We start from the raw sequence: 513,333 nt of genomic DNA on the forward strand, positions 1-513,333 counted from the left end.
TTGGCTGAACTGGAGTCAATGTCCTTAAGGATGTTGGAAGATGACAGGAGCTATAGGGAGATGTCAATTTTGTGTCTGAGTAACTCTGCCCACCCGCACCAGAGCGCTGAGGTGCTCAGGGTGCACTCGGTGCCTTTTGGGGCTACCTAAAAACAGAGGCCAGACAAAATTAAGGGAATAAAAAGTAGTTATATTTATTGAAGGATCTTCAGGTACATTTAGACAAAGTTCCCCCAGGGGCTACACCCTAAAATTGACTACAGGTCACAGGTTTTCACACTTTTATAAGTTTGGTCCATTTGCATATTGGGGGTTAATTTTCTAATTACAACTTCAGTTAATGAAGTCATTTACACCAACTTTGCTCCCCTCCAAACTCACTTTTGTTTCACATCTCTCAGGGCCTAAGGCACTGAGGTGTCCTTGATTCCCAGGATTAGAGAGGAATTGTTGTGTCTGCCCAAAATGGGACAGCAGCAGCTCACACTGTGCATGGAGTTTAGAGTTATGCACTAAAGAACTGCAGGATTACAAACAGATTCAAAATATAAAAGCTGAAGTCCTAAGGCATCACACCCAGCTCTGCCAAGAGCAGACAGGGATCATGGCTTGGAGAATCAGCTGAAATCCCTTGGGAAAATCTTAATCAGAAGGATTGGATCCAGCCTGGAGCCTGGTCTGCCCTGGTGGCACCGCTCCCCCCGGGCTCCTGCAAAGGGCTGAGAGGAGCAGGGGTGAGCCTACTGCTCCAGGATGGGTGGGACACACTGAACATTTCCTCCCTTACCTAGGAGTGGGTCTGGCCCTGCTGTGGAAGGAGAATGTGCTGCAGTGTTCTCCTGCTTGGTCTGGTGGGGGTTGTTTGTGTCCAGGCTTCACAGAAAATGAGAGCACTAGGGGTAAGAAAAACATCTACTGAGAAGGTGCTGAAAGTATTTTCAATTGACTTTTTCCTCTGCCAAAAGGAAATATAAACACTTGGATTTCTCGGTTTTCATGTGCCACGCATGAAAGTGATTGGGATAATTTACATTCACACTTATTTTGATGGGCAGGGGATAGATAAGTAGTGAATTAAACTTTTTCTCTCCACCATCTGTATCCAAAAGCAGGAGCATTAGGAGCGTGGCAAATGATTCTGGGTCGGGATGCACTTGTATTTCAATGGAAAGGTAAATGTATGGAAAATACCTGAGAGCTGACCATAAGTTTGTTGTGGAATCATTAGGATTGCAATGAACATAAACTATTGAATTCCATTGAATTATTTATGGAGTTTCAGGACATAAGATTTCTGTCATTCTGTTGACTGTGTTATAATTAGAATAACTCTGGCATCAGCATCAAGTTGCACACAAGCCCAAAAATAAATAGGATCAATCATAAGATCATGGTATTGAGTGAAAGAGCTAAAGTATGATGAATTCCTAATATATGAAAAAAAAACCCACAAAATTCAGCTGCTCTGTCAAGACAGAATGTTGAAGGTGTTGGAATTTTTCACTGACACAATGGTACAGATTTCATAACATATTTAAATATTTTATGCTTCTTCCTTGTAAATCTAACATGGAATCATCAGTGACTATTCTGGTCAAATTTACACATTTGTCAGAGCCTGAGCTGCTAACTCTGACTGAAAGCAGTCTGTAGTCTCAGATGCATCTGCACCAGTGATCTGATTTAATTTCTTGGAGCTTACTCTTCAGCCAGGGGTAGAATTATGCCCCAGCACCTCAAGTAAAACTATTCTGCCTGTTTGTTTTTTTAATGAAGTTTTTAAGTTTAAAAACTTATCTCATTGAAAGTTTTTCTGATGCAAACCTCTGGCCTTGAGAATTGGAATGGATTTTTCATCCCTCTTAAGCAGTCATCAGTTTTCTTACAACCAGTCTCTGTGTTTTCCAGGATTACTTAGTGTCAGCAAATTTCCATTCTTTTGATTTGCTTTCCTAAGTAGAACTTCTAGTAGAAATAAATTACTCTATAACTAATCCAGCTTGCATATTTTATCAGCGTTCTTTCCATCATTTGTTTTCTTTGCATTTATTTTCATCTTGCCTGTTAGAAATAATGTAGTGATTAAAGAATCTACCCTGTGCAGCACTACTGTAATATCTGTCAGCAGCAAGATGGGACCCTTTTATGCTTCATTTTACCTGAAGTTGTCCCCTTAAAAAAAGATAATTTGTGATTCTCACGAGTGAACCAAGCATCAGCTCCTTTTTGCACTGCACTGTTGGTTGTTGTTGTCCCATATTCTAGGAAATAGGAAGTGTGGACACCTTCAGTGGGGGTGTTCTAGGAGTATTTTTGGTTTTGGAGCCCAGTGGCAGCCCTGCAGTTTGGCAGGGCCGTTCTGCAAGTCCTGACTTAGGGGAACTCAATATTTTGTACACATAATGAACATCTGGTGACAAGGCACTCAGAGCAACAACAACACCACCAAAAAAAAAGAGAAGGGGAAAATGAGGAGGAGGAGGAAAAGCAAAAGGCAGTAAAATCTTTTGCATGCCTGCTACTTTTATGGCTTAAAATATTTTTTCCTTCAATCAGTGCATCTAGGGAAACTTTTTTTTGATGTAACAATCTATTTTTTAACAAGGAAAAAAGTCTGAACTCATAAATATCGTATGTATTAATTGTGAAGCTTAATGGAACACTTTGTGTTTCTGAACAACTCGTTTACATAATTAAAATCTCCTTTGATCTGTGAGTAAATGATTTAATCTTAATGCTCATTAGTCTAAATGGGTCTTCTATTCAATTGTATCAAGATGCTATGGAAAATTCTCAGACCTTTAAAAAATATTTGTCAGTTGTTAGGTAAACAGAAACCTATCTGTGAACAGAAATCTTTTATCTCTGCAAAAGAATTTGACTCTAAAACTAATTCAGATTAAAGCTTCTTTTTTTTTCTTTTATCTGACATTTTGGTTTCAAGAGCAGTTCAATGAAATATGGGAGGGGGTTGTTCCATTTATAGTCAGTAACTACTTCAGTACAAAAAGAATTTAATTCTTGAAAATAAAACATGAAATGAATAATAAAAAAAAAAAGAATAACAGGTAGGTGCACCTCCAACTGAGGTATTAATTTTTGTAGCTTCACTGGTATTTTCTTGTGGGTGTTGCTCAGGAACCCCTGTGGATATGGCAAAGCTCAGGAATATCTGGGAAATACACAACAAGATTTTTCATCTTTAGAATTCATATAACAGCAGCAGCACCATGACAGTATTTATCTGCCAAAGGTTGCCCCCTTTAGGTGTCCAGGATAGGATCCTTTCTTCCTGTCTTCTCCCTCTCAAATGTTGAGTACAAAACCTCTTACCCTAACGAGGTGCTGCACATCTCCCTTGGATCTTCAGGCACTTTTCTGTCAAACCCATTTCCTTATATCCTCATGCAAACAAAGCAAGCTGAGAAATTGGGCATCAGTGTCACTATACTCATTTTTCCCTCAAAAACTCTAAACCAAATAATTTATTTTGAAAATAGTCCTTTTTCATTATCCCATCTGTAATATTTTTTTTTAAAGCCACTTCTCATTCCCACAGGGAGCTTTTTCCTTTTTTTCTTTTTTTAAAAAAAGGTAAGAATTTTAATTAGCTCAGGTGGTGCAATAAACACAAACATCTGTGTCCCTTTATTAAAGGCTGCTCTCAGTCCCTTCCCTCTCTCAAGAACAAATGTATGGCACAGAAACACTCCAGAGTCACCTTGCTGAGAGCTCCAGTGCGTGGTGAGCACAAGCCCTGCCAGGCTGTGTCACACCAGCCTCTCCCCAGGACCTCCTGGAATATTGGGGACAGCAGAGCCAGCACTCAGCCACTCCTGCCCTGTCCCCAGGGACACTGCTGGCAGCCTGCACTTTAGGGACATCTTGAGCCAGAAGGTTGTAGCCATGTTTAATTCCTCTTGAAACCGTTCTCCTCCATGCAGTAATCCACGGCAGATGCATCAGTGGTGCTGTGACACAGCTGCAAAGGCACTTGGGGTGAAACACTCTTGTGCACGCTGACAAAACAGTCAATGTTCTGAGTATTCAGTGTTTTGGATTCAATATTTCAATGAAAAAAATATTGAAAATTAATATTTCACATTTCTTTAATATTCCCTATGTACAGTTTGTTTTATTTTCCTCTTGTAGGCTTTGAGCTGTTGTGTTTGTTTTATCTACTAAGAAAATTTTTTTAATTGTCAGGGTTTTATTTGGAAGTCCCATTTTCAACACTAGTCTGACATTAGAATTGCCTGTTTCTGAAGGTTACCTTAGAGCAAGGTGAAACTTTTAATTTATGATAGTAATTCACTCTTTAACAAAAAGCAAACTCTGTCTTGGCTATAACACTCAGTTAATGGAATTGTTACTGAGCTGATTTCAGTGCTTAATTTTGATTATTTTCTTCTGAAATTCCAGATTTACTGTATTTTAATTCTAGAAAACGTGACGTATCCTTTTACCCACTTCTATCTCATTTGAATTATTTCATATTTGTCAAAAATACTGACTATAATTCAGTCCACATACAAGCAAAATACCCACGATTTCAACTTATGTAAATAAGGCTTGGGTTTAATAACTGAAGTTGCTGGGTATTTTTTAATCAAAACAAAAAAAAAAAAAAAAAAAAAAAAAAAAAAAGAAAGAAAAGGAAAAAAAACCCTGTGCTATCAATTTCAGCTGAAGGAAACAGGTTTTTGGCTGTGCTGAGTGTTGAGAATTTACATAGCAAAGTGCAAACACCCAAGAAAACACACCTCTGTCCTCGGAAGGGTTGGTGTAATATATGTGCAAACAGAGACTGAAACGTGGGCTTGGCATGGTTTGCCTTGGCATGGCGCTGAGGATCTGGAACATTTTTGGAATAGCCTGAGGGATTTGGGCTCCTGAAGAGCTCAGTGTAGAAAAGAGCACCAGGGCTCTGCATTGATGCTCTGCAACACTCGCTGCTGCTCTGCATCTCACAGAGCCCGATGCATATTTTAGCTATTACTCGCTTTTAAATTTGAAACAGACAAAGAATTTTAATGTGGAAAATCGACGTGAAAGAGGTTGGGTTTTTTTATTTTCTCTTTCATGTTTTTGTAGCTTGAATAAGCATTTCCTCTCTCACTCTTTATAACTACTGATAATAATGTGAAAAAAACTGCCTGAGCATCTCTTAAATCATTGTGAGGACTGCAGGGTGGATTTCTCATTTCAGCAACATCAATACACAAAATAACCACAAAATAGAGATGAAGTTCACTTATCCTGAGTTACTGCCTAGGATTTACTTGCATGGCTTTATAATAAAATAAATAAAATAATAAAATAAATAATCATCTAACTTTGGGAACAAAACTAAAGAATTTGAACTGTATTCAACTGATAAAGTTTGGGGGGAAAAGTCAGAAAAAGGCTTTTCAGCAAGAGTCCCATCAGTTCTTAATTTCTGTGCAAATAAGTGGTGTGCAATGATTTTAGAATTGTTTCTGTTGGTCAGAGGGTTTGCAAGAAGACATCTGGGGTGGTGACACGTTTTTGAATGAGACATCAGAGTTTGGGCTGCTCTCCATAGATGTGTGTGCTGTGCAATCCCCGTTTCGGATGCCAAGGTCCAAAGCATCTCCCATAAAACCAGCCCAATGTTATTGCTGTAAAAATGTTACAGAATCAACACACAGACATTTACAATCAGCCTGTTGAAACATTATCTTCGTGGACTTGGGTCGTGGAGAGGCAAGTCTGGAGTGATTTGTGCTGAAATCTCATGGGCAAATTGAAATATTCTTAAAAGCTTAAATAAGTGCATAGTAAATTGTGAATTTTAGTAATTTATTAGTATTGATACAGTATCAGTGAGCTCTAGCAATATTTTTTTTTTCCAAATAATTTTATTTTCTTCAGTCCCAATGAGAAGTTGTCCCTGACTTAAAATTTAGGGCACTTTGTAAAGATATTTGGAGTGAGGTTCCATTCAATGCACACTGCAGAGAGGAAATTCATAGAGCACAGATTAAAGAAGGGTGTGCTTCAAAAATATATTACTGTATTTTCAGCTTAATTATATTGGTCTGAACTGAAGTAATTTTTATATTTGTAAAGAACTTTTAGTATTTTCACTATTTTGTTATTTTTTACTTACCTACATTTCTTGAGCATTGATGGATGACTGTCAGAATAATAACTTGCATGATTGAAAATAATATGAAAGAGAAGCATTCATGTTGCTTCTGTACACCAGTGGCTGGATTTGCTTTAAAAGAACAAAAAAGAACTTTTCATTTCTGAACCATTGTTATCCGAGCTATAAGTAGTTTAAAAATTTATTTTATAAAGTTGTTATTGTTCCATCAACAAAAAAAAAAAAAAAAAAAAAAAAAAAAAAGTGGAGAAAATTGGCCCAACCTGCAAAATTTCTGCATTTATAAAGAAAGGACTATAAAAGAAAGGGCAAATATGATTGGATATAAAAAAATAGGTAGAAGTTAAGAAACTGAGCTCCAAAAGTCAAAGCGTGCCTTGTCTGTAAAATTTGGGATCAAAGGCTTTCTTTGCCAAATTAGAAAGATTCTTGTAATGAATTTAACTTTCTGTGACATTGGGCCCAAAGTGTTTTGCACAGACGAAATATTTTTACAGGAGATTCTGACAAACACAATTTTTGTGCTATTTTATAAATAGCCATGTGAATACTTGTTCTTTGGAGATCTAAGGCCAGGAGTTTTCCCTGAAGACCAGGAAAACAAAGTGGCCCTTTATGTAAGAACACTGGTTCATTCAGGGAGAAATTAAATATCACAGGGAAGAGTGTCAGAGAGCTGGCTGGGAGTCACAGCAAAACCAGGAGAAGTAGCAGTGAAATATCTTTTATCTGCCCTCACAATTAATGTTTAGGGAGGTAGAGTTAAAAAGAGTTTTAAAAAATATTTTAAAAAACTAGTTTTTAAAATAGTTTTTAAAATAGTTTGAAAAATAGTTTTTAAAATAGTTTGAAAAATAGTTTGAAAAATAGTTTGAAAAATAGTTTGAAAATAGTAATTTGGTTATTGTCACTAAAATTCTCAATTTCCCTCTTTCAGAGCAGGTTTGTTGATAGTGACACTGCCCCAGTAGGAAGGACACTCCAGATGCTCAGGCCAGTGTCCAGGATGAGCCCAGAGTGGATCTTTCCCAGAGGATTTCCCAGCTGGCAGCAGCTTGCCCTCCCCAGGGCCAGGGATAACCTTGGATGGATTTTTCTTCCATGAACTCGCTCAGCTCCTTCAACAGACCAAGTGAAGCTGTTTCACTCCAGGTGGGATATCTGAGCTTATTTTAGTACAGAGAAGTGCCGTGCTGGCTGTACCTTCACAGGACAGCCATCCCCACACAGAAAGCAAAGCCTGAAGCCAGCTTTGTATTTGTAAAGAATATAAATATGTTTTCCAGGGGCTCCAGAATCCCTGATTCCTTCACTCCTGCATGGATTCACTCCAGCAGGTCCCTGACTGAGCTGACCAAGCAGGTGACCGGGTTTTGTCACTGTACCCAGACCCTGTGCCCACATTCCTGACCTGCATCATTCTGAAAATGCAATGCCAGCCTGGTTTTCTAACCCAGCACTGGAATTTTTCATCCTGTCCCATATTGCTATTTGCATCAAAGTCCAAACTCTGATTAATGGCATAAGAATTGTAGTTGCTAAAATTGAATTTAATGTTCATTGAAAGAGCTGGAGCACAAAGAAATTGCTTTGTTTTGAGCTGCTACCAGAACATTGTAATTTAGAATTAGGGAATAACCCTTTCCAGTGATTATTTACATTCTTTGCATATTTTTAATGGTAAATTTTGGACTGAAGTTATGGAGTAGATGCTCAGTGGTAGATATTAGAGAAGACATTTTTTAACTTGTTGCCCCTTGTTCCCTCAGGCATGTTGGAGATCTAACAAGGTGCTTTAGGTGCATTACCTCACATGAGCTACCTGCTGTACTGATGTCCCACCAGCTCATCTGATATCCAGAGAAAACCTTTAAATTAGCTCCTGAATTCATGCCAACTCTGAAATACTATATATTTTCCTGCTTGCATCCTACAGTCTGTCCTTTCTTCATCCCTCATCTTCCTTTAATCAATTGCAGAAGCTTATTTTTCCAAGGTAGAGAGGGGTCTTTTTTAAACAGAATCTTAGGGTTTCCAAATCCCAGTTCAGAACTAAAAACCATAATAGCATTCTGAAGTAATTTTATGGCTCCTGATAGGTTACAATTAGTGATCAAACTGTGCTGGTGCACTGCATTGTCAGCCAGCTTTTATCTCTGGTAAACAGCTCAGTAATTAGGATTTCATGGATCACAATAAGTCCCAGATTTTACTTACATATTTTGAGGTTGATGTTTTCTTCCTTGGGTTATAAATTTATGTGAAAGTCTGGAGTTACGAGTAGAAAATTGAAACAGAAAATCAAATTTCCTAAGAATGCAGAGTCAGGTGTCAATCCCTGACTCAGGTAGGGAGGTTTGGAGTCCCTCCTTTGTGGTGATTCCAGAGGCTGCCTCATTATCCATTTGCTCATTAGAAACTATTTCTAGAAGTTGTTGGAAGTGCAGACCAGAATTTTCTCGGTGCACTTATATTTCAAAGCTGATCAAATATATACATAAAGGTTTTTTTTGGTTTTTTTTTTTTTTTTTATTATTCCATGAGCTGCATTTTATTTCAGAGACTGTGGGGCATTTTATAGTTTTATTATGGAAAAGAAAAAAATTCTCTTTGTATTTTTTTTCATATTAAAATAATCACTGAAGCTCTTTAAAGACCCAGGTATTAGAATTTCAAAGACTGTTGTCTTTTTCAAAATACCAAGGACACAAGAAAACTTTGAATGTTGCATTTTTCCTGAAATGGAACTATGTATTTTTCTAAAGCACAGCACGCTATTAAATGAACATGCAATATTTTTGGGGATATTATGACAAAGTATGGACTATTCTAGATAAATTACTGACACACCAACAACTGAGACACTGAAATTCAGATTGCTTTTGAATATACAACTATTTTTAACCCATAAAGGCAGGGATTATGAAGGACAAATAGCCCTGCTTGACACTGTATCATCACAGGTTGCTCCTATTAGCTCTTCTAATAATTCATTGTTTTAAAAATGACACCTCAGACATGCACACCAATCACTCAGCTGGGCCAGCAAGGCTCATTTCTCATCTATGGATGAAAAAAAAAACCAGGAATTAAATTAGAAAACTGTGCTAGCTAGGAAATGTTTTACTAAAGAATCTTGTAAAAGAGAGCAGTAGCAAATCACAAAATAGATAATGGGGATAATTTGCCATAAATGAACGGTAGGCTTAAAGAGAATTAGATATTTGCAAGATTTTTAGCAAAATTAAATTACCTGAACACTTTTGGCTAGCCATGGATGTTATTTAAAAGGTGAAAATCAAGCGAATAATAATCAAGAGGGATGATACTACTACTATTATTATTGTAAATAATAATAAATTACTATATATTATACTATTGTATATAATAATTATAATTAAATATTAAACAACTATTTAAATGTATTTAATACATAAATTATTATATTATATATTTTAATAATAATAATAATAATAATAATAATAATAATAATAATAATAATAATAATAATAATAATAATAATAATAATAATAATAATAATAATAATGTCAGCTCCTCGGGAGGGACAGGGATGAGTGATGCAGGTGACACTGGCATTTCCTTCCTCAGGAAAATTAATCTGATATTTACACCAGAATGTGGGTGAGGCTTTACAGAAGTTTCACTCTGCTCCCGGGATTCCTGCCTGCTCCAAACTAAACTCTGTCAGCCACATTTCCTCTCTTTTGGCTCCTCTTAATGATTAAATAAGACTTCATTACAATGGCTAATCTTTCAATTAATTCAATTCAATACTTACCATTTTACTTAAATCAGAAAAAGGAGCAAAGGGGAAGAACATCAATATTTTATCAGGCATAGAGCACAGAAATTTCATAAATAAATGACCCATTGATACATAACAAATCCCTACAGACCATATCCTGTTGTACAGCCTTACAATTTAAATAATTGACTAAAAGAGCACTCCTAAAATAAAACAATCTTGCTTAGAGGAGTTTAGGAGCAGAGACAGAATAATTTTAAAAATTGACCAGAAGATATTTAATTTAAAAATAAAATTTTTCATCAGTCAGGTTTCACAGACACACTGAATTGTAGTTTAAAGTTTGTACAAATTAATATAGCACAAGACTTATTTCTTTTAACTATGAAGTATTTTAGTGTTAGGCTCAGTGTGGGAGAAAAATTTATATAATACATTTTTCGTTTTCTAAAAAACTTTAAAGCTGAGAAAGTCGTCTCATTTAAAGCAAAAATATTTTGTCACTTGGAGATCTGCTGATTCTGCTTAGGAAAATCTTTTTTTCAGGGAACCAGGTAGGCTACAATTTTCTTTTTATTTCTTATTAGCCAGTGGATATTCACTTGTTTTGTAGTTGTCAAGTGTTTGGAAGAAACTCATTACTATTTACCTTGATTCACAGGAGCCTTTACATGATAAAAATGAAACACCTTTCAAAACAGGAACTTTGAAGCTTTCACTTGTGACAAAGGTATCAAACAGAAGTTCTGTAGGAAATCTGAATTTCTGAAAAAAAAGTTGGGTTTTTTTTTTGTTTTGGTTTGGTTTTTTTTTTTTTTGGTTGTTTTTGTTTTGTTGGGGTTTTTTTTGTTTTGTTTTGTTTTTTGTTTCATTAGATATTCTCTGTATCAGGCTATAATTCTTTCTTTTTAATGTTTTTTCCCCAGAAGAACAGAGTCAAACAAGAGCCACCTGTGCAAAACAAGAAAAGATACCATTCCCCATTCATCCTTAACAAACAGACCTGGGAAATTTTGGCAGGGAGTTTTAAAAGCCCACAGCTTATCCCTGTGGGGAAACAGGGCAGTCAGCTAGCTCAGGAGGGAAGATCTGTGCAGTTTGTTCCTGGGAAATCTGTTTGAAAAGCAAAGTACACTGGAACCATGGTGAATTTTCCTGCACTTCACAATGTGAGACTCTTTGCATTATCAAAGGTATTTAGCTACAGGGACTGATACACTGGAAATTTAGAGCAGCACTGCAGATATTGATGAAATTAGTGTGAATTCTCACTGCTCTGTAGCATTTTTCACCTCCTAGTAAGAGTGTTGGAAAGGAGGAATCATTGGGGTTTTTAGTTTGTGTAAAAAGAATTCAGTTCCTGGAGGAACAGCGTTAAAGCCTTAGGTTGGAAAAGATCTCCAAGAGCATTAAGTCCAGATCTGGTATGGATTTGGAGGTTTTGCACTAATTGCTGACCTGAGCCAAGCCCATTTTAGGCTGAGCCCTGGCGTGCTCATCCCACCACTGTCTGTGGGTCCAGGTTTGTTCTTCACCAGAAAAATCCTGAGAGCGAACCTCAGCCCAGGAGAGGGATGGTCCACAGGTAGGGACCATCTGTCTCTGTGTTTATGAAGTCTTTCCATCAATGCTATTGCCCCAGCAGAAGGCACGGTCTCTTTTTAGTTCTGCGAGGTCACATGAAAAAGAAAAAACAGCTTCACAGGTGCATGTTATTAGACACACAAAGCACTTGTTAACAGAAAATACGAGATGGCTCGCATTTATCAAAATTATCCCTGACATTTCCTTTTGCTCAGCTGAAAACAATATTTTAAGCTCCCAGAGCAACATGTAATGTGTGAGGGGGAAAAAAAAACCCTAAACCACAACCACAGTTGTGTTTTTATAAAGGACACCCAAAGGAATATGTGGTGAAGAAGTTGTGTTTGTGGTAAAGAGTTGTCCAAAGAGCCGTGTTTCATATGTGTTTATTACAACCAAGTGGATTTTAAAATTTTCTATCTGTATTTCTAATGTACTGACAGCTAGGGACACTCATAGGTCTGAAAACATAAAAATCATAATCCTGATGTTCTGCTGTTGACAGAATGGACACTGTGCCATGGACAAGGCAAACACAAATGTGGCCATTATTCTCCCATCTGTGGTTTCAGCCTCGTGGCAAAAGGGGCTACTTTTAGGGAGGAACAATCCAACCCTGGTCAATTAGAGGTCCCTGTACTAAAACTGCAAATAGAAGGGTGCTTTAGCCACATTTTCAGGGATTGTTTTGTCTGTTAATTATTTACTTGAAAACTCTGCCTGAAAGACACTTTTTTTCCTCCCTGAAGACTGCCATTGTGATGCTAATAAGTGTCTCTACGTACTTTGTTTGTGCGTTAATTGAATGCTGTCACTACAAAATTCAACTTGGATAGCTCATTCTCAAGATGATGTGTATCAATAAATAAAATATGGTACCTAAAACAAAAGCAGTTTTGCTTGCAGAGAAAGAGAGAAGATGAGCTTTAAAAAGAAGTCATTTAGTAATTGCGTGATGTATTAAGGCTAATAAATCTGCTTAATTGTCACATTTGCCTTAAATTAATAATTTATATCAACATTTGGTGTGGGCAGATATGATGAATATTTTTATGTTGCGATAATCCTGGAAAGTGGCACTTTGAACACTTTAAAAACCAATTAATTGCAAGTCCTGTCTGACTTTACACGTTTGTGGTAGTAACTGAATGAACTAAGGTGAGAAAATTTCCCAGAAACCGGTAGGAAGGACAGAGCATAAAGGCATTAAACCCTCCCAGAACATTCCTGGTGCTAATCAGCTGAGTTAATGGCATGCCAGGCTGTGTCTGCTGCTGTGGCAGGTCACTAGCACCAGCTCTTCACCTGCAGATCTTTGCCACCCCTGGGTTTTGCTGCTTCCTGTGAGCTGGAGGGGAGAGCAAAGCTGCTCCATCTGACACCAGGCTGTGATTTGGGACTGGCTGAATCCACTGCTGTCCCTCTGTCACACCTGGACCTCTCTGCAGCCTGCTCTCACCTCGTGCTCTCGCCACAAACGCTGCAGGGACTCACTTTTTTTTTTTTTTAATTCATTTTTTAAATACGTTTACATATGATTTACCATAAAATAAGTGCAACGCTTCAAAAATAGTAATTTGTTTATCACAGGTTTACTGGGAAAACCTGTTTGGAGTGATTTGTAGGCTCCTGTGTCCCTTGGTGCTGGCCTAGGCAAGCTCATGGCTCCTCTGCTAATGGCCTGACTCTTCTCCTGCTGTTCCCATCCTCCTCCACCTCACTTTACATCCTAATGGTGTACATCTGTTACTGGACAGATTGCACAAGATGAACATAAGGCACTCTTTTCCAGGGTCAGCTAAATTGCCAAGCTAGGTCCACTTAGGCTATTGAAATGTATGTTCAAAATTCCAGAAATTCTACTAATGACAGATATCTCTGTCATCTTCTGCTGCATAATAATTATACTTATCCAGGCCAGTGTGAGGTCAGAATAAAAACATTGTTTCAGTATCAGGGATCTATTGGTGTAAGTAAGGAATAAGTGTAATAATGTGAGGTTTCTTGTGATTTAAAAAACGGTGATTTTTAAATTTTCAATTTTCATATTCAAATTTACTTTATTTAGAACACCTGGGAAGTTTGGACTCAGTAGTTTTGGAGTTTACAGGTCTTTGAGCGTTGTTTTCAAATGCTCTGGCCGTGTTTGAGGAGTCAGCAGATGTTAACAATTAGGAAAAGATAAAAAAGAAACTGGGGTACCTCTTGGCCCCACTGTTCTTTGTGTTTGCTGTGATTTTTAATTTTTTTTAGCTGTGGGATTAGTGCAGAGTAACAAGGCACTGATTTGTCTTGGTTCTGCACTGTGGAGTCGGACAAGGAACTGTCGCAACACATGGCTTTCAAATGAGTTGATTGTAGACATATTGTCTGTCAGTCAAAACTACAATATTGTAATTAGAGCAGGCCCTGTGTCTCCATACGTGCTTCAGATGGCAATGAAATAATCTCAGGAGTGAGCTATGGGGATGCTGCAGTGTGGATCAAAGCTTATATCCTGCTCTACTGCAAAATTTTAACTAATTCACAGTTGGAATTACTGAAAAAATCATATTTTATCCTGTCATTCTTGTAGAGTCTTTGTATTTTTGAAAGCTGAAGTGTAATATTTCTCAGTAACAATATATCAAATTAATGTGTTGGGAAACCCTGAGGAGCTCAAGGAAGTTCTCTCTATTTGTCCTGATTCCTGTGACTGACTCAGTTGGTCACTCTGCTTGAAATGGGATTTGGTGCTGCTGCTGCTGAAAAGTTGATTTTTATACTTCAGTTCATGTATTAGAAGTCCATAGGATAAAGCTTACACAGGTCTGCTCCAAACATGGAGAGGAGGGATATTCAGAATTGTTGATGGAGTAAAGTAAGTATGTAAGAAAAAGGTATTGTTTGGATACCCCAGGAAAAAAGCAAACTCTGGGGAAGAGAGGAAATTCTGCTGCTCTAAAACAAAGCTCCCTTGTTACAGACATTGCCTGTTTTATTCACTGATGGGTCACAAAAAGCAGATTTACTTCCAGATTCTGCCTGACTCTGGGTCCTGTGACGAGGGAGATGGGAGGAAGAAGTTTCACTTAAATAAGGTCATCCTGTTTAAACAACTGGTAATAGATAAATAGGAATAATAGAAAGCAGGAGCAAAACAGCAGCGTGGCACCGGTACAGCTGATGCTGGTGATGTCCCTGTTGGTCTGCATAAAACTAACAGAAAAATGAATGTTTACTGGATATTGTATTCACCTGGAGGGGAGCCAAGGAGCTCCAGAAAAGACACACAAGATAAAAGTAAAGCCTTGAGAAGGTAAAAAATAATTTAAAAGAAAAGGGGGGGACACAGAAGGAGAATTGAGTTAGTTACTCCCAGTTCACCCTGGGCACTAACTGGGATATTGTCAATTCTTTGGTTCTGTGAGGAGCCCAGATTCATGTCATGGCCACAGCCAGTGGCACTGCTGATGAGTCAGACTTCTGATTTTGTGATTTGCAGGAAAGTCATTTGAGAAGTAGTGCCATATGGGATGATGCTTGATTTGTAATTCTAGAAGTTAACAATTCAGTCTCCTGCAAATCCTGAGTCTGTCAGGGATTTCTCAAGTGATGTGCAGCATAGAAAATGTCCACTTTAATTTTTCTATGCTGAGTTATTTTATACAAATCAGCCCTGGCAGAGGGCATAAAAGAGCAGGATGGTGCAAAGGAGGGAAAAGTTGGTTTATTCTGGGGCAGCACAGCCATTCCCAGAGTTCTTCCCCAACACTACTCCATCCACTGCTGAAAGCCAAAGAAATATTAATACATTTTTTAAAATCCCCGTGTAAATTTTATTTTTCAATACTACCATATTCTGCATCTCTACATTCATCTACATAAGGAGTTCAACTTGAATTTAATGCCTCTGTAATAAAATCCCTTTTTCTCTGTGGTAGGGCATGGCTAGGGCAAAGTCTCTATCAACCATGGCAAGGAAAAGGAAATTTTCTCCAAAAATAAATTCATTATTTTCAAAAGGGTTTTTAGGCAGACAATAGTGTATTTTTCCTGATATTTTTAAAAGCAGAAAGCACTTGAAAACTTCTTTTTTTTTAGAACACTTATTATAGTTAAGATTTTAGGTTTTTCTTGGCCTGATATATGACTTGGAAATCCAGGTTCTTGTAACTGTCTTTTTCTTGGTGAGAAAGAATGCTCAGCCATTTTAAGTCATTAATTTTGTATGAATAGGGGTTCTTTAGCCCTGCACTTCCAAAATATATGTCATCTCTGGTACTCTAAAAGTATGTTTGATATCAGAGAATAAAACTGTGACTGTGCCAGCGTGTGGTGGCAGCAGTGCAGGTGGTGCATGGTGATGAGGAAATCATCCCAGCCAAGCCTAAGCTTCCATGTTTGTTTTGTACAGATATCTGTCTGCATGCTGGCTTTAGCTACGTAAAAATGTGATTTTGCACTAGAGAATGAAAGCCTGTCTCCCCAGCCTGGCTCAGTGTGCCCACAGCAGCAAAAAGCAGCTGCTGCCCAGTTTCCATTAACCTCCCATCCCTGTGGGAATTGACTCTTGAGGAGATAAGGATGGGCTTGGCTGTTATCACTTGTGCTGATTGTTCCATCCTGGTGCAGGACTCAGTTTCGGAGCCTGCTCCAGCTGCCTCCTTTGCTCTTTGCCAGGATTGACCCCTGGAAATTCCCCAGGAGCTCAGTGGGAGGAGGTCAGGGATGGGGCAGACGCTGCCACTGACACCACAGCAGCCACAGCTCTTGCAAGGGCCATCCCCAACCCTTTTCAGGAGACTTTGTAATTCTCTTTCTCTCTCTGATACACCTTAGAAGGTCACCCAATAACTCTGCTTGTTTTTTTTCCTTTTTTTTTTCCATCTTTTTTTTTTCAATTTGATCATCATTGATTTGTTGTCTTGTTTCTCATGAAGCTTGAAATTACCTCTGGCAATGCCAGTGCAGTGCAGGAAATCTCTCATACACACCCTGGTGGTGCAACCCCAGTGCCACCTTGGGACAGCACTGGTTGGTTGATTAATAATGCTGAGGGTAGAAACTGGGGGCGAGGAATCCTTGCCAATGCTTTAAAAGAAGTCAGCTTTCCAATATCAATATGTCAGTAAAATATTTGTGCTTTTCTCTCCTAAATTCATAGTTGGCTTAAGAGCTTCTGGCTTACCTGACATCACTTCTTTCATTGCATCTTATCTATTAATACTTGTTCTTCCTGGAAATGCAGGGCTTCTTCTCAGTCTCAGCACAGAAATCTTGCTTCAATTTCAAAATGGACAAGAATTGAACTATTTTTTTAATGTTTTTTCCTGCACAACTGTTTTTTCCAGCTCTCTTCAATTGGGCTCCATGTGATGGTTTTAGACATAACAGCTTCAGTTCGAGTTGCCTCCCTTCAAAGATTTGAAAATGTGCACAGATCCTGATCAACATAAATTAGCATGGCTCTGCCTTCTGTTATCAGTTATTCCAACTATATGAAACAATCTGTTTCTGTTTCAATATAAAATAAGATGGTATGCACGTTTACAATACATAGCACTTCCAGACATAAGTGGGAATACCTGTTGAAGGGCCCTGTGAGTAAAGACAGCCTGTTAAGGATCTTTTTTATTCATGAGAGGAGCATCCATGCAGTCACTGTGTTTGCAGGAGCGTGTGGGACTGGTTTGGAATGCAGAGCAACATTTCTGCACTGTGACATTGCCTTTTCCTTATTTATTTATATATTTTTGCTAGGGGGTGAAAGGGGGAAGTGGTGATACCACATTATAATCCATGGGAATTCTGATAATAATTCAAGGGATTCAAGACAAAGCTTACACTGGAAAAAACACCAGTGGAAAAGTAGGAGCCAAGAAGTGTCTGCATGGCTGCCCTGCTATTGTCTGTCCCTTTTCCTTACAGAAGTCTTGGGAAAGGAGGTTGCTGCCAATATTATTAATCTTTATCTTGTGCTGGCACTTAGCTATCAGGATGTCTCTGACATTTGATGGGGTCTGGAACAAACTCTTTTTTTTGTAATAGAATTTTTATGTCTCTGACTAGCCAAGGAAAGGAAGAATGAATTTTGTGGGCACGGAGTAAATATAAACCAGAGCTTTTATTCTTTCCCAAACATTATTTTGCTTTTATTTTTGCTTTATAGCTAAAAGATGTCAGCAGCTCAGAGCACGCTTTTCCATCAATGCTCTTCACTCCAATGTCTGAAATCTCTGGTTCTGTCTGTGCCACACATTTGCTGCTCCGTGGGGTGAAATGTCACTGCCCACCAACTGAGCACAAGGAGCATAAGGGAAATTGCACTTTCCTGAGATATCCCAGGGTGCAAAACAGACACTGCCAGCACGGGTGGGAAAGCAGGGTGTGGGAGCAGGGGGAATACTTTCATTTACTCCTCATTTTGCATCCCCATGTGGAGTTCAGCACCAGGGGAGCATCCTGAAGGCTTCACAGCAACTGCACTTCTGGGAGAGGGATGGAAAAATGCCTCCAGATGAGGTGGAAACACAGGCCCTGTCTTTTGCTGGAGTATGTAAACTTTGGGTGAGAAAAGAGGTACGAGTATGTTGGGCAGGAGATTCTGGAGATTAGACCAGGTGAGTGCAAGGAAGACACTCAGATTCTCTCTTATGCATCATCTGCTTTGACCTCATAAGAAACAGCACATCTCCCTTCATTAACAGGTTGTTTTAAAACAAAAGATTAACTATTCATGGAGGATAATACTAGTATAGAGAATATATCTATTAATAAACTCAACAGTCCTTGTTACAAGGTTTTCTACCTGAGCTCTGTTGGTAAATGAGTGCACAGAAGGATCTTGGAGTTTAATATTTTTTCCTACTCCATTTATTTTTATACCAGGCCCCAGTGGAGGCACCTGGAATATTACAGTTAAAGGCAGCCACAAAAATTTGATTATGTTTAACAAATCATTGCTATGCAGTAACAAGGTAAATTGGGTCCATAGAAATAATTTTCCTAGCATTTAGGAAATCTGTTGATAGAGCAAAACACAAAAGAATAATCTGCAAGGTCTGTAATTTTGATGTTTTATAGTAGCTGAGGTATGTGAATAGATAAATTATCTACTGAGACATCAAAGGGAGGTATTTGTGAGTGGGTAGTGGCTTGGGAAAGAGGGAAGTGATTAGTGGAGTGCCACAGGAGATCAGTATTAGGACCAATTTTGTTCATTTTATAAGCCAATGGTCTGGAAAAAAGAAAAGACCATGCAGCCTAGGCATGGCACACACTTAGGTTCCTGTGTTGGGAGGCAGAGGCAGGCCATGAAAAATGTGCAAAATTCAGAAAGATTTATCCAAGATTCAGACAGATAAGGAGCTATCAGTTTAGTTGAGTGGATGGAAATTGTGTGCAAAGACTAAGCAGAAGGGAAATAAGGTATGGAAAGACTGCAGGAAGATGTTGCTTCACTGGAGAGTGTGCGTTAAGGAAAATATTTGAAATCATTTTAGTGATTTTGAATGTGCGTGATTTGGTTTATTTCACTTTTTCAGTGAGGAAGACAGTTGTTTTATACTCCATATATTTAAAAGCCTATGTGAAAATTAGATTGAACTGTTTTCCTAAAATCCAGTATTTTCAACTTTCAAGCTTTTTGGTACAATGAAGATCCTGGGTGGTTCTGCCACCTGTTGTCTCACACAAACCCTGGGACCATGGAAATAAGATCATGCCACAGAAGAGGTCAGAAGGAAGGAATGGCTCTAAGGGGTATGCCTGGTGAAAAATACTGGAATATGGATAATTTTAGCAGAGATTTCAGTTCATTGACTAAAAACTGAAAATTAATCCCATTTTTTACTCATTTTGAAATTCCCCTGTTCTGTTTACCAAAGGGATTAAGGAGGTTCCAGAATCTGAAGCGTGTTTACTTTTACTTGAACATTAGCAGAAATGGCAATTGCCAAAGAGCACAAATGTCTCTGCAGCAATTGTTCCAATTAAACAACAGGGCCATCATTAGAGAATCATTAAACTCTGAGCTTACAACATTTCTTTATTGAAATAACATCTTCTACAAGCTACCACTGGAATATTTTGGTTTAAGCTATGCAAGAGTTTATTATAACTGAAATTTAATTTAAAAAATAAGCTCTAAGCCAAGTACCCTAATAAGAAACTATCATGCTACTTAAGGAGATAAAATAAAACTAAACACTGCCTGAAATAAGGATAATTCCTACTGAAACCTCTTCCTGAAAATTGAGTAATCCCAGCAGTTATTGCATGGTTTTCCATTTTTTAATGTTTTTCCCCTAAAGCTTCACTTCTAGTTTAGAAGGAGGTATTTTTCTTGGGTAGCTCATGGCTAGTGGATGATCTGCTATTATTAAGCTTTTACCACCACAGAGTCACTTTCTTTCAACTACTCTGCCTTTCATATTTCTTCTAATGCACCTAACATTTGCACAATTTGTTCAAAGGTATTTTTTTGATTCACAAGCCTGAGGTGTGAATCATATTAATGCCTGGAAAGATTGCAGCCTGATCCTTTTCCTAAGGACATTCAAACACAAAAATTAATCCCATGCTTTGGAGGCTGCTGGAAATTTGACCGTGAGAATTACTGCTTATTCAGTTGTGCTAATTCCTTCTTCAATCAGTATGAAAAAGCAATGCCTTCATTATTAGCGTAATTAATGTTTTAGGAAATGAGAAAATGATTAGCTCAGAGTTGCTTTGTGCTGCATGTCTCTCGTAGTGAATAAACAAGAATCCACAGAACTGAATGGGAGCACAGGCAGTTGCCACGAGCTGTGAGCTCCAGAGCCAATGCTCAAAGCTGCACCATTTCCCTGCCCGCTGCTATTGAATATTGCCTGGTGATGAAGTGCCTCTCCCTGCAAGTTCCAACGGCAGGACGAGTCATTTCATCTTTGTCCAAATGATGGTGTGTTTTGTTTTAGGTGATATCTGGCTTCTGAGGCCAATAAATGCCTTTTCTGGTGGATGGATGTTTTATGTGAGGCTGAGTATTCCCTTTGAGTTATGTGGTATTATCAAAGAAAAGCAGAAAAGTGTATATTTTCCAAAGGTTTGTAATTGTTTTCATCTTTTTTTTTATATTTCTGCTTCACCTTTTGAGCACTATAAACTGTGATGGTCTTCTTTCAGCAAAGGTTGACGGGATCTGTTTCATTTTTAAAGTGTTTTATTTCTTATTTCCTATCGGAGCAGGGAATCAAATGGGGCTGCTATGGAATGTTTTTCCCAGTGGCATTCATTGCCTTTGAGCTCCCCAGGAGTGGGCTTGAGGAGTGAAGGATCCTAAAACACAGGTCCTGGTCCCGTGTGACTGCAGGCAGAGAACCCTGATGACCCTGATTTTGTGTGGATTCATTAGGGATCTCCTGGAGGGGGAGCATTAAAGCCATGGAGTGTCTCTGGCTGAAACTCGTCAAAAATGTCTCAAAAATACAATTTTGTACAGGCCTTTCCTGACTTGATCAATATCTGGCACCTTTAATATCTGCCTTTTCAAAGACATTCACTCCAAGTTCACTCCTGTGCCTTTGGGAATAGGAAACAACCTTCTCCACATTTCTGGCCAGTCTAAGTCCTCACTGAAATTCCAAACACTTGTGCCAGCTTGGAGAACAAGGAATCCATGGCCAGCTTGAGAAGGTGACCTTGGTTTTCTTCTTGACTTGTTCCTCTTATTTTCTTTTTGTCATATATTTCCAATTTAAGATGGGAAATAAGAAAGCAGTCTACCTGGAGGTGCAGATTCTCTTAAGAGTGTGACTGTGTGGGACAGGCACAAAAATTCTTTGTGAGAGAAATGTTCTGAGCTTTAAAAAAACTGAATATGTATCTTCATAATGGACTGTCCAAAAAAGTGTATGGAAGTGGCAGGATTTCACTGCAAATTCTTTAAGTTTTCTGTGTTTGCCTTTGTTATTTGAGTCATTTGAGGTGCCACATATGTGAGTAACAGCACCAATGTAGTCCGACCCACTTGTTCCAATCATTCTTGTGCTTGCCAATTTTCCTAGGTCAGATTTGGCTCAGTTTTATGTGTACAATGTGTTTTGGTTTAATTTGCTGTAATCTATAACTTTTAATTTGTCCTTGGGAAATAAAGCAGGAGAGTGGACGCTGAGACATAAAACCTGTGGGCTAGAGCCGTGCAGAGCCAGGGCGCTCGTTTTTCTGGCAAGGAAGTTGTGCTGTCTGTCAATGGCAGCTTAGGAGATGTTGGGTAAAACAGAGGAGTTGGTGGTTTACAGGAAACTCCCAACAATCTGCATGCCCTGCTTTCAAATCCAGTGTGAGATATCTGCAACTTTGGCTTTTCGCTATTCACAGCCCCCAGATACAGAGTGAAATAAGATTTCAAGGTGTGGAAACTGAGTTTGGTTTAAAACCAATTAGCAGCTGTTCTCTCTGTTGGGTTTTCTACTTCATTTGTTCCCGTTCTGAATCACAATTTGTGTACTCTGAGGCCAGCAGTGCTCACAGCACTGTTTTAGACATCTGTATTAGCTGGGAAATGCTACTGATTGTGTTTTTCTCTCAAACATCCTGCACTCTGTGCTCAGGTTTCTCACTGGCAATGAGATCTACGTGCTCTGCAGTGTTGCAGCACCAGAGCTTGCTCAAACACTTGCTTTGTAACGTCACAAGAACAGTGGAAAATTAAATGTTTATTACAGAGTGAGGCAATATTGTTGTTCATATTGCAGCAGGATGAGTCAATGTGATCTGATTCTGATGAAGACTTATGGAGTCTAAAAATAACTCATCCCCAGAGCAGAAAAATATGTGAAAATATACAGTCTATCCCTTAAATCCTGAGCATTAAGTTAAATTAATAGAAGAACTTGTAGAGTGCATGATTGAATCCATGAGGGATGTAGTGTGATAGTGTATATTTGCCTAAAAGCTCTCTCTGACAGCAAAAACAATGTACCACAGTATGTTTCTTTCTTATCTAATGGAAAGAATAACACACAGAGGCTCAGTTCTTGTAATGAAAACCCCCACATTAATTTTATTTTTTGATGTGTCATTGTAATTCAAGAGATGTTTTTAATCTCAGGATTGCTAGGGCACAATAAACCATTTAAAAAGTATTTGGCAAAGATCCCTGTGCTTAGCAACAGCTCCTTTCATTTAAAACTGTTTTTTGAACCAAGCTATTCAAAGCTTTGTTCCACTTATTAAAATAAAGTATCTTAGTTCAAACAAGTGTTTCAGAGAACATAATCAAGAGGAGAGCATTCAAATACAATGCACAGAAAACATAAAAGGTAGCAGCATGAAAAACTCCAGGACTTTGTGTATGTTTCCTTGTTTTTCATTAAGAAAAACTGTATGAAAATATACTCACTGCCTTATTTCTCTTTGTGCCTTTATGGCATAATTAATATTCCATTTCTTACCACATTCTGAAATTCACTGCTGGATTTAAAGTAAAATTTTAAAGCTGTGCAGTATTTTAGTGAATGAAATATTGCATTAGTGGTGTGCTTTCCAGTCACCTAGGTGACACAAGACAGCAAAAGAGGAGCTAACTATAGAATAAAATCTATTTTTTGCTGTTGGCTTTGTGTTCCTCTGTGAACTACAGTGTCAATTCATGGCACAATGTCACCGTAGAAGCTTTTTCCAATAAGGTGAAGACAGGCTGAGCTTCATTATGTAACTTCACATTAAGAATTTATTTCAGATTTTCATTAATGTCATTTTGGTTTAGTTCAGCCTTAAGTTTGCTTTGGATAGCAGAGGCATTGTCAAGGCAGTGATGGCTCCAGGAGCAGCCCAAATGCAGTTTTCCTCCACAAGTGAAGGGATGTTGTTCCTTCTTAGTGTTTCCTTGTTCACCTGCACACTTTTGAAAACAAGGATGGATTCATCATGCCAGGATCCTGTTCTGAAGAGATTCCAAAGAACAGTTCTGTGGGATGCCAGATGCTTTTCCTGGTCCTGAGTCCTCAGTTCTCTCTGAAGTTAAGAGAGGTTGAGGTGAGGATGAAGGAGAACTGGGCATAAGGAATAATCTTGCTCTGCAGATTTTGCTGGCTTTAAATTTGGTTTTGTTTAGAAATGAGAACCCCAAACTTTAAAAATTCCCCATCAAGAGAAGGGCTTGGATCTGTGGCTCTGGCTCAAGCTCTGACCTCATTCCTCAGGCTGTGGTTGTAGGGTTACAGCCAGCAAAGCTCCTACCCCACCATGGGTTCATAGGAAACTATCTTGGCCATTGTAGATATAACTGATAAAATTGTCATAATCCACCAGAATTTTGGGGGTAAAGCCTGAAGAGGAGCTTTGAATGATGGTAACTCTGCGTAGATCATGCTGTATAGCTTTTTCAAGATGGCAGGGACTGTAAAATCAATGCAATTTTTGATCTCACGTTGTGTGGGCAGAAAAATGGTTATTTCCAAGATGTTAAAAAGCTAATCTATTCTGTTAAGTTTTTGTATCTTGCATAGATATAGCTGATTTCTTTTTTTTTTCTTTTAATTTTACAAACCAAGTTAGGAGCCTTGACATTTATTGGGCCCCCATATTTTTCATTTATATTCTCTCTAGTCTTCACCATCTGTTATGACAGTAAATAAGTTTCAAATAAGCCATATCTTCCTCAGCATGAGTTGCTTTTTCTGCAAAAAAAAAAATTAAAGTTGCAGTTGGATGTGATATTTGAAGTCACAGCTTGTCTTCAAATATTTAGTAGCGTATTCCTGTGCCAAGGGATATCAATCTGCCATTTGCCTTGCTTACAGTATAATAAAGATTATCCAAGCCCTTCTTTCATAGATATGTCAAGGTTTTTAATTACTATAGCTCAGGAAGTAGCTCTTTCCACGGGCTTTTTCCATTTTGCTTTGGATTAATATGGTTCCTTCTGATCTTTTTGCACATTAAATTCCAAAAGGAGAATGTAGTGTCTGATTTTGGTGGATGTGATCTTCCCTTACAAATAAATTATTTGGCTATACCAACAGCACTTTTGTTGTTGTAGAAGTCAGTGCTTGATGGATATTTCAGATGTCGGTACAAAAAACTCAGGAAATTCTGCAAAGTTGTTGGTTTTTAGTACTGGCGAAAGTACTTTAGTATAGGCAGGCTGAGGGTAAATTTAAGGCAAATTCTTTTTTCATCTTTCCTTTATGCCATACTAAAACACTCCAGTGAGAAGGGATGTGACTTGGAAGTCACCTTTGTACCAACATTCCACTTTGCTTTCCAAATTTATCTCTTCCCTTGGTTATGAATATTGTGTCACATGGAGCATTTTCCTCATCCTTGGAGGCCAGTGCTGCAAAGTCACGGGTTGGTTTCACTGGTTGTCTTCTAATCTGCAGAAAAATCACTCTGAAAGTCTCTCAAAGTAGCTCCTCTGACAAGGAGGAAATTTCAACCCATTCCACTCAAAACTGAAAATACTTCTAGAACAGCAAACATTAATGTTTCTTGTGGATTGTGCTTTTTACAGATTTACCTGTTCCCCAAGAGCTTCCCAGATGTGTGAGAGGTTTTCTAGGATAAACCAGGAATAAATAATTCTCCTTGTCCCTTCCACCCATCACATGTAATTCTGTGGCTCCAACTGGCCTCATCCCAAATTAGCTTTTTGCCCCATCCTTTGATATTTCTGAAGGCTGCACATGTATTTAGTGGGTGGATTTTAAAATCTACATCTTTCATCCTCATGAATTGGTTCTTCCAGAATGGCACCAGAGAGAATATTGTGACTGAACATCAGCTCTGCAAAACAAAAGGAGGTTGACTGCAGTTTGATTTATGTGGAAAGACTCGGGCAAATTCTGCACCAGCCACAACATTCATTATGCAAAGGTACTTTTGAGTAAAAAACAGGTTTTACAGCATTAAAATAATGTTCCTGTTACAGTCAAAACTGATGCACAATTAAGATTAACCTTTTTGTTTGTAAGAGGATTTCACTTTCATTTCAATGTTCATAAGCTTCTTACTATAAAAATAAAGCTTTTATTTTTATGTATGCAATTGTTTTTTTCCTTTTCACCTGTAAATAGAGTAATTGGACTTTTTTATGATTTTCCAGTATTAGATTAGTTTTATAGCATGTTCTGAAATTTCATTCTCTTTCAGCATCAATCTTTGTTTTGCTTTTATTACAGAATTAGACTTACAAATAACATCATTTCATAACAATAAACATAAAAATACAATGCAATATAGCAGTTACAGCTTTATAGAGTAAACATTTCATTTGGAAGAAAATTCCACTCTCACACTATTATTTCACAAAAGCAGCAAGGTCAGAAACTCTGAGGGTTAATAACAAAGCTGTTTATATCATAAAATGAGGGGACAAATATTCAGGGGTCAATGACTACACCTGTGAGAAAACACAGAAAGAGGATTTCTTGTCCACAGCTTAATTTTTTTGAAGAAGGGGTCTTGGACAAAAAACTGATTTTCAATTTGGAGTTAGTGTACAATGTAGGGTAAATTGTATCAAAGCCAAATGATATTCCACAAAATTAAATTTCTTTCACCTGACGTTGCTCAGTGCCAGGTATTTCAAGAGAATTAAAAATTTTCCATGCTACTTTTGCAGACTAAGCACACTCTGGATAGTGTAGAAAGATGGCAAATATGAAGTCAGGAGATTAGTGCAAGGCAGGAGTTGCTTAAGCACAATATATTTTTCTTAGACTTAGAAGAATTTTCCAAGGTGCTGAATGGAAATAGGTGTGAAAAGAAGAAATACCAGTCAGGAGATTTGGAGTAGGGATGGGTTTTGCCTTAGATGAGGATATCTCTTGATCTGATCACTTGCCAAATTCTCTTATCATTAAATACAGATTTGCTTAGCACAAAACACTGTGCTGGACCAGCATCTTCTCCTAGCTTTCTTTTACTGTAGTTGTAATATTAAATTAGAAGTATTTTTGGAATTATATCCATGTCAAATAGAAACTTTACAATTAGAAATATCTTCTGGGCTAAGAGTCCAATTTTCTGATAGCTAGATGTTATTATGATTTTTGTCACTTTGCAATGCAAAAATATGCTTAAATTTACACTGAAGAACTTTTAGAATTACCTGAATCTCAATTGAGGAGTTTTGTCTCATGATACAGTGCACGTTTTTTTCCCACATGGATTGGCTTCCTCTGAGGTCCCTGGCACATCCTGTAAATTTTTGTCTCTAGTGCTCAGCTAAAGCTCTTCCATTTTCCTAAGGTAATGTTTCATTTTTCAAAGATTCTTCTTTAGAAACCCAAGATTTGTTTGCAAGTCTCTCACGTCAGAGCCTTTTCCTACATTTACTTTATTTCTTCATTTTTAAGTGATACTTAGTGAAGAAATGCTATGCAAAATGAGACAAGGTGAATTTTCCTTGCACTGTTTTTTTGCAAAGTAATGTTTGTTGCCTCTTATTTCCTTATTTCCAGTATTTACAAGGAATGTCTCTAATTATGGACCACAGACTCCAATTCCTAGCTCCTCTTCCCTTTCCCTGTTCATTTCTAGTCAATAGATGTGATGGATATGGTCTGTTTTGCAGCACTTTGTCCTTTTGCTGTCCTCTAAGACACCAACACTTGCCCTGAGACCCTGTGAACAGTTCCCCTGCTGGCAGATGATCAGCTCCTGCTAATTTGAAAGAGTCTATTTTAGCCAGTGTTTCCTGACCTCTTATTTCTCCATTCTAGGCTGAGATTTTACCTCTTTCTTGTTTATATTTGTGGCCATGGCCATGGAGTGAGGGTGGGTGCACAAGGCTGAAGGTTTTAGCCCATAATTGTCATTTGTTGGTGATGCCATTGAATGTGGGCTGCTGAGCCACAGTGTTCCCACTGCTGGCCTGCTCACAGCACAACTTATTTTTTTGCTCTAATAACTTCAATGTTTCTTGCTACTGTGTTCTTCTGAGAGTAATCTCATCTTATTGCCTGTTTTCTGTGTGCTTCTCTGTGACATCAACAAGTATTTCACATTTGGAGTGCTCATCGTTTGATCTACCTGCTTAAAATCAACAGATTATACTCTACTGGGTTTCTTTTTTTACGGTTCTGAACTTTCTCATCCCATTCCACTTGCCTTATATCCAAATTCTCAAAGAGCTTCCTCCTACAAATATAAACAGCATGTTTTTTTGTAGTACCTCCTTCAGTTGCAAAAGCTGTCATTGATGCTTTCTAAGAATTTGCAGGCCAATTTGTGTTTTATTTCCTTTACAAACAATAAAATCTCCCTGTCTTGGCAAACTCTTTTTTAGTGATTCTACCAGCGTCTCACAAAAACTCCCCAAAAAGCCTCACCCAACCTAATTTTCTTGCTCTGGTATTCTGCAGTAGATAGTTATCATGATAAATGCACATGTTCTTTATTGTTGTATGTAATCTTGCTCTTTGCATTGCTGATCTTGAAGTAAATATAGAAAGTGTTGTCTTATAACAGAGACAAATGATGGGAGAGAAGAGGCAGAGCCCTGGAGTGCCATCCTTCAAAGTCGATCTCTTGGAGGCCTAATTCAGCTGTACGAGCAGAGAGGGCAACCTTGTAATATTTGCCCTTTGAAATGCTATCTTTCAGAGGTGACCTTTAAGCTAACTTGGGAGTCTGACAACCTGGGGCCTCAGCACAAGATCCTTCTCTCTGTCAGCCCCTCACAGCTGCTATCTCCTCTGCCTTTGTTCAAAATAGTCCCTCCTTCTGATTTGATCTGCCTGGCTTCATGACTTCTCCTAAAATACAGTTACCAGGCTGTTCCCTTTCTCTTCTGGGTGCTTCTCTGAGGTGATGGTTCTGTTGTGTTCTTTACAGACCTTATTCCTTCTAGGTTAAATTTCTTCTCTCCAGTAATAAAACCTTTCAAGGACATTACGGTACTCTGGGGAGATTCACAGTCCCACAGCACTGCACACTCATTTTGGAACTTAAGCAAATGTAAACCATGAAGTTGATCAGGAAAGAGCTCAAACACTCTCCTGACCTGGCAGAAGTGAAATATCCATGTGGCAGCATACAAAATTAGGGAAAACTATATTAAATTATGTGGATGCTTGCCAAGAACAGAGGAGTCCCCACTCCTCTGGATTACCAAATCAGACATGGCCATCTCCAGCCATGACAATTGTCCAGGTGTGCTCATGCTTGTCCAGGCTGTGACAAATGCAGGTGTGTCTAACAGCAGCTTTTAGGAATTCAGGCATCTGTTTCCATAGCTTTTGGAGTGCTGAACCAAAGCTATCCATTTAATAAAAAAGCCACAACAGTTAGAAGGCGTGGAACCCCACTGCTATCTCTGCACTTCTCCATTTTTTGGACTGAATTGTGTTCTTTGCTTTGTCAGTGGTTTGGGCTTTTTATCTGTGCAATTGTTTCCTTGGTTGACTCCAACGTGTTTGTTTTTCTAAATGATAGCCACCCCCTATTTTGGTGTAGCTCCATATTACTTCATCAATCACTTGAAGGGGATGTTGACACAGTGTTAGTTTCTTTTGAGTAAAACAAGGCTGCTTTTATTATTTTGTTGTGTATTATTTTCCACTATTCCCATTGGACTGGGAAAATTGAGTTTTCATAGGCCTAATCTTCTCAGCTAATGTTATGAGCTAAAGCTAAGTAGCATTTGTTGGAAAACAAGAGATTCCTTTTGTGCTCAACTCATTCTTTTGTTTGGTAGAGATGTAACAGATACTGCGCAGGAATTCAAACCACGTTTTTTTATTCATTGTATGGCTCAAGTTCTAGTTAGATGGTTGCTATTTAACTGGTCGCTATTTATATTTCAAATATTGCAAACACTATGTTTATTTTTTAAAGAGAAGATTTTTGACTTGGTATCTCTAATTGAATTAATGTCATGTAATGCAAAGAACAAATTTGTAAGAGTTGGGCAGGATGATCTGAAGGGAAGAGACAACAGGAAAGATAAACAGAATTTACAGAATATCCAAACAGAAAAAAACTCTGGTGTGCCCAGAAATAGGCCTGTGACCATCAGATATGAATAAATTTGTTGGATGGATTAAAGGCCACGTGAAGGGTGAAAGGGAAATGGGTGAGACGGAGTCAAAAGTCTTTTCTCTGCTGGAGAGGAGCAGCAAGTTTGCAAACTAAAAAAGTACTGGTGGGGTTGTAATTAGTAGCATGAGCAGTATTTTGGGGAAAGGAGTAAAATGTATGAGTGGTTTCTGTTCTGGGAAGGAAGGAAGGAAGGAAGGAAAGCTGCCAGAGGAGAGGGTTGCTGGGTGTGTGAGACCGTGGATGGAGGCTGGGGAAAAGTGACACATTCACAGGGACTGTAGACTGCCTGCAGGAAAGCAGAACACATAAAATCGGGTGCTGCTCCCCAAAATTGTCTGTTTTGCATGGAATCTGAAGTGCTGAGGGGTTTGTGTAATATATCTATGTAGGAGAGAGATGGGACAGGATTTCTGTTCAGGAAATCCAGAACGAGGGAACAGAGATGTCAGGCAAGATCAACTCATTGGAGAGGAACCACCTCGTCTTTGGATGTTCTCCAGATGAGCTCCTGAACACACAGGGAGGAACTTTGGATATTCTACACATGCCAGTAGTGAGTGTGAGTTTTTTATGGTGTATCCTTGTATTCGTGGCTGCTTGAATTAGACTTTCTAGTCTTTTCAAATTCTCATCAGGTAAGAATTTTTAACTGTTTCTAAAAATTTTTGCATCGTCTTCCTCAGACCATTATTACAGATAAAAGCAGATTTTTTTTATGAAATAGCATACACTTGTCAGCAGCATAGTTTCACCTTTCTCCCCCATCATTCTATAATAATATTTATTTCCTGATTACACCTGTTCAGCTATGTTGGATCTGCCTCCTGACAAGTTTAATACAGTTGATGGCATTGATTTAGAACTGTGTAAAGTCTATGAGTGGAATTTTCTTTTTCTTATGAAAATATTAGAATGGCTAGAAAATGTAAGTCTTGTATACAAGTTATATTTCATAACACACGTCATGTATTTCATATGCCTGGGGACTAAACCTTGAAATACTCTGTTCATCCTTTGCCATGGTGAACATTGGTCACTTTTGTCTACCAAACATTTCCTGCTCCTTAGAGAGCCTCAACATTTGTAAAGAAACTTTCCTTCTTACTAATTATTAGTATTTTCTTTAATTAATGATGCTAAAAAACTAACAAATTTCTAAAATCCTCTGTAACTATCATAATTCACACAACTGTCCACAACAACTATTGAAAAGAAATCCATGTGTGGGGTTTAGTGCACTGTCCAGTGAAAGGCGTCTAAAATTCTGACTTTATTCTTATACTGACAGACTTGGTAGTGACAGAACTCTGGTTAGGGAAAGCTCAGATGTCTCTGCTCCTTCTCCAGGCCAGGGGCTGGAGTGGAAGCACAAACTGCTGTGGAAAGCCCCTGTGGCAGGAGTTTTGGGGAGATTTTGCTCCCTGGGTCCGTCTGGTGTTCCACGTGCAGCCCCTTCCCTCGGCCATTGCAGAGAACGTGGGGGCACTGCTCCCACTGAACAAAGATTCTTCCTCATAAGTAATTTTCTTGCCTGTCGTTTTTTGGATAGGAAGCAATTTTTAAAATGTGTTGTCAGAAATCCATCCCTTATGCAATAAAAAACTCAAAAGCTGTGCCTGATGACATACAAGATGTCCAGATCTGCATTGGCTCCTTCTCTGCAATCTGTTTACAAAAGTTAAAAAATGCAGCAGAATGAGTTGGTTTGTAAAGGTGCTTTTTTGAATGCTAAATCATAGCTGCAGAACTGAAACACTAAAATTTGTCTTGTTTCACTACATGAGAGTCATCTGAAACAAGTTTTAGTTTAAATTGAAACATAAGATGACACAAATAGAACGGAAGAATAAATTACACTAAGTCCATTCCTCTCTCTCTCAATGGGAAGAATTGTATGAATTGAATTTATTTGAGGTTTCTGCGGTACTTTGTGTATTTGCAAAACAAAAATCTGAAAATTATATATGTGCAATTATTATAATCTTTTCCAGAAGTATTCATCTTAAACTGTCATGAGTTTTTTCTCTCATGAAAATCCCCATGAAAATACTTTTGATGATACTTTTTAACCCAAATATTAATTACTAATACATTTTGAATTTTAGAAATGCATATGCCAGATATTTCAAAGTTGTATTTTGATCCTCAATGAGTAATCTGCCTTTTAGAACTCTGATGTACTTCATTTGCCATTGATGTAATGTGAGCTAAAAGGCTTAGCATATCTAAAACTAATTCAATAATTTTATGCTTCTCTTGAGATTTCTTTAAGCCTGCAAGGAATTGGAAATTCCCAAACAGTGGTTAGGAAACACTGAAAAAATAAGTAAGTTCTCCTGTCTGAGGTTTGAATTATTGCATGGAGTCATATTTCTGCTGCCTCTAACCACTCTGGTTTAGCCGTGCTAACAAAGCTGTGAGCCTCTGGAATTACAGAAATGGAATTAGAGGAATGGCAGCTGAGCTCTGTGGGTCATTGCCAGTGCATTTGGGTGCTTCCCTTTGAAGGGCAACCCTCATTCCCCCCACAGAGAACATCCAGGGACCCAAATCCCTGCATCCCCCAGGCCAGGTGTGCCAGGGGAGCCCTCAGGGTTAACTCCAGGAGGAGCTGAGCTGAGCTCCTGTCCTGCCCTGCTGGTTCATGGTGCTGTGCTGTTCCCTTCAATGCCCCAGCTGGGATCTGTCCTCACCCAGTGATGGCTTCTGCTTGGCAGCACCAGTGCAGTGAAACAAGAGGAATTCAGCTTACCTGGCCAGCTCAAACCATTCTCAGGAATTTTTAAAATACTTCAAGCGTGGACTGAAATATTTTTAAGAGTTCCCAAAACTTTCTGTTCCATTTTTTGTCCAAAGCGAGTGTCTGCAGACAAATTTCAGCAGCAGTGTGGCAGGAGGGCTGTGCTCCTCCCTGTGCCTCTGTCACTTGTCCCAAAGATCCTGCTAGTTTTCCTTGGCTTTTTTGTCTCTTTATTTGTCACGTTCGTGTCCACCCCTGAGCCATAAAGGGAAAATCCCTCTCTTCATTATCCAAGTAACAATGGGATTACGGGTCTGTGAGGGAGTTTTTTTTGTTTGTTTGGGGTTTTTCCCAGTGTTGCATGACATGGTGCTATTAGTGTTTTTACAGATTAACAATGATGAGAGAGGAAACTGCATTCCAGCGGCAGGTCACCTCCAGGTTAAAGGAGGGAAAAAATAAGAATTCTCTGTCATAATTGCCTGCCATGGAAGGAATAGTGCCTGAACATTAATGCCAAGCATTTTGTCCTGAGTTTTCATCTGAAATATACCTGGTACAAGCCCAAATGTCCCCAACAGGGTACAATGCAAAGTTATCTACACAAAGATAAAAGTACATGTGGAGGTAAAGGAGTTAAAGACCATGGGCTATAGACAAATTTAAATTCTGTGTCCTGTTTGAGCCTTGGAGTTTACATTATTCCATCTGCTAAAACTCCTAAGCAACTGTCCTGATTTCATGAGCTTTATGATATCAAGACCATTTGCACAAGTCAGATTTTTGGTTTTTTATTCTACAAGCATTTACCAGATATTTTCACCACGTTTTTACACAAGGGTATAAAAATGTGAACACGGGGATCGACACAATGTTGGCATACAGAGAAATATTATTTGTTTTCTTTAAGGCAGGTAAACTTTCAGAGAAGCTGCCTGAAGAATTCTATCAGCAGGAAATTATCATTTCCACATACATGGCATTGTATAATTTAATGTTGTCTTCCCTTGACTCTTGTAAAGCACAGAGGAATGGCAAAGGTTACCTGTGTCATCCAATCTGTTGAAAAGAATATTTTTATTTGATCTTTTAGCCCAGGATGCTCTTGCTGGTTTGTGACTGTCCATGTTTTTCCTTGTCATTGATGAAAATATTCAAAAAGCTGCAAAAAAAATTATATTGGTCTAATTAAGGTACTTTTCAAGCTCTAGCCATGAGGACTGAATTAGGGAAGAGTATTTTTGTACTCCTGGATCACAAAGGAAATTATTTACACTCAACTGGGCACTAAAATGATCTTCAGAGAGCAGTATTAGGCTGAAATATAAAGACCAGGAATAAAAACTTCAGAGGAAGAAAGAACCTCAGTCAGTTGGTTTGGGTTTGATTTGGTACCAGAAGAAACCTTCACTTTAAATGTGAAATATCGTGAAACACTTCACTCTCCTCTGAGAGGCAAAAGCTTGAATTCTCACAGGTCTGGTTCAGATTCATCACAAGATCTGCTGGTTGGCTGAATCCAATGCCTCCAGAAATGCAGGTGTGAACTCCAAAAAAAGAGAGTTTCTATGCAAAATGTGTGGTGTTTGGTGTTAGAAGTGAGTTCAGGGAGCCAGTCTCTCAGCTTTCCATGATTTCCAGCTCCATCTGGGCCTGCAGGGGCAATGCCATGGATTTGATACAATTCTGCTTTTTGAGAGAGTTATTTATTTATTTATTTGATGGGGCATTGGAATATTCTGACTGAACCCATGTGTATCAGCTAATGCTGCTTAGGGAAGGAGCAAGAAAAAACCCCTGTGAATTTTTAATATACCAGAAATAACTGGTGTATCTGTAACTCCAGGAATTAAAATATTCTGGTTTTGAGGAAGTTGGTGTGTAGCATCTTCATTACTGTTTTATACAGTATTAACTTCTCCAGAAGCATTAGCACTAAAAAAATTAAAAGCAATTTAGCTGCACTAATACATAGTTGTTTTCAGCTCTAAATGTTTAATTTCTTCAACTAAATGAAATTTATTATAAGAAGAACTTTAAACAAGCTAAAATTGCTATTTGCAAAAATAACCACCCTGATGAGATTAAAATCACAATTTCTCAATTTGCCCGTGGAAACATATTAATGTAATGGATTCTGTTCTGCACTGAATGACAGACAGATTGATGTGTCAACAGAGAAAAGAGTTATAACCATCAACGTGTCTCTCATTGTTTGACAGTGATTTACTACTGTCCAAAAGTCTGTTAGCTCAACTTTCAGATTGAGTTATTCAGACTTATTCTGAGGTGTCACCCCTCAGAGGCTTTGTCTGTCAGCCCCTGCTGCTGCAGGGGACCCCAAAGTCCTCCTGGAACTTCTCCTGTTGTGGGGACAGGCTCCAGCTCAGGGTGCAGATCTGGGGTTTAGAATAGCTCTGTTGGAAACTCAGAGCTGCATTTTATTTTTATGATTTCATTTTCCAGTCTGAAAGGCACTTTTTTTTTAATATTAAATGGATAATCCTGGTGAATGTCCAAATTCTGTAAAACCAGGAAATTTCTAATACTCGCATCATCAAGCAACAGAGATCATGGAGATGCAGCATCTTTGCATTATTTAATGAATGTGTAGCCCAGGATTTGATATAGAATTAGAACAATTTTAACACCTAAATATTCATTTCTGTGCTGTTATATCCCAAATTTTAACTCAAGCAATGGGGAAAGCCTTGAGATCCCAAATCCTTGCTGAATCAGCAGGAAGAATCCCTTTTCCTTTCAGCTGTTTTAAAGTCAAAGTATTAATTTTTCTCTGTGCTATCACTGGATTTTCAGAATTTATTGCATCAGAATATTTTCATTTACCATTGATAATTTTGTCTGTCCAATTTTAATTGTGTCTACCTTTATTTATGATCTGATAAAACAACTTGCTGTTGATTTTAATACAAAGAAAATCTGGTCTTTCTTACTTGGTTAGCTTAATTATCCATTTGATCACCTTTGTCACTCTTAATAAAGAGCTTGCAAGAAGTGTAGCCGGCACTAAAAAATAAATTTTGCAATATAGCACTAATCAGAGTAGAAAGCTGCTTGCCTTCATTCCTGATGTCATAAAGAAAATAGTGCAAGTACTGGTTTCAAATTTTAAAACTAATAACCTTAAAACTATTTAAACATCTTTAAAGAGTAATTACTCAAAAAGAGTAATTTCAATTAGAATGGACAAGGCTGCAATTCTTTCTTTGTTTGGTTTTTTTTTCCCTATTATTTTGGTAAAACTAATATATCCAGATTAATACACTTCCCAGATATATCCAGATTAATATATCTAATATATTAATTATAAAACTAATATATCCAGATTAATGGGACACTTCCCAGCCTAATTTTCCCAGTTCTGTGTGTCTGTGCTCTGCTTTTTCTGAGCTAGGTTTGACCAGCCACCACATTTTTCACATCTCTTGGAAAACCAGTGTGTCCTTGGGCCTTTTGCAGCCACGTGACTGAATTTTCACAGGAGTTTTCTGTAATCTGTGTTGGCATTAGCAAAGGACATCCTCATGTCCCTGACTCTCTTGGCTTGAATACGTGCTGATAATTATATTTGAATTGAGAAGTAAATTTAAGGGTTCAATACATACAGAGTTAACAGTGACTTAATTCTTGTTTGCTCTATAACCCTCTGTTGCCTGTTCTTAAAAACTTGCTGGATTTTAATGAAACAATTTGGTATTTGAATGAAGCACATCAGGCCATCCTCTCAGTGTCAGAGTGCTGCACACAGGGCTTTCAGAGAGGCTGAATTGGGTGTTCCATTCCTAGAGCCCCTTGATTTATGTGAGCAGCAGCAGTTTAGAACAATGAGTTCAGAAGAAAGTTGGAATATCCTCTGAATTCTCAGGGAGTGTAGGGCTGTTGTATGCTTGCCATTAAAAGAACTTTAAAAATAGCAAAATAGTGTATGAAAGCGATGTACATTTGAAATTAATAGGTTGTATTTGGAGGGGGGATTCAGAACTGAGTGAAATGTTCCTCAGGCTGCATTTGGAACACACCCAGCCACTGCACATCACGAGGAGCAGCGTCCAGCACAGCCCAAAAAAAATTCTACAGCGTTGTCCGAAGTCCCAGCATCAATTACTGTGACAAATAAAACAAGGTCTGAAGAAGGAATTGCAGTTTCCCTCAGAAGGAACTGATTCTATTGTAATTCTGCCATCCCATCTGTCAGAGCAGAATCCAAAGTTTACAATAGCACATGTGTGACCTGAGCCCTGTGTTTCTCCTTTAATGGGCCTCAGTGTCAGGAAAACAATTGTATTGTGTTGCAATGTCCTAGTAACTCTCAGGGCTCTTTATTAAATAATAGGCATCCTATGAAAACTACGAGGTGATGGCATCATCTTCCAAATTAATGAAATTTTGGGGAAATATGTATAATTTCAGAACACTGAAGGTTCTCAGGCAGTTTGGTTGTCTACTGAGTCAAATTTCAACTAAACCTCAGGGATTCCCTTCAGCAGCAGCTGGGCTGAGGGACAGGCCCAGGATCACACTGGACCGTGTAGGGAGGTAACATCAAACCTTCATTTCATTTACCATCTTCAGACCCCAGTTTATTCAGTTCTAGAGAACAGTAATTATCTATCCCACTCTAAAATCTGATGGAATCTGGGTTCTTTTTCTCTTTGTTTTATGGCTGTTGGGTTCATCAATAATAAGACTGGAATACTGAGCTAAGAAGGAAAAAAAAAGAGTAATGAATTCTTGTATACAAAATTACATTTTGTGTTGTTAATTTTTGTTCTGTGTTAGGTATTCAGCCATTCTTGAGTGAATATCACACGAGTGATAACCCTGCAGAGGAATTCAGTTATTCTACACCCTTGGCACAAACTGACACATTTCCAACACATTCTTCATTTTCCAAGCTCCTCATATTTTTTTACCTGCACGCCAGAAATCTTCAGATTGCCTGTATTCTTTAGACCAGGAATAACACTCAGGTGTGTTTCAGAGGTGATATGGAACCAAATATTCCAAAGCTGGTGGTGGAGCTGTAGCAGCTGTGGAGCCAGGCATAAAAGCCACTGCAACACCCTCAGTTTTCCCACAGTGCAATTTGGAAATTAAGAAGGATTTGATAGATATTTATTGTCAGGATCTTTTGGCTTAAACATCTTATTTTTTTTTTTTAATATATATTAGTGTCCTGCCAAATCCTTTCCTTTGACTCTCTCTGCTTTCTGTAGACTTTAAAACTATTGCCTAGGGACTTTTCAAGGGAAACAGACTTTTTTATAAATTACCAGCAAAAAGGATAAAATTTGGCATTAAATTAAAAGACAATAAATCACTTTTTTTTCCCCCCTGTTGCATTAATTATCATCAAAGGTTTCATTAACTGATTTCTTATCAGCAAAGTCAACAACAAAATTGGAAACTGGACAATTTTCTTCCATTATCAAAAAAGAAAACATTTTAGAGCCTCTTTTTTCTCACTTTATATTTTCTAGAAGAATGACTACAGCATGCAGATTGGACTCAAAAGTCCTCAAATCTCTTCCTGCCTTCTTTCTTTTAACTGGAGTTGAAAACTGTGATATCAAAAAATCTATATGTTAGTCTGAGACTGTCTGAAAATAGGCTTCTGTAGATCATTAATACAGAAATATTGAGTTTAGGATGCTGTGACCATTTTAAATAAGCTTGCTTTTTTCAATAATTATCTAATAATTATTCAATAATTCAGTAATTATCTAATCATCCATGATTACTCTTCTATCTCCTAAACGGTCCTTGAAGCTGAAGTAAGATTACTTTAAATAACCTTGTTTGAGATCAAAATATTTGCCAGCTGAAATTTCAGCTCAGCTTTCCTGGAGCATTTGGGCTGCTCAGTAGCCATTTAATGGGAAAAAAAACCCAAACCCCACAAACTCTTTTGTTCTTCTGTTAGGAATTTTTCTGGTGCCCCTTTCCAAGGAAGGTTCAGTGGTCATGGGGAGAGGAGTTGTCTTTGCAGAGAGGGTCAGCACCAGCACAGGGCTCCCTGTGGTGCCTCTGGAAGGAATTCACAGAATTCTGGGTTGGAAGAGACCTCCAAGTTTGAGTCCAACCCAACCCCAGCACCTCAATAAACCCTGGCACCCAGTGCCACAGCCAGGCTTTGTTAAACACACCCAGGGATGGTGACTCCACCACCTCCCTGGGAAGCCATTCCAGAACTTTATCACCCTTTCTGTAAAAAACTTCTTCCTCATATCCAACCTGTATTTCCCTTGGTGCAGCTGAAGAGGAGGGAAGCTTTGGGATGAGCTGATTCCCTGGATTTCATCCATAGTCAGAACGCGGCGGCATTCCTTACTCAGCTCAGGAGCTGCCACCTCTCTCATTGCCCAGGAGCTGATGCAAGAGGTCTGCGAGGTTTGTGGGCTGTAATTATCCCGAGTAATTTAAGAATCCATTTACCTTCTGCCGATGGAGATACAGTTTAATCAAATACAGTGTAAATCAGCCTTTATTAGGCACATTCTGTTGGCTATTATGGAGGTGTTAACGTTTAAAATGCTCCTGTATTAAAATGCCTCCCAGGTGAACAGGCCCAGGTTTCAATTGTAAAACAGAATTTTGCAGTAATGACAAACAAAGAGCTTTTTCTTACGAATTTGTGCTGCTTTGAACAATGGCTCTTGATAATTATAATCCACATGCTGTGGTCACTCTGTAAGCCAAATGACTTCTTTGGAAAATATTTACTGAAGTACTGATTTGGTCAATAATTTACCAAAAAATTTTGAAGCTGAAAATTTGCAGCAATGCATTTTTATATTAAGATAACAGTTTCCAGATTTGCTTTTAATTACTTCAAGTGAAGGAATGCAAATCCAAATTCCTCCTGTAAATCTTTGGTTGTGTGTGAATTGAGTTATATTTCTGTTTTTACATACAGAGCTCTAGTTTTGGAAAATTCTGTATTAATATTATCCTTCTTTTTGGGCGTTTAAACTGTAAATGCTTTGTGACTATCTCTCATCAATGGTATAGCAAATGAATTATCCATGTTGCACTTCAAGGCAGCCCAAGCTCCAGGACAGATCTGCGGTACAGAGGTGGTTCTACAGACCAGCAACAAAGCTGGGCTGGTGTTTGTGGAGTCCTGTGTTATTCGGATGAGCTTTTGCTTTGCACTTATGACAAAAAGTATAATTTTCCAAGGCTTTTCTAGTCCAAATACAGGAGTATCTTCCTCAAAGCCTCAGAGCCTGCAGAGGCCCGTGGTGATCTCAGGTACCAGGTTCAGCTCTTTCATGGCAGTTACTTTGGATATTAACAGGATATTCCCATCATGAATTCCAAAACTTTATAGATGGACATTTTGGTGGGAATGCTAAGTGTTGGGATTTGACACCATTGTGACCCAGAATAGCTTTAATACCCACTTTTTCAGGGTAGGGAATAGAAAGTTCCTTCAGTCCCTTGAGGATCAGTCTTTGAAGAAGGACTATACCTATTTTTATGAGGAATAAATCTGGTCTGGAGTGTCTCAGCTTGCATTTACTGCAGAGTTCTCTGTTTGGTGACTCAAAACAGAATTTAATATGCTCAGTTAGCCCCTGGCTACAGCAAAGGCACTTGTTCAGTGGGTCAGGTGAAGTGGGTTGAGCTCCTCCTGGTTCTCTGGACCCAAAAGCCATGGAAAGCTGAAAATGGCAGCCCAGAGTGATGGTAATGACAGTGATCAGACCCAGAGAAAAGGAAGAATGAAGAATAACAGCAGGGTGGAGAGGTGCACTGCATTTTCATATGGTGATTCTAAAATGGAATTGTGTGTGCAGCAGGAGCAGGGTTTCTTCTCAAAAGCTAAATGCTAATCATCCGTTCTGGTAGATTTATCTGTTAGACACTGCCCTCTAGATTTATGGTAATTGTGAGTTTGGCTCACTCTGAATCTTGAGAAAATAACAGAAATGGAAGGAATGCCAGCTGGCCTTTTTGTTCCAAGGAATTAAAAAGAAAAGGAAAAGCAAACATTGGATGGGGCTGATAGTTGTTTGCTTTCTGGGCAAAAAGCAGCATCTAATTTCCATTCATACATCCCTCTCGGGGCTGCTGCTTTCAAGCTTCCCCACGTCAAAAGAGTGGAAATAGTTTCTCAGTTCGTAAGTGCCACTACTGGGTTTCCTGGGTGAAAATGAGAGCTTTTGACATCTGCCATGTGGTGTCCTGGTAGAGCCTGCCCAGTTTGGGATTTGATGCTGCAGGGTGAAATGCAGAGCCCGTGGGGCCCAGGTGTTCTGAGTTAGTTATACAGGCAATAAGTGCAAACTGGGCACCCTTGGCTAATAAAGGCTTCACTCCTGCCAGCCCAAAAATAAAGGCATAGGGTCAAATCAAGGTCAAATCAAAGTCAAATCCTTCCTTTTTTAATGCTGACACTGCCAGCAATAATTCAAATGGAAGTGGCAAATATTTTCTAGATTGAGGGTTGGCCTTTATGCTTTATTGTTATCTGTGTATGAATCTCTGAATTCGTGTAATACTTTATTGAGTAATTAAATATTATATTTAATATTTTTGTTGCATATGTTTGTTTAGATTACCAACTTTTGAGTAGCTCAAACACTTTTGTGTTTTATAGGTAAATATAAAACACAAAAAGGTGAGGTAGGTAGGTAAATATAGATAAACATAAAACACTCGGTTGTCCTGAATTAATGAAAGATTTACAGCTCGTCATTTCTGCACATGACACCAAAAACAGATTAAGGAGTGGCAGATAGTGGATCTCTGGATACTGGAAAATAAGGACAGGGAAACAAAACTTAGTTCTTTCTGAAAAGCTAAGAAAGAACTTAAGGTCCTGAAAGAAGATTATGATGGTGGTGGTAATAATAATAATAATAATGATGATGATGATGATAATGATGATGATGATGATGATGATGATAATAATAATAATAATAATAATAATAATAATAATAATAATAATAATAATAATAATAATAATAATAATAATAATTCCCTCTTGCATAGCAATGGATTAAATTCAGCTGCTCTTAGGGATAACTGTGTGATCTATGTAAGAAGAGGGGATATAACTCCTTCATTTCTTCTGGAGCACCTTGAAAGCCTTTTCTGGCAGTACAATTAAAGTCTTGTATTTTTAGTGGCATTCACTCTGCTTCTTTGTATCCCATCCTGTTTGAAATTAAAGACATCCTGAGCTGCTTTGTTTTGAATAATGCACTGGATTCTGGGTTTTTTTAATGCTTTCATTCATATATTTATTGCAATTTATTAGCCTCCATTGCCCAGAAGGACTTGGACTGAAAGTCCAAAGATTTTACACGCTGTGAAATTGCCTCCCTGCATTGGCTGCTTTAGGAGCTCCTTCAGTGTCCTGTAAAACATCTCTTTCAGGAGTTCCCATTTCATGGTTCTGTGAGATTTTTGGGTTTTACAACTTTCAACTAGCCTGGCATGCTCGCAGGATTTAGCACTAGAAAAATTCAGTAACCTTTTTTGTCAATCCCCCAGTTATTTCTTCCTTCAGGTGAAATATAAATAGAGCTGAGCAGCAGATTAAAGTGTTGCTGAAGGCTCTGATCCTCTGCCATCATCCTCAGGAATGTTATACACGTGTTTTTTTCACAACAAAACAAACAAAAAACCCTGAATATGTATTTTTTTTTCTTTTCTACTTTCTGAAAAATGCTTTTTCTATGGTAGAGTCCCAAAGAAAGCCTCTACCTCCTGTCTCTGAAACTATTCCATCAGCAGCCTTTGCTCTGTGACATAATGTTTGTCAGAGGAGAGATAAGAAAGAGAAGGAGCTTTTTGTAAAGATTGTTTATGGGGAAGGAAAAACAAAGCAGTAAAACAGAACACATAAAAAATGAAAATTGCCATATAGTTTAATGAATATTTTGTAAAAATCATTTTCTATTCTCCTACAAATTCATGATAGCAGCACTGCTGGCTGCTTGTACATGATTTAGCATGTCAGATTATATTGCAGCAAGCAGACTATCTACCCTTTGACCTTGAAGACTCCTACTACGCTGCAATAGATTTTGGGTTTTTAAAAGCAGTGAGGGAAAATGCTCTTTTAGACAGTTACTGGGCTTAAATACCTTCAAAAAAGAGCCAGTTCTTTTTATTCTGCTTTGTGCTACCAGATAATATTTTGTCATTCTGAATTTATGTGGAAAAATATTTGGAATTTTTTTTGCATCTCTGACATGGTGTGTGTGTGTCTGCAGCTAAATGTCATTTTCAGCACAAGTATGTGAACCATGTTAACAGAGCTTTTCCATGACAGTGTTTGCTGAGCTGTGAAAAATGTGAAGTTTTCAGTGCAGCCTCTTTCAAAACCTGATTTTTAAGTATTTCAGCTTTGTGACAAACAATTGCTGTGGGATGAAAACCTGGAAAGACACCTTGTGAAACAAGGGAGCCTCATTTCTTCTAGAAGTGTTCCTACATTCAGGAGAGCTGGAATCAGACTTTCCCTCAAGCTCAGCACTTCTCCTTTACCCACCAACCCACAAAATGGTGTCAGCTGGCTCCAAGAGCACCTAGAAAACTGGTGAAATGTACAGTTCATGAAACAGAAAATGTCAAACTCTCAATGTTTTCCTTCTGTGGGGTCAGTGGTTTCCTCTCAGGCTGCTGAATTTACAGAATCCCAGGTGTGGGTTGAAAGGGATCTCAAAGTTCATTCCATTCTTCCTAATATCCAGTTTACGCCTGGCCTCCATCAGCTCAAAGCCGTTCATGCCCACCCCGTGAATATTTTCACATTTTCTGAATTGTGTATCTTTGAGATCTCTATTATTTGTCAAATTGAAGCTGATGAGTGGATCCAAAAGTCTTGATGTTGGGGGGAGGGCTGGGTTGTTTCCAAAGGGAAAAAACAAAAAACCAACCTATATATAAAGTGCATTTAAGTAAGGGAAAAAATAAATTTGTGATGTATTGAAAGGACCCAAGGAGGCAGTTTCCTTTTTTTTTTTTTTTCTTCCCCTTAGAAATCTGTATTCTGGTCTCTAAAATCTTCAAAACCATACTTTGCGGAGCCTGTCTGCAGAAAATATATCTGCTAAATATATGTTTTATAAAGATTCTGTTCCATAAAGGCTTCAATGTTGTGGGGTTTCCCTCTTCTGTTCCTTCATGTGGTCCTTAAACTCTTCCACCAATGTAATGAAGCTTGCTCTTGTCTCAGCCTGTTTAATCACAGGAGCTTTAGGCTAATGACACCTCCTCCACTGATGAACCAAAATTTCATGGCCACTTTATGCTGCTTTGTGGTAAAGATACTGAAGAGCCTCTTCATCCAGGAATAAAAATAAAGAAATTCTCCATGTCTCCATTGAGGGAGGTAAATTGTGCCCTGGAGCACTCAGAGAGGCTCCAGCTCCAGGAATGTTGACTTTGATCCTCAGGAATGGATCTCTGTAAAGTGCATTAATGGAGTGGCTGCATCATTAGTGCAAATTAATTAACCATTTTGCAAAGGTGTGCAGAGTGTTCACAGCAGAACCCAGGTGAAAAAGGCAGTGACAGTTTTGGTATTAAACTCATTTTTTCAATACTGAATTGGAGGAACCTTCTGCAAGGGAAAAGGGAATTTCAATTTCTGTGTCACTTCTGTCATTCAGACAATGACAACTGAATGAAACTTATTGTAACTCAACCACAAAATCCACTTTTATTCTGAAAATGCCTTTACATGAAAATTGACCCGGACATTCAAAGCTGTAACTTTCCATTCTTTATCATGTGAAGCTAATGCTTCTTCCTTTCTTTGTTTTCTGATTCTACTGAGGACTTTTATTTTATTAATAACATGTTAAACCATGCAGACTTCCTTACTCAGTACTAAGAGAATTTTCAAAATCAAACCCAAGAATCACTTTTTTTTTTGTTATTATTTTGACTTATCATTTCAATAAAGAAATTTCATTACTGGAAAGATTACTTTAAAATGAAAAGCAGAAAAAAAAGATCCACACCAGTCACAAAAATTATATTGAAATTATTATAAAGAGTAAAATACAAATATTGGGATATGCAAGCTACGCTTTATGTGTAAAACTCTCATATGATAAATTGTAAAAAAAAGAGTGAAGCATGAAATATTAAGAGAAAGATCATGAATTTATAGCCCAGTGACATCACCTATGGAGGAGTTCATGGCTCTAATGCAGGCTCAGGTCCTGATTTTTATTTACTTTAAGTGTTCATTGAGTGCAGTGAAAAACAATTGAGCAGTTCTAATTTCAGAACGAGCAATGGTAATCCAGTGAAATACCTCACTGATTGGGATGCTGCCTCTCCTTATTATTCCTTCTGCTGTTCATGGAATTTTAATTTATTTCCTCTGTGCTGTCACACCTTGAGAGAAGGAGGAGAGGATTTCTTTTCCCCTGAACTGGAAGAAACATTTTCCTGCAGCTCTGCCCAGGACCCAGAGGCAGCAGCTTCAACACTAACCTGATAGAAGGAGCTCAAACTTTTTCTACACCTTGAGGAATTAATTCTGTGTTGAGTGAAAAGATCCACACATGACCTGAGTTTCTATTTTTGCCTTGTAAATATTAGGACAAAATATGTAAAGCACTTTAATGCCGGCCAAGTGTTACAGTGGGATTCACTTAGCAGAGAATTTTGCATATGTTAAATCACAGGAAAACAAAAAGTAAGAATTATCTGTCATGTCTGTAAGCAGCAACTGAAAATACCTTTACAAATGTAGTGGATTTAGGGAACTCTGCTGGTTTTTAATTTACTTTCAATAATTCATTAACATGCACTTTAACCTGAATGGCCAGTCCCCACAGGATTCATGTGCTGTGCCAAACGAGGTTTCTCACAGGCAAAATTAATTTTCTACAAATAACTTCCCTATTTTTCCTGATTCAGGAGCAGCAGAAGGTAGCACAGCTTTGGTGATTTGATCTCGATACATGAGATTTCAGCACTTGTTTTAGCCAGTGTTCTTGTGTATTGAGTTTTCATTTTTAGACTGCTTAAATATTGGGTGTGACTTCGAGAAGGATATGATTCATTTTGATGGAACAGCTTCTAGGTATCTGTATTGGTGCTTATTAATTACTTTAGCAGAAGTGTTTTGTTCCTTCAGTTCCTCTGGAGGATTAAATACCACATAACATATGTTAGATTTTGGCAATCTTATGTTTACCGAAGTTTAAAAAATATTTTGAGCAGTTGTGCATGAAATTATTTAATATCCCTCACGAGAGGAAACACTAACAATGTTAAACCCAAATACAACCTCTTTCTATGAATACTTTTTTTCATATCTCATGAGAAGGTGCTGAATGGAATATGAAATGTCCACATTTTGAGCTCTGGAAAATCAAGCCAACAATGATACCTGAACACAAATATTTATAGAGGAAAAGGCAGGATGGAAAACAGTTGAAAACACCACATATTGGCCCAGTTACAGTCCCTAAGTAGGAAAAAAGCTGAGTTTGTTTCAGAAGTGTCTAAGTTAAGTATTTGAGTCAGATTATTGTACAGAAACACAAACACATGGAGGATGTAGTGAGTTCTTAAGTTTTCTTTATTTTCTTCAGTTTTGTGTCATTATAGAGATGATGACACATCAGAAGCTAATTCCTATAAATTTCAGTGACAGCTGAAATGCACCTTATCAGCTCCTGTACCCCTGAACAGCAGCCCCATCCCTCAGCTCCCCAGCAGGAAAGAGAAAACTATTTCAAAGAACTTATTTCTATTTCTGTTTCCCACTGAAATCAGTGAACTGTGCTTGTGAAAATACCACTGGCAGCTGGAACTTTCCTGTTGTGCTCTTACCTAAGTAATCTCAGGCAAAAAAAGGATTTTGCCTTATCTATTCTTTTGACTTCCCGTAGGACTGAAATGGTCTTTTTAAATCAAACACTTCCCTACAGAAGAGTAATTAGCAATTAGCTTGGTATTCCAATTTTTCAGGATAAATCCCTCTCTTCCCAAACTCTTGTTGTACAGCAGACTCAGTCTCTCCATAGCTGTTTGTTGCAGGAGTAACTGTGTCAGAATTTTGAAGAACTCTAAAAATGAAAGCTTGAATTGACATTTTACTCGGGAATATCTTGACAAATACCCACTCCTTAGAAGCACTGTGCTCCTGTTTGGGCTGTCATAATGGAAGGGGATTCATTTCTGGTTTTAGGTGACTCACTGTGAGCTGTCTGAAATCTATCTAGATATTCCTTAAAATAATTCAAAATTGGAAAAGCAGATTTGCAGAAAACTGGCAATACCTGAGTGGACTTTTCCATAGCTTCTGATATTAATCACTGTGGGCAAAAAGACCTGCTGTGGATTTTCTGTATCATGTTTTCAAAATTGTTTCAGATTGTGTTTTGTGGTGTTTGTCATTAGAATGTGATCAGAAGGAGTTGCAAAGATCTATTTAATCTGAAATACAAGAGTGAGATAAAAAAAATTATAAAATCTCAAGTATTTTTTAATTGGTTTAGATTCCATTCATCTTTTTTTTTCTTTTCCACATGAGTGATATTCTCCAGCTGTGCAGTCTCTCAACCAGGTCTTTGGAGAGCACAAAAGAAAAGGCAAAACCAAAGCAAGCAACTTTCCCTTTTGAGCACATTTTCAGTCATTCAACACAAGGATTTAATTGTTCTGGCTGTACAGGAAGGCCTATGATAAAATGAATGATAAAAGAAAATTCAGATTTTTATCTTATTGCTAAATTAGATAAAACTTACAGAAACCAAAGACATCATCAGACTTGAACATTTCTTTCCCCAATCTCTCTGTGAGGCTGTTTGAGTTTTCTTGAGGCAAAATTACTCGTTTTCTCTATATAAAGCACATGGAGCTGTCCCTTGTGTTGTCTTCATGGCTTTTGGAATGATAAAGCTGGGAGTGTTGGATTTCCTGCAAATGAGCTTGGATGAGGTTATTTTCCAATTTAAGGGGTTTTTTTGGCTTTTGTTCTTTGGCCTTCAGGAGGAAAATAATTTGTAGACAAACATGTGCACCTGGAGCTGAAACAATAGGTACTAATGCATTTACAGAGAGGATGGGACTGCTGGGTTTCCAGGAAAACTCAGCCCTGCCTCGCTCCATGCCAGCAAAATCTCCAGGTTGTTTTGTTGTTTGCACTTATGACGACTTTCCCCTTTTTTTTTTAATAGAAATTAATTCCAACCAGCACACAAACAGCAAATAGTGTTGCAAGTTCTCAATGCTGGTAGAGGCAAAAGATAAAGACAATTGTGAATGAATAAATTTGCTTTCCCCTGAAATCGTGTAAATTTTATTTTGAGGTGGAAAAAATGTTCTTTTTTTATTCTACTAGAAAAAACCAAAACCTTCTGAAGTAATGTATCAAGGAGGCTGATATTGTGGAAGTGATTGAGGCTAAAGCATGATGATATCAATCAAAGAATTACAATTTTGTCTACAAAATTTGAAGGAAATTACATTAGCAGCCTAACAAAGTCCAGCACTGCAGCTGCAGGTGAAATGTTTTTATGCATTGAAGTAAATGCAAGGTAAACATTGTCAGATCATTAAAATTATTTTAGATATTCTGAATATAACATCTAATAGTTTTACACCAAAACTTGAATATTGATCTCCTTTGTTTTCTGCCTTTACTTTCCTATTCTCTCTATCTACCTGCAGCTGAAGTCTTACTCAAAAAGCTGAGAGATATGAATTTACAATATTTGCTTATGTTTTCATTTTCCCTTTTTTCCTGAGCTGTAAAACAATTATTCTCAAAATATAATCAGACAAGTCTGGATGAAAATCTACCAAAAGGTATAAAAACCCCATGAGAGACATATGATGAGTGGGTGGGTTTTCTTCAGAGTCCATCTGTAAAAGATTTTAGAAAAATGACATCCCACAAATCTTGGTTAGAGGGAAGGATTGGGTCTGAGATGTTCAGAGAAGATAGTTAATGGAATTGTGACAATTTAACTGGGATATGTTTCTGAGAAATGTGTAGTGAAATCTCAAAAGACCAGCATGTAAGAGAAGAGCAAAACAAACGGAAAAATAAAAGGAAATAAAAGTTACAGGCAGAATGGATTCCTTGAGCCAGTGAAGTGTTTCAAGTTCTATTTGAGTAAACTTCTTGCACCACTACTGAACTGGGAAGGAATTGTGTGTAAGAGACCCCAGACAGAGGTGTCAAATAAAGGGAAAGAAGAATGGAGGGTGTATTCTGGGATTGCTACCAGTTTGGAACAAGGAATAAGAAAGGGAAAAGCTGGAATAAAACTGGGAGGGATGGGATGGGAGGAGATCAGAGCTCCTGAAGGGCACGAGGCAGGGCAGAAACGCATTCCTGGGTCATGGAGGGATGGTCAGTGAGGGAAACAGAGTTAAGCTGGGATGAGGAAATTGATCCTGAAAGTGTGAGTGGGGATTAATTTTGTTTGCCCGTGGGTGAACCAGATCAATTCATAAAGACCTGCAGTGGGCTGGATTGTGCTGCTGTTACAGGGCAGACATTTGAATATGTATGTCAGCGTGAGAGGAATTGACTTTGACTGGGGAAGACAAAGTGACTGAGAATTGATTTTTATTGTGGAAGGAAATTGATCCAGAGAGAAGGGGAAAATCACTTTGATTAGTGTGTAAGGAGAGCTCCCACAGCAGTAGAGAACTGACAACAGAAGAAATGAACTTTGATTTTGGTCATGACATGATTTTGAACGTGGTATTTGTAGCAGTTGGTAAGTGCCCTCCATGAGATAAGATTTTATGTTCTGTTCTGTGGGATGGCACTAGTCAACTTCCATTCAGAAGAGCAGTAATTCATATTTGAGCCAAAACCACTCGTTACTGAAAGCAGCATTGACCAAAAATTAGAACCAGGAACTGTATCTTGAATCATTTCAGTATATTGACACTGTCAGTTAAAAGCATGATGAACTTGTTGAATCCAAATTTTCAAGTTTTAATTTATTTTTATGCCTTTAAAAAGCTGGCATGCTGATTTATATAATGTTTCAGTTGCCATTTCCAATCCAAGGGAGGTCCATTTACTGAAGGCTGAAAAAATCCAAAAGAAAAAATACAATTTAAGCAAGTTTACTACACTGCCAACCATTGTGTTGCTTTATATTTGGCACCTGGCAGAGATCTCTTCCTCCTGCCACATGAAATTGTTTGAATCTGGCTGTAAGACTCACAAGTGGGATTCCTTTTTCAGGGCAAGGAGGGGATGGAGAATTCTGGGCCTGGAAAAACCAACTTGTGTCCTCGTGGGAATTTTCAGGTACAAGGTGGACAAAGTGACCTGGTGGAACAGGAACAAATCATTGCTGGCCAAGCTGATTGATTTCTTTGCTAAATTAACAGCCTCTCTGGACTGCCTCTGCTGATCACAGAATATTATTTCTCTGTTGGGTTTTTTGCTATTGAGTGAATATTGGTATTTCCTCGAACACTCTTGAAGAGAATGAGGTTTTAGTAACTATTTTATCAGCAGATTTCATGCTGGGCTTTTTATTATCAATATTTTTCTCTAAGTTAATTTTTAGTCCTTAATTGGTCCATCACAAAACATTAATATTCTATTACCTATCACCCACAGGTGCTCACTGAAATAAATACCTAATAAAGGATTTTTTTTTAAGTTAACTGAAGTGTTAAATTTTCAGTTTCTGTGTGAAAAAAATATATACAAACACTTAGCTTTGGTCATACCTCAATCATACTGTCCTTGTTTTTAAGGAAGTGAATATAAGGACAAGCAAGCATCCTTTGCCACTGGGCATAATGCAGGAAATTTCTATACAGAGAGACTGTGGAAAGTGAGAATTCTCTGAGAGTTTAGGAAATAGAAATGATTTTTAAAAATGTTGTTATTACTCAGAATTTTTATCTCAAATATTTTTCAGAAAGCAAAATCCAAGGCAATCATGGTTTGTCATACCAAAGCCAAAATCTGTCTGGAACCTCAAGCATTAAAAAAATAGATGGACAAAATAATTTTGAAAAAGCAATGATGAGTAATCTAGACAAATTCCACTGTTTCTGAGCAGGTGGCTCATAAATACTGTCATTGTCAGGAATTTTGCTCTTTCTTTTTAGTTCCCCTTGCTAGGTTTTCTATCATTATTTTTATCTGACAATATACCTTAGTCTGATTTAAGAGGATTGGTTTGTGATAAAATATTTTATAAAGTATAGTGGCAAAAATATGTAGGGAACCTAAATACTTCAGTGCATATTTAGTGATTAAAAATCAAACAATTCAGAATTATAGTCCAAGCTTAACTTGTTGGCAGGTGAAGTGGTTTGTCATAGAATTACACTTATCTTTTAATGGGTGAGTTCAACACATCATAAAGATAATAAAGATACAAGGCAGTACATGCCAGGTCCAAGTTCAGGAAAGCTAAGGAAGGGCTGCTTTGAAACAAAAAGAGATAAAATTGAAACAAGCACTATGAGAAAGGAAATTATTCTTTTCATATAGGTTTTCTTTCATTAGGTAATATATGGGAGGTAATAGGAAATATATAGGATGTAATAAATCCCCAAAACAGCACGAGATTTTTCTCAAACTTTAGAGGTCTGTGTGATACATGGTATTTTATAAATATTGGGTACTTAATTGTCTGTGTGAGAAATAACTGTTATTTATGGCCATTTTATATTTAAACTAAATTAAGAGCTGTAACCAAAGCTATCACTCCAGGGTTTATACAGTAATGTCTGGATCCATGTGATGTATTTTAACCTATGCACATATCCATTTAAAAAGGGCTTTATCTCCTGTTTGACAATCCTTAATAACACAATAGACCACTCCTGTATCCCCTTTCCATCCATTAGTCAATATATCCACAGCAACCAGCAATAACCCAGCAGCAAAAAGCCTACTTAAGTTCTTTAAAACCTCCCACCTGAATTGCTGTAGCCAGGAAAAACAAATGGGCCCAAAAATGTGTGGCTACATTTTAAAAATGTGCTGAGCACCTGCAGCTTCATCAAAGGATGCTGGATGTCAGCACTTAACAATTTAGCCCACCAAATTAAAAATATTAACCGTGTGAATTCATAAAGGCTGCAGTGATCGGCGGCAGGGCTGGCATTTTCCCAGGGATCCTTCCTCAGCTGGGGATTGTACCAGGTTATTTTTTGTGTTATTTTTGTCACTCTGCCTGGGTATTTTTGTGACTGCCTGTCCTACACCTTGCTGGGAGATCTGCTTGTTCTGTTGAGGGTACATTGGCTCCAGAGCCTGCACCAAGGAGCTGCTTTGGGATCATCCCCAAAACCAAGAAAAATCGATGACCGTGGTTTTTCCAGACATGGTTTTGAGTGCAGCTCCTCACCCCAAATCCCTCTCGCTTTTCCTTTTCCCCAGACCTGTCTCCATGTTGAAGGCTGTCATCCCAAGGAGTGCAGACAGAAACTGGAAAAAAAGCAGGGCTGACGTTTCTCCAGATCCATCACCTTTTATACGTCTGTAGAGGGTAGCTGTGAGCTTGCATTTTTGTATCTGGTTCTCGGAGGACATTAGTTCCTAATAAAAAAAAATTAAATTAAAACCTCATAAATATGAGACTACAGTGCAGAATTGGAGGCTCATGCTGAAAGGATTTACAGAACTCTCAGCTTTATACTGTTGCTCAATATCATATAAAAGGTTTGTTTCAATGTCATAGACCCGGGATTTTCCTGGAAATAAGTCTGTAATGAAATCCTTTATTAACTGCTCACAGTCTTGCAGAAAAACAAGTATATTAAATAAGGAGAATATGTTCTGGGTTGGGGGTTAGTTTCTCATACAGTTTTAAATTGAGCAGTCTGAGCATTTTAACAATCTTCCTACCGCTATATGACACCTTAATAATACTATTTAAAAGGTTTGAATTGTTATTTTTGATGCTGGGTCTAGAAACATGGATGTCTACCTCCCTCCCTGCCTCTCTCTATTTCTCTCTCTGTAAACATATCCCCAGTTTCCCAGCAGGTTCAAACACAGATGGCTGCCTTATTGCGACAGAAGCAAAAATGCTACATTAATGTTTAAAGAGATTAAAAATCCTCTTGGCAGCAGTGGCATATGTTACCAGTTAATTGTAGCACTGGAAGCTTCCCTGCTGTTTTAAAACATGGACTCATTTTACTTGCTTTCTGCAGAGCAGTATGAAATGTCAAATTTGTTGGTATAAGTTTTGAATCCGGTCTGACAAAAATGAGTCATTAAGACAATGTTGTTGTCCTTCTCTAACATAGTTTTTGAATCCAAATAATGTTCTGCTCCCATGCCAGCTCTGGCAGAAAGCTGGCTCCCTGCTCCAGCCCAGCGATCATGTGCACACTTTATGATTTCAGCGGAGGGCTTTGCCTTTGGAAGGCATTTTTTAGCTCTTCACCTGCATTGTTCCCACCCATTGTCATCCTGGGCCAAAGCAGGCTGCTGGTTTGAATCACTTTACAGATGTAATGGTGGCTTTTTCTGGCCCAGCGTCCAGCTGGAAGCAGAGCAGTCAGAGGCAGCCCATGCCAGCCTGCGAGCCGTGAGCGGTTCTGCGGCGCTGGAGCCGCTGCTGAGAGCCGTGGGCAGGGATGAGCACACTGCTGAGGAACATCCCCCTTCCCAAATCCCTGCTCCAGATCAGCAATCCTCGGCAGGACCCTGCTGGCACTGCGCAGCCACTGCCCACTACTCTTTGACTGGGGAAAGAAATAGGAAAAAAGTGTTGAAAGGCTGAAAATTTCTATCGTTCCTTGCGTTAAGTTCTGTTGCCATTATTGGAGATTATCTAGTTCCTCTTAAATCAGGGAGCAGCTGCCACATCAGATATATATTAGGACAAAACAAAGGATTCTGTCTTCCTAACTAGCCTTTCAACCTCAAATGCTGTTAACAGAACACTTTTGCCTGAGAAAAAGCTGATGATAAAACTTTGTGTTCCTGGACTGAATGATGTCACCTCACCCTGGTTAGAGCTGCACAGGCTTTATGGGGCTTAAGTATTCTGGAAAGTAATTGTGGCATAAATACACTCTCATGTCAGGAAGGTAAACAAAACTTAGCCTCACGTATTGTCTGTGATCCTTTTTACTATTTGTTCTTTGCCATATGTGCACATTAGGTTTTACAGACAAGTAGATGTGATCTCTGCCCCTCAGGGGTTTGCAGAGGAGATTAAATATCACATGGAGATGAGACATTCTTGTTGGTATTCCCAGCAGGGAGGGCCAAGTGTAGGGTAGGCATGAACTATCCTGGCTTGTCTGAAAAAGAGACCTTTGAAATCAAGGCTGAAACACATCAGTGGGAGGGAGAGCACAACTCCTTCTCATTTCTTCTGGGGGCTTCAGATTGCCCAGAACATACCTGATACCAATTCCTGGCATTGATTTCTACATTTTGAAAAATCTGTGCAAACCCACTAGGTTTTCCCTGGTTTCTGACCAGCCTCACTGCTCTATGTTCATGGTTCCTCCCCCTATTATTTTTTTTCCTGCTGATTTGATTAGATCATAAGTTCAGAATTATAGACAGTGAAAAATATAGCTCAAGATGTCTAATTAAAGAACAGCTTGTTTGCTCAGGGATTTGAATTCCCTGCCAGGGGTTCCTGTCCCGGGAGGTTGATTTTTACAGGACCCATGCAAGTCACTGGGTTACAGAGTCATCAAAGGAAATTCTCTTCCCTGACTGTAAAAAGTTCTGTGCTGACACAATTTACAGTTACATAAATTACATTTGTGTGCTAATTTATACAAGTCTTTCAGGATAGACCTCCAGAAATTAGCAGGAAATTTTACTTAATTCTGAAGAGGGGGGGATGAGCTGTTGTTTGTCACCCACTCTGTCTCCTGCTAATGGAAAACCAGTGGTACCAGGTTCTTGCTCAGCTGAAACAGAGCATTTATTCTAGATTGCAAACCAGATCATATCTTTGAGCTATTTGCAGCAGAGCAAACACACAAAACCCAATAACACTGGCTACTTTCTCAGCATGAATAATAAATGTAATCTTCATATGGGACATTATTATTCTGGAAGACTCGATTAGATCTTGTTTACATCTTACCACAACATTAGAATACACAAATTATATACCAATGATCAAGTAGTTGCAGAGAAAAAGATTTTGTAAAAATTATTTTAGATAAGAGATACAATTTTTCTCTACCCAAGTTTTAAACTACTTATTTCAACACTCAGTGCATATCAAAACATCTACTTTCATAAAATACCTTGTGAAGGACTGAATTGAGGGGTTAGTGATAAGAATTCCAGCCTTTCCAAAGCCTTTCCAAAAATTTGGGTAGTGGTTTATAAAAAAGTAATCCAACAGAAAAGTGAACTCCTTTATCCAGACATTCAAAGTCTGAAACAGAAGATCAAAATATTATTTTGAGATGGATAAATCTCAAATTCCTTTTCTACAGGCATATTGAAGATGCAGATTGTCTTCTGTTTGTGAGGGTACGTGAGATTTACTGGAATTTTTGTCCCAGTACTTACAGACATTCTTTGCTGAAATGCTAAAAACACATACACAATTTCACAAAGGCAGCTGGAAAACATTCTGTATTTTTCTGAGCAGCAATAGGCATCCCTTACACTGTTTAAATTACAATTACTGGTGTCCTATTATTTGTTTGCATTTTTATTGGAGCAGCAAGATGAGTGCAGATGTAGCAGCAGTACTAATTCCTTGGGATTCACAGATACCCTAATTAAATTATTTTCATACTTTGTTTTCTGCAAGTGAAGTTTGCAGTTGTAGAAGAGGGTGTTTTTATCCTTCTTTCTCCGATTTGTGAACTTGTGATTGTAGCATAAAACACTAAAAAAAAATGAGTCTTTAGCTTTGAAGTTATAGTGAACATGTTAAACACATAAACAAGCATATTTAGTTACTTTGCATTATTCATGTAACTGCAAAAAGATTCACTCTGGGCAGACAATTACTGTGTATTAATATCTTGCCTTAGGGCAGTTGAAATGGTTTTTAATGAGGTGTTACCAATCCTGAATATCTTTCACTTGCCACTTGACCCAACAATTTATTTTTTGCTGTACGTGGGACATCTTGACATAAAATACTTTATTGCAGGGATTCTGTTAATCATCTGCTATACTTACACAGAATTTCTATTGGCATAAAAGGTATTTATTAAATTAATTCATTTTTTCTTAAGTAAGGATAACTAGGTACCTATAGATTGAAATTAATTGGAATTTTCTGACTGTTCAGATCCAGAGCCTAAGAAGGACTCTGTTAAATTAGTATTCAGGTCATGAAAACAACTAATGAGGCTTCAGACCTATAAAAGTCCACTCAAACAAACAGCTGCCAGTGTTTTAGAGAATATTCTGGTCCTGGCATCTGCTATGACCTGAAGGGCAGAGCAATATGAACTTAACTAAGACAGTATTTCAGATAATTTGAGATCTAGAGACCAGAGCAATAAAGGGAAGAAAAATGGTTCTTCCTCCAGTGTGAGGATACAAATATCCCCTGCTCAGCCAAACAGCAGCAACTTGAGTAGAAACAGGATTCCCAAAGTTATTTTCTTCAAATAATATGGTTCAGGAGCTTGCACTGCACCAGTGGGACTGCTCATAGCTGTATCTGGTGGATAAAATGATATTTCTGAAAAGCTTTGGTGTAAGGAGGCTGTCAGTGACCACAGTGTGAATTTTGTACAGGAACTGCCCACAGCAGCAGCCCTGATGTGGGAAGAGTCCCTGCCAAGGCACACCTTGGCATGACCAGAGTTTGCAGCTCTGATCTGTTCACACCTCCACTGTTTGCTCCAATAAATCCAGTTTGGATCCTGGGGTACAGAGAAACACCAGCACAGAGCTTTTCCCAGGCTGTTCCTGTCCTGAACACAGTTCAGGCATCCTTCTCTCCTGCTCTGCCCTCAGAGGGATTCCCACAGCAGCATGGGTGCCACCAGCAGCTGCAAGTGACAGGAATCAGACACCTCAGTCTTTTACAAGCCACCATATGACTGTGTTTGGCCCAGAACCACTTGTCTAGAAAGGGGGAAAACAGACATAGCACAAATTAATTTATGGAGAAATTACAGCTATCAGGATGAAGAGGTTGACCACTGCTTGGTTTGGTGCTGGAGCATATGGTGCACAAATATAATTCATCTTCCTGACTGGGAGGGGATGCAGGGGAGAGGGGAATCTCTCTGGCATGGATGCCCACACAATGCCAGTTACTCTGCTGGAGCCTCTCTCTCCCTGTATATGTAATCTATGTTGAATTAATTTGTAGTTGGCAGAATTTCAAACACATCAACTTCGTTTTCATGTATGTTGATGGGATTTTCTTTTGGATCGGTTTCTTATGTTAATTAGCCCTCCATTTATGCTACATTGTAATGAGGTTTAGCAACTCTGCATGTGCAAGCCTGGTGGGAAATGGGCTGGATGTGCACAGTTTCAACTTTTGCAGTTACCTGGTTTGGACATGTTATAGATTTTCCTGTTTCCCAAGTCATGGGCAGTCTTAAGTGGGCCAATCAGTTCTTTTCTAAGTTTTCAATGGAGAGGTTTTAGAGTTTTTAGTTTAGAGTTTTATAGGGTTTTTTGATGGAATAGAAATCATGTTTTATTAACTATAGTAAAGGAATGAGGGGAGATTTTGGTTGGGAGACTTAATGGTTCTTCAGATCTTCAGCAGTGAAGTTAAAAAGAATAAATGGGATGGGTTTGCTGTGGCTTCCAGTCAGGCCTGTAGTTGGAAGGGAAATACCAGAGATCTAAAGCAAACTTTAAGAGATATATTTAAGAGATTAATGCAAGAAAATATTAACTGTCTTTCTTTTTAGCAGAACAGAGACACGAGTTTTTCTGATACAAAGGCACTTCCCTATTAATTGCTTTGCTCATCTGATCAACACCTGAAAAACACCTGATACATGTATATATTATGCGTATATAATCATTGATATTTTTATTGGAAGTGCCAGGGTGAGCACAACCTTCGTGGGGCACAGAGGCTCCCTGCATGTCCCTGCAGGAGCTGGTGGCACACTCGGGATATCAGCACGTGGATCTGGGATTTTGTAGGCAGAAAGTCTTGCTCTGCGCTTACCCAAGGGAAGGTGAGCACGGCCACTCCATGCCAAAGCTCAGGGTGATGCTACACCCAAGCTCATGTGGCATAGCCTGGCTTTTAAAATCTCTCTTAAGTCAGTTCAGCACTGTACTAAAGAAGCTCAGCTGGTTTTCAGTCAGCCAGCCAAGCAGGGGCAGGGCAGCCTGTTTCTGCCTGTGGAACACCTCCCACTCACCCACTCCTTAACACAACCACCTCAGCTGAGCTCGGCACTTAAAAGCTTTTTTCTACAGGAGCCTGAGGCAGGAGCTGTAATTGCCAGGTCATAAGTACCTTCTTTAAAGCAAAACCTTATTTATTCCTTCTCCCACACAGCGCAGCTCTTAATGGTGCAGGATTTAAGAGCAATTGTCTATTTTTCCCTTTTTAACTACCTCCATTTTCTCTTATAACAGTAGAACTTGATAAGTACAAGTTTCTCTCAAGCAACATTCCCTTTTGAATGAAAGAATCTTTCTCTCTCCAAATATATTTGCATAGCAAAAAGTAATCCTATTGCCCACTGAAGTACCTTAAAATATTTAGTATTTTTCTGCCATGTTATGGGGGGGAAAAAAAAGTTCATCTAGATGACGTGGCTTAGACTGTTCCCATTTCTCAGAAGAAGTTTGCAATAAATATTCATCTTAACCTGAGGCATTGTCGTTAATATTCAAACTCAGGCTTTTCAGCTTTAGATTTTAAGTAAGTGTTCTGGAAATGTATGAATGGATCCTCATTCTCAGCAAATCCATGTTCCACACGGAGATGTATTTTTACATGTAGAATTATTGATACGAAAATTATGAACTTGTGTGTCCAAACCATTTGGTTCATTCAGCCATTACGGTCATAATTTATTGTGCTGGAACATGCCTAAAACTCTTCCCCTCACTTAAGTGAAAGAATCAGTGTAATACCAAAACCAGAATTTCTGAAAGGCATTTGTAAGATGTCCTCCCATGTGAGCACTGAGCAGTGCCATTACGATAAGAATTATATCAGCATTTCCTGTTATGTAATCACCAGTGTGGAAATTATGCTTTATATTCTGTTGAGTGTTGCAGTGATCATGAAGCAGGGGGAGGACCGAGCCCGAGCTCTCCCTATAAATAACAAAATCAATACCCAATGTTTATCTGTGCTCGGGTTTGTCTGCTTTACCACAGTGAAAATTGGAGGCTGCACAAAGAATGAGCACTGGATAAATAATAAGCACTGGCCTTGAAGGGGCATTTTAGGAGGTCGGGTGGTCAATGCAGTAGAAGCATTTGTTGGCTCTGGGAATCCATCCAGCTTCACACTGTGGTCAAATACAAAGATGACTGAAATCCCAGTATTTCCTGAATTTAACCTTTTAGGAAATCAGAACCTCAATATATAATTGAATATGCCATTCCCTGGGGAAACCAAACAGCCTCCTTGCCTACTCCATTCAGCTCTTCAGCCCTGTGGTTCTCGCAGTGCTTTAAGTAAATCAATGTGAAACAGAGAAAGTTTGCAGTATTTAGTTGAATGAAGTCATTTTTAGAGCAGGAAAGAGAATCCCTAATGCTCATAAAGTGGCAAGACTTTCTTAATGTGCACTCTCTCAGCAGAACTTGCTGCATAGTCACCCACGGTCAAGAGTCTAGAGGAGAAAGATGTGCAAAACCCTTTGCAGCCATGCATTGCATCAGAAACCAGGGGGAAAAGAAAAAATCAGAATAATTAGGCATGCCTATGAGTGTGCCTCACCATAAATAAAACTTGTAAGTATATCATTTTAGTATGCTTAATTGTTTTGCTAAACTAACTCACTAATGGCTATTGTCTTCTCATAAAGAAAATCCCGAGCATGAAGCAAGACTTCAAAGAAGCCCTGGAAATTCTGCTCTTGGTTAAGAGATTTCAAGGGGCCCCAAGGCTGGGTGGTAAGCTCTGCACAACTAAATCCCTTAAAGTGCCTTACTCACTGCTTGTCTGCCATCTAACCCAGCAATCTCTTAACCCCTAACAAAGCCCCAGCTCCTTTGCTGGGTGCACTGTCCTGTTCCCAGCCCTGTCCATACCTGCCTGCCCCAACGGCACGGCCCAAAAGGGGCAGGGTTGTTCCACACCTGCCTTTTGGGAGCAGCCCTGAACAGATGAGGAGGTGCCATGTTTTGAACACAGCAGCCATAGAGTTGTCCCATGTATTTTCCTTTAAATCACCGTAGCTACAGATGTGCCCTTGGTTTTCCCCATAAAGACAACAGTCCCTGGCATGGCACCACAGCAGGGACAGGGATTGGTCTCAGTTAAAGGGGATTTGTGCCAATTTTTTGTAGGACTCTTGATTTTTCTCCTAGAAGAAACCAAATCCAACAAGGGTCCCACTCAGGGAGGGAAGACAAGGACATGTATCTGAGAAAAAGCCAGGGCAGTGCACTCGTTTACCTGTTCATCAGCTGCCAGGGAAGGACAGAATTGTCTGAGGACATGAGGAGCACTTGCAGTGTCTCAAATTCACAGAATTATATTAATGTGTAAGCTGGATGAGACCCCAAAGATCGAGTCTGATTGTTGACCATGTTCCCACCTGCCAAATCCATGTATTTTTGGAACCTTTCCAGCAAATGAGAGCAAACAGTGGCCTCCCACCACCCAGCCCAAGGATCTCCTTGCCTTATTATCCCAAGAATAAATGGAATGCTTGAGCAGCATTCCTAAAAGCACCCCGGAGTGGGCCATGATAGCTGGGTTTCTAAGACAGCTCTAATTTAAGAACCCCCTAAAAACAACCATGGCAAAAAGAGGGGTTTTTTTTAAAATTAAAAAAAAAAAGAAAAAGTTAACTTCATTGCAGAGCTGATTAATTGCAGAATTTGGTCTGCAGACACTACTAAGAAAAAGGAGACAAGATCAATATTTACAGTATGTACTACACAAATAAAATTGTTTGAAACAGGGTATTTTGCAAGCTACTGAAGGCTGATTAAAAACAGTTTGCCTAAATTTACTTTGGCTGCCTTGCAAAGAGATTTTAATTTCATCATCACAAATACTTCATCCAGTGTGCTTCTCCCCCCACCGAATTACAGTGGATGAACACACAGAGGAACAGAATTAAAGTTTGGAAAAATTTAAATTCAGCATGTCTTACATTTCCAGTGTTTCTCTTGGCAACCTAAATATTGTTTTAACTTTGTTTTAACTTGTGGTGTGATTATACATTGGCTCACATAGGGGAACTGCAGAACTCTGCCTACTGAGCATCATTAAGCACTTTGGTGCTCGGTGGGAGTTTGTTCATTAGGAAGAGTGTGTTATGAATTTTACTCTGTGAGCATCTTTGTCTGTGAGAGGGAGGGAGAACGAGGTAATGAGAAGAAAATACAAGATCAATCATTTAAGCATACAAAACAACTAAATATAAATACTTCTGGTTAAAGGAATTAAAGTATTGCCCAGAAGAAAATAAGCATCAGCACGAGGGCTATGAAAAAAGTCTCCTGAAACCTGTTGCTACTTCTGTTTGGAAGTTTGCTTTATTTCCTCAGATTTAATCTGCGTGGCAGAGATCCACAGTCTGCCACATTTTGCCTTTTGGTTTACCATTTCCTTTTATGCATTATGGAAATTTCTTTAAAATCTTGGGACATATAAAGGTATAATTGTATAATATAATTTATTGCAATACTTACTCATACTTATAAATAAATTCTACTTGCAAGAAAGAGCAGTTTTCATTGGTAAATACTTAAATGACATGATTTTTACCCATTTTATAAACTTCAGAATTTTCACAGCTGAGAATAACCTATAGGAGATTATTACTTAAATCTTTTTACACATTGATTCCTTGGTATAAAAGACTAGGTGGTCAGAGAGTGGAATGTTGAAATTGGTGAAAAAGGATGTATTTTGTAGGATATGCAAAATGCATTTAATTTTTTCATTCCAGCATTTTTAAAATGGCCTAATTTTATATTCACAAGGGCTCCAATCTAAGATTTTGTAATTCTGTTGGTGTCTCTGGTGTATAAGTTTATTTACATCAACATGGATGTGGAGAAAAATCAAACCCACCATTTTGCAAATGTTTTTACAACGCCAGTGCAGTGTTACACCCACCTGGCATGAGTGACATCCATAAGATTTCCCAATATACTTATTTTAGCTTAAAATGTTATTTAAATCTAAGATGGCATTTTTACCTGTGACCATTAAAAACAAAGAAACAAGTACTGAAGGAGGAGAGAAATGTGAACAATGGATAATATCTGTTCCTTTAAATTATGTCTCCAAATATTTTTCCTCTATGAAAGTAGCAAGAGCTTAAGCAACTCCTGCTGTCTTGTTGTTCGACATCCACTACTGCCCATCTGCCTATTGATTGGTAGGAAACTCCAAATGGGAATTTCATCTCATTAATCATGTCACATCACAGGGATTAGGACAAAAAAAAATCCTTTATGCTTCACAGCAGCCATCTAATGCCCAGTAAGACAAGTGAAGGAATATGATATGGATAGAATATCTTCCCACTAATTAAAGGTCATCTGCTAAAAACTGTGAGTCAGCCTGGCTCAAACGTGCTCTGATCTAAGCCTGCACATCCTTCCCAAAATGAAAGCAGCAGTAAATATGTATTTCTAACTCAAATGTTAGCAGAGCTAGAGAATAAACCCCATCCATTACAGAGCACTGCAGTGACAACACTGGCAGCAGCGGTTCTCCCTGAGCAGCTCCCTGCACAGCCCAGTGCCATCGATTGTCCCCTGTTCCCCCTCACACCACCATCAATATCCATCCACGGGGCACTTCCCCCACCACGCTCTGTAATCCTCTTACAACACCACCAAAATCCTTCCTGTTCTGCTCATAACCCCCATAATCTACACGATAAGGTACTCCGATTTTCCTAAGCCTGTTTGGTACGGAAACGAGCAGGAAAAAGCAATTAAAATTGCTGAGATGCGCCTGAGCAGGTGAGGTGAGGTTCCCTTACAGTGAGGGCACCATGGCAGATGAGAGGGACACACACAGCCTTGGAAGGAAGCCAACTTATTAATGGAATTTGACCATGCAAAACTTGTTGAAATCCCTCTGGAACATCAAACACCACACTGTAATATCTTTACTGAGGTCCTTGCCATTCCCAGGCAATCTTTAATTCCCGTTTAGGAGTATGATTTTTTATTTCGGGAGGAGTTTCCAAAGCAGGGTTTGCGGGATGGGCTTTGGTTTGCGTTTGGCTTTGTCTCCACAGGGAAAGCGCTCAGCTGTTAAACACAGGGCGGCGTGAAAACCCGGACCGGATTCCAGCCAGGGTCTGGAGTGGAGTCAGAAAAATGGGAAAACCCGGACCAGCTGATGACAAGAGACTGGAATGGAGTCAGCAAAAGGGAAAACCAGGACAGGATAACCACAGGATTCTGGAATGAAGTCGGCAAATGGGAAAATCCGGACCGGATTTCAGTCAGAGTCTGGAATGGAACCAGCAAACAGAAAAACACGGACCGGATTTTCCACAGAGTCCGGAATGGAATTGGCAAAAGGGAAAACCTGGACTAGATTTCAGCTGGAGTTTGGAATGGAGTCAGCAAAAGGGAAACCAGGACTGGATTCCAGCCACAGTCCAGAATGGAGTTGGTAAAATGGAAAACCCGGACCGGATTCCAGCCGGAGTCTGGAATGGACTCAGTAGAAGGGAAAACCCGGTCCGGATTTCCCCCAGCATCTGGAATGGAGTCAGCAAAAGGGAAACCAGGACTGGATTCCAGCCACAGTCCAGAATGGAGTTGACAAAATGGAAAACCTGGGCCGGATTCAAACCAAAATCTGGAATGCAGTTGGCAGAAGGGAAAACCTGGACCGGATTTCTCTCAGAGTCCAGAATGGAGTCAGAAAAAAGCAAAACCTGAACCAGATTCTGGCCAGAGTCCGGAATGGACTCGGCAAAAGGGAAAACCTGGACCGGATTCCAGCCAGAGTCCAGAATGGCGTTGGCAAAAGGGAAAATCTGTTGCATTTGCAGCAGCTCAGGTGCCCTGTCCATTCAGAAACCCCTTTATTAGGAACAGGGTCACTGATCCCAAAGGAGATCTAGACTTTTCTCCTAAAGCTGCATCCACTCTCCCTGGAGCATCTAAGAGCAGGATTACACCTGGGATTGTTCATAAATGTCAGCTTTTCAAGGATTTTCTGAGCTTGAATAAGGATGTGCAGAAAAAAAGAATATTAATAAAATATCCTATTATTCATTTTTTAAGCTGTTTAGGGTGACAGGTGTAGAGCTTCGCGTTACATGTCCCAGAACTGGCTCAGAACATGCTGTGATGTCAGTTCAGCACTCAGAGAATTACTCGGGCTGTTTGCTGGAGCTGCTGAGCACCTTCAGGTGCTCAGAAAGGACTGGGTAATGTGGCTGGAGAACTGGAATGTGACCCCAAATCAGGGACCATCCTGTGACTCTCCCCTGCTGGTGTCTGCATCCCTCCTACTCTTCACAACTGAGCCCAACAGACTCCTGACACAGAAGGTCTTTGCAAAGTTCTGTGTAATGCAGCTATATATCCTTGCAGGCTTTGAATTTTGATCTTATAAAGCTGTCAATATTATTCACTTCTTGTGTAGTGACAGGCAATCACCTCAAACCTGACAAATATTGAGTAATCTACTCAACCTTTTGCCATTCAGAGGGAAGCTGACAAATCTTTCTTCTTGGCTATCTTGTTTGTAACAACTTTTTTGACCAAAGAACAGCATTTTTTTTCTTCAGACAGCAGAAATCTCCATCCCAAACTTCCTGACATTCAGCAAGCAAGTCATCTGTGTGCAGGAGCCCACACAGTGTAAAAGCAGCATAATTCCCATTTCTTCCCTCAAACAATTATTTTAAATTCATCTTACAGTGAGAGAACAGGCTCAAAATAGTTCCACCATTCAGCAAAGCAGATTTCAGTGAATTGTGAGGCATTTCTGTTACCTGATGCCAAACCCAACTGCCTTGATGTTAAGATAAAAACATCCTGAATCTGTCCAGCGGGATAAGGAAAACACATTTCATGCGTTGCTTACACTCTCCTTCATTCCTTGCCCAGAAGACACTTTTAAAAGCTCTTAAACTGTTCACATTTCTGACTTGAGCATTGCAACGTTTGTAACCTTTCTATCCAGTTTCTGCATGCAGGGATGCTCTGGTGGCCCACGGCAGAGGCTGGACCCTGGCAGTCCCCTCTTATTTAAATTATGGGAGAATCCAAAGAAGAGATATGTTAATGAGGAGGGAACGATCCCTCCAGACATGTTGTTCATAGCACATATTGATTTCTAGCATGTCATGGCAAGCAAAGGTTTAACAACCATAATTTTATGAAAATGACAATTGAACAGCACATCTGGTGAGAATTCATTTATGCTTTTTACATTTTTAACAACCTGGCTATTTTTACTCTCCTCATCCTCTCAAAGGGAGTACAATGTAATGAAGCATGGAGCTGGAACTAGGCCACACCTCAGCTGGAAAATGTCAAATTCTATTATGCCATCCTCAAAAGCATAAATCATAGCTGCACATTTTTAAAGGTATAAATGAGGGAGGGAACACCATAAAACATTTATTTGAACTCATGCAATGTATTTATAGTACAGAATGGTAGAGTATGGGATTTTATTTATGTAATGTAGAAATCTACCAAACATTTTAAAGTTGAAATCTACGATGCACAATAGCTTCTCTCTGCTGAGAAATCCCTTTGCACACTGAACTTTCTTGCACTTAATTTTTTCTGGTTGTCAGCTCACAAACTAACCTGCTTAGTGTTAGTTCCTTTGTCACTTAAAATCCTTATTTTATATAGGACAGTAATTTTAATTGTCTTAAGTTTAAAGAAATACTTGACTAATATAATATCCAGGGGTCTACATTTCTTTTTTTTTTTTTAATATTAATTGTACCTTTCATGCATTGTTTTTCATTGCTTAAATTATGTATGGGGAGGAAGCTCTGTATCTCTGGCAGCAGCAGTACCATAGTTCATAACTATTCCAATAAATAAACAGCATTTACTAAGCATTTAGGAGGAGGAAGGAAGGTTGTTAAACTGTCTTGCTTTCTCTCACTCTTCCTCTTTTCTTCAATATTCCTTGTATTCTAAGAGGTTTAACTGTGGGTGTCTGACCCTGTTTACAATAGTTTTGTCTTTCTGGATGGGTTCTACTCCTCTCAATTCTGTAACACAGTTTTTAAAGGCTTTCCAGGATATTATACAAATGATTAGATGACATTTATGGGGACAGCTGAAATGCTACATAATAATGTGATTACATATATTCATGAGATATTTTTGCCTGCCATTCAACCTGGAGTAGGGAGGGTCTCAGAAGAGTATTTAAAAAACTCGTACAACATAAGAATACTAGTAGGCTGATAGAGATTACAGATTATGGTATATTCAATGTATTAAAATAGCCTACATGCATTATTACATAATTAAAATAGACTCAAACTCAACTTACTGCTATCAATAAAACTAAAACTATTGTACCAATCACATTACTAGTTATCTAGTAAACATGTTTTTAGTTTGATCTATGACTTCTATACCCCTACAGTTTTTGACACCCTGGTTAAAGCTTCTCAGACACAAATTGCCAGTTGAAAACCATTTTGAGAGCCATTTGCAGAACGGAACTCTTTGTTCTGAGGCACATTTTGCTCTGTGCAGATTCTCCCACCCTAAACACAGTGATGTCATCACAGCATCCTCAGGTGCATGAACAACAGCCTCTGGGGTGGTACTTTGTTACAGTCAAGAGAGCCAGAAACAACACACTGAATAGCACACCAGAAACCCCTCTTGTTCATTGCTGCATGTTCTCCTCTTTTACACCCCTCATCTTCCATGCACTGCACCTGAGTGCCCTCTGTGCCCTTCTGGGATTTGTCAGCACTCAGCACCCCATGTCGCATTGCCTTCAACACTGTTCACCTGTCCTGCACAGGTATAGCCCATCAGGAATGAGGCTTGGCCACAGCCCCATTCCCAGTCACCCCATCTGTGTGCCTGCATTATTTCTTCTTGTGTCCTTTAGCCAGAGGGATCTTGTGCAGCTGAACTTTGAGGGTTTATTTCTGACTGAGCCTGGGATCAGTGGATGAGGCTCTTTCCCAATGAATATTTCTGTTCTCCACGTGTGTCTGTGATACAACAGAAACGTAAACGTGGAACAGCCTGGTGCAGCCTGTGCTGCTCTGCTGTGCCTGTGGGCATTATTCCCCTGTTCCTGGCTCCCTACAGCCAATTTTCTGTGGTTCAGGAGACATAAACTGTCAGAGGAGCAGAGATGACCATCAACTGCTTTGACCAACACTGCTGCCATGGTGAATCAGACTTTGAATCTCTGAATCAGACATTTGAATGCAGATTAGAAAGTGGAGGACAGGTTGAGGATACTCCTGAGCCCATTCTGCTGAGGACTTGCATTCCAGAGTCTCACATCTGCTGGTGCTCCCCGGCTGCTGAACACACAGGTCCCTGTGTCACATTGCTGGAGGCCATCCAAGCAGTGACAGGGGTTTCTCTTGCCGCATTGATTCATTCATCTGGAATTCCTAATCCTGGATCTGAAGGTCTGAAGGCAGTGCCGGCTGTTTGCTCAGAACTGTCTCAGGTCACCCTTGGATGGGATGGGGCAGGAGGGAAAAGTGAATTTTCTCTACTCAGTGATACACACATCAACCTGTATAAATACATAAACTACCTGATCTTTTCATTTTCTTCACTGAGTAGACCATGTAGCTTTTTAGTACTTTTAGGAGAAAGCTCTTGATCCTGACAATGCTGATGCCATTTAACTTCATTTTGTATCATTTGTTACCAGCTTATATCTCCACGCTGCTCTTGAGCAGTAGATATTTCAGTGTTGAACATTTGAAATCTTATCTACCATTCTGTTCTGACTGATTTAATCTCCTTGGCTTTAAATTGTCTGTCTGAAATCACTGCAGAATGGATCAAGAGGGGAACACTCAGCTCATTTAGAAGGAGGTTAAGAAGCTATTCTTGAGTTATTCTTTAGAGTTCTTAACCTATTCTTAAAATTTTAAGGGGCTTTTCTTAGACTGAAGTGTTGCAAGGAGTAAGTTGAAGCCTTAAAGGTGATAGGATAGTTTAAGAATGGTTTGTCTTGTACAGCCTCAGCAGGGATTTCTTTCCCTTCCTGACCACTTCAGTCTGGGCAACACAGCCCTGTGTCACAGCCACTCTGGAAAGCAGGTGATGAATCAGAACATCTTTTAAAAAGTGATGAGGAATTTGAAGGGAAAAAAGTAAAAATGGAAGGCAGGGCATGAGCAAGCTGGAAGGGGAGGCTGTTCCCTGGCAGCAGGGGCTGAGCAAAGGGCAGACAACACCCAGTGCAGCCAGTAAAGGGTTAATGTTCAGTGGCTCTGCTCAGCCCTGGATAGACACATTCTCACTAATTTCCAGCCTTCCTCTCTAACACTTAGCTTAGAACTCAGCAGAAAGCAGGTTTTTCAGTGTTTGAGTAGACATTTGGCAACTTGTGAAGTGTCAGATGAGCACTGGTGAATTTGAGAACTGGGGTGAACGTTTGTGTCAGGGAAGGAAAAAATCTTCACAGCAGAAAGCCCCCTCTAACCTGAGAGTGGAGGTACCTGAAATAAAGCAATTCTAGTCTGTTCCAATTACATTAAAAGCCAAATCCTGCACTGCTGACGCTTTACAGATTTTACAACTATTGAAATCTGGTTTAAGGGACTGGCTGCATACTAGAGACTTAGTCAGTATAAAGGGAAGGCAGTGAAGGTTTAAACTGGGGCCTAAATATAATTTACCATGAGAGATTATGGCTGAAAAGTGCCAGCAAGGCAGAGAGAGCAGCCTGTAGGATTCAGGACAGCAGGATTCCTCCTGGGGTGTCCTGTCCAACATCAAGGCTGTGGAAGTCAAGACAGCAAGGTTCTCCTGCCTTGGTTCCTGGGGTGCAGTCCCAAACAAAAGCCCAGGTCCAAGTGTTCAGCCTTCCTGATTTTTTCTAACCCCCCTGGGACATGATCCCTTCTCTATGGATTCTCATCTACGTGATAAAACACTTCATAAATCTAAAACATTATTCACTGGACTATTGTTAGGGAATTTTAGATTTATCATCACTCCTACTAATTCCATTTAATCTATTAATTTACCTTCTATTAATTTATCACAGCTCTCTGGGCTGGCTGTTTTTTTTTTCCCTGCTCATCTGCGAGGTGTTGGATGCTGACAGTGACGGAAACCTCACAGGAAGCATTGACAAGGTCTGAAAAATAATTCTGGAGCCCTTGTGTTGCTAAGGAAGTTTCATCAGTAGAACCAACGATTTGAGATTGTTTTCTCAGCAGTGCATGAGATAAATGAGAACTATTTCCAGATTCAGTAATTTTGAAATCTGAAGGAACGATCTTATCAGTTTGCTGGCCACCCTGAACAGAATGCATCAAAAAAGATTAATAGGGAGCAGGGATACCTGTTTTCTTTCAAAGCAAAAAAGCCCTGCAAAAATATTTTATGGAGCTGTTTTTACCTACTTCATTTTGCGTTAAATATAAAATCTATATATTTTCTATAACTAGCCTTTCATTCTCCAGTGCTGGGATAAGCAAATTGGTAAATGAAAACAAAAACAGGTGATATTCATTACATTAGAAAATAAGGCTTTCTATGAGATCTGAGATGCTGGGATATTTAATGTGGTATCTTCCAAAATTTTCCCAGTGGGTAAAGGAATCTCGCAGAAAAACTTTGTTTACACAGCTTAACCTAAGATACATCTGTACTGAGAGAAGAAGGAAATTTTCTTTCACATCAGCTACAAAATTTGACTGGTTTGAAATCCACCCTCCTCAGGTGTATGACAAAAATGTTCAGCCTAACAAAGATAAATAATGTGACTGCAAAAGCCGATGTCCAAATACAAACAAAGAGCAACTTTTGTTTGTTGAGTCTCTTCCCTACGTACAGCAAGCCCTGGCTATTTTAATAAATACGAAATATTTCCCTTCCATAGGAGCAGGACTGGGCCCAAGAGTGGCAGGTGATCTATTCCTGTGGCTCCAGCATTCTGGAGCCATCTGAGGGGAACCCATGACACAAATCTGTGTAGCTCAATTTAATGTGCCTGGTTACACGAGCACAAACATTCCTAAGCAGTGCATTTGCAGCACATAGATATTTGTGTCACTGTATCCCATTCAGGATACATTTGGAAGGTAATTGGAGGGGATGAAACCTTTTAAAGGGATCATTAGAATGTGTAGAATACTTTTGAAGCAAACAAAAAAAAAATCTGCTTTTTTCTAAAGTTAGTTTAACTGAGCTACTTCCAAACAAAAGCATATTCTGGCAGTGATAGCTGTTGAGTGATGAAAACTGCATTTCAGTAAGGAATAGATTATTTTTATTAGAATTATAATCCTTAATTTTTACTTCAAATCTTGTGTGTACAATACTGTGAGTCATAATCCTATTTTAACAGCAATTAATCTGGTGTTAATTTACCACTGAACAATTTCCAAAGTGCATTTGACTGAGTCACAAATAAAACCTCTCCAGGTTCAAAGTGTTTTGGTTTGACCATGTGCATCTGATTAGGGAGAGTTCTGGTGATTTCTTTTGCCAATAAAAATAGATAACTTCTATTTTTGGGCTCTAGGTTTCTAATTCTCAGACGGTGCCATGAATCTGAATATATTTCCAAAGTCTGAGCTTCAGGCCCTCCCGACCCTGCCCAGCTGGTGTCAGTCAGCAGAACCTCCCTGCTCAGCTGGCCTTGTGCAAGAGCTCTCTTATGCTTTTAGGCAATTCCCTTTCCTGATGTTTTGATTTTCCTCTGCCTTTTCTCACCTCTCTGGAGCAGTTTCAGACTATCAATCCATGAAGGCCTGAGATATTTTGGGGGACAGCTCATTTGTAACTGACTTTTTTTTTTTTTTGTTCTTCTCCTGGAGCAACATGATGTAGGTTGGAAGTGTTGGTTTGCTTTTATACAGAGGAGTTAATCTGATCAAAGTGCTCCAAATGTGCCCTGTGCAAACAAATTCCTATAAATCTCAAAGCTGGATTTAATGTGTTCTCCTTCAGCTTTTTTTCTGTAGTGAAGGTGTATTTTTCTCACGTGCATTTCTCTCATGAGCTACCTAATTCTGTTCTTAAACGTGTGCATTTTATTCCACATAAATGAACTTGGCATAAAAGTTCTCACCTATAAACTGATCCACAGCAGCCTAAATAGAAAGATTCTGATAATTAAGATGACAGTGGATGGCTGTTTCCTCCCTTTGATTGCAAAAGAAATGTCCAGCTCTTGGCCAGCACGTCCTGGTGGCTCCTTCCCACGCAGGAGCTGTGTGAGTGTGAGCGTGCACGTGTGTGAGCGTGCACGTGTGTGTGTGTTTTGGAATCAGTCACATTCCTCAGGCTCTCAGAGCACATCCTGTTATGAGGAAACAGCAATTCAATTGTGTCTTGGTGCAACAATACACAATTTTGGATAAGTTTCAATGATAGTCACCAATGATTATCAGGCAATGCTTCCCTGAAGGCACCACAGCTCGGCAGAGGGATTTGGAGGTTTTGATAAAAATTGAGAACTCTGCCCATTTTGTTGCACTCTCACAAGAATTTTCCTTTTCCTCTGCAATCACAGGATCCCAGAATGGTTTGGGTTGGAAGGAACTGAAAGCTCCTCTCATCCCAACCCTGCCATGGGCAGGGACACCTTCCACTGTCCCAGGCTGCTCCAAGCTCTGTCCAGCCTGGCCTTGGGCACTGCCAGGGATCCAGGGGCAGCCACAGCTTCCCTGGGCACCTGTGCCAGCGCCTCACCAATAATAAGCTTAACTTTAGGTGAGGTTTAACTGCTCTGCCCTAAGGCTGTGGCACCCCTTTCTTTTCTGAGTGTGCAGCTTTTGTTGATAGGGTGCATCTTGGGGCACAGAATCATTTCTAGCCATTCTCTTTGATTTCTCTTCCCAATCCTCTATCCAATCTTTTCATTAGCTTTTTTTGGGGGGGTTGGGTGGGGGTGGTGTGCCACCAGGTTCCCTTTTTTTTTGTCAGGTATTGTTATATAAAGAAAAATTAATGTAAGGTAAAAAGTAGGTGCCTTTAAAAAGATACCAATAAATCATTCAAAGTCTGTCAGTTTTCTGCACAGGCTGCTAGGAGAATAGATTTAATGGATCTACATACAACAGAGATTTTCTATATTGCTGAAGTTTTCTTATCTGGCAGAGCTTTGCATCATTTGGAAGCAGCCCCAGCCGTGGGAAGACTCCACTGATTTCTCTCAAGGAGTGCTTTGGCTGTGGGGGAGTCCATGTATAACTTCTCTATAAGTGTTTCTGGATGTATATTTTGAGACACAAAGCCTAAGAATACAGCACAGAATGTGACAGTGCAGAATATAGAAAGAAGCTGTTGATTACCACTGGTATTTTTAGAGCCCTCGTTTCAGGAGGATGCCAAAAGCAAACTGCAGCAGTCAGATCCAACTGCATTATTCCTCATGGCAGTATAAAATAGTGAGACAATTTCAGAAACTAGATTAAGAATCATGGTTTTTCTTGCTGCATAAAATTGCTGAAATTGTATAGAAATCTGTATTGCGGATCACAAGTTAATGTAAAAACTCCCAGCTATTTTTTTTTTTCACTTTGTCTGTTTAAGCTACTGGGCAAGTCGTTACATGAATAAATTTATTTTCTTCCTCTGAAACTGTATATTATTAAATGCTGTGTTGTTGGCATAAAATATAAGTTGATCAGACAGACAAAGATTATTATTCTGACAACTGTATACACAAGGGTATCATTGTACATTGAATTTCAGCGTGTAATATGGTATAAATCTTCATGAGAGACTCAACTTTTATTGGCTGCACAGAAGGTGCTTTTCCTTATTAAATATGGGAGATGGTCCCAGGGGGATTTTTTAAAAAATATCTTTATCCATTTTTTTCCTAGCCAGTCTCTGTGCCCTGGGAGGCTCCTGGATTCAGCGGGGTGAGGAATTCTCCCTGGAATGCCTGGATGGAGACACAGCCGTGCTTGGAATGTTTTACCTCAGCAGGACCCACACAAACCTCACCTTTCTCTTCCATAAACTCTGTCTGGAGCCTCTAGGACACAAAAATGCACCTTGATTCAGTGAAATGTTACCAGTGAAACCCTAGAATCACCCTGGATCTGCACTCCTGTCATGCCTGGCTGTCACTGACTGTTGCCATCCTCTCTTTCCACCTGCTGAGGATTTTGGGGACACCCACAGACTCTCTTCACTTCTGCACAAAATGAAGGGCAAAGAGAGACCCTCTTGTGGAATTTAAACTGCATCCATCATTTTCCTGGCCAGTGCAGAGATATCAGCTTTTATTGGCCATGAGGAATTAGGAGATTTCATCAACTGTCCATCCAGAGGGCTCCCCCACCCTCCTAAATCAGCAAGCCTGAAGAGACTGTGGAATTTTATGGTTTCTCTGTTCCTCCAGGTTGATTAGTGAGTCAATGGCACAGCTCAGCTGGGAGGGCTCTGGGCACAGGGGTGTGACTGCATTTGGAGCTGATGAAATGCCACTTCTCCACAGATTCATATATTGCACTCAACAAGTCCCTTCAATCTCCATTTGACATCCCTTTCCCCATCTGTAGATCAGAATCAGGTGGATCTTTCCTGTGAGGCTCTCTGCATCCCCACACCCACCCTATTTAGGGATTCATACTTGGCCCAATCCCACAGAACGGGTGAGGTTTGGGGGATGAAGGCAGGGCTCAGATCTGGGCTGTGCACCCTTTCTTTAAAACAGACAAAATCAGGGCTCAAACTTCCAAAACTTCTCTTCTTTGCTACGAAAAGTCGTTCATTGTGATGTTTCAGACCCTATTAGAGCTCATATGAAAACGTGGCATTACTAATTTTTTTACAGTTTACATATACAAAATTATTTCATCCTGGTATTTTCTGTTATGACTTTATAGTTTGATGCACTCAGACTACACCAGCACGTTTTACACCAGTACCAACTATAAAGTTTATATGCATCACCTTTATAGCATCAGCAAGGACTATGAAATGTTGTCTTTCTGCTACTGATTTGTGCATTATTATGTTGAGAGAAAGCAACAGCTGTAAGGACAAAATAACACTTATTTCACCACCCACAGGAACATGAAATTGCATATATTGTTTTTAAAATTAGCTATCACACGTAAAGTTCAATTGTATATAGCTAAATAATAAAAGTAAGTGCATTTTTAGGTGCTCTTCAAATGAGGTCACAGTGCTGATGAAGTTCTCAGTATTTCTCTGATTTTATGAGATTCCAGGGGCCGTGATGAGATGTGTGGCACACAGGTACAAGTGGCCAATTTAAAAATGCCCTAAATATAACTTGATGGGCTAATCACATTTACAGGCCACAAAATGTGCATGAATGCATATTGATGTGAGAAAAACACATCCAGCGAGGAAATAGTAAACTATTAAAGTGAATATGTATTATTCACTGCTAATTTTAATTAAGACTCAGTCTTAATTCTCATGTACACAATAGAAAAGATGTATTTTGGTACATGGTTTCCACAGCCTCATTTTGCACTCTTTTCCTCCGTTAGAAGTGGGTAAATGGGTTTTTTTTTAAGCAGAGTTGTTCAGGAGTGGCCTCTGGGTCTCCATCCTGTGCCTGGATGTTTGCAAACCCCACAGGAGGGTTCAGGGCACGCATTTCCTGCAAACTCTGCTCCCCACGGGAAGGACAGCACAAGCCATGAGGAACAAGGGGGAACAATTCTTTCTCAAACACTGATCCAACTGGAACACTTCAAAATTCTGATCCAGGAGGAGAAATGAGCACTGGGGCTGCTCTCCTCCAGGGCATCTGGAACTCAGAGCAAAGCTCCTGAGTTATTAGCTGGGTAGTTTAGCATTTATCTTCTGAAGTCACTGCCAAAGGCATACAGGCAGAATAAAAAATAACACCACATTGATAAATATGCATAATTTCCCCCTGCCTTCCACAAGAATTGTACAAAGTGGAAAGGCATAATTGCACTCTTAGTAAATATAATAGATCAGAATTTATTTCAGGGTGGGTTTATCTTTTTTTTTTCCCCAGACTGAATCTTTTTAACATCAGATTTCAACCTGCTGTGAGTGACTTTTGGGTCTGATTTCCAACTCTTTCAGATGGAGAATGTCACATGGAAACAAAATGAATGCTTCCGTGGCTGTGGTTTTTTGGTCATGAGAATTTATCTGACTGGGGGTGGGGGGAAGCAGAAGAGCAACTGAGCTGTGCTTGCTGAAGGAATGGGTTTGCCTCCTTGAGAACTTGGATCTCCACTGGCCACCTGGTGGGATGGGGAGTCCCCAGAGGTCTCCTGTCCCTCCCATCCCTCTCCTGTCCCCTGTCCCACCACAATGGCTGTGGCTTTTGGTTCATTCTCATGGCAGATCTCCAGCCCGAGTGTGGGACTGAGCAAGGAAAGGAGGGCAGAGTCACTGAGTGCAGCAATCCCACCTCCCAGCTGCATTTCAGATGGCAAAGGAAAAAGGAATTCACAGTAAAATGTTACTTCCTGTTTATAATTTCGTGATCCCATCTTTCTCTCAGGGGCAGAAGATCTGAGATGCAAACTGGATCTGCATTATTGTTTTTGTCTCTGAGGGAGCATCTTTATGGCACACTCAGCTCTGACAGAGGCATGGTGAGAGCTGGCAGGTCTTTTCTGCCTGCCTCCCTCCATACACCTCATCGTGGTGATTTGCCTTCATTTTACCCCTTTGATTATAAAGGACATTAAAACCAGAACTGAGAATGCCTTAAAATCTTTTCAGCTCACAGTGTGATAAACTGCAGTCAAACAAGAGAAATTACTAACCATTTTTGCTAATTAGGAGATGGTCTGCCAAATATCTTAACTATTGTTTTATTTTATTTTCCAAAATCAAGTAAGAAATGGCCATAAGAACTAGTGGCTACTGTTCAGGAAGACTTAATGGACTGACCTGTGGTGATTGCACTGAAATAAAACATAGAAACAGAGACAGCAGAAGGTAAGAATGGCCAGACTATGTTGAACAAAAAGGTGTCAAGCCCAGACCCTCCACAAGAATATTCCAAGGCACATTCAAGTGCCATTAAAGCCATGTAACTCTGTGCCTACCACTCCATAAGGACACCTATGAGGATGTCACAAGCCAAAGGTTGTATCTGTGTGTTTAATCACCCTAGACAGCTTAATCTTGATTAATTTAGCTGTTCCTTATGCAGGTTATGCTGTACAGCCACAAAAGCTTAGAATTAAAAGTACATTTTTTAAAATGTTAAATGATACTTGATTTGCAGCCTTTAATTTGTCCCTGTAGATTAACATAATGTTTCATTACACCACTGCAGAGTTACAAATATTTTATGACAATTTCAATTGTCTATTTGTTTATTATCAGGCAATAAACCCTCCAAAAACCTTATTCCCATGTTTTTGCCTTCATTTCCATTTCACACATGGTCCCAGAAGTCTTTGAGTGGGAGGTGGGAACAAATGACTTCCTGAGACCCCATCACCCTGAATTATTCCATCAGTCTATACAATCTAGAGTCAACAATTTCCCTGAGTGCCAAGCAGAATTACAAACACCTAAACCTGTTTTTAACAGGCATGAAGAAGCAGAACCCACCACGGATCTTCTGCACAGAAAACACTTGTGAATTTTCATCTGAGCATCCCTCTCCCTGGAAGCAGCTCTCTAGCACAGCAAGCAGGACACTGAGCATTCTGTGCTCCATTTAATCCCACAGCCAGTTGGCCAGCAGCTGCAGGCTGGTGGCCAGGCAGTGTTTGTGGTTTGGTGGCACTGGGAAAACCTGGAATGAGTTTCTGGTGTCCTTTCCCCAGTGCTCCTCCCCACAAAAGGACATCAGGCTGGTTGTTTTTCTTTCCTACCTGCTGGAAGGTGCTGACGTGATTTGGGGAATGAGAAGGGGGTACAGGATAGTTACAGGTTTTATGTCAGAGGCTGAACATCTGCAGACAAAATAAAAAATTTTATTTGCCTCCCTCTGGCCTTGTATAGTTCCAACAGACAACCGGGCCAGGGTTTTAATATTGCCAAATGTATGGCCAAAAAGGCCCTAAATCACAGGGCACGTGGGAAGGAGCCCAGACAGATCCCAGCACACCTGACTGAGCAAACAGCACCAGCACGGGGCTGGGGGGCAGAGCTGGGAGCAGAGGCCTGAAGAAGGGGAGGAAGAGAGAAGAATGTTCTGGGAGGCGTGTCAGGGATGGGGAAGGAGGGGGCTGTGAGGATGCTCCAGGGACCAGCAGCAGCTGGCCAGGAACACCCTGATACTCCTGGAGCCACCCTGGGGACAAAAGCAGGGGATGCTGGCTCTGTTCAGCCCGAGAATGAAGGCTGAGCTGGGGCACAGAGGGTGCAGAGCACACTTGGGCTTTCTGCCCTGCCACAGGGAGCTCTCCCAGAGCAGGGCCAGGAGCTCTGGGGACCTGCACTGTTCTGGAGACAGCTGCATGGAAAATGTCAGGGCAGGCCCTGCAGGTCAAATGTCTGGGTTTGGGGAGGAAAACCCTGACCCCTTCTCTGCCCTCAGAATGAAGAAAAGCAGACTTAAAAGCAAAATATCTTCAATAAGGTGCTTCTAAATATCCTGCAGCAGCTTATCACTGGATTAAAATCTATAAGAAATAAGGACCAAATGGTGCAAACTTCAGGCTCACTGCCCTGTTCAGGAGGGAAAACAGTACTCTACAAAAAACTCCTCAAACTTCCAAAATTAGCATCACCAAAGAGAAAGTACCAGCGTATTTGTATATTCAGGAAAATGACTCCTGCAGGAAGTCTTCCCAAAATTACTTCTGGCTCTGTGTAATTCAGGGAGATAGATGCATATGCCCATGAATTGTTTAACTGGAGAAATGTCTTTTATTCCTGTATAGCAGATGCACAAAGGGAATGGGAATGTTTTATAACTTAGGCTTTTAAATAATAAATAAATGCTGACATTCTCAGCTGAGACATCTTGATTTTTGTGTACTGTGTAATACTGAAGTGTACAAATATTTTTTTAGAAAGAATTATTTTTCCCTTTCTAAAAAGAATATGAAACCTCGAGAATATGATAAAACATCACAGTTGGTTTCTAAATGCTTTGCATCTTAATATGGTTGAAGTTAAGGCAGTAAGTAATTTCTGAGTTTTTCCCTTGAGCCACGTAGTTCTTTTCATATGTAATTATTCTCTGAGTGCATTAGATAATGCTATGGTTCCCACAGCTGTATACACATCTATAAATCATTAATGAGGCAGTTAACTGAAACAAAACTATAAAAGATTTGCATTACCCGGCAGAACCCAGCCTTAATTGACTTCCAGTTATTTACAATTAATTTTTCCATTTGGAATAATGATTGCAAGCAACTTAGGGTTTTTTTTTTACTGAGGAATTAGATGCTGACTATTCATCAAAAGTTTTTACAGAGAGGCTGTGTCAGTGGCCAGCAATGAGCTGGAGGCAATCTGATTTTTACACACACATCCTCTCCCCAACACTGGCTGAGGGGATGGGGCATGTGCAGTAAAATGCAGACAGGAGCCAGCACAAACTTTTTTTTGTCCTTTTAATCACATATCTAAGTTTAACTACAATTAATTTCTTCTCTTTATAGCATCCAGCTGAAAGACAATAGGATGAACAGAGCTGGCTGCAGCTCTACACAGAATAAACTGCATGAATGAAGAGTGAGTAAATATTTATTTCCATCTCACAGGACTGTAAGATAGACACTGGGGAATAAACAATGCAGGGGCTGTCGAGTAAATATTATTCCATTATGCTATTTAAAAATTACTTTTATAGAGCCATGGAGCACAGAGTAAACCCTCATTAAGTTGTCATTGTTTGAGTAAGGCCCAGGAATGGGGCTGTGAGTCAGAGCCTGGACAGACACACGGAAGAGATCAGCTCTCTGCGCCATGAGAGCAAGCATAACTCTGGCTGACACTAATGGGCTGGGGATGTGCTCATCAGGAAGGGATGTCACCTTCAAATTCCTAATAAAAGTTAAGTCAGGAACCACCAGGCCCATTTGCAGCAGCTGATGTTATCTGCCTCACCCTTCAGCCTTCCCTTTCCACAATCCTGAGCACAGGGCAGTGGAGATTCCTGGCTGGGAACCTCACTGGGAAATGAGGAAATCTCAGGTACTGGGGTGCACTACACTGCCTCCTTGGAAATCAATCCTTCCCTGACACTGAGCAAATGATCCTTTAGTGATTTCCCCTTGCTATCCTTTGGGTACAAAACACATACAATAAACATTTGGGCTGTTGTCTGTCCTCCCCCTCAGCTGCAGCTGCCATGCTGAGCAAGCCGAATGTCCTGCTTTATTTTCTTGTTTAAAATAAATAATTTTGCTGTCCTTTGGCTAACATTTGAGACTCTCCACTCGTGCCAGCTGGCTGGGCTGCCCTGAGCCAGGCACTGCAGGTGAAAGCAGCCCTGTGAACACAGGGAGGGCACGGGGAGCTTTGATTTCTGTGCACATGGTTTAGACCAAGAGACAGCCACCGGTGAATGTGGGGGAGTTTAATTCTGAGTGATGGCAAAGCAAGAGGCTGCTCTCTGCCTTATCAATAGGTGCCAGCAAAAGGCCACTGGAATTGATCTAGGAAATGACAGCCCAACACTGGTAACCTTGAAAACCCTGCAATCTCCTGCTGGAGTCATTTTCCCCAGGTTCTGTTCTGCTGGGCTGTGCTGCAAAGTGCAATGTAAAGTGAGGTGACAGCCTGGCCATGGGTCATTCAGGCTGGCAGTAATTCCAGCCTTGGCAAATCGGTCCTGCCTCCTCACCAGTCCATGAACTTCACAGACGCTTCCCTTCCTCATGCTGCACTGGCTACTGCATCAGTTCAGCTGGACAGCACTTCCACGTGTGAAGGCTGAGAGGCTTTTCCTTTGGAAATCAGGCTGCCACCAGATGAGCAAACAACGTTACTGTTTTCATTAAGATCCCACACCCTGTCAACACACAACATTGGCAATTGCATGTCAAATAGCTGTGCTCTCCCAAATTGTGCAGTACAATTGAGACAGTGTTTTTGCTGTCTCCATGGTCCTTCTTACTGGGCTTGTTGTCCTGGAGTGGGGAAAGCTCTGTAAACTCAGACCTGCAGTGACTCTTTATGCACAGAGGTGATATTGCTGACACAGATTTTTTATTTTCCAATGGGTCCAAAATATCAAGCTGATCAACCCCCTATCCTGAACAGTCTGATGCTGCCTGTCTTCAAGCAGCAAAAAAGAAATACTCTGGCTTGGTGGTTTGCTTTGAAGAAGCCAAAACCAATTTAAGTGAAAACAAAACTTTCATTTGGTGAAAATTTCTGTTACTTTCAAAAAACGTGATAAAAACCATGCAATTTACTTACCAGCTTCCATAAATCAGGAGTCTTAGTCCTGCAAGGTTTCTCCTCCCAGTGGCAGAATTCTCACTTTCCTGTGTCTCCTTTCAGCTGAGTTTGGTTTGGTGTAAGGATCAGCACCTGTCAGTCCAGGCTGTGGATTAAACACAATTGCTTTTCTCTTTTCTCTTTATGCTTTTTTCTTTTTTTCCCCCAAGTCAGTATGAGCAGAACATAACATACTAGAAGAAATAAAGAATTACAGTCAGGAAGTGAGGAATTACATTTTTTTTTCCATTGGAATGGAATTTCAGTATCCAATTATAAGGAAAATGCCATGAAAAGAATCAGAGCTTTTTCCACTGCTTTGCACATTGTAAAGTCATTTCAACATTGTGATATAGGCGTCAAACGTTACTAAATCAGCTGTCAAATGCTACCAAACACTTACTTTGCACAGGTGTAAATGATCACATAAAATGCAAAGCACTGATCTGACACCAAAAATCTCTGTGTACCATTTCTGTCTTCAGCAGCTTTACAGAACTATCAAGAAAAAGTCCAATAGGGAGTTTATTCCTTGTTTTTTATGCATTTTTGGTCTGTTTTCTTACTTTTAGGGATGTGGTTTCCCCCTCTGCTCCAGCTGACATCAAGGAAGAGAATGCATGGAATAGCTTTGAACTGATCTGCAAAGAACAATATTATGTTTCATAATAATGTCCCAAATGTTAAAGAATTTTTCCTGCCAAAACCTCTCTTCTGTAAGTGTCCCAGCATCATCAACTGATGGCACACAGCTCTGGGAATAAACACTTTCAGCTAATGGCAGGAATTTTCAGGGGAAACATGAAACAGATATTTCTCCCTGACACAGAATGAAATGTAAGATTAAAGTTAAATGCCAAATCCTACCAGCACTGGAGAGAATTAAGGTTTATTTTTCATTCCTGTTAATTCTTTCCTCTCTTTTTAGCTAAATCATCTTGTTTTACTTAATGCCAGTGGTTTTTCCTGTTTGGCCACTTTGGTGGATGGGGGGACAATCCATTTTAGGAATGTGGCTTTGGTAACAAAGCTTCAGGCAAAGCCCAGATCCTAAAGGAGCACCCTGCAGGCTCCTTGCTGTGTCCAGCTGTCCAAAGGCAGGGCAGGGTGACCACAAACGCCTCCCTGCCCCTCCTGCAGCAGCCCCAAAGGTGCCCTGGTCCATCCATGTGCTGCTGGGACATTCAAGGGCCTCATGCAGAGCATTTAAATCAGGCTGTGCACAGCAAAAACTCCTAAGAAGCTTAATGTCAGGGGGGTGGGACTGCAACATTTATTGTGGGGCAGCTGTGACACAAACCTTGCCATAATGAAACCACTTCAGGTAACAACTCAAAAGGACTGAAGTGTCTCCACTGTTTTACTTTGGATTTTCTTGTGAAAAGTAAGTCTGGCCCACTGGGGGCTGAGTGAAGCACGCAGTGATTAATTAGAGCTGGATGGATTTTGTATAGTTCAATATGAATGTGTCACTTCTCTGGCTGCTTCATCTCCATCTTCCCTCCGACCAGCCAGAAATTATTCCAGAATGCTTGCTCTGGAGCAGCAGGTATATATATATATATATATATATATATATATATATATATATATATATATATATATGTATTTATATATACACACAGTAAAACCCCCCCTTTTCTCACAACTAACCATTCTTGGGACACAAAAAAATAATAGATGGTGAAAAGGGATCTACTATTCAGTGAATCCACATTCCAGTGTCCTTTCTGAAAGAGCAGTGAAAGCATTTTCAAACACGCAAGGCTGAAGGTATGTTAAAATAGTTAAACTATTATAAAACATCCACTTGTTAAAGTATCACTAATCACAAGAACATTTTAATGTATGGCATTGTATTTGCTTTCACAGTTTTGGATTATGTCAACAGAATCACATAATGAAGATGTAGTAAAATCTTACTGCATTTGCAACTGAAACTCAGAAAAATGGGAGGTTTTATTTTAAAAAATGAGCTCCAAAGAGAATTTTCCCTCTGCCTTAGATGCCCACACCCAAATGTTCATGCAAAAGATGCTCTGTTCCAGCAGAATACCCAAACAGGTCCATGTCCAAAGGCAAGGGTGGGTGCAGCACCCACAAAAGCTGCAGCATTTGTGCTCTGCTGACACTGAACTGGCTCCTTTCAATTGATTCCTTTGATGTACAATAACAGGGCAGCAGCAAATCATTATCCATCCCTAATACATCATTATAAAAATACTTTTTTTTACTGCCCTTCCATCTCAGCCTCAAATCATCAAAGAAGCCCTTATTTGCAGACAGAACTAAAGTCAGATTGTTTATTAACAGTGATTTTACATGTGCTTAAACATTTGCAGGGTGTATTAGAAATGATGACAGCTCATGACCTGGCTTAGAAAAGCCCCTCTGTAAATTCCTTGCCCACCCCAGCAAGGGCAGCAGGGCCAGTGGATGCTGCAGGGCCACAGCAGGGAGCAGCAGGGGGAAGGTGGAAGTGCCTCCATCAGTGCTGCTGATGCCAAGGGTTCCAGATCCAAGCCCAGGCTGGGAACTGTCCCATGTGTATTTAGGGCTCAGTGCCTGCACAGGCACAGGAGGGGTTGTGGAGATCAGCTGAGGCCATAAAGGAAATCTGTAACAATTCAGGTTAGCCCACATTTTGTCATGTTACTAAAAATAGTCTGTAAATAAATGTATTTACAGGCCACTTCCTTGTAGGCAGCAATTACTTCAAGCAGCATCCAGGTTTTAATGCACAGCCATGTTCTCACTGTGCACTGCTATAGATCCAGGCTTCAAATGGAGATTGGGCACTATTGAGCCTCTGGGGTTTATTATGGTCTGCATTCCACAGCACCCAGAACCCATCTCCTTGCCTGCATTCAGCCAAGATCATGGATGGCTCCATGGCCACTCCACAGGGCACCACACTCCTGGGCAGGCTCTCGGGGAGCCAGAGCTGGCAGAGGGGCCGTGGGTGCTGCGCCCCAGTCACACCCAGCTGAGCAGGAGGGGCTGTCTGTGTCCCTCTGCACACACCCAGACAAAAACCACCCTAAAACCCCAACCCCAAGAGGAGCTGTCCCTCTCTGGGAGCCAGCTGGGGCTGTTCCAGTGAGGAGGAGTGTGGTGGGGAAGGCTGAGCCTTTAAAAGGCTTGAACACCTTCCTTCCACACAAGGTTTGTTCATCAGGCTGAGCTGACACCCAAATCCCTCAGCCTCCTGCTTTGTCAATACTTACCAGGAGCCACCTAGTGAGGACTGAAAACAGAGTCAGTCTCTCCAGTTTGTCAGTCTCCTAAACTTCATTTGTCAGAATTTTGACATTTAAAACCAATCTGGGATGGGCAGAGCAGGAATCAACCTGTGCTCCTCAACCCAGGCTCAGTGATGCCCTAAGGAATGTGTAGATCAGCCACTGAGGGGAAAAATGCTCAAAAGGCCTTTAAGGAGATGGAAGAAAGTGCAAAAATGTTGTTATTTTAAAGACTGAGCTACTTTGTTACATGAAGTCTTTCTAAACTACACGATATTGGATAACTGAGCAAAGATCTCTCTTCAAAATCTGCCCTTCACAGGAGCACTGCCAGCACTGGGCCAGGCAGAAATGCTGCAGCACCCCAAGCGCTGTTCAACTCCTTTTTAAAAATAAGATTTATAATAAAGTCCAGCCCTGACTTCAGAAAATTCCACTGGAACTGAAACTAAAATTAATATAATACCTAAAAGTACAATTTAAGTTCTGGTGTTGCAATGTTTTATTCACACATGAGCATTTATTAAGAATCAGGAGGACTCATAATTCCTAATGCTCCTGTTTCTTTGTCTCATTCAACTTTTGATGCTTTGATCAATGGCAGCATGATTAATGCAATTATTAGAACAGCTGTTATAAAAATTATATTGAAAAAAACCCAATTTGTACACTGGAAGAATACTCTGATAAGTCACTTGATCACCCGTAGAACAGAGGGCAACAAGTTTTCTTGCACTGACACCGGTTAAGATAAAGATTTCTTTTAGGAACAAAAAAAATCAGGAGATTCTTTTCTGCAGAGTCCGTTTATGAAAGTCTGCTAATGAGAAAAAAAATGCAGTGCTAGAAATGAAAGAAATTGTGAACACTCTACATTTAGACATAGCCAGAAGTCAACATAATCATAGGGAATATATTCCCTGTAGATCTACTTAAGGGTCTTTTTTAAGTGACAGTGATTTATATTCAGGGCATGTGTGTGTAAACATGTGTACATAAACAGGAGTTGGGAAGGAAATAAGCACTGTGCCTTTGACCCAGGAATCAAAATAAAGAGGGAACAGGTGATCACTTAATTCTACCTGACTCAAACCAACCTGCAGTGCCATGTTTTGAGAAGGGAAGCTTTCAGCTATTTTCAAAGTTCAGAATCTGGAGCATACAATAATTAGGAAGATGTTTAATACCAACCCACCCTCTTTATTAAGTCATTTCTTCAAGTATTTTTAATAGTGCAAAATACTGGTTTGCATCAGTACATTTACTATGGGAATTCACAGTCCAAAAAAAATCTTAAAAGATTTCCAAAGTCAAACAAAAAACTTTTTAATACTGTATTTTTAGCAAGAACATTTTTAACAAAGAATGTGTACTTTAACTTAATATGGTACAACAGAGAAACCATACTTAAAAGTTTCCATTATCTAACACTCTACTGCATATTCATTTTTCCATCTTAAAAGACCAAAAGCCAAGCTGAACTGAGCATTAAAAAAAAAAGCATCAATTATAATCCTCATATTACATCAGCTATTAGGGTTTAGCTCACACTTTTGAATCGGTCATCTAATGAAAGGACAATTTTTACATCGTTCTTTTAAAAAATGTACACACATTTCTTTTTAAAACGTAATATATATCGAGTATCTGCTTCAGTAAACAAAGCTTAATTTATAAACACAATCGAAACAGCTCCATGTTGAACAGTTTCAGTGATAAACTGGACTTGTATGATGTACAGCCAGTGAGGACCATTGTGGCTTAAAATCATTGTGCCATTGCTATTCAGTAATAGCCACCTCCTAAGGAAAAAAAAAAAAAAGTTCTTTTTTTGGGGCAGGGTGGGGAGGAGAAATAATTGATGTATGTGCTTAAAAATACTAAAACTCCTTTCTATCTCCAGGGACCTAAAAATGATCTGTTGTGACAGGCTTGGTTTGGTATGGTAAGCTTGTAAAAAGTCTCAGTATTTCTTAGTACGGCAGTTTTCAATGCAGCAACAGTAAATTGCTTGAAATTGTCCTTCAAGTTTCATGCTACAAATCCTGTTCCTCACACAGTACTGAAGGCATCAAAGGTTGGAAGGGACGTTTCTCAGGAACTATATAGTCTTCAAATAGTGGTCATTATACATTTTTCAGCAATAGGTGCTTCCTTCAGTACATAATGGTGGGCTTGATGTATGTTCTGTTTTCTGGAGGGAAACAAAAAAGAAGGAAAAGGTCAATTACACAGTTGAACATTTTAAAATTAACAACACTTAGGTGCTTTCTTCACTTGGTTGTGGATATTTTTTTTTCCTCAAGCCAAATGAGCAGATCTAAAAGTGATATAACCTAAACTGCCCATCACGTGGCACGTTTTGTGTAGGAAAAGGAGACACTGGGTGACAACACCTGGCCAAGCCCCCAGGAAAGGACAAAGACCCACCACCACTTGCCCAGGTGTTTGCCAGCAATGGCAAACTTGGATTTTCTTCCTGTAAGGCATTTTTTTTAATCAAACAGTCCTTTTCTCCCAAAGGCAGCCTGTGTTGGACTGGTGCCTCCCTGGGACAGACCCAGGGACAAGGCACCAGCTTCACCACACACCCTTGTCACTGCACAAAACCTGCCAGGGAACAGGGTGTTAAAACTGCACTGCTTTCAGAAAATGTAAATCAGGATCTGTTCTTGGAAAACTGTTCTTTCATTCAGAAACCACCACATTTCTCTTAAAATTCTGTTTCTTTATTTAGAGAACGAAGCAGAAAAGCACTTCACAAAAATATTCCTAGTTATAGTACCTATCAACTGTGATTTTTCACATTAAGCAACTTTAAGCCCAGAGAAAAAATAAATATTGAAATGCCCACAGAAACTGAAGCTAACAAGAATCCATATTCCTGCTCATTATACAATGAATCATGAATCCACCCAGTTAAATCTGCAAGAACTGATCTGGAAGATGATAGCAAAATGATAATATGGAGCAGCATTTTGTATAATGTTGACATCTCTCCCATTACTGCTTTACATACGCCAATACCGAGCACTCCTAAGGAAAGAACAAGTATTGACCTGCAAACTGACACTGATCCTTGGAGCAATCTCCAAGTTTGCCACATTTCAATTTCAAAATGCATTTCAGCTATAATATGAGTGATTTATCATTTAGCAGTAGCTGTCAAAGTAACCTCCTAGATAAAACAAAAACATCTGGAACCATAAACAGAGCAGAGCAGTAGCTGAATTTTAATCCAAATCCGACATGTTCACTTCATTAGGAACAGGAAACAGCTAATTAGTAATTGAATGTTTTGTGGTTTTAAGGAGGCTCAGACTCTCCAAACTGAGATGATTTAATACGTATTTTGGATGTAAGCACAAATAAAGATCACAAGAGCCAGGGACATAACAACTCCAGAGGGATGTTTGGGAGCCTCCGAAGAAAGAACTAAAATGAGTTTCAGGCCATTGGCTGATGAAAATTCTTGTTTTAAACCTGGTGGGGAATTATTAAAGCCTGGGGGGTTCAGCAGAAATGCAGGGATTGAGCACTGTGGGGTTTGTTTGTGGTTTGGGGTTTTTTTTTCCTTTTTCTCATGATCATTAGGAAGCTGCACATGGCTTCTTCCTAGGGGAGGCTGTTCTTTACATTCTTATTAAATTTTAAGTATTATTTTTCAAATTAAGGTAAGATGAGGACATGGAGGGTACTGTGGGCTGACTAAACTTTGGAACAGTTTTCCGTATTTCCTTCCAATCCCTTTTATTTCTCAAGGAAAGTTCAAGGGAGATATCGGGAATACCTGTAAGAGAGAAAAGTAAATGCCACAGCTCAAGCCCAGTGCAGCCACCCAGGAGAGATCATTGATCAGTGAACAGAGAGTGCATAGTTAAATATTTCCTTTTTTATAACACCCTCAATTATTCTCCAGAAATTAAAATACTTTTTCTGTTCCTGTGTAATAAACTGAATTTCATGGCATTAACCACGTCACACAGCAATCACCTCTGAGGAATTAATGTGTTGGGAGCAGCTGTGCCCCCACTTACACAGGAAAGACAATGTGATGTTGTCAAATTAATCTTTTCTGGAGAATATTCACCATCTCCTCAGTGCAGCTGACTGCAAGCTACAGACCATTTTATAGCACTTTACTGTATTATAGAGCAAAGATTTGAATAAATCTGTGTGCAATAAATGTATTCTTTTATCAGGTTTATCCCTTAATCAAATATTCATTTATGTGGGCTTCATTCTATTAAAAAACGAAATTATACAAAGGTGAGCAAAAGCGTAGATTTACAGTAGTTTAAAGCCTAATCTCATTCTCTAGGGGTAATACTGACAATATAAAAACTGTATAAATGATATTCCCTAACACTAAATATGCTTATGAGCCCCCTGTGCATGTTACACTGCTTTACAGCCTACAGAGCAATGCATGACTGGCTTAATAAGCAAGACATTTAGAAAGGAGGTTTTTTCTTCCCCTTCACCATGTATAAGACAAGTAAAGATCTCTGAGTTTCTTGGTGAGCCAGAGTCTGTGTTAACAAATGGAATTTTCCCTCAGGACAGCGTTTCTTCCCTGAGTTGTTAGCCCAGGGTAGGTGCAGCTCTTGCACTTTATTTAGCCTCAGTATCATCATTTATATTTTTCTTCCAAGGTTTTAATGGGTGCATAAAGGACAAATCCAAAGGCAATAATCATCATCTCCGTATTTATTCACGTTTAATTTTTTTCCCAGCTTATTCCACATCTCTGAATTTTCTGAATCCTTTGTTTGTAAGATCTCTGGTTTAAATTGAGAATTTAGCTTTATTTCTCTAAACTACTTTAAAACAAAACAAGTGTCCAACTGCACAGGAGATGAGCTCTCCACCTTTCCCAGGTTGGGTAAACAGCACCTCAGTCAGATCAGAGCCAAGTTCAGCTTTGGAGGAAGCAACACATGGGAAATGCAATGCTGTAACAATAAATTAACTTGCAAAGCTGGGGCTAATTAGTTTGAACCAGTGTCTTTGTACAAAGAAAAAAATCAGACAAAACCAGTTTGCTTCTCCAAAGGATCACATCCCTCAGAAAACCCCTCTTTCCCTACAGCCCTTGGCAGACGGGATTGCTGCCTGCTTGGAAGGGGAATGAATCCAGGCCCTGCTTGTGGGTAAGGACCAGAGCAATGACCAAAACTCAGCAAAGGATCCCTTCACTCCCGTGAAAAGAAGATGGATCTGGGCTGATCATTCAGCTGAATGACAAGTAAAAATTACTTCTTAGCCTGCTTATTAGTTGTCCAGCAAAACTTCTCTTTTATCTGCAAATATCCTTCAAACTGAGCAGTGAGAGAGCAAGGCACAGCTCCCTCCCTCTTGACCCAGGAAGGACATGGTCAATAAACGGTTCTGTGAGCAGCAGTACCAACAAAGGTTGGTTTGTTTTCATCTCTCCCACTTTCCTATGGCCTCTCTCCACCCTGCAGAGGTGTAGATTTGATATCACAGGTGCCCTCTCTGGAATCTCGAGCTGGCTGAGCCCAGGGCATCCCTCAGCATTGGTACCAAAACCTCTCCTTCCTCCCAGGCTGACCCTGCAGAGCTGCTCACCCACAGAGCTGCTGGGTAGGAGTTTCTTCCCCTCTTATTTTGTGTGCGAGGCAGCTGAGTTGACCCTGTCAAGTATTTCCTCATCCATGCTAAGAGAGTTAAAAAAACTTGAACTAAACCCAGGATTTCTAGAGAGTCCCTGTAAAGCCTGCTCCTGGTGAGCCCCTATGGGGTAACTGAGCTGCACGTGGCTGTGTGGGCATGGAGTGACAGTCTGGGAACTGCACAGGAGCTTTGAAGGAGCTTTTCTAGGGACTCTGCAATGACACAGCACGAGGCAGCCAGCAGGGGTTAACTCACAGCCTCCAGAGCAGGACATGCTCTAGGGAGAGAACACAGCTTGGGCAGGAGGAAGAACAACAGGCTTAAGACTCAGATAAAGCAGCTGGATTCGAGAACTCTGGTTAGATCAGTACACCAAGGAACTGAAGCCCAGTCTTCCACATGATAAACCCCAAAATACATTCCAAACTACACCAGTTCTTTATCTTTGACAAATAAATAAAATGTTATTCACATGTTAGATAAAAATTAAATGCTATTCACGGTAACCCCAGAGTTTTTGTGCTGAATCTCTGCCAGGTTATGTCACAGACAAAAGCAGCAGCAGCAGCCCTGGGTCACCCTCCTGTTGCAGGCACAGTGAAGTACATTTTCACCTCAGGAAAGCCTGCCTGCCTATGCCGCTGCCTCCTTCCTGAAATTTTATTTTTTTGTAAATTGTTGTTATCAAGTATTACTGTAACATTTACTTTTTAAGATTTTAAGCTAACATTGCTTTGCTGATTGTTCCACTATCCCCTAACAATGAAATATTGTAATACAAAAGTTAACTAAGGTATAAACATGCAAAAGGAGAAGTCTCCCTGCGATCATAAAATGATGTTATTTTCTGTTCAGCAGTTCATGTTACTGCTGTTCATGCTAATTAATTAAAGGAGCTGTTGCTGTAATGTGCAAACAGGGAATCTGAGAAACTGAGAGGGCTTTTAGGTCTCGGAGTGAAGTTAAGTCAATCTGGGCGCGGGCAATCAAATGTAATGAAATCACTTGTCAGTGCTAAGCTTGCAAAAACTGTGAAGTTTGACTAGGGAGTAAAAGGATTATAATTAGATTTCCAATAGGATAATAACTAAATGGCAGAAAGCAGTAAAGAGAAAATATTACTTTGTTAGCTAATGGTGCTGCTGTTCGGTTTTAGTTTTTATCAGCACACTTGTAGTTGTGCTAATTTAATTTGCTTTTATCAGCAAAAATGCACTACTCGAATGGTACTTGAATGTCATTTGCAAAAATCATTGATCTGAAGGTGCACTTAATGACACCCAGCATGTTTATTTTATGTGGAAGGGAGACTGGCTGATAAAATGGTTGATGCACTGTGGTGCTGGCCCAGGAGTGAGTGGTGGAAGCAGGAGCAGGAGGGTGTCTGAGTGCTCATCACCTGCTCTGATCTCCTCTGCCAGCTAAAAACCTCCCAGCTCCAGCTCTGAACTACATCTGGGATGTGGAGGATGGAGGCATTAGACTGTAAAGTTCAAGAAAGTTTTAGGTCTCATCTGCATGAAATTTCTGTTCAATTAATATACAAAGCAGAGGGAAAATGAGTCAACTAAATGGAAAAGATTTATAATGCAGATCAGAAACGCAGTACATGAACAGCTTGTGTTAATAAAATCATTTTAAGAAATGAGCATAAAATATGATATGACTTAATCACTGCGAAAGGTGGCTGTGCAGTAGTTCTGTAATTTTCCTCTAAAGCATCTTAAGGAGATACTGGCAGTGGAACTAATTGAATTTCAAAGGAAAAGCACTGTGTGAATGATAGATTTCTGTCCAGCAGAGCTATTGACAACAGAAAAAGAAAGCTCTGTATTGATGCTAAAGCTTTTTTTCTGAGCAACTGACAGAGATTTTGGAAGCCTGGAAACAGCTTTGTATTAGGGACATGTGTTTTGCCCCTTCCTCCTCCTAGGGCCCAAAAAACAAAGGCAGCAAATGACAGGGGCAGTGAGGGAGTGTGCTTGAATTGTCAGAGCTGCAGCAGCCATAGGAGCTGTCAGGGACACGAATGGTTATCAAAGGGAAAGGGAATAAAAAGTTATTACAGTATCAGCATAAATAAAAATGAAAGGGACAGTGCTACAGGACAGGAACACTTTGAAATCTAAACAAGCTCCACAGAGAGCTCTCCAGAAAGCTTTTTATCAGCTGAGAGTGTTTAGTGACCAAGTGGCTCAGCTCCTCACGTGTCCCCACGAGCAGGATTACCACGCCAGGGGGGTCAGAGCCAGCAGGGCAGAAAAGGGAAGGGGAGGGACAGGGACAGGGACAGGGTTGCAGCTCCTGCTGTCAGGCCTTGTCCTGCTCCCACTGAGCCCAGGGACACTGAACACAGGGAACATCCAGCTCTCCCCTTGGCCACGCTTAATAAAAACTTCCTGAGCCAAAGCCTCTCATAACTGAAGGGGTGATATAGTTGGGATCAGATTAAAAGAAAAAAAAAAAGTAAAAACTCAATGTGAAATAAAAATGGTAAAAAATCACTGTGTATTAATAAACCACAGGTAACATAAAAAACTTCTCTTAATTCCTTCAGGCAAGGAGATGGTCATTGGAAGTGGCTGTGTATCACTTTCCTCACAGTATTTGTAATAATTTCTGATGTAAAGACATGTTTGAGCCAAGTGTCACGGCTTTTCTTCAACTGAAAAGTGAAATTACCTTTCTCTTCTTTACCAGAGTCTGCCCAGATGCACCTTTGACTCTCAGAGTTGTCTGGAAGAGCACTGGGCACTCCTCTCAGCAGGTACCATGAACAGATCAGAAATGTAAAGAACATTTTGCTCATCAAATTTAAATACATGTGTCCCAAGTGCTCATCCAATATTTTGACTATTTCTGGCAGCAGCAATTTTCCAATTGCAATATTTAGAGCACAGCTCTCATTATATGTGCACATATATATACACACATATGTCAGATGTATATCTCTGCATTACAATAAAGCTGTGATTCTCCTTCTCTGTAATACAGAGCATATGAATCTAAAATCACAAGAAGAGACAGCAGTAAAAATATTTGAAAGCTTTCCTGTGAGGATGGCAGATGGACGACAGATGCATACCAGAGGTATGCAAGTCAAACCTTCCCCAGCTGAAGAGAAATGCTCAAGTGCGGTTTGTGTCTCTAAGTGCTCTGCAGCCCTTCTCCTGTCTGCACAAACTGCCTGCAGTTGCCTCAGCACAGGGGATTTCTGCACATTACCACTCCATGAAGCAGGAGAAAGGGTGAGACTGCTCTAAGAAGCAGCAGCTCTGTGAAGAGGCAGCTCTCTCCAGAGAACTGAATGAACATGGCACAGGACTGAAGGGAGAAAAACTCTACAAGCTGGACTTTGTTCAGAGAATACCAATGTTCAAATTGCTCAGAGCAGATTTCATCACAGGTGACTGTGGATTTTCTGTGTGGCTCAAAGAGACTTCCAAGAGGAATGGGAATATCCCTGGGGAATATCCCTGTGTCCCAGCTCCCCCAAGGGAGGATTTCACAACTCCTCACATCCCAGCTGCAGCCAGAACTCGTTTCCTGCTCTTTGGGAAGCACTCAGGCCATACCTGGAGGTGCTGCACTTACACACAGCCACAGTGTGAAGGAAAAGTAGCACCAGACAACTGCCCATAATGTCAACATGGCTTTTCTTTTTCACTTACAGTTCATGCATTTTTTGAAAACATCTGTGGTCTTGGTAGGTAGGTAAAGACCAGAAGTAAAATATTTCAAATGATAAACCATATGTAAAACCCCTTTTGAACTAAGGGAATATGTCTTGGTAGATAAACATCAGTTTTAAAACAAACAGCACCTCTAAATCACCTCAGCGAAATACCACCTCTAGTTAATTCCTGATCTTGTCAAGTTAATTTCTGATCTTTGCTCTTACAAAGGTTTTGTGTATCAAACAGGAAAACAAACTGAAGTTCTGTAATTTACACTTATCCTAAACCATGAAAACAGATACAAAAATGACTGTACTTCATTTTTAATGACAAGCACACAAGTGAGGAGCTGTGGTACATACTGCACCTTGCATGGCTGCGCTGTCATGTTGGGTTCCGTTGTGTTCTATTTCCATATCTGGGATTCCAGCATCTGAAAGATGGGAGACTGAAGATTAATGCGTTCCCCTTTGCCCCTCTCTCAGGCATCCTTAGAAAAATATTTATAGCAAACTAGGGTGCTCTCCAAGTTAACATGGTCTTGCATAAAACATTTGGTCCTCATAGCATTTTCAGTAGTAAATTGTTCCCAAAATGTGCAAACATTACTGGTCTCACAGTGAATTATTTTTAACGTGCTTCACATTTGTCTGACGATCAGATAATAACCAACACGTGGTAGTAATATGTCTGCAAAATCCTCTTGGAGAATGAGGGCATCTGACACATGAAAAATAAAAGTTGAAATTAAACTGTGATAATATTAAACCACATTGACTCTTGTGTACAGCCAAGTACCTCCAAATTACAGAGTTGAAGAATATAGCCAGTGCCAGGCAACAGTTTTGGGGTGTGTGTATCAGTTTGTGTGAGTGCATGCTACAGATAAGGACTGTGCAAATTGCATTTCCAACCTCAGCTCGGGATGTGTGAGCATGTGTTACCACCCAGACCCAAATTACAGCTGTCATATCATGTGAAGTATTTCCAGATCTCTGAGAAGAGCTTTCCAAAGAGGACTGTGCTCTTTTTTTTGTTTTTCTTTTCCAAGTTGAGAAGGAGTCTCATGACACTCACTCTGGACCTGTTTAATTTCATGTTGGTGATCCCTGTGTCTGCACAGTCCTTGGGGTGGGGGCGGGGGCTCCAACACCCCAGGGTGTTACAGGAACAGATGCCACGATCCACCTTGTGCCAACAAGGATTAGCATGAAGGGGATGTGATTTGAATCCATGGCACCTCAAATCCTGGAGAAACATCTGCTTCCCTTATCACACAGCCCTTAGAAATTACAGGAAGGAAAAACCCACACCTGAAAGGAAACTGTGTGTACAGTTTGGGGGTTTTTCTGTGCAAAAGCCTGTTCTGGACTTTCTCAAACAGGGAATAACTGCACTGCTGCTTGCACAGATCCCTTCAGCTGAGTGTCATGATCTGTCACAGAGGTGATGCTTTGCTGCTGACCCTGCAGTAACTGAGCCCTGAGTGAAAGCAGGGCAACCCTGAGAAGTACAGTCCTTACAGGAGAGCCATAGCTCAGCAATAAATGTGTAAATGAAATACATATCATGTGTGCATATACAGCTCTATAAATGTATATGTGATAAAAAAGCAGTATTTTCACATATACATTTTTTTCCTTATAAAATTACAAGTGACTGCTATTCTGCAGGGTTTCCCTTACTCAGATTTCTGTTCTGAAGGCAAGTGCAGGGCACTGACCTATCAGTCTGAAAAGGTTCTTTCTTCTCCAACCCTTCAGAGTACACATTGTATATACCAAAAATGACAAAGTCATCTGTAACTAATAACAGCATCTGTTAAATGAGACAGACTGTCAGAGTTAAATTAAAAATACTCAGAATAGCCCTTCACATTTTGTTGTCATAAAACTGTACCTGCAATTAAATTGTGGATTAAGATGCTAATGAGCTACCTGATTTGCATGTGCAATCAGATTAGCATGTAAATATCAGCTTCTTGCAGGCACTAACATATATATGACTACCTGAGTGTGCTTGCAAATCAAACTGCTGCAGCCAGGCCCACACTAGCAGATGCAAAGGTGTGTTAATCACACTGCTGGAACGTTGGTATCCCTGGATTTGTGGCTTCCAGAACTGCTGGGTGCTGCTGGCTGGTGTGTGAGCAGCAGGTGCTTCCCTGCAGTGGCAGCACCCAGGGGAGTGACCTTGCAGCACATCAGGATTTTAGTTTTTTCTGACATTCCTCTCAAGGTGCTGGTTCAGTCCATAGGATCCAGTCTGGGCATTTGTCTGATCTAGTGGAGGTGTGGAGAAGGTTTTTTGCTGGCTCTGGCCACCCACTCTCCCCAGTCACTGTCCCCACCCTGGTGTGACTGCAGCTGTGAATCCACACCTGGATCTCCCTGGCCACTGCCAGTGCTCCAGGGACAGCAGCCAGTCCCTGCTTCCAGGATGTGCAGGGCTATGAAAAGGAGATGAGAGGAGCCTCTGAGAGATGCTGCTCTTGTACTCACAGAGTTTATGTGCCTCGGGTGCCCCAGATAACTCACAGCTCCCATCTCCTGCAGAGCGCTGCTGTGCCAGGGAACACACACAGCCTTGCCCTGGCTTTAGACAACAGTGTGGGCAGCTCTCACAGCTGAGAACTCCAGACAGGCCAAATTCATTATTTTGGCACAGCAGTCAGGCAGTTTCTGCACTCTGCAGTCTCTAGCAGTGCCCAAAGCAGGCAGCACAAATTAACACACCACAGGACACCTGAATGCAGCAGGGACTGAACGTCACTCTGATTCCTGAGCCTCTGCAGAGACTCCAGGTAGGGATGCACAGACTAAACCTTAGCTGCAGAACCTGAAATTAATTAAATCTCAGCTAGGTTCAGTTTTAAATGTTCAAACTAAAGCTCTAAAGTTTGGCCAGCATCATCTTAAGCACAAAAGGCAAATCCTCTCGGTAGCCAGAACTTAATCACTGTTTAGGAGATGAACTGATTTGCTTTTGTTTCACAAGAATATTTGGGAAGTGTTCAAAACCCAGTCAGCTCTGAAAGCTGATACATATTTAACAAACTTAATAGGTCCTGAGGCTGAGCAAACTTCAGCCAAACGGCTTTTGAAATGAAGCTCAGCAGTTCTAAAAATGAATCTGCTGGGAGAGAAGAGTTCACAGAACCTTATAGGAACCAAATTTCACATTGTCTTAGCTGGCACTGTAACAGATTTCTCTGTAATATATTCAGCATTTCTTGTCATCTCTGTGTAAACTGCTCTGTCTGTTTCTCTAGTTGCAGACTTATTTATTTTTTTAATTCTCGACCCAGAGCACATAGCCTTAAATAGATTTTTCATTATTTCAGGAAAGAATTGTGGGGGTTTATTCTGAAATTTGCTCTGTGCACCATCTGATTTTTTTTTTCTCACTCAATCAAACATCATTTTAAGCTGACTGTGAAAGGCCAACTAAGACATTACCATTTAACATCCTGAGACCGTCACCTGATGTGGCCTGTTTCAGAGCCTGTTCCACTTGTTCTCTTCTCTTGGATTCAAATTCCAAAGCTTCCTGCAATTTTCTCTTTGCCTTCTTCTCTTTCTTCAAGCGTTTTTGAATTGTGGCTGAAATGTAAATACAGTGTCAGAATGGTTGTCAGGGCACAATTAACAGATCATGGAGACAGTAAGAAATTAGTTTATATTCAATATTCAGAGGTGCAGTTCTAGCTCAAGACTCCTATGGCAATAAAGATGTGCATGTAGTGGTGATCTGAAAGACAAACAATTCTGAGGATGCTGATTATTGGTGAAATTCTCTCTCAAGTCAGGAGCCATCAAAGTCTGTGAATGACCTGAAGCTTTTGGTGAGTTAACTGGGATTCAGGAGGGGCACACTGTGCTGTCCTGGGAGCTAAATTTTGTTTTACAAAAATACACAGTCCCATCACACTTGGGTGATGCAACATTTTTGGACATCCACTGCAATTTAACAGCTTCAGCAGGATTTACTGACCCTTCTCAACTCAACTGAGAGACACCCTTTGGTGCCTCTAAGTGAGACCTGACGCTGCAGAAAACTCCACACACCCAATTTCCCTTAAAAAAAGCACAGGAAGACAGGACTTGGCACCTATGCTTTTGGTCTTATCTAGTTTTATCTTTCTGATTTCATGGATGTAATCTAGAAGTAGCTTTTGGCACATGAAGTGCTGTTCCCTTCCTTCAGATGCAGATCTGAATTTTAAAAAGAATACTAATACTGCCTCCTTTGCAACAGCGCAGCGAGAAATTCAGATTTACCAATTTAATTGCCTATTATTATCAAAAGCTTCTAACCAGTCATGGTTTTGTCTCAGAAGGCCCCATTTGGGGTGTGCTACTGCACCTCAATCTCCTGTTTCAAAAAAAAATACCAAGGATTATTTGCTTCAGATCTTGCACTTGGGCAGACAATTTCTCATAGCTCTGTTTTGTTGTGCTGAAGTTCTCAACAAGACAAACTGATCAGCACTGAAGCTGCAGAAATGTGGGCCAGGGAAGTAATGAAAAAAATCCCCTAAATACCCAGATTAAAGCCATGTCTTTCTCACAGTAGGACTGATGATGCTTGGAGGATAACAGCAGAAACAAAAAGAAATTAAAGCTGTCAAATGAAGAAATCAGGCTGGGAATACCTGGGCAGAGTGATGTTAATACACCTGGAAGCCATGGAACTGCCCCAGCTTCCCTCCTCAGAACCTGACAAAACTCTCTGGGGCTGGCTGCCCTACAGGTAATAATCCTTCAGCCACTGTTCCTTCTGCTTACAGAAACCCGTGCTTTGCTCTGGTTCTGTGAGATTTGAATCCTTCATTACCAGGGCAGGTCCACTGCTGCAGTACACCAGTATGAATGTCAGCTAACACCGAGCCCTCGACAGCTCCAGCTGGAAATGCCAAAGGGTTACACATTTCACAGACACCTAAACTCCATTTTTCACTCACTCACCTCTGCTTTGCAGCTCAGCTGTGAGTTGCCTTTCCAAGCTCTCTCGTAGTTCTCGCTCTCTACAAAGCTCCATCTTTAACTCTTTCTTTTCCTGCTGTATCTGCTTTTCCTGGACTCTTGCATTGTCCACAGCCACTTTCAGCAGGCCCTAAAACACACACAGATGCAACATCTGAAAACACCATTTTCTTTCAGCAGTGACAAAATTCATCCACTTGTTTCTTTTACACCCTCTAGGAAGACAGAAAGCTTAGAAGCAGGAACCTACAGACCTGACGCACCACTAGGCATTGGAAGGAACTAATGCTGGAGTTATTTATGAGGAATTTTGTGGCACGTGGAATCATTCAATACAGCTTTGGCTAATTTGGTTACACACACAGTGCCACGTCTCTGCTCACCTCAATAACTGCAGAGAGAAGCAGTGCAGGAATAATGAGAATGGTAAATTTCAATAGGACTATTATTGCCAATTATCAAGTCAAATATACAATGTATGAAACCCTTCCATGACTGGTAACGCCAGGGAGGGAGAGAGGAAACCTGAGCACGACATTACGTTAAAGAGGTGAGAAACCACAAACACAAAATTGTTTCTGAAACTTTTTTAATAGTGCAAAAGAAACACATGTTATCTATCATGACATAACCTGGCCCTGTAGAGAAGAATTTACCTGAATGTTGGTTAATAGTGTTTCTACTGATGAAAGACCATCAGCAAAAAGAAATGGCGCCGGAAATCCAGGAGGCAAGGCCTGTCCAGCCAGTTGGACTTTATCTAAGGTTGGTTTCATTATTGGAATGGCAATTTGGACCTCTTCTGTAAAGATAGGTTTAAAAGCGACATCAGAAAGCATTGGAAATATAGGTTGACTGTAATTTCTAGCAACTAGCATTTTGTTTATCTGAAGTCAAAATACAAGTGCATTAGTAAAATCAACATTGTTTCAGTCTTTGGGCAGCTGGGACTGTTGCCAAGACAAGTTGGCAAAATAGTACAGAACAATAATCAATACACTGAGACTACAACACAGCTGTAATGGAGTACAGACTATTATATCTCAAATTCTACAGAATTATACCACAGAATTATAACAGCATTACGCAGTTCATTAAACCTGAATGACCTGTCTTCATTCTATCATGTTTGCCATTCTGTGATGTGCATTTTTTGTTGCTGTAACCTTGGCAAAATTCTAATCAAGGAATGTATCACATCTCTTTACTCCTTTACCTTTCCCCTTCCCGTGCTCAGCAGTAAATAATCTCCACTGAGTCATCCATCCCCTCTGCCAGCCCTGCTTGGAACTGCAGCATCTCCTGCAGAGAGTAAACTGGGGCCTGGCAGCTTCCCCCTTCACTCCTTCTTGCAAATACATGGTGTGGGTATAGATCAAGCTGCGCACAGACAGCAGAAATGTGTATCCAGAAAGAAACAATGTTAGAAATTGTTTTTTTCTAGAATCCCTTCAATTTGGTGAGGAATCAATACTATCACCAAGGATTTCCCTTTTTTTTTTTTAATAGAATAATTGAAGGATCTTTTAGGACACTAGTGTACCTCCTTTTCTCAGATCCCTGTGAGTACTTCTTCCCACATATTAATTTTAATTGCTGAAAACCACACAATTAAATTCTAGCTGTGACTGAAGCCAAACTTTGCACAATTTTTTCACTCTGAAATGCTAAAAAAATTCTTCTGTGCAATATTCAAGTCTATACATATAAATACATATACAAAATAATGATCCTGCACTTGCAGAAATCATGGCAAGTATCTGCCCAGCACCTCCCTTTTAGGGAAGCCTGTGACCCCTGCCTTGGCCATGAGCTCCTGATGCCAGTGCTCACCCAGGGCAGCAGCCAGCCAGCCAGCCCCCAGAGCTTCATCTGCCAAGTGCCTTGGTCATATTAAAACCTGAATTTACAATTAGACCACACCATACTCAAAAGGTCTCCTTCTCCCACTCCTGTTTTTATGGAATAAACAACTTAAAAAGAATCTGACAACTAATTAACCCAGGGTGTCTCCACTGCAGCACTGTTTTCTGGTGTAGCACACTCCCGGAGCCTCCACTGAGCTGCACTTTTTGCATCCACCTGACAACAAACCAGGAGCATTAGCAGTTTTCTAGCATTCATTGAAATCTCTGGTTTGGGAGTATTTTGTCTTTGCTCTGTGAGTTCATTAAATGGAACATCTTCCTAATGATTTTTCAGGACTAATAAGAAAAGCCAGTAACCTCCACACGTCCTCAGAGATGGCATCTTAGATGGAATTTAAGCGATCCATTTAAAAAATCCCAACTCGGGAAACAAACTCAGACCACCAAGTTTGTGCTGATTCAGACACGCCATTTCTCACATTCAAATATATCAGTGGCAGAGTTTTTAAAATAACCTGATTAGTTGTCACACATGATGCCACACAGAAATAGCAGCGAAGCCACGGAGTCACAAAAGACTAAACAGAAGTGGCATTTGAAAAAGAAAGCAATACATGAAGTATGCATACAAAAACTGGAGCTGCTCTAACACCTCTAGAAATCTCTGCTATTTGGAGATGAAAGTAATAACAGTAAATTGGCCGAAAGGAAAATTACTATTGACTGTGAAGACAGGTTGCATGGTCTATGGTTTGTAATGCTACTGTACAGCAGATTGAAGTTTCAAAATAGTATTACTCTTCTTTAAAGAGATAGACACAGCTAAATTAGGTGCTGCTTGCTGCAGTGAGGATCAAATGCAAAAAGAATCATATTTCATCAGACCTAGTCAACACCAGGAAAATAAATAGAAATATAAGAGGTATGCAGGCAATGATTCATTTTGATAATCTGGCCCAAGAGAGACACATAGAGACAGCACACAGATCTAAGCTTCTACCAAAAGACAAATAGGACACAGAGGGTGGGAATTGGGATGACAGTGTAGCAGAGGTCACATCGATTTTCAGCAGCAGTTTTCACACAGATGAGATAACCCTGGACTCTATTTGGCCCATTGTTCATATCCTACCTGTCCCAGAAGCAATAAATTTCCAAGTCCCAGAAAAAGGGCAGTAAAGAAGAAGGATTCTACTTATGACTTCTTATGATTAAGTTTTTGTGCTAACCAAACATGCTTTGCAGACCAAGGTCACATTGCATGTTAAAGTCTGTAATAGCTGAAACTAGAAGCAGCATATTATGTTTTAGCGTATATGGGTGGAAACTGTCAAACCATTCATCATTTTTTTTTCTGATTGAAATCACACTCGGCAAGGATGAATGATAAATGCATTAGAAATCTATTTCAATCTTGTAATAGGTCTTCACATCTGAACGGTGTCTACATCTTGCCCATGCTCTGAGTAAGTGCACAGTTAGGCAGAAATTTATTAGCTAGACTTGAGGAATCATAATTGGCAAAGCAATTAAAAATGGCATGTGCTGGAAGCATTTCTTGGGGATTGTACCAAACGCATCTCTTTAATGGAAAAAAAATAATGTTGATTTAAGGATTTTGATTTTAAACACCACTAAAAATATAAATGCTAAAAGCTGCACTCACATATACAATACAACAGAATAAGCAAGAAATAAAGCCAAGACAGCTACAGTCTGACCAAGGACACAAACAACCTTTCTGATTATTGAAGCAAAGTGGGAACTACTTTTATCGAGCCTGTTTGTTAAACCTGCCATGCTTTATAAAAGCATTCAGGAATCCATTTAGAGTGCAGTCTTTTCATTTTAATTTCTAGCTGACATCCAGATGAATAGATGAAAGTAAGAATTATACTGCAGAGCAAAGAAATACACAGTAAACACTAACAGTGAATGGAGTATCATCCTGGGAAAGCACACAGAAATCTGCTAGGAAGTTTCTTGCTCTTAATTCAATATGTTTAAGTATTTCATCTTCTGTCTTCTGCCTAAATTGCAGGAACAGGGATTGGCAAATGAAGCATCAACCTCCAGACTGAACACAGCACTGGGAACGTGGGGAACGTGAATTGCTCCCTGCTCGGCCCAAACCAACAGGCACTTTTATTTGCCAGCTGGTTTATTTTCTTTCAAAAGGCATGTTTTTAAACCCATCAGTCACAGCCCTGATCCACTTGAAATGCCACATCCCTCTCAAAACAAGGGAGAAATATTAAAGGTACAATTTACGCTGGTTAGACCACCAAGTTATTTCTTCTCATGCACTTAAAAACTTTATCTACCTGGAGCTGTAGGAGCATTATTCACCTCCAACAGCTCACAGAATATAACTCATACATTAAATAAATATGTGGCATATGGAGGAGAGAGAAACAATTGATACAGAATTTATAGTTATTAACCTGTTAGTTACTAACCAAGACATTTGATCTCAGAAACCCTTCAGGCAGGGATGAGAAGATGGTTTTGGACACAGATGGTGGCTGGGTCACTCCTTTTCCCTGCCTGTGGCATAAAATTTAGAAACCCAAGGACTGAAGTGGTTTATTAAACTTGTAATTCATACCTGAGTGATGGGGATTACATTTAATGGCCCATAGTTACAGAACAGCCTGGATACTCTAATGGACCTCTTTGTCTTTTAATAAAATAAAGCAGAGGATTTGCAACATCAGCTGGGCTGTCTGCATGACTCATCTCTGAAAGTAGAATACATATTTGAAATACCATTATTTGTCCAAAGACCTGACAGAATTATCCAAACTGATGTACCTTCATGGTGGCAAGAGGTGCCCTGACTTCCAGCTCTACATCTACTTCCCAACAGGGATAGGTGGTGTCCAAAAGTGGGTATTTGAATGCAACTAGGGCTAAAATTCTAGTTTTGGACTGCAAAATCAGTTTTCTGAAAGAGACTTCTTATTTTAATGTTAAATCTTGGCTACTTCTGTATTGCTTAATTAGAAGCCAGGTTGTTGGTTTGTTTTTTTCTTTTACAGCAAAAAAAGTATGAAAAAAATCTGTAATCTGAAGCATTGTTTATTTCAAGTATTTTGTATTTCTAATTCCTCAAGGACAGGGTTATCTGTCTTCCATGTCTTAGTAACTTCCAAAATCCTCCATAACCCTCTATATTTTTCCCCCTCACTCATTGCTGCTCTGCCAGGAGCTGAAATTCCTGATCATCAGTGAGAAAAGAGATGTCTCCTGCAAACCAAGCACCAGGCAGAAATTTAGTGCTTTAACCTTGTGATTCAGGTGCCAAATTTAAAGTCACTGCTGTTTTTCTTAATTACAGCCCCTGAATGAACGGGGTCAATGAATGCAATTGAGGAGCAGCTGATTAATCCAGTGCAGTACCTTTAAATCAGATTTCATTTCGTTTCCCAGTGACTGATACAAGCCTCGTTCACTACTGAGCTTTGTCAGGAAAAACTCCACTTTGAGAACAGTATCTAACAATTAAATACACATTTCTAATACATTTCCACGCTGCCTTAAAAGCCTCTAGAAACAAGCAGAGAATGGTACCATCAACTGTGCTCCACTTATCTGTGTCCAAGCAGGTCTCACCTGTGCACTCTGAAATCACTCCATTTTGTCTGAGCAAGTGTTTCACAAAACTTTTTCAGTGGGATCAGCAGGAAATGCAGGCCATACAACCATGGAATTGTTGAGGTTGGGAAAGAGCTGTAAGGTCATGATGGAGTCCAGCTGTTCCCCCAGCACTGCCAGGGCCACCACTGACCATGTCCCCAAGGGCCACATCCACATGGCTTTTAAATCCCACCAGGGATGGGGACTCCACCACTGCCCTGGGCAGCTGTGCCAGGGTTGGAGACACTTTCCATGAAGGAATTTTTCCCAGTATCCAACCTGATTCTCCCCTGGCCCAGTCTGAGGCTGTTCCCTGGGAGCAGAGCCCAACTTCCCCGGCTGTCCCTTCCTGTCAGGAGTTGTGCAGAGCCACAAGGTCCCCCCTGAGCCTCCTTTTCTCCAGGCTGAGCCCCTTCCCAGCTCCCTCAGCCCCTCCTGGTGCTCCAGCCCCTCAAGGTCCCTCTGTCCAGGAGGGTCCCCGAGCTGCTCCAGCACTGGAGGGGCCCCAGCAGTGCCAGCACAGGGGACAGCTCTGCCCTGATCCCCGGGACACCATTCCTGATCTCAGGAATGATGAGTGTGTGTCCTCCCAAAGAACATCCCAGAGCTGCCACTTGAGGTTTGAATACAAGGAGGCGGCGAAAGGCAGAGAAAATTTCACTAGAAAAGGCTGAAATTACAGTTTATAAATTGCCTTTATCTGCGCACTCTTTATCAAGAGGTGCATAATTATACAGCTTTGACATTTTCATCAGTGTACTCTCATTAATAACCTAGAAAATTATATCTATTTATAACTTTAACATATTTACAATATACTCTGATGTTCACATGGCACTGCCAGTAAAAACACCTGAAAATATTTTATTCATTCGTGCCTTAAAAACAAAGACCTGAGTTAGATGAGATACTTGGTTTACAATAATAATAAAAAATGAAGCTAAAAGGTGTAGCAATTCACTGGCTCAACATCAGACCTAAAGTTTCACGGCACACAACCTCAGTCTAAAGTTCAGTATGTACAGATTAAGAAAAACAAATACAACTGATGTCATCTTTTAAATTCTGTTCATTAAGGAGAAGCCTCAGTACTCCCACTAAAGCTCCTAATACATATGTAAAGAGCCTTCAAAATGCTTTTTTATACTCATAATTATTTACAATTTGTAGTTTGTCCATGTTATTAATATCTTTGCTTTCTCCTACAAGCTGCTCCTCAGACAGGTTTTGGTAATCTAGATTCCAAAATATTTAAAGTTGCTCTCTGCTTTAAAATACTTCTTAATCTACAGAGAAGCTTAAAAACTATTGATGTGCATTTTCCACATGGCAATGTAAAGTAACTGTTTTGTTTGGGCAATAATAGTACCTTGTCACTCCTGACCACGATGAGGAGGATTATTTCTGTGAAATAACATACACTATTCAATAAAAGTTTAGTAGCAAAATTACTCTGGCATGGAATAAAGGGGGAAATGGAACAAAATAAGCAAAATCCTCCTCATGGTCATTACCAGGAGGTTATAAAATTTTTCTCAGCTAACTCTCCTATTAACATTCACAAAGGGTTTTTTTTCATGGTGATTTTTAAGCATCACTGTAGTCTGACTATTCCTCTACTGAGATTTTAAAGTGTCAGATGAGGATGGGTAGGAGGAATTTGCCAAGAAGAAAAAAAAAAAAAAGATTCTTCAATTTTCTTCGCGGATTCAGCTTTTCCCTATTAATGTTGAGATTATTTCTTCAACTATTTTGTTGCAAATATTTATGACTCCATATGGAACAACAGATGTTGAAGAGAAGGGATAGCAGAAAAGACTTCATTTTCAGCAATTACCCTGCTACTTGTTGTCATACTGTAGGTGTTCTTAGTGCATCTATTTTACATACCACCCTGTCCTTTCACACACTGCAAAAATGTCAGTTTGGATAATTAATGTAATAACTGTAGTCCAAATCATTTCCACAATGAAAAAAAAATATAAATAGGACAACAGGAGGAAGAAATCAAGAAGGCAGAGGGAAGAGAGGAATCGCTTTAGCAGTTCTTCTGGAATATCTGATCAGGAATCAGTTTGCAAAGCTGCTTTAGGTCCTTAATACAAAATCTTTCCCTTTGGGACAAATTCCAGCGACTGTCACCAAGAAGAGAAATCACACCAAGAAACAGGAAAACAAAGCTAAGCAGGAAGCAGGATAATCCTGGAGGATCATATACAGTCAACACCACAGAGAAATTACAGTTATGTATTGATTTATGCTAACATAGCACTTGTGACACACAAGGTATTTAACCTCTTAATATATTTTAAAATAGTATCAAGCTAATATTAATATTATTACTGTTGAGTTCAATTTCTTAAAGTACACGTATAGCCAGCAGTTAAGCCTTTCAAATATTTGAAACAGGAGGAATACTCCATTTCCTGGATATTCCTGGATAATTATTCTTGCTTTATTAAGGTTTATTTTACAGCTGTGTAAAATAGGTTATAAAGGACAATTCTGCTATTATGTCCTCCCTTGCTTAGGCTTAATAAATATTATATTCCACATCATCCATTAAAGCCAAGCAGTGGAGAAAATAGGAGTGGTAGTAATCTCCTCCACAGATGTAAAATACCTTTAATAAAATAAGGGTGTATAACAGTCAGGAACAAATTACTGAGGTCTGCTTTAATAAAATAGTACCCTTAAAGCAGTATTACTCTTAAGGTACTGACATTCCCACTGGTGATGCAGTGTATCCTTTCAAAGCAGTGCAGCTTGTTAAAATGGCAAGATATCTTTTTGCAATAGAGTGTTTGTGTCCAGGCAGATACAAGGTTTGTATAGAATGCATCCAGGGAGCCATAAAACTGGTGGGAAACATATTTCTCCGTGGTATTTTAGTACTTTGAAAAATTCAATCACTGGGAAAAAATGTTTTGCTGTAAACATCTGAAGAGCATTATAAAAGCAATGGCTTCCCACAGCACCTGCTTAAATAATTTTAAGAGGGAGTGAGTACGTCTTTGCTCGTCTTCTAAAACTTGTAGAAAGCTTCTCCTATTAATTTCCCTGGTGCTGTCAGGCCAGGGCACTTTTAATCAGAAATAATTATGAGTGCAATTGGGGAATGTTCACCGGCAGGATTTTTTTTGCACTGCAGAAATAAGACAACTTTCAAAACTGATCGTTAGGAGAAATATGATTAACGGGAAAATATACCCAGAGAGATGAGCACCTGAAAGGGTTGCTTCTGAATGAATTATGAATTTCTCAGATGTCAATAAAGGACTCTGCTTATATATCCCAGTGTTTGAATTCAGTTCAGTTACACATTGATTTTATAAACCCTGATTACGCATGAGAAATCCATCCCTTTTTAGTCCACCTGTTTTAATTCTGACTTTTTCCCAGAAACCTTTAACCTTGCCCCAGCTCCTGATCCATCCCATGAAGCCCAGAGCACATCCTGATCCCTGCTGTGAGCCCAGCTCCCCTCCCAGTGCCACCAGTTAGACACTGCCAGTATCTCCTGCAGGACTCCAGGTTGCAGAGCTGCACCTTGACACAACCAACCCTCTCTGGGGCTAAGAAACAGCCAGAATTTGCCTGATCTCTGTGCTCCTCCCTCGCTGAGCTTGGGTGGCAAGGAAGAGCCCCTGAGGCAGAAACACAGCCCCAGTGTGGGGACGTGACACGGCAGTGACAGAGTGACCAGACTCACGGATATTCCAGCAGCAATCCGCGCGGAGCTGCCTGGCCATGGCAACTCCTCACCACCAAATCATTACACGATGCTCTGGGGAAAGACAAGTTTTCCTAGCACACAGCCAATCTATCAAGAGGAAAAGCTCTTCCTGACCCAAATGGCAGCTGTGATCAGGGTATAAATGGAAGCTAAGCACCAAACACTGCACATCCACTACCCTGCAGCCTAATAACTGGGAATTCTGCGGCTGTCACTTGGCCTGAGCGCTTTTAAAGGGTCAAATACTGGGGAGAGGAAAGGAAGAGGAGAACTTTCTGCAGAAGGCAGCAGCTGTCTGACATTAATCTGCTGCGTTCCTGCCCCAGAGGAGCCCGAGTTGCTGGGGAGGTGGATGCTGTTCTGCTGTGCTCACCTCTGCAGTGACCACCTCCGTCACAGTGGCCCCCAGCACATAACAGAGACAAAACATCATTTGTAAAAAAAAGTGTGAACAATTTCAGCAATTCCAGGGTCCGCTTCCCTCTAACTGGTTTCCAGTATGGTGCAGGATACAACTCCCAGCAGCTCTCAGCAGTTTCCCTCTACTCCTCTCTGCCCAAGCACCCTGTGCCACCAATGTGGAACAGCAAAATTCACGAAGCCGTGCTCTATTACAGAGTGCACGCGGCAGAGGGTGGCAGAGCCCTGGTGTTTGGGTTAATTGCATTAAAAATAAAATTATACCTGCTGAAGGCAAGGCACAAAAGCTGGAGAATTGAGCAATGAGGATTTTTTTCCCCTCACAGCCACGTGTAGGTACAATCCCATTCTTTTGGTGGGTTGGCATTGCAATCCCATCACTAGGGAAACTTTAAAGAACTTCATGAACATTTTGTTTCCAAAGCACTCTAATTTAGAGGAGGTTAAGACAAAAAACTGCCAGTGATATCATAATTACTAAATAAAACCTACTAAACAGATTTTTGGATAAACCCTTGGAGTTACGTGCTTCTCAACTAAAACAAGACACAAAGCAAAACAAATTACACAGGAACCCAGACCTCTGGTGCATTCACAGATTTCAAACCAGCCTTGGATTTGGCTGGTGGCTGAAAAATCCAACTTTATGGTCTTGCCACTTTCCGTGGCTTCTGGGTTTGGCAGCTGATGACTGAGGAGATGCTGAGGGGCCACAGAGAGCACAGCTCTGCCACTGGCTCCCAAGGAAAAGCGGAGGGGAGGAAAAAACCACCTTCTTGAGCACCCTACCACTGCAAATACAGAAGGTGAAAAACCAGCTGTGACCAAAATCAAAACCAGCTTGAACATAGTTAAAAGAAGGAGGTAACAAGAAAGTATCAAACAGTTGCCCACATTTTTCTTCCAAAAGAGAGGAATGAAGCTTTGCACTCCATCAGTGCATCTCTCCTGCCAGGGGGATCCCAGCAGGCCAGCCAGGAGCATGAACATACTGCTCTAAGCCACATTATAAACTCTATAAGCACAAACCCCTTTACAAATGTTTAGGTTTTGATTACTGCTCCTGTGACGTACGGCTTTTAGCAAGCCAAGCATTTTCCTTTCCCAACTGCCTCACTCTCTTTGCAGGGCACATTATAGTTTCACTTTGGCTTATTCTACCTCCTCGCTTTGAAACCCTGCATTACTTGAGAGAGTGGCTGACATCCCCATTCATGATAGTGCACAAAATGAAGCTTAATGAATCCCCAAAGCAATGTACTTCACGTGCTAAAATCAATGTACATTGCCTGCTACAGTATCTCCCTGTGAAATGGAGGCATTTGCTCAGAAATTTCTATCTCAACAGGGTCTTTTTTCTTTTTGTAGCGCTTAACTGCCTTTTGTCTGCTCTTGTCTCCCTCCAGTGTTGCTCAGATGGCAATCTTTTATTCCTTGTGCAAACTCATTTGGAAAATGCTGGATGGGCTACAGCTGTGTACTGCTATGTAAGGTCTAATCCATGTCAAGCAGTGCTTTATACACACTGAATAAACACAATGAAGCAATGTTTTAATTGATTATTAAAAAGGCAGGGTTCTGGGCTGAAAGCAGTATTTAAAATCAGATTTAATCAGCTAGTTTTGTACAATTCTGAAAGGTAGTGATGCTGTACATACTGCCACTTGAGCCCTGGGGTTTTCACAGAGGTGACTGCAGGCCCAGGGGAAGGGGCTGGGGATGAAGCTATTTCTGGGTGGTTTGTGCAAATTTCCAAGGCTGTGGCCCATGCAAAACAAGCAGTGGAGCAAAATATCAATGAACACAAACCTCACCTGGAAAGGTGTTTTCCCACACAGCTTCCAGGAAAATAAAATCCCCATTTTTGCAGAGTCAATCCAGGTGCTGGGGAACCTTTGCAGCTCAGTCTCCAACAGTGAAATCTGCTCCGGCTTTTACGATGCAGAGTCTGGATTTACACTCTCTAGTATAAATAGTGACTTCAAATCGACCTGCACTGCATCTGACAAAGGTACCCCATTTGGATGTGCAGTCTAGAGCCATAAAAAGTCTCTTTATGTGATTTGTTTAAACCAACAATTATTAGACAGTGCAACTAAATTTTTTGAACTCAGAAAAAGTCATAAAAGTAATACTGAAAGATAAATAATTGGTAATAAATCACTCATGCATCCAAAAAAGGTGCCTCTGACCCTCCACAGGACACTACACCTAGAGAACCACAGATTTTTTGAAGGATTGTTTGAAAGCTTGGGCAATGATTAGTCTGAAATGAAGTCCAAAATGTAAATTCTTCTTCTTTATTGCAATAAACTTTCTCCACTGACTGTACTTCTCCGTGGTACCCCACGGATCTAATCGAAAAAGGCACTGGAAAGCAACTAGGTTTTTATTTCCTTTTTCCTTTCAATTAAACTATTACTGTTGTCCTGGAATTTAGGTAGGAAAAGCTGGCAATGTCTATTAGGTGGCAGCAAGAACAATCTTCATTAGCTTGAAGTACATGAATTATCAATCAAATGAGAAACAAGCAGAGAGCAGCTGAAAATGGCAAACTGCTATAATTACAAATGATGTCTTGTGCATGACTGTGTCTCAAGAATTGTTACAGGATGCTGTGCAAAAAACCTCAACATTTATATCCACAGTCCAAAATAATATGGCCCATTACAGTGACATACTTTGGAGCAGAAATATAATTTTTTAAAATTCACATTGTTTCTGTTCTAGACATTGAATCTTTATTTTGTTTTATTTTAAAAAAGGATGAATTGCCTTAGAGAACTGACAGCTTACATGAATAGTAGAGTTTTGCTTGCAAGTAACAGGAAAAAAACATGGCATAAAACTCAAGCCCCAAGTTTCTCAGAATGCCTACTGAGAATAAATTTTATGTTTATTTGTATTTCATTTTCCTTGAACAACTGCCTTTCCCTTGGGTATTTATTAAAAGCATAAAAAAGAATGAGCCAAATTCACTTCTCAATAACATCCATTCAGCATTGTTGGAGCTTGCAAAATTGCACTAGACCAGCCAAGGGGAAAATTTCACTCACTGTTTAGTAAATATATATAATTTTTTTTCTGGTTGAGAAGATGTATTGTTTAATCTTTAAATTCTCTGCCTGCCCCTGCTTATCAAAGGAGAAAAAGCAGCTGTTTGGTTATAAATCTGTGACCTCACACAGGAATAAAGTGATGTATGTGCTGGGCTGTGGGTTACTCAGGGCAGTCCTGCACCAGGCAATTCCCACTGATTGCTGAGGATTCCAGCACGGGTCCCATCTCCACAAAGCAACAGTTACATTTTCTTCTGTAGGATTGGCCTGAAGATTCCCATAAATCATCTTATCTGACCTGCACTCTCAACCCCTCAGCCTGAGGCAGTGTTGGGAGGGGAATGGTCTGAAGTGAATTTGGCCACGGGGAGGGTCTGTTCTCAGTGCAAGGCTGGAACAGCAATTTTATAGTGCATGGCAGACACATCCACTTCTGGAGATGAATCAGGGAAATCCACAAAAAAACCAACAGAGCAGAAGGGCCTGGTTGGGCTGTGACCAAAACAGAGCTGGTTCACAATGCAGCCAAGGTGTCCCCACATGTCCCTCCCATCTCCTGCCCACCAGGCTGGGCTGGGCTGCCCAGGGTTGCTCTTCACCTGCTGCTGCAGTGCCTTAAAGCTGACCTGATCCCATAAACCCCAGTTCCCATGATGCAAGATCACTTTTCCCACCATCAGCATGGGTTTTGCACAGTTTGATCTCATCTTTTTTTAACCAGAGTTTGCAGGAAAGGTCATTAAGACACAGAAACTGTGACTCCTAAATGGAGCACGTGGCCAAGAGCAGGGGTTAGTGCTTCTGATCCACTGCTAGCCACGAAACTGCAGTTTATAACTTTGGGAGTAGAAAAATGATGCCTTTAAGATCTAAGCCGACGTTTTCAGGAGTCTCGTGGATTGTCTTTACTGCCAGCACAAGAACCCCCCCAAATCCAGCAGCGAGTAATGTGACCATTGCCCTTGGCAGCACCATTAAACTGGGCAGTGAACTACTTCAAATAACTGTGAGTGTTAAACATTAGTTCTGCCTTAAGTAGGTTGATTTTAACAGTCAAATGTGCACTGCAGTCTATGTGAACATTAAAAGCACCTTTCAAACTTAATTTTACAGAAATGTTAACGACCAGAACAAACTATTGAAGGCGAAGAAGAAAAGTAATTATTTCAACAGATGAAAGGAAACAGTAAATTAACACTCTTGTTTTAAAAGGGGGCTCAGTAACTTATCTGCTTTAAGGAAATACCATTAACTGGAGGTACCATGGATATTTCACTTAATATGTTTATGGTTTGGGGTTTCTTTTCTCTTCTGACCTTTAAAAATGAGGTCTGAGGCGAAAAGAGAGCCGTAAATCTTTTAACTGAAATACAACAAGTTCCAGAAACTGCTTTATCAAAATCATAGCAAGGGAATCGGCTCCTAAATATCAGCATTACATGTCATACACACACACATCAAAGCCATCAACAGCAAAAACCTTTATGGCCACAGAGGCCTCTCAATTCTGAAGAAAGCAGGAAGACAGAACCAGAATGACTCAGAAATATTCCTAACATCCCACCAGTGCCTACGTACATAAAAAAAACCCCTAGGGACAGCTAAACTAATCCTATTATTACATTAAAAAATATCCAGGGAGAAATTTGTCATAGTTTAGAAAATGTTAAGCTGCTTGTTATAAATAAAAACACACCAGTTTTTGTGCATGAGCTGTTATTCAGTGAAATTCTGAAAACTGTTTAAAAACAGTCACTGGCTTGTAAGCAAGATTTTCTTACCATATGTGTTGCAATATGGAAGCAGATTGTGGACATTTCCAAAGGAATTTCAGATATATATTTTAAAAAAATCATTACAGCAAAATTTAGGTGATCTTTAGGGGTTTTTTTAGTGGACATGCATTTTCTACACAATAAAAAATGTACTGATTTGAATGTGGGGCTTGAAAATAATTTATTCTGCATAATCAACACAGCTATATATGCTTATCATTCTGAAATCACTCACTTGAAGACCTCAAATGATGAAATGGTTTATTGTCCTCGTGACTTACACATGTCCACTTTGAAAATACAGTCAAATTTGGGGTTTCTTCAGCAAAGCTGCATTGCTGATGAAAGTGGCTTTAATCTGGGCTTTCAATTAATATTTTTTGATGAAGGATACTTTAGTAAAGATATTACATTGTACTGCACGCATCTCAATCTGCAAGTGTTTGTGCAGATTTCCAGGGATGCTAAATGCTACATCCACACACATCCATACAGGACATACATGACCTGAGAGGTAAGGAAAGAACTGCACACAGAATTTAGCAATCCTGAAGTAAATTGAGAACCAGAAGGTCAGGAAAAACTGATGATGTAGTCTCAGCAAACACTGGCTTTGACAGGAAAGCCAATTTAAGTAGTTCCCACGCCCCACAGCACAGCTCAGCAGCCCCTTCTGTGAAAATCTTTTGGATGCCTATTTTTAAACTGCATCATATAAAGAGTCTCTTCACTAACACCTCTGGATGATGCAGGATTATTATTTTGGGGAGACATTTTCTTGCTGAAGGTATTTTGATGTGGGAATAGGCACAATCTGGTTCATTCTTACACTTTATTTAAATCGTGGCAGTTAATGTCATGTCAGATAAAAACAGGAGTGAGAGTTGTTTAAGAGATTTTATTTTTTTGAACGAGCAAAATGCATTATTTTGTCTGATTTGAAGAAGAAAATGAGGAATGTGTGGAAAAGTACCCATGAGTTCCTGGCATGAAAGAAGTCTACTCCACAAATTAAGTCTCCCTTTAACAGTCTCATTTGAGGGTATTACAGGGGGTAATTGAAGAAACAACAGCTGAAGACAGCCCTTCAAGAGAGAACTGCAAGTCGGAAAACCTTTAACCTGTGTTATCAGTCCCACCCAGACACTGTCAGATCCACTACCCAACCCAAGCTCAGCCTGCCACTCCTGCATCCATCAACCAGGGCTGGATTGATCATGATTTGGTATTGAGATGTGATAAATACCACCACGTTCAAGCCTTCAAACAGCGACTCCTGAAATGCACAGTGACAGTGCCATTGCTATAAACATATCTGCACCAATTATTAGGGTGAGAAGAATTTGTGAGCCAGCAGTCTAAAATCGTAAGTTTTAGCTGCACACAGCAAGGTATACACTTATTTAAAAATAAATGTGAAATTCAGTCTTCCACAAAAGCAGCAGTGTCATGAGAAAACTCGGGCTTTAAGTTTTGTAAACGCTGCGTTTTCAATATTAGAGTGTCAGTCTTCATTCACTCTCTGACAAGGTTGTCAATCAAACAGCAATCTAGTTTTGTAAGACTTTAACCAAAGATCAAAGCAATGATACTGCTGAGTTCACATTACCTTCCCAGAGATAACTACTTGAGCACTTTCACAGCACTGCATCGATATTAACTTTGCACCCTTCCTTCCAAGCAAATAAAACAGGACAAAGTTTGACAGCCCTGCTGGCTTCTGCTCTCAGCCCTGATCCAAGCTGAATCCCAGTGCCATTCCCTCTATCCCTTGTAACTCCTCCTGGATATTGAAGGTGAGGACTGCAGGACTTGAGTTCAGTTACACTTTCATCAATTAAAAGAAAATGAAATGTGCTTTCTGTCTCCTCTGAGGAGCACATCAAATGCCTTTTCCTCAATAACAATAGTTGGGCAATAAAAAGATGAGTGAGCAAAATGTGGTATATCATCGTTTTGCCTTTGACTCCAGCCCAATGGCAAATGAAAGGCATCCAAAATCAATTTCCAGAAGCTAATAAATTCAGTATGTGAAAGCAGTGAAAATATAACTTTTGCAGCCTCATCATCAAGCTGATTTGTAAGCAAAGCTGGGCCCAATTCCTGCACCCTACGGCACCCATATTTTCAGTTTCATGCAGGTAATATACCATTTCTACACAGTTTCTATTCCGAGGCTAAACAGAGAGATATATGCATATATATCTTCTTTCCACAAACACATGTCCTGGTAATATCATAATAAAAATCTGAATGTGCTGTGCCCAGGAAACGGTGTCGATCCCTATCAGTTACTTCCTCCAGTAGCAGCGAGGGGAAGGTGAAGGCAAAAGCTGCTCCAAGGGCACAGTCTGAGCACAGCTGCTTCCCCCAGCCCCACAGGAATCCCAGCACAGGCCTCTTCATGGCAGCATGGGCAGGGGCTGGGGGGCTTCATTTGCTTGTTTACTGCAGAACTTGCCAGACCACGCCTGGCTAAAGGCAAAATTCCACAGGGAATATTGTGTGACCACCATCACAATTTAAAATACTCCCTGAGCAGTGCTGAATACCTGCAGGGTATGGCTTTGGATCTCACACTGCTGAGGGCTTCCACTCACCCTACACAGGTCTTCTATGTGAGAGACTATGGATTTTTTTAAAATCTAAACCATCTGCAGACAGCAATGTTACACAGGGTCAATTACACTTACCTAACACACTGTAAAGTCATTAAAAGTGTTGTTTTTTGGTTTTTTTTTTTTTTTTTGGTGTGGTACTTACTTAAAAAGAATAAATAAAGTAGGAAAAAACCCCAAAACATCAAAACCAAAAAGGCTTCTGAGCCTGAAGGTTTCTTTGTCAATATATGGATTTGTTTCCTACAGAAAAGAAAAAAAATCAAAACATAAAGAGAAAAAAAACTGAAGGGAGACAGGCAGGCAGGCAAGCTGGGCACTGGAGAGAGCTTGAATTGGCAGTGGAAAATGTGGCTGGGGAGTGTAGCTGAAGGATGATGGTGTATGTGGACGGAGGACATGTGTGAGGTTTGGAAAACAGCAGGTGGAGGAAACTGTGGAGCAGAATTATATTTAAAGAGGAGAAGTTAGAACTAGGTGATAACAGTAAAGGAATCACACTCATAGAGTGTAAAATATTGCTTTGTCACTTAGTTCATACTGTGAACATGTCCAGGTTTTTTCTTCCAAGTCACCAGCAATGGGAAATGCTGTTCTTTCTTACTCTATTTCTCACCAGGGCACCATTCTCCTCAGATGCTGGCAGGTTTTGGGAGCTCAGACTGTTATTATGGGACCTGGGACAACTATTTCCTCACACTGCAAGAAACACTCTGCTGAGTTTTTTTGTTAGAAATACCAGATCGTGTTTCCTCTTTCCTTACTGCAGGATTTTGGTGAGCAGTTGGAAATGAGTGACTGAAACGCAACTCAAATCTGGGTAAGACTCTAAATCCCCTTTCTTTCATCTTTCTTTCATCTACTTTACCTGTTCACCTCTAATGTTTACAAGCAAGAAATAATGATGTTTTAGTCTCAAACACTGTTTCTCCAGCTGAAGAGTCTAAGCCATGCCTGCCCTCCACACTTCCAGCTTTCTAAAACACAACAATTAAAAACCAGAAAGTCTGGCAGATTATGTTGCTGATATTTCTGCAGTAGTGAACAAGCACAGGGGCATCTTTCCAGTCTCCTGCAGACAGAGCAGTCTAGGAAGTGTGAGTGCAAATGTGAAGCCAGCTGTGAAACAGCAGCTCTTGTGTGGGTGTAAGGGGTCACCTGGATGTTGTGACAGTGCTGCTGTGCCTGCGAGTGCCCTGCTTTGCCCCTGGGGCTGAGCTCCCTCAGGGCTGGGCAGCAGAATGCTGGTGCAGGCACAGGGCACATGAGCACACAGGTTTTATGTTTTATGTGAAACACAAGTGAAGCTGTGAACGCCACTCATCACCCTGCAGCGAGCACTCTGCCAAATCCAGTCCTGTCCACCTCCCCTCTCCCATCCCAGTGACCCCAAAGGCCAGGACATGGGGTCCTGGGTGTGCTGGGGTGACTGACACACTTCATGTGCAGAGCACAGCTCTCTCCACAGCCACGGAACACAGAGCTGGGATTTGATGCATCACGAACCACAGCAGCACTGCAAAGGCCCCTCAGATGTGAACATGCTTCAAGTGCTCTATTCTAAAAGTACCTGTTCATAAAACATCTTTAAACTGCTGCTGAGCACCCTGATCTGAACCAACTGCAGGGAGAGATATTACAGAATATCGATTCCACTTCACGTGCTTATGTGACATTACAATTAAGATTTCCTCAAGGTGTGGTACTTGCTTAAAAAAATAATCAAATGAAAAAAACCCCACCAAAACCAAACAGATTTTTGTACAGCATCAGTTTCAAACAGGACCTGTGAGCTGCCATCCCTTCCCAGCCTCCACGCAGCACAGAGAGATTTCACACAGCTTCAAGCATGAATTAACTTGGTCCTTCCTGCTCATAGGATTTAAGACTGATTTTTGAACTCAAAGTTTAAAAAGTTAAACTTTTCTGCATTTCCTTTTATCTTTGATAATGCCACCCAAAAATAGTTTCTCCTAAATTCTGACAGTTTCTTCTGTAAAGACAAAAGGCACATTTATAAAAGCATCTAAAAACCAGAATATACTTAAATATAAAAAAATGCCTAACTGTATCCATAACTAAGTCTTCATTTAGTTAAAAAGTTTTGATATTATCTCTTATTATTTATTCTTCAAAGGAGAATAGTAATTAGAAAAGTTCTGCAAATTTGCACTAATGAAGCAGAAAAATCTACTATGAAGTAATGAATTTTATTAATCACCATGCAAGCAAATTAGTAAAAAAATAGTAAAAATTTAAGTACACTTCGATTTTTCTTAATGGTTTTTATAGGAGTTCATATTAAATTACTTACAGGTTATTTCAGAGAATCACAGAATGGTTTGGATTAGAAAGGTCCTTAGAAAACATCTTGTTCCAACACACTGCTATGGGCAGGGACAACCTTCCACTACACCAGGCTGCCCATTTCTAAGTCTTTGTAACAACTCGAGCTGGGAAGCGTAATTTTGCCACAAATTTGAGCTATTATCAAGGAGTTCATACTCCCTGAACACTGAAGAAGAGTGGACACTTAAATTTGCAGCAAAATTACATCACTGAATCGAACCAGAAACATGAAAAGTGCTGGGACTGTGTGTGACAGGAAACCCCAAATCCCTTTTTTGTTTCCATCTTTTTTGCCTTCCTCACATCCAGCAGCTTTCCTTGCTGTGCTCGGGACATCTCTCTAAATCCAAGGGAAAAAAGGACTCCCATAGAAATGCCTTTTGCCAGGATGTGTTAACACCACTGCATGAAATAATTGCTCCTTGGGAGATTCTAGACAGTCAATTAACCCCCAATTCATGACTCAAGTGCCAGAGCAGACACTCCATGAATAAAGGGTAGGGGTTCAGTTCTCAATTAGGATGAATTTTTTTCCTTAATAGTTTAATCTTGTGGTCAATTAAATCCCCGAGCGTTGTATTAATTATTATATGAATTCTGGGCAACTTCTAATTTAAAGGTTAGTTATGGTGTACCACAACTGGACCAGAGTCAAGGGCTTAAATTTTTCCAAAAATTCTACCCTAGGGGTAAAAATCCCCTCCTCTGAAAAAAGACAAGTTAATGACTTTACACTGTGCTTTCCGAATCTGGAATACTTTAAATTTAGATTTAAAATCCTAATCTGGAATACTTCAAATTTAGATCTAGTCTCCCAGATTTTACACCAGAGGTAAGACTGCATTATGCCACAGATCATTAGAAACCTGTTTACTGCTGCACCACATATTCCCATCACCAGTTAAAATAAACAGGGCTTCTAAGCAGACTTTTAAGCATTAATCCCATCTCCAATTTCTGAGCTTTATTCCTATATTGTTGGGCACAGCAGCTTGGAATATAGCTTACTTTTCCATCTGTTAGACATATAGAGACTATGGGTTTGTGAAGTACTTTCTTGGTACTCTTTTTGTTAGAATAAAGTCCTGCATTTCCTGGGGGAAGCAAGGGACATATGCTGGTGCTCTATGGTTTCTGAGTGACTGCAGAGATGAATTCCTCTTGGCCAGCTTTCTGTTGAATAGGTGCTGGAATCATATAAAACAGCAACTTGTGAAAAAAAAACACAGTAAAATGGTGAGTTCGCCGGCCAAATCAGTGATCTTTTTTCAACTAATTATTTTTCTTGCTCAAAATGAAGACAGTTTGTCTTTGAAAAGCCTGTCTATCATTAAAAAAGAAAAGTATGGAAAGTTTTTGAAACAACTATAACAGATGTCATAGCAGTTGAAAGTACAATTAGAAAGCACAACGCCGCAGAAATAAAACTTCAAACAAAAGCGGAAAGAGTTCTTTGTGCACATCAATAATTTAGAATGATTTAAGAACTGTTTTATAGATGCAAGTGGAGCTCTTTCTGTCTATATATAAATCGAATGTGGTCTTTATAGACAAACAAAAAGGGGATACAATCCTTTTAAATTATTTTTAGGATAATTGTTTCCACAGCAAACATCATTATTTATCAGTTTTGAAAAGAAGCCAACTGCCAACATTTGAAATGCACAAACCTTGGCACACAACACAGAAAATGGTAATCTCCCCCCCTTTTCAAAACCAGTTTTGCATTTATTTTACACATTTGTCAAGTTCTTATCTCAAAGCCCATGCCGTTTACCTATTTCTATCAGAAATCATTATATTTTATTTTTAATCACCTTCCCATAGCTAATTTGGTAACTCAGGAAGGGAAACTGTTATTGCTACCAGATGCTGTTACCTTCCTGCTCACTCACATATTCCTATAAATTGATTCAACAGCCTGGAAAACAAGGTTTAATACGTATTATTATGCCTTCTGGATTTCTTCTGTTATAATCTCTTTTTTTAGATAAACAGGCTCATTTTAGTGATGCAAACATTCTAAAGCTACGCCACAGACACTTCCCTTAGTAATTCCTTCAGGAGAGTACTGCAGGATGCTGCTGGTCCTTTGCCAGCAGGAATTTCTCTGTAGCTTTATTTCTATGTGTAGACTTAAAGAAAAAAAGAAAACTAGGCAGTTTCATGTATAGAAAGCTGAGATTTTCCTTTTCAGATGAGGAGGAATATTAGGGAATAAATGACAGCACTTGAGACTGTAAGATTTCTACAGAGGAAATGGGAACAGATGTTCTTGTAGGTCACAGAAGAGGAACCAGTTCTCCAACAACTTGCACACTGGAATATCAGAACGCACTTTCACTGGAGTCAGCCAGGAAATCTCCAGCCCAGCCACTCTGCTGCTCGAAACAGCAAACATTACAAGGAAAAAAATCAAGCAAAAATAACAAACTGCAAAATTTGAGACTTCAGTTCTGCCATTACAATTTATTAACTCCCATAATCTGTGTAGGTTGGCTCTCATTGGTGAAAAAACCCCACATTGATTTTTTTGTGAATTTAGCAACAGCTCTTCCAGAAAGATAATCATACTTTGCAGATATTTGGGACTATTTACCCTGAGTATTTTATGTGACTGATGATATATGAGCTGCTAGTTGTGTAAAATTAAAGCTCCAGCCTGCTCCATACAGTATTTAATATGAGCCATATAGGAAGTGATGTTTTCAGAACACTCATCCTAAAACAGACTGCTAAAAGTTATCTTGTACATTAGAGAGAATTCTTATTGTGAATCAGACCCTAATCTAGAAATACTTCACTCATTTTCTGCTGAGTTTCCCACACCTCTGCATGGAGAGAAATTAACAATGACCATTCTTGAAACAACAGAACTGTCTTTAAGGAACTTATTAATTAATTTTTGAATATTGGTGGATTTATTTTCTTTTTTTTTTAAATATCAAAAGCTTTGTACAAATAAATTATGTCACGATATAATCCTTATTACTGTTACGACTACTGCTGGTGATCTTAAAGAAATATTATGCTTTCCTTGTAATATATCAGTTAAAATAAAATTCAGTATATATAAATATAGATGGTATATAAATATACATACGTATAAATATAGATCTATGGCTTTACAGAGCAATTCCAACTCTCCTTTTTGCCTAAGTCCCTCCTGCCTCCAGTGCCGAAGGCCATACGACCATAATGACAATAATGACAATAATGTCACAAGTCAAACAGCAGCTCTGGTGTCTCCTCCTTTAATTTGTGAATCTCTCCACACTTTTGCCTGGAGGCTGCCATCATTACAGTCAATTTCAAGATTTTCAAGCTAACAAAAACCAAGACAGCAACAAATACAGTCTCCTAATCGACAGCATGTAGGAAGTCCCCAGAGGTTACAGATGTATAAATAACATGGTATTTTCTGAACAATGCTTATTTTCTGGCCTCCGTGAGTAGCCACGTGTACACACACGCATCCCATTTTCTGCTCCAGCTCATCCATCTCCTGGAGATGACCCATCATCCAACATATTCCACACAAAAAGGCATCTTCTAAGCCCAGCACAAAGGGCTCTCCACTGAACTGTCAGTGAAATTTGTACAGCTCTGGATCCCCTTGCTGACAACACGCTCCCGAAACAGCCACGGGATATGTCAGCAAATTCACACAAGCCAGCTCCAACTATCAAAATATCACAGAGCAGCCCCAGTGACGGGTGAAACAGACAGATTCAAAACTGCACCATGTTTTATAGATTATAACATCTCAGAATACACCTGGAAGCAGAATTTTATTTATTAAACTGCTTGTTATAGCCTGTCACATTCTGTCAACTAGAAGAAAAATCTGCTTTGGAAACTACTTTCATACTGACTACAAAATAAAAGAAGAAAATAAATCAGTTGGTATTTTGACATCAACATGGAAAGGCCAAGCATGACCAAAGAAGTGTGCTGGGGAATTTTGTATTGGAGCAATCCCTCTTTCTAGTTTGTACTCATTCACCTCCAATTTCAGAGTTCACAGCTGTCTCTCCTTCCATCTTTTTATCAATCCTGCTTCAAGAAGGATATTCACAGCTGGGAATCTTCAGAAGGGACCCACAAGGATCTTCAAGTCCAACTCAGTGAATGGCCCATGTAAGGATAAAAGCCCCCTTAAAACCTTGGCATTATCAGCACCAGGCTGAACAAACGGAGCCAATCCAGTTGAAATTCCATTGATTGATTACAATTGTGGGCTCCTGCTCTTTCAGGCACGATGGTGAATTTCCAAAGGACAGCTGATAATAGGAAAAACCTACTGAGAGAACTGTCCATCCCCAGAAATGACTGTGGCTGTGACACACAAATCCCATACACAGTCCAAGTGTTGGAGTGGTGCCTTCTGCCACAACAATCAAACATGAAATCTGATCTCCTGCAGTCTGCAGCCCCACTGGCTTCTGAGAGGAGCACATGGGCCATTATCAGCTCTGCTAATAAGAACTCGTGTAACTTTATCAAAGGAACTCAACACAATGTCTGGGATATAATGAAGAACACATTTATTCTGGTTTCATGACTACAAATCAAGAATAATCTTTTTCTACTTCCACTCTGAGGTTAGTTCACTATCTTATGCACAGAATCCTTGAATGGTTAGAGTTAGAAGTTCACTAAGGATTTATTACTTTTTATCATCAGGAATATTCTAATGCACTAAGCATTCTAAACCACTTTGGAGATGAACCTTAATGTGCAGTTTTATCTCAGCCTTGCTGTCCCCAGAAGCCTCTGGGCAGCAAGTCCTCCACAAAAGGGAAGACAGAGCCCTTAATTGCCATCTTAATGTGACTGTTACACAGGAGACAGACACACTCCACAGAGCCATCTTAGATATTCAAGATCAAATTAGAAAAAAAAGTCCCTGAGTACACAAAAAATGCTACACAAAATACCATCCACCAGTGCTGGGTTTGCTTTTCTGACAGCAGGAGCACACACTGCTGTCACAATCATGAGCTCTGCATTTCACTGATCTGGAACATCCAGCTGTGGGCAGCAGGACAAACTCTGGCTCACTGGAAGGAACCCTCAGGAAAGAACTGTTTTATGAAGCGCAGCTTCTGTGAATTTCTTGAAGGTCTTCCTCAGTCACAAATACTACAAAACTTCCAAAGTCACCAATTAACTAATTTTTATTATTAATTTGAATTTTTATCTGTACTTTATCCCTGTCGTCCTCTGTGTGTGCACAGGGGCACACTTGGGCACACAAATGCAGGAGCACAGTGCCCCTGAGCAGGTTTGGTGCTCAGGCAGGGGAGGCTGAGCCCCTGCTGGCACATTCCCCAAGATCCCAAGGATTTCTGAATGACAAAAACATTCAGCAACCTCTCAGGACAGAGATTGTCCACATCCTACTGCTCATAATGAGGACTGAAGGCAAACTTATCAAGTAACTCATAGACATTTAGAATGTCACCAAGTGCAGGTCTCAGGTTAATGACTTTGCACCAGAGCTAACACCAAGCAGAGAATCCAGTGGGTCAGGTTAAAGACCAGTGCTAAGGAAAAGATTCCTGGGCCTAATCCAAAAGCTGTCTTAGGTCACTGGGTGCCAGTCAACAATTTTTATCCTCTTCTTATACTTTTCAAACTTGATACAGCTCAGATGAGGCTACATGAAACAATTCACAGTGTTGGAGGAGAAGTGGGAATGTCCCTGAAGAGACAGCTGACTGAAGAGTAGCTTCCGGATCTCCCTCTAATTTGCCCCTTTTATTGCACAGACTGACACAAATGAATACCTTGCTAAAAATTGGTTTCAAAGCCTTTTCAGTAAAGAAAATTTCATTATTTCACCATGTTTATACAGACTCATAATTTGTAGTGTTTAGATGGCGATACATTAAAGTCACTGAAATCTAATAAATTAAACATATTAATAAATTATGTATCAATGCAAGAAACTGCCTTAGCCCATCTGGCAAGGTAACTGTGAAGTAGGTATTTTACTCATCAGAAAAAGAGCATTCCTAAAAATAATTCTGCAAATAAAGCTCTAATATAAACTTCATGTAAAAGGTGTGACCTTGGAGTACTTCACTAGCATCTCTTGCATAACTGCTTTTATATTTATAAATCTTTCAGCAATGGTTAAGCACAGTGATAACATCATGAGCACAGACACTTCAAAAATTAAAGCTTTACCTTTATTAATTATTTACATTTTGTGAATCTAAGTGTTAATAGAGTTTGCTTTGGTTTTATGGGTTTGGATTTTTTTGGATTGACTGACTGACAGACAATCCCAATGACTATTAGGCCACCTTTTTAACAGCTGTCAGTTCATTTGTAGGTTAAATTTAACAACAACAACAAAAAAAACTTGTGGGAAATGCTTCCACCCAGAATAGAGCACTGTGCTTCTTATCTTTCAGTATTCTCTGAGGATAGAAAATGTAAAAATACCTCTGACTTATCCAGAGGACACTTGCACTGTGCATGTCACTCCAGGTTTTGGGAAAAAGAACCCTTTAAATTCATGTACTATAGCACCCACTGCTGATGAAACAACCCCAGGGTCTGTGACACACACACACACACCCCAGAATGAATGTGGAGTTCTTCATTTGTGAAGCTTTTCTTTTTCATTACATCTTTAAGATGCCAGCATTGACACACCAAACAAGCAGCACAGAGACCACGTGAGGTGCTGGCACCTCCTGCACACTTTGCACAGCCACCCTGTGGTTCAGCTTCGTGCTCCTTGTTCCCCTTCTCCTTCCTTCCCTTTTCCATCTGGATGCTTTCAGATTAATGGCTGGGAAAGTCCCCTCTCTGGAGCACAGCCCCCACCAGCCTGTTGCTGTTTCAGGTGTTCTGCACCTGCTCATTCTCCTCCCCTCACATCCTGAGTAGCCCGGTCCTTTGGCAGTGATTAATTTAAACAGCATAAACCCTCTTTTCTGCTAATGAAATCCAATAAATAAATATGGTTATTCTTTCATTACCGTGGTCTCTGGCCATCTGAAAATATTTCACTCAGTGGAGAGAAATGATGCAAAATTCCCCTTTCCTTGAAGCAATAAAGGAAAAGGTGTTCTTTAATGAACTGGGAAGGGAGAGCTGCCAGATGCAGAGCTTGGACACTACTGTGGGCCATGGGACACAGCCCCAGAGCCTGGATTTGGGCTCTGGAGATGCAGGATGGGCTGGAGGAGGGAGCACTGCCCCCAGGCAGCTCTGGGAGCGCAGAGCAGCCCCCTTCTCAGCAAAAATCTTTTTTATTTTTACTCATAGACTGCACCAACAGTGATAAATCTGACAATATGGTCATTAATGGAATTTTCCTACAATATTTTCCTCTAGTTTGCACCCCAAACCTCATGTGAACACGCTATCCTTGTCTGCATAACAACCAGCAGCATGATCTGGGGGAAAAAACCTTCCAAAAGCCCAAGCTTTGGTCAAACTGTTCCCACTGAAAACATCCTGCACATCCCCACTGATTTCAGTGTGGCAAGAGCTGGGCCAGTGCCTTTTATTACTCCAGCCTGTGTGAGGAGTTTGAAATATTTCTTGTCATGCAGTCAAACAGAATAATTGTACCAGCATCTAAATCCGGCTGGAAGGCACGGCCAAATTCTTTTCTGGCTCATTTCACCTTCCTAATGCCAGAATTCATATGGAGCTTTCTGTAAAGCCTATACAGGGCTGTGTCAAACACAATCCTGCCCCACACAATAGAGATTTCTTCCAGGATATGTATTGAAGCAGATGAATTTAAAGTGTAGTTTCTGGGAGTAATTGTGCAGGTAAAATGTGGGCTGTGTTCTAGGGTGGATTTTGTAACTGTTTCCTTGCACAAGCGATTTCAAAATAAAGTGCAGATTACTCTTGATATGGTTTTCACTCAGAAATAGATGCAGGGGCAAAATGCTGGTGTAACATGCCAGAAAAAGGCATTTGACAAAAATATAGTACTGTATGTAATCCACGCAGTAAAAACAATTTTAGATATATATAAAAAAAGACCCCAAACCATGCAGGCTTCCAAAGATGTTTGACTTTCTTGCCCTCTAATGTTAAATCTGACCATATTTCCTCTAAAAGGATGATGAAAAGAAGCAGAGTAATTGAGATTTAATGGCATTTCTCCTTCAAAAAGCTTACAGGTATGGCTGTAACGGGGCTCTAAAGGCTCTGCAATGAGACAACCACCAATTCTGGAAATTCTGACCCACCAACACATGCAAACAAATCACAGGAATTGCAACAACCTCTTATTAACTGTGTTTTAAAGAAGCACTGTTGTGAAGCCATGTTCTCCTCAGCCCTAATTACCTTGAAATTACTTTGATGAGAACAAAGTGGCACATTTTTGTCTGTTGCTGAGATCACTTAAAATGGAACATGGAAAACAAAACCTGTGTATCCTGAGGGATATTTTGTCTATAATCATTACAATAACTTTAATCCTTTTTTTACTGCTATGATTTCAATAAATAGTACTCCTGATAAATTTGAGTTCCTTAATTTTCAATTGTTGCTGTCTTAATTGTTGTAGAGAGCTCGGCTTTGTGAAGTTGTGTCAAGGTGTATAACACAAAAACACGTTCAATATATGCCTTCAATAATTTCTTTGTTGTTTGAAAACTTCCAACTTACAGCAAAGCTGGCATTTTATGGCCTGCAGAGCTATAAATCATATTTAAAATCATGATGATATTACTCAAAACAGATGTGAAAACATATGTTTGCCACGGTTGTATAAACCGCTTACTTGTCAAACCTAATAAATGTTGATACTTTTATTTTAACTACATTCTTTCTTAATAACTTTGAAAATCTTTTCCATGGTGAATATATTTTGCCTTGGTAAGAGCAATGGCAGGTTTGGAAAAACAAAGCTTGCTCTGTATACAAATTACACGGATGTTTTCTGCAGGACAAGGCAGCACAGATCACACTCCTCACACTCTCCACACCTGACCCTAAAACACTCAACATAACTGAGGTGCACCAGAGCCCAAAATAAATATACAGGAGAAAACAATAACAGGATTAGGAAGACAGAATCCACACAGGACTGGGACAAATCACTGAGGAATAACCCCAGTGGTTCCTACAGAAAGTGCAGTATAGCTGCAAAATCAGCTCAGAATCCGGGATATAAAGGTTGGTGCCTTTACAATTTCTGTATTAGTCCCACTTAATGTCATCAAAAGGTTCTGGAGCCATGGGATGACTTGAAAAATCACATCTGTACATGACAACAAAAAATAAATTTCTCATCCTCATATTTTCTGAGAAAAACTTGACATCTGCAGACCAAGCAGAAAAGCAGAAATTTTGTTCTGTCTCAGAAATAATATTTAAAAATGTCTCATGATTTCAAAGCATTTTTTTCTGATGCAGGTGGATCTCTGAACACTAAATTAATTCCAAAAACATCCCCTAAGTGCATGCAGAACTAACACATGTATAAAGACGTATTTCCCAGTACTTAATCAATTAAAGAAATTATGCAAAAATGTAGACTAGGAAATGAATAAACCTACACAACTTTAATCTTAAGGAGAATTATGGCACACAAACTGTTAGCATCAGATCTTTGTGATTTCATCCATGTTAAAAGGAATGATCACAGGAGCCTGGGAATTGGGTTCACAGGTGGTGGAGGTTCAATTATTTTCGCTTTGGGGATTTCTGAATTATTTTTACAGATTTTTAAACTGTACCTTCCTTCATCCATCCTGAGTGACAGAACTGCTACTACCATGAAGTACATGATTTGCATCTTTGAACCCCATAGGATACTGAATTGTTTCACTGAAAAATTACTGAACATGTGGCAAGAAACCATGTACATTTCAACAGAATTATAATCAACTACACTTTCAGGCTTAGATCAAATACTCACTATGCAATTACTACAGAAATGTAATTTTTAAATCTTAGGAGTGAAGGTAGGGCTGGTAACTTTCTGTAAATGTCAACAGGAGTCAAGAGGGAAGGATTTAAGCAGGATGATCCAGACAGAAAATTACCTCAGAACGGCACAGAAGGGCTCTTTTGGGGTTCATGAGGAAAGTGCTTAAAGGTCCAGAAAAACCAGTGAATAGAAAACAGCTTCTGTCTTCAAGGAGAGTTGAGTACAGAAATACAAAATATAAGGAGGGAGTTTCAGGCTCTTCCTATCCATGACTAGATCAGTTACAGACCTCTAAGGAATAGAGCTGATTGTACAAAACCCTGACACTGCTCAAATAATTTTTTATAACTCTGGAACCACAGGGCACGGAGGGGCTCCAAATTCTCTTCTGAGTAGCCCATAAAATTGTCTATGCCTGCCTTTTAGCTTCCTCTGAAAATACAAGAAAATCACCTCAAACAAAATATAAATCAATTTGTGCTTTCATTTATGAAGATAAATATGAATATTCTCAGTAGACTTACAAGAACATTTAGCTTATGTTGTCTCTTCCTTCTCTTTCTTTCCCTTCACATCTTTTTCAGTCTAAAACCTCACTATCCCCCTCAACATCTCTCTGCATATTTTCCCAGAATAAATCCCTGAGTATCCACCTTCTCCAGCACCCAAGAACCTCTGCAAGGAGATCTCAGCAGAAGAAGCACTTCCCTGCCTACAGGAGAATCCCCCCAGGCCAAACATCACCTCTTCCCTTGCTGCCCCTCACTGGTGAGACAATATAAAATTAAATTGTTCACCCAGAGCATCAGAGCAGTCTGCACACACATCCCCTGAAGGCAAACAAACAATACCACATGACTGACCAAATATTTGCTTGGAACTTCATAAATAATTGAGCCAAAAGACCTGCAAAATATTACCCTCATGCTATATAAACAGAGAGAAGCAAAGTTCTCATTGCTCACACTTCCATGTGAGTTCACTGGATACATTATTCATTGCAATTAAGCACTTAGTTCTCTTAAATTAGTAATATAATGTCATTGCATATGCAGAACATGAGGAAAAGGAATAAAACACATAATAAGTGCAATTAAATGCTTGAGATGGAAAACAGTCTGTGATTTTACCTTTCTCCTTTTGTATTTTTTTTAGGCTGGTCCCAGTTTCTTGGTCAATGAGTTCTCCTTCCCTGCTGTTGGTCAGCATGGCTAAAAAAAAAAAAGAATCAGAGGGCACAGTTACATAACACTGTCAGTAAAAAATGTTAAGAGAAAAGAAAATATCAAATTATATTTCCTCTTGGTTGGTATTTTGGTATTTTAACTCTTAGAGCCAAATGAAATATGCACTAAAGGCTAATCTGTTCAAGTTGATTAGACAAGGATACCAAGATAGAACGCAAATTAGTACTGATTTCTTATGTGATTTCTTATGAAATGTTCAAATTAATTAATTAGATGGAAAAGTACTTCCCAAAAAACATTTTGGGGAAAAATACATTTAAGGATTTAAGTATTAGTAATTATCTATAAAGCAGTAAACTTAATAAAAAGCACAGATTGCTAGATCATAGCCCAAATTGATTGGTGACAGCAAAACACCCCCCAACATTTCAGTGCTGAAGGGAATTCTTTACTTAACACCTGCAGTTTATGACTTCAGAATGCCTCTTTCCTTGTTCTTATTTGATTAAAACATTTCCTTCTCTCCAATCCACCAATTACAGACTTCAGTTATTCCAGGGAGGACACGTGTTACATATTTCATTAACATGTTTTAGGGAGAGCTTTTTTTTTACAATTTCAAAAGCAAAAATCATTGTATTTATGTTAATGAAAAATATTTATCCATATCTTTACAACACTAGATCTCTACATACAGACATCAACAGTCTCTTTTCCCTGCTGCTAAAGGGAGTTAAAAGTTTCTTGTCCTGTGTATTTCCAGCCTTATTTTACACAGAAAAAATAGAGGGGAATCTACTCCACAGTCTCTGCCCTGTGTGTGCACAAATTTAGGCAAAGAATCCAGGTTTTAACCACTGTGCTGGGCAGTGCTGTGGTGCTGCTGCAAGGACCGGGGTCAGAACTGCAAAATCCCAGGGGTAGGTTGTGCATGGGAGGGAATTCTCCAGTGACTCACCCCGAGCGCACAGCTTTTGTGGTTTAAACTGGCTCAGCAATGCCTGCACGGGCTCCAGGCCATGAGGAGACAGCAGTGTTGACACACACTGACGTGAGGAGATGTTAATTGACTTGCCCTAGATCCCTCTTGGAAACACCAAGAATAGGACCTAAACTTCCTCTAGACGGAATTAGCATTTTAATCGATAGTGCACAGCCTGTGAAAGCTGTGGTGGAGGGACCAAAAAAGCCAGAAAGGCCTCAGCCTCAGGGTGATGAAGGAATGTGTGGGCACAAGGAGGTTTTTGGAACAAGAAAGTCATCATATAATCCGTGATTTTCCTCACACACATGCAGAGAAAAAGATACCTTGCTCTTTTTCAACAGCAAGAGCCTTGAGCAGCACTTCCCTACCCAAGCACGCTTGGGAAGGAGATGGCTGGACCAGGGAAGGGTGCAAGGGTGATCCCTCTGTGCAGGGGATACTGGCACACGAGGAACTCAAGAGGAGGGGCTGGGCTCTGCTGAGTGATGAACTTCATGGAATTCACAGAATTACTAGGTTGGAAGAGACCTTAAAGATCATCGAGTCCAACCCATGCCGTAACACCTCAAGTAAACCATGGCACTGAGCGCCACATCCAGTCTTTTCTTAAACATATCCAGGGCTGCGTTTAAGCAGACCATTCCAAAACTTTATCACCCTTTCTGTAAAAAACTTCTTCCTAATATCCAACCTCTATTTCCCTTGAGGCTGTTTAATTTTAACTAAAGAACCGCAGGGATGAACTTCCCGCGTATTCCGTAGCAAGCGAGCGCTTCCCGCGCGTTCCCAGCGCACAGTGAGGGGAGCGAGGGGAGCGAGGCCGCGGCACTGACCGATCCTGTCCGGGGTGGTGTCCAGCTGGGACGGGGAGCTGGACACGCTGCTGCTGGGGTGGGAGGACGCGTGGCTGCCGGGCCGCTGGCTGTCCTCCAGGGATGGTGCCGGGGAAGGGCTGTCCTGGATCCTCTCCTGCAAACAGAAGCAAAGCAAGGCTGGGCCCTTTCATCCACGGGCTTCACCCAGGTTCAGACTGAAACAGTGAGGCTGGCTTAAAAGGAACAGTAACAAATGGTGTTGCCGAGGTAGACAGAGAACAGAACTTGTGTCTGAGAGCAGTGCAGTCATCTACAGCCAAAACCAACACCGGCTTCTACAAACAACGTGTCTGAGCTAAGCTGATCATTTGCCACCTTTTTCTTGTTGGCAACTTTTTATGTTCTAAGTTTTTCACACATAGGAACATACAGAATATTCTTTCATGTTGCTTTCACAAACTACTTTTAATCTGCAGGTAGTGAGACTGCCATATATGAGTCACATTTCAAATAAACAGTTCACAGTTGGACTGAACTGTCACTAAATGCAGTCAAATTTGTAATTAGAATCTGTACTTGTGAATTTGTAACTAGAATCTATACCTCAATAAATTACATCAATATCTTCTCAGGACAGCACCTGAACAAATGATAAATGCTGTGGCTCTGGTACAAACATCCCTCTTACATGAAAAGCACCACTGATTAACTAAAACGAGAGTCTGCTTGCAAAATGTCACGTCTATATTTGCAAAAGAAACTTTGATAGTAACCCCTAATTTAAATATATATAGTACTTGAGGTAAGGAGGGGGAAAAAAAAGGGTAAGAAATATTAAAAAAAAAAATAAAAGGGCAAAATTAAATTCTGCATTTTCGTGTATGGAATTTTCATCAGTAGCAATCTTTAGGAACAGGTCAGACAAACAAGGCATAAGTTAAAATTCATCCTTAAGACAAGAGATTGTGAGACGACCTGAGATCCTTTCAACCTAGTGTTTCCACACACATACTTTTAATTTAAAAAATTTCAGTGCCCTTCATTCCTGCCCCCAGAACCAACAGAAAATAAGAATCTTCTGAAAGGGACAATCAGGGCCTGAGTTACTCCAGATTTTTTTTTCCTAAAGTGCCTTCTATGTTTTAAAACCCCTGTCCAAGTCCTTGAAGGTGTAATTCCAAGGGAGAGACATTAATGAGGAAAAATGGTTGAATTTACAGAACTCCAGAAATTGAGCCTCTAAAGCTGCTCTCATCTCTGGCAATCAGCTGCTTCCCGTGCAAACCCAGAACTGAAATCTAATTTCCTTTTTTTAAAAAAAAGAGATTATCTTGCCTCCACCCCACTAAAAATCACAATTAGAGTTCATCTGGGAAAGTTGTCTCAAAGGAACTTTGCAATCTTTCCTCCTTTCTAACCTACTCTGAAGATGTTTAATTAGGAATATTCTATCTGGCTCCTTGGTAGCAATTTACTGTGTACTCTGGAAAATAAACTCAGAAGCATCTGAAGTTTTTATGCAGTTTTCTAGGTGGAAGCCTGAATCAATAATGTAGCTTTGGGAATCACATGGCGGTTCCTAGGAGTTTTTCCATGATAAATCCCTGATATAAAAAGCTGCTGTTTGGATGTGTCAGGGCAATTCATTAATTACACCACCAGCAAGATCAACAAGAATATTCTGTTACCCATTAAAAAAAACCACCCCTCTAAGCCACACTCATCTTTGTATTTATGGATACTTCTGAGAGTTATGCAAAGGGAGCAGGAGATTGGATCCTCCTCAGAGCATGGGATGGCCTTTCCCTATTCCAAGCACACCAGCTGAGAATGTGGCACTGGACGTGGTTTTAATAGGATTGTTATTGTACATTAAATAACAACCCAGCCCCAAAACCATGCAACAGATGTGTATCTATTACATAGCTGTTAATCCTCAATGGATCAGTTTCACTAATTATCTGTTATTTAATGAATGTACAGTAACTAACAGATCTGAAAGGGAGACTTTTAATGCTAATATTTATCAGATATGAGTATATTATGTTGAGTCACAAGTTTTTATTATTTTGAAAACGGAATGGTTTTACACAAATTAGTTTTCAATTCTGTGGGAGGAAAAAAAAGGCCCAAGTCACTGAGGTTAAAGCCTCCCATGTTTTCTTCCTTTTGGCCTCCAAAAGAGAGGGTTTGGAGGCTTCTGAGCTGAACAGATGAGTAAAAGGGAGTTGGGACTTTGTGGATGTGCTGCTTACTGAGTTGCTCTTAAAAGTCACATTCTTACCCCAAAAAGTACTGACCAAAATAACAAACCATACACATGCAATCCTGAGTGGATGAACCTTGTGTGTTTTTATCTTTGTGCAAATAATAGTTTCCAAATTGGTTCCTGCTAACAGATTACAACACTGACTGCAATTTCATTTGCATGGATTTCAGTTTTAACAGTTCTCTTTGGCACTATTTCCTCTCTTTTAACCACAAAGAGCACTCAATTTACAATTAAGATATCATTTTGAAATGATTAATTTTACAGAAGAGTGCATAGTTTAAGTAAATTTCATTGTCTACTGCAACCATGAAAATGAATAGCCAAGGAGAGGACATGCCAACTGTTCTGCAAAAAAACCCTATGAACAAATATGACTAGGAATTAACACTTAGATATCACACAAACAGCCATATATGTCATCTTAAATGGGAGTTATTTGAGTAATTCAAAAGCTGATGATTTGGAAAAGCAAAGTATTCCAGCTCCTTCTGGTAACTGCATTTCCCATTGTCTCACTATGAAATAATCTCTGCTTGGAGTAATTTGCCTTCAGACTCAGGGTCTTGGTTTGAAATCTTCGGGCAGATGTACAAGTGTCAAATAAAAATGTCCTTCTTAATCACACAGCAAGTCACTTTCTAAGAGAATTATGTGATTATTTCATCTAATGTCTTACCAGTTACACCCATGTAGAGGCACTGGGAATGCAGAGTTTTCCCTCTAAGCAACAAAGGAGCTGGAATTCCCTCTGTACCATACGTGCTCCAAATGAGGATGGAGTATCACCATGTGAGGCTGCATATGGATCAAGAAATTGTCCATTTCTAAATGTTTATGTGGAAATGTGCTGAATTTTCCCTCCTATAATGAATAATGCTATGAGCAGACTCTTCTTTTGCTGGTAAACAGATCCATTTTTCAGTCCTGTAATCAGTATGCATCTATTTAGCTACTTAACAGCAATGTGCTCTGGTTCATTAGGTAGCTACTGTTGTGTCTCAGCCTAGTTAAAATTTCACAGCAAGTTAATCTATTTTATTACAAATGAGAACACAAGTGATAATGTCCTCACCATTTTCCAAACACAGGGTTAACAGTATTTGTAACAAATCAATGAGGGCATTTAAATAGGAAAATTGCAAATCTAAAATCTTAACATTTTGTTTTACACATTGATGACTTCATTTGATTTGTCATCTATGTATTTTACAACCTTGTTACTTTTAATATTTTTTTTTCTCCTTGAAAATGGCTCAGTTCCCCCTGCACCGTGCAGGGCAGCCTGGTCACACACTAGGTAAACTCACAGTAATAAAGAAACACTCCTAGATAAAGTAATATTTTCCCCATTTATATTTATTCCTGTTCATAAATTTGCAAGCTTAATATTCCACATTATAATTGAATGAATTATACATAAGAGTTCTACAGATTGTGAGAATTTTATGAAAAATGAAAACATTTCTCAAGGTCTCACCTATTTATCTACCTACAGTACCTACTTTATCTCATCTTTTTTCCTTCCTTTACAGAGCTGTAACATAAATTCTCAAAAAGGACTTTTCCAGTATTTAATCCTCTTGAAGGGTAATATATTTGTCTCACTAAAAATCAGTGTCCTTCTCTGCCTTGGAAAATGCAGCTACAAAGCTTGACATTGTTGATTTTAGTTGTGATTTAGCTTAAAGGCACTGAAGTCGTGAACTCAACCCAATTTCCAGACAGATCCTTGATTTCAGCTCAATATCCCTCTTCCCTCCCCTGTGAGGGAGTATTCCACACCAATAACAGAAAATACTACACAGTAGTTTTATTTGAAATATATATGAACAGCTTACCTATTTTTGACATAATCATCTTGACCTTAATTCCTTACCTCTGCTTTTTTTTGTAGTATTGATCTTCCTTTTATGTCAAGAGTTTAGAGAAATGATGCTGCTGGATTTTCCTTTTTATTTTTCTTTATTCTTAGTTGTAATGTAGTTGTAATTACTCTTCCAAATGTTAATCTATTAATGAGCTCCTAGAGGATTTAGTGGCATTTCACTGCTGACAAGCAAGTTTTGGAAGTTTGTCTGAGTCCTGGATGTTTTATTCATACATTTATCTTGATATTTCATATTTAATTGAAGTGCTGCTGCTCTACTCTACAGGGCTCTGCAGTGGCTGGAATTCACCCTACCTAATGAAGTGGAAAGGAAGGTAAAATGGAGATTCTACTGGTTTTAGGCCTAGATTAGAGTTTTCAAGAGTTGTAAGAAAGATTTCTGATGTTGACCATGATGGAAAAGCAAGAGGAACTGGCAGAAAAAAATCCCAGCATAAACTTGCACAGTGGGATGTTCATTATGCCACACCTCACCCTCCCACTGGTTGCAAGATCTCCATCCATATTCTCAAAATGGACTACACAGAAATAAAAAAATTCCAGAAACCAGAGCCTGAATCCCTGGAGGGGTCTGTGAAGCCAGGATGGGCAGGCAGAGTCTCCAGCCCCAATTTCCCTGCTGAGCTCCCTCTGCTCCCCCCTCCCTGGCTGAATCCCATCCTCAGCAAGTGAAAAGAACAAGAAAAGTTAACACAATTCACAATTCCAGTCAGCAAAGAACCGAATTGCTAACACTTCAATTTTTTTTAGTTATTAATAAGATGTATTTCTTTCCAACTGACCTTACTTGATACTAATGCTGTTTGAATCCTAATAACCAGCAGATTTTAAATACTGCTCTCAAGTTTACAGTCCTTATCTGATGGACTACTCAATTTAGGCTTTTCTAAGGAAAAGAACACCCCTGCCTCAGGAAGCAGGAGCTGTGCTACACCTGAACTGAGGCCAACAAGAACTAGGATGGTCACAGCCATTTCTGGGCTAGAGAAGAGCAGTTTGGTTTGGATTTTGAGTCATTCCACCCTGGAAACGAGCACACACAAAGACTGGGGGTGACTTGTGGGTCTTCTGAACTACTTATAGTACCTGTGATTGCTGTAGGTACTGGAGATGAACAAGGTAAACAGCTGGTCTAAAAACCAAGATAGGATCTGTGTGTCTGAAAGCCAGCTGGATCCCATTCATCTTTTGCAGTGTATAGGGAAGTCTTTTGCCTAAAATATGTACTCTGCCATTTAAAATGCACTGTTTTTTCCACTGTGTACATATAGTTGTTTCAGTTGTAGTCAACTGGCAATTATTTTCTCACAGAATTTAAGAAATCATAAAAACGCCTACATTTACTGATTTTAATACCAGATGTTCACTCACTAATTCCATTACCTTGTGACTACTTCCTATCAATCCATTAATTGCCAGCTGCTCAGCCAAACAGAGAAGTGCAGCTAATCAGATGGTGTTGGGAAACAGCCAAACAGGAGCTGCCTTCTTCCCCGTTTCTTAAATTAGCAGTCACTGGGACAGCCATGAAAACCTTCACTCCTGGATTAAGATCTTGATGTTTTACTTTCAATCTGAGAGCACAACAGTGCCTGAACTGGAAAGAATCTCACAGTGGAAACCTGGTACTTGTGCCCCTCTCCTGAATTGTGTCACCCAGAGCTGCCATGGAAGGGAGGAAAGGCACTCCCAGGACTAATGATGAAAATGCTCCACCTCATCTACATTAGAGCCATACCAGTTATTAAGAACAAATGCAAATGACTAAGCTAATACTAAAAAGATCTGAGCCAGAACTAAGAGCTTAGATGTGCTTGGCCTAACAATTTTCCTTTGCAAGCTCTGCAAAAAGAGATGTTTCTGATTGGATTTTTTTTCCACTTGGAAGTTTAAAATAAGTTCTGAATGCTTAAAACCTCTCAATGAGGGTGGTAAGGAGCCAGGTGTTCTTGGCACTGCAGGGAGAGGGACAGCCTCCTTCCAAAGGAGGAGATGAGAAGGGTATTTAATGCAATTTGAAAGGATCTGAACATCTCCCAGCAGAGCAATTTCTCTGAATCAGTGAATGAAGAGATACAAACCTGCACACTCACTCCTCCACCTCAAATACAGCCACAAAAATTAACCTTCTAAGAAGCAAACAAACTCCTGTGTCTCCCGTGTCACTCCTCCAACATACCCCAGTCCCAGCCAGCAATCAGCTGCCTGCTATGGAGCAGGACAGAATAAATCTAACAGCATGAAAAATCACATACATTGTAGAGAAAGTTGATTTTATAAATGTTGCAATATTCTGAAAACAATTCATAATGGATTGAATGCACAGAGAGATATGAAATTACTGATGTTAGAAATTCTGTAATGGGAAATGTTTCTATTGTGAGAAGAAGTGTTTCAGAGCATTCTGAGATGGCCACATTTTTCTGGCTGTCAGGTAAATATTATGAATGTGAGTTGTAGAGCACACAGAAAAATAGCACCTCTCAGCAATAATTACACAGCCCATCTGTACTCTCTTCAGGGAATTTAAAATCATGTCATATACACCCTTTACAAATGCCTTAACAATCCCACAAAATCAGGAGAAAAACAAAACTCAAAGAGAAGGAGACTCAGAAGAAGACTGTATATCTAGATAGGTCCCACTGTACAAATAATGCTTTGCTCCATTTATCAGATTCGTTTCTGAAGTGCATTGGGGTGAAAGTCTCAAGGAATTATGAAATATGAAAATTAAAATTCTGTATTTTTTAAAGCATTTTCTGTGTTTCCCATTTGCACTCGACAAAAGCCATGTTTATTCCTATCTGGGACCTTGATGAGAGCAAGAAAGATAAGAGAAAAGCAGGAATACAGCAAGCATGAGGGGATGACAGCAGAAGAAAAATGGACAGCAGGAAACCAATTTTCAGAACTACTCCTACTTGGGAGAAGCACATCCCTCAGCAGCTCCAAAGAGGCTGCTTGCCAGAAGGAAAGGGAGGGAGCACGAGGAGGAAGAGGGTGAGATGTGAGCAAGAGGAGGAAGCAGGGTGCAAAATATGTCAGGCTAGTAAAAGGAGAAGCAGGGGAAATTTGGGAGAAAGTTAAGTCTCAGATTTCTGGCATGAAGTTTTGCCTTATTACTCTTTGCATATCTAACACAAGGAGCAGCTTAAGGCCCTGGTTTTGGTTTGGTTTCCAGAATTTCAAGCCCAGCCTAACCCAGTATTTCAGTATTTCCCACCAGCCTGTTCCCAAGTCCATCTGGGAAAGTGGCCTTTCAGTGAACAGTCCAAGATTATCACAGTCACAGCTCCAGACTTGGCTCTTGCCAGCCTTCCCTCCACCTTCCTAAGCCCAAACCTCTCCCCAGCCCTCTCCCTGCATTTTGGCTGGAATTGTAAATCCGTGGTTTTAGTCATGTATGGTCATATTTGTTACAGGTGCACTGTAAAATAAAAATCTTCACATTATGTAGATACTGCTCTCTGGAGCTGAGTGTTTCACAAACTTCAGTGGAAAATCCTCTCACTTTTCTGTAAAGGGCTCATCCCAACTTTCCTTCTGAAAATATTGCCACTGAGTAGATTTTTCTGAGTTTCAGGAACAAAATTATCATGTAACAGTAAACTGCTACATCTATTCATAGAATCTCAAACTGGTTTTGGATGGAAGGACCTTAAGGGTCACCTCATTCCAGCCCTGCTAGGTGCAGGGATACCCTCCATGAGACCAGGGTGCTCCACCCAACCCGGCCTTGAGCATCCACTGCTCTTTCTAGCCCAAACCATGACTCAAGTATACTTAGCCAAATTCCACCCCAGACTGATCCTCATTTGGCATCCAGGCCATTCCTGCATTGCAGAGCAGTTCAAGCTGAAGAACAGCTCTGAAAATGAACAAATAACAAGAACTGGATGCAGGAGGGAGAAGAGAGAGGGTGGTGAACTCAGTGTCCCTGTCAAATTCTGCTTTGGCCATATGAGACCCTCAATAACAGAGATTCTCCAGAGCCATCTGAGCCAAGCTTCAAACCAAGCAAGCTTCTTCAGATGTGTAGTAAATCCCTGTAAGGTTGGATTTATCACAGGGGCACTGCCAGACCTGCAGCCACAGTGCTGCTGGTGCTGCTATAATCACATCACATCATGTTAGAGATGGCTAAGAAGGTTTTGTGAGCCTGGCCATTGTGCCTCCCTAATTTATGGTGTTCCTGTCAGGGAGAAATCAAGTTTCATAGTTATGACATTTCTTTCTGGAGCACTAAATGTTAACTTTGCTGATCATGCATATCTTGGTAGAACAGCTTATTTCTAAATGGCAAACGTGATATAAAAAGCATAATGACTTCATTCAAAACCTTATAAAGCAGCTGATTCTCACACCTATAGAAAACAGGCCAAGTGGTATTTTAGTCATCAGACTATGGAAACAGACACACACTCAATATATTTGATTCATTTCTCCCATTTTAAAGAAAAACATGATGCTGGGATTTCACTCTATGGAAAACTAGCTGTGTTTTGTGCTTATTAAATGCACTTAAATAATGTCCTGTAATAAAAGTGTTACTGACAGCAGGAACAGCAATGCTTTTCTTTTTTTACATTTTTCATTTTGTACAAGAATTTCATGTTAACTGGTCATCATTCTGTGGTGGACAATTTTACATAAGGCAAGGAAAGGGCAAAAGGAGCCTCACACTGTAACAAAATTCATCTACAGTTTCAGCTCTCAGGACAAACTAGAGAAAGATACAGCACCACTTGACAGGTGAGAGTAACACAGCAAAGGATGCCCACTCTGCCTCTGTCACGTTGGCTACTGGTGCATTTTCCTCAGCAACATGAGAGGAAATAATTCCCACCAGAGTGCTGGCCAGACCTTGTGTTGCTGTGGAGATATTGTGTCTCCTCTGGTGCAGGTGCTGGGGAAAAAATTGCTGTAAATGAGTAACTCCCATCAGTAAGGGTCTGGTAAATAACACCCTGAAACCCAGCTGCCTGCAAAAACTGCAGCTTAAATTACAAAGGACTGGCATTGTTTACAAATACGTATTCAATCTTCATGTTGACATACTGGTAACATTTAGAATACAATCAAAGGTTCTGCAAGTTTACTTGCTGCTGTGTTTAAATCAGGGTTTTGTCAAGAGGTCTCTGAACACTTAAAGGAAAGGTTGTGGTTTAAAATGAATAGACTTTCAACTAATTTTTATTAGTTTAATGACTTGCATTAACTAATATCCAGCTGGATATCAGAGAAATGTTTTCTCCACCCAGCCAGCAACTGTGCAAGTACACTGATGAAAAAGAAGATTTTACACATCTTAATCCTAAGTATGGATCCTAATGGGAAATGTCACTCCTGAATTTTCCCAGCCTCACTAGAATCCAAGAGGAAAAAAAAAAAAAGTCAACAAAACCAAAGCATTCAGAACAATATTTACCCTAATCTGGAAGTGGACTCTCAGAAAAATGTGAAACAATCTGAGGTAATTTTGGAGATGCTTTGGGCCAGAAAGCAAATCTCAGGAAAACAAACCTCTCTAGAACCTCAACAACAGAGAGATGTAGAATTTTACTGCAGTGATGTGACAAGAGAAATGTCTCTTGTCCCCCTTGAGAGGATGCTGCTATCAGAACACATGGGCATGAACAACAAACACGTGCTTGGTCACTGCAAGTTTCTTTCCCTGCTTGATTTAGAAACAAAATCTTCTGAAGCACCAGCCTGTGCCAAAAGGAAGTACAACACAATCCTCACTAATGTATTCTCACAACTGGACTGTAGTGATGGAAAGTGACTTTCTCAAGGATAAAATAATGGCACACTAAAATTAGGATGTTTTACAATAAAGATGTGAGAGCAAATCTGTTCAGCTAATCAGTGAGAGTTGTAAGAATAAAGCAACTCAAAAGTCAGATTCTACAGTGACAGGGATACATGAGTGTAAATGAACACAGATATTGAAGACATTTACTTTCCAGAACAGATAGCTCTACAGACTCATATATTTAAACCCAAAGAAAAATGGATTAAACTAATGAACTTTCAAAGCTGACAACATTTTACTTTGTCAACAAGAAACCCACATGTGCATGCAAATACACACACACACGTCAGACTGGTAACACCTTTAATTTTTGCTCAGTAAAAAGTGGACACACTGTTTTAGAGAATCCCATCACACCAATCCTTCACATACACTGATCCTACACACTTCTATTTTGAAAATTTCTTGTTTTAATGCATTTTTGAGTGTGTGGCAGGACAGCAGCTCTCCACACAGGGAAGAACCTTTCTGAACAGCCTACTTGGCAGAGACTATGACAAGCCTTACAAAATACAAATATGTTTGAACCAACCACAATGAAGTTCAGGTTTGGCTACCAGAGACTCTACTCACTGAAGTACTTGTGATAATTTAGTCAGGTATTTAGCTGCTCTGGTTTTGCACTGCTAGAATTCCTGTTTTGTTCTTCAGCCTCACTAAGGTACTTGCGATGATTTTCTCTGCTATTTACCTGTTCTGGATTTGCAGTGCACTAGAATTCTTGTCATGTCCTACAGCATTTTCTCTTAAATTTGACTTTAAACAGCATTTTAGGAGAGTTATGAAGCTTTCAGAGATCTTACTCTAGCCTGTAGTGAGTGTCAGTGTCCATTTTTAATTACATTACAGACTGACTGACAGACCAGAGCAGCTGAACTCCCTGGCTGCAGTGGTGGGTATTGCTCAGTGCTGGGAGCAGCCCAGGTGAGCGGGAGCAGTGTGAACTCAGTGCCTCATTCTCCTCGTCCCGAGAGAACCACTGCAGATCTCTGCATGCCACGAGGAAGCCTTACCTTGATGACGGAGGCCCCTGCCCTGGAGAGGGGGCTGTGCATCTGCGCCGCCGCGGCCATGTTGGCGATGGTGTTGAGATGGTTCATCTGGTTCATGGCCATGGCCACCGAGGCTGGGGGGAGGCTGACGGGGAGCAGGGGGTGCGGCATCATCATGAAGGGCAGGTCTATCCCTGCGGAGAGCACAGACACGTCACTCGGGCACCCTGAGGGACCACAACATCCACCCTGTCACTGGAACACCATAAGGGACCACACCATCCACCATGTCACTGGAACACCATGAGGGACCACACCATCCACCATGTTACTGGGACACTCTGAGGGACCATAACATCCACCATGTCCCTAGGACACTCTGAGAGACCACACCATCCACCATGTCACTGGAACACCATGAGGGACCACACCATCCACCATGTTACTGGGACACTCTGAGGGACCACACCATCCACCATGTCAGTGGGACACTCTGAGGGCCCACACCATCCACCATGTCAGTGGGACACTCTGAGGGACCACACCATCCACCATGTCACTGGAACACCATGAGGGACCATAACATCCACCATGTACCTGGGACACTCTGAGGGACCACATCCCACTACAACATCAACCATCCACCATGTCCCTAGGACACTCTGAGAGACCACACCATCCACCATGTCACTGGAACACCATGAGGGACCACATCCCATTGCAACATCTACCATCCACCATGTCACTGGGACACTCTGAGGGCCCAAACCATCCACCATGTCACTGGGACACTCTGAGGGCCCAAACCATCCACCACATCACTGGGACACCCTAAAGGGCCCAAACCATCCACCACATCACTGGGACACTCTGAGGGACCACACCATCCACCATGCCACACAGGCACCCTGAGGGCCCATATCCCATTGCAACATCCACCATCCACCATGTCCCTAGGACACTCTGAGGGCCCACGACATCCACCATGTCCCTGGGACACCCTGAGGAACCACATCCCATTGCAACATCCACCATCCACCATGTCACTGGGACACCCTGAAGGCTGTCACATCCCACTGCAACATCCACCACTCAAGCCCAACAGCAGCAAATCTCATCAATTCGGGGGTTCCACAGGGGATAACTGTCTGTGCAGCCCAGGAAAGGCTGGTTTGTGCTGGGGAGAGGAACACACAGCTGGGGAGTGATGGAAAATAAATATAAAACTGCACCAATCAGTGATCTCTTTAGGTAAGAGAAATAAAGAAGAAAAAAACACACAAACAAACACATGCATATAATTTGCATGTTTTCCAACATATCAGATGAATATTTATTAATAACTTTATCTGATCATACAATCCTACCAAGACTTCTTCCCATTACCACTTTTCAGCAATGTCACACTAAATTCTTATACTCTGTTTCTCGAATCCAGGAGGCTGTGGCTGGGACTACAGACACCACTGAGTGATTGTACAGAAGGTCTGTGAACTGCAACACGTAATGAGAGGTTAAAATTGTTGCCAGAGGTTTTAATTTTCAAAATGTCACTTTAAATTGTCTTCTGCTATGGATATAAACCAATTTAAAAAGGTATGAAATTTATTTGGATCAACTTGCAGATCTTGACATTGCCAAAAAGGTGAAGTTACTGCTAGCAAGAATTAGATTCTCATACTTCATTAATATCCATTTCAGCATGTGTATTACTTCTTGTATTTAGTAATGACTGCACTGAAAAGAAAGACCAAGACACCAATTCACTGAAAAAATTGTTCAGGTTATTGTGCATTCAAGAGTTCTTTAGAGGGACCACTTGGAGATAGCTACTATCAGGTATCCAAACTTAATTTTTCAGAAAAAAACCCCAAAAATCAGGACCCACTCCACCAGACAAAATTGTCTTATAATTTTTCTAAATGACATTTAGATTAGAAATCCTCATTAAAAAATTCAGGTGCAAATATTAAATAACACAAACATATATACCTAGTCATTACCACAAACCATTGAGAATGTTTATTGCTAAAAAGTTTTCAACTTTTGGGTTTATCCTGACTACTTTAAAGGAGAAGGCCAACCACCAGAAGGCCAGTTTTTGGTGTATGACAGAACTAACAACAAAAAATACCACTGACTGACATATCTTATGTTATTCCTACAGAATTTGACTCCAGTGATATAAAAACACCGCGGTGCCCACCAGGAAAGGCAGAATTGCAATATTCCCAGCTCCCACACTAGTCCTGTTTAACATGAGCTAATCATGATCAACAACTGTGATGTCTAATGACTCACTCTCTATTTTATATGATGATCCACGCCAATATTAATTATGATAGGCAATAAGCAATGCCCACATACATCTCCCTTCACTTCAAACCCCTCTGACAATCCCCTCCAGAGCCTGCATCCACAAGCCTTTGTTCCCCTGCAGATCTCCCTTAACAGCCCAATAATCTTTCCTCATCCTCTATAGAGTTCCAAAACTCCCAGACACCATCTGGCCACATTGAGTTGTATGTCTACTTAAAGTCCAATTGACATGCAAACTAAATGCAAACTACAAACAGAATTTAACAGCACATCACCAGTTTTAAGACACAATCCGTCAAACATTTCAGAGGACTATGAGGAAAATATATCCTGCACTTGCAAATCATTGGGTATAATGTGTGACATCCAGTAAACCCTTTTACAGCCTATAGACATTCACCTACCACAAAATCCACTGGAAAATATCCTTAAGGGCAAAAAACACACTATGTCTGTGCGTAAAAGAAATCCAGGTATTGAATTATGCAAGAATATAAACTGAAAGGACAAACGACAGAGAATTTGAGTTCTATGACCTGGTGATTTGTAACTACTGGCACTTAATCCAAAATGCTCAGGTCCACACCTTCCCACAAACAAAGCAGGCTCATTTTGTAGGAGTCATTTCAATAGCTCTGATTTGCTCAGGTCTGGGGCCTGACAGAGGCAGCAATGAACTGCCTACTCCAAAAATTGTGTAAGGAGCCTGAAATATCACTCATCCACTAAAACTAAAACCAAAAATCAACCTTCAGAACTTGGAGGATAAAGAGCTTAAACAAGCAACAGGAGTCTATAAATAATGAGCTTTTAATTCTTCATGCATCATCAACTATAGGAATAACTTTACTCCTAAATAATTTTTAAAATGTTAATCCCAAATCAAATCTTTCTTGGAATACTTTTTCCTTCCCTTCCTTCCCTCTTTGGGTGCACAGATGTGGAACTGATGGCTTCCCACCTGCTCCCTTCCTAAGGGAAAGAAAAGAGATGGCTTTTCGGGGAACTCCAAGTTCCAAATCCAACCTGTTTCATTTTATTCCAGTTGTTTTGGATAGCTGGGTTCAGTGCATGACCTTTTAAGTGGACATTTTGCAGTTATTCCTTGCTCTCGTATTTTATATGCTGGGTCAGCATTTCCATCTGGAGAATTTTCTCACATAGCTAAAATTTTAAGCTTAAATTTTAATTTTTTTTAATTTTTCCTTTCAATGCATACCATGGAAATGACAAATAAAGACTGACAGTCCCAAACCCAGTAATAAGTGACTGACTATTCCAAGAAGGAATAGCCACTTGGCCTTGGACTGATAACAGAGGGTGGCTTGGACATGAGACACAAGTGCAGCTGGCAGTGGAAGCCTGACTCTCCTGTCACTCACGTATCCCACATCATCTCCCCCCTCCCTGAGGTTGGGAAGGAAGGCAAGCCCAGCTCCCAGCAGGGCTCCAGGCACTCCTTTTTCCCCGCAGGATGCCAGTACGTACTGTTGGTGAGCAGGTGGTTCTGCTGGAGAGGGCTGAGCGGGTGTGCACTCCCAAGGCTGGACTGCCCCGACAGCGTGGGGTGACCAATGCTGTGCTGGGATCCCGTCGTGATGGGAGACTGCAGCTTGTCTTTGTCCCAGGAGGATTCACTCCCACCTGCAAAACAGGGCACAACAAACCATGAGCGGCATGCACCTTTATTCAGAGATATTTTGCTTGGTTAGCAATGAGCCAACACTCCTTACCACAGCTGAACACCTGGCACAGGCACGGCACCTGGAACCTGCACCTGAATTTTTCAAAAAATAAACTAATAAACAAGTATCGGGCAAAAAAATATTTTTAGACACTTTCAGCATCACCTACTTTCAAAATATTGGTTTGTGGAAAAGGGAAAAGCTAAATGTCTGAGGATGAAATCATCAGTCATGATTAAATGAATTATCAGAACGGGAATATCTGAGAGGCTGAGTCACCATCTCCTGCTGTCACAGGACATGAGGCCACCAGTCCTGCCAGACACTCATCTGAGTCCACTCCTCAGGTCTCAGCACTGTCACCCCTGGAGGCACCTGGCCATTCCCTCCCTCCAGTGTCACCACGTTCCAGCTGCAATTCACCCCTGAAGAGTTTATTACAGTTTATCCTCGAGCCTGGTTATCTTTGAGCTCCAGCAGCCCCCCCCTCCACTGCTGGGCCTGACCCTGGGGATGCCCCACGTGAAACCCTTCACTTTGTGGGTTAAATGAGCTGGGCACAGGCTGTGCTTGGAAATCATCAATATTCAGCAATTTCAACTTAGGAGTCCAGATATCTATTATGCATAGTAATTACTGTCTACAACAAGCACAAAGTCTGGAAAACGGAGCACTGGGTGTCTCGAATCTCTGTCTGGTCTTCTGCAGCAATTTTACAGACTGCAGTTTTTTCAGTATTACACACTTGAATAACAAATTCCTTTTAAACAGCAGGTTAAGTAGACCATGTTACTGAATTACAAAATGCATCTGGTCCACAAAACAGAACACCTAAAAAAGTTAGACTGAACATTTCTAGAGTTAAAAAGGTATTTTAAGATCCCTCCCCTCTCAGGTACACCCCACGCTGTCACTTAGATTATAGATTGTTAGAAAAACATGTAACTGCAGTATTGATTTTGTTTTGAATTTATGAACAAGGATCTCAATTAGAATAAATAAACAGATTACTGGAGTGCAGCAGATAGAGGCAGCAAGCAAAAAACCATTTTAATTGAATATGAAAGTAACAGAGAAATTCCATTCTTAATGACAACATTTGGCTAATAAACATGATTAATACTGCTAAATGCAAAAGTTTGAAAGATCAGTGATTGAGAAAAAAGGAAAACACTCCATCATTTTAGCACTATGTCCAAGTATGAATTACCTTCCTATAAAAGAGTTGTAATTTGTAAAATGATGAGTAATACACTGACAAAGAAAGATACACTAAATTATGCCATGTGATATAATGTAGCATGGCATAGTGCAGTAATTAGAACTACTACAGTTGAGGCTGTGTCAGCATCTTTGTTATTTAATATACTGTATATCAGCTCTTTCAAATAACATTTGACTGCTATTTAGTGTGGAAGTTGTTCACTTTTGACTATTGTGAATCTGGGGTGCTATTATTTGGTGTGTTTCAGAAGTTAAATGTGTGATTTATGAAGGACTTTTGGAGGAAATGTTGAGCATTTGATTTTAACAAGTGAGTTTTAATTTTCTCCATATGCTTTTTCAACAAATTTAACATTTACACTCTATTTTTCCTCAGAAAACACACATACTTTTCCATGAATTTTTTCCTTACAAACACATTTTGTAGCTATAATTTCACGTATCGGGGCACTGGCTACAAAAATTGGGCCAAAGGCAGTTTGTTGGGATTTCTGAATGAAAAGAAAAAAACTGAGCCTTCATCGAAAAGTTTCCCTCTCCCTGTGTTCCTCTGCTCTGGGTAGTTGCAGCCCTAGGCACAGATGGTCTAAATTCAGCTCGTTGAGTTCATTCTGGAAGTTTCTCTTGCCTTTCAGAGCCTCGTGGCCCTGGGGCTGCAGTGGCAGAGCCCTCCCCAGCTCTCGGGCCCAGCTCTACAACTGCTGCACGTTCTCGAGGAAAATTCCATTATTCCAAATTTACAGATGGAGAACTGCCCTGTGAAGAAAAGCAACTTGCTTAAGAAAACCCAGGAAATCTGCAATGAAAGGGGAAACTGAATTTAAATGATGTCACACAGTCCAAATCACTGGACCAGTTCTCCTTACAGATGGGGACAACAATAACTTTTCCCCTCTGCAAATTCCACTTGTAAATCTGCTCCAGTATTCAGTGCCAGCAACACAAGAATAAATTGCAATACACTTATCTCTACAGACCATTCCTGTATTCTTATGTTCCCTATCACTTCTCCTTAGAGAAAGAAAAAAATACAGCTGAGTGTACGATGTATAATAAAAGTGATATTAAATGAAATGCATCCTTAGCCTGCGGTGTCCCACAGATAACAGCTCCATCTCTCCATCTGGACTGCATTTCCTAGGTAGCAGGAAGCCTCTTAAAAATGAAATAATAATTAGAACAGTTCTTAGCTAGAACTGCTCAGGTGTGAAGTGTTTTATAAGGGCAGTGTGCTCAGCTCCAGGTGGGAAAGCTGAGGGGCAGAATTAGGAAGCTCCTGTTACACCAGCGAGGAAACTGAACTGGAAACCAGTCAGGGCTCGTGGTCCTACCCCTGTGCCCTACACCACAGACACCTTTGATCCATCCTACCCACAGTCCCTCCACACAGCTAAAAAAATAACCATTTTAACAGAAAACCTGCATTCTTCCCTGGAGTATCTATGCCCATAGGGTAAGAAAAACATTATATACAAATTTACAGCAAGCCTGAAGCAGATTCACAGTAAAAACCAAGTATGTGACATGCAAACCTGTGCTGGTACACTCAGTCCTTTAATTGCCATGCAGCGTTAAAAAAAGGTATTTATTTTTGAGCATACAATTTTCTTATTTGGTAACACAGCTGTCAGCATGTTTGATCAGCAAATACATATCTGATACACAACATACCAATGTGTATTTTCAAATGCTTTGTTGCCATAACAATTAAAAGCAAATACATCCATAAAAACTGAGTCCTTCCTAATGCTTCAAATTCATGTTTAACCACAATTTTTCAAATTTCTGTTCATCACCCTTTTTTGTCCAAACAGGCACCATCCATAAGGCAAAGATATCTTTTTTTTTTTTCAATTCTGTATTTTGTATCATGAGCTTACAGTACATACAGAGATGTATTTTAAGTAATTTCTTTTAGGTATATAAAACATAAAGGGAAAAATATATGGAAAAAATAAACATACACTCCTAAGAAAAATGAGACAACAGGAAACAGCAACGGGACCTACCTCTTTTATATGAGGGGAAATAAAACTTTTTATTTTTTTATACGAGAAAGAATATTTCATTTTAAAGTATGAGTAACTTGATACATGAGTGTCATAGGAATATTATTAGAGCACCCAGAAGTTATTTGTCAAAATGCCAATACATCATTTATACACTTTACCAAAAGCTTTACGTTTGACACTCTTACCCACTACCCACATGACCTTCCCTCCAACAGAGAAAACTGAAGGACAGAAAGGTGATAAAGGTGATTTTCCCTTATCTTGTTTGCATTCTGGTCGATCTTGTCCCAGAACAGGCTGTCCTCAGCACGGGAAAAGGGAAAGACAGAAAGGACCTGCAGCCTCAGAGCTCCCGATGCTCGGCAGGTGCGGGCACAGAGCTCGTGGGCTCCTGACCACAGCCTGGAGAAAGGGGGAAAGAAAAGAAGTCTGGGCTGCCTCCCCCACCCAGCTCAGAGCAGCAGAGCTGTGCTGCAAGCTCTGCTTTCAGAGGTGCAGCTGAAAGCACAGGGGGGGTTCAAGAAAGGCCTGAGTGTCTGCAGTGTCCAGGGCACACAGAAAGATGGACCCTGTGGGGATTTGGGCAGTTATTTACTGAGTAATACATGAAATCTGGTATTCACCAGTCTGAACAGGTTATTTGAGAGAAGTTACTTAGCAGTGCATGGATTACACTGATGTTCAGCTAAGCAGAAGCAAAAATCAGGTGAATTTAGGAGTTAAATCACATGTACAGTGAACAAACAGGGAATATCAGCCCAAGCAATACAATCACCTGCTGTCAGTGACAGACCCTCACAGCCCCACTGGAAGGTGATTTACCATCATAAAGTGTCTCTGTTTAAATTTGTTTTATTTGTTTGAAGAAAATGTAAGTGAAAAGCTCAGCTTCAGTTTTTCTGAAAATGCTACTAGCCACCCATTATTAACTTTAGGAATTGTTTAGGGCAACTCTTATAGCCAAAAGTTTTCTAGCAGTGAGTCTCTCTGTACATTTCCGTTCTTCAGAACAAAACCCCAAAATCTGTTGTTCGTTTGTTGGGGTTTTTTTTTGGTGAAGACATATCTGTAGTGATTAAATCAGTGTCTTGGTTTTAGGCATTGAAAGATCTCCAGAAAGTAATCACAGTTCAATTCGGTGACAGTTTCTTTTCATTTGGTTTCAAATTCATTTTATCAGCCTTAAATCTGTCTGGTTGAGCTGAATGAAATCCTCTCTGTCAGAGCTACCTTCGAATTCCACAACCACACTGTTTCAATCTATGTCTGTCATTTTACTTCTCCTTGCGATACATTCCTGAAAAATTGAACTCCAATTGTAAAAAGCAATACCATCTTCACTGGCCAATTTTATTCTCAAATTATTTTTAAACACATTTTTCATCCTGTTGGGCATATTAAGCACAACAACAGCTGTGAAGAAAAAAGTATTCCGTGCATTGCTATTTCAGCACTGGTAATTCCAAAGTATTTCTCACCTCTAATTTCTTGTGAGTGTCCAGCACATACAGGGCCTTTGAAAATTCTTGCATTATACAGAACCCCATGACTCTCAAAACAACACAGCAGTGCTTCTTACTAGCACTCCTAATCCCCATGTCTCCAGATTCTTTTACCAATATCACAACCTCACCCTCATATTGGAAAAAATGGTCACATTTTTAGCCTACACAGACTATCTTCTGCAATAACATTTCAGCCTACTGTCAACATTTTCATGGTATCAACCTTTGAGTGTCCCAGGAAGACAAGATTAGGTCAAAAACTGCGACTCTCACTGCAGGAAGGTCAGGAAGAGACCACCCAGGTCTCATTCCTGGTCAAGTGTCACTTTCCTGTCAGAAAACCATAAAACTGCTCTGGGTCAGGATTTTGACCCATTTAATCTCAAATTCTTGCATTGGCAGTAGATAATGTTATTTACAGAGGCCACGCAAGTGTGGGCATTTTCTGTGGCCTCTCATTACTCCCAAATGAAATTCTCAACTTTAAAAATGGGAACAAGATTTTTAATCAGCCTCCAAAATCATTACCCCCATCTAGAAATCTGAATGGCAGATCTGAAATGCATTTAAAGCTTTAATCCATGGATTTATCTGGCTGTGTGTATTCAGGTGTATCAACTTTTGGAGTGTACCCTACAAGAAAGCCCTGAAAGTGTGTAGGGTAAGATATTAAAACTCAAGAAATCCAGTGATGGCTTTACTGGGCTACTTCCAAAAACTTATCAAGTGGTTCAGCAGATGTAATTACTGCTTAGCCCTGCCAAGGCTTTGAAATGTGCCCATTAATTCAGCAATTCCCAATCTGTCCATCAGTCAGTCATACTTAAAAAATATGTCTGTCAGGACTTAGGTGAAGTAATCTGTTGATAATTACACAATAAGAAGGCATCTGAAATCTGAATATCATTTTTAAACTTTTTGAAAAGTCTTGCTGACAGCAAAATCAAAGTTTATTTCACAGCAAACAGGACATTAAAGGTAACTGGGAATATGTCAGAATATTTGATGCCAATTTAATTAAGAATGATTAATTTCAGGAAGATACTTTCTGAGACGATAAAAGCAGAGTTGCAATATTTATCTAGGAACATAACCATCCCTTCCCAAACCATCAACTGCTTCCTTTAAAGTGAACAAAGAAACAAGGAGGTGGTAAATGAAACGTGCTCCGAGGTTCCCACGTGCTGATGGATGAGCCTGGTGCTGAAGCTCAGCCCCAGCCAAGTCTCCTCAGTGCCAGGTACCTTGGCAGGTGTGACTCTCCCTCCCGGGGCCAAACAAGGTCTCACCATTACAGCCAGGTGCTGGTGTCCAAGGCTCTGAACAGCAGGAAACCTGTTCCCTCTCTCACGCCCGACAGAGCCATTCATCCCTGCAAACTGGATCCTCACAAATGCTCCTGAAATACAACCAAGTGTTTTCTGCTGCTTTCTGAGACCAGTGCAGATGAACAAACTGGCTGCATCAACTCAACTTCAGTATCACCTTCAGCACCTCCAGCTGGACTCCAAAACACCAAACACACCTCAGTGGTTCAACAGCCACAACCACCACACCCTGTAAAAGTTACATTTAGCAAGATAAAACATCAGATTTACAGAAATTTGGACATGAACTCTTACAACAATTGTCATTAAAATGCACTGGTACTCACAGGCACCTCTCAGAGTCAGATACCTGTGCCTGCACTGTGTAAAACCCCCTGGTGTTATTTGCAGTTGTGTTTTGGGAGGGTTAACTTGGCATTTGTTGTCTTCCTCTGACAGCTCCTAGCTCTTGTAGTGGATTAAATATTAAGTTATAAAACTCTATTCAGTTTCTTCTATAGAGCATGAAGTACATTTATTGCTAACATTTTTAGTAACAACTGTGTGACAACTGTTTTATTTTTCTACACAAAGATAAGAATGATGTACTAGAACACAGCATCTATTCTGGTTAAGGACCATCAACAAAAAACCTGTTTTCTACTGCAGGACTACAGCCTGCCTTCAGAAACACGTTCATTTCACAGAGAGAAAGAAGGTCAAAATTCTGGTCTGTCATGTTTTTATTACTGTTGATGATGCACAAGCCAGAAATAAAACAGCTTAACTTTCAGATCTTGAATACAGTTTGCAGGGCTGCCTGCCAGAAAGGATAAAACATACATCCCTCTGAACTCCACTACTGCAGCCAGCAGCAAGCAGGGAACCAGGATTTGTATTCCAGTGATGATAATCACCCATACCCTCACTCACCACAATTTACAATTTTCCGCCTTTTTAAAATTACTTAATATTTCCCCATTTTAACAACTTACTGAAAGAACCCCTGAGATAAAATACTGAGTATTTTTACCCTGGCTAACTCGGCAGACAGTTTAGTTTGAGTCTGAGAGGCTTTGAGAATATCTTGACATCCAGGGCAGACAGGTAACTACAAAATCAGGTTATTTGAGCTTCAACAATTCATCATTTACTAATTGTTTGTAATCATTATTAAGAAAAATTCAAGTTACAGATGGCAATCTGCTGAGTTAATCTGCAGTGACATAAATGGATCATGTATTAATAATCTTTCCAAGATCTCCTAATACTAAGAGAACTCTATATAATGCAAAGTATGGCTTGAAAGAATTAAATAAAATCAGTTTTCCAAACTTCCAGCACCTGCACAAAACTCATTGGAGATGTTAGCAGAGAAGGAGAGGCTGCTGAGGGATGCCCAACACATTTTGATACAGAAGAAGGTCTCTAGTGAGATTTAGAGCCACAGTCCTGGCTTCCACAAAGGATCAGTGGCTGCAGCCCCTTGCACAGCCCCACCAAGCCGTGTCAGGATGGGACCTCAGGCCAGGTACACACTCATTCCATTTCTCCCATCTGACAGTTGATCCCTTGCACTAAATACTGCACAGGAATACTCCTGACTTCCAAAAAACTGAGAGAGCTGCCAAAACCACGAGAGCTCGTGAGCAAACCCAATTCACAGAAAAGGTCAGCAGGGACATCTACTGTGTTTCACTTAATGCCAGCCTAAAAATAACACACAAAAAAAACCCTGGAACTACATGAGCAGCCAACTCTGGGCTTCCTTTCACAACCCCTTACATTTGTGCTCACAGTAATACCTGAACAGGTTCCTACCACAGCACTTGGATCCATCTCACACATTCAATCCATCTTTGCTTTTCAGAACATTTTTCTCATTCTGCAAGCTTAGCCACTGGTTATTCCCATCACCTCTGGAATAATTCTCCTCCAGGAATACCGGTGGGAGTTTAGCATTAGCTTCTCTAAGGAGCAGGATCCAACCCCTAGAGAACTGACCAACGATGCCAAACAGGCCATTCCTAAACTTGTTATTCTGTAAAGGATATTCTACCTCTTCCAGCTAGAATTTCTTTCTGAGCTATACAAAGCAATAAATAACAAATACCATCAGAAAAAAAATTATTAAAATGTTGATATTGATGCCAGATAAAGTGAAACTGTTTCTTAAGAAGAGAAATTGAGAGGCTTCTGCAACAGAACAGAATAGCACAGTGCCAAGCTGAACTTAACTAAGCTTGAGGTTTTGGACAGGATTCATTTCTGCTTGTGGTATAAGTATGCACCACCTTGATTATCATTTAAAAAAATATTGACAGCTTGCCTTCTCATACCAATGCCGGGTAACAAATTCCAAATGTTTTGTCACATTTCTTGTGAGCAATGCCATCTGCCAGAGGTGGCATTTCATGGCTGTTTACCCTGACTCCCTCCAAGAATTCATCTGCCACTATCTAATGCTGCCTGAATAAAGGGGATTAAGACTCTGATGCAACAGAGACTATTGATAATTTGGTATAATTGGGAAGAAATGAAGATAAATGAGGTTGAGGATGGAGAGGCAATTAGTTGAGCTGCCTGTACAGCTGTGTTCTCGGCCTGGCTCCCCTGGCCTTTTCTTTGGTGAGGTATGTGCAAATTAAACATAATGACAAATACACTCTTCCCAAAGCTCTTTACTTTGTGCAGCCTGAAGATCTGTTTTTCACTTCTGAGATTCTGTGTAAAAAGAAAAGGGACAGAGGATCACACTCTCTGCTGAGGTTTTTGAAGAGATGCACTTTGTCCCAGCACACCTGTGGCTCAGTACCTGTGGTTCCAGCTTGGCATTCCCAGTGTCCAAAGCCCAGGGCTTTGGCCAAAAGGTGAAGGATTTGGTTCCCTCAGTGTCGCAGACAGCTTTGGTCACTCCCCAGCTCCAGATGGAGCTGGAAATATCCTCTATCCATGTCATTGCTCAAGCAACATCCCCTAACCATGATCCCCCCTAAAGCCATGCCCCACAGTTTGCAGCTGAACGTCCACTTTATAAATGATGCCAGCTTTTAAAAATACTGGTCAAAAAATCTTTGAAACTTCTAAAATACACATTTTACTATACAAAACATCTTGGAAGTGGTAGGAGGTTTTAATCCTAATACAAAGACAGCTACCCAGATAAAAGCCTTAGCTCTAAGCTACATTTTTCAGGTGAGGCCAAGCAATCAAGCTTGAATATCTTGAAAGATATTCAAATCTCAAGTGAACATGGTCAGACTACAAACCTCCAAATTAGAGGTTTGCAGTCTGCAAATCTGCAGTCTGATTTGCAGTTCTCATTTCAAATATACTGAGATACATTCATACATATACATGCAGAAATGCCCCCATATGGGGTTTACCATAAATGTAAAATAACATACATTTGCCACAGGAAATGTCACTACATGTTTCACATAAAACTCTGACAGTTTTTCAGAAATGTCAAATGATGCAAGATCCCCTTTAGAAAGAAATCCAATATTTGCAGAGGCAGCTTTGGCTTACAGACATGTTTGCCCAGCACATGTTAATTTTCTGATTTCACGTACAGGTGATTCTATCCCAATTAGGTCTTAGATGAAAGACTTCATGAAACTGCACTTCTTTCCTGCATCCATACAGTCATCAGTTATCAAAAAAATTATTTTATGGATTACTCGAAAAATACTCCTTAGATTAAGACAAAAGCCCAGTTTCAATGCACAGAGGAGATTTTAGAAGCCAAATGTTACACATCTTAAAAGGATATAGTAGATTTATTTTGTAATGAATTTTCAACATAGCTGCTTTTTATGATGCAATACAAAGAGAACAAAAATTTACATTTTGTAAATTCTCAAAGCTAAAATCACTTGAAATTTTCTCTTTTCAAACTCAGAGAACTACAAAATACAGTGGTTTTTTGCACATGAAAAACCTCACTCAACCTCCACACCATGCTCTTGCCCACTACCTGGAGGTCAACCAACATTTCAGTTTTACTCTACTAATGTACTTTTCATTTTGGATTAGTTTTCTACAAAAGCCAAAGGAAAAAAAAAAAAAAGCTCACTTTTTATGAGACAAGCATGCCAGGATAAAAAATAAATATATATATATATATATACTTAGGTTTATTTAAATTGACCTTGTTTCTTCTTAGGAGGTTGAAAATTTGGCTGAGGTTAAACTGCTCCTTTATGGAAAATGGGAAGGGGAAAGGGAAAGGAGAAGGGAAATAAAATAAACCCAGGAAAATTTGGCACTGTCATGAACTGGACAAAAAGCTGACAATAAAATATTCTGTTTTCCACATTCATCTTGCTTTGTTTTCCCACTTCCACATTAAGACAATGCTCTAACTCCCTCTTCTTTCCCTGTTCCACACAGCCCTTCCCCACAGGTGGGTGCTCATTCTCTCTACATCCAAATGCTGTCCTCAAATCATAAAAAGTGACAGACTCATGACGACTGGAAGGGATTAGGGGAAGCTGATTCTAAGAAAATACCCTGTATTTTTATAGAATCCCTTCTCACTGCTGTTCACATGCCTCTGTGATTAACTAAGGGGCTAAATATGAGTTCTGCTCTGCCTCTTCTCAATTCTGAAAATCAGAATCACCCCGTATGAAGCATCAAATCAGACAACACCAAGTTGGACTCGATGATCTTCAAGGTCTTTTTCAACACTGGTGGTTTTTGAGTCTACAAGTGTAAGAGAAAATATGCAATACACAACAGCTTTTTGACTGCTGGAGTTTCTTCTTGATTTCTTTGTCCCCTGCTTTTAAATGATGGCTCCTTTTCCCACTTTGTAATGGTACCTGCACCAATATTAAATAATATTTATAAGCTAAACCAAGAACTTCATCACAAAGGTAACTGTGATTTCTCAAACACAATGCCAGAACAGAAAAAGAACTAACTGAAGAAGTATTTCTGCAATTTGCAGATGATTACATTTTGAAGGTGAGATGTTGTGTAAGTGCTGAGCCATTTATTAAGCTGACCTGAAGAGCTGTAATTTGTGGTGTTTGCCCAGAAGAGCCAGCACACAGCCGTAACTGATGATCAGGGATAATGGCCACGGATTTCAGCACATTTCCAGAGCTCCCTGCTATATGCTGAGAACAACAATATCAAAAGGTTCCTCTCTCCAGCACTGCTGGTGTCAAGGTTAATGAGCTAAAACTTGTTAAATTGATATTACCAAACTAATGACTTTTTTATAGGATACTGCATGGATTTTGACACACGGGCTAATGTGGAATATTGCTGGTCTTAATTAAATTAGAAGTTATTGCATGTATACAATTAAGATAAGTAAAAATGGGGGAGCTGTGACCACACTATTGTCACATACCTCATGTGCTTCAAATAACATAGAAATATAGAATCCCAGACTGGTTTGGGTTGGAAGGAACCTTAAAGCCCATCCAGTCCCATCCCCTGCCATGGCAGGGACACCTCCCACTGCCCCAGGTCATTCCCAGCCCTGTCCAACCTGGCCTTGGACACTTCCAGGGATTGGGAGTTCACAACCTCTCTGGGCAACTTCCAACTTTTAAAGAAGAAACTATTTAAATAATACAAACGTTATTTCAAAATATTTTTACATCAACCATTCCAAGTGTTAAAGAACAGGAAAAATAAATGCCTGGAGTCTCCATTCAAAATAGATGAACAACCAACAGGAAAAAACAAATTAATGAATCGTATTAAAAAGCAAGGAGCTTATGAAAAATAAATTACATTTGTAGATGATTAAATTTTGAAGGTGAGATGTTACATAACTGCACCAACCATTTATTTCAGTGCCATAACTGCATCTAATAAATAAAATACTTCTTTTAAATCCAAACTGAAGATACACTGCTATCCTGATGAGTGGGATTTTCCATTTGCATAGTACAGGGGCAAGGTTTGGCCTGTAATTATTTGAGGCAGAAAGAAGAACTGTTAGTTAGCTGGAGAGAAAATCAGTATCAGCTGTGAGCAATAGGACAATGCAAATATTTCTTCTTCAGACAGAATGACTGAATTTAAATTCAGAGAGGCTCATTAGAGATTACCCTCCCAAATGTAAGATACCTGCAAGTTTCAAGCAAATTCCCTTTTGTTTCAGTAGTATTTTTGTATTAAAGTTCAATCTCTCACTGACAGAGAAATGCCATTTAACATACAGGATATACCCAGATATGCTCGGTGTTTAAAAAGTGAAATTGAAGATCTTACTTGTACTCCCTGTTTTTCTCTAAATTACTTTTCTACCTGGATCTTAGACTTTACAGAGAAAGGGAATAAAGTTGGACTTGGCTTCCAAAAAATATCTACGTTGTCAAAATCTAGAAAAATAGAAGGGGTGCTGCAAATGAGGGGGAATACTTCTCAAGGATGAAATGCCAAAATCCTCCTCACATCAATTTCTTAGAGACAGTCAATCAACAAACAGAACTTGCAAGACACTTCTTCCTACTGCCTTTCCAACTTCCATCTGAAATATGAGAAAATTAATCACAATTTAACTAATATTATAAGCTTTATAAGAAAAGGGGGGAAAAGCAGCCTCTGATGGCCCAGGAGATGACAAATTGAATATACAGCTCTTACACAGTTTCACTGGTCCTGAAGTTTCACTGCCTCCATCCTTCAAACCCGAGCATCTTCTTAAAAAAGAAGAATCTATTCTAACTTTTATATTGCACAAATGTAGAACAGCAACAACCCCCCTCAATTTTCAATGTTTTAAATATCAATGCCTGTCTGATCTTAAAGGGAAGCTCAACATTTATGTCTTGTCTTGGTGATAAAGTTCATGAATATATAATGAGAGTGGAACAACTCTGCTACTGATTAAATGTCAAAAAAGGTTTTATTGTCAAATATATTGTAAATACAGAAGATATACAACAAAGAGCATTAATTGCAGATGGCTGTGTACAGCTTAAAAAATGCACGGCATCGAGACAGGAAATGCTGATTTTCAGTTTCAGCTATCAATTTTAATTTACCTTCAGAATGTTCCTTCAGTCAACATGTACAGAGAGAATGAGCCATAAAATGGCCAAACTCAACTGAACTAAATGCTCCTCATTCAAGGGCAGATGTTAGTCTGTATCCTAGGCATACACAGCAGAATTACCCAAAATTCTGGATCTTTATTAGAATTTGTCTAAACTTTTGTGCAGATTTACGAGAGATACAACGTGAAAATCTGCTGAGGACAGAGGAAAGGCTGAAATAGCCACTCTCAACTCAGTAAATTTAAAAAATAAAAATAAAAAATCTCTAGTCTGCAGCAGACTGCAGCTGGACACAGGTCAGCAGGATGCTGCTGCCAGGACATGCCAGGAGAATGAGTTGCACACGTTTCCAGGAGATCAGTGCCTGTACAATGAGAGGAATTCTCTGTCCCCATCCCTGCCACACTCCTGCCTGGAGCACGGCCTTGACCGAGGCACTGCCCTGGGTGGGGAGGCAGGAGGATCTGAATCACCTGGAGAGGGGCCAGGGCAGCACAGGGAGAGCTGAGCAGGGATGAGGAAACCCTCAGTGTGAGCCCTGCAGAACAGCAGGTTGTTCACTGGGGAGAGGGGGCAACAGGCAGGAGCTCACTAATTGTCTTCACCAGATAAAGAACATGCTCAGTCATAAAGAGGAATAAATTGTTCTCTGCGCCCACTGTGTACAGGACAAGATGCAGCAAGCAAAGACTTTGAACAAGGAAGACTTAGGGAAAACATTAGGAAAAATGGCCATGATCAGAAAGACGATGCAATTTCTAAAATTAGCCTGGGCAATTGTCAGTCAGACATGAGGCTGGCAGAGCTGGAGTATGGTAAGGAACCAAGCCTGCAGGTGCTGGGTTTGATGATCCTGAACACCACAAAGTGCAGCAGAAAGACCAGAGCCAGAGGCAGAGCCATCCTGCAGGGTGGAACTGTCCTGAGGCAGAGGCAGAGCCATCCTGCAGGGGTGGAACTGTCTAGAACCAGAGGGAAAACCATCCTGCAGGGTGGAACTGTCTAGAACCAGAGGGAAAACCATCCTGCAGGGTGGAACTGTCCTGAGCCATAGGCAGAGCCATCCTGCAGGGTGGAACTGTCCTGAGCCAGAGGCAGAGCCATCCTGCAGGGTGGAACTGTCCTGAGGCAGAGGCAGAGCCATCCTGCAGGGGTGGAACTGTCCAGAACCAGAGGGAAAACCATCCTGCAGGGTGGAACTGTCCTGAGCCAGAGGCAGAGCCATCCTGCAGGGTGGAACTGTCCTGAGGCAGAGGCAGAGCCATCCTGCAGGGTGGAACTGTCCTGAACCAGAGGCAGAGCCATCCTGCAGGGTGGAACTGTCCTGAGGCAGAGGCAGAGCCATCCTGCAGGGTGGAACTGTCCTGAGCCAGAGGCAGAGCCATCCTGCAGGGTGGAACTGTCCTGAGCCAGAGGCAGAGCCATCCTGCAGGGTGGAACTGTCCTGAGGCAGAGGCAGAGCCATCCTGCAGGGTGGAACTGTCCTGAGGCAGAGGCAGAGCCATCCTGCAGGGTGGAACTGTCCTGAGCCAGAGGCAGAGCCATCCTGCAGGGTGGAACTGTCCTGAACCAGAGGCAGAGCCATCCTGCAGGGTGGAACTGTCCTGACGCAGAGGCAGAGCCATCCTGCAGGGTGGAACTGTCCTGAACCCACCCTCCCACCTGAGCCAGGTGTGAGCCAGCAGCCTGCAGGTACAGCCTGCAGTGCCTGCCCACAACAGCAGCACTGCCCTGCCCTGTGGAACCTTCCTCTACACACAACTGGCCAATAAATACATATTAGCTACCAGGTAGCTAACTAATCCAACATTGGTTGGATTTCCAAAAATAATAAAGCAGTGAAACTTGTATTAAAAATCCAAGTGTTTCTCCAAATTAGCAGCTTCAATTATACGGTGCCAATAACATTTTCTTCTCCTTGACTAAATGGACCATGTTTTAATACTCTTCAGTGATCTTATTAATTTAAATTAACCTTCTAAAAAATTAAGAGTAAGAATTTCATTTGAGGAAAAGATGTCACAGCCATGGAAATTAAAGCCTCTGGTGTATAAAGGTAAATTTACTCTTGGTCTGAGACAACATTGCTGGTCTTTCCTAATTGTAACTATAATGATCTGATAAACTGCTGCTCTTGTATACAGTTAAGGGTTGGGTTTTTTTTAAAAGGAGCTAAAAACACAGACTACCCACCTGTACCTATTTTTAATTTGGTAATGACTGTACTTGCTAAAATTCTACCAAAATGTCACTCACAGCTTTGGATTCCATCTTTTTTTAAACAGAATATGGAGCAGAAAGCATAACCTATTATGCAAAACTGTCAGATGCTTACTGTAAAATCACAGAAATAAATGCATAATCCTGATTTTCTCACAGATCAAAACTTCATTAAAGGAAAATAAAGCTTGAATCTAAGTGCTGAAGAGGGCCAAGGTATTCTATAAAAAGTAGTAGAGCTCTGATCTATGTGTGTCCTGCTTACCCACACAGCCCCTGCTCCACAACTAAGGGATGCCTTGCACTCTGTGGGTGCAAGGAGAGGCAGAATTACTGAAGACCACGGTGACTTCTGTCTCATCAAATTCACAGATCAGCCAGACATTTCAACAGCACCAACTGTTGCAAGGAAAACTGCTACCGAATCTCAGCTGCAGAAATGTCAGCTCAGGGCACGCCACACAAATCTAGTGCTGAATCCTTAACTACAAACCCACGGCCTGGAAATTTTGGGGGGGATCGATGCTACTCCTTTAAGTGAGAAAATATTCCAAATAATCACAAACATTTCTTGCCTCAAACATAAATTAACTGTATGTTAGAGGACTTTTTTTTAAAAATCTGATTAAAATTGTCATTCATAAGACTCCTGCTGTTGGCAGCTGTATCACTGTCAGTGACATCCTTTGGGGGACTCTCAGCATGTGGCCCACATCAAAGGTAATATGCCAGTTTTCATCCTAACTTGTATGTGCCTTAACAAGAATGTTCCAGACTTTACAATGTAATTAAAATATTCAAGTACTTTCTATTGTTAAAATATCATTAATGTGAGACTGAAGTGGACTCGCTGCTGTCAACAAAGGGAACTATCACTAATACTTGCTTTTACTGGAATTCTTTACAGGATTCCTCACATTCTTACGCCCTGCAATGGGAAATGAAACCAAAGAGTTTGAACACGTTACTTTGTGCAAAATGATCAGCAGATGAGATTCTGTGTGAACAAGAGTACATACAAGGACCTGGGGGGAAAAAAAATAAAAAAATATAAAATTATCTGGCATATGGTATTTCCCTATCCCTGCACTGTGGAAATCCTGCAAATCCCTGAACCCTCCTAGCACCCCACACTGCCAGAGCTCTGCTGGTCACCCATGGATGCTGCCTGCTCCTGGCTCAGCTTTTGCTTTTCCAAGGATGTTTTAAGATAAAATTCAAGATGCATTTCTGAAGGGTAGAGCTGGATCGTGCCTTTCCCCTTCCTTGCCTTTCTGACCCCAGGGAGAAAAGCAGAAGTGCCCCCTCACCTTGTGACTGCAGGGACAATCCTCTCCACACCGTGTCCTTCAGCAGCCACAGGACCCTCCTAAAACATCTCAACTGCAATGCTTTTCCTTTTAAACTGTGGGGCATCCAATCTGCCTTGCTCTTCATAAAATTTTATACAGAAAATCCTAAATTTGGTCTGTTTCTGATCAGCCTCACTCCCCACAGTGCTGGGGAGCCCCCGTGCCGCGCAGATGAACACAAGACCTTGTCTTAATGGGGACACTTTAGAGCCACCTGCTTTCCCTCAGCACACTGGAAGGGGCACGGATTTCAGCTACTACCAACAAAAATGAGAATTATAACCAAGGAAAAAATGTAGCCTTGGCTCTGGAGAGGCCAAAATGATTTATGACATCAAGACCTAGTAAAGAGACTAATACTCTGAAGGGACTGTGTGAGCTCAGCCCTTACTCACATCTTCTGTGCCCACTCCTAATCACTTCATTTATGACTGGAAAAGTGTTTTAACAGACAAAATTAATTATTTTGAATAATCCTTCTGAAATATGAAATGCATTTTAATTGTATGCACCCCGTCATTAATTAAAGTTCTTTACCTTTTGGTGCATTCATTCAAAGACTGCATCAGTGACAAAGCAACAACTATAAGAAGATTGTTTACTAAAATTAAAAATACAGCTGAAGGGTTAATATACTCTTGTGATACACTTAAAGTAATGCTAAAATGTTTTCATTCGAGTTTTTACTAGGCATTATTTTTCCACTCTTTAAAATCAATCTCTTTGTTCCAGGAACACATTTCCTGTCAATAAAATGAAAAATGATATAGATTTAGGAGGATAGTGGTCTCAGCGTAGCATCTCTCATATTATTATTCCAGTATCATCTGTTACAAAGTAAGACCAATTCCCACATCTAATTACAAACAGGATTTCAGAGTCATTAAACAAAATACATTTCCATTAGTGCTGCTGTAAGAAGATAGGGGAAAAAATGAAGATTAGTTCATGCTGCACCTCTGTTTTTCAAGCTTTGAAGATTTAGACCTCTGCACTCTGAGACTATAAATTTGTAAAGGATCTGAAAGGTGACAGACATGTGAAAGCTCTCAATTCTCCTCCGTTTAGCCATACCATTTACATTTTGTCATCAGTTTATCTTTTGCTGCACTTAGTTCTGCCAGCAGATATAGCAAGAATCTGGAGAGGTTGTTTATGATCACGCCGTGGGCACCCTGGGGTATTTGGTTTGGTGTTAGGCAGGGCTTTTGAATAGATATGAATATTTAATAGATATGAATCTATGGATTTGTTCCAGCAAAAGTTAGAAATCATAGCAAGAAATCTTGTCTTTATTAAAAAAAAAGAAAAAAAAGAAAAAAACCAACAGTATTCTGTATTTCCTCAGTATTCTGAGGAAAAAAAGGAAGAGTTCTTTGACTTCAAATAAAATGGCAACCAAAATATACTGAGGAAGCAGATTGTGTGAGATGTTTAACTGCTGAAATATAAACATACAAATATATATATTCTCCATTTGTAAACACTTAGCAGTATCTAATATCTAATTGTCATGAATCCATTTAAAATATGGCCTTGGGAAGTATCCACTACTACTCAAAAAGCATTCACACAACCCAGAGCTTCATGAGTTAATACCAACTTTTCTAAAAAGAACCCAATAAAGGATAAAACCTAAATTTGCTTAATCTTTAAACCAGTTTACATTAGCTCAGGATGTTTTATAAACACAGTTAATTTCATCATGTGTAAGATAAGCATCAAAAACCTGAAAGAGAATTTCTCTCACAGAAAAAGATGCCTCAGTTACACAGAAGAGGAGAGAATTTCATTTTCAAAACTCTTCTGGAGTTATATCTCCTTTATTAGTTTTAAAACTAAAGCCAGAGCTACTTCACATTTCTCAACTGGGTGTCAGTCAATCCAAATATATAAATATTAGCTGATGTGTCAACAATTATGTGTGAATCATTATCCACATTTACTAAAAAGTATTTATGTTCAAATTTAAATTAATATTTTAAAAATACAGCTAAATTACTCACATGCATTCAATAGGGAACTGCTTAAGAATGTATCTAAAATGGGACATTAAGGTAAGCTTGCAGATAAAAAAATTCACTTTTGCACTGCATTGAAACTGAGGTTTACAAAAGCCTTTTAAAATTCTTGGTACCAAACCCTGCCCAGTGCTGGGAGAACACAGCACAAAACATCCACTGACATTCACTCTCCAAAAAACCACAATTTGCCAAATAAATAGATATCTGCATCTTATTTCCAAGCTTCCCACATGGAGACTGGGTTCTTGGGATGACTGAGGGGGCCCTTGGAGGTATCCCATTAGGGAGGAACAGGAGAGAAAACAGCACCGTGCAAACGAGGCACAACTGACCCAAACAAACAGCATTTCTCTTCCTGGTTAATGCTTGAGGAGTGTTTGTATCTTAAAAATACAACAGCACCTCCACCCCTTCCTCCAGGATTATCAGTGCCTGGCCCCAGGGAGGCATCACTGACACCCTCCACAGGGAATTCTCTGCCCGTGTCACTCCCCAGTCATGGATCTTTCCTGACAAGCAGCACTGGGGAAAGCTTTTTAAAGCCCCCGTATCATGAGAATGTTTGAGCTCCTTCTCTCCACTTTCACTGAAAAAGCTTAAATAAACTTCAGCATCACTTCTACGTGGGTTCAACGAAGCTCCATGAAAGCACAACTCCAAGGCCAAGCATGGAAGCACATCCTGAAATCCACCAAGTGTCACCATGCCCTGAATCTCCTTTGGGTGTGATGTCCCTGGGTGAAACGCCCCTGTGCAGATCATGTCCCCACAACAGGGGCCAAATATCCCCTGTGTGCCTCCTCACCTTCCCACCTTCATCCTCACCATCCCCAGCACACGCACTACCCACAAAAACAGCACAGAGGCCTCAATTTTTAGGATAAAATGTCTTAACGTGTCTGCTCGGGCTGGAGTAGAGTCTGGTTTTTGGATGAGACAGCACAAAAACCAAAACACGTTAAATTCTCTCTTGCTTTAAGACTGCACATATCCCTCCTGGCCAAAGGACAATTCATAACTATTTCAGAAAATGCATAACTCTCTGCTCAAGTAACACAAAAATACTTGCCTTAACAACAGGAAAAATTACTTTGTGAAATCTACATGGTACTCAAGGATTAAAAAAACCTGTTCTCTGGTCCTGTCATTTTTACATTCTTACAATAAAATAACAGCCTTGGCATCCTGCTTTTTAGAGAAAAGACCTACCTCTTTTGACTTTTCAAGCACTTGAAAATTTTAAAAGAGAAAAACTAAAAAATGCTGACCGTGTAATAGCTGGGTATTCATGGTGGGTGGAGAACATGAAAGGTTACAATATGGATCTGTGCCTACGCGTTTCTTTTCAACTTGAGCAGCATCCTCCTGCTTCTGCTAACTCGGCAATCATACAGCTGACAGATTTCTGGGTTTTCTAAATAATGCATGGGATTTTCTTTTAACATGTCAGTGCAAAAGTATCAATTCTGCCCCTGTGTCGTTTGTGATGCTGATTTTCCTTGACAGCATTCCATTAAACCAATGAGTTTTTTCCCTCCTGATGGTTCCTTAAATATTCCTCCGAGTGATGTATTTGTGGTTTTTTAAACAGATTGTGAAGGATGTTTGCATTTGTGAGAAAACTGCATGGCAGGTACCGAAGGGAAAGGAGGATAAAAAGATAACACTTTTTTTTTTTCTACGAGAGAGCTTTTTCTCTGATCCTCATATGCCAGAAGCTCGGGTGTTTTTCCTTTCTTTTCTGCCTAACTTAGCTCCTTGTCTGGAAATTAAGCAACAAGCCTCTACATACAGAATAACATTTTGACTTCCTAAGGAAATACCACTGAAACACTTAGTACTGTTTGATATCTCTCCTGGGAAAGCAAAACACATTTCTTAAATCATGCATGCTAACTCCAAAAGGCACCAGAAGGAAATACCTGCTTTATTCTTTGCTCTGAGGCTCTGCAGACACAGCTCCTGTCACGACTGCCATGCACTGATCCTTCCTGGCTCAGGCAGCTTGAGGGACATCCAGGTGACATCACCCAGTCTCTATTTTACAGCCTATCCCATCTCACACTTGTACACATCACCTGCTGCCATGCCATTAAAAAGAAAAGCTCAGATTTCAGCTAAGTTCCAAATCCCCCTAAACAACGACGCGCTGATTTCCAGAACTTCACCTGGCTTCAGCGCTGCACGGCGATGAAGGAGCTCATCTTTGTCAACACCTCTGTGCAACCAGAGAGCTTTTGTTCTCTTTATCTTATTTCTACAGAACAACAGATCTGGCTGGGCTGGAGTGAGCAGGAATCAGCTCCAGCTGCTCACTCCAGCCCCTCCTCACTCCCCAGGAGGAGCAGAAAGGCCACAACCACTCCGGCAACTCTCAGCAAAAAGTGTCCTCTCCAAGGACTCACCTGGAGGAGCCAAAGAAGGAGGAACAGATCACAAAGGCCTTATGGTCACTGGGAATTTGAGATTCCAGAGGGATGGATTTCTCCCATATCCAGGCACTTTTGTCCCAAACTACCTGGTTCTCCAAATTCAGCCTTCCTGCCCAGATCCCACCCGAAGATGGAGAGGGACACTAAGCCCCAAGGAAGAGCCAGCCCAGGTCAGCTGGACTGTGGGGCCAGAGAGGCTCCAGTGCCAGATTAAAGAGGAGATTTTCAACTGCCAGAGAAGTTTTGCTTCAACACTTCATATGATGAGTAGGAAGGTGCAAAAAAAATCTCTTTCTCTTCTGCAGAGAGAGTGGAAGGAGGACATCAATGTTCAAATGTATAACAGCATTCTTCACAGCACTGTGAACTAAAGCATTGCTTCAATTAAAAAAAATCAGCAAATTAAACTTTTTGGGGAATTTCCCCCTGTATTTTCAGTATTAACTCTTGCAGCATTTATTTTTAGCAAGTTATTTAGAATATCCCAGTACCAAAGTCCACCACTACTGAGATTATGGCAACATCATGAAAACGAGGTAGGTAGGACCTGATGGCAAAAAACCACCAGCTGGATTAGGAGCAGGAAAAGAAGTGGCACATTTATCCCCCTGTCCCTCAGACACATTTGTAAGGTTCAATTCCACACCTGCAATTTGCTAGAGGACAATATAATACCAGAGGAATTAGTCACTGACCGTGTTAAATCGAGTTACGGTTCAGATTTTAAACTGACAGGACAAATTCTGGCTTCAGAGAATTCTTAGAAGTTTCCATCATCATAATGATGCACAGAGGAAGAGACTGTAGAAGTGACAGGCTAGGCATCAGTAAGAAGCAAACCCAAAATTATTTCATACTTCACCAGATACAGATGGGGATTGAGATGAATATGCCAAGACATCCTCAACACTTTTTTTTATTATACTAATGGCCTGTATATAATGACACACTTACAAAAAAATCTGGCAATAAAGCTTCAGGACTTAATACTGCTCAATTACATTTTTAATTTAAAATAAACAACGGCAAAAAGAGAGTAATCCACTCATCTATCAGACTGTGGGACGAGCAGGAAGGCACATACCCAAAAGTGAAATATTCAGTGGCATTGTAGGAAGTCAATGTGTAACACTGAGGTAAAAAACCAACTTAATTGTTTTAAACAAAGCTGCAACCCTTTGAGTCTTTGTTACTGTAAAAAGAAAAAAAAAATTCAAAGGAAACAAAAGGTCCTCGGCTCTGTACAACCATATTTCTGATTTGACAGCTACAATTATAATCATTCAGACATCTATTTCCCACAAACTCTCCACAGCCATAACCTTTAGTGATTAATTATAAAGTTCCAGGAGCAATAGTACACAGACTAATTTCCTAAAACAATAAAACACAGAATTTCTCATTTGGAGCTAAATGAAACACGAACAGGTTGTTATTCATGCTGAAATCTAGATGCAGAGTCATGTTGCAGCCATTACAGAAGCTATTAAACACAACCTCAAATCAAAGAAACTGTAGGTCTCTCTCCTAAAATAAAATGTTTTTCTCACTTATGAGGCTTCTGACTCCTTTGCTCTGTTCCTGTCTACCTCTTCTTAGTAAAAAAAAAAAAAAATCAAAATTCAATTTTCTTCCTCATTTCACACGCCCATTTTATTTTTAATAGTCATTTAACCTGTAAGTCTAGAGCAAAGCAAACAGTTGGTGAAGGTTTCATGCACACGAATTATCCTGGTGCTCCCTTCACAGCAGATCAAAGTTACAACCTGTGTATTAACTTCTAAACAAAATTCCCACTCTCTTCATGCCACACCAAGGAGTTTTCTGTAGTGAGTGTTTGATAATTAATTGTTCAGTTCCTTTATTTGGTGAAATGTACCTTTTTCACTCTTTTCATGGTGGATTTCCATTTTTGACACATCCTGCTCAATGTAAATCTTTGTAGTGTGACCCAGCAATAAAGGAGGAATCCACTCATTACAAAAATTATCCCAAAACTCAAGATGCACATATTGGAAAGAGGGGAAATTGTGATTTTTAGTAGTATTAATACTAGTTCTTTCTGATAAAGAGTGATTGCTCTGCAAGCAACACTGGCACTGAAGCCAGAAAACTTGCTCTTGGCAATTTTACTGCACCAGGCAATGAAAAGTGGAAAGAATTGAGAAAAGATCTGTATGGAACTGCCACCACACTCTTTCTCTTGGGTCCCACTGTAACTAAAGTCAGTGGGAACTTTTCCAAATATTTAAATTGGCATTGAGTTGGTTGTAGAACTCATTGAATTGCTAAACCACAGAGAACTCCCTTGTAAAGTGCACACCCTTGATGCACTGTCCAAAGGCTGGTGTGACAGTCCCTAAAAAACTCCTTGTTCCATGAGGTACCTAAAATAACCACATTAATGAAGATTCTCCCCACATGAGGTACACAAATTTTGCCCAACCAGGTAAGACACAAAACTATGAGCACTCAGACTTTTGTACAGCAGCTTTTAAAACCCCCATGCCAACCCTACATCTTTTCTGTATGAAGCTTCCTCACTTTTCTGTAGTAATTCCATCTTCAGTCCTTTTTCTTAGCATTCAGTGAACTTTCAGAATTCATTCTGATTTTTACACAAACTATTTGAGTTACAACCACTAAATAGGATTTTTCAGTGCTTTTTTTTTTCTGAATTCAATGTGCACTAATTGATTAGGGTCTGAGAGGTGAGTAAGAAATACTCATCCCACAGAACAGGAAGCTGGGGAAAGGTTTAACGCATGAGTTAGAAGCCAGATTTCTTCAAATACAGATGGGTACACAAAATTAGCAAAAGGCAATACCACTTTTGGAAAGACTGCTTTGTGCATAATTTGTCACGAATTCAAAGTTATTCCTTTAGAAAATGAGTCTAAGACCTCCCAGCTGCTGCTTTATTGGTCTAATAAATTACCATTTTGATGGGAGGATGCACATGCAGCACGCAGCAGGCAGGCTCTGCCCTCGGAGCCCGGGAATGCCGATGGGAGAGCGGGATGCCACGGGCAGCTCTCTGAGCCTCTCCTCTTGAACTGGCAAGGGAAACCAACAAAATCTGCTCCCCAAGTGGCAGAGGTGTAGGATGCAGTAAGAAGTGAGGCCAAGGGAAACTGCCCTTATCGCGACAGGTATCAGAGATAAAATGGACTGTCACCATGACATTTTTATGAAAATCCTTTGCTAGGATTTTTTTTCTCCTGAGAAGCTGAGGAGCCTCAGGAAAGAAATGTAAACAATAACTGTCTGTTGCTGTGGAATGCAACAGGGGCTTCCTTGATTGGTCCATGCTGGTTGTTTCTAATAAATGACCAATCAAGGATGCAGCTGGGTCGACTCTCTGAGAGTAACAAGCTTTTGTTATCATTCCATTCTATTCTTGTCTCGCCTTCTGATGAATCCTTTCTCTCTATTTTTTTTAGAATAGTTTCTGTATAGCATTTTTAATATAATATATATCATAATATAATAAATCAGCCTTCTGAAACATGGAGTCAAGATTCTCATCTCTTCCCTCGTCCTGGGACCCCTGCACATCCCACATTGGATCTGTCTCATTCCAGGTTCCCTACACTGACCACTTAAAATCTCTTCTATTCACCTGGAAGGACATCAGAATAAACAAAGATTTCTCCTTGAAAGGATCTGTTCTGACTTCACCTTTGAGCCCTGTTCTTGGGGAGCTGGGACTTGGGGAGCTTAGTTTTATAGATTAAATCTATATTAATGTTGATGTAGCACATGAACGTGTTCCACGCCAGGGCCTCCTGTCCAAGGTGACTCCAGCCACAGCCAAGGATTATCACAAACCCTCTGCACAGCTGGGCTTTGCAAATACCCATCCAAGGAAAGAAAAAGATGCAGAAAAGCCTGAAGTTGGTGATGGAGCATTCCCTGCCTTACCTTTCTCCAGTGACCTGTGGAACTCAGGAGTTCCCACAGCCCGGCCTTTTGGAAACCTTCCCTCACTTACTGGAAAACTCCAGACAGTGTCAATGCCAGTGGAGAAATCTTTTGTTACTCCAGATGTATTTAGGGGGCACTTTAAAAGGTCTGTGTCCAGCCCTAATGATGAGGATCCTTCACCAGTATTTTTCAAACAATTAGTGAAGAGAGCTGTTAGGGGGAAAACTGGAGGAGTGAGAGCATTAATTTTGATTTAGCACTGGTAGGGCAAAGCTTACAAAATACAAGAACCCAAGAATTTGAGACCCAGGTGCTGAGAGCTCCAGGGCAGCTCAGGGGCACAGCATCCCTTACCTGCATTAGAATTGAGCTCTTCATTTTCTGACTCGGTTCCATTTTGACTCCCACTCCCATGAAGGCTGTTCATGGCCATAAGTTTCATTTTCTGCAGCTTCATAGCCTCTGCCATGGCAGCTGCTGTCAGACCTGGAAAATTTAAATAAACAATATGCAGTGTCAGATTGTACAATGTGGCACTGCAGGTGTGAACAGAACATTCCTTTTCAGTAAGAAAAAAATCACATAAAGTCAATGGCCATTCTCAGTCCAGTTAAGTAATGCTATCCTTGAACACCATCTTTGTTTTAAAGTCAAGCCACTTCAATACACCATTCTAAGAACTAAGAAAAAAAAATCTTTCATGTTTATTTTTCTTTTTAACATGTAGAGCACAAAGAAATATTTATTTAATGGTATCCCTTTTGATTATACTTTTAAATATAATTTCCCGTCACTTTGATCACCTTGTCACTTTGATCACTTTCTGCTTGACTTATTTAGCTGCAACAAAATTTCCACATGCAGAGTAAGGTAGAGTATTCCTTAATTTCAACAGTTCAAAGCAAATTAACATGTAATAGTACAGCATTCATTGTTCTATTAAGCATCCAAATATTTTTGTCCTTTCGGGAATTTGCTGGTTTGGATTGATATTATTGTAACATGAAAATATTACATTGGAAATGTGTGGAAAAACACCATTTGGATAATTACAGAATCAATCCCACTTTTAAGAGACCGTTAAGACCAGCAGAAATTCCCAGAATTAAGGGGGGTATTGGTAGAAGGTTTTCAAATTACTAAAATACAATTAATTTCCAGTAGTAAAAGAGAATAAACAGAGTAACATCAGGCTTACCATAATTATAATTTTTACATTATTATTATTTAGATTTGCAGCACCTTTTTTTCATAAGTGTGAACTTTAAGTTTTATCATTTTGGCTTGGTCACTAAATAAAGAATCAGATTTTCTTCTAGACAGTACCAAATTACATTTATTGCACTAAATTACATTTATTCTGAGCAAGATGTGATTGAAAATAATCTGAAGTTCTTGCAGGAAAATCCAAGAGATACAGGCACAAAACCAAAAAATATCTCTACAATTGTTTATTCACTCAGGTATGGATTAAATGGGTTTATTCTTCCCTTCAGCACAGAACTTGCTTTCATTATCTGCCACCTAGTTCCACAAAATCACTGATTGCATTTATTAGAACCCATGATTTTTTTGGTGGTGGTGCCTGTTCTAGCAACCCACTAAAATATCATACATCCAACCAGAATTAAATAATCTGCTTCTGGAAAACATTGCTTACTGAGAGATTTAGATACTGATTAAAGGGAACGAATAATTTTCACACCCTATCCATAAATTACAACACTCTTTTAAATGCTGCTAGGAATCTGACATTCAGATCAGCTCCACTGCTCCTCCAAAGGCTTGCACAAAGTTCTCATTATTTATTTATTTATTTATTATAATTTTTATATATTTATATAATTTTTATATATAATTTGTATATAATATATAATATATATTATATAAAAATTATATATATGATAAATTATATATATCATTTATATATATAATTTATTATAATTTATTATTATTTATTATTTCAAGATTTAACAAAGGAAGCAATCCAGGACTGCATGGAGAGGGACACTTTTATCACTCATGGATACAGCAATTCAGTCAAATTCAGCAAAGATATTCTGATCATCACCAATATTCTTGTCTTTTAGGGTATTTAATGCAGCCCTCACTTGACACAAAAGACCACTATGCTGTAATTTTTTTTCAACACCCTTTAAAGTTCTTCTACAAATACTACAGGTTTTTCATCAAGCAGATATAAAATCCTGATGTTTAAACTCCTGGTTTTATCTCAGACACTCTCACTTAATCCATCACAGAATACATCTTCAATGATAAAACTCTCCACACACTTTCTGGAGAAGATGAAATAGTCTGCAAACTTTTTCACTTTTTTTTTTTTTTTTTTTTTTCTTAGGGAAAGGAAGTGGGATTGCTCTTTGAGTGACTTTTACATTATTTTCAGGAAGTAAAAAAAAACCAACTAAGCATCATCACAGTTCTGAGGAATTTACTGTTTTCAAGATTTCCAGGCACCTTTTCAATTTCTATTTTTAATCTATTTGCAAAGAATTCACATACATTTTAATGGTTACAAAAATATAGTGTTGGAACATGGAGTTTTTTCTTCCAACATTTTATAATTTGTATGTACCCAGGGATGCACAGATAAACCAATATTCCAGTGTTTTCATCAGGGTCAGTATTTACCCAGGTTCTTGATATACACTGGAAGCCATGAAATTTAATTAAATCTGCAAAACAGTAAAGAAACTGTTTATAAATAAATAGGTAACTACAGAATGGAAGAAAATTCAGATCTTTAGCAAAATGTTCAGAGAAATGTCAAGAGAAAAAAATTATCCAGGGCACTGTAGAATGAAAAGGAAAGGAAAGGAAAGGAAAGGAAAGGAAAGGAAAGGAAAGGAAAGGAAAGGAAAGGAAAGGAAAGGAAAGGAAAGGAAAGGAAAGGAAAGGAAAGGAAAGGAAAGGAAAGGAAAGGAAAGGAAAGGAAAGGAAAGGAAAGGAAAGGAAAGGAAAGGAAAGGAAAGGAAAGGAAAGGAAAGGAAAGGAAAGGAAAAAGAAAAGAAAAATTCCCCAAAACCTTCCACTGAGCAGTTGTACCAGAAGTGTAATGAAGGCAGAAAGGTACCACGGAACAAACAGAAAATAATAAACACAGTCCCCAAATCACCACGATGCGGCCTGCAGAAATTAAAGGTAATTATTGTCAGGCATTTCTGAGCTCCCTAACCAGACACAGCTGCCATAAGGACACCAGCCAAGAAACAGTGATGGATCAGAAAACTCTGCTGTGCCATCTGCCACACCAAAGTCACTCCACTTCAGCAGCTGAAGTTTCAAGAGTAAAGCACAGCCCAAGTGCAGAAAGCACCAAGGTCCTGCCCAGCCAGGCACAAGCTTGAAGACAGAGCTGAGATTATCCCTAAACTCAGGGTCTGCAAAGTCTTTATTCCCTCACCCACTTAGTCCCCAGTCTGTATAATTTCTTAATTGAACTAAAAGTCACAGACTCTGAGGCACTTTAAAAACAATGCAGTGATTCTTCAGCATCTCTGAGAGATGACAAAATTGAGGCTAAAGCAAATGGGTTCAGCAGAAAGGGGGTGCTGCTGATTGAAATGATTCAGAAAACAGGCAGCATTAGCACAGTCTTCAATTAGGTACTGCCATGGTTAATGTTACTGGAGCTATTATTTAATTTAACTATTAATAAAACTCCTTTCTATAATTGACTCGGCTTGGGCTAGCTGGGGAGAAGAGGGCTGTTCTTCACCTGACTTATCTAAGGATCTACAAAGAACTGAAGAATCATTTCCATCCTCTTGGATGAATCATTATCAGCAGCAGAATCTCACTTAGAGCACCTCACTTTGAAAAATGTCCTGAGAACTGCTGCAACATTTACATCTATCCCTCTACTTCCCCCTAAAACAACCAAAAAAGGATTGCTAGGAAAACCCACGTGCTGGGTTACATACTTCAAAGGTTCTGGTTTTTCCTGCCCATTTACACTTTGAATTCTCCTTTCTTCAGTTATCTTCTGCCAGCTGTGATCCGTCAGGGAACACCCAGGAAATAAACTGTGGACATTTGCTGTCAAACAGGGCCATCCTTCACAACGCCACAGCCCAGGAGCAGCGTGGCACAGTCAGGGTGGTTTCCTGGCAAGGCTGCCCAGAGCCCCACGGTGGGGCTGGTGCTGCTCCAGCATCCCCAGTATCCCCAGTTACCTGGGCTGGCAGGGAGCAGCTCCTGGTGGGATCTCTGAGAGAGACATGGCCTTGGGAGCCGTGTTCTGTGCACAGGGACCCGATCCCAACTGCTCAGGAGCTCCTGGTGTGCATGGCAGAACCACCAGCTGCCATCTGGGATCTGCTTTTCGTGAGCCCAGCTCAGCCAAGACACTCTGCATCCTCCCTCTGATGAATTCTGCTGCACAGCACAGGGGTTTATGGAATAAATAAACAAATATTTACCAAAATAATCAAAATAACCCTGCAATGATGCACAAACCACACACTGCATGCACAGGATGCAGTAAAGGAAAATTCTGCAGCTGTATTCTGGATGGACAGATCAGACTTAAGAACCAAACCATTTTCAAATCAAGAGTCTGGATCCAAACTAGGGCTGTTCTCAGCTGGCTCCACAGGGCACTGCACCCCCCTGGGGAGAACCCAGTGCTTGGGGTGCTGGAGATGAGCAGAGCCTTGGCTGCCCTGCACCCCCTGAGCACACCCTCTGCTCCTACAGCCCTGTGCCTGCAGCACCTCAGAGCCTGCGAGCCCCACAGAGGCTCCTCCAGCCTGGTCTGCAGCCCGTCAGGTCATTAATTGTTCACTCTCATATCCCCAGCACAGGCTCCTGAAGGTTATTCCTCAGTGAAGTCTCAGGAATTATTTCAGGAGCAGCAGCAGCATCTTCCCTGCATGGCCCAAAGGTCACAGCCCAGGCTGTCTGCTGTGTCCCATCACACGGCAGTGCTGACCCACCCCCAGCACCAGGGGACAGTGTCCCTTGCCCCCAGTAATGCCACAGTTTATTCCTTAGCAAATACTTTCTGGTGTTCGGATGAGAATCCAAAACTCAACTACATTCTGCTGGTGTCTTGGGTGCAAGTGACTCCTGCACATTTAACCACTGCCCAGTCACTGAAAATTGGATTTTGATGGTGAATACAAGGGCTCTGAGCTTTTCAGGTGACCCTGAGTGTCTGCTAATCTCATACTCCAGCTACAGCCATTTTTTTCCAGTTTCCTGATTAGTCAGACTGTGCCTCTCCTTCATATTAGTTTGAAAGCTTTTCTGTCAAAACTGTGAACAAGTAAATTAACTAAAGGAGAACTATGAGTAATCAAATCCTGAGGTTTGCAATTAATTAAATGAAATGGTGAGTCAGTGAACTGAAAAATGGTTTTATATAAAAACAAAACATTTAATTAAATTAACAGTCAACACATTGCAATTAATAATATTCAAAAGGAAAAATGAAACCCAGTTTAGCTGTGCCATATTATTTCAGTATAACAGTCAAGCATTGTGCATTGGCTTGTTTATTATTTGCATTCAAAGCTGCTATGGGTCAAGCATGCTGTGCTAAACCAGCAATGATAAAATATCTGGTACTATGAAATGTCAGTAGGAGAGACCATATTGCCAACAGTGAAAACAATCCTGAAACCTCCAACAAATTGGCTTTCCAGGACTGAAAAGGAACACTCACTTTAATTAAAATTAATAAGTGAATACATAAAACATGCTTTGCATTCTCAGAATGCCGGCAAAATTTTACTAATTAATTAATTTTAAAAATCAGGCTGGGATGTGAAGGCTTCTCTAGCTGAAATGAATCATCCTTGCTCAGTGATAAATAGGGAGGCAAAACCCAGCCCTACACAAAGGACAGTGAAACTGAATTCTTGGATAGGAACGGTGAAATGCCCAAAATCTTAAAGCAGTTTGGAGATGGGTCCAAACTCCTAAGTCTTGTTCCTGCAGATGTTTTTCATGTTCGTGAACAGACTCAAGCAGCAGCAGCAGGAAGGTTTAGCTCCAGTGCATGTCCTGTTTTCAGTGGTCAGTGAAGGTGCCCTGGCTACCACCTGGGAATGGGCACAATAATCCCTCAGTGCATCGTCTGAGAGACCAAGGATGGAACCGGTGAGTAACTGGTGAGTAACCAGCAACTGCAGGCTGGGGATGGATTTTGGAGAGCTCTGTGGTGGGCTGGGCTGTGGGAGCATCAGCCCAGAGCCAGGAGGGCACCCAGAGCCCAGGGTGAAATCCAGGACATCCCTCGGACACTGCCCAGCTGAAAGGCAGCCAAGAGCCAAGAAATGCATCACAACACTGGAGCTTCTTTCAACTGTTCTTACACCTGCAGCCAGTTGTTCTGATAGTACAATCTTATTTCAAAAATATGTTCTTTCCCGTTTTGCAACAGGAAAACTGACAAATGACAGCAAGAAGTGGTTTTTCAAGGACAACACTTGAAATTCTGTATTTATCATGCTCTATGATCAAGGCAAAGTGGAAAATGAAGACTCCTTGGTTTATCTTAATGGGGCTTGGAGCAACCTGGTCTAGTGGAAGGTGCCCCTGCCCATGGTAGGGGGTGGAATGAGATGACCTCAAAGGTCTCTTCCACCACAAACCAACCTGGGATTCTTGGATTCTCTAACCAGTTAATAAAAGTTGAGAAACTACTTTAGATGATCCTTATCAAAACATTTCAGGCAATACTTAAAAAATTTTGAGTGGCCTAACATTTTTAAATACCATCACTTCAAAATGTCAGAAACATTATACCACGGCAAAAGAATCCTACTGAGGGGGAAAAAAAAATCCAAACAAGTATTACTCATATTTATCAGGAATTGTGAGAAATTAATCTTTCACAGAGAAGCTCCAGTCATCTTGAAAATGTCACAGTCTTTTCTGGAGGGACTTGATGCCCTGCTTTTGTGCAGTCCCAGGTAACTTCCCCTCATGCAGCTGCTGGATGGAGACAGAGCCACAGACAGGTCTCCTCATCCCACACAGGTCAATGGATGCTCCACCACCACCCAGGCAGTGATGCTGGGGAAAACACTGATAATGTCATTTAAAGACTTTGCCAAATGCTCAAGGGATCAGAATTAGCGTTGCACAAATGTTTTTGATGGGTTGATTTTGAAATCCTGGTAATTTCTGTTTAACATGGTGCACTCGCTCACCTCACTTTAAAATACAATTTCATGCAAAAGTTCACATGAGCATAAAAAAGATGAAAGCCTCCACACATCAAAACATCCCTGCTACTCTGTGGAACAATTCACAGAAGCAAGAGGTTGTCACTCTCTAATTTCACCCATATTTAGACAGTAGCAAGAGTCCTGATTCTTACAAAATCTGGGGTCTGCTTTAAACATGGGGAGAGTTCCAGATGCTTTCATCCCATGTCTGTCTCTATTACTTAAGCTGCTCACCCCACTCACAACCTCTGTCCTGATCTTATCCTGCCTGACATCTATCTCAAAGACTGGAAACATTTTTAATGTGAACATTTTCCAGCAAGTACCTGGGATATTTCATATCCTCCACCCACATGAGGAGATGGTGACCCAAGAGCTGTCAGATTTCTCCTCTAGACCCAAGGGGCTCAGTTAGAAGCACACAGAAATTTTAATCCCACATTTCTGCCTAGATCCGTAAGATGAGCGCTCCTGTTCAAGCTGATGCACAGCAAACCCAGCTGTGGAGTTTACAGATGACTTCCTATCCAAAAAGGCACCTGCATCTCGTGTGAAACTGAACTGCAGCTTCCCCTCTTGGAGGGACACGGGAAAATCAGAACTTCAAAAGCACTGAGAGGGTTACACTCCTTTTTTTTCCATAATTCTTACAGTGGGTCTCATGAGAATTGATTAATTTTGTGACATTTTCTGCTCTTTTTTACAATCTCTGTCATGAGAATGATTTGTCAAGGCTCTAATGCGTAATACTTTTAGTATTCTGAACTACTGTGACCTTTACCTTCTTCTGTATATTTGATTGACTGACCACCCCACTCTGGATGTACAGAAGATGGAAGCACACACCAGACACAGCAGCCACTGAATTATCACTGAAAACATCACAACCCCTTGGTAACTTTCACATTCTTCAGGTGATGCAATTTTAGTCATGTCATTGAAACTTTTTGACACAAAATGGGAATTTACAATATGGAATGTATTTAAGCAGGGCTTTCAAACATCAAGAGAGTGACAAATTTATGCATAAGGACTCTGATTTCACTAAGTTAAATTAATGTTCATCATCACCCAAACTCTCAAACTATCTGCTTATGCTTTCATAATGCTGTCACAGACTAAAGATTGCAATTCTATGAGATAAGGACTTAAAAATTAAAAATTAAAAACCAGAAATGTGTTAAAATTACCTCCCTGAGAGCAACACCAAAAAAATCCATTTACAGGAAAACAATATTAACTCCAAAGCGCTAAACATTCAGAAGTCACAGAAAGAATGATGGTTACCATCAGTATCTGCTTCTGACTGGAGGACTTTGTTATCCATTTTAGAATATTCTTGGATACCTGGGAACCTAAAATTGTGTTACCAATATATTAAACCTCACAGTCCTCACACTGATCATGCACAATCTGTTACTCCTCTATAAGCACAGAAGTCTGCCATGGTGCATGTGCTGCCATGTGAAATCAGAATGTGCTGTTGTTTCTTTTTTCTCCACATTTATTCCTTTCCCATTACATCAGCTTCTGTGAGCTTCAAGCACCTGTCCATAAGCAGTAATGAGAGAAGGGAAATGGCAGAAGTTTTTGGAAGTCCTTTCAGCTAAGTACCAAGAAGTCTGAAAGCTTATCTGGAGCTGGCACAAATCTCTTGAGTTTGTAAAATTAATTGGGCTGGAAGGTCTTCTGGGAATAAGGATATCTTTGTGAGTGATTTCAAGCTACTTCCTACTTGTGACAGGAAAATACCACACAAATATTTGTTTTGTATCAGATGACACATGGCAGCTACATCCCAGCTGTCTCAATCCACACTTTTAAAATGGTGTATTTCAGGGATTTTAAGTGAATAGTGACTTCCATAAATTCATCATGCTAAAATATTTCACAAAAAAACCTCAACACACTGCCAGGATCAGCACTGCTGGTAGAGACTGCAATGTTAAAGTACGGTTTGCAAATTTGTAGAATCATGCCCTAAATGCTGCTGCTTCCACGTGAGCCATTGTCAGGACTCTGCCAGAACACAAATGGAATGCTCTGATCACACCCAACCCTTGGTTACTTAAGGCTGAGAAATCTGTGGCCAGTTCACGAAACCCACAAAAATATTATGCTTATTTGAGGCACAATAATCTAAGCATTGAAAAGAGAGAACCCAGACACTCCTCTCCAAATGGCATTTAATTAGCACAACTTCAAAAGATTCAAGTTTGAAAGCAGCATGACTTAGGAACAGAAATTCCAGGAATGCTCTTCTGAGACCTATAACCAGTCTGCAACTCTGGCTGTTGAATTAAAGCAAAATATTCATGTTTTGAGATCATTTCAAAACCCACAACTTACTCACAGAGAAAAACATTTGGGGATGGCATCAGGGGATCTCCAGCTTCAAGCAGAACCTATCACATTTACACTGTAATGAGACAAAATATGTAGAATGTAGTGCACAAATGTAATTCTCCTGGAATAGCCAATCCCCAAATGAATACTCCATTAATTGCTCAATGTAAAATAAAGTAACATTTGATAGGAGCAGGGACCTCTACCTCTTCAAATGAGGACTCCACCTACTGCCACAATATGATCTCTTTATGCACTTTTGGCTCAACAGCCCTGTTGGGTTTCTGGTTTGTTTCCCATTTCAGGGAGTGGAAACCCACATTCCCCCAAAGCAGCCACAGCCTGATCTCCACACAGTGCTCAGGAATGCAGAATTGCCACCAAATCCTTTCCACCAGTGCTGGCTGTGGCAAAAGGACCCTGTAGTACCCTGGCACTCAGGGTGTGAATCACGTGGTTCCTCTCTGGAAGAAGGAAATGAGATGCTCTGGATGAGTTCCTTCCAGTTCCAGCAGGGTCTGGACAATCCAAAGGATAAAAAACCTGAGGAAGGACAAGCTCCCATGCAATGCTCCAACCTGCAGAGCAAATCCCCGTGGCAGGAGCTGCCCAGACACCCCAAGGGCCGCGCTGGTGCTCCGGGCTCCTGTGAGTGGTGATGGATTTGCGCAGTCCCAAACTGCACAGGGAAAATGGGGAGGCTGCCCACAGGCTGCAGAACCAGCTTTAACTCCAGGGAATGTTCAGAGCACAGGTAAAGAAACAAAAGAGCCCTGTTTTCCTCTGGGGCATGAATGAATGACTATTGATCCCACAGCCAGAGTGTGAGGAATGTGATTATGGAGGACTGGGTACCTTTACTTTCTTTTCTTAAGCATTTTTTTTACTTCTGATCATTCTCTGTTTTTAAGTTACTTTCCTACAGCTTTGCTGAAGCTTATTCATGCACATTTACTTGCACAAATAACACAGGAGACAAGTAATTTAGTCCCAATAGGTTAATATCACCTTTGTTTATGAAGTTATGCCAGAATAGCTATTTCCATTTTACGCTGTGCAAGGTAAAGAACATTTTTCAAAGCTGAGACACTGACTGGAAGCTTATTTTCTTGTTCCAGGTGGTGAATAAAAATAACACGTAGAAGATGAACTACACCATTTTTAAAATCTTAAAGGATGTGTCTCTACTCATTGGTCAAGCTGAATTAACTTCCAGCCTCCAAGCCAAATGCAGGCTAGAGGAGGAGAGGAATAATTTAGTTACTGAATTGAAACACTGAGTAATCTAAAATTATGCAAATATTCTCTTTGCCCTTGCAAATCTTTACATAGGAACTCTACTGGTCTTTACTCCTGAGTTTGCACCAGTATAGCAGTTTCATTTCTTCTAGAACTATGGCAACAAACATTTTTAGCTCAGGTTTTGTGCAATTATTTCAGTAGTCAAAGTATGTTCAGATTTTAAAATAGATTCTCAGGATTGTTAAAATTGAAATGAAATAAATTTACTTTAAAAATAAAACTGCATTTAATATAAATCACGTCCAAGATGTACTGAGATATTTTTATTAAATTCAGAAAAATACTGCAGGTATCTTTCATCTGCTTTTCCAGAATTCTACATTATATAACTAACCCCTTGCAAGCATTCCTTTATTCCTTTCACAACTATTATACTCTGCAGCCATCACCATTTCTCAATATTAATACTGTACTTTTTGCAGCTGTTTAGAGCTGAGAGGTTTAAATCTATTTTAAGGCATTTCCCACATAGCTAAATTCATTATTATAAAGTTATCTAGGTAATATTCCAATGTATTCCCAGTAAGCATTTAACTCTGGTTTTAAAAGCTTAACATGCAAAACATCTGTCAACTCTGAAGTTTATTAAAAAGACAAATACTGCTTCTTCTATAGATACTCCTTTTAAAGAAATCTTCTCAGTATTTATCTACTATATCCTTTAATTGACATTTCCCTAACAGTAGCACTACATTGATACGAATAGATCTAACAGACATTTATCAATTAGTATCTGAGCAGCTCAGTATGCTAAACAGAAATCCTAACTGTAATTTTATTCCCCTGCATATGTTTAGGAACTGGTATGTATTTAAGAAAACCTACTCACTTCCCTTGGGCTGAGCATGGATTTGACACAGACTCCCCTAATGTGAAGGAACTTAAAGATGACCGAGAAACTTATTTATATTCTCTTTAGGAAATAAATAATTTGTCCTCACTTCTTTCAAAAAGCCACCAAACTGCTCAGACTTGAGAAGAAAATTAACCCCTTTACTGATTAATCACTAGGCAGCTTTGACTGGTGAAGAGAAAATTGTATTACAAATGAACAGCTACCTGTTATCAAATTACAAGGCATTTCCATCAAAGGACCCAAAAATGCAGCACATTGACCAGTTAACCTGTTTCCACTGACCTGGGGGGATTTTTCCAGTTAACAGCTTCTGAAGAATGCTGCCTTTTGATTCTTGTCTCTGACACAAAAATGATTGTCCCATTTAGCCACTGCTCTATCACATACATCAGAGAATCCTATTTACTCACACGCTACTGGAACATTAAAACACAATACTGTGATTGTCTCTGGAAGAAAATTCTAAAGATTGACTTTTTTCCTTATTTTTTTTTTGTACAGGGAGTAAGATCAAAAGCTAACTTTAATAGATGTTTGACTAAGGTCACACTCCTAGGAAATGGAACACTGAAGATGAAAGAGAACAAATAGATTTGGGTTTTGATCTCAGCCAAACGCATTTGGCATTGTTTAGCTTTTATAAAATACTTCAACTTTAGGCCCTCTCTGACTAAAATGAATTGGTTGAAGGTTTCAATAGTTTGGTAAGACTTTAACATGTACCAGCATTTGGAAAAACATCTGAAGTATCTGACCAGATTTTTTTCTTACTGGAATGACATCAGGTCAATTCTAAATACTGTTGTTAAGGCTAGATGTACATACATTTTAAGAATACATCTTTAAATGTACAATTTAAAGAATATATTTTCCTAATTTTAGGCTAATTTAAGAGTTACCATCCACTAGTGCTGTAAAATCAGGACCACTGGTACTTCTAGCAAGAAATTACAGAGGAAAAAGTGCAGAGCACTGAGAAAGGTACTGGAATACTCAATTAAAAGAAGCATCTGTGTCCCTAAGCAAGAGTGCAGATCAGATCCTTTTCCCAAATTACTTGACAGTTCTTGGGGACATCCACACTTGCAATCTAAACAGGAGTAAGAGAGGAATGGATTACAATCTACAAACTATTACTTTCAAATTTGTCAGCAGTAATGGTGTTTGCTAACTGAAGACAACTTGCTTAATTAAGGAAAAAGATGAGATAACACTCATTAAAGCAATACGCTTAAATCATTACTATTGCTAGAAAAAATTAATTATCATTAGCCACCAGAAGAACTGCAGGAACCTCTAAACCACTTGGTAAGCTACAAACTTTCCAAAGGAGTTCCATGAGCCCTGATACAAAAAATCAGTGATGGCAGAAAATGCCCCAACCCCCGGGTTCAAAAGCTCAGTTTTAGCATTTTGATGAAAATTAATGATTTACATCACAAATTATATTACAATAAAAATTACTCTGAGTTTTGCAAACATTTGTCCTCAGAAACGCTACAGGAATTCTATAAAGGGAAGAATTTTCTGCTCTTACTTTCAAATTATTCTATCACTGTATTACAGCAGTGATAAGGAGCTGATAAAAAAGCTGAGATATTTCTGAAGACACAAAGTCAAGTATTTATCATCATGAAAGGAGACACATCTGACCAGAAGCCCTAAAAAGTAAATTAGGGAAGGAAGAGGTGATTCCCTCCACACTTCTCTCAGTGCCTTTCTCCAGGGTCACTTAAAACCCACCCCAAAACCCACCCTGGCCATTTGCTCTCCAACCTCCAGCCACAAATTCAACCACACCAAGGTTCTTTCCTTCTTCATACTCTTTAGCTCTTAAAAAGGGAAAATATCTCAAACTTTCCCCTCTTTTGTTTCAGAAGGACATGGCCTATTACACCTTTTGCTGTTATTTATTACTTTCTGTACCACATTTCTGCTGCTGAGGCAAGAAGTGATTTGCTGAGCCCACCTGGACACTGAGATCTCTGCAGGGCAGAAACCCCACTCAGCTGAGCTCTGCCCCTCCCAGGCACAGAACACCTGCACCCAGCAACATTTCAGCTATGGCACTCTCAGATATGACAAATATGCACCTCCTTTTATTCAGTAAACCCACCTGCAGGACCTCGCCACACATCCCAGATAAACCTGGTTTGCTCCTCTGCACCTCAGTTCACCATCACCCACAAAATGATACCCTCATCTTCAGATCCCACCCACCTCCAGCGCCAGCCAGCGCTGACCCTCACTACTGCAAACCTTAGTTTGTAACCTTAGGGTTAGTGATTGTCAGAAAAATAATACAGATCTAAAAAGACAACTCCACACCAACACAGAAGAGCTGTTCATCAGTGTTAAAATACCTTTTTTCCAAGGATAGAAGGATGGAAGCAAGCTGGATATGAGCTTTGATGTAAACCTAATTTTAGATAAGCTGCAATCCACCCCACGTGGAGGTGGTTGTATTTTATATATATATGTATATATAAATAAGTAAATATATTCTTCCCTTCATCAACACCCAATGTGGAATTCCTGTTTCTCCTCACTTGTATTTCTCCAGGCATTGAAAATTTTTGATTCTTCTTGAAGCCAGGAACATTTTCATTTCTCTACCCTTAAGACATGAAGCCCATTAAAGTTCAAAAAAACCTTTTGTTTTAGCAGCTGAACGTTTGCTATTCTGCATATCCCTCAAAGGACACAAAACCCTACAACATTAATTATACAGCACATGTGGGCATCACCAAAACAGGTCTTGGTCTCATCCATTTCACTGTCCAGCAGCACAAATTCCCATCTTGCTTTTTACACATTTCCCAAAGAAAATTAAGTTTATCTGTCTAAAGATTAAACTGTGGAATGTGTGGTTACTGGCATTTCCAAAGAAAGAAGCTCAAGAAAAATGTGCTAAAGGACAGAAAAAAAAATGTAATTAAACCAATTAGTAGAATGCTCTACAAGTTATTCAGATGTATGGTAAATGAAGATATATTTTCAGTCTCCCAACTGTTCTGCTGGTAGGCTCAAGTTTCAAAATATTGTGCTTCTTAAACAATGAAATGAATAAATGCTTCATAATCTTTTGTGTCTGGTTCTGTGCAAGAAAAGGATTTTTTTTTAAAAACAAGAGTGTATTTATGGATAAAAATTAACTTCTATCAAATAAAACCCTGAAGACTACAAAGCAAAAATCAGAGCAAAATAGTGCCTGATTAATTTGGTTCTTAGTAGGAATATAAAAGGACCAGCCTGTGGAGGATATCATAAGACTGATTTATATTACAAACCCTGAACTATTGAGGTATATGCTTATATATCACATTTTATAAGAGGCATCATGGGATCACACCATCTGGTACAGAGACATCAATAACTGCACCTTTTAAAAAATAACAGCCAGAGACCGAAATGATCACGGTGAGGTTTTCTTTTGTTTTCTTTTTAACTGTGGAAATTTCCCAGTGAAAAACAGGAGCACAGGAAGGTGCACAGGAGCAAAGCCCAGCCCTGGAGGGGCACAGGAGTCTTGGGGTCCCCACACCCCCAGACCCTGCAGGCACAGGCAAGGGCAGCCACATTTACAGAAGACATTGTTATTTTACTCTTGTCTGGATGATTAAATATTTTTGTCCTTGAACAAAAATATTTAGTCTCCAGTTTTAAGCGCAGAAAACAAACTCCCAGCAGGAAATGAGTTATTCTTCCCTTCCTGAAAGAACTCGGAATATGATGAGCATAACACCACCAGTGATGGGATGAAATGGTGTTTTAAACTGTATAAGTAACAAATCTATTATGAATAATTCCTACCAGAAACCCTGGAAACTGGGCAACCTACTGCCAGTTCTTGTTTTATGCAGTGAAAACAGAAAATTAAGAAGGAGATCTGTACAACTGGATTTCTACTGGATTTACTGACAACTTCCAGTTCCAGTCACCCACAGATGCATAAGTGTTTTAAATTCTTGTCTTTCCTTTTTGGCCAAACTGAACAGGAGGCAAAGATGCAAGATGTGCTGTCCCCTGACACATTAGGATTAATTATGGGGAAAAGTAAATGAGAACTATTTCATCTTCAAAGTGCTTTCCTAAGACATTAACATCTAATAACAGTATTAAAGTCACATTATAGGTCTTTAATCTGTGGCAGTAATAATGCTGTCTAGTTTAATAAAAATACTCATTAAAACAAATATTTTGGCTATCCACTTTTAGGAGTTTGCAAAACTGTATTATTACCAAGTTGAAGACACTTTGGGATAGTTCAAACTAAATGTTGAGAGCAGCACTGCTGCAGTAACAGCAGCTTGGTTCCCTTTCCTTGCTTACCCATCATCTCCTAGAGAGAAACAAAACCAGCTTCATCAGGATTTCTCACGTCAACACTTTCAAAAAAGAAAAAGGCAGTAAAAGTTGTCATGTGTCTTGAAAGCAGTAACTACGTAGATGATCACAAAGAAGCAGAGCTCAGGAGCTGGGCGCATCTCCTGCAAACCTGATGGGCACAGAGAAGGCAGTACCCAGCTCACCCAGAGATATTCCTCACCAATCTCCATTGGAATTCCAGCAGAGGGACCAGCTCTGTTGGCAAACTGCAGTAAGGTAATTGCTGTTTCACCAGGAATGGAATCTTTGCAGGAAGGAGCCCTTCATGTCAAAGATTCCTGGCCCAACCAGAGTGACACAGGTTATTGGTACCAACTCACTCTGGATACACTGACACATTTCATGAAACAATTCACTGCTGAGGATATTTAAATGTCAGTAAATAATGTTCATTGCTGTAAGAACTGCCCTTTTAATTTGCTGAGGAGTTTGAAAAGGCGTCATAACTTCTTGCTGGGTTACATTTACAAAATTGAGTGTCAGCTTCCAAGTTTTGGGAGCTGTGATAGTTGAACATTCATCTGCAACACTGCAGGCACAGCATTAGCCAACGAGAGATTAATTAATTAAGTTGTTTACCAAAAGTAAGAAATAAAACAAGCATATTTTTGCTGCTGGCTTCACAGAAAGTGCAATCAGCATTTTCAGAGTGCAAGGTAGTCTCTCTTTGTGATTGTTTTTGGCTGGCTGACATTCTCTTGCCAACAATGTGTTATTGCTTGCTCTTTTTTTCAACAATTATTAAACTGAAATAGCTGAAAGGCTTCTACATAATATTCCAGCACTGTCTTGACTCAGGACTTGGAATTCCCCTGATTTTGTTTAATGAACTCTATGTCTCCTCTTTACCCCTTTTTCCCCACACAGCACCTTGGTACAGGGGAGATGAGAAGCTGGATAATCTCAATTACAGGTGATGGCAGATGAGGTGAACTGGTACAAAGAACAATGTCTTTCATTTGAGATTTCTGCTCTTTATCTTTCTTGGAGAGCTCATTCCTGCTGGCCTGGACTGGTGCATTTGATGAATGGGTCAGCAGCAAGGGTCTGTGTGAGCAAATGAGTAAGATGCACATCCCATCCCTCAAAGCATAATGAAAATTTTTATGAGATTGGATTCCTGCTTTGAGATGACCTAAGAATATGTTCCTGCTTTTTTACATATTACAATTTAGTTATCCACTAACAGCATGAAGTGTCAGCACCAACCATTCCCGAGAGCTGGGAAGGTAACTCACACAAGGGTGGTGCTACTTTACAGAGCTATTTGATATTAAATTAATTTTTAAAACCCCATAAAACAGCAGTAAGACAGACTTTTCTAATCACAAGTGTTCCGACAATCTTTTTGAAGCAACACAGCTGCTGCCAAAAAAGCTGAAGTTTCATGGGCAGAAAAATGGTCTAAATTGCCACAAGTTGTGCAGTTCTGTATTTTTTTCTTAATTAGCATGTAACTGATTAGCACAGAACTGATCTACAAGAAATACCTGTCTGTATCTGAGAGCAAAGGATGACATTATTTCTGCCTAATTACCTGCACCCATACTCACACCTCTGTGTTGCCAGAACTGACCATACCTACCCCAGGTGGGATCTTCTTTCTCTAAACCTCACTCCTGCAAACTTGCTATGAATGACTAACTGTAGAAAAAGTTGCAAAGTTCCCCTTGATATCTTGTGAGAAGGATCAAGGGGAATTTCAAAAACTTCTCTCATTAAAGCTGTTACAGAAGTTCCCCCCCAAACAGTTTGTTATCACAAAAAGAAGTATTTCAGTTTGTGGTGAGTTTTTCATAGAAATTTATTACCTCTAAAAGCTGTTGGTTGATGATTTAGAGACATGAATGGAAAATTATTCAGGAAAATCATTCACTTTCTTTGCTCAACCCATGTAGAGTTTGCTCAAGCTTGTGTTTCCTCAGCAGGTCCACTGATTGATATAAATGATATTTAGCAGGTGGAGATTCATTCTTTTATTCTTTCTTTTTCATGATAGAAAAAGAATTAATTTTATTTCAATTATTAAAAGCCAAGACTAACGAGACCCAAAAGAAGGTGAAAAAGTACAACAAAAATACATATCAACTGCTATGGTCTGGACAATGAAATCCAAGAATATGATGAAGAATATACACAATCAGCACATAATTTATTGATTGCCCCTTCTCCAACGAAGGGCCATCAGCTAGTTTAAAAGTAAAATTACATACTGAAATAACAGCAGAGAGAGATAAAAATTATGAGGGTCATGCAAGGGGAAAAAGATGTATCTTCAGCAAAGATTTTTAAATGAGATGGAGAGTCAATGAGGCAGAGAAATACAGGAAAGCCCTTCCATGCCAGAAAGAATTGCAGAAAAGCAGGTTCTTTTAGCATTAGCAGTGAAATGTGTAGTGGCAGCAGGGGAAAGAAAAGCAAAAAAGCAAAGCAGACACTTCTGAAATAAACTGCCCTAATCCTGCTTTTTAGAATATCTATTAATTACATTAGCATAATAGAAGTTGTCTGAAAGGCCAGACAAAAGCAGGAGAAGAAAAGAAATGACTTGTGCTAACAGATGTGCTCACAGGTTACAGGAGCTCAAATTGTGCAGAAGTCACAGACTGCATCTCCCAGCTCTCCCTGAGCCCTGCAAACCTCCTCCCCAACTCCCAATCCCTGCCCTGCAGCCTGCACAGCACCTCCACGGCAAACCTGGGCTGCCACCAACATCACGGATGTCACTGCTGTCCCTGGGGCAGGACCTGCACGCTCCCTGTCACCGGGTCCAGCTGCTCCCGCTCGCTGCACTCAGGGTCAAGGCAGGGAAAAAAGGCAACAGGTGAAAGAAAAATGGCAAGTGCTTGACCACAGAAATAAAGTTCAAAGGATTTGCAGCAGTAGGCAGAAAGTTTAACATAAACGGGAAAACAAAAAGGTCGTTTTTTAACAGCATGAATGAATGAATGAATGAATAAATAAATAAATAATAAATGCTGGGCTCATTTGCTGGGTGAGGGATGAATTCTCCACCAGCTGAATCTCTGAGCTGGGCCTGGATGTGCTCCTCAGGTACCGATGGAGCTCAGCTGGAAGTGCAGGCTGCTCCCAGGTGGAATTTGCCAGCCCTGGTGACACAGGAGGGTTTCACACATGGCCAGCACGGTTCTCTAACACACTCCTGTCTGCTCAAGTGTGCAGCCCATGAGCAATCCACACCCACAGGCTGCCCCTGCACTGCAGATTTACCCCACAGAGTGCAAAATTCCTTGTGGGAGACTCAGAATCATTCCTTAGAATACGGCATAATTTGTGTACCATGGATGTAAACAGACTGTTTGCCTCAATAATTATGTACACAAACAGTTATTCTGGGGTTTTAATGCTTCAGTGGAATATAAACTTTTAAAGAAAAATTACTCTGATGGTCTGTTTAGTGGCACATGTTCCCCACAAACATATTTCTCTAGAAAAACATATTTAGAGCAGGCAAGAAGGTTTAAACCTGCACCCTAACGGCTGGTTTGTATAAAATGTATTAAAAATTTCTCTGTGCCTCATGACCACAGCAACTCTCTGGTGCCAGCCCATTGCACTCCACAAACCTGTGAGCTCTGGCACTGCTGAGGACACAGAACTGTCCAGGCCATCTCCACAAGGAGTGGGAGAAACCTCCTCATCCAGGGCTCCATCCTGAGACACAATTACACCCCACATGCTCCAGGTGAAATGCTAAATACTGAACAAGAATGAATTCTGTTTCTAGAGAACTTATTGTAGTGATTGAGAATATGGTACTGATTTATATATAACTTTCCATAACAATAACCTTGCAGATGTATTTGAAGAGCAGACAATGACAACACCAAACTGAGCTGTTTTCAAACATTGCTTGAATGTTTTTCCTTCGATTGTCAAGTGCAACAAAAAAAAAAAAAATACAAATTACTCAACTGTGAAATCGTATTTAAATCCAAGACTTCCTCTGGCTGTTAGAATACCTCAGCCCAAGCTGCAGAGCAGCTCCCCAACCCGCTCAATTTGGATTTTAATCCAGGTGGAGCTGCTGTGAGGCTGCCCCAGCCCTGCTGTGGCTCTGAGAGCGTGGCCACAGGGATGGCAGTGCAGGCCCAGGACTGCATTAGCCAGGCTGTGAGCAGCTGATGAGCTGTGCTGATTCATTTCCAGCCAGATCTGCTTGGAGATGATTGGGTTTCAATCCTTGACCTACAGAATTTTAAGCATGGCTTCACTCATATTAGAGATTTTGTATATAGACAAAATACAAATTATGGATGACTTCTAAGTCAGCAGGAAAGAAAGTCCTTTACAGTCAAGATTATTTATTGTACTGAAGATTTGTTTAACAACAAAAATTTAAAAAAAATAATTCCTTCTCAACTGTAAATTAAGTTTAAACTTGGTAGAACTTATTGTTGTTAAGTACATAAATAACTGAAGAGAGAATGTGTACCAGAATTTAAATATACAGACATCAACAGTTTCTCCTATGAATTCTTCTATCAGAGATAAAAAACTCCCCTTCTTCATGTTCAGTCTACTCCTCTCTCCTGTTTCTTTCAGTGAACAGCTCATACCTTGTTTGTTGGAAAAAGCCTGAAAGAGGAACCTTAAAATGGTAAATTGCCATTAGATTGAGGAGAAATTACAGCACCACAAGAAATCCACTGAATGGCTGAGGTTGGACAGGACCTCTGGAGATCACATAAGCCCAACCTGGAGCAGATTTCCCAGGACAGAGTCCAGGTGAGCTTGGGGATGTTCAAGGATGGAGATTTCAGCCCAGGGAGCTGCAGTGGTCACCCAGCCCTCCCAGCCAGCTGCAGCTGTGCTGCTGCCCAGCTCTCCTTGGGAAAATATTCCTTGCCCCAGGGCAAACTAAAAATCAGCACTGAAAGCCGGCAAAACTATTCATATGACAAAGAAAGAAGAGCCACATTTATGCAGAAAAAAGTACACTGGTTTAGCTAATGAGCACTAACAGAAAAACAGAGCGTGGAGTGTTCTACCAGATCTCACCTGTGCTAAAAGCACTAACTCACTTCTGAACATCTGTCTCTGCACTACACCAAGAAAACGCAGATTTCTTGTGGAACATGTGGGAAAGAACACTATCCCTGCAACTGAGCCATCACTGCAGCCACTGTCCCCATCTCTGTCACCAGCTCTGACACTGTCCCAGGACAGCAGAGCACAGACCCAGAACCTCTGCTCTGTCTTCTCAAAATCAGCCTTCAAAGTTAATCCTCCTCTGCTTAGAACAATTAAAAAATCCCTGCAATTGTAACTTCAGATGTATTTGTTAGCAAATGCTATCCAGTGAGCATGTCCCACGCATTTATTTTCCTTTCCCAGAAGGAAGTTTCTCAAGCACATAAACAAGGTAAACAAATGTTTTTGGTGACAGCAGAAAATCAAATCCATGTTTTGTTTATAACCCCTGGGTTAAAATAACACCACTTTTTTTTTTTTTTTATTTCAACTATGAATATTTACATGACAAAATAGGTAATTTAATTCCATGTACTTAAGTTGAATTGTGATTACAGTGCACCAACTTTTGGTTATCCTTACTCTGACATCCCTAAATCAGTGACAATGGAAAAGTGCTTAGAACACATCATGCAAACAAACCAGGCAGGCTGCCCGACAGTCAGAAAGCAAACCTGGCAATACAAATATCAATTTGAGTTTGCTGATAGACTGCAAGAGGAAATCAAAATTAATATCAGAAAATACCATGTTAGGGTCAATCAAGAATATTTGTAATAAAACTTATTTCTCGGGCATTTGTATAGATTAATATTTGCATACATGTTTCTGTATGTATATATACATATACATGCGTTTATCTGGTTTTTTTAATCTGATCTTTGGTTTTAACCCCACAAAAAGAGAAATGTAGGGAAACCAGATGGCATTATAATGGAGGTCAAAAGAGCCACCCTGCATTTGTGATCCCTGTGTGGTATTTCAGGTCAAGAGCTCCAAACTTTGTGTTTCACTCGGGAATGACACAATCCCTGTTTGCTCCCTGTACCGTGGTGCATTTATGAGCCAGGACTTCCTGCAGGAAAACAACCTGGGCTAGGAAAGGCCCACCCTGGGGAGGAGGAGGAGAAACAGCAATTGGAGGTTGTCACAACTGCACCTCCAGCCCCTTTAGCTTTACACATGATTGTTGCAGCTTCAAGATTCCATGTTACATCTTTAATTGTGGGCATTTAGCAGACTGCCTCTTATTATTAAGATACTGCTGAATTTTATTGTCAATGTGGCCACAGGACAAGGCTAATAATTACCAGCACCAGAAGCAGCTTGTGGTTTTATATTACATTGAGGTAAATTACACTGGAATTAGAGTGGATTACTTTTATCAAATGGGGAATAAGCTGTTAATTAACTCCCTGCTGTAGCAATCTTTTTCTGAGCTTGCAACTGTTATTAGCTCTAGATTAAACTGTTGAATTAATTTCCCACTTACTTACTATTTCAAGAGTTTTTAATTTACCTGGCAGCAGTTTTAATGGGAAATTGTATTAGTGAGCATAAATTGTTTTTGGGAAGGGTAAACAGTTTGTGATAATGTTTATTAAGTCGTTTTGTTTGAGCAAAAATATAATTGCAGTTTTAATTAGTGTATGCTTGTTGGAGTATTAGGTTTGAGATTACATTATGGCATTCTGAGGAAACAATGGCCCAGGTAATCCCAGCATTTAGGAGTGAGAGCAAAGGGGAAAGCTGGGTCAACACTGCCTGGCCCTGGGGGTGCACACAAACACACACAAATGCTCAAATTCATACAAACACACACCCCTAAATTCACACACACACCCAAATTCACACAAACACACACAAAAACTCAAATTCACACAAACAACACAAATGCTCAAATTCATACAAACACACACCTAAATTCACACAAACACACACACCCAAATTCACACAAACACACACAAACACTCAAATTCATACAAACACACACCCAAATTCACACAAACACACACAAACACTCAAATTCATACAAACACACACCCAAATTCACACAAACACACACAAAAACTCAAATTCACACAAACACACACACCCAAATTCACACAACACACACAAAAACTCAAATTCACACAAACACCCCCCCAAATTCACACAAACACACACAAAAACTCAAATTCACACAAACACACACACCCAAATTCACACAACACACACAAAAACTCAAATTCACACAAACACCCCCCCAAATTCCCACAAACACACCCCCAAATTCACACGAACACACAATCACAAGGGCCCAGCACACTCCGAAAAGGGCCAGGTGGTCTCTGAGCTCTCTGCCCCCCTGCTCAGCCTCACCACTGCTCTCCCCACTCACCAGGCCCCCTGTATTTTTCTCTCTGTAATAGAAATTCCCTCCTCATGGAGGATTTGTAGGAACTAGACATGGAAGACACAGTTCAGCTCAGAAGTGACCTGGGAAAGGAAAGTTACCTGGGTCACCCCCAGCCCCATCTCCAGATGCTGAACTCTGCAACCCACCTGCTGCCAGGCTGAAAAGAGCATTTTCTGATCATGGTTGTGGCTGGAAAAGCATGATCTAGCAACAGATATGGGTGTAAGCAACCCCATCACAGCCTAAAACCAGCCATAAACACACAACCCAATTAACTTTTGTTCCTGGGCTTTGTTTCCCTCCATCAGCACTTTTTTCCCACACTGCATTCGAGGTGTGGTCAATGACAGAAACCATTAAATGTTCCTTAAAAAGTCTGTAATAGGCCTTTTTTAAATCCAAACATTAACATAAAAATGTTCAACTGAAGTTTATTCAATTAATTTTGGTTCTCAATTTATAAAGATTTTACTATTCATGCAAAGGAAAATGAGAATTAAGATGCAATGTGCTGACATGGAGTGGAGTTTTACAGCCTTTTTAATACAGATGTAATTTTAAAAATAATAGGTTTAAAATAGTAAAAAACAAAAAACTAATAGTTTTGCTAAATTACCTTTTTATTACATGGTTTCAATTAGCATTCCCTCATCCTCCCACCCAACATGCAGATTGTTCTCTCGTTGCTCTGAAGGAAATTATGAGATGATAGAAGTACAGAAGATACTTCAACCAAATGTTAGAGCCTCAATTGAAAACACAAGCACACAGCATTCCCAGAATGATTTGTTGCAGCAAATTCTATAAAAGTTAACAGTTCCTAAAGATGTGTGTAACTTATGGAGCATGGTTCTTGCATATGGTAATAGATTATCCTCCTAAACTCATCAGTTATTACATTTAATATGCACTATGCTAAAAATTACAAACAATAAAATGCTTTCATCCTGACTGTGGTTTTTCATGTCTTTGAAGCCACCAGAAAGCTGAGGTGGTTTTAGTTAAGGTATTACTCCACAGCATGAGGAAAATGTTATACTACAGGTGCAGGGAAGATTTAATCCACATGTTGTGAGGTTACGTATGGATATAAACAGTGGATTAATCCATGGGTCCCTTCACTTCTGACTCTCCCAGGCAGAAGAAAAATGGCCTAATTCTGGAATTGTATGGTTCCCTGTGTTGTCAACAGCCTCTATTTCATCTGCAGAAGGTTCTGTGAGACAGAGCCCAACTGATCACCATTTCATCATCATTTATAACACTAAAGATCACAAAATATGTAGGAATATCCATACTGAGAGAAAGGGCAGAGGTCACTGCAGCAGAAATAAATGAGCCCAGCCCCATAAAACCCACTCAGCCTTGCCTGCAGGACTGTCCCAACAGTGACCAACCACGACACTGAGCCCAGGCAGCTCAGGTAATTCAAGGGAACAGTGACACAGAGAAGACTCAAACCCTGTTCAAGAATGCTCTGAGCACCTGAAAACAAATTTCAAGGTGTTCTAGTAAGATCAAATTTAATACCTACTTGAGTACATAAAGTATTAATCATCTTATCTAACAAGTAGCTTTTAATGCTCAAGGTTCTGTAGCTAAAGTTCACATTAGGAAACTCCAAATACCTTCTCAATACCTTTTTTAATTATCCTCCTCTTAAAGCATAAGTATTTCACCCTAACAAAATCAGTTTTATTTCCAGAAAGACTGTAATATAATATTAAACACTGATATATAAATCCTTAGGGCTTAAGATTTCCACAAAGAAATCTTTTTGTCACTTCATATTCTGTGTCCTCAAACAGGAAAGGACACTTATGGTAAAGAATGCTCAGGAAAAGGGAGCCTGTGACCACAACAGAGCAGAACTAAAACCCATTTCCAAACCCACCTTACTAAGGGATTCAGTCCATGTAACTTTTAAACATCTCTTTTGTTGATTTTTTTAAGAGAGTAACCTAATTAGAGCAAATACCTGAAAGATTTCTTTTGGACAATTTCCTATTTATCTATCAGCAATATGTACCATTTACAGTATCCTTGTATCTCATACTCCATGATGGCATTCCCTAAAAAGGATATTTGTCAAATATAAACCTGTCGGGCTACAGCAGATCTGTGTTGAGATCAGCTCTCTATTCCACACCAATCTGCCTGACATAACTATTACAGGACCGAAGGCAGGAACACGAGCAGGTTCAATCACTCTGTCCAGAACACAAAACCAGAGCTGTTCGATGGAAAAGTTTTCATTTCTTTTCTTAGAAACTTCATGGAAGAGAAACCTATTGAGAGATTTATGGCAGTCTATAGAGCTCAATTTGGTGTGATGGTTTTTAGGTACCTACAAACACACACACAAATCAGTGGAAATCAACACAGACTTTCCTACTAAGTCAGACAGCAATTTTATAGTTAGACAGCAATTTTATAATTGTGATTCTGTCTAAGAGCAGCAAAATTTAGACAGATGCATGAAACAAAAGCTAATCACAGCTTAGAACCAGAGCTAAAACCAGCCATTCATTCACATGAGACACAAATAGCAGTAAACACCTTGGATTTGAGGAGTCCTGAGCTTTGCAAACTTAATTTGTGTTTCAGGAAAAAAAAAACAAAGTTCTTAAATCTGGAAAAAAAACAACTATTAAAAGCACATATACGCTACTAAAACTGAATTTACCAATACTGAGAAGCTGGGAATAAAGGGACCACTAACAATGTAAGAATGTATAAAGAGGGTAACAAGAAAGAAAGGTTCAAATGTCTCAGCAGGTTCACAAGCCCTGTCTGTGCCCAACGCTCTCCCCATGCTTTAGGACTGTCTCCAGGTGGAGTTTCAGGCACAGGGAGAGGATGCACAGAAGGACACGTTCTCCGAGGAGCTGCAGGAGAGTTTCCCCCTCTCCAGGACAGCTGGGGATCAGCACAGGCAGGAAGGGCTCCGTGACAGGCGGTGACAGCAGCCCCAGCCCTGTTGTGTCTGAGGCAGGTACGCTGTAAAATTTCAATGATGCCTTTAAATTCTAATGGTTTCAAGCTGCTGTAAACTTCTGCAGCCATCAAAAATAATCTGTCATGGGACTAAGGGGTATGAACATCATGTCAGAGCCACTCTGCTGTTAGATTTATTGGAGGGTAAAGCATGTCATTTATGCATCAACTCACAGGAGAAAAAAGCAATCCCTATGAAGTCAATCTAATAATAGACTGGAAAGCAATGATTACTGTTTCATGTGCAGCAGCTATTTGTAGCAGAAGTTGGCCTAATTCAGCAGGCCTTGCCTGTCAGAGCTCTGGGATTAGCAAGTGTTTAGATGAAAATCTATCAGGAAACATCAGGAAATGTTTTAATGAAGAACAAAAGTCTTCATTGTTGCATTTAATATTTGCTGAAACTTTTCCATTTGCACCACTACGTTTCTAAAAAGCTTACTGGAAGTGACATCCCAAATAGAATACAAATGTTGAGGGACTGCAACTTCAAATTGTCTTCCACAGTTCTCTGCAATTTCACTGCAAAAATCTGCTCTCACTCTTCTCCTGTGGGCGGAATGCCCTGAAATTGAGTGCAAGATTTTTTAAAGACATGACTAATAATCATGGCCTCACTGTACTACACACATTTTCCACCATCTAAATATTTCCTATCTATTGACTAATCAACCTCGTCAGTCCCCACATGGCATCATCCAAGTGCTGGCATCATTCTGGGGAGTGGAAGCAGGATGACAGACAGCTGCCAGTCAAACCCAGACACCCAGAAATGGCACGATGGGAACAGGGCACCAGAAGATGCCAAGTGAGTCCCCAGCCCATCCCTGTGCCCGGAGCCAGGCACCTGGGAATGCCTTTAACATTCTCACTTTCTGAAACTATTGAAAAAAAAAAATTTCAAATCCCTTAACTAGGTACAAGTTCCAGTGTTAACTAACCCTGGGGAACAGGCTGCCTTTCATCTTCCTTCATCCATTAAGCAAAATTAAAACTAACCCAGGGAAGATATTTCAATTCCCTTTCACTAAAAACATTGTTCATCAGAGAACACAATGAATATCTCAAACTGAGAAACCAAGACATTCCTATCTAAAGGAAAAATCAGGAGTTGATCTGATTAATACATACATTGCATAGCTAATTGTCTCCAGTGAAATTCCCAGCAAAGAATGTAAAATAGAGAAAATAAGACATTCCAGTGGACGTAGGAGACATGGAGGGAATGTTTAGCCACACCACAAGTTCACACCCTCTACCAGAAAATGACCCAACCAGCAGGAAAGCATCAGCAGCTCCTGGTATTTCTTCTAAATGTGCAGAAAGGGCAAACACAGACTGCTCCACCTGAAATAAATACTGACATGGTTACAAGTCTGAACTGGCAAGATCAGTGCCAACCTACTCCATCTCATCAGTTTAACTCATGAATCTTCAGAGTCCCAGTTAAAGCAAGATCAACCAACACTGCATCCATTCTGCACTTCAGAAAAACCTTAATTTTTAATCTGAGATTTATTATAAAAAACTGAGAGGAAATTATTAAATTTTATTCCAACTGCTTGACAAAATTAATTTTGATACTCCCTTTAGACACAGGATAACTCCTTTTATACAAACTGAATTTATTTTATTTTGTAAAATAAACATGCATAAAGCTGAAAAGAATTAAAAGGGGAGGCTGAAACTGTTCAAAGTTTCTTGAGCACATTTTAAAAGGGATAGTCATGGATCCTTTGTATTTGTGAAAAATCATTTCACCACAGTATTTAACTGCTCCCCCAATCACAGCTGAATGGCATCCCAGAAACTCCACTGCAGAATTTCCATTTATAATTTCACAGATGTGTAAGAGCCCACTTTGATGATGCAGAGGATGCAACTATTGCAGTTGTATTACTGGCTATCACCTAGCAAAAAATTCATGAGTGATAACTCATGTTAGCTGCCACAGGTCACCCACTGTTTGGAGACCAGTATGGTTTTTTTGAGCTGTGGAACACAAAAACAGAAAATAAGCTCACTACCAAGACCAGCTAGTTCCTCAATTAACACAGTGCCTAATCATCTTAGCCTTGAACAATATGCAGGTAGCAAACCCCAAAATTAAGCCATATTTTACTGTCTCCTGAACTATTTTGATCTCAGTATCATTTTCACTGTATCAGCACAGAGGCTCTACAGGGATATCACACAAATACAGCTTTGGACCAGCGCTGCTCCAGAGATCAGAATCTGAACATCTCTCTGACTATTCCTCCTCAAATTCCTCATCCTGATCCCTGGCAGACAAACCTTTGGATCTTGAGAGCTTCGTTGAACTTCCCGGGATGAGATTTCTTTCTCATCCCAACCTTTCCCAAATCCTCCTCTTGTTGCAGGTGGCACAGACAGGGCTGGCTTGAGCACAGGAAACCCACCCAAAGCAACCCCAGGATTTACTGCTTCCTCTTTCCATCTCTTCTGTATCCCTCCTTCTCTTTATTGCCTGGAAATAAACACTAACTTGAAAGGAAAAGAAAAACTATCACAGAGCAACTTCTAGGATGGCTCTGCTCTTCCAGTCAGGAGGAAAAGGGTGCAGAGGATTTCGGAGAGGGCCAAGGTGTGGGAATGGCTCAGCTAATTAATTGAGGGCAACCTCAAGATCAACACAAATTGCGGTGCAGACATAAAAGTCCAGGGCAAAAAAAATAAAAAAGGAAAGGCAGTCAGATGATGCAAGGAAAAATGGAGATCAGGAGAGACACAAAAGAGAGGGAAGGATATGTCCATATCAATGGACAAAAAAACTCTTCCCGGGATATTTTTCTGAGTGCACTCTACAGTGAAAACATCCCATAAATGAACACAAATTCTCAACAGGATTAGGACTCATGCTTAGCTAATGTAGACTGATAAGCTACTCTGAAGAAATATTATCTGTAATTAAAATTTGTAATGAACCAGATCCAAAACAGGAAGGCCAAAACAATTCATGGTGCATTTCCTTGACGTTTAATAGGTTTGACTAAGAGATTCTGCTGACGAGTTTTCAGCAATCTAACCCAGCTACAAACACAAGACAGCCTTCTGAAGCTTTACACTGACTAATTCAATGAATTTCAGGAAAAAACCTCAAGATCAGTATATCCATAACAGTACTCCACAGGACAAGGGAAGCACTAAACCCACCAGGGCAGAGCCTCTGAATCACCACTGCGAGATGGCAAACTTTTCTGGGTCAGCTGAATTTGAATAATAGGGTGTTCTTAGCCCAAATAACCTATTGACTTCCACACCTAACAAAATGGAGAGGCTCTTTCAAGTGCCTCCTAGATTTAGCAGCTGTTGCTCTGACACTGTCAGCGACGCATCCATCTTCATCACAGTATGAGCCTTTCAACTTCCCTTTCTTTTCCCTTCCTTCCCCCCATCAGCTCCCGGCTCTGTGTGAGCAGGAGCTCCAGCAATCTCCCTGCTCTCTCCTGCACGATGCCTCTCTGTTTTAGCATCCGATACATGCACATCTCCCCGTTTTTGTCCTGCACCCATAGGAAGCCTGGATCTGGATGCCTCTGGGAGGTGCCTTCAGGCTGGTTTTGCTTTGCTGTTCTGAAGCACTCTGCTGCAGCAACTCCCCTGCAACTTGCCCATCACCACAGGCACTTTGCTTTTTATCCTCATTATTCTTTTTGATTTTTCTTTGCTTGAAATAAGAGCCTCCATATGTTTTGCTCTTCTTTTATTGGAAGATGTTAATGCTGTGTACCAGAGGGCACAGTCAGATGAGGGATTGCCATTTGGACAGAATTATACACCCAATTACTGCCGAGGGTATATCACCTGTATGAGTGCTTTCAGCACATCTCAGCTCTGTTCCTGGCAGAATTGAAGGCAATATTTTACTGCTGGAAAACAATATTCAGTGCTTTCCAAAGGAGTATTTTTTCTGTCAAAGTCATTCAAATTACCTAGTACTTAATGGCCTACAATTCACTGCAGATATATTTCTAGTTCTTAAAAATGTGACCCATCTGAATTGTAAGTGCTTTTAAAACAAGAGCTCAGCCATATGCACTTTTAGTTAATTTAAAACCATATTCAAACTCTTCTCATCATTTGAGTTCTCATCTCAAAAAGTGAACTATTACTTTAAATGTACAGATCATAACAGATCAGGAGTTCCTTAAAAAGAAACCAGTCCTGTTTCACCAGCAAGGCACGAGGAGGCTGCACATCTGAAACAGCTTTGGTGTGCTGGGTAATTCACATTCACCGAGTGGATGAGCTGAAATAAGCATAATAAATGAAAGAGAATAAAATAAAAAACAATTTCACACTAAGGGAAGCCTTGACTTATAGGAAGTGGCAGCTCTGATGGCCCAAGACATAGAATTAGTTTTGCCACTGGATAATTTGACTGATTCACTCGAGTGGCCAGAAAAGGACATTTTCTGCCTGATTTCAGTGTAATGAAGTCACCTGCTCTGTGACTGCCAGGGCCAAGCCAAGAGCAGCACCAGCACCAAGACCAGGCTTCTTGCTCATGTGAGACCCAGCTACAGCTGCACATTGGCCTTTTTACATGTGAAACCACACAAGCACCATGAAAATGACCTGTTCCATTCTCTCCCCCGTTTACAGAGAGCTTGGGGCTACTGCTGGGATGTTCTCCCAGTCCTGCTGCACATCCCAGCAAAGTGCCTGTGCTTTGCTTCTTTTTTAACAAAGGAGGTGACAAAGGCAAAGACAGAAAAAAATAAAGTCATTCCAAGGGACTAGAAATATATATGACGTTTTTTCTTAATTAGGAATGATTATGAAATTCTTTATGGACAATTACAACTGATTTTACATTAAAATTATGAAACATCCATTAAATTTAATTGTCCTCCTCACACATCTTATATAAAAAGACTGTAATATACAGGCAGAGATTTGGGAACACATCTAAACAACTTGCATGACATGATGTCAGTTTTACTCCTGCTTTGCTGAACGGGGGTCAGACTGGTAAATGTAATATATGTGCTCATCTTTAGGCATATGCCCAGTTTCCCTGGTTATTATTTACAGCTAACCTTTCAGGGTAATGACTGTATACTGCATGTCAAAGGAACAAAATGTTACACTCCTACCGAAGAGAGTATTTTCTTCCTTTTATGCAAATATTGGATTGAGACTGCCCCAGTCAGAAGAGACAATTCATTTAGAAATATTATTATTATTATTATTACACATCCAATCAATATGCAAATGCAAAAAAACCCCAGCAATTAAGCATTTTATTTTTTACAATTGTTCAACAGTAAAAACAAAGATGTTATGTGCATCAGAATGATTTATCATATTACAACCAATTTTCTACGTGACATATGTTAGTGCATGATTCATCTACATTTTTCAGAATCAAAGTCCATGATCTGGGAAACTAATTCTGTTAATAAAATGAAAAGGTGACCTTGCTTAATTTAATAAGTCTGTGTAGAAATACTCTTTCAACATGTTAAAGAATTACAGAAAGGTTATCATAGCTTGCTTTCATGGGAGAGTACTCCACCTTTTCCAGCTCATTTCTCAGGCCTTTACTGTAATTCATTAGATTACATAAAAACAATGTAGATCATTATATTTTAATAAAGGCTTTCTTTTCCTAATAAAATGTCTGTCATTTATATTCAGACGTGTATTATATAAAATGCTTCTCCTTCTGAAGTGCAGCTTTTCATATTCAAGTCACAGGAGGTTGGTAGCTGGAGGAATTTCTATTTTTTGCAAAGGATTTTCAGCATGAATTTGGTTTCTAGATTGAATCCTCCAGAAGTGCAGCCCTCCATTTATCTTTCAGAGAGGCACAACCCAGGATCAGCAACAGCAGCTGCCACCAGCAAACCCAGAGGCCTCTGTTCAGCAGAGGAAGGTGCACAATAAATACTACACTCATTCATCTGCTTGTTGTGCTTTACACCAATTAATGTCCCCTGTGATAAAACAGTTTATACAACTATACAACTATGCAACCTTTGTAAAACTGCACAACTACAACAGTTTATACAACACAAACACATTTCCAGTGAAATCCTACTACAACCTCACTTAATGAGAGTGATCGGGCAATCAATCAGTTTCAGTCATTCTCACTTCCAAATAAAAACGTGCACCTCCTCAGACTGCTCAGAAGGAGATGTTTCCTGTTCATCACAAATTCTGATTTGTTGCCAGCCCTTGGCATCACATGAAGAGCACATTGCTCCTGTGCAGGAGGAGACACCACTCCAGCCAAGGTGTGACCCTGGCATCAGGCGCTGACTGCATCTGAAACTTTGCAAAGGATCCTTACAGAACCTGTTCTCCAAAACTCTGTGGGGAGAAGGAAAACACTTGCATTTAAGACACCAATAATCCAAACCAAATCAATCTTTTTTTTTTTTTTTTTTTTGCTGAGCTCAAATCACACTGAAGCATTTCCCTCATGTAGGACTCCACGTCTATGGGACAAGGACCAGAGCACAAACACATTTAAAATCACAGTGGAAGCACTCAATACCTGGCCAGAAACACCTTGATTTAAGTACACTTCATGTTTATTTTTTAATCTAGTGAGATTTATTCTCTCCTTTTTCCTGCATAACTTCACCAGTGTTTTTATATCAAGAATTTTGCCAAAATACAGCTTTATAAAGCTTTCCTTTAGGAAGCCCCACTATTCCAATCCAATGCAGATCTGAATGCTGCATTTCAAGAGAATATTATTTATATAAATATAGCAGCCTTTAGCATCACAAGTAGATGATGGATCAGTATTTTTCTGCAACCAGAGGTGTATTATCCTTCCAGATTAAATTGTACCTGCTAAGTTTTAGGTCACAGAATTAAGAATTTAGATAACTTGAGTGTAATAGTCTTTGAAATACTGCTGGATACACAAAATGCAGTCAGTGTGGGAATCAAACACAATGAGATGCATTTAACTACACTTGTTTGTGATACCGGCAACTATTTGTTCAACTTTATCAAAGTTACTGTAAAGGAAAATAAAACCTAACAAAACCAATTCAATTATAATGGTGTTGTTGCCAAAACAGTCCTCCAGAAAACAGGGAGTGCTGAAGGCAAATCTTTCACACCTCCTGATGCTATTTCTGACTTCAAGGCACTTAACAATAACTTTAAAGAGTTAGAAAAGGTTCCAAAGTCAGAGAAGATGAAGAGAGGAGCAGAGAGGCCTTATGATCACTCCAGACCTGAGTGCCATGGACGGGAGACTGCCGGAAAAGCTGCTGGAAAAGAATGCCATGGATGCTAGAAACAGAGAGATGGAAACTTACTGGTTTTGCTAACTCTGTGACACTTCAGCCAGCTTTTCCAAATGCTTCCCTTCCACCTGCAAATCAAGGCAAGCTCGGGGCACCCCCACCCTGAGTGTCAAGATGATACAGGCTTAATTCTCTCAGTGTGACCACCCTGATTGAACTTTGTTTTCCTTAAAGATGTAGGAACTCAGTAGGATTCATTTTCAAAAAAAAGTTTTTACAAATGCATAAAAATCGAAGTACATTGCTGAGTTTCACACTTCTTGGACAGTAATTAGTAGCTGAGGCTAAGTGTAAATTAAATTTACAACAAGGTTAACCATTCAGCAAAATTCCAACAGCTTTAGCTATTCATTTGTCAAAAACGTAATGTCCCACCCGACAGAGCAGACACTGAAAATGGATCCTTAAAGACAGATAGCATTAAAAGAGAAAAGGAAAGAGAGGAGCTGAGTGACTCACACTCACCAAGTATAGTTCTCAGATTATCAGAACTCTACTGAATGGCTGTATTAAAAGAGTAATGATATGATCCTGCATTCCTCATTCACTCCAATTCAGGCTCCCTTCAGCACAGAAATCTGCTGGCATGAGATGGGTGGTACTCAATCATGCTGCACACATGGCCTTTAATTTTAAAATCCAGTTAAATAGATGTTCTAACATCATTTTTTATCTCAGAACATTTCATGATAAAATGAAAGAGCGCACATGTAACTTATTTGTCAGCTTCACTGTGCAGTGGATAACTTTCCTATGTAACTCACACGAGCTTTCACTTCCCAAATCTATCTGCATTCATTATGACAGTAAAAATGAAGAGTTGCTAAAGAGACGTATGCATTTTTATTATTGTTTGAAAAAATAGATCTTTCCACAGTCCTTTGAGCTTCTGAGTGTGTGATTTGTATAAAATATTTCTCATTTTGGGGACACAGCAGATGGAGTGCAGGGCACTGTGGGATATGCCATTTATCACAATGACAGTGCGTAGGTAGCACTGATCCTCTCACCACAGGGGGAAGCTCGAGCTGCAAATGTGGAGCAGCATTAAAAGCCCGACGAGTGGAGTTTGGCAACACTTGTACTACTCATTAACTTAATCATATTAATTTATTAGCCATATATATCAAAGTAATTCACTACTGAATTGTCACCAAGAACAATTTATAAACTGTTAACGTTCCCCATAGGCAGAGGAGTGTTGTGGCATCCTTAATCAGTGTGTTTGCCTTTGATTAAAAATAATAATTTCTACCAAGCCAGGTAATGCCAACAGTGACAAAGTTCTGCATATGTTTCTCATTATAAATGGAACTTTCAAATGTCACGTATGACAACAGGAAAAAAAAAATAAAACCCAAGGAAAAAAAGGGTAATTGTAAACAGCGAAATGAGCCACAGAAATGGGATGTAAACACACAGAAATGTTCAGTTAAATGCTGGAAGTGAGGAGAGGGTCTGTGGGATTGCTGGCAGCAGGAGCTGCCACGGGCTGTGCTGGCTGCTGTGTGCCCACCTTGCCAAACACAACTGGGCACCAGAGACCCCAAAAGCCTCCAGCTCCTTCACTGCTCTAACACAGAGATACCACATCAAAATGCCCAAAGACTGCAGAAAATCCTGTTTTATCCTCCCTTTGCTGTAGAAAGACTGAGTGGCTGCTGCTATTGCTGCTGAAGGAACACATGAAGTTACCAGATCCTGTGAGCTGCTCTATTTGAGTCCCACAATGATGTGACTTGGTGCAGCTATTAAAATATTAACTCCACTGAATTATTAATTACCTGAAACTATTAAGTTCACAACAGATTCTTTAAACTATTAATAAGACAAAACTGTTCTGAAAAACGTATTTGTATCTGTACAAATGAGTCAATATTTTAAACACTGCATTCTTAAAAACTCCAGACAGAGTGTCCATTTTAACTGCTTATGAAAGAAAAGAAGAATCATTTCAAGAAGGGTGAAACTAATGTAGCTGATAATGAAAACAGCAGTTTATCTTACACAATGGAAATGCAGGTGGTTTGCCTATGTCTGAGTACCCACTTGAAAATGCCTTTTTTTCCTCTTCTCACTTGTTTCCCCACCAGCCAGGCTTCCTGCCATCCCTGTGCTGAACCCTCAGCAGCTCCCAGCCCTAAATCCTCACTGTGATCCCTCTGCTGACCTCCCAGCCAGCCCCTGCCAGCCCTGCCAGGCTGTCACAGCTCCGGGCAGCAGAGCCCAGAAAAAGCCAGCAGGGATGTTCCAAAGAGGCTCGTGCCCATCACCCTGACCCTCCCAGGACTACCAGCTCCAGCTGCAGGATCCAGCCCATAGGCACTCACAGAGAGCCCACCCTACTGCCCCAAAACTGCCCCACACAGCTGCTGTGTGCCCTGTACTACCACCTCACTAAGTTCTAGAGACAGGATCATGTTCTCCATGGGATTCTCCAATTCCTTGAAGACAAAATGAAGCAGCCCCCAAAATGTTTTAATTTAAATAATAGCAGCCATTCTACAGAGCAGAGAAAAACTGCAACGAAGGCAGAGTGGTTTTCTAACCTTTTCTGAGGACAACCTAAATGAGGGGTAGGAGGACTGGAGTTGCACAGATAACTCTCAAAAGATCCAACCATTCTTTCAGCTTCATTCCATATGAACAGTTTGCTGAACCATTGGCTTCAATCATGTAACAGATTTCAGCTTCTCTCCACACAGCAAACTAATGCTTCAGACCCCAAAACTTCCTTGAGAATCTATTCCACAGATAAGTCCCAGCTGTCTTGTTAAGATACACTGATGATAAAGACTTGTACATTAGTAGGAGATAAAGCCTTTTTTTTGTTCATGTCACTTCATCCCACGGCATTGTTTGAAGGACTGAGCCTTTGATGACCATCCCTCTGTGACACACAGCATTTTAGCTTTGCCCTCACAGCAGGCAGGGGCACCACACTGATTCCCACATTTCCTACACCAATACAAAAAGGAAAACACTTTCTCCTAAGTTAACATCAAATGGACAGTGCTTACTCAAGGGTGCAGGCAGGGCAAGGTTCCTGTGCTGCCTCCTGAGCCCTCCCCAGGGGTGACCATCCCACACACACCACCTCATCCTTCTCAGGCACAGCACTAACCCAGATGTAACCCAAATATTCCCATTCCCCCGAGGTGGAAAGTCCCTAAAAACATTTAAAAAGGTCGAGGCTTCACTTGCAGCTCCTTCCCAAGTTACTTAGGTCTAAGAGTAGATGGAGCTCGCTGTGCCAAGAGGTCAAAAAAATACCCTCCACACTGGGAAATGCAGTGTGCCTAATTTAACTACCTGTTTATTATGTGAAAATGACCATGTAAACCGAGCTGACACAAACCAAATGGGTGATGAAAATAACAGCACATTTCAAGGAGTGGAAACACAGATGGCTCGTCTGAGTCTGCAGGAAGTTACTAATCATCACTGTGTAATACCCCCTCCAGACAGAGCTGCCAGCTCTGCAGCCACAACTGCGACTTCTCCAGACCCATCCATCTAACCAAGAGCCAGCCTGGACACCACTGCCTCCACTTCACCTTGACAGCAGCCTGAAGAGGGGTAAAAATGAAAAAATGCAATGCTGGATGAATCATGCTGCATTTGCTGATGGGGAGGCTGCTACTAAAATGAAGAAAACAGCTAAGCTGGACATAGCAAATGAGGGAGCCACATAAGAGTGGGTTGTTTTTTTTTTTTTTATAATTAGAATAATGTGGGCAAACTTAACATTAACATCTGCACATCTGTGCTGTAGGAACAATGGGCAAGATCAGACACAAGGATTCCCAAGGACAAGAAGACATCCAGAGGAAATGATTCAGGCAATTCCACTGCAGTTACAGGGGACAGGTAACCAGAAAAGTCCTCAAGGTGTAAAAACTGTCTTGCCTCCCTGTCAGCCTTCTCTTCTGGAAGGGGTAGATCCAACCCTGCCATGCTGCAAAATCTCCTCAGTCCCTCCCACAGCCACCCAAACATCCACATGGGAGCTGGGAGCAGCTTTTATTCCAGTCTCCTGCCCACCATTCGGAAATCTGGAAGAAAAACCTCTGTTCTGTGACAAGTGTTAAAACCCATTTTGTTCTCATTTCAGCCAAAGGAAAGAATCCAATCCCAAAGTATTGCAGGCACCCAGAGCAAAGCAAAATCAGAAATTTGAGTGCAAAGAGGTAGAGATGAAGCTCATGGGGGCTCCATCCAGAGCCACAACAGCTCAGATCCCCAGGGAGTTTACAAGAGGCTCTTCTGGCACCTTTGCCTGCCCAGCAGCTCACCCAGCTCTTCCCTGTCCTTCCCTTGGGAACAAGAGAAGCCCCAGGAGCCCTGGGGAGCTGTGGCCCTGAGTGACAGGGCTCAGGAGCTGTCCTGCTGGTCTTGGGGGCCACCTCAGCCATGGGGACCCTCCTCGTGTGCAGCCCCTGGTGACACCACCATGCTCTGAAATCAACATTTCCCTCTCCCAGCTGCTCCCAAAGCCCCGTCAGCTGCTCCAGCAACTTTGTCTGGGACTCCCCAAGGTTTTCCCAGGGTCAGGGAGGTGGCTGCCCTGACAGACACCCCCAAGATACACTTCCCCCCCCCGTGCTAAACACAGGGGATGGAGCCCACTCACACTTCAGGCTCCAGACAACTCCAACAGCCTGGAAATTCAACTTCATCATCTTCAACTCAAACTGTGTGCTACTCAAAATATCTGTGAGACACAGAATGTGTCTGTGGTGCTTCACTGTGCATCCCCAACACGCCACATCCTAAAATATTTCCCAGTTTGAAGCAGCATGGCAGTCTGTGTGATCTGGTGTCCTATTTGCTAACACGCACACACACACACACACAGAGAGAGTGGAAAAGTAACATGGAATATTCTGGATTTCAGAGAAGAACTGAGTTTGCAAGAGGCTCTTGTGCTTTCCTGTCTATCAGTAGCAACATGAACAAGAATCCATGGAATTCCTGAGCTGAGAACACCACAGGGATACTAAAAACCTCTCATTTATGAACTACAGGAGGGAAATCACAGTTCTGGATCCCCGTGACAAACATGAGCAGTGCATGAAACTGCAGCAGCCCAACTGTGGCACGTGGCTCTGGCCAAGCCCTTTCATACTCTGGTAACTGCTGCAGCTGAGGCTGCTGTAAATGTTGTTTAGGAATGTTCTTTCCCTCCTTCCACAGGGAAGGTTCCCTGTGACATCCTTGGGACACCTGGAGCTGCAGGGGAATTAAAGCCCTCGCTGTGTCCCTCGGTTGCAGTGCACAGGTTCTGCAAGCAGAGTGATCTGTGACATCAGGAGAGATGGCACTCTACTGCCAGCAAGGACCTTTTTTAATTCTGCTTCTCTTGTTACATACTCTACAACTTCATATTTCCTAAACACTTCTCTGTGTTCAGTTATTGGGGAGTTACAGTTTATTTAGACTGGACTTTGACAGCAATCCTAAAACTGCTAAGCCTGTTGAATATGTAAGCAGTTACTTTTTTGAATACAGCCTGTGAATATAGCTTTATTAAGAAAGTCAACTTACCTTTAGCATACAGCAATTAATAAAAAATTAAAACACTCATCAGGATAGCACAAGATTTAATTTAAACTCTATTAATAAATTAATGAAGTGAAATTAAATACTGTGCATTAAATTATGTTTATAACTCCACATATTTTCATGCTAGATTTTTCACTTTATGACACTGAAAGCAGATTATTGCACTGTGGCAACGTGGACTTATCTGCTTTTCAAGTGCTTCTTCTGTAATTCCTACAAGCATCTCTGTCTCTCCCCAGCAGACATTAATGGGGTTACAATACACCAGGCATTAGCCACGCTGCTCAGATCCCACGAGAACTAAAACACACATGCATTTCAAAGGAAGAAATGCCTCTTACAGCCCTCCCAGACAATAGTTCAGCTTCTCAGGTTGGCTTGGGTTTTTTTTGGGGTTTTTTGTTTTTTTTTTTTTTTTGCTTTTACTAAAATAACACATTTAATGGAATTTCCTGTGAGGAAATTACAATTAATAAAGAACTAAATTACAAATCCATTAGATTTCAGTCACTGCAGCAGCAAAACAGAGTTTTCATGAACACTCAAAAAAAAAAAAATCCAATAATGTAACCTCTGGTAAAGCCTGCAAAAGCCCTGAAGGACAAGGCAGTTAGATCAATATTAGTTTATTTTAACTGCTGTGCAGTATGAAGAGATGAGGCTGATCATCTGATGGGTTTTATTACCTGTTGGAGAGATAAGCCCTGGTGACAGGAGGCCTGGCACTCCGTGGGGCAGCAGCCGTGCATTCTCCTGGATCGCCACTCCCAGCGAGCGCTTGGGGGGTCTTCCTGGGCGGGAGCTGCTGGGACAAGAGCAGAAATGAAAACAAGGTTTTCTTTGTGAAGTGTCTGCTTCCTACCCACGCCATCGATTTCTGTGAAATCCACGAACCATCAGTGGTACGAGAAAGTAAATATGAGAGGCTCCTGCCTAGGACAAAAAAATGGGAAAATCGCTTGGTTAAACAGGGAAGAACATGAGCAAGCAGTAAGGTTTTCCATTATCCAAGCTTCCATGACCTCAGAGGTGCTCAGTGGAGAGGGGTTATAGCAGTGACTGCTCCACAGTCTCTGCTATGCACCTGGAACACAGAAAAATTCCAGGCTGTGATGCCTGGAGATGAGGAGTTGAAACTCTGAGTGCAACATCACCTCAAACCTTGCTCTGGACCACTGCCTCCTCCTGAAGGGCAGCATTAACTTAACCCTGAGCTTTGCAAAGCTCACCACTTACCTTCACAGGCTGGCTGGTGGGTTTAACTACCACAGATCAAACAAGGGTTAGCCCAACATGCCAAAAAACTCACCAGTTTGTGAATTATGGATGCAGATTTTAATCCAAAATGCCAGAGGCCCCTTCACAGACTGGTTCCATGGAACTCGTGCTCTCAGCTATCACCTTCACCTCTTACATCAATGTGTGGACGTGTCCCCATCCTCCACTGCCATCATAACACAGATTTCCAGGCCAGAAAACCATTTAAATCGACTCTTCCTCAAGCCATCTAATAAAAATGCAACCTCCTCGTGTTTGGAAAAGTATTGCTGCTTCTCTTTGGTCCTAACAGATTTTACTCTGTTGAATAATAGAGCTTTTGACAACATAGAGTGAAACACTGTATAAAATAACTAAGCTGCAACAATGAATGAGGTTTGAATAGAAAGCATTTCCAAAATGACTTCTAGTTCACAAAGAAATTTAAGTTAAACTTCACTCTATCAAGTTACAGTGGCAAAGCCCTCCATCAATGCACGACAAACTCTGCATTTAAATGAAGACAACTTCCAGCAGCACTCCACAGAGGTACCATTAACCTGTTCATTTTTCACACCATGCTAGTGTTATTTTGTTTTACTGTACATCAAAGTAGCACAAAATCATTTTTTTGGCTTACTATTTTATCTCTATAAAACCATTCCCCCCTCTTTTTAGCTTCGGGTTTGTCCATTTTGGATTTCATTTTATTCAGTATTTTTTCCATTTTTCTTTTTGATGCTTTCAGTTGTTTATCATACTATGATGGCTGTGCACTAAAGCTTGCTGCAAGAACTGCCGGGCTGTAATAATGTAAACCTAAAATAAGAGCATTTGATTTCCAGGGGAAGTTTGATGCACACATGCATTCTCTATTAAAATCACCTGCTGAAATCATCCCCTGCACAACAAAATTTCCAACAGACAGCGTTAGGCTGATACGTGGGGGTTTTGGACAAACAGGAATCATTGTTCTTTTGAATTACAGGAGCCTGTAATCCACAGGCATGTGTAAGTGCTTAGCTGGCACTTACTGTCTCGGAAAAAAAACCCCTACAAACCAGCTAAAATTAGCAGCTTTCTCCAGTGGAAGAGCTCAATCAACAAAACAACAAAACATTTTCTTCCCGAGCTCAAATACTAACAAATCTTTTGCAGAAAACTCCATATGTTGATATTAAATCTAAGAAAAACATTTTCAAAATGCAACAAACAGCTTTAGAAGATTTTACAAAGAGACTTTTTAGTCATGATTTGTGTTTTCAGAGGACGAGGAGGGGAGACTGTGGAGTTTCAGCCCTGGTTCTGCAGTTTTTGCCCTGACAGAAGCTCACGTTGATGGCTCTGAGCACCCATGGCCCACAGGCTGAGCAGAGCACAGCTTAAGGTGTTCCCACACCTCAGTGTGACACCTGTGCCTGAGCACTGACCCACATGGAAAGCCCCAGAGGTGAAGGATCAAGAACTCCACTCCCTTCCAGGACCCTGCTGGCTGTATTTATACCCTCCCTCACACAGGCAAGGGAAGCTCCAGTGGTAAAACACAGCAGTTGGTGTCTCTGGCACTGGGGTCCTCCTGGGGAAGGAAGGGGCTGATGGACTGAAGAAGCGTCCTACCCTAGTGAAAGCCCTTTTTTAGCAAGTATTCCTGTAAATCAGTAACTCCTAGGGCCCCGATTTGGGGCTGACATACAGCTGTAGCCATGATAATTGGAATGGAATTGTTCCCAGCTGAATCTGTTCAAATAAAACCCAAGTCCTTTGTCTCTAATTTTATCTCAGCTTTTAAACGAAAAACTGGACGCTGCTCCCAGCTGACCGTGACACACCTGCAAGGACCTGTCTGGGTCTGCAACGCCGAGTTCTGTAGTGCTCAATGCCCTGTGTCTGCTTCCCAGCAAGGACAGGAATCCCAGAGCCCCCAGCACTGCAGCAGACACCTCAAAATTCCAGCTGGATTCCCTGGATATTCCCAGAGACCAGAAGAACAGCAGAACTCACAGGATGTCATGTATCCGAGTCCAAATGCTTCCACTTTGGGCCAGAAACAAATTTTCTGGCATTTCTGTTTAACCATAAAACCAGAATTTCACAGAGACAGGATTTGCTCAAAGTCTTGGGTTTTTTAGTAAGATATGCACACAGGACCAGTAGATGTAAGGTTTTTATGGGATTTACTTTCTGTTGTGAATGTGCTGCTGGCACCACCAAGGCATGGAATGTCACTGCTCTGTGTCTCAACACATTTTGCCCCCAAAATCCCCTCTTATTGTCCCACATGGTCTGGAAATCCACCAAATTTCACCTTCACTATTTAAAATGTATGCAACCTCCACAATTCAGCCAAAATTGATAATAAAAGCACTGAACAGTAAACCCAAGGCAAGCAGAATTATCATTTGGGGAGAGTAAGACATAATTTGTGATTATGGGAAGTATTAGCATATAAATGCTAATAGCATTAGCATATAAATATTAACTTTATTTAATATTATTGCTCCTCTTTTTGTCACCCTGCTCTTTTACTGCATTTGCTTTTCACGTTTTCCTTTCTCTCATTCAAGAAGTGCAGAAAAATCTTTTTGTCGTTGGTAACAAAGGAAGAATAAACAGGAACAATCACCTTCAAACAATTTTAAATGCATTTCTTTGAGAGTCTAAAATCTCTACACAAATTTTGTACTTGCCATCAATGGATCTTTGTAAATGAAAAATTACTCAAATCTAAATTAGGTATTAATTCAGTCAGAAATTTCTAGTTTATGGGTAACTTTTAAAAACTTTAAAAAACAAAAATTATGGTCCAAAGTGAAGACTATAGAGGCTAAAACAGAAGTACAATATTGTTTCCCATGTATACCTTCAGGAATTTTATTATTTTTACTAAATAAAATAACTACTGATTAACATTTGATTGACATTTTTCAAACCTAAAAACTCCTTGGGTCACCAATTACTTGAAAGTGAGGACGACTGGAGGTTTTGGGTTTTTACCTGCATTTGCACCACGGTTATAAAGTTATTACTGTCATCCTCTCCACCCCAGCCCCACACCATCACTAACTCTTGAAAGAGAAAAATGAACTAATCTGAATGTTGTTCATTTTTAAAATTTTGGTTGAAATTAAATTTGTCAGAAAATAAATTACATTTTGAGCAGTACATTTGACAGTTGAAATTTATACAGTAAAATGCTGAGAAATTTTCATTAATGTCTCTTTTCTTCTTTATTTTCCACTCCTGTTGAGAGCTAATTTTATTATTTTTTCTTTCAAAGTTTTATATATTCCCTTGATACCACAAGGATTTTTAATTTGAATCAATACATGAAGTAATGTTTTATTTTTGTGATTTTCTTATATTTACTGATCAGCTCCATCTTTTGTAACTCTATTTTACGCTCATCATAGACAACCGTATTTCACAAGATCCACAAATTCATCAATGCTTTGTAAAATGTAATTAATCAGTGGAAATCTGCACATCACCGCTGATGTATGATAGTGCTCTACTTTTGTGCTTTTAAATATAGGAGATTTACTAGAATCAGAAGAGAATTTGCATATTAATCAAGACAAATAAACATGTGGTGATTTAACTAGGAAACTGTTATTTGGATGACAATTTAATCAGCACAGGTTGAAAGGTCCATCACTGCAGCATCCTGTTTCTGCTAAAATATTGATTGCACTACTGATTTCAGTAATGCTTTATTTTACAGGGCACAAATAACCATGTAATTACTCTTTAATTGAATGGTAATTGCTTGCTGGCAATTATTTGTTAAGTTTTGGAGTGTAATTACTAGGTTATTTGTGTTTTGTGAAATAAAATGTTATGTATTAGTAGCCCAAAATATTTTCTGTATGAATGGTCTGCCAAAACTAGGAAAGTTAGTTATGATGGCAGGAGTTTGACAAATAACACTATAGCACTAAAACTATTATTAAAAGGATCAGATGGACCTTTGAATGCTTTCCCTTTACAAAATTAACATTAGATGTAACATTTGTAAGATAAATGGAGAAATACTGTACCACAGAAGCATGATTTCCTCTGGGGTCTAGTCCACCATTTAGCATAATTTATCCTGATGCTTTGCTTTTCATTCTCTGAGCTTCTTTAGAGGAACTGAAATAGCATCCTACCCTCTGGAGAGCAAAGAATAAACCAAGTAGAAATATATTTCAACAGTACTTCATATTTCTGCGAGTGAAGTGGATTACCAGCAGCACATTATCTTAGCAGCCTATAAACTCTGTAGCCTTGGCAGCTCGCTAGATAACAAGGGAAAGCATTATGTTTTGCAGTGTCAATGAGATATGACACTTTCTGTGATATGTTTATTCCAAGCTGTGATAGATGAGGTACCCAATACTTTGATCGTTAAGATTTGAATTTTACTTCTACACTTTTTCATTTTTGTCATCAACTATTTATGAATTGGCAGGAGGCAGCCTCGCCAGGACTGCTGATTTTGGTTTTTTTTTTTTCAAAAGAGATCCAGTTAATAAATTAATTATTGATTTCATGAGGCTGGAGCTATTTGGTACAAAAATATGCTAGTCCTGTGATTTAGGAAGCTCTCCTATGTATCAAAGATTTCTTCAATAGCAACATATTTTATTAGGCTTAAAGGAGAAATACTGAAGTACTGTATGACACGCTGTGTAAATTGCCCTGCTAATAGTGGCAGTAAGTGGTGCAAGCGCTCAGACGTAAATAAAAAAGAAAAACACAACAGAAATAACACTTAAAAAAGCGAAATAAAACACACACACTCCCTCAATCTTAGTTACTTTCCTGAAACTGGCACAGGAACCAGAAATTAAAATTTTTCATCTCTTCAAAGATCATGAAATACCCCCTAGTGATTGTGCAAGGTACTTTTGAAGTATTTACCAATAAACGTGTTGGTATATATAAATATAACTCCTGATGAGTTAGAATTCTTCCCCATTACCTTCAGATTTTTAGTTGCAGCATGGATTTAAAATAATCTCCCTGCTTTGGCATTTATTGCAAGGTTTCAAAGATGCCCGTGGTAGTTAAACTCTGCCTGACCTTTCAGTGTTTAAGGAGAGAAGCAAACCCTGACCCCGCAGCAACCTGATTCTGTCTCCTCTCAGCGCTGGCAAACTGATCACTTGTCTGGCCATGGCAGGACATTGGATCACCAGCCACATCAAAGGCAACAGGAGCCAATTCAGCAGCAGGGAAAAAGCCATCCATGCAAAATGGGCAATTAACATTAATCATAGATGAAGCTGTTGGAGCCCGTGAGGAGGACCTGGTGCCTATGGCAACGCTCGGGGCAGTGCCCACGCCAGCACCAGGCACTGCTCACCTGCCAGGGGACACAGGACACGTGCAGAAAGGCTCTGACACTCCACAACACAATCTCCCTGATGCCTCAGGTTTTAGCTTTTATATTTTTCAGATTCTGTGCTGCTTTAGTGTGTACACTGCTTTAGTCTGAACTTCTTATTAGGGGATGGTGAGCTCTCTTCACAGAGCAGGGAAACAAAACAATTCCTGCTCCAGCTGGGGACCAAGGACAACTGATCCAAATCTCAAAAGCACAAGCAACATGGGCTGAAGAGAGAAAAACAAGAAGGATGGGACTGCATGGGCTAAAGCTGGAACTGGACAATGAACTGCAAGATGCAAATGGAGCAGAACTGATCAAAGTGAGAGACCCCGGGAGCAGGTGTGCATTTTGGGACCATTTTGGTTCATCTTGGGTGCAGTCCTGGCTGGGCTCTTGCGCTGCCCAAGGTGGATCCATTCAGGCCTTTTAGTAAATCCCTACTTTATTCTTTAACTCCGTCAGCCTCTGTTCTAGGTCAGCCTTCACAAAGCATCATCCCCACCTGATTCTCCAGGGAATTCCAGCAGGAATGTCCAAAGAGAAAACATCAGTGGGAGTTTGTTTTAAAGCATCACAGATCTGAACTTTCTCTGTCACTGTGATTGGTGCTACAGTTGGGAAATACCAAAACACTCCTTAACAGCACTGAGATGCTCGGAGCTGGGACTCCAGTGGAGTATTACAACTTTATAACTTTACCTTTAAGAATGGAATATAGCACATTATCACTGTGTTCATCCTAAAAAGTCTCAATTAGTGAAAATCCAGTACTCAACTAAAACTTGACTTGGAATCTACAGTCAGAAACATTACCTCAACTCCCTGTATTCAATTTTCACTACAGTGGTTCTTACTTAACAAAGTTTAATTGCTTATTTCTGAAATCAGGCATTACAAAGTAAGTTTAAAACCAAAAGGGTTTTTTGGTTAGCTGAGATTTAAAACTTTAAATAACTCTTTAATTACTTATGAGTGTGCCTGCAGATAAAACAGTACCTCAACATTTCTGGTTTTGCTTTTTTCCTGTCAAGTAAGACCACAGGAAAAAAGGGGATAACTCACCAAATTTCCAAACTGGGGAGATTCATGGCTGCAGACAAGCTGGAGGCTGATCCATGTTCCACACTGCCCCGGCTGAATTTAAGGATGTGGCAGTGAGGAAATTGGAAGTGTGACTCCAGCAGATGCAGGGATAAACACAGAAATTTCACAGAACTGCATGAAGCAACTGTGGCAGTGGAGGTGCACTGGCACAGACAGAACACAGTGCATGTAGCTATGGATCAGAGCCAGGGGGACGAAGTTCCTGCTGCTGTGTCTTCACTCCCATTGTTCCCACTCTGCCCACACCAAACCTTGCAGGAGGAGGCCTGTCCAGGCTGGAATTGTGCCACTAACAACACACCCAAACCACAAATTCAAATTACAGACCTGTTGTCAAAACAATGCTCCCCCACGATGTCCAGCTAAACCAAATGTGGAAGTGCCAGAGACAAGGCCAGGTTTATTCTGAGCCTTGCAAAGCTCAGCTCAGCTGCCTGGATGGCTCTGCTTGGATTCTGGATCCAGTCAGAGCTGGGAAGCACTGCAGATTATAGCCAATGTTATTATGCAATTTGCATTCTGACTGGTGTTCTTTCTTTTTAATCTCTTAAAGTATCTGACTATTCAGCAGGTGGAACCAAGCCACTGAACAGGTTTTTAGGATTTTTCCACCTGTGTGTGAGCTCAGCACTGCCATGAACAGATGACAAGGCAGGCACTGGGATCAGCACAGGGACAACACAGCTCCATCCCAGCAGCTGATGCTGCCCAAGGCACAGACAGAATCACTGTACACTCCAACCCTGTGCAAAGATATGCCAGGACACTGAGGAGCCAGAAATCTCCTTTCATACAAGTTAGTTCATCCCAAAATTTTTTTTAAGAATTATTTTATTTTTACACATTCATCCAGAAATACTTGCACAGAAACTTTCCAAGCAGGGAATCACCATCTATTACCAACACCCACGTCATGTGCCTGAGCTGTACCAGCCCCTTCCAAGCTTTATTTTTGACCTGTATCTGAATTCAATGCCAATTTAGAGGAATGTATTACAGTAAAAGAGTTTTGAAATACTGCTGGTTTCCACTAAGCTGTATCTCAGTAAGTCTCCACTCAATGAAAGTTGTAACGAATGTGACTGTTTAAGCCTATTATCTATGGCCAGAAACCCAAGAGCAAGACCTGATGTATTTACAGCCCTGAGTATCATGTAACCCAGGGGAGCTGATCTTAATTCCCCAACAGGGGTGCATTGTGCTGTGGTGGTACTGTGCTGTCAGAGCAATTTGCAGGCTGATGCAATGGGAAACTGCTCTTGCCTTAACTGTTTTTAATCTCTGCATTACAAGTTTTGGTGTTTTCACAATCTTGGCAAAGACCCTTCAAAGGCAGAAAACAGAAATTCACCTTTCAAAGAATAACAAATGAAAGAACATAGAACCTCTGCACCTACATCCACGTTGAAAGGAGGAATTATTCCCAGCAATCCAAAGCAGCCTCTATGATGAGGTGATTCTGTCCAGGAGAAAATATCTGAGGGCTGAACTCCACTACACAGAAAATACTCTGCAGTTTGCTGCTGGTCCTGGACCGGCATGAAATTAGGCAGTAATGCAGGGACACAGCTCCACTGCTTCCCCTTTACCTTCCCAGGTTTTGTGACTGTTGGTATTTCATTTCTTAGCTCCAGAGTCAGACAAGTGTATTATTTCTACTGCAAATCTAGAGTAGGAGAAGGATTTTTCAAACAACAAAGCACAAACCTTTAGGACCATGAGAAAATAAAAGGGCAGAAGGAAATTTCAGGCAAAATTAACATTAAATTTTATCTGTAAAATCTTCATGTTTTGAAAAGATGCTAATATGAATATTTAAAACCACAGAAGTATGATGTTACGTGAGGTTTAACCTACAGGAATGTAGAAATTTTCCCTATTTTGTGGACAAGTATGCACACACAGAGAAACTCTACCCGATGGGAACTCCATAACAGCAGATAATTGAAATGACTGTGAAAGCAAACCCCACTGAATTCTGACTGTGAATGTGGCCAACCTCAGGGCTGACAGTGAGAGGTGCCTCAGCAAGAATCTGTAACTCTGTAATCTCAGCTGGGCACCAAAGCCATGGGATCATGAAGATCCCAATTGCTGGTATCTCATTCCTCTCCCCACTGGAGGTGAGCACTGGGTTTCATTCCCTCCCCTAGGAGATTACAGCATCCTTCTTTCCCTTCTTGGTAATATTCCCTCTGCTCCACCAGTCAGGTTTACTCTTTCCCTCCCAAGGTGGGGTAACAGATATAGGGAATAATTATTCTCAGCTCATAATAAGCCTCTAATACTACTTGTTTTTCTATACCTTTCTGACCAAAAGCTTGTCTGCTTTTCCATCAACAGCTACACCAAGGAACCTTCTCACCACAGCCACAGATCACTGCCCACTGAGAGACACCATGTCATTCCACAAATGTCTCTCTCATATACCATTAGGAGAAACTGGAAGAAGCCAACTACAGAAAAAGCAGCTCGGACTAGTGAAAAGCAGCACCAGTCATCCCCAAGTTCAGGGATTTCCTGAACTCAAGTATGTCCTGGAATAGATACAACAGCTGAGCAGACAAGTTGTACCTGCTGTTGATGTCTCTAAAAGACTTCCCTTCAGACCCAAGGGTTTGACTCTCCCAAAAATTCCATGGTGAAACCTCCAGCACCATCCACTTTCTGGGCAAACACAGCCCTGCCATGGACTGCCCCAGAATCCCACTCACACGTCACACACACAACTCCTGCTCCTCACTCAAGGGGTTGTTTCAAAAGCTGCTGGAAAAGACTGTAAGAATTCAAGTAAAAGAGTGTTTGTAACCAGATTTCCTGGAGATAAATGAAAGACATACGTTTCCATGGCGGCCAGCCTACTAAATTTTGCAAGCATAAATATTTACCTAGGACTGGGGGGTGGGGAAATCAGGAAGAAAACCACCATCCAGACCCTTCAAAGTTTAAATACTGGAACACAGAGGTCGTTATTTATAACTAGAAATAGAGAACATGTCTTTTCTATGTGTATTTCTATCATGTTATTCATCCCCTCCATGTGCATTCTATTATTACCATTCTTACTCCAGAAAGTAATTTCTATGGCACTTGCTCACTGTATGCATTCATTTTCTTTAGGCTTTCTTATGGCTATTGATTTCCTGCTTTGTTGAAGTGCTTTGTTTCTTTCACAGCAGGCTATCCATTTTAAAACAGTTGTTCAACAAATAAAAAAATTATGTTCTAAAATTAAATTAGTTTTATCTTCCTTCATTTTTATCTGAGTTAAATGCAAGTGACACACTTCCCCTTAAAAATAAAAGGAAATACTTAATGCCTCCCAGCACGCAAACAAGTAAATAAGTTAAAATTTTCTTTTCTAATAAGACATATTTATTTTTATGATTGGAAACATGAAAGAAAAAGTGTATTATAAATAAAGCCTCTTTTGTACTCTTATGTTGTAATCACTGCTGTGGCCAGTGGTTTAACATCAACAAAAGAGGATTATCTGGTCCAGAGCCAAATTCATTTAAGTCCTATCTTGCTACCCTGAAAGTTGCTAAAAGAAGCTTTTTTTTTCTTTCAGTGCAAGTGGCTCATGCTCTAACATGGCAAAGTTTGCTGTCCCCTCCCACCAGCCCAGTCCAAGATTTTATACAACAAGGAATACAACTACTACTGAATCAACTGCAAAAGCAAGGGGAGCAGAGTTTTTGCACAAGGTGACGCTTGTGACCTGCAGCATCTTGTTTGGATGCTGTTTGCTCAACAAGGGCAAATTCCTGAGTTCTGAGCTCCTCTGCTCCCTCAATCTTCCAAGGTCCTTATTAACTAACTTGGGTGAACTACAGGGACAAAGAAGCAGGGAAGCAGACAGACATATTATATTTATATTTATATTAATATTATCAGAATTTTTGTCCTATTTCTTGCTAAAAGCACACTGTCAAGTGCCAATTATTAGGGTATCAGAAGCCCCTCAATATTTTCTTCAGGCACATGTTCTGACATGGGAACAGCTGATAATGAAACAGCTCAGCTCATTAAGATGAGTTTTGTGTCAAGCACAGACACACATAAAGCCAAAGCCATTCATTGGAGGAAGCTTCCTGTCACCACGTGCCCTGGATCCCTGAAACACGAGGGATCACAGCCATCCTGTTTGATATTTACCACCCTTTTAAACATCAACAACCTTCAGACCTCAGTGGTGAGCACCAGAGCTGTGTCATTTATCCTTGCAGTAAATAAAGAACAGCAATAATAATAATAATAATAATAATAATAATAATAATAATAATAATATCTAATACATAGTAATTTCATTCCTAAAGTGCAAAGTATTTTCTAGAGATCAATGCCACTATAGACAGGGAAATGCAGATCTTACAAGGTGGAAATCACCCTGAGCCCTAGGGAGACGTCATAATCCTGAATCCCCAGCATTTGCCACTTAGTTGCAAAATCAAAGTGATCATAATTACAGTATTTGTACCCTATCCCAGAGCTTGGATCCTTCACACAGTCCAAAACCATCTGCAAAGATGGTACTTTAGAAAAATTTTCAGATGGATAAACTTCAGTGTCCAGACATCACCCCCTCCTAATCCTCTGCTTAGGAACTGATGGTTAAGTTTATGCTCACAGGAGGAAAAAAAAAAAAAGAGCTTTCTAAGCATGCAGCCTAACTTTTAAAAGGAAATAGGCTTTGAAAAAAGTTTGCAGGATATAGGAAATGAAATGAAAAAATGTTTTCATTCAGTTTCCTGTTTAGATGTATGGATAGATTTGACTTCAAATAGATGAGCCACACAGAAGTTTAGTTTATAAGGGTCAGATGGTAACAGTTTCTGTTTAATCCTCAATTTACATTAACTTACAGGAAAATTAATGATTTTAAACAGGCATCAAAGTGAGGCTGTTTTTTTCATTTCTCTAAGTTTGCTGGAGGAACAATTGTTTCCTTTATCTGTCTTCCAGAAAGTTGGTGATTGTGTTTAAGTTAAACTGCTCATTTAGCCTTCAGGCACAGCATATTATGAGTTGTTTTGCAATGAACGTTAGCCCCTCATGAGTGCAAACTCTCTGACAGCTCTCTCAGATTCTTGAGCTTACTCGAGCATTTCACAAAACCACTCTTCACAACTGCACACATTATAATTTACACATTAAACCAGCAGGTTTTCAACCTCAGGTCTGTTGCCAAGAATAATCCTTCAAAACTCTTTTATCTTTTTGTAAGAACATAATTATAAATGTGCAATTAACAGCCAAAGAAAGGTCTTAAGAAAACTCTTAGAGCAATATTGCCTGTTTAAATGCCTCAACCAGATGGTGGTTTAAAGAAAGCCATTGAAAGAAAATAAATAAAAAGTCTCATTTTTCAGTCGGCAATGATACGTCAAGTGTAAAATTTGAGATATTAAAGCCACAGTGCCACGGGTCTGTCTAATCACCAGAAGTGCTCTTAATTCTTTTGTTTTGCTGCTGGACAGACCAAGCAGTTGTAAACATCATTACTGATACGCATCAGTACAAAAGCACAGGGACCAGAGGCAAAAGGAATTATTTGCTGCATTTTTTCCGTGAACGGAGCCCATCCAGTGACTGATTTTCCCCAAGGATGAATAATATGCTCATTTTTGTCTTTTGTTACAACCTGAATTTGTACAGTCTAATCCTGAAGTCTTTTCCTCTAAAAATACAGGTGCTTCCCTTTTACTAATTAAACATGAGTACTGGGTAATTGTTGACATTCTCTAGTTGGAATAATCACCTTGGACTAAACGGGTGACAGAAATTCCAGCTTAGCCTTATTCCAGATAACACTCAGATATTTTTTAAAGCTGTAGAGAAATGACACAAGAAGACTCTCCCATTTGAAAACAACCCAGCTGCATTATTTTACAGCCAGGCCATAGTGCCATAAAATATCTGCTTGGAACTAATTAACTTAAGAGAATTATCAAATATATCACACAGTAAACTGACTGATGCGACAATAAATTCAACTGCTTAACTTAATTCTACAGTGATGGACATCTGGCCTGCTCTTGTTCAGACAATTCAATGTGTACCACTATTAACCATTTCTATCATTTTAGATATACAATTTATTGCCTTGAAGTTTTAGAGCTTCAGAGTGTTGAGGTATTTTTTTGAAAAATTTAGAAGAGAAATTTCCTCAGTGTCATCAGAAGCAGATAATTTGGCATTATCAGTGATATGAAAAACAAAGTCAGACTTGCACTATTTCAAGGGACGGATAAAGACAAATAAATATGAACTAATAAAAGGCAAAAAAGCCATTAACTCTACCCCATGTGCCACATCATATAGCAGAGTACACTGGAACTCAGGGAATTTCTGTAGGGCACAGTTACAACCTGTGGGCCCCACATTTCTGGGGGGGTTTTATCATTTCCTTGAACAATAACCCCACAGAATTGTTTCCTCAGCATCATTTTGGCTGTCTTTTAAAAAGTAGAGACACTTAAATAACTACAACCAGAAACTTCACCTTGCACTGCTCTGAAATGAGGGGGCAGCTTCAGTTCTGTATCAACAATACGCTGAAACAATCCCATCACCTCAGTGCAACATTCCCAGCTGCTCAAGTAATTGTTTCTAAGTAGTATTTTTACCTAACAATTTTCCTTTTTATTAAACACAAACAAAAATCAGAACTTGAGTTCAAGCAATGTAATTAGTTTCCAGGTCAATGACTTGTTTTCCCTTAATTTTAAAAATAGCTGTTATTGAAAAAAAAAAAAAACAAAAAAACAACATTTTCAAGGAGCACAGATAAGGAAGCATGAAAATCTGTTCTGTGTTCGTTTCCAGTCTAGGTATGTCCAGTAATTACTGACCTGGAGAAATAACTTCTGCTTCTGATAAATACTTAAACAACCATGAAAAGAATGATCTCAGGCTGATGGCAGCACAGGGTGGTGTTGCCATTAGGCAGAATAAAATCTTTTTAGAAAGGGAGTTGCAAATTTAATTGATATATGGGGGAAAAAGAAGATGCAGTACACTTAGACCCTAATTTAGTGGGAAAAATCAACTAACAGAGTGACTTGGACTAATAAAAGATGAGGATGAATGTGAGCACTCACGGACTGAAACAGCAAATTATGGTATGGAGAGGAGCTACCTTGAAAAAACAGCAATAAAGTGATTTGGCTCCAGCTCTAATATCTTCATAAACATGCAGAAAAGAAAGCAGGAAGTTTAAAACAGCTCAAAGAAGAGACTGCATCTATAGGAGAGGGGAAAGATTACAAAACCCTTCAGTGAGATCTGAGTGAATAAAAGCAGTTTAAAAATTGATTCAATTTTTTCAAAAAGCAAAATTAATGAAGTGTGAAAAACAAAGAAAATTTAGCCGTCCAAAAGAGAGGCAACATCTGCAACGTTAATATGCTGAGAGACATTTAGGTGTTATAGAAGACTGCAAATTAGGCAGATGTGATAAAACAAGGAAAACATCCAACTTTTGCTGGGCTGCAGCCTGGAAGCATCACATCAGGAAAGGCAGAAATTGCCCAAACTCATCTGCTCCTGCATGGCTGTACCTGGAACTGCACGTGGATTCCTCAAGCACCTAATTACAAGGAAGATATTCCCAAGCTAGAGGAATTGAAAGCACTGCAGTCAGAATGATTAAGCTGTAAGAATGGGCTGATTTCAAATGAAATATTAAGATCCACATCACTGTACTCTGCAAGGCAAACAGCAGATGTGAAAGGAATGCTCAACATAAAACACATCTAAGCAGATCTCTGCATGTACAGCAAAACCAGCACAACTTTTTCCCTGAAATGGCACCGTAGAGATCAACTACTTTTAAATGTGAAATGGTAAAAAAAGGCACAGAATTCCTCAGTCCCTGTGGGGCAGAGCTGGGACAACAAAATAACCTGCTAAGATTTCACTGCCCTGATTGCACAGTTCTGAACCCCACCAGCCCTTGCAGAGATTTCCCCACTCCACCCTTTGTTATTTGGGATTATTTCTGAACACCCTGAGATGTATTCCAGCTTTCAGGCACGGGGTAGAGCTTTGTGCAGGAACATCATCTGGGGTGACACCTGGGCTCCCTCTGAGAACAGCGGTGCTGAAGCACTTTGAGTTTCCTCCTGCAGCCCTGCTCGCTGCTGCTTCCCAGCTTTAATTGCACAGCTTTTCCTTCAGCAAATATTAACGACAGAACAAATTCCTCAGCTAACTGCAAAGGTTATTTTCCAGTGATACTTAAAAGAGCCCAGTTATTCCAAAGCATTATTCAACCATGACTAATTGACATTAGAAGAAGTGCAAAGTACATAACTTGATTCTTTTGCAAATACAACAGAAGACATTTCTTTTCAAACCACACAAAATCTGTCTGGGTTGAAATTCTGCTTAGGCTGCAGTGCTGAAATCTCAAAGGGAAACGTACAAGAACATTTTTCCAGTAATTCCTTGTAAGCCTGATTTCTTTTCCATGAAATCTGAAAGTCTGGTGCCTGGTGAACATGCTCTCACTGTTTATTTACTCATTGATTTTTATTATTATTGGATGAAGACATTTCCTGGGAAAAACAAAAATAAAATAATGAAGCTTTGAATCTATTTTTCCAATTTTCGTTTCTTACAACATGTTTTCCTAATGAAGTAAAATGGACTTCCCTTTTAATATTGCATTTTGGGATTTCCATATTTGGATTATTGGATAATCCATACTTGGATTTCCCTTTTAATATTGGGATGTTTAATATGCTAATTTTTAACTTTCTAATAGTGATAATAGTGATTCTGCACAGTGTAAAAATGATTTGAAATTACTCAAATTTAAATATCTTAATAACTGTGCATTTCCAAGTCAGTTCAAAACAGATTGGGTGCAGTCACACACTTCAAAGAGCACTTCCCTCCTAAGGACAATTCCTGCTATCCCTGTGAATCCCTGGGCATCAATTCTAGCTTTCCAGCCAAAAAATGCACATCCAATGACTTATATGCACATTAAAGTCCAGAAAACCTGTGCCATCCATTATGAGCATTTGTGTTTTCAGCTTCTAGAGTCTAAAATTTATATTAATTGTCAGGATTCCATTGCAGATTTCCCAAAGGTTTCCCTTACCCAAACTGCTTCCAAACTTAAAACTGGGCAAAATTAAAAACAAGAGAATCAACATGAAGTTGTTCAGAAAAAAAAATTTGAATTTTACCTTGGTATTTTATAATTGTATATTTATATATTTAAATTTTCCATCAGAAGCCTTTATGTGTTTTAGAGTTATTTTTAACTTGACTATTTCAATCTCATGGTTTAAACAGCTCTGATCACAAGCAACATAAAATAAAAAATCCTCAGAAATAAATGGCATTCACTGCCATGCTTTAATCTATACACCAATTTTTATTGGAATTTTAAAGTTTTAAAGGCTGCAGTTTTAAATGCAGCCATAATGACAGGAATTCATTTAATAGCAACAAGTCAATATAATTATGCAAGGCAGTAGTAAGATATTTAGCAAACATTATCCATCAGTGCCCAAATGAAGAAGATTTAAAGATGTACAGAAAGACTCTGCCTTCACATATTCCCACAGATCTGCCCATGTCAGGGAGATACTGTGAAATATAAAAGGCCCACAAGGGAGCAAAAAAGTGGTCACCTATAGAAAAGTTCTGCCTACAAAAATATACAGTAGAAATATATTATAAAAGGCTTAGACTTATATGTTGCCCCACCCAATGAGAATATTTCTCAGACTCCTAGTGCACTTCTGGTCCCCTATTCAGGTGATGGGTTTTCCTCTGCTTTTTTTTTTTGTTGTTCCTCTTTGACCCAGAAGTGTTTCCTTGCTGAACCTCAGAATCTCCCCCTGATTCATCCACCCTACAACCCGACTTGAAGAAACTCTGAGTCCTTACCCTCAACAATAAAAAAGCACCATACCTCGAGATTTTATTTACTTTTTGGCATTAGAAAATACTGGGTTACAGCAACTGTAAGCTTGTTCTTTCATGTGCTGTCACTGTTTATGCAAGAGGCAATGCTCTGAATGGGGAGCTCCAATCCTGATAACCAACCACCCTCCCAACCGCCGGCACGGACACAGGAACCCGGCAGGAACAGCTCACCAGGGCTGTGGTTGAGGACTTGCACCAAAAAAACTGAAAAAGCCACCCCAATTTGTGTGTTCTATTCACCACTGTGACCTATTTTGCAACTGTATTACAGTAGGAGCAAGCATTTAAATCAAGATAGATAAAAATGAAATTGTTTGCAACTAAAAGCTTGTGAAATACAAGGTTCAAAATCCATTTCCTTCCACATTTATGTTTTTAATCAACATCTACCCCAACTGCTCAATATTTCCCAATGATGTGCTTCTAGAGTAGCCCTCAAGTCTCTGGTCTTGTCCTCACATTCACCATTCTATCCTACAGCCTCAAGTCTGTTCTCCCACCACTGGGAGATTTCTCATCCATGCTGCTTCCCCTGGGCCAGTATTATGGTACCAAATACATAAATGAAGTAAAGAAATGACCCAGAAGACAGGAAGAAATGAAACTCCTGCTCCTTCCTCTCACTGTTTCTCCCAGGATAGAAGGAGTCAGCTCTGACCCCTTCCCACCATCCCAAAGGTTCTCCCAGATGGGAGCTGATGGAAAACAGGAGATCTTTGCTCTGCCCCTGAATAGGAGCAAGGACCTCACAGAGAGTGGGGCAGGTGACAATTCAAACACCCAAAAGAGAGAGACGGAACTTCGCCTCAAGGGTCCAGCTCAATGGGTGTGAGTATGGGGGCAGTACAAATGGAAATACTACAGAAATAAAACAGGAAGGGTATCCTAGAATGGTGCGGGTTAGAAGGTGCCTTTAAACACCATCCAGTCCAGCCCTCTGCAGAGAGCAGGGACACGTTCCACCGCATCAGGTTACTCCAAGCCCCACACAAGCTGGCCCTGAACGTTCTCAGGGATCTCTCTGGGCACCCCGTGCCAGTGTTTCCTCACCCTCATTACCTACTTCCATGTTTAAATGAAAGTTTATCACAAAGGGGTAACACAGTTCCGTTTTTTTCCTATATAGATTTCTAGTATCATTTTGATTGAAAATACCTTCAAGATCATCAAGTCCAAGTGTTACCCAGCACTGCCAAGGCCACCATTAGCTAACTGAGCTGGAGAGAGTATTTTGCTAAGTTTAACTGCATCTTTGTAAAAAGAATTTTAAGACTATGACACGATTCAGGTCTAACTGTGACTTCACATATACTTAAATTCCAAGCAGAAATATCTTCCCATCACATTGGTTTTGCTTCTTCCAGACTGATAAGCTCTGTCCAGCAAACACCCCCCATGGTTCCGCTGACCCAGCTTGTTCCAACTTCAACCACTGCTCCTGCCATCTGCTGGTTCCAGGGCAGGACAACCTGCTCCTTCCAGGAGCCAGGGAATTAGACACCCACTGTTTATACCCTGGTACCTCAAAATGCTCTGCCCATGCAGATAATCTCCTGCAGCTGCCACAGACGGGCTGAGGCAGCCAAGCTGGATTTAGCTCTCACTGCCTTAGCAGAAACCATCAACTCATCACAACTGGGGTAACAACTACAGCAAAAGTAACCATTAAAATGCAACCACCAGTTTTGAGAAGTTTAAGGTACTTCTTGAATGTGAAACATTAAACATTTAGAGCAGCTTTAACTTGGATGCTTACCCATTTTAAACATAAAGGAACAAGTGAACCAGTGGCACTAATTATTTAAGCTCAAACAAGTGTCATGATACTTTGATTTTATTATTATTATCATAGGATTTATCTAATAGTCTATGAAATATATGTACCCAAGTCATTTATATATAAGGCTTTTGTTCAATGATAATTTATCAGAAAATACAGTAAATAACATAGTTAAAATTTGGATTTTGTCCCCTCCTAAACTCTCATAAAGACAGCAGCCAAAAAAAACGGAGTAAGTCAGGGTGCCTTTGAAGATATTTAATTAAAATCTAATCCCACATTCTTAAGGGTTCACATAAATTAAGCTGTCATTCAGGAGATTTATGCATTCCCATTTGCATATTGCATACAATTCATCAGTTCCTGGTGTTTGAAGGCAGCGCCGTTCCTGGGGAGCGACGCCCGCGGGCCCGGGGAGAGCCACTTCCATCTGGCTGATCCTCCTCTGTGCCACAAGCCACCCCCAGCCCCTCAGACACCTCCCCTGGGCGGGATGGATCCTGCCTGGCTCAATCTGCCAGCTGCAGACCAACATTTGGGCACTCCTGGAGCAGCCCAACCACAGCCCGTGCTCCTTGGGCCATGGAACACTCCTGATGCTGCTGGGGGAGCCAGGCCCCTCTCCTGGATTTTCTCAAACAAAATCATAGAACCACAACATCACATTTATTTAGATCCACCAAGTCTGACAGCTCCCCCAGCACTGCCACGGCCACCACTAACCCATGTCCCCAAGTGCCACATGCACACAGCTTTTAAACCCCTCCAGAGTGGCTTCTTCTTGCTGATTGCTAATAAGTAATAAATACTACCTGGTGGCATTTCTGGATCCTTCACTGCTCACAAGACTCTTCAGGTGTTTCCTTTAAGTGTTCAAAACTATTTATCCTTTTTTTTTAATTTATCATTTTATTAAAGTGTTTCCTTTAAGTGTTCAAAACTATTTATCCAAGTTCATACATGTTTGAATGTATTCTGACCTAGAAAATTTTCCCAGTAATTTTCTAGCACTTTTAAACATATTTAGGTAAGCACATCTCATATACATGTGGGGAATGTTTCCTTTTAAGAGCATCACTACCTGAAGAAGAATACATCCATAATTGCTTCATACTCCAGTATTTGTGTGAGCTGCTCCAGCAGCAGAGCAGAGCTGGCACATCCAAGTGCCCAAAGAAATATCTGCCATTTCCTGGCCTATCTGAACCACCCTCATCCCTACAGCTGTCTCATGGATGTCTGTACATCCACAGCCCAGTATCATCCTCCCTGTCCCCACATCTGCAGTGGTGAGATGACAGGACAGTGGTAATTCAACAAAGAACTCAACAAACTGCAAGTTTGCACACCACCAACAGGCAGCAGAAACAACATGGGAAAAGTACCAAACCCAACACTGATTCACTGATCCTGCTTTATACTCTTTTTTGGGGCTTAGACAATGATCTTTAAGCATCTAACACTGGGAACACAAGGTAGCTTATGACTTGAAAATTAATCCGTGAAATAAACATACATATCTGTAATTAGATTAGTTTTTCAACAGCTTGTCACAATGATGTGGGAGTCTCAGTAAAACCTCCATTGTGCACTTTCTTTGCTCACTCGGTTCATGCTCCTCTGCTGTTTCAGACCACAGAGTCCCCAGAACAAATGTCTGTGTCAGTGGTGGTGGTGATTTCCTGCTCATCCAACAACCACAGCAGTGCTTCGTGGAAGAGCAACAGCAAAAATGTCATGTTCTTCTCTGGCTGTTCTTTTTTGAATATTCCACTAACGTGCTGATTGTAAATGTACCAAGGTGGTGTTTCGTGTTTCCCTCCCACAGCTCTTGCACCTCAGCACTGACCTGCCTCACATCTGCCAGCCCAGCCCAGGACCTTTCAGGTCCAACTCTGACAACTGCCCCAAGCAGAACACGTGAAACCAGTCAACTGCATTAACTGCAGCCCCAAGCCGCTCTTGAATTCACATCTCCAAAGGGGAAAGGCTAAAGCAATAACCACTTGTTACAGTCTTGTTACTAAGCTAACACTCATCTCTTACCCACTGAGCTACTGCTCCATTTATTACATGCTTTTTATTATATGATTAAAACCAGCCTAGTATTTCTGTTCTTCTCCACGTTTTAAAAAATTATTTAAAACTGCTTGTTTCTACTTAGCAATGAGCTGCTATTAAAGCCACTGCATAAATATAAATGCATACCAATCTGTGGATATCTTATGATTTTTTGGTAAGTTTGCATAACCTAATGGAATTAATTGAGTTATGGAATAAAGAATAAATACCAGAGCTGATGTCAGCACCAACTTCTCAGTGACTGACTAAGAGGTGGTGTAGTTCTGCCTCTGCTGAGGAGTTAAGAGCGACTGAAGCAACCATGGAACACAACACTGTCATTTCTTAACTTCCCTTTAACAATAGCACACTTCACTGTGCCTCCAGCATTCTCACAAGCATTAAATCCACTTTTACAATGCAAAAATATCCCTCTACAAAATTCCATACACCCTGTGGATTGAGAGATTTATGTCTGTTTCAAAGGACAACCAGACACGGGTTATGCACTTTTTCACACACTCAACTGCCTCACCAGGAAAATTTCTGACAACTGAAGAATCACTGGGATTCTTAAAAATCCCAAGAAAGCAACACTGAGATGACTGGTTGGGAAAGAGATTTTTGAGTTCCCACTTTTCAGCCTCGCTTTAACTTGGTCTTAATTCTCTTTTAACTTGAATTTAAGATAAACTGTTGGGTGGGGAGGGTGATTCAACATCACTCATCACTTCAAGATTATGTATTTTTAAAAATTTTAAAAATACAGATTTCTGTAGCATTAACAGCCCGTGAAACACGAGAAGATGTCAATACACAACAACCACCAAGCCATGAACTCTCCCTCTGGCGACACGCCAGAGGTTTGGAGCCCCATCAGCACTGAGCGCTGAGCCGCTCGCATCGCTGAGGATGCTCCCAGCCCGTTCCTCCCCGGAGTTCTGAAGGGGGAATGTTCTCCCCTGAAGTTCTGTCACCGCTGCCGGCAGTGAGTGACACGTTTTCCTTGCTGCTGTTTTATAAACACGCCGGGTAATGACGGCGTTTCGCTGGGGGCTGGGCACTTCTCGCTGACGCCTTGTCACAACACAGGAGAGGCACAGGCACACTCCCAACCCTCCCGAGCTCCACCTCACAGGAGAGGTTTCCCTGCAGCTCACAGAATAGAAACAGTGCATGGAATACTGCACCGCACAGAGAAACTCCAGAACCTGGAATTTTCTAACCTAGCGGTATCATTTCTGCATGTAACTACTCAAATGTAATTATACATACTGCATGTAAGGAGACAAAACATGTCCTAAAATGAATCTGTGAGATGATCAGGGTACAGAGGGGACCAGATGCAAAACCAGCAGTAAAAGGAACATGACTTCATGCATTAATTTAATTATTAATATTGACCACATGAAAGTTTACCTGTCTTGCTGCTGTACAGTTCATTGCAAAAAAACCTTGAGAACATCTGTCCCACAGTAGCTGCTAAATAATTAGTTTATTTTAATTAAATTTTGACATAGTTTCTAGAGCTGGCACCCTCTGGCATGTGTGGGAAGTTGGACGAGAGCTCCATTCACCTCGCACGGAGTGACTCGCATTGTGCCTACAGCTTAACAGGAAGAAACTGAAAATCTGGGGCTCTCCCGTGATATTCAAGATGAAAATTGTGGAGAAAGGTCACTGCTTCCTGGGCAGACAGCAGCAGCCTTTGGCAGGACGCTGAGCTCTGCAGGCTCATCCTCATTCCACTGGCCATGGCCAGCTGTGACCACCAGCCCTGACCACAGCGCTCCCAAGTGCTGGACCACACTCTACCTGCAGATCTGACTTATGGCACCACAAAATAGGTTTTTTTGCCATTTCTCCAAAATGCATCTTCCCTTCTCCTAAGCAAACACAATGGATTTGTGGGAAACCCACTCCTCATTCACTAACTCTGCTCTGGCTGCCCTGCCCAGCCACTGAAGAGGGTTCAGTTTGGTGTTTCACTGCCACCTCTATCCTTGTTTGGTAGCAACACTGTTTGTCCTAAATCCTTGCAAGAAGCTGCATGATGAGCAAATGGCCCCGACAACTTCTCCTTCAAGCAGCACGGCCTCATGTCACAGGCCTCTGGGAATTGATCCTTCTGCACTTCAAGTTGTGCACTGGTAAAAGAGGGGGGAGAAAGTCATTTAAACCATCATTAGACTGGAAGGTGACACCTACAAACATCTGGCTTCAAAACAGAAAATGAAAACTGTTCTGAATTAATAGCCTTCCATACGTTAATGCTCAGATTTTTACTGTATACACATTAAACTAAAGTTTTAAAATTTTAAATAATGTTAAACCACATCTACAATTTCCCTCTGATAGCTGGAATAGACAGATGGTTCCAGCCATAACTTCCTGTCAGAAGACAGCTCCTCTGGCTCCTCAAGTACTTCACCATGGAGTTCTGTCAGGAAAAGCCTTCCTGGGTTTCACCTTCAGTATTTCTCTCTCAGGAAAAAAATATGAACTAATGGTCAACCCCCATGGGAACCCTTCAAAGTTAAGTCTTCAACCTCAGATGTCCAAGATGCTTGTTGCTAAATTATGTGCATCTCTTACAACAGCAATTTGCAGAAATGTGTCATTTTGCCTGCATAATTGTGACAAGGAAGTACACTTGTAGGTGTTTCAAATTTGTCTACAGTCAAACAAATTCCTACTTTTTTAATATCATTTTTCAGTTAAAGACTAAAGTCTAAGCCAGCTATAGATTAGCACTGCGATTTTGGACTGGTCAGCTGCTAGTTCAAGCCATCAGTGTGCTCCTTTCTGCTGAGGAAAAAAACCTATACAGACATTTTTAGAACAATTTCTACATTTTTAATGTTTAATGTACATAAATGTAATGTTTAATGTACATAAAGGTAATAATGTAATGCAGAAAGTGACCAGAAGACACAGTAGAACTAAACATCACTCAGAACTGTACATTCATTTTACTTATTCTTTTAGCTGAGAAAACCGAAGAAACTAATCTTCATTATCTTTGAAAATTACTTGCTTTATATAATTACAGAAATTAGGTGCAGTAGGAAGCCACTGCTCAGGTGGAATTTTAGAGATCAAAGTCCCTTTTCCCCTTTAAAAATGTTAGGCTTCCAGGATCAGGCACATCCACAATAAAACAGAATCCCCCTGATTTATCTGTGCTGTATCACAAATATGTATGGTCAAACACCAGAAAGTATCACTGCTGCAGCACTACCCAGCACACTCCATCTTCTTCCCAAATTAGCCAGGAAAGAAGGAATAATCTTTCTTAACTCTCTAAACCAATACTTCACATTAAAATACAAGGAGCCATGGAAGAAGCAGAATCATCCATATGCTGAGGGCATCTGAAAACAGAAAATGTTTTCGATTTTCCCTTTCTGCTTCCATCATTCCTTTCCTGCAGACCAGCAACACACAGAGGGGTTGGTGTGCTGAAGGATTTTAATTTGAACTTGTGTCAAAAGTGAATTTGAGCTGAGAGATGTTTAGAGTTTCACAGAAGAACATAATGACACGTGCAACACATACCCAGGAACGGCAGTGCCAAGGAAGGAAGGGAAAATGAAGTATAATTTTATATTGGTCGCCTACGGGCCAGAGTTTCTTTGCTTTTCTATTAACAGCTCAGAATCCTCAGTGCTGTGAGAGCACAGAGAACTGTAACTGCCAATTAATGTAATGATATTTGCATATTCATTGCCGTGGTTGTAAGGAATAGTGGTGCTCTCGTGGTGCAGGATCCAAGTGGTGCAGAGGGGCGTTCGTCTGGCAGACAGGGGCTGGGAGAGAACTGAGGGGAGCCAAGGGATGACAACCAACTGTGCAACACCACAGCTCCTCTCACTGCCTGTGCACACTCCCAAAAAACATGTAATCCGTATCTACCTTTAAATTCTTTGTTATATAACCCTGTCTCCTTTGATTATTGCTTTCTTTATGCCTTTTTGTCACTGGTGGCCAGTTAATACCAGCAGTGTGAACTCACAAACTCTCTGCTTTTTAACTTCCAGCTACTTCCTGTATTTTTTATGATAACCATATGCTGGATTATTATTTAATTATGATTAAAAAATAAACTCCTGAATGTAGGTTACTTTGAAATGAAGGCAGTTTACAAATAACTCAGATCTGCAGCTTTTCTCACAGTTCACTCAGCATTTCCTGTCACATACCTGCTCACCTGCACTCGGGATCTGATATTAAAGTTTATGCAGACACACACCCCCCTTCACACAAACTAAATTCTGGTCCAGAACTACTCACCACTTCTTCCAAAAGCAATCAAGTCGCTTTTAAAATCTTTTAAGTCTATTAGAAGAAATACTTTTTAAAAGGCACTATGGTTATTAAAGATACCAGAATAACCCCAGTACTTCCTGATTCCTCAGTAAGGCTGCTCCTGAGGTTCTGGTGCCAATGTTATTGTCATTAAAGCACAAAGTCCTGTATTCCCATAGGAATGCCAAAGAATCTCCATTTCCCAGACAATGTCACATCAGCTGCATCTCCAGTAAACCCATTTCAAATACATACAGCCTATGTGACATTTGTATCTATGTGTCTGAAAACTTAAAAGTGTCTCACAGGGAACTAAAAAAACAAAAACCCAAAAAAAACCCAAAAAAACCAAAACCAAAAAGGCCAAGAATGGCAAAATCAGCTCCAGGGAAGTGGCTAACCCAACTAGAACCTCTGTGCTAGGCTCAGCTCATGCCATCACATCTGGAAATGCACTGGCACACAGGATTTGACTGTTGTTGTCTCCTTCAGTTTTGTTTTGTGCCTCCCACTTCAGATATTAAATTTTTCAATCATCTTCCTTTGATGTTGTCTTAGTTTAATTTAAAAGCAATACAAACATGTCTGATTTACAAGATTTTTATTACCACAGTATCTTATCACCTCATTAGAGTAATTTGCAAAGCCTTTTGTCCCAGTTGATACCAGAAAGGATTTCTTCTCACCTTCAGGTTCTTTTCCCTTTCTCAGTCTGTTTCTGAGCTGCTGTACCTCATCTCTGGGCACTGAGGAAAGGTCCTGGCAAACAGGGAAGTTTTGCAATGCTACAAAAAACCATCGGGCTCAGACTCTCTTTGGCTGCTGACCAAAAATGTTTTTATCTCCAGCTCTCACGAACTTCCTTTGGAGTTTTGGTCACAAGGACTGCAGCTGCTTTGGGTGGTTATGAATGAAGAGGGGGATCCTGCCAGTGGTCCTGAGCTGTAACAGAGCTGCTCTGCACTGAGCTGGGATGAGAAGCAAACCAGAACCACACACACACACATCTATCACTAATTCATGATTTAATTCCCTCCCTGAAAATATGGTGGCTGATCATACCTGCATAAAGAACTCACAGAACAGGGCAGCTGCTGCAAATAACAAGCCAGAAACTTATTCTGGACCCAGAACATTTTCTGTGTCTGAACACCCACCAGCACAAAGGACTCTAAATGCAAGGCATGTGATGCTGTGTGCTGCAGTTTTTTGCAGATGAAAGATGAGCCATTAAAGGCTGGTGAGCCCCATATGGCTCACGCAACACCCCAGGGCATTCCCAGGGCTCTAAAGAGCCCCAAAAGTCACTGTTCTCCTTGATCTTGGCAAACTGTAGCAATAAAGGAGATCAAGAAGACGATCCCAAAAATTAGTTTCTCTGAAGGATTCCAGTAGAATCTTTCTATTTTTCTGTTCAACTGTACTGGGGCCAGAACCATGGAACTGACATGGAGTCACCAGGTCAACATCTTCAACAAGATGGTGACAAGGAACAGGTAAAGAGCAGATGTGTGTTCCTAAGACCAGCATGCTTCAGAGAAATGGTAAATTAAGGGAATCTCGACCTGTTTCCAGCTCATCTGATGACAGAAGCTGCTTGAATAAAGCTACTTTATTCAGAATCCGATCAATTTTCTACTACTTTTTAAATCCAAATTAAAACTATTCTTCTGAGAAGTGAAATTAGAATTTTTTAATAGGTGAGAAACTAATATCCACTGTAAAAGAAGCAAATAATAAAAGCCCAGTATGTCAAGATAAATTTTGATCTTCCTCCCTGCTACAATGTCCAAGAAAAATCATTTAATACTACTTCTATGAATTTGTAATTTCATCCCAGAAAGTAGAGAATAAGATAAACATTTTCTGTTTGTTTTTCACTTTCACAGCAACACCATCCTTACTTGCTTCTAGATGGTCACATTTTGCTGACATTTACAAACATTTCATGTTGATCTTACATGGGTCACATCAATCATCTATACAGTTTCAATGACACTTTGTTAAATAAACTGTCATGAAAGATTTATAGAGAATTTGATAAAAGTAAAGAAGATGTAGTTTAGCTTTTAAAGATGCATTACCCCTTTTCTGAGGTGTAATATCAGCTCTAAAATACCATTAAGCTTTTCTGGCAGGAGATGAAGTGAGAAAACAAAATGCACGCTTTCATCAGCACCGCTTATTTGCATCTACAAAACACAGGGAGAACAGAGCACCTGGAGGGAAAGGGAACCTCACCCTACTTTGTGTGCTCTGCTTGTCTCTCCCAATGCTTGGCAGAAGCCATTCAGGGTCTTATCACACTATTTGAGCAAAAATTGCCTCCAGATTAAAAAAAGACCCAAAACTCTACTTCAGATTAAAATCTCTACTGATGGTAAACTGATATTCCCAAATTCCCTCTCAAAACAGGGACTGCAGTCCTTTCATTCAAAACTCTTCTTCAGATAAATGTGGCCAGAGCAGCTCATTAAGATTTATTTAAAATTTTCAGACTTTACTGTCTGATACCATTTTAGTATTTGAGAGCAGGGAACAACAGTCTCACTGTTGGGGAGGGCTTTAATCATATTCCTTTCATCAAGAAGAACCAAAATTGGACCAAACTTTTCAGCAGTTTTCCACCCCTGACTGATCCAAACACAAAAGCAATTATTTGTTCCACCTTCCAGTTACCTGCAGAGTCAGCTCTGCTCCTCCACAGCAGCTCCACTTGTTATGGAACACCAGCCAGGAATACAATGTGGAAAGACTTCTCCGCTTCACCATTTAGGCTTGAAAAATCACCAGTGATAAATAAACAGTTGCAAAAGGAAGAAACAAAAAACAAAAAAAACCACAAGACAAGGAATCTTTTCCTTCTCTTTACGACCATTATTTTTGCAACCAGTGGGACAACACGAAATACCCCTCAAGAACTGCTGCACTTTTGTGTCTGATGCCTCAGGACCCAGCCCTGTCACAACTTGTTCCCTTCAGGTAGTTATCCCATCCCAAAAGTGTCACACCAGAGGTCAACAGTGGATAAACCCACTCTAAAATTACACTGTGATCAAAAGGCTGCAGGTATAAAGCACTCAACAATCAGCCCTGGCACCTCAGTTTCTCACAATTCTGTCAGAGCTCTTTCCATCAACATCACACAGTTACTTTGAAGGGTTTCTTCCTCAGTCTTCCTCCACCCTTCAATTTCTGCACTATTACCATAAATACAAAATTGATGGCCTAAGTTCAGATCCAGCTGGGCACTGAAGAGTGCACTCTCCTTACATTATGATTATCTTACAATCTGAGGACCTGAGACCTTGACACAGGTAACTTCAAAATCCATCTCACCGTAAGAAAGTGAAACTGCTTTGTTCCCCTGGCATCTCAGGGCTGACCTCACACAAACCAACACCCTCACCACTCCATCCCTCCAGCCCAGCAACTCCTCCATTCCCCAGGGCCAGCAGCTGGATTTCAGGTTGTATTGCTCCTTTTGGTGTCTCAAGAAGACCCTGAGTTCATCTCTGCAGCCTTGAGGGGAAGAGACCTGGATGTCTGGGGTGCATCCATTCATTTTTTGTAAAGAAACAAGGAAGACACACGCACTGTACCTGTTCTGTGTCAGAGTCCCACCAGCCACAGGCAGGTTCCAGACACCCAGAGCTAAACCCCTGGCAGGTTCCAAACACCCAGAGCTAAACCCCTGGCAGGTTCCAGACACCCAAAGCTAAACCCCTGGCAGGTTCCAAACACCCAGAGCAAAAACCCCTGGCAGGTTCCAGACACACAGAGCTAAACCCCTGGCAGGTTCCAGACACCCAGAGCTAAACCCCTAGCAGGTTCCAAACACCCAGAGCTAAAATTCCTGTCAGGTTCCAAACCCCCAGAGCTAAATCCCTGGCAGGGTTCAAACACCCAGAGCTAAAATCCCTGGCAGGGTTCAAACACCCAGAGCTAAAATCCCTGGCAGGGTCCAAACCCCAGAGCTAAATCCCTGGCAGGGTCCACACCCCCAGAGCTAAAACCTCTGGCAGGGTCCAAACCCCCAGAGCTGCTCTCCATGCAGGAACACCATGGATCTGCCTCCTGCAGGATTTGCTGAACTGACTTTGCTCTCAGCACTTATTCAGAGGGAACTTGACTTGGTGTTTTAAAAAAAAAAAACCCACAAATCTGATCTGCAGCCAAATCAAAACAGTAAGTGGGAACTCAACTACATTAATTTGTAGATATTGTAACTACTACATTACCAGCAGTGTTCCCAGATACTGTGAATTCAAATAAAAAAGCCTAGGAGTTTAAAGGCAGCAATTTACTCAGTTATTCAACACATCTGTCAAATATATTACTGAGTGGTAAATGAATAAATATTGGATTTCAATTGCTATGACTAGAAATAAATGGGAGCCATTCTCTGAGCAGCAGCACTGTGAGCTACAGGCTTTCAGTGAAGGCTTAGTTAAAGGAAAAGCAGAGAAATTAGAGTAATTCCTATATATTCTGAAAAAATACCAGTTTGTGATGTGATGGATTGGGTAACTACAACAAAATTGTCTCTATTTTACCACACCATGCAATCTTCAGGAAAACAACACCCTAACCCAGGGATATACTCCAATGGGATATCCCAGAGAGACCCTGAAGGTTCAACACTTGAGGTACAGAGATGCATTTCATGCTGAAATGAGTATTCCAAATATTTTCAAATATCTTGGAAATAACTTACATGCATTCAAACATGCCAGAACTAGATGCATTTTAAATAGTTTAGATCATATACTAATGATTGCTTACTGGGTGAGATACTAAGTTATGTAATTATATATATATATAAAACTATTATTAACTATATTATATACTATATAGTTAACTATATTATATACTATATTAACTATATTATTAACTATTATTAACTATATACATAACTATTATTGTTATTATTATTGTGTATAAATTACTCAGGTGACACTTAAGACTAATGAAAATTACATTGTTAAATTATCACTATTATGTAAAATTATTAGCTAACATTTTAGCTAATATCTTACTGGTGGATGTTCATATAAAAAGATGAAACGAGGGCCCAAGATTTCTAATTGTCCTGCAGCCAGTGAAAAGCTCTAACAGAAAAAGAGAAATAAGTCTCTCGCCATGACAACAGACTTGTGAGCTGTTCTGCTGAAGTTTCCTTCAGATCTGCAACAACTTTTAAACTGTCACATGCTCTGAAACAGGAAATCACACACATCACCCACACTCTAATGAAGTTCAGAGTTGCAAGAGAAGCGGAGGAGCTTCCTCAGCCTCCCAGCACGGAATTAACACGTCTGTCTCTGGAACAGACACACAGGATGTGCTCTAAACCACCCTCCTGCCAAGGGACTGAATACAGAATATTGGTGTGAAGCAGCATCAGACCAAGAAAGCAACTGGCTCCTCTTCATTATGGTAACAAAGACAATGAACAGTCATTGACTGCTTTGACTCCAGTCTTTGCTGCTGCGGGAAGACAAGGCTCTACTTCCCAGGCAGGCCTTCCACCCCAACACACAGAAACCCTCCTTTCATAATTCCAAATTAACCAAAGATTCATTAACTGTTTTCACCCCAAGCCCCAGCTCTGACAGTCTGACTCTGCAGGGACACACTGGAGAGTGTGCTCTTTTAAAACAAGCCCCTGGCTTACACAACTTTGGTAGTTCTGGGAGGACTTAATAAAAACTTCAGAACTGCAGAGTCTTCAAAACCACTCCTGTAACAGCAAGGATTTGGCTACACTGTCTGCATATTGCAGATTTTACTCCATGGGCTCTGGCAGGGCATGGCGCATCAAAAATGATACAAACAGGATAAAATCCTGCCTGTGTCCAAGCTGATCCTCACTGACCCGTCCCTTTGCTGGGAAAACAGGGAATGCCACTGACCATGGGCACCTTTCAGCCCAAGAGCATCATCCCAGCAGCTAAACCCTCTGCTGGAGCAGGGACCCAGCTCAGGGCTGCTCCTACAGCCTCATGGTCAAGATCATCAGTGGCCTCTTAGTTTGACATTTTAGATTTTCCCAGTCTTTATCAACGTGTGTTACAGGCTGCTGAGGGAACTACATAACAGGATTAACTAATGGCAATAACCCTCTTTTGTCAGAGAGGATTACTGTCATTCAGCACTGGGGGAAACTGAAAACCAGGAGTTCCTTTTGTGGTATTTATTTAATATTCTACTCTGTAATCTGTTTGCAACAGTATTAGTGCAAAATGTCATGGGAAGATGTAAACACTCACCAGATTCCTTTTTGTACCTACAAACAAACCAAATGAAAAACAAAAAACAGTTTGTTTCCTGTCGCTCAAGCCGTTCCAAGATCCTGATGCTCTATGTTATTTAACATTTTCAGCTGACTTTGGGGACATTGTAGACTGCTCTGATGAGGCATGTTCCAGTGTCAGCCAACAGTTTATCCCTGGCACGCTTGTCAATCAAAATAAAACTAACAGACGGCTTTCTTTGTTTCAAATGAGCTTTCCCTGGTCATTAAAATTCACTTTTTATTACAAAAACTACCATTTGGAGAGAGCAAATTGAAATGTTCGTGGTTCCTACTGAATCAGCTCCTACTGGAGTTGACTGTTGCAGAAGAAACTTGAAAATATAAAAAAGGCATTATTTCAGCACCTCTGTGCTACCCATTCTCGGCCTCTCCGTGGTTTGCTAAGGGCAGAATGGCCATTTCATACAAACCCTGTAACCAACATTTTGCCACCAGGATGACATGATTTCCTTTAGTGCTTTCAACAGCAGGATATAAAAGTTTAGAAAATTAAAATTTTCCTAGGACTGGGCAGCAAGAGCCAAGGCACATCTCTTCAGAGAACATAAAAATGTAATAGTTATTGACAGGCTACTTTTTAGAAAGCATTGGGTTTCCTATGCTAAATATTGAGGAAATCATGCTCTCTCAGATTAGATTTGTAAGCTTACAGCAAAAGCATAGAAGTCAATAAAATTACATATGGAATACGTATTCCTGGCAAAAATAAAGTGCTTCGAGCAACGCCAACTTAATTTTTGGGAGATAAATCAAGAGGCCATCCAAATACATCCTGACAAAAAGCCATGATTTCCAACCAGCCCTAGTACCACAGAATGCAGCCTGATGATTTGTAATGATGTACAAATCATGTAAAGGAAGCCATGATTTTATCAGAGGTTCCCGCGTGAGTGAGAGTTTAGACCGCTGCAAATACCAGATTTCCTTTTCCTTTTTAATAAAGTTTATTAAAAAGCCTGAACAAACAAGGTTTTGAAATCATTATCTTCCTTCTCTACAGGGAAATTGTGCATATAGCCTCTAATTTTGTCAATTACGAGCATGTGGGATTTCAATTATTATAAATACACTTTCCTTCCACTGACAGTGATACAAATGCTGTCCTACAGATTGATTTTCAGCCCTTAAAATCACTTTTTTTTTCCATTAACAAGCACCATCCTCTACGACAGTCCTCAGAATAAAAAAGGAAAATGAGCAGCTTTTTTTACATCTTCCACAGACCAGACTTTAAACATAGAACGTAACTACTTTAAAAAAAACCTGGAAAGGTATTGTCCAGGGAAAACACAACATTTTAAGAGAAAAAATTTGCTGTAATTTGGAAGAAAAGAGGACAGGAAACAAATGTGCAAAACTTAGTCAAGGTGCTGAATCATAACCCTCGTGCCTTAATCCTGCACAACTGACACAATTTGCACAGGAGGCAGCAAAAGCCCAGACAAATTTCCAGTAATTCTGATAGAATACCCAGCTTCTCTCAAATCAAGTTCATTAAGAGCTCATTTTTGCCCTCTCTATGCAAATAGCAATATTTGAGTACAAGCCCAAACCTGCTCTGTGTCTCACAAGCCTCACCTCGACTGCATTTCCCACTCTCTGTGAGACACTCAAACCTTCCTACAGTGAGGACATGTGACACTGACAGCTCCACCTCTGTCCTCCTGCACTGCCCCTCTTCTGGAACACAAAACTCCATCAGTTTGACAGAATTTGACTATTCCATGAGTGACTATTCCATGTTGTCTGTTATTTCCTGGACGCTCACAAACTGTTTACTAATCACAGCATGTTTCTACTTGACTGCTCTATAATTTCCAAGCTTTTCCTCCTCCTTCCTCCCCTCCTCTCTGCTGGTGCCTCACTCATCCCTCCATGGCTTTCCCAAATTAGCCATTAATCACTCTGACACCTCATCCACCACTCCTTAAGTCCACAGCACCAGACCCAGCTGATTTGAGAACATCTACACCAAATAAGCTTTCTGTCACACTTGTTTTCTCACTCCAGTTTGGCTCCTGCACTTCTGTCACTGCTGTTAATTGTGTCAGACATCTCATCACAAGTGACCTGGAGCCATGAAACTTCCATCTTCCCTGCACCATCTGTTGCTGCCCTTCCCTTATCACAGCAGCACATCAGCCTGGTTTTCCTGAGATGGACACATGGGATGATTCCCTCTCTGATGGCATCTCCTGCTGTTCTCTGATGCCTCAGGTTTAGCTTTTGTATTTTTCAGATTCTGTGCTGCTTTAGTGTGTGGGTCTCACCTTCATATTATGGGATGGTGAGCTCTCTGCACAGAGCAGGGAGACAAAACAATTCCTGCTCCAGCTGGGGACCAAGGACAAATGATCCAAATCTCAGGCCCAAAAGCACAAACAACGTGGGCTGAAGAGAGAAAAAACAAGAAGGATGGGACTTCATGGGCTAAAACTGGAACTGGACAATGAACTGCAAGTGCAAATGGAGCAGAACTGATCAAAGTGAGAGACCCCGTGAGCGCTCGTGCATTTTGGGACCCTTTTGGGTTGCTCCGCCCAAGGTGGATCTATTTGAGGCCTCTTAATAAATCCCTTCTTTACTCTCTAGCTCTGTCTGGTCTCTGTTCTAGGTCAGCCTTCACAAGGCATTACTCTGCCCTCCTGCCCTCTCCCATCCTGGCCCCTGTGCCCGAGCTGCTCTGCTCTGTCCAAACGCCTTCCCTGAGCTCCCTCGCTGCCACACTGCACCCAGACTGCCAGAGAGAGATCCTAACTCACCCAATCCAGCCTCTTTCCACAGCTGCTATTTTTACTCTCCAAAGGAATAGTTTGTATTTATGCCCACATTAATTATTTTAAAGGAACTGCAAGGTTTCTTGAAAATTTTACCCTTCTACTGCCATGGAGTTGTTACTTCTTCATCCTAATACACCAGTCTGCATTATTTTAAGGCACTTGATTTATTTCTTCTTCTACTTGTCATATGGCTTGTTAACTCTTGTTAACCCTCTCACCCTACTTCTATTACATTTTGACATTCTCAACTAGCTTTTTTACCATACACTTCACTTTAAAGCTTCTTCATCTGATATATATGTATATATAAAAATTGGGGGGTTTCTACAAAGCATTCCAATACATACTGGTTATGTCTGGCCTGGAAAAAACTCACATTACCACAAAATCCTGTGCTTTAGATGATTCTGCCCAAATCCACAGGGATCCCTCCTGCTTTGGAGGCCTTCCAGAGGAAGATCACATCCAGTGCCCTTCTCCACATCACCTCCCTCCAGAGCTCGACCATTAGGAAAGTGCACAAGCCCTGCTTTAAAGGCAACATTTCTTTCTTCTTTAGTTGTCTTTGCTTCCCAAACAAGCCACATCCTTTACAGTAACATTCCAGCTTTGTGAATTATCTGATCAACTCTCTTACATACCTACCATAAATTATGATCATATACTGATTTCTTAGCTGCTTTTCCTGTTTATTTCCCTGTCCTACTGAGATTACAACACAACTGTAAGGTGACCTGGAGCCAACTCACCACCCTGTTTCTTGTACCCACCCTAAAAACATTAACAATAACCTCACGTATCTGTTTTTTGCCATCCCACTCTAATTCCAATCTAGAATCTCTGTGCTTAATTAGCAAGTTCATATGTAAACACACAGCACCTTTCTCAGATGAAGCATTCCAATGAACACATTTACTTCCCTCTGGTATTAACACTTCCACTGGCTCAGAACAGGTTAGATGAGGAAGAAACTATCAGAACAAACAAGTAGGTCTTAAATCACACCATCAGCAGAGTTCCTGATCCACTGATGGAGGAATAACCACCCTGTTTCTTGCAGAAATAATTAATTACAGCCTGTGCACAGTCCTGGTCCACCTGGGAAATGCAGCAAAATCCAGAGGGCTCAAAGTTACACCAGCCTCATCCAGAGTTTGTTCAAGTCTCTGAATGCAGGGATGTAAATGCAGAGTTACCCTTCTCATTCTGCCACTCAAAGTCTCTTCATTTCTTTCACTCATTCCCCTCACTCACCCCTCTCCATTTCCACACCCCACCACAGGCTCTTCCCAGCCCATTCTCAGTCCCAGCCACACACTTCCAAAGCAGCACATCCTGAAGTTTCCTACAGCTCTCTCACAGCACAAAATGACATGATACAACACTGATCCAGGAGCCCTGCTGCTGTCATGCAGTGCCCCTGTGATGGAGTCGTCAAAGTCAGCAAGGGTGCCCCAAAAATGAGCGCAGCTGATGGGCAGCACAGCTGCTGCAGCACTGGGTGTGAGTTACCCTGATCTCAGCCCAGCAGGAGAGCAACAGCAATTCTGCAACACTTCACTTTTCCTACTTAGGATTTCTTATTCTGTTTATGACCATTTTGTTCAGCTCCCACCTTCCTGCTGAATTCTATTTAACAGGAATTAGGAGTTTGTCTTCCCCGAGCTGTGCTTCATTAGCCATTCAGTCAGGGAGCTGAGCTCTCTTCTCTAATGATTTACTTTTTTAGGCCATGCTAAACTTGTGTGCAGTTAAATTAGGAACATTACTTTTACTTAAGTAAAGAACAGAAGAAAGAGACCAAATGTTATGCTGCAAGATTTTTCTCTGATGCCACATATATGTCCTTAAAATTGAGTTTATTCTGCATGATCTTTTCAGAAACTTGTCAGCATGCATCAATAAATTCCATTAAAAAGTAGGACTGTCTATAGAGTCAGTATTTTTTATCCACAGAGCTTTGACTTGAGACAAAAATTATTTCATTTGTGATGTAATAATGCTGTAACACATAATACTGTTACTCTAACTAAACCAAACAATAAATATTTGTAAGCTCCAGTGACACACTGAGCTCCAAGCTCAGTTGCAGAATCTCTTCTGGAAATTCTACAAGGATAAATTGTTGTTAAGACCTCACTGGACCATTCTGAAAAAACAGCAAAAGAAGAATAGTGTCATGTGCTATTACAATGACAGTTCTCTTTACATATAATCCTTTAACAGTTCCATGTTTCATAACACTGACTTTTATGCAGTAGAAACAGATTTGGATCTGGGGCACCCTCACAATACCCCTTTCTTGAAAAGCTGCCAAAATTTTGAAAATTCAGATTTTCTCAAATTTAACTTGGATGCCATAAACCTGTCCTTTGATTAACATCCTTTCCCACTGCCAGGATTCCAGATGTGATAATCAGCACTGTCAACTCCCTTTAAATTTGTACAGTGAGGCCAAGTGAGCCCTTTGCTCAAACTGGCTTCAATTCCTGCCTGGATCTCCGCCTCTCCTAAATTCCTGCTAAGATCAACAGCAACCACTGTCACTTGAATTTTGCCTTCCCCTTTTCTCCAAATCTATTCTGACTCCCCAGCACTAACCTCAGTGGATCCTCCCTGCCTAAACACAGTTTGCAGAAGAACTGGAACACTCCAGGACTCTGGGAATGATCTCCTACTCCTGCCAATCGTTTTGAGGTAAAAAACCCCAGGATTGTGCTCAAGGCAAGCAGCTGAAGGAAGATGAGTGGGGGTAAAACAGGGACTTGGAGGCCAAGTCTGAAGAAGAGAGATGAGAGATGAGGGGCTGTGAATGGAGTGAAGTGAGGTAGAGCAGGAAAGGGAGGGAAAGTCTGGTGTGAGCTGAGAAAGACGAGAAGTTTGTAGCTGCTCAAGAACTCTCCAAACACGAGTGCAGCTCAGCCTTTCCACCACACACAATCCATGGAAAATGCTGCCAAAGGCACCCAGCTCTTCCTGGGCTGGATGGCCACAGGCACAGCTCCATCAGCCCCCAGAGCAGGGCTGGACAGCCCAGCCACGGCAGCACCCCTGTGGGTGGCACTGGCTGCAGATGACAGCAGCTCTGGGGGTCTGACTGCCACTCTCAAGACCACAAGAAATGGCACACACACAGAGCTGTGTTTGAAGACCACCATGGAGACAATCAAGCACCCAAAATGATGTATTTTCAGAACTGAGGCTGCTTGTGCAGCTTGAGCTCTGCTGTCCTTCCCAGCCATCCCAAAGGACACCTCTGGGATGGACACCCAGGGCACACTGTGGGCTCAGGCAGCTGGAGAGTAGCCTGGCCTCACCTCACTGCTCTGCACAAAAAAAGACATTTATGAGCATTTAAAGGATCATTTCCCAGCTCCTCCATCACTCACACACATGAACACAGGATGTCATTAAACCTCAGACAGAGAGGGCACGGAGTTATGGGGACAGAGACTGGCACAGAGCGGTGCAACAGCTGTTGGATGAAGTTTCAGATCCAAACAAACCTTCAAGAACTTCAGAGGATGCAGAAAAATGCTCATTTGGAAGCATAATTCACACCAGCATTCCAGAGGAAGACTGAGAAAAGTTTTAGAAGAAGACAGCCCTGCTTTTGGAGATTCTGTGATGCCCCTTCAGCCCCGTGGCACCGGCAGGGTTGGGATGGGCTCGAGCGAGGGCTGTGAGAGCTGTGCTGCAGCTCTGCTTCAGCAGCTCTGCTGAAACCACCACAAGACAAAGTAGACACAGTTCCAACTAGGAACAGCTGTTATTTTCCAATTAGAAATCAAAAGACCAAAATATTAATTTATTAAGCAAGCATTTATTTCAGGCAGACACAACTACAATTCTGAGCAATACATTCTTTTTTTTAAGAGAGGCTGTCAGGGATGTCTCTGGCATAAATAACTTCATGTGAAAAAACAGTTTATTGTTTGCTGCTGATAGGCAAACAATGCTGTTCCATATTGTGAAATACTGGCTCAACATGTAAAGAACTGTAAAGGATTTTCCTTAGCAGGGTGAACAAAATTTGTTGACATTTTTCCAACTGTTTTACCTAATAAAGTATTAGCTGAGTTAGGCTTTGAGAAAGATTATCTTCTGCTATCACAGAAGCAAGTTAATAAAGTGACAATAACAAACTGATGCATCTGTCAAAGTTTATAGATAAGGATGTCAAGCTATAGGTTATCAGCCTACAGAACTGACACTGTTCATATATCACAGCCCCCCAACACACACTCTGTCAGCATTGTTTATTTTCAGTCAGGACTTAAATAATGACCATGTACTAAAAATGCCTTTGGGGAACTGCTTTGTCTTACATACTGTTCACCTGTTTACTTCAGAGTAAGTTTTGACTTGCTTTTATTTAATTTTCTGTTTGAACAGCTGGTATTTATCAACTTCAAATGGACTTCAGGTCAATACACTGCAAAAAAATTCTACTGCCTTTTCTGCACTTGCTGCACACACAGAGCCTGTAAAATGCTGCTGAGAACAGCTCCACACCCAGCCCAGCTCCAGAGGGAGCCAGGGAATGTCCTCCATGCCCCTGAAACCAGGGCAGCCCTGGGAGAGGAGGAGAGCACAGAACAGGAGGGGTTCCCAAGGCTCCAGCCAGAGACATCACACCCACTTTGTACAGCCCACACCACCAACAGCCTCTACTCCTTCCTCTTCTTCCTGCCTGCGTTTTTTACAGTATTCAGACCTGGTGATCCTGAAAAAGGCAGGAGATGCTATGGAGTTTTGGTTGGGGTTTTTTTTGTCTGTGGTTTTGAAACAGCCAATGGCAGAGAAAGCAGCAAGTTCTGCTGAAGTCAGAGGTGAGGACGGAAAGAAGACACAGCCATGGAGGAGAAAACCACCAAGCTAGTTTTCATCATAAACACATGAAGAAATCTTCATTATTTTCATAAACACGTAATTAATTAATCTTATAAACTATTCCTGAAGAAGTCATGAAACGAGTTAGATTAAGTGAGGTAAAAAATAAAAAAAAAAAAGAAATCAAAATGCCAACAGAACAAATAAATGCCTGGCTATAACCAGGAACAGCAAGAGTTTCCATCTATTTATTCTTTTTTTCCTCTCTGTGCCAGGCAGGGTGACTGAAAAACACTATTCTACCAGAAATCACTTACTGGAACTGACAGCTCTACCTGTCATATCTGACAAAGCAAAAAAGAATGGGGAAGATCATGAATTCTTAATTCAAACAAGTGTCTATTACTTTTTTTGGAATCATTGTCTGAGTATGGATCTTAAGATAAGGGCTAAAAATTAACATATTACTCTCAGAATGCTTTTTCTAATCAGTGGATTTTTCTTACTACTACAGTACTTTTTTTAAAAAGGGAACTGCAATAAAAAGGGCACATTTAGAATCTCCATTTATTCATGGCAGGAAGAGGGGAAGGAATTGGGGGCTTGGGAGCTGAATGACACCACCTTAAGCAGAAACTGCTCCTGACAGTTGGTCTCCCTCAACATTAAATTGGCCTTTCTAGGTACCAAATTTGGGGACCTGAGATTTACAAAGAGATGCAGTTCTGGGCTATGAGGCTTCAGAAGAGTAAATAATATGGTCTTTGGGCATGAAGACACAAACACTTCACCTGATACCTCCTAGTGCTATATGACCTTTAACCAAGATCAGAGATCCTAATTCTCCTGAAGTCAATTTTATCAGTTAGAAAAGGCAGTCATCTAAAAAACTATTTTTAAAAAAACCATTTATTATGTAATGAACCATTTGCAAATAAAAGCCTTTCTTCTACAGTCATTTAAGTTCTAATCCAAATCAATCACTGCTAGGACAGTCAGGTTAACTTACACACCAGAAGGCATAAAAAGAGCTGATTTACACAACCAACACTTTTAAATACAAGTTATTAGATAGCAGACTCAGAAAAGCCAAGTGCACAGCAGAGATCTGGGTGTCCCAGCTCCTGTTGCAACTTGAATAGCAAATAAAAATTATGTTTTCTCAGACTGAAATCAGTCTATTTCAATAATGCTTTGCACTGCTTTTGCCTTCAGTCCTTTTTACATGTAGGACAGCTGCAAAAATCCCTGCAACATTTGCCCACCTCATGGAGTAAGAAGCTCCAAGACCTGAGCTTCGAGCTGGAAACTTTTCCACAGGAGCCCAAGCTATTGTGTGAGAGGAACCAGGGGGTGCCGAAGGAGTTGGTTGCTATGGTGGCATCTCATAAATCATCAATTATTGTCTGTTATTATGAAGGTGACAGCCTCATAAAGAGATTTGCATTCTCGGCTAATTTTAAGATTTTTTTTTTTTTTCCTGCAGACATCATTTGCTTTGTAAAAGAAATGTCATGACAACCAGAGAACACTTAAGCTTGTTATCGGGTAGTCAGGCAGCCGCTTGGCCCCCATCACTTTGGCATTTGAGCATTGGAGCCTCTTTTGCATTATTGAGTAGTTTATCTTTACAGTTCATAAATATATTTCTGAACGGGGGGACGGCATAATAGGAGGACGAGGGGAAGTGATGGAGGGCTCCTGGTTGCCACGGCAACCTAAACTGATCAATTCCCTGTCACTGTTTTAAAAGAGGCACCACTCTCCTGTGGCCCCCGATGCTAATTACAAATGCAGGCCCTTCGCTGGCATGTTCAGCTTCCAGATTAAGGCAGTTCATGCCTAATTTATCATTTAACATGTCCTCCCACATTTATGGTGCCGTACGGAATGAATAACAACTTCACTTGTTTACAGTGTTTTCAACTTAATTTCACTAATTAGTTTTGCAGTTGCAGGAATCCGAGGGGGCAGTGTCCACTCTGGAATGCTGGGCACAGGCAGGGAATGGGCACATGGACGGGCAGGGCCACCCTCCCCAGGCCAGCTCCAGGCTCTGCCCCCCAGGATCCCCACCATCAACACATTATATATTTATATCCCTCTTATTTTCAATCATGTTTCAAGTGGCTGGGAGACTTTTCATGGGAATGAGAAAGAAATTATGGAAAACCTGGTTTAGTTTCACAGTAGAATAGCTCGTATTGTCCTGTGCAAAGTTTGAAATGAAAATGCTGTTGGATTTACCCTGAAATTGGACACAGTTTGGCCACTGACTGTCCTTTCAGCCTAACTTCTACTGCTTCCTTTAAGGATTTTGACCAGATTTTATGTAAACTGAACTTTCAGTGTGTGCTTCAACACAGCATTTATCACTTCCTGAACTCAGGCCACTCCAAATGTTATTCCAAATCTTCCTAACCAGCACCTGTGTCTTGGAAAACCCTTTCCCACTGTCTGAACTCCAGAACAACACAGAACAGAGTGTGAAATCTCTACAAGGAAAACTAAAATGTGCTGGACCCAAAATGCTCTCAGTCATGACAAAAGTAAATACTCAGACATGTAGGAAAATAAACCCACTTAAGGAAGCCAGCAATGATGAGAGCCAAACTCTGGTGTCCTAATATCTGGAAAAGCCTCTGACCTTTCTGCTCTCTGGAATGATACTACAAAATCTGCACGTTCCAAAACTACTCTGTAATTTGAAATTAAAAAATAAAAAAAGCTGGAACCTCTAAGATTCATCTCTGGCAACAGGAGGAGTTGTGTGTTTGAGCACTGCTGCCGCCAGGGAGCCCTGGATGAGAGAAGGGATTTTGGTTCCTTGGTAATATTTGCACTGTTCCAGTCACAAAGGAGATCATTTGAAAGCCTCTGCCCCAGGCAGCTCCTCTCTGTCATCAGTTCTACAAAAGGGCTCCTTCCCAGAACTCCTGTTAAGCAACACCATCCACAGAAAGTGCAAACCCTCCCGAGGGTCTCGGGGGCTGCCGAGGCAGCGCCTCCAACTGCTGCTGCTGCTGGAGCTGGGCCTGGGCTCTCAGGGGCTCCAGCTCACACCCCCAAACCTCACTGCTGGGCTGCCCCTGTGCCCCATTTCCAAGGGAACACGGGCAGCTCGGAGCACTGAGCAGGGATCTATCTGGGCACCAGAGCCACAAGCGGGGCCAGCCCGGCCAGGCTCGGGCTGAGCCGGGGCACAAAGCTGGGCTCTGAGCAAACGCCAGTTCAGCTTTGCACAGAGCTTCAGTGCCATCCCACAGATCCAAGGGCAGCCCAAATCCTCCTGTTCTACCCCAGAGAGCACAGGGATGTGTGAATGAGAACACAGCACCGTTGGCAGGAGTGGAAGTTTGTTTCTATAAATAAATAAATAAATAGATCCATAACAACAGAACTTTTCTCATGTATGATCTACGTTCTCTATCATATGCATTTGTTTTGTCTTCTGTTATTTAGCCCATAATACCCTTAGTGAATACTACAGGGCAAGGCCAGACCTCTGGCAATCAGCAGCATTAAGCATGGCTTAATTCTACAAAAACAACCCAAGAAACAGTAAGTCTATGCTCTTTGCCCTGATAAGAGATTAAGCATTTATTTTAACACACAAAATGGCCGGAAACTCCACAGAAAAGAGAAACAAGCTTGAAAATTACTCTATATTAGCACTGTGTATGACTACCAACACCCTTGAGACAAGATGTGAGCACAAACTGTTTGCTTGCTATATTAATTTCATTCTTCAAAATTTTGAGATGATTTGGAGATGACAGCAGGGTATCCTGAAGTCTTCCCCCAGTCCCAATTCCCAGGGAAAAGCCCCCCTTTTGAGGAACACCTTTCACAAACTGCTGTAATACAGTGAAGCTTAGGCCATGCAATGGTAGTTGGTGCCCTCCTTCTGGAGAGTATCCTTAGGGCCAATACCCATTCTTTAAAATCCTTACTAACATACAGAAATCCTTCTTTCCCATTTCCTCCCAACAAATAAGCCCAATTCCATTGAAGGCAATTGCATCAATTGCATCACACTGGTGTAAGTAGAGAGAAAAGCTTTTTTGTGCCAGCACAAACCAACACCAGCTCTTGACTCACAGCTCGAGTGCTTCTGCCTGTTTGTACACCCACATCCTCCACCAGCAGCACGTGCTTTTTGATGTCCCCCTTTCCATTATTTCCTTGTAAACTTACATTTTCCAGTCCTAAACCTGAACTGCACACTAACACACAGTTAGTTATTAGCACACACCACATACAGTTATCAAAAACCAGTTCCAAATAAAAGCACAATCCCTCCCAGGATTAACCACTGTATCTGCTGCTCTCAGGAAGATGAAAACATAAAATGTGTGTTTCAAACACTAAATCACACTGGGTTCTCCACTTGTGCTTTCAAATCCATCTGTCCCTGCTGGCCACTGACCACAGCAGCAGAGAACCCAGGCAGCAGGACGTGGGCCAGGCAGGATCTGGAGAACTCTCTGGGCTCTAAGAGAGCTATTCACTGCACTCTGTTTTATCTACACTGCATTCCTGCAGCTGCTAAATAGTCTGTTTGTTGTTTAAGGCAGTCTGTAACTGTGTTTAAGGCACGCAGGAGGCTGTACACTACTACTCAGTGTTACTCAAATAAAGACAACATATTAAGAATAATCACTCCATCTCTATAAAATGGTTACAGGCTGCTCAGAAGAGAACATGACAAATACTTTAGCTCTTTGTGAAGCACCATAATTGCTCATGATTTGCCTTTTCACGATTATATCCTCATTCAAGATCTACTTACTCACTGAGTCCTTAAAGCTGGTGCAGCACTGACTATCAGCAAGAGGTAGGATGGCTGGAACACTTAAGGAACAGATTGCTCCAGCCTTCAAGGATTTAACACTCCTCTCTGCTTACTGGTGTGTTTGCCATGACACACTGTGTTTTATTACTGTCTCAATCTTGTTATTTAGTGAACTTAAGCCTTCATCACCTGCAGAAATCTCTGGCCCAGACTACAGCCACGGGATGGACAGAGATGTGGTGCAGTTGCTTCAGTTTTGTTTCAGCTGCCAAAGTGTAAATTCAAATGAAGATGGGATGTGCTGGCAGCAATGTAACACACCAAGGATCTCCACTGGGCACGCAATCTCTCCCAACCCGCTCCAAATGTGTTTGCTTTCACTTTAGGATAACTAAAAGTTCCCCAAGAGTTAATGCAGCACCTTCGGGTTATTAAATGGAACATGCAGAACATTACATTATTATGCTGCACATGGCTAAGGAATTTTAGTATTCACAGGATTATGGTAATTAAGTCTTCCTTCACTTTGGGTGATGTGACACTTGCTTGACTATAATGTCACTCCACTTAAAGTCTGTGTAAACAACATTATCTTAGTCACTCTGCATTACATTTCCAACTGTGAGCAAAATTACAAGGTCAAAGTGGACAAGAACGTAGGTAATCCCAAGGAAACATCATGTAAATGACTCGCTCAAGGTTCAAGCTGGGTTTTCAAGGGTGGTAAAAGGCTTATGTAGTACACTGGTATTTTAGTCCTGCTTTGCACAAGGTATCAGTAGCAAACTGCAGTTCTGTGTGTGGGGACATTTAGCTGCCCAGGACTCTGCAAACTTCTCCTTTTGTAAGGACTGGGCTGCCAAAGAAATGCACAGAGCAAAAGAGGACTGATTTTGAACAAAAAGCTATATGGAACCAGCAGAATATTAATTAACTCTATAAGTGACAGATGCAAACAAAGAAATACATATTCCACCGACATCATTAACATAACACAATAAAACCTCCATTAAACTGTCAGTCAGAGAGCTGGGAAAAATATTAACCTCATTGTTAAGAACAATTCTTTAATTCACTTAGCTGGACTTGCTTTACCTTTGAATATCAAACAGGAAAGCATTTAATATCTTTTTTGTGATTTTGATTGTTGAACAGAGAAACTTGCAGCTGAATTTCTTTTACCCTAACAAGTACACAGTAAACTCCAAGCACAGAGACATGTTTCAGAGTATATATATAAATATATCTATGTACACACACACACTTGCTTTGTTCTCAACTAGCCAAGATTTAGTTTGATCTCAGAATGAACAAAAGGACTGCACAGGTGAGCAAGCTGCACTCCTCAAATTAGCAGGTAACATCTTACAAATCCATAAGCTCTGCAAGTTTGGAAACAGCAGCCCACCCCTTTCCTGTACCATAAAACTCACTAAACAGAAAAAAACCCTTGTTAGCATTTCCAAAGCTGTTCAAACATTGTAAATCCATGAGTACTCAAGCCTACCTAGCTGGAGACGTAACAAAATCAGGATGGGATGGGATTTATCAGTAGTGAGGCTTTAATAATTCCTGGGAATTCCACCTGCAGAGAAGTGGTACCCAAGGACACGTCACTGACATTCCAGAACCTTGGAACTGTCATTTCAGCCATTTCTCTCTAGAACAGAAGCTGTGGGAAGTTTAATCAATGACAAAACTACACTGTTTCAAGTTCTCTCAGGTAGGAATTACATTTGGAAGTTCAGTGCTAAAAACAGGCCCTTGCCAAAAAGCTAGAGGAGTGAAATCTGCCCACTCCAGCTCTTTCCTTGCTACAGCCAGGGATGGGGCTGGAAGAGCCACAAGCCTGCTCCCAGGTCACTCATCACGTCCTGATGTCCAGAACCACCAGGCTGGGCATGAACACCAAAGTTCATAATGTGCTCAGTGGCTGCATCCTCCTTCCAAAGCTCAAATTACAATTTAATCTGATATAATCAGATTATATTCACCTTTCACCTCCAGTCTATGATCAAGCATGACATACATGTGACACATAAATACTAACAGTTAAAGTAAAACAACAAAGAAATCTTTTTCCATTCAGACCACTTTCTCCTCCATGTGTAAGACACAGAAATATGTCTCTTACCTTCTTTGCAGCTGTTGACCAAGATGCCCCACAGCATTCCACTCTGAAAACACTACACTGAGTATTTATTTACCTGGTTGCTCCTGAGAAAGTTACAACGAGACACCAGTGCCAAAACTCCCTTCAGTAAATCCTTCAGCATGAAAGGCTTTGAAGGTACAACACAAAGCCTGCTTCCCTATCCAACCTAAATTCAGAGTATAACTCAGTGATACTACTGATTATACAGCATGAATTATTTGTTGCTTTTTCACAGTTGTTTGCAGGCACAGATGTCAAACACAGCTCCGACTTGTGATCCAAAACTCTGCACCTGTGGCTATGGACAAAGTCAGGGAATGATGCTCAGAGTGAAGGCAAAAAGGCATTTCCCAAGTGGTATCCCTGCAGACATACAAACAGAAAAAGAACTGCAAACACTGAGAGCAGCAGATCTGCTCTGTGCACTACAGGGACTCATTGCTATCCCTGAAAAAAACACAATAATTCAACTCAGACCCCTCTGCAACAGGACATCCACATATGACAACAGAGAAACATCATTTAAACTGAATTTCACAGCATTCAGCTATTTTAGCCCGCTAGCATAGGTGGTTAAAACAAGTAGATAATTTCATATTTGAAATATTTCAGTATTCCCCAATCACACTTTTTATTTATCTTGCATGTCAATGATACTTGTCACATACATTATAACTTAAGTCTTACTGCAGGATTTAATGGAAAAACAAATAAAAAGTAAGTGCATATAATATTACTAATCTAAACAGGCAAAATATCATCAAGATCAGTGGCTTGGTGTCTATTTTGGCAAGAGCTGAATTTGGCCTAATGACTCCTGGTTCTGATTTAGTGAGGGTTCCCTGTCATGTACGACTTTGTGACTTCTTCAGTATGTTTTCTTTGAAAAGTAAAGGTTTTCTGTATGAGATTGGAATTTAATTGTTTCCTTTTTAGACAAATATGCTTTTGGATGGATGCTGATGGAAAGGGCAATCAGATGTCAAAAGGGCAGCAGTACAGTGAGATTATGTGCCGAGGTCTAGGGCAGGACAGGCAAACAAGGGGGATCTCAGATCACTTGAGCAGATCCTTATAAATAAAATCTCAGATAACAGGCTTTGTTTATTCTGTAAAAATGCATATCAGCAGGTCAAATCAACTCCTGTTATGTTAACTACTTAAGTTACTTTCTTATTAACAAATATTCCTGATAGCATAACAGAACTCTCATCTGTGAGCATCTGGAATGCAAGGAGGGAAAAAGAAGAGTTTAAGTAATTAGGAAGGAGACGTCCTGCATCTAGAAGGAATGAAGTGTTCTCTCACCATTTGAAGGGGGAATAAATAAACAAACTGCACTAAGAGAGAGCTTGTGTGGCAGCAAGTAAACAATGCTTAATTTACATGGAGACTCACCAATGCCATTCCTCATTTTTTAAATAATTTTTTTTACCAATTTTGCTACATATAATGTCAGCAACAGCACTCCATTTACTTTTTTTTGCACATATTCTTGGTAATATTTTAATGCAACACTCACCTGAGGCAATTCTCACTACAAAAAATGTATTGCAATAAATCCAAGCTCACTTTTTAATTGCCAAGTGTCACCCAATGCTAAGTCCTGTCTCTGGGTGCAGGAAGCTCTAACAGAGACCCATTCTCCTGCAATGTGATTATAACCCACAACTTTTATCTTGTGAGAGAGAATATATCAGAATTCCAGCTCTCTTTAAAGCTGAGTGACCACGTGTGAAAAGCTGCCTCTTCCAAACAGCCTGGCAATCCCACTTGGCTTTTATCCTGCCTTTTAGCAGGCATTCTGTAAGACTGAGATCCATTTAGCAATGATCCCACCCCTCACCACAGCAGCTTCCCTCAAGAATTTCACATCAGTTATTCCCAAACATCTGGGGGGAAGGGGTAAATTTGAGCACTTAGCAGGAGAACCTCATATAATCCAAGCTGAACACAAGAAGCTGCTCCCTACCCAGAGATGGATTTGTTATCCCCCATGGCAGGCACACACCATCTCCACACGTGTCCAAATACCCTGTGAGGTAACTGAGTATTGAGGGTACTGCAAAATCCCAAGCATTTAGAAAACTCAAGACTGAATTTCTTCCTTTTTTTTTAGTTTAAATAATACATTTTTCTAAACCAGTTTTGCGAAACATCCTCATTTAAACATTATTTGAGAGCAGATTTCAGAGGTATTTGAAAGGAAAATGGATATTTTATTCCTTGGCTACTTTTTTCTCCTTACTCATTTTCCACCTTTTCTTTTTTTTCTCCTCTGAGGAGAATCTGTTCTAAGAGAACAGAAAATGGAAAGAAAACAGAAAAACACTCAAAGTTTGGAGGGGTCCAGTTTTAAAATAAAAATAGTGATTTACAAACCAACTTTCTCAGCCTGCTCTAACACTGAGCTGCATCTCTGGACTGGTGCTATCTAAATTATTCAGGGAGCACATTGTGCAAATGCATCTGTGCAAGTCCAAGTGCGAGTCAGCTCGGTCTGCCTGATTCTTCTGCATGTAGAACATCCCCAGAGGCCGCCTAATGAAAGTGATGCTGAGCAGAAATCACTGCTGGACACCCTGCCTTTAATGGAAAAGTTTGGTGGGTTAGAATAATGCCTTTCAATGTTTTTCACCCCTGTGCGTTTCCGATGTAGGCCAATGCAAAACCTTCTAGTGTTAAGACTGTTAAACTCTCTTCTTCCAGATTTCCAAATTTCTGGTCTTCAAAAGTATTAGAAAAAACAGGATCTCTATGGGTGTGAGTTGAGAGACACAGGACAGTGTGTCTTGCGCTTGTCCACCATCCTTTGAGGAGCACATAAAATACAAAGTATGATCCTGTCTTGCCTGTATGGACACCTTCAAATGCACTTTAGGAGTAAAATATCGAGTGACTCTGCTTGGAAAGAAGGAAGTATTAACTTTAATATATCTATCTCATTATGAGTAACACTAGTTTACTGAAAAAAATTCCAAGACAATCATAAGTGCAAGAAGGTCAAGAGGATTGACAGTAAACCTGTGGGTCAGGGAACACTGGGTCAGAGATCTCCAAAATTTAAATACTAAAATGACAGTAAATCTTGCAAGCTGTTCTCCATCGTATAACACTAGAGTAATTACCCATACCTATTAAAGAAGACAATTAAAAATCTTGTATTCTTAAGACAATTTCATTTTTACCTCCTTTCTGAATGTAAAATCATACTGAGCAAATTTAACTTAAAAGATCACAACTGAAAGGAAGAGTTCACAGGGAGTGGAACAGCTCAAGGGACCGAACTGAAAATCCACATTCATTATTCAGGCTGTTACACAAATCAATTGGGATCTTTAGGCAGACAGAGTGTGATCCTGCTGGACAAGGTGTTGTTGTATTCCCTGGCTTTGTTTCCAAGCAGTCTGGGGGGGAATCACAGATTTCTTCCTGTTCTCCCAGGAGCAGATTTCATGGCCCCGAGTGGATGTGATCATATGGACAGAGGAACAAACTGGCCACGACTCCAAGCACAAGTTTCCCCCCTGGATGTTCCATGACATGAAATGGGCTGTCAGGATCTGCTCATGAGCAGCCTGATCTCATGTACAGAACTCTGCAGAACCATTTCAAAGCTCTGACCAGCAATGCAGGGTACTCCCTGACTGCCCTGCACATCTGAACAGGAGGCTTGCTTCAGTTCAGATGTGAAAACTATTACAACTCTTGGGAATCCAGCTGCACTCTCAAAATTCCCAACTAAATCCTGCAACTTCCAGTGTGAAAATCACTCAGAAATGGGGTTTCTTCAACTGGTGCCACGGTCTCCTCCCACTCACATACATTTGACTGAAACCAACCATGAAGGACATTTCTTTTCTGATTTTCAGCCTTTCTCTCCTCAAGAAGAATATAATAATTTGAAAATTTTGAACTGCAGACATTTCCAGTTCTTCAGAATTGCTGCAGTTTGCCTTTACCATGTTATTAACAGCTTAAACATAATTCTGCTTTTTCTCAAAGGTCCTTTGGCACATGTACATGCTGATAGTGAGGTGAGCTACATTTATACTTCTCTCTGTAATATCTGCTATGGCTACTGATAATCCCAAGTTTTCTAATGTATTATTGCAAGAAAAACAAAACTGATGTGAAAGCAACTTAATGTAAATAATACTCTCAGGCCCAGCCTCTAAAGGCTTCAAAAAGCTTAATGATTTTCTCAGATGTGCTGTAACAACAAAGAATCTCATGGTTCAGTGTCAAATGTCTGCTGGAAGCCAATGTTCATCACAACTGGAATGACTTGTTCATCATAGATTCCATCAATAATTGTTTCAGTATGTGAACGTGATCAATGTCACTCTCATCAAGAATAAATCAAGCTGGGTATTTTCTAATGGTCCTTCAGCATTCTCATGGATCCTGCTCCACAGTAGGATTTAATCAATGCATGAGCTCCAGTGAGCAGGCATCTTCCTCAAAATGGCAATTATTTACAAATTCAAAACTATAAAATCATCCTAATGTTCCTGGCATAGAAAGTTTAAATGATGTGACTGAATATTAAAAGAGGCAAACAAAGTGACTGCAGCACTGGATCACTTCAGAACTGCATTTGGAGCTGCCTGATTTAAACCCAGTTAAGATATTTAAATTATTACAGCTGAACAGTGATGTCAGTGGGCATTAGACCTAGAGTACAGAAAGCAACAATTATCAGAGATAAAGGGAAATACCAAATCTATCCATTTCACCTCCTAGAAACATGACTCCATTTCTACAAGTTAACAGCAGGGTTAAAAGTAGATTCACTTCCTTTATTCCTGTCTGAGTAAAGCCAACCATCCTGCATGAGAAGCAACACTGCTGCTGCTCAGCTGCTTTTTTCTCAGTTTCTTCTTTCTACCAACAACTTAAAACATGCTTCTGGGATGAGCTGTCACAGACAGATGCATTCTGACCTGAGTATTTTACTATAAAAACTGTTATCTGATCTCTTTAGTGACTAAATAAAGCAAAACTATTACATGATTAGACAAAATATTTATTGAATAGGATAACTTTAAAAACTAATCTTAAAAACCATCTCAAAGCCTGTTTATGCCTGTAAGGAGTTGTAGATTAAATGCTGTATTTTGGTAATTCCAGAGCAGTTTTAGGTGACAATTGTGCTGCACAGCTTCCCCCACGTTTGGTTGCCTTCCCACTCCTATTTCAGAGGGGAAGTTCTGCCAGCACCCAGCTCCAGGCAGGGTGTGTGGAGTGCAGGATTCCTCCGGAGGAGAGGGATCTGGATCTCCAGGGGGTGTGGGACCTCTCCCTGTCTCAGGAACTTGGAGGAACCAAATCCTGCAAGGTCTCCTGAGAAGTCACACCACAGATTCTGCCCAAGGCCAAAAGAGAACTGGTAATTGTGAACCCAAGCCCCTCCAGCAATGACCAGTAAGACTGCCTGAATATCTGAAAGTATTTCCAGACTTTTTCAGATGCATTTCACATGTTTTTGTATTTTCCCAGCTCAGGTACTGCTAGAAGTGGAAGGGAAGCCTGGTTTCTTTCTGCTCACAAGAGAACAGCAGAAAGTGCACAGGGGTTGCTCAGTTACTTGCCCCTCAACTGACAAATACCCTTCCTTTCCTAATAATTTCTGATATAAAAGAAATAGAGTTATATATCGATATATAATTCAGGAGATTTTATATTTTTCAATTAAATGCCTTTCAACCTTTGCTCTTTAAAGGTTATAGAAATTCATGATTTTAGCCTCTCCTCAGACTTCCTATCTTTAGTCATAAGGTCAATCAAATTCCCCTTTTCAAATGTTCCATCTTTAAAGAATATGGTAACCAGAAGAAAAACAATATCCTAAGTGAGGTCAGAAGATTTCCTAACCTTTACATATATTCCTTGCATTCTTATTCCATTACTGGCTGTTGTACCCCTTCTCCTTCCCCTTTCCTCCTCTCTCCATGTCTCATGTGTGTTTTCAGATATTTTATTGATGTCTCCATAGTTTTAAATTACAAGTAGCTCAAGTCTCTTTGAGTTCTTTTGGGGCTGCTACTTTGCTGAAACAACTTGCTGAAGAATTTCCAGGCCCCCTCCTTACCCCATAAATGCTGCTGCTGAAATACCACTGTTTGATGGTTCAAAGCTATCTGAAGTTTACTTTTAGAAAGGATTACACTAAAACAAACTGAATAAACTTGTGTGAGTTCCCTTTGCCATTATTTCCGAGTTGTATATATCAAATTAAGGTTTTTTGAAGAGGCACATTAATTAAAACACAACCTGAACCACTAAAATTTGACCATTCATTTGAAGAAATTCAATCAAGAAACCAACTCAAAAAAAAACCAAACCACCACTGCTCCAAACAGTCTCTCTTATATCACTGGTGTCTAAATTACTAATCTGGTTAACATATTTTGCTGTCAGGGTTAAGATAAACCATCTGGACAATTCTGCTACAAATTCTTTCTTGGCTAAATGTAGTTTTTATTGTAATTTGCCTCATTTCCTCCTAATATAACAACAGAATGTTGCTGTGTGGATACACTCCAGTGACCTGACAGACCTTTCCAGCAACTCCAAAATGTCTCACCACAAACTTCTTGTTGATCTCAGCATCACCATTTTCTTCTTATTTATCTTCTTACAAAAATGTGATACTGGAACCAGCTGCTAAAAAATGCCAATTCCATCAAAGTCCTGAAACTCCTAACCAATTTTTTTCTGAGTTTATTCCTTTTAAGAAACTGGCACTTGGCTTTTCAGCCACAACAGAAAAACCAGGGACTCTCCAAGTTCTGCTTCATTTACTGTACCTCTCAGTGTGTCTCCTCTCTGTGACATCAATTCCAAAACTCTCGTATAAACTGCAATCCAGTGACCTCACCATGTAAATCCTTGGCTTTATTGCCATGTTTGACCACACAGAATTCAGCAAATCCACTGCATGGGGAAATGAGCAGTGCTGGGTGTTTGGGAATCGCTCCCTTCTCCTGGGCTTGGCACAGCCCAGGTTACATCTACTCACACACAGGGTCATGCAAAGACAATACAGATGGTCAGACACCCACAAAAATAAATATATAAATAAATCAAACCTTTTTGAATCTCCTGAGCTGTTTGTTTTGCTGCAATTTTGGGTTTTTTCCATTTCAAGTGGGAAAATAAAGGAAAGGAAAGCAACTCTGCTCTTCCCATTTAAATGTTTGACTGACTAGAGATGGAAATTCACCATTTCCCCCCCTAATTGCGAGGTAAATCAAATTTCCTCCTAAAATGCAAATTCATTCCACAATATAAAAATGAACACACAGAGGCAGAAAGGTTTACATGTCAAATGGCAATTTTCCTAAATGGCTCACACTTTAACTTGTTTTTTTTTTTTCATATCTTAGCCATGACAAAAGATTTAATGGCCATCATTACTCAGATGTTTTGTCAGCATACCATGATGAATGCACTCTTCCTGGGTGTTATTCAGAGTTACCTCACAAGATTTCTCTTCTGTGTTACATTAACAACACCCTTCATACTTAACAATTTGATCTATCACACATTTGACTAATGTTACCCATTAGAGTTCTGTGCAAAGACTCCTTGATTCAGGGAAAGATAGTTATTAAAATTAAATATATCCTTGCCTCTTAAAAATGTATTTTCTTTAATTACTAATATACATTAAATAGGATCAATCCATTAGCACCGAGATCCCATAAGCTGTCCATGAAAAGCAAGTGTAAAGAGAATTATCATCCATTAATTATAACCATTCCGCTCGCCCTGTGGAGGTGCTGCTACCTCCTCTCTCAAAACTCTCTCCTGTGGAGCGTAAGAAAGGAGACAAGAAACAGGAAGGAAAGAGGAGAAAAAGCCAAAATCCTGCTCAGCTCCAGGACATGGTGAGTGCCCAAGGAGCAGCTGAAGGCTGAATCCAGATCAGTTAAAATGTGAAGGCTCAGAGGTGCAAACTCAGGGCAGAACATCCCAGCATGGTGAAAAACACAATATTCATATACCACACCCCAGAACCTACATTTCTTTTTAAAATAGTAATTTTTGCTTAAAAACTTAAGCTACCAGTAGATATTGGAACACGCTTTAGACACTCATTCAACTAATGATTGACTTTTAAAGTAAACTCCCAGCTGACTGTGGGAAATCAATATGGATTTTTAATGGCACCTATACATCTTGCTAGATTTGACAGAACTTGCAAAAAAATACAAACTATCTTCAGGAAACTATCTTGCTCAATTATAAAGTATGTAAAAAAGGACAAATAATGACTATCTAGACATCATTATTATGCACTTCACTCACTTGGAAGCATCAACAATACCAATAAATTACTTAGAATTGTTTCACAGTTTTTGTTTTGTTTCTTAATTTTAGAGAACTTGGATGATGGATCTACAAATAAGCTGTCTGTTATAGTCCAAAAGATTATGGAAGGTTTATCTATATTTCTTCTCAGCAGTGTTTGTGCTCGTCAGTTTTTTCAGAGGGTTTTCAGAACTTAGCACATATTAGTTGAACTGAACCTGCATAACATTGTTTGAAATAATATATCAAAATTTACAATGTTCAGAAAAAAGCACCTTTCATGCTTTGATGCAAGTACCATAAAATCTTTCCATGGAACTACTTTGAGCAACAAGTTCTTAGCTTGAGTTGAATCCCCCTTTGCAAACACCTTTAACTGCAGGTAACATTTTACACAGCAAGCAATAAAAAATAGTATGAAAATACAGTGTTAAAATTCCCGAGAAAACCCCTCAATATTTATTTTATATTATCTGTAATTACAGATAACAGAACAGAAGCACTGACCACCACCTTTGTTTTCTCCTGTCCTGTTCAAAGTGTTTGTTTTCCCTCGCTGTCCTACGGGAATTATTTGCACAATTAAACCTCAGCGAGACCAGCACAAATTGTTTGCACAAATGCCACAAGCCAGAGATGAGATTTGGAAAATCCAGCTCATCAGAACTGCAAAAAATATTGGACTGTTTTTATATACAGGTGAGGGAATCAGTCATTCCAAACAGGATAGACACTGTCCTGCTCTCTTATGGAGAAAGGACCAAGGTTGGGAAAATCAGACCTGTTTCAGACCATCATTTCATGACTGAAATTCCTTTGATACCATAAATTAAGCCCCAAATAAATTAATAAATAAAATAAATTCCAAGCACTACTGTTATTATTAGATTACAGACAAAACTAAATATACCAGATTTTTAGCGTATTTGCCTTCAGCGCTATCTGGTTTTCTGCACTGAAAAGTCTGTATTCCAGTTCTCACAGCCCAGGAATTACTCAGGACTCAAAATTTTGCAGGCAGAGCCCATTTTTACTGCAACCTTTAGAGAGATTTGTGGTAAAACACAAATCCTCTCCAGTCACCATCTGAAAGCAATCAATGGTATGGGACAAAACCCTCAAATTTTAGGGGAGAACTGAATCCTTTCACCTTTTTCTTTGGAACCACAGTGGAAAGCCTTGCAGCAGAATGTGAGGCATCTCCAGAGGGGGGTCAGTTAAGGAATGACATGACAACTGTGGCTGTAGCACAAGAAAAACTCTGCCTGTATTTTTATTGCAAGGGGACAGTCTGAAGAGGGGGGAAAAACCCAGTCTCTGCCACACTCCAATGTATGTGACAAACTGGATTAATTCCCACATGTCAGCATCCATTTCAAACCCCCCCTCAAAGCCAGAAGTCCATTTCCAAAAGGAGACAGCTGTCTGTAGCCACATCCCAGAGAAATCTGCCTGTCACACACCCCCAGCCCAGCGACCGCAAAAGCCACTGCAGAGGAAAAAAAAATCTGTGAAAAGTTTTGTCAGAAAGAAAAAGGAAAAACAAAGCCCGAGAAAAAATAACTTCTGAAACACCGTTTCTTGCTTTCAGAATTTCTACCAATGGCAGATTATTACTTAGCATGAACAAAAATATTCATCCTGGGGATTGCAGACCATGAATGCATTTTATGAGGACTTCCTTTTATAGACCTTGAGCTTATTTCTGGCCTCTGTTATTCCTGGTGAAGAATTTGTCTTCTGTACAAGAAAACAAGTTGGGTGTAAAATGCTAATAGATAACCCAATAAAGCCACTTGTTCATGAGGTTCAGGGCTGCATCCCAAACCTCGCCAGGGTTTCTGCCCTCCTCTCTCTGGGAAAGGGATGCAGCTCAAACAAAGGAAAGGTCAGCAGGGTAAGGAGAGAGATGGTTTTAGGAGTTCTCATTCCTAACTCTCCACAAGGATTCCAGGAACGAGGAAGCACTGAGCTGTCTGCGCAGAGCAGGGCTGAGAGGATGAGGATGAGGAGTTCCTCCCACACGCCCAAGTGAATGCCAGCAGTCTCCAGGAGCAAATCAAGGAGCATTTGCTGTATTCCAATAACCTGCAATTAAGGATTTGACTGGATTTCTACCCACAGCAGAGCTGTGCCCATGAGAACCTGCACTGCAACTCCTGGCTTGATCCTGAGCTGAATTCCCTGATCCTGAGCTGAATTCCCTGATCCTGAGCTGAGCTCCCTGCGCCTGATCCCAAGCAGAATTCCCTGATCCCAATCCCGAGATTAATTCCCTGCTGTGCCTGATCCCAAGCTGAATTCCCTGACCCCGAGCTGAATTCTCTGATCCTGATCTGAATTCCCTGATCCCAATTCTGAGCTGAATTCCCTGATCCCAAGCTGAATTCCCTGTGCCTGATCCTGAGCTGAACTCCCTGCCAGTGGCCTGTGGGCCATTCATCTGTCTGCAGTTCATTTAGAACTAAACTTAGCACAGGAAAAGGACACTTCAAAGCAGCTCTACAGAGTATTGTGAAACACTGTGAGAGGTTTAGGGCATCCAGGGAAGAATGATTCCAACCTCCTAGAGAGAAACATCACTGACCCAAACGCGCTTTGTGCAGCTGCCCCGGTTTTGTCAACCCTGCGAGCTCAAAATACAAGAAATTGTATTTATCTCCTCTGCCCGTTTCCCATTTACACAGAGCTCGACAGGCTCGCAATTAACAGCCTCAGAGAGAGGCAGCTCCTGAAATTAAGCAGCAGAAATTGAAGAGAAGCGAGGAGGTTTGTTTGAAAGGGAAATACCTACGCAAAGCACAGGCTTACACAGCTTAGGGCAGACTTGTTGCAATCTAAAAAAATACTACAACCATGAAATCTATGATGAGAATGCTCCATATGAAAACCACTGCAGGATTAAGTTCAAGAAAGGAATTTCTCATGCAAACTTTGCACTCTAATCTGAACTTTTACTGTAAGCATCCACTTTCAGTTCAATTATATTTCAGGGGATATTTAGCCAAATACTCTGGAAAATCTGACTTGCTCTTGTCTACTTTAGGAATTAGAGGGGACCAGAGATCACAGCTGTCTGGAACAAGATTATGTTTGTAAAGCACAAAAATATTAAAGATGGGAATACTTTTAAAACAAACAAACATAAAAATCTCAAAGCAAACACAGATATCTTTCATCTTATTAAGAAAACACATGACTATTTCCTTTTTCATTCTCTACAAAAGAGTCTTATTCAATTGTATTAAAAAACCCTGATAAATTCTGAAAGACTTTCCTCTTCCACACGAATTTCTAACCAATTCTGTAAGCATACACTGTGCAGCAAAGAACTTTTGGGGAATAAATGATGCCATAGCAAAATAAAATGCACCGATTCCTGCACAGCGAGTTCCTGAAAGAATTCCAAGATTAAAGGAACATAAAAAATGAATTACCCTTTTTCACCTCTCATGAGAGTAATCCTCCAGGTCAGCTTTGAGGTACATCTGAAACAAATGGTAAACTGTTTGGTAAACAGAAGGATTTTTCAGCAGCCCTTTTTGAAGGAATCATGGGAAAGTTTAGATCTAATCACAGCATAAAGATGGGTTCAAACTAAGGTTGGATCTTTTTTACACATCCTGCCTATGAAACACATGGAAAATCCAGGGGCTCCAAGGGACCCATTCATACCAGTGACCTACTGTCTCTGCTTTTATTTTTAGCAAGCACTTTGGTTTTCTTAGGAAGAACTTGTATATGCTACTTATAATTTTGTATCTCAAATTAGTCCCAGTAAGGCAGAGCCTGGTGTCTCACTTGCCATCACTGCAGCAAAGGGAAAGACAGAAAGAAAGAAGCTGAAAGGAACAGAACACAAGAGAAGTTTTTATGGTTTCCAGGAGTTTGGTTTCCAGTTTATGCCGAGGGATCTGTGCCACCCTGACCCCAGGCCGGGCACAGGCAGATGGTGCTCCCAAAGCCAGCACTGAAAACACCCCCAAATCTTCTCATCCTCCCTCCCCCAGTGCACAATTCAGGCTGGAATACGCTGCGTACAACCCAGAGAAAAGCTTTTCCCTGTTCTCCTGCAACACAAGAACCGGGAATTGGACACAATCCCCCTCCCCACACGCTGCACTCAGCTGGTGTGGAACAAACCCACAGCAAAGTTCTCTTTTTTCATCCCCTTATTAACATGAGCCGTGGGACACTCGCAGGAGCCGCGGCTGCATCGGCGACAGGAATCATCCCACCTATGCCTAAAAACAAAACCAGCCAACTCTCAGCTGCAGAAACAGCATTTGTGCTTCTCCAAAAAGGGATGGCAAGTCTTTAATTATTAAACCAATTGCATTTAGCAGATGGTCAAAGAAAAGTACTTTTAAAAAGTTGCCCAGAGGGTTATAAAAACGAACAAGCTCCAACAGCTGCCAGCTGGTGCGTGAAATCAATAATGAGAAAACGAGTCCGACTGTATCTTTGTGCTCATTGTCTGGCCCAAGCCAGCCAGGACAAGGGAGCGGGGACGTCACAGCCCGGCTGAATGGATTACGTGGATCTAATTAGGGAAAGGCAAACATCTGAAGTGGGCTGGAAGGAGGGAGCCCGCGCGGGATGGACACAGGCAGGGCCGGCCCCAAACGCACGGACCCGGCTCCAGGGCCCCAGGTTCCTTTCTGGAAAAGCCAAAACGCAGCACCAGCACCAAAGGCAACTTAGACAAACACATAGAATGCTTCACTGATTTTCTGTAGTTGGTGCACAGCCTAAAAATTAATGAAATTACACAAAATTACTGAATTAACGTGTAATGTGAATGCTTTTCTGCATTTAACCACTATCAAGTGTGGCTAAGGATATAAATTAATGTTAAATCTCAGCCCCCCAAGAGCAGCAACCTGGTTATCACTGCTTTTTGTTCTCCAAACTATGCTCAGATGAGAGTTTTTTAAACTATGGGCCTCTCATCAACCTTAAAACAATATTAAATTTCTACAATAACATGACAAGACTTCAAGCAAAAACGCAGAGGAAAAATAAACACTACTAAGGAGGTAAAAATAAAATCAATTTTAAACAGCAATTTCATTTCATTTAAATAACTTTAACAAACAAAAACTTACCATAGGGACCTGACTACCTTATAAAAAACAACAGATAGTTTTTCTGGCAGATTATCTATTGGTTTAATAATTTATTCCATAGCCAAAATCTTCCCTTAAATTAGCAGAAAGCACCAGTTTAGTTCAGCAAGCATTAGGGGTTTTGTTTGGAGGGGGTAGAAGGAGTTGTGGTGGTTTTTTTAAGGTTCATCCTGGAGAATGATGGATAATTTGATGAACAAGGGGGTGGGCAAGGGAAGCAGTCACATGCAAGAGTAAACAAAACAGAACTGAGAAAAGCACATTAAGTAAAATTTCAGCTGCAGTAGCAGTGTGCTTAGAAAACAGTCACCTCACAGCAAAGATAGAAGCCTATCAAATCCCAGATCTCACTGACTTGTCACTGTGGTTTCTCCAGTGAAGGTCCATTGATAAACAGACAGAAAAGCAGATTAAGATAGGCAGAATAAATTATTAATTGCTGCTCAAGACAGCCAAGATAACTCAACACAAAAGCATCCCAAATGTTATTTTTAGCATATAAATAGTACACTGTGTTTTAACTTACATCAGCTGTTTTCTTTATCAGATTTTTATCTGAAGATGGGAACAGCACACATCCCTTCAGCTCCCATCAGCTGCTACACTTGGTAGGATTTTATCTTGGGGAGAAAACAGAGCTCTGAGCTGGAACTCCATCAGCTGGTTTTGTAGTTACTCTGGGCAGGACATATTGAAAACTTTTTCTGTGCACACAAAGCCCCTGGTCCGTATTAATGCGTGGAAGTGACACTTCCTGGGGACATCCGGATAGGGACCACACAATTAGCCCTGGTTTATGCACTGGAATCTGCTTTTTGCTAATTAAAATCTGGCTTCATTTCCACTCCCGTGACAGCCACAAGCCAGCCACACCGTGTGCAGGGTGCTGGTCTGCATGCAGTGAGCAAACACGATGCACAATTATATCCATTCTGACACACGTTTGATCAAAAGCACAGAGATGGCTTCTTGGATGTGCCTGGAACTGGATTTTCATTGCCATCACGGTCTGCTTCTGTTTTTCAAAAAACCTGCAGGATTTGTAAACAAGGTTTATTTTCAGAAGCTCAATTTAACTTGTGTTATCACATAAATTCTGTATCAATAAAGTGCCACCATCATTTTTCTTTTCTGCTGTTCAGCAAGGCTTACTTTCAATCACACAATATATGAAATGTAGATTGCCAGCAGTGAGCATTAATTTTGTCTATTCATTTATTTAGGAATCCTGAAGTAGACTCCTGAAACATTGCTTACAGCAGAACTGTAAACTAAAAGGCACTGGAATAATAAAGATAAGGCTGTCCCATTTAGAAAGGGAAATTTCTACATTCTTGGGTAAACAGAGAGCTCTCATAAATCGAGCAATGCCTTTTAGTGCTGTCAGTGTGACTTGGGTCTAGATGGCCCATTGTGTTCTCTAAGAAACTTATTTAAAATATTTACTGCAGAATTGTTTTTAGTGAGAATGATGAATAAATTTAACTCTTTTTAACAAAATATTTTGATCAAAGTATGCTTTTCATGGAGTTCCTTTTAATATCTGAATAAACACATCACTTGTAAGAACCATGGCTTCCAGGCTCTGTATTTGCACATGTGCACAGAGGTTACAATGACACACAGATGTGAGTCTGGTTTGTAACCTAAAACTCTGAATTTCACAGGAATTGCTTTTATTTTCATCAAATTCTGCAACCTGTAAGTCCCCATCCTCTTCTAATGACACTTACACAATGTCTTGCCTTTGATGAGCCTGACTACGTGCACCAGTCCTGGTACAAAACCTCCATGAAAAAAATTGAGATAGTTGAGCTTGATTTTCTTTATTTGTATGTCCAAAAGAAATTTCCCATCTGACACAGATTATTTACTGGAAGATCGAGGGGAAAAGCAGGGAGTATGTAAAAGGGGGGGGAAGATTATGATAAAAGCAACAGCAAAGAACACGAGGCCATTGCAGTCAGTGTCACCTGTGTAAGTTCAACAAAAAACTGTACCATGTGAAAGAGGTTTGGTGTGCAGAGGGTGTCAGTCCAGCCCAGAGTGGACAGACCAACACCCCAGTGATCCTGCAGCCACGGCCAGCAGAGCTTGGCAAACCCACCAGAGATCAGGCAGTGCAGAGGCAGAAAGGAAAACATCATTCCTGGAATGGCTCGTGGTGCGTCTGGAGCACGGATAAACACAGGTATTCTGTCTTGCAGAAGCTGGGAATTGCAGACTGCACATCTGCCAACTCCAGTTCCATAACCACTGCTACAGAAAATGCAAGTTTACAATAAAGCTTCAAAGCCCAGTGGAACACTGAATACACAAGACCAGCTCTGAAACATTCTATTACCCACAGCATTTTACCAATCACTACTGTATTTCTTAACCTACAATAAACACTTCTATAAATATATTCTTTTTAACCAGGTAACTCCTACTCAAGCTGCTCATTTTGCTAAAAAAAAAACCACATTAAATAAATCCTAAAGCATATGCATAAATTGAGACCTGGTCATCTTCTACTCTCCTGTTTTCACTACACAAAAATAATCACTTTTGTGTTTGTGCAAAAAAATTCTGTGTTAAGATAAAGGAACTTTCAATTTCAATGCCACAAGTTATGTTTAGCACACCTGAATAAAGTTATTTAAAAGCCACTAACTATTTAGATCTTACAGCATGAAATGCTGCTTCCAAAGTGAATGGAAATGGGGTATTAAATAATTTTTTTTAATGATGTAAGTCTTACTAGAATACAGACATCCTTAGTGGAAAAGCCAGTAAGGGACAGTTATGGCATGATGTGTTATGATTGTCACAGGGTGATGGTAAAAGGACACTGATGTCGATTTTTAAAATTCTCTCTCAGAAACATTCATAGAAAATAATCAATATATGAATAACTTGCTCTGATATGAAGACATCAACTCTTCTGCACTGCAATTATAAAAATACAAACAGCCTGGCATGACCTGGCTCACCTTCAGTCCAAACAGCAGCCACCCTCTGCGCCACTTCTCAAAGATAAATGCAGGCAATTACAGAAATACATGGTGAGTCCCAGCCAAATCCAGACAAAAACCAGCACTAAATACAGCTAAAAAATTAGGAATGTTTTATCAAAAAACCTAAAACTCTTCAAAAGCTACAATTATGAAATATTTATCCTAGAAGCTCTGCCATTTACAAAATTCAGGGATTATCTGCACCTAAATCAGCACATTAAAGTGCAGTTAAAGCACCTCAACAACCTTAACCCTGTCCCCACCTGAAGGGCTCACACCTAAGGACCCTCAGGACATTGTAGGCAATCGTGCATTGGGCAGATGCAATGAGTTTTAGGATACAGAAGTATAAAAGAAACTTGTGAAACTTAATTATTCTGTGTCAGGGTAAGTACTGGAGCCCATCGTGGCACACCCAGAAGCTTGCCTTTATCTTCCTAACTTGGCCAAATCTCTTCAAGGAGTTTAAAAAAGCTCAGAAGCTCAGGAGGTGGGAAACTGAGGTGGGTTTTTGAAAAGCACCTGCTGTTGGATTAACTCTTTTCTTTACAAAGACAAGACTGAACAATGTCACACAAATACTGTCTCTGGTTTCAATGGGATTTTCTTTGGAAAATCCAAGGCTCTCTGGGGTGATTTCTGACTCAATTCTGCATCAACAAGCAAAGATCAGTCAAAAATTGCACCTCTGCTTCTCCAAGTTCCTCTTCAAAAAAACCAACTCACTAGCACTGATGGCTGTTTTTAAAGATTGCATTTCTTTCAATCAGTGAATTTCCAAAAGCTGAGAGAAGGTGCAGACATAAGATAATGTTATTTTGTTCTTTGGGAAGGAATTTCAAAGAAGGCAGGAGGGAAAACCAGGAAGAAAACCAAGAAGAGTAACAGAAATACTGGTAACAATCAGCCCTGTGTTACTGATCCCCCTTGGACGCAGCCATGCAGGAGCCAGGAACAGCTACCCCAGGTCTGGGTTTTACCATCAGTGATTAACTCTGGAACTCCAAACCTTTCTAAAACTGAGGGTTCCTGCAGCTCTCACAAGACGAAATTTGCCTGAGGTTTCACCCTAGACCTTTTAAACTGATTTTCATGTATTATTAGTTCAGAATACCGGAATCTTTGGCTTGCTTTTCAAGGTTTTTCTATCACAAGGACATGCAGAGTACAGCTCTACTGAGAACTGGCTTTTTGCGCTGTTCATGCAAAGTTCTGACTCTCAAAGCAGGGAATGCAGATCCATGATGAACCAGTACACTTGGAAACACACTTAAAATTCCACTTGAGGGTTTCTACAGCTTACAGTATGGTTATGCTGTCCTTGCTGAAGCACAGAGATCTCCACTACCTCTTTTCCCTATCCGGCTGTTTCAGGAGTTTCCTAACTTTGGGATCTCTCCTTCAGACAGATTCTCTGCATGTGTATTTCCCTTATTTATATTTGTTTACAGTTTAATAATTTCTAATTTGTTTATCTGCTGACCAGCATCCAACACGTAAATGTATGGAGCTGCTTCCACTAATGAGATCAGATCTTTTGTAATAGTGACTCTTTAGGGAGAACAACAGACAGAAAGACCAAAGTAATTCCTCTAAAATGGCATTGACCATCTCCTTTTTCTCTCACCTTCTTCAAAAATACAAGTAAAACATCAGTCTGCCCCTGTATTTACATTGCTTCAATTCCCAGTTAAATAATGTAAAATAGATGAAAGATCTATCTTTGTCCTGGACTGTTTTCAAAATTGGACACCAGTGACACGTGATTCCCCTGATAAAATATTCTGTCTACCCAAAATATTCTTGCCTGCAATGAGAATTGTTGGTACTGAGGGCTAAATCAAATGGAGTAGGAGTTTCAGGGAGCAATCCAGTCTACTGGAAATATTAAAAAACCACTTGTGAACTTCTGGCTACATCTCACTTTCTGATTTATTGTAAGCTCTATTACAAGGTAATTCGCTCCGTAAAACTCAAGACCTTTCACCCTGCTACTACCAGAACTCTAAGAACACAAACTTAAACAATAAGTGTGATACTAATCCTGGCTACTCCTACAGAGGAGAGCTGCTTCCTCTGCACTTCCAGATCCATTAAACTGAGAGGAGGCAGCCAAGAATCCCTCTGAACCCACGGATCTCCCATGTAGCACCGAGCTATAAATATTTTCCACGCTCAGGGTTCAAGCAGCAGCAGCCCAACACAAAAAGCTGCATTCCCAACCGCATCCTAATGGGATCTTCCCAACTCCAGTGCTGCTGCTGGGCTGTCAGCACATGAAAGTCCCGGAACAAGAACTGAAACACCACGATGGGTTCCCATTGTCCTTGAAAGCTGCCTCCTCCTCCGTCCCCTTTGTGAGCAGGGCGCTCACACAGCCTCCATCCATCCACGCCTGCATTCACAGCTCACCAATACTCATATGCAGCAAGGTCAGAAAATTTTTTTTTTTTAACATTCTTTGATTAATGCTGAGAGCTGCAGCATGTTTAGACAGGGTCGTGACCCCAGGCATCCATTTAATCAAATTTCTCTGCTGCTTGTCCCAGTGGAGCCATCGCAACAAGAAACTCTCTCAATGAAAAAAAAAAAGGAAAAGAAAAAGAAAAGGAAAAAAATGCACACTTCACATCTCACATTGTTTACATGCTGTTAAGTAATTATTTCACTCTTCGACCCCCACTGGCCATCAACAGACAAGTCACCTCCTTGGAGATTCTGAAAAGCTTATTCAGCTGTATATAATTCATTTTGTCTCTTTCCTTCATTGTGAAGCTAACTGCTTAGCTTAAAGACTTCTTTGTGAATACTTAAGTACATGGTGTCCATGCTAATGATCTCACTAATTATAAGCGTATTTATCATACACAAAGTGCTCACAGCTCTTCTTTCCCAAAGCCATCCTACTCCAGCTCTGCCATCCAGCAGTTTCTCACCACATCTTCACCCAAACATGTGCATTTCCCTGGAATTCTGTCATTACCTGAGTGACCGAGCAAGTTGCTCAATATTTGCTCAGGAGTTTTCAATAACACTCTGATCTTTTATGCAGCTCTTCTCCAGGGCAAAGTGCAGAAATGAGCCAGGCAGGTAATAAAGAATTACAGTTTGCCTTTATCTAATAGCTCCATCAGTCAGAGTAATAGAGTTGGATAAAATGGTAACCTATTCACCCGGCTCCTCTTAATTGCTACCCTAGGATGCAAAAAGTAGGGGCAAGAAAAAAGTTTATTTCTAATTGCAGTTCAGAAATTAGAGGTGAATGACTTGAAAGCATCTAATACTCTCCTCTCCGAACTCAAAGGGAAACTGACTGGAGACAGAATTACAACCACAAAAGCAGATGTCTGGGGGGAAAAGGGAAGGGGGGGAGCAGTGTGGATTTGCAAGAACAAAGGATTTATTTTACATTCTGGTTTATTTTTTTTCTGAGTGTCTTCTTCCTTCCAGAATGAAAAATATTCACATTAGCTGCTAGAATTATGAGAAAGATGGTGACAGGATGTGCAGAGCATCCTGCTGAGGAGTTCTACACCCTCAGCGTGCTCCAAGGACCAGATTTTCACACTCTCATCAAAACTGTCCACTAAATAAAGGCCTACCTGGACAAAATGGGACAGGGAGAAAGGAAGAAAGCAAAATGAAAGGGGATCCTGGAAGGCCAGGATAAGCTGGAAAGGAATGGAAGTAACAAGGATAAAATCAGGCACAAGTAAACCACTGGATATGTAAAAAAACCTGAAATTCTGCCTTATCTAAAGCTGACTCCTGCACTCAGCACGTGACAGAAACAGACACGTTTTGACAAAACTGTCCCTTCAGACAGAAATAAATCTCAGTAGATCCAACACACTTCCTTACTTGCAAAACTCTACTGGAACTTCCACGGACATATTTGTAAATATGACTGCATTTTTTCATTTCTTTTGAACCCAAAGAGCCTTTCAAGAAAAGGACCTTTCACATTTAACTTTTGTGAGAATAGAAAACTGTCACTGATAGAGAGTGAATTTAGGAATTCAGGATAATTAAAAATTTAAAAAAAACCCTTTCTCCTTAATCTCATAAATGACCCATTGCTACAGAGAAACGTTCTCAGCTGTATTAATTATTTGATATTCATCACTATCTCCAGAGGATAACTGACATGCACATGAACAGTAAAATAATTGCAATGAGCAAACTCTACCTGAATTGTTGAAATATATGAATCATGCAGATTATTAAATTAATGAAATACTAGCTGTCACTTTTTTTTTTTCATTGCATTCTGTAATTTGTTGAGCTAAATATGATAGAATTTTTCTGCTGGAATAGTACCTACAACTCATGTAACTATTCAACATTAAATTCTTTTGTTTCTCGATGTTATCTAATTCAAAACTTGCATTCAATAATATTAAAAAAATTGGGGAGAAACTAAAATTTGGTGTCAAGAGCAGACTTTGTTTCCGCACAGGCTGCACATGCATTGCACAGCTCTGTTAGCACTTCTTGCCCAAGAGCAGTGTTGGTGTAACATAGATTTGATCATGACGTTGTTACAACCCTGTTCTCAACTGCTTTTACACAGACAGCAATATTAAAGTCAGTATTTTGCATTCCTGCAGATTATTAATGATTTAAACTGAATTTTTCCACATCTAGTATCTGCTTCCATCCTAAGTTTGTGATGGAAACACTGAAAAACAGGGTGCTGCTCCTTTATTAATGAAATACCAGTCTTTTCTTGCAAACCTTCAGCACCTCCCCACCCTGAAGTACAGGCTGGACTCCTCTAGGAAACTCATTCTGTGGTCATGAAAATATGTCAACTCCTCCTCATCACGAACAAATTCTTGAAAGCTTTGTGTAAATCTGATGTAGTAAATGTTAATTATGCAGTATCTAAATTATCAAAATTTTCTATTTTGCATTTTCCCTGTTAGGTTACAGAGTTTTAAATATAATTTAAAAACCCAACCTAAATTACAGGGTTTTTTGAGGGAGTCCAGCCCTCAAAAAGAAAAACCAGCCTGGAGAGCAGGAGCAGACAGTGCCAGCAGTAGCATCACTTCCTTCCACAGAGGTCCAAAGGAACTCAAATCATAGGAAACAAAAGTATTTAAGATTTCTCTTAGGATAACTGTGCCACACTGGGACTGTCCCCCAAGCTTTTACTTATGGTTCCCTAACAGAAATGATGATGCTGTGTTGGGGAAGAAATGAAACCTGGACAAGAATCAGAAGCAAGAAGGGAGGGTGGAACTGAAGCAAGAATTAACTCAAAGAATAGCTCATGAAAACTGGTGGTGTTTTCACACTCTGCTGGAAAATGAAAATAAAACAAGGAAAGAGTCTGGAGATGAAAGTTCCACCGAGCTCAATCCACACAAAAAAGCAGAAGCTGGAACTCAGAAGACTTTAAATGGAATACTGCACGTCAGGACAACGCTCAGGGTGGTATTTGGGAGATGAAAGGCTTCAACCTGCACATCCCGGCCAGCTGCTCCTGGAGCCAGGCTGGAAAATGGCAAAATCCCAAGTGAGCCCAGAGCTCAGGGTGAGTCTGGACCCTTCCCAAGGCCAGAGGAACAGGTGAAGCAGAGGAACAAGTGCACTGTCCCCACGGCACAGGTACAGGACATTTACCCATTTTAAACTGACAGAACTGTCAGAACCAAGGCAGACATTAGCACCAGAAGGAAACCTACTGTTGATGGATAAATGGGTGAAACTCTGGGCTGACCCCTAATTTTGTACCTAGTGGAGGTTTATGTAAATTAAATGCAGGGGTGAATACCAGAATGGAAGAGTTCTGATTTCCATCAGTGTCATGGCAATTCAGCAACAAAAGAAGCAGCAGAGATGTCTTGAGCCCATCCTCTTCCCTTGGTCTCATCCACACAAAAATTTACCTCATTCTGAGGCAAAACTGTGACGAAAATCTGAAGAAAAAAACACCATTAAATTCCCTATTTACAGAGGAAAACAAACATTCTTTGTCTGTTGGACAGTTAAAGAGTTCCTCTCTAATTCAGGTTTTTATCCATTATTATATCCAATAACAGACATCTTGTTTTCTTAGGGGGTATGGCTAAAACCAAATTCTAATATTTAATTACAGTTGAGTGTGAAATTCTTCAATTTCACTCTTTATCTTTTTAATCTTTAAATGTTAAAAACAACTGATGCCTCCCAGTCTCATTTCCAGCAGTAACTGCCCAGGCTTTCAGAAATTTCAGGAGCCACTGCACGCCTGGACTGAATTGGGAAAATTTAATACCGTGTAAGATATGCAGATAAAATATGAATTCCAGCCATGTAACAAAAATGCCGTTGACAACATGTATATTATGCAATTATGACTGTCATTTTATTACTGTTATTAATTTATTAGTATAATTGCAATTTTTTTCAATGTCATAATGTGATAATAAAGGACTTGTCATTACTACGTTAACCTCGGAACATCTCTGACCTCAGGGGAGGTAGCTGTACGCTTTCAGTCCAAAATGAGCTGTCAGTTACCACAACGAGATTTTGATGACTACATTATCTTGTAATTAAATGTCTCAACAAACTTCTCCTTTTGATTGACAGGTAGTTAAGACTATCTTTGACCACAGGGCAGTTTCTTTATTTTTCAAGAATAATTTTTCAGCAGTGAAGAAGAAAGACAAGAGTTTAAAAATTAAAGTGTTTTGAACTATATATTAATCTATATTTGGTACTTATAAGACAGTGAAAATTCTACCAAATTGCATTATCCTCTGCCCAAGCTACGGCATTTCAGCGACAACTTTGATTGATTAAAGGAGTTTATGCTTTTCTTTATTAGCATTTAGGTCTTTAAAGAAACAAATTGTTTAGATTTTACATGTTCTCCCCTTTCACGCACATTTTTAAGACAGTACCAATGCTCAGAGTCAATACTGATACCTACCAGGAGATCCTACCAGTAAGAATGTTTCAGGAGATGCTCATAAAGGTTGATTTCTGATGATTTGGACCATGTAGAATAACTCAAACAGAAACTCAGTTCATAATGGGTTTAAAAGAACAAGCAACATAAATTATCTTCTATCAGATCATCCATCCTCTCCAACAGGACTTTTTGCCACAGCAGAACCTCAGTGGAACTGAGGCTGGAGGAGCATCAGTGCCAAAAAGATGCCGAAAAGAAGAGAAGTGAGACACGACACAGAGCAGCAACCCCTGTGCTCTCTCCAAAGAGAAGGATTTCCTTTTCTGAAGGAGGGAGCGTGGAACCACCTCCTACTGACAATCCCCATGGAAGGATGCCCTTGGACCTCATGAGGAACATCCCTGGCCACCACTGTCACCTACAGCCTTGCCCTCCATGGAACTGTGCATCCAAACTGGTCCTTCTCTGCCCCGGCAGCCTTTGCTGGAGCTCAGGAGGACAAAGGAAGCAAAGTGAGGACTGGAGGTGCCCTGATCAATTTCTCCTCCCTTTGAATTGGATCCCATCCCCAACCAGTCTAAGTCCAACATGAACAAAGGATGAAGGCCATCCTTCCCAAACAAATCCTGACATCAAACACATCCTACATCAAATACAATCTCAATAAAACCTGAAGTCCTTTGAAATGCAGAAAACTGTGCCAATAGTGCATTCTGATGATAATAAAATACCAAGGGCTTTCCACAGCAACATAAAGGTCACAGGGGTTTGGTACACCTGAGGCACGTCTTCAACACAGCCAGGAGTGACAAAATTCCTTCCCCATTTTTGCTGCAATTAACATCAAATTAATTTCCTGGGACACAGCAGCAATTACTCGCACATCACTGTCACTTAAACTGCCAGGCCTGTGGTTTAACCTTCCAGGAAGAATCCAGTGAGTCAGAAGTTGACACAACAACACACGGTCACAAGCACAAGGAGAAGGTTGCCCTTATCTGCTGATGCACTCTCTGTTTCGGTATTTCCCCATTTCCCCCACTGCTGCACTGTTGAAATCCAAATCTTATCGAGGCTTTTACGTTACCAATGTTCAGTTTTTTCATAGATTTCACACTCTGCAGTGGTCTCTAAGAGTTCTCAGCTCTAAGAGTCACGTACATGTATGGGGAACCAGCTTTCATTTGAAGAGAAAGAAAAAAGCAGAAGGCTGAAAGCAAATAAAATCTTCATTTTTACGAAATTTATGCATTTTTAAAAACTGTGTTAATTTATTTGCTGATACCCAATTTTTTTTTCACCTTCCTTTCTCTCACATTTCCTCATTTTAGCAACACATCTTCCTGCAGACTGTTGGACCCCAAGAGCTTTATTCAGATATTGAGGGCATTTAATAAACAGCACAAGGAAAAGTTGGGATGAAGATCTGAAATGACAAAAACGTTGTCCAGCATGTTACAGTCATTTATGTGGAAGAAACTGCTGAGGTTTAATACTGTGCATGTCATTTCTTTGAACTGTTCAAGATAATGACAACAGCTACACTTGACTGTATTTTGGGTTGAATTTCAGCTGCTATCAGGACAACTGGATTTCCTGAAATGTATTTCATACTTTTAAATTTATATTTCAAGTGATTTACTTTATAAGTACCAGTTCTTGCAGAAATGACATTAAATAGCTACGTTTGCACAAGGGAAACTGCTACTGATGGAGCATGGCAGTTGCAAATTTTTTGCTATTAATTATTATTTCCTATAAAAATCAGACACAAATTAAGGGGCTGCACAGTACCACAGAAATTATATTGCTTAATGTTTTCCCTAATTTTGGCCATGAGACATGAGTCAGTCTATACTTCGTTATACATTTACACTGCTGATAAATAGATCAGCTTTTTCATCTGTAGAAAGAAACAAAGAAGTTTGCTATCAAAATTATACTAAAAAGTTTCCAATATAAAGGGGTTTTCTGTATATTAAAAATTGTAACATATATACACACATACACACACACTTAAATACAGCTATATATAAAAAATAAAACTATTTATACTAGATCAGCTACAGGTCAAGAACCTTTCTCTGAACCTCCTGATACAGGATATATCAAATGTGCAGACAACCTGTGTGGACAATGCAAACTGCTGAAGTCACTGTAAAACAGACCTTCTGAAAGGTAATGTTTTAATTTACATTTTATGTAAGAATGCTTCACTGTACCCATATTCTACAGACCAAACTGAAACTGAAAATATTGACAATATCTAGGATAACGAGCCTTAAATGACACCCTAAAATTATGCTTTTAAGAGTATTTGATTTTGCAAAAGATATTTTAAGGCAACAATAAATGAAGATATATTTTGAAGCCCCTTAAACTTGCAGAGGATGTTGCAGCACTGGCTCATTTAGAAGGTTAAGATGTAAAATACAGAGCCAGAACCCAAGGTGCTTTATTCCGCTCCCCTGGTGATCTCAAACTGACCTGTGCAGATCATATTCTCTGGAATACTGCAGGAACACCTGCACAGCCCAATATCTCAGCTAGTCTCCCCCTGCCCTCCTGAGCAGGTTGGAAGAGCTCTCTAAGAGGATTTCCTTCCAGCCTGCAACATTTTTTGGGAAGGAGAAGATTCAGCACTGCTTACAGCGAGGCATGGTTGGGTACTGTCCTCACAGGAACAGTGTGCCAGGGAAATTCCTTTGGAATTCTATCCCTGCAGCCTCACAGAAACCCTCACTGCTGCTTCCAGCCACTGCAACCAACTGGTCCCAAGTTAGTGAAAATTATTTTATAACTGTGTTTCAACAGAGGGGTGTGCCAGGGGCAGGATTTCTATAGAGAAAAGAAGTGGGAGTTCTGCTCCCCACTCCAGCTCTGACACACCAAATTCAGACATTTGGGTTTTTACACATTTCCACAAGTCTGGGAACAGTCAACAGGCACAACACCATGAGCTGCCTCTGTCTAGAATATGTTTCCTGCATAGAGGAAAGTGCAGTAATTCATCAGTGATTTAACCTATAGACATTTGAAGGTTGGAGAGCACCTCAGAGGGGCTGTTGACCTTCAGCAACTGAAAGAATTGAAGCTCCAGCCTTAGTCAATATATATTTATCTTTCTGTTGGGACTATTACAACTGTTCAAGTAATGCTGACCTTGAAACTTCTGCACACGATGCACCAGAATAATGATCCCTCAAGGAAGAGTATAAAAATACCTAAATAGGATATCTAAATCCAAAATGCACATAAAGATAAAAGGAAGCATTTCAAAATGTGAAATCGCTTAAGATGTGGTAATATTATTAAGGCTCCTATTAATTATAATTTGAATAACATTGCTAAATACCATAATTACACATTTCTAAATATTTTAATGATAGGATATAATTTATGTCAAAGACCTTGTTTGTTTCATTGTGAAATCTTTGCCTATTTGTAATTAATTTAATGTCTGACTGACAGGCTCGTAAATCAGAATCATCTCCATCTCCAACCTGCTCTGCAGAACAGCAAGAGTACAAAGTCTTAACCCTGGGCCTTGGGCTTTTCCAACTTTGCTGCAGACAGAAAATTACAAGAAATAAAATGGTTGGTTTCGTGTGATGTCCCAGTTACTTGTTCCCTCACATTTCATGCAGAATTTTCGGTCAAATTTGAGATTCAAACAGCAGCCAGGACCAACTACGTTACATTAATCAAAAACATTATGGTACTATAAAGTATGACAAAATGAACCCTCCTGGGGCCTCTCTTTTTCCAATACCTAACCCTTGACAGGAGCAGTTGTGAAAGTCTCTTCAAGCAAATTTTTGGAGATGATTTCTCTGAAAAAACCGAAACTCTCTTGGAGATGGCTGGAGGAAAGATGAGAATCACAAGAAGGAAGCTTTGAGCACAGAATATACTGAGATTGTTTCACATCCAACCTTAAAACCACCATATTCCACATGTAAAATTATATGAAAAAATCCCCAAAAGAAAACCACACCCGAAGTCTTTAAGTTGGCTGTTTGACTTCTCTTCAGGACTTTGCAAAACCAACACAAAAATCCTTCAAATTCAAACTGCCTGTACATCAGCAATCCCACCTGAGCTACTTACAGGCTTTAACTGGAAGAATTTCCATTTAAAAACTGTCAAGTAAGGGCAGTCTGTTAGGTTTTGTATCAACTATTCATCACCCAGACTTCTCCACTGTCCTTCCTGTAGAGCCCAGGGCATCAGCACAATGCTGATCAGTGGCACCAGAGACATCAGTGCACAAGAACACCCAAAAACACTGGTACCAAGGAATTGTTTTCTTCCTCCCTTTAGACTGTTCCTCTCCCTTCAGAAGATCCAATAACTACTTGAAGAAAACCATCTTGGTTGCACACTTTGTTAACAAGGAGTAACTTATTTCCAAGTGCAAATGTGACCTGAGTCAGCTACCAAATGCATAAAATAAACATGTCCACATCGTACAAATTATTTTCCAACCTCACCACAGATTTCATAACTGTCAGCTTTCTGGCTGTCTGGAACTTTCTATTTTCTAAAAGCCTGAATCAACAGAATCAGCATTCTGCTTTCTAACTGACCTGATAAGCTCTTGTTGGAGCTCCAACTCCTCCAATTCAGAACCTGGGGTATTTTTTAAATATGCTCCCACCACTTGCAGCTGCCAGGATGCAAAGTGGGTTAAAGAAGGGCTGTAAAATAGCAGTAGAGTCTTTTTTGTAGCTACATCCAACTTGTGAAAAATATTTTTGCTTCAGTTAAATAAAACACGCAGCACAAGCAGAGAGCTGTTCTGTAACTGGAGATCACCCACCAAAACCCCATTTGAACACTGAGGCAGCATGGACACAGACATCACCATTACAGAGAGCATCTAATGGCAATTCCACAAGAGCTCTTCTGTTCAGTGCATTTTATTTGGGCTCAGGAGAGCCAGTACCATTTTATTTTGCATGGTATTATCCCAGATGCTGTTGTGTCTCGGATTTATTTATGCATTTCCCATTGGGATCCAGGAGTTTGCATGAAAACCTGATCCTTCAAGCAGGTACTGCTTTTCCCACTGCAGCCAATAAAGGGCTACCTTAAAAGAGGAGGAAAAACTAAAAACTGCACCTCTACAATGCAGTTCAACGTGGTACATGCAGTTTTATCTCATCCATATACTGCACAATAAAACTTACTGTTACATTAACTCTCTTCCACGATGTCCACTGGATTAAGGCTGCAGCAGAAGTGGAGTTTGGTTTTTTTTTTAATGAAGAAATCTGCTGGGTTTGGAAAAATGAGGCTCATCTGGGGATACAAGAACTTCATCTCTTGGTAAGCAGTTGAGTATCAAACCTGTCAGTGCATGAGGCACTCCTGTCTGAGCACTGCTTGGTTAAACGACATCCGAGAGCTTTGGACACCTTCTGCCCAACAGCATCATCATAAATTCTGCCTCCAGGAGACCACTCAGCCCTGAAATGCAGAGCAAGGCCCATGCAAGCAGTGCTGCAGAGAAGGATAATGCTCCTGGACAGCCTGGGGAGAGCTGCCTCAGAGCCCCTGCTCCCCAGCACAGACCCTGCTGGACTGACCCTGCAGGGACATCAGGGCTGGGAGCACAGGGACACCAAAGCCCACAGGGACTGTCCAGCTGCTCCCAAAGCCACCCCAGAGCAGCAGGGCTGACCCAGGGCTGCTGCAGGCTCTGAGCACAAAGCAAGGCACAGCACCACAGGCATCACACCATTAAGGACTGATGAAGCTTTGTCTTCCAGGTGAGGAATCACTGCTGCCCAGAAGGTGCAGAGAACTCCTGAGTGTCTCCTCTGAAGAGACAGATGTAATTTCTTGACAATTCTTATAATTTCTTTCTCAAAAATATCAAATTAACCTCCTCTAAATCACCCAGCACAATCTCAAAAGACCAGTGTTGATTAAGCCAGGACATAAATACTACTTTTTTTTCCAAGTGTGGTCTAATTATTGTGTATTTTACACATAAGGAAGGTCTCTTAAAAGTTTTGAACAATCCCCTTACATCATTCAGCCTGCACAGTATCTCAGTTTTACCCAGGACTGTTTTAGCTTGGGGAGCAGCAGAAGATAATAAAGTTTAATGGGTACTATTACTTAATTGTTCAAAATTCAAGGTCTCTGGCACATCAGGGGCCAAGACAAAAACCTGCTGACTGACAAAAACAAGTACATAAACAATTCACTGTAACTGCATTTCCTCTATTGCATATTATATTAAAACCTGATGCAAAATGTTGACTCGGAAGAGCTAAATACATCCAAAAGATTCCCTGCATTCTGCATAACATATTTGAATAGCATTCACAGAACACCCCAAGACTTGTTAATTTGGTAATCTTATTCTCCCTATTTATTTTAAGGCAGTGATACAGCAAACTGAGATAGGTGGGGTAGGAATTACACCACTTCAATTTCTCAAGGATAACAATTAAAGCTCTGCCAACCTATGTACTATGTTACACTGAATTTATGAACAAAGGTGATGCTGAAGATTAATTGGCACATACAGGCCTGTCAAACTCCTCCAACTCCACCACGTGAATTTATTATGCAAAAACAGCCACAATAGGTGAAATTTACTGGCTTAGACACAGAATGTTCCTTACTCAGCAAGTCTTCACCAGTATTCAGAGATGTTTCTTTAACCAAACAACGAAGCAGGACAGAGCCTGAGCCAGCACAGACCTCGTTAAGATTAACAGCACAAGAATTACTTTCAGGATGGTTGCTGAGGGGTTTTGAGTTCTGCCGGGGCCTAGGAGCGACTGTGGATGGAGCTGGTGACTCTCAGTCTGTCCCCATCCCTGGGCTGGCTCCCAAGGACAGCCCTCCCTCCCTCTCTTCCAGGCTGTACAGGACACAGCCTGAAGTCAGCTCTCCTGCAGCACAAGCTCGACACACGTGGTTTCCCCAAACACACTGCTTTAACTCAGAAATCCACGGAAAAGTCAGAAATCCATGGAAGAGCAGCTTCATTTTAAAAAAATGATCAAACAGTTATATAACCAGTGGATGGAAAGGATCCTGTTTCCCAGATTTGGTATTTGTCCAATTACTAAGAGCTTTACTTTCCAACCTCAATATTATGTTACTGAAGATCATTTTTTTTAACTGGTGAAGATGGAATATCATCTTTGTTGAACTCCAAATCACTTTGGAACATAGCATTTTAAACAAACTTCCAACCAACTCTGTACAGATGGCACAAAGCCTCTCCCCCTTTATCACAACAAATAAAAATGATGTACAGCATACTGAGGAGCTGTTCAGCACAGAAATCCCAGGCATCACCTTCACTGAAAGGTGCCCCTGGAACTCTGTAGGATGCTGGAGGTTTACTCAGAAGCAGCAACACAAAAGATACCACAATTCACAGTTTTTATGCAAAATTAATGGTGAGGAGGTACAATAATCAAACCAGTAATGAGCTATAAGCTCCCATGTGAAACAAAAAAAGTCTTATTTTTCTTTTAAAAAATTATTTTCTTACCATATCCCCAGCAATGTACAGGAACAGCAGGAAATTTCTAACAGATCTCAGTTTTTCAGTGAACAATGACCAGAAGATACATTAATACTGTACCAAACTCTAGGAAATCCCAATTTTTGGAGCAGAAACAAGCTCTGTATCTTCCCAATCAATTTCCATAGCTGTTTGAATTACAAAATACTTTGAAAATAACCAAAACAGGGTGAACAGACAGAGGGCTGCTTCTTGAATACACAAAAGAAAAACACACACAAACTTTGGTAACAGAAGAACAGCAACATTTGTACTGCAAAAAGAAGAACAGAAAGGTTTCACTGCTCACTCCTGGGTTTTATTGTATCTGAACTGCCAAAAGCTTAGACAAGTATTTCTTCAGCTAATTCTCCACCACTCATTTCTTGAAAATATTAGCAAAGCACAAAGGCTGACAAAACCAAGAATGATTTGCTGGAGCTGGCTCTCCAGGATGAGAGAAGGCTTAACCTCCTGTTTTGGTCTTTTGTCCCTGCTTTTTTGTTTTGGCTTGGTTTTGTTTTTAAATTACCTCCTTTATTCAATGGAAAAAAAAATTGCAACATGTAGAACATTAACACACAAGTCTTTCTCTCTTGCTTAAATGCTACAAATACAGCAGCAATGGGCAAATCTGGTCTCAGAACAGACAATTTTGCTTCCTTCCTCCACCTGGTGTTCAAGATAAAAGCACATTACTGAGAAAGAAGAACAAGAAAATGAAAAGATGTGGAGATGTTAAAACTGCAGCTCCACATCCTCTGACTTCCAGAAAAGTTTCAGCTCGGTGATTACCTTAACTCCGAAACAGGAACAGCAGCTGGGGAGCTACCAGGAAAGTTGTCCCCAGTCCTTCTGATCTTTTTATAAACAAAGGATCCAAGCAGAACCCTTTGATCCTGCCTGATGTAAAAACCAGGGATGGAAGGGCTGGGAACACTGCAGTGTGTCTGTACCTGCAGCTCCCAGGTTCAGGTCAGCCCCTGCTCCAGGCAGCTGGCAGCAGGACAAGGGCACGGCCCTGAGCTGTGCCAGGGGAGGCTCAGGGTGGGCACTGGGGAGAAATTCTCCACTGGAAGAGAGGCCACGCAGTGGAACAGACTGCCCAGGGAAGCGGTGGAGGCACCAGCCCTGAGGCGTTCGAGAAACATGGAAGCGGCACTGGACAGGATGCCAAAGGCTGGGCCTGATGATCTTGGAAGTCTCTTCCAACGTTAAAGATTCCATGTCCACACAAAGAAGTTCTCAAGGGAAATAGCAGCAAACTGGCTTTGCTGTTGTCCCTGCAAACTCTTGCTGCCTCCTGGGCTCTCACGGTAGGGAGAGCAACTGCCCTGTCACAGGGAGTGACTTCTGCTGAACCAGGGTCAACAAGTCCCTACATCAGGCCTATAAGGCTTCCTGGTTTATGAACAAATACAGAAAATACAGTTTCTAAATCCCACAGCTCTTGTAAGACTTCTCATGCCTTCTGTTTTCTAATCTGAAACTGATACAGACCTCATAACAGATTAACTTCTTTCATTCCTGACCACTCCATTTTTTGTATACTGTAATACTGCAGTATGTTTTCCTCTTAAATTGTTTTTGAAGATATTTCACGAGTGAGATAAGGTTCCTTTTAAAAACCTTGGCTCTTTAGGTGTTAAACACAAGTAGTAAATCCACTCTGTCAAATTGCCCCATTTATAATATTTAATCTTCCCTCTGTAATCAGGAGAGCTGAAGTACACATTCAGAGTTGCTTTCCTTTGACACAGTTCTCTTATTACTGTCTCTTTTCCTCACATAATGTCCCACAGCAGCTGTGCCATTATGATGATGCTTTCTCTTCTCTCTTTTTCTTTTTTTAAACAGCCTCTCTAGCACAAATAATTAAAACATGTATTTACCTTCCATCTCTCGGCTGAGACTAAGTGCACATTTTGCAGGGAGGGGGGCAGTTGTTTGTTTCTTTTTATTTTATTTCTGAGCAGTGACATATTGATGTTTCAGATAATAAATCATTCCAATTTGTTCATCCCTGCCAACAATGGTTTTAATCTTCATTTACGACTTGCAAAGTCCGTTTTGTTGGAAGCGTTTGATAAAATACTCAATTACCATTTTTTTTTGCACTGCAGTTCAACTGCTGTGCTGATAAAGGCTCTAGCTCAGAAGATAAACTGCAAATAATTCCTGAAGAACAAATGTCAGAGGCAGTTTACAATGAATGGGATTTTTTTTTTGAGCAGATTATTCTCCCACCAAAGTGACAGGGCAGCTCAATATTTATTTTGTTGAGAATGTCATTTAAATATTGTTTGACACCTGCTCCCTGCAGTCAGCTACTCGGCACAGAGCACTTTCAAGGGGTTTGGAGTGAGGTTCCAGATCTACTAACATATTTCAGGGACTTGATTTAAGAAGTAGAAATGGCAGCTTCAAGACACACTTGGCAATTCTTCCCAGGCAAATAAAGGGAAACACCACCAGAACACATGTGCTGCACACACCTGTGTGCTCAGGGACCCAGGAAAACCCCAGAGCAAATGTGTGAGCAAAGGGGGGACCTAAGGAAGAGGCTGAAGTTTTCAACTCATCCCTGTGCAGCTGCCGTAACATTAAATAGAAATTTAAAATTTAAAAAAAAAAAAAAAAAAAGGATTACTTTTCCTCTTTTCATGTCTAGGAGTGAAGGTATCCCAAGAGCTCTGTGGGATGTTCCCCTGTGGATACTCTCCAGATGGCTGGGGTCAGCTCATCACAAATTGTCTCTGCTCCTTCCCCTGCTCCAGTGTGGGATCCTCCATGGGAGACACTCTTCCATGAATTTCTCCAGAATGAACCCTTCCTGAAGGCTGCCCCAGCACAGATCCCTTTCCATGGGGTGCAGTCCTTCAGAACCAGGCTGCTCCAGCGGGGTCCCCAGTGGGATCAGAAGTCCTGCAGGACCTTGCCCCAGTGTGGGTTCCCATGGGCTCACAGCCTCCTCCAGGGGCACAGCTGCCTCACCAGCTCCCACTACCAAAACCTGGCCACATGCAACAACTGAACTCAGCTCACACTGCTGCAATTCCTTACAGCAAAATGGGATTTCCCCCTCTCCCAGCTGAGGAACCTGGTGACAGAGTAATGACCACTGTCAGTCCAAAGCACTTTATCTCAAAAGGATCATTCATGCAGTATTTTCAACTTAAGGATCATTCATACAATATTTCCACCTTATCAGTGGCTCTTCCAGTCCTCTAAAAATCAGAGCATTCTTCCAAAAATGCTCTCTCCTGAAACGTACACAAACTGTACATGTGAAACACCCGTGAAGTGCCAGGAGGATGGCACAGCACAGCCAGGGATGCACCCAGAATATTCCCTGAGAGAAGGTCCCTCCCTGTCTTTCCAAAAAGCAAGTAGTCATGAGCCATTTATCTTAATGAATAAAGATTATTGTCATTATGTCTTTTGTTTCAGTTTCTTAATCAGTTTTCAACTACCCTGGTTTATTTGCTTCAGTTATGTGTTGTGTTTTTTTGTGCTCAGTGTTTGTCTGTAGGGATGCAGAGAACACACTGAAGGTGGAGCCTTCCCCTTTCCTCACGAAACACTTGGAATAAGAAACATGCAGGATTCACACACACAGTACTGCAAGGGAACAGGAACTTTGCAAAATCAGAGATATACTTTAATCCAACACTGTCTGAAGTGCATCAAGTCCTTTGAAAGGCCATAATCTGCTAAATTAGGTCAGAGATCTATCTGCACTTCAGAGACCTTTATACTCACAACTGGCAGGAAGGAAAATCGCACTAAACCAAAAATATGCTTTGAGTTGGTACATTCATCATACCAAATACATGTGCATGAGCTTTAGTTATAACCCTAACTGTATTTATAAAATACTTCCTCTAACTACATCTAGACCCACATACGTATAATAGGCGTATATAAATCAGAGCATATATTTTCTCAAGTTCTCATCTCAACAATGAATACTTTGCTCTTCTCTTCAATAAAACAAAATTAAAACTTATGGATTAAAAAAAAAAACCAAACAGAGAAAGTGTTTTTACAGATAAAATAACACTTGTTAAGCTACTTTTAAAAATTGTCATAAATGAAGAGTGACTGGAAATTATCTGACCAGAAGAAGTAGAGATGAAGACTTCTGGAATACAATAACCAGCATGCGCCTAAATGAAGCACACATGCACATTAAGTCCAGAAAACAATGCCATGACACATGCAGGGCCAGAATGGGAAGGTGGTGACTAATCTGGCCTCCAGGGTTAACAGAACTGGGCACAGAGCACAATCTAATGATAATGTGAGTTATTACACAGACAAGATGGAGTATCCAATTCCCCAGCGTGTATGTGCACGTGTACACATGTACATCTGTAAATACATGCTTTACAAACCTATTACTGCTTTTCACCAGCCTCTCAAAAAGTATTGAGATTAATGAATAATTGGGTTTCCAAATCTCTCATTGTTCCTCTGTGCTGCTGTGGCTCAATACAGACATCATTACTTCTCCACCAGTGTAGTGATTCTGTTCGTCATGCCTGAAACAACTACAGCACGGAGATTAAATACAATCTATATCCACATAAATCATTGAATAAATGAATCATGAAATTAATATGTAAATTGTGTGTTTAACCTCTATTTATACAGCACTGTCTGTCACCATGTAGTAAATCTAAAACTAATTGCAAATTCACAACTCTGCAAAAAGAACACCATGGTAAAAGCTTGACATATTTATTAACTAAATGTTGAACTACATTGAGTAAGTAATTAACAGTCATGCCAGAACAGGGAGAGGAAATTATATTTAAGCACAGATGTCACCTGTATGAAATGGCTAAAACTATTTTAGATTAGATTTTGATATTAATCAAAGAATACTCCTATTTAATTTTTGACAGACAAATCTGTTTCCATTTATTCATGATTCCATTAAACACCCCGTTTTTAAACCTGAATGTCATGTCCATTCTCAGTCTGGTATGTTCCTTTTAATGCATCTTTTAAAAGAAAATGTGAAGAAGAAAACAATAAGGTTAAATGGTAATAAAGTCTTCCTACAGTGTAGACAAAATGCCCTCAAAGGATGAGAAAATTATTTTATTTTAGGTTAAATTCCGTTATTTATTTCTTTGATACATAAAGAACTGAACAAAGCCTTAAGATACCATCTCTAATTTCATCTCTACGTATTTCCAGAGCTTTCTGATGAACAAAAGGCACCTCCCCTTGGATGATCAGGGAAGGTCCCCAGCTTCATGTGCCAACACAAAGATCCTTCCTAAGTCTGATTTTGTTCTAGAATTGCAATATATTTAAGACATATGAAATGAAAATAAAAGCACCTGCACAAATGTGTCTGTAGCTTCTCAGGAGTCACTCAGGTACTGATAGAACAAAAAGGAAGGGATATGTTCTCCCTTCAGGCAGCCAAAACTGATGCCATGGCACAAGGTAAGTGATGCTCATCAGGAGTACCCTGCTGCCAAACACAAACTTCATTGTGGAATTCCTTATCTTAACCTTTTTTTCTTAAAATCTTCAGCTGCTGAAACTGAGGAAATATAGTAAGAATCGCCAGAAAATAGAAGAAATTGTATCTATTAAATCAGACTGGCCCTATGTCACCTCCCTTCTTTGCTTTTTTTACCTTCAACAGGTCAATACAGGCACCCTACAAGTGCAATTCCCAAGCAGGATATGAGCACAAGGCAGGTTCATAACCATGGAAAAATGAATCCTTGCTGAATATTAGAACAGCAGAGTGAAATCGATTATATAATAAATATGTACTTTAAAACACAGCAACTGGCCCACTGGGCAAACCTCCTTTCCTAACAGGCACTATAAATTTGAAAAATATCCCAAGTAAATTCCAGTGGATTCAAATGGAAAATGCACCCTGCTAGGAAAACAAGTGTCTGATTCCAGCAAAGAAGGTGAGATCTTGAAATAACCAATACTGATGAGAAAAGTCAGGCAGAATTTTATGCACTTGGTTCCAGGCTTTTAGTAAAGACAAACTCAGATAAAGCAGATAAATTTTACTTCATTTGGAATTTATGGACTTGAGCTGTCCCCTCATGGCAAATCCATCCTGCCCACAGCGCTCCTCACGCTGTGCCTGATGGGGCTACACGAGCAGGAGGATCCCCATCCCACAATCAGCACAGCCACCAAGAGATGAGGTGACTTGTCCAAGGTCACCACACAAACCATTTCCAGGGCCAGCAATGAGACCTGAGTTCCCCAACTGCTGGTTCTGGCAACTGGACCATGATGCCTTTAAGTGCATTACAGCAAACTATTCCTTGTGTCATCAATCTCAGCTCCAGAAGCACTCTAAATCACTCCAGGATTATGACATTTTTATGGGAGGACAGCACTTCATTACAGACCTGAGAAGTTGGGAGGAAGAGCAGGAAAAACTCCCAAAGCTGCTGAGAAAATCTCAGGAGCTACACTGGAAAACAACTGTCTATAAAGACAAAATATGGAAACTGCTGTTTACTACTCGCTATTTCTTATCCATTTATCCACCTATTTTGTACAATTTTTAGCAGTTTCAGGGACAGAGAAGAGAAATAACAGCCTGTGCCCCATGTCCTATGGCTAAAAGGAACAGTTCCCATTACACAGACAGCTTAGAAGCAGAGTTTGAACAAACTATGGAATTTTTCCTGAATTATAAATAAATTGCTGCAATCATGTACAAATTTCCAAAGTTTTAAAATAAATTAAAAACCTCATAAACCAGAGGTCACTGCGGACTGTGAGGTTCAGTGTGGAAGCAGCAGACTGTGTATGTGCAACAAAGAACCCAGCATCCCACTGGGCACAGGAGGGATTCAAATGATGACTCAGAGTCAGAACTTACAGATTAAACAAAAAGGAAAAGCACAACATAAAGTATGTATAACAAAAAACAGAAATAAGGAAACATCTAGGGAGGAACAAATGGGATGGCTATGAGAATGTGAGGTCTCTGGTGAAACAAACTGTAGCTGTTGAACAGACTGAAGCAGACGAGATGGTACAGACAGTGCATGGAGGGCACAAAACCTCTTAAGTAGTGGAAAAAAATAAAAAGAATACATGTCTGCAAACATTTAGCAGATGTAGTTAAGGTGAAGGTATGACCATTTTAGCAGAGCCTTCCTGGAGGAACAGCCTCTCTGTTCCCAGCTGCACTGACAGCAAGTCACCAACTGTAGAGCACAAAGAGCCACATCTGATTCCAGAGAGCAGGAATCATCTAGGCAGGACTGGAGCTTCTTGCAAAGACTCCAGAACTGATGCCTTCAGGAGAGGCAAGGCCTTCCTGGAGCAGCTTTAATGATCTGAGTTCTAAAAGGAACCAACCAGAGCTTTCCCTCACTTGTCTACACTATTCCTTCTCAGTGTCTTCTAGAGTCTCTTTTAATCAACTCCATTATTTTGTCTGGCCTAGTGTTTCAGATTTAGCAGTTATCTTAAGTAAAGTATGGGCCTTATAATTTAAGAATTTCCATCCCATTTCAATTACTCAAGTCCCTCACATTACCAAATTGTCATCTTTATTCCTCTACATATTGACAATACCTTCTTACATTTGTCATCAGCAAACTGCATTACCACACATCCATTCTGTGTTTGGGTGATCATTGAAAATACTAAATAAGATCAAACACAAAAAAAAAAGGCTTTGGTAACTCAATCAAGCAACCTTTCTTAAGTATGATCATTTCAAATTACACTGAACATGCTTAAGCTGCTTTCCCCACTTTTTGCCAACCTGTCCAGGAATTTCCTTAACTACATGCTCTACAGAAGTCCAGACAGCAATGGCAGTCTTTGCTATTTCTAGAAAAATCCATAATCTTAGCAAACACAGCTATTGAGTCAGCTTTGCACAATCTATTAAGGGAAAATCACAGGACATTGTGTCTAACTATCCCCTTCTCTGCCCGGTTTGAATTATATTCAATAACAAAGTGTGTTTCAAGTTCCCCTTTGCAAATTAGATGAATTATTACCTCTAAATTTTCCATGTTTCCTACTATGAAATCTATATTGATAAGCTACCTACACTTAATAAAAGCTCATATAAAGTTGCCAAGATAAATTAAGTTATGCTCACATACCTGTCCTTTCTGGGGCACAAGAAGGATCCAGAGTATTTGCTGACCAGGGCAACCAAACCCTGCAGCAGCTCAGGGCTCCCAAAGCATTCTGAAGAAGGGCAGCAGGATTTGAAGCAAACCCTGAAGCAGAGCTTCTTCACGCCAGACACAAGATGAACCTAAGCTGCACACAGGATGCAGAAACAAATGGCAGCAAGGGCAGGGGGAGCACACGTGCATTCCACAGCCAGCTTCCACAAGCAGTGCCGGGGTGCCAGGGGCTGATCCTCAAAGCTCTCAGACACCCCAGTCACAGGCAGGCACGTGCCCCACGATCATGTCCCACTGCACTTCAGAGCTCTTTGGAAACTGCTGATCCTCAGCTCCCCTTCTGGGCAGGAGGGCCTGGATCACCACAGCATCCCGGCTCTGCACCACAATCCAAAGGCAGCGAAGGAGTCACAGAACCAATTAGGCTGGAGAAGACCTCTGAGAGCATCAGGTCAAACCTGTGAGCGATCCCCACCTTGTCACCAGCCCAGAGCACCGAGTGCCACCTCCAGGGATGGGGACTCCAGGAGCTGTCACCACCTCAGACCTTCCTTCCCACACGGAAATTTAGAGCAGCCCATCACCCCAGCACCCGGATTAAAGGCACTGGGGAGGGGAGGGAGGAGAGGCCATAAAGCAGCTTCTTTCTGCCCCGCACAGGGCCCAGATTGCCAGAGCGCTGTTTTTCAAACCACTAATGGCTCTGATATTGTTTCCACAAGAGATTTACGTTAAAAAGATAACTTTCCTCACTTTTGCTTCTCATTTCTGTCCCTTTCCCTGCCCGACATTTCATTCAGGGAGGGAGAAGGAGCTGCTCATTTCCGCAGAGCCCAGAACAATCTCAGATTTATGAGGTGCAGGGAGCCCATCACGGTGATAGAGCAATCTTTCCAGCAGACATCTCTCCATTACTGGAGCTGATGCCTCCCTGCCCTGGTGCCACTGCTGGACGGATCTGTCAGCCCCAACAGGGGGGCTCTGGGCCCCACCGGCCCCCTCACCCATCTGTCATCTTTATCTCTGCAGCTCCTCTTCAACTCTTCACGTGCAGCTTCACCGCCTCTATTTTTTATTTTTTTTTTAAACAAAACGTTTGAATGAAAAGGCACATTTCCAACTCGGCGTCTTGTGTGACTTTATTTTCCGCCTTATTTTATGATGAAGTTATTTTAGCTTTTATGAAAGGAAATAATGGGTAAAGATGAAGGCTTCATTCCACTGTGCTGACAACATACTGGTGGAGAAATGGTGCAGTTAATAATGTAAACTTGATGTATGTAAGCACAGCTGGTTTGGGAACATCTTTTCAGTAGCACTAATTTATACTTTGCCTTTATTTTGTGTTTTGGTTTATGATTTTGATTAGCCACTAGAATGAGCTCTCTTAATTGCTTTCTGCTAAACTGCTTAAAAGCAAAAAACCCCAAAAAACAAAACCTACCCCACCCCTAGAAATTGAAACCATGCAACCTGTTTTACTTTATTAGACTTTTACTATGTTGTTACATTCAAAAATCAAAACCCAGTATTAAAGGCTGTCAGATACCCTCTGGGCTCTGCAGGAACAGGAAAAAGAGGAGAAATCATGAATCCTCAGCAGCATTTATTCATCAGCAATTTCAAATCCTGTATCATACAAACTTCTTCCAGTGATTTACTTTAGTTTTTGCATCTTAATTCAAGGTTTGATGCCCAAAATAAGTATTATTACCAGCATTAAATGACTGCTCCTTTCATTTCCTGTCTCCCAGCACTCCCTAAATTCATTATGTATTTACTGATCAAAAAAGGCAAACATAATGCACAGAAGAAAAAAAAAATTGCAGGAGAGTGGGAGATACCTTATAGTCATACATTAATACACAACCTCTGCATTCCTGAACAGACATTAAACACATTTAATATTTACCTCTTCTGACAAAACCATTTTAAAACTGTTTTCGATTACTTTTATTTTAAATTTAATCTCATACTGCTGTGAAAGGCTTACAGAAATTTTTGTATTTTATCAAAAATACAGGAATTGAAAAAAGCCACATGCAAGCAGTTCTTGTTGAATTAATTAATAAAACTTTTGAAAGTAGCACTGAATAGAGTATCAAGGCTATCACAACTGAAATAGTCATTGCAGAATTACAAACATTTAATTAAGCTAAAAGGTTTCCACCTGCAAACAAAGATTTTTTTTTCTTCTTTTAAAAATTAAAATAAACTTGCAACACTGAAAACAGGCTTTGTAACTTTTCAAAAATCTCTTCTCAGCACTTTTAACCCTAAGGGTGCCTAACTGGACACCCCAAAAAATCAACATCAACTCTTCTTTTTCTTAACCTGAGGGATTCATGGCAACACATGTCACAGTTCCAAGGTTATTTTCCACACACAGAACACCACAAATATTTCCAAAAACAGTATCTGGAAATATCTCTAGTCCTACATACCTCAAACTTACATTCTGAAAGTTGATTTCCAACACAACAGCTAAGAAAAGGCCAGAGCACTGCACGGGAAACGCTCAGCAACTGGAAAATTCCCAGCACCATCACTGCAAACTCCCTTTGTCTGGGCAGAACAGAATTTGTGAATCTGCCCTTTGTTGAAATTCAGTGGACAAACTCTTTCTTCCGGCCTCGGCATGAGAAGGAAGTTAATCACCTGATTTAAAGGTGGGCTACTCTTTATATTATCTCTGAAGTGAAGTGACAGTCATCAGGCTTTTACAGTGACACTGCCATGATCAATGCTGCAGTCTCAGGTGTTAATGCTTCAACTACGTTTAAAAGCAAATCTAATAACCCAGAAAGATCAATATTATTAGTTTCTTATTCCATGTTAAATTACTGCAAATTTCCTGCATTTTTACAGAATTCATCAGTGGCATTAACCATAGCCCAAAAATGTTAATGCTAAACAGCACTTCCCTTACGTGGGAACTATCAGACTCCGGCAAAATGTGCAGATTGACAGTGAAACACATCAGAAAATTATTCTGGCAAAACTGTTCTGCAAAATTCCACACTGAAACAGCTGAAAAGGGCAGTGAGAACAGAGCTCAATCTCCCACCTCAGAGCTGCTGGTTATGAGCAGACAACAGCTGTACCAGAGACACTGAGCAGCTTCAGGGAAGCAGGGACAGCAGCATCCCAAGGCTGCTTCTGAACAAAGAACAATTGTACATGGATCCAAAGTATATGGGGGAAAAAGGAGAAGGAGGTGGAGGCCCTAATCCTTGAACTATTTGCATTTTCCCCCAAGCGTTTTACTTACTCAAAATCAAAGTGCCAGTTGTAGGGTGCCACACCACCTGGTAACACTGACTGGGGTGAGCAGTGATGCCAGGGGCCTGGTACATCTGCATGGAGCTTTTATCCACTCTAATTTCTTTTTTTAAAAAGAAAGTACCAAGTATTTCATACCCAAGTATGAAATGGATCCAGTCTTCCACCACGAGCTGCTGAGAACATCAGCCACGGCAATAAAAACTGGAAGACAACAATCTGGTTCAATGGGTAAAACATCCTTCACTTAGGAAAAATCAGGCTGGAAACCCAAGAAACTCAACTCATGAGCTACTGGTCTGACCTTCAGGGCCCCTCAATATTTGCCACAGCTTCCAAAGCCATAGTTAAGCCTCTTAAACATAAACTCTTCCTTCCTTCTTCCCATAGCCACCTCTTGAGAACTTCTCACATGTGTTGTGAGAAAAGGACCTTTTAATAAAGAAAAAGTCAAATATTTTTTAAAGTTCGTGAAAAAAAGATATTTTAATATAACAATCTATTTTGCAGCCAACTCAACTAACTTCTGCAAGAAAAACATTTAGTCAGTATTAAAAAGCAGAAAGCACCTTACATTTTGATTAATTTGATACTCCTGTATTATGCATAAAGCCACTCATTCATTTTGCCCTGCAAACTATTCTTATCCAAGAACAGATAGGATCAGAGCGAAGCAGTGAAAAATTTTATTAAAGTAAACACAATCCCAGTGGAACATGCTCGTTATGGAAATGCACCGGCAGCCGCTAAAAAATGGGTCGTTTCATATGGATGTAATAAATATTTTCACGGACACCTATCTACTGTTCTTTCAAAGTTTTAAATGCATAACTAGTAAGAAGCTTTTCCTGGTGTCTGCCCAAGCAGATGTCAGTCACCTACCACATGTCAGACATTTAAAAAGCATTCCAATAGGAAAGAAGAACAAGGTAATAAGGTAGGGAGCACGTGGGCAGGCTTCTTCCCAACTGAGCACAAAGCCCAGCCCTTGTTATGGAGTCATTCTGATCCTCCCTATGGATGGCAGAGAAATACCTATGGATTTGCAAAGAAATACCTTTCACACTGACTTATTTAAAAAGGGAGCAACTACAAACTAAGCCACATGCAGCACAAAGTGCTCTGCAACAATAGATGGGCAATGCCAAATAGCAATTTCACAGCAAGCCACAGGGCTGGAGCTGATCCATCTCCTAAATCTGATGGATGAACTTTCCTAACGCATGATAAAAATGTAAGTGCTGCTTCCTAGCAGAAGCTGTGCAGCAGCTTCACACTTGTGAAATGCTCAGGTTACCAGTCAGATTCCTACTCATACACCCCAAATTCCTCTTCTGATGAAGCTCCAAGGCTTGTTGTACCTGCTGCTGACAGAACTGGATGGGTCATCCTCGAGCAGTCCTTGCCTCTAAGTGAGCAGCTAAAGCCAGTTAAACAGCAGCTGAGGGACACCCAGGAACACACCTCAGCTCTCATCTGGTCCCGTGGTCCACATCTGCTCTACTTCTGCAGGCCCCCAGTTTGGCTCAGGAGTTTGATCTTCCTTCAGCCAAAGACCCGCCATGGGTTTGGGGCTGGCTGGCTCTCCCCCGAGCAGGGATGTACTGGCACAGCCTGGAGCTGAAAAACCCCTCTCTGGTGCCACCCATCACTGCAGAGTCCCAGGGGACAACTCAGCCAGCACTGATGGACGATCTGGACAGCGAAACCCAGGAGCACAACCCCACAGAGGAGCCAGCTCACCAGTGCCAACACCCATCGGCTGGAGATCTGTCCCCTACTCACCTGTGCCCTCGCTCGGGGGACAAAGAAGCCTGGATTTTTAGTACAAGAAGAAAAGTGGGGAAAATTACAGGGACACTGAGGGACAGGACCAGGCTGGGCCCTGCAGCTGCTCATGAAGACTCAATTACAAAACCCTGGAGTAGTCACTGTTCACTAAAAGCCTGAAAACTGACTCTGGGCTTTGCTCAACTGAATGACAATAAAACCAGAACTGTTACTGATATTTTTTTTTTGTTTGGAAAGTAGCAAAGTTCTGTACTCTTCACCTCCTGAAAACCATTTTAATTTTTATTAACTCATAATATTCTAAATTGTCTTCAACTTTAGTTTATATTCTTATGCTGAAGTTTTAAAACCAAAAAAATGAAAACCAAACAAAAAATCCCCAGACCTTTAACACAACATGAAGTAAATACAAGCCAACATCCACTCTCTCACTCTGAATCCAAGGCCTAGGCACATTAACTTTGCATTACATTTACATTACTTTAAGTATCTTTTGGGGTTCTAAACATGCTTATACTAGTGCACACACATATATAGGTATGCCCACGTACACATGGTCAAAAATCATCTCATGTTTTCACGAAAATTTCTGACCCCTCTTTACCACTGTTTTTGCAAATACTGCCTTTGTGAAAAATGTATAAGAGTAATGAAATTCCTGGCTGAGGCTTTAATCTCAAGTCACTTCTATAACAGGGGGTGGATCAGAGAGCATAATTTGCTGTTATCGCACTGCTCATCTCCTGTGTTGACAATAGAAATCCTCCTGTTAGTTTTTCTTAGACAAACGTGACCCCAACCTGATATGACACTTTATTTTTTCAGCTGTGTAACAACAGTCTTAAACCAGGTGCTTTCTAAGCTGCATTATCCCATTTTGGTAAACTTTTGTGTTGCTATCAGTAAGGTAACACATTAAAAAAAATTTTTTTGGCCCATATTTGTAGGCTTATGAATTAAATACTGTACACCAGCTTCTTGACATTTTCACCCCTTGCCAATAACAAAAATATTTGACTACTTCATGTTTTTCACATTTTTAATTAAAATTAAGCATGGATTGGCAGGCTTTTAAGGAAATACCAGTAACATTCCAGGATAAATTGAAAGCATTAATGCATTCAAAACATTTGTTTTCCTTTTTAAAATAATTGATCATTAGTTTTTTCTGGAGGTTTTTGGTAGGGAGTATCTGTATTCTGTTGTTTTTATGTCTGCATATTCATCAGTCTAAAACAATTTTAGACCCCAGCCTCTTTGGTCTTGTGTTTTAGTACTTGCTGGCACTAGAATTTTGCACCATAGCCCTCGATTTATAGCCCTCATTTAGCCATCATGCTATTCAAACCCCTGACTTTAAATATCCGCCACACAGATATGAGTAACAAAAAGAGACAGAGTATAGCTATTGTGCCTTCAAAGAAAAGCAATAAACCATTCTGCTTGCTCTCCTTCATGTTCTTTAATTCATTTCATTTCATTTTAACTACCCAGAACAATTTCACCAGCCATTAGCCTGGAATGAAACCTTACAAAGGCTGATTGTTGTTATAAAGATGGGTCCCAGCACTCCCTCCCCCTCCTTTTCATAAGTTTTAGGACAAATAGGCTACTTCATAGCCACAGCTTTGTTTTTGAAAAAGAGAATTCTTGCGAAGCAAAGGACAGACAAACTGCTTCACAACCACATTCAAAAGACCCCAGAACAACATCCACAGTGAGCTGGGCTAGCTCAGAGCCCTCAGCCCGGACCGTGAGCAGGGAGGGGACAACAAAGGATGGATCTCCCTGGGCACGAGGTGCACCAGAGTGCACCCCACACCACACACAAACACTGATGCTCTGCCCCCAAACCTTTAGCAAAGAAGCACCAAGCGCTCAACTACACTACAGCCAACTCTAAATGTGGTTAAAAAAAAAAAAAAGGCACCAATTATATGAGCACATTTTTGTATTTTGCAGAAATAAACCTTCACGAGTGTCATTTCTGACAGCCTACGCCAAGAAAACGCTGCACATTTTTGTCTCGCTGCATCCATGTTTGGAAAACAATCTTAACAAGAAAAAAAAAAATAAAGACACGTTCTATTTTTTCCAATTTGCAAAGAGCTGCACACCTTACGTTGAGCATCTTCATGGAAAGCTGTGAAGAAAGATCTTCATTCTGAAATAGTGCTCAAGTGTTGTATTCTGCTTTTTTTTCTAACAAGCTGGTGGCATTTCCCCAGCCCTGGACAGTCTCTCTGTTCAACATGAAGGCCCCGAGCCCGTAACAGCTCTGCCCCAATTTAGAACGTATGTATATGTAGCAACATCCCCACAAAACATTCACAACCCTGTCCAATTCCCATGTATTTTTGATCCTTCCCAACAAACAGAGCAGAGAGATCTTTTCCAACAAAGTGTCAACAAACTGTCTGAGCAGACAACTCCCTCCTCAGTTTGTATATTCTGTGGTTTGTATTATTTTTATTCCTCGTTAAGTGTCACACTTGTCAAAAGAGTGAACGCCACTTTTCCATAGTAACACGGTTTTGTGATGGAAGTTGTGAAACCTTCAAGACTTACAGATATTTCCACAAATATCCAGTATCTGCTCAAACATTAACACTGCAAGCTCAGAAAGCAAAGGAATGGATTTCTGTGGTTTTTTTCCCAGCAAGGGATCAAAACTGCTCCTGAAATTTGGACATTTTTTCCTCTCCCAAGAAAAGACAAAGACTAACTCATCAACTGGTATTTCTTTTATTGCACTACAGGAAAAAAATACTTAAAAGTAATTCAAAGTAATGATAGAAGCCAAATATTACTCTTTATGTAGTGACAAAAAACTTGGAACATGAGATTATGTTGAGTGTGAGAGTGTCTATAAACAGAGCTGCTTTATCCCATCTGAGCTGTTACTGATGATGCCAATAATCTGAGTTTGAAGATGAACTCTGCAAAGCTGCATGTTTTACTACTCACTTCCAAATTATGTAAATGAACACCACATTATAGTATACCTTGTTGGAGGTATGCTTGGTAAAATAGCCTAATAAATAAATCCTATTACAATTATAATTCATTTTCACCTGACAAATTTATAGAAATGTATGAATACAAACTTTACAGGGAGAAACATCAGAGCAAAATGGCAAACACACAGGCACCCAGCACCTTCCAGAATGTTCATTTATGTCCCCTCAACACTAAGTTACTGCCACCAAGGCAGGCTTTTCTTTTTGTTTTAAACACAGAGACACTGGAAGCAGTAAGTGATCTCACACAGCCTCTAACAACATCAATTATCAATACAAACACCAAGAAAAATCACCAGCTGCAGGTCTGCACCTCCGTGGAAGCCACAGGGCTCTGTAATGTTTAAAAACAGAGGTACCATGCAAGGAAAACTTGAGCAGCACTTAAGTCAAGAAAACACCTTCAACAGGAATAAGAAAAGAGCTCCTGAGTGCAGAATGTATCTAATTTTATTAATTGTGCAAATAAAAATATCTGGGAATTTCTACAAAACACCAACCCGCAGAGCAATAAGCGCAGGAGGACATCAGGTGCTGCTGGAAAGCAAGCAGCACTCCTGCACCCTTTCCCAATTACACCACTCACAGATATCACCAAAAATCTTGACAGAAACAGAAGAGACAAATTTTCCTGAATTAGGAAAACTCCACAGAGATGAGCCACACTTGCTCTGTTCTACACAACTGTGGATTTGATAAGACACCAGTAACCTCAGAGCCAGTCCAGAACCAGCTTTGCATGACAGAACAGTTCAGCTCCTCATTCTGGAGCACGTGGCACCATGCTGAATTAGAATGTTTGTGCCTTATTACACTGTCATATGGTCAAAAAGTTCACACTGCAAGATTAATTACAACTCTTTAAAGGAGGTACTGCTGTACACATCTTCAGATGAACACTTAATCCTCTCCCTGACATTTATTTAGATGTGGACTTTTCACCTTCGTGCCACCCTGCTCTGTAGGACATCATTTGCTATCTCAATTAAGCTGCATCACTACTTTTCATTCCAGCTTAACTCTCACCACTCTCAACAGGAGAAAGCATCATTTGCTTCCAGCTTCACAGTTTTCATACAACTACTGAGAACTGTTAAATTGAAATAGTCTGCTGTCCCACAGGATGAAGGGATGGCCAGGAATAACTCACCCTGGAACAGCCTGGCTGTCTACATTTCAGCAGCACTGTGCAACTTGCCAGGTAGCAGCAGCTACACACCTTTTAACATCTCCAGCTTCAACACCCCTGACATGTCCCAATTCCTGTTCTGAGGCTTCTGCAGTCATGAGGACAGAGGCAGTAACTCACTGCACTGGCTGCATGCAAGTGCTGAGAACAGACAGCTCCATGATCCACCCTGCTCTGGGCAAAACCTTGGGGTTTGTGAGCTAAACATTCAAAAAGTGCAAAACCTTTCACATCTCTAGACTGCTTTTAGGAGGTATCTATATATACACATATATGTGATTGCATAAAAACATTAGAAAAATCATCTAACAAAATACAATGGTATACATGCTCAAATCAAACAGCAAACAAAACATTTTGGAAAAAAAAATACTGTAATTCATAACAGAGCCTTGATGTCTATTTACAGACTGTCCTGAAGTAAGGAACTGCTACAGAGACATTCATATTCCAAATAACTTTGATCGTCTGCCTCACAGGCCCTCTGCTGCATGCTGCACATCGCCATGCAGTGACAGCAGAGGCCATTCAGGCAGGTAAATTTGGGCACTGCTGCACATCCCAGAATGAGAGCACACACTAGGCTGGTACCTCTCTATCCCTAGAGCTCCAGACACACAGGTACAGAGTCCCTTTCTGCAGCCCAGAGCAGCTCAGGGCTGCCACGGGACGTTAGTGACAAGCAGCAGCGTGGGGTCACCTCGGCGTCACAGCAGCACACACAGGAATTAATTCAGCACTCCTCAAACAGCCACTCCAGGTCACACCCAAGGCTGCATTTTCCTCTTGCAAACACAGCTCCCTGTAGTGGGCTGGAATTCACAAGTTTCACTCTTCTCGGCGGCATCAGTAAATCCAGACAATGAAGCTGGAGGCATTAAACACTAATCACAAAGTGGCCACGCAGGGATGAAAGGGGAGTGAAGGCACCAACTCCCTCGTACCAACAGCTTGAAATCACAGGATACACAGAGTAAAATGGCTTTCACAGAAGGGCATGAAATTGGGAAAAAATCACAGCTAATTTATAATGCAAACTTTGTACAAGAAATTATTTTCACGCACGCAGCTCTCTCAGAATCTTCCCACAAGAGCGAGAAGCAATTCAGCAGCAGACTGTAACCTTAAAATAAGAACTACATTAATTATCCATGAGGGAGAAAAAAAGTAAACCCTGTTCTAAACAAGCAGAGTTCCTATACAACAGCTTATTTGTACCTTCCATCCTCGCTACTTACAGTGCCACAAAACACAGATTGGCACTGGGGAAAGCAGCAATAAGGAATGTGTCTTCTGGAGCATTGTTTCCAAGTTCAGCCCAGTCCCACAGAAGCTATAAAAACTTCCAAGTCTGTTAATTCTTCTATATTTATTGTGCATGCTAAGATGCTACGTAAGAAGTGATTTTAAAAACCCCAAACTTTATAAATAGCAATGCAATTGCTTTGAATTGTGGCCTGCAGCCATCTCCTGCTGTAATCAATGGCAAAAATCAACCGACCTCAGCAGCTGCAGGTCACCCACCAGACCAAAATCTGGGCTGGCAATTATTGCACAGAAATACCCAAACCCTACCTGAAAACTCATGCAATAGATCTCTCTTCACTTTATAAATATCAGGGAAGTCCCACATAATATTCTGAACTGAGTCCCACAAAAAAGGTGGAGACAGATTTTTGTTGTTGCTTAAAATATTCATCTTTATGGGTGAAATATACTTAATTGGCTTAAAAAACATATTGGTTTTACCAAAAAAAAAAAAAACTAACTAAAACCTCTGAAACAGAACTTTTCTTATACTCTTATTAACTGCAGTTTGCTTAATTGCAATATTTAAGTCATGAGCAGATCTAAAATTGTCAGATGCATTTAATTGAAATACCATCCCTAGAGCTAAACAGCGAGTGTTTATAATAAGATACATGTTATTCATGATTAGCTAACTGCTCCCTTTGCATGGAAAATCCCACAGAAAAAGCAAGGGAAAACAAGGGAAAGGGGAGGTGTTTGCTTCAAAGGGGGTTTTGGTGGGCTTGGTTTGGGTTTTGTCATTCTGCCTTTAATCAAGTGATCTTTGTTCCTTTCTTTTCTCTAGTATCTCCAGAAGTTGTGTCTTCATGTAAAAAAATGAATGAACTTCTTCCTAATTCTTCTCACCCTTCCTCCATGTCCAAAATCACAGGTACCTTCATCAAGACATAATCTACAAAATGCTGAGTCCAAATGAATTCCTACTTGGTTAAAAAAAACCTTAAGAGCAAACAGTATCTACAAACTGGAAAGCATGTACAGTACCTGCACACAGTTCAGACAAAAAACATTTTGATTTATTCTGATGTTAGTCTGCAAGTGCAGCACAGAACCAGGAGCATAAGCACAGAAGTCAAAACTGAGATTGCCATTGTATGTAGAGATCAAAAAGAAAACTATATTCTGCAGGAGAAAATGAAGTAAAATAAGAAAAAACAGGTATGTCAATAACTTTCTACCCCTAACAAGAGTGTATCTTGATGGAAACAACACCAAAAAATTTCTGCTTAAAATAATTAAAACAATATGTTTACTGAAACAAACAAACCCAAGCAGACAGATAAACAAACAAAGAGCCTTCTAATTCACTGTATTTTTTTCTCCTTGGTGGTCTGTAAGGAAAATCAGAACAGTAAAATTAATACATGCAGGATCAGATATGCAGCTGAAAAGCTGAACAACCCAGTAATACACTCTTGGTTAATTTAACTTTGTTATTTGCTTTAAGATCTCTACCAGAAAGTTCTGCTCAACATATTCTTGCTAGCAACAATCTGCACCAGAATTAGTGTCTCTCAAGTAGCAAGTGTAGCATACACAACAGTCTCAATGAGAGAGGCAATTAACAACTGCTGCAAAAAATAATTATATATAAAGATGGTTTGAAAGACAATACTCTATCTAAAATGACCTCACTGTATTCACAGCACTGATAAAACAGTTTTCCTTTAAAAAATGCCGCTTTTTTTATTCATCAAAAGAGAAAAGCCCCAAGGTCACCTGTCAATAACAGAACAAACCCTCAGTAAATCACAGTGCTTCACAAATAAATTCCTCATCAGTAATTAAAACCAGGCCTCTCTGGCCCTGTGTTATCAGCTCATCAAATTCATTGCTCATCTAGAATAACAGATCCACATCTGCAGTCATTACAGCATGCCAGATAAATCAATCCTCTCAATGATGCTTTGAGCCATCTCTGCTCCCTTTTAACCAGCCCGATATTTATTTCCCCCTGACACTTCTGACATTCTATTTACTGTAGGCAAATGGAACTCATACGGCACCTTGTAATGGCTTTACCAAACCCCATTGTGGGGCATATCTTCCAAGACTGATGGGTGCAATAAACAAGGTTTTATGGTGTAAGTGTGAGCTTCCAACTTCTTTTTTTCCAGGAATTTGACTTCTGCAGTGAAGATGGTTTATTACATTTGATTGCAGGTGGAAAAAGCTATATCCACTTTGAGACCTGTCAGCTAAAAGCAAGCAGAAAACTTGTGAAATAATATTATTTTTGTAATTTTATTTTCTCATTGATAACAATACAGAATAAAGCATCTCCCTGTCAAGACTTGGAAAGCAAGGCCGTAATTTATCATTCCACCTCCACCCTCCCTCCCACCAAATCAAACACAGGTCTCCTCTGTAAACTTCCAAAAGGTACAACAGCAATATATAATCACCACATACGTACAAAGTCCACCCCAAGCCCTCCCCAGCATTGTTGTTTACATTCAAATCTGAAGTATGAGTGGTTAAATAGGTACACACATATTGACAGATGAGGTCAAATATGCTTTTGTGGCATCTGAGCCCAGCAAAAATTCACAGGTTTCTTAAATTTACTGCACAAACCAAAACTTTTCACTGTTTGGTGCATTCTCCAGTAACAAGCATCAGACTGTTGGGTTCAAAACAAGAACATAAATTGTTTCCTTGAGAATGAAACAAACAGCACAAGAATCACTTTTCAGCATGAATTCTGATTGTTTGTACACTATCACAGCTGCTCTATTTAAGGAAATCGAATGAAAATCCATTTAAAGGAAAAGAAAAAGCATTCCTAGAATGGGAAAGTCTCCCAGAATATAACATGTGATAAGAGCTCTGAGGAGTTCAGCAGTTTCCAGAACTTCAGCAGATCTCCCTCCTCCGTGGGGGTGGTGTGCTTGCACGTACATATGGACATTCAGCCAGGAGATGCCTAAAAGCATATGCCACCCATCCAGGAGCCCCACTCCATCCTGGAAATCCGGGGTTTCTGTGCTCCAAGGAATCATCCTGTGTGTAATCTGACTGAAATAGCAAACTTGTGGTGCAGGGAGGAGAGGCAGCTCAGCTTAGCCCGAGCCAAGGCCCTGCACCTGGATCCAGCCCTGGGAACGAGGGGGGCACATCTCCCCACTCATTATGCACAGCTCCAAACTGACTTGCATTAAATTACTGTCACACTGTTAGTGAATCCCTCCTTTAGCATATATTAAAATTTTATTTCTGCGTGGCTCGCTCCCAGCAATGTGCAAAGGCAGGGAAAAGGGAAAAAAAACCCTTTTTTGAACAAAAACAACATCCGAGCCTATAGGAGGCTATGAATCCTCAGATCCTCCTTCCAACACTGATTCAAAAATGACAGGATATAGTCTTTTCCTTAATGAAAAATCTATATTTATCACTCTATTGTTCTTGTGTACTGATCCTACTGCTCTCTGAGGCCAAAGTTTGAATATATTGGATTTTGAAATAATAGCCCAAGGCTCCGAGATGCTGGGTCATGATACATAAATGATGAGAGGGTTGTTCCCTATTTCTCTGCTGCTTACCACAAAAACAAAGTACAAATTTCATGGTGAAGATCTTCAGAATTCTACATTATCTGCGAAGTGCAAATTATATGGGATATTCACAGAACTATAAATGATAACATCAGGCTATACTGAGAAAGATTATCTGCCTGTTCTAGGAATAAATCAGGAATTTGTTGCTTTAATATCTCAAACTAAAGCCCTATTTTTAGGTAACCACAGATGTGACAAGCTCAACTAGTTTGGATTTTTTTACTCTTAATTCCAATTAAATTTGCATATACATGTTTGAAAAGATAAATTAATTTAGATCCAGAGTCTGAATTTATCAATCTGTTATACTTCACACTTTGATTCTTAAGTGTAACAAGGGTTGAAAAAGAAGCAACCCCCAGCTCTAGACTGTTGGTACTAGGAGAATAAAGAGATAAAAAACCTCATTTTTTTTCCTATAGCGAAATTTAAGGCTGCTGTTATGATGAAAGCATAAAGGGGAAAATCTGGAAAGTATTTTTCACCTTCATCCCATAACAGAAGAGTTACTATTACAGAGCTCTGTAAAGCTGCACCTTCTACACTGCTGTATTTCAGGGTACGGGAGGAGTTGCCTCTCTAGATTTTGTTTCTCTGACCTTGAGTGACTCTGGCTGAAGTTTTCCAAACCAGCCACTGAAATACTCATCCTGCCCCAGAAACCAAGGGAATTTCAGGGGGCCCTGGGGATACAGCTGCTCTTCATGCTTTTTGTCAATTACCTGAAAATCAAGATCTGAGCTTCATAAACTACTGGAGCAGTTTAACATCCAGTGCCCAGGGAGAATTAACACCTTGGGGAATTCCTGAGATTACCACACCACTAAGTGCCATGGAAATGCAAATACAGCTTAGTTATGATTAATGAACATTCTTTTTTAAATTTCAGTTTATGAGTTATACATACACAGTATAAATAGAGTACCTGGATAAAAAAATAAAATAAATAGTAATTTCTCATGCAACAATCCATACCACATCATTTTGCCCAGGCATAACACATTTCTGGGAATTTTTACCTGTTAAAAAATGCTCTGATTTCCAGAATCAAATGCAACCTCTGTTCTGCAAATCCACAGCATCAAGTGAGATGAATTCAGAGAAAACCAAACCAATTCCTCCTGCCAGACACAGACCTGTGTCCAAGGGCTCCAGCCAGGAATGGAACCAGCTCCTTCCTCACCAGCTGTGGAATAACCTGAGGCTGGTTCAGTCTACAGAAATGATCCCCAGAGTCTTCTGGGGCAGCTGCTGAACTCAAAGCAGTTTTAGAATGTATTTGTTTTTCATATTACCTATTATCATGACTTATTCTCTCCAACTGTCTTCAGGAAAATAAGTCACAAGAAATCTATTAAAAATATCTTATAGGGAGAGTTTCTTCCCTTTAAAGTTTTTATTTTCCTATATAAAAAGAATTCCATTTCTAAAATTAATTTTTAGCACCTAAAGTGGGATCTGAGCAACCTTCCATCCCAAAATAACTGCCCTATGGAATACATAATCTTACTTTTCCTGATTATTGCATGTGTATTTCATATTATGCATTCACTCACTGAGTGACTGGTTTGGTTTTTTTAATTAACTTTAATTGCTTACCCAAGGTGAATACATTATGGCATTAAATAAGAATTTTTCAGTGTTGGGAGGTAAAAATAAAATTAAAAATCACATGGCCAGTGCTCCTGGATACCTTTGCTCTCATTCCTTCACTTTTCCCCTGACAGTTTCCAAGATGAAAGTGCTCCTTGAACCTACAGAGTCGCCTAGCACTGTTTTCTGTCTGTCCCACGGACTTTGCCAAACAATTCCCAACAGCGCCTTGTCAGGAACCATGCTGCTCCTCGCTAACTGCTCAGACACAATTTCACGAGCAGGCTGCCTGTACAGGTTTAGAGACACACAGACACGAGTCTGATCTCAAATGTGAAGAGACAAGATCCAGTTGCGATACATCCTAGGATTTCCTGAGCAGAAGTAACTACACAAAGAGCCCTCAGGCAATCTGTTTATATTTGAATGGATCCAGAACTGATGTGCCCCGTTACTATTTCACCCTATTTGCTGGCAGAGGGCTGAAGCTTAGCAGCCAAGGAAAGAGAAGATACACGAACATAAAGGGGGTACAATTTAGGCACCTTCACTGCCCTCAAACTATTGCTCTGTCCACTGCCAAAATCAGACATTAACCTCCTGGGTATTAATAACAATACTAAATATCTCCTGCACATACAGAAGCATAACAACTGCAAAACTGGCCAAAGAATGTACTTGAAAAATACAAGATTAACCCTTCCCCAGTCCTGCTTTTCGTGATAGGCGGCTGACAACGAGGATTTGTCAACAGCTGCAGAAACCAGAACAATTCCTACAGAAGTATTAACCCATGTGTCTGTACAGTCTTGAAATCCCAACTTCCCCTTCTTATGCATCACTAATTATTTTAATGACCGCTTCTTTCTCCTGACTCTTAAAATACACAGAATATGATCACAAGAGGTTACTGTGGAGAATGTACACTCCATGGGAAACCTATGTACAGCCCCAGAGCTTAAAGGGGGATCTGCATCCTCCCAGTACTTCCAGTGTTTTTTCCACACTTTCCCACAACACTTTCACACAGCTGCAATTTGAAAACCATTGCATATTCCAGCTTGAACAACACTGAGTCATGGACAGCTAATCTCAGCTCCATGAAGAAAGTTGACCTCTCTAATGTTTGTGAGTCATCAAATGTACAAGTTCAGCAATTTCTGAAAAACCAAGATCAAAGATTATAACTTTTAAGAAATAGCAGAGCTACGGGAATATATTAAACTGACCACACAGATATGCTCAGGCTGTCATTTCGTGCTCAGGAACTATCAGGCTCTGAAAAAGAGATGAAGCAGTGGGCACCCTCCTGCCATGGAAAGCAGAGACTATTGTTTTCTGTTTATCAAACTGGAGTTTCAACCATATGGGTGAAGAAAGATCTTCACATTACTCTTGGGAAGTCAAGGAAACTTGACCAACACAGCTTCATTCCATATTACCCACAATTCCTGAAACTGTGCGTCATGTAATGTACATTGGCATCTGGATTCTTGAACATTTAAATCTTCTACCATTTCTCAATGCTTTTGAAAACCTCAGCCCAGTGACAGGATTATGTGTTTCTTCAAAAATATTCAATTACCCCAACCCACAATAAGACCACAGAAAGGAATTCATTTGGATTTCTAGACTAAATTAGGTTGAAATTAGCAGACAAATCAATAACTACGACCACTCCTCTGTAAGAACTCTCATTGCTCTTAAATGTCACAGCTGGCCTAGACCTTACCACTGATACAGGATTTGCTTTAAGATCATGCTAGTGGAAGAGCATAACAGTTTAGTGTTCTGTGCAAAAATTATTTTAATTTAATATGTAACTTGATTAATATTGAAATGGCCTTTGCCTTGAATGATTATAAGAGAAAAAAAAACAAAACAAAAAAAAAGGTATTAAAGCAGTAGGTATTAACTCTCCCGCTGTTTATTTTAAAGGGTATAATCCTTTCCTTCACAAAGTGCAAGGCCAGTAAGTTATGAGAGTAACTGAAACACTCATCTCCACTTCTCTCACCATGTCCTGCATGGGCAGTAATCAGAGAGGTCAAGACTGGCTTGAATCCTCTCACATTTAAGAGACTTCACAATTTGACTGTGTAATGAAAGGCTGCTGGATATTTTAGCAACCATCAATTATGTTAGCAGAGAGAACTGGTCACTCTAGGTAAGCCCAGCACTCCAGCCACCAAGAGGAAGAACTCATGGGAGCAAAGTTAAATGACTTAACACTTTCTGAATACCAAGAAAAATAATGAGATGGCTCCACCACTGTACCTATTAATTGGGAAGTCTTAGAAGAATTCTTTCCTGTTCAACTTCTTGCAAGACCAACTTAATTCATAAAACAACTCACTATCTACCATCTGTTGTCACATATTATTACTCAGTGCAAACTGCCCAGTGGAGAGATAAGAAAAACATCTGAATGAGCAGCTGGGTAAGATAAAGCCCTGAGCCTGTGCAGACACAGAAAAGAAAAAGATACCCAAGTCCTTACAGCAGATTACCTTCTTCCCATCTGCCTCTGCCTAAGAGTTGGGAAATGCAGGCTACAGATTACGTGAGTTTTTAGACTCCTTGTTGGTGCTCAAACCATCTACAAATGGTCTCTCAGCAGGTGCCCATCTCAGAAACCCTGACCTCAGCGCCACTGTCCTACAGACTTAAAACACCTCAGCCAAAAGCCATCAAGCTTAAGAAATTCAGCCACACAAAGAATGGCAGCTGGAGGCTGTCCAGCATGCTCTCCATTGACTTATCACACACTATCGGCCCAAGCACAAAGCCTCTATTTTTAGCTCTTCTTGTGGTATCTGGATCCAGCTCCTTAATTATCATAGAACTCCTACCCAAAGAAGAACAGTTCTGCTCAAAGCCCTCACAGAAATTTAAATCCCTGATGGATCCCAGAACCTTTTAATACAGTAAGAAATCCCATGTTCTTTTTGAATCTCCTATAATTCTGCTAAAATATATTTAGATCTTGTGTCCCAAAATCACTCACACGAATATTCTGGCACAAAGACTTGGTGCAAGCCATCTTCGACAAGGGGGTCTCAACTTTCCTTCTGAGAAGATTTTGAGGGGATAATGGTGAAAATACACACAAAGACAGACGTGAACTGATTTAATTCAATCCTGTTGCTGGAAGGTACAGAAAGAAATGCAGCCTCCCCATCCATGAAGTGTTTATGAAAACATTCCACCAGCAATTTACGTCTGTGTCAGACAAATGGAAGCGGTGTCAGAACTTGCATCCTTTATGCTAAACCATCCAAAAACAACACACAAAAGCCAGATTATCTGCCCCAGTCAGCATTTTAATTTTTTAGAACTCATTTGTGTAAGGTTTTTCATCCTTCTTAAATCCCTGTGACATACACCTAAGCACTAACAAAAAGATTATTTTGACATCGTTGCTTTCGGCTTCTCGTGGGGGATACCTTACCTTTGTAAAAGAGTTTCACACTTTCCTGGGCAAGTTAAGCTCCTCAGATTGTATCAGCAAACCTGTGTCTGATAGACACAGGGGCACAAGCCTCACACACAAGGCAGGGAAGCTAAGATTCCTAAAAGAATGAGGCAGACCTTAGAAGATGTCTTGGGGAGTGTGGAAGGTACTGGTTATCTACATACAGCATCCTATGAATCCATATACTCTCATGCATTCATACTTGCACACATTTATAAAGAATTAATACATTTTCATAGAGGAATACCTTAAATTTCAATTAATCTCTACAATATTCTTATTTTATTGGTTAACTGTACTTGAACCGCATATAGAAAGTACAGCAATAATTGAGTCAAGGAAAAACAAGAACAAATACATTACCAAGCTGTCAGGGCAATCACCTGGAATGAGTTGGCCTGTTGTACCTTTAACACACTGACAGTTTGGGCCCAATGTGGGAACGTGCCTTAAGCAGGAGGATCTGCTTATAAAGGTCTGACTTACTTACAAAGAACAGAATTTGCTTATGGAATAGGAAAAAAAAGAAACATGGCAAACTGGGCTGTAAGCTCTTGGAGAGGTCCAGGCATGATTATTTCATATAAATATGCATAAAATATAAATTTATGATTACCTAAATACCTACATTTAAAGGTTTTCAGCCAAATGGAAACTCCACAAACTAGGCACAGGACACTGAAGAGATGAGCACCCTCTTTACTTGGACACTTGCATTTTCACATTAAAATGCAAAGCTGTGAGTTTCTTTAAGCACCAGTTAAGGATTCAAAAAAGAGAGACTGAGATATGTGAAGTATTTAACAGGCTCAGGACATCTTCCAGTACAATGACAAGCACTTTGATAAAACACAAACTACAAATGAATGTATTTTGTCCTTCAAAGCATTCTATTACTAAAGCCAAATGCAGAGACACTCACACTCCTTGCTTATGAGAGCTGGAAGAGAAAGCACTAAGTTAATAATAACAACAATAATATAAAATTTAAAGTTAATATGGAAAATTATGGGTGAAGATCAGACAGAGGAATTATCTTCACACGAAAAATAGCACTAAAACAGGACTAGAAATAGCAGAGCAAGCCTTTATTATTGCTTTTTGAACACATACACAAATTTATCTTGTACTGCTATAGTACTTTCAGCAGTTTCATTGTCAGGTCCCATTTTCTGCTTCCTCCGTTCTCCCCTTCTCCTGATTCAAAACCATCCCTTTAACACATCATTCCTAATTAGATGATTAGTGCTTGGAAGGGCAGGAGATAAGTCATTTGCATAATTTAATCATAAAAAGAAGTTAAAGATACAGATTTTGCTGTTCGTTTGTACAATTATCTTCACCAGCCTGGGGGGCTGAGATATTAATGTGATTAAACAGTATTTCTGCAAACAGGCAACTGTGTGTCCTCTATTAAAGCAGAGCTGGAGGCAAATGAAAAATTAATTTTAGAAGACAATCAATTTTATTCTACATGACTGTAATAAATAACAGCCCATCTGCAGACAAGTCATTAGGCCCTGGGAGGCTACACGTGTCACAAAGTCTAAATGACACACAAGGCCGAATTTTCCACCAAAACCAGAGGCAGAAATAGCCACCAATGGCCATTCCCCTTCAGAGAGTGCCAAGGATTTCCCAGAAAAGCCAGGTGCATGTGTGAAGTACTAATCACCAGGCACCATTTGGGCTTGTACAGTGTTCACACAAATACAGGGGCTTGGTGCTTTGCCCTTCATTGTGTTTTCAGTCTTTTCTGAATTCTGCAAGAGTAAATCAAGACTTGGCTAAATAGCCAGGATGCTACCTACGATGCCATAACCTTTATGAAATGTATGTGCTAATTAAATACATAATAATTATCAGTTTACTACTTTTTAAACTAAGGTACATAAAATTATTTTTCACTATTCTTTACATGCAGTCACTTCCACTTAAAATATTAACATTTACTCCCTGATTAAAGTAATCAAGAGTCTCAAATACATGAAATACGATTATAGTGCAAGTAAGGATTTCTGAATGTGAGCAATGTACAATAGATGCACAGCAACAAGTCTATAGTATTCTCTATACTAAAATGATTTGCATTTATCACCACTGGTAAACACTTCCCCCAATGGGAAAAGTTAATATTCCTATTCACTCTCTAATCCCTGATTCTTGACAAGTGTTTACCAGGCAATGCAAATGAACATCTATGGACTCTCACTACTCCTGGCCCATGTAGTTCCTTTCATCACAAAAATGTAGATCTTTACTGGAAAGGTTTGGGGTTCCACTATGAACTTTTTCTATGTTCATTTCCTGTACAAATATATGGACTCAATAAAAAAATCTATCCAAATATGAGATTCAGTAAATAAACAGGGGATACAAGTGATGTCCCAAGGATTGTTTCACTATTCCACTTCCAAATTTGCATGAAATGTTTGCTGATATGGCCCTAAGTAACTTACAGATTAATTCATTGCCATGCACTGAGGTTTGGATGCTTTCTATGCTGGCAAGCCAAAAATCACTGGAATCACTTGGAAGACTCTGGTTCTACAATGGTTCCATTGCAGAATTTCACCTGCTATGAGTCAAAAGGACCAAGCAAAGCAATCTCCTTCTCCATGAGAGACCCAAAGCCTTTGTGTTCATTCACTCTCCTCCGCAGTCTTAACACTGGTTGGGTCAGGACATGATGAAAAATCAACAGCAAAAGAAAGGAATTTTCAAATTTTGCCCACAGTCATACAAGCAAACTAAGCAACCTAAACACTTAAACAAACACTCTTTGCCCACCTACTGTCTGTAAACTTGTTTACTTTCACTCAGATTCCCACAGTGCTAGACGCTACAGGGGATTATTCTGGAAACAATCTGACATCATCAGATAAACTACTTCATGTGCATAAGATGCTAAAATGAGCTTCTAACTAAAAAGCAGAAGAGTAAACAGCGGCATCAAAACCCCCTGCAAACAAACACCAATACCAAAATATGGTCAAGAAAATCTTAAAGTTTGAGCTTAATTGACACTTTTAAAGTTTTAAAGACATCTCAGTGACCAGCACAGCAAATGGAACCTGTGAGTGGTGTCTGCTGTTTGTGTATTGAGTTATTGTGTTGTTTTTGTGAATGACAGGTCAATCTAGATGTGGAGGAAAGATGGAAGCTGTGTGGCCACAAGAACCTGAAGATGTCAAAGAGAAATTCTGAGACAGCCAAGGATGGGGGGCAATCATCATCATCACAGAACAGCATATTCAGACCCTAATACAACACACAAATGAAATGCAGTCCTGCAGGAATAAGCCCCTAACATAGCTGGCTTACATGTGAGACTGAGCAGCAGAGATGCTCATCCGTGCCAGGCATTTAACTTCTTGTCAAAGGCTAAGTTTCAAAAAGACAACAAAAATATGGCATTTATACTATCAGAAACTTCACATGAATGAATAAAAAAGGTTCTCCTGAAGAGTTTCTATGCAGATGAGAATACAACAGTGTTAAGCACTCAGTCACTCAACTGACCTTCACTCAGTAAACACAAGTTCTTAAAAATGGCTGTAAAAGTCTAATGCCCTAATCTGAACTACTCCATTGCACTCCCTGCATTACTCAGGAAAGGTAACTGCAACAAATGTCTCTTCAGTATTTTCTGTTTTGCTTCCACACCAACATGAATAGCGATTCTCTCCTTTAAGGACAAAAACTAAGATGGAGCAGTTTATTAGAGGGCTGTGGCTGCGGGGTGCACATCATGCAAACTAAAATTCTGAAGAGAGCATATTTAAATAGGGCAAGGTAAGTGAATGACCAGAAACCCTCTACCTTAACATGCAAGAGAAAAGTCAGTCATGAAACTGCAAGACAGAAATGTTCTTAAGTTCCAGCAAGAAGAGATTTGTTTGAACCAAAGTCAGTTGTGTAGCAAGAAAGGCAATTCATAAAAACAGAGCAGAAAGAAGTGACAACAATTCTGGTTCTGAGACAAGAAATCCAAGTTCATCAATCAGCAGGATCAATTAATGCTCTTCAGCAGTGCTGACCATGAGCACAAGCGAGGTTTGCAGTGTGTTACAGCAACAGTTCAGGCCAAACCCTCACTGAGGGCTCCTGCAAGAGGCACCGTGGCTGCTGAGAGCAGCACATCTGGCCATGGCACACACCTGGAATGCAGCAGGGCAGCAAAAGGTGCAGCCAGCCTGTACTGAGCTCTCTGCAAACAGTCAGACAGCCTGGCAGAATATAAAAATGGCTTTGTAATGGCAAGGTGCTCAACTCAAGGTATTCTGATAAGTCACCTATCAGATACATGAACTGCCATAAAAATAACCCAACAAATAAAGCCTTACAAGCCAAAAGACTCCCCAAACCTACAAATACATCTTTCAGCAACAAGCTCATACAACAGAGGCAACAGAACACCGAGTTCATTACCCTGGGTCCTGTTTCAGTATCCATACTCTGCTCTTGACTAACTGCCAGCATTTTACCACCTTGCTCTGCTCTGGTTTTTTTATCGTTGGTTTTGGGAGTTTTTGTGTTTGGGGGAGGGGTTTTAGTTTTTCTTGTTTAGACATGTATTTTAAGTCTCACTGGAAAGACTTGACATTTTTCCTGCTTCTATTTTTCAGTATTATCTCAGCAGCTCTTTAGAAAATTGCCCTCCTTCAGCACACAACAACATTTAAAAGTACGGGGAGGAGAGGAGGCAGCTGCAGACACCTGCAGCCCTGAAAGAGAGATGCCTTCATCAGCCTCCCAGAAAACAACAGGGATAACATTTCACAGACACAGGACATTCTCTGATTAGCTGTTATCAAAACAGTCTATTAGCTAGCATGTAAAACTTGCACTAGGCAAAAACAACCGCTGCACATGTAAGAAAAACCATAATGCATCATATTTTAAACATGCTGATTAGAGGTTCTAAATGAAGCTCAAAAAATTTTTTTCTTTCAACTAGCTTTATCTTCTTAATTAGCAACTCTTAAGTTACTGTAACATACAAGTAACTAAATCCCCCTACTGGCACAACCTCTGTGCCAGGAGCTTTCTTTACAGCCACCTTTATTTTGTAATTGCAAATATAGAAATATTCTTCTCCAGGGGCAGCGTGGAATAGGGAAAGTCAGCTCCTCAGCACACACACAGGATTTCAGGAAATTGTTTGTGAGACAGAGATGGCACAAGATGACTTGGTTGACTCCCATGAAGGACAAACACACCAGAGCATCTGTACTGACCTGCCTGAGTGACTCCTCTGCAGGGCAGTGACCCCAGCAGTGGCTGCCTGTGGCATCTACTCCCAACTCCCACAGAATCCAGCCATCCCAATAAAATCTTTCTTCCACAGCACAGCTATTTCTGCACCGCAAATAAATTGCCCAGAAAGGCTGAGTCTCAATCCTTGCCAATATTCAAAATATAACTGGAGACAGCTCAGCACAACCAACTGCAGCTGACACCACTGAGACAGAGGGACTGGTCTGGACCACAAAACCCCGCAATGGTTTGGGTTGGAAGGCACCTTAGAGCTCATCCCATCCATGCCATGGGCAGGGACACCTTCCACTGTCCCAGGCTGCTCCAAGCCCTGTCCAGCCTGGCCTTGGGCACTGCCAGGGATGGGGCAGCCAGCACCCTGAGCTTGGCCTTCTCCACTCCACCAGGTTTGCCCAGTCCCACCTCTGCAGCCTGTCCAGGTCCCTCTGGATCCATCCCTTCCCTCCAGGGTGTGCCCACCCCACCCAGCCTGGGGCTGCTGCTGAGGGCTCCACCCCACAATCTCTGACCCCAAAGGCTCCTGTCCCTGTCACTGATACCAATGACTCCATCCCCATAGCTGTCACCAATGGCTCCACCCCACTGTCACCAATGGCTCCTGTCCCACTGTCCCTGTCACCAATGGCTCCTGTCCCACTGTCCCTGTCACCAGGGTTAATCAGCACCAGTGCCAATCCCCACCCTGGAACACCACTGCTCCCTGGGCACCACGTGGGGATCCAGCAGCTGACTGCAGCTCTGAGCATCACCATCCCGCCAATTCCTCATCCATGCTCCATCCATCCAGTCCACACGGCTCCAGTTTAGACACAGGGAGAGCCCTCATCTCAAAATGAACAAAGATGACCTCAAGAGGACCCTGCTAACCTCAGCAATTCTGTGATTCTGCAAAATGTTAAGATTTGGAACTGTATTCACAGCGTGAAATAACTCTGATGAACTTTTTAAAATAAAAAGTGTTCTAATTCCACTGTCCATTCAGGCTTGAAAACAGCAAAGAAAAAAAGTCTTGGTGTCTTGCTGATTTAAAATACCACGAGGGCATCCCAGCCTAAAAGTTCTCTTGCCACAGACTGGACAGAATTGAATTACATGCTGGGAATGTTACTCACTTACATGGCTATGACAAGCATATAAAAAACTAAAGACTTTAACTAAGGACACCAAGATAGCCCACACAGCCCTGTAAGCTATTACCAATTTTAGTTCATGCCCATAGCAAATGCAATTAAGACTAATTTCTGGATTATTCTAAAGTCTCCCTCTCCAAAAATCAAGGCTGATTTCCATGGTTGAGAGAGCGTCAGAAAAAATCCAGAAGTTTAGTTTAAATTGCATCATACATAAATTTATGTGTATGGAAACATTTTATCAATGAGAATGTGTGTATTTTAATTGCATAAATGCTGTATTAAATGTAACTCCCGCTTTAACTTGCAGGGGAGCTGAAATGTGTTATCTGATAGAATAGGAAAACTGAGCACAGGAGCCTGTGGCTGGGAACAAAAATGAGGAAGACTAAGAACTGTGAATGCAAAATGCTGCTGAAAAACAGCCCTGAGATTCTTTCAAAGAAAAATCAGAGCTACCTCTGCTCCAAATACTGTCATCCTACCAGAGACAGAAAGGATGAGGAGGTGGCATTCCAAGGAGGCAGCACAACCGCCTGGCATGGAGCTCATTTCTGTGTCTGAGCACAGGAAACCCTCAAGTCTCACAAGCTGTGAGATGTCTCAGGTTGAGCCTTGAACAAAATAACTGCAAGTGCACTGGTGATGCACAACGTGACATATTTCAGTACATTTTAGTCATGAACAGACTGGACTTACTTTTAGACCAAATAAATAGGTAACATCCTGGTTATACAAACATACTTTTCACAGCCCCTGAAGTAATTTTTTTTCTGTTTTACAGAAGGAGCACAATCAAGACAGAAACTCTGAAATCATTACAGGAGATGACCTCAAAATTCAAGACCCACCCTACACTTTGTATGTCACACACAATTACAGCCAGTGTTAAGGGCAACTGAACCATTTAACTGAAATGGAAAAATATTTCAAAATATTTAAGACTTCACCTGATTCACTGACACAATACATCACAGAAGGTACCCAGCTCAAGGGGGAGAGTAAACCAGTTGACTTGCTGGGAAAAATCTGAAGGAATATATATTAAAGATCTTTTCAATACTTACATTCCTATAAAATACATTTCAATACTTCAGTGACTACATGCCAAATCCTTAACTAATGCTGTCACTGGAAACCTTCAATTAATGACAATATTAATGGAGCTTTATGTAGCATAGATAATAGTGCACATGCATAATATAGCAAGATACCTCAAGTTTTACACATTAGTTGTAAAAAGCTCATTAATAAGGAATAATCCAATAGAAGCTCTGTTTGTCATGGCATTACCATACTTTTTAGTGTAAGAAAAAAAGAGTCTCCTTCTTAAATAACTACTAAATGCTTGGGGTTCTAACATATTGCTGCAAGCTATAATGGTTATAACTGTTAATCCAATACACCTTTTATACAAACCCATAAACACACGAGTGGAAAAATAGCACAGATGTTCATCTCTAATGCAATTTCCATTCAATTTCCTAAGTGCAGTCCCTGTGTGCAAACTAGCTTAACGTTATGTTTAGCTTGCAAATTCTTTTAATAAATAATGAATGCAATAAAACTGGTAGATCAATGGCAAGCTGAGAAATCATAAAAAAGCCTTTTGTGCTCCTGCTGTTGCCGATTTCAAACTTTAATCCAGCTACAGATCAATAGTACTTTTTCTTTTTAACCCATCCCGTAGATAGCAGACAGAGTGGATGTAGGTTAAATGCCAGTACCAGATATCAATTTCCAGAAACTTGATAACATCAGGCACAATTGCAATCGAACATTTTATACCTTATCATAGGAACAATATACACTGCTAAACATCGCACTTTAAAGCGCTGCACAGTAATAAAGGCAGCACATTAATTGGGTTTGGTTCTTACTTTCTGGAGAAGTGGTATTTGTGAGTCACCAAAGGCTCTGACATAATCTATTTTAATGAGCAAAATGGGCTCAGCGGGTCAGGATGTACTGACAAGGGAATATGATCTCCCCAAGTCTGCTAGTGACAATAAACTTTACACACACACACACACCAAACAACGCCATGGCTGCACTACCAAAAATTAAAGGCAAGCAAAGAAATTTCTGCTTTACAGGATTCGGATATTGGAACCTTCTGGGGCAGGTATCAAAGTACATTAGTTAATAGGTATCAGTGTTTCTTACAGGTTGTAGAATGGAGGGAGAGGGGGAAACCCTATTACCGAGACACTTTGGATAACCCTGTTTTACCAAGAGGGAACAAAGATCAAAAGCTTGTAGCCCCGAGGGACAATTCTAATATCAACCAGGATAAATCTAAATCACTAAGAATCATTACTAACTAACATACTTTGTGCTTGGGAATGCAGGTTTAATCAGAACATATAAAAAACCTTGCCTTGGCTTACACCAAAGGAACACATCCCAGACAGCAGGAACTCTGAAGTAGCCTCATTAAGTTTGGGTTTGATATTAGTACTGTGCATGTAAATAATCATTAAAATTACACATTTCCATACACCTATAGGTTTTATTACACTGATAATCACACAAAGAACTTACAAAAGCAACCAGCTGGGAACTTTTGCGTGTATTTTAAAGTAAGGATTTGGATAACTTTGTTTGTAACTTCAGAAAATTCATAATTATCACCTCCGGAAAGGCACAAAAGAGATGCAAGAGCCTACATTCAGCAAGTACAAGATCAGACCCAAAACGTTATTCTTCCAAAAGCAGGGTTCAGTAAACATGTCCCACCTTTGATGAGAAGGGTTCAGATCCTAGAGACATTTTTAAGTTCTTTGCCCTTGGAAAACAGCCCCTGGCATGAAAGAGAGGTTCACCTCAGCAAAGTCAAAACAGAGACTTTACAGCCCAGATTTCAACACCTTTTTAATACTAATGTTGACAAATAGCCTTTACAAAACGCCAATTCCAGCCTGAAAGCCGCGAAATAAACAAGACAATTCTTTAAAACATCTCATGAGGCTCATTTGAAATATTTACTGCAAAATTACTAAGGTAGGTAGAGACCAGTTTCTCGCTCTAAAGCCACTGCCATACAATGAAACACGATTCTTTAATTCAGTGGGTTTTGCTGTGCTCCTCAGTCCTACCAAAGCTGGTTTTCCCTGCCTTTCAAAGCAGTGCCCAAACAGAGGCTGCGTGTGCAGCCACAGCCCCAGCGTGAGAATAATTCCCCATCTACAGAGCTGGTCCCTTCTGGAGGCTTTCTGAGTATAATGCTATTGCCACACATTGATATATTGGTGAGAGAAAGGCAAATATAACAATGCTAAAGCTTAAACTCATTTGAATAAACTGTGAATTTCTATTACATATATTGTTTCCTTTATCAAATTGGAACTACTGGAGCAAGAATACCAAGAATGCCAACATAAATCTAGATCCGTTACAGCCAGTTTCTCCAATTTATTCTCAGAAGCCTTAAAGACAAAAAGTCAAAGTTCTTCCGTGTCAAGGAAAGATTAGGAAGAGGAACATTCCTGATTAATTTTTAAAAATGAATATAAAAGTGTCACAGAGAGAAATCAGGTTTAACAAAATGATTGCACAAAATACTATTTTATCCTCTAGAGAAAAACAAAGATGATCACGAGTGGTTCAGTAAACACTAAGGAATAAAAGCTGTGCATAGCCTACGTGGGAAACAGATCTTCATTATTCATGGCAGAGTACTTTACACTTTGTGCTATCTTTTTCTCAGAATTTAAAACCTTTCCACAAAGACACGTTCCAGCCTTTTATGGTTTGTGTTCCACAGGTTCTGTCCAAGATAATGGATACCAGATTAAACTGACCCGAAATTAACAGTGATCAACAACTCCTCCAACATATCTGGCACTACATGGGGAGTAGTAGCAGAAACATAATAAACAAGTATTTTAAATCTAACAGATGTTGAATCCAGACATACTTAACTTGAAAAGAAAAGTCTTAATGAGGTAAAAAAAGGAAAAAAGAAAAGCCTTACTTCAGCCTGTAATCAATTTGGACACGATGAAATTCTATTTATAGCAATACTTTTAACATGTTCTAGTCTTATATTATTTATTCGTATCATTCCTATTTCAATGAAATATTAATGCTGAGAAAGTGGTTAGTCTATTAAGGAGCTATCCTATGTTTAGATTTTAATATTGATCCCCACTATTTGGGAATAATTAATCATGCTGTAAGAATCTGCATTTGCCAGCGTTATAATACGATCAGAAGTTTAGCATCTTCCCCCACAATAATGCCAAGATTAAATTTATATTTTGACCTATTCCTAAAGGCAATTTAGTTATTCCAACAGAAGGGGGAAAAGGGGATACCGCCACTTTAAAAGCTTCAATCTCTTTGACATTGCTGGCAGTGTATGGGAACATTAATGCATCTGTCATGATAACAAGCTAAGAATAACATCTAGACATCAAACCGAGCAGAGAATCCATCTGAAGTGATTCATTCAGATCTGTCTCATTGATTTATTAAACACAGGGCAACATCTGCAGCCTCACAGAGCCGCTTGGCGAAATTAATGCAAGATCAATTCAAATGGAAAAAAGTGCAAAAGAGATAAATCAAAACACAATTTGCATGCAGTTCCACAATCAGGCTTATTGGGTGCAAATGCTCAATTTTCCTCCCAAAGCAAATGAGTTTAAATGTTGTTTTATCTCTGTAGAATTGTGTGATTTGAAGTGACAGTGAAGAGTTCTGCAGGTTGAAATGGTGAAAAGAAAAAAAGGGGAAGAAATGCTTGCAAAGACCTTTTGAATATGCAACAAGAATATCATTAATACCTAATTGTTTAGCTTTTTTGTCTTTGCTACAAAAACACAGTATTTTTCAGTTGTAGAAGTCTCAGTAGAAAATTACATATGTATTATGCATATACACATGCAGGAATCATACAAATACTCCATTTTGGAGGAAAAGCATGTTATCCTTCAAATGAGGAGCTCTAGTGCTATAAAGAAAGAAGGGAATTTTAATCAAGGGTTCTCCAGATTAGATATGCATCTGATGAAAATATTCAAGTATTTTAGGAGTTTTGAACAGGCACAGACTTTCAAGATACCCAAAAAGAAAGAGGGATTTTTCCAAAAGCATAACTGCACTGCTCAGAAAGTGGGAGAATTCCTTTCTCCAGCTCAAGCAGAATCCACTTTGCCACTGATCTCTCTCCAGAGTGTCTGAAGTGAGCCTCCTCTCCAAGGAAGAGAGGGAAACTGAAAGACTGATCTTTATTTAAAAATGCTAACACCTCCAAAATTCATAGATTTGGCCAAGTCTGAATGCAGGCTAAATATCCACTTAGAGAAAGAAGTTTATGGACAATCAGATGCGCACATTTCCTATCAATATACAGGAAGCTGTGTGCAGTGCTACATGGCTGGATTGCTTTAATTATAATCTTGACATCAGCCTCCTAATAAAAGACAGAGTACTGCTGACTATAGGGTAGCTTTTAATAGTCAACATGACTAGACCCTCATTATCTCATAAAATTAAATGTCTGCATTTACTGCTTAAATTCATTTCTAAAGCCTTTTATTATTTGTGAATAGCCGAAGTAATGCAAAATATTAGCTTAAATGGTTGGTTTAAATCATAAAAAAAGATGCCATGTACTGAAATACTCTTTTCTGGAAAGTATTCTGACCATTCACCGAATAATCCAGACCAACACTATGCTTTTTCAGTGGCTAGTAGCATCCATCAAATACAGAACTGTGTGGAAGAGGTTGTGATCACACTCATACAATCCTGTTTTTCAGGACTGACATATGCACTATCATAAATACGTTCTTACTACAGTTTTAAATTTCCTTTTAAAAATACATCCTCATTAGTTTGCCTTTTTTTTTTTTTAATTAACTAAATGTTATGCTTTACTACTAAATTTAAGCAAACCCCCAATAATGTAAGTAATATTGTAAGGTGTTGCCTGCCCATCAGGAGCTAGATTTTGTCAGTATGTTGTACTCACTTGAGGGAGGGACCTGCAATGAAATGAGCAGTTAGTTTCATTTCACAAACCTTGCTTGCAAATTAAGAGCGCACGGTGCTGGCTGAAAACAAACATTAGGAAGATTGTGTAAATATGAAAATGACAACTTCATCAGTGCATGTGAATATACTACAGAAATACACAGGTCAGAGCTGCTGGACAGAGTAACTCCTGCTGCAGAACACACACACCACCAAACTTTCACCCACGGGTGCGTTTCTCTGAAGCTCTTACGAGCTCTACAGACAAACTCAACTAGAAAAATGCTATAGAGCAAGCAGGAGAAATAGAATTTCTTTTTTTCAGTATATATAATCAATGGTTTGCATCCCAATTAAAAAAAATAACTAAAACTTCACAGTAACGTAAGAGATGCTGACTTTTACAAGTCAATTACCAGTGAAAACAGTGATACCCAGCATTTCTTACTGCTTTTACTGGCAGCTCTTGAGTTTACTGCAGCATTTCTACGGTATTCAAATAAATATATAAATAGCTATCAAATTTTTAAAAATATTAACTAGAAGAGCAATGCACAGTATTCTGAGCTGAGAGTGTTATTTCCAAAAGATCACGTATTTTCAAGCCTTTACTTTCCAGGTACAGAACTAAAATCTCTGAGCATGTTTTTTAACAGTTCTACTGCATTTGATTTGTTTGATAACGTGCACTTCAGTGCTTCCCAGGTCACTTCACAGCAAACAAAAATAATTAAGATTACTCATGTATTTAACTATTTTTACCCAACATTCTTTCCAGTAAGTATGGACTGCTCAAGGGAAATAATCTGTAAATAAAATGAGGCATTAAGCATTTAATTAGCAGGACTGAATACAATTAACATTAAGTTACAATCCTTGAACAAAGTTTCAGGTGTGCTGATAACACTCCTCATGCGTTACACCTGAAACCGTGAATGCAGAACACCTGATGGGAGCAGGTTCTTCCAACCAGTGGCATCTTCATGAGGCTCAAAAAAGCAAAATGTAAAGGATTTGCTATTCTTGAACAGGTAAAAATACGTTTTCCTAGCAGGGTGGGGAGAGTTTACGCACATTCAACACGTGTGAGTCTGAGCTGAGAGCTCTGCCTCGTCCGCAGCCTTTCCCAGGGCTCCGTTCCACTCTCTGCTCCTTTCAGCCCCTCCTGGAGCATCACTCGGCTCCTCACCCACAGCTCCCCTCCCCACTGCTCCCTGCATTGCCCATTCCCTCGTCCTGTCGCTCCCATAAGTCTTTGTCAAAGAGAAGGGGAAAAAAAAGTTGGGAAATACAAGTTTCAAACATTTAACACTGCAGCATTTCGAGATTTTAAAACGCTGGTTGTACAAGAGCAGAAATCATCAGACTGCATCTACAGGCTGCATCGTATCAGATTCTGCATCTCTTTAATAAAAAACTTTGGCACGGTCACAGAAATTAACGAGATGTATTTCTTTAACCATCAACTTTCATGCTAGTCGAGTCTCAGAAACATTTCACAGAAGCATTTACGTGTTAAATGTGCCCCTTAGTAATCTAATATATTGGAATAAAATTAATGTAAGCCTCAGACCGTACTTCCAAAACCATCACTTAAATAAAGCAGTGGGTGTGATGTCATCGAGGTGCCTGACATTGAAATAGGCAGCGGGAGAAGAGAGTTACAGAAACAGAACGAGAGCAAGGAAAAAAAGCACACAGTTCATATTGACATATCTAGGAATAAAGTGCATCTCTAAACTGCCACCTGTAATATAAAGTGATTTGAAACAAAGCAAACATCGCATTCAAGAATAACGCCCGATCTGCTGCCGCTCCAGCAGTGAGGGCAGGATCAGGCCCCGCACGGCACGAAATTAAGGTATTAAAGATAAAACCCCCGTTCAGTGCTAGGCAGGTCGAACCAGCGACACAAAGCCCTCAATTGGTGAACACGGGCACGCCGCAGCTCGGATATCGCACCCAAAGCTCGCTGAAGCGTCTGTAAAGAAAGTTTGCTGCCACAGAAAGCAGCAGCACGCTGACATGGAAATGTTTCTGGAGACGTCCCTCAGCAACTGCTGAAGCGGAGAATGGCAACTCCGAAGCGCCTGCCTTACACCCTGCCCCACGGCACCAGCGCTCCTGCCGAGCCCCGAGAGGGTTTTGTGTTTATTTAGATCATTATCATTTCTAAAGGCAGCAGCCATGGGGTCACAAACCAGGATTATAACCCCGAGTATGCAGGACCCAGCAGGGATCCGGGGGCTCGCTGACCGCAGCCGAGCAGGGCAGGGGCTGCGGCCGCTCCGGAGCTGCGGCAGCGGAGCCGCTCCGGGGGCACCGGGACCCGCAGCCCCTGCCCGGGCACCCGGCTGGCACCGCCCGCGGGAGCGCCGGAGCACAACCCGAGTCCAGCGGGACAAATGTAACGGAGAAAACTTTTGAAGATTCGGGTTAGGGTTTTTTTTTTTTTTTTTTTTGAGGAGTGTTTTCGGGAACTACCGGCTTTCCCTGCTCGGAGAAAAGTTTGGAGACCGGCGCGCGGAGCCGCTCCGCTGCCCGGCGGTGCCGGCCACGGCGGGGGCTGATGGCAGCAGGGAAAGTTCTCCGTGTCGGCACCGCCGCAGCCCAGCCCCGCTCAGCCCCTCGGTGCCCCCCTCCCCTGGGAGCCGCGCCCCCGCCCCCGGCTGCGCTCCCCGCGGGCCGGCCGGGGGCGAGAGCGGAGCCTGCGCTCACCTCGCGTTGGTGCAGTCGTTGTACAAAGTTTCGAAGTCCTTCCTGGTGATGAGCTTGCAGCGGTTCACGCCGGGCTGGATGGCCCCCAGCCCGCGCAGGATGCGGACCTGCTCCACCGTGCACACCACGGGCGATATATCCAGCCGCTTCAGCTTGGTGTAGACCGTGTGCAGCCCTCCCACCAGGTGCTTGAGGAAGAGATCAAAGACCTGCGGCAGGCAGATCAGCTCCTGCCCCTCCACGAGGAACGAGGCCACCTTCACCCCGTGCAGGTCGACCATCTTACACTCGTTGCCGCCGCCGCCGCCGCCTCCCGCGCCGGCCCCGCCGCCGCCGGCCGAGAGGAAAGTGTTGACGAGGCTGTTGGTGAGGCGCGGGGACTCCGCGGGGCTGGAGTACAGCGGGTCCGCCCGGAACAAACCCGCCGAGCCCCCCGCGCCGCCGCCGCTGGAAGTTGCGGCGATGACGGGCGGCGCGGACACCGCCATGGCCGGCGCGGCTCCCCGCGGCTGCCTCAGCCCCGCGCTGCGCTCCGTGCGGTGCCGCCGGACCGCCGCGCTCCCGCCGCCCGCACGCAGCGCCCAGACCCCTCCCCAGCGCCGCCGGGGGAGAGTGACGGCGCCCTCCAGCCAATGCGCCCCGCCCGCCGCCAGCGCCGCCGCCGCGAGTGGCTGCGGGCGCGGGCGGGGCGGGGCAGCGCCGGCCGCGCACCTGGGGCGGGGGGCGTGAGGGAGCGAGGGCAGCGCGCCCCGGCGCCCGCAACTCGGGGCAAAGTTTGGGGGAGACCCCGGCGCCGCGAGGGGCTCCCGCTCCACGGGCTGGGAGAGCGCCCCGTTCCCCGAGTGGGACGGGATCCCGCGGGGCTGCCCAGGCTGTGTGATGGGGTCTCGGTCCGGCGGGCGCTCCCCCGCGCTCAGGGGGAAGGGAGCGGAGGGAGGCAGCGCTGGGGCCGTTCCCATCCGTTCCCATCCGTTCCCCAGGGAGCTGGGGCGGTCGCTGCTCCCTGGCACGTTTGTAAGTGTTCAAACACCTGTGCCCCGCCGGAGCTGAGGCGTGGGGAGAGAAGAGGTGGCGGTTCCCTTCTCGCTTTGGTACCCGAGACAAACGCGGAGCGGGAGCGCCCCGAGCGCGGTGGCACCGCCCGGCACAGGCCACTGAGTCCGGCCTAAAGCAAGCCGAGACCCTCCAGAGAGGGGCACAAGCAGGACGGAGAGATAGATGTTCAAGTTTGCGGTCGCTCGCACCAGGCAAAGCCCGTTCTCGGAGGCCTGGCACGCAGTTGTTTGAAATTGCCAGCCTCGATGCGGCAGGAGTTGTGGTTCAGCTTCAGTGGGCTCGGCCCGCTCCTCACGCAGCCCCCAAAAGCACCGTGTGGTGCCTGGGGCTGCGAACATCCCGGCACATCCTGCGCCTCCTCCACCCGTCCAGGGCGGGTGGCACAAGAGCTGCCAAGGCTCCTGCATCCCTTCTCCCTGAGCAAGAGGAGCCAAAGGATGATCAGACATCTCGCAGACTCAGGGCACACTGGCTTCATTGGTTATTTGCTTCTCACCCTCTCCCAGTGTTACATCACACCTCTTTTCCCGCCCTGTTGCCTCAGATCGAGGCATGACGGCCTGGTTCAGGAATGGCATGGCAGCCACCTCAGACCGCTCGGGCCAATTACTCACTGACACCAGTGTGGTGGACGGTAAAATGGCGTTTATTTCCGAGTTTCACGGCATTATATAGCCTGGGGTTACATCACGTCCATCTGCTTGCGTAACAAACAAAGGGGAGGTCCTATCTTTCCGTACAACACGCAATCTTCCGACCGCCTGTCCCTATCTTCCTGCACTTCTCCCGCTCTCTATGCCTAACCAAATGCAATAGCATCTATAAAACAAACATTATTAATCCAACGCTATTAAACTGCAAGTTATTAAGCAACTAAAGCCTGAGCTATTAAACTTTAATATCACTATTAACTGTTCAAAAAGCTTTGCTTAAAGCAGTTGTCGGCGTTCAACTAGCATGATGTTAATTGAGTCAAAGCGATTTCTAAAAATGACATTAACTTGTTCAAAATACAGGGTCCAAACATTAATGCCAAAAGTATCATAACACAAGGGCCTATGAGAGTAGAGATAAGGGTGGTTAGCCACGGGGACTGATGAGCTATGACTCAAACCATCCCTGCTGGCTTTCCCTCTCTTTTTTCCTGGAAGCCAGTCTTTCCCTCAGTTTGGTCATTGAGTCTCGCACGACTCCCGTATGGTCCGCGTAAAAACAGCATTCCTCTCTCAGGGCGACACACAGACCTCCCTGTTGCATGAGCAGGAGGTCCAGGCCTCGTCTGTCCTGCTGGTCGACCTCTGAAAGAGAAGAGAGGGATTTTTCTAAAAGGGAGATGAATTCCTCAGTTTTTTGCAAGTCCTCATCAACGGTTGCCTGCAGTTGGGAAAGTCCTTGGCGTTGGGTTATAAGGGCCGAAACACCTGTATCTGTGCCGGCAGCTCCTAAACTGAGGAGCATCGCAAAGGTGATACTAGTCATTACTTCCCTTTTGTGGAGCTGGCGAGGTTCATCAGATAGAAGATGCATTTCTTCCTCTCGGTGATATATGACCCTAGGAACAATAAGAACTTGGACACAAAAGTCAACAGAAGAATTGAAATTATCAAGGTACACACAAGGGCTGACCCCAGATTGTTGGCACACCCACATCCCTGGCTCAGTTGGGATTGCCCATTTGTCCAAACTTTGGGGCTGTATGAACTCATCACAAACTATGCCTTTTTGCCTGGCTACGGTCGCGTTGCCCAAACACTTGCCTCGACCCGTAATCCGACTCAAAGTGATCCCTCTTCGGGGGGTGTCCCACCTACACTGGGGTGGATTTTGCGATGTTGAGTAGTTGAAGGAGACATTCAAGGCAACGCCCTCGTAAAAGGGGGGCTTTGAGTCATAACACAGCCAGCATGACTCAGTGAGATCCGGATTCGACTGGTTCAGGGACAAAAAGGTAGCATTTAGCATGTTAAAATATGGGTCATAAGAAGCTGACTTGGGCACCACAGGGACGAGTGGTGTAGAGGCGGGGCTAGGTACGTGTGCTTCACGTATGGGTTCGATGATAGCTGTAGCTCTCTCTCTGGCCCTGTTTCTTGCAAGGATCGGGCTAGGTCCAAGAGAGATGGGTGTCACATGTGGGAGTCTAACGATTTGGATGTTCACCCAATAGTCGCGAAAGGCGCGGATGAACACCGACCAAACCCTACCAGTAGCCCAACTTTCGTGCGTTGGCTGCTGGATGGTCATTGTATAGCCTTTGCAGGTGTGTTTAATTCCATCTTGGGGTGTGTATATCAGCCCGTCCCTCGCGAATTTAGGTTCGCGACAGCCGCTGGGAGCATAGGTAACTTGTAGAAACTTGTCAAGCTGCTGTGGCTGCCATCTATCGCTTGTCACAATGGTTTCGCACCCCCAGTATCCACAGTAACCGTACCCTGGGTAATTGCAATAACTTTTACCTGGGTTAGAGGCAGGGCACCAATAGGTCTGATACAGTGACGATTCCCCAAAGTTGGGAAACCCCATCTGGGAGGGGAATATGTCCCTTAGCTTAAAATCAAAGGACGGGGCACCTGGTACTATAGTTTCTTTGATTGCTTCATCGCCTGAAAGGTGACGCAGAACCCACCTGAATGGTTGATGAGGGTAATGCTCGGCATCAGTTGTGCCAACAAACCCTATCAACAGAATGATACAAAGGTACCGTTGTCGTTTCACCTTCGCCCGTACGGAGCCCTCGGGTGCTGTCGGATCGTCCGATGGCTTGTTGTTGTCCTTTGGCTCTCGGAGTCCTGGGTGCCGCCAGGGCACTTCATCCTCTCCCGGTGCACGGGCATATGGGTTATGAGGACGACCACAGATCCAGTCCTGTAAAAAGAAACTCACAGCTTTCATTAGCTTGATTCCACAGCTCCGGATTAATGGACTCGAGTGGACACCACTTAATTCTATTGTCTTTTTTAACTGCAGCATACCTGTCTAAAGGTCCCTGGTTCGATGCCGGGTTTCGGCACCACTTGTTGAGGCGTGACGACCTGGTTCGGGAACGGCACGGCAGCCACCTCAGACCGCTCGGGCCAATTACTCACTGACACCAATGTGGTGGACGGTAAAATGGCGTTTATTTCCGAGTTTCACGGCATTATATAGCCTGGGGTTACATCACTTCCGTCTCCTTGCGTAACAAACAAAGGGGAGGTCCTATCTTTCCGTACAGCACACAATCTTCCGACCGCCTGTCCCTATCTTCCCACACCACCCTCTTCCCATTTTTCCTGTGTTTCAGCATCCTTATTTCCTGTGTGTTGCCACTGGTTTTCATTCTTTATCTTTCCTTCTCTCCTAGTCCTTTAACTTTTTTTCACTCGCCTCCTTTTTTTTTTGTTGGTTTTCTTTTTTTTGGTTTGGTTTGGGTTTTTTTTTAGCTTTCTCCTAAGCCATTCAATAAACAAAGCAAGCAGAAAAGAATAAACAAAACTTTCCAAGTTGATGCCAAGCAAGCAATACCAAGAGAGCATTTCAGCTATTTCCATGATTCCATTGCCTGAGTGGGCCATCTTCTCTTTCCTTTTGTTAGGCTTGCTTATTTAGGCACCTTCTCTGCAAAGTTTAATGTTTTTTTGCATTATGAGTAATCCCATTTTAGATGAGAGAGGATGACTGTATGTTAACTAAATTGCTATATTTGTGAGTATAACTGATCTTAAATTACACTCTGGAGGAACCTCCCCTTCTCCCCATGGATTTTATGTGTTCTAAGAAGCCTAGCCACTGGTTTCAGGTCTCTAACCTTGCTGCCTGAAACCAAGGCAGACTTTTCACATAACTTCATTTAAATTAATACCTTTCAATAAGAATTCTCATGCTTTCTGAACTAGTTCATGCATCTTTTTAGGCTCAAACCTTAGAGTGGGAGCTCTGTGGGGCAGGGGCTACTTTGGCAAAGTACAATCAAGCCCTCAACCCACCTGAGATGTTTATGTACTGGAAGTTATAGAAATAGCAAATAAATGACTCCAGATAGAAACTTTTGGGTGTTAATTTTCTGAACATGATTGCTATTAAAAGATTTAATAAATCAGATTCAAACACTGCCCTTTTAAAGACTTTTTTTCCCCCTTTAAGATTAATGTGACAATCAAAATCCACCGTGAGAATTCTTTTTCCTTTTTGACTTTAATGCCTTCCATAAGCTAAACATATTTCTAAATAAGACTGAATTTTCACAAGGCCAGAGGAAGCCTTGCACATCAACACCCAGCGAGCTGGAGTGGCATGAAGCAATATAAAATCATAAAGGCTGTAGTAAAAGCAGTACCCTTGAGAGGTGACTGTCCATGGAGAGAAGAACTGCTCTGAAACTTAGAAAATGCTCAAGGTTTGAGAATTAATGCCAGGCAGCTGTCCAGTTCAACTAAGCATATACAAATCAGCTATATCCATTAATATTATTATTTCGCTGTAATTTTGTTAAAGACAAGGCAAAGTTACTAAAGCCTAACAATCATCCAGTAATATCTTGTCACTTATAAAGTATCCAGATGGTTTATTTGAATGGAGTCCAGCAGTACGTAATCTGAATGTGTACAAACTACTAAGCCTCCCTAGAGCTGAAATAAGTATTTCAGAATATTACTTTAACAGTAAGGTTTCATTACTTTTCTTCCTTTCTGACTGGTGTGCAAACCACTCTGTTTTCTTACTCTGGCAGCCATAGAAATACTGGTGTATTGTGTATTGATCCTATACAAAAATTGGCTGTGTTTGTATGGCAAGATGTCAAGTAAAGGTTCCATTTGTTTGGTTTTGTTTTTGTCATCCTTGCATATGCCCCACCGGAGTGAAATGGGAAAGAGTCTTCCCTGACACAGGAGGAGAGAGGAAAGCCCCAGTCAAGAGCATCCTGGAAATCTCTTTTTGCCAGCTGGCAGGAACACGGCTCCTGCTCTCCGTGGGGTCCAGGGAGAAAATGAGGGGTGACACACCTGACGAGGGGGGGACACTGAGGAAAACTAATGACAGCTAAGTGAAGCAGTAGGGTATGAACTAAAAATAATAATTTTGCTTAGAGAAGACTGGAAATCTCAATAGTGCTATTGGTGCTTCATCTCAGTTTCCTGTAGCCAAACATGAGGGAGGACAATAAAAATAGGAATTCCATACATATCACAATGTGATTTTTTTTAAATATATTTTTTTTTCTATGGACTTCATAGAGGTCTGTCCAATGTGAGTAGATTACAGGAAAAAAAGGCTACTTTTTTGTAAAAAACTTTGATTGCTCCTAAAGTAAGTGGGAAGGAATAAATGTGAACATAGACTTACAAGGGTCAGAGGTAACTGTGGGTCCAAAATAAAAAATAAAAGATAACCAAAAGATGCATTTGCAGTGCACCCTAATCATAACGAAATGAAACACCTCTTTCTTCTGAATTCCAACCCAGCTGGGTCTGAGTGACAAACCCTTCTCCTCATCCTTAACAATGAAATTTCTCAGGGCCCAGTGGAAAGCTGGTAACCTGCCCTAGTGAGCTCTGAGTTTATATCCTGAGCATGCACAGCCCTGATGGTGCTACTTCTGAGAAACAGCTTGAAAAGGAAGAAAACACAGTATTAGCTTTCTGCTGGGTTAGTTTAATGCCTTGGATTCCTTCAGAAAGAGTACCCACAATTATATTAACAAATGTAGGCCACTGACGTGAGAGAAAGAAGAGACTGAAATTAGTGTGTCATTCTTTGTGCCCACATTTTTCTAGACTCGTACTTGACACTTGTATTCAATTTAGTTCTGACATTTCAGCTGAGGTTTTTTTGGAATTGTGGATTAAAACTTCCCACCTCAACATCAAGGGTTTTACATAAAACTGATGAACCTAAATATCTAAGTATCAATAGAAAAATGATCCCTTCTCTTAGGTGATTAAATGTATTGTATTAATGTGTGCATAACGCAGAATCAATAAATAATGAATTACCACTGATTGTAATTGAATGTTTTCATAATTTTATTGTCAGCCATGATAAATAATCAGTACATTTATACTGCATTAAATTAATTAGTGTGTCATTTCTATTACATACATCAGCAGTGAAGTAATGCAGTGACATCTGTTTCTAATGTTTTAAAGATGTGGTATTCCTTATTAAGTAAAAGGAAGAGTTATTAGAGGTATTTCCTGTGATTGGCAGTTATACTGGTACAGTCAAAGGGATCAAATGAAGGAACTTGCACTCTTGGCAAATGCTGCATTTCAACCCTTAATGGCAGCAAGTAACAATGATTGGAGTGGATTTTGCTTCTTTAGGATTTCAGAAAATCCTGCCTGCCTTTCTAGAGAAAGCAAGAGCAGATCCCTTCTTTCTAGTACAGCTGGGAAGATTCTAACATGCCAAACAATTAAAGCTCTACAGAAGAACCAGACATCATCCATTTCTGTATCCATTTCTCTGCCTCAGTCCTCCATATATACAAAGGAATTCCCGGCTAAGTGCTCATTAAACAGTCTCAGATTAAGCCTTTTCTGGCTGTGATGTGGCAGTATCTGGACTATGGGTCTATAATCTTTCCTGGAAGTCACACTAACGTGACCTAGCTTAGCTTTGTGCTGCTGTTCATTGTGTTACCTGCAACAGAAACAGGAAATTGAGGAGATGTTGCAAACACGGGAATGAAAAAGCGAAGGAGTAGAATAGGAGGAACAGAATAAATTGAATATACAGCAAATGAGAACAAAGTAAACCATGCCAGAAGGAGGGCTGGTTTCTAAATGACTCCAGTGTTATAAATGGGGTGACCACTTGGGTGATAGGAGTAAAACCCACTGAGCAACAGCAGTTAGAGACGACAAAAGAAGTCTGGGGTTCTTGATTAATGCCATCTTTTCCAAGACACACACGGTCATCCTTAACTTTTCTGTATCTTACACCATCTTTAAAAAGAAAATTAGAAAACCTAACGTTAGAGCTTACCTGACTAGAGTTCTTCATCCACAAAGCAGTTTCTAATTTTAATCTTAAAATTTTCAATCTGACAATGGACATCATGATATTTATGCAAAATGAAAACAGTTCAGACATATTTTATTCTTTCCAGGGCAAGTCTCACACATTGCCTCTGACTGATCACTGACTACTTTGCACAGATTTGGGTGGGTGGTCTCTGGACCAACCATGTGCACCCAGCAGTTTGTCCCCGTGGCTTGCCCTGGGCCCAGGGAGCTCTGGCTGGTTTGGGAGAGCCTGTGTGGGCAGGACTGGTGGCTGCTCATTGGCAGGGTTGCACATTTCATACCCTGTGAGCTCCAGCTCGCTCCAGCCCAGGTGAGACAGCGCCTCAGGGCTCCCTCCATGCACTGAGCGTGACTTGGGGCCTCCTCTCGGGCCAGCCCTGACAGACACAGCCCGTGAGAGAAGTTCTGCAGTTCACAGAACCTGCCCGAGCTCCCAGCTCAAGCTCCGTGTGAGGCGTGAAGGATGTGACCATTCACTACAGAGCCTGAGATAACCAAAGCACAAACATACTCTCAAACAAGGTCCCATCCACTTTTCCTATGCATCAAAATGTCACTCGTGTTATCACTAGAGAGATGAGACCTGCCACGTTCGGCACTATCACTTTCTGTCTAACAGATGTGTAAATACCTTTTCTGAAAGCCAGCAGCACATTTGTCATACAAAAATGTGAGTGGTACTTTTAAGCTTGTTCCAATGAAATCCATGAGTACAAGTTGCTAATGATCCCCCACCTTAATCTGGATTTTGACTGAGGAGAGAGGCAGCAAAAGGACCAGGACCTCAGTGGAACAAGGCTGTTTTACACAAAATACCATCATCCTTAAGGTTCAATATGGTTTGCACCTTTTCTTCTGCAGGAAGAAAAGTTAATACTATTAGATGTGTACTGAAGTTGAATCACACTTCACAGCAAAGCTCTGTGGACACAATTCATACTTCAGTATATTCAGTAAGTCATCAGACCCAGATGCTTGTTACTATTCCCAGAGGAACAAGATTAACCTCATCTCTCAACATTTGCAGGTCAGTTAAAAAAAAGCAAAAGTTTTCCTGCATTGTCTGTCTGAGCATCTCAGCCCTAATCTGAAGGCACCACCATCTAGTGGGATAAGAAGGTATTTAATTTTCTTTACATTCTTTTGGTATTTTTAAACACAGACATTGCATTCTACTTCAAGTAGGAAAAAAAAAAAAAAGTTTCTGGGATTTTTTTTATTTATACATATAAGGCTCATGTGGACCTTCCATTAATTCTCATTTCTGTTTTAACTGCAAAGCATTTTCCAATAAAAACCTTCGGAGTCGTTTCCTTGAAAACAGGTTTTCATAAACAGAATTTTATCAATGAGAAAACAATTTATAGCTATCCAGACTGAGTGGAAGTGTAATTGATTTATTGACTAAATATTTCCAGTATTTTATTGAATTTACTTTGTGGAAATCCAATTGGCAGAATTATTAATACTGTGCAAGTAATCATCTTGAGCTCATCTTTAAAACCAATATGTATTTTAGGGAGTAAAGATCCGTCCTTGCAGTTTTCCACAGAGCCATTAACTGTACAGCTTTTGGTTGTAAGCAGAGTCTGACCATTAGGTCCCATCTAAAATAAATTCCCAAGCTGAATGCAAAGCATTCCTTTTACCTCTCAGAGTGACCATTTATTGTACTTTGCCTGTGCTATCTCCTGACTGCTACCTGCTCTTCTTTGGTTTTCCTTTCATGCGTTTACAGTTGGGCAGGGTAGTGGCAGGGATTTTCTGTGGGGGAGGGAGAAGCATCGGGGTGAGCAGTGTGAGTTCCTTTGCTTGGGTTTTACCACACAATGTGTGCATCTGCAGCTGTTATCCTAAGATGCCTCCTTGTGTTCAGGTCTCATTGATCTTGTTACAGCATTTCGCACACACACGGATAATTGATTTACATCATTCAGGAGTCCAGATCTTTAATAAGCATGAGAGTAAATATTAAGAAATTACCATATTTTAAAATTCTATAGATACTTTGACTTTTTTACTATCTAAACCAGTAATGAAATAATAAAGATTTAAATACTTCATTACACAGATAATATTTTAGTATTCATAATGTGGGCCTGCTTCTGTTTCCATGGAAGTGAATGGTATTTTTACCTTGGATGCTACTCGACATTTCAGTGTCTTACTGTCTTCAAATTATAGAAATCTTATTGACATAAATGGGGATCAATGGGTATTTTGCATTGAACATCAATTTTATGATACTGTCTTTTCAAACACTACATTTCTTCTGAAATCCATAAAGTAATATCAGTCTGTGCTGCCAGTTCCTACTGAAATCTGTCTGGAGTTCTGAGTAAAAATCAATGGAACTGGTCCAAACTGGTTGAGGTAGTAAATGCCATTTTGACCCTTTGATCCCTGAACCATATGCCTGGGAAGGTTTGAATTTCAGTTAGAATGCAAATTTAAAAATAGGTAAATACTTTCATTTGGGATGCTGCTTGTAGCTGATGAAGTCCAGGATGTTCCACCTCACACTCCCTTAGAGGAACAAAAATCCCACCTAAATAAGAGGTCTGGGATGTACAGGGAATTAGGAGGAGAGTCTGGAGAGAACAGAAGACAGGTGTAGGGAAGTTCAGGCCAGATCTACACAACCTCCTGAGTTCACACAGAACTTTCAAAAGCCTCTCCTTCAGAATTCTCATCTATTTTTCAACTCCCCAAGGGGTGAGCCTGGTCCTGAGGCCTTCCTGCCACTCTGCCGACTCTTGGGTCACCCTTTTCATAGTTCTGATGGAGGTTGAAGAAAATATTATGACCCTAATTTTTTTTTTTTTTTCATAAATAGAAGTATTTAATGAAATTAGCTCCAGGATACTCCACAGTTCTTGATAGGAAGTGGAGGGAAAGGTCTCACTGGGGACTCACTCTGCTATTTTAGCCTGTCACAAAGCCCAAGCTGCTGAGGCTGAATCCACAGTAGAATTGAGTCTGTCTGAATCTCAGTCAAAGCAACTCAGAGTGAGATCAGAATCAAATATTTAAGAGCAGCTTTTGTTTTTAACTTGACCAATCTCTGTGTCTCAGTATGTTCTCTGAGCTGTTGGATAAAGCCATATGAAAGAAGTATCTCTCTTCATTGTCAGGAGACATTATTGACTTTATCTACCCTTTTTTCCTCTTTCTTTCATATCAAGGTTGATGTGACAAATGTTGATAACCCAGAAAAGAAATGTAATCTTACATAAACCTGGTTTTATATTCTGTAACTTCATTGACTTTCTGATGGAATTACCAGTGACTTGTGGAGGCATAAGGATGATCAGGCCATGAATTGAAAGTACAGGTTGGAACACCTGTGATCATAATTATTTAATGCATAACCATTCTGTAGTTTGAGTTTTTAAAAATTCTCCTTGCCCATATTTATAATATTAAAACTTGCTAGTGCCCTGGGAAACCATCACTGATATCTTTCATTAGTATTATGAATTTTAGAGTATTTTACATTGAGGAGCACTGTAAACTGAAAGCATTTCTTCAGAATTTTTTCTAAAGGGATGTCTTACAATTTGATTCCATTAGGATTTTAAATATGACAAGATCTTCCCTCTTCCCTGTTTTTTCCCACAAGGTCTATGAATATAGAATAAAGCCAGGTTTAATAGATACTTTGCAATGTAAATATTTTTTCCCTAAAATGTAAATGTACAATATGGTTTAAATTTAAAAAATGGAACTGAGTGTTCTATTTTAATAGATACTTTGCAATGTAAATATTTTTTCCCTAAAATGTAAATGTACTATATAGTTTAAACTTTAAAAATTGAACTGAGTGTTCTATTTTAGACAGTGGTCTGTTCTGTATGATCAATAGAATCAAAGAAAACTGAACATTTTAAAAAAATCATTTTGCTTACAGTGATAGGACTTCTGACACCAATTTTCTTTGTGATTTTAATAATGAATGTTGATTGAACACACTGTGGTCACTTCAGTGCGTGACATTCACCAGGAATCCTGGGTTTGTTGATATTTTCCATTCATTGAAACTTACTTGACTCCAGCATCTGTCATTGCAATCCTTTTCCATACAAAATACATGTTAAAACTCCAATTCCTGGACATAGTGAGCAAACTTTTGTCTTTTGGCCAGAGGTTTTCCATGGCTGTGCTGCAGCTCATCAGTTGTCAGTCTGAATTGTGACAATTCCTCTGCCTAAGAGCAGCCACTCAGGAAAATCCTTCCAACAGGCTCTCCTCAGTCCATCTCTTGGGCAGAGGCAGCTCACCTGTGAGTTTTTACAGCTCCAAGTGTGTTTTTTAAGGTATCTTTCTGTGTAGTGGCATGAATGTGCTTCTGTTCATTCCAAGAAAATAGGAAAGACACCCTAAGTTAATTGAACAAAGGCTTCCCATAGAATGCATCTTCCCAATTCCTATTCAGGGAATTCCTGGTCGTGCAGGAAGCCATCTGAAAAGAGGCTGTCAGGAAACTGCCATCTGCAAGGCTGCAGGGAGCAATTGTTTCCACAAGTCACAGTAACCCTGGTCCGAAACAGGATTTTAGTACTTGGCTCACTGGCCCTGATGGAAGAGTAAAGGAACAAAAGAAAATGAAGTAACACGAAAGGTTAAGTTCTGGAAGATCAAGCCCTGTTTTTCACAGATGCCAGGTATCAGGAATTGCAGCTATCACACCAGCTCTGATGATCCCTCTGTTGCAAAATGCTTTTCATAGTCATTTCAAAGTCATCAGGGAAATTGGAATTATGAAACTTTTATTTTGCTATGCACAGTATACAGCCTTTGTAGTCTTGATTGCTCATCTCTGGTTTGATGTGATATAAACTCAGGAAAAGGAAACTGCTTTCACCAACAAATATTGTGGATCTGAACTGTTCATAACTGCCAATACTGATAAGCTCACACAATATAGATTTACTAGTTGAATACACAGAGTTTATGTAGCAACATTACCAGGGAACACGGAATTAAATCCCAGCTGGATCAGTATCAATAGTGCTGAAATAAAAACAATTATTAGGAACTTTGGAAATCTTTAGGAGCTCAGTGTCTACATACAGTCCCAGTTCATTAATGGACTTTTTGAATGATACCCTCATCTGGATGCAATAACACTTCAATTAGTTCACCTACTAATTTGTGTGCAACTGTCCCTGTCTAACATCCCTTGTCTGGCTCTAAAGGGCAGATTTAGATAGCACCTCACTATTTAAAGTCTCTTTCTTAGGAGCAGTTCCAAGTGCCATCCCACAGTATTTATATACCTGTTTTTCTGTACAATTTCATTATCTTTTTTTTTATAAAAAGAAGGATGTATGTAGTACTTCTAGATCTGACTTCTTTTGAAACATTTTTCCACCTTTAAAGAAAATTACAATAGCTTCCATGAAAAGTTCAGACTGAAAAAAGCAAATGAAAAACCCCAAGCACTAAAGCACAAAACAGAAAAGAATTGCACTGACATGTGAAATGTGTTAAAAATTCTTCTTTGAATCAGTCATTTAGACATACAAAGATAATGATGATGATTATGATGACAATAATTATAATCAACTAAAATTTAAATTCATCCATTTTCTTCTATGCAAATACCAATTATATTTCTTTTCTTTAAAATGAATGTGACCATTTTAAGTAGTTATTCTTGCAAATCTTCCTAATAATCTGCCTCAACATTGACAACAGCACAGCATTCTTCTGAAGTGGGGGGGGAAATTCTGTCTCTTCTGGCTTAATGGAAGGGCCAAAATGAGGGGCTTTATATAGAATTAATACTCCCAGTGTGAGCAGCCCATTCCTTATTTACTCCATCAAACAGAGGAGGAAGTGCTGCTCCTCAGGTGCTAAGGAGGTACAAGAAGGGGAGGGCACGTGGTGCTCCCATCAGGTCTGCTCTCTGGGTTCTGAGCCTTTTCAGGCACAGGGCTGCAGGAAAGGGAACAGCTCGAAGTCTCCTTGCTCCCTCAGAGATTCTGTGCTGCAGAATGCCTGAGAGAGGTGGTTGGAGGTCTAGGAATAACTGCTGTGCTCCTGGAGAAGTTACCTCATGGAAGAGCTGTCCTGGGAGTGCAGGGATCTGGGATCTGTTAAGCCAGCGTCTTAACCTGAAAAAGATGATGCTGAGACTAAGCAAACAAACAACTTTCTAATGACTACTGTGCATTATGGCTTATTACATTCAAACCTAAAATTCTCATTCACACTACAACATTTGACCTTTTATTATTTTATATATTATCACTCTGAGAACACACAGCCTGGAGAAAACCCTGTTATCAAGGCAATGGGGTTGAAATTCAGGTGGCAGATATTGCCCACTGAAAACAGATTAAAATGCAAACATCTTACAAAAACATTAAATGCTTCAATATAGCTGTCCCACATATTGTTTACAGTAGGAGCATTCTTTTCCTAGACATATAGTTCAATTAAAGTTTGATAAGTGGAATGGGGATATCTTCTTTTCTGCAGAAGAAAAGGCAGCATTTAAATGGAGTGTACTGTGTTTGGATTAATGAAAAATGGATGTTAAATCCTGAGTGTCCATCCTGAATTCTCAAAAGCATCACACATACATACAGTCTGGCACCAGTTTACTGCTTCTGAAAGAAAAACAAGAGCTTTTCTCATTCCTGTGAGCAAGCTGAGTATGATCTCACTTCAACTGCCTTAAAGATTTCAGTGCACCACTACTGCTACACTCTTGGTTTAAAATCCTAAAGAGAGTATTTTAAACACAAAACTTGCTTGAACTGTTATGTTGGGATGGAAATGCTTAATAAGGAGGTCTTTGCTGTATATGAGTTTAGTAAATTCACTTATCAAAGAAGTGATTACACATGCTCCTGGTTTATAAGCTGGTAACTTTCTTTTTAGCCACAGCCCTTTCACAACTTCAATTTGTCCCCAAATCACCCTGCTGCAGCTGAGATATTTTCATACATACCCTTTCAGAGGAAACAGAGGAAGAGGGTCTGGCAGCCCCTCCCTGGCTGTGTGTACCCTCAGATAATGTTAAATTTCCACCACTGCAGCAGCAAAACCCAAACTAAATCTCTGCTCTTACATAGAGGCCTGACAGACCCAGCCTTGGAACTGAGGCAAATCAGCCTCCAACAGAGATTTTATCAAAGCAGGAACAGTGTTTGCTTTATCATTTTTAGTCACCTGCTTCTGTAATTTCAAATGTAGTTGTTGTATTAATTTTTAGCAGTTGTCACCAATAGCCTGATTTACCTGGAAGTCAGTCCCTGGCTGTTACTCACTCCTAACTTCCAGCTGTCTCTTGGCTACAGTTTGGTGTTGGAGTCCTTGGTGACACGTGTGTCTTCACAAGAATTCCCAGCTGGCAAGAATTCATTTCAGCCTAGGCCTTTATAATCTTTTGTTTATGGTTTCTCTGGTGAAGTCTGGGCAAAAATACTGCATATGAGACACATCAATTCCTTTACTTTATGGACTACTTTACACCCTTTTAATTATATGTTAATATTTATGGGGAGTTTCCTAAGGGACCTTTATCAGTTTCAGAGCTTAAAGTCTTGCTTTATCCTCTCCTTTCATTTCAGCCAGGTGCCAGTTATGATTTTCAGGACTGGAGAATGCTGCTGTTTAAAAATTACTCAATGATCTTGCACTTGTCATTCTCCTCCAACAAGAAATGCAAAACTTCCAACCTGTGGCTGGCTGATGTTGTTTCATTTGCTGTATCATCCATCTCCCAGACTAATTCCTGGGTTTTTTTCAGTATTTGTATGGGGACATTTTTAAATACATATATATAAATTAAGTGAAATAAAATAACTATTCCTATCTCCTGTTTAAAGCAATATACAGTTCACCTTCAGATGTAATTATGGTTTGTTAATCAAACAAAAAAGACCAAGAGGGTGAGGCTGAGCTGTGCATGGTAAAACTTGTGCTGACTGTAATGAAGTAGGAATATGCACTAATGTCTGAAGGATCTGTATTCATAAACTGGCAACAAGTCAAAAGAGATGAATAAAAGAAATGCAATATATAAAAGAACGGGAATATTTCCAGAGAAAAGAGATTAATTTCTTACCTAAATTACAGGCTCCAGATGTGCTGGAAAAGGTAAAGTTTTCCTAAACTCAGAGAACACAAGTCTGAAAACCTCACTATGCAATAAAACTGCTTCAAGTAATATTGCAAATGAAGTAAGGCAGTAACTGAATGTCATTAGACACACTTGTCCATCTTTACTTAATCCTCCTTAAATCTTAATAAATCATAATCCTAATGAATCTTCATTTACTTACACAAATATACAGCAGTCTTATATTTCCGATCTGTTTCTTTTTTCTGACTGACACTTTCTAAAATATCCTAATTGACCAAGACTTTTAGATGCTGGAATGGACAAATAGTGGAATTGCCAGGACAGAAAGCATTCAACTCTGCTTTGTGGCATCCTGGACTTTGAACCAACCTGAATCTTGGGGCTGCTGCAAAGATTTTCTCCTTATTCCTGGATAAATTTAGTTTTAGGAAATCCATAAAAATTATAGGTAATCCTTAACGTAGCTGTAGCGGACCTTTCTTTCCCTACTCTGCCAGTTACATTGAGAGAGCAGCATTGTCAAAACTGTGATCCTGGGGTTTTTCTCCTTGGTGTTCATTTTGTACAAGATAATTTTGACTGCCATGAGAGGCCTACAGAATTTTTGCTGATTGTCCTTAATTAAGGATTGAAAAAGTAAACTCTTTGCCCTGCATGGTTACAGAAGTCAAGTGACATGTAATTCTCTTTCCAGTCTCTGTAAGCAATCCTATCATTTACACACATCTTCGTAATCAAAAGGGCAACTTGAAAATGAGTTTCAGTGCTCCTTATATAGACAATGTGGGTTTAATTATTTAGAGTTTTTAAAATATATTCAGGTCACTGATCTGCCAAGGCCTGTATCACAAGAATATTCATACCATCCATGGGAACTGAGTGTCTGCATCCCACTGAGGAGTTGCAGTAGAGGGTCTAATGCCTCTAATATCACACAAGTTGTATGGGCATGACTGAGGCTGACCACTGCAAGCTGTGACAGGAAGACAAACTCAGATAATGGTAAAAAAGAGGAAGTTGGAATCAAGGTTGTCTGAGAGCTTGGAATAAATTTGGAAACCCCAATTTTTTCCCAAACACGCCTGACCGTGGCGAGGCTGTTCCTGTGGTTAATGAACAATCAGGGTGGTGCACGCCTGAGTGGGTGCCAGTTGTGGAACTGCAAAACTCCAGAGGAAAACCACACACAACTGCAGCACCAACCACACAAACACTGCCCTGCTGCCTGAACTAATGAGCCATTTCGCTGGGATAAATCAGATTATTCACTGGATGTTTCAAGCAGCTCATGGGCCCGATCCTGCTGCTGATCCTTATTCAAACTGGTACTCAAGGAGAATTAAATTCTGTATCCATTGAGGGGACAATAGAATGAATAATGAGATTTCACACGTGAAATCACTACAGGATAAAGAGACTACATAACTCAAGAAAATGAAAATTCATCATATCATTTGCTGTTTGTTTTTGGAGGAAGAAGCATTTGATCAAATGGTGGGGGACCAGATCTTGAGATAACTAGAAACTCCATAATTCTAATGCTGATTCTTCCTAATTTTCTTTCAGACTTCGGTGTTCCTGCCCGGGACAATAAAATACTTCCAGACCTTATGAGATTTTGTTCAGATTACTGGACTTCTAAAAGCATTTTGATAGAGTTAGGTATTAACTACACAAACTTTAAAGTAACAAGGGTAGTTCTATGGACACGTGAAAATCCCAAATAAAAGTCAAAAAGTAAAACACGATGCTTTTATGAGAGATGTTTTGGTTGAGATCAAAGTTGGAAAAGTTGCTCACAGAAAAAGTATTTAGAACTGCTAAAAGTGGGATCTTAAAATTAGTTTTGTGTGCCTTTCTGAACTGCTATTGCTAAAAAATCTGTATAAATCTTCTGCAATATGTAGAATTACATATGTAAGAATTATTTCATAAAACATAGGGGAAAATGTATTTAATCCAAATGTTTAAATAATTAGATTCAGTTTTTCAGTATGCATTTTGGAATGCATTTTGGCAATCCTAATTGATGAGACCTAGTTTAACAAAATATAGGGAAATTCAGTAATCAGGGCACAGGATGTGCAGTTTAATTACGTTGGTGTGCATTTCTATTTGTTTCTAATGTAGAGGATCTATTGGTAAAATGAATGCCCATTTTGTGGTCTGTTATGCAGAAAATGTTTAATCCAGTGTTTGATTTACTCTGTTAAATCTTCTTTATTGAATGTGCTTATTCATCCATGCAGAATTGGGTATGCTGCTTTCTGTTAATATGACATTGCAATTAAATAGCTAAAGAGAAAAACATGGCAAGACATTTTCTCAAGGTCCATGAAATTCTCATAAAAATTATTCATACTTACACATTTCACTTCTACATTTGCTGCTACTAAAACTGCAAACTACGGAGAAATATTTTGGTGTTGTGTGGGACTGACAAACCCTGCAGTTAAAGATCCTGAATAATCATTTTTGTCAAATGAAAAGTACTAAGGAGGATTTCTGGTCCAGTGGATAATGACTGTCATCACGAAATAGGATTGCACTGATTGCATCTTATGAATGAAGCTAACAGGAACTCACAGCACCAAACAACAGCATTTTGTGGTGGGACAAATACTTAAGCACTTGAGAAACAGTGAGACATTGACAGTGAAATAGCTCTGCTCCAGTGCAGTGCTAGAATTATATTAAACAGTAACAAAAGGGTTTCGTGATGATGTTAGACTTTCCTGAGTGTGCCTTCCCTCAGTAGGAAAAGGGTGTGCAAGGGGAGTTTGTCTTATCTCATCTAACCAATATAGTGATGCTTTGTTCCTCAGCACAAGACATTTAGGTCAGGGATGATCCAGCATTGTGAGAACTCTGCAGCTTTATTTCTTTTACATGTTAAAAAGTAGAAATGACAGCTCCATCCATGGAATTGCATGGGAGCTGGAAGTTTTAATCAAAATCAAACAATAAAACAATGGATGTTTTAATCAAAATCTCTCTGGAACAGTTGGAAACATAAATATAAGGAACATAAGACTTGATCATACTCCTTTTCTATCTGAATTCATAACTCCTAATTTTCTCTGTCACATATTTATCAGTGCAGAAAGCAAGTGCTGCTGTTTAAATCTCTATTTTTTGTTCTTGCATGGTTGGATGTTTCCTGCTCGACTGTGTTTTGTGCTCACTCTGCTCCAGCATGTCTGGCAGTACCACAGGGGTAAGGGGCCTCTGGTTTCCATTAGTCACTTTTTACTATTTTCACTATTCTTTTGCTATGCGAACAAGGAGCTTGTAATAAGGTGTTAACAGGCTGCTAGCTGGTTTATTGTTATTATTGATTTAAGGTGCTAAGACTTTAATATAATCATACACAATGAATAATATTAAGAGATTAGTTTAAAGCCATATAAGCCATTAAAGGTAACATAAAAAGAAAAACTTTCCAGAAATTTCCAGCATATTCTGGCACAGGTGTTCTGTGCTGGGTTATTTTGCTTACATTGCTGTGTCTGGCTTTTTCAAATCTGTGTTTTAGTCCTGCTGTTCTTACACTCAGAGTGATGTGATGGAAGGGTCAACTCTGAAGCAGGAGATTGTGGATTTTATCCCTGATTCCCCTTTCTTTTCCTTGTAAGGTGAAAGAAGAGGCTGAGCAAGACTTAAGTGTGGCTTTGGGCTTCAGAGGGAAAGAGAGAGCTAATGAATGAATTGAGAAAAAAAGAAGGGGTTTTGCATGCAGAGAATGTAGTACAGTCAAACACCTATCTGTTAATTAACAAGAAAAGACATGAAATTAATGACTGATAAACTTTCTAACTAACATTAATCACTTTCTTTTTAAATCTGTGTTCAACGTGCCAGCTAAAGGAAAAAATATGGCAATTGGAAGAGAACTTTTTTTAAAATAATGATGATTTTTTTTATATATTAATAAGGAGCAGTGAGCAAGAAGATCAAAAAAACAATATAATTTGTTTTGGAAACAGTGCATACGCAGAGGAAATAATAAAAGTTAAATTTGTTGTTTCTGAGGAAATGGTCATCCAAGAAACTTCAGTGGCATTCATGGTTTGGGTTGGAAGGGACCTCAAAGCTCCCCCGGTGCCACCCCTGCCATGGCAGGGACACCTTCCACTGTCCCTGGGGGCTCCAAGCCCTGTCCAGCCTGGCCTTGGACACTTGCAGGGATCCAGGGACAGCCGCAGCTTCTCTGGGCACCTGTGCCAGGGCCTGCCCACCCTCACAGAGAACAGTTTAATAATTCCTTCCTCATATCGACCCGTTAGTCGTACAAAAACACGCGTGCTTGCATTGAAGCGATTTGGCTCAGTAGCTGGAATACCGCCATGTGACTGTATTTATTGATGGATGTAAGTGCTCGTATGCGTATGTATGCTTCCTACTGCATCCCGCAGCATTCCTGCAGGGCAGGCCAGGGCGGGTTCTGTAGACAGCAGAGCGGTGAAGGATGGCGAGGCCGAGGGCCCGGCGGGTTGTAAGGGGACGGACTCGGGATACCCCCGAGCGCTCCGCTCCCTCAGGCGGGACCACCCCTCCCTCCCGAGCGCTCCGCTCCCTCAGGCGGGACCGCTCCTCCCTCAGGCGGGACCACTCCTCTCTCCCTCCCGCTCCGCTCCCTCAGGCGGGGCCGCTCCTCCCTCCCTCCCGCTCCGCTCCCTCAGGCGGGGCCGCTCTCTCCCTCCCTCCCGCTCCGCTCCCTCAGGCGGGGCCGCTCCTCCCTCCCTCCCTCTCCGCTCCCTCAGGCGGGGCCGCCGCTCCCTCCCGGAACCGCCGCAGCCGCTCCCGCCCTTTCCGCCGGCGGCGCGCGCGTGACGGCGCCTCCCAAGATGGCGGACAACCTGCCCTCAGAGTTCGATGTGGTGGTGGTGGGCACCGGTACGGGGCGGGACGGGCATGGGGGGCAGCGCCGGCCCTGGCAGGGGCCGAAGCTCCAAGGGCGGCGGGGGGAACGCGGGTCCCCGGCTGAGGGGCGGCAGCAGCGTCTGGGGAGGGCGGGCAGGGTGTGCGAGTCGCTTCTGAGGTACCCGCGGGGACGTCTCCGTGCCACCGGCGGGGACATTGTCCCCAGCGCCCCGGGCATCGCAGCCCGCTCTAGGGCTGCTGCTCACACTTCCGTGGCCAGGTTTGCTTAGAAATGGAGTTGTCATGGAGGGCCTTGTGGGACTGACCCTGAGAGGGACTTGCCAGGACCCCCGGCCCTGTGACCGGGCACAAACCTCCTGCCCCCACGCCTGAGATCGGGGGCTCCTTTGGTGCCTCGGAAAGTCGTGTCTGACTGACTCTGCCTCCCCTGGCAGCCCTTATTCCCGAAACACCATCCTGCTGCTCGGGTTTGCTTTTGTGCAACGAAAATAGCTCTGAAGAGCTGAACTTCTGTCTCGTTGCAATGTATGTGCTATAGGCTGATAATACATTTTTAATCATATCATGCAATACAAGTAGTTTTATGTTTTCAAAATAGTTTTTCTGATCTCTATGCCTGCTTTATAAATAACACAGAACTCTTCGAGTCTTTCTCATTAAAGCACATTTCTTTGGCTATGAATGATTGCATATAACAGACACAATTCTCATCTTTCTGCACTTTCTGTATCCTGTACAACTTCATCCTGTTCAGGGGAATAATGATGGAGACCTGGAGTATCTCACTGTAACTTACCACAATGTAACTACAAGAGAAAATTTTAAGTACTCCTTCAAAACTAAGATTTTTGGTGCTTGTGTAGCAAAATAATCTTGAATTATTGGAAGAGATTTCTGTTTGTTGAATCCAGTGAGAGTGACCTAGTTCAGATTGGTCTTGATAAGCCTTAAACTCAGCATTGAGCTCTAGTCTTAAAATGCATCACTGTTTATAAGTCCCAAATACACAGTCAGATTTTGTTTGCCTTTGTAAAGAGCTCAGGATGTTGTTTGGAGCACAGATGGGAAAGCACTTGTAAATGTTACTGTTTTCCATGTGAAATTAGTAACTCTGGTTTTGGAGTTTGCTGATCTGTGAAATTATGTCCATGGGAGTTAAGATTCCGAGTACTTTGGAATAGAATGAATGAGTTTCTTAAAGAAATTGCTGACTTCAGTGTTCAGCAGAAAAAAGCAATCCCCATACAGTGTATGTATAAGTGTTTAACAGATTCCTGATTTATATCTGGAGTTTTTGAGTAATTATAAAACCATACTGCCCCCATTGTTTTGACCAAAACTGTGCTAAAAATGCAAAATTTGAGTTCTTGAGCAAATGAAGAGATCCCTTCTGTGTCATAACCCTCTTCTGTGGGCAGTATCTGACATTGTTACATGTGCTCAGATTTGAGAACATGTTGAGCGTGTGAGAAGGTTGGTTAATCATGAGAGGCTGAATTATCAAACTGTAAGGGTGAAACACTAAGCATGGTGTAACTTCTGCGATTTTTGGGGATGATCCATTCTTTACTGCCATGAGGTAAATACGCAGAAACTCAGAGGTTTATGAAAATTATATTAACGTTTGTTCTAGCCATGAAGGGAACAAGGACTGTGTGTGCCAGAGCAGATCATGTGCAGCCATCAAACCCAATCTTCCCTGCTTTGGAGTGAGGTGTGAAATTGGAGCTTTGATGTTGCAGGAGGGAGGTTCTCTGAGCTAAACTCTCTGAAATATTGCTGTGTTTGGGGGTGTTGATTTATATTCAAGAACGCCTTTTTGCCTACCTGTAGAGAACTGCTCTAACTCCAAGATTCTCAGAGTTCTGCACTTGAGGAGTTGTTTTGTCTTTGCATTCCTTTTTACTGAGAACGTACATAAGTGTGATTAGCACTGGTGAGTGACTGAGGGGTTTTAATCTGTATTCAATTTCTCAGTGTGGAAGATTGTTCAGAGCAAAACTTTCATCTGTCTTCTCTTTGGGAAGTGACTCCTGAGGGAATATTTTAGCCTGGTCTTCAACTCTCTAATTTCTATTGCTGTCCCCAGTGCTGAGTGTACCTATGAATATGCAATTGTCATACCATAATAATTCGAATGTTTGTGCTTAATGGTATTTTTAATGCATAGCAGTAATTGTATTAATTTCTGCATGTGTGGCCTTTTCCTGGTTTTATAACTTGTGCATCTATTAAATTTAGTAATTAGATTGAGTGGTAACATAAGATTTGAATTTGTTTTTATTTCAGGCTCATTTAACTGTTTCCCTGCAGTGAGCTTAGTGCTAATGGAACCTCAACTAAATTTTAGCCATCAGTGCTTCAGTTAATGTCTAGGTTCAATTAATTCATCAATATTGGTATGGCAAAAGGAAATTTTCTTTTAAAAGAAGTTCTTTTTCCTTAACTCAGATATTTTCTTGCATGAGCAAGTTTAGAGCAAGGTGGATGTGGGTACAGCAATCCTCCTCCTGGTGGGTACAGCAGCTGAAGTTTCACTGCTGTCATGGAATTGACATCCATAGTTCTAAAGCAAACTGGATTATCTCATGATATGAAAGTGATGAGCATAGCTTGAGGGTTTTCATGGCCAGCGCACTGTGAGAATTAAAGCTGTTATGAGGTTGTTTTGCTCTGCTTCCTTTTTTGTCACAGCCTGAAAGTCACTCTCCCGTCCCTGTCTCCTCTGGTCTCTCCCGTCCCTCTGCTCTGCTTTGTGAGCGCAGTGCTGTGCTCCAGTTACCCACCAGCCAGGCGGGAGCGGGGTTGTTGGACGGTTCTTGGCCAAAGCAGATATTCTCCAGGACCATCAGTCCTCAGAGCAGCTCTGCTCTTTGGGGAGGTCCCTTCTCTGTGATTTTTATTGGTCTAGAAGCGGAACTGGGGGTCAGTGGCAGACCTTTTGTCTTCAGGCAGTTGTCAAATAGGAAAATTCATTGGCGAAACATTCAGCAGTGCTGAGTTTAGGGCAGAAACCCCTGAAAGTGCCAAGCTTTGCAACTTTGTGGCTGTGCAGAGTGGTGTGGGTACAGGTGCAGGGTCGTGTTTACCTTGGAATTTCTTCAGTGAATTGGGTTGTATTCAGTCTGGACTTCTTGTCTCTGACACTCCCCAAGACCTGTGGTAGCTGCTGGGAAAGTTGTGAAGGATATGGCTCTTTGAAAGGTGGTGTATTCACAAGTTTGTCCGCTAGCAATTCTAATTTTTTTCTAAAAAAGAGTTATTCTTTATAAAAGCAGTCACAGTAAATATTCTAGTTCTATGCAATTTTCTTTCCATTCTGGTTTTCAGTGGTTATAAATAACACATGAAATGACTTTCAAGGTAGAAAGCAGGAATCCATTTTGAAATATTCTATAAAATAAGGAGTGATTTATGGTTTCATATGATTTTGGCTGAAAGCACTCGGGCTTTGCCAGGTCATCAAAGTCCTGTCAGGAGAATCTATTATTTATTGTTCGATATGCTGGGAGTGGTGTAAGTACTTTATGTTTATCTTATGTAAGTGTAGTGTGTTAGGGAAAATCACTCCCAGGTACTAACACAATTTTAAAAATATACCTTACAAGTAAACTAACCCAAATATTACAGATGCCAATTTTAAAGTAAACACTGAAGATTGATATAAAAAAAAATTCTTAATAGTTTTATTGTTGAAGGATATTTTTAGAATGTGACTAAAATATTTCGTAATGCATCATTTGGGCTGATATTTTGGTTGCATTATCTTATGTAACTGCACAGTCTTCAGTTTATATCAGCAGCTGTTTAGAGTTGATGAAAGCTCCATGGAAAAGCAGCTGAAGATGGATGTTTTTTGACGTCAGTGGTCACTGTGGACTAACACAGTGGTGCTGACTTGTAATGTTGATGTCTGGAAGGAGGAAATAGACCTACATTTTATAATCATTTGTAGATAAGTCATTGCCTGTCCATTTAAACGTCAAACAAAATGAACACCTACTCGCAGTCCTGTCCTGTGTCTTCTCTCTGTGTGTCCCCCTTTCATTTTTTTCAGTACTCTCCAGATGTAAATGTACCTTTATCTTCTTTACTGATTTTTATAACCTGACTGAAGCGGAGGGGTTGTGTTCTGGCCTGGCTTCCAGTCTGGATTTTGGGGTGTAGCAGAGGTGCTGCCTGGGCGGTTTAGGCTCCCACTGCTACCTCGGGTAGGTTTCTTTCCCAGATACTGTGCAATGTCCCCGGCTGCTCTTGTGGGAGAACTCATTGTTCCCTGAACCCTTTGTTGTCCTTCTCAGCCTGTTTGTGTTCTGCAGCTTTTCCAGATCATACTGCTGATCTTACAGAATCACAGCCTGTAGGACTCCACTGTGAAAAATACAGAGTAGGTCATCTGCATATCAAGGTGAAAAACTCCTTTAGAAAAAGGCTTAGTAAGGTACTTTGAAATTCCAGTCTGAACGAGGAGCGGTGAACTCCAGGTCTGTGTATCCCAGCAGGAAATGTGGCTCTGCCTGGAGCGTGGCAGTGGGTCCAGTCCTCCTGCAGGAGCTGCTTTAGGGGCTGTGCCAGAGCACCCCGGGAGAGAGAGCCCCTGCTGCTGCCCAGGGGCTGCTGCTGCAGGAGAAACTTCCTCAGTATCCTTTCATGAAGTGTTTACAGATGTGTAAGGAGCAAGGAGAGCAAGCTCTTTTTCCATGGGGAAGCAGAAAAGAAGTGACAGTATTAGAAGACTCAGTGACAATAAAACTCAGTATGTGTCTTGCTATACAGATCTTTTCATTCCAGTGCTTTGCTTTGTCTCTTGCTATTGCTTTAATCCAAAGAGCTGTCTCTTTAATCCAAAGAGACTCGGAGCTGTAGTTTGTGCTGGAGAACATTGCTTGGTGTGAGTATAATTTTTAGTAAGAAGTTAAATTTTTATTTCAAGCATAGATGTTTGTATTCCTTTCCTAAAAGTTCATTTCCACCCACTGTGAGATGGAATGGTTTTCATTGCCAGGTTCCTCTGACGAGACAAAGATAACTGTATGCAATTAGTGTAGGAGAAGAAACTTTTTACTTGTGACTTCTTTCTTGACCAGTAACATGTTCTTACTTTTCTGAGTAAGTTGGCATTTCCGTGCCATACTCTGTAGTGCAGAAGTATTTTCTGATACTGCTCTGCCATACGAGCAAATATTAAAATGAGTAAATTTCAATCATTTTTATCTTTAAATATTACATACAAGAAACATTTTAATTTGCAATTCAATTATTAAATGCTTTTAAAATTTCACATATACCAAAAACACACCATGAGTATCTTGTAGTGAGCTCCTCAAGAATCAGCTGCTCTTCTCTACTTAAAAGTTCAGATGCAAACAGAATGTATTGCAGCTGGTGAACTGTCTGACTCCAGAAGATTGTTTTGAAATTGTCTGTGTTCCAACATTTTTATATATTTCCCTTCAACATTTTGTATTATGAAAAAGCCACTTGTGATTTATTTAGTAGATGGAGTGAAGCAAATTAAACATTTAAGCCTTTTCAAGATGGATCTTGTGTAATTCAGTAAAAACTTATCATCTGGATGACTGCAAAGCAGTTTGCAGTGAACAGCTCAGCAACAGGATGCTCCCGGAGACGTGAAGCTGTTGAGTTTGGAAATTGCTCGGGGCAGTGACTGCGTCCTTTCCAGGGCACTGCAAGAGGCAGTGCAGCACTAGAGCAGCAGGTACAGCTGCTGAGCAGGAGACACAGTGTGTGAGCCTAAAATTAATTTTTGATCACACAGAGGTGAATTATAATTTTTAATTATTGTAAGACTTCAGAAATTAATTGGCTGAATAAAAAAAGTTTTCCACCTTAGCACTTACCTCAAACTTTAATTTTGTTGCATTTGAACTAAAAATCAAATTGGTTTTTGGATAACTAAATAATGTATAGCTAATTCCTCTGTTTCTTTTTTACTTCTAAAACACTACTCTAGAAAATGAGAGTATGGCTGATTTTGTTTCATAGGGAATCTCCAGAAATTCATGTAGTGGGGATTATCTTGGTCAGAGGTTACTGGAAACAACCAGATGCAGGCTTCAAGGTCAGCCTGCAGCAAGCACCTCTGAGATTTATGGAGATGAATCTGCCTGTTATGTATCCAGGAGGGCTGGGGTGGAGGCAGCGCTCAGGCAGTGGCAGCGAGGGGCCTGTGCAGAGAAACCTTCCTGCTCAGCCCAGGACTGTCCTGAGCCCGCTGCGTGTGCTGCCCACGGGGCTCCCTCCGTCCCCCTGCCTGCTGGGCACCCTGCCCCCTGGGCCCCCTTCTTGTGCCCCCTGGGCCCCCTTCTTCTGCCTGCGGGGCACCCTTCTTCTGCCTGCAGTCTCTCCCAGCACTTCCCAGGGTGTTGGACAGAAACATTGGTACAAACCTCAGTTTCCTCTGCCTACTGAAGTGGCCATGCCACCATGTTTGTTAGTTTAATTAGAGGTAATTATTGTTACAATTCTGTCTGCTTGCCACTTTGTTTCTTTCCAAGGGGAAGCCAAACATCGGAGGACGAGTGTGCCTTGTAGTGAGGATCCAAACACATTTTGAAATCTGAATATAATCCATTTTAGGGCTTTTGAGAAATCAAAGTTCAGATCAGGAGGCTGTTTCCAAGTAAGAACATATTTCTCTGTTACTGGATTATCTGAAGGGATCTGTTTTGCACCACTCTCTGAGTGTCCTGGCAGAGGCAGTTCAGCTTTCCATGCTGTGATTCCATAAATTGCCATTTCTCTAAGCAGGCTTTTCCAAGTTAGTTTTTTTCCTAGATGGAGAAGAACAATGTATAACTATACTGTAATTGTCCAGAACCCTCTTTCTTGGAAGAGGCTTTTGTTCAGTAACCACCATGCAGTACAGGTCACACGGAGGAGTAACTTGCATTTGACAAAGCTGCCTCTTTTCCCTGTGCCCTTGTTTCTGTTGGAGAAGAGAATTCAGAAACTGGTGCCATGTGACAGTCTTATTTATTTCTTGGATTTCCCGAGGTGTTGTCACCCAAGTGCAAAGGGTGTCCTGATCCAGCAGGTTGTTGGGAACTCTCCAAAATCTGGGATGAGCCGGCCTCGCCTTCCAGCCGCGCTCCCACTCTTACCACTGGGTATGCGGGGGGCCACGGTGCCTTAGAAGCACAGGGTTGGTGAGGAAAATTGATGCCAGCTTTCAAGAGCGAGGAAGCTAATTCAGGGAACAATTTCATCCAAGGTTAATGGAAGAACAGACCTCCAACACAGTATCAATTGGATCAAGCTTAAAGCAATCAGTTATGCCCTGGTAGCTATAACTCGGCCCAGGTCAGCCAGGCAGCACCGGTGATGTTTTACAACACTTTCTCAGTGGCTTTTATCAATAAGGAAGGAGAAACAAGTTTCTCAATTCCATTTCTAGAGTAATACTCTCTGTGCCCCAATGAGGGAAAGAAAAGCTTTTTTGGGAACTCCAAACAAAGAGTAGTTGTAGATTCTATTCCAGATAGTTTATAGAGGGAGTGAAATGAACCATATATATAAACATGGGGGGACAGCTGAGTGTGGAGCTCTCACCTAATGACTGTGTGCAGCCAGGGTCTCATGGCAGTCCTGAAGTGTGTGCTGCACTTATGTATTTTCTCCTTGGTCACAATGGTCTGTATTTTGAGCTCTTGCTTCCAAAAATTCAGCTTGGAAGACTTTTGGCCTTTCTGGTCTGTGAAACAAACATCCCAGGAATTGCTGCAACTGTTCATCCCTCCTTCTGCCCCTGGAGGTTAATTCTGTTAAACGCTCACTTGCTGTGGAAGGTCAGCAATGCAAAACTATTTTCACTTTTTCTGCTTTATCAATTCAAAAAAGGATTTTTTAAAAAATCCATTGAAAAAGTAATCATTAAAACCAGAAAATTTTCAGGGAAGTTGTAGCTTTTTCCTGGAAAATTTGTCATGCCTGTCTTACATTTCCTTCTTTGTATTGATACAAATATTTATACTTTTGGACAACACAGTGGAACTGGTCTCCCAAAAATTGACTATTTATTTGATTTGGAAGGAGGTCAGGAGGGGCAGATGATGAGGGCACAGGTTGCATCTCCTTATTTTGATTATTGTGTTGGGCTTTGCTGGTTTGAAGAGTTGGTGAAACTGTGCCTGGTGTACCCAGCTCCCAGGGGATGGTTCCTAGACTGCAGGGTTTATTTGTTGGTGAAGGCACTGTTCTGTCTACAGAACAGACAGCACAGGCCTGGAATTCTGCTGGAGATGATGTTTGTCATGGAGTGAGCCAGAGTGGATTGTGCCCTTCCACAGCTGCTTTTTCCCCTTCCAGTTCTGTCTCTGCAGTTGCACCAGTGCAGCTGCTTCTGGTGCTGCTGGAAATCAGATCAGCCAAACGCTCCTTTCACATCCTTTAATCTCATCCCTTGATTGAATACATGGCCCAAGTGTCCTCTAATGTCCCTAGAATTTTAATTGCTGATCCTGAATTACTTGCTTAAACAGCCAACAGATCTTTGAAAAAGAGATTTGAGGGAAGTTAGTGCCACAGAGCTTAGCTGGTGAGCTGTCCTGCTTTTCTGAACCTGCTCCAGAATCCAAGGCATTTAACTGGGCATGTGAAATGTGGTGAGTGGGAGCAGACATTACAGAACAGCCCCATTTATTTATTGAGTTCCAGTGGGATCCTGTGCCTTTCCAAGCATGTATTGCTGGCAGAGCTATCACAGCCTTTTGGTGTGCTTTTTTTCTATTTTTTTTTTTCTAAATATAGGGAAAACATACTGATTTGGTAGAGTGTAATTGCATAACGTGGGAGATTTTGATAGGGATACCACTCTTAAGGACAATCACAGTTGTTTTGTTCACTTTGAAGTGAACAAAAATGCCCTCAGGTAATACCTGTCTGCATTACCAAGGATGTGGGTACAGAGCACCCCACTAAGCTTTGGGCATCGTTGTGCTGGCAATTACTCAATCTGCTTATGAGAGCAGGCTGTGGAGAGAAGATGCTGGTGCCAAGCTTTAACTGAGTAGTGTTTGTGGTAGGTATGTTCCATACAGTTATTAAAAAAATAAAAGCAAAGTTGCCTTTAAGAGGGTCAGCAAAATGCTAAAGAGCAAAAAATAGTGTCCATTATTTTAGCAGCATGAGACTGTTAAAATTTCAGTGACTCACATTGTAAAATTTCTTTGGAGTTGTCTTCTTCTGACCAAGTTCTACCATTATTGCAGTTTTGAATATATCATGGCATGCTAAGTTCTAAAAACTGCACGTGTCGTTTCAGGTTTGCCTGAGTCCATCATTGCAGCAGCGTGTGCCAGGAGTGGCCAGAGAGTTCTTCATGTGGATTCGTAAGTTACTCCAGTCATTTCCCTTTCTGAGAGCTAAACTGACTGCGAGGGTTCCTGTGTCTCTGTCAGTGTGGGCTGCAGGACTCCTGTCTCTTCATCTGGCACCAAGCAATGTTATGTTTCTGTCTCTGCCTTATTTTGGGGGTGTTATTTCCATCAATAGAGCAGGCGGTTTTTGGAAGCTAGCTCAGGGATTTGGCGCAGGAGTGCTGTGGTGAAGGATACTCCGATGGCTCCTTCTCTGCTGCAGGCAGGAATGGCTGCAGGTTTAGTGCCCTTGGTTCTCACTGCTGACAGTAATTATCCCATTCTCTTGCTGAGAATGACTTGTGTTATTTCAGATTTTTGTTTTTGTTTGCTATCAAAGTCTGTAATAGTATTGGCCACTGGAACTTTGATTTCTGTTATCCATGCCTGTTTCTAGCTATGATGAATATTACCTTTTAACAAAGTAAGTCGTTCCCTTCATTAATGATCAGAATTATTAATTAAAAGTTTTCTCAGTGTATAAAGAAATGAGAATTGGGGTTAGTGAAATAGCTGTGTTGGAGGTGCTGCTTTGATTAATCTTTGCAGGGAACAAAGGCCTGAGTTAAGTCAGGCACCAGGTACTGCACACATAGACGCATAAAGTCTTTGTTTATAGTTTACTTGCTCTCATTACCTTGTGTACCTTGTTTTATTACTTTTAATCTCCAGCCGTGTTTGCATTGATCATAATATACTGCATAGGTGATTATGGGAGATAGTTTGGAAGTGGCCTATTATAAAATACTGAGTTCTGAGTTTGATTTATAAACACTGTCCAAGCATTGCCATCAGCAGTAGCTAATCTTATTCAAAATAGTCACTTCACTGCAGTGTTGCCATAAATTGCTGTAGACTGATTTGAAACTGAAGTTAGCTTCTGCCAACTAGTAATTGAAGGAGCTCTATTTCTCTGTGCCAGCTATCTGTCTCAATAAACATAAAATCTGTGGTTCTTCTCAGAGAGCTACATTTACTGTAGATATTAATGAGCTGTTGACATGTGAAATTTCAAGGATATTTGTTAAATGATTTAGAAAAGTAATTTGCAATTTAAAATGTGGAGATTGGCACTTAGTTTAAATTTGAAGCTGCTGGAGAAAGGTAGATCAAGACTAAAAGTGGATTACTTGAAGTGAATATGCTTCCTGTACTAATTGTGCACATGCAAAGTACTTTCTCCTGACCACTTGGTCAAGCTTCTGCTTTTGGTCCTTTGTTTATTTGCCTCTTTTAATTCTGTATCTGTAGTTCTGCGCCAGTTTGGTTACTGAGGATGGGGCAGTTAAGGGTGAGGCATGTTTAGCCACGTTTTATATTTGATATTCAGCATCTGGAATACAGCATTTGTCAGCTGCAGTTTTATTGTCTACATTCGTCCTCACTGGCTTATTTATCTTTCCACATAGAATTTAATTCAAAGGCAAAGGAGGGTCAAGATGCAGAATTTGAACTTCTGTGAGAAGTAGAGCAAACTGGGCATGTTTTGCTTCTTGAGACCTGTTACCTTTCCTGTTTTTTTACTATACTTTCCTCTAGATCACTTGAGTGTTCCTTATGTCCAAAATTTTCTATTTGAGCATCCAAAACTGTGCTGGGCCTTGTTCCTGTATCCCTCCAGTCCGAGATCCCTGTTTGTAGTTTGTTCCACTTCCTGCTAGACAATTTGTCTCACTTTTTTTTTTCAGAACTTGTAAAATATATGTTGTGATAGACCCCTGTTGTGATAGTGTCTTGGTACAGCCCTCTTTTGGATCTTTAAGTGCTGTGAAGTGAGGGAGCTGTGGGAGTACAGCAGCCAGAGAGCAAAGCACGTGCTTCTCTAAGCAGGTCAATTTCTTGCAAGAAAAATAAAGAGATTATTTAATTTCAATAAGGAAAACTAGGTGAAAAATTGTTAATTCTTTTGAGCTTTCTTTAAAAAGTCCTTTTTCTGTTTATGTTGGCTTAGGATACAATCTCACAGCAAAGGTGTTAGAGAGTAAAACGTGCTCTCAGCTGGGCCATGGTAATTCCCTTTGGTCATGTTCATATCCCAGGATATAATGTGATGTAGCACAAGTGACTGCCACCATCACCCACCCTTTTGTTGGGCTGAAGGATCTCAGGAGCTGTTGGGGTTAAACCCCTCCTCTTGAAAGCCAGGCAGCTCCTAAACACCATCGCTGGGCCAGACTGGGAATCTCTAACACATCTGCCTGTGTACTAATAGGTGGCACAGGAAACTTTATGGGTTTGAAACATAAATCATTTTGTGTTCAGATCCTTAAAATCGATGTGGCAGTAACTTCCTGTGCAAAAGACAGCTGCTCTGATGGGTCAGGACTTCTTTCTGGAAGATCAGATGCAGGACAGTCACATTGAGGCAGCTCTTGGGGGAAATCCTGAGGCATCAGCAGCTTCTGTGCAGGCAGCAGCAGCTCTGAGTGTCACCGTGGGGGCTGTGCCATGGCCTGGCACGGGCCAGCTCCCCAACAGGCAACAAATGCTTCTGCAGGTCTTGGGTTTTCATTGGGAGTCTCCTGCTTCCACAAGGCTCCAGTTTCTCAAACTGCAGTCTGTCTGCAGAAGTCTGTCTAAACATCTAAACACATTCGATGTTTTCTCGGTTCAGATTCAGATTGGTAATCAGTCAGAAACAATTTGTGATTTCAGTGTTCCAGATTGGAATTTGCCAATTATTTCAGTCCTGGTAACTGAAGAAAAAAGTGAAAAGGTAACATAGGAGAAGAGACAAGGTATTTGCAGAGGTAAAATTGTACTTCAGCTACATTTCCAAGAGTTTGCAAAACTTTTTTCTGCTGTTAGCTCTGAAGTGTAGATTAGAGATTTGAAAATTGTAAAGGAAAAGGAGCAGTGTTGTAATTCAGGTGAAATCTAAGTAACACGGGTGGAGTTGAGCAAGTATAATTTAGGAAATAATGCATGGTAGGAAAGGAAAACATCTGTGCTCTAACTTGGTAGAAAAAGTATTTTCCATTTGTGCTGTTATAACTTCAAAATGATTCCTGTTCTTTGTTAGGGAATAATTGGATTATAACCCTAAAAAAGGGAGAGAATATCCATCTTTGTAGTTTGCTCATGTAGCAAGAGAAGAGGGGAGCTTAGGCCTGGAGATTTTGGGACAATATTTTAGCTTTAATTAGGCTTTGATCTTGACCATTACTTAAAGGAATTCCTCAGTTCATCTTCAGGGCAATTCTAACAGAAATATTTGGTTACAAAGGAGTCCTAATTGTAAAACCATTAGTCAGCTCTTCTCAGAATTCCTCTTCAAGACTTGCTATAAACTTTGCTCATTATGTCAGTAATCATGTCTGCTCTGTCTTCCTTCTGTAGTGTTTTCAGAGGAGAAAATTAAGCAATCCTGATTCATCATGTAGTGCAGGGAAACTAATTAAAATTCCAGGATAAAAAAAAAAAATCTGGAAGTTGCTACTTGAGGAGATGAATATTTGAGGTGGCATTACACAGCTTGGGAAGGGTGCTCAGACCCCAGAGGAAGGGAGGGACAGCTGTGGTTCATTTTGCTTTGGAGAGGGCTGGGCCAGCTCCTCAGAATGGATGGAGCTCCACAGCAGGGTCAGGCAGTGCTTTGCTGGGTTGCCTCAACGCTGGGTAAAACAAATAATTTCAAAGGAAAAGCAAGCTGAGGAACAGAGGAATGTTCACATGAAAGATGTCTGACAGCTCACAAACAAACTTTTGTAACTTTCTGTGAAAATAATGTTAATTTCTCTTGCTGAAAGTTCTAACTTTAAATAGTCTAAATATGCCTGACTTAATATAGGTGGAGAATCAAGAAACCCACTCCTAATTTTAGGCAGGTTTTTTCTGGGATTTCTGTGATCATGGCATTGCTTGTTCCAGCAGCTGCATATTGTATTCCATACTCGAGAAACTTGCAACCAAAGCAAGCACATTTCCTTAAAAATAAATCTTCATGGTCATGGTTTTTGGAAATCTCAGAAATTATAGATAATACATGGATATTGAATTTTTTATTCTGTAGAATCTGAAGAAATACGAAAAAATTACCTTGCACCGTTGACAGCTAGAAGTTATCACATGCAGCTGTCAGTGTCTTTTGCAAATTGAAATCTCACAGAACTGGGCATTTCATAGATTTAATCCTCATTGCTTGGTGTTCTGTGTGATACCAAACAGCAGCAGCTCCGGAGCTCACCGTGTCAGTCACACAGAGCGAGGATGAGCTCCTGTTGCAGAGGGTTGGAGTTCCTGCTGGGAACACTCTGCCGAAGGAGCTGTGCTGCTCGGTGCTGCCCACCCTGCAGCTCAGGGCCTGCAGCGCCACCATCCCTTGGTGGAGCCACCTTTATTCAGCGAACCCTGGATTCTGTTGTCTGTGCAAAAGATGTCCTATTTATGTTCTTCTCTATTGCCTTGCAGGAGCTGAAAGACTTTTTTAGGTCAGTTTGTCGTCAGGAGCAATTAGGCAGTGCTCAGCAGACATCTGTCCTTCATATGCTAAGTAAGCAGCGAGGTCCAGAGCAGCAGCCCCTGGTGCTGAGCGGGGCTGACACTCCTGCTGAAGTCTCTGTCAGTGCAGATAAGCCCTGTCAAAAGCAGCCCATCGTAAATCTAGTCAGGAGAATCTAACCTGAATTTAGCTTTTCACTGGTATCACACTGATCTCTACAATTTAAAAGTGGAGGAGGTTATGATAAGATTGATTTAACAGCCTTCACATTATTCTTTAAAATGCAAACCCTATCTTCCTCCCTATAGCTCTCTGTTCAGGAGGGTATTTTTGGTATCTTTGAGGCTTCTGAAGTGCCAGTACATTGCCAGAAAACAGAGTTAAATCCTGAAATAACTTTAATTTTGCAAGAACTGGCGACTTCTTAAAATGTAATTGCTCTATTATTTTTCTTCTCAGAGTTGTTAAGTATTTAAGATGTGCTATGCGTGACAACAAAAGCCAACTAATCCAACAGATGTTTAGAGAAATATTGGTAAAAAAATTTAAAAAGAGAGAGCAGAGACTGTTTTTGATTAACAGCAGAACTGTTAATTTTCTGTGATTTAAAAGCAGTAAATAATCATTTTTCAAGTAAGAAGGTGGCAAACAGAAATTGGGAAGTGCTCAGGGAGGGATGATGACTTTGTACAAATCAGTTCCTTTGGCTCCACCTGCAGTACATGCAGTTCAATAAGTGTTTTGCCAGAACATCTTCACAGTCTGTAATAGGCAAAATATGTTGCGCAGGCAGTAGGTAAGCAATAAACTGCACTTTCCTGTATTTGACATAATGGATGAGAGAGCCAGTCTTGGCCAAAAAGCAGTATAATCTCTGTTTTCCTTTTCTTCACACCACCCCATGTGTTGTTCTCAGCATTATCCATTTACCCTGCAAGTAATTTGATTTTGGACTATAGTGTGCTTGATCAGAGATGCATACAAGGAGGAAAATGGAAATTTTGCATTTTATTAAGAGTTGCAAAATACTTATTTTTATCTATTCTGCATCTGAAAAATCTTGCCATATAAAATGTTTTGAATGCGTCATACTTGGTTGTTTTTTTCTTTAAATCTGGGAAAGTTGTTTTACCTGTCCAACAGGTTTTCCTTTTGTTTTTTCTTTACAGGAGAAATTACTATGGTGGAAACTGGGCCAGCTTTAGTTTTTCAGGATTATTGTCATGGATTAAAGAAAATCAGGTAAAAATTTCCCAAATTGTTTCTTTTAGGCCTCCTTACCATTGAATCTCTGTTGTTTGCATGATTTATTCCAAGACAAATCACCTTCCTGCTTTTGCTCTTGGGTAATTTGACAGATCAAAGAGGTTTGTAGTTCCCAGCTTTGCTGGTTGAGCCTCACCCATCTGGCCTGGCAGTCTGAGGCTCTGACTGCCTGCCTTGTCAGTCTGATTGAGACCAGCCTGGTGCTCGGCCACACTTCTGGCTTCTTGAGCTTAAAGAGAAGCAACTCCACCATTGTTTCAGTTCCTTTATGATAGTCTGGTCTTCTCCATTTCCTCTTTGATTATTTTCCTCTCTCTGATGTTTCAGCCCTTTTTTTTTTTTTGTCTCATTTGTATTCAGCTGATTCTTCCTTACAGGCAGAAAAGTGGGTGCTGGATCCTTCCATTGAAATGTCCTGTAACCAGGACAAAAAGATGAATGCTGATAGTGTATTTTTCAATGACCAAAGTTTATCTGATTCATGGCAGTCCACTAGAAATCTTCCAGGGAGGATATTTATTCAGGAGATGGAGCACTGGGGCTGGATTAGCAAGTGGCTGCTCCGTTATTTACGGAAATGCTCGGAGCCTGTTGGGCCGTAGAAGATGGAAGTTTCTCAGCTCAGTCTCATGCCTGCTCTTTACACTGTGCTGCCTCCTGGCATAATCAGGGCACTTGCTGAGTGCCAGAACTTCATATTCTATGAGTTGTGTTGTATTATTTAGAGATTCCTGCGTGCACAGATTAATACAATCCCCCAGATCACCAGGTTTTTCCATATGGTCTCCATTCAAAGAGCTTTGTCACAGGATCTGGAACTACCCTGGCTGTGGCAAACCTGTCTTTTAGGAGATTGTATTCCAAGTTACATTCAGCTCTCTACTAAAGCCTTTCTTTCCTTTACCACTGTGTTTCAGATTAATAGAGCCAGTGCTGTAGTACAAATGTTGGCATGGTGTAATAAAGTAACCAGCTCTTACTATTTTATCTCAAAAAACATAAATAGAAAAAAAATCAGGACAGTTAACAGGGTTTTTTTTCCTATATTATTAGATGGTACATATTATTTGTGTCTAGAGAGATTTATAGTTCAAGAACAGCTTGCACAGTTCAATATGTACTTTTATACTTGTTCTTTTAAGCAAAAGACAGATCTCAGTGATGAATGTGAGGACTGGAGAAAACTGATCCTTGAGGATGAAGAAGCAATTCCTCTTAGCAGCAAGGATAAAACTATTCAACATGTAGAAGATTTCTGTTTTGGAGAGTAAGTAGAAAAGTAGAAATTCATGAGCAATTTTGTATGGCCAGAGTAAATTATCATATTGTGCTTTTGGTTTTAAGGGTTTCACCATGCTGCCATATTACTCACTGTCTGAAAAAGCAGCCCTGGCCTCTGAAATGTTCTCATGTCCTTGTGCTTTGTTGAAATCAATTCACTGAAACAACCTGATCCTTCCTAAATGACCTCTCTGGGTGCAGTGCAATTTGTTGGCCAACTTTGTGAGTTTGTGATTTACTTCTGAGCAGAAAACAGAAGCGTTGTGTTTAGATATTAGTAGTAGTAGTAGTAGTAGGCAGTTGTGCACTGCCATCAGTTAAATTTTTCCATTCTTAATTTGCCTAAAAGCTGCTGTTCTCATAGTCAAAAATTAAACCCCTAAATACATGTAAAATGAACCACATACAAAAGAACAGCAACACAAATGGACAACAGTACTGTAACTATGAAATACTTCTGTGTGGTAAAATGCTAAAGTAATATTTACCCTTTGTCCTTTTTATATGCAATGAATTTAACTTACTGAAGTTAAATCCACTGAATAGAAATTTAACTGACTGAACTGTGTAATTATTTATTTATTTATTCATTTATTATTTTTTATCTTCTGGATTTTGTATTGAACTTAACATTCTCCAGAATTCCTGAGAGGAAATTCTTTGAGATAGTTCTGTAAGTTTAACCTTGAATCCCTTAGAAAATACCATAGGTAGCTAAATGAAATGCTGACACATCCTCATAAAGAAATACAGAGTTCTTTCTGTAAACATCATAAGTAGGGGAAAAAAGGTGTGAATTACATCAATGCAATCTGAAGGTCACAGACTGAGACTCTTCCAAGGTTCAGTGCTGCACAGTAGTGGTGCTTGACTGGATTGCAGATAAAATGGAATGCTTATTTTAAAGCAATAGCACTTGGATATTGCAATTGTCATCCTGTTGTCATAATAAATAATGTTCAGAACCAGGATTAAATCAGATGGAAAGGTTTCGTAGTCTTTTAACTTTGTGTATAATGTTTGACTGATAGCTGGCTCCCAAATGAGTCCCCTGGCACTGAGATTTCACACTTAGAAGGGAGATTGTACTTGGGTAAAATTAAGCTTTTAAGCATTCCACTTAGCTCAGTACAGTGCTGGCTGTCTTGGTCATCACCAAAAAAAAAACCCATTTCCCCCAGGGAACAAGGGTAAGATTAATAAACCTGGCAAAGAAAAAGTTCTCCAAAAGAACTTCAAACTTTCTGAGAGTTCAATTACTGTGTTTCTGAAAATTTACATGTTCTGCCTCGATTCTGTTGTTTTTGCTTAACTTTAGTAACTCCTATGAAGTAACCATTAAACATTTATTTTGAAAGAATAAACAGCTGGGTAGCAGTATAATATACACAGTGCAAATCTGAAATGAATGGCCTTAGAACAAAGTGCATCCATCAAAGGGAAAGAATACTGTGTCTACAACAAGCTGGATTGAAAAAAGGCAAATGGCTGAAAAATAAATAGTGAACACCTGTGCTGAATAAATTAACCAGCTGGTTGGCAATTTTTCATTTGACCTATCTGAAGGGGTTGCTGTTACAAGGCATTAATAAGACACATTCATTTTAAGATATTCCTTTGTTAGTACCATTAATTGATGAATTGTGGAAGATAATATTCTAAATTTACACAACAATTTGTCTGCAGATGTATTATTTTTTTCTGAATTAGGAGAAGAATTGTCTGTACAGAAATTCAATTTGAGTCATTTTTATAGACAGCTCTTACATTATTCAGGAATATTTGGTCCTATAGGAAGGATGTCATGAATTTAGATTATATACAGTTTTTAGGCTCTCATTATAAAAAGTGTGGAGCTGCAAATCATGGAGATTTACCTATTCTTTAATGGGAAGTGAATAGAGATTTAAAATATGTAAATATTTCTGTTACACTGCTTTTCAGAGTGATATAAATGCAGTGTATTATGATACGAATCCAAGTTTATTTTGATTTTAAAAAGTAATAATCAAATATGTTTAAAATAAGATAAACTGTTCATTGAGATTGAGAGAAGTTAGAAAGAAAACCTTATTGTGAAATTTTGTTATAAAGGTTTAGGTTGAGTTAAATAAAAGCTTCATTCTTAGTTACTGAATTATTGGCAAGAGCTTTTGCAGTTTTCACAAACACCATATTCCAAAATCCTAAAAAAAACCAAAAATCCAAATAGAACCCCAGAATTTAATTGACTTTCATTTTTATTTGTAGCAGAGATTACTTTTTTGAACAACATTTGACAAAGTACTTATCTCTGTTTGATATTTTATAGTTACTTAATGCTGGCAATCTGAAGCAAAAAAACATAATTAATGTACAGAAACAGCCTTCTCTCATTAGTGCTTCCTTATAGCAGTTCCTCCATTTCCCAGGGCAATATTTTACCCCAGGCATGAGTTAAGTGTTTCCTGGTGACTGTGCCCAAGCTGGGAGATCACTTCCAAACTTTTCCTGAGTCCATGTGAGCTCCATGAGTTCATAAATGAGGAGCAATTTTTAAAGGATACCAGGCTTTGTTCCTTTTTCAACAGAAATCCTGCTCTTGCTTCCATCTGCAGGGCTGCAGGTGTGTGAGGGAGCGTTTTGGTATTGATGCTGAGTAATTCCTTGCTGTTCTGGGAATTTCAACATGCCTGTTAATACTCTGTGTTTGCAGGTCACCTTTAAAATCATAGTTCATTAGTTTTCAGCCAAGATTCAATTGTTTATTCAGTGCATTAATGGCTTGTGGTATAAAGATAAAAAGATAGTTTGGAATTATCGCTGAACTCCTTTCACTTACAATGACACTGATTTGATTCATCTCAGTGGCAGTGTAAACTAAACCCAGTTCAAAAGTCCTGCTTTCTAAGGGAGGTGTCACTGAAGTTTAGCATAAAACAAGTAGATGAGATTAAAAGTGGAGGGCTGCTTTATAAGGGGAATTTTAAAGAAATGTTGTGGGAAGGAGATGAACTGTGCAGAGGGAATGTTATGTGGGAATGTCTCTCTGTGACTGGCTGCCTTCATGCCCTGTGCATGGATTTGGAGCACTTGCATAACAGCATTGCTGCCTGAACAACTAATCAGAGTGCAAGGGCAGAGTTTTAACAGGAATTTGAAAGTTTTAGTGAAGCTTTGGGTCCCAGTGGTCAGGTTCTCAATGGCCCTGCTGGGATCATGGCTGCAGAGGAGCTCGGTTGTGTAAAGCTTGTCTGTTTTCTTCAGGGCAGTATCTCAGCCTAATGACCTTAATACATATTTGCTTTTCAGTTTAATGGGTTTTAATCCATAGGGAACACCTGATCAAGTTACTGTTTTTATTTCAAAATAGTCCATTTCTGTTGTTTATGTAGCTGTGTATTGTTTCACCATGAGGGCCTTGATTTTCATTTTGAGATCCTTCTATCTTTTCAGTATATGGAAAGTAAAACCTCAAATTTTTCTTGGTGTTTTTTCTCCTCAATAAAAATAGTCTCTTGAATTATAGCTTTGCAGCCAAAGAACCAGAGTTTGTTAGTGGGTGGAACACCTGAATGGGCCAGGATAAAGAAATTCTAATGCTTTTCCTAGAAATGCTTGAGGTTTCTGCTCTGGCACCAACTCAAAACTTCAAACAAGTTTTTAAGACTCTTCAAAAAGACTTTTTCCCCCTCGTTTTCCCCTCTGTGTTTTTAATCAGTCAGGATTCAGCTGAAGGTGTTGAAGAAGCTGGTGCACTGCCAAAGCTGCCTGTGTTTGGAGCCCCTGCTGCCCAGGGGGAGTCTCCAGGGCCGGAGAAGGAGAGTCCAGCAGCGGAGGGGATTCCTCCGGGATCACAGCAGAGTCCAGCAGCAGAGGGGATTCCTCCGGGATCACAGCAGAGTCCAGCAGCAGAGGGGATTCCTCCGGGATCACAGCAGAGTCCAGCAGCAGAGGGGATTCCTCCGGGATCACAGCAGAGTCCAGCAGCAGAGGGGATTTCCCCGGGGTCGGAGAAAGAGAATCCAGCAGTGGAGAGCCCTGGAGAGGAGCCACAGAGCCCAGAGGCAGAGCAGGCCCTGGGAACTGAGGCAGCCAGGGCGGCTGCAGGGGATGGGGCAGGAGCAGCCCCTGGCACTGGAGCTGCTCCCAGCACGGCCGCAGGCGACTCCGCTCCACAGCCGGCAAAGACGGAAGCTGAACCCTCTGAAAATGCTGCCCAAGAACCAAAGAGAATCACCTACTCCCAAATTGTTAGAGAAGGCAGAAGGTTTAATATTGATTTAGTTTCTAAGGTAGGAACGGAATGATTTTTTTTGTTTAAGTACATTTACTTTGCTTAAAATGCTGACATTTGTTTTAAAACCCTTCACGTTGAGACAGCGCCTTTGAGGCAAAATAGCCACTCTTGAGAAGTAAGAATTGTTACCACTAAAACAAACATGAGTTATTTAATATGTGGCCTTAAGTGTTTTATAACCAAAGAGATCAAAAAGCACAGCTCAGAAATAATGCCTTGAAATAAATGTCATGAAATGTAGCACTTAGGTAGTACCAACAAAATCTCTCCTTTTAAATAGTGCCATTAAAAACGCGTATTTTTAAACAAGAAAGAGCAATCTGCATACAGATTTTTTTCTTTTAGAAAAGATAAAAAAATGTGGTTTGCAGCACAGGGAAGTTTTTTCAAAGTTGGTAGCTTCACTTTACATATTGTGCCTAAAAAGATTTTTCAAACCTCTGGAAACTGAAAAATAAACTCTCTTCACTAATTCATTCAATTCTTTGTGAAGACACTCTGAAATCATTATTGCAAACTTCAAGTTCCAAATGTGGATCCCACTTCCAAGCATCCTTGCAGTGACATCTTGAACACCAGTCAGTGGGTGGTGGTTAAGCAGACAATGCTGTTTTGTATCCTTTTTATACTCTGGCTGTCCCACTGTGGGACATGGTGTTAATTGCATCGAATCCCAGAAATTCAGCCACAAGAGTGCTCAGCAGGGCAAGGCCAGGAGTTTGTGCTGGGATTTCCCTGGCAGGGGATCATCAGCTTCCTTGTAGCGTCCTCGTTGGTGTCCCAGGAAACCTGTATCCAGAAAGTTCCTGTGTGCTCTTGCAAAGTCTGTTCCTCAGGACCACGAGACTTTTCAATGCAGACACACATTTTCAGTTCATAGTTACATTTCTGGCCCTTCTGCATTTCATCATATATTTGTAGCTTCTAGAAAGATGATTAACTTGTGTATGACTAGACCTTAGCTTGGGAGTCATGGAATTGACCTGTGGAAAAGGGGCCTCTTGGTTCAGGTGATTTAGGGAGCAGCTGGTGAGGATTTTGTTGGGTGCTTCACTGATCCTCTTCACCCACACTTCCTTTCTGCTCCCTGTGCAGTTGCTGTACTCCCGGGGCCTGTTAATTGACCTGCTCATTAAGTCCAACGTGAGCAGATACGCCGAGTTCAAAAACGCCACGCGAGTTCTCGCCTTCCGAGAAGGGAAAGTAGAGCAGGTACCACAAAATCAAGTGCTGCACGTGTTTCATCTCATCTCCTGAAAGTCAAGAAGCTTGAAATTGGTTTTTTGAGAATTTTGTGACAAGAAGCTGGTGTTTTTTCCTTAATTATGATTCTAATTTAATTTTTGGAAGAAAAGATGTTTGTATGTGTTACATAGAAATATGAAAATAAAATCAAAGGAAACTAAAATAAGGTTGTGCAGTCCAGCATATTGACATAAATCTTTACCTCGGGCTAAATGTTTAGGCCATGATTCACTGGCAGTTAAATCTTGAAAATTCACAGATTTTAGGTTTTAAGATCCTGACGTCAACTTGATTTGCCTTTATGTTACATGCAAGAGAAGTCAGTGTGATAATGGCAGCAGGAGATATTGGCATAGTTAGTACAAACTCTAGTGATTACCTCTGCACTTAGAGATGCACATGAAATTGAAGGGAAATAAAAAAAGATCTTTTAATATTCTTACTGTGGAAAATTGGTAGCTTTAGTTACAATAGAAAATAGGGGAAATAAATATATAAGAAAATAACTGAAAATGAAACCAGTAATTTGAAGTATTTGTTATTTGATCAGACTGTTGCTTGATGCTTTTACATTCAGAGTGTGGAAAGTATCTGAAATTATTAAAAATACTTTGCAGGTGCCTTGTTCTAGAGCAGATGTCTTCAACAGCAGACAGCTCACCATGGTGGAGAAGAGAATGCTTATGAAATTTCTGACATTTTGTTTGGACTATGAACAGCACCCCGAGGAGTACCAAGGTAGTGTCTCATTGAGAAAGGCACACTCCCTTCCCAGGAGTTCCTCAAGGGAGGCACAGTTCAGAGAGCTCTCCTGTGTTTTCACGTGGTTTATTTTTACAGATTCATTTTTAAAGTATGCTTTGACCTTTTTGTGACCTTTTCACCTCAGTGTTAAATTCTTCTACTTAAGCACTTGCTCTTCTAGTTCCCACATCATTTATTATTTACATTTTTCTTTAACAGCAAAATTATATACTACAGCAAGGTTGCAAAATGCTTTTTGTCATTTTTAAGTGTTTTTCTCCCTTCCCCCATCTATTTTTTAAAATAATGTGATGTATCTGATTTTTCTGACTTTTTTTGGATTACTAGGTAAACCTTTACAATGCTTTACAACAAATCAGAAATGGAGAAAATGGAATTTTTTAACTATGAAAGTAAATGTAATTTAATGCTCTTTAGTTGTAAAGGGCAAGTTCAAAGTGCTTTTATCAAGTGTTGGCTTATTTAGATGAGAGGAAATCAGAATAGATTTGAGCTATAATGTGTGAAGAATAATGAGCGTGGGGTCAGAGAGGGAAATCAGCTCAACAGGAGGAAGGTGCTTTGGGTTTGTGCTCCTCAGGGTACAAAGAATGAAGGGGTGCCCTCAGTTCCTGGAGTCTAAAAGTAAACTAAGGCAAAGAGAAAAAAAATCTGTCAAAAGGAAATAGTCAGGAAAGAGGAGTACAAACATCAGAAAATTATTAAACACATGCCAGAGAAGAACAGTCAGTATTGAGATCTGGTAAGATTGAGAAAAGGAGAGTCTGTAATGAACTCCAGAAAATCCTGAAGGGGGAAAAACTCATTAGGCTGAAGTGGTTTATTGATTACAGGTGATCTCAGTTTGCTGCTGCTGGAAGAAATGGAGGTGCTCAGAGTGAGGATATTGGTGGTATTTAGAAAATTTATTAAGTAAAAAAAGGAGATGCCACATCAATTTTAAATGAATCCATTGATTCATGTACCTAAATAACATTAGATTTATTTTACTTACAGAGACAGTTAAACAGATTTTGTTCCTACATTTTAAAATAGCCTGAGAAGTAATTGAGAATATTTTGAGTCAGATTAGGCTAATGTAAAAACTTCAGAAATTTAAAATTGCTCTTGATGAGATCATTGCATTCGTGGGAAGGCAGACTTTTAATAGGAAGAGTTCATGAGCATGATGAATTTTTTTTATTTCTGTAAAATAAGGAATTATATAAGAAGTTTGAAGTGAGGAAAACTTGAGAATTTTTTTAGAATGATAAAACAAAAAAAAACAAACCTGTAATTTTATGACTTTTTGCATGGCTGTACAAAAAACAGTAAGATACATTTGTAATAAAGCAGTGGTTGAATCTTGAACAGAATATATAGCTTGGTAATACTTCCATTGATGGAAGTGTTTCTGAACTAGTTAGGAATTTATCCAGGACTGAAGTAAGAGCAGATCTCTGAATAGTATGGAAGTATACTATTGCTTAAATACAATCTTTTCCTGGCAAAAAATCTTTCAGTTATGAAGATGACTAAAGCTTTTCAGAGATGTATCAATGCCAACATGCTTTAAACATCTCCCAGAAGACTTGTGTTGCTTTGAATTTCAAAATGTGCCAGCAATAATATTATTTTAAAGGGAAGATGAAATCCTTGCTCCCTCTCTGCTCTCTGTCTCATCCACATTTGTTTGTTGCCAGCAAGTCATCAAATTGAAATAAATACTGCACCTTCTCATCTCTGGATTGTGGCACTGTGTGAGGGGCTTCTCTGAGCATAAATATCCAGTGTAGCACTGGCAGTGTGGATGCAGCAGTCCTGTTCTGGAGTGGGTGTAATCTGAGGTAATTTACAGGACACAGAATCTCAAGGCACTTCAGTGGATTTTTGTCCTCAGTTTCTCACTTTTCTCTCGGGACTGGGAAATGGAGAGAGAGATCAAGATCAAGATCTAGATCAAGTCTAGATCAAGTCTAACAGAATGAATAGGTGATGCCATTGGAGACCCGTCAAGTAGGTTTATGATATTTTGAAATATTTTAATGGAGTGCTATTATTTCTGTCTTCTGAGAACTCACTTTCTGGGAGTAGTTCTAACTTTCATTTGATGGGATGATCCATTTTCAGTAAGGTGTTTGTTGAAAAACTCTCTTGCTTTTGTTTACTGGAATCCAAAAGCACTTGTTTGAGCAGAAGCCCAGGAGGCAGTGCAGATGTTAGAGTGTGCTCAGTGCCTTGTGTGCTTTTCCCCCAGACTACGAGAACAGCACGTTTGCTCAGTTCCTCCAGACACGGAAGTTGACCCCCAGCTTGCAGCACTTCATCCTTCACTCCATTGCAATGGTGTCAGAGACTGAGAGCAGCACTCTGGAAGGGCTTCAGGCAACCAAAAAATTCCTGCAGTGCCTTGGCCGCTATGGCAACACCCCGTTTTTGTTCCCTCTGTATGGGCAAGGAGAGATCCCACAGTGCTTCTGCAGGTAAGCCTCACTTACCCAGACATATCCCAAAAAGGAAACCCTTGTAATGTAAGAGGTATCATTCCCTACGACACTTTGCAGCATTTTTCATTGGATTACAAATGCAGCTTGTAGCAGCTGCTGGCTGCTGTGAGTAAGTTAATAAGTGCTAGGAAATGAGAAAGCCATAATTTAACCCATGTGTAGCTGCCCCTTTTTAAATCTGACAGAGGAGACTCAGGGATATCTGTCCAAAAGGGTGACTGTGAATTTGGGTGGGTTGAAAAAATTTGTGTATGAGTCTTCCCTGAAGCTGCAGGAAGATCCATGTTGTCATTTTGTGTTACTAATTAATGCTGAGAATTCATCTACCATTCACAGGTATGTATTTAATAATGAACTGCATTGTTCTGAAAGAGGGGAAGGGTGCCATGTGTCCAGTTTACAATTACATTTAAAACAAACGTTTCTACGTCACAGACTTTTACACAAACAGGACAATTGCTGTGAAAATAATCATGGCATTATTTTGTAGCTCTCTCTAGACTAGAGGTTCCAGCTCCTATGAACTGAACAGCAGAGCAGATCCCATGCAGCTCTGTTTCACTGAGCCACTGCTACGTTCTGCCATCCCAAACAGCAGCCATATGTTCTCCACGCCTTGAGCCTTAGAAAGCAAGTGAAACAAAAAAGCCCAGTTGATTCCAGGATAAACCGAGATCCACTTGAGTGTGGCAGTGGCAGTGCAGTCCTTGCCCTGCTTCCTGAGGTGTCCCTGGCCCATGGTTCTGGCACAGGGCTGGTGCTGGGTGCTTTTGGGGACCATCAAGGACCTGTGTGCAGAGGGTGGGTGGTTTTCATTTCAGTTGTTTCCAACAGTTCAACTGCCTTTTAAAAGGCTGAGGGTTTTTTTCATCTTTGCTTTTGCTGGCAAGCAGCCTTTCCATCTGCTCAGTGTAGGTTTAATGTGGTAACCTGTAGGTCTGAAGTAAACATTAGCTCTGTTTAAAAAAAGCAGCTTTGCCTGGTGAGGCCAGTTTGTCTGAGTGATATATTTGTACATCAGTCCCTTAAATAGCAGTGCAGGGTCTTACCTGCTTTGTTTGGTGCTGGACAAGTTCTGCTTTTTTACATGTGTGCTACTATGAAATTCTGGTTTACAGCAGGTTGTTGTGTATTCCTGTTTGTCTCTGTGATAGATTCTGTTTCTCTTCTCCAGAACAGTCCTTAAATTACTGCCAGAAGAATGGCCTCAGCAGCTTGATCCTGCTGGGCTGTGTATGGGATGGATGCAGTTATATGTTGATAGAAACATTCTGGAATAATTGTGCTCCATTGAATAGAAATGTTATTTGCTACCATCTTTTGTCAGTAGCCTTTCATCTGCTCCTTGAGCTGTATTTATATGGTGATTTAAAGTGCAGACCTATGTAATTAGGTGATTGGACAGATAATTTGGGAACAAGAGTTGGGGTTAGGTAACTGCTCTGCATACAGTCATACAACAGAACTTGTGTTTCGGGATTTTATGACTGTCTCTGTGTCTTTATAGGACTTCATGTGAGGCCAGGTATCTGTGTGACCAGCAGATTAATAAATCAGAATGTTAGCAGAGCCATTGAAGTAGTACATTTTTGGCAGTTCAGCCTTCCTTGGCTTCAAATACCTGGGGGAAAAAAAGTAAATTTAATAATTAAATTAAAATTTTGCTTGTTTTTTTTTCCTCTGTAGATTCTTATCCATGTAATTTTTCTTGCATTCTCAAAATCCCTTTGGCTTAATTTTTTTATTTAATAACCAGCACATGCAGTTTTCTGATCTGTAACAGCAGTATATTTCAAGTTAGCAGTAGAGGTGTCTGGAAGTATTATAAATGTTCTTATCAGAAAATCATTCTGTGATGACAGGAGTTCTTCAGATGGCCTGAACTTTCTATTTCAGATCACTGGTTGCTGCATTTTAGGGGTTTTTTGCTAAAATCTATGAGTTCTGCAACAAAGAGGGTATTTTAATAGATGAAGCAAATTAATCTGTCAAACCAAAAGGTAATTATACTTCTAAAAGGTTTGTATTACAAATATTCTAATACAAATTTTTTTTTTGTCTTTTCTTTTTAAGTGAACAATTTAGGAGGCAACCATAATATTTTTTGAGATTAATCACAATTTTTAAGGGTGTTCTGCCCTCAGGATTGTGTCTTGCTCAAAGTGAGCCGTAGCTGAAGAATGCTGCTGGGGCTGTGGAGTAAAGAGGCAATGCCAGAGCCTATAGATCACAGCCTACAGCTTTTATCACCAGCTTATCAGAGGAAGGTGTCACCTGGCCTGTGATTTCTAACCACTGTTCTATATTCTGCTTTAATGTAAACCTCTTAAGCGTTTCTTGCAGCCAGTTACACTGTGTGTTCTCATCAAGGCTACTGTTATAAATGGCACACATGCATATTGATGGGAATGAGTCAAAGACATTTGTAAGTCACATCCTTGCATCCCAAATGAATCCTGCATAAACACCACAACCTTTTGGAACTGCTGACGACACTCGAGTGAGCAGAAGCGCTCTTCCTTCTTTATTGGTTTAAGCAGGGATGGTTTAGGAGAGAAAATTAAACTTTTATATCACTGTAATGTACATCCCAATATGGTGAGGTACAGATGGGAGGTTTCTGTCTCCATAAATTGGAGTCGTGGAACAAGGAAGGTCATTGGGAGCCTCCTGCTCTCCTGAGCTGACAAGCAGCAAAACTTTACTGGCCCTTAACAGCTTCCTTTGCTTCCTCCTTGGTACAGAGCTCTTCTGACTCGTCCTTTCTAATGATGTAGCAATAGTCTGGTGTTAAGTACAAGTGAATATCTCATTCTTGGGGAAAACCCAAACAAGCCTTTACATCTGCTGCTGTGTTTGCTTTGTGAACACACTGAGTTTGGGCCAGAGCAGGCAAAGTTTCTCTTCAGTTTGGTTTCAGATGCTTTCCTCTGGACTCACGCAAATATGAACATGCAAAAGGAATTGACTTTCTGAGAAGCAGTAGGTTACTCCCATGTGAACTTCCAGAGGGAATTGGTGACTGTCCACCATGTCATGTCACAAAGGTTCTACAGGGACACCTTGTGTCTCTTGTGTCTGTTATCCAAAGAGTTATCCAAAAGCTGACAGATGTCAGGAGGTGCTGGAATATCCTCGGCTGCGTGGCCAAAGGAATTGGTGAGTCCCTGACTGTTCTGGGTAGTTGGTTAATGATGTGCATTTCCGATAAACAGACTTTGAGCTTTCCCATTGTGTATTTGATAGGCAGTGTCACCCTTTGTAGTAGTCCCTACAGATTCTGGCTGAAATTGTAATTTCTGTCTCCGTGGCAGTGACAGCAGTAATTTAGTGATGGAGGAAAGATCTGATTAAGACAGTTCCATCTCTTTCAGTGCCCATATTTACAGGAAGATTAAGAGGCCAGGCTGAGATAAGATGGATAGTGTGATTGATTCCGAGGGTTCCTGTATATATTTAAAAATGAATAATCAGTTTTACCTTTACATGTGCACTATTACCTATGTCACAGCTTCTGGGGTAGTCTCAGGTGCTTTAAAATTCCCAATTATGTCCCTGTTACAATCTGGGAAGGTTTTAGTGGTCTGAAATCAAGACTGGACTTCAGGAAACCCAACTGCAATAATTTATTAAAAATTGGGCACACCATGTTTTTCAGCTAATCTATGCATGAGTATCATGTCTCTGCATGTTAGCAAGATGCAGAACTTTCGGTGCAAATTGTATGGTTTAGCATATTAATGAGAAATTCAAACAGTGTTAATTCCTAGTGACAATCAGGTGTGACAGATTTGAGTGTCAGCACATGTGAAACAATCACAGGTGATGTAAAAAACACAGTGGGATATGAGCTCAGTCCTCCATTTCAAAATACCTAATTTCCATATTTATCTAGCTTTTATCACTTTTAATTATTCCATTTCTTTGGACCAGAAAATGTAATTGGAATTACTGACAACTTATTCCTTGAGTTGTACTAAAATACTGAATGGTACCAGTAGCTGCAGTGCTGCTTTTCTCTTTAATTGTTTTCACTTGCACTTCAGGGAAATAATAAAACTTCAAATGTAGTTTGGCCTTTAAAGACAAACTTGATATATTTCTTCTCACTTTGTTGGCAGATGAATGCAAAATGGGCAAGCAGAGTTAGCAGGATTGTTTGTAGGATCAGTTGTTTGTTTTTCCCTCTAAGGAGAAACTCTTTCTTGGGATAAACATGAGGGAAGCGAGATAATCCATCATTCTGAGACCTGTTCACTAGTGATGGATGGATAGATTGGTAAAGTAACTCAATAATCTTCATTTTTTTCAGGTTATTCACAGATCAGTGAGCCTTGTCGTTAATACAGCTGTGGAATGCTTTTGTGTCCTTGCCCACAGTATTTCTCAGAATTTGACAGGAAAAGTCTTTTAATTTGGAAATAACCTTTGTTGAAAAATGCATTAAGTCGATGAAACTTAGATAATACCTTCCCATTTTAGATTTTATCTTCTGAGTGTTTGTCGATTCTTTGTTTTAAAAAGTGCTTGCAAACACGAGAGCTGTTCTGCTCCTTGTTATTTCTGACTAGAAATTGTGTTCTGCAGGAGTTTATAGCTGGTGAAGGCCTTCAGTCATTAGAATCCATCACATGGGATGCTCTGAATCATGTGGATGCTGTCAAAGTGTTTGATTTCCCATCCCTAACTAGGCATGGAAAAGTTTTCAGTCAAGAAATTGTATTGAGGGGTCAGACTTACATTGTCCTACTCTCATTCTTGATCATCTTGGTTCATTTTAAAAACATGTTTAGAACCTAAAAGCACAAAATACAAATGCTGTTGTGAGATGACTTTTTCAGGGTTTAATAATTAGGGTAATGGTGATGATAGGAGGGAAATGTATCCTAATGTATTATTTGGTATTACCTCTTCCCAGTCCCTTAGCAAGGAAATTCCTTCCTGTTGTGTGGGGATGTGCAAATTGTGCCTTACAGGGTCTTCCTGAGAATTCTGACTCAGACATGTGAATATTCGCAGCATTATCAGGAGAGCTGTGGAAATGACAGGATTGTTTATTACTGGAGCAAATCTGAGATGAGGAGGCAAATTACATTTAGCAGAGTCCTTTTCCATTAAACCAGAAGACAGAGAAAGGTAGCTTCCTAAACATGACAGAATTAGTAAAATAGCCTTTGAATTTCATTGAGGGTTAAGAGAATTGGAATTTTTGTGTCTTTTCTGGAGGCAGAGAACACAGAAATGGGTTTTGTAGATGAGCTAATGTTTAGTGACTGCTTCTAGTGCCTGGGTTTTGTGCCTTGCCCTGCAGTCCTGCTCTCCCCACCTTCTCTGGGAGGGCAGAGCTGTTGTGTAATTGCAGCTGAATGACCTTGGGTGAGGAGCAGCTGCTTCTCCAGCAAGCTCCATGGGGTTTAGAGCCTGGTCCCATCCTTCCACCTCCCCAGAGAGGAGCCTTGGGAGTGCCTCTGCACTTCCCTGCCCTCACAGCAGCACAGAAACTGTGACTTCCCAAACTCCGAAACTTGGGCGTCACATAACAGGAACTCAAATGTTAAAACTCCTGAAACAGTTGTACTTCAGTGCACTGTGGTCATGCAGAATCCATGAACAATAAATACCAAGCCTTGCCAGACTCTGATGAAATAGACTTAAATTACCCCCTATTTTGTAATTATGGAGAGAAGTGCACAGAGGGTCTATTTAGGGTCAGTGATAAGTAGCTAGAGCTTTGTGCTCTAAACCAAGGCAAGCCCAGCAGTTTTTATCTTGTGTGTTTTACTGGCAGATACTGTGTTCACTACTGGAATGTTTCAGAGGATGTGAATCTTTATTTCTGTAGTGCAGTCTAAATTGCATACAGTCAAAAGGAGCGATTTCTTAGTTTTAAAGTTAAATTTGGTACCCCAGCTCTGCCATTCCAGCTCCTCTTCCTGCAGCATTTCCCAGTCCCAGCCTGGTTTTCCAGAAGGAAGGGGAGATCTGGGGAAAGAAATCATCTTACCTTGGGCAACAGGCTCAAAGTACTCTTTGTGAGTGAGCTGAGTACTGGTGGGTAGGTGCAGGAACTTTGAGATTGGTTTAGAATTGTCATGTTGCTGATGGATTTAGACCATAGGCTGTTTCTCTGATCTTACAGGACCTTTTTAAATTTCACAGGAATAATGAACACAGCCTGCAGGAAAAAGTCAAAAAATTTGACTCTTCATCTGCTTCCTTAAGCATTTCTGGCACATATTTTCATTTCCACAGCTTTCCAAATGCCAGGATAGTTCAGGATGACATTGATCATTTTCTTTATTGCTTTTTTGGGGAGGGTGGGATTTTTGGTATTATCCAGGTGGATGCACACACCAAGTTTTGACTTTGGTATGAAAACCCTTTGTTGGGACGATTAACCATCATTTTTTGTAGCTGTAGCTATTTTATTTATTTGATTTGTCTCGACTCTACTTGTTAATGTGTTTAGAACACAGCAACATTGGAGGAAAGGCTGAGGTTCTAGGGGCCTTTCAGGAAACAGAATTTAACATGAGAACCAGGTCACAGCTTGCTCTGTGTGTAAAAATAAACTGAAAGAGGACAATTCATTATCTCAGCCTTGCCATGTTTTTCTTTGATCTTTCTCCAAAGCTTGCAGTGCTGTACATGGAGTATTCAGCTTTAAGGAGAGAAGCAAGTAGTTTTTACTATAGAAAAAATGCACAATTAAACGAATCAATTATTAAATTAATCAAAACATGTGTTTTAGAAAGCAGAAGACAAATTACATGCTAAAAATAAAAGCTAGATATTGGTGTAAAATTATTTGATACAGTTTTACAATTCTTTCAGAGTGAACTAAGGCTAAGTCTGTAATGTGAGTGTTTTTGTGGTATCTCAGCGTTGGAAATCGAAATGTCAAATGGAGAGACATTCTATTTTTGTTCAATTAATATCACAGAGCATTACATCAAAGCAGTAAACTCCTCTTGTATCAACAGATGCAGCAACCCTGAAGCCTGTTTTCTCTCTTGTTACATTAGTGTTTAATTAAAGAAAACAACTAGTTGGAGGCAGTTACTTTCTGTGAAATGTAATGAAGATTTATTTTGTAAGTGACCTTCACTGTATTAGCTGAATCAGTAATCAGTAAAATTAATAGAATAATCAAATTATATACAAACTCATAAATCACTGCGAACATGCTGTCAAAAATGCAGCTTTTAATATGTCCTATTGTTTCACAGCTGTATTAAAAATTGCAACTGCTGATTTCTGCCTTGATGGGGACTGAAATGGCATTTAAAGGCTGTGTATGATGGAGGGCTACCAGGCCAAAAATTTTCACAACTGTTAATTTAGCTGTAATATGATTTGATGTCAGCGGGGCAAAGTTGAAGCTGAGTACAGTGTTGTTGCTATCTTTCAGCAAAACTTGAATTATTGGCGGAGGCAGTCGCCAGTTAATTAGAGTAATATCAGTTTAAATGTCTGTCATTTAGGGTTAATGGTATCAAAGAGTTGCCTTGTACTTCAAATGCAGTCAAATCATCTTGAATAGCCCATTGTATGAAGGTAATGCCAGCACAATGATTTTACTTTGTCATAAATTATCGGGGTGCCATTTAGTTTAATATTTCAGTTTCTGTATTTAAATAATTTTGGCAAGTCCTTCCTAACTGTGTCATTTTTCATGCTAGGCTGTTCTAATAGGTGTTTTGGCTGTTTGTAATTGTTTAGCAACACAATCAAAATTCTTTTCCATTTTCATTTTCAAAGAGAACTTTTCTGCTGGCCTATGAAAACTGGTCATGCCCTCATCCCCTGGATAGCAGGTTACTCTTGAAAAGAAATAATTCACATTTTTGTGCAGCCAAGTAGCAAAGTTGTTTCAAAGCACGCTGGAAAAATAAAGTGCATATATCAAAACCCCCTGGCTGTGGCTGAAGGAAAACTGTAATTAATGTTTTTAACTAAGGAATCCAGTTCTAGTTAAGTTAATAGTGCTATTTTTATTTGCAATATATGAAATCATCTCCTTTGAGTTGATTTGAAAGATGCTGATAGCTGCTCTGTCAGGCAGGAAGCCGTGGATTGCAGCATTAGAGATAAACCCATAGCTCTGGGTTCTCCAAGAGTTCTTCAGTGGATGTTTAACCTTTGTGGCATCTTCAACAACCTCCAAACAGCCAAAGCTGAGATTTTTGGGATGTATCTCTGATTTTCCATGAAGAGCAGGGGTGTTTTTAGGGAGCTGGGTATTCCAGGTGTCCCGTGGTACTTGGTGGTGCTGACAGCTCCTTGGGCTGCCCCTGTCCTGCAGGTCAGAAAGGATTGTGGCTGTCTTTGAACTGCCTCCTCTGACATTAGAATGACAAAATAATGCCATTTTTGGAAGTCAGGTTTGCAAAGTGAAAATTTTCTACTTTGTGAAGAGATATCAAAATGCTTTCACTTCAAAATCACAGAATCAGAGACTGGTTTGGGTTGGAGGAGACCTTAAAGCTCATCCAGTGCCATCCCTGCCATGGGCAGGGACACCTTCCACTGTCCCAGGCTGCTCCAAGCCCTGTCCAACCTGACTTTGGACATGTTCAGGGATTCAGGGGCAGCCGCAGCTGCTCTGGGCACCTGTGCCAGGGCCTGCCCACCCTCACAGGGAGGGTTTCTTCCATATATCCAATCTAAACCTACCCTCCTTCAGTTTAAGGCTGTTCCCCTTGTCCTGTCCCTCCATCCCTTGTCCCCAGTCCCTCTCCAGCTCTCCTGGAGCCCCTTTAGGCCCTGGCAGGGGCTCTGAGCTCTGCCTGGAGCCTCCTCCTCTCCAGGTGAGCTCCCCCAGCTCTGCCAGGCTGGCTCCAGCCCTGTGATAACTCAGTGACCTCCTCTGGACTCCAACAGCTGCACATCCTGCTTCTGTCAGTAAATCAGTGTCACCAACACCTCAGAGCTTTGCCTTGCTGACCGCTCACCCTGATTGCAATTAGCAGAGCTGCACTAATAACCTCTGTTTGCCCCTGTTGCAGGCTGTGTGCTGTGTTTGGGGGGATCTACTGCCTCCGTCACGCCGTGCGCTGCCTGGTGCTGGACAGAGCCTCGGGACGGTAAGGTGCCACCAGGAGCCTTCTGTTTATACACAAAACACAGGTGACAAATGTCTCGAGTCAATTGAAAAAAAATGATTCTTCTGAGATCCTCCTTGGTATTAATAACACATCAACCTTGATTAAAAGTAATTTGTGTATAGGTCCTCCAGAACAAGGAAAGTGGGTCTAGAATATAGAAACTAAATTAATTTCCCTGTGATATTACTACAGCTCCTGATCACCCAAGCTTGGAAGACAAATCATTTCAGCTGCCGGGGGGCTGGTGATGAGTGATGTTAGTTTTCCTTGTGGCCTTACCTACTCTAATTGATTTTCATCAGATGACAACAAAGCCCTCTGTTATTGCATTTTTAAAAATGGAGCTCACCTAAAGACTCATCAGATTAATCTTTGCTGATAATGCATGTCACTCCAAGAGAAAAGACTTTAATGAGTTTTTAGGTAGATTGTTGTCATAAACTATGCTGCCCTCTTATTCCAGAATAAATTCTTTTACAACAATATCAGGCCTGTAGGCGGGTTTAAAGTTGAGCTAAGAAAAATCAACGCAGAGTTTTTTCCATAGTGGCATTTTTCACACCTCAGTAAATTGTCATATTTCTGTTCTACACATTTTATCAGATATTAGTCTAACTGCAGACTTTCCCTTCTTAAAGACTCTGCTTGCACCTTAGTTTCTATAATTGAAAAGTTCAAGATGTGTTGTATAAAATTTAGGGAATTAATTTAGAAATGATGTAGTACCAGTGTATTAGGAGAAGGAGTAGTTAAGTGAGGGGGTGGTGTGTTTACCTCCCAGTTGCTCTGCAATTCCTGGAGCACAGTCCTTGCAGCTGCATTTGCCACGACATGGTCAAGTAGTAGCTGTTTTCCCTGAATTGAATAAACTCCAGATTTTACCTTTCTGCCAGTTCCTGAAGATTCTGGAGCTCTCTGCACAGTTGTAGACTTTGAGATGCAAATGTGTTTCATCAGGTGTGTTGTTCCAAATGCATGATTCATATGCAGATTAAACTGTGTCCCTTTCAGGAACTGGCAGAAAGGTAAAAAACTGCTTTTTTAAAAGCAGTAAAAAAAACTGCTTTTAGTTTGTAGCAGCTTCCAAACCCCACTCTGTGCAGGTCTTCACTGGTCACTGGTACTGATTGCCCCAGTTTCCAGCTTCTTCTGCACATCCTGAAGACCTTTGAAATCAATGTTTTCTTTATAAGGTTATGTGTGTTCCAGAAGAGCTGGAGTGCTGCTTTCCCATTAACCTGACTTTGTTCTGAATACAGTTTAAAAAAACCCAGCACAAGTGTCTTTTTTTAGGCTGCTTTGGGGTTCACTTGTGCCGTTTTAGAATGATAGATTTTTGAGGAGCAGAATTATTGAAATACTTCTAAAGATTTTGCCAGACTTTCATTATTCCAAAAACATTGAGCTTTTAATAATGCCATTATCTGATAGTGAATATGAAGAAGCACAACACATCCAAGATATCCATTTCCTTTATCTTCTGGTTTGTTCTTGCTCTTATCTCCTTCCTCACTGTGTATTCCCTCCCCGTGCCAGCTTGTATTTCCTCTTGACTTTGGGCTTCAGTGTTTTGCCTAATAAAAATCAGCTATCAAGTTGTTAATGAGGCTATTTATGAGTTACTGAGCTTTTGAGTCAACAGACCATTAATAGTAATTGGTAAGAGGCAAATTCATATCTGGTTGTCAGTGCAGCTGGCTGTGTGCTTGCAGAGGCAGCTTCCCCAGGTTACAGATGGCTCACTCAGCACTGCAGAAATGCATTGTGCAGTGGTCATTACCAGTTTATAGCTCCTTCCACAGCCCTCCAGGCTTCATCCATGCCTTAAGGCAGGGATTTTTTCTCTATTTTTAATATTCCTGGTTTAATACTCATAAGGAAAATACATACTTCTAGCTACAGCCTTGATTTTCTTCTAAAACTTTTTTGTTAGAGCTTAATTAAAAGTCTCAGAATATCACCAAAGTTTATTCCAGCATTTTTCTAAACGTGGCTAACCTTGCTTTTTCACATTTTCCTACCCATGCCTGTATATACAGAGAACAGTAGGTTTCATACCCAGCTCTACAATTATTTTTAACCTTTTTCTGTAGGTATTTTTATAATTTTTGAAAATAAGATTCAGGCAAGACAGGGTGAAAGAACAGAAATTTTAGACATCCCTATTTTAAGGTTTTAGTAATGCACTTGAAAATATCTGTTTTTTATGTATTGTACCAGAGCTGCTGTTTTAATAAGTTTGTAGCACAACCTGAGTGCTTGGTAGAACTGTGATGCTCTGTTAGAAAATAAAAACCACATTGTATTTCTGAGGCTGAGGAAAAGAGCCACATTTAATGTCTGATAATGTTGTGTTTCTCTGTGTTTATTGTGTGTCACTTTTTTGGGTACATGTAAAATTTCATCATTATGGTGGGCATTTTATATTCATCACACTTCACATATGTTTCCAATTGCATAATTCTGTCTCAAAATGGAAGAGATGTGATAAATGGCCATTTATACATCTGTGATAAAAAGATAGAGCAAACAGCCAGTAATTTACATATCTGCTGAAATACTGCAGCCTGGCTTTGTCAGTGCTGCTGAGTCCATTTCAAGGATGTCGCCCTTAGTCCATTAGTTTGGATAATGAGCCCTATAAAGTACATTTATAACTCGTGGCACTGCAAGGAGATGGATTCTAATTTTCATCCTTTTATCCAGACACATTGAAAGAAGGTCAATGGAGGGTTGGCTGTGATTCATTGTCGCAACACAGATCAGATGACAGAGACCTGATAATGTCAGTGCAGGAGTGTTTGCTGCGTGTGGAAGCACTACTTGAAAGAAATTTTCTCAGCATCCCCCTTTGAAGTAAAGTGGGACTGAAATTAAAAGCTCTCTCTCTCTCTCTCTCTCAGTTTAAAATCTTAGCACACATATGACCTGCTGCTATTCCTGAACAAAGGAGAGGAAACAACAGTTAGCAGGAAAATAAAATGTGTCGTCGCTTTCGCTGGCTTTGAGTGATGCAACATGACATTTAATCAACCTTTCCCCTTCCATAATGTTTGGGGGGTGGTGGGGAAATTGTTTCATAAACAATAAGAAAGGTTATAATTAGAAATGAGCTGCAGCAGCTCGACTTCCTTGTTTATTTGCAGTATTCAAATGAGAGCTCAAGGATGAAATCACTGGGATTAACAGTTAGGAAAAACTTGTTAAAGTTGCGAGTGAAACACACTTTGCATAGGATTTGAAACTGAAGAATGTTGGATGTCAAACAGTGCTTGTACTGTTGTCAGCTACCTGTTGAATTTGAAAATAGGAATATATGTAGGGACCAGATGCCAGAGAAGTCAGCATTAGAAGTCAGTGTTACAAAAACATGTTTAATAGTCACAAACCTCTTACATTTACAGATGAGGACTGTGTTTCACCTTTCTCAATTCTCATCTCAGGTTATAGGATCAACTGGTTTACCAGGGCTGGTGGAGCTGATAGCTGTTACTTATTTAGATTTGGGTTTGTAGATCATTATAGTCACAGAAGCTGACAAATAGCTTGAAGTTACAGAAATGTTGTTCATTCCTAAGCCATAACTTGCATGTCAGATATTCCACAGATAAAGTTGCACTATGATAAAAAGGTAAATCTGTACATGATCTCTGGCTCAGGCATTGTGTTCTTTGGCTGTTTTCCTGTGCATGCACACGTGTGTGTGTGTGTGTGAGAAAACTCACTGCTTTAAGTCCTGTGTGTTAAATTGTTGAAACACTGATAAAGTTACTCAGAACAGTTTAATTTAAAAAAGTAATTTTCATAACTTTCATGAAAAAGTTCAGTAAAGCTAATTTGCTTTATTTATTTATGAAGTAAATGTTCTGGTAGTGTGAAGAGAGATCATGGAGATAGAATCAGCAGCAGAGGTGGCTTTACTGAGTATCTGTGTGCAGCCTCCTTTTTCTTTGTCTCATATATATGATGGAGCTTCATATGTCATACATAAGAGAAGTTTGTTCTTTCACAGAGAATTTTCCCCCTTAAAATCTGAAATTTGTATTCTCATTTAAGCTCACTGAATGGGTTCATTTCTGTGGTTTGCATTTCTGTCCCACTTCTATTTCTGTCCTTGTTCTATGGAGAACATTTGTGTTGTTCTTACAACACCAGGACTCAGCTAATCCTTTGTGTGTCACTTAGAGATAAAGGGTGTATTTAGTCATAAACAGAGCAAGTCACTCTTGGAACAGTCTGACGCACCCATTTGGCAGGGAGCTTTCCCAAATCTCCTAAGTTAATTTGCTATTTAATTGTCGAATATTATTGTCAAAATAAACTTGTTTTTTGTAAAGGTGTCTTTCTGAGAAAGAAACCCCACTGCAATAGGGCAGTATCTCCAAAATAATTCACAGTTTTATTTTTTGCATGTCATGAGGTAAGAAATGTAGAGCTAAATACCAGTGCTGTAAGCTTCTATTTTCTGTAAAAAGTGATCAGTTTATTAAAGTTGGGATGTCATTACCTGTATTGGCATTGCATGTGTAAACTGCATATACACCAGGTAGAATGTGTCAGTCTAGGATTTGGTGATCTGTTGAATTGGTTTAGGGGTTCACATGTTCAAGAAATACATAGCTAAATTTAATGAAAGATACAAATATTGTGCTATATAACTCAATTTTAACAACTTATGCACACTTTTGTTACCTTACATCAAAATTTCTTACTGTGGTTTGTTTTTTTGAAACAGGTGCAAAGCTATTGTGGATCATTTTGGACAAAGAATAAGTGCCAACTATTTTATTGTGGAAGACAGTTACCTCTCAGAGAGCACATGCACAAATGTGTGTTACAGGTATGTGGTAAGACAAAAACCACAATTTCTTTAAATCATGGTGTGTAAAGTACCCTGCAAGTTAAATTGAGGAGCCTCTTGTCCACTCCTTTATTTTTGCACTACAGTTCAGTATTGAGCAAAGTATTGCTCTATTAACTGGAGGATATACTGTGTACTTTCTGTAGTCAGGTTTTCTTCAGTTGTCATTGTAATCAGATTCCCCCTTTCCATATAACAAATCCAAGAGCTCTAAATGTGTTGGGAATTTCATATTTGCTAAAATGTGTTTGGAAGATGAAGGTGCCAGTTCCTTTAAATTTGTTCAGCTTTAGACAAGTACTAAAATTCCTGGATTTCTGGGATTTGCTTGTTGCTGCCAGAAGCCCTGGGCATGTCCTCCCTCTGTCAGAACAGGGCAGGGGAGGATCAGCAGAGCTGTGCTGGTGAGGGCAGGGCAGGAATAACCCTGGGCACTGCAGGAGCACAAAGTGCAGGTGAGGAGTGAGCTCCCCCCTGCTGCATTTCCCCTTCATCCCAAGGCTCCTGGGCTCTCTGGAGCAGCGCAAGGCCTTAATGTGCTGCTGATCAAATAGGTAAAAGAACTTTTTAAAAAACAGAAGGAGGCTGTTTGATACAACTGCACTGACTCATTTATTCATCACCTGTTTTGGTCATTGAAAATACTACATTGGTGTTCCAGGTGTGTTTGTGCTTCAGCAACAGGCAGATCCCACTAAGAATCATAGTAATAAAGGTTATATAGTGAAATGGCCCTGGTTTTACCAAAACTATGATTCTAAATTGCTATTCTTACATCTTTGTTTTCATTTTGTATAATAAATTAATGATATATTTATTTTTACATCATTCTTTTATTGAATTGTAGGCAGATCTCCCGGGCAGTGCTCATTACAGATCAGTCTGTATTGAACACAGACTCAGAGCAGCAGGTACACACCAATTCTGTATCACTTGTCTCATGTGTTAGTATTTAGTTGTTAGTAGGAATTAAGTCATTAATTCAGTTTTTGTTTGTGCTCGAATCAAGATCTTTAGTCAGCTCTCTGTACTGGTAATTGTTTAGTTTGTTTTAGTGTATATAAAACTATTACAAATTTTAGTTTAGTTTAGTTCAATGACTGGGATTTTCCTGCTTGGTTCACACTATAATTGAGTTTCTAAGCTGCTGTCTTTAATTTTAACTTTGTTAGCTTTTTAATAAACTGTTACCCTTACTATTCTGTTAATTATCTTGTCTAAACTTTGTTCAAAGTTCCTTTAGTTTTTTTAAACATTCCTTTTTGCTGTTTGAAGTTCTCATTGTACACTTTAAAATGCTTCTTTGGATCTGCTTTGTCAGTCTTTGCAGTCCTTCATTTTAGAGCATATTAATCAGAGTTGTGTCTGTTCTGTCATAGTAAACCAGAAAACCAAAGTGTAACTGCAGTTCTTGTCACCTGTAGTGAGGATGGTGCTGCTGCCACATCCTCCAGGCCAGTGTGCTCTCCCTCAGGCTCTGCTTTCTGTGCCCAGGTGTCCATTCTGACAGTGCCTCCCCTGGAGCCGGCCAGAGCAGCCGTTTGTGTCATCGAGCTCTGCTCCTCCACCATGACGTGCATGAAGGACACCTGTAAGTAAAGGAGCTTTCCCCTCTGGCTCTGGCAGCTCTGGAGCAGAACTGAAAATCCCTGGGTGCTGTTCCTCTGCTGCACAGAACACAGAGAGCCATGGCTTCCTGCCATTGTGGAGCTTCATGGACTCATTCTCACTTACACAGGAATAAATCCTCCTTCAGGAGATAAAAATAATAATCCAAAGCACATGAATCTTCCTGTCATTTGGTTTTTTTTGAAAATGGGCTCCCCTAGCTGAACTATTAAATGGAAATACCTGAAATACAATGTATTTGGGAGCTTTTTATCTTCTGAAAGGATTCTGTTGTTGGTATTTTATGTGAACTTGAAATACTTGGGCAATAAAATGTTCGTTTGGGGTATTTATTAGAATAGAATTAGAGATTACCTTACCTGATTCTTCTGAACAAGAAGAAAGTAACTGTAATAATAACCAATTTATTTTGCTGTTAAATAGGGTTGAACTAAGTTCTTTGCATATGAAAGAAGAGTAAAGTAAATGATTAAGTCATTCAAAGTTCTATATCTCCTACTAAAATAATACTAAATAATTTACTAAATAATAGTAAAAAATAAAGGCTTGTAATTAATTAATAACTTAGTGCTATAAAGCATATTGTTAATGTTTGTCATTTAAATAGCTGATTTCTTTTTATTAAGGGTTCACAAGATATATACAGCAGGAAGTGAAACTAATGAAAGATTGATGTTCCATGGATCTAAAGTATTAGTTGCGGGAGGATTTTTATCGTGCTGAAATATTAAGGTTTCTGTTATTTACTTTACTCCATAAATTCCTTTCATTTCAGAAGAGAAGGTACTGCCCTCCTTAATGAAATTTGTCTTCATATATCGAAATAATAAAGTTCTATATTAAGCATAGCTGAGTTCCAGTTAGGGGACATATTTCATAATTTTTAAAAAAACTTTTACATCATTATCTGTAAATGGGTTTTAACCTGACTGATTTCTCCTTGGAACAATTATTTAAGATAAGTATACAAATACATCTACTCTTTGATCACACTGCACAAATGACAGGCACATCATCTGTATTGCCACTTGAGTGGAACCAAACTCCTTCACTTGCCCTAAAAATGGAGACTGTAATGATGAAATCAGGAACTGAACTCATCGTTCTTCTTGCTGGGAGAATTACTTGAAGACAAATGTTGGCAACCACTGTAACTAATGCAGTTATACCTGAGTAAATCAAATATAATCAAAATATATACTGATGACTGTGACTCATAACCACAACCTTAAAGATAATAAAAAAGATTTTATAGAAAGTAAATGATGTGAACTTTAGTGATTTATAGCTGGGTTTTTGGAGGAAAGAATAGATTTTATTACAGTGTTTGGGATTGGAAGTATCTAGTTAAGCTTAGTGGGAGACTTTGATTAGCACCCTTTTCCTTATTTTAGTACATATTCCTTCAGACAGAAGGTTTGGTCTGGGTTGAATAAAAAAATAAATATTAATGTTTGAATAGAATCTGTGTGCATGCAACCTGAAAGCAGAGGCGCATCAAGGGTTAAATTTCTGTTCCTGACAGAACCGGGGTCAAGATCTGAGTGATGTACTGGAAAATAATGACAACAAATACAGCCAGGCTTCAGAGAGAAGAGACAAAAATATCATCTAGATTTAAAATAATACCAGAGCTGGGCTCTGCTTTTAAATTAATCAGAAATTTACAGTAATGAAGAAAAATCACTTTAAACTTTGTACAGTGTTAAATTCCTTCAGGATTCTCTGATGGACACTTCTCTGGTGAGAAGTTTCCAAGAGCAAATGAGTCCAGTAAGGTGATTTTATGAAAAGCTTTACAGTGAGGCTTTTAAATGAATGAATGGCTGGAAAATCAGGTGGGGTGAAGCAGCTGGCTCTGTACCTGAGCAGAGGCCAGTGGGACAGAAAAGGGACAGGAGCTGCATCAAGTGATTGTCCAAGGAGACAGCAACTGCAGAGTCTGCAAAACAGAACAAATAAAGGATTGTTCAGCAGTAGTTCCTCCCATCTAGGAACTGGATGAATTAAATGTTGTTCAGAGGATTGCACAGTCATAGTGTACATCATGGGAGTAACTCTGAGAATTCTCAAGTGTTTCCAGAGAATTTCTCTGTGTGCTGTACGTACACTGTATGTCCATAGTACAGCACTTCCCTGGCTTAAAGGAAGGGATTTTATGAAGAATTGTGATTTCTAAAAGTCTGCTGTGCCTTTTAAAAGTTGTAAATGTTGTTTCTCTGTCTGTGTGTTGGTGATTGGAATTAATTTGTGTTCTCTTTTCCCAGATTTAGTCCATCTAACCTGTCCATCAACTAAAACTGCAAGGGAAGATTTAGAGCCTGTTGTACAGAAGTTATTCAATCTAAATACAGAAAAAGGTAAAAAGAAATAAATGAGGTATTATGATACTATCTTTCATAAATACAATTTACTGAAGTAGCTGTTACTGACTGCTTCAGCTGAGGTTTAACTTCAGTATCCAAGGACATGAGCACAAGTGTCTGGGACCTTTTTATTTTTCACACTTTGTTTTTTCCATGGAGCACATTTGCTGTTCAGCACATCCTTGAAAGGTGTAGTAGTGACATTAAATATTTGTGAAATTGTGGAAGCTTCTTGGGTTGTTCTTGCCTCTTATTCTCAGGCTGTTGCTCAGCCTCTTGTCTTCAAGTGTCTCCTTGTTTGCTGTTTGAATGGAAATTTTCTCGATTCTTCTGTAAGCAGTGGAACCATAAAGTTGTTCTGTATTGTAATCACAAAGATAGATTTCCAATAATGAACTCCTTGGCCCTAAATTCAAGGAAACTTTGGCTACTTTTTTGAACTTTGGCCTTGAGATGGACGATTCCACACCCCAGAGGAAAGCGACTGCTGATGGAGCACAAGGAAATTGTTTCTGAAATACCTGGGCTGATTCCACACAAGTTTTTGAAATTTAATCCTGAGATCTTGAGCATATTTGTGGTAGATGCTCACAGAGTAGGTGATGTACATGTGGGAGATGCTGCTGTGTTCTAGCCCTGGCAAAAGCAGTTTAAATACAGTGTGCCCATGCTGCAAGGCAATAAATCACACTTCTGAGAGAAAACAGTGCTCAGCTCCCAGCGACAGGGGTTTTGTTGGTATAAATGCAAGTCACTAAGATGTGGAACTACTTTATAATACTCATAATTGGTTTGCTTGTAATATTTAGAAAACAACTTAGATTTGTAAATAGAAAACTTTATTAGACTGGAGAGTTGCAAACATTTCTCATTTGTAGATGTGTTAACTTAAAGCCTGCTAATTTTCACCTTTTAATATTTCACTTCTCTCTTCAATTTTCAAGACAGTGCCATGTGTTTCAAAGACCTGGTGAAGAGCAGATCAGCTTAGTGTCTTCTGATCATTTAGGGAGGGCTAGCATTAATCTTCATGTTTAAAGTGATCCAGTTTCGAAATGATAGATTGTTTAGAAGCTGACTGAAATTCCTCTGTAGGAACTCTGTGATCATAGGGGTCCTCAGGTGCACTGAGGCACTGAGCAGCCAGTTTTCCCTGACACATAGGCCTTTTTATCATCAGGATGAGGTAGTGGTCGTATTTTAATTAAAATGTCAGAACAAATACTGTTGGAGTTATTGAAAATGAATCACCAGATAAAGTGAGCACTGGGCCATGGCAGGTCAAAGAGGCAAAGTCACCTGGAGAAGAGGACTCCATTCATTTTCCTGCCTAAATGAGGAAGAAGTAACTTTTATGAGCAATGTGAACTTTTAAATATATTAAAGAGCATCTTGCCCTGTATTAAGGCTCAGACTTTCACAGGCTGATGAATTTAATTTATATTTCAAACTATTCAGTATGGGTAGCACCTATTTTCTTTTAACTATTTGACAGTTATAAAAAGATACTGAAGGAATAGCATAGATTTATCTCTTTTTTTGTAATTCAACTGCTTTAAAATATTGTTTTGAATGCTATAGTTATCAAGAAGTTTCTTCCTTGGAAAGAAGTAAATCTCACAAGGTCTTTTACAAGCTTCATTTACTTTCGAGGAGGTAAAATACAAGAAAGGGGACAGCAAATATTCCAAACAAATAGTATCTATTAAGCTCAGAATCTGTGTTGTGTATTCCTCCAGTGCATTGTACAGTTAAAAAGTGACCTTCATCTTTCCAGAGGTTTTTCTGCCTGTGTGCAGAGGGATCACAGGAATGTGCAAAGTACAGCAGGGATAGACAAATTACGAGCAAGGAAGTTGAGTTTGTGATAATTCTGTATTCTTGATGAGTATTGCAGCACAGTACAACCCTCAGTAAGTGTAGATAAATACAAATTAATCATTTCTTTTCGTTTAGCAGCACTGCCACAATTAGAGATTCTATTTCCAAAGATAAAGTATGAACACATCAGAAATATCTGTGCGCAGGGAATGCAGTGCCTGTGAGCTGGCAGAGCCCAGGGAGGACTTGATGTCTGTCATGTGCTCTGGCAGTTTATCCCCAGTGAAGGAGATAATGTGAGAGGTGTTAAATTTAAACCAGGCTTCTTGGTAGGGTGCTGGCAGTGATAACTGCTGCTGGTGTGGTGGAGGGTGTGCAGAGAGTAGAGGTTGCATAGCTGTGCTTGGAAAGGAAAGGGAAAGAATGATGAAGGAGAATCTCGAAAGTTAAATAAGTTGGCTTTTTGAAGAAAAAAAATACTTTATTGCAGTAATTCCATGGTAAAAATTTGATTTCCAGTGTGCTAAATTACAAATTTACCTTATCACACAACACCACTGATTGCTGCAGACACTTCTTTTTCTTTTCAGAGACTGAAAATGAAGAACTGGAGAAACCCAGAGTCCTCTGGGCAGTCTACTTCAACATGAGAGATTCCTCAGGAGTTGAGAAGAGTTCCTATGCTGGCTTACCTTCCAATGTTTATGTCTGCTCTGGGCCAGACTCTGCTTTGGGAAATGACTGTGCTGTCAAACAGGTTGGGCAGAGCAGATTTTGGTTGCAGAACTTTAATTCTAAAGAAATAATCCCAGTACGGTCTTTGGTATTCTGCTATACAAAAATATACATGATAACTCTGCAAAATTATAAAACCAGATAGATGAAGACATCAGGAAATAGTCACAGTCCTTCACCTGGAAGGTAAAGGAGGAGGTACAGTACAAACCCAAGCCAGAAAATCCTGTCCACAGTTCCAGTTGGAAGGATCACCAAAGAAGTTTAATACTTGCAGGACATAGTCCCAAAGCAGAAACTTGCTGGGGGGAAACCCAGCACAATTCCTAATGTGGTAGATTAAGCCTCCTCTGTCGGTTTTCCTTCTCTTTGCCTTGCTATCACTGTATTAAAAAATTTCCTTTCAGAGATCCCCTGGCTAAGGAAGGTACAAATTCCTGGGCAGAGCAGCCCCTGCGGTGTCAGGGCACCGTCAGACCGAGAACACTTCACAGCTTTGGAGGATTAAGTGTCACTAGGCATTTTTAAAGCTGTGTTTTTAATAGCCATGTTCAGACAATGTGCATGCCATCTTCTAGCCAGTTGCAGGATTTTTTATGACTAAGTCATAAACCTCTTAAAAATAAGGTTTTGAAGTGGAAAGGCTGACATAGCCTGAACTGCAGGGTCAGAACAGTGTCATTAAGGGCTAATAGTATCCTTCATTTTGCTTTACAAGGCAATAATTTGAGAGGATAAGGAGGGATAAAGAACTGTAAAGGGATAAAGAACTGTAGGGACAAAAAATAATGCAAGACAATTATTATGGTAGCAGTTCTAAATTGTAAATTAGTTTCTTTCTAAATTTGATTCTTTTTCAAACTGTTGCTTAAAACGGGGCATGTTAAAAACTGATTAAATACACTTAAAACTTATTTCTGATTTTCACATTTCTAACATTCAGGTTTGTCTTCCCTTAAGAGGTTTTATTCTTATCAATGGACAGTGATGGGATAGACCAGGCCCTGTTTAAGCATTCTTGGTGATGTAGTTCTGCCTTTATGTTCAAACTGTTTGCCATCAGTGAGAGATCCTGAGCAGATCTCTGAGGAGGAGCCATCAAGAGCCTAAATCACTGCCTTTTAGACAAAAATAGGGAGAGGCTGCATTTTTTTGAACCTGACTTAAATTTTGAAACAAATTGAAACAAACAAAGCGGAAAATATTTCAGTGTAAACATGTTTATAATTTGAAGTGGTGTGTGAGAGCAAAGTGAAGAGCAGGCTAAAGATGAAGCAGGAGTCACACCATGCAGGGACCTTGCAGACAAGAGGAGGAGGAGGAGGGAAATCGTTGTAAGTTGGTGTGTCTTCCCAAAGTTGGTGTGTACTCCCACATCACTCTCACCCTCCCAGGAATGGGATGGGAATCTCTGAACAGGAGACATTTGCAAACTCATGGATCAGAACAGCTTAAAAACCCTGTGTGTTTATTCGTCTTAAAGATAGCTTGGAAAATTAAATCTGATTTCTCTAATCATTTTGAGATTAGTGTTTTAGTGATGCTTGCTGTGATTTATTTTCTTCATCACCATCAGTATTACTGAATTCTGTTTGTCATGCTGTGAGATTGCACTGCTGATCCATTATTGGCAAGGCAGGACCACAGCTCTTACAGACAACTCTCCACCTACACCTCATTTACAAATTCCTGCCCTCTTGTTTTATTGCAATCCTGTGTGCAGTTCCTGGTGGGATACTGAATTAATGCTGATGGTTGCATTTACTTGCCCTGAGGACAGGCTAAATGAAATGAAGATGCCATTTATGATCTTTTCAAACTCTCTATGTGTGGATCTAGTAAAGCATCTGGCTTCCAGTTTTCTGTTTTCACTGCTGCAACCTGACATGAATTATTAGGAGCTAAAGTAATATATTCCCTGACATATTCAGACTTCTGAGGCATCTTCATGGTCAGGAGAGGATGTACTAAAACTGTCAGGCCAATATTTGTCCTTTAACCTGTTTATTTTCTATATCTGGAAGGATTTCAGAGTTAATCAAGGGTTGGTACTTTGGTCGTGGTCTCTGTAAAAGTTGCTGTGAAAGTCCCCACAGTTTATCCACAAGTTGGGATGCAGTAAAACAGGAACAGAATTGAGTTTTATTCAGCTCAAACTTACTGGAGTTGCTGTGCAAGGGCTTTACATGCCTGTGTCTTAAAGCTGGGTTCAGCTGGACACATTTCTCAGCTGATACTTTGAAATATTGAAGGAACTGTTAATTGAAGGAACCTTAATTGCTCACATTAATATATTATATTAATATATATCAATACCAAAAGTTATATATTAAAAACATACATTGAATAATACTTATATTAAATATAAAAATTATTATTGTTTATTCTATATTGCTCCAGCTGGATAAGGTTAACTTAAAAAAACTTGGGAGGCCTAAAAGTGCTCTATACCATTAAATTGTTCAGTTGTAATCAGTGTTATGATGTCCTGCATAACATTCCTCCCATGTTGTTCCCATGAGAATTTCTTCCCATGTTCAGCCTTGTAACTGTTTGACCATTTCTGGGGTGGATATTTGCTGACTGATTGGACTGAATAATTGTTGAGAACTGCACAAGAAATGTTTGTCTGCTCTCACTTGTTGTGTATTTAGTTCAAAATTCAACATCTTCCCTCAGTATTCTATTAAATACTATAATAGTTGAGGTGTATTTTTGGAGTAGCAAGGACAAGTGCAAACTTTTAATTTCAAGTTTTTCTCTTGCCTTCAAAAAGTTGTTCAGGATGTTGTACCCCCTTGCTCCCCAGACTTACTAGGCAAGGCTTTCAAATGACAAAACCATGGTTTTGCAGTAGAGAACAAACTTTTCCATTTTTTCCTATATTAATATGAAAACTTGGAAACAGTTTTGCATGAGTATGGAAGAGTAAAATTTAGGAAGGAGAATGAAAAATGAAATTGAACTGAGAGTAGACAGGGTTGTTTAAGCAGTCACTATTGGAGTCCTGCATCCACGAGCTGCTGATGGAAACCCAGAGCTGCTGGGAGTGGAGTTCATGCAGAGAGCTCTTGGGTACAAGAGCTGGATTCATCAGCAGACAATTTCCTCCTGCCCAGGATCCCTCGTGGTGAATGGGCCTTTGCAGGTGGCACTAAGTGAGCCTGGCAGGGCAGGCCTGCAGCAATGCCAGGGTTAAATGCATTCCTGCTCGTGTGGGAGCTCCCAGCTGCCTTTGGGGATGGGTCACTGAGCAGACAAGTGCCAAGGGAATATTCCTCTGCCTTCTTGGAAACCCAGCATGATCTGCTTCAGGTGTCTGGGTTTGCCTTGGCAGCTTAAGGGCTTGGAGAAGGAAGCCTTGATGGAAATGTGGAGGGCATGTGGGTTCAGTAAATAAGTTCCATCATCTCAGGCTTTTTTATTTTGAATTTATTTACAAGATAACTTATAGATGAGTTATTTGTACAAGTAGGTGTAAGAGTTTTTAAACTAGTTAATAGAGCTTCTTGCATTCTTGGGGGGTTTTAAAGGATTTTTGGCCTCCTTTGTATAAAATGTCTGGTTCTCTGGAATCTTAAGGTTGTATTCCTTTGGTTCTTTTTTCTCCCAGATTTTGTAGTTGTATTGTGCATGTTGTAATAGCATCCACACTGGTGATCCAAGAATATGTTTCTTTTTAATATTTTCCATTGCAGTGGCCAAAAAACTTGTTGTGCTTATTTAATTTATTAACCTTGATGGCATGAAGAGCAAGTGCCATTGTAAATTAACTCATTGAACTTGATCTGTCTTTTTCATCTAAAATACTGTTCTTTTCACACATACAGGTCTGTGTGCACACTGGTCTGTGCATGTAATACCTTGGAATTATAGCCAGGATTTTTAAATAAACCAAAGATGTATGGGGATGTATTTTCAGTGGTAGTATTCCACTGGATAAGAGTAGTTCTCAGCTGGGCAATGTTTAAGCTGTTCAGAAAAGGGGAAATTGATTTTTTTTTTTCAGCTTTTTAATCTAAGAAGGAAACCCATCTAGCCATGATAGGGATTGTACATGTGTACAGTTCCCTGGGTTTCCTTTAAAATGGATCCCTCTCTCTGGAAAGAGCCAAGATCTTTGCCATGGACTGCAGCTAGGGATGGTTTTATAGTGCAAAAGATCCGTTTGCTTCCAGAAAAATCCTCTTTCTTGTTCTCAATGCAACACAGAATGACCAGCATTTTTTACAAAGCCCCATGCTGTGACTTCCTAGTAGAACAATGTCAAAAGATAAATTGCTTTTTCTCTTTCGAGGTCTGTGAGAAGGAATGGATTTCCCATGTGTTTACAATACTGTCAAAGCACTAAATCACTATTGATTTGAAAGAACGGAGGTTAATCTTAAATATCTGTAAAATATTGCCTCAGGCTGTTACATTTCAAGGTAAAGTTTATGTTATTCTTCTTTTTCCTGAATAGGCTGAGACCATTTTCCGAGAAATGTTTCCAACAGAGGAGTTTTGCCCCCCACCACCAAATCCAGAAGATATTATTTATGATGAAGATGAGATTGAGCCAGAAGAGTCTGGATTGAATAATTCACCAGAGGCAAAGCCTGAAACCTCAGCTGAGGAGAGCAGTAGTGAAGGTGGTGCTGCTGTTACAAAGGGAGAATGAATGAATGAATGAATGAATGAATGAATGAATGAATGAATGAATGAATGAATGAATGAACGAACGAACAGTGTTCTCTTAGGAGAAGGGGAGGTTGACCCAAACGAGGACATAAGGGAGGAAAGGTAAAAAAAAGAGGTTTAAAACACCCAGAGATGTGTTATTTGCCATTGCCTTACTTTCCTTAGCTTGGATCATTTTTTAAAGTCATTTCATTGATAGCTGAGACACTTCTAAACAGTCATAGGTCCACCAGATCCAGTGAGGTTTGTAGCTAAACAAAAAAATACAGAATGAAGCATCTGAATTGAAAGTGCTGAAATAGGATTCATGATTTATTGAGATGATTTGGTTTTGTTTTACATCTTGGAAAGAATCCTCCATCTTCTATAGAGGAAGTCAAAACTAAGCAAAAGAAAAAAGTGCAAGTTTGTTTACCAGTTAAAAAATCATTTCTACTAAAAATCCTTGGATCTCTGCTAATTAAACAGCTGAAGGTGAGGCTCACCATCTGTCCTTCACAGTGGCCTTAGGAATGGAATTTAAAGGCAATAATATTGACAGTTCTGCAGTGGCTTTTTTGTATGGTTTTGAAACTGATGCCATAATCAAGTAGGAAATACAATCCAGAAGATGTTCCTCACATGGAACTATTTTACATTCAGACTTTTTAGTAAGACATAACAGATGACACATTTTCTCTAGTGACTTCATTTTCTGGAGTCAGGAAAATGGCAGAATTTAAACTTAATGCCAGATTTCCCAGCAAAATTCAGTCATAAATGGAGCATTCCTGTTATTATTCTCCCTGCATTTGTTGCACTGTTTGGGCCTTTAGTAAACCAGTAGTTACTTTTTGGAAGTTTGGGGTCTGAGAAGTTTAAATGACCATCAGCTGAGGGGGTTTGTGGTGGAGAGAAGGTTCAACTGATAATTCCAAAGGTTTGTATTGATCCCAGTTAATAGACTAAAATTAGTGTGATAGCTGTAAACTATGCATTTTGTAATGATAAACCATGAAGCATTTATACAATAAAATTTATTGAACTATTTATAAACCTAGTTTGTATGAAAAAAACTACAAAATGAGAAAGCTGCTGTAAATGACCATGTTAAACTTGCACTTCTTCTGAACCATGCCTGAAATCGGATATGAAAAGTATTTCTCATGTACTTAAAGATTTACTTTAAAATGCACACCCAGTAGATCAGTAGTATCTCTAGAGTTGATGAGTTGGGGTTTAAACTTCTTCATGAAGGTAGAGCCAGTTCCAGGAGTGCTTAAATACTGTAAGTAAATAAAAAATGCCATTGAGTCCTGAACATTGAGCTCTGCCTGGCCATGCCACAGCCAGGCTTCAGTGCAGTCCCATGGTGCCTGTGCCTGCCCTGAACCTGGCTCCAGGCCAGAAAGGGGAATTTATTTATTTTTTTACAGCATAACTGATACTGTTCTCTTTGTCCTGCATCGTGCCCACTGTCCAGTTTGCATTTCAGGGTTAGTGTTTGCACCCTTTGTTGGGTAGGTACTGGTATGTGTGTGTGTGTGTGCATAATCCAGAGTCCTCAGAGAAACACGTGGCTGGAATGTTCCAGTGTTCAACAGCTGTAACCTCTGGATGCTTGTGATTGAGCAGTTATTTATATATATAAATATATATATTAATAAGCAGGCTTCCTCTTCATTTAGCTGTAATTTCTCTGTGTATTGGGAAGCATGAGTGTATGATTTTATTGAACATCTGCAGATCTGTAAAAGAGCTAAGTGGAGGGACCTATCCCTGTCTGTGTCTCAAAAACAGGGATCATAGTTGAATCTCTCATCTGTGTTTACAAGGAAATCTCTTGATGAAAATTAAAGGTTTGCTTGCAAGTGCATGGTCCTGTGTTTTCTTTCAACTGTTTTGAAGAAAAACAGTTCACTTTTAGCTGGGGTTTCCTGAGGATTCTCTTGGCTGCTTCCAGCACGAGGACACCTGGAATTGCCAATATGGGTACCTGTGTTACCAAGTTTAGATCAATCCGTGTCTGAGTGCTGTGTGTCCACGTGAAGCCAGCTTTGGAAACAGCTCAGATTTGATTTGAGATCTGATGGAATGATGAACACGTTGGAGGTATGACTTTACACTACATTGATTGCTTAAAAACTGTTTTCATGTCTCTTTCATAGGGTGAATGGAAACATTAAATGTTTTTCCTATGGTACTTGAGTACCCAATAGCTCACTTGCAGGAGCAGTAGATCAGACTGTTGATGCTGGTATTTTACAGAAATCATGCTCTGAACTGCATTTTGTTCTTTCTTTAAATGATGTAAGGATGCAAAGTGAGGGTTAGGCTTATTTGAAGTCGTTTTTAAGGCTTGTCATACAGGATGTATTTAAAAGATAACATGACTTTTTAAAAACTGGCAATTTATCTGTAGGATTATTAATAAATCAAGTTAAAGAAAGATAAGGTTAATTGAATTTTTAAACAAGTAGCTGTATTATCCTTCAAGCACCTTGGAGCTCATACAATATTCACACCTTTTTTTTCCTAAGGAGTGCTTTGATATGTTTGAATTCCTTTTTTAATGAGTACTTGCTTTTTAAGTTGGTTAATTGGATTAACCCTTCATATTCAAAGAGTCCATTTTATGCCATTTTCCCTTTGTGGCATTGCCTGGGCTGTAGGACTGCAGGTGGTTACTGCTCCTTTGGAGGCATTTTCAGGCAGGAAGCTGCTTCGTCTGCTTTTTCTGGTGATGATGATGATGCTTAGGGCCATTTGACAGGTAATCATTAGAACTTGGATCCTTGCAGACTATGGGGTCTTTTCTCCCATCATTGCAGGGGGATTTATGTGGGCAACTCCTATTAATGTTAATGGGACTTGCATGTGTAAATCCTCCTTGCATCAATGGGAAAATTGACCCCTGAAACAAAATATCAGCCTGTTAGACTTGCTGATTCAGAAACACGCAGGCACTGCCAGCTCCCCTGTGGAAATGTGCTGGGGCATGTGCTGTTCCACTGGAATGCTCTGGGGAATTTTCAGGATTTTCCCTTTTACATCGTATTTTATATTTTCCATAGACTGAATCTTGTCAGAGTTGCCCCAGTGATTCTCTTTGTGTCTCTGGGAAATGCAGTTTCCCGTTCCATCCTGAGCAGGTTGCACAGCTCCCTGGATTGGATCTCATTTTATTTTAGCCCCCTCTCTCTCCCCTCTAAATCTTTTTGCTTCAGCAGTATGAGTTGCAACAGCTTAATTTCAAGAATAATTTGCTAGTGATGTATTGATTAATGACAAGTCAGAAGTATTAATGTACTGTTTTCACACAATAAGAGACTGGGTCACTTACAATCCATAATCTCTTCTGGAGAAAAGATAAAATTAATTTCCTCAACACTCATATATGTGCTTCAATAGCTAGGCAGTACAAATGAGAATGTATTTTATCTGTGGATAAGTTTATTCATGCTGTATCGTGTATGGTGTTGTTCACACAGTTATTTATATAGATATTTTATATAATCTCTGCAGTGCATTTCTGGGTTTTACTTATCTGGTGATTTTATATCAGTAGCAAGTCATCCCTTGGATGTAAAAAGTCTGATGTGGAACTACAACTACCCTAAACTGCCCCAGAGATCTCTCTTTTCTGCCTCAGTGAGTGCCCTCTTGATTATTTAGCCATTATTATCAATAAGCCCTGCAGATTCTGGTGGGTTGTCTTCTCTTCCTGTTCCTTTTTAACTTTTTCTCAGGATATTTTGCCTGCCATTAATGCAGTTGCTGATTTTCCAGCAAGGGCAACAATTTGCTGAGATCACATCATGACACAGTTGATCTCTGTGTGTGTCTACAATTCCTAACAATTTTTCTTCAGTGGGTGTATATATGAGTATTGTATGACAAAATTACTAATTTATGAAAGTTTGTCACTTAAACCTTTGCAGAAAGTAACCACTATATTTACATCCAAAAGTTAGAATTGCCTGTGTTGCCAGAATTGTCAAAAATATGTGGAGAGTTGTGGTGGCAGAGCAGTTGCCTGCATTCCTTGGGTGAGCAATAATGCCCAGTACCTGGGGTAAGATGGAGAAGTGGTTGTGACACTGGAAGTTCCAGACACTGATATAAAACATTCATTTATTGCAAACCAATTTAATAGTAAGCTCGCTGCAATGATCAGATGGAAATCGTAGCTTAGGTGTGTAATTTCAAGAACTTTAATGGGATCAAAAGTTGCCATGGAAGGATTCTTTGAGCCGCAGAGGTGGCTGGTAGGAAATGGTCAGCCATGTGGAATTCATGTTGTCAGCCTCATCTCCAGCAACAAAACAACTTGTGGTGGAAATAGAGCTTATTAGCAATTCCACCATTATGTTTATTTACAGGCTGCCAGGTCCTGTTTGTAAGAGTCAATGGTTCTTCAGAAGCTGGCTGGGGAGCCCAGCAGGAATGTTGTAAATCTCACTGACATCTGAGATTTAGAAAGTTGACAGCGAAGTATCAGGAAGATGCAGTTGTTGACTGCATGGGAGTTCTGATCAGAGGGGACTTTAATAGAAAATACTCTTCCTGTCACAATTCCAACAGACAATTTACTTTACACTACTTGCATACATTGGCAAAAGAGATGGAAAGTATCAACCTGAGTGTATCTCAGACCCAGATGGACTTGGCTAAACCATTCAGGGAGTCTCAGAACACCCACAATTTTAGATGGAGATTTTCAGGATCTCATACGTCCTTCTGAATTGCCACCCCATAATTCATTGTACATTTGGAGAAGGCCTTAGTGCTGTTCCTACATTCTGTAGGGTTAAAACTTCAGGAAGTGGGGCAGGCCAAGCCTAAGGACCCTCCTGAAACAGCACAGGCTTCTCTGCTGGTGTCAGACAAATGCACCTGTGGCTTTGAGAGGTGCTCTTGTGCTGCTCCAGCTTCAGGAAACTTCTCTCTTGAGCTCTGTCTCTCTCTTTTTGGGGTGAGCACGGAGCTGCTCTGGGAAATGCTCTGTGGGGAGCAGTTGTTGGCTGGATCCTGGAGCTGAGGTCAGTAGTGGTAAAACATCTGGGTAATGCTGCACCAGCCTGCAGCTCACCAGCACCTCAAAAGCAGGTCACAAACCACAAAACAGTGTGGGTAATTGTACCTGAGCTGGTAATTGTACCTGAGCTGCATGTCTAGAGTGAGGAACAAGTTTTTAATCACAGGAAATTTGGAGTCTGAGAAGGCATACAAGAGTCTTCTCTGAAAAACCAAAATTTTTATCATCCCAGATCCAAACCCTCCTGGGCTGTTTTAGACTCTGTGTGCACAAGAAACTCAGTAAAAGCTAATGTGGATATCTGCATCTCTTCTGCCTCAAACCCAGCATATTTCTGGAGCTCACCCAAGGGAAAGCCATTTAATCATGATGAGAGACCAGCTGTCATCCCAGTGCAAGCACACAGCTCCCCGCTCTGGGAACCTCTCCCTAGCATGAAAGTCACTGCAAGTCATGGTGGATTCCTTTGTTGTGAATAAATTACCCAGTGAATTCAGCCTTTTTTTCTTGTGCAAAAATCTGTGTAAGCCTCAGCTAAGTACCTCCAGTGAATCATTTTCAGACCATAGATTATCCATGGAGAATCTACTATGGGATTCTTACAGCAACTTACTAGCTTAAGTCATGGGGTATTTCCCTGCTCCGCATTTGGATGCTGAAATAATACATAATAATGAATACACCATTTTAAAAATCATTTTAAAATCACGAGACATTTTTAAGAGAGAAAAATCGGCTTTATGAAAAATATAAAAAACTAATTTTAAGGAAGCCACTGTAAAATGCAAAAAAAAAAAAAATCCAGCCACCCTCTTATTTTGGTAACATTTGTACATGATGTATTTTATTTCCATGGAAGTTTTAAGCCAGGAAACATTTGATTCCTTGCCAGACTCTCGGTCTGATTCCAAAGTGAAAATATGAGCATGGTAAAAGCCAGCAGCCCTCTCAGTTGCCTTGTGAGGATATTCCTGTGTGCTTGGGAGCACTTGGCACGCACAGGTCATGTGCACAAGTGCCATGAGGGGGGACAGAGCAGGACTCACATGAGGAATAACACTACCAGTGGATTATGGATCCACCTGGGGCTCTAAACAAATTGATATATTTTTTTGGTTCTGGCACTGCTTTCCTCACTGAACGTGCTTGAGTCATTTCCCTTTAATGCTGTAGTAAAAAGGTGTAAAACAGTGACAGGTATTTCCTGAAGCCTTTTAGGAGGTCAGTGAAATATAAAAGTAAATGTATTTGGGAAAGAAAATGAACAGTGGTGATGATAACTGTGAAATGGATAGCAGGAATGTTTGAGTAGAGGGGCAAATGATCTGAGGAAAAAATCCAGTGTAACTCCTGTAAGGTGCCTGGGATGGCAGATGTTTTGTTATTCAAGTCCCTCCTTCCACCCCTGACATTTCCCATGTTTCTCAAGTGAGGTTTCACCAATCAGCACAAACTCTTTGTTTACTGCTTAATAAAAATAACCAAATTATCCTTATTTTATGAAATCTTTTTCTGATTATGCATATTTTGCTGGCAGATTGTAATGCATATTGCTTCATTGTTTAATTAGGACTTAATGCTAATGTCATTAACATTCTGTTTGATAATTCAGTAGGTTGCCTATTTATAGACATAATGAAAGTCGTAACTTTGTAGTGAAGTGTTTCTGACTGTGCTATTAAATTAAAAATAAACTTACTCTAACCTGACATTAGCTTTCAGTTTCATTGTCCATGGTCCAGTGAGTCTGAAAAATGCTGCTGCATGCAGTAAACATGGGATTTTTAAAATTATTATATTTATTTTTGGTTGAGTCTAAGTCATCCTTTTCTTTGAGAGAAAAAAAAATAAAATAAATAGACCAAACTAAGCAAGAATCTCAGAAAACTGATCTGAAGTTTGAAATAATGTCCTTGAAGACAATTGGGATTTGGAACACTGAATTTAAGTAACTGGAATCTTGTCCAAATTTTATTCACTGCCTCTAAAATCAAGTAATTGGACAGCACTTCACCTCTCAGTTTCTCACCACAAATATGGAGGTGTGCTTTATTTGAGGTTATGAAGTGCAAAATAACTGCTGGGTTTTGTACTCCACATAATCCCTTTAGCAGCGATAATGAATTCTATGCTTTTCTTTCTTTATGGCCTTTCCCTGAGCATTTGTAAAATATTATTTGCATAAATTATCTTTTCTAGGGAGATGTTCAAATAAAAGCAGTGAGTTGGATACCTGTCACAAGACTCTGTAAGCACAGCCCTGTTTTGGATATTTCACTGTTGTCCTTAAGTCCTTAACTTCTAAATGCAGTTTCTATTCAGTGACCAGATCATGCACATTCTTACTTTAATTCACCTTTTTACAGCTTGAATTCTGCGTATTTGTAGGGCTCATTTTGTAAAATTTGTAACATGTCCCAGTTTAATTAAAAGGGTCTTTTTATTGTGTGCTTTGCACTCTTTAATCTTGGAGTCAAGGAGGTTTAATGGTGCCAGGCCAAGAATCATACTGGAGTGAAAAGTGGGAAGAAAAGAGAAAACAAAGAGAAATGTAAGTCCTGCTGGTGCCCCCTCCTTTATGTGCACACGGGGAGTGCTTGGTGGGGGGAGTCACATTTGAGAGGTGCTGAAATAATTCCTGAATTTGAGAGGTGCTGAAATAATTCCTGAATTTGAGAGGTGCTGAAATAATTCCTGAATTTGAGAGGTGCTGAAATAATTCCTGAATTTGAGAGGTGTTGAAATAATTCCTGCTGGAAGCTTTGCAGTTCTGATGATTCTCTCTGGGCGCTGCTGGGGAAGGGGCTGGGCACAGCCCAGCACTGCCCAGCTCATCCCTCCCTGGCACAGCTGAAGGCAGCTCAGGGTGGGAGCTTCACAATTCTGGGCACTGCAGAGGAACACGAGGTGAGTCTGGAGCTCCTGCTGGGCACTTCTGTCCTCTCCTCGGGCATTTTGCAGGAAAGACCAACACTAGAAAGGTGAGGAGGTCTGTCTGTCCTTGCTGCTGGGCTCTCCAGGAAGGCTCCTTCCCTGCTGGGGGCTCTGGTGGCTTCACACTGCGCAGCTTCAACCTCTTCCTCCTGCCACCAACAGACACTGCACTTAAAAAGCCACTTGGAAAGGGTTTTAAAGGATTATTGGAATTTTTGGATTACCACAGATGGATTCATTCTCTGTCACAGAATTGAATTACAGCATTTTATCTGTTGCTACTGTGTTAATGAAATGTCTGAAGCCAGCCTAAAAGCACAGTTCCTTAGTGGAGAGACTAAGCAGGAAGGATTTTTCCAAGCTGCATGTTTTTCTGAGTAATGTTGCATACAGACTGGAGATTGCTTCTTCTATTGAATTGCATAATGAAAAATCAATCAGTTTAATGGTTGACAAACTTTGACATTCAAATAAAAATGTTGCTGGTATTTTCATAAAGACCTGTAGGCATGACTAGATTCAGCAACTTTAATTTATGCAATAGTGAATGTCTGCCAAAACATTGTACAAACGACTGTATAATGAGGCAATAATAACCACGAGGAACGCAAGGAAAGCAAACAGAGGCCAAATCTCTCCGTTTTTACAGATTATATAATTTCACAAAGCCTTTCAATGTAAAATATGTTCCTATGGCTTCCTTTTCAACACCATGTTCTGTTTTGAAAGCAATTGCTCAAAATCATCAAAACAGATTTATCTGAGGCTGTTGTGTAGCACCAGATGACAGTGTTTAGTACAGCGTGGTGGTTCTGACTGCTCAGGGATTTTTATTCTCCTGGATTCAGAGGGGAGAGGAATCCCAGTAAGGGAAGAGGACACCTTCATTCCTCACTGAATTCTGCTGGTAGTGTGTGTTTGAGCACAGCACTGGGAGTGCTGAGCTGTGCTGCCTTCGGGCTCAGCCTACCCTCAGCACCAGGCTGGCCTAAGAAATCCCAGCAGCCTTGCCTAGGACTTGTTTGAGCTCAGGATTCCCAGTGTCCCTCAACCCAAGAGATTAATTCTACATCCATTCATTCTTCACCAGGCTCTGCCCTTGCCCTGTGCCTACATCCTCCTTGGAAACTTCCTCTTGTGTGAAGAGGTCTCAAACTGTGACATTCAGGAGAAACAAAGATTGAATTAAGAACTGGTGTCTTGGAGATGCTGCCATTGTCTGGAATTTAACACAATTGGAGTAGAACTCTGTTCACCAAAATCAATTCTTTTCCACCCGAGCCCTTGGGTTCCCGAGCATGGCTGGAGAGGAAGGTGCTGAGGTTTGGCTGGGACAGCTTCTCAGGCTCTTTTTTTGTCTTGTGTCTGTGTCTATTTCTGTCTCAGTATTGTCCAATAAATATTGCATTAAATAATGTGCCAGGACTTGCACATTATCCCTCCTTAATCTTGCCTTTTCTCAAAGGAAATAACCTTTTCATGTCAGGAGAGAATTCCCTTTTCTTTCCATGGGATTCATGATAATTATGCTTCTTTGCCACCTTTAACACTCTTCTGATTTTTGGCTCGATATGATGACTGATATTTAGTATCTGTTTTATAACTGGCAAAAACAAATTGAAGAAGTTAGTTGATTTCATTATGGAATAAACAATGGAGCACAGATTAAAGCATTGTTCCCATTTTATCCTTCCAGCTCAAATTAGAGATAAGTTTTGATTTTTATAGTAATTTGTGAGTGAACTGCCAGCATTTCTCTGTCAAGAAATCTGCAGTATATTTTATTCAAGAACTTTCCATTCCCAGGCATGTTAATACCTAGATGGAATCTAGAATGGCCATTCCCAAGTGTAAAAAGGTTTGGATTGGTTTTTGCTTTGTTTAAATATAGCTGCCTGTATTTATTTGTGGGGACAGGATTTCTTTCCCTGTTCAACATGTGAATGAACTCTTAAATTGTGATTTAGAGAAGAGGCTGGTGTCAAATTCCTGCTTCTGCCTTTGAAAATTACCCCTAAAACTATTCTGTCAAATGAAGTGATAAACAGCAGATGAATTCTGGCTCTTTAGTGGACTCAGAGCTGCTCAGTTGCAGATGTTCTGCAGAAAGTTGGTGGGGAAAGCTTTTTATATCTCATGGTGGATCTCCTAAATGTCTTTTATATCTCATGGTGGATCTCCTAAACTCTCAGGGAACCAAGAACCACAGAATACAAAAGTGTCCATCAAAAGTAAACGTGGTGATTTGCATGGTCCTGTAGTTTACATTAAATACCAAGCACTGAATAAGGAGCTTAGGTAACTCAGAAATAAGATTAATACTGCTGATCTGCAGAATGAGTCTGTTCCATGGATGGTTTTTTTTTTAAATAGGAGTGAACTGAGGCTGCTGCTGGTTTTAAATTTATAAAATGCCCAACGAACCAACAAATAAGCAGTGGGTATTTCAGCTATTGCAGATAAAGGATGACTTACTGCTTAGTTTTCCTTAGTGCTGGAGTTGTAGGTGGACTCAGTAAGCTTTCTGTAATGTCAGACAGTGATTAGTTATGTGAAAATGAGCCGCAGTGGGTTTTTTACATATCACCATCTTTTTTTTGTTCGTTGCTCAAATGTCAACTTAATTTTCATATAAAAAACACATCCTAATTGCGTTTTCAGTCTAATGGGCTCCTGGGTGAAGCTTGCCTGGAAAGAATCGCTTGGATTTTACTCCCATTTTACTTTGGCTAAAATTAATATTTTATTTATTGAAAATTCAGAGACCTGTGGGGGAAGGACTCTAGCTTTAAAATTCTGCCAGAAGATACACAGAACTTTAATTTTTTTTTTTCTAAACACAGCATCAATTTTGGCAAGCCAGCCTGGGCTGCTCTGGAGGTAACATTGAAGCTGGAGCTTCATAACTAAAGAACCAAGTAATTAAAAATGAAACCACAAAACTTTCTCACTTCTCCTGACTAAAGCATCCTTCCCCAGCAGGGAAACTCAAACAGTTTGCTAACCTCCAGCACTTGTGTCAGCAGCAAAATTGAAAGTATTTTTTGTCACCTGCACTGCTGTCAGCAGTAAGAAAAAAAAAAAAAAAAAGAAAGTAGAGGAACATAATTTCAGCAGTAACATAAGTATCAGAATGATTTACCTGTCTGTTCTGCTTCACTTTCATCTCAGCTTTCAGGGCTTCATTCATCAATCTTTTATTTACACGCGCATATCTCATTTTTACACAATTCCTCTCTCCCTGGCCAGATGGCTGCTTGGGGCTCGGGGCTCATCAAAGGCAGCCGAGAACACACGGATGCCTCCTGGCAGCCAGGGAGGATTGGGGAGACTCGGCTTTGCAGCAGCAATTCTGTAGCTATTCACATCATGAAAAACAAACCTTCGACGTTTCAGGAAAACACCACTAAATTCTCAGCCTTTAAAATGCATTGCTGACTTTTATCTAGGGGAAAATGTTCTCCCTCAGCCAAGGCAGCAGGTTTGCTCCATCACACCCAGCCTTTTCAGGGGCAGGAACTTAGCAGGACTAATGTAAAACAGAAAGCTGCTCAGAGAAGAAAAGTACATCTTAAATAAAATGAGTTATTTTAATTTTTAAAATTTGTTAATATTCATTTAAATATGATAAACAAGTGCTGTAGTAGTTCCTTTTATAACTCTCTCATAGTGCCCATTTTATCTTCATGCAGTTCTGGTTTAGCACGAGCTCGGTGACTTTGTTTCCAATGAGCTTTTCTGGAAAGGTGTGCAACTCTTTAGGAACAAGCTTGTTATAGTCATAAAATGCTTTCAAATCTTCCTGTAACTTTTTACCAAATTGTCCTTGCTTAATTTCACACAGCCCGTTCTGTCTGCAGTATTTCAAACAATATTTTATTGCATTCTTAACTTCTTAAGGGCCATTCCCATAAAAGCTCAGCCTATGGAATTTAGCTTTAGTGGGATCCATTCAGTTTTGCAGCTTGTTCAAAATTTAATAGACACAGGGAAATACATATTAGGAACCATGCTGACATTTTTATGAGTCTCATCGTTGTAAATTAGGATTAGGATTAGGATTTTCCAAGTGTGTGTTTGCTCTTTTTCTACCAGACTCAATTTCTAGTTTTTATTTGATAGTAGAGTTTGTGATAATTACTTATAGGCTGATTAACTTCAGGAATCCCAGGCGAAGAATAGAAAATGAAAGGTTTGTAGGGAATTCCAGTCCTTTTGCCAGTCAGCATTGTATTATGGATGACAGGAATCATTAGATGAATTTTATCTCATTCTTCAAAATTCATGTGCATAAAGCCACTTGCACAGAGGTAAATTCTAGGGGCACAGCAAATGAGCAGAGGATTAGGAACAGAGTAAAATGTAAAATGGATCTGAGCCCTCCCACAGGAGCCAACAATGGGAAATACCCTTGGAAAAGCAGCTTTTCTGCCAGGGTGGAAAAGTCTAATGCCTCCAATATTCTTATCAATAATGTAACATAAATATTGCAATACCACTCCGAACATTTGCCGCAGACAAGATGATTATGGCTTAATCAGCATTGACAAGGACAGGGCCATTATGCTCGGTAATGCAGCTGCAAATGGGAGCTGAGCCATTAGAATGAGCTATGTGTTAATGCTGCTGCAGCCCGGGGAAAAGAGCTCCCAGCCACAGCATGGACACTCTGCCCAGGCAGGAAGGGACTCTGGAAATCACCAAACGACTCAACAGAACCTCCCAGCAAATGCTGTGCAATGTGGGATGCATTTAATAATAATATAAAAATTGGGTTGTGCCCTGCTGAGGCCAGGGAGGTTTAATTTTTGACTCCGCAGTGTTTTCTCATTAATTCTGGTGTTCAAATTGTAAACAGCACTGAAGAATTTAGAGGATGTAGAGAAGAGCTTCAAGTGTAAGTCAGGCTAATGAAACACCTGTGCCTCTAAAAAAGAACTTAATAGGATAAACTGTTTGCCTACAAATAACTTCAGTGGATCAAGGTTTGTTTGCCAAAGCCCCCTTAATGCAAGCACAGCAAGGACCACAACCTCCAGCAATGTCAGCATTGAAAACTGTGAAGAAAGCAACCAGAGAAAGTGATGGCTTTTCTTTCTCAAAAAGTCCTCAAAATTTGAATTTCGCTCTATGGTGAGTCCAGACAAGGCAGTAACTGCAAGACTGAAATCCTGTGACTACGATATAGAAATCAGAGGAGCTCATTTAAATATTCTGCTCTTAAAGTTCAAAATGTGTGTTAAATTTTGGATGCTAATGCTGTGATTAGAGACCTGGTTTAATTGGTTAAATTACTGCCATGAAATAAGAGGAACAGAGCCCCCAAACAGAGGGGTCCTGGGAGAAGTTGGAGGGCTTGAAAGGAAACTGCCCAAACTGTATGCTGAGGTGATTTAATCTCTTTTCCAACAGCCTATAAACTGGTTTTACTTAGACTGGGAAGAGCTGATGGACATAAAAGAGGACAAGAAACTGAGCAGCACTGAAAGAGATTTGATGTTAAATGAGAACCAGGAGTCACTGAAGTGAAGCTAAACTGAAACACAGCCCTCTCCTCTCCTTGTCCTTCCCTGAGACCCCCAAAAGGAGCAAGCTCTCCTGAAACTGGAATGTAAGAGAAATATGCATTTAGATCATTTATTGGATTAAGATTTTTTTAGCAGTTTTTTATCTATGCTGACAATGACTTCTGGCTCTGAGCACTACTTTGTCATTTTATACCATTTAATACGTATTTCCAGAGAAAAAAATTCAAATGCTGAAATGTTGTCAGACCTGAAGCTGGATACATAAAAAATTATGGCTCAGGGCTGAAACTTAGAGAGAAAATCAAAGTTCTCTGAATGTGAAACAATGGGGGAATAGAGGCTGCAATTGGCCAGTGTCAGTTATTCAATTTCCTTTTCAAATTCTCTTGATCTTTTTGACTGACAAAATAATGCTGGAACCACAGGTGCTTAGTTTGGCCTTTCTCTACAAGCCCTTTTAAAGTTCAAAATTGAAAAAACAAAACCAAAATCCACAACAACAAAAAATACCGACTACTGCAGCTGTAGTTGTGGATAATCACAAGATCTTACTGTGATATCTTCACTGCATTTATTTTTTTACATTCTTGCCATGGGAAGACTGTTGAAAAAATTATTAAAACAAACAAAAAAACCCACAAGTTTTTGTAACCTGTGTCGGAGAAAATTTTTCTTTCCTGCTGCTGCCAGAAGTGGATAGTAGCTGTAAAGCACAGGTTTTGGGGGAAAGCTGTAAGAATTTGGAACACTTTAAAAGGCTATTTCTCCCAGCAGAGATGTTAACAGCCCATTGCAGATTCCTCCTCCTCCCCTGTAAGCAGAGAACACTGCCATCTGCAGAAAAAAGGGGAGCTGTGTTACACCTGATGGCAGCAAGCTGCTGAAAATTCCAAATTCCCCAGGTGACAAGGGACACATTTCCCAGGGCCAGTGTAATAGGCTTGGGGACAGCAGGGCATCACTTACAGCAGCAGCAGAGCTGTGATTTCCTTGATGGAGTGTCCTCAGCAGGGCAGCTGGGGGCCAGGGATGCTGCATGCTAACAATAACTATCTTTCTGAGGCTCTCAAGTGCCCTGGAAATGAACACGAGCCCTTGCAGCATAGAAATGAGGAACTTCAATTTCTGCTGAATCATTTTTCTATGTCCTGGAAGAGAACAGCTGTGACAGATGCACTGCAGGGAAAGAACAGGAGCTCCTGGAGTTCCATGCATATCAACAAGTTCCAAAACTGCTAGCCCTCCATCTTTATTATGATATAAAAGCTATCAACCCCCAGATCTCTCCTCTCCCACCTCCCTCCAGCATTATGGGGTTTAATTCATGGCTGGTTCCTTGGCTTGATGGGGTTTCTGTTGTGCTGCTGTGGGCACAGCTTGGGAACCTCATGATTGCCCCTCTTTGGGGGCAAACAAAAGTGCCCCAGGAGGCTGTGACCTGCCCAAAATCCCAAATGAGATTTAGGAGTCTTCTTGGGGATCAGATTTATCACTGCACGAGCCACGAAATGAAGAGTTCTCGAGGCAAAAGCTGCTGGGGTAAAATGTCACAATAGGACACGAAATGAGCGACACGCACGATGAAATGTCTAAGGTGAAAAGAGAGTAGTTCATTTCTGAACTCTAATATTTATAGACTTTTAAAAGTGACTGTGGATTGGAGGATGAAATTGCCACCTCTCTAGCTACACTGGTAAACTAACAGTCTATTAATTCTCTCTTCTTCCAGAAAGGAATGTAAAACAATCATTATTGACGTGAAAAGTGCGTGAGAAACTCCATTACAAAAATGTAAACATCAGAAGGCTTAGAAAAGACAGGGCACCAGTAAAACTTCATGTGGGAGGGAAAACTGAGAGAATGTTCTGGAAGGTGGCTGTAGCTCAGGTCTGAGCATCGAGGCCGGGATTTCATCCTCTCTGAAAGCCTCAGCTCATTGTCACTGCTGAGCCTGGGCAGCACCGCAAAAGAGAAACATTTCAGAGACAGAAAACACAAAATGAGGATGCTGCTGTTTAAGACAGGCCTTGCAATTGACAAAAAGTTCACTTCTGCCTCAGCTCAGGAATGATGTTCCTTCCCAAAGTGTTTTGGAAAGGTTTAAGGAGGCAGGGGAATGAAGGGAGGATGGGGCAGGTCCCCTGCAAGGACAGAGTGAGGAACATATCAGGCCAGGCTGGCAGCACCTCTGGGCATCCCAGGGGCTTTTCTAACCAAAATAATGAACTTGAAGAGAGGTGGGATTTTTGAGTTTGGGACAAGATCTAAAACCTTCCTAGAAGTGAGTTGGTGCAATTGCAGGTATTAGCCCTTTTTAGAGATGTGCAGATCCATGGCCAGACTGACAGATCCTTGTTTGTTGAGCTTTCTGTTGGCAGTGCATTTCACAGATTCTTCATGCCTTAGTTTTAAGAAGAGTAGGTTTTTCTAGATTTAGATGTACTTCAAATTTCTGCCTCTCTTATGAGAGTAAACACGGTGATCACCTAATTTACTTCCTTAAATGTTCACTATTTTATCTATCATTCTTTTCTTACACATCTTGACTAAAGAAAAGTGTCCTATTTTTCACTCCTGTTTTTTTTCCCTTAGCTTTGATAATTCTTTTGCTGTTCTGCAGAGCCCTTTGGTCTGTTCTGTGCATTTTTTTTTCCAAAGAGTGGTGACCAGAATCAGACAATTGAGGGAGGAAGCTGCTTCACTCATTTCCAAGACAGACTCATAATAACTTATCTTCTGTGAGCAAAATAAACTCATCTGGCTGAGGAAAATCCTCAAAATTCCTGAGAGTGCTTTGGAAGGGCTTGATCAAGTGTTCTTGGTGGGTTGATAACTCAGAGTTTGCATTAACTTCACCCTCACCCTTCTGCTTTTTCTGAGCTCCTGGGTATCCGTTTAGATGAGGATTTTCCAGGGCTATAAAGGACTTCATGGAACCTTTGCCCCATCAAGTTTCAAACCCCACCTGACTCCTTTGAACAGCCCATTCTTATTGAAAAGCATTTTTCTGTATCTCTGGATGTTTAGAGAGCTCTTTAAACACAAAAGGAATAATGGAAACAACTGTTTCTTTTAAGGATTCATTCAGGATTTGGGCCCCTACTTATAATTCTGGATATGTATTTTAACTCCATGGCTTTCCAACGGAAGGATTTATTTTCATGTTAATATTGAATATTGTGGCCATTGAAGTTAATTGTACTGGGATGGTTCTTGTGGCTGGAGGAATTACTGAAAACCTCTGTGAGAAGACAGAAGATTTCCCACACTTATTAATTCTATAAATTACTGTCAAGGAGGTTCATGGAAACAACTTTCCACAGAAAGCCCAAACTGATCCAGGGGTGATGGTCCAGAACCTTCTGTGGGCTGAGGCCAAGGGGTCCCACCCCAATTACATCTGGAATACATTTTGTAATGCTCATTCAGGTAAGAGTCAGGAAAATAAACCTGCCTGTCCCTGCTGTGGTTTATAGTGCTGGAGATCCTCCCTCTTCTCCCCATCAAGGTGCTGCATCTCCAGATGAACTCTTGCCACAGCTTGTCCTCGCTCACGAAACACTCGGATTCCTTGGCAATGCCCATGTCCATCACTTTCCCTCACCTGCATAGGAAATAAGTCAGAAATGTCCAGAAATATCCTGTCCAGGAGACCTGGTAGGAGAAGACAAAAAGGATTTCAGCTGAAATCCCAAGCCCAGTTAGGGATGCAAGGCCGCATCTCATTTCTGCAGGCAGTTGCCATGACTATGGATGTGCATTGGATAATTGCAGCACCAATGACTGCTGGCATTTGCACATTTATCCAATTAGGATGTGCAATCAAAGTAATTTCATGCACAAATTAGCTGCACAATTGTGCATGCCTCCTGCACATGTAATTGTATGCCTAATTGGTCTGAAAGTCTTGTTCACAATGTGTGGCTTGATTTTTATTGTAATAGGACATAAAAAACATTTTCATTTGTAGAAATGCAAATTTTGTATAATGTTAGCATTTAGAAATAACTTCTAGTTCTCTTTATAGATTTCACAAAATAAGCATTTCTCTGTGTGTTACCTGTAGGCAATGTGAGCTCACAATCCACAAAGTAATGACAGTTGAAAATTCAACTTTCTTTTTGGTTTTTAATAATTTTGCCTTAATAAATCCTAAAATATCCTATCCTTTGTGTAGAAACAGGGCCACAAAATTGCACAATTTTTGTTTCTTCTATGCTACATAAAGAAAAATAATACTATAGTAGGAATCCTTGTGTGGGCACAGTGTTGAAATATTTCCATGTTTTTTTATATTAAAGGAAAATGTATTAAGCAATATATTTAGTTCATATAAACAAGAAAGCCCTATAGATAAAATCTGGAATCAGTGAAGGCATAATTTCATTTGATATAATAATTCAACATCTGGTGATGTGCTTGAACCAAGGCTTTGTTAAAAGTGAGTTTATTTAGTTTATAACCCCATTTACTGAAATCATGGGGTTTTGTTCTCGTTTATAACAAGGAAACCAAAAGCTTGAGAAAGGAGCCCTATTTATCTGCTTTTTTTCCTGATTTCTTCTCTTGTCCTCCTTCCTGCCAGAGGTGAGTTCTGACCAGGCTGGGCAAGGGAAGCAGCTGCCCCATGGGCAGGGACACCTTTCCCTGTCCCAGGCTGCTCCAAACCCTGTCCAGCCTGGCCTGGGACGCTCCAGGGATGGGGAAATGCCAAACCCTCCTGCTCTGGCTCCTCACTGTGCTCTCTGCCCGCAAATGAACCCTAAACCTCTGGAAATTCCCATGTCAGAATCTCTTTGCTTCCTCAAGGATGGTGAGCAGCTCTCCCTCTCTCTCCTGCACTTGCAAAGCAAAGAACCAAAGCCACAGGCAGGGCTGGGGTTGAGATTTTGGCTCCTCCTGGAGCACCTCTGGATTAAAACTGTTCTCACTCTGCAAGGCATTCTTGCAGCATCCAGATAAAGTTGAGTTGCTGACCTTGTGTTGTAATTCACTTTTTAAATGGCATAAAGCAGGAGCCCTCGCAGTCACCCAGGGGTGGAGTTTTGTTTATTTGGAGCAGAAATTCCCAGCGAGAGCCGCTCCTGTCTCTGCTCAGGAGTTTCTCTAAAAGAGGCATCTCCCTCCCTGGAATGTACAGAGCAAACCCCGTTTCTTTTTGCTTGTTTTTTAAAGTACTTGGGCTGTGAGCCGGGCTGCTCACACAGGTGCAGCTGAGAGCACTTCAGAGCTGCATCTGGCCAAATTCTGGGGGTTTTTTGTAGCCACTGGGCAGCAGCAGAATTGAGGGAACTGTGGCTGAACCAAGTGGGCAGCTCGGAGCTGGGGCTGTCGTTTGTTATCCTGGATTTATTTTATAATCCTGCTCCAGCAGGGTTTTTTTCAGGAAAGCACCAGCAGAGAGAGCTGTTCTCTCACTTTCCCACCAGCGGCCATTCTGACGTCAGCCCCGGGAATCAGGTTTTGCACAGGATTTGATGAATTTCTGACTCCAGCAGCTCCTGCAGAGCTTTGCACGTTTTGTGTCTGAAAACCAGAGTGTTGTAAATGTCCAGGATACTCAGCATTTGCTCTGGGACTCAATTTGAACATGTCTACTTGGACATTTGGAGGTTTTTTATACATTCAAAGGCAGAAATTCTGCTTGTGTAAATTCAAATAATTCCACCAAGACTGATTTTAAGACATTCATCTTAATGAAAGTAATTTTAGCATGTTTTATGGGTTTTGTTTGTCTTGAAAAATGTGATCCTTGTAATAATTTTTAAATTTACTATGGAAGGTCAGGTTAATTTTTAAAACATAATTCCAAATTCTGACATCCTTGCAGCTTCTTAGGGCTGGTTTCTGTGTACTACAAATCAGGATGTTCTGAGCTGCAGTTCCTTGTCCTCTTTATTACTGTCCTCTTCTCCTTCCTTTTCCTTTTGTTGTCCCAGCACATCCTTTCTCTCCACCTTGCCCACACTCTGTCTTCTCTCCAGTCTCCCTGCATTTTCCTGCACATGGTTTTTCCCTTTTGGACCCTCCTGGTTTCAGGGCTCAGTCTCTGCCCTCTGTGCCATTTCCCACCCAGGTTTTCTGTCTCCTCTCATCTCCAGTTCCACATCCAGCCCCCTGCTCCTCTCTGCCCTCCCCTTGCCGTGTTTCCCAAGAGCAGCTTTGCTTTCCTTGAAGCCTGAGGGAAGCAGCGTCACCTTGGTCACAGGTGTGGTCTCAGTCCCCACAAAACCACGGGGACAGACACAAGGCCCCTGAGCCAAAGGCTCACAGAGGACCTGTGGCAGTTTGTGAACAGCCAAATATCCACAGGGAGGCTGGTGCTGGAGGTGGCAGTGGCTGCAGCTGGGACGAGGATTCCCTGTCAGCCAGAGGATGGAAACCAGGTCTGTCACACCAAACCCACGGATCCCTTCCCAGCCACCCCCTAAATGGCTCTGATCCAACCTCCCGGTGACCTCACTGGGAAAACGGGGGACAATTCCTGCTGCCTTGGCATGGTTTTGCTCAATAATTGGGTCTTTGAAGCTTTGGGCTTTTGGCTCCCATCGCAGAGCACCTGGCCCTGCTGAAGGTGGTGGATGGGGCTGTTGTCTCTGGCCCTGCAGTCCCAGCCGTGCACTCAGGGTGCCCCAGCTGGGCAGCCATATGCTACCATGGCTTCTGTGAAATCCAGGCCTTTGATCAGGTATTTTTCTTTCAATTAACTGGAAATGGTCAGAGTTTCAACAGAAGTGTGAGAGGTGTCCACTGGTGGCTGTTGTACCAGTGAGTAGTACCAGGTGATGTAAAATGGACACAAAACTTGAGACCCAGCAGTAAAAATTGGTCAGTGGCATGGAATTAGGTACCCACAATGAGTGCCACAAGGGGATTTTATGGATTATCAAATGATTACCTTTGCTCTGCTTCCTCAGAAGACAGAAACAAGCTCTGTTAACCTTGCTTGTTCTTCATGCTCTGATTGATTGATCCAAATTCCGGTGTGACAGTTGTTTTCATGTGTCTGTTCTCTCCTGTATGGAATCATAGAATCCCAGAATGGTTTGGGTTGGAAGGGACCTTAAAGCCCATCCAGTGCCACCCCTGCCATGGGCAGGGACACCTTCCACTGTCCCAGGCTGCTCCAAGCCCTGACCAACCTGGCCTTGGACACAAAGATATTTAGGACATATTCTTCTATTAATTTGGAGGTGTAAAAGTATGAAAACTGTTGTCATATGGATGCAGTTTATCTCTGTAGATTGATAACAATGTAAAATCAGCATTTTTTTCCCAGTCTTCAGTCACATTTTTAATTTATTCATGCTGTGTTGTTCTCAGGATGGGGGTATTGATTAGTGCAGGCACCTGAAGCAATGTTCCATCACTTTTCTCTAGAAAAAAAGTTTCAATTAAAGTATCTGCAGCATGGACAGAATAAATTATGCAACTTTTAGTGGTACATATTTATAGACACATTAATGGAAAAGTGTCTTCTGCTTCCTGAGACTTTTGCATTAATTTTAGTAAAAATCCACAATCAGTCATGCCAAGAGTGAATGTTTACTGCTTTAGAATGAACATTGCACTATTTTGTCTTAAAAACCAGCAGAAAACCACCCATGATGACAGGTGAACGAGGGATATTAAATACCAGAAGTATATTTTCATGGAATTTTCATGTGCAGTTATTTAATTTAGGATTGTAGTTACTGTGTCAGTGTGTGTCAAGCCATGTAATTGCATTATACAGATACACGTTCAGACACAATTTTATTTGCATCCAGAAAGAAAATGTCATTAGGGAAAATAATTTCAGATCACCTACTTTTGCATGTCTTGCTGGCACATAAGTGGCATTTGGCTGGTATGGAAAATCTGCTAATGAGCAGAGCAGCATCAAAGCTGGCATTAAAAATCCACCTCCTAGAAGGAGTAGCAAGGCTTAAATGATGGAAGCTGAACTGCTGGGGGTTGTCTGGTGTGTATTCAGTGAATTTATTTTTCATTTCTCTGATAGTTCTATGGAATCTACAAATTGGTTTCTTAGAGGAAAAGTTATCAAGAACTGAGATATAACTGTGCCTTTCCCTAGTCCCTGATAAATGGCATTGTGTGTGACTTTCAGTGCACTTCATTTTAGAAGATTTAGTGAGGACCATGATGTGAAATCATGGAGGAGTGAGCTCATGAACAAATGCTCCCTGCCCAGGAGCTGCTTGATCTCACAGCTTCTTAGGGAGAAAACCATCTGGGATTTGTGTGTACAGCCTGGTGTGGTCCTGAAGGACACCAGAACCACAAAATCTCCATGAAATAAGCAGCCTCAGCCATTCAGCTTGTGGCCAGCTGCTCCTCACCCATTCCTGTGGCTGTGCCTGTGCAGTGAATTGCTCCAGGTGGAATTATCCTCGAGTCCTCACTCCAAATTCATAACCTGACCAAGAGTGAGCACTGCACCAAAAAACCCTGCCCAGTTCAAAACAGCAAAGAAAAAAAGTGATTACACAAATGCCCAACATCAGCTGGGTGAGAGCTCTGGAACCCCAGGCCCTGGCACAGGTTTGTTCCACTCGTCTGTCAGATCTGAGTGTGGGGTTTATGATGTCAGCAGAACATGTCATTTAAGTGTTGATTTTTAGGGAGTAAACATTAGAAAGTGAACAGGCTTGCTACTTGCAAAGTGTGCTTGAATGACAGCTGTTCTGTTTTCCTGAATTTCAGCAAGAAAAGTAGCTTGAAGTGTTCAGGAGCTAAATCTGTCAGCTTTCTGATACAAAGGAAAATTTGTGGGGTTGGAGCACTGACAGAAGTGGGGGTGGAAGCACAGTGACAGAACAAAAATCAGAAATAAATACAGCTTTGCTTTGCACTTCAATTTACATTCCTGCCATATTTTAGAGCCCAAAGCAGACACGCTTTAGGCCACAGCTAGTGAAAACTATTTCTGAAAGGCTGTGGGTGTTTGTGATCTCCCTTCCCCTGGACATCCAGGGACAGTCAGAGTCAGGGCAGGGCTGGGAACGTCAGGCTGAGCTGTGCATCCTCAGCTGTGCATCCTCCCCTGCCCTTGCCATGGCTTTATTACACCTGGTAATAATAATGATAAATAATAATAAATAAATGATAATAATGACACAACCCCTCACCACTCTCAGACTCTCTGGATCTGGTGCCTGGTTAGCAATCAATAATGCTTTGGGTATCGTGTCTTTGTTTCTGCAACTGCTGCTACTGGAAGTTCTCTGCGTGCAGATTCTATTTAAATTCTCCTTTTCTTTTGATGTCTCTGTCAGCATTTGAAGCTGACTGGTATTTATCACAGAGTGCTCACTGCTTTCCCCAGTGCATACCCCATGGCCCTCTTGCTCAATGCTGAGCTGGCAGAGATGCTGGCAAGCATCAGACACACAGACTAATGACTTAGGTGGCTGCTCAACCTAAAGCTTGGGCCATTTTGGTTAAGGTAATTTTTCTGCCTTTTTGTTTTGGTTTGGTTTGGGTTTTTTTGGATTCTTTTGAGGGTTTTTTGTTGGTTTTTGTTGTTGTTTTGTTTTGTTTGGTGTTTTTTTTGTTTATTTGCTTGCTTGGTTGCTTTTTTTTTTTTTTCATTTTCTCTGCAAAAGGTAAGGGGGTGTTAGCCCCAAAAAACTTCTGTGTGGAAGCAGCTACTGAGTTAGCAGAGCTAGGCTGGCAAACTGGGTTTGATACTTGGTGAGCATTCAATGATACATCCTGGAGGCCTTGAGTGAGTCAAAGAAGTAGTTTAATTCATAGTTTTCAGTGTATTTCTCCTGCTGGTAGGTTACTCACTTGAAAAGTGGCCATATTTTACTGTCAGTACCATTGGAAAAGAAATAGTGCTCGTTTCAGTATAAATGAGAGAGAAGTGTTACCATAAGACAAATTTTTGACGAGTGTTCTTCTGTTGGTACAGATGGCATCTGTGTATTTTTATCACTATAAATCACTCACAGTTGGAATCATACTTAGTCCAATATCTTGCTTTATGTTTATTGACATAATCACAGTTTTAGAGATGATATTAATCACTCAGTTCTTTGGAAACATTTGGATTGGTAGATGAAAAAACATATTTATTTTGAGAAAGCAAATGGTACAATTAATTTTCGCATATTTGTACATTTACAAATAACAAACAAACTGTATTGCAAAGCAGTGAATTAGTACATTGAAACATTGATTTGTAAGCCTTGTTTTCCTCCTACAACCCTCTGCAGGTGTGTGATAAATCAGGACTTCTACACTACCAGGGAACGCACTGGGGAGAGTTACCTACATTTAAATGCAAACTGTATTTTTGCAGTTTTCCCCAAAACTCCCAACGTGCTGGTAAGATTCCTCAAGAAGCCTTGAATTTGTTTTTTACAATGCTGTCATTTTTTTTCCTGCTGACCACAGCAGCATGGGCTGGTAAAGGTGCTCCCAGCTGGGAGGGGAGGGTGGGAGGATTACACTCAGGGCTTGGATCAAACCAATTTTTTCCTTCCCTTCTTTTGGGGTTTGCTGATGCCTTGTTTGGCTGGGAGCAGAAGCAGTTCCTCTTGCACTGCACAGGTCACCCCTGCCAGGCTGGGAGCATCTCCAAAGGAGCAGAGGTGGGAGTGCAGAGCCATGAGCAGCAGGGTTTGTCTGGCTGGTGCCGTGACATCCCCCTGGCAGGATGGGAATCCCTGCTGGTGCTGCTGGAAATGCTCCATCACAGCAGCAGTGAGCTCTGGGCTCTGCTCCCCTGGCCTTGCAGAAGGGTGGGGAGGGAGCAGAATCCCTCCAGGCTTTGCAGACAACAGCCTGAAGGAAAACAACAATGATTTCTTCATTTGCTCAATGAAAACCATTCCATTTGTCCCCTGCTTTCCAGGCTGTGTGGGGAAGCTGGCCTCATGCACAGCAGATGTGGGGTGATGCCAGCTGGCTGTGCAACCCATGAGCTGATCAAGATAGACAACTTCTTATTCACAGGTTTTTCACAATTAATGCAGTTTTCCTCTTCTGAACCTCAGCAATTACCCAGATGAATTGACTTTGCAAGAATGGTATTCAAACTATGAATTACTTAAATTCAGCTAAGATGTAGCCAGATAATTTTGCACCAGTAACATTCATTGAAAACTATAAGAAAATGTGTGTTTCTATAGGCAGACACACCCAACCTAACCAGTTTCAAATTTGTACACACTTGCATTAGCAAATTGAAGCTTGCTTTGCTCAACTGAAGCATGACTCATAAAGATATCAAAGAAAATAGCTCCAAAATTCCACCTGAAGAGTAACACATAATTAAAAAATTGGTTGACTCAAAGGAGCAGCCGTGTTCATCAGCAGAATTATCTTCAATGACCTTGTCTCTGTCTAAATGTGCCTTCACACCAAGGGGCAGCAAGCACTCGCTGTCCCTGCCCCTGGGAGCCCTCCCAGCACATCAGCACAATCATTCCAAGAAGTCAGGATAGCTCTGGCACTGCTGAGCTGCTGGAATGTGGGAGGTGGGATTTGTCTTTGGTTCTGGTTCTTGTAGCATTTTACCAGCTCTGGTTTCGTGTTGATGACTCTGGGTGGAACAGGAGGACACAGCATTTCTGTTCCTGGTACAAAATCTAATCAGAAACACTTCCCTGTCTTCACTGGATCAGTGAAATCTCCCTGTAAAGGAGAAGGGAAAAATTCTTCACTTCTGTTTTTCTGAAGGGAGTGATTCCATTAATTCCAGGGCAGTTACTCTGTATTTGCTGCCCTGTGACTGAGGTCACTCTCAGAAAAGAGCTGTGAGAGGATCATGCTCTGCAGGCTGTGAGGGGGAGAAAGGAATATTGCAGAAAATGATTTGCCTAATCTATTCTATAAATCCATATTCACACATCCATACATTTATATTTAGGTATTTACACATCATAGCAAAAGGGACATCAAAAGTTCCCCAGCTGAAGCTGCTGGGATGAGCTGGATCAGCTTTGCCTGGAGCCTCTGACGTGAGAAGGGATTGTTTACTACAAGGACTTGGAATTCTGCAACACAGTGCAGGCAGGAGGCAGAGATGGTTTACCTTGGGTGACCTAAAATTCACAACAGAACCAGAGAGGAAAAAGCCTGATCCCAAATAAACACATTTTCCTGTCAGCTGAGAATTTTTATTTCTTACCATGATGGGTCTGGCACACTCAGGTAGTGGGGTTTGGTGTAGGAATGGCTTATAATAACTCATATACTGAGGTGTTAATCATATTTAGAAGAAGCCCAGTATCAACCATGTTTGTGAACAGAAATTCCTGCCATTAAGACATAATTGGGTGTATTTGTAATTAAGTAACATTCTCTAGTGGAAATGACATGCATTATAGTTCCTATATTGATTCATATGTTATTCATATTACATACAAGACAGATTTTCTTCCAAGAAACACCAGGCAGATGTAGAAAACCTTAATTTTACAAAACAATGAGGTCTACAGTGAAGTGACTTTCCTGACTAAAACATTGTGTAGCTGCAGGGAGTTGGGAAGGAAGAGCTGGAGCTGTAGGAGCTCAGAACTGAGGTAGTAAAGTGCAATTCTTTGGGAATTTCCCCGTGGGAGGATAAATGTCAGACATGTCAGTAATGCCCTGACAATCCCAGTGACCTCAGGAAGGCCTTCAGTTCCTTGCTGCCTCCTTCTTCCTCTGTGTCAGAGGTACCAGCAGGTGGAAACTTCTTATATAATCTTTAGTGACATCATGGTGCACTAGGAAACACAAACACAACGGGAACTCCATATCAAATTTCTTGCACTTGATTGTAAGTAGAGAGCAGCACTAAACCAACAAAATAATATTGAATTCACACATAAAGAACTGGAGATACAAACCGGGAATTGTCAGATATGAGGGAGCAGAAGTTGTTTCCCCACATGTGCAGGAATGCCCTTGGTGAGTTGATAAGGCAGATTGTGCAATTTTCCTATCGAATTTTGTAAGATTGTTGCTGCAAGATTTCTGCCATCTGCACGTCATTTCAGTGGGACCAGCTGTGCTGGTGGTCCTTTGGCCACATCCATTTCGTAACTGCAAAATTCATCTTTGAGGCTTGGATTTCGCTCCAAACAAAATTTGTAAAGAAAGAAAAAAATATAAAATGGCGAACAGCACCACGAGCCCCTGCCCTGCCTGTCCCTCTGCACTTTGGATGCAGTGATTTCCATGTCATCTTCTCCCTCTGATAATGGGAATGAATATCCAAAAATACCAGCAGGACCCCTTTTATCTGAGCCGTGGTGGTGCACAGAGAGCAGCAGGTTAGACAATGGCATTAAGCTGGAGATTAGATAGTATTGAAGCAAGGTTTCATAGATCTGTCTCAGATATCACATATGAAAGAGATATTTAGTAGATGGGATTAAAAGTATTTATAAGTATTAAGATAATGTAAAAATTCTTCTTGATAACTTGCTGCCTTGAGTCAGAATGAATGAACAGAAATTTGCCGGCATGTATTGACAGTTTTTATTGAGACAATACTTGTTTAGGTGCTTGGTGTCAGAAAAATATAAAATATTGGGTATGAAAAGGGATTAAGGTCTGTATGTGAAGTATATAAAAATAATTCAAATAATTAAACCTTGCAGCTCCACTCTTCTGTTTAACCAAAATCTTATTTCTACAAAGATTTTTCCCCCTACAGGTACTAAGATTGTCCTAGTTATTTATCTTGACACAGTATTTAGATCAAAACCTGTAACAATCTGTTGTTTGCTGGGATTATAACCAGATTTTACAGTTTATATTTGTGTGCACAGGCTCAGCTGCATGAAGCTCTGTTGGCAGGTGAGGACCATGACTGTTCCTACATCTCCTTTGTGGTTTTTGACAAGTATTTTCAAAGGCAAATACCTGACATGAACTAATCTTGGCCCAATCTTCAGCCTGGTGCCTTGACATCCCTCTTGCTTTGGGGAGAATTTGGTAGTTTTGAATGTCCTTTAACTGGCTTGGAATGTTATATATTGGAATATTATATATTGGCCGTCTCGAAAATGCAACCTGTGTTCTTTTAGCTTCTCTGGCATTAGCTGCTGAAGGAAGGGAATTTATCAGATGGAATAGTTAATCCAGGGACTGGCTCATGTGTTTGATAATGCAGTGGCTGTGGACAGGTTGCAGCTTGCCTGTAATTATAGATCATATAAACACATTACAGCAGGAGTTTCTATAGGCACAGTTCCAGGAACAATCTGGGCTTGTTCTAAATAACAAATATAGCACCAGTGCAAAGTGTGGGAATGGGCACACAACGTCCAGTAAAAATGCTCCTGCTGGTAGGACTCCCAGTTGGCTGCTATGTACATGAGAACTCAAAAAAAAAAAAAAAATCAGTTAATTGAGGAGTGTTAGGAAGCAGCTGGAAGTAATTGTTTTGCCAAATTAGTAGTCTTGATGATCAGACCAAGTTCACGAGCAAACTCCTTACTGTCACTGTTTGGCACGAATATGTGATATAAAGGGAGGTTAACTGGCTCTTCTTTAAAATAATTGAAAAAGCATATTTTTTGTGTGTGGAGGCACCTCCTTGCTCCTGAGAGGATGTGCCAGGGAGGGATGGAATGTTTGCAGAACGTGCAGGAGCATTTTTGGGTGGTTCCAAGTACCAAGCTGGGAGATACCTGTGGCTCCTCGTGACTGCGTTCCTCCCCTTGATCCTAGAGGGAATTTTCTCCCTGGCAGGGTGGCTCAGGAATCCAGGCACTGGCTGGCATTGTATCCCTGCATTCAAAACTCATGATTCCTCCTAATTCTCCTTCTCCACTCCTGTTTTTATCCCTCTGAAATGTGGCTGGAACATAACGGGCACCTTCCTTTTCCACGAGCTCCTCGTGGCAGCCCAGGAAGGTTTTCCCAACCAGCAACAAGGACTTCACTGGTGGTTTTGGTGCTTGTTGGAAGTGGCTCACTCAAAACCAAACAGGCAAAACCTCACAACAAAAGAAATTTGATTCAAATAACCAGCTGAAAGAATTGCCTAAGCTGTAAGAACTGGGAATGCGCAAGGAAAATGTACAAAACCTGCAGGAGGAACTGAGGTCCATTGACTCATCCTTTTTTTTCCCCCCCTAAATATTTCAAAACATGCACTTTTTTATTTTGGTTGTTTGGTGGGTTTTTGTTTTGTTGATTTTTTGTTGGTTTTGGGGTTTTTTTTTGTTTTGTTTTTGTTGGGGTTTTTTTTGGTGGGATTTTGTTTTCGATTTTTTGACATTTCTGTCATATTTTCATTGTTTCCATATTTTCTCCCAAGGCCTGGAGGATAAGGTTTAAAACATCCATTTATTGAAGGACAGTTCATGTATTCCTGTGCTACAGAAGAAAGGAATGGATAGATCCAATCCAGTTTCTTATGTGGGAGAGTGGTGTAAAAATCAGAGAATAAAAGCCAAGCATCTCATCTGGGGTCTGCAGTTGCAATATTATTCATGCCCTGTGATCAGACATTTGCCAACTCTTTACTGGGCCTGCCCCCATAATATGGTGCAAAATGACAATTTTTCACTGTCAGTCCCCTGACTAAAAAGAAAAAAAAAAACTATTTCACATCTTTATAGGGATGAATAGATCCAATACAATGGCAGAGGATGGTCTTTGTTGTTTCATTTGGTGAGTAGCAACCGTGGGATTCTTTGCAAAAATTCTCATTACAGAATGAAATTTATCAGGACACATTCCAAGAAAGTATTTTGGACAGTACTGACACTCTGGAATGACTTGTCTGTAAGAACTTTTAGAGATACTGGGCATGGGATCTCAGCTTCTTCTCATAATAACTTTGGTGATGATGCTTATCACTGTTATTACTATTATTATTTTATATAGCTGATTAAATGTCATAACACTTGGCAATTAATGTCCTATTTAATTACAATAGAAGGACAGGTGTGAGGTGTAGTGATGACTGGCCTTTATTTCACCACCTTTGAAGTTTAACTCCACCCTACAAAGCACCTTATTCCTGAATTATACCCATAATTCTCTCTCTAAATGCTTGCACAAGACTGGAGTTCGTTGCCATCCACTCAAAACAACACCAAGGTAACAAACCAAAATCTTCTGAGTCTGAGCCACTGTGAAGTTGCCTTGTCACTTATCTTTCCCAATGCACTGGGCTAAGATGATTCTGAAATTCATCTCTGCTCTAGTCTAGTAAGAAGGTTGCACAGCTGGGCCCATTCTGTTGTTCTAGTGTTACCAGACTATAAACATTCGAATTATTAAACTAAATTGCATGCAAATATTTTATTAAAAGTAGCCAGACAACTTATTAGAAATATAATTTTATTTTGTAAATGTTCTATGCTTTCCTCTATAAATACCTTTCTGGAAATTTCTGCCAGCTCACTCACTTTCCCTTTGTATTCTGTTCAGTCACTGGCTCAATGATCTAAATTCAAGATTTCTCTTCAAATGTTGTTTTAAGAATCCCAGAACCAGGCAACTTCTAGCAATTTTAACCCAAAATCAGTCTTGGTGACAGAAGTAAGGTACAGGACATAAATTGTAATTAATGACTGGGAAAACTTAGGGAAAAAATTGAAGATTCTCAACATTATATTTTATTGCTTGTCTGCAAATACCACACAGAGTAAAATCTGCCATCATTACAATGATGCTGTGGGTTTGAGTTACAATATGAGATTATTACACACACAGAGTCGAGGTGATCAACTCCGTGTCCTGCAACAAAATCCTTCTGAAATAATTACAAAAGTAATTATGACAATTAGTTTGCAGAGAAGCTGGGGCTGCCCCTGGATCCCTGGCAGTGTCCAAGGCTGGGCTGGACAGGGCTGGGAGCAGCTGGGACAGTGGAAGGTGTCCCTGCAGGGGTGGCACTGGATGGGCTTTAGGGTCCCTCCAACCCAAACCATCCTGGGATTCTGTGAAGGCTTTGGATGCTAAATCTGAGCTGAAATGTCCTGCTCTTACCATTTTCAGACTCGAGCTGAGTAACTCTCTGCTTTAAAGCTGTGATGAGGCTCCTGCTGGTTCCTGGTTTGTCCTCCAGGAAGGGAACATCCAGGGAACCAGATCACCTGGCCCTGCAATCAGCTCTCAAACACCCTGCCTGGCCCGAGGGCACTTTGTGACTCCTTGGCCAAACCCAAACACCTTCCAGGGTAAGTGAAGAGATTTGGGGATTCTTTGGAGTTGTTTTGCAACCCCTGACTAATTCTGTGTGCTCTGTGTGTTTGGTTTGCCCAGAGAGAGAAAGCCTGCCAAGAGAGCTGATTTCTCCTTCTGTCAGGTATTTCCAGAGAGTCTCTTTTGCTTTGAGTTTTTTTTCAGTGGAAATGTCTTTGAGATTATTAAATGTGATATCTCACAGTCTTTAGCCTGAGAAAGGAAATAGCATTTTCCCCTCTGTTCACCACAAGCAGCTCTAGAAGTCATGGTCTTGAAAGGCAGCAAGGGAAATTTGAAGACAATCTGAAGGAAACTGATGACTACAGTTAAGGCATGGAGTGGATTGCCTACAGAGGTTCTGCTGTTGCCAGAAAGGGACTGACAAGCTTGAAGATGCATTTAGGTGTAGCTGATCCCTCAAGATCCTTCCACCTTGCACTGTGAATTAATCAGGAACTGAAATGAAAAGGGCCTTGTTCCTTTCCAGCCTCAGAGATTCCTTTCCTTGTCAAGGCAGGAGTTATGACCCTGACTTGCTCTCACTCTCTTGCTTTATTGGCTTATTACAGTTCAGTTTGTGTGGCCTGGAGAAGCAGATTTAGCAATTGTACATGGCAGAGATTGTGCTGGTGTTTGTAGTTCTTTCTCTTTCACTTTTTCCCAAGACTGACATAGAATCTTTACAATAAAAAATGAAATTATAACAGTCATTCTTACAGGCTTGAGCTGTCACATCCATAAAAAATGCCCCAACAAATGTAAGTCCACACAGAAATGTTAAAGGACAAAGAAGACATGAGGATGTTGGTGGAAAAAAACCCCAAACTGCTGTCTCTAATATTGCATTTAAATAACTGTCACAGGCAACTTCAGAGTTTGCCATTTCAACTGAGAAATTCTAATTGGTGAAGCCAGGACAGTTTTCCAAGTGGAAAGGTGTTTAATTCCCTGGATGGGGAATGATGGTTCAGCTCATTTGACAGAGAGCTCTCTCGTGTTTGAATCCAAGAATGAAATTCTTCGCACGTGTTTATGCATTCGGTGAAATCAGAGGTCTTTGTAGTGTGTTTACTGAACAGCTTTTATGAGATATAAATACCAGCACATTCTGGTGGGTTTCTAACAAACAGAATGGTCTGCTCAGTCCCAATATGGTCCTGTGTTAGAGCAGATTGGATGGTACCCTTCGATGACGGGAAATGCATTTCAATTCCATCCAATGGCATGTATGGCTTATAAATTTAGAGAGGCTGTGGGTGTAGAGAAGCTGATTGTATAGCATTATTCATTACGTGCCTTATATCAAGTTTTGGCTCCTATTCTGTTCAATGATTGCACATTAGCATTCTTCTTGATCTTTGGTGTGTGACGCTTCCTGCAGAACTGGTTTGAACCTGTCCTCCTGCTTGAAGAATATTCTTTCTTCTGCTCCTGTCATTAGAAAAACTTATTATTGATAGTTGATGATTTTCCAGAACTCTTCCCAGTTCCCAAAGCTACAGGCTGGATCCTCACAGCCCAGCCATGTCTGTGGAACAGCACTGATGGGTGGATGGATGAGGGGCTGCTGGATCATTTAGGAAAGGCTCCTGGTGTCACCTTCGACTTTGGCCACAGGTAGAAGGTTCTCCTGTGTCTTTCTGACTGATCACTTGGGTTGGCAGCTGACTTGCAATTAAAATAATGAGGTAATTATTGAGTCCTGGGAGTGATAGTCTAAATTGCCCTGACCACAGAATTAGCAGTTTGTGAATTAGTAGCTTGTGAGGAACAGAGTCCTCTCTCTTCACTCTCACTGTCTGTAAAGCACATGCCTCTTTCACACTGAGTTTATTTTAGCCCCATGCTTTGTGGTGTAAAATGCTTTCATCCTGATTTATGGATAATCTTCCTTAGAGACAGAGAAATTGGGCTGCAGGGAACAGAGGAACATCTTTTCTGATACAGTTTGGTGGTTTGTTATTATTATTATTATTATTATTATTATTATTATTATTATTATTATACAAGATTTTTCTAGTAGCTTTAAGAGCTGATAAATAAAAAAAAAAAAAAAAAAACCAGGTATGGCACAGACCATCCCCAAGGGCAGACATAGTGTCTGAAACATGCCACTTTTTATTTATCCTTCTGGTTTTAACTTAGAAAAAGAATTCCAATATTCGTATCTTAAAATAATACATCCTGTTTTTCAGATGGTATGGAAGCATGGAAGAGCAATGCCTGCCTTGCACAGGAAGCAAACGTGTCTCAGGTTGATTATCTACAGCCAGGTCTCAAGTAAGGACCATTCTCACTTCCAGATATTCCCAAATATCTCATGTTGCCTTAAGGATTCTATGCAAACAGGGCAGTCTTAAAACAGCCTCCTTTAGCTGCAAGTTTTTAAGCCTCTCCCAGTTTGTCCTAAAGCCTGAACCTGTTTATGGCTGAAGATCCTACTTGTTCCCTGGTCCAACAGCAGCCCAGGGTAGGGAAGTGGGTGTTGATGAATACTCGGAGGTGTTTGTCTGGTTTGTGAGGGTCAGGGACTGAAGTGTCTCCGTTCTGGTGCAGACCTTGCTGCAAATTTCAGCTGCCTTCAGCCTGCACGGGTCTGGGGACACCTCCTCACCTTTTCAGCACTGCTCCAAACACCAGGATGGAGAGAACAGGGGTCTGACATCTCAAAGAGAAGCATCTTAACTCCTGGCTAATAACAAAACAATTTATCTCAAGATAAACTGGGATGGAAAATGTGTCTTTCTGAACACAAAGTGTGGTTCAGGCACAATGGAGCTGATGCTTCACAGCAAGCTCCAGAAGGTGCCTCAGCAGTTTGGAGGAAGGGTTTTTGTTTTTCCATTGTTTCAGGACAAAAGAAACTGAGAGTTAAAGCAGATTGTTTAGAAGTGAACCAATGCAGCAATAGCACATCAGGCAGAGAGAGGCTTGTTTAATGTCTCTGTGGTGGCGAGCTGCCTTTTTAGCCTGTGTATACCTGACAAATTATGCAAGGGAAAGCTTTTCTTGACAAATACAATAATTCACAGATAAAAATAGGAAAAGAGTAGTAAATATAATAACAATAGTAAAAGAACAATTATGTCTGAACCAGACAGCAGAAAGCAGAGCTGAAGTACTCCCAGGGTGTGCATGAGGTAATGTAGAAATCACAATCTGGTGGCATCTTAGTGAAATGGAAAAATGTTTAAGGAAAAAGTAAATAATCTGATACAAAGATAAAAGCACCAGCTAATGTGGATTGCAATAACACATGGAGTGTTGGTATTGTGCACATGTGGACTCACATGCCTGGCTAAATCATCAGCAGTCCCACAACAGGGATCCCCTTCCTAGGGCTGCTTGCTCAGAGCAGCCAGTGCCCAGGGATGACTGGAAACCACTCATTTGCTCATTTGCTAAGCTCTGTAAATGAGGAAACAGGAGGCAATTAGTGAAAGCCAAGACTCTTTAATCTCTCACTGCTCCATGGACTTTGTTCTTGCTCTGGAGCTTTATGCAGACTGTGTGAGTGTAAAGACCTACCTGGGAGGAAGGTGCAAAGTATAAATAACCTTGTTCATTACAAACCAGTAACCCTCCATATCCATAGGGTGTCTTAAAACATCATTTACATCCCAGCTGCATGTGGCTGGCTGATCCAGGAGGGAATTTACAGCAGCTGAGAAAAGAGTAATCTGATGGAGTGGTTAAAACTAGGAAGTGCTTTGAGTCAGTGGCAATAATCCCCCAAATGCTGAGCTGTGTGTTACCCCATGTGCACCAACATGATTCCTGCAGTGTCAATCAGGGTGAGATACAGAAGGAAAAAAACTTGCTTCCTAAAACTTTTGTGCTTCCTAAAACTGGGTGCATTTTGCTGGCTTCAGGCAGTGACTGGTTTTGCCAGCAGCGTTGTCCAGGTTTAGCTTTACTGGGGTACAATTAATTCTTTTATTCTAGTTTGGGGGCAAAACAGTTGCTGTGCTGGCAGAGTAAAGCAAGTCAGAGACTAGACCGTGGAGTTGTGTCAAAATAAAAATTCCTTCCTCAAAAAATCCAGCAGTTGTGGGTTTAAACTGCAAACGTTCTCGTTGTGAAATCAAAAACAAAATCAAAATACACATTTGACTGGAATGTTTTGATTTTGACTCTTTTCCAACTTCAAACACAAATAAAGAGTCGTTATAAAATTAAGTGCAACAGCACACGCTGTCCCTATCAGCACAAGGATCTCACTTTTGGAAGCATAAGTTAGAACTTGTCAGGTGGCTTGTGGGCTTAAAAAAAAAAATCCAAACCACCAAAAATCATACAACACAATCAGGAAACCAGATATTCATCACTTTACATAAGGCTCCTATCTGAATTCTTTCTTCTGCTAAAAGGTTTTACAAGATAATGAGAACTTTTATGCTCAAATGGGTGATAAAAGCCATAAAGCCTCCCAGAAAATGGAAGTTCTCATAAACAAAACACCAAGTCCCATTTAAAGAACTGCTTCATGTTTACACTGCCAAGTTGCTGATGGTGCATAAAGTTGTTCTCTTAATAATGAGTTGGGTAGAGGAACGCCCAGCATCCAAAAAAGTGTTACCTCCTCAGAGATCTGCATTTTAATCAGCTGATGAAACAGATGTGGGAGGATTGTCAGGAGCTCTGGTTCTGAAATCCAAGCAACTGTAGATCTTATACATTTTTATAGAAAAAAAAAATCAAGTTGGTTTCTTGCTTTCTACCTGCCTGGCAATAGACAAGTCAGAAATGGATGCTTCCTCAGGAGTGGAAAGGGCTCAAAATGAATTATTTTTTCAAAACTAAATTCTGCTCAATGTTTTGCCTCAGCAAAACCAAAAGTCTGCTAAATGCAACCATAACCTGGAAACTTTTTTGTGTTGCATTAAGACAAACAGCATAAACTCTGTACTCACGGAAAATTGAAATGTCAGGTGTAAATTATAGGAATTTATCAAAATTTAGGTCACACCAAGAGAGAGAAACTATGAAAAAAACCCTAAATTCCACGACAGGAAGATACATGTTATAATATGTACTATAAATAGCCAAATAATGTGATGTAGAAGAGAAGCTCTGTAGGTCCCAGCATGGCAGAAGGCATTTCAGTCAGCCTCTGGCTGCTACAGCAGCAGCAGCAGTAGGGTGTAGTTAAAATCTAGTAGTCACTAATGGTCTAGAAGTAGAAGCAGGTTAAAATATCCCTATTCCAGTTCCATGCCCAGATTTCTCAGATATTCAGATATTTTGTTCTAGTCTCTGTATGCCTTTGACACACATTGACCAAAGAACTGTTCAGTACACTTGTTATTTAAAATCCCCATCGTCCTTCATCCTCAGCCATTGAAATTTCATAGCAGTTGAATAATGGAAATGATGATGCACCAGAAATTAAGTATATCTTAAGGCATTCTTTCATCTTGAGAGGTTTCTGGGTAGAAAAACAGTCTCTAAAATCTATAGCAGATTTTATTTATGGATGTTAAGAACTTACTTTTAATAGTTTTATATTCTAAACACTTTTCTCTCCTACTTGCTTAATGATTTCATATTTTCTTTACAGACAAACCAGCTGTTTCTATAACACATTTTAATCATGTACAAGCAACAGCAAAGATAAACCCACACATGCCTGTATTGTTCTCCCCAAAAACACCGAGGTACCAACACTTACTTTAGTGCCACAAGCAGAGCTCCTTTATCTCCTTTAATAAGGAGCACTGTTCCTCAGGCAGTCTGTCCAGGAGAGGGAAATGCAAATTGTTGCTTTGGAATTGAACAGGTTTCCTGCTCTTTGGTCATAATGAATGTAATATCTTTCCTTGGCGTGGAGCTGAGCAGTGTTGAACTCCCAGATCAGCTGCTCCCTGTGTTCTCCATGGCTGCAGGCCCTTTCCCTCCAGCACCCCTGAACTGCAAATTACAGCTGGCAGCAGAACACAGATGTCACTGCTGGGGCTCACAGGACTTTTGCAGTGTCAGGATAAAGTTTAGCATCATCTTTTTATGTTCTACTAAGCCTTAAAATGTTATATTTATCATTCAATGTGATGTTCTGAATGGGGTTTTTTTGCAATTGAGAGCTGGTAAATGATAACTGGCAGGGCTTCATTCAGCTGAGGCATTTAGTCCTGAGCATGCTGAATGAGGTCTTTAATGGGTAGGAGGAAAGTTGTTCAATGAGAGGTTTTTTGCTTGATCACCAATCTCCTGTATAGTACTAATTATCTAAAACAAAGTAAAGTGACTGTTAAATATCCTCAACAATTCAAACAGGAAAATGGGTAGAACAAAGGAGTGACTTCTGCTTCAGGGTAAGTGCAGCACTGTATTGTTCCATTTCATACCATGAAATACAATCTTTTGAGTAGCTGAAAATACTGAGAGCCATCACAAAACCAGTGTCCTTAGAAAACAAAGTCATTTATTCTGTTCTGTTATTCTGTCTACTGCTGTTATACTCTAATATAAAGATGATTTTTCCTCTCTGGTGGCACAGCAAAAGCAGAAGTGTATTTGCATGCTCCTTGACAATTTTAGATTATAAATCATCCTAGCTACTAATCAATAAATGCAATTTGAAAATCTAGATTTGTTTTTCATATTCCAAGGATTTCCATTTATTTTTGAAGTGTACAAAGTACAACTGATATCACAATTTATTATAAGGAACATATTAATGGGATAAGAGAGCTTTCCTTCACTCTTTATGGTCTGATCATGAGCTAGTGCCAGCAAGGTAAATGAGTCTTTAAACCATACTCTAAACTCTGTTCAACCCTTTCTGTTCACTGAATTTTCTTACCACTGTATGTAAAAGGAGAATTATAATTCCGAAATCACACAAGAAGCATTTCAGGTCCAACCCTGCTAGTTATTCATCACAAGGCACCTTGTTAAAAGACATTTCTAAATGCAATATGAAATGATACAGCAGATAAACAGTCATTTGGGTGGGCACACGGAAATGCTTGTGGGGAACAGTGGGATTGATGGGCTCTGAGCTGCTCCAGTGTGGGGCTGGAGTGCTGTCCTAAACCACTCAAGGCATTTCACCTCATCTGCTTTTTTATTTTATTCCTGTGGGAAGGAGAGCCTGTTGTCATTGCAGAGCCACGAACCACAAGGGCAAAGGCTCGGGCAGCTCCAAACCCCAGCTGCCATCCTTCCTCTCAGCATTCTCTGCCCTGAAATCGCCGTGGAGAGGAGGCAGATGGTGCTGCAGAGCCAACACTCCAGCAGTCCTTAGGCGCTCCCCAGCCAGGCCTTTGCTCAGTGCTCACCTGCTGTTTCCCCTCCCCACTCACCTCCGGCTGCTCCTCTAAATCCCCTCTGCCCCAGCGTGGGCCCCAGAGAGCAGAACCTGCTGGTGCCGGGCATGGCCACAAAGCCTGACCTGCATCAAGAGGGCTCTGACCATCCCCAGGCATTTTCCTAGAAACACACTCAGAACGGAGCTCAGTTTCCAGAAGCCAGTGGTGTACTTGTGACTTCAACAGCCAGTCCTAGACATCTGCTCTCTTCTCTGAAAATGCCTCGCATCACCTTTATGGCAATCCCTGGTGCTGAAGCTGGCCCAGGAGCAGAGCCCTGCAGCCAGGCTGTGCCAGCCTTTGGAAGGAGGACAGGGACACCTTGCTTTCATTCCCTCTGCCAGGTGCAGCCCCACCATCAGCACAGCCTGACCCTGAGGGTTAACAGGAGCAAAGTGGGGGCACTGGGCTGTGTGTTTGGGATGAAGTGGGGGCACTGGGCTCTCCCTGCAGACTGGCACCTTCCACCAAACCTCAGGTGCACGATGGCTCTGCCCTCAAAGGGAGGATCACACAAACAAAGCCTCTGCTCACCAGCTGGTTCTGACTTCACTTCCAGCTCTAAAGCCTTCCTCCAGCTGAAAGCAGATTTTTATCAGCCTCATCAAGTTGCTTATGGGGTGCTGCTGCCTGCCAGGCTTCATAACCCTCTGTGCCTCAGTCCTTCAGAAAGCTTCCCAGCCCCATAAATAATGTAAGTATAAATGCTGTAAACACTGTTCCTGATCGTGGTGTTCCCAAGGGAGTATTTTTCTATTTTATATCAAAGCAGTTTTGTTCCTTGTAGCCCCAGCTGTCACAGCCAGAATTCCACAGCAGGTAACACCCTGCACACCACAGTGCAGCACCATCCCGGGGCTTGGATGTACACGGAATTTTGGTCGCATTAAAATGCACAAGCTTTGTTTGAGGCTCTTTTCATTACCTGGTACAGATCACCATGCATGTATTACCCACTGTTGTTATTTATGACTCCAATAATCCTCACCACATCTACAGAGCCTTCCGGAAGCTGTTCCTATTTCCATTACAACGGGATGACTTGGGGCCTGCTTTCTGCTGACCCTGGTAGAAATTTCTTTATTAAGCAGGGCAGCGTGCTGCATGCAGGTAACATTCCTGAGCTGGCAAACCAACGCTGTTTCCACATTTTATATTACAGCACCTTTTCTCCCCCGAGGAGTATTACTGCAGTTTCTGTAGTTTCCTACTGAAGCACAAAAAACTTTCTTATGGTCTGTGTAAAACAGATGTTGTTGTAACCATATTTTACTGCTTTCTAAGAAATGCTCTTTTAAAAATTTTTTTTGAGAAGCCACTAACAGCTCTTACAAGCTGGTGAAGCAAGAATGGGGTTTTATGAGAAGATTTTCTTTTCATTTAGCTCCTTTGTAACCAGTGGGATAGAATTTATCTGAAATGCTTTTTATAAACACTTCTATGTAAAGCAGGGTGTCTCTTTGGGTTTAATGCCTGGAGGAAAAGGGAAATTTTTTTATATGTGATGAATGTCTCCAGATGTCACAGTGCCTTAAAATACTGGATTGTTGTAGGCACTCACCCTAAAATCCATACCTTTCCAAAAGCCTGTTGAGCAGATTTGGTGAACACCTTTTAATTTTAGAGACAGAGCTTTCAGTGAGTGGTCAGTGTAGAACAGGGCAGAAGGTATTGCTCCATCCCCTCAGAGGTGTTTTGTCCTAACATGGTACTAGAGAAATTAGTTTTTATTCTGTGTGACTGACTGTACTGTGTGGCCTTACAGCACGGTAGGCATGTAGGGGAAACAAACTGACAAAATTAAGAATTTCAGGTTTATCATTAAGAAGAATATTCATTACACAATATTCTACAATTATGTTGTTGCTACATGACCTTGCAGAACAAAGTTATGTTCTCAGTTAGGGCTTGCCTGACGCTGCCAGAGGAATCCAACTCAAAATATGCTGGATTGAGAAACCGAGTTCACATTCTTCTACGCAGAGTGAGATTTGAATAAGTAACAAACTCCATCCTTTCTAGATAATAGCTGTGTGGTATTCCATACATAATGATGAGAGCTGGGAATGACAGGACAAGGGGGAATGGCTTCCAACTGGCAGATGGGATACTGGGGAAAATTCCTCCCTTTGAGGCTGGTGAGGCCCTGGCACAGGGTGCCCAGAGCTGCTATGGCATTTCCATCCCTGGAAGTGTCCAAGGCCAGGTTGGACAGGACTTGGAGCAACCTGGGATAGCAGAAAGTGTGCCTGTCCATGTCACAGGAATGGAATGGGCTTTAAGGTCCTTTTCAACCCAGATCATCCTGGGATGCTCAGGTCAGTCGGGCACTGAAGGCAGCCTGTTCTCTGGTGCAGGGATGCAGGCACAGAACGTGCTCCTTTCCCTGGCAGCGGCTGCTGCAGGCACAGCCTCCTGCGAGCCGCCGAAGGTGGGAACGGCTCTGTGCCCGAGTTCATCACCTCGAGCGAAAAGAATACTTAAGTCAGTTTGAGCAGCAGGTAGCTATGGGTTTACACTCCCCCTACACACGTTGTAAAGAGAACAACGCGAAGGGCTTTACCGACCAGCGCGGGGCTTTGCTTTTCTCCCAGCGCTGGGTGATGTTTCGCTGCGGTGCTGCACGGGGAGTGCGGAGCCCGTTCTGGGCCGGTGCCGGTGCCGCGGCGGGGCCCGGCTCAGTGCGGAGCCCGTTCTGGGCCGGTGCCGGTGCCGGTGCCGCGGCGGGGCCCGGCCCGGGGCGGGGTCGGCGCGGGGCTCCCCGCCCGCAGGTGCGGCCCGCCCAAGGCGCGGCCCGCGCAGGTAAAGCCGGAGCGGCCCCGCCGCCGCCGCCGCAGTCCCGCCGCGATGTTCGGGGCGCAGCAGCAGCTGCAGCCGCCCGCGCTGCCCCCGCACCTCCAGCAGCAGCAGCACTACTACCGGCGGCAGCAGCACTACAGCACCCTGCCCGCCCGCCGGCCCTGCCCCGAGCCGCCGCCCTGCCCCGAGCCCCCGCCGTGCCCGGAGCCGCCGCGGCCGCTGCCCTGCCTGGACCCCGCTCCGCAGCAGCAGCAGGACGGCGCCGTGGCCTACGACCGGGTGCGCACCTACGGGCCGGGCTGCCGCCGGGTCAGCACCTCCTGCTCCTCCCGGGCCGCCTCGCCGCTGGACTGCGGGCACGGCTGCGACCCGCCACAGGTACGGCGGACACGGCCCGGCCCCTGGGGACTGCTGCCGACCCGGGACCCGGCTCCCGCCCGGGATCGGGAGCCGTCGAAGCCGGAGCCCGACGCCGGGAGCTGCGGGTGCGGGCTCTGAGGGTCGGGCCGGGCTCCCCGGGGGTGGGACGGGTCCAGCCCCGGCCCCTCCGCTCGCCCCGCGTTTCCCCCGGCGGAGAAGCCGCTGTGGCCGCTCCCCGGCGTCCCCAGCCTCGCCGGGCTGTCCCCGGGCAGCGATGCGCTCCCTTCCCCGGCCCCGCCGGCGCTGCTCCCTTCCCACGCCGCGATGTCACCGCGCGGCTCTGCTGACTGGGGGCCGCTCGTGTCAATAGAGCTCGAAGCCTGTGTGCTTATTAGTTCTCTTTGAATCGGTGGTGCTTCGGAGGGTCCGCGACTGAGGTGTTGGAGTCGGGCTCGGAAAGCCCTCACAATGCAGTTCAGCAGGTTTGTTGTGTGTGTATCCAAGGCATGGCTTGAAAGTATCGGTGGCATTTAATGTCATTTTAACACATGCAAATGGTATATTGAAACTAGAAACCAATAGCTTAAGAACAGATTTGACTGCAAAACCAAAAAGGAGATCAAAATTTATTCTCAAACCATTTTTTCCTCATACAGCAGAATGCTATTAACATCTACAGGATTGCTCTGCTGTACTCAAATGGCAATGTACATTTGTTTCAAGATGAAACTTACTGAATTTTCTTTCCTGTGTTATATTTACCTGTCAAAAAGGATCTGGATTAGGACCAATACAAGATCTGCATTCCTTTTAAAGCGGTATTTGCATAGTTTGAGGTCTGCCTTCCTCTCCAGGATGGTTTATGTAAATCCTGGGAAGTGAGTGAGCAGCTGTGCTAATAGAAGGACAAGAGGAAACAGCCACAAGTTGTGCTGGAGGTTTAGGTTGGATATTAGGAAAAAATTCTTCATGGAATGGATGGTTAAGCATTGGAACACACTGCCCAGGGAACTGGTGGACTCACCATCTGGAACACTGAACTGGAACTGAACACTGGAAGTGTTCAAAAGTGTGTGTGGCACTTGAGGACATGTGATTAGTGTCCTTGGCCATGCTGGGGAATGGTTGGACTCGATGATCTTGGTGAGTTTTTCCAGTCTGAACGAGTCTGTGATCATAGGGGCTTTGTAGGAGTTGGTAATGGCAGAGCCATTCCCTCTGTACCCAGGCTGTTAACCCCCTTTTGCGAGATGTAGGGCAGGAGTGTAAACACAGGTCTCTCACCTCCCAGATGAGTGAAGTGCTCAGCTAGGCTGGATGATAGTCTGTATTGCAGTTAAATAATTAAATATTAATTGGCATAAACATTGCAGTCCCAGGCCTCCTCAGCCTCGGTAAGTACGTGAACAAGGATTACAGACTCAAATGCTGTCGCTGCTCTGTGGAGGATGTTTAATTCTCAACATCTGTTGTAGTCACTGAATCCATTACGTCCTGCTGATGAAAACTAATTTCTTGCTGAAGTGTTTTGCTGGACGAGACTTTAAAGACAGGAGGGTGTAGCTCAGTCAGGCTTTGTGTGGGTTGCAGTTTCAGTGGTGGAGAAGGAAGGTGCCTAATACAGATTATTAGGAAGTTATTAAAGCAGAAAACAGTAACAAACAGGGAAGTCAGCTGGGAGGAGGCAGAAGTGGCACGCTTGGTGCTGAATGGGAGTTGCCTCAGAGGAGCCCTGGGAGGGGTGTAGGACATTCCCCAGGAGTGGATCAGTTGCCCTTTGAGCCCATTGTGTAGGGCCACGTAAAGTGAATAATGGACCGATACCGAGCTCCCATCTGTGTTTGTTGTAACAGGAGGATTTGGGGTTCGTGGCAGCCCAGAGCTGCAGTTTCAGCTCTGTGCTAAAGCAAAGGGCTGCCTTTGAGCAATATTTCATTTTGCTTTGTGTGGATTAACAATAACAGACACATGCATTCCTGTTGACACAGTGCTAGTCTTCAGTCATGTGGCTGGGCTGTGCTCTTGTGTTTATGTACACTTCTAATAAGCTGGAGAGAGGGAGAATTTGAAATTGCTGTGTGCTCAGAGCACATGTGCTGGTACTTTTTGTGGTTCAGGATTCAGGGTTTTTTTTACTTTCGTGGTTTGTTTTGTCTTTGGACTAATTCACAGCAAATTTTGCTTTGCTTGATCTAAATGAGAAGTGTTTGGAATGAATTCCTTCCAGTGTGGCTTATGTGTATGAATCCTATCTCCACGGTCATGAAAAGATAATTTATGAAGTGGCACATATGAAATGCTTGCAGAGGGCAAAACCCTGACAGGCTTTGTAGAGGTTCTCTGTCCATGTGAGAAATTTTGGAGTCAGGTGTTTGTGTGGCTGAGCTCAGTTCTGTGGCGTGCAAAGGGCTCCCATGAAAATGGTGTAATATTAACCAGCTTTAGGGTTGGTCTGTGTTGTAACAGCCTCAAACACAGCCTGCCATTTCCCCATTTCACCTGCCAACTGGAAGTCATAAATTATGAGCAGATGACTGGATTGCTTGTCATTAGCAAGACAATGTGTTGTGGATAAAGGCCTTTGACATAGATGAAATTCTTACTTTCATCTCTGGGTTGGCTGAAGCCAAGGGTAACCTGTTGAAATTTTAAAAAATAGGGACATTTGATTGCTTCTACATAAAATTGGCACACTAAAGATAAATCTATCAAGTGCTTATTCTAAAATTTAAAAATCTTACTTAGAAATCTTTAAGACTAGCAAAAATATTCATACAAGTTTTAGTGTTACCTTTAAAAAATCTCTTTATAAGCCCCATGGCAGGGGATTGGTATGGGAAGAACTGTCAAGTCCCTTCCAACCCAAACCTTTCTGTGATTCTGTAAAACAGACCACACTGACTGGTCAGGCTGTCATGAATTCCAAACCCACTGAAACCTACAACAGCACTGGGCTTTCCCTTTGGAATCCCACCTTCCCCTTCCTTCTCCCAGACAGAAAATGCTGCATCTCCAGACACTGCATCTTCTGACTGCTTGGAGAGAGTAGCCTGAGCTGTGCCCCTTGGGAATGCTGGAGAACACAAACTGCCCAAGATCCCTTTCCATGTTCCCACTGCTGGGGGACAGCTCCAGAGGTCTTGGAGGTGGCACCTCCTTGTGCAGAGCTCCGAGCTGTGTGTGGGCAGTCCAGGCTGGCACAGACACAGCGTTTCTGCCTCTTGATCCCCTCCCAGCCTGTGCCAGTCCAGCCTGCTTGGCTGGAATGGGAGAAAGGGCAGGCAAATCTGTGTTTGTAAAGCAGTTCTTTGAAAATGAAAGAGTTTGGGTATCTCAAAAATAAGCATAATTTTATCCAGGCAAAACATTCTTAGGTTCTGTATAACATTGCCTATACAATGAGAATATTATAAAGGTCTGTTTCAACTTAAAATGCTCCAGACTCCTCTGCTGTGGTTTAATTCCTCTGAGACACCCTGGATGTGTTATCCTCTCTGGACTTTGAGTTAGCCCTGGCGCATTTGTCCAGCCTTTCAGTGGGTTCCAGGGCTGTTGTTCAGTGTCACACAATGGCCATGTGTTGTCCCCGTGCTGGGATGAAGCAGTCCCTGCTGTCCCACGGCTCTCTGGTGTCACAGCTCCGCGTGCTCCTCACGGTCCCCGGGCTCGGGCTGTGCCTGCTCTGAGACCGGGCTGAAGGAAGGACCAGTGGCCATTCCTGTGCTGAGTATTTCACTTTTTACTTGCAGTTCTGCAGGTTGGTGGTGCAGGGTTGGGCTGCATGTTCCACCTCTCTGTGCTGTGTCCCCAAAGTCCTGCTGGCACGTGGGGTGACAGCAGCACTGAGCAGCTCCCCAGCTTTCTGCTGCAGTTTTATTTTGAAATTTCTTAATTACTCTGACTGCTGCAAAAACAGTTTCTTTTCTACTTTTGTTTCTCTTTCCTGATGCTGTTATGATTCACTCCTGAGAGGTTTGGAAAACTGCTCCAGGCTTCCTAAACTTATGCAACAGTTGATAGGAAACCTGACCTACTTCAGAGCTGCTCTCACCTGGCTGAGAATGTGGCTGAGACTGAGCTGCAGCAACATAAACTTCCCCCTGGCTTTGGGGAAGAAATGATTCATTATGAAAATTGGAGGTTTGTGCTGTGAGGGAGGATAAACAGTATGCTGCAAACTGACAAATTGCCCAGTCCTTAGATTGGGTTCAGTGGGAACTCGGCTTGCTCGGGTAAAGACCTGGCTGTGAAGGGTTGAAGCAATGTGTGATTTGTTAGAACTGGTGGAGGATAGTGTCTGCAATTGCTTCTAGGCAATGCTGGGGCAAAATCTGAAGAAATCTATTTGAAAACAAAGCTGTTGCCAGGGACAGGTTCTTGTAATTTAAAGAGGCACATCTCATTTTTCATTGCAGATGCTCCATGTGGGCATCATGTCCAGAGGTGGCAGCTGTGCAGCTGTGTTCACTGGATGTGACTCAGGGGGTTGTTGGGCAGCTCCTCTACCTGTTCACTTCTGAGTTTAAGCAAAATCCAAATTTTCATTCCTTGCTGAAACAAAAGGAGTATGATGCATCTCCCTCTACACCAGCTGAGTTTGATGTGTAACGTGCAAAAACCGAAAATAAAAGAGATGGGCTGGAACAGGGACATGGGATCCAGGAAGCCTCATGCAGCTTTGATTTGTAGCCTGTTCTGCTGCACTTACAGAAAATATGGACTGATTCCCTCAGACCTGCAAAGGGGACATTGAGAAAAACCCAGCTCTTAAAATGCAGTGAAGGTTGTTGGCACAATCCTTCATGGCACACTGTGCCATGCTGCACGTGGACCAATTCCTTTCGGGTGTGAAGCCCTGGGTTTAGAACATCTCCAGGTGATTGTGGCCAGTGGGTCCCAGAGTATTTACAGCCAATGCCCATAATCAGGTTCTTCTTCCAGAAAAGGTGTTGGAGGTTGAGCTGCAGTGATCTCTGAACCTTTTTTCCTCCCTTGCAGGGCACCATCCGCAGGATCATTATCGAGAACCCGGATCAGGTAGGGAAACTGTGCTGGGCTTCCCTCAGCTCCTCCACAGGGGATGAGAAACACTCTGAGAGCACACAGCTCACACCTCTGAGGGTGAGGGATGGAATTATGAGGGGTTAAAAACACTGCAGAATGGCCACTCAGGCTCCCACCTCTCAGCAGTTGTGTCTTTATTAATAGTGATTAATTACTACCTGTTTCTACTGCATTTATTTCACATAGCCCCTATGCAAGCACAGCCACTTTGTTTCCAAGTGGACACACACTCACATCTTCACATTCTAAAGGACATCTCACATATCTTTAAATTATCTATTTTTAGTCAAAATTACCCTAATCCTGAGTTTGCTGTTTGACAAGATTTATGGATGTTTTTATTTATGTGTTTTACAGGAGCCATTATCCCCTTTTCTTAGAGGGGCCAGTTTCTCTCCTGGAAATAATGTCATCTATGAAAAAACAATAAGAAAATATGAGCTATTAAATCCCCTCCAAGTAAGTTGGGTGTTTATATTGTCTATTGCAAGGAGAAAATTGAGCTAGTAGCAGGAAATTGATGTTTCTGGGTTGGTTTGGTTCTGGGTTATTTTCTTATTTTCGTTAGGAGTAGCAGCCAACTTGAGAACTGCCTTGTTGTGATCCAGGATGCATTCTGAAAGAAAATGAAGCAATATTTAAGGTGGAAGGTGGAATGTTTGCCGTATTTTTCCTGAGAATTTATTATTAATTAACAATGAAAACTGCTGTTGTATCTCTAATATTGTCAGTCTGTATCTGAATAGTGGCTGTGAATTAGTTTCTTGGAATAGCTTCACAGCAGAACAACCAAGATACATTTGTAGAAAAAGAAAATTAAACCCACAATTTTTTATCTTACTCTTAAAAAATATATTTGGCAAATCTGTCTGCAATTTCATCTCACAGTTGGTGTTTTATCAATGGCAAAAATATTGCTCCGTTTTATTGCTCTGAAACATTTCCAAGAGGAAAAAGATTTGAAATTTAGCATATCTCAGAGTGATTTAGCTGAGGTTTTTTACTTTGTTTTTTAAAATGGAACTTCTCATGCCTCTCTGGATTTTAGATAGCTGAATTCTGTGATATCCAGTCTCTAAAGTGGAAAAGGAAAAAACGTAATTACAAATAACAGCTTCTTTATTTCTGCAGATGATGTGCAAAGAAAAGAATAAAAAATTGTGGAGTTTAGCCCTGGAAACCATAGTTTTGCTTCTGGTTTTTGTCACCTGGGCTATGTTTAGATTTAGGTCAAAGCAGGAGCGTAGGTCTAAAGGAAATTTCCATGTATAGCGGGACATCCACCTTGGGAGAGGTTTTTTGCCCGTGCTTGTCACTGGCAGCTGCTAAAATGGGAAGGAGAATGGGTGAATTACAACCCCAAAGTATGAAAATATTAGGCAAACTCATGTTCAGTTAGGTATAAAAGCAATTTAATTTGGATTATTAAAACATCCACAGGCACCACCAGCACTGCCAGTCACAGACACATTTCATTCACTGCTGAGGCTGATGTCCCACTCCACGCAGTGCCCAGACTCACTGGCCCTTTCTGCCCCAGCAGAGGCATTTCCCAGCATTAACCCTTTCTGCCCCAGCAGGGGCATTTCCCACTGTGCAGTGCCCAGCATTAACCCTTTCTGCCCCAGCAGGGGCATTTCCCACTGTGCTGTGCCCAGCATTAACCCTTTCTGCCCCGGCAGAGGCATGTCCCACCCATGCAGGCCCAGCATTAACCCTTTCTGCCCCGGCAGAGGCATGTCCCACCCATGCAGGCCCAGCATTAACCCTTTCTGCCCCGGCAGAGGCATGTCCCACCGTGCAGGCCCAGCACTGACAGGTCCTTTCTGTGGCAGGAGCGGCAGTTCCAGGTGTGCCCGGCGGAGCCGTGCCAGCAGTGCCCGCCGCTCGCGGTCACCCAGCAGTGCCAGCAGACACAGACGGGCAGTCCCTGCGAGCTGTGCCCGGGCCCGGGGAGCGAGGAGTGCCGGGGACAGCCGGTGAGGAGGGGCACGGCACCCCCCGAGCTGGTGAGCTCTCCACGGTTTGTTCTCAGCACGGTTCGTTCTTAGGCAGGGACTAAACCCCGGCAGTGAGAGGTTTTGTGGCTCTGCAGTCTCCAGAGGTTTCTGTGGGACTCTCAGCAGCACGCCCTTGTCACTGAGCAGGGGCTGTGTGTCAGTCTGGGACCATCCAAGGCATTCTCACGTGCTGCTGGGGGGAAAGGCTGTTTGAGAGTTGTATTTCTCCTTGTCACAGACCTGTGCTCAGGTGTGCACTGCCCGAGATGAGCCCGTGGTGTTTAGCTGGCTCAGTCTCACGGGGCTGTTTGGTTTTGCTTTTCTTTACCCATCAGTTCAGTCGGGTTTCACCTGTCGGTCTGTACAAAGGCTGAGGGATGCACAGCCTCTGCTTTGGGAGGAATCACACATTGCTTTACAAGCTTGGCAAACATCAGCTCAGGGTTCCTTTCCTCCTATGCTGATCAGCCAGGGCTTCAAATGTATTTCAATTTGATGCAAAAGTTGTTGACACAAATTCAGTGGAAGCACTAAAGGAGCTTCCTGGTGTACCTGCAGCCTGTTAGTGCAGCTGGGGAGGGAGTGCAGCAGGTCCCTCCTGCACACCCAGTTGGTGTTTGGGTGACAGACACCCTGGGGACCTCGGTGTCAGACCTGTGCAGAACCTTCCAGAGCTGGACACTCCCATCCACCAGGTCAGGACGCTCAGCTTGGGCTGAGGACGCTGCTGTGGAAGCAGGACTTTGCCTGGTTCTTCTTGTTCTAAAGGAAGTCATTCCTCTCTGTATGGTTTATTGAAAACCAGCAGACATGGAAGACTCACCACCAAGAAAAGTGTAAATAAATTGAAAATTGCTAAGAGCAACCAGACCCAAACCCTACCTGTAGCGTTTTCAAGTTCAGCTTTCATCCCAAAGAGGGGATCCTGTGCTGATGCCCTGCCTGTCTCCTGCCAGGTGAGCTGCCCCCAGGACAGCCCTGAGCAGCTGGACTGTCGCTTCTTTGGGGAGCTGCTGGCCGAGCTGCACCGCAAGAGCAATGACCTGTACAGCTGCCTGCTGCAGCACGTGGAGAAGATTGGGACAAGGTATTGCAGGGGATCTGTCATTCCTGTGTCCCAGGCAGCCAGCACTGCGCAGCTGACAGGGACTGTGCTGTTTGTGAATTGGTTTTACTCCTTGTTTCTTCCTGACAGCTGGAATTGACTGGATGTTTTACACATTGCAAGTAGCTGAGGACGTAGAAATGCTGTAAGCCAAGGGAATTTATTGAATGTGATGCTTAAGAATTGTGTCTCCCACACGTGTTTGTACACTGAGCAAACAAGAACTTACAGCACACTCTGACAAATATTTCGTGACACGTTTCTATTGCTGTGTCCTGAAGAAACCTAAATGTCCAAATTTTCTCTGTCCTGTTGTGGTGTTGTGTCATGGATTAAAGGACAGCCACCACCAGGCATAAAGCTCAGTCTCTGCATCCAAATGAACAAAAAGCACATTTTCTGCAGAGCCCTGCAGACCATCTGTGGCAAGAAATGAGAGTCACAGCAGGCAGTGCCCTGCACAACCTTCCCTCCTTCCCTCCCATCAGCCTCATTCTTCCCCCTCACTCCCGATCTTGTCTGGTTCCTTCCAAGGTCACTGAATATGGAAAGTAGGTCCTGTAGCAGGGGAAAAAGGGAATTTAACCATTACAGAAACCCTGAGAAGGCCGAGTCAACACTTGGGGCAGGGCAGGGAATTGCAGCAGAGTTGTGGGCAAACCATTAGCCAGGCAATTAAGGGAGTAATTGGGTTTACTGCCCATAATTGGGATAACTGCCCAAAGGACTGGGGATACTCAGCCTGTGTTTGCCTGCTGCTGGAGCACTCCAGTCTCCCCAGGAATTCCTCCACAGAGGGAAGGTAATGACTCTTCAGCTGAGAAATCCCCTTCCTTGCTCTGTATTGTCCAGAAAGTCTTTTAGTGGTGAATGTGGGCCTGAATCCTGAAAGTTCTCAAGCAGCTTTTTGTGTTTTACAGGAACCACGACATCGAGTTCACGTGCCAGGTAAGGCCAGGCTGTCCCATCCACCACTGGGGGAGGGCTCAAGCAAACAAAGCCAAAGCAGCTGAAATGAAGGAGGCTGATCTTTGTTAGTGAATGCTTCCTGCTCGCTAAAAACATTCAGAGCCCGAAAACCACTGCCAGGCAGGCATTTGCAAATGTGGTAATACTGAAAGGAAACTTCAAGAATTTGCATTATTCCAGTATGAGAAGTGGAAGTCTCTCCTGCTGTTCCAATAATGGTTTCACTGGAAAATGACTTGCATGGGTACCTGTATTTTTACAAGGTGTTTTTTGCAAAGGCTCTTTCACTCCCTGGCCAGAGCAGCAGGTGCTGCACTTTTGAAGGCATTCAATGTGAATGGGGCAGAAATACCTGTCCAGGGTTCACCTGCAGGATGCAAATGCCACTGAATCCTGGCAGCATCTCCTGGTGGTCATCGGGGGTTTATTGGCAGCCCATTCAAAGGTTTTGCCCCGCCATAAACTGCTGGGAGTTGTTGTAGCATCAGCTGTTAATTCCTGAGAGAGGATTGGTTTGAATACTGCTTTTAAATGTTGAATTTAAGCATTTGAATATATGCTTCATGTATCACTTTATCTCACTTTGTACATGCCCCACATATAAAAGACTGTGAGTTTTCTGGATAGACTTTGATCTATTTTTGTTCTTATTTGCCTTGTACTAAAGATGTTTTTCATAGCAGAGCTGTGTAATTAATGAGAAACCACATTACTAATCTACCAGGCAAAATTCTTAATCAAGATGTCTCCCCTCTCCTCCCTTCTTTGCTTAGACTGAAGATATTGAAGAATTAATTCCCAAAGGACTGTCTGAGGCAACAAAGCAGCAGATTCGTTATCTCCTGCAGGTATGGGAGCTTGGCAGCCTGAAGGAGCTGGGAGCAGTGGGAGCTGGCTCGCACACAGGAGGGACGTGGTACATAACACCCTTCACTCTGGATTCCCTCATCCCATTGTTTCTGGAGTGAGGGGATGGAATGGTGGCTTTAAAGGAAGTGTCCCATGGGCCCACTGTCCACTTGTGTATTTTAAACTGAGCCCTACGGGGGGGCTTTCCTGCAGTTTCACTGGAAACTGTCTTGGCTTTTCACCACTGACGGGAGAACAGAGGCCTTTCATCTTTCTGTGTTGTGTGTTAAGGCTTTAAAAGCCAAACACAAATAGGAGGTGCTAAAAACCCAGAAGCAGAGCCTGAATCCCACTTGCTCCCAGCCCAACCCCATGGCTGGGCATGGAGCAGGGAGGGAGCTGAAGAACCAACCCAGGACAAAACCCTTTCCACCTGAACCACAACAGCAATGGTTCCATTTGCTGTTGGATGCCAAAAGCACAGCTCAGCACTCGGAGCTGCCTTTGCCAGGCAGGTGTGTCAGAGCAGGATCCAGGGCAGCCTCAGCAGGAGTGTCCTGATCTGGGCTCCCTCAGGTAGGGGAAGGGTGATCCTACCTGGGAGCTGCACCTTGGAATCGCTTCCTGGTAAACAAAAAATCCATTGAAATGAGGTTGAGAAGGAGCAGCCTGGTCTGAGTTCACAGCTGCCCTGCTCTGACCTCCCCATCCTTCCAGCTGGAATTATTCTGTGCTTCTCTTACAAGGAAGATAGACATCAACCCCATGGACATTCCAGCCAGCACGAGGACATTCCACGGCCTCACACTGGCACACTGTCCTGGGAGGCTGGTTCAGCTCCAGGTGAAAAAGCTGGAACAGGCATTTCCTGTTGTCTCCGTGTCCAGCTGGTTTTACATCCTCACAGCTGTGATTATAAAATGCAGCCAAAATGGCTTTTGGGGAACCAGGTGTTGTCAGGATCCACCCTGGGTGCTCTCAGACTCCCTGGCCACCAGGACAGAGCTGGGAGGGAAGGGTTTGCACAGCCCAGGATCCCGAGCTGGGAATGCTCAGAGGCTCCTCTAAGGACACAGAGAATTCCACTGGAGAAGTACATGGCACCTCTGGGATTTAGCAACCTCTAGCACTAAGCAATTGCTGAGTGGGGCTTTACTTATATTTTTATAGTCTATATTTCACCCATTGATGGTGAGTTGCACTAGGAATGAAGTCTCAGTCACACCATGGCACCAGTGGGGATAAAAAACTGGGCAGGGGCAAATCCCCATATGGATAGAGAGCATGAGAGCTCCAAGTTAAGGGAACACACATCACTTTTGTCTGGACAGGAAAAAAACACAGCTTTTGCACAGAATATTCAGCCCTTTCAGGAGTGTTAGAACTTGAGGAGTTATTTTGTGTGTCCTTTCAAAGTCTATTTTTCTTCTTTTAAATATTATAAATGTATCATGAAATGCAGCAATTTATATTTTCACCTGAATCAATACACAGCTATTAAAGGCACTAAAATTAACATTCCAAAGGAGAACAGTGTTAGGCTGTGGTCACCTATGGTTTTCTCTTTCATCCAGGTGACTCCTTTCATCTTTGGGATCTTTTTCCTTTTAAAGGGAGGAGTTGGCTGTATGAGCTTTTTTAATTTAAATTTTTAAAAATGTTAATTAAATTCCCTCATCCTTGAGCCCAAAGCTTTGCCAGATCTCAAACATGACTCATTCCTCTGTGCCTTTTCAGGCAGGGCAGTAATTTTTAAAAATCAGTGTAAGCACAAAGCTTTTAAAGCTCAAATAATAAGTGTACAATATTACACGTTTCTTTTTCCCTTTATTGGTGTACAAAGGCAGTTCCTTACCCTGTTGTTCCTTCCATTTTAACAACGCTGTCCTGTGTTACAAGGCAGAAGTTGAACACTGGCATTTGCAGAACAAAGTGCAAGGAAAATGTTTCCTGTAGAAACTGTGGGCACTTCAAAGGACGTGCAGTGGTTTTAGAAGTTACTGTCAGCTGTGAAGCAGTTTCTGTTCTACCTCTTGTCAGGCATATTGTAAACAAAGCTGCCTAATTAATCCTAATTATCCTTTTCATTTCTCCCCTCCCAGATGAGAGTGACATCGGACAAATCCCTGAGACTTGTGCTTTCCACGTTCAAGAACCTGCGGGAGGAGCTCTGCCATTTGCAGGATGACCTGGGGGTGAGTCCTGCTCCTCATCCAGCTCATCCAGCTGGCAGCAGGAGCCCAGGGCTGCCATTCCAGGCTGTGCCTGTGCTGGTGGCAGTGGCTGCTCAGTCCGTGCCTCAGGGGGCTGGATGGACAGGGGTGGCTTTGGCAGCTCCACAGGTTCTCTGGGCTGGATGGACAGGGGTGGCTTTGGCAGCTCCACAGGTTCTCTGGCCTTCAGCCATGCCAGCCTTGTGGCTGTGGATGCAGGCAGCAGACAGTTCCTGTTGTTCCCCACACCAGCCCAAGTGCTCGGCCCCGCTGAGAATGTCACAGCATTGTCCTGGAAAATGCAAAGTTGAGGGAGAAGAATTTGAACTTGAGCACAGAACAAGGAGTTGGTGCAGTGGGCTTAGTTTTGGGGTGGTTTTTGTTTGTTTGGGGTTTTTTGTTGGCTTCTATTTAAACTGTTTCTGTGGCAGACTGAAAGGGCAGTGTCCAGGACCTCAGTGCTCACCACCCAGCACAAAGCCACAGGCATTAGTGTGTGCTATGTACCCAAACCCCAAACTTTCAAGAAAGTTGAGCATTTTCTCAGTTCTAAAACATCCCTTTATTAATGACTGTGTTGCACTTTATAGGAAGAGTTTACTGAAAAATTGCAGCTTTTGACTGTAATCTTTTGACTTTTGTCCTGCAGAAGCTGGAAACTGACAATGTCTTGCTGAAGAAGGATTTGGCTTTTAAGGATTCCCAAGTGAAAGAATATGAAACAATGCTGGCTTCTCTGAGGGAGAACAATCGTCAGCAGCAGGTAAATCAAGAAACATTTCCAGTGTCATTCCAGGCAGCCAAAATGGGGGCAATTTGCTGACTTCTGGGTACTGTGAGTAACTGCTGCCTGCTGTGTGTGTGATGCTGTTCCTCCCCTGAGGAATTCCAGGTGCTCATTCCCCCCGTGCTTTCCAGCAAGGGCTCAGGGACAGCACTGCCAAATGCCGCTCCCTGGAGGAACAGCTCCTGTCCCTGCGGCTCAGCGAGGGTGACAAGGACTGCCAGCTGAAGGAGCTGGAGTACAGCAAGAGGGCCCTGGAGCAGGAGATCCAGAGCCTCAAGCTGCAGGTGAGGGCGCATTGGCTGGGTGCAGTAGCTGAGTCCCAGACTCAGAGGGATCAGTGTAACGATGAAAACTCTCATTGTAAAATAAAATTGGGTTCTTTGCTGCAGAGCTGCTCCAGCCCGACCCTGCAGACCACGACGGACGAGCTCTCCAGCCGCTACGTGGAGATGATCAACAACCTGAGGGAGGACAAGGACAGGGAGATCCGCAGCCTCAGAGTAAGGGGCCCTGCTGGCTGTGTGCAGGGACAGCTGCACTTACAGCAGCAGAGATCTTCCACAGGCGCTTTTTGGGTGTCTTCTGGTTGTGCAGTTACTTTACTCATAGACAGTGGTGGTGGTTTAAAACCTTTATATGTTCTTTATAGTAGAACATAAAACTGTGATTTTAAAAAAACCCAATGTTCTTTACACGAAGAAATTAGGGATCAACCTGATTAGTGGGCTGTCCTAAAAGGATATTTTGTGTGTCCTGATAACATAAGAAATTAGTCAAAATATGCTTAATAAGAAACAAAAATAAATCCCCGTCACAGCTGTATGTAGGAAATGTCTCTCATGGAAATCAGTGGTAAAAGTCTCCAACTCTGGAAACCAATTCAACTGGTTCAGTGTTGGTTTAGCTTGACACTTGTAAAATCATTAAGTTAATACTGGGTAGAATTCAGTCCAGTCAGCACTTTCTGAATTTACTGCATGGCTCAACTTCCTGACCTGAAAATCCCTGGGTCTCACTGTTGATGGTGTTAATGAAATGCCACCCCCAGAGCCCTGGCTGGGTGCTGAGGGGCCCTGCCCAGAGCCCCCCACACCTGAGAGCTCCTGCCTTGTTCTGCAGTCCCAGCTGTGCCAGTTCCAGCAGGACATAACCAGGAGAGAGGGGAGCAACAGCGACTTGCAAATGAGGCTGCACGAACTGACATCGCTGCTGGAGGACAAAGAGGCTTTTATTAAACAACAGCAAGAGGTAAAATAATACAAGCTATTCCTCTAAAGGTTTTTGTGTTTAAGCCTCCACGGTACTGAGTAGGTGGAACCTTACCAGGAAGTTCCTTGTGCTCTCCTGGCTCAGGAAAGGGGGTTGGGATTTGTTCTAACTGAATGCTGCTTCTCTGCCAGCCTTCCGGAAAGGTGGATTTTCAGATTGTTAAGACAAATTTCTGCAAATATTTTGTTGTGGCTTTAGTGAACTGATACTTCAAAAAACATGACTTCACATCAGTGTTTGCTTTTGGTTTTGTCAGGAGCTCTTCAGACTGAAGCATGAGAAGTTATCGGGCAGTCAGTCCCCTGGGGTGACAGCCATCATCACTAAAAAGTAATGCGGTGTTCACCTTTTTTAAAAACACATCCTTTGGGCTTTCCTTTGTTTAGGCTCTGTTAAACAACCTGTTCAACTCTTTACAGGTACAGGAATCAGTATCCTATTCTGGGTCTCCTGTCTGATGACTACAAGGTCACATCACCTGTCAATAAATCACAAACGATTGTAATTGAGAGGACTGGAGAGATCTGGAAACATGTAAGTTTACCCGGAGATGGACTGCTCCCTCTGCAATGCTTAATTTAACTTCAAAGCAAGTATTACCCAAACTGAGAGCTCAGCGATGCCCTCGTGGTAATTTAACTGCAGAAAGCAAAGTGACTGACTGCAGCCAGGGAACTGTCCCGGCTCTTAGAGCAGGCAGTAATTGGTGGGTGTGGTACAAATAAAGCCTTTCGTTGTTTTCTCCGGCACCTAATTACTCTGAACAAAAGCAGCAGCGTTGCTCTAACACCGGCCTCGGGGTGTTGCTGTACCGGGCAGGTAGGCAGGGACTGTGTCCTGCTGTGCTCTCGGGTGAGGAGGGATTTGGGAGGGCTGAGCTCCTCTGCATTAGGAGCGTTATTGACTCCAAGCCATTACTAAAACACACAAAGCACCACATCCCTGAAACTCACCCTGAGCCGGGGCAGTGACGAACCCAGGAATGCAGAAGAGTGGTGACATTTTAAGGAGTGATTCAGAGTAAAAATAGAAAACAGGGCTGCAGAAGCTATTTCTGTTACTGGCAGGGCTCGTGGTGCCAAGTCTGGCTACAAGGTAAAGGCTGGGGAAATGGCAGGGTGGCCAAGCAGGGGTGGAGGCGGCTGCAGGCACAAGGTCACAGCAGCACCTGGACACAGCCATGGAGGGGCACAGCCAGGAGACAGTTCTGTGACAGCCTGAGCAGCTGCAGGTGACACACCTGGCATGTCCCTCAAGGGGACCTTGCCTGCAGCAGGATTAAAAAAGCAAAAGGCTCAGGGCAGTGGCAAAGAGCAGAGTGTTATTACTGATCCCTAAACCTCACCCAGGTGCATTGCAGCCTAGTGAAATGTCAAGCAATGAAACAGCAATAGAGAAATGAAAAAGTAAAGTGGTATAGAGGAAAGGCTCACGGGTCCCCTTGGACACTGTACAAGAGCAAACAAGTAGGTAATTAAATGAGATGCTTTATGGGAGATAGTTCTGTTTCATAACAGAAACAGGTTTGTGTATTTCTTCTAACAAGCTGCTTGTTTCTTTTAGGAATGAGAGAAACCTCTGAGCTACTCCAAGGAGTTCACAACCACTGAAACTGCTTTACTTTCTGCTCTTCTGCATCCAAGAAAAGGTTCAGTCTGATAGTGAGGAAGGCTGGAAAACATTAAGGACTCACTTTTCCCTCGGAAGAGTGGGATGCAATCCCTCTGTGGACTTCAGCTGGTCTTGACTAGCTCCTGTTCTTCAGCCAGGCCTCAGGCAATCTAGGAGACAAAAGGAAGACACCTGAAACCTTTTCCTCTTCGTCCTTGTAGCCATGTTCTGTCTCTTCATGCTGAGAGTGGGAATGACCCCCATGTCAGTCCCACCCCTCCCACAGCTGCTTTCAGTGCAGAGTCACGGGCTGCATGGGAACTTCAGAAATACCTCACTGGGAACTGCCCCTTGCCTTACACCTGCCTCTGTCTGGGAAGCTCGGACACAAAGGACAAAACTTCCATCAAACCCAGCTTCTGACCTGGCAAATGCCAGCAGGACCCAGTTCAGTGAAGGGCTGGGCCAAAGCTCATTTTAGAGAATGCTTCTGACCTCAGACGTGATGTATTTTCAGCCCCAAACCAGCTGTATTTATTTGCTGTGCTTCAAATTTTCAAGAACTTGGTGTATTTTTATACAGAACTTTGTGTGAAAATAACTCATGGACTAAATTTCCTTATCAGACCAACCTGCCATTTACAATTTCCACTCCTTGAAGGACCACAGAAATTCTTTCAAACTGATTTGGTGTTCATGATTCAGTAGTTGTCTGAGCAACACAGCACAGAGACTCACAGGAAGAGTTTGCAACACTGCAATCCAAAGGTGCTCTTTTATCGTGGGGTTCTTGCTTTGCTTTCCTGCTGCAGCCATGTATTTCTGTTCCCAGATACTATAGACCCTAGGCAATGTTTAATGGGGAAAGAATGCTGGAGGCTACCTGTAACCATGAAATAAACCCCAGTCTAACTCTCTGGATCATTGTCTGTCCTGGAAACATCTTGTGTACAGCTGGAGGGGGGTAGGAGGGGGGTAGGAGGGGGGTAGGAGGTGTCTTGTTCCTCTCTGTGAATCTTTGCAAGTGAAGGACTTGGGCTGGCTCCCTTTTCTGGCTGCTGCTGCCAGAACTCTCTCAGGTGATGCTCGATGTCCAGCTGGCCTTGTGCTCTTTAGGACCGGGCAGAGAGCCACAAGTAAAACCTATTCCTGCTGCTGCTCTTTGAGTGTGTCCAGGCTGAGATGGGCCTGCAGTTTCACCAGCCTGGTCCCCCCTTCAGCCTGGCTTTAATTAATTAAATACCCTCATTTGAAGGCCTCTCTGCATTCAGTAATTATTCTAAAACAGACTCTAAAGCAACCCCCTTTCTGCAGAGCAGTGACTAAAATGTACATCTACGCTCAGAGCTGACGTGCTCCTGCCATGGGACAGTGTCAGTGCAATAAATAATTTTAGTTACACTGTCAGCAAAAGGCTTTTCACCTTTGGTGATCTTAAACACAAAAAGGACTAACAGCACCATGTGTGTTCAGTGCCATCAGTTACCTGTGCAGGGGTCTGGCTGCAGGTGCTCCTTCTGCTCCCAGCAGGGCCAGGGGTTTCCCACAGCTCAGACCAAGCTACAAAGAGCAGAAATGAGAGTTATTAATGGCCACAGTTCCTGATGGCTCATCCCAGCCATGGATTTCCTGAGCAGCTCCTCAGTGACACCAACCTGTGTTTCCTCCACTCCATGGCACAGCACAGGGAACACCTCAAGGAGGGACAGGGCTCAGACCAGGAGCTGCTGGGCGTGGTGAGACAGTTCCACGGCAAAGGCCACCATCAGGCAAATGCTCTTTTCAATTCCAGCTGATCCATCCCAGTGGAAACACCATCCTGGGGCAGCCAGGAAAGCTGCAGCCTGCTTACAAACAGCCCAGGTTGCTGCTCAGGCCGGCCAGCTCTCTGTCCTGGGGACAAGGACAGCTCCTCAAAGAATCTGACCCTGTAAATGCTACAGAGCAGAGGCTGTAAATACACTGTACTCACAGAAAACACAAAGCAATTGTGAAAAAGCTGAATTAGACTAGTAGATAAAGCATATGGCCATGTATTTATAGGCTGGATTTGATTTCAAACCATATGTATTTAAAAACAAATTAAGTATTTTTTTACTATGAAGTACCTGTTACTGCGGGCTCAGCAGTCCCCCCTTTGCTGTGGAACTGGAACTGATTTACCTAACGTGGTTTCTGCTGAAGTTTACAGAAAAACATTTTCTCATTTTCTCAGCTCTGTAAATCCTGGTTAGAAACATTTTACTTCAGCTCATTTCCCACCTCAATTTCAAGTAGGTTCACCAAGACTTCTACATTTTTTTTCTAGGAACAAATTAGAAATAAGTCAGACACTATTTACTTTATATAATTACAACAATTTACATTCTGCCCTTTCTTTATCTGCCAGACTGCAGAGTCTTGTTTTGCACTGAAAAGGAGCAAACTCTCTTTGTTTTGACTGACCTTTCTGCAGTACTGAAGTTTCTCTGCCTCAGCTGTAAAATAAAAGCCAGAGAGCCCTGGCTGGGGAGTTCCTGCCAACTCCAGCAGCCACCAGCCCACACCCAGTACCTCACGTTTACCTCCAGAGTTCTGCTGCAGCTCTTCCTCATTTTCTCCCTAATTTATTGCCTTTAATTATGGGCAGTTGAAACCTGAGGAAAGAAAAACATAGCTGATGATCAGGATGTGAATCACTTTTAACTGCACCTGTCAGCCCAATAAAAAGCTGCACCAAACAGATCAGACATTTCAGAGCAAGCCCTGCACACCTCTGTGAGGCTCTGCTTGCTCAAGCACTCCTGACCTGTCACAGCTCTCAAATATTTACTGCGAGAGGGCACTGAGGATTTGAGAACTGTCCCTCAAACTGCTGAGGACTCAGGTGCCATTTTATCCTTCCATTTCAGAAGATTTAAAACACCACTTCCTAGTAAAATCTTATGTCAAGAACAGCAACCTGCCTCCTGCTTTGATACAGAACAATTAATTACCTGATTATTTGGTCTGTCTGTAGGGTGGAAAATGAGCACAGCCATGGGCAGAGTCAGGGATCATCTTCGGGTGAAGAAACTCCTTCAGTCCACGTATTCAACATAACATTCAGGAACAAAACACTGGCATTGTCAGAAATCCACAGCCTTAAATCACTAAGATTCTTTCCCCTTCTGACTGCTGGGCATGCAAGGAAAAGCAGCAACAAACCCCATATGAATTAATTCCTGTCTTCCTTATTTCTGCTCCTTATGCAAAACCTACAAGTTCAGAGGCTCAAAGCCCGTTGGAAATCCTCCATGAAGGGTTCATTTAATAGCACATGTTCTTCTTCAGCTTTTTAATCTGTTACTGATGTTGCAATTCAAGTATTCTAAAAAGAGAGGGAATTTAGAATAGCAGCGTTTTTAGCATTTCATTCTGCAAGCTGTTATTACACAGGTAAAAAGACAAAAACCTACCTGTTTTTTCCCAAAATATGCGAGAAATTTTTTTGTTCTCTTAAAGGAAAAAAAATTCAAAGGAATGTCAGTGTCAGATTTGATAATTATTTTAGAAATAAGCAAACAAACACAAATACATTACCTGTGAGTCTAAAGGGTTAAATCAAACCCAATGTTCTCAATGGTCTGCCAAACAGACCTGCAGTAACCTGTTTACTTGAAAAGTGATTACATGTTAATTAGTGAATAATGCAATTAAAAATATCAGGCAAATTTACAGATTATTGGGACTTTCCTAAACACCATAAATGAAAAGGAAACTCCAAAAAATCTGGAGTGCAAGAGATGCGTTTTATTGTATGCCCGTTACGATGAGTAACACAATTAGAAATAATAATCCCACAGAACAGTGACAATCTTATTTTACAGCGTGTACATCATTTTTTACAGCCACATAAAACACTTATTTGTCTAAGAGATTTCCCAAATTTTAACTTTCTGAAGTTTAGAAATATAAAAAAAATTTATTCTCAAGGAACTGATTCTCATCTGGTGCAAAAACAAAATATGAACATTATCTGGAACACAAAGCCACAATATAGCATGAAGTTACAATTTCTCATGTGAACAGCTGTGTGCAAACATGAAGCAACTAAAAAAAGTAAAAAATACACATTATATGCATAACATTTATGACCAGGTTTTTCATTAAATAGCCCTAGACCAGCTCGTTATATAAGCGCCATTGGATTTGCAGCATGCTAACACAAAGCATTTTTAAAGGGATGCATATTTTAAATGTATACACTGTAAACTCAAGATCCACCTCCAAACTCTAGTGGCAGCAGGTTTTTCTGGTTAAATACTGCATATATACTTTCTTACAGATTGAAAATGCATGTTTATAGCATGGTATAGATCTTTTTTTAAAAGAATCGATTAAAAGGTGCAATTTTACGTCTATATGGAAAATTTCATATTAGGAGGTAGGACAGTAACTGTCATACCTGTTAAGAACACTGCCCTAAAGAACCTCTAAGTACTCTGAATTTTAATTAAAAAACCCCTACAGTTTTCAACTGTTTTTAATACTCTTTTTAGAGAAGACTTTAAAGTAGCGAGGAAAAAAATTAGTGTTGAGTCACAACACTATGAGCTGCATCCATTTTTATCCTTTAAAAAAAAAAAGTCAAATTCAAAGTTAATTTTGTTATATGTGCCATACTGAACAACATTCAACTGTAGTTTCAGATAAAAAAAGGGAAATTATATACATATACATCTTTAACCCTAGCACCAGAACACCACCTCTGAGACCATAACATAATGCTCTATTTTCAACATCATATCCTGCAATAAAATAGGTTAGCAGCTTTGAAAACCAGTAAAAAAATGCTTCTTGGACCTAAACTAATAAAGGAAACCAAAAAGTTTCCCTATGAAATGTTTAAAAAAAAAACAAACAACCAAACCAAACTGAACAAGGGACACCCCCTCCAAATAATTTCGCCAGTTCTGGAATTCATTTCTAGGCACAATTGAAAACGTTGTGATGAAGTGTCTGACCAAAACTCCCCGTACCAAACTGCACAAGAAGTGAAGAGGGGGCTCCTTTGCAAACCCTCCGTAGCTCACCCCACCAGGGATCTGTTTCCATACTGGAGACACACGTTGGGACTGACAGAATGGGTCACACAATCAGCTCTGCCCTGTCCTCTAGACTCAGCAATGGCAAATACTGTTCACTTGGAGACATTCATCCATCTTTCTGCAAATTTAAGACATTCATCCATCCTCTGCATTCTCTAGTGCTCTTTAGGTTCTGATCAGCAACAATCATAGGGCTATGAGTTCCCCTGCCAACCCTAATACTTTTTAAGACTTTTAATACAAAGAATGTAAAGTTATGGTTTAATATCAAGCTTTGAAACCAGGAGAAACAGTTCGTGAGATTTATTTTTTTCCCCAATTAGCATATCACAGTTTCTACATCGCTTCCCTCTGGAGCTCACCTATCACATGATGGCCTCTTTGTGGTGCCTCATTATGTGCTGATTTTTCTCGGAGGGCCTGCGGAAGCCCTTTTTGCAGAACTCACACCTGTGGGGGTAGTCTTTGGTGTGGATGGAGATGACGTGGCGCTTAAAGCCCGACGCGTCCGTGGTGCTGTACTCACAGTACTGGCACTGGTACACCTTCCTGCCACTGTGGGTCTTCATGTGCTTCTTCAGTTCGTTCTGCTGCCTGAAGCCCCTTTTACACCTTTTGCATTTAAAAGGCAGGTCCTTGGTGTGAACGGAGAGGATGTGCCCACTGAGCACAAAAGGGTCGGAGGTTTTGAAGTCACAGTGCCTACACTGGTGGATCTTTTTCCCTTTGTGGGTCTCGCTATGCTTTTTGAGCTCCGAGGGCCGGTGGAAGCCTTTCTCGCACACCTCACACTTGTGGGGAAAATCCTTGGTGTGCACTGAAATGATGTGTCGCTTCAGGTCACTGGAGTTGGTGCTCTTGTGGTCACAGTGGGGACACTGGTGAGTCTTATGCCCTTGGAAGAGCTCGGTGTGCTGCTGCAGCTCCTTCTCGTCGGCGAAGGCCTGGGGACAGTGCTCACATTTAAAGGGCAGGTCGGTGCCGTGTTTGGTTTTGATGTGAGTTTTCAGGTTGGACTGGTCAGCACACCTGAACACGCAGTGCTGACACTGGTATGGCTTTTCCCCCGTGTGGGTCCTCATGTGCTTTTTCAGCTCCGAGGGGTGGCGGAAGCCCTTCCCGCACTCCACGCACACATGAGGGAAGTTCTTGCTATGGACTGCCAGCAGGTGCCTGTTGAGCAGCCCCTGCTCTGCAGTCTCATAGTCACAATATTTGCACTTGTGGAGCTTGGGCTCCTTGTCCCTCAGGATGAGTTTATTGGAACTCAACGGGCTCGCCTCTCTGTATCTTCTCGTGTACTCTGTAAACTCGTGCGTTTTATCAACTTTATTTATAAGTTTATGGCTTTCCAGATGATTGTGGAAACTTACTTTTTTGTTAGTTGTAAAGTCACAGTCTGTACACTGGTATTTCTTCTTGATCATATGATCGGGATGGTTCTTCATATGCCTTTTCAAGAATCCTCTGGATTTAAATTTTTTCCCACAAATATGACAAGGGTAAACTGTTAAGGGCTGTCCATCAGGACCTATTATAACAGCTGTTTTTGAACAAACAAAAACAAGTTATGAAGGGAACACATTTACTGATTAAGAAGTTTTAAATCAGCCAAGTGCTGTTCAGATTCATGCACTTACACTTGCAGCAGAGAGAGAGTGGCTCAGTAGTTTAAAAACAACCAATCCACAGCACCTATAGTTTATATAGTTCTGTTTTAGAAACTGCTCAAACAGATCAGGAATATCACATGTGCACTGAATATAGCCATGGGTACTTTTTAATAGCTTGCAACATTCCAATGAATTGCATCAGCCCTGGGTGTACTGACTCTGAATAGCAAAATATGACATTTTCTAGGCACAGAACTGGAGGGGGGAAGGACACAGGAAATACGCAAATCATCATTTATAGCTTTTAATTCTGCATCAGCTTAAAAAAGAGAAAAGGAATAGGACAGGAGTAAGTGGCACTCCGTGACAATACCGTAACCATCCAGTGTTTACCTGTTTGCCATTGCCTGGCCTCTCCTCTCCTCCTTTTCTTGGTTTTTTGTTTGAGCACTCTATTAGTGCTAATGCTATCACAAATCTGCAGGTACTGTGTTGCATTACCGTTTTTGTTTTCTAATCGTGTATCCAAGTTATTTCCTAGAAACAAAAATTAGACACCATAAAAAACCTTAAACAACTTGTTTCTTTGGGACTGATGACTGGAATTGCACAGCAGCATTATCTACTTCTTAAAAACAAGCACTGCCCATTCCTCTACCACAACATACATTAAAAAGAAGCATGCTTGTGGGAACCACTATCTATCTTTCCTGGCAAAAGTCAAGGGTATGGTTGTTTAAACACTGATTCATTTCTAATTATAATTCTTGATTTTTATTTAACTTGTTTTTACTTCTTAACAACCGCATTATCTCTTTTCTGTCTGCAAAACTACATTAAAAACTTGGCAGTGCCTCCCAACTTCCCCACCCCCTCTGAAGGCCTACAGACATCTAGAATTGTTTTCATTCAAAACAATAGAGAAAGACTGGGGAGTCCTTCAATATCTAATTTATGGCTCATTCTTTGCATCTCTGATTAGGAGTACTGACACAGAAATATCTGTTTTTTCAAAGACAGTTTTAGTTTTAATGCTGTTAAAAGTTCTCACCTGCCGCTTGACCATCTTCGTATCTTCGGGGAAGCCTTCTTTCATCTCCTGCAGAAAATGGTATTTTAGTCATTATAAAATCATATTCTTTTTAAAGATGCTGCTTTTGAAAGCCTGATAATGAGAGAAAACTAACTTAGCTAATAAGTAACAGGTTAACACCATCCAAGTGGAGATGTGCAGCTCGGTGTTGTGCAATCATGAGCCTCAGGAACCAAAATCCCATCTCTGGGAGGAGTTAATATCCACCCAATCTGTGTCTGCATGCTTACCCTGCTGGGTCTCCTGCTTTCCATCATTAATATGCTTGTTGCTGCAAACTTTTAACCTCACCTATCCCCTCAGATAGCAATGCAGAGGTTATCTGAAATGCACGTTTTGCTCCTGAGATGGAAGCATGTTATCTGCCTGGAGGAGAAGGAGGCAGATAAGAGGACTTGGCCCTTATCAGCCTCTCAGTACAATGGAGATTTGGAGATGCCCAAGGGATACCACAGGAGCACATTCCTCATTTTGCACTGGAAGTATTTGCTGCTATGTGCCAAAGCTCTGTGGTTTCGAAGCATTTTACCAGCCCAGCTGTTGGGCTCTCCTTACCACACCAAGGAATTTTCACTAACTTGCTTAATTAATTGTAACAGAAACTATGGATAACTTGATACCCTCTTAACAAACTTGAACATACCAAAATTCAAGGAAATTATCCAAAAAAATAGACAGAACTCACAATATCCTAAGACACTTCCATTATTTGAAAACCACTTTTTTGTTTCTCACCTTAAGGACTAACAGGCTTAAAACACGTCTATAAACTGAAATTATTAAGAACATATTTACACATTTATTCCTACTATTCCCTTTTACAGTCTTTCCCCCTTCCCCCTCCTCATGTAAAATACTTAAGGCTGTTCTTGTTTAAGATCTTCAATATTAAGCATCAAACCCCACATACTCTGTACATCTGAGCTAGGATCTGAAACAAAATCCAACTTCTCCTAACAAGCTTTCCTTTCTACTCCATGACACAGCAATCACTGGATGGCAGAGATCAGGAGCTGTTTCTAAACCCCAAGAACAAGGGGAGGTCATCCCAGAGATGCTGGCAGCTGGATGAGGGAGGAAATAATGGCAGGGATTTTCAGGAAAGAAGCACAGGTTCCTACCGTAAGCAGCAGCCCAAGCAACGGGGACAAACGTTTTATTCACACCAGAGTCCTCAAGCTGGGTGTCTGGAAGGGATGTGGCTTCTTCTTCCCCTACAATAACTTCCATATAAACTTCATCTGCTATTTCAGCACAGCCTGGATGAAGGGAGGAGAATAAATCTTTAATTTTATTCTGCCTGTCCTAACTTTTCCTTCATTTAATTTGCTCCTGCTCTGATTGATACCCATTATAAATTAATTTTCTTCCTTTGGCATTTAGGGGATCATTGCTTATTCAGATATTCCTTAAAGAGAGAAAACACATATCAATAAATACTAATCCAAAACAAATGCCCACAAAATTTGCAATACACAAACTCATGAACTTGCAACTGATGACATTTTCTACTTTGTCAGAAAGCTGCTAAATTCACAGTAAGAAAATTGAAAAATAAGAAGTTTGACTAACCTCATCAACTTCATCCGTGGACAAGTTAAATTTAATATAAATATGACATTATTGCACACAGTATGCACAAAGTGCATTATCTACATCACTTTAAAATAATTATAGCCTGCTTTTTATTTTTAGGGAAGATGAGCTTATTTTTCTACTACTTCAGTCTGAAGAGTCCTTCAGAAAATAATTAAAAATGTCCTTGAGAATTATGGTTCTATGGGTGTACAAACAGCAAGAGAAAGAAAAATGTCTCTTATTATGCTTACTAATATCTTCATCTTCCTGAGAAGAGTCCTTAACAGCCATGTAAACCATTTTTTCTCGCTGCATTCTCCCAACACCTCCTTGTTCAATGACTCCAGCTACAGAATGGCCATTGTGAAAGTCACTCTCAGTGACAATTTCTGTCCCACCTCGAACAAAAACAAGTTACACACATTAAGTCAATGTGAACAAAGCCACTGGTAAGATTAATTTCAGATCCAAGTATTTTTTTGACTTGCTGGGACGCCTCCCTGAGAGCAGCTCCGAGAACAGCCCTGCTGGCAATTGCTTCTCAGCCATCAGAGATTTTGGTTCTCCGTGCTGCTGCAGGAGCAGTCTGTCCCTTCTGTCCCTGGAGACTGAGAGCCCATCCCCAGAGGAACAAAGTGTATTTTGGGAACAGGGCCTGGGAATGATCCCGAGGTTTCAGCTCCAAGAACAGCCAAGAGGGGGATTCTGCTCTTTTTCAGGAACAGACACAGGTGAGTTGTGCATCTCCTCAGAGCACGGGGGTTGCTGGTCTATCCGTGGGGAAAGGGAACTGCAGAGAATTCTGAGTCCCTTGGCTCACCTGCAGCCCCAGAATCCCTCCCCTCTCTCTGCAAACGCCACCAAAGGCTCCCACCAATAAAAGGGATCCACTGCAGAGGCTCTGCTGTGCTGACACACTTGTGTCTTGCAAAGTCAGAGAAAAGCAGCAGCTGAAGAAACAGCTGCAGACACACAACCACTTCTACATTTGGGCTTTGGCTGCCTGAAAATAGCCCAGCTAATCAAAACAGAACTGGAGACTAATCCACACCCAGCATTTGTGCATCTGGGCAGCCTCCACAAATGTCACGTTCTACAGAACACTCCAGTCACTGGAAAACATGGAATGAAGAACAAACACAGTGACCCTGAAACACTTCACACTACTGAAAGAATAAATACGATTTCAAGGTACCTATTTCAACATCATCTTCAGCTTCAGCTTTAAATATGTAGACTTTAATAACTTCTGAACCAAAGCCATCATCTTTAGCAACATCATCATTTGCCACCTCGGTACTGATCTTCAAGGGAGTGCTTCCTATATGGTCCAATTTCTCTCCAACATCATCCACTGCAAAGAAAAGAGAATAATAATGAGGTTCAAACACATTTTTAGAAGTCAAAGTAATCAGTAGCATGATTTTCTCCACTATTCTCCCCATGCACAGGAAAGGTTTGTATTCATAAGTGGCCTTTAAAAGCAGCTCATCTCAAGAAACTTAAGAAATTCCAGAAGTTCAGTATTTTATTGCAACTCAGGAAATGCAGCAGGAATTACAGAATAAACAACACAAGAGGGAGCTTGTCATCAAAGGGAATGAGGTAACTGGCTATGGCTGAAACTATTACTCTTAGAAAGCAAAAATTTATCAGTAATTAAAATTAAACATCTATACAAAAGTGTTAAAAATTAACCCAGAATTGCCCGTTACAGTCTACAAGTTCTCAAAAGTTTCACTCTGATGCACAGTGATTAAAATTTAGTGGCTGAAACTCTTGAGGAGTGTGATGACTGGAGAATATTCCCAGCCAAAGAAGTGTGCATCAAAAATCTGACTGTATCTTCTTCCTCAAAGAAATGATGATTTTATCCACTTTATCACTTGAAAACACACACATTAATGGAAGATTAATGCATGTTATACAGCTGATTAAAAGATGCAGTGACAATAAATCCAAATACTACTATGAGAGATTGACTTCTCATTCTTTACACAACTCACTCACTGATTATTTGGTTTATACATTCAAAATGCTCATTTAATTTCTAAGAAAAAAAAATACATCCAAACTATTAAAAGCAACATATTTTGGTAAAAAGGGCATTCACAGAGATGACCATAGATAAACCTCAAATTGCCAGCCCGGAGGGCACTGAACTCAGCATCTCCCTGACACATGTACTGACACACTTCTCACTCAGGATAAATTTAGCTCCTGTGCAGATGGTCAACACAAACCTGTGCAGTGCTGAACACCCACTGAAGTCCTCTAAATAGAGGAGAATCCCACAAAATGTAGACAAAATCTGAATGAAATGCATTCCAGGGAAACAGCATCTTACTGCGCACGTAACATTCAAGCATTTGTGCACTAAGCAAAGAAAAACTCCTTAAAATGAACACTGAGGTGACAGCAGAGCTTCCTGACTCCAGGGGGATGCCAAGGCCCTGATCCCTGGGAGAAGCTGGCTTACTGCAGTGGTCCCCAGTCCCCTCCCAGCTTCCTGCTCCCAGGCACTGGTGGCTGCTCCCAAGAGCTGCTTTAACTCCCTGAGCACTGGGCTAAACTGGAGTCCCTTGAAGCCTTTAATGCAGGGGCAGTCACTGGAGGTGGGAAGGAGAAGGTGCCTCTCCTGCAGCAGGGGAGTGGAATCACCCCAGCAATCCCAAACTGAGCTCTTCCCACAGACACCTACCCAGCTCACAGCACTGGGAAACCTCATTTCTACTCACAAATCCTGGACAGCACCAGGTGAGTACAGAAGTTACTGAGGACAGAACTGGATAAAATGTAGAGAAGTACAAGTAAATATTTTGTTTTGAAACCTTTGTGAAGCCCATACTTTGATGAAAATTAATATTTTGAGTTGGAAGGGACCCACAAGGATCATCACGTCCAACTCTGAAGTGAATGATCCATATGGGGATTGATCCCACAACCTTGCTGTTATCAGCACCAGGCTCTATAACCTGAAACATCTAAGGAAAACATTTAAAAAATGCTGGTTTAGCTGTCTGGTGGGGTTTGGGATTTTTTGGGTAACTAACGGATTAATCCCATTGCTGAAAAAGTATCAAACATGGATGAGGAAAAAAAATTTCCTCAGGAAGAGAGTTTTTGCTTTTTTAATTAAAAAACCCCTCTGAATATCTACAGAAATCAATACCAGGAACATCAACACCTTAATGAGTGAGAGCCTGCCACGTGCAGCCTGATGTTTGTGTGACCTGGCAGGACACTGGGAACAGACAGAGCACAGACACTGAGAGAGCCACAACAGAGAACCTGAATATTCCTCTGACACTCGACTTTCCCAGCACCAGGTCATTAAACCCTTTTATATCCCCTGTGGGAGTGTTACTGCACCTGCTAATTGACATTTTTTAAGCTGCCAGAATGGGGCTGTCAGAAGACAGAAAAGTGGAGATGCTGAAATTCCCTTATCTTGGAATAAGTACTTCCATATATTTACTAAACATGATTTATTTTTATTTTTTTTCTGCAAGGCTTTTAAAGTTTATCAAAGTTACTTATGCATGTTCTGGAAAATGATAAATATAAGTTTAATCAGATACAATGACCATTCCCACAGCATGTGTGAGTGTTGGAAGGACTGGAGGTAATCCCCAGTACAAAAAGGAATTATATACCCAGCACTATGACTGCCAAAAAGAGTATTTCAAAGCTCACAAACCCTGCCAATTTAGAACTGGGAGGTGGTAATAAAGTTATTTTCAAAGCTGCAACTCCAGCAACACCATTTTTTTCTAAACTCACATATTTTATAAACATAACACATTACCAGTGTAACAGAAATGAAATTACTCAATAACAGCAACTTCCTGCTGAACAGGGGAGTTACCACATGTGTGACAGGAAATTTTCTTTATGGAAAAATTTCCAACTATTTAACTAATATTATGTGACAGTGACTGTGCACCACTATGGGGCTGGTGAAATAATGTATGAAAAAAATCTCAGTTTTAGATAGTTACCAGAACATCAACTGCAATGCAATAAACATTACATGAAGGAAAAAAACGAGGAATTTTTCAACTTTTGTAAGAAAGTTTTCAGCGAAAGAAAACCCCAAAACCTGAATATAGCATGTACACTCACATACTATGTTTTAATATTGCCTGTAAAGCCCCCAAATCTTCAATATCCTTTGAAATTAGAGAGTCCTATTTTAGAGGGGCAAACTTAGAACAGTATTTTTAACATTTGTGGTTACTTCTACACCATTAACCATCCTGTGTATTCTCCAAAAAATTCAGTCTTTACAATTTAAGCTAAAGAAATGGAAACCTATCAGGAAGTTTGTGTATCCAGGGCCTCTGGGATCACTTTGCTAGAACAGCAAATGTGCAATATAGCAAAAGTTGGAAAATATCATCTGGGCTGAGACACTGACATCAATGTAGACTGTTACCTGTAAGATGTTGCTTTTTGTTTCAAACATAACAAAACACACTGAGTTGGCAATTTCTTTTGCTTGAAGTCCTGTCTTATCTAAAGTAAATCTCATGGCTTCCATCTACCTTTTAAACAGATTTAAGTAAAACAACACAGCAGGACAAGTAATCTTTGTCAGGTTCCAAAATATTATTGTTTTTTAGAACAGCTCATGAAAATATTCTGTTGTCTAAGTAAGATGCCTTCAATCACTGCCAACCCATCAGAGCTAAATTCTCTGCTGCTTTTCCCAGGGATAGCTCAGGGGAACAGGGAATGCTTGCTTCCTTTCTGTCAATGGAATATCAAAGTGTCTTCCAGCTCTGACTCACCCACCAGAAGCACTACATGTTATTATCTGGTCCCTTAAAATAAACTGAAAACACACAACAGAGAACCTCTATAAATAGATGCTGAATCCTCCTGAGTGAACAAGCTTTAAAGGAAAACTCAGCACGCTCCCAGTGTTAAACTTACCTGTTTGGCTGTTTTCAGGTGTGTGATGTCCAGATTCACCGTGGATTGCCAGCTCCCAATCCATGTGATGCCTCACATGCACTATGCTGGTGATGCCACAGCCACCAGAGCAGCAACACGAGGGCAAGGTAAGTCCCACAAGGCTTTGACAATTCTCCAGGTTTTTCTAATGATCTACTTAAGTCCCATAGGTTCAAATAGAGGAGTAGGAATCCTAAAATGTTTAGCAAATGAGGCAACAGTGTAAGACACTAAAAAGGAGGTGTTGGTGGCACAGTACCTTACCCCCGGGCCAGCTCCAGTGTGGGTCAGTGGTGGCTTTGAGGTCACCAGAATAGTGCATGGGGCCGGCACGCGGAGCGGGGGCTGGCAACCCGCTGTGGGTCTGAATATCGCAAACCTGAAAAACAAAAGAGGGGAGGCTTCAGCTCCACTGCCCACGGCCCCTGCAGCACGGCCTGTGCTGCTCACCAGCTCCTTCTCACTCTGACAAGGCTGGGGTCAGGGGCCCACCACAGCCTTTGGCATTCAATTCCTGTTTATCGAGGTGTTCGGATGGCTTAAAGCAAAGAATGGTGAACACCCCGTGGTATTCGTGTTGTGAATGAATCAAAAACAGTTTTTTTAAGTGCTGTGCTTATAAAACTGGTTTGAAAAAGCTGAATTTATCTGCAGAGTGGTGATAATCTTCCAATGAAAATTTCCAACCACAAAATCACACACAGATAGTCGACTATCAAGACAAACTTAATATTGCCCAAATAGTATTTACACAGAAAATGCAAATACCAGAAGTGTAGAAAGCATCTACATGGGAATGTCACCTCAAAATGGTGAAAAATCACCTTTCAGTAAAGTCCCTTTCAACCCAACCCATTCTACGGTTCTGTCATTTAAGCTGTAACTCCCAACAAGCATAAGGGAAATTAAAACTCCACAGTCAGTTCCATACCCTAAAATGTCATATTTTGGTAGTTCCCACATGTGTTCCACAGAACAACTCATGGTATTCCCTAAGGGCATTTCTGGTATTTTATGTAAAGTCTCCCCTTTCCAGATGCTAAATTTCATTTAAAGACAACTGAGTATTTTGAAATTCTTTAGAAGTATCACTTAGGTGTGATTTACATTATGAAAACAGTTCAACAGTCCTATATATACACCCCAAATGAAATATTATAAAATTCACTTTCTACAATATTGACAGCATTTGACAATTGAATACATGTAAGTAAATAAAAAGTTTTGACCTGCTTGATATCTATTCTACACAACACATTATCTCCACAAACAAAACAAATTCAAGGGTAATATTTGAACAATAAAAAAATTAAAAGCTGCATAAGAATGATTCATCACCACTGAGAAAAACACAATAGCAGACACTTTGTGGGGTCAGGCTGGCATCCCCAGCACAACACAGGAACTCAGGAACACAACAGAGCTCAAAGACCTTTATCAATGATCCAGATGAGGGAATCAGCTTTGCAGGTGACACCAAGCTGGGGAAGTGTTGATGCTGGAGGTGGGAAGCTCTGCAGGGGAGTCTGGACAGGCTGGATCCTGGGCTGAGGCCACTTGTGGGGGCTCACAGGTGCCAGGTCCTGCCCTGGGGTCACAACAACCCCATGGAAAGCTCCAGGCTGGGGCAGAGGAGCTGGGAAAGGCTCTGGAGGTGCTGGTGACAGCAGCGGGACACGAACCCAGGGGTGCCCAGCTGGGCAAGAGGCCAGTGGCACCTGGCTTGGGTCAGGAACGGTGTCCAGGGGATCAGGGCAGAACTGTCCCCTGTGCTGGCACTGCTGGGGCACCTCCAGTGCTGGGGGCAGCTCAGGGACCCTCCTGGCCAGAGGGACATTGGGGGGCTGGAGTGAGTCCAGGGAAGGGCACGGAGCTGGGAAGGGGCTGGAGCACCAGGAGGGGCTGAGGGAGCTGGGAAGGGGCTCAGCCTGGAGAAAAGGAGGCTCAGGGGGGACCTTGTGGCTCTGCACAACTCCTGACGGGAGGGGACAGCCGGGGAAGTTGGGCTCTGCTCCCAGGGAATGGGGAACAGCCTCAGGCAGTGCCATGGGAGGTGGAGACTGGATACTGGGAAAAATTCCTTCATGAAAAGGGCTTAGCACAGCTGCCCAGGGCAGTGGTGGAGTCCCCATCCCTGGTGGGATTTAAAAGCCATGTGGATGTGGCCCTTGGGGACATGGTCAGTGGTGGCCCTGGCAGTGCTGGGAGAACAATTAAACTCAATTATCTTACAGCTCTTTCCCATCCTACACGATTCTATGACTGCCTTAATTTACATCAATGATTACTTAAAACCAAGTCCTAGATGAATAATGTAGCTTCCAACTGTGACTATTCAAGCACATCACGATTATACATATATAAAAATTTAATTTGCTGAAAACTAGGTCTCAAAATGGCTTTGAAACATTGCGAAAGCCAAGCTTGAGAACACCTGACAGAACCATGAATGTGCCAGACACTCGTGGGGCCATCAGGCAACTGAAAGCTTCAGATGCTCTGGTCTAAGTGCAGGATCATCAGCATCCATCACACTCATCTCTCTCAGAAGGAGTCCCAAAGATGACTGTTCTTACAATGACAAGGGAAATAGCCAGTTACAGAATAAACTCATCCTAAGTACTCTGTCAGAAAGGAGGAATTTGTTCAGTGAAACAACTGACTGTAAAAATGGTGTCCCCTCCGTTACAAAAACACACAGGGCTTTCTTTGTAGCAGGTCTAATTTGCTTTATAGACTCATTTTTGAAGTTCCTTTTTCAAAAACCCCGCTTTTTGATTTCTGTTAGTGACACAGTAATGATGCAAAGCTTTAAAAATCACTGCTGTTCATCCCGTACTGAACAAAAACAAATATATTTTGCATAAGGGACATAAATGCTATAAGAGAGGGAAATCATTATAATGATGAATCAGTGGTGTCCTCTGTCATGAGATTTTTAATAAATGCAGCTTGTTGTGAACAGACTGACACTTTGACACACTTGGCATTGACTTTTTTTTAACATATTGCTTCTGACTAAATAAAATCTGTTTTGACCTGCTCACATTTCAATAAGGGATTTGAAGAAGTAAAAAAATAAATTACTTGGAATATATGTTATTAAATTTGTGTAGCAGCAACAACTGGTACCTTGGGTATAATGTAAGCATTGAAGAAACACAAAGTACCCAAGGTTCTTTCAACAGCCAACTTCAGCTACAGTCAACAGGATCTTATGGAGGTGGATGCTGTGTGAGCGCTGGAATGTGTTAATGAGTCAATCCATTAATGAACCTGACCCCTTACTTCCAAGTTCAGCCCAGAAGAGCACAACAGACAATGAAATACCTATTATAATTTTTAATACACTAAACAAACCACATTTTGAGGACACATTGAGAAAACTTTGAGTTATAAGTCTTAAAAAACTATTTCTTAGTGGATTCTCCTGTTTAAGCCCAATATGTTATTTTTCAATGACTCTACATAGCATTGTAATACACCTGTGGTGCTTTTTTAGAAAAAAAAAAGTTGTATATTCAAAATAAATTGAGTGTTTAATTTTCCGAGGTGTTTTTTCTTAAATTTCCTAGAATATCTAGTTTCAACAACACAAACATACCCACCCATTCACTCAGCATCAGTGTCCTTCTCCTTGTCGCATCAGTGATTTTACATCAAACCCCCAAATCCAGACAGACACCAGGAATTAACTGGGCACCAGCCTATCCCCTGAGCGTTCCAAGAGTCCAGTTACAGGAACTTCTCCCCACCAGAAGCTCCCTCCTGCTTCCATCTACCTCTGTGGACTTACAAGATATCATCAGGTAGTCTTCAGATGTGCTCTTGCCGTCGTCGTCATCCTCGGTTTTGATGGTGACCGTGGAGCCAGGGACAGTCCCGGCTGCCTGGATGACAGCCTCCGAATCCGAGTTGGTCACCAGCACCTCTTCCGAGACCATGGTGGGCGAGTCGGCCCCGGCCACCGAGTCCTGCACCACGTGCTCCAAGTGTCCCTCAGGGCCCGTGACAAGGTCAGCCACAAACACCTGGTCGGGAACTCGCACGGTTTCTGTGATCAGGTCGGAAGTCAGAACGTGGTCGCTGGTGTCCAGAGCCTCCTCAATGGCAACGTCAGCCTCCAACACGGAGTCGGGAACGATGACGCCCTCGGTGACAACGTCCGTCTCCGTGATGATGTCGGGCCCCTGGACCACCTCGGCTGCCAAGCCATGGTCAAGGGTTATCCCATCGTCCGTGACCACGTCAGAAACCAGGACAGCTTCGGGGACTGACACAACAATGTGGTCTCCATCGATGTGAGCAGTGCCAGCCATCCCAGCCACTAGGGAACAACCAGGAACCAGGAGAAAAATGTTACAATTATTGCACCAGCAACTGGTTTATGTAAGGAATGGAGTTATCACATAGGCAAGTTAAACACAGATGGAAAAATCTGTTACTTCTCCACATCCTCGTTCTGCATTTCACCTGATAAACACTGTCCAAAGCAGCCTGTTCTGTACAAGTTAAGATAAACAAAACACACCACTTCAAGACATCATGTGGAGTTTGTCCCAAACTTAGGATCTGTTAAAAACTAAAGGCCACTTTGCAATTCAGTCTCTTTTTCTTTAATCCCCACTTAGAAAACATTTCATTGCAGCAGCAATGTGAACCTTCACAGAATTCTTGCGTGACACTGGAAGTGTGGTAACAAACCATTAACTGCTGTTACAATGAAAGGACTCATCCTTTGGACAGCAAAGGATGTCTATTTTTGTTAAAAATAAACACTCAGTTTTATGCAATATTTACAGTAACATTTCCAACAGCTTGCCACATCACAAGGAATGGCTGGAGGTAGAAACCTGGTTTTCATTACCAGACTAGACTGGCCAGTCGTATTTGCAGACTACTTTTCTAGACATAACATAAAATGCACTGTGAACTATTTTAGCACACAAACAGCAGTTTTTATCTAGAAAACACTCAATAAAATGCTTATTATCAGAATTTAAAAAAAAAACCAAAACATTACTCAGTGTTGTAATTCAAATGCAAATATCTTGGTATAGACATGGTCTTTCCCAGTACCTGAGAAGACAATCTCCTGGATTTTACTCATTATTTTTAATAGTTAAAATGTTTACCAAAATCTTGCATGATCATAGTGTGAGGCATTTTGGATTCCTGTGTTTGCAATCCAAGACTTCCGCCACCTGGATCCATATTCAGCCAAATTCATTCACAAACAACTGCAAAAAAAACAAAAATGAGAATTTATGTTTAACAGCGTTGTTCTGTTGATCAGCTTTACTGGATTGATGTGTTACACTGACAAACACAGAGAAGTATTTACCCAAAAATTCAAGAAAACCATAAGCAACACTTCACACAATTCACTTTGCTGTTTTGGTTTATATTTTTTACCTTAGCATAATAATAAATATTAGCAATTCTACACAAAGCAGCCTCTGCTCTGCCTGTCTACAGACTCATTAACTAATTATCAAGCCTGGTGATTCTGGATGTGTGGAGCTACAATGAACAAAATGGAGAATTGTACTGGGAGTATCAATCTTTCCAATTCTTTCAAAATTTGGATATACGAGACACTTCAAAACCAATTTTAATGTGTAATTGGGGATGCTGGATCTCTTTGACAAGGTACAGCTACATGAAGCCACTCCCAGAGCAGGAGAAAGCATCTATCATTTGACAGTGTTCCCATAAAACATGAGAGAGAAGGATAAAATCAGCATCCCAGCATTGCTACCAAACACTGAAGTGTTGAATTATTTCAGACACTGAAGTGTCCGAATTATTTTGCAATTTGCTGCAACCCAAAGGACTTTACCCAAGTTGTCAGTGCTAAGTGACCCAACAGAATCACCCACAGGATCAGAAAGAGCTCAAGGCTTTCACAGGGGAAAAATCTCAAGCCTAAAAAAATCTCTGTTGCACAAGACTAAAATCTTGTCTTTTTCTGCCCTCCCATATCCAAGAATCAGAGAAAGTGACAGAATCCCAGAGCAAATAAGAAGTTTTAGGAGTTGTGGGAGGTGAATGCAGTCAGAGCTCAGAACGACATGACCTGAGGGGGGCAGAGGAGCAGGGAGTACAAATCTTTGAAGGTAAGTCTCCAAAGCACGCTGCTTTCCTCTTGTAGCACCAACCGAGGTTTTGCTCTCCTGGATCTCGTGAAAGAAATTACTAGTGCCCCACCACAAGAATTTGTTAAATCTCAGCATCTAAATCCAAACTATGAAGGAAGCTCCAATTACTTTGAGGTAGGACACACTTGACAACCCCACTGCAGTGAGTCCTCAGGAGCCGGCACAGCCAAGGTCAAGCCAGGCTGGAGGAACAAGTGCCCAAAATCTGAGACACCTCCAAGGCACAGTCAGACCCAGGAAGAGCCAGGACCTCCCCCAACTCCTGAGCTCCTCCAGCAAAGGTGCCCAACGACAGCAATCACAAGGAAAAGCCACTGATCCACCCCAAGGAGGTCTGAATTCAAGAATATGAAAAAGTCAAACATTATCCATGAGGAAAGTTGGCAAGGATTTTACTATTTCAATTCCACTCCAAAATCAGATTTTTTCAGCATTCTAAGGATCACAGAGCAGCTCCAGAACCCTGATGCAGTGCTCCATCACTCCCAAATTACCACCACAGCCATCCAAACTTCTCCCTGTAGCTAATGAATTCTTGCTAGTACAAAACAGAATGCAGCTCTAGGGCATAAATAGCTCATTTAACTATTTCAGAATTAAGGCAATATCTAACATTTCCTGACCACAGCCTTTACATTCAGAGAATCCTTTTATTCAGAGTAAATGGATATGAAAAATTATCTTAGTTTATATCAATCTGAGATTACAGGTAGAATAGGCTAGAATTTTTCTCCTTCTCAATAAGAAGTTTATTTTCTGATTAAATAATTGGATGCATGACTACATTATGTATTGTGGCACACAGAAAAATTTAATACAAAGTAGGACTGTAATTTGATTTTAAATTTCTGCAGGAAAAGCAAATAATCATTAAAAGAGTATTTTCCTCGTAGTTAACAGGACTAGAAAAAGAACCAAAGTTATGGGATGGCACCAGCAATCCCTTAAACTTCCCCTGAAATCAGGGATGGATGATGGCACACAGGCAACAACCCTGCTGAAGCTGCACCAACCCTATGAAGAATGTTCCTGTAAACCCTCACTGCAGACAAAGGACGGACTTGAATCAACCACACAATCACAAATTTATTTTTTATATCAACTTTGGGATCTTAAAGGAATGCAGTGCCAGCAGGAAAAGCCCTTCCTGCTGCTGCTGGAAGAATTAACCCTGGGTGAAGCCCACGGCTGGTTCTGCTCACAGGTTGCAGCAGTGCAGATGATGCAGTTCCACATGTCACATATGCAGGCAAATCTTGTTATTGGGAACAGCAAAAAAAATGCAGTGCAGTGATTAATTGTGGCTCTTCTCAGCTTCCTCCTGTAGTACACTGTGTAACACACCCACACCACCACAGACAGATCCAATCACGGCTTTGGAAAGGGAGAAATCGGGCAGAGAGCCACAATTCCACACCCTGTCACAATCCCAAACTTAGCCCTTCCTCTCTTCCTCTAACTTGTAACATCTCAAGTTTTTCCTCTCAATTCCCCTTCTCCTCTGGCTACTTAAAGACAGTGAAAATGTTTTTAGCATCAGCCAATAAAATATTTACTTTACAACATTCCATTAGTTTTTGTTGTTTTTTTTTTAATTACAGCATGCTCTCTTGGCTCAGAAAAGAGCATGTTATATTATCACCACATCCCAAAATGAAGTATTTCGTGCAACCTACACTGAGACTCCCAGAGCAATGTCTCAAGGTTGAATTTTTAAAATATGTCTGTATTGGAATGGTTTTGCTTTTCTGAAAAATAACAGTTCTCTTTCTAATGAGCCTGAGGTTCATCTCAATCTATTTCAGCTCTTTATGCCAAAGCTCTTCCTTAGATGGATCTCAGCTGAGACAAGCAATGAATTTTAGAGTAGAAAGGATATCTGACCTCTCTGACTACAACTGTAAATTACACTTCTGCACATGGCAATTTTAAAATCAAGGGTAATGGTTGGCAATTTGGAATGACCTAAAGACAGGTAACAGTAACATTCAACTGAAAAACTGGTGGAAGTTCCCAGGATACACATTGATCTGTTCTTAGCTTACTCTTCCTAAAGAAAGTATCACAAAAGAGCCAGGAATATTTTAGAGAAAGCTTAAGAAAACACTCTAAATGCAAAGATATTCTGCAAAGCATTTTGAGGAGGAGAGATAACAACCAATGCTTTAGCACTTCTACCCTTCCCAGAAAAACCAGGGTGTCATTGGTGTTCCCAGAGGGACAGGGAAACTCCCAATCCCGGTGCTGCTTCCAGGCATTGTTGTCATATTTCCAATGTGTATAACATAAACAACATTTCTACACAATGCCAATTGCAACATGCCAATTACAGCTTAAACACACGCTCTTTATTTACGGAGCCTTAGGAATGCATTTTGTGTGGTGCTGCAAACGTTAAGCATCTCCCCAGTTTATACACACCTCTATTCACAGCGGGTTCAGGTGGTGTATTTTCACATGAAGCCTAATTGCATGGTCAGCCCTTAATCTTTCCTTTAAAATACTGGATTTCTTCTAAATTATTTACATCTTGTTTACATGCTCCAAAGGAAAACACAACATCAGGCACTGCTGGTGTTTTGGTTATTCACAAGCTGCATATGAGATTTGCATTAAACCAAAAGGACCAGGCTCAGGCATGGAGCAATGGAACAATAAATAAACTTCTACGTCGTTGAAAAATAGGAACCAGATGCTGTGTAACCATTTAATTTCTTAACATTCAAGCTGAAGAACAAAAAATTATCCTCGTCTGATAGCACGGTTTTCATTTTTTTCTGCCCCTAATTTTAATGCAGCAGCTGACAGAAATGCAATGAGAAAGAAACGTTCTGCTTGTGCAGAAATCTTAATTAGAAAACCCCAATTAATAAAATAACATGCAGGTTAACACAGACCCTTGGCAGAGAACAGACTGGGTATAAAAAACCAGCATATCCATTTTAAAGTCCTTTATTGTGTCCACCTAGAAAGCACCACGGCAACTTACACACTCTAAATCCATTTAAAACGCCAGACAAAACCAGCGAGCGAGATTTTCTCTCGCTGCCTGAAACGCGCTAAAGGCTCTTAACACAAAATAATAAAAAATAAAATAGAAAAAAAAAATAAATTACATCTACGCGTTGCACCAATAAAACTTCCCGTAGTAAAAACCACGGGCAGAGCGGGCGGCGGTGCCCAGGGCCGGCTGTCGGTGCCCGTCGGTGCCCGCCGGCGCCAGCGGCTCCCGGCGCTTCCCGGCGGCTCCGGCGCTCCCCTCCCTCCTTCCCTCCCTCCCTCCGCGCGTGCCCGGCGCGGGCGCGCCCGCGGTGCCGCCGGGGCGGGGGGAGGCGGCGGAGGGAGCGCGGGGACAAAGGAGCGGGTGTCCCGCGGCGGTACGGACCGACGGGCGGGGACAGCGCCGGGATAACGCCGGCCCGGCGGGAATAACCCGGCCCCGGCCGGGATAACGCCGTCCCGCGGCCCTGAGCCGCGGCCTTGCCCGCCCCGCCGGCCCGGCCGACATCTTGTGTTCCGCCATTTTCTGCCCGCCCGCGCGGCCCCTCCACCGCCGGGCCCGCCAGCGCCACTCGCCCGGCACGGTACCGGCGGGCCCGGCCGGGGCTCCCCCGCCCGCCCGCCCAGGGGCGGCCGCGGCCCGCAGCGACCGCGGCGGCGGTGCCGGAGCGCGGCCTGCGCGGCTCCACCGTGCCCGTGCCCGTGCCCCGGCTCACCTGTGCAGGCCCGGGGTGCGCCGGGCCCGCGGGACGCGCCGGGGCCGGGCCGGGCCTGGGCCCGCTCCGCCCGCAGCCTGGGCCGGGCGGCGGCCGCGAGCGCGCGCGGCCCCGCTCCGCTCCCCCCGCACGTCACGCGCGCCCCCGCGCGCCGAGCAGGCGCAGCCGTCGCCGCCCCCTCAGACCCCCCCGCGCCCCCGGCACCGCCAGGGGACCGCGGGGAACCCCGCTCCTGCCCCGGGCACCGTCAAGGGACCTCCGCTCCTGCTCGGGGCACCCTGAGGGGACCGCGGGGGGACCTCCGCTCCTGCTCGGGGCACCCTGAGGGGACCGCGGGAGGACCTCCGCTCCTGCTCGGGGCACCGCCAGGGGACCGCGGGGGAACCCCGCTCCCGCCCCGGGCACCGCCAGGGGACCGCGCGGGGACCCCGCTCCCGGCCCGGGCACCGTGAGGGGCAGTGAGGGGAGTTCCCCCACACACCCGTCCCTGTGAGGCCAGTGGATAAAACAGTCAACATTTAAATAGCTCGGGCAACAGTTTCAGTTTTGTGGATCTCTTACCAGCGTGAAAAACCGACTAACCTGATTAAACGTGACAAGTAAATACAAAGTTGAGCCAGTTTTTTTAATATATAAAACTAGTTAGGACACAAACATGAACCTTCTTACAACAAACATAGCAACTTGTAGTGGAAACTTTGCATTACTCTTCGTCATAAGATTGAGAGCCTGCTGTACAATTCTGAGCAGAGGAGGACTTGGGCAATGCTTGGTGCCTGTTCCATGTCTTCTATTCCTTAGAGAAACCCAAAGCCGGAGCTGTGTTTCCAAGTAAAGCGCAAAGGCAGAAGTGGGTTCCTGGGAAATGTGACCCTGGGAGCCCTGAGATGCTGAGAGGGGATTGCTCAGAGCTACCTGAGGGCTGTGGGGCTGCCCCTGTCTGGGGGTTCAGAGGGCAGAGCCACGCGGGGTCTGGGAGTTGGGCCAGCACAGGGAGGGTGACCCACGGTGGACATCCTGAGATGGGGCAGCCCCAGGGGACCCTACTGACCACAGCTGGAGTGCTGTGTCCAGTTCTGGGCTCCTCAGGACAATAGAGAGGTGGAGCTTCTATAATTCTCAAGAGATTCTTCCTCCTAGACTTTCACCTCCTTAACAGAGAGCTTGGAGACTTACATTTGACCCTCTGCCCCTTTTTTTTTTTGTTTTAAAGAGTAAAGCTACATAACACAGCACACACCAAAGTAAATTCAGTGGGAAGGAGATTCCAGTGATTTAGTCTAGCTCTAGCAAGAGACAGACATTCTTATGATGAAATAATTTCTAACTGCCCAATGCAATTAAGGAATGAAGGGGAAAATACCTGGAAAAGGTAATGACAAAACTGAACACTGGGGGGAATGGTGAGAGAGACTCAGTTCAGCCAGCTCTGCTCTTGCCAGCACCACAGATATTGACAGCGTTGCCTTGTCTGTTCCCCCTACTCCTTTCTGGAGCAGTGGTGGAATATAAAATTGAACACTCACATTCTGTGGTCACTCTCAGGTCAGTACAACAGAGCTGGATTGAGGTCAACAACCAGCACAGTTTGTCACATTGTAGCACCACCGAGGCTGAGAAATTACAGAAAAAAGCAATTCACTGACACAATTCTCTGACACCTTTGGATCTGAATTTTGGAGGTCAGATGGTTTAGACTGATAGTCTGGGCTCTAAACAGATATGCTAACCCCATTTCTGTGTGTTTCTGAAGATAAGACAGGGAACCACACTCACTTCTTTTATTTCTGACAGAATTTGCAGCAGTAGAAGTAAACCCAGTGAAATTTGCCCACTTTGCATTTTTGTTACATTGAAGGAAAACCAAAGATCAAGAAACCCTTTCTAAAATCCTTAAGATTCTGGGTTTGTCATATAGTTTCACATATTGCCTAATACTAAGGAAAATGATTTAACAGAAATCACAATGTAACGTGCTTCAGACTTTTTGGAAAAAGGGAAATAAATCCCAATCTTCAGTCTCTTTTATTTGTTACTTAGTGGCAAGGTAGTCAACCTTCCATAGCTTCATATCTTTTCCTCATTTACAAAAAAAAGTTACAAAGCAAGCCAGGACAGTTTTAAAGGCAAACCATTCCAGCTGTTGGGATCAACACAGAAGGAAGCAAAGCAAAAAACAAAAGGGACAAGGGAATGGGTCTGTAGGTATTTGGTAAATCTTGGGACAGAGAGAGGCCAAGTCCTCGGCTGTGTTTGTAGCACACTGCCAGGGCCAGACCCTTGTGTGCTGCAGTATCAGGGATTCATGAGGTTTTCTTTCACAATTGTCCTCAATGCCTTCTCTTTGCAATAGCTTAGTGCTCTCTAATAAGGATGGCAATTTCCCCTGTGTCCCACCGGGGTCTCACTGCTCTCTCAGCACCTGGATTGTCCAGTGATCACACAGCATTCCAAGACATTTCTGATATAGGATGCACTTGTTCTTAGTATCTCTGTAAAGAGATTAGAATTCAATCAGTAGCATGACACACACTCCCCAGTATGCTTGCTATTAAAATAATCTGTATCTAATCAAACTCCATTTTTATATTTCTTTTCTTAGTATGGCTGCTTCTGAGTGTTCACTCACCAAGAGCTTTGGAAGATGATTTTCATGCAAATAACTGAAAGCATTACCACTGTGTGCCCACAAACTGAAACAGCTTTGGAAATATTTGAAAACATTTCAGCAGGGTCTGTAACATTCCTGAAGAAAACACCTGCACAGTGAAAGGTGGCTGTAGGCTTTCTGTTAGCTCACATCTTTACTTCGTGACAAACACTATCAATTTAGTGATGATTTGTATTCAGTACCAGGATGGATGATATAATTAATATGCAGAGTATGTAATTAATATGCAGAGTATGTAATTAATATGCAGGTGATGTAATTGATACGTACCCGGTACTGTCTGGCCTCTGGATAAACTGGATAAGGCAAATCCTTCCTGGGATAGTCAAACTCATCCCGCTGGGCTCGGGACTGAGGGAAATAATCTGAGGCTGGATCTGCTGTCCTTAGAGGCTGAGCATACACAGGACTATGCAAAAGAAAAAAGGTTATTAAAACCTTATAATATACTGCAAATTGCACAAAGGGATAGTTTAAACTGAAAAATAACAATATTAAAGCTCACTACTGCATGCAGGGCACTGAGGCAATAACATCTAAAAGGTCTTTTAAGTTCATTTTACTGCCAAACCCCCATCCTGCAAACAGAGAAGACTGAATTTATAGAAGCAGCTTTCTCTTTAAGCTTTTATTTTCTTTTCACAACAAACAATGCCACAGTACCTAATTTTCTATATTTCTACAATTATTTTCAAAACATTTTAAATTCACCATAGCTATACCTTCAACATTTTCAACATTTATATTGAAAAAAACAGCCCTCCTTGAGGGACTGAAACATCAGCAAGCTCCAGCCTGCCTCTGCAGCAGAGCCCTGCTACGTGTGAGGAGACTGTTGTGCTCTCGCTGAGCTGCACCCTGGCAAACAAGTTCTCTGCAGAAGTTGCAGTAAGAGCTGCAGCAGTTGGTGTTGAGGGGGATTCAAGTGAGGAAGCACTAGCAGGGAACTGTGATTCTAAACAGTAATGAAATCAATGCCTCTGGGATTAGAGGAAAACCACAGAAGCCTCTGGATAAAGCAGTATTTTAGGATTTGTATGTGAATAATCCAGTCAAAAGCTTTGCCATTTACTAGACCTTTGTTGCTTGCTGTGCCACTGGCAAAGCTGCAAAGTCATTCTGAGTCTCCAAACCAGGGTATAAAGTGAGAATGAGCACAAAAGACAAAAAATAGCAGTATACCTGTAATTCTGCCTTTGATTTGGGATTGAGGCATCGTTAAAATCTTCTCTTTTCAGAACAGGTTTTGGAATTTGTCCAGCCCAGGCATCCTTTGTGTAGGGAATCAGGTGGTTACACAGAGCAAAATGACAACAAATTACAGTAACCAGCTCTCCAGGTATAGAATGTTAGAAGGTATAAACCAGTTTTTCACTTACAAAATACAATATCTAGGCTACAACTCACAGTCTGGGGTGTCAGAAAGCCCTAAATCCTGCAGCTCTGACCCAAAAAGATTCCTTTTACAAAGGGTTTTCTTCCCTACCAAACTGCAGGATTGGGTCTGATTCGCACCTCGGGAACAACAGCATTAGCAGGACTAAATTCTGAATTAGTTAAAAATTGAACAGCACCATCTCCTGGTAAAGGCAGGCTCAGACCTGCTGCATTGCCAAGCTATTGATACTCTACAGATGGATTTAGCAGAAAATCATGTGGCAGAGTAGATTATTTTCTCCCTTTTCTCAGACAGCCTTCAATGTCTCCTTCTCACACACTGTGTGTTCCTTAATATGTAAAATAATCCCTTGAAGTACCAAAGGAGGAAATGAACACACACACACACAAATATTCCCTTTCAATTTTATATTGATTTTTAATGGTATTTATGCATCTTTTCTCTTGACACCCACTAGTTCAAGCCATTGTCTCTACTACATCTTGCCTAATGAAGAAAACTGGCACAGCAGAGCACGGTCTCTTTTTAAAGCTGGTCTTCTAACTGGCCAAAAATTGAAACAGTTGTTTGAACATCCTGTAAAAATAATTCCTAGTTCTTTGTTTTCTCCTATGCAAGTTAGTTTCACTTAATCCTTGATGACAAGTTTCACCTTCTCACACACATTCATCTGATCTTGGAAATCAAATGCTAGGAGATTTTAAACTCAAATTACCTTTTTTTTTTTTTTTTCTATTCCCATCCTGTTGTGCTGAGTCCCCAAGGCCTGGGGGCTGTGCTGTGCCCCCCGTGCCATCTCTTACCCTGGCTGGCTGATGGTGCCCGTCCCCCGGGCTGGCAGCTGTGTCAGTGCTGAATGCAGGGTTCTGCTGGCCTCCACTGTATGGAGGCTTTGGCTGACTCCTGGGGGGAACAATGGGAATTTCTGCAGACTTTGGCTGCTTCCTGGGGGGGAACAATGGGAATTCAGAGCATTAGCAATGGTGAGGGTCTTGACAGATGTTTTTTGTGCTGCAGATTGGTTCAACAGCCATGTCAGGGCTTTAGATGTCCTGTGGCAATGGCTGTACAAGAGCTGGGTATTATTACAGCTTTTCTATGTCAGAGCAAGTGCCAGTGACACACTTCTGGGGCTCAGTGACAGAAGAAAAAACCCATATTGTCTGTGTACTTGGGAGAGGTGTCACTGGGAAAAAGCGTTGACAGCAAAAACCAGCTCAAATTGCCAATATCTGAGACCCAAGAGTGGGAGGAATTGTATTTAAACTCCAAGCCTCTTGTCAATAGTTATCAGTCTTACTCCTTTTTTTTTTTTTTAAACCTGTGGAAAAAATCCCTAAGAGCAAATAAATCAGAAACACACATTTGGTGGTGTTGAATTTAAGTAGTAAATGTACTTATCAATCTTTAAAGCTTGCCTGGCGAGCCCTAAAGAAAAGCAATGACTGAGAGTGAGGTGGTAAAATGCTGAGTAAGTGCTGAGTGCTCAGGTTAGATGCTTTGAGTTAGTCTTAAATTGTATAAATAGTATTTTGGCAGAATGGCAACCTTGTGCTTTTAAACACCCAGAGGTTAAAAATTAACCAGAATACCAGACTTCTTTTGCTGTACTTCCATTTTGAGTACAAAACTCCTTATAAGTGCACCCAGAGTCACTTACCCAGGTTGTTTCACTTTCAAGCAGTAGACAGCAGAAAATATTACAACCACTATGAGAACCAGTGCCACTCCAGGAAGAGTAGCCACTAAAATGAAATCCAGAGTGTTCCAAAGGTGGTTACATTTGGGGCCCATGTACCAGTACTCCTTCCAGCCTATTCTGAAGTAATCACATCTGCAAATAAAAATATTCCCTTTTAGCAATGGCATTTTAATTCAAAAAGTAAGCAATACCAAAAAAAGTACAATATTTTGCTATATAATTATTTCTTATTCAACACCGCAGGGGCCAAGAGCTTCACTATTTTTCCTGTTTGTTTCAAGGTGCTTTTTATCTTAGTTACACCCCTCTGTTTCCAGATTTGATGCAAAAGTACTTTGCCAGGCTCTGAGTAACCAAGTCCAAGTTGGCATTTCAGGAGTCCAAGATAAGGAGCTTTGATGGGAACAGGGTGCAGTACCCAAGTCGTGGCCTGGCGCAGGTCAAAGATCCTTTTGTCTGCTCTCAGCATGGCAAAGCTGTTGAGTGGAAGTGAAACCTCACATTTCTGGTTGTCATTATGCTATAGATTTTTTAAAAGGGAAAAAACCCATCTACATAATGGAGAAGAGAACATTAAGATATCTTTTTTTTTTTAAAGAAAATTTCATCAACCTGAGAAAAAATGAACTTGCAATTACACAGCTAATCCAGTTCCAAAGTAAAATAGTTGAGAGAACAGGGAGCATGTAAAAATTAAGGGCTACAGTGATTACCTACATTAGGAATGACATAGCCCACATATATATTTAAAAAGAAAACACTATGCCCAAATCCTAGATTAGATGCTTTGTACCAGAGCTGTAAACTTACGCAGATTGTGAATGAAGATCAACATTTATTGTCATGGATCACTTTGGAGGATCTAAATTTAATTCATAATTTAGAATATGTTTGACAATTACCTGGTGTATATTTAAACAAACAAACCAAGCCCACACGCTACCTGCAAAAAGGTTCTCCACCTTTACACATGCAAGGAATATTTTCAGGACAGAATTCATCTGTATTATCCAGACAGGCCTCAAAGTCCCCAACTCCATTGCAGTTGGCTGTGAATTAAAACAAAACAAGTATTTAATGCAATTATACAATAACATACTGTCAGTGGGCTGTGTTGCTAATTACACCAGAAATTTATGCTTCATATGTACTCTGTAGATGATACTAAATCTTACTTTCTTGTGACTTGTCCTTTGAAAATTTTGAAGCTATTTGAGAAATGAAAATTTACCAGCTTAAATTACTTTACCCTGAATGTGTACCCATCTTCCTGCTGGCCAGGAAATTGTATGGCTTGTGTTGTTATGGTTTTTATCTCATAATTTTAAGTGTGGTTGTGTCTGAATTCCACTATATATCATCTCTAGCTTGTTGGCAAAGACTAAGTCATGAGACTCATTAGAGATTCCAACCTTCCAGTTATAATCCAAATTAGAACCTTTTTGTGTGTTTTGCAATGGGATTATTCCTTGGCTTAGCCTACAAAAGGATCTGGTTTGCATTAATGTTGGTTCTCCTCTATCTCTCTTGCTGTGTAAACACTGGGCTGTAAATGATGTTCCAGAATCTGAGCGTTTACAGGATTTCACAGGTATTTGGCTGGCTAAAAATAACTCCCTCAGCAGCCTGAATCATCATCAAACACCAGCGTGTTTGGCACTCCCACCCCACATCCTTGCTACCTGTTCTCTCCTGTTTAGCACTTGGACTCAACGCCAGGCACCACCCTGAACACTCAGAAAAGCCCCCAAACTGCCCCCGGAGCCAAATCTAATTGTGCAAAACAGCTCCCAGTGAGAGGAGCCACATTTGGAATGAAGCCAGAGTCAGAACTGGCTGAGATCTCTGAGCAGACTCATCTGAGCCCAGCAGGCAACTGCTGGAGCAGCTTTAATGTCACTGTCACTGTCAGATGGACTTCCCACCAGAACCAACCCCTGACTGGCACTATTAGCCAGAGGAACTGTGCTGGGAGCAGCCTGCATTGCAAAAAGAGATGGAGGCCTCCTTCCTTTCCACTGTCCAAGTCCCTCTAATCCCCCGCCTGCTGCTTATCAGAGATAAATCTAAATGATTGCAGTGACCAAGGCTTGTACCAGTCCATTTACACGCACTGCATGCTCTCCTCTCAAGAGGGCATCAGCACTGGAACATTTTCCAAGAGAACCTAACTACAGGTTGTGTGTTATGGCTATAAAGTATAGAATAATGAAAACTCCCCGGTAGCATTTGGCATGGTTCATCTGGGAGGTAATCAATGTTTTTAGCTACCCCTCTGATCAATAACACAATTAGAATTCTTTTAGCAATGATACAAAAAATATTAAGGCAGCAGAAAATCACCAGTTGTGATTCTGCAGGGAGAGAGGGAGTGTGTGCCCTTTGCCATTAATGCTCAAATATTCCATGTCATAAAGGAACTCACTGCTGAGCCCTTCAAAATACTGTGGTCTACATAAATGCCGAGTTAGCCTTCAAGTGGTAACTCTCTTTTTGCAAATGAAAGTTTAGAGTAGCATTAAAAAATTCCTCAGATCACAAACCAAAACTCCTATTAGAAAAATAATAACTACAGCTGGTTTACATCACTCTGGGCTTAGGGATTCCCAATTACAAATAACTGGTAGCTACCAGGTACAGAACGGTGATGATAAAATAAATAAATATATCAATAAAATATCTGGGAAATCTTCCCATAAAATAATTGCAGGCCAATACTAGTCTAACAGAACCAGAAACAATTCCATTACTTCACTACTCACTTAAAATAACTTTTCTATAGTGCATTCTGGTTGTCATGCTCTTTATTATTGATGATTTTCTCCCTGTTAGTATTAAAAAAAGTCTAAGAACACTTGCTATAAAAAAAGTGTATGATTTTTTAACCCACATAGAAAGTGGTTTTTTTTCCCACTGAAAAAGAACCAAACCATTTAACTCATTTAAAAATACCCTTCTGAAATTCAGAGACTGACTCAAAATGATGCCAACCCACCAGGATACTGAGTTTCAGGTGTCATTAATGCATATGGTTGTAACCTCTTCCCTGTGACACCAAACACGGGACAGCAGCTGGCTCACCAAGGTTTTCACATTTGCATTGTTTTGCTGTTATTTGAAATAAACCCAGCCTAAAGCCTAAGGAGAATTCCCAAGCAGCAATCCCCCCCCAGGGGACTGCAGTGCCCCAGCAGCACTGCCCAGAGGAGTGCACACAGCCACGTCCCTGCTCTGAGAAGCCACAAAGCAGAATTCCAGCAGCTCTTACGTTGTGAAGCTTCACTCAGCAAGGGGCTGGCCAGGACCAGGACACACAGCAGGACTTTCAGGAAGGACATCCTGGGCCTTTTCTTCCAGACTTTGCCAGCAGCAGAATGAACTTCCCTTTCTGCTGCTGTGGATTGTGGATTTTGAGCTTGTTTTACAGCATCCTTCTCTATAAAGAATTACTAATTAACTTAAAACTGATACAACTTCCTGATAACTTACCCAGCATATTTTCCTTTATGAAACAAGGTAGTTCCATAAAAATATCTCATTAATCTTGCTGTTTCTGAATTTTTGTAATCAGATGTGAGGTATTCATTTAATGACATAAATTTCAACACACTAAGGTATCTGTCAGGAGCCTCTCTCTTCTCCTTTTAGGCTTATGTTACCTTTTACAGATAACAAACTTGGACAGACAATTTCCTGGAACAGACACTGTTTTAAAAGACAAAGCCATCGTCCTGAAGCCATCAAAGATGGATGTGATGGGAAGGAGGGAATCCTGTAATTAGATGCATATACCATTAAGTTTTGCCAATTCATTTTTCATTTTTCTGAGAAAAGAATAGAAAATACCCATGTGGCAAGGATGAGTGATGACAGAAACTCACACCTTATCACACCCCCTGTCTTCTTTCTTCTTTATTATTTAGAGTCCTTAAAAATTCTCAACAATCACTGCACAAGATCCTGACTCTGTGGTCACCCCAAACACCACCCAGGTTACACCCAAACTTTGTGGAGTTTGACTGCATTGAAGCTGAAGTTAGCACAAGCATTGTTCTTAGCACAGTGCTTTCAAAACTAATCCATAACTGATAAAATCCCAATGTGGATTTCCTAATTTGACAGGAGCTGGCTGCTTATGTAAACATGCCAAGCACAGTTACATTAACAGCAAAAGGAAAACTTTAACCTTTGCTTTTCAAAGGATAAATAGTGATCTCTAAAAATCAATGCCTAGCAAATTCTTGAACGAATACTGCTCTGGCTAAAGCCCAACAGCACGTAATATAATATATTACAGCAGTAGATAAGAGATTCTCAGTCCTGCCAGAAGACTGCTTTACAACAGACCACAACAAAGAAATTAATATTTACCTCAGTGAAAGAAATGGCATGATCCTTCTTCAGACGTAAGGCAGAAGTGTGAAGAAGCAGTTCCTGCAGATGCTCCACTCTGCTGCTGACAGGGAATTCCCCTCTGGCTCCAGCTCCCAGCTGCTCAGTGGCAGCCTCACCTTGGCTGATGAACAAACACCTCTACCTGAGCTGTCAGGTTTGATTCAAGGATGCAGAACAGCAAAGGGCAGATTTTCCTTGGGTGAGATCTTTTAATGAGGCAGGCTGAAAACCCCAAACTCTTGGCTTGGCTACATCAGTGGCATTTACTGGTTGCAGAGGGTTTGGACCTGGCCTCAGGAAGGGCTGCAGAGGCTGAGAGTCAGTTTCTGTTTTCGGTGCCCACTTGGGCACTGAATAATAATAAAATAAATAAATAAATATAAAAAAATAAATAAAAATAAACCCAGAGCCAGCAGACCTGAACAGCTGAGAGCTCTGTACTGCACAGCACACCCATTTCCTCCTCTTATTGTCTGAGTTTCTGGAACTCAGCACAATCAAGTGCCAAGTTATTTATTCATTCTATAACAACATTCAGGCTCATTTAATTTCTTCAAAGAGAGGCATATAAGTAAACCAAAGTTACTGACCAAAATTAATGGTGGAAGATGGAACTGCTCATGATCTTTAATCCTAACTCAGATCTGGTGCAAGGTGGCTGTGGAGACCAGTCTCTCCTCCTGCAGCATTGCAGGAGTCCTGAGAGTGACACAGACCGAGCACAAGCTATGGATTCCCCAAGCACTGGTGTCAGGACTGCTACAAATAGAGCCCACAAAAGGTTACCAAGGCTTGAAACCATGACAGGCTCAGTTTACACCTATTCCCGGGTCACAGCAGGAGAATTTCTTTCAGCTGTTGCAGCAAAATCCATCTCCTGTGTCTGTACACAAAAGGACAAAGGACTCACTGCACCTTGAACAAGGGTGTTTGCCTCTGAACCCAGGGTTTCACTGGGGTTTGTTCTCTGGCTCTGGTCCACAGCAAAAGCACATCAGGGGCAGGAAGAAAGACACACTGACTTCTAGAATGGCTTCAATCACAGCCTTTCTTGGCTGCAGCCTGCCATCAGCACATAGCTGAGCTTGGCTTCTGGGAATCCTGCACTTTAAAATAAAAACCACCCAATCCAGCGCCTCCTGATTGTCCTTTTTAAGTATTGGCTTTGTGGGACCTCTCTTTTGGATTTAAAATATGTTTTCAGCTTTTCACTAAAATACTCCAAACTTTCAGTTCAAGATAACAACATTGCTGCATTCCAATACCTTCCGAGTATCTCCCAAGCTGTTCAAGAATCACAGGGACAATGTGCCATTAAAACAGCCCCATTACTCATTCACACAATTTTCCTCCTTTGGAGTAATTCACTCTTTAGCTTACACCATGGATTACATAATTTATGACCCTTGTTTGGCAAATTACTTTATCTGGAAGACTGGCACAGTCACACTGAGACAGACACATTTACCACCTGCTTCCTTCTCCAACAGTGTCACTCCTCCAGCATGGATAAAAACTTTACTTTTTCCACGTCCTGAACTACACCATTGCTTACAAAAAATACCAACAGAAGAAAACAGAAGCACTTTTCAAAATTTAGGCCACTGAGCATTGATCTGTCCTGTTGCTTCAGGGATTCCTTCTAGGAGTGTTTCAGTACTTCAGGGGTGAAGTTTTCCCCCCAACATTAATAAACCAAGTGTGACTTCGGCATTAGAAATGAACTCTTAAAAAGTACTTGAAATGAAAGGAATTGACAATTTTCCTACAGATGAAAACAACAGACAAAAATTAAACTTAGTTTTTAAAAAGTATCTTATCACCCTTTATTTCCAGGTGCCTCACAGCGATATGACAAAATAAAGTATCACAATCAGTTTTATGTAAATAAAAAAATTAATATCAACAAGCTCCAAATCTCTCTATATTGAATACAATCAACCATAAATAAAGCCCCCATGCATTAAATTAAAGCTATTCCTGTATTATAAAATACCATGTGACCCCATTCTTTAAGACATTGATTTTTTCACAAATATATAACTTATATAAAAATTACAATATACATTCTTACTTTTATGTTACTGTATTATTGCATTGTGAAATAAACTTAAGTGACTCTTAAGGATACATTTGAGAGGCATTTCAAAGTGTTTCACTATAAATTCAGAAAACCATGTCTCACAATTAACCTTTTCAGTAGAACAGATTTGTATATTGGGTCTGAAATCTTCGAGAGCCCAAGTCAGGCACGTGGTTACCCAGGACTCACAAGCATGGCACCATCTAGATCTGAATTTGCTTTTTTAAAGCCATTGCATAGCACCTTTACTAGAAATTACTAATACAGACATGGCTACAGCTCCTTGCAGTCAGGAGTAAAGTGTTAAATAACCCCTGGAAGTTCAGATGTCCAAACTGAAAACAGAGAACACACCCAGCCAGAATACAAAACTTTCCATACTTCTCTCCCACTTTCTTCGGCTGCAGTTAGGGAAGAGCTGTCTTTAGCTGTCCCTGTTTCACAACCAAAACCTTCTATTGTTAACCCCCTGTGTGGGGATAGTAAACAAAAACTGGTGATACAAATGAAACAAACAGAAAATTACCCTGCCTTGAGGAGAAAGAGAAATCTCAGCTGATGAAAAAACTAAATTAAAAAGTGACAATAACAGCAGCAGCCTCACCATCGACCTTACAGCCCATTTTCTTCCACCCCTGCCCTGGACAGGGACACCTTGCACTGTCCCAGGCTGCTCCAAGCCCTGTCCAACCTGGCCCTAGGCACTTCCAGGCATGGGGCAGCCACCTGGCAAAGCCTGAGCTGGAATAATCCTGTGCTGCTCACTTCTCTCACCTACCAAAACATGTCACAGCACAGGGACTCCTTTCTGTGAGCTACAGAACTGCATCCCTCATCCCGTTGTTCATCAGAGTGGGCAGGAACAGTCTTTTTAAGTTATGTCCCAGAGGATGTTTAACTCAGGTTTAGTTCTATCCCAACACTGCCCTAAGGAGTCATTTGAGCCTGAAATGCAGCCCCAGGACAGCTTTGAGCACCAGGGCCATGCACAGCATGAACAGCATCAGGGGCTGCAATGGAACTGCTGACTCCTGCCCAGCCAAAGAGCCGACCTCTGCAGAGCAGACAGCCCCACCTGCCTCACCAGAGCTGAGAGGAAATGCCCGCAGTGCCTGGGCAGTGCCAGGGCAGTTTCTGGCACCAGGGAAGAGCCAGTGTCCCAAGGCTGCTCTCCTGGGAATGGCAGATGTGCTGGTTCCACAACAGCAACCCTGCAGCTCCTCTCCCTGCTCCCACGAGACCAATTCCTGGGCAAAGCTCTTCATTATGGCCTGGAAAATCTCACCACAGTAAACTCCTGCAAAATCCAAGCAAATCTGCATCATCTTACCTCTCCTGTTGACTTGCTGTGGTAGCACATCTCTCAAAGTTAGAATTTAACAATTTAGGAGCAGAGCAGATGGCTTTTCCTTCATGTTTTTATCCCGAATGTTATCAAAGGGAGACAGATAGTACAATTTCTGGCATCCAGTCATGCACTTGAAAATGATAATTTCTTCACAATTTTCACTTATGTCTTCATCTGCTTCCCTGGAAATGGTATATGAAGCTCAGCCATCTAATTTTTCTACTCCTGTCTCTGTGATGAAACACTAAATGTGTCATGTCCAGGAGCTCTCTGAAGATTGATTTAATATCCTCTGATTGCTGCCTGAATTCTGACAGCTGCCTGGGCCTTTAAGAGATGATTAAAGAAACAAAAGACATTAAATCCTGCCACCTGTCCCAGGCAAGTTTCACTAACAGAATTCTTCTTTTAAACTTCACACTTTCTGACTTCACCTTGCACTGGACTCTGTGTAACAAAGACCAACACTTCACCTGAAATTTGGATTTTAAAATATCAATTTGTTTCTGACCCATGCTAAAAGCTTTTCTTCTTTTGCTCATTCACCATTTGTGCTTTCTGCACAACTTTGCTGATCCCACAGGGACACCAGGAATTCTGCCTGTATTTCACTGGTCATTTGACATTGCATCAGCTGCCTTGGAGAAGAAACCAGGTTGTGAAATTTCTTCTTCTGGAGAGCAGGAGTAAATATCCCATCACATCCCAGTGCTGAGAACAGCAGCATTCCAGGCTTTAGCCTTCCATCCACACTATCTGTTCATACAGTTTCTCTTGCTTCCCCTCAATTTCACAGCAAAGCCCATATTTTCCTTAAGGTAACAATGAAGAGAAATGGAGGGTGAACAGAAGTACAGGGATATGCACCATGATAAAAGCAGTGTTTGAAAGTTTCATCCTAGGAAACTGAATTTCTAATATCCTTCTTATGGAAAAAACACAGAATTTCACAGAAATCCTACCAAAATCAATGAGATATTGCATACAAACTTGTGGGATGAAAAAGTTGGCTGCCTACTACTTCTGCATTTTTACTGTCAGCAGTTTAAGCCTTGAAACTACAGATTTCCAACTTCCTAAACATTCTAAAGGATTTGATATAAATTCAGTATCGGTTTCATGGATTAAGCAATTCAAACACAGTTCTTGCAAGTATTAGAAGTAGATGAAAGCTGATGCATAGTCTAGAAAGGATGTTTAGAGATCAGGTGTGTGTTTTTGCCCAGCTTCAGAGACATCTGAACACAGCAGAGGTGTGCAGGACAAGGAGTTGTTTCCTTTCACCTCTGTGAAAGAGGCAAACAGTACCAAATTATTTTGTAATGAAAAAAGTGACTCTTTTACACAAGCTTTAAAGGCAATGCTGTTCACATGATACAACCACGGAGATTTTAAGGATACTCAGACCAGCAGGAACTTGCACTTCATTCCAGAGCTGAAAGATAAAAGACAAAGAAGCCTCTGCAAACCCCATCCCTCACATTCTTCATTCAGATCAACGAACATCTGAGCCAAAGCAGAGATACGTTTGCATTTTCAAATATCCTTTGTGAAGTGACATTTATTAGCAAGTTTGGCACAGAGAAGCCCCATTGGGAGAAGACACTGACAAATCTTGTTTTCTCAGTGTCTCACTAATGACACTGAGTGAATTCCCACTGCTTATATGGAGTCAGAAACAAAATAAGCACTAAACAGGATCATGTAAGTCAATAATACAAATTGGAGATAAGAAAATATCTGATGAAATTATACCTCACAGAGTATGTATTGTAAAGATTATTCCTTCCCTTCTTCCCTCCCCCTTATCTGTAACATTTTGCATTTTGTAAAGCAGACTTGGCTTAGCTCCTGGTGCTGTACATGTCCACATCTTCTGGGCTGGACTGACCATGGTCCGCAAGTTTTGGATCAGGCTTAAATTTTGATTTCTTCACTGCTCCTGTTAGAGACAGTAAAGAAATACGGTTTAAGAGTATGCTTATACTTCAGCTGTAAGAAAAAAAGCTTAGTGATACATTTTGAGAATTTCTGTATTACCAAACACTTAGAAAAAAATCAAAATCTGTCTGTTCCAGTTCAAAGTGTGTTAAGAAGGAGGATGAGGGCACATTGGAACACTGAGAACAGCAGTGGGTGGGGAGCAGGACCTCTTTTCCCTCTCCAACACCACTTCCGAAGCCAGCAGAGTGAGAGGAGAAATTGTGATGCTTTGCCCAACACATGGAAAGGAAGGGAAAGTTTGAGGCAAGGAAAAAATTCTCCAGTGTTTCTTGCCCAGGAGCAGAGCTGGATCCCACAACCAGCCCTGCCAGATCTCCCCTGAAGCTGCTGCCAGATGGCAAGAATTCCAAATGAAGACGAGCACTCTCACCTAGATTCACTCCTGAGCTTCCAAAAAACCACAAACTGAGTTTAGTAAACCACTGAACCCTCCCACTTACTGAAGGACAGAGCACAGGCTGACATATTTATGATGCTGCAATTCCAGAGGATCTAGGGGATATAAAGGCAGCTTTTCTGGGGCTGTGGCTCCTGTTCCTGATCTGCTTCTTTTCTAGCTACCTCACTTGATCCAACAAAGGGTGTTACATTCTCCTGAAAGCTTTGCCCCACTTGGACTGAGAAAATAAACATCTCTGGCAACACAGATTCATTTAGGGCAGGGATATTTTTGGCTGTATTAGGGACACGAACTAATTCCACCTATGAAAGCAACAACAGATCTATAAACACAAACCCAATAAAGACAGTTTGGCCTGGAGCAAGTGTAAAAACAGATCAAAGCATTCCACAAACTAAATCAGAAAAAACTCAGGTGCAAAGCAAAGATGTGAATGCACACTACAGTGAACATGAAGGAAAAAAATACTAAAACCCTCATCCAAGTACATTCTGCTTGCTTTCCAGAAAAATAAAATCTCTGGTAACAATTCCTTCCTTTCAAGTGATTTCCTTGTAACAAACAAAATTTAGAAGTTGCTCTTACAAAAGGTAACAATATTTAAAAACAAATTTAGTTCTCCTTTAATAGGTAATTACACTGTTTTCTCTTAAAAATTGGACTACCACAGTTTTGTCTGTTAACAGGCTGTTATGTGATCTAGTTGATTATCTCAACCACTTAAGATGCACAAGGAACCAGTGCAAAAAACCCAGCACAATTAAATCCAATGCTTCATTTCTCAATTACACACTCCTCTTTCATTCCACTTGGATCATCTCTGCACTGTTAGCAGAGGCTAAAAGTAATGCAATCCATTTGAGACTTCCATTTTCTAATAATAATCCAAATTAAAATATTTTTGTGTGACTTGCATTTGGATTATTCCTTACTTTGGCCTATGAAAGAACCTGGCTTACATTAATATTGGTTCTCTGACATTATTGAGAGAGAACAGCAAATATATAATTCTATTATTATGACAAGGTCCACAGTGAGAAAATTATCACCTCCCTGAGGCTCTGAAATATGTATTAAATGACAGCATGTAAAATATGCTCTCAAGAATAATATGCACTGACAGCCTGCTCCAGTTTAGAGCAAGAGCAAGTGCAAAATTAAGTCAACTAATTGGATTTGCAAGTTGCCCTGAGATTACACTTGAAATGTTTAATTCACCTGATGAAGGCACTGGATCTTCATTACTCCAACACTCTACTGGAAGAGATTCAGCTCTGTTAAGTGATCCTGACTGAACAGCAGACTCAGGTTTGGTACTAGAAATTCCCTTCTTTTTCTTATCTTCTTGCATAATTGGTTTTGACTCTTGCTGCAGCTGTGAACCAAACATTAATAAAAGAAAGCACATGGGTATATGCTTAATACATTACTGCAAAATAAAGCTTTCAAGACTGGGAGCTTATCTTTTATGAAATTATTTTCAGATATGACATCACGCAATGATATTCAACTAGTCAGCTACACACAAGGGGCACAGCTGGAAAAAGTAAAATTCATGAAACCCCACAGATCAGATAGAATAAATTCATAGAAGGGAAACTGGCATGAGTACATACTTAGGACTGAAGCTGTGGTTTTACCTGAGACCCTCCAAGAACTTCACAAGTTCATTTCCAGGGGAGGAGCCTTTAGCCTCACACAAGACTGAAACAGCCCTGAGTGCTTACAGAACACTTACTACCCCTAGTTAGCAGGAGATGGAAAGAAAAATCATGGTTACACCCTAGTAATGAGAAATAATGTGTCTTGGGAAGAGGCTTCACTCAGGGAAAAAAATGAAGTTAATAGAAGTGTCTGCACCACATCAATTCCTGTTTTGCTATCAGTTTAATGACAGTTATCTGAATCTCATTTTCAAAACTCAGAATTCCATTTGTGCTTCTCCAAAGAAATACAGGGTGAGGACTGCATGCCAATGAGCACAGTAAATTTAAAGCAAAACATCTCTACATGTTAATATAACTGAGAAACTGAAATTTTCTTTGAAAAGAGCAATGAAAAACTACTGTGCAAAGCTGCAATTTTACTTGGGAAGTGCTACTTTTATCTGAGGAAAAAAAAACTGGGTTGGATAAAACAAGGATTACTTCATATGTAATTTACAGAAGGTGTTACTCTCTGCTGGCAATAGCTGAATATGACCTATTCTGACTGCCTCACTTAAAAACCACACACAAAATCCCCTAAAACAGAAAAGGTAGAGAAACTAGAGGAAATTCCAAGGAGAACAAGAATTATGTCAGAGTTAGAAAGCCTGCTCTGTAAGAGAAGGTTGTAGTGGGGAAGAGAATGTCAAAAACCCTGATAACTTTTCCGTATGTAGTGGGTCAATATGAAGAGGTTACTGACATTTATTCACTATGGCTGCCACGAGGACAGGACAAGGAGAAGAAATAAATCAGACATGGACAATTCATATCACAGGGTAAATAAACCAAACTTCCTGCAAGGGCTGTAGAGCAGCAAGCCAGTCACACCTACTGTAATCCTGAGTGTCTTTAGTCTTTAGTCTAAATTCAGGAGCTGCTTAAGACCAAAGCTTGAATCAAAATGGATCCTTCATGCCAAGATAAAAAAGGAGCCCTAAAGAGAAACTCGTTCTTCTCCTGTGCACCCTGCATGCACTGTGGGACTGCAGAGGGGATCTCAATATCCACTGGTGTGAAAGGTGTAAAAACAATCAAACACCGAAGTGACAAAAAGAACAGACTGGGGTTTGTGCCTTGCTTAACACCATCAGCAAACCTTGACCAGCATCAGCAGAAGAGACCACAACTTTCTAAGCTCCCTCTCAATGTGAGAGCTGTCATGACTTCCCAAGTCCTACCTTGGTGACAGTTTCCTTGTCTGCCCACAGTGACCTCACAGCCTCATAGGTCTGGTGACTTGCACAAAGTAACTTTTTCCCTGTTACCTATTTTTTAGAAAAACATAATTTAACAACAGTTTTTAAAATACAAAGACAGAATATTCAAATGAAATTAATAATGTTTGCATGAGAACGTGCGTGACTCCATCCTAAGGCATCTACATATCAAGATCTGGTGCATATCTCCCTTACATCAAGCAAATTGTAAATAATGTTTAAACTGGTATTAGGAATGCACAGGAAACATTTCCACGCTAAATCCATCTACTCCAAATGAAATCAAACCCTGATCAGCAAACAGTGTGCTGGCAATGTTGGCACAATAGATGGAGCACCAGGTTAAAGGATCCAAACTTGTCCCACTGTGTTGGAAATGACCACAGATAAAACCAGAAACTCACCTTAGCAATGACCACTGACTGAGCTGGGTAACAAACAGAATATCCTACAGTAGTAAGTCCCAATGGATAAGCAATTTTCTTAAATCTAGAACCTGTACAAAGCCAAATATTTTGAATAATTAGACAAAAATGAAATGCAAACGAAGTAGTTGTAGCAATTAAATGCAGGAGACATTGACATTCTGAAAGAGAAATAATCTCAAGCAAGGTTTTCCAATATAATGCAGAATGAGAAGAAGAATTGCATCATTAGTCTGTCTGCCTGCTCTGTCAGCTCTCAGCCAGCTCCTAACAGCAATCAGTAACGTCCCTTCATTTACCAGGAGTTTATTTTAGTCCCACAGGTTTTTGCCAATGTTTCAGAAGAGTATTCTGACCACCAGAACTGTTACATGCTCCACACCCCACAGGCCAGTCATGGAAACAAGCCAGCCCTACCTTTTCTTGCCAGCACTACACCAGCCAGGCCTGACACCGTAATTACAGCAGCTTTGGGGAGAAATTCTGGGGGGGGATTGTTCAGGTAAACATAAGCATCTAAGAAACGGGGAAAAAAAGACAAAAAAGAAGCAGGGCAATTCAGTATTGGTCACTTTATTTCCCAATTAAAAAATAAAGGTGAACATTTTGATTTTACTGAGAGTTTATAGATGAAGTGAGACAGATATGTGACTTGCCTACCTTTTCCAAACTGAATTGAATCCGTTATTCCATTTTTAATAAAGACATAGACACTCTACAAGGAAAGAAAAACAAAACCAGAAAGTGAAATCTCTGCAAAAGTAGCTGTTCACACATATCTCAGCACAATGAGACAAATAAATACTGTGTAACATTAAAAAACCCAAACCAGTGACCTAGAAAGGCTATGGAGTGATCTACCATCTTTGTGACAAACACTTGTATTTTTAAAACTTACATTGGCAACTAATTAATTTAAAAATTTCTCTCTAATGTAAGCTCCCTTTCAAAACTGACATCTCAGGAACTCTAGAGTAGGAAAACACCTGGATGCAAACTGTATAGGAAAATTCAATTATAAAATACAATCTTCACTTCCCTAGAAACTTTCCCAGGAAAACTGAAAGAGCAACACCGAATTTGTACCAGCAGAGGTCACTGCTACTCAGCGGCAGGAACTCGCAATGATTAATGGCATTAAAAAGTTTGGTACAGATTTGTAACAAGAGCAGCTCAGTCATGCAGTCACTGACAATATTTTCCCAGACCAATAGAATCACAATTTAAAGAAAATACATTTTAAAGACATTCTGATTTCTTTTTTCAAATTTTAGGTTCTACATTTTTTTTGCAAAAGCAAAACAGAAGCGCAACATCTCCTCTGGCAGCAGCCAGGGTGAAGCTGCTGTTTCCCAGCAGGTACAAAAGCAGTGGCAGGCACCACAGTTCCCTCTCCAGCTGGAACACGCAGTAACAGAGCTGGGAGGTGTTTCTGATGGCTCCTGAGGGACAGCCTGCTGCAACAGATACATGAGATGCATTCTGTTTGTCTTTTTTGTCAGGTACTGCTCTTTGGAAGCAGCTCCTTCTCCATGGACTGCACCTGGAATTTCAGACTCCAAAACACCCTCAAGTCCTCGCAGCAAGAATTTACCGACATAACTCCTGCTGTAAAGGAGAGCTCATTTTTCCATCTAAAACTATCTTATGCTAAGACAAGGACCCATCAAAAAAACCCCCCTCCAGGGGGAACTAAGCTGTTTTTTCAGTGGTTTAGCACTGAGAGAACTGCAGGAAACTCCGGCTGCATCCCTTACCTGGCACCACCCAAAGTAGCGGCCGGTCGTCCTCCGCAGGGCCGTGAGCTGCTGCTGCAGGAGCCCCGGCTGCTCCTCCACGTACCTGGACCTCAGCGGGGGGGCACTGTAAATGGGGAGCTGCAAACAGAGACAGCTGAGCACAGGGGCACAGCTCTGCTCCCATGGGTGCTGCACCTCAGGGTGGGTGCACTGTAAATGGGGACCTGCAGACAGCTGAGCACAGGGGCACAGCTCTGCTCCCATGGGTGCTGCACCTCAGGGGGGTGCACTGTAAATGGGGAGCTGCCAACAGAGACAGCTGAGCACAGGGGCACAGCTCTGCTCCCATGGGTGCTGCACCTCAGGGTGGGTGCACTGTAAATGGGGACCTGCAGAGACAGCTGAGCACAGGGGCACAGCTCTGCTCCCATGGGTGCTGCACCTCAGGGGGGTGCACTGTAAATGGGGACCTGCAGAGACAGCTGAGCACAGGGGCACAGCTCTGCTCCCATGGGTGCTGCACCTCAGGGGGGTGCACTGTAAATGGGGAGCTGCAAACAGAGACAGCTGAGCACAGGGGCACAGCTCTGCTCCCATGGGTGCTGCACCTCAGGGTGGGTGCACTGTAAATGGGAGCTGCAGAGACAGCTCAGCACAGGGGCACAGCTCTGCTCCAGCTCAGCACAGGGGCACAGCTCTGCTCCCATGGGTGCTGCACCTCAGGGGGGTGCACTGTAAATGGGGAGCTGCCAACAGAGACAGCTGAGCACAGGGGCACAGCTCTGCTCCCATGGGTGCTGCACGTCAGGGTGGGTGCACTGTAAATGGGGACCTGCAGAGACAGCTGAGCACAGGGGCACAGCTCTGCTCCAGCTCAGCACAGGGGCACAGCTCTGCTCCCAGGAGTGCTGCACTGCAAGGGGCTTCTCAAGCCTGCAGCCCCTCAGTGCTCCCACTGCAGCACACAAAGCCTCTCTTGTTATGAACTTCTAGAGTTCCAAACTGACTCTGCTCAAGTGGGACTTCACTTTTTGGAAATAAAAACTGGAACAATGGTATGGGCTCTAAGAAGCAGAATTACTCAGTGTGAAGCAAAGAATAATTAGAAGGTGGATTTGTGTATTACTAGAAATTGCACATTAGAAGAGGACTCATCACCAAGTGTTCTATTTTCTCCTTTTCTGATTTCATTTTTAAAATACTGTAATAATGAAAATGAGATAAAACTTTACTATTTTAGTATTGTAACACTTGGTGTTTTATTTGAGCCATAGTAGTCACTTATTGATTATCACATATTACTTTGCTATGTATTTTAGTTACTGGATAATGTGATTCAGTGGACAGAGCTGCTATTCTGCAGGTATTTCTGGGATTCTTTTAAAGACCAAAAAAGAGGAAGATTCATACCTTATCTGGCTTCACCGGCTGACTTTTTGATTCCTTTTCTGTTGCTGCATATACAGTAATACATACAAATGGCAGCCCAGATGAAACAGCTGCCAGCTTTGCCACCTGGGACAGAGAGATGAAAAAAAGGGAGTCTTAATGCTGAAATTAAAATTCCCCTTTGGATTGATCAAATACGGGATTAAACAAGTCACTTTTAAAGCCTTTTTTAAGCATTATGCCTTTTGGAAATGCCTTCTGACTTATACAAAGATTTTCTCAAATTATAATGGTAAAGGAAAGGTTAAAGATCCCTGACAACAGTTTTATGTCTAAAACACCAGGAAGAACTTTGTGCTCAAGGCCACGCTGATGCTTCCATCACCTGTTAGGGCAAATTCAGTTGTAATTTACTCAGCATGCAGGAATTCTTCCATTTCTGAAAAACTATTAAAAAAACCCCTATTTTAAGCCTATCATAATTCAGATTGCTTATTTCCATACAGCATGCTACCAGAACAGGACACCAATTTTCAGTAGAGGGAAAACTGAATTTAAAAGTGACAGAGCACGATAAAGTTGTATTATTCACTTTTAAAAAATCCCAATATATTTTTAAAAGTCACAATGGATTCTGGTCTCAATGTAAAAGAGAAAGGGAATGATCAAAGTGGTCCAGCTCCTACTGACAGTAATTGCTTTACTTTGGGTGCCTGCAGACAAACACATAAATGTTTAAAGATCCAAGGAAATAGCTGTAGTGGCTAACATTTACACTGCAGTTATCCCAAGAGGGTTTCACTCTTTTCCACTGAAATCACAAAGAACCAGAGTGAAAGAAAAAGCAACATCACCTTGACTACACTAAAAAGGCTTCACTGCATGGAGCTGTTCCTTACCTAATCACGAGGTGATTAGAGAAAAAGACCTCAGTTAGCTGTTTCTTGTATCAATTTACTGAAATTATTTTATTAAAATTCCTTATGAGGCATTATGCATCAAACAATGAAAATCACATATTGTTTTGCTAAAGAAACCAGTAAGTATTTTACCTATGAAAATGTCCACAGAAGTTACTGAGAATTAAGCAATGGCAGGATCATATTTTTATATCAAACACCAGGAAAGAAGCACAGCGAAAAACACCTGCAACAGGCTGGAGCTGTGAAACACCCTGGGATTGCATGTTCAGCCACCAGAATGACTCCAGAACATCAGCTGATAACTGACTTACAAACAAATAAAAATCTTCTTTTTGAGGAATGCAGGAAATTGCTGCAGGTACAAAAGCCAGGTGACATTTCTGGAGATGAATTCTGCACAGACACAGAGCTGAACACCACCAGAAGGTCAGCGGCCAGTATTAAAACATTCCCTGTAACATCACTGCCAAGTTCCTCACCTGCAACACTGACAACCTGAAGGTTTTTCCCCAGAAATAAAAAACACACCAAAGACAAACAGACATGGCAATATTTTTGATGAGAAGCCTGAACAGCAATTATTTGCTGAAGAAATGCATTATTTGCTCTCTAGCAGAAAATGGTTACAGCTACGCCTCTTAAGAGCAGAACTGGAGTAAGACCAACCAAAATATAACAATAAAACTGTCAAATGTACCTGGATATTTTTGGCTTTAAGTCTTTGTGTTTCAAACAATCTGTTTCAAAGTGTTGGAATCTTATCAACGATCAAGAATACAGACTGTATTAAAGAAAAAAGCTAAAAAGCTACATCACTACAAAGAATTCACTCTCTTCCACTCAAAAGATGCAGAATACAAACTAAACCATAATAAAACCGTATAGCTAATTTATGCTAATCTCCAAGACATTGTTTCCCACTGAAACTGCAAACTGAGTGTGCTTGCTTCAAGAATTGGAGCAGGAAACTTGCCCTGAAGGCAGGAACTGCCTCAAAACAAATGGAATCAAAGGAGTGGAGTATATGCAAAAATCTGATGCATGGGTTTATATAAAAAAATATACGAGTTCTGTATCACAAGATGGGAATCTATTAGCTAGGGTAAAATAAGATTAAATTTAGCAGCTACCTTGTATCGTATCTTCCATTCAAAATGCTAATTAAAGAATAAAAAGTCACAGGTTTATGACTTTCTCCTACGACTAAGATGTCTTGAGGTGGATCACAAAACTGTCTCACATCCTTTTGGCTTATTTTCCCCAGAAGTTACACGAGACATGATGATTGCCAGAAGCTCGTAGGCCAAACCCAGTATCCTAATTCAGTATGTCTTTATAAATCTCTAGTGACAACCACCAAACCCCCCACCACAAATGGAACAGATCCTTCCACTTCACCTCAACTCCCCTGATGCTCCACGGATTTGGTTTTAGTCTTCGTAAGTGACCCACAGAAAGGGAAATCTTAGGAAGAAAACTCTTATTAATAAATCCTACATAGTAAATAGTAAAGAACACTTTAAAATTATGTCACTCCACTAAAGGTACTGAATCATTCAGCTTTATGTAGTAAGCCAACCAAATTACTTCAAGCTCACCCAGGCAGCCAGCAAAGCCAAAGACAGTTTCTTTTGCCTTAACAAACTAAAGCAAAATGCTTTATTTTAATTTCTGTCCTTGCTGGCACCATCCTTTCCTTTCCAGATATATACACATTTTGAATGCTTAAAAAAAGTAAATATGAAGATTCATGTGATGAACCTATTCATCAATTTGATTGCCAACACTGGAGAACCTGTCTAAATATTTGTGAGAAAGCTTAGATCTTTACATGCATGTTTTTCTGTTTAAAGGCACTGTATTATTCCTACATCTAGCGATATTTTAGATCCTTGTAACCCTGTTAGCTCGTAACAGCATGATTTTAACAGCCTTGTTTTAGTGATGTACAGCACCGCTCGCACTTTATCATGTTACTACTAAACTCTCATCTTGATATTCCTCGAGCTGAAGGTGTTTCGGGGCTGCGAATACATGAAGAACCAGAGGAGAAACACCGCTTTTATTCCCTGTTGCACAATTGAACCACCTCTCGAACCAGCTCTTTCCCCGTCAAGTCCCACACCACCAGAGACCTCTCCCTGCCCCGCTCCTCCACCTGACCCCGGCTTCCGTGGCACCGGGGGCTCCTTCCCGCCGGCACCGGCGGAGCCGCGGGCGGGCCGGGCGCTGCCGAGGGGCCACACGGAGCCGCCCCAGCTGTGTCGAGCCGGCGGAGGAGCGGGAGCGGAGCCTAAGGGGGAGCGGAGCCGCGGGGCCGGGGCAGCGCCGGCCTGAGGGCGGGCGGACACTCACCTTGGCCGCCATGTTGGACAGCGCCGCGTACGGCGCGCGGGAAGGGCCGCTCCGGGCGGGGCCGAGGGGCCGGGGCGGGACCGCGCTCGGGCCGGGCGGGATCGCCCTCAGCCGGAGCGAGCATCGCCCCGAAGCGGGCAGGGATGGATTCCCCTCAGCCGGAGCGGGCATCGCCCCGAAGCGGGCAGGGATGATCTCCCTCAGCCGGGGCGGGCATCGCCCTCAGCCGGCGTCGCCCCAAAGCGGCAGGGATGGATTCCCCTCAGCCGGGGAGGGCATCGCCCTGAAGCGGGCAGGGACGGATTCTCGTCAGCCGGCATCGCCACAAAGCGGACAGGGATGGATTCCCCTCAGCCGGGGCGGACATCGCCCTCAGTCGGCATGGCCCCAAAGCGGGCAGGGATGGATTCCCCTCAGCCGAGGCGGGCATCGCTCTCAGTCGGCATGGCCCCAAAATAGGGAAGGGATGATCTCCCTCAGCCGGCATCGCCCTAAGCGGGCAGGAATCCCTCTCAACCGCGGCAGGATCGCTCTAAAGGGCAGGGACGGATCCCCCTCACTTGGGGCGGGATCAGGGCGAGATCGCCCTCAGCCGAGATCGCCCTTAGTCGGGCGGAGATCCGTCTCAGCCGCCATTGCCCCAAGCTGGGCAGGGATCCCCCTCAGGCGGGGCAGGGATCGCGCCCCGATCGGGAGGCGCCGCCCTCAGCTGGGATCCCCCTCAGAACACACAAAATCCCCCACAAACACACATCTAAGTGCAGATAATTCGTTTATTGAAGTCCAAATTTACAACGGAAGTTTACAACTTTTTTTTTTCTTTCCCCAAAACAAAAGCTTTGTTTGAATTTAGGAAGAATAAATGTTTGTTTTTGTTTTTGTTTTTTTTTTTAATAATGTACAGACTATATCTCTTAAATAAGTTAATATCTTTGAAAAAAGAGCAATATGTTCCTTTTTTTAATGTTGCAGTGCAACTTACAACTTACACGTCTGTGCAATGTACCATGAGGTATATGCCCAGTGAGCAACACACAGTGAAGTTTTCCATTCATAAATTTTCATTGTAGACACACAAAAAGTTAACAAGTTATTAATCTGTGATAGAAAACGCAGCCGGTTACAGTAATTCACACAGAACTCATCTGGAAAGAGGGAAAAAAGAAACCTAATGTTCATTGCCTATAGAAACTATTGGATTATCTCTCAACATAGACAAGTATAAAATTAAAAATACTGTTGTGAAACTGAAGAAATACTGTGTTATCCAGGGGTTGAAACCTCATTTGACCTGTATTAGTCTAGAACCATTGGTTTTCTCTCTGTAGCATCCACGAGCTGAAGGATTTACTGTGGTACCGGTGGAGCATCTGCTCGTCAAAGCATTAAGCAGGATGGGCACTATAGAAAAGTTGCAGAATGCTCAAAAATGTACAACTCCAGCATTTCCCTGGCATGGACAGGTGGTTTTCCATTGCCTCTCACCTCATCTCCCAGCTGATTAGAAAAACAAGGCTGAAACATGGACGATTACTCGTATTTGAAGCTTGACACTTCAAACTTCTCAAGATGGCTCTAAAATACTTATTTTTCTTAATGACAGAAAACATATCTTTATTTAAGAAAGAATCATCCACAATATAACTTTGTGATAAATAACAGTTCTGCCTCTAATACATATATACATACTGCTTGTAAACAAAAATGCCCACAGGTCATGGAGTCTCCATGATTTTTTTACAAGGCGCTATAGATTTTTTTTTTTTTTTTTCATTATTGAAAACAGTCCTAGTGAAAGTTTGGTTTATAACCTCCTATTGCTACAGAAACAGTAAGAATGTTTATATTTACAAAGAAACAAAGACCATGGAGACCCCATAGCGTTATTTGCCAAAGATTTGAAGTTGGTGGGGTTTGCAAAATACACGTTGTCAGCATGTTGGACAGGTTGAACACCAGCAGTACGGTTACTCCAGTGCTTTGGTATTTCAACCCCTGAATATACAAAGACATTACTACAGCCTACTTCACAGTTTAATGCAAGTAAAGTGCAAGCCATAGTACAAGGGTGTCATACATTTCCATACATGTAAGCATTATCTAAAAAAGGCTCTGTACAAGGTTTATTAGCTATTTAGTAACCTAGATGGAAGTCACCTATGGCCCAGCAATTAATGGTCTTACAAGGATATTGTCTTTGTAATACAGTATGTGTCAAATGTAAAACGTTTATTAATACTAGTGCATTTCTCTTACATCTTAACCTGTTTCTCGTCAGATTTTTAAGCTGAAATCCTTGTTTCTCAGTAAAACAGAAGTCTTAACTGGTAACAGGGTTGTGCTGGTATTTTGGCCAGCGAACACAGTTTGTTAAGATGTATTTGTTTTGTGGTTGCTAGTGAAAAAATGCAATAGTTAATATGTAGCATGTGACATCCTTAGTTAATCTGCAGCATTCGGACAGACACATTTACTGTTAGTAAAAAGATCTGTATTGATACCCTCACCAACGCCTGAGGATGAACAATATTCTAGAAATGTGAGGACAGAAGCTACAGGGCTTAGCTGGTCAAACAGCAGGTTGTCGACGTATTTGATCATTTTTACAACATTGCTTTCTTTCAAATACTGTTCATACAGTGGCATTAATGCTTAAAGTCCCTAACTGTCACTTCTAACACATGTATGTTCTTGATAAAAATAAAGATCTATCTGTCTGGCCTGCATTAAGAGTGAATATAGTTCTTTTCCTGAAGGCAGTTTCTGTCTGAATTATTTAAATATTTTTATTAAGAGGAGGTCCCAGTAGTATATCACCTGTCTTCAAACCTGATAAAAACATAAAAAATATTATTTATAAACCTCCTTCTGGATGTGCAAGAGTGGTATAACCCGTAAAATATAGAAAAAAAGCTTTAAAAATGTTCCTTTTTCTATTAGTTATATCCAGAGTGGAGTATTCCCTGCCCACATGTTAGAGAGTGGAACCGATCAGAAACATCACATTTCACTTGTGTGTAATGGGAGCAAAGAAAATAACTATAGACATCCAATAAGGAAATACAACTTACTAGTGTTGGTTGTATAGCCATGAAATTTCCATACATCAGCTGACAGGGCTCAGATGTGATTTTCAGAAAGGATTTTCAGATCTGTGCCCACTTAACACCCATCAAGAGCCTCAGCCACACAGTGTGAATTCATCTGAGAGAGGAGATGGAGGACCTTTCCCCACAGCATCCTGCCTGGGAAACCTACCCTGAGCCTCAGCTTTAGGGAGGGAAACATTCTGGAAGAAAAAGAGCTTTTTAATACTGACTGTAAACAAATAGCTAATACTGCTTCTCCAGTCTTTCCTGTTGTTACCCATTTTTTGTCCTAGTAGTAAATAAATATCATTTGGCAGCAGAAAAGGTGATGTGCTGTGGCCTAAGGCATGTGGTACATGAAAAATCTACCATGGAAAACCTGTGCCCTTCTGGCTGCCCTAAGCTCCATTTCCCTGCTGTGAAAACTGAAGAGAGAATAAAATCCCTTATGAGACCCAGCCAGCACTTATTTCTCTACCATTAAATGTGGGGAACCTGGCTATGCCCTGAACGAGGTTCAGGCTGAGGCCCAGCAATACAGACAGGCCTGTGCTCTCTTCCTTAAGCAATCTCCCTAGGACTGGCTCTGGAGACAGTCAGAACCTCTGCAGAGACACAAGACTTGCTTCACTGAGTCTTTTGAGTGTTTAAACTATAATTAAATTGCCTGGTGGTATTCTCTAGTTCAGGGGCAGCTGACAGGCATTGCAGAGGGGGCTGGGTTTGTTGTGCTGCATTGTGCCTTAGCCAAGGGTCATTTCACACAAACCATCTTTGAAGGACTTTGTTCCCCACTGCATGAAGGGTTTGTACAAACTGTTGGTGAATTATCACAGAATAGCTCTGCTGGCAGAGCTGTCTCTCCTCAAGGATCAACAGACCCCAGCTATATCACCTTGGTCATAAATACTGCTATTTTAGGCAGAAAGAATCTTTTATCGCTTCGGAAGACAGTAAGACCACATGAAGAAAGAACATGGCAAATAAAGCTTGTGATAATCTTGGCCTAATTTGCATTACTTGAGACAAAGATAAGTCTGTTCTTTGTTCTCCTCAGATTTGTGTTAACAATTTCTACCAGATTCTTCATTTTTCTCCCAGCAGTCCTATTAACATTTAAAGTGAAATCTCCTAAAGGTCAGCAGCAGAATTGTACCATTTTTGAGGAGGCTGAGCCCTTCCCAGAGCCACTGTAAAAGTAACTCCTTCAAAGGTACCTGTACCGTCCTTCACAGGACCTTGGAGAACGAGCTTTAACTGCTGAGAGGAGGGAGAGCAGGCTTAACCGGCCATGTACAATTCTCTGCAGCACTCATTTCTTTTTCCTTGGAAAAAGCCAGTGGAGCACCACATTCCCAGCTCAAAAGGCAGCAGCCAGAGCTGTACTGATAACAACCCCCTCCTCCTCCTCCTTTGATTTTTGTTCGTGTCAATTAGAGGAAGCTCAGGGTAGTTTTCACTTAAAGTAATGAAACCAAGAAAAATGTCTCTGTTCTCTCAGGAAGTGATGCCGAGAGAGCTATTAAGACACTTTCAAAGATCTGACATGTCACTGAATACAGAACAGTATTAAAAAAGGAGGGGAATCAGTAGCTCAGGGGGAGCATTAAATCAGTTGTAATGAAAAATAGCTGGTAACAAAAAGACTCAGCTTGTGGAGTGTCTGAGAAAGTGTATGGCCTGAGACATTTTACCTGAAGGAATTCTAAATGAAGACACTAACTTTAATAAGATCCAGTTACATAAAACATATCCTAACATCATTGCCATGTTGTTGTATATGTTAAAAACCAAGTTTTACCTGAGAATTCAGGCAGGAAAACTGGTAAATTAATAAATCTATTGTACAGGTGCTGTTTATTTTCTGTGATGAACTCAACAGCCAAGCCTTGTTCTTTTCTTATTTAAAAATATGGCATCAAAACGACCACAACAATTCCAGCTGCTTTGTACTTTGTGTTTAAATACCTGTTGGTCCAGGAGAATTGGATGTACTTTAATACATAAGCAGGATTTGGTGCATGAATTTTTAAATACAGTATCTGTATTGCACTTTGCATTCCAGTGAGTTCAAAGGTGGTGAAAATCCAAATAATTGTGCTGTGGTGACTGTGCACATTCCTCTCTGCAGTCCATTTAGATTGGCACCTACATCCAGAAGGAAGAAACCGTGGCCGGGAGGGAAGGGCTGCAGGATGGGGTCGAGTAAATGTGCCAGGAGAATGATAAGTTCTTGTGAAATGGCTTCCAAATGCCAGCTGACATTTGTGAAAGAATAAAGTCTTTGTATTGCTTAATTTAGCAATTAGATTTTGCTTGCTCTAAGGCACAAGCAATGCCAGACAAATGGTTCAGACTTTTCTCCCAGTTAATCTTAAGCCCATTAGAGGGAATTTCTCCAGTGTATCTCATCTCATTTCATCTCATGAATCTCCTGGACAATTTATTTGTCCTATTCAGTGCAAATCACATTTGCTGAGAGCTGCTCTGCAAGAGCAGAATGCAGACTCACAATTCCAAGAATGTCAGAAAAGATGATCTCATGACACTGAAAGATTTTTAAAGATAAGCTGAGCAAAAGTATGAACTGTCTACTATTTATCTCATCTATTCATATTACAGAAATTGTATTTAAACTTAAAACAGAGATGATCTGTTTTCCCTACTACTTGTGTCCTTTCTGAGAAATCTGTCTTCCCAATTATGTTTCTCATTTTCAGCTGTATCTCTAAGTAGTATTCTCTGTTTACTTG

At 41.0% G+C, this 513,333-nt stretch overlaps 7 protein-coding genes across 15 annotated transcripts; 2 read left to right on the forward strand and 5 right to left on the reverse strand.

Moving 5' to 3' along the window:
- Positions 1-84,392: 84,392 nt before the first annotated feature.
- DACH2 (dachshund family transcription factor 2) lies at positions 84,393-329,854 on the reverse strand. Of its 2 annotated transcripts, none has more exons than XM_038123229.1 (12): positions 329,197-329,854; positions 209,791-209,906; positions 170,114-170,245; positions 144,532-144,687; positions 140,746-140,918; positions 129,773-129,908; positions 127,898-127,978; positions 98,038-98,183; positions 97,364-97,511; positions 95,879-95,998; positions 92,764-92,829; positions 84,393-85,276 (listed from the first exon to the last, which is right to left on the reverse strand). In XM_038123229.1, the coding sequence occupies exons 1-12, from the start codon at positions 329,682-329,684 to the stop codon at positions 85,239-85,241; spliced, it is 1,800 nt and encodes a 599-aa protein (XP_037979157.1). In that variant the 5' UTR covers positions 329,685-329,854; the 3' UTR covers positions 84,393-85,238. The 2 variants fall into 2 exon arrangements, with proteins under 2 accessions (XP_037979157.1, XP_037979155.1); XM_038123227.1 differs by having other exon boundaries at positions 95,855-95,998; positions 329,197-329,853.
- Positions 329,855-330,877: 1,023 nt separating this feature from the next.
- LOC119695181 (retrovirus-related Env polyprotein from Fv-4 locus) lies at positions 330,878-333,373 on the reverse strand. The gene is given in 3 exon segments (XM_038123156.1): positions 330,878-331,359; positions 331,362-333,117; positions 333,225-333,373. Coding segments are annotated over 2 exon segments (1,569 nt in total). The 5' UTR covers positions 332,776-333,117; positions 333,225-333,373; the 3' UTR covers positions 330,878-331,204.
- Positions 333,374-350,158: 16,785 nt separating this feature from the next.
- On the forward strand, positions 350,159-403,344 carry CHM (CHM Rab escort protein). Of its 3 annotated transcripts, XM_038164749.1 has the most exons (16): positions 350,161-350,253; positions 359,525-359,591; positions 365,229-365,301; positions 366,468-366,592; positions 370,307-370,880; positions 371,981-372,097; positions 372,748-372,868; positions 375,132-375,357; positions 384,390-384,467; positions 389,224-389,328; positions 390,197-390,260; positions 390,844-390,940; positions 393,246-393,338; positions 395,756-395,922; positions 400,363-400,531; positions 403,232-403,344. In XM_038164749.1, exons 1-16 carry the CDS (start codon positions 350,205-350,207, stop codon positions 403,327-403,329), a joined length of 2,223 nt encoding a protein of 740 aa, XP_038020677.1. In that variant the 5' UTR covers positions 350,161-350,204; the 3' UTR covers positions 403,330-403,344. The 3 variants fall into 3 exon arrangements, 2 of the variants coding, with proteins under 2 accessions (XP_038020677.1, XP_038020676.1); XM_038164748.1 differs by lacking the exon at positions 403,232-403,344 and having other exon boundaries at positions 400,363-402,430; XR_005259899.1 differs by lacking the exons at positions 375,132-375,357; positions 384,390-384,467; positions 389,224-389,328; ... (4 more) ...; positions 400,363-400,531; positions 403,232-403,344 and having other exon boundaries at positions 350,159-350,253; positions 370,311-370,880; positions 372,748-372,772.
- Positions 403,345-441,355: 38,011 nt separating this feature from the next.
- On the forward strand, positions 441,356-458,509 carry POF1B (POF1B actin binding protein). Of its 3 annotated transcripts, none has more exons than XM_038164854.1 (14): positions 441,356-441,694; positions 446,675-446,713; positions 447,098-447,199; positions 448,576-448,749; positions 449,697-449,827; positions 450,766-450,793; positions 451,588-451,662; positions 453,766-453,858; positions 454,526-454,639; positions 454,795-455,163; positions 455,783-455,911; positions 456,189-456,262; positions 456,352-456,466; positions 457,496-458,509. In XM_038164854.1, the coding sequence occupies exons 1-14, from the start codon at positions 441,365-441,367 to the stop codon at positions 457,499-457,501; spliced, it is 1,779 nt and encodes a 592-aa protein (XP_038020782.1). In that variant the 5' UTR covers positions 441,356-441,364; the 3' UTR covers positions 457,502-458,509. The 3 variants fall into 3 exon arrangements, with proteins under 3 accessions (XP_038020782.1, XP_038020783.1, XP_038020781.1); XM_038164855.1 differs by having other exon boundaries at positions 454,795-454,947; positions 455,053-455,163; positions 456,352-458,509; XM_038164853.1 differs by having other exon boundaries at positions 456,352-458,509.
- Positions 458,510-460,102: 1,593 nt separating this feature from the next.
- Positions 460,103-481,795, reverse strand: ZNF711 (zinc finger protein 711). Of its 3 annotated transcripts, XM_038164850.1 has the most exons (10): positions 481,733-481,795; positions 476,991-477,095; positions 475,652-476,182; positions 468,092-468,250; positions 467,148-467,294; positions 466,440-466,577; positions 465,277-465,324; positions 464,619-464,762; positions 460,519-464,155; positions 460,103-460,179 (listed from the first exon to the last, which is right to left on the reverse strand). In XM_038164850.1, exons 2-9 carry the CDS (start codon positions 477,067-477,069, stop codon positions 462,978-462,980), a joined length of 2,424 nt encoding a protein of 807 aa, XP_038020778.1. In that variant the 5' UTR covers positions 477,070-477,095; positions 481,733-481,795; the 3' UTR covers positions 460,103-460,179; positions 460,519-462,977. The 3 variants fall into 3 exon arrangements, with proteins under 3 accessions (XP_038020778.1, XP_038020779.1, XP_038020780.1); XM_038164851.1 differs by lacking the exon at positions 460,103-460,179 and having other exon boundaries at positions 461,293-464,155; positions 464,727-464,762; XM_038164852.1 differs by lacking the exons at positions 460,103-460,179; positions 475,652-476,182; positions 476,991-477,095; positions 481,733-481,795 and adding an exon at positions 471,835-472,150 and having other exon boundaries at positions 461,293-464,155.
- Positions 481,796-481,928: 133 nt separating this feature from the next.
- On the reverse strand, positions 481,929-493,575 carry LOC119695056. Of its 2 annotated transcripts, none has more exons than XM_038122880.1 (7): positions 490,994-493,575; positions 488,448-488,553; positions 487,463-487,636; positions 486,606-486,747; positions 485,586-485,674; positions 484,674-484,812; positions 481,929-484,224 (listed from the first exon to the last, which is right to left on the reverse strand). In XM_038122880.1, the coding sequence occupies exons 1-7, from the start codon at positions 491,028-491,030 to the stop codon at positions 484,216-484,218; spliced, it is 696 nt and encodes a 231-aa protein (XP_037978808.1). In that variant the 5' UTR covers positions 491,031-493,575; the 3' UTR covers positions 481,929-484,215. The 2 variants fall into 2 exon arrangements, with proteins under 2 accessions (XP_037978808.1, XP_037978807.1); XM_038122879.1 differs by having other exon boundaries at positions 490,773-493,575.
- Positions 493,576-493,700: 125 nt separating this feature from the next.
- On the reverse strand, positions 493,701-507,677 carry APOOL (apolipoprotein O like). Its single transcript, XM_038122878.1, has 9 exons — positions 507,492-507,677; positions 504,235-504,339; positions 502,843-502,962; positions 501,746-501,800; positions 501,503-501,601; positions 501,065-501,156; positions 500,622-500,708; positions 498,953-499,109; positions 493,701-497,272 (listed from the first exon to the last, which is right to left on the reverse strand). Exons 1-9 carry the CDS (start codon positions 507,660-507,662, stop codon positions 497,175-497,177), a joined length of 984 nt encoding a protein of 327 aa, XP_037978806.1. The 5' UTR covers positions 507,663-507,677; the 3' UTR covers positions 493,701-497,174.
- Positions 507,678-513,333: the final 5,656 nt, after the last annotated feature.

This window comes from Motacilla alba, chromosome 4A (assembly GCF_015832195.1).
Source record: "Motacilla alba alba isolate MOTALB_02 chromosome 4A, Motacilla_alba_V1.0_pri, whole genome shotgun sequence".
Lineage (NCBI taxonomy): Eukaryota > Metazoa > Chordata > Aves > Passeriformes > Motacillidae > Motacilla > Motacilla alba.

Excerpts from the sequence above, each read along its gene's own strand:
- POF1B (XM_038164853.1), top strand. The coding sequence starts at position 441,365 with ATGTTCGGGGCGCAGCAGCAGCTGCAGCCGCCCGCGCTGCCCCCGCAC. Across the intron at positions 448,750-449,696 it reads GCACGGCACCCCCCGAGCTG|GTGAGCTGCCCCCAGGACAG; the intron begins GTGAGCTCTCCA and ends GTCTCCTGCCAG. Across the intron at positions 455,912-456,188 it reads TTATTAAACAACAGCAAGAG|GAGCTCTTCAGACTGAAGCA; the intron begins GTAAAATAATAC and ends TGGTTTTGTCAG.
- APOOL (XM_038122878.1), bottom strand. The coding sequence starts at position 507,662 with ATGCCCGCTCCGGCTGAGGGGAATCCATCCCTGCCCGCTTCGGGGCGA. Across the intron at positions 500,709-501,064 it reads AGTCAGTGGTCATTGCTAAG|GTAACAGGGAAAAAGTTACT; the intron begins GTGAGTTTCTGG and ends TCTAAAAAATAG. Across the intron at positions 497,273-498,952 it reads AGATCCAGTGCCTTCATCAG|GAGCAGTGAAGAAATCAAAA; the intron begins GTGAATTAAACA and ends TGTCTCTAACAG.
- ZNF711 (XM_038164850.1), bottom strand. The coding sequence starts at position 477,069 with ATGGATCCAGGTGGCGGAAGTCTTGGATTGCAAACACAGGAATCCAAA. Across the intron at positions 466,578-467,147 it reads TCAGGAAGATGAAGATATTA|GCTGTGCTGAAATAGCAGAT; the intron begins GTAAGCATAATA and ends CCCTTCATCCAG. Across the intron at positions 464,156-464,618 it reads GGCCAGGCAATGGCAAACAG|CTGTTATAATAGGTCCTGAT; the intron begins GTAAACACTGGA and ends GTTCAAAAACAG.
- CHM (XM_038164749.1), top strand. The coding sequence starts at position 350,205 with ATGGCGGACAACCTGCCCTCAGAGTTCGATGTGGTGGTGGTGGGCACC. Across the intron at positions 350,254-359,524 it reads TGTGGTGGTGGTGGGCACCG|GTTTGCCTGAGTCCATCATT; the intron begins GTACGGGGCGGG and ends GTGTCGTTTCAG. Across the intron at positions 395,923-400,362 it reads ATGACTGTGCTGTCAAACAG|GCTGAGACCATTTTCCGAGA; the intron begins GTTGGGCAGAGC and ends TTTCCTGAATAG.
- DACH2 (XM_038123227.1), bottom strand. The coding sequence starts at position 329,684 with ATGGCGGTGTCCGCGCCGCCCGTCATCGCCGCAACTTCCAGCGGCGGC. Across the intron at positions 170,246-209,790 it reads AGGGCTTATCTCTCCAACAG|GTCTGACAGCAGCTGCCATG; the intron begins GTAATAAAACCC and ends TAAATTTTCCAG. Across the intron at positions 85,277-92,763 it reads TGACAGCGCAGCCATGCAAG|AAAACAGAACATACATCAAG; the intron begins GTGCAGTATGTA and ends GTTTCCCTCCAG.
- LOC119695056 (XM_038122879.1), bottom strand. The coding sequence starts at position 490,842 with ATGTCCTTCCTGAAAGTCCTGCTGTGTGTCCTGGTCCTGGCCAGCCCC. Across the intron at positions 487,637-488,447 it reads GGTGGAGAACCTTTTTGCAG|ATGTGATTACTTCAGAATAG; the intron begins GTAGCGTGTGGG and ends TTTTATTTGCAG. Across the intron at positions 484,813-485,585 it reads AATCAAAGGCAGAATTACAG|TCCTGTGTATGCTCAGCCTC; the intron begins GTATACTGCTAT and ends TCTTTTGCATAG.